General features: G+C 35.9%; 6 protein-coding genes and 1 long non-coding RNA gene across 12 annotated transcripts; 4 read left to right on the top strand and 3 right to left on the bottom strand.

Annotated features, from left to right (window-relative positions):
• The first annotated feature begins 52,106 nt into the window (after positions 1 to 52,106).
• On the top strand, positions 52,107 to 68,936 carry LOC149805645 (TNF receptor-associated factor 3-like). Its single transcript, XM_089936598.1, has 2 exons — positions 52,107 to 52,206; positions 67,629 to 68,936. Exon 2 carries the CDS (start codon positions 67,697 to 67,699, stop codon positions 68,693 to 68,695), a length of 999 nt encoding a protein of 332 aa, XP_089792724.1. The 5' UTR covers positions 52,107 to 52,206; positions 67,629 to 67,696; the 3' UTR covers positions 68,696 to 68,936.
• Positions 68,937 to 94,512: 25,576 nt separating this feature from the next.
• Positions 94,513 to 117,632, top strand: LOC149805644 (uncharacterized). The gene is made up of 2 exons (XR_016419724.1): positions 94,513 to 95,178; positions 115,959 to 117,632. It is a non-coding gene; the product is annotated as an uncharacterized LOC149805644 (long non-coding RNA).
• LOC149805643 (serologically defined colon cancer antigen 8 homolog) lies at positions 101,365 to 175,992 on the bottom strand. Its single transcript, XM_089950293.1, has 16 exons — positions 175,878 to 175,992; positions 167,672 to 167,880; positions 163,831 to 163,974; positions 159,543 to 159,665; positions 151,424 to 151,507; positions 150,747 to 150,811; positions 146,988 to 147,146; positions 140,498 to 140,636; positions 137,510 to 137,662; positions 135,516 to 135,650; positions 129,885 to 130,001; positions 121,504 to 121,632; positions 120,637 to 120,769; positions 119,005 to 119,122; positions 109,110 to 109,284; positions 101,365 to 106,192 (listed from the first exon to the last, which is right to left on the bottom strand). Exons 1-16 carry the CDS (start codon positions 175,933 to 175,935, stop codon positions 105,941 to 105,943), a joined length of 2,193 nt encoding a protein of 730 aa, XP_089806419.1. The 5' UTR covers positions 175,936 to 175,992; the 3' UTR covers positions 101,365 to 105,940.
• A 100-nt stretch (positions 175,993 to 176,092) lies between these two features.
• On the top strand, positions 176,093 to 412,122 carry LOC149805642 (uncharacterized). The gene is made up of 19 exons (XM_089934527.1): positions 176,093 to 176,232; positions 238,350 to 238,469; positions 259,452 to 259,541; positions 262,123 to 262,211; positions 264,796 to 264,924; positions 265,605 to 265,705; positions 266,602 to 266,738; positions 272,673 to 272,726; positions 291,665 to 291,941; positions 330,861 to 330,959; positions 346,473 to 346,864; positions 349,464 to 349,638; positions 350,063 to 350,772; positions 375,162 to 375,297; positions 375,820 to 377,564; positions 383,193 to 383,468; positions 395,013 to 395,098; positions 401,082 to 401,233; positions 404,242 to 412,122. The coding sequence occupies exons 1-19, from the start codon at positions 176,224 to 176,226 to the stop codon at positions 404,454 to 404,456; spliced, it is 4,992 nt and encodes a 1,663-aa protein (XP_089790653.1). The 5' UTR covers positions 176,093 to 176,223; the 3' UTR covers positions 404,457 to 412,122.
• A 5,197-nt stretch (positions 412,123 to 417,319) lies between these two features.
• LOC149805641 (apoptosis regulatory protein Siva-like) lies at positions 417,320 to 442,057 on the bottom strand. Its single transcript, XM_089950292.1, has 4 exons — positions 441,869 to 442,057; positions 435,257 to 435,568; positions 432,985 to 433,135; positions 417,320 to 427,157 (listed from the first exon to the last, which is right to left on the bottom strand). The coding sequence occupies exons 1-4, from the start codon at positions 441,984 to 441,986 to the stop codon at positions 427,109 to 427,111; spliced, it is 630 nt and encodes a 209-aa protein (XP_089806418.1). The 5' UTR covers positions 441,987 to 442,057; the 3' UTR covers positions 417,320 to 427,108.
• Positions 442,058 to 468,171: 26,114 nt separating this feature from the next.
• Positions 468,172 to 514,798, top strand: LOC149805640 (methylated amino-acid transporter SLC25A45-like). 3 transcript variants are annotated; one of them, XM_089950289.1, is made up of 6 exons: positions 468,189 to 468,257; positions 482,918 to 482,988; positions 483,997 to 484,040; positions 484,653 to 484,733; positions 512,869 to 513,109; positions 513,357 to 514,798. In XM_089950289.1, the coding sequence occupies exons 2-6, from the start codon at positions 482,943 to 482,945 to the stop codon at positions 513,890 to 513,892; spliced, it is 948 nt and encodes a 315-aa protein (XP_089806415.1). In that variant the 5' UTR covers positions 468,189 to 468,257; positions 482,918 to 482,942; the 3' UTR covers positions 513,893 to 514,798. The 3 variants fall into 3 exon arrangements, with proteins under 3 accessions (XP_089806417.1, XP_089806415.1, XP_089806416.1); XM_089950290.1 differs by having other exon boundaries at positions 468,191 to 468,257; positions 513,381 to 514,798; XM_089950291.1 differs by lacking the exon at positions 482,918 to 482,988 and having other exon boundaries at positions 468,172 to 468,257.
• Positions 514,799 to 514,942: 144 nt separating this feature from the next.
• On the bottom strand, positions 514,943 to 564,630 carry LOC149805639 (uncharacterized). Of its 4 annotated transcripts, none has more exons than XM_089950288.1 (14): positions 564,461 to 564,630; positions 554,508 to 554,899; positions 545,611 to 545,804; positions 544,724 to 544,831; positions 544,236 to 544,329; positions 543,359 to 543,414; positions 540,569 to 540,647; positions 539,610 to 539,695; positions 537,928 to 538,122; positions 536,795 to 536,890; positions 522,611 to 522,883; positions 521,142 to 521,227; positions 520,473 to 520,622; positions 514,943 to 515,707 (listed from the first exon to the last, which is right to left on the bottom strand). In XM_089950288.1, the coding sequence occupies exons 2-14, from the start codon at positions 554,713 to 554,715 to the stop codon at positions 515,584 to 515,586; spliced, it is 1,749 nt and encodes a 582-aa protein (XP_089806414.1). In that variant the 5' UTR covers positions 554,716 to 554,899; positions 564,461 to 564,630; the 3' UTR covers positions 514,943 to 515,583. The 4 variants fall into 4 exon arrangements, with proteins under 4 accessions (XP_089806414.1, XP_089806410.1, XP_089806411.1 ...); XM_089950284.1 differs by having other exon boundaries at positions 540,569 to 540,656; positions 564,461 to 564,629; XM_089950285.1 differs by lacking the exon at positions 564,461 to 564,630 and adding an exon at positions 559,285 to 559,443 and having other exon boundaries at positions 540,569 to 540,656.
• Between the last annotated feature and the right edge of the window lie 12,086 nt (positions 564,631 to 576,716).

The following is a 576,716-nucleotide window of genomic DNA, read 5'->3' as shown; positions in this document are numbered from 1 at the left end:
GGAAACGATTTGTGTAAAGCTATTAATACATATAGGTATCAACATTTCCATAAGACTTAATGTTTATTTAAACCAGGGGTGTGGTCATTTTGGGGGTCGTTTGTTTTTGTTTGCATAGTAATTTGTTTTTCTAAACGTCTAATTTCGGTGTTTCATAATGTAGTGATAACGCAACAAACAAAAAAACGGTTTAAAAAGTACCAATGTTAGCAGAAAGAATAGATACTAACTCATCATCAAGCTTCTCTCCGGCGTTCAAAATACTCCCTAAAACCCGTCAAAACGGTAGAAAATATGTAAACTCGGCAAACCATGTGTGATCCCCTATGTTCATTATAAAAAGAAAAAAAGATACAAAAATGACTCACTCAACTAACTAGAATTTAGCCTAATAAATATGATGACGTCATCAAGTTGTTGAACATCTGGTTTAAAACTCGGGTCTGGTTTAAAGGTTTACTATTTAGGGACTTCGTACAGGTGATAGAATAACGCATGCGTCCGTCCGTTCTCCGTGCATCCATTATCACAAACTTGGAGTACATCTGCTGTCCAGTAGGCCTATGGCTTCCAGGTTTAATAAGAACGAAATTTGTCCATGTTTACACGGACCATATTTATTTTATTTTATTGTATTATGTATTTATTTTCATTTTTGTGCTCATCTTTATGACCCAAACAAGACTAATAACACAAAATAATGTTTACACCCTGCATACCAAGCGGCGGAGGGTAATTCTACGACAGAGGGAGCCTGCAGTGATGTTTAATGTAAAACTAACAACAACGAGGAGTACAGAATGCAACGTAAGTCAGAGGCTCGAATCCCATGTAATATGTGCCCTTGTTGTCCTCTGTCGGTGCTATTTTAAACTGCATGATACCACGCATTCTCTCTGTCGCTGCTTCAGTCTTGTCGCTGACAATTTAATCTATCTGGTATCAAGTTTGTGAACATTAGTTATATTGTTTGGGCTTTTTCTAAAGTACTTTAGCATATATATATATATATATATATATATATATATATATATATATATATATATATATATATATATATATATATATATATATATATATATATATATATATATATTTGCTTTCTGTTTAAGGGCTTCGTTGATCTTCTGAAGAATTAGAGTTAGAATCACTAGATTTCCCAAAATATTCAGGGATCCCAGCAATACCTTTCTTGTTATAAAAAAAATGGAACGTTACATGTCCGACCTAGCTCATAAAAGGATACCGAGTTAACATACGTAACTATTTGTTAACGGTCAACTACTCCCCAGTGTCCACTGCAAGGGGAACATGTTTGTACAATGATGCTTTCAAGAACACTAATTTGAATTGTTTGCTAATTGGAACATCCACCACCACCATCACCAACGCTGATTTTTTGAAACAAAATAGTACCCACCCACGTTGGCTAAGCCGAGACTCGAACCCACGCGGATAGAGGTGAGATGTCAGTGATCTATAAAGTCGACCGCATTAGACCACTCTGCCACCCGCTGCTAGGCCAAGTAGCTGACAGTCACCTAACAAATAAAATACGAATGTTAATGCAAACACAGGTAAATAATCAAAACATTTAGTTAGTAATGGGTCATTTGCCGACACGTTCTAATATTGTCGCCCGAAAAATCATTGGTGCCATAGTACCTTTCCAAATTATTTTTCGTTTTAACTTGCTGAGGATCTTGTCTAAACACTAAGTTGAACGAGTATACAATTTTATTGTGTGTGTGTGTGTGTGTGTGTGTGTGTGGCTAACTCAATGTATTCAAAGTGATATTTTGGTTAATGGGAAAAAGATTCATAGGGGTACGACTGCGATTGGCATATGTTTTTCCTTTCCGTAATATTCAATAACCTTTCCATTCTGAAACAGTTTAGCGCGTGTGTGTGTGTGTGTGTGTGTGTGTGTGTGAGAGAGAGAGAGAGAGACGCATTCCTCCTGTGTGCTTTCAGGTTTTGCGGATCGTCATGCAGATGAAAAAGATAGATACAGTTTGTAAGATTGTCTAGAAGGGGGCCGCTACTATATTTTGGGTTTTCACACACTGAGTCGAATAGCAAATGGTTGGTAGCTATCACATTTTCAACCGACTACCCGCGATTAATATCGAACATAAGTTATGGGGTTTGCTGATCTGTGAATGTCCAATAAGTATTTTTCAATAATTAATTTTGCTACAGACAATATACATTCGTTTATGAAGCTATAGGTACTGCTTATAAGAACCTGACGAATTTGATCAAGTATATCATATTTGTATAGGCTTTATATCAACAAAGATGACATAGTTGGGCGACATTAATTGTTATTTGGTTAACATAAAACTGATATACGTCAGAGATATAAACTTGTTAAGTATGATTTAATTTCAATAGGCCACTCTAGTTCATCGGACATATGTTACAAAATAGAGGATATTTTTGTCTTTTCCTGCGTTAATACCAGATATAATTCATCGTGTGGTACCAAAAACATGGTATTTTAGCTAGTTATTATATACCTAACTTGCTCCAGTATCGAAGTTTAGAAGATGAAACTCACTTCTCGCCACTACGCGCTCATCCCACCTCCTCTCGTAAATTCACTTCACTTTCATAACCATATCATATAAATATACGTGACTTTTGACCCTGTTTGAAAACAATGGAAGTCCGATGCAGCAATGGATTACCGCGGGTTTGTTGTTGTTGTCATGGAAGTTAGAGGAAATAACTTCAGAGAGACACAAACTGCGTCTGGTCAAATTTCTGTATGAAGGATCAATTTCTATTTCTTAAACGAAAGGCAGTTTTTATTTATTTGTTATAGCTCACAAAGTATTCATTTTTGCTGCCTCATGTACAACGTTTGTGGGAACACACATTACAGCATCGCATGGCATGACTGAATATCTTTTGTGGGCACACACAATACAGCATCGCATGGCATGACTGATTATCTTTTGTGAGCACACACAATACAGCATCGCATGGCATGACTGATTATCTTTTTTGGGCACACACAATACAGCATCGCATGGCATGACTGAATATCTTTTGTGGGAACACACAATACAGCATCGCATGGCATGACTGAATATCTTTTGTGGGAACACACAATACAGCATCGCATGGCATGACTGATTATCTTTTGTGGGCACACACATTCAAGCGTCCAATAACATGATAGGAAATTTATATTTTAACATGTGATAAAAACATTTTTCACATGTGAAAATATAAGGATTTTTTTCACATCTGAAATTATATTGACGTAAAAAAATGAAAATTATTTCGTCAATAAATCTCCATATTTCACTCTTAAGTATATACTAAATCCATTTATATCATGCAATCAATACCATCCATATTGATTTATATCATGCAATCAATACCATCCATATTGATTTATATCATGTAATCAATACCATCTATATTGATTTATATCATGTAATCAATACCATCTATATTGATTTATATCATGCAATCAATACCATCTATATTGATTTATATCATGCAATCAATACCATCTATATTGATTTATATCATGCAAGCAAAAATGCCCTGAAACAGAAAATACAATCAGTTCTGTATAATGCATGTCAGATCTAGCATGGAAATGATAAAACTCTGAGAATGAGTTTTATATTGAGTGTTCAGTCTGTACCAATCAAAATTCATATTATAAAAGTAGCGTCCTTTGTGATTGGCTGGCACAAAATCTCAAACTCAGAGTTCTATCATCTTCAGGGATGCTTTTATGATCTTTGTTCTACTGGCTATGTGTAGTGAATATCAATGACCCATATGTTATGGTACATTATGCAGTGACAGATCTGGGTCAATACTGTTTGTTTATTGTGCAATTGTGACACATGATCAAATACAACATATAATAAAAGAGTTTATATGGCAATCCCTTCCTTTTGTTCAAAAAGTGTAGGATGAATATGACGATATTGTATTAGTGCTTTAGAGTTCAGTCTTACATAAACAATTCTATTATCTTTGCAGTTACTGACAACAACTGAAAATGAAAATCAGTTACAATCAACATAACTGATTTCACTATTAAAATGCAGCAAAAATTTATACCAGAAGCAAAACTACAAATGAGCAGTGACTTTTCACCATTTTAGCCGATTGCCATCGGAAATATTTTATTAAATTTGAGACGGACGATCAATGACACTGAAACAACACAGAGGGCTGGTCATTGTTAGACCACTTTTGCATTGTGCAGTTTTTCAGTCAGATCATCATCAATATAACTGTCTGGTCAAGATCATACTCAATTTCTTCTGAGGCTATCCTTATAAGACATCCTTCATTCATGAAGTCTGGCAACAAAGCTGATGGCTGACCTGAATTTTGTAGATATTTTATATGATATTTCATCAGACATCATAGTTTTGATATGGCGTTTTCTAGTGGCATCCAGCACTGCGGGTATCTTAATTTTGTATTGTCTGTCCTCTTTTTGATTGAATAGTCAGGTGCTGTATCGCCTGAAAACTCATCTTTGCTGTATCACAAACCTTTGTACAGCATAATGTTTTCACGCAATCTATGTAAACGTTATTATCAATCTCCAATTTTCCTGAAAAGTGTATCTTAAAACTTTAAATGCTGCAGAAATAATGTCAATATATTCCAATGCGACAACTCATGCAATTTGGGAAAGTAGTCGTTATCTTTTAAACATAGACCTGAAGCTGTCTTGATGCCAATGTTCTTGTCGCCCGTTTTCTGTTCCAAAAAAATGTCAAAATCTTTGTGATGTTTTAAAAATCTGAAAGCTTCCCACATTTCTGTAGCATCAAAAACATTTGATATTTATATCTTCCATCAGATTTTCTTAGCCAACACTGTGAAACGGGGAAGAAATGGTTGACTAAAGAATCTTTATCTCCTGAGGAGACAATACTTATAAAAGCATCACCATCGTGGAGTTTAGTGACACTATCCTACATCCAGTCAATTTGTGCTAATTCAGCTTCCCCTTTAAGTTGGTGTATGTTTTGGAGGACAGAAAACTTCAGCGGACCCGAGTGGTCGAGTCATGTAATGCGCTCACCGTTACAAATCACTGCTATCTCACTTCTGTCTGCGTGGGTTCTAGTCTCGGGTTCCTCCACTGTGGGTACGTAAGAAAACTTGTCATAAGCTTATCGTGGGTCTCTGGTTCTTCCCGGGATTTTCCCGGTTTCTTCCTCCACTAGTTATATGGACATAGAATACAATTAATTTTACTATATGTTCTCTGCATTTGTTTCTCAGAACTGGCCTTTCCACTGTGTGACCATCAATACAAATCATATGTTAATCTAAAATACCTTCAAAGATGACTTCACAGTGAAGTTCTCCTCAAAGGTTGACCTGCACTTTTTTGAGATGCTGAACTGTCAACATAGCAGCATGTAAACATAACACCGATTTCACTTCCAGATCATCACCAAGGCCTTATTACTCACTGTGCACTGTCGCCGAAATACACACAGATAACAACACCCTGAGATCAAATTATCAAGAATAAACAGTTACCTTTAAATCCCTACTAAAAATGCATAAATAAAATTCTTCTATCACCACCAAAATGTTCTAAAAATAGACTAGACTACATTCGTGGGTACTGAGCTGGAAGTATTAATTGCGACCCAATTCCTGACAGGGTTAGACAGTTTCACCTCCATGGACATAACTTCCATCCGTGATCAAATCAATGTCTCTTAAATACCGCTGCAAAGTTTTAAGGAATTTCATCCATGAATAGGACAGTTACAGGCTTTTAGCTGAAACCAATGTAACACAAGCACAAGCCAATTCCAAATGGCCGAATTTCAAAATTAAACAAAACTTAAAGTTTAATTGTGATTTTGCTAATCAAGATAAACACTTCAAATAAACTGTAATTAGTTTTTAGTTCTAACACCAATTTGGAAATTACTAGAAATTAAACTTGACTGTTTAACGTTCTTAGAAAATTCAATTTAAAAAAATAATGCATATTTTGATATGAAAATTTTAATTTAACTTAAATTTTAATGAAAACCTGAAGTTGACAAAATTTTTTCTATGGCAAAGTCTCTCCATTCCTTTGTCATAAATATCAATGGTTTTCCATATCAGGTGTGAACCAATGAAACCAGAGCTTGTCAATGAAAGGTAAAACCTGAAATCTGGTAGCATCTAAATACGCAAGCTAGGTCTAACCAAGTACATGACATCATTTCCACCCATGAAGGGGAGGAGTCTTCAGATGTTAGGCTTCCAGTAAAATTTAAGAGTTGGGAAAGTTCTCTAAAACCAAGCTAGCATGCCTTCTGCTAGTTATATAAGTGAGAGAGAGAGGATAATTCTTTTATTTTACATGCAGTTATTGTAACTGAAACCATGAAAGGGTACAAGAAGAGGAAGACAACCTTTTTAAACCTGGATATATTCCACATAATAAAGGAGTCACATATCTGACTGATGATACTCTACCAAGTTCCAGTGCTGCATCTGTTCCAGTGACCAGAAGAACTGTTGCAGACAAGTTCCCTCTCATAGCAGTGACAAAGCCGACAAATGGGGGTCTCAAGTCAGTTCAGGCACCAGACTGTAATGGCACACCTGGGTCTGCAAAAATTATACGACCATCATCCAAAGCAAAACTGGACTACAAGATACACCAATGGGCAACACCATGGCTATATATTTACTTGCAGTCACTGACATTCCGCCACCTAGCTTAAATGCTATGCAAAGGGCCTCCAACCTTGTAAGAAAAGCAACTGTGGAGCTCAATGAAATGGACATGACAGACAAGCTGAAACTAGTCAGACAAGTTAATGTTCAGCATCCTGAGCAAATAAATGTTGCGTTTGATGCAAGATACAATGCCATTGGCTTTGGACATGAAAAGAAACCCGGTCAAAGTTCATCACAAGCTGTTGGAATTGCCTGCGAAACTGTTACAGAGAAGCAGTACATTGTGGGGACTACAGTAGAAAACAAGTTGTCTTGGACTGGAACATGGCTGAAGGGGAAATGTTTTGATGTGCAATGTCCAGGAGGCCATGTTGACTGCACAGCAAATCTGTCACCAGTTGCACCACATTCAGAGTATGAAATGACAAGAGAAATGGAAAACAAGTTTGTGCTGCAAGAGGTTCTCATTAGACATGCAACAACAGATGGAGATGCACAGGCTGCTGCTGGCTTTCAAAATGCTTACACCATTCTGCATCCAATGTGGAAAGTAGAAAGACTGTCGGATCCCATCCATTTGGGTCGTTTACAGTTCAAACGTTGTAAATTCTGCAATATTTAGTAAAAACATGTTTCCAGGAATAAGAACAAGAGAAGGAAAAGGGCTCAAACAGAAAATTGTCAGCCATGATAGTAAAGCACGTTGCGGTTTAATCTTCAAGCAAATGATGGAGGACAATAGTGGTGATGTTACAAAAATTAAATGTCAACTTCCCCAAGTACTGGATGCTACTCTGCGCTGTTATTCAGGGGACTGCTCCAAATGCCGGCATTATTCAAAGGTCTGTGGGGGAGGAAGTACTAACAGCTGGTCGATGCGACCAGCATACCTGGGCCCTCATCAAATGACTCATCTCAACATGACAGAAAATGATAAGAATATCCTGCTAGAAGTTCTGAAAATGAAACTCTCCTGTGATGTTGTAGAAAGACTGCGACTGAACACAAACACACAGAAATGTGAGGCGGTGAACAGATCAATCAGTGTTTCATTACCTAAACATCTGAACTATTCCAGAAACTTTGAGGCAAGAGTGCATTCAACAATACACAGACTCAATAACAGCCTGGGATCATCACTGAAAATAAAAGTGACACACTTGGGAGGTAAACATTCAACAAGGGACTCTGAGATCACTGGAGACAATGGATAAAGACCGCTCTTACCATCAGTTGTATCAAAAGCATCTCCAAACCAGGAAACGTATTCTAGCAAGACGAGGAAAAATGATACAGGATCATCTGAGGTACAGGACACAGCAAGAAAATAGGAAGTCTGACTACTGCAAAGGACTGCTAGACACCAAGGACGATCACTCCTATGCAAAGGTTTAGCAGGAGACAATGGACACTGCAGACAGAAAAAGTTATCTTAATTCCATGTGCAAAATGAAAGTGCTCAAAGACACCATGAAGAACACATTGTACAGAAGGGAAAACTGTAGTGGGGAAATCCGTAGGTAACACAACGCATGTTATGTGCAGTTGTGTTACTAACTACCACCTGATGAGACCTATGGAGAAGTCGAAACAGTTTTCTCTGAATATGAAGACACAAATAAAGAAATTAAAAAGCAAAATAAATAAAGATTTAAAAAAATCAAAATTAAAATAACATGACATGACAAGACATGACATACTAGACTAGCTGAATGAATGAATGAATGAATGAATGAATGAATGAATGAATGAATGAATGAAATGAAGGAAGGAAGGAAGGAAAGAAGGGAGGGAGGAATGTATTTAAGAAAGCACTGTCATACCAGAATGGTCTACTAAAATAAAGACCACACTCTTTCCTTTCTCCTTGTTACTCATCACATCCATCCATCCATCCATCCTTCCTTCCATGACAGACATAAATTGATATGGATGTGGGTGGGTGTAAAGGATATATCATGATACCTGAATTTATTCCGTATTACAATTTCAACTTTATCATGCAGTCTGGATAGTCACCATGGCCAATCCAATGACCATAACCTTTGCAATACTGCCTATTATTGTTAACGGAATGACGCTCTAGAATCAGATGATCCACATTCACACACAAACTATTATGGCATAAATGGGATGCATCTAGCTCCTTTGGTATAGTCAGACTTCTCAACTTCACCATCAGTGCTAGTCTGTGAACATGTTTTTTCTTCCATGTGTTTGTCACGGGATCATTATATGACAATAGGCCATATAATCCATTGGCTGTTACATTTCCTGTCCATATTTTACAAACTCTATTATGTACTATTACAGAATTTAATGAGATTTTCGCTGACAGGCTTTGAAAAAATCCTCCATTGCAACTTCTGTATGGTGTAGAAATACATTGCTGTTAATAATAATGAGTGTCATCTCCAACAGATACCATTTCTGTGAATTTAAAGGGAAACATTTATTTTTAAATTTTGAAATTTTTAAAATTAATTTATAAACAAAATTTAATTAAATATTTAAATTTTAATTATATTTTCCGATTGCTACAGTCAATATACACGTGGTGTGAAAATCTCATGTGTCTATCTTTAATAATAAAAAATTTATAGCAATTTAAAGTTGAATCAATGCTGCCCTGACAGGACATAGAACACAATTAATTTTACTATATGTTCTCTACATTTGTTTCTCAGTACTGGCCTTTACACTGTGTGACAATCAATACAAAGCATATGTTAATCTAAAATACTTTCAAAGATGACTTCACGGTGAAGTTCTCGTCAAAGGTTGACCTGCTCTTTTTTGAGATGCTGGACTGTCAACATAGCAGCATGTAAACATGTTTATTTGTTCTTTCGCTGTTCTCTTGTGGCAGCTTAAGAGTCATCATGGGTGAATTGATACTTTTCTTAACATATTACTATTCACTTCAACGCATGAATATGTTTCAATAGATCATTTAATATACTGTTCGGAACAAAGTTTAAATACTGTTTGCAACTCACTAATTTGGCTTTGAACTTTACCCCTGCAAACTCTAGCGTAGCTACTTTAATGTTGTTCAACATGGCAGATGGTATGGCTTTCTCTTTACAAATAAAAACAAGAATAACTTCAGCTAATCATCCTCCCTGACCTGGAGAAGGTCTATGTTTGTGTTATCAATAACACTTTCTGATTCTTTCAAGCGATTAACAAGCAAGATTATAATAGCTCTCTATATTCCAGTTGCTTTCATTACTTTGGGCTTTGAACAATCTGGTTTCAAAATGGCCTGATAAACATTCGTCTCTGAACTAAGGCCGTCTATATGTTTCTCAAAGATGTCACCGTTTTGATACGCTTCTCTTCTTTCTTTTGTCTTTCACTTCTAATAACTATTTTGGCCTTAAAAAGAGTTCGATTAAAGATGTTTGATTTCATGTTTTCATCATTCAACTAACGATTTAGGCCAGTCAACATTTTTTGATGATGCTTTGTCATGTGGTGTATGTCCTATCAGGGACGCTTGGCTGATGAAATTCTCGATCAAATAGATGCCAACATTCTCTGTTGCTTCTTCTGATACCAATGGTGACACCATCAAGCATTTATTAAAGTAACTATTGTATGGTACGATACTAGCTTCCAGTTATAGTCCCTTTCTTTGCAGTATAAGAGACATGGTAGGGAAGATTTGTTTCAGATCTGTTGGTTTCATGGTAAAACCTAGAGAATGTTCATCCCTGTCTTCCGTTGACTCTCGCAACTTTTCATTCTTTGTGATTTAGTGGTGAACATTCTCTAATTCATCGATCAGGGCCATGCTTCGTAAAATAGCATCCATATTTGATCCTGATCTGAAGCTTTTCAGAAAACCTTTATGTTCCATTTCACGTTGTGCTTCCAATGAGAAATTCACAGTGATGTGTCGGTAGAAAGTGGTTACTACTTACTTTTGTCTGCTGTGAAGTCATCTTTGCCAATTGCCTTTCTAAAAAGAACAACTTCAGTTTCACTGTGAAGTTGCTCCATTTAGAAAGACAAATGGCAAAGATGACTTCAAACGGCAGACAAAGTAAATAGTAACCACCAAGAATCCCCATAATTCCAGCCAGAGCAATGTCAATAGCTTCATCACAATGGTTCACCATTTCGACATAGAAAGCAAATGTTGCATTTATTTTATATCCTTTTTGTATTAAACACTGCAGTTTGTATCATCCCAATCTTTCTAAATCTTTCCTAGATTATTTCCAGACGCTCCCATCAAATTCACAATAATTTCAGATTCGTCATAAGGAGTATGCTGCATAAACCTAACAAATAGAGCTAAGTGTATTTACACGCTGTTCCTCCAAACCAGTCTAACTGATGTGTCTCTGCACTCTGCAGACAGTAATTTGGACCATTCCATCTTTTCACTATCGTCTACTGTGATGGTGGTGTGTATTTTTGTAACCTTTAATGGTTGGTTATCGCTGTCTAAAGGATGATGGACCTCGGTGTCGAGCGAATATCAAAAATATGAAATTGATGGATGGAATGAGCAGAGGTATAGAATAGAACAACTCGAGCCCCGTATAGAGATTTAATCAATTAGATAAACAAAATAAAATTGTACAAGACCAATTATATAATACATATCTACTCAATAATAAATCAATTTAAAGTTCTAAAATGCATTTATCAGTTCCGTTTACTTGGATACGGCAAATCTGCATCGTGAACTGATTGGGCATTTAGAACTTATTTTCCAGCATGTCTGCATAACCTGATCGGGTTGCTGGTCACCCTCCAAATTCAAAGTAGCTTGTTGGTTGGAGTTGACATGTACAGCAACACTTTGTTCCCTCTGGTCTTAACTCTTAGTTTAGGCATGAGTTCTTTAATGCGCTAGAGATCCTTACTATTCAATGCGGAATCTTTATATTCGACATTCCGACGTTCTGACATTCTGTCGTGGAAGATATTTTTCTGATATATAAAATAAATGCAGCCTAACATTTGTTCTTCATAACTTCTTGACTAAAGTCGGACACATGTACACACAAGGTTGACAATAAATAACCTTTGGTTAACGTGTCTCTCAAAGACTTGCATCTACACGTATCTTTTTCTATTTGTTTTTACGGGAGAATACTTGCTATTCATTTGAGACTACGCCAATTGCGAAACTGTGATTTTTTTTCCTGGTAAAATGTTTATAAAATATGAAACTTCGCCTGGAAGCACATCCCTCATCGTAACCTATCCATTCTTAATTTAGGTGTATCCAACCGCCATTATAACACACGCACCTCCGCTTCCCTAAATAAATCGATCTCTGCAAAGTTTCAACGTATGACAAATATTTTAATTTGTACCAACGCTGTTTATGCAACAATTCAACTCCTGTACATTTCGATAATTAAATTATAATTCTCCTCCTCTTGGCCAGTTCGCCTAACACATTGTCAACGGAACCTCATTAAGAATCAATTATGCCTGCGCCATACTTATTAAAGTACCGTATCCTTACACATGCAATGGCTTTAATTCCGTGCCAAATCACATACATTAATTTAATATTGCTATGTGTCATAAAGACACCTGCACATTCACAGACAACTGCCAAATTCTAACTGTTCCATCTTCAAGCAGCAGGAGACCTGCTTCTTTCTAGGTAGCAATAGGATGGTATTTTTTGTATTGTCAGAGATGGAGATATGGAAATGCTTTAAGAAAATGTTGATACTTGCAATTTAGTTTCATAAGATCAGTCAGACATTTTCTTATCTTGTTATCTGGACCAAACAATATTCTTATCTCCCCTACTACATGTTTTGGGTTTAGTATTCCACTTTGCAACAGCACATCATCACGTACTTCCTTTCTCTTGTGTATAACATCGTCTCTAATGGTAACTGATTTTCGAAGTCTGCATAAAGTTGACGGAGGCCGAAATCACCTAAATCCAAAATAACCAACAGATGCATCGACTGCATTAATCTCATCATCAGCACCAGCTCCAGCAACATAATTTAAATCGGGCACTTCATGACACATCTGGACATGGTCGCATGTACTTTTCTCAATATGTGGCAGCTTCTCGTCGAAACAGTTTTGTGATTCTAACGATACATCTTCCGATAATTGTTTCAGAACCATTTCTTCCTTATCCACATCATCAACAAAGAATGGGTCATCATGATCATGCGGAATATATGATTTAGTGTCAGCGGCCGTCTCTCCATCCTTAAAAATATTACTAGCATTCAAATGCTAAATTAGATATGTGTTTCACAAAACTGTTTCCTCTTCTACTTGTCGTATTCAGTCCCTAACGTGTAAGTCTAATTATTCATCCATTATAATGACTGTCATAAATGTAGCATAGAAATAAGTGTTTTACGCAAAATCTTTCCTTATTGTCTTGATTAAAAGTCACATTTCTCTTATAGTCTATATTAAAAACATTGTTCTGTGAGTCATCAATGTGATCAAGTAGTATCTATTTTGTCATTCAAATGTATCTTCCCACACATCCACACTACCCTGAAGAAAGGTATCAATGCAAAGAAGCCTCGTGATCGATAAATTATCTTAAAGTTATTTTGGGAGGAATTTGAAATTCCAACTCTGATACAGAAAAGTTGCTGTTTGATTCATCTTCAGACTCTGGTGCAGTTGAAATGTCAACTGTTTCGTCTAGATACATTATCAGGAATTATTATTCCAGCTTCAGAAATGGCATGTTATCATCACTCAGATCTGCTTGATCTGCTTCTAAAGTATCAGCAGGTAATATTTCGGAAGTTATGCCATCCTCCTGGTTTTGATCCCTTGCAGAAAATTGTATTGCACAGTACAGTCAACATACTTCTGGAAGTGTTCAGGGAGAGCAAATAATGCATAATATATCTGGCACTTTCAATAAATGTCTTAAGTAATGATAAATAAATCAACTCATGTTCATTTTCCATTTTCTGACAACTCGGCTAAATTAAATAAGATCGAGTTTTGGCTATTTTTTAATGGAGATCACCTTTCTTCTAGCTTGCAAGTAAACGTATGCATTGTTAGTTTAAATTGTTATGTTCATTTTATAAATTACTTGCCGCTCTTTACAAACTGAATTTAACATGATTAATGCAATAACAATATTATTACAACTTTAACTAATAATTATTTATAGTATTACCTTCTGAAATCAGGGACCACCAAGGTATAAACGTTTATCTTCGCAACCGGTCATACCTCTCTCTAACGCCTGACTCATATGGGAATTCTTCTAGAATGCACATCCGTCCTTCCTCTTTTGTAAGCTCAATTTCTTTCATGCAGCTGAATGCAAAGGCAATTTTGGGTCTGCATTGAGCAGCATGCCAAGTTCTTTTAATGGCAGCTTTATGTGGTAAACCCTATAAGGTGAGTAGTAATGTGCACAACTCAGATAGTGATCCGTTTTCACCAGGATTGAGATAACATTTGTGTTTCAGTCTTACAAGGTTGTTCAACATTGAGTTTACGAAACAATCTCTTATCCCAGTTATCTTCTGGTGCACTCGTTCTTCTCTTTCACATAAAACTGAGTAACGCTTAATATAGGAGTTGTAATAGGACAGACCAAGCAGATTTTGCTTTCAACTCTGACTCTGTTAAGCTTCTTGCTGTTCCTGCTTCAGCTCTTATTTCAAACACGGTGTTTATGCATTGATAGTGCTTGGCAAGTTCCAGTGTATCCCTGTCTTGAATGATTCCTATATGTTTTCTGTTGAAGATATTTAAAAGTCTGTCATACGCTAAGTACAGTTGTAAACCCTTTGTACTTAGTAATTTCACTGGATTCTTTGCCTTTCAGAAGCATTTGTGGTTAATGAAGCCTTCCATAATAATTTGCACTAGCAAAAGTAAATCCAAATGTCACTCTTCTAACAATATATACGCCTTCCAGTGCAGAGGTTTGTTTGAATGCGTGCTTTAAGCGCATACATTTTCTTTATCTGGTACAGTGGAGACATGTCCAGTAATTTCGCTTTCAAAGACGATATATTCTTGAACATGAAATCTTCTGAAACTTGTTCCATGCTAGTATTTATCAAATAAACCAGCACGAAAGAATACAATATTTGGACATAATGTACTATGGTCACTAAACAAAATATGTCTGATTAGATCTGCAATGTCGGTAAAGGAATCAAAATAGCCGCTAAATTCTACAAAGACATCAATACCGGTCTGTTCCGTACAATAAGGGGAACATTCAACACAAGACACCAGTTTATATGGCCAGGGCAGTAGAGATCCGCTTTATCAACACTGCAGCCTCTCTTACCTCTGCATAGGGGTATTGGCCTGTGAAAGTCTGCCCTCCATCCAGTCTTTCTGCAACCGACCTTCTCTGCTTGCATTCGGAAATTACTGTGCTTTATTCAGGCGCAACTGTATTGTTTAACGCATGAGCTAATTTTATTTCATCATAGGACCTCCATTTTCATTTACTTCCCATTCCGTTGTATAAAACTCAGGAGCTCTGTATTCACTATAGAGGGCTGGAGTATCTTCTTCTGACAATCGATGTTCTTCAAGGCGTGTAACTTTCAAATGACCATAATCGACGGTTCTGAATAAATATGTAGAATTGTTTCCATCACATTCTTTAATTCCCGTTTAGTAAAATAAAGTTTTGCACGGTATCTATAACGTTCTTATAAATGACTCTATCGTACTCACGAGCAAAGCAATAATGTAATGTTGCTGATAATATAAACTATGTTTGCCATCTACTAATTTGTTATAATATATGTATTCCTTTATTTCTCTCAGACCATTTGCAACATTCCTTGCTAATGGTCCTAGTATGTGTGTCTCCACGTAGTTTTACTTTCAGACAGAGCGTATCACACACTATTAGGACAGAAAACTGCGGGTCTTTCAACAATGTCTTTTTAACACACATGGTTCAGAAGTAATTTCAAAAAGAATCCAATGATGTAAACAAAAGGAATTCACTGACTTCCAATTAAATACTTCAGAATGCATAATCTCCCTACACTAGGGTACATTTCCTGAAACATGGATTCATTGCGAGCATTTCGATTTTGTTATTAGTAAAATTTTATATGATACTGTCATCCAGTTACAATTTACTTTCACCAGCGGGCTTTATTAATATTAAGAATTCATATGTGAGAAATTTGCAAATATGGTCTTCAATTTTTCAGAGTTAACTACATGCTTGCATCTAAAAATACTATAAAACTTAATCTCTAGTTCAACAAACATGGACATAAGATGTATGATATTTTTTCGGTAAACTGAAAAACCGTTATTGTATTTGCACAACTGAAATGACATATACTACAGAGGTACCATATATCGTTGTCTATATCCTGCAGATGGACCACATAACGATGTCCATATCCTACGGATGGACCAAATAGAGTTGTCATATCCTACGTAGGTACCACAATGCGTTGTCCATATCCTGCGGATGGACCAAATAGAGTTGTCAATATCCTACGGAGGCACAACATTGCGTTGTCCATATCCGTTCGGTGCAACATTAATTTAATATTAGTTCATTTGCAAAGAACCACGTAATAGCAATCAACGACGGTAGATTTTAGCAGCAAGGACGGCTAGATAAAGTTTTATTTTAAGACTGTATGTGAAAATGTAAGACATGGCTTGTTGATTTAGGAGAATATCTTTACATCACAAATTCTGTTTTCACACAAAATTGTATTGTGTTTATAAACTTACAAGATATTCGCCAAGTTAAATGATTACCTTTTCTTTCCTTGAAAATTCAAGATTATGGTCCACAAATGACCTTTGGACTTAACAATGCATCTTTAACTTTTGCTTTCTAAGTTTACCCTATTGGCATCAGCATCTTTGTTCTGTGAACACATTCAAAGTTTATTTTCTTTTACTTTTTTATTTTTTTTTATAATTATAAAAAATCTTCAAAGTGTTATAAATTTCCATGATCTATATTTCATAATGTCAGACCTGCATTTTACGTCATATAGGATGAATTTTAATTCATTTTCTAAGTTGCCAAGATGTGAAGGATATTATGGTTAAGACGATTGTAAGATTCAATTTGATTTTTCTCGAGAGAAATATTTTGACTTCGATAGGAGTGTTAACATTTTGACGGTTAGAGAAAGTTAATCCTGTTTGACTACGCAAACGAGGGGGTGTTTACTAGACGAAGTTCAAGTAATTTCCTTGCGAACGTCGGCAATCCAAATTTTTCTCCAGAAAGGGAATTCTGATGGACTCCGATGAAATTAACAAGAAATTGTTCTCGTTAAACGAATCGTCCATGCGACCGAGGTCTGGAAGAATCTGCGAAATCCATAATCAAAGAGATTCAGCTGTATTGTAAGAGCGAGTCTCAATAAAGCAAAGGGGGAGTCTCAATCACAGACAATATGTTCACTAATGTAAGTTTGTAATTATTTGTTTAAATTCATACTTCAATTTTCCGTGAGTTAAGAAGTTAATCGTGCATTGGTCTTGAATGTTATATGAATTATGTATGGTTAGAATGTCATGCAACATATCACTGATATTGAATGTATTCGGATTAAGTGGTTGTATGTAAAAGAAATCGTGTATTGTAGGGATTTCAGATACTACTCTGATACGAATTGTGAGAATTAGTTTACCTGTCTTAAATAATATGGATCATACATGCTAAGAATTGATTTTCCATGTCTATGTCAATGAATCTAATTAACGAGTAATGTAGTTAAGACAAGACGTAAAGTCCATCAATTAATTTGTGTAGCTGAGTTGTGGATTCTTGTGATCGAGAAATAGGCGTGTGTCAACCGACATCGTTCAGCTAGTACTTTACAACTCACAGCGGAATCTAACAGTTTATCAAAGAGTTCTAGTTATGTCATGGTTCCAGTCAGAAATGCGATTAGATGACAGAAAAGATACTTATCTTAATAGGGTGTCTGTGAATCATATTGCGAACTGACCATATTAGCTTAGTTCTATTGAGTTACGATAAGACGATAGCTGAGTAAAAGAGAGTAGGAATATTGTTCGATCAAAGGTAGAATAAAACCTGACAAAATATTTAAGTTGCGTATTATATTTTATTTGAAGGGAAACAGCTCCATATCTGTACTGCACAATGGAAAAGAGAGCAGTCTACAACTAAGTCAAAGTTGATGACCGGAAGATGCTGGAATGAGAGAGAGAGAGAGAGAGAGAGAGAGAGAGAGAGAGAGAGAGAGAGAGAGAGAAAATAAATACGTCAATGCTGATCTGTCACCAAACAGTGATTTAGAAAGGACCGGAAACAACCTGGTTATGCAGACATGCCGGCAATTTGAGTTCGATCATTCACTCGATTATATAATTAAATTTGTTTTATCGGCAGAACAGAACGACTAATTTTGTAAATATTTCTAAGAGAAAGTGTATCATTCAAATGTCACGTTCAGTTCATTTTGTTTCTGTAATTGATTAAATTTTTTATATATTTCATATGGGGCTCGTGTTGCTCTGTTTTTATATCTCGGCTCAGATCTCTATTATTCCATCCTTTAATTTCATATTTTATTGTATTGTGCACTCGATCTGGGCTAGATAACGATAACCAAAGCATCATAAGGAGTGGGCATCACATCGCATCCCTGACATATGCATATGTTTATATTTCATTACTACAAATACACTTAAATATGAATGACCAAAACAGTCATGGTATAAAATGTATATATCTCCAGTATAAACATTAGACCTGTCTTGCAGATCTGGTGGAGAAAAAAAAATGCTTAGATTAACAGTACTGTGTAGTTTATTCGACAAGATGATGATAACAGAACCTGGATGAGTTTGCTCCGTTTGAGTCGACAAACTACCTTTCTGAATACGATGATATTATATTATATCCGACGGGACGAATGGGTAATATGCTCACACAAAAATTATATCAATATTAGAAGAAGCAAACTGGGTTGGTTTTTGTTTTGATTGGATTAAATTTTTTACCTTAGCAGATGATCAGGGGATTGTCCGGGGTAAATTTGACCCAGTACGTGAGCAACGTCGTCGAGAACAAAATGTTGTTGTGATGTCTACTACAAGAATTTTGAAGTTTCTTATGAAAATGCATATTCCGTCACCGCAGTCGTGTATGGAAAAAATATCATGAACGAACCATATTTGGTAATTTACTACCAATGCGCAATGGTTCCTAATCGAGCTATAGAACATTTTATAGACATGGACTAGCAGAGATACGAAAATATAAAATTGTATAGTGTTAACGCGAAATTTAGCTATAACTTAACCGCTCGACATTCTGCCCGAGAAGAATTCACCGAAGAATGCACTGAACCCTTTGCGCCGTTAATTAAACCCAACAGGTTCATGCAGCTGATCTCTATCGCGTGGAAATCGAAGATGTTCGTTAACTTATTAAAAAGCCTGTCGGTAGAAAGAACATGAAGATTATTAGAGAAAGGAGGCTGGGTTCTGTTACAATATTTCTTCACTGCCGGTACCTGTTGGACATATCATTCGTACACCGTTGACCAATCCCTTCCGCCCTGTGTTCATTTTCATGTGCAGTTAACTGTTATAAATCAATGAGTAACAAGCAATTATTGACCCAGGAGTAGAATAAGCTGATGTTCAGTGAGCCGAAGAAATTACCCATCATCCAAAATTTGTAGGGATTTTTACAGTTTTTAAATAACTTAATAAGTTTGGTTATTTGTTGTGTTACACTACTGTATGTTAAGCACTCGGTTAAATAACAAGCTGATTTCAACTATTCTATTGTGCCTTATAGACTAGCTTGATCTATAAATAGAACACATACGCACGAATAGACACACCACGCAACATACAGAAAAGGATTGAATCGATTGTAATAAGAGATCCACAACAGGAACGAGTTGAGGATACATGTTCCAGAATCTGGCCGCCAATGTCTCTCATAAACTGCATCAACTTGAAAAATCGTTTCCAGCTGATTCTTATACATTTGTCTTTCATTTCCGACGAAATTTCACCTTAGTGTCGACTCCAGTGAGCTTTAAACCGTGCTTAACTGTCAAACTATGAAAAGAAATCTTAAATCTGAACAACGATAGTGTCAGCAAACAAACAACCATGCTAATATCGCGCACCTGAGCCTTAATTTGCAGGACAAATGACGCCTCATGGTTAAAATAATTGGGGTAAAGGTGATGTTGACATCCAACATTTCTCAGTCTGTTATGACTCTCCGAAATGCATAGTGGACCGGAGATTTTTTTAAATTATCAGAAATGAATTTCATTTAGATTTATGATCATTTATGATTATTTAGTAGATAAGACAAAAACAGTGATGAAAGGAACAAATTTTGAAAAAAAGAAATTGCACTTGCATTTTTCGCTTACTGACGTGTCAGATTAATGTTTCAAGGAACAGACCTTATTTATGTACGCAAAACGTTACCACATTCACGAAAAAATATACCAAGGATTTAGACTAATGTTATATTAAATTAAAATATCTAAACTAGAGAATAATATTATTTAAAATAAAATACCCAAACTATAGAATAATGTCATTTTAATAAAATACAAAAGCTATAGAATAATGTTGTGTAAAATTAAAATACCTAATCTATAGACAAATGTTTGGGTTTTATAAAATTAAAATAAGAAAATTATAGAATAATATCATTTTAATTAAAATATCAAAGTATAGAATAATGTTAATTTAATTAAAATACCCAAATTATTGAATATTATTATTTTAATTAAAATATCTAACCACAGAATAATGTTATTTCAATTAAAATATTGATCTATAGAATAAAGTTATTTTACTTAAAGAACCAAAATTAACAAATAATGTTATTTTAAATTAAAATACCAAAACAATAGAATCATGTTATTTTAAATTAAAATTGTTTCGATAATTGTCAGACTTTGATCCAGGATCCTGAAAATGGATTTATGTAGACATTTTCTGGGTTTGAAACTAACAATAGTTCGTTAATTGGAGACTCGTAAATTTGACTACACATTAAAATCTGTACATTGTTATTAGTCTAATGGGACTAAGGAAAATTTTATTTTAAATTAACATTTGACAGAAAGGGTGGGGACGGCTGCTACCTTCTGAATCTGTAAGGATGGTGATTGTTTTCCACTGATTGTAGTTACAGTTTATTTTAACTACATACTTTAAAACATGTGTTGATAGCTAAACTGTATATTCCTCTAAACATCGTCTGCTAAATATAATTAAAGCTGAAAAAGAACTTGATTTAACTGGTTTAGTGCAAAACAAGATGAAATACATTCCAAAACAAATCTTAAGTAGAAATCCAATTTCTAAGAGAAATTTTTTATTTGCTTGGTTGTGTGTGTTATTTATTTATTTTTTAAATTGTGGAATAGGTTGTTTATTATTATTATTATTATTATTATTAGTAGTAGTAGTAGTAGTAGTAGTAGTAGTAGTAGTTGTTGTTGTTGTTGTTGTTGTTGTAGTCTGAATGCTCATATTTGTTTATCATCACTATAAGTACATGAAAATGATGTATTTTCAGACTTTCCAATGCCGATCTCCACTTCCAAATCAACATAAAGAATATTCTCTCGGCACTGAAAGCCTCGGTATGATTTTTAGGGCTGATATCAGGAACTGCAACTCGTCCGAAACACGTATTGCGTAAGGAGTCCATTGCCTTGGCGTAAAAATCAGTATACTGATTTGCAACAGTCAATCATTCACTTCCGAGGAACAGTCCAATGCTAACCACTGTATGCAAATGTGTGCCTTCATCAATAAATGTAGGTCTCAACAGTATACATAAATAAGTCTCCTCGAAATTATCCTTACAAAATAATATGTTTAAGAAATATCATGTATATGTTTATTCTTCTATACCATTTATGGATTAATATTTTAATATCTTCGAAATAATTGTATTCACACATAATTGTCAAACCGTTCTTCACACAAATTTATTATACGTCATGTGTCTTTTCAGGATTGAAATCATAGTTTGTAACGCGAGATGAAATACAATACATTTGGTGTCAACAGGACTGTACAAATCTCACCTTTATTTTAACACATTTCGTAAGAAATTGACAACAGCGTATCATCAGTCAGTCGTTGTGGTATTTCTGTGTGTGACTATTTTATTATGTGGGTGCCGCATTTCGAAAACATATCTTTTTATTGCGATAGGTCAATACAAAAACGAATGCAGGTATCTGTAAGCCAGTAAGAAATGAAATATTGCTCTGCTGAGACTGACTTTTGATGCAACGACCTCTGGTAAACACCGTGCTAAGGCTTTTCTTTTAACGAAAATCATTTCTTAAGTGTCTTAAATATTATTTAATCGATTGGCTAATTAGACGTTGTTGTTGCTACTGTATATTGCGAGACTTCTAAGGTAACACTTTCTCGTGTTGTCTTTGAAAATTTATGTCCATAAAAATAAAGTATTTTCCACCGAACTTTGTCAGGATTTGCTTGTTTTGATCTGTTACCTGTCGTCAGGCAATCAATTACTTCTATATCAAAGCTAGTAGATCGAATCAATTGTGCAAATATTCATGAGTCTATGGTCTATACGTTGTTAAGATTGTCGCCCATGATTTAAATTGTTGTCGTTTGTGTTTACATAATTGGTCTATGATCAAGCCCAGATGCTACATTCCTTCCGAATATTTATTACTTCATACTTCTACGTTGGATTGATTATTATATTAAGTGTCATCTTCCAGAATGATTGGTCAGAGAGAATGAATAATAAATAAATAAATAAGGAAACCGTGGTAGACCCAAATCAATATTTCTTGAAGTACGTTAAATGTCGGAAGATGATGATATAATTACCTTTTCTACTTTCTTCCGCGCATGTCTGGAAATTACTAATGAAATGAAAAACTTTCTCGTGACCTTTCTATCCGGAATATCATAAAATACTATATTCGAACGCATGCATAATGATATTGGCTAAATTTTCACCCGACAATTATGGGGGTATTTTTTTAAATAGGATATAGTACTGATTTTTCTACTAGTTCAAACATGACCAATTTCAGTTTGAATTAGAACAGTTATTACCGAGCGTTTCTTTTTTTTTTTTTTTTTTTGACCGCTCCGGTGGCCTAGTGGTTAGAGCGTCCGCCTCGGATGTGGGAGGTCGCGGGTTCGAACCCTATCCGACTCACACCAATGACTTATGAAAATTGTACAAGCAGCTGCCTCTCTTGGCGTTCAGCATTAAGAGGTTAGTATTAGGACTGGTCGGCCAGGTGTCAGGATAGTGTGACTAGGTTGAACATCATGCTACGTGTCTGCAGCATGATGCCCCAGTGCTTGATATCACTATAAACTGATACACTGCAGACATATGACTGAGTAATTGTTAAAGCTACGTTAAAAATCCAAAACACACAGACACACGCACGCACAATCCAGGTAGTTTTGAAATTAAACACAATCAAACACAATCATTCTTTATCCCGATACATTTTGTCATAACTACAATACCACAAACTATGTTACACCTCTAATTAACAGCTGATAACTAATTCTACCATTATTTACCATATTAACTGAGATCTTCTTTTGTCTTAAATAAGACATCATAAAAATATGATGTCAGCAGTGATTTGTTCATTTATTGAATACTCTATATCTACGTTTAGCGTGCTGCACCCATGAAAGACGCGACAGATATATGATGGTAGTCACGTAGGCAAGACTATCAAGGCCGCTGTTTCGGTATTCAGAATTTGTTTCACCGTGCCACTTTTTCGAATAAAGCTTTTATGACTCATTAGTGTTCAGTTCAGCTAAATTTATATTGTATATGGTGATATCAAAGTTGAAAGTGAAATCTGAGCGTGCAGTTCTTGTTTTACACCGGCATCTTTCTTTTATAATCAAAAGCTGTAAAATAAAAATACCCCCCCCCATAGGTGAGCTCATTTCACCTTCATAGATACTACACATAATCATCCAGTCCTATCGTATAACGGTCTAGAATGAACAATTTAGGCATGTGTTTGATACGTAATTTTACAAGTTACACAAACTTCACATTCTATAATAGCTTTTTAGCAGATACATATTTGGTGTGTGATATCTTTCAAATTTGAAACTATTTGACTCCACTTTTTAATTTATGGATTCTCAAACAAAGACACTGAACTTTAGTCAACGGAGAGAGACAGACAGACAGACAGATAGAGAGGCAGATAGATGTTCATGAACACCTTGAATTTTGATTAATCTACTATACTATTTTGTCCGAAAGGTGTTTTTAAAAATTCAAGCTATATTCTCTTCTTGCGACAAAATACACGCAAACGACTTCAACAAAATTTCAGGTCTAGGTAATGCTTTATATATAAATAAATCTCGGGCTTGTATTAGTATATGTCTGTCTCTGTCTCTGTTGTGTTTGGCCCTGTACCATCATTGTCCCTAGACAGGCCCTATACAATTTCCCCGTTGTCCCTAGACAGGTCCATTCATGTTCAAGGTCCCCATGTCCCTAGATAATCCCATGTTCAATTCCCCTTGTCCCTAGACAGTACCAATCCATTGTGGCTAAACATTCCCTATGTTCGATTCCCTTTGTCCCTGTACAGTCCCAACCTATATTAAACTTTCCCTTGTCCCGCTATAGTCCCACCCATGTTAAATTTCCCCACGTCAAATTCCCCTTGTCCCTATACGTTCCCAATGTGTTTTTCCTTATATGTCCTCATTTACCCAACATTGTTGCCAATGTCGACTACCTTAACGTCAGTTCCTATTGAATCTAAACAGGCCCATGTAAAATTCCAGTTTGAGGCTATAGTGGTGGGACCCTTTTTAACACAGAAGTCTACGTAAGGCTATAGTGCCTGACCCTTTTTAGCACAAAAGTCTACGTGAGGCTAAAGTGCCCCTTATCACTACTTTCAAACAATTCACATGCATACATACGTACGTGCGTGCGTGCGTACGTACGTAGGTAGGTACATGCATGCATACATACATACATACATACATACATACATACATACATACATACATACCGTGCTTCCACAAGAGATTGGGCGAAATCCACTTTTTGTATCCTCTCTTCTCTTTTCTTTTCTACTTTTCATTATGCAATACAGCACCACCTTTACACTTGTTTTTGGGTAGGGTGGGGCGAGGTGGGTTGGGTGGGCGAGTACATAATCTCGTGTCTTTGTTAGATCTGAGTTGTTACTGATATTCTATTCTGTTGCATAATTCAAACAGACCTTCTCAAGCACAAATATGATGAAATACTGTCATATTGAAGTCAACAACAATGCGTACCAGTATTGTTTGATCTTCTTTGGCTGTATTGATTCCCATGCTATATAAATAAGGAAACATTGCAAGATTGTAATATGTGATATGGTCTTGAAATCTCTTAAAACTTTAGATCTAATCTGGTATTTTAATATTAAATACAGATTCAGCAAGATGTGAGTTTTATGTAAATCATGAGGATTGAATAATCCAATTCAGTCACTGAACAGTGGCCTAAATATTTTAGTGGTACCATTTCCTTTGTTTTTCAAATTTTGTCACGGAATGAAAATGGAATGGTATTTTATAAACTTACTGACGTATATTAACACCGAATTTCAAATACTTTATATTAACACTGAATTTCAAATACTTCCCAAACACTGTTGTATATGTTAAAGATACATTGATTAGATTCTGTGTAACTATCTAATATTTAGGAAGAAAAAGTCATGCAAAAAATCCTTACAACTATGATTAAAGATAATTAAATTTACTTCGAAAAAATAATAAAAATCGGGGAGTGCTGTCTCAAGGAGATATTAAGCGATATTTAAGATTTTAAGGTAAAAACGTAATAAGTTAATGTAGTGTGTAAATTGATATGGCCAAGGAGGTATTAAAGTAAATAAATTTACATGCAATTCATTTGTTTATTTTATACCTATAGTCACAAAGACGTACATTGGTCCAGAAAAAACATTCGTATTTGTGTCTTCCCGTAAAATATTCCCGCTAAACGGAAATTGCAAAAGCCTGTCATTTACATGACTTTCTCATTCTAGGATCGTAAATATAATAAACTAAGCACAAGATCTAAAATTAGATTCAGCCCCATGACGAGTATTAAGCAATGATTATGTACACTGACATTTCTTAGTGTTACCTAACTTTACCCTTGTTTCACGAACTGCAAAATGTTGTGCTGTGCCTTTTGTGGCTATTTACAATCACCTTTGCATATTGATAAATTGATTGTTTTCTTTTTTGAGTTTCTATTTTTATTCACATTGATTAAATCAACTTAGAACACACTTATGATTTACACATGAAAGATGGTTTTAATTAATGAAGTAGAGTTCTACAAACACTGAAAGATCAGCCATTGACCTGCGCATGGCGTTCTCTCTCGCTCTTCCTTTGGTCCGTCTGATTTAACTTTTACCATCATTCATAGGTTCAGAGACATCGTCGTATGACACAAGCAAAAATCCAAGTCAAAATCCTCTACGCTCGTCTTTTCATAGATTTTCGATCGTATCTTGCTACGATGGTTCAGAGAAAGAGAGAGAGAGAGAGAGGCTGACCGATCAGAGGCAATGCAGGCAATGCTTTGGTAAAGACCGGAAGCACCAGGTGATGCTGTCATGCCGGCAATCTGAATTCGATCAGTCACTTGATCATTCGATGAAATGTGTTCCATCAGAGCAGCAGAACGGCTAATTGAATTGTGCATAATTTTGTAACTCTATTTCTCCGAGAAAGTGAATCATTCACATGCTATGTTATATTTCATTTTGCTATATTTTACATACGGGGTCGCGTGTTAATCTATTTTATATCCCTGTCCAGATCACTAATTTTCACCACCGCCTGTATGTATGTATGTATGTATGTATGTATGTATGCATGCATGTATGTATGTGTTTGCCTATTCGTATGTATGCGGGAAGTCGGGAAGGTATGTTGTAAAGTAGCTTGGTTGGTAGGTAGAGATACTGCTGGATTTCCTCAGGCGCTGGAAAATAATCATTCTTTATTCCAACCTGTACCATTCTAATCAGTGCACAAAGACTGATGTTTATTAAATCTTTTGATACAGTGATACTATTAGCAAGTGCTTTCGTGGATGTCCTCTACCAAGAACACTGCATCTGTAGGATAATGTTTGTTGTATTTTAATAAATGTGTTACTTCAAGATCTGTTCGCGTGATAGTGCGATTTGTGTGTAACGCCTACTTCCCTGCCTGATACAGATATGCTTTCCTTTTCAAATGACCATGACCTTGCCAATTTACAAGTTGTGTATGCATATGATGTACAGATCTCCTAATTTTACGGAGAGTTTAACAGAGCTTTGCACTCATGACCATACAGAAGAGCTTGAATTGAAACATAACCAATCATTTAGAAAATGACTGATTTTGTGACTTCGTCTATGGTCAGAAGGAAGGTGTGGGGCATGTATATATGAGGGAATTGCTTGGTGATTTTAGAATCAAAATACGACAGTTATCTCTCCATGGGCTTGGAACTTACGACCAGAGAGAAAGCATTTTTTTTTAAAGTGCAAGATCACCAGCTTCCGGTTTCTTGCATGTCCGTCGTTACAGTTTGGTCGGAACAAGGACATTAATGAATGTCGCCATAACAGCCTACTAATGACCACTGTGGTGAAACTGTTCCCGCTTAACTCAGCTCCAAAAGAAGGAAATAGTAATCTTTTCCTAAACAGGCATCAGATAAAGACGAAAACAAATATTTGTCCCTATGACGCATACAACACATCTGTATTTGCGATTTCAAGCCTCCCTTCCGATCGGAAATAATTTCATTATCATGTACTAATCGACGGTTGTATTTGACAACCAGAAATATATATTTGTACATAATTTTCTGTGTATTATACTCTTTTGACTTTGTCTAGATGGGCCCCGAGTGGCCGAGTGGTCTAAAGCGCTCACCGTTACGGATCACTGACATCTCACCTCTGTCTTTCTGGGTTCGAGTCTCTAGTTCGGTCAATGTGGGTATGTGAGAAGGCTTGCCAGTAGCTTTTCGTGGGTCGATGGTTCCTTCTGGGGTTTACCTGGGTATTACTTCCACCAGTTATACAAAATTAAAGTACCTAAAAGTTTTATCTCTCAATTTCCTGGAAATTGTACCAAATGACATTTAGCAATCTATTGACACAATTAGACCATGGATATCTTTAATACCCGCTTTAAAAAATATTATATAATGCAATTTTTTTCCCAATAAATCTACCAGAAATAAAATCTTTTATGGTCTTCGTGAATTAAGTCATGCAAAATAGTTATTATTCTATTTGCAATGAAATCTGAAACAATTTTGTAAATTACATTCAACAATGATATTGGTCGCTCCCCGCAACCTCCCCCCACCCCCATATATATTTTTATTTGGTGTTGGCATGCATTGTATGATACATTATTTTTAAGTAAATAATAATGATACTGGTGTATATCCACATTTTACTGATCTCATAAATAGCCCATCATCTTTGAAATACAATACAAAACAACGGTGAATACATCCCAGCCTGGACGTTTCTCATTACGCATATTTAAACATCCTTCTCATATTCTTGACAAGTAATTTACCTTCTGAACTTTGTGATATATATATATATATATATATATATATATATATATATATATATATATATATATATATATATATATATATATATATATATATAATCTTTCTTTCTTTTCTTCCGGTTAAGTGTAAGGCAGGATGGCAGATAATTTGTGACTCATTACTTCAACATGTGGCCAGACACGTCATTTAAACGGTAATATGTTTATCGGCATTGACCGAGTTTGAGCAGTGTTATTATTTGGCATGGGCCCAGACACGTGGGTTAGGCCGGTGCGTGAAAAGGATACCTTGATCTAATAACATCATGGTCGAGACGAGATATATTAGAAAAAATAGTTTGGGTCATAGCGTCATTAACAAGGACTAGATATGAGAAAGAGCACTTTACGATGTTTATTTATTCTATTTTGATAATGTGAGGATGACATCACTAGAAAAGCCGAATCATGACGAAACTGATTTTCTAATGCCGAAGTAATACTGATTCAGCAAATCAAGATCTAGGCACAGTCTTAATGATGCTTGTCTTATTTCATTATCATTTTTAGATCAATAATAATAAAATCTGTATAGGTAACCGAAAATCAATCTTTTTAATACAAACTTCACATTAAATCACAACCAGAATTACATTTCGATATAATCATGAATATCATAGTTTTATGAATCAAGCGCGTGTTGTTCAAGTCTCTTTTGAGAGTATGGTGAAACAGAATCAGAAATCGTCTGTATTGTTTTCTTTACTTCTATATATGTATAGACAAATAGATAGATAGATAGATAGATAGATAGATAGATAGATAGATAGATAGATAGATAGATAGAGAGAGAGAGAGATAGATAAATAGATAGATAGATAGATAGATAGATAATGAAATGCTTCACAGAATGCGTTTGATTAATCTTTGTACAAGCTAAATTTCACAAAATTTCTTGCTATCTCATAACTAATCTATACATATTTTCTTTAGTTACTCATGCCAAAATATTTAGTATAATCTTAAAAGGATATCATTAATCATTTTGTTTTATGCAGACGCCGATGCAGCATGTGTATTTCAATCGGCCAATTAAAAGTTAGTGAAATTATCATAACAACTAAGTTAAACATCACTTCGTCTCATCGGTCAATCAAATTACACTTTCTGATTTTGCAAGAGTCTCATTCTGGCACAACAAGTACAACTCGGCTTGTTTTCTTCCTTCCTTCGTATCTCATGCAGCCGTATTTTTATACCAAACAATGCAACTGGGGTCTACAAACTAGGTTATAAACAACTTATTACCGTCTTTTCCAAAGAAAAAATACTTCATAATACAAATATCTGAGATGGTTGATATAAGTATAAAATTAACTTCATAAGTATACATTATAATGCCAATAATGAAAGAACGTAAGTAGTGAAGGGGGATATTATAGGGTCTATGGGATTTATCATTAAAAACACCCTTGGGAACATATAGGGTCTATGTAAATTTAACATGGAGAAAAATCGTGGGAACATATAGGGTCTATGGGAATTAACATGGCCAAAAACCCTGGCACAATATAGGGTCTATGGGAATTAACATGGCCAAAAACCCTGGGACAATATAGGGTCTATGTATATTTAACATGGCCAAAAAAAAACCCTTGGGACTGTATAGGGTCTATGTAAAATTGAAACATAAAAAAATAAAAAATAAAATAAAAAAAAGGGGTAGGCAATGGAAAGGCTATCTCTTTTCGAGAAATATGGCTGGCCCTGAAAAGGGCCTTTGGGTTTATGTTAATGTATTCATTAACATAAAGGGCACCGCATTGGTCTTCTTCTTGTCCTTAGGCTGCGTCTTACTGTTGGTCCGTACATCAGCACTCTTTTCAGGCATCCTTGTCTTTCGACGTAGATCCTACGTATCCACAGGCTGGTGTTTGTCCTGTGGACAACGGTCCACTTGGATCGGACATACATGAGCAAGTCTGTCCGAAACATCATGGAAGACACAAGGGTGGATGACTCAACTGTAGTCCACATCTTGAAGCGACGAGAACAGGTGAATCAATGCATTGAACGGCGCTTATTTATAGGTACAGGAAGGATTGAAACGGATTGAGTTCATTCACCAATCCGAACACGCGTTACAGAATTCAGTCAGCCCGCATCCAATCCGATGAGAGCAGTCTGTGACGTCACGTAGTCTATATAGATTCGCTAGCGCTTGTGTGCAGTCAATCTATGCGACAGTGATTCAACATGACGGAAACTCAGAAAACGATCCATTGGGGTGCACCAGCAGGGGAGACTGCCCAAGGGAACCCGGACTTACTTTCAGAAGAGGTGAATTGGGATTTTGTGGATTTTCTCTCCTCGCAAGAATTTGTTCCGGAACCTTCGTTACCTTCTTCATTACCGCAAGTGGAGAATTTTAGACAGAGACAGAAAGAAGAATTGGAGAAATTTATACAACGACAAAAGGAAGCGGAACAGGCTTTTCTCCTACAGCAACAGCAACAAGAAGAAGAGGTAAGAAAAAAACAACAGCAAGAAGAAGTAGCAGCAAAGAAACAAGAGGGTGAAAATCAAACGGTCACGGTACTGTTGGACATTTTAGCGGAGTTAAGAAGTCTGAAACAAATGTATCAGACTTCTTTATCACGACCGAAGAGAATACGACCTTCCCGAGCTAAACACGTCAACCCTGTGACTAAGCCTACCGTACCACCCTTAGTGATTTCAACCCAATCATTATCATCATCATCAACATTACGCAGTCCAGAAGTAGGCCTTGGCCGTGGCAAAGGCTTAAGGCAGTTAAAGTTGATTGCTTAAACTCACCCCTACATCATAAAGAGAAAAAGGCCCTTTTCAGGGCCACCCACATTTCTCGAAAAGAAATACAATTTCAATTTGCCAATAACTCAAAAATAAACCCCACCCATTTTACCCTTATAGTACGTGTCTGTGTATGAGTGCGTGAGTGTACGTTCTTATTTTAAAATCAAAACTCAAAGACACTTACCTTATATCATTCATTTATTCTTTTATCCATTTTTTTACAATCCAATTCACAATTCACAACACAACACTTTAATAAAAAGTTCATTCACTTCTTCTTTCTCCTTGTTTACTCTCTCTGTTTTTTAAATTTCTTCACCGTCTTTTCCTCATTTTCTTCCCTTCTTCTTTTCTTCTTCTCCTGTTTCTTTGCCTCTTGTAAATAGAATTGTCTTCTTTCTTCCTCTTCTTCCTCTGAAGAATCCCTCTCTTCTTCCGAAGAATCCCTCTCTTCTTCTGAAGAATCCTTCTTTTCTTCTGACTCCTCTTGTTTCTTTTTTGGGCAATCTGGAGACCAATGTCCTTTTTCTTTACAATAATAACAGGTATCTTGACTTTTGTCTTTTTTAGTCCCTGTTTTTGTTCTTTTTTGACGGTCTGGACACTCTGAAGACCAATGCCCTTTCTTCTGACAGATATAGCAAGTATCTTGACTTTTATCTCGAAAGGAAGGAGAGTAGTCCGTAGGCTGGTCTGAAGAGAATTTTCTAATGACCCCTCGCAAAGCTCTGACGAAACGTTCCATCTGGTTAGTCTCTTCCATCGTTGTGCTCGGCTTGAGAGTGAAATGAATAGTGAAAAGATAAGACACACACCCTTTTATATACGCTGGTCTGCTATGACTATAAAGTAGCTCATGGTGTTTGAACTTGAGTCATTTGACTTTTTGCTTTCAAGATGAAACGATCCCATTCATTTGAGAAGAAAGAAGAAGAAGAAAGTAAGAGGCAGAAACGTGATCTATCGCCTCGAACCAGGGGTGAAATCTTGGCACAAATTCATGCCAGTGATTTTGAAGAGGACATGAGTGAACCAGAATTTGAAACCTCTAAACCAAGTTCACCACCTTTAGTCAACCCTGAAAAATACTATTCCATTTGAGAGACGGAAAAGCGCTCCTCTAGAAAATTTAGAACCACGGCTTACAAATACACGGTGAAGTTTAAAGATTTCAAGTCTGAAGTACCGTTAGAGAAAGCAGAAGGGTTCATCACCGGAGTGTGGGATTCTCTGCTCACTGCACTCAAGCGACAATGTCAACCCAAAGAAGACGACCGCTTGAGACTTTCCATACAACACGACGGTTTGAAATCCCCTGTTTGGATCGAGTTTAGCACCCCTGCAGAATTGACCTCTTCCAAAGTCATGGACAAGATTCAACACGTGCAACAATCTAATGACCAGTTTGACATCAGCGATGGAAAAGCCACATTGGACATGACCCACGTCTCTCCTCCTCAAGGGACCGGACGCAAAAAGATGTTATTGGTGAACGACCTTCGCAGCATTAAGCGTAGCCTTGTCCAAATTCACAATCCTCATGACCAGATGTGTTTAGCCCGTGCCATCGTGGTGGGACGAACCTATGCCAACAAGAACGACACGGTAGAATGGAAAAGAGACTGGGAGAACAATCGGACCGAGCCAAACAACGAAGTGAAGCAGAACTCCTGTTACGACAAGCTGGCATGTCCAAAGACACACCCTGTGGCATTCCTGAGATGCAAAAATTGCAAGATGCCCTAGCTCCACGATACACCTTGAAAGTGTACCCTCAAGAAGTGCGCGGGTCTCTGTTGTTTCGAGGGCAAGATTTTAAGGACGGAAAATACATTCACGTTTATCATCACGATGACCATTTCGATACCATTACCACTATCACCGGATTCCTGGGATACGGTTATTACTGTGAGAAATGTGACCATGGTTATAATAATCGAGAGCAACACAAGCATTGTGGATCGAAATGTTCAGGATGTTTGGCCTCTTCACCCTGTCTGAGCGAAGAACCAGTGCCTTGTTCCACTTGTCTGCGCACGTTTGTTAGCCCTACCTATTACCAACAACATCTGAAAACGCAAGGTTCACAGAAGAAATGCGCTTGTCAACTCCTGAGATTGTGCCCTACGTGTGAACAAGTCATACGTACCAATAATACCAAGGCACACGTATGTTCAGGAAAGAAAAAATGTCACATTTGTCACCACATCGTGGACTTGGAACACCAATGCTACGTGCAAAAATACCAGCCCCCACCAGAGAAAGAGGATGGTCACAAGAAGAAAGGCAATTTCATCTTTTTCGATTTCGAATGCATGCAAGAGACTGGCATTCACATTCCTAATTTCTGCGTGGCTCATCGAGCGTGCGAGAAGTGCATTCAAGAACCTATCTTCAGTCATTGTCCTCACTGTAGCAAGATTCCTGGAGGGCGTGAAAAAATCTTTCGGGGACCGAACACGTTAGCCGATTTTGCCCAATGGGTCTTAGACCCCATCGACAAGACGTGGAGCCAAGAGGACATCGAACTTTACGGAGATTGTCATCGTCATGCCACGGTGATGGCTCACAATTTCTCCGGATACGATGGACAGTTTCTTTTGAGGTACTATACGGAACAAGGCACCGAACGTCCTAAAGTGACTTTGAACGGAGCCAAAATCATTTTCATGCAAGTGGGACAAGTGCAGTTTAAAGATTCGATGAGCTATTTGGCCATGCCTTTGAGTCGAATGCCTAAAACGTTTGGAATGACAGAAATGGCTAAAGGGTACTTTCCACACTTTTTCAATACGGAAGCCAATCAACACGCCGTTCTACCCCATTTACCTGAGGCTCACTATTACGACCCCGACAACATGCGTACCGAACAACGAGAAGCTTTCTACGCTTGGTACCAGGCTCACGCCTCGGACCCTTTCGACTTTCAGGAAGAAATGCTAAAGTATTGTCGTTCCGACGTGGACATTTTACGGCGTTGCTGTGGAAAATTTCGAGAACTGTTCATGGAACACGGAGGGGTCGATCCTTTGAAAGAAGCTTGCACCATTGCCAAAGCGTGTTCCTTAGTGTATCGCCAACGATTCATGCCTGAAAACACCGTGGCTGTCATCAGTCCTCAAACGACCCACTATGTCAAACGTCAATACTCGGTCAAAGCCCTACGTTGGTTACATTACTTGTGCGACAAGGAAGACAAGTGGATTCAGCATACCCGCAACGGAGGGGGCGAAAAGACCATCGGAACGTATTCGGTCGATGGCTGGGACTTAGAAAACCCCAAGATCGTGTACGAGTTTAACGGTTGCTTATTTCACGGATGTCCTGTTTGTTACCCTGACTGTGGCACTAAAAATCAGTTTTTGCAACGAACCATGGAAGACTTGTACCAGGACACTTGTCAGCGGCGCCTAAAGTTAGAACAGCAAGGATACCAAGTGGTGGAAATGTGGGAACACGAGTACGATCACCGTATGAAAACCGATCCCGAGTTTAAACGCCTCGTGGAAAGTTACCAGTTCATGGACCCGCTGAACCCGAGGGATAGTTTGTACGGAGGAAGGACCAATGCCACCTGTTTGCTGTACCAAGCGGACGAAGAGAAAGGAGAAGAAATCAAATACTTGGACGTGTGTTCGCTGTATCCCTACGTGTGCAAATATTGTCGCTTTCCTGTAGGGCACCCGCAATTGCTGACGGAACACATCGACCTGGTCAACATTCGACAATACGAAGGCTTGATCAAGTGCAAAGTTTTGCCTCCCACGAACCTATACCATCCCGTCTTACCTCACCATTGTCAAGGCAAACTGATGTTTCCCTTGTGCCGTACTTGTGCCGAAACGTGCAACCAAGACCAACCTTGCCATCACAGCCAGGAAGAACGTGCCTTGACGGGAACCTGGGTCAGCGTGGAATTATTCAAAGCTCTGGACATGGGATACCAACTGTTAGAAGTGTACGAAATTTGTCACTTTCCCAAGACACAACAATACCACAAGGGTGACCCCACGCAGAAAGGCATTTTCGCAGACTACGTGGATGCCTTTTTGAAACTGAAGCAAGAAGCCAGCGGCTATCCTTCCTGGTGTCACACTCCCGAAGACCAAATAAAATTCAAAGAGAAATACTACGAACAAGAAGGCATCACTTTAGACCACATCGAGAAAAACGAAGGCAGGCGATCGTTTGCCAAAGTGATGTTAAATTGCTTGTGGGGTAAAAATGGCACAACGACCGTGTTTACCCAAGACGGAATATTTGACAGAACCTTCCCGTTACTTCCAGATGATTCACGACAAAACCAAATACATGAAACACGTGGACGTCGTTCGAGAGAATTTGATCTTGGTCAATTACGAAGAAGATCTGGACTTTGTACAAGACGACCCTTTTGGAAATGTCATCATTGCGGCTTACGTGACAGCCCATGTTCGCTTAAAATTGTACGAAGCTTTAGAACTGTTAGGGGAACGCGTCCTGTACTTTGACACGGACAGTTGCATTTACATCCATCACCCGATTCAACATCACCCTAACATCGAAGGAGACCGTTTAGGAGCCTGGACAGACGAGCATCCCGACGACAAGATTTTAAGTTTCGTCAGTGGCGGTCCCAAAAATTACGGCTACGAATACCGGGACAAACAAGGAGAAGTGCACACGACGTGCAAAGTGAAAGGACTGACTCTGAATTATCGTACCAGTCGAGTGGTCAACTTTGGGGTATTGAAAGAAGCCTTGCAATCGGGAGAGGATGGAAACTTTAAAGTGACCACCTACCAACCGAACAAAATTGTACGTTTACCCACTCACCACATCGTCAGTCGACCCTTGGAAAAAATCTATCAAATTGTATACCAGAAGCGAGTTCGACTTCCCAATCATTTCACCTTACCGTACGGTCACGTCGGTATTGGTCTGTATATAAAAAGGAACCCTAGGCAAGATTGATAGTTCATCGTGACTACCAAGACCGAGCGAACAAGATGAATACTTTGAAAGAGACATCGTTCCAGTTTGGGGATTGTAAAAAAGTTGTATCTTCCTCTAGTGTGACTAATATTGGATGGATAAGACCCAGATATTGCGACGGAAAATGTCCGGAAGGAAACTGCGATTGTCCATGTGGTTACCATTGTAATTGCGTAACGGAGTTTGCAGACGAGTGCGATTGTGAGACTTGCGATGGATACTATGCTGTACCTTGTGACCTGAGCGATGCCGTAAAGCATCATGGGAACTTTAGTGCCCCTACCCCTATCATGGAAAGTGATGCTGTGCGTGTCAAACCTGTGGGATGCGAAAGCGATGCTGCTCGTCCTCTTTGACATTTTACTGGGTTTCGTTTTAAAGGGGAATGTTCACCTTCACGTCTACCCCCCTACGGATGTCATCCAGCCCTGAACAAACTCCTGCCCATGTCACTCAACCCTCATCGAAACGAACCTGTGAAAGACGAATATTCGTTTCCTGTGCGTTTGTCGGAATACTGCGACTTTGAAAATCGTCTTCAATCGTTCAAAGGAAAATGGCCAAAGTATCTGGGAGGACCGACCCCTGAAGAATTAGCCAGAGCCGGATTTTTCTACTTGGGCGAAGGAGATAAAGTCAAGTGCTTCAGTTGCGGTGTGTCACTTCACCACTGGGAACCGCAAGATTCGGCCTACGTAGAACATGCTCGATGGTCACCGAATTGTCATTACTTACCCTTAGTGGGACCGAGACATTGAAGTAACTTACCATAATCTGTTCATGGATACTTTACAAGAGAACATTCGTGCTTTGCCTGTGGAGTTGAGAGAACGCATTTATCGAGAACTGGTCAAAATGCAAGTGAAACGTAAAGAACAATTGCATCCGTTACGTCACCAGTGTTTGAACCACTGGTACCTGAAGGCTATACAAGGATTGATTCAATTGAAAGTGTTCCATCGGACAGACATTGATCAACGATCCTCTAGTTTTAAAAAGGATTGGTTTGGTATGGACGATTGTAGTTACATCATTGTAAACGTACTGCATCGAATTCCAGAGGAAGAGTTAACGAATTGCCAACATCTTGAACACAATGTCAACTTAGTGAAAGAGGAAACTTCTGAACGAATTGTAATGTGTAGATTAGTGACTCAACGATTTAAATTCGACACTGAAGTGAAACCATGTTTGTGCAAAGAGTACATTTCTTGTGTCAGACCAAAGAGGATTTAGTATGACCTATTCATGGATACTTTGCTAGAGAACATTCGTGCTTTGCCTGTGGAGTTGAGAGAACGCATTTACCGAGAGCTGGTGAAAATACAAGTGAAACGTAAAGAACAACTGCATCCGTTACGTCACCAGATCTTTAACCACTGGTACCTGAATGGTATAAGAGAACTGATTCGTCAGAAATTCTTTCAGTGGTCAGACCTTGTTCAATACTTCCAGGCCCCCGATGATTCACGTGTTGATCATTTTGGTTACTTCGAGATTCACCTAGAGCAACCCATTGAGGAAGACGAGGTAAAGGATTACCAACATTTGTTACGTGGAATCTACTTAGCGGAAGAGGAAACTTCTAATCGAACTCTGACGTTTCGGTTACAGTATGCAAGATTTACATTCCCAACTGAAGAACGAAGATCTCTGGCTAGAAAGTACGTGTATTCTTTTCGAAACAAAGAGACTATAAAAACAGGCTGTTATGCCACGACTTATGTCGTATATCATCCAACAGATTCCGTGGAAGGAACTCAATGACCATATTCAAACCGTGGATCATTACCATCAATTATTACAACAACTGTATCCATTCAATTTGGGACGACAAGTGGTGTGTGTCTTAGTGACTTGTTTTCTGGGATTTCGTTTACCAGCCGATTCTTTGTGGACTCTTTACGATCAGTACTTACCACCTCAATGGCCTTAAATGGTCACGAAAAACTCCTTTTGCTCAAAGCCTTGCGTTTTCATCTGGATACTTCTCGACCTCAACAGGAAAAAAAGATTTGTCAACTTTTAGCTACCCAAGACGTGTATGACGATGTGTGTGTAGCTTGTGACTTACATCCCCATTGGACAGATGTCCGTGCCTGGAAAGAATGGGGTTTTGAGGCTTGGACCCAAGAAGTGGTCCAGTATGCACGAGAGTTGTTCAAGGAAAAAAGTTACTTTTCAACCCGTGTTAGTGACGGTGCCAGAAGAACCCGTCACCCAGGACAGGACTGTCGTGGACAGGCCTGAAAGGCCCTTTCGGGAGGACACTTGTGTGACCTTACCCCCTACTATAGAACTGGTTAGAACATTACCCAAAACATGTGATTGTTGTACAGACACTTGTGTTTATTCCACGTTCATCGTTATCATGTGCCTTTTATTGTTGTACTTAAGCCTTTGGCTTTTATGTATTTTTGTCTTTCGTATTCATGTTTGAAAAAAAACATTCAATAAACGTGTTCTGAAAAAGTATATAAACTCTTGTCTTGTTTGTTTTCGTGTCACAAGTGACATTTCTCACACCATGGCTACCTCTACTGTCTCTGCTCCCTCTTCCTCTACTGTCAAAGTCATCGACGAACACTTAGATCGTGCCAGTTGGGAGGCTTTGTATCTTCGCCATCCCTTTAACATGCTCATTGCTGGACCTAGCGGTTCTGGCAAAACCGAATTCGTCAAACGTTTGATCGAACATAAACATCATTTGATCGATCGGCCCCCTCAACGGATCGTGTGATGTTACAAAGAGTGGCAATCGGCGTACAGCCTCTTGCGAGAAAGTCAAGGCGATTCCATCGTGTTTGTGGAAGGCATTCCTAAAGAAGACGACGGCATCGTCTCTGACTCCCATCTAACCCATTTGGTCATTTTCGACGACATGTTAGGAGAAGACGAAGAAGAAATTAAACTGTGGTTCACGCGCAAAGGGCATCACCGTAATGCCAGTGTCGTTTACATCACCCAAAATTTGTTTCAACAAAGTAAAGCCCATCGCACCATCAGTCTCAATGCGCATTACGTGGTCTTGTTTAAAAACCCTCGAGATAAATCGCAAGTGCAAGTCTTAGCCAAACAGTTAGGAACGCCTTGGCTGACTCAGGCGTACGACGATGCCACTCAAACGCCACACGCCTATTTACTCGTCGATTTGAAACCTACGACTCCCGAGGATTTGCGATTTCGTACCCACTTGTTTCACCACTGGTGCCAAGACGGAGGGCCTGTCCTGTACACGTCTCCGTCCTCGACTTCATTTCACTCCCCATCAAAAAATCTATTAAAACCTCAGACCCTTTTTCGTCTGTCTCACACAGTGTGAACATGACGTCCCTTCAGTCGCATCTTCCCGTCAAATTGATTCGTGCCTTGTATGGCATCAGTCGAGAAAAAAATCCACAAACACGAGCCCGTGTCTTAGAAGCTAGTCTCAAAGAAGTCTTACGATGGTTCACGGTGACGGCACGTCAAATACTCCAAGGAATCATTCAGATTCCTCATCAAACCAAACGCTTTTTCGATCGAAACAAAGTCGCTTTGGTCCAACTGGCCGATCCCCGCATCGACACTCAAACCAAAAAACAAATCATTTTGAAACCTGGAGGGAGCGGTACTCTAGGAGGGGTCATCATTCGCTCACCCTTAAGATGGGATCCTAATGCCCCCAAAGTTATCCCCAAGACAAAAGTCCAACGAAGCCCCAAGAAGAAAAAGAAAAAGACCCCAAAGAGAAGAACTTCTCCAGTGGCGGGACCCTCCTCTTACCAGACACCACCCCGGAAAAAGAAAAGAAGCCCCAAGAAAAAGAAAAGTCCACAGAAGAAAACTAGTCGCAAGAGAGGCACTTCGGCCAGGACGCAACCTTACACTCGCAAACCACGACCTGCCACAGCGGTGACTGCGTCTCCGGCAGCCTCACGTTTATCCACTTCTCCGTTGATGTCACCAGGAACTGAAGAGTACTTGGAGACGTTGATCACACCAAGAACTTCTCCGTTGATGACCCCCAAAAGAACTTCCCCAGTGGCAGGACCGTCCAATTTAGTGGCAGTGGCTGCTGCTCACAAAGTACCTTCTCCCAAAATCAAAGTCCATGAAAGATCGGGCATGTTACAAAGTTTACTGGATTTGTCCAAGCAAGAACTGGCTCGATTTAGTCCGTTACGTACCCCTGCACGACGTGTCATGCCTGTCCTCAAACTGATACGCCGTAAAGACAATCAATGGCGACGCGTTCCAGTATAAAAAAGGCCTGTGACCGAGTAGGGTATCAGTGTTTTTTGGTGCTCCTAAAGACTCAAAGATGTCACCCTCCAGAAAACCCCAAGGAAAGAAAAGGAAAGGACTGCCACCACGTTTAGCCAAACATGGGGACCTGTTATCTGTCCTGTCCAAAGCTTCTCCACTCCTACGAAAAAAACTCATTCAAACGGCCTCCAAAGAGGTCATCGATACCGTGTGCGAATGTTGTTTGAACGTTTTGAAAGGCACGATCCCTTTGTCCAAACACCAGAAACAATGCTTAAGCAAACATCGTCACGTTCTTCGCCAAATGGTTCGAAAGAAAATTCCCATTCGTCAAAAAAAGAAGATGTTAGTGCAACATGGAGGCATTTTGCCTCTCTTGTTAGGTCCCATACTGAAAGGAGTCTTGGGAACCATGTTGGGAGGACTGGTGGGAGCAAGATAAAAAGGCCCTCGGAAGTCCCAAGATCTCAGAATTCACCCCTGACAACCCATGGAAGGACGAAAACTAGCTTTAGTGCCTTACAAACGATGGATGGAATACCATCGGTGGCAAGAACAACGCACCCCACATTTACCTCCCAATCCCAATTTGAGCGAGATGTCCCAGTTACAACACGAATTGCAATCCTTGATGGATCGCCAAGATTTGTCCGAAACAGAAAAATCGCAAAAGTACGGTCAACTCTTGCAACGACTGCAACTCTTTCACCAGAAAGCTTTAGACGAAACAGCTCTACCCACTTTGAAAGATTTTAAGACCTTGATGAAAAGTCCAGTACCATCACCAGTACCAGTACCGGTACCAGTGGTCAAGACAGAAAAAGGAAAAGAAGAAGAAGAAGAAGAAGGGTTTCAAACTCCACCAGAAAAAGTACGCAAGTTAACAACACCACCTACCTCCAGAATTGGATGGATTAAAAAGATGATGGCCACCCCTTCTTCCTCACAAGAGAAAAAGAAAGTGAAGACAGAAGTGAAGACAGAAGTGAAACAAGAACCGATATCCCCCGCTCAGACATCCTTCTCCTCTTCGACACCTATTGCTGGCCGCACACGCAAAGCATTGCAATCCAAGAAAGTACCCCAAGAGAAAAAGAGTAGCATCCTCCAAGAGTGGGTGTCTTATTAACACACCAACCAACACAAAAAAAAATGGAAAAAGTCTTAGCCAGCATTTACTACGATCCCTCCCATCCTGCAGGTTACGCAGGAGTTCAAAAATTGTATCGTGCTGCCAAAACGCGACTGAAAAGTCTCCGTTTACCTCAAGTGCAACGATGGTTACAAGAACAAGCTACCTACACTTTACACAAACCCATTCGACGCAAGTTTGCCAGAAGTCGCACCCGAGTGGAAGGCATCGATCATCAATGGCAAGCCGATTTAGCCGATGTCTCTCATTTGGCCAGCTACAATCGTGGCTACAAATATTTGTTTTGTGTCATCGACGTCTTTTCCAAATTTGCCTGGGTCGTGCCCTTGACTTCCAAATCGAGCAGCGAGTTAGTGCGAGCCCTACAACGGGTGTTGAAACAAAGCGGTCGTCACCCTCTTCGATGGCAAACGGACAAAGGCACCGAATTTCTGAACCAAGCTTTCCAAAAAGAATTAAAGAAACGTGACATTCATTTTTTTACCACCGAGAATCCCGAAACCAAAGCCAGCATCGTGGAACGTTTTCAACGCACTTTGAAAGAACGCATGTGGAAATATTTTACGCACCACCACACTCTGAAGTACATCGACATCTTACCGCACCTGGTGCAAGCGTACAACCAATCTTACCATCGAAGCATCGGACGTGCTCCGCAAGACGTGACTCCCGACAACGAAGTGTTGGTGTTCAAGCGCCTGTTTGGTACGTCCCCGACGAGGGCTGTCCCCAAGAAAAGTGGAGAGTTGGCCGTAGGAGATTGGGTGCGCATTGGCAAAACCAAACGCACTTTCGACAAAGGTTACTTACCTAACTGGACGACCGAATTGTTTCGCGTCACTGGACGAGTGCATGGCCGTCATCCTGCCGTCTATAAATTGGAAGACATGAACGGAGAAGTGCTCAAAGGAACGTTTTATTTGCCCGAGTTACAACGTGTCACCAAAAAAGAAGACGACGTGTACGACATCGAAAGCATTCTCGAACGCAGAACCCGTAAAGTGGGCAAACGACGTGTCAAAGAAGTCAAAGTACGTTGGAAAGGATATCCACCCAGTTTTGATTCTTGGATCGACGCTTCGCAAGTCATCGACTATAAAAAGAAGAAGTGACCATCATGCCCTTTCACACAGCAGACGCAGCTACGTCGACCACTCCTTCTTCCCCTAGTTCTTCTGTGCAAGATTTACAAAAACAACCCTTGTGGGTGTGGTGTGGAGAACGTGTGCCTAAAACGCAAATCGTCTTTTTCTGCCAAATCTTCGTGGTGTATTGTGTCATCGGGGCAGCCATTGCCAATTTGAGTTTGCAACAAGGAGACAAACAATTGTGGACCATTTTATTGAGCAGTTGCATCGGTTACCTGCTTCCCAATCCCTCCCTGAAATTCTCCTCGAACGGGAACCTTGTGTCCAGTGCCAGTGTCAGTCACCACCCCAACAACAACCAGAACCCCATTTTGGGCGGAGACACGCCTCTGACGTCCACTAACCCCTCGGACAGCCACAGAACTCTGGAATTATGAGTCACGAAAACCAATTTTACTTAACCTTACCCAGTGACAGTTCCATGGAGGTGTTTCCCAATAACACGTTGTGCTGTTACACGGCTAAATTACCTCAAGCCATCCCCTTAGATCACGAAGCCCATTGGGAAGTGGCTTTAGTAGAAATGATTCACCCGACCCAAGTCCTCAATGTCCTTCCCAATCAAAATTATTTTACGGTGCAAGTTCATGACGAGCAATTGCAACAGTGGATGGATACCCATAGCAAATATGACAAGAAAAACCGTAACAAAGAAAATCCAAACTGGACCGACTATAAGTTGTTCATTCCCTCAGGTTATTATTTTAGTGGTCAACATTTGGTGAGCACCATAGCCACCAAGTTTAATGGCGTGTTTGGGGAAGCTTTTAAGAATGTCAAGAACAAACTGTCACCCTGGAATACCACAAAACAGCTCGTCGCTTCCTGATGAAATTTCCTGAGGGGCCCAAATTCATGTCTTTCTTATTTTGTCCTGAATTGTTTGACATGTTGGGCGGTGACATGGAACTGAGGAAGAAAGTAGAACAACAAAAAGGCGAATCATCAGTCATTTCTGACAACGATACTTTTGCCAAGTATTTTCGTACCCCGGTAGAACTGAACCAAGGACTGAATTTGATGTTTGTGTACTCCGATGTGGTGGAGTACAACGTGGTGGGACACACCTCCGTGCCGTTACTGCGTGTCATTCCTTTCAAAGTGGATTCTGCCGCAAACGCTGACGAGGAAGGTGGAAACACTTACCACGTTCACCGCGAATTTGTCCATCCTCACTATTTACCGGTCAGCAAGTCGTATTTGGACACGGTCAACATTACTATAAAAGGAGATTTGGGACAAAATATTCCATTCACCAAAGGAAAAGTCACGGTGAAACTCCATTTTCGAAAACGGTTTTATCACGACTCGTAAGTAAGTCATGTATCCAGTGTACCGAGGGGTTGCACGACAGCGAGGACACGGCTTAGGAGACATGTTAAAATCGGCCTTTCGTTCGGTGGCCCCAGTCTTGAAACCGATGGTGACACGCGGATTGCACGCCTTGACAGATGCGGCACTGACACAAGGCAAAGAATTTCTCCAAAATGTCATCATCGACAAACAAAACCCTAAAGAAGCCTTCATGAGGGCAGGCAAAAACGTCTTGCTGCAAACGGGCAAAGACCTTTTGGGTCGACGAGACACACCTATAAATGCCCTGCACGCTACCGAATCAGGCATTCAGCAAGGACAAGGCAGAAAGAGACGACGAAGAAAACACCCTTTCACCAGACTTCAAGCGAGAAAGGCTAAGAAAAGAAGAACCGTTCGAGACTTAGACGTTTTCGATTATTGAGACACAGAGAAAAATGATGCACCGAGAGTCTTGCGCTTGTTCCAAGACGGAACTGGATCTGTTTGCCATGCCCCCCACCATGATGACGATGCAAGAATCTCAATGGGTGGAATTTCATCCCGTCTCCTCATTGACAGCCTCAGCTCCCATCGAGTTTGAAATCAAAGGACAGCCCGAAGATTACATCGATCTGAATAGCAGTTACTTGTACTTGAAAGTCAAAGTTCTAGATAAGGATGATGGTGCAGTAGATGACACTGAGAATATAGCTCCCGTCAACAATTTCATGCATTCCTTGTTTAGTGGAGGGACTTGTACTTGAATAACAAACTGGTCAGCAGCAGCATGGATACTTACCCTTACCGTGCCTACCTGGAAAATCTCTTGACGTACGGAATAGATGCCAAGGATACCCATCTCAATGCTTGTGTGCTGTGGGAACCTGACGAAGCGGGCAAGTTCGACCTTGTAGATGGAACCAATAGCGGCTTTGAGCAAAGAGAACTCAAAATCTTAGATAAGAAGAGTTTAGAACTGATGGATCGTTTGCATTTGGACATGTGGTTGCAAGAGAAATATTTGCTGAACGGAGTCAATGTCCGCTTGAGACTGAATCGTAGCAGTACCGCTTTCCATTTGTTGGCTGAGGATGCTAAGGCTCCTAAAAGCAAAATCGAAGAGGCCAAACTCTACGTACGACGCGTGGAAGTGTTACCCAAAGTAGGTAACGACATCAGTCAAACGTTGAGCAGAACGACCGCCAAGTATCCCATACGACGCGTGGAAGTGAAAACGTTCACCATTCCCGTTGGACATCATTCCATGATCGAAGATCATCTGTTCCAAGGACAGTTACCCAAACGTTTGATCCTTGGTATGGTCTTGAATGAAGCCTTCAACGGAGCCTTCGCTCAAAATCCTTTCAACTTTCAACACTTTAACGTGAAGAAAATCGAAGTCAGTCGCGATGGCAAGACCTTGTGTACCCGACCTTTTGAACCTGACTTTGCCAAGAAGAATTACTTGAGATCGTACTTGTCCCTGTACGAAGCCACCGGACAGTTAGGAACCAATACCAGTCACGGCATTACGTACGACGATTACGCAGGAGGCTACGCTTTGTGGGCTTTCGATTTCACTCCAGACCAAGGCAGCGACGAGGGACATTTCCACCCTATAAAATCTGGCCAGATTCGTGTGGAACTTCAGTTTGCAGATAAACTGGACAAGACAGTGAACGTCATCCTGTATGCAGAATTCGATAATACCATAGAAATCAACAGTTTGAGAGAAGTCATTCTAGATTATTAGAAACCATGGAAGACTGTTCTCCCTCTTTACCTAGTGGAGAAACTTTAAAGATGGAATGTGAGGAGACTGTGGAAAAAGAAGAAGTGATCATGATGAAGTCGAGATGGCCAGAACAAGAAGCCCATTTAGTCTCCTGTTTTGCCAAACACTTGGTCGACAAAATGACGGAATTGATCAAGAAAAATTGCTATGGATGTCAAAACGATCATCCCAGTCAAATTCAACACGATAAATGCCTAATGTTAAGTCAAGAAGAAAAATTGGACGAGTATCTGGACGAAGCTTGGAGTCTCATCTCGAACAAAGACGTGTTGCACCAGTGGTATAAAGACTTGCGTGAACATTCTTGTCCACCATTAACCACTCAAGAGATCCATCGTATCGAAGCTCTCCTGAATCAGAGTGAGGAAACAGAACGAATAACCGTTTATTCGTCAGACATTTTCAAGCAAAAAGTCAGGATCGAATTGACGACTTATTATTACCTGTGAAGAAGAAAACAACACAAATGGATACCTGGGAACTTTATTACCTTTTGAACCACTGTTCGTATACGGCTTCTTGGAATCCTGTCGTCTGTGCTAAAGATGAACTCCCTCATCGCAAACCTAAAGACCATCAAGCTTACGTGATCAACACGGACGACAGTCATCTCCCAGGAACCCACTGGGTAGCCGTCTACTTTCCTCAAGAAGGATGTGTGGAATATTTCGATTCGTACGGATTGCCCCCTTTGGAAGACGATATCATCGACTTTATGAGAAGAAATGCTCAAACCACCCGATTCAATAATGTGAAATTACAAGGCACAGATTCCTTGGTGTGTGGACAGTACTGTGTGTATTTTCTGCATCATCGCAGCCTGGGCTATTCCTTAGAACATTTAGTGACTCATTTCGATCCTCGTTCTTCTGCTAGAAACGATGTGAAAGTAGATCGATGGTTTTGTGACCATTATGCTTATCTTTTGTCTCAAGCTAGGAAACGTAGTGTCCATCAATGGCCTAATGATTTCCAACAGTGGAAATCACAATTTCATTCACAACGTTGTCAGCCTTGTTTAAAGTAGATTGTATTTGAAGAAAAATGTTTGTGATTTGAAAAAAAATTGTTTGATGTTATAGTGTTATAGTGTTAGATTATTGTTAAAAAATGTTAGAGTTGTTGTTTAGTGTTAAGTGATTTTTGAATAAAAAATGTTGTGTTTTGAAAAAAAATGCCTTTGTGGTTTGTTTAGCTATAAGAATGTTGGATTGATGCTCTTTGATTTCTTACTATCCCTCTCATGACACTCACTAAACGTTGCGGCTCGAAAACCGTGTGGGGGATGTTTTCCTTCACGTCCGCGCTTTGACTTTAAGAACCGGGGTTGTTTCCAGTCTAACCATCCATTGTTGACTCATCCTCCTACGAAGATGTGCTCCAAACTAGCTAAGCTCAACGAAGCCTACGTGAATTTGCATAGGGTCAGACACAGTCTGATACCGAAGCCAGAAGAAATAGAGAATGTGAGAATGCTAAAAATCACTGAAGACCTGATAGAAGAGCTCTTCAGAGAAGAAATGAACAGGGAGAAAGAAGAATGGACAGAGAAGTACAGACTTCAGAGACAGCAACAACAGCAGCAACAGCAGCAACAACAACAGCAGCAGCAACAACCTGAAGCTGACAGAGGCTTTGTCGATTGTCGTATCGACACCAAAGAGTTCTTCTTCTCTTTCCGAAGAAGCAGACCTATCGCCAGAAAGTCTATCCTCAGAGGACATCGCATTCTTAGAAACTAAAAAAAGAATGCCATAGCAAAACAAAAAAAACAGCCCTTTTCAGGGCTACCCAATACTCTAGAAAAGAAATAACGATTGATTTGCCAATGTGTGTAGGTAGAGTAGTGTGAAAATAAACACTAACTCTTTTTCAAAAAAATGTGAGGGTATGTGTTTGTGTATAGGATTGAGTGTTTGTGTGTTTGTAAGTGATCAAGTACGTTGGTGTGGATAGTAGATTAAAATGATGTTTGGTTTTTTTTGGCTGTTAGAGGTGTATATTTGGAGTTAGATTGGATTGCTTTGCGTATGTGGATAGTCTATTGAAGTGATTTATAAAAAAATTTAAAATAGTGATGGGTAGCATAAAAAAGTGAGTGAGTGTTTCTTTTAGGTCCGCGCGTTGTTGTTTTTTTTTTTTTTTTGGTCATGATCTAGGTAAGATCAATTTTATGTTATTAGGGGGATGTTTTCCATCACGTCCGCGCTTTCACTATAAATTGAAACTCGCTGGGCAGTCTAGCTACCCTTGTTGATTGATCAACACAGCCAGAAGAATGAATAGCAGAATAGTGAAACTGTTAGAACTCCAGATGCACCTGGAATATGCCAGGCGCATAGTAAACGAACTATCAGCGGAGGCTATAGTAGAAGAAGCAAGAGTAAAGAAGGAAGAGGAGGAGAGAAGAGAGAGGGAAGAAGAGGAAAAGAAAAGAGAAGAGAGGATGTCGTTCAATATTCCCGAGACAGAGGATTGGGGTGTTGAAGCGAATCATCCTCCCTCTGCGCTCCCTAGAAGAAAGGTGAAAGAAGACTGGGGAAGAAGATGCGTGTGTGGCGCCAGGCCAGGAAGGTGCAACCATTAGATAGGTGCATCAGGAGTTCAAAAAAAAACAGCCCTTTTCAGGGCTACCCAATACTCTAGAAAAGAAATAACGATCAATTTGCCAATGTGTGTAGGTAGAGTAGTGTGTATATAAACACTAACTCTTTTTTAAGATAGTGTGAGGGTATGCGTTTGTGTGTTTGTGTGTTTGTGTTTGTAAGAGCTCAGGTATGTTTGTGTGAATAGTAGATTATGGGTTTCTTAGCGTATGTGAAGAGTATAGTTAGGGTTTTATTATATGAAATGAGAAAGTAGGGGGATGTTTTCCTTCACGTCCGCGCGTTGTTGGGTCATGATCTAGGTAAGATCAATTTTATGTTTTTAGGGGATGTTTTCCTTCACGTTCGCGCTTTGAGTATAAAACTAACAGTGTTGGCCATTGGAACCCATTCTACGGAATAAGCAAACAAGAAGATGCCAGCAGCTTCAGCTTTATACAACGATCTTATGGGAAGTTGGTATTGGATGGTAGATGGATTGAGTGTAGTAGAAAGGGTTGAACAGGAATGGAGGTATGCAGTGACAAAAGACTTCGTCTCAAGACAAGTAACCAGCCTCCACTTATCCGTAAATATTGTAAAAGAAATGATAGAGGATGAGGAGAAGAGAATCAGAGGTTTAATTAACCCACCGTATGTCAAAGTGGGTAAGTTAAAAGAAGCGATAGATCATGTGACGAGTGCAAGGTGCTTTCTAGAAGACATTGTAGAATGGACAGATTGGTGTTTCGCGAAGTGGGGGTTAGAAAAACTTAAGAAAGCTGAAGAACTAATGAGGAATGTGCTGACCGAAGAGGTCAAGAAGATCAAAGAAAAGTGGTCAAAGGAAAGAAAAGAAGAAGAAAATAGAAAAAAAAGGGATGAATTCGAAAAACTGAACACAAACTGGATGAAAATCCAAGAGAAGTTCCGGGCCATGGGCCACCCGGACTGGTTGCCGGAAACAGAAAAGAAAAAGAAGAAAGGAATGATGGACAAAATAAGAGGATGGTGGAAGAAGTTAAGAAGTTAAAAGAAGAAGAAGAAAAAACCCAAAGTCCGTTTTCAGGGCCCCATATTTCTCGAAAAGAGATAGCCTTTCCATTGCCTACCCCTTTTTTTTATTTTATTTTTTATTTTTTTATGTTTCAATTTTACATAGACCCTATACAGTCCCAAGGGTTTTTTTTTTGGCCATGTTAAATATACATAGACCCTATATTGTCCCAGGGTTTTTGGCCATGTTAATTCCCATAGACCCTATATGTTCCCACGATTTTTCTCCATGTTAAATTTACATAGACCCTATATGTTCCCAAGGGTGTTTTTAATGATAAATCCCATAGACCCTATAATATCCCCCTTCACTACTAACGTAATGGGAAAAAGAAGGTAGTAAAAAGAAGAACCTAGATCCTATGTCAACGATACCGGAAAAGATAAATTAATTGTTAGAATCAAACAATTCTATAATCTTCATATGTTTTGTACTGCCAAATCTCCAATTTGACTTTCGTCTTTGGTTAGTTTGGTGTTTGTTCTCAATAATGGGTGGCCGAGTGGTGTAAGACGCTGTCATCTCACCTCTTTCTATGTGGGTTAGAGTTTCGGCTCTGAGAACGTGGGTATGTGAGAAAGCTTGCCAGTAGCTTTCCGTGGGTCATTGGTTCTGCTCGGGCTTTTCCAGGGTTCTTCCTCCACCAGATATATTGGCTGCCGTGCATAGGCTGTCGTGTGCTAAAACAAATGGCGTTAAAACCAACAAAACGTAAATATACAAATGCATTAGTGGGAAACGGAAGCGAGTTTCTCGAGAAGATCGTTCGAGTAGGAACCACCACGTGCAAACAATTCAGTGGAATGATGTCAAGTTTCTACAAATGACTGAGTATGAGATGGTTATAATGAAATATCCATATGGGTGAAGAGCCATTCGTCGCAGAGAGTGGCTACTATTATTTCCAACCTGCATCCGGTTCACTCTAATCTCTGGAATGTCATCCCTTTTAATTTATTACGTGAAGAAAATCGAACACGGTCGTATACCTGTGTGAGCAGCCTGTCATTTTTATACCACCGGAAGCCTGAAATTAACTTGCTAATTTTAAATGTCATTGCTTTGTTTACCGAGAGACCTAGATAGGTGATATTTTCGGATTATATTAACAACCTCAAATGGGGTCTTTACTGCACAATTTGTTACAAGTTGTTACACCATTAAAGGAAACGCCCATATCTGATTACAATCACATGACAGTGGAGATATGATTTCATCTAGATTACGGAAACATGCATGAAGCTACTACTACCAGTAAGCAACAACACCATAATAACCTATTTAACAACAACCATACACACCGTGTATCTAGAAGTCTGCAAGGCAATCGCTTTTTAAACTCTACACGTGAAACTACACATTGTTCCAAAGTGCTGTTAGTGGTATTGTTTACAATAATTTTTAGAGTTTACGAACCTCATGCTGTCTTTATAGAACTGTATAGTAACTTCGACGAATTGGTGTTGCACATACTCAAGTTTGCCTAAATGAAACAGGTTTGTTATTCCTCCCCCCCCCCCCCGCCTTCTCCTCCCCGATCAGAAGTATAAAGAGTACTCTCGTTAACGGCTGTCAGACCGATAACGTATTAATTGATTTTTATGCTCCATAAAAGCTAGTGGTTCATTATATATATATATATATATATATATATATATATATATATATATATATATATATATATATATATACACACACAAACGAGAGAGAGAGAGAGAGAATTTATATATACACACACAAACGAGAGAGAGAGAGAGAGAATTACATTGTGGGCAAAGCATTTGAATCGTATATACATGCAAAAGACTATACAGTTAAAGCCTGAATTTAACAAACGCATGTGTGGGAAAGAAGTGAAACATTTTGGAGAGAGAGACAGAGAGAGAGAGAGAGAGAGAGCACTTAGTAGGGTCAGTTAGAAGTGAAGGCTTTTATAAATAATCTTACAGTCTAATCTACTATTTCTCTTTTCATCCGAATATGAATTGCGAGTCTATTGCAACAAAGGAGGAAATATGCCAAAAAAGTAAATCTGCAATCTGACATATATATTAAATTATTTAAATTTATATGATATACAGGAGACGTAAATTATATAAATTGTAAGCTTAATTGAATTCAAGTGATAATAAAACGTACTAACAAATATATATGAATAATTAGGAACTTTTTGTGTATTCCTTTTCTGTGAAGTTGATAAAGATATGTGTATCACAAAACACCATACAAGTGTGCCGATGAAGACTTACTTCTCTGTAAAGTCAGGTTTCTCTTCTTACTTACATAATTTTGTAAACACCTGTTATCCTAATTTGGCTATCTATTAATGATCTGTTTTTACAATGACTAGTCTTTTTTTCAATCTGTATATGGTTTTCATATACATTTTAAGTCTTTTTGTTTCATTGTTTAAATTTAAAAAAAAACAAAACACATGGGAGCCTCTTTTCCTTATCGACTATGATACAAGCTTTGATATTCACTGATTCGTATGACCTCACCATTGTTGCACTTATTATATTCACACACAAAGCGCAATGATATAACTCAATGATTTGACTGGTTCGCTTAATCATCAACGTTGGAAACTGTAAGTGCAGTTCACAGGCGTCTCCGCATAATTTGTCTTACCTAACAGTCGAAGTCTTCTGGCACACACATGCAACTAACTTGATAACTATATCGGTAAAAATCATATGAAGGTGCCTATGCTAAAGTTGACTTAATCTAAGTTTGTGTTGGGTCATAGTCATCGTCGATCTGTTACAAAGATTCGCAGAGGAATCTATTCATTCATTTAACAGGTAAATATGCAGTCTTTTTTATTCATAACACATCACTACCCAAGTTAAATTGTATCCTGACATTTTAATTTTTTTGTTTCTTATACGACATCTTGTATTATATGAAGATTTTGAAGACACACTCGACCGTTGTAAGGCCCATCGTCAATATCTTTAATTTGTTGCGAGGGATATATTAGTACTTAGGATGAACTAGTTTATGGTTGAATTAGATTTTAAAATAATTGCAAAACGCTAGTCTTACAATTCTTTCTGAAACTAAAAGTATGTTATATTTAGTTTGTTAGCGTCGTGATCATTCAAGGCTGATTAGATTAATAGTAAATATAATCAAAGAAACATACATGTTCATTGTACTAACACAGACGTAAACAATACATGTGTAGACGTATTTTAATGTGTCGAAAAGTGCCTTTTATCCGCATACTTCTTTGTTACTACATCTAAACCGCTGGTTGGAGATTCACGATGTTTTAAGTTATGTTATCAATGGGGTTAACCTCTTCCATTTTGCGGTTCCAGCATTGGGACGTTTCAGAGGTTAAACGTAAACAAATTGCAATTAAAATGACATTTTAAAATATTTCTGACCAAACTTCATATATATGTAGATATAGCAGGGAAACACATCTTATGTGACGTATTTTGCAGTATAAGTCCTGGTCACTATTTTGGAAAGGTGGGGGGTGGAGGTACTGGGTGGGGGTTCGGGTTTGGAAGTATGCTGTAAAGGGTGTGGGGTATGTCGAATAGACACACCACGCAACATACAGAAAAGGATTGAATCGATTGTAATAAGAGATCCACAACAGGAACGAGTTGGGGATACATGTTCCAGAATCTGGCCGCCAATGTCTCTCATAAACTGCATCAACTTGAAAAATCGTTTCCAGCTGATTCTTATACATTTGTCTTTTCATTTCCGACGAAATTTCACCTTAGTGTCGACTCTAATGAGCGTTAAACCGTGCTTAACTGTCAAACAATGAAAAGAAATCTTAAATCTGAACAACGATAGTGTCAGCAAACAAACAACCATGCTAATATCGCACACCTGCGCCTTAATTTGCAGGACAAATGACGCCTCATGGTTAAAATAATTGGGGTAAAGGTGATGTTGACATCCAACATTTCTCAATCTGTTATGACTCTGCGAAATGCATAGTGGACTGGAGATTTTTTTAAATATCAGAAATGAATTTCATTCAGATTTATGACCATTTATGACTATTTAGTAGATAAGACAAAAACAGTGATGAAAGGAACAAATTTTGAAAAAAGAAATTGCATTTGCATTTTTCGCTTAAAGACGTGTCAGATTAATGTTTCAAGGAGCAGACCTTATTTATGTACGCAAAACGTTACCACATTCATGAAATAAATACCAAGGATTTAGACTAATGTTATATTAAAATAAAATACCCAAACTATAGAATAATGTCATTTTAATAAAATACAAAAGCTATAGAATAATGTCATTTTAATAAAATACAAAAGCTATAGAATAATGTCATTTTAATAAAATACAAAAGCTATAGAATAATGTTGTGCAAAATTAAAATACCTAATCTATAGACAAATGTTTGGGTTTTTATAAAAATTAAAATAAGAAAACTATAGAATAATCACATTTTAATTAAAATACCCAAATTATTGAATATTATTATTTTAATTAAAATATCTAACCACAGAATAATGTTATTTCAATTAAAATACTGATCTATAGAATAATGTTATTTCACTTAAAAACCAAAATTATCGAATAATGTTATTTTAAATTAAAATACCAAAACAATAGAATCATGTTATTTTAAATTACAATTGTTTCGATAATTGTCAGACTTTGATCCAGGATTCTGAAAATGGATTTATGTAGACATTTTCTGGGTTTGAAACTAACAATAGTTCGTTGATTGGAGGCTCGTAAATTTGACTACACACTAAAATCTGCACATTATTATTAGTCTAATGGGACTAAGGAAAATTTTATTTTAAATTAACATTCGACAGAAAGGGTATGGACGGCTGCTACCTTCTTAATTTGCAAGGATGGTGATTTTTTCCACTGACTGTAGTTACAGTTTGTTTTAACTACATACTTTAAAACATGTTTTGATAGCTAAACTGTATATTCCTCTAAACATCATCTGCTAAATATCATTAAAACTGAAAAAGAACTTGATTTAACTGGTTTAGTGCAAAACAATATGAAATACATTCCAAAACAAATCTTTAGTGAAAATCCAATTTCTAAGAGATTTTTTTTATTTGCTTGGTTGTGTGTGTTTTTTATTTATTTTTTAAATTGTGGAATAGGTTGTTTATTGTTATTATTATTATTATCATTATTATTATTATTATTAGTAGTAGTAGTAGTAGTTGTAGTTGTTGTTGTTGTTGTTGTTGTTGCTATTGTTGTTGTAGTCTGAATGCTCATATTTGTTTATCATCACCATAAGTACATGAAAATGATGTATTTTCAGACTTTCCAATGCCGATCTCCACTTACAAATCAACATAAAGAATATCCTCTCAGCAATGAAAGCCTCGTTATGATTTTTAGGGCTGATATCAGAAACGGCAACTCGTCCGAAACACGTATTGCGTAAGGAGTCCATTGCCTTGGCGCTAAAATCAGTATACTGATTTGCACTCAAACACCAATCAGTCAATCATTCACTTCCGAGGAACAGTCCAATGCTATCCACTATACGCAAATGTATGCCTTCATTAATAAACGTACGTATCAACAGTATACATAAATAAGCCTCCTCGAAATTATCCTTACAAAATAATATGTTTAAGAAATATCATGTACCTGTTTCTTCTTCTATAGCATTTATGGATTAATATTTTAATATCTTCGAAATAATTGTCAAACCGTTCTTCACACAAATTTATTATACGTCATGTGTCTTTTCAGGATTGAAATCATAGTTTGTAACGCGAGATGAAATACAATACATTTGGTATCAACAGGACTGTACAGATTAAGAAAATCTAACCTTTATTTTAACACATTTCGTAAGAAATTGACAACAGCGTATCATCAGTCATTCGTTGTGGTATTTCTATGTATGACTATTTTATTATGTGGGTGCCGCATTTCGAAAACATTTCTTCTTATTGCGATAGATCAATACAAAAAAGAATGCAGGTGTTTGTAAGCCAGTAAGAAATGAAATATTGCTCTGCTGAGATTGACTTTTGATGCAAAGACTTCTGGTAAACACCGTGCGAAGACTTTTTTTTAACGAAAACCATTTCTTAAGTGTCTTAAATATTATTTAATCGATTGGCTAATTATACGTTGTTGTTGCAACTGTATATTACGATACTTCTAAGGTAACACTTTCTCGTGTTGTCTTTGAAGATTTATGTCCAAAAAATAAAGCATTTTCCACCGAACTTTGTCAGGGTTTGCTTGTTTTGATCTGTTACCTTTCGTCAGGCAATCAATTACTTCTGTATCAAAGCTAGTAGTTCGACTCAATTGTGCAAATATTCATGAGTCTCTGGTCTCTACGTTGTTACGATTGTCTCCCAAGATTTAAATTGTTGTTGTTTGTGTTTATATAATTGGTCTGTGATTAAGCCCAGATGCTACATTCCTTCCGAATATTTATTACTTCTTACTTCTACGTTGGATTGATTATTATCTTAAGTGTCACCTTCCAGAATATTTGATCAGAGAGAATGAATAATAAATAAATAAGGAAACCGTGGTAAATCCAAATCAATATTTCTTGAAGTACGTTAAATGTCTGATGAAGATGATATAAGTACCTTTTCTACTTTCTTCCGCGCATTTCTTTCTTTCCGAGATCAGATACATATCTGGAAATTACAAATGAAATGAAAAACTTTCTCGTGACCTTTCAATCCGGAATATCTTAAAATACTATATTCGAACGCATGCATAATGATACTGGGGTGAGTGTCGATATTGGCTAAATTTTCACCCGACAATTATGGGGGTACTTTTTGGAAAGGATATAGTACTGATTTTTTTTACCAGATCAAACAGTACCAATTACAGTTGTAATTAGAACAGTTATTACCAAGCTTTTTTTTGGACCGCTCCGGTGACTTAGTGGTTAGAGCGTCCGCCTCGGATGTGGGAGGTCGCGGGTTTGAACCCTGACCGACTCACACCAAGTATTTATAAAAAATTGTACAAGCAGCTGCCTCTCTTGGCGCTTATCATTAAGAGGTTAGTGTTAGGACTGGTCGGCCTGGTGTCAGGAGAATGTGACTGGGTGGAACATCATACTTCGTGTCTGCAGCATGATGCCCCAGTGCTAGACATCACTATAAACTGATACACTGCAGACATCATAGCGATATGACTAAGTGATTGTTAAAGCTACGTTAAAAATCCAAAACACACACACACACACAGACACACAGACACACGCACGCACACCCCAGGTAGTTTTGAAATGAAACACAATCAAGCACAATCATTCTTTATCCCCATAAGTTGTCATAACTACAATACCAAAAACTATGTTACACCTCTAATTAACAGTTGATGTCTAATTCTACCATCCTTTACTGTATTAACTGCAGTCTTCTTTTTGTAGCTTTTGTCTAAAATAAGACATCATAAAAATATGATGTCTGCAGTGATTTGTTCATTTATTGAATATTCTATATCTATATTTAGCGTGTTGCACCCATGAAAGACGCGACCGGTATCTGATTGTAGTCACGTAGGCAAGAATATCGAGGCCGCTGTTTCGGTATTCAGAATTTGTTTCACCGTGCCACTTTTTCAAATAAAGCTTTTATGACTCATTATTGCTCAGTTCAGCTAAATTTATTTTCTATATAGTGATATCAAAGTTGACAGTGAAATCTGAGGTTGCAGTTCTTATTTTATATCGATATCTTTCTTTTATAATCTAAAGCTGTAAAATAAAAATATCCCCCCCCCCATAGGTGAGCTCATTTCACCTTCATAGATACTACACATAATCATCGCAGTCCTATCGTATAACGGTCTAGAATGAACAATTTAGTCATGTGTTTGATACGTAATTTTACAAGTTACACAAACTTCACCTTCTATAATGGCTTTTTAGCAGATACATATTTGGTGTGTGATATCTTTCAAATTTGAAACTATTTGACTCCACTTTTTAATTTATGGAATCTCAAACAAAGACACTGGACTTTAGTCAGCGGAGAGAGAGAGACAGACAGACAGACAGACAGATAGAGAGGCAGATAGATGTTCATGAACACCTTGAATTTTGATTAATCTACTATACTATTTTGTCCGAAAGGTGTTTTTAAAAATTCAAGCTATGTTCTCTTCTTGCGACAAAATACACGCAAACGACTTCAACAAAATTTCAGGTCTAGGTAATGCTTTATATATAAATAAATCTCGGGCTTGTATTAGTATATGTCTGTCTCTGTCTCTTTTGTGTTTGGTCCTGCACCATCCTTGTCCCTAGACTGGCCCTATACAATTTCCCCGTTGTCCCTAGACAGGTCCATTCATGTTCAAGGTCCCCATGTCCCTAGATAGTCCCATGTTCAATTCCCATTGTCCCTAGATAGTCCCATGTTCAATTCCCCTTGTCCCTAGACAGTACCAATCCATTGTCGCTAAACTTTCGCTGTGTTCGATTCCCTTTGTCCCTATACAGTCCCAACCTATATTAAACTTTCCCTTGTCCCGCTATAGTCCCACCCATGTTAAATTTCCCCACGTCAAATTCCCCTTGTCCCTATACGTTCCCAATGTGTTTTTCCTTATATGTCCTCATTTACCCAACATTGTTGCCAATGTCGACTACCTTAACGTCAGTTCCTATTGAGTCTAAACAGGCCCATGTAAAATTCCAGTTTGAGGCTATAGTGGTGGGACCCTTTTTAACACAGAAGTCTACGTAAGGCTATAGTGCCGGACCCTTTTTAGCATAAAAGTCTACGTGAGGCTAAAGTGCCCCTTATCACTACTTTCAAACAATTCACATGCATGCATACATACGTACGTGCGTGCGTGCGTGCGTGCGTACGTACGTAGGTAGGTAGGTACATGCATGCATGCATGCATGCATGCATACATACATACATACATACATACATACATACATACCGTGCTTCCACAAGAGATTGGGCGAAATCCACTATTTGTATCCTCTCTTCTCTTTTCTTTTCTACTTTTCATTATGCAATACAGCACCACCTTTACACTTGTTTTTGGGTAGGGTGGGGCGAGGTGGGTTGGGTGGGCGAGTACATAATCTCGTGTCTTTGTTAGATCTGAGTTGGTACTGATATTCTATTCTGTTGCATAATTCAAACAGACCTTCTCAAGCACAAATATGGTGAAATACTGTCATATGGAAGTCAACAACAATGCGTACCAGTATTGTTTGATCTTCTTTGGCTGTATTGATTCCCATGCTATATAAATAAGGAAACATTGCAAGATTGTAATATGTGATATGGTCTTGAAATCTCTTAAAACTTTAGATCTAATCTGGTATTTTAATATTAAATACAGATTCAGCAAGATGTGAGTTTTATGTAAATCATGAGGGTTGAATAATCCAATTCAGTCACTGAACAGTGGCCTAAATATTTTAGTGGTACCATTTCCTTTGTTTTTCAAATTTTGTCACGGAATGAAAATAGAATGGTATTTTATAAACTTACTGACGTATATTAACACCGAATTTCAAATACTTTATATTAACACTGAATTGCAAATACTTCCCAAACACTGTTGTATATGTTAAAGATACATTGATTAGATTCTGTGTAACTATCTAATATTTAGGAAGAAAAAGTCATGCAAAAAATTCTTACAACTATGATTAAAAATAGTTAAATTTACTTCGAAAAAATAATAAAAATCGGGGAGTTCTGTCTCAAGGAGATATTAAGCGATATTTAAGATTTTCAGGTAAAAACGTAATAAGTTAATGTAGTGTGTAAATTGATATGACCAAGGAGGTATTAAAGTAAATAAATTTACATGCAATTCATTTGTTTATTTTATACCTATAGTCACAAAGACGTACATTGGTCCAGAAAAACATTCGTATTTGTGTCTTCCCGTAAAATATTCCCGCTAAACGGAAATTGCAAAAGCCTGTCATTTACATGACTTCCTCATTCTAGGATCGTAAATATAATAAACTAAGCACAAGATCTAAAATTAGATTCAGCCCCATGACGAGTATTAAGCAATGATTATGTACACTGACATTTCTTAGTGTTACCTAACTTTACCCTTGTTTCACGAACTGCAAAATGTTGTGCTGTGCCTTTTGTGGCTATTTACAATCACCTTTGCATATTGATAAATTGATTGTTTTCTTTTTTGAGTTTCTATTTTTATTCACATTGATTAAATCAACTTAGAACACACTTATGATTTACACATGAAAGATGGTTTTAATTAATGAAGTAGAGCTCTACAAACACTGAACGACCAGCCATTGACCTGCGCATGGAGTTCTCTCTCGCTCTTCCTTTGGTCCGTCTGATTTAACTTTTACCATCATTCATAGGCCATTCATAGGTTCAGAGGCATCGTCGTATGACACAAGCAAAACTCCAAGTCAAAATCCTCTACGCTCGTCTTTTCATAGATCTTCGATCGTATCTTGCTACGATGGTCCAGAGAGAGAGAGAAGGAGAGAGAGAGAGAGAGAGGCTGACCGATCACACGCAATGCTTTGGTAAAGACCGGAAGCACCAGGTGATGCTGTCATGCCGGCAATCTGAATTCGATCAGTCACTTGATCATTCGATGAAATGTGTTCCATCAGAGCAGCAGAACGGCTAATTGAATTGTGCATAATTTTGTAACTCTATTTCTCCGAGAAAGTGAATCATTCACATGCTATGTTATATTTCATTTTGCTATATTTTACATACGGGGTCGCGTGTTAATCTATTTTATATCCCTGTCCAGATCACTAATTTTCACCACCGCCTGTATGTATGTATGTATGTATGTATGTATGTATGTGTTTGCCTATTCTTATGTATGCGGGAAGTCGGGAAGGTATGTTGTAAAGTAGCTTGGTTGGTAGGTAGAGATACTGCTGGATTTCCTCAGGCGCTGGAAAATAATCATTCTTTATTCCAACCTGTACCATTCTGATCAGTGCACAAAGACTGATGTTTAATAAATCTTTTGATACAGTGATACTATTAGCAAGTGCTTTCGTGGATGTCCTCTACCAAGAACACTGCATCTGTAGGATAATGCTTGTTGTATTTTAATAAATGTGTTACGTCAAGATCTGTTCGCGTGATAGTGCGATTTGTGTGTAATAAACAGAGTAAGTGACGTGTAAAAATTGTTGTACATAGAAGATTATCACTTGTGCCTGTGCTTTGACCGAGTATGATCACGTTCTGTATTTTATTTTTAACACAAGAAATTCCAGGAAATTATATGTCTCGCCTACTTCCCTGCCTGATACAGATATGCTTTCCTTTTCAAAAGACCATGACCTTGCCAGTTTACAAGTTGTGTATGCATATGATGTACAGATCTCCTGATTCTTCGGAGAGTTTAACAGCTTTCCTTCCCAGGGCTTTGCACTCATGACCATACAGAAGAGCTTGAACTGAAACATAACCAATCATTTAGAAAATGACTGATTTTGTGACTTCGTCTGTGGTCAGAAGGAAGGTGTGGGGCATGTATATATGAGGGAATTGCTTGGTGATTTTAGAATCAAAATACGACAGTTATCTCTCCATGGGCTTGGAACTTACGACCAGAGAGAAAGCATTTTTTTTTTAAATGCAAGATCACCAGCTTCCTGTTTCTTACATGTCCGTCGTTACAGTTTGGTCGGAACAAGGACATTAATGAATGTCGCCATAACAGCTACTAATGACCACTGTGGTGAAACTGTTCCCGCTTAACTCAGCTCCAAAAGAAGGAAATAGTAATCGTTTCCTAAACAAGCACCAGATAAAGACGAAAACAAATATTTGTCCCTATGACACATACAACACATCTGTATTTGCGATTTCAAGCCTCCCTTCCGATGGGAAATAATTTCATTAGCATGTACTAATCGACGGTTGTATTTGACAACCAGAAATATATATTTGTACATAATTTTCTGTGTATTATACTCTTTTGAATTTATCTAGATGGGCCCCAAGTGGCCGAGTGGTCTAAAGCGCTCACCGTTACGGATCACTGACATCTCACCTCTGTCTTTCTGGGTTTGAGTCTCTAGTTCGGTCAATGTGGGTATGTGAGAAGGCTTGCCAGTAGCTTTTCGTGGGTCGATGGTTCCTTCTGGGGTTTATCTGGGTATTACTTCCACCAGTTATACAAAATTAAAGTACCGAAAAGTTTTATCTCTCAATTTCCTGGAAATTGTACCAAATGACATTTAGCAATCTACTGACACAATTAGACCATGGATATCTTTAATACCCGCTTTAAAAATATTATATAATGCAATTTTTTTTCCCAATAAATCTACCAGAAATAAAATCCTTTATGGTCTTCGTGAACGTAAAATAGTTATTATTCTATTTGCAATGAAATCTGAAACAATTCTGTAAATTACATTCAACAATAATATTGGTCCCTAACCTCCCCCCATCCCCATATATATTTTTATTTGGTGTTGGCATGCATTGTATGATACATTATTTTTAAGTAAATAATAATGATACTGGTGTATATCCACATTTTACTGATCTCATAAATAGCCCATCATCTTTGAAATACAATACAAAACAACGGTGAATACATCCCAGCCTGGACGTTTCTCATTACGCATATTTAAACATCCTTCTCATATTCTTGACAAGTAATTTACCTTCTGAACTTTGTGATATATATATATATATATATATATATATATATATATATATATATATATATATATATATATATATATATATATATATACTGTATATATATTCTTTCTTTCTTTTCTTCCGGTTAAGTGTAAGGCAGGATGGCAGATAATTTGTGACTCATTACTGCAACATGTGGCCAAACACGTCATTTAAACGGTAATATGTTTATCGGCATTGACCGAGTTTGAGCAGCCTTATTATTTGGCATGGGCCCAGACATGTGGGTTAGGCCGGTGCGTGAAAAGTATACCTTGATCTAATATTAACATCATGGTGGAGACGAGATATACTAGAAAAAATAGCTTGGGTCATAGCGTCAATAACAAGGACTAGATATAAGAAAGAGCACTTTACGATGTTTATTTATTCTATTTCGATTTCGATAATGTGGAGATGACATCACTAGAAAAGCCGAATCATGACGAAACTGATTTTCTAATGCCGGAAGTAATACTGATGCAGCAAATTAAGATGTAGGTACAGTCTTAATGATGCTTGTCTTATTTCATTATCATTTTTAGATCAATAATAAATTTTGTATAGGTAATCGAAAATGAATCTTTTTAATACAAACTTCACATTAAATCACAACCAGAATTACTTTTGGATATGATCATGAATATCTTAGTTTTATGAATCAAGCGCGTGTTGTTCAAGTCTCTTTTGAGAGTATGGTGAAACTGAATCAGAAATCGTCTTTATCGTTTTCTTTACTTCTGGAAATTACGCTAAAATTCTGACTCGTTCTGGATATATATATATATATATATATATATATATATATATATATATATATATATATATAATGAAATGCTTCACAGAATGCGTTTAATTAATCTTTGTACAAGCTAAATTTCACAAAATTTCTTGCTATCTCATAACTAATCTATACATATTTTCTTTAGTTACTCATGCCAAAATATTTAGTATACTCTTAAAAGGATATCACTAATCATTTTGTTTTATACAGACGCCGATGCAGCATGTGTATTTCAATCAGCCAATTAAAAGTTAGTGAAATTATCATCACAACTAAGTTAAACATCACTTCGTCTCATCAGTCAATCAAATTACACTTTCTGATTTTGCGAGAGCCTCATTCTGGCACCACAAGTACAACTCGGCTTGTTTTCTTCCTCCCTTCGTATCTCATGCAGCCGTATTTTTATAGAAAACAATGCAACTGGGCTCTACAAACTAGGTTATAAACAACTTATTACCAGCTTTTCCAAAGAAAAAGTACTTCATAATACAAAATGTCTGAGATGGTTGATATAAATATAAAATTAAGTTCATAAGTATACATTATAATGCCAATAATGAAGGAAAGTAATGGGAAAAAGAAGGTAGTAAAAAGAAGAACCTAGATCCTATGTCAACGATACGGGAAAAGATAAATTAATTGTTAGAATCAAACAGTTCTATAATCTTCATATGTTTTGTACTGCCAGATCTCTAATTTGACTTTCGTCTTTGGTTAGTTTGGTGTTTGTTCTCAATAATGGGTGGCCGAGTGGTGTAAGGCGCTGTCATCTCACCTCTTTCTATGTGGCTTCGAGTTTCGGCTCTGAGAACGTGGGTATGTGAGAAAGCTTGCCAGTAGCTTTCCGTGGGTCATTGGTTCTGCTCGGGCTTTTCCAAGGTTCTTCCTCCACCAAATATATTGGCTGCCGTGCATAGGCTGTCGTGTGCTAAAACAAATGGAGTTAAAACCAACAAAACGTAAATACACAAATGTATTAGTGGGAAACGGAAGCGAGTTTCTCGAGAAGATCGTTCGAGTAAGAACCACCACGTGCAAACAATTCAGTGGAATGATGTCAAGTTTCTACAAATGACTGAGTATGCAGACATAAATAGACCTTTAACATCTTCAATAATTTGAAACAGGCATCAAATTCAAAGGCAGTATATATGTTGTTGGCTTATTTCCCCTTTTTAAGAACCTCGCGATTACGATTTGTTTTTTGTTGGGGGGGGGGGTAAATTGAAAAAGCGTCTGTCTTGTTATAATGCATCTTCGCTAGCGAAGGTTTCGATATGATAACCCTATCTACACATTGGCGGATCGAACAGATTTATTGGTGTTTTTTCCTGGCGACATCTATTGGATTTCATGAGATGACTCCCTTAGTATTTAATGTCAACTATCCAATAGCGTGGTGCATTTTACATCGGCCGAAAATGGTGGAGACAATTGACCTAAAAAGGATACTTTGTAAGTTGTATATCGAAAGTATGACTATGTACCAGAAGCCATTACAGGTCTATTTGAGTGAAAGGTATTTGTGCAAACACGGACCAGGAGATAAAAATTGCTTATTTGTCAGTCCATTCAAACTGTGTGCTCTCATTGTCTCGACCATATAGGAATTGTTTTCAAATTTGAACAACTTCATTTTTATTGGATGCGGAGGCTTGCCGCCGCATCCAATGAAATTCACAGACCAGAAGCACAGAACTATCTGCTCGATCCGCGAAGGGGTAGATAGGGTAGGGTTAACACATCGGAACCTTGGCTAGAGAAGATGGTTATAATGAAATATCCATATGGGTGAAGAACCATTCGTCGCAGAGAGTGGCTACTATTATTTCCAACCTGCATCCGGTTCACTCTAATCTCTGGAATGTCATCCCTTTTAACTTAAAAACCGAACACGGTCGTAGTTAGACCTGTGTGAGCAGCCTATCATTTTTATACCACCAGAAGCCTGAAATTAACTTGCTAATTTTAAATTTCATTGTTTTCTTTGCCGAGAGACCTAGATAGGTGATATTTTCGGATTATATTAACAACCTCAAATGGGGTGTGTATTGCACAATTTGTTACACCATTCAAGGAAGCGCCCATATCTGATTACAATCACGTGACAGTGGAGATATGATTTCATCCAGATTACGAAAACATGCTCGAAGCTACTACTACCAGTAACAAACAACACCATAATAACCTATTTAACAACAACCATACACACCGTGTATCTAGAAGTCTGCACGGCAATCGCTTTTTAAACTCTACACGTGAAACTGCGCATTGTTCCAAAGTGCTGTTAGTGGTATTGTTTGCAATAATTTTTAGAGTTTACGAACCCCATGCTGTCTTTATAGAAATGCATAGTAACTTCGATGAACTGGTGTTGCACGTACTCAAGTTTACCTAAATGAAACAGGTTTGTTATTCCTCCCCCACCCCACCCCCCACCCCCGCTCACCTGACTGGAAAATCAAAACTCAGTCAGAAGTATAAAGAGTACTCTCGTTAACGGCTGTCAGACCGATAACGTACTGATTGATTTTATGCTCCGTAAAAGCTCGCATGTACTCCAGTTTGCCTAAATGAAACGAGTTTATTATCACCCCCGACCCCGCTCACCCGAGTGGAAAATCAAAACTCAATCACAAGTTTAAAGAGTACTCTCGTTAACGGCTGTCAGACCGATAACGCATTAATTGATTTTTATGCTCCATTAAAGCTAGTGGTTCATTATGTATGTATGTATGTATGTATATATATATATATATATATATATATATATATATATATATATATATATATATATATATATATATATATATATATATATATATATATACATACATACATACATACATACAAACGAGAGAGAGAGAGAGAGAGAGAGAGAGAGAGAGTGAGAGAGAGAATTACATTGTGGGCAAAGCATTTGAATCGTATATACATGCTAAAGACTATACAGTTAAAGCCTGAATTTAACAAACGCATGTGTGGGAAAGAAGTGAAACATTTTGGAGAGAGAGACAGAGAGAGAGAGAGAGAGAGACAGAGAGAGAGAAAGAGAGAGACAGAGAGAGCACTTAGTAGGGTCAGTTAGAAGTGAAGGCTTTTATAAATAATCTTACAATCTAATCTACTATTTCTCTTTTCATCCGAATATGAATTGCGAGTCTATTGCAACAAAGGAGGAAATATGCCAAAAAAGTAAATCTGCAATCTGACATATATATTAAATTATTTAAATTTATATGATATACAGGAGACGTAAATTATATAAATTGTAAGCTTAATTGAATTCAAGTGATAATAAAACGTACTAACAAATATATATGAATAATTAGGAACTTTTTGTGTATTCCTTTTCTGTGAAGTTGATAAAGATATGTGTATCACAAAACACCAAACAAGTGTGCCGATGAAGACTTACGTCTCTGTAAAGTCAGGTTTCTCTTCTTACTTACATAATTTTGTAAACACCTGTTATCCTAATTTGGCTATCTATTAATGATCTGTTTTTACAATGACTAGTCTTTTTTTCAATCTGTATATGGTTTTCAGATCAGTTTTAAGTCTTTTTGTTTCATTGTTTAAATTATAAAAAAAAAAACACATCGGAGCCTCTTTTCCTTATCGACTATGATACAAGCTTTTATATTCACTGATTCGTATGACCTCACCATTGTTGCACTTATTATATTCACACACAAAGCGCAATGATATAACTCAATGATTTGACTGGTTCGCTTAATCATCAACGTTGGAAACTGTAAGTGCAGTTCACAGGCGTCTCCGCATAATTTGTCTTATCTAACAGTCGAAGTCTTCTGGCACATACATGCAACTAACTAGATAATTATATCGGTAAAAATCATATGAAGGTGCCTACGCTAAAGTTGACTTAATCTAAGTTTGTGTTGGGTCATAGGCATCGTTATCTGTTACAAAGATTCGCAGAGGAATCTATTCATTCGTTTAACAGGTAAATATGCAGTCTTTTTTATTCATAACACATCACTACCCAAGTTAAATTGTATCCTGACATTTTAATTTTTTTGTTTCTTATACGACATCTTGTATTATATGAAGATTTTGAAGACACACTCGACCGTTGTAAGGCCCATCGTCAATATCTTTAATTTGTTGCGAGGGATATATTAGTACTTAGGATGAACTAGTTTATGGTTGAATTAGATTTTAAAATAATTGCAAAACGCTAGTCTTACAATTCTTTCTGAAACTAAAAGTATGTTATATTTAGTTTGTTAGCGTCGTGATCATTCAAGGCTGATTAGATTAATAGTAAATATAATCAAAGAAACATACATGTTCATTGTACTAACACAGACGTAAACAATACATGTGTAGACGTATTTTAATGTGTCGAAAAGTGCCTTTTATCCGCATACTTCTTTGTTACTACATCTAAACAGCTGGTTGGAGATTCACGATGTTTTAAATTATGTTATCAATGGGGTTAACCTCTTCCATTTTGCGGTTCCAGCATTGGGACGTTTCAGAGGTTAAACGTAAACAAATTGCAATTAAAATGACATTTTAAAATATTTCTGACCAAACTTCATATATATGTAGATATAGCAGGGAAACACATCTTATGTGACGTATTTTGCAGTATAAGTCCTGGTCACTATTTTGGAAAGGTGGGGGGTGGAGGTGCTGGGTGGGGGTTCGGGTTTGGAAGTATGCTGTAAAGGGTGTGGGGTATGTCGATGGTGAACAAATGCAGTTCACATATTTATTATTATTATTATCATTATTATTATTAATATTATTATTATAGATACTGACTAGAAGTAAAAACAAACTCGGGACTAAACGTTCCGGAAGCTAAAGAAAACTTGAAGGAAAATGGATTTTCGAACCTCTGGGTTTCGACATTGCAAGTTCCATTCTATAGGCTGCAGTTTCACAGCATTGGATGAAGAAACCACGAGGCACGAAAACAACGACAATAAACATCATTTTGAATTATTTGTGATATTTATGTCCAATTCTAATTTAGAAACATTAAGAACGAGCAATAGATTGCAGGACTTTTCATCGGATTTACGATATCGAATACAACAATTAGAAAACAGAAACAGGTCCATTCACGAAGTTATGGAGATGCTTCAGAATAATATAGATGAACTGAGACGGACAATTCTCAACCAACAAGAACACAACAGGCTTCACACTGAGGAGGTTCAAGTATTTCGACAAGATTTGATAAGAAATGGAAACATTATTCGGCTTTTGTCAAGACAGATGGAACAGGGCCACGAAAGGGAAGCTATTATAATGGCTCACCTGGAAGAGATCGAGGCTGCAATCATAGAGATGAGATTAACAACCACTCAAGCCACCCTTCGGGCCTCTCCTTTGTCACACGACAACCATGGACCTTCATTTACGAGACAGAGTATTGAGGTCAGCATAAATATTATTACCATCCACAGATATGAAGAGGAGAGACAACGGGCTATGGATGATAGTCATTATGTCATTAATAGCAACCCGTTCTTTACTTCCAACGGATACAAAATGTGCTCCAGGATCTACCTGAATGGAGATGGAATAGGCACCGAAAGATGCATGACGGTGTTTTTTGTGATAATGAGAGGAGATGATGATGCTTCCTTGCCCTGGCCATTTGAAGGGATCGTTACGCTTCAGATTTTCAACCAATTAACGCACGACTATTTAATGATAGACAGTTTTAGATCGGATCCAACCAGCCTGTCATTTCAAAAACCAACAACAAAGAAAAACATAGGATATGGCTTTCTAAAGGTTGTTCCTCATAATACACTGGAGCAGATGGTCTGGAATGACACATTAGTTTTAAAACTGTCCGTCATGACATGAACCTCAAATGATATATACAAATAAAACTGCATTTAATTCTTGGTCCGTTTGTTTAGGGCATGGCGATGATTTAACTGAACTTGATTATAATGGATTCATTCAGAAGTATTTAAAGATAAGTGTGTGTGTGTGTGTGTGGAGAGAGAGAGAGAGAGAGAGAGAGAGAGTTGTTCCTCTTGCCATGTGATAGCTTGTATTCATTATATTTCTTGAATGCACCATTCAGATTAAAAGATTAAAATATTTTGCCTAAATGTTGTTGTCTACTGTATATGAGTTACTTTGTGTTTTAACTGTTCTCATAGGTATTTTTTGGTTGAAGCATTCACTTTTATAAGGATCGTATTATGTTATATGTTGGCTGCATCTACAGTTATCAAACTTTGAGGATGGCTTGCACATGGGGTAAGGAAGTACCCTGTTGATTTTGTGGTACAAACGTCAAAGGTCAACGAAACTGAGACTGAATGAAGAATGTGGTTTCTGCATGTAAATTTCATTTGTAAGTACTCTTGTTCATATTAGCTGGCGGTAATTAATAGGATGTATTCTTTTATTTAAATATCTTAAAATCAGTTTATTATGCATGATCTATACAAATTGGCCTGAATTGACCAAGAAAATAATACTTACGTGGTATTGCTTACTTCCACGCAACTCTTTAATTTCAGTTACCCAACCATGCATCTGTTTTATATTCCAACATCTTTGCGCTGGGAATAATGTAATACCCTAAGTCCTTCTGGGTGTCCGTCTTTATTTGACTTACCTTATCACCTCCTTACACTGCCGGGTGGAATTCAGCAGCCTTGTAATTTTACTTGTCCATACTGGAATTATGTGTAGAAGATATAGTATTTATAGCTTCCGTCCAAAGTGTCGCTGAGATGGAGTGGAACTAAACTTAACAGAACTTTCAATTATATCGTCATTTTAATAGTACGACTAAAATATTGTATAAACATAGCACGTATTCGCAAAGTATGTATCGGATTCAACGTCCGACCTTTGGGGTACGGATCCTGAGGGAAGCATGGAAAAATTATGAGAGCGATTAAATGAACTGGAATTGTCATTAGCAGAAAGTGACCATCAATGGTTTGTTAGTTATTTGTAAATATATTGATTATATGTATATGTTACGAGCCTATGCATTTAAAATATGTAACAGAAAAGAGTGAGCAACAACAAGCTTTGTAAAATTCAACAAATAATTTATTTCCCTAGAATACAAAGTGAAAGTGTAAAAACAAAAGAAACTACAGTATTGTAAATTAAATCCCAGATAATCATAGAAATACAGACACAAGTCATAATAATCAGAGTTCTGAATAATCTATTAATTCGATTTTATTTATATCACACCAAAATTCAATACTTGCATTTGCAACGGGTTTAATATTGACAACAAGAAATTATGCATTGACGGAGGGAGTGAACATCCATGCCAGTGTGTCCGCTACAAAATGTAGTTCTGCACGCTCGTTTTTCTTCTTGCGAAGATGAGAGAGAGAGAGAGAGAGGTGGGATGGGACTGGGGGTTTTGGAGACTTACTGTTAGTCACCATAAGATTATTTTTTCACTGTCCATACCTATGTTTATCTGTTGGTTGAATAGTGGGCTGCCAAACCCACCAACACAATCGACAGGAGCTTGCAACTTTGTATCATTGGTATTGTGTATGCTATAGATAAACCCCATGGCAAGAGTACATGAACCATTTCGACGACGCATTTTCATGTCGGTTACTTGGTTAAGTTCAAGTTGAAAGGTTACTTCCGCCTCAGACTCTTTTTTTCTCTCACTTCACATATTTCCACGTATGTGTGCCTATGGCACGCCAAATCGTTCAAAATGGATGAGCTGGAGTAATCGAAGGGTGAAAAGCTTGGAGAGATCGTAGGGTGCGTTCGAGCAGTTTGTAGGATGAGCTGGAGCAATCGTAGGGTGAGCTTGGAGAGATAGTAGGGTGAACTGAAGTAATAGTAGGGTGAGCTTGGAGTGATTGTCAGGTGAGTTGGAGTAATCATTGGGTGAGCTTGAAGAGATCGTAGGGTGAACAGAAGTAATCGTAGGGTTAGCTGGATAAATCGTAGGGTGAGCTTGGAAAGATCGTAGGTTGAGCTGGAGTAATCATAGGGTGAGTTTCGAGAGATCGTAGGGTGAACTGAAGTAATCGTAGCGTGAGCTGGAGCAATCGTAGGGCGAGCTTGGAGAGACCATTGGGTGAACTGGAGCAATACTAGAGTGAGTTTGGAGCAGTCGTAAGGTGATCTAGAGCATTCGTAGGGTGAACTAGAGCGACATGGATGTGCTTGGAGAGATCGTGGGATGAAATGGACCAATTGCAGGGTGAGCATGGATATATAGTAGGGTGAACTTGAGCAATCGTAGGGTGAGCTGGAGCAATCGTAGGGTGAACTGGGGCAATATGGATGAGTTTGGAGAGATCGTAAGGTGAGCTAGAGCAATCGTAGGGTGAACTTGGAGAGATCGTAGGGAGAACTGAAGCAATCGTAGGGTGAGCTTGGAGACATCGTAGGGTAAACTGGAGCAGTTGTATGGTTGGTTTGGAGAGATCGTAGGATGAGCTGAAGCAAGCGTAAGGTGTGCGTGAGCTTGGAGAGATCGTTGGGTAAACTGAATTAATAGTAGGGTGAGCTGGAGCAATCGGAGGGTGAGCTTGGAGAGATCGTAGGGTGAATTGGAGCAATCCTAGGGTGAGATTGAGCAATCATAGGTTGAGCTTGGAGAGATTGAAGGGTGAACTGGAGCAATCGTAGGGTGAGCTTGGAGACGTCGTAGTATGAACTGGCGCAATCGTAGGGTGAGCTGGAGCAATCGTAGGGTGAACTGGAGCAATCGTAGGGCAAGCTTGGAGATATTGTAGGGTGAGTTGAAGTAACTGTAGGGTGAGCTGGAGTAATAGAAGGGTGAACTGGAGCGATCGTATGATGAGCTTGGAGAGATCGTAGGGTGAACTAGGGCAATTGTAGGGTGAGTTTGGAGAGATCGTAGAGTGAGCTGGAGCAGTCGTAGGGTGAGCAGGAGCAGTCGTAAGGTGAGCTTGGAGAGATCGAAGGGTAAACTGAAGTAATCGTAGGGTGAGCTGGAGCAATCGTAGGGTGAGCTTTGAGAGATCAAAGGGTGAACTGGAACAATCGTAGGGTGAGCTGGAGCAATCGTAGGGTGAGCTTGGAGAGATCGTAGGGTGAACTGAAGCACTCGTAGGGTGGGCTTGGATACATCGTAGGGTGAACTGGAGAAATCGTAGTGTGAGTTTGGAGAGATCGTAGGATGAGCTGGAGCAATCGTAAGGTGAGCTTGGAGAGATCGTTGGGTAAACTGAATTAATGGTAGGGTGAGCTGGAGCAGTCGGAGGGTGAGCTTGGAGAGATCATATGGGGAATTGGAGCAATCCTAGGGTGAGATTGAGCAATCATAGGATGAACTGGTGCAATCGTAGGGTGAGCTTGGGGACGTCGTAGGGTAAACTGGAGCAATCGTAGGGTGAGCTTGGAGATATTGTAGGGTTTGTTGAAGTAATTGTATGGTGAGCTGGAGTAATCGGAGGGCGAGCTTGGAGAGATCATAGGTGTGCTGAATTAATTACTTTGAAATGTAAGAAGTTTGCCTAATATGTATTGTTGTTAAACAAATGAAATGGTTGATGCTGCTGTTTATTGTATTGATTTGCTCACCAGGGAGTATTCTTATCGGAGTGGGTGGGTGTTTTTTGTGGGTTTTTTTTAACAATGGCAAAGCTTAATTCTAGACTCGAAAACAACGAAAAATAGTTATAACTAATGTTAAAGTTTGGCAGGCAAGTACTTGATGAAGGAAATGTAACATAGATAACATTAACTTATACAGTGTATACAGCGGTATATTGTTTTGCAAAAATGAAAAAAAAGCTACTTTGATGGCTCCATTGCAAACGCTAATATCATGCATTTTTATTTCCTGCTCTTAATGTTCTGTAGGTAACCAAACATGTACCTTGTACTATGATTTAAGCAGACCAAACGTCGAAGTAAATATCTATAATAGCCTAAGAAAAGTATCGGCTCAATCGATTCGCTTGTTTGAAAGAGAATAACTCTGCCTTCCTCCCAATGACACACACACACACACACACACACACACTTCCTCCCAATGATCAATGACGTACACACATACATGCATGCATACATGCATACATGATGGATGGGGTCAAAGAAAGTAAAGAAAACAGTGTTTTGTTCGTCAATAAGTTAGCTTTTATTCTACAATTGAAGACTTTCACAACATACCGCTTCGGTGGCCTAAGTGGTTAAAGTGTCCGCCTCGGATGCGGGAGGTCGTGGTTTCAAACCCAGGCCGAATCATACCAAAGACATGTTAAAAAATCGTTCAAGCAGCTGCGTCGTTTGGCCCTCAGCATTAAGAGGTTAGTGCTAGAACACTGCGACCAGCAAAAAAAGCTTACACTGTTGCCTTCACGTCTCATTACATAAATCTAGCAATTTCTCTGTTTTCTTCTCACGCAATGCGGTAGACCACACATATTCACTGCCTTCTCAATTTTTTTAATGCAGTTTGTGTCTTGTTATTTATAGCTACACGAATACCTATAATCGGTCGGCTGTAGCCATCTACTATTTCGTGAAAAATGATACGCCATTGTATTAGTTTGTGGTTGGTATCGACGTGACATGGATGATTAAATTATATACTCTCCTTTTTATACAGTTCCTCCTTCTCAGGGCTCTTCCCACTGGATCAGTTCTTTGATCACTTTCTCGCAAACGCCATCTCTGTATATGCATGTCATGCGCCAGAAGGTTCCCTTTGTTGTTATTGTTGTAGGGTTTAACGCCATTTTTCAGTACACGATAGGCTATACATGGCGGCCAATATTAATTGTGGAGGAAGAACCCGGGAAAACCCCGGAAAGAACCACCGACCCACGAGAAGCTACTGGCAAGCTTTCTCACATACTCACATTGGCTCAATCCGAGGCTCGAACCCACGCAGACAGAGGTGAGATGGCAGTAATCCGTAACGGAGAGCGCTTTAGACCAATCGGCCACTCGGGGCCCCATTTCCCTTTGAAACAAGATTCGCCAATCTTGGTTCCCTTTGAAACAAGATTCGCCAACGTTAGGCGTACTATGCAATATATCAAGAACTTGACTGTCAAGGTCACGGTCATTTATGTCCGTAAATGTGTCCGGTAAATTCATTTCTGTCCTTCTTCTATATAAAGTTGAGATACTAATTGCCAGACATGAGCCAATTCTGTCCCATGTGATGCCAGTTTCACCGAATGATTCTATTTGATCGAAGGAAACACTATAACGTGGTCGACCATGTCTAGCAGATTTTACAGACCTGAAAGTATTCCGCGGATAGAATAGTCAAGTCCCTGTAAAATGTTTTTTTGCAACTAGATGACAGCTAATAATAACACGATATAGTCCTCCAGTTTTCTAATCTGGTATTCGATTCCAAACAAATCTTGTGTCAAATAAAATCTATTAATATTTTGCAGACAAGAATTTACGCCTATTAAGAAGTCGTCAGTTTCGTTTCTCTCCATAATTATTCATTGAAGGAAACAGGTTATTTCAACTCAATCACAAAGCACGTTTACTGCAGGACCGAAATACACAAAGGGAGATTATTCTGAAATCCAAACGGAATCGTTTCTATTGTGAACGTTTTCTACCGCTCATCCAAAGATTACTCCAGCTAACGCTACGATTACTTCAGCTCACCCTACGATCTATCCAATCTCACCCTAAGATTGCTCAAGCTCACACTACGATCTCTCCAAGCTCACCCTACGATTGCTCCAGCTCATCCATTTAGAACGATTTGGCGTGCCATGTGTATGCCTTATGCATGAGAGAGAGAGAGAGAGAGAGAGAGAGAGACCGGGGGGGGGGGAATTAAAGGAAAAGCAGAGAGGGTTTTTAATCAAGTTGTGTACTATGTTTAATTCATTTAGAAAACGGAATTATTTATATTTTCTGGTTATTTTCATATTTGAATGATTAATAAGTGTAAATTCAACACTGATCCAGATAGTATAGAAACAATAGCCTAACCGTTGAAACCATATTTATACGCGTATTCATATGCCATTCGCAGATCACAATTTGACATACGAACAATTTTCTGAAGCTGAATCTGCATGTATATAGTACAGGGCCAGTTACGTCATCAAACTGCACCGGAGGAGAGAGCTACTAAAACGTTAGAAGACTTGTTCAACAGTTGTCTTTTAGTTCTCCACTGTTTTCGCGCATGTAACACTGGCACTAAAATGATTCCAGTCCATAATTGTTTTTACGAAGAAAGAATTTCTAAATTGTTCTGTTCTACATTGCTCAACAACGAAAACATCTACTTTTTTGTTTCTTATTTTCTGTAATGTGTAAATTTTTAAAATTAGGAACACATTAGGCTTTAATTTGGCGCTTTTGTCTTAATGGTTTTAAAGATATATTTGTGCAAAAGCCGTCACTATCCTCTCGACTACTTTATTGAGGTATGTAAGACGGATCATATTACTCCGTTCTTGGAGTGTTGGTAGACCAAGGTCAGGAAACATTTGGTGACACATCCTGCTTCACTTGTTTTGTAGTCACCAGATACAAATCTAGCTTCCTGGCGTTGAACTTTCTCGATTATATCAGCATCCAAAGTGTAGTACGGATCTCAGACCACACAAACATACTCTAACACGGATCTGACTAGCGCTAGATAGGCGGTTCGTCTACATGTCTGAGAACAGTGTCTGAGGTTTCTTTTTAGAAATGCCAATATAGTGTTTGCTTTTATGTTGCTTTTTGTAAATCAAATTGATTTATCCCAATACTTCAACACATTAAAAGAGATGTTAATTTAATGCAATATGCATGTGATGAGTGTGTGTGTTTATTTACTGGAACAAAATCAAAGTGTCTGTTCTGCACAGTTTGTGGCGCGAACCAAATTCGGTCATTCGGTCAGTACACCAGAATGCATACTCATGTCGCCATTTTTAAATATGGTTATAATTGCGTTTTTTAATACTAAATAAATGTATACAATGTTTGACCTTACAAGAGTCAATGTTGGACTTAGGACCTTACTAGAACCTTACTAGAGTCAATGTCCTTCCACACTCTCCTTGTAAGAAACTTTACCATGGTCAATAAATCTGAACCCGAGGACTTTGAAAATTATGCACTGTAGTTTGGTATTGTCTGAATTGCTTATAAACTTTACTCAAAGCAACACATAGGCAATAATCCGGTTTATTGCAAAGGCCACTGTTTTTCAGATCGTTCAAAAGTATATCTTGCAATAACTATGCTTCAATGACCTCTCGGTTTGTTTTGGGTTGGTGGTTTACGTCACATAAACACAAGTAGGTCACTTAGTGCCGAGGTAATTGGAGCAAAGTGCCTTGTCCAAGGATCAGCCTTCTTCATTTGCTATGGTGTGTCGAAGAGCATCAAACCAGCCGGGTTTACGTTTACGGTAAATGTGTTGTACGAACGTAGATTGACTGTGATTCGATTGATTCAATAACAAAATGGACCACGTATTCAATATATGCCCAAAATATCAACTCGCTCGGAAAATATTTATCAAAAACCAAAAAGAGATTGGATTACCACACACATACCCAGAGTTACTTATGGACTCTAATAAAAATAAACAATCAGCATATAAAAATATAAATCAATTCATAGACTCAGCAGGACTTAGGAACAAAATATAATTACTATCCCCACAAAACCAAAAGACCCAGTAACTAGATAAATAAATGTAGAAGCCACCACATAAAAAACCATAACATATCATTCAATTTTATAAAAGTATTAAAAAATAATTCACTTACGAAGCACCTATAAAAGACTAAGGAAACCGCAAAATCGGATGCCCTAGATGTCCTTAACGAACCTAGTAATCAGCTAGGATTCCTGTCCTAGATGTCTTTAACGAACCGTGTAATCGGCTAGGACTCCGGTCTCTTGCTAAATAAAGTATAAATAACATTCAGTCTCTAAAAACATCAATTAATAAATAACTTAAAGAGGTAATATCTAAAAACTTACAAATAACATAACGTAGGAAATACACCCTAAACACCTCGACTAGTAATACCATAATAATCTTGAAAATCTCTCTTCATACATGATATCTACTAAGAACCTCTATAAACAGCATAGAACATCCCCCCTCCTTTTAGAACATTTTGAAGAGGAAAAAAAAAAAAAAAAAAAACTCGAAAAAAAAAAAAAAAAATCTCAAAAAAAGAAAAGAAAAAAAAGGCAAATGCAACAAGAAACCAGCGATGTAAAGCAAGCAGGACCGTTCCCGAGCTCTCCTTCCCACTAATGACAGCCAACCATTCAACTGTAGGGACCTTTATGGACCCACAGATTGAGGCCAAACTATCAGGGTTCCTTGAATCCATAAAAGCCTGGGGGAGGTGGCACCATCCCCTTCCCCAGGAACAACTAGCAGGCTGCGGTGCAGTCAGAAAAAAGTGGCACATGCACAATTGTGCGAACGCTACTATAATTAAACTCAACAACAACAACAAAATGGAACGGTAAGCAAAATATACTGACAAAGCACAAAATATTTTTAAACAACAACAGGATCTCCCAAGGCTGGCAATGAAATATAACGTACCGAAATAAAAATGGAATATATGTTCAGTAATACAAGCATCTCTTTTGATAGTGAAATTGTTGAACCTATTATTTTAAAATCCAAAATCCATGATAACATAATAAAAAATAAGGATAAATGTAACAATAATGTTGACAACTATATGTGATATTGTATAATAATATTACAAAAACAATGGCATCTACAACACCATCTTTAGATTCCCAGAATGCAAGTCAGGGTGAAAGTCAAAATTTTATTGTAAACTTTATTTAGTAAACCGATACTGCTTGATATAACCAAAACGTGTAAGATAGTACTGATAAGTTCATAAGTACTATACTGATGGCTTGATGAAACACCGATACTGGCTTGATATTAACAAAACATGTAGGTGTCAAATATCACTAATAAGCTCAGAAGTACGATACTGATGGCTTGATAAAACACCGATACTGCTTGATATTAACAAAACATGTAAAATAACAGTACGGTACTGATAGTTTGATAAAATATCAGTAGTCTGATAAAATGGCTGTTCTGGACCACTTTTCACTACGTGATAAAGAGTGTTCAAGAGAGCCCCCTTGATGGGGGTTCTGGACAACTTATGTCTTGAAATAGCATTGGGTGTTCTGTGTCAACCTTTTTTCTTGAGGGTTCTGGAAGACGTTTACGTCATAAAAGGGGCAGTCCATTTAGTACGTACGCAAATATCTGGCAAGGCATGACCCCTCCCCACTCTGTGTACATATGCGTACATTTTTTACACACCCCACCCTCGTACGTAATGTTGACGCACCCACCCCCCACCAATTCTATAGAACGGCCTATATTTAAACCGTGCAAAAGCCGTAAAGGATTAATAATATTAACGTGTTTAAAAAAAAAAACAGATAGTCCACCGAATGTCTGGCTGCATGAAAGAAATAAGCTGCATAACTTTAAACAGTTTGTCTAGTGTCCGCTAAAATTCAAACGCCGACTGAACCCAGTCGAACAGGTTATGTATTAGACAAATCATGAACGAGGCGCCCCCCCCCCCACTTCAGTTTCCTATGCGTACGTACATTATCAGTAAACCCCCCATACAGAAGCGTATGCATTTGTGTTACACCCCACCCCACCCCCCATGCGTACGTACTAAATGGACGGCCCCTAAAGAGAGAGCCCCATGGACCACCGTTGTGATGGACCACTTTTTTGGGCTGCATTCCTGTTGGATGTGTATTAAAGGTGTTTGTAATATAGCGATGATGTCTCTTCCATGGTATCCATGGAGTGTCGATCGATTGGGGTCGAGTGAGAAGATTGATGGTAAAGTGCTGAAATTAAGCGAGGACGAGTCCTCGGAGTGGTTGAAGCGTGCAAAGGAGCTGATAGGGTACGCAAATAAGGATTTGAGTTATGTGCCTGAGATGATCTATTGTGAGGAGAGCGAAGACGAGAACGATGAGACGTAGCTATAGCCATCAGAATCCGATGAAACGATACAATAGGCAATACTACATACAGATTAAACTGAAGCGTTTTCAGCTCTCATCGTCACAGCGAGATCAGTTTTATTAGTTGCTGAATGAGGTGACTTGAGTCCAGCTGGAAGGCTGTGCGAAATTTATAAAAATTTGAGTATCTGTTTATGCGTCTATTTGAGAGCATGGGTCTGCACGAGCAAGCTGCGAAATGTAAAACGGTAGCTTGAAAGAGAATAGTTGAGGGTTATGATCAGATTATTTCGGAAGTGTTTTTACTGATGAGACAATGATGTCAATGATGCTATTGAAATTCACCAGTTGAATTGTTCAGGATAACCAAACCATTTGATGAGCGATTTTTTACCTTTGGTGGAGATGACTTTTCCGACTCTGAAGAGATTTTGTTTGCTTTTGTAACCCCTGCTCGTAAAAAGAACTTTGGATCCCCCCACCCCCGATGAATCTTTGAGCGTGTATGTGACTGTAATTTTTTTTTTTAATGGTATCGACGACGAATACTTCTTAGGTCCAGTTAGGGTTGTATTCCTTTTCAGAGGTAGTTATTTTTTGTCTGCTGATTCTGACTTGGTCACCTACTTTGAATTTGGATCTTAAACACATAAGGCATGTGCGAGCTGTAGTTTTTGGTTTAACGAGGATGCTTCAGTGGGCGTCATCTTAATGCTGCGGTACCATGCATGATTATATTGATCAACGATGTCTGACAAAAAAATATAAGCATCGGTTGGTGTTATCGCTAGTGGATCTTTTCCACATGCGATTTTTGAGAATTCTGTTAAAACGCTCGACAAAGGCCGTTTTGATGGGATTGTATGTGTTGTACAGGCCAGTATTATTTTTTGAAGACAATCTAAGACGGTTTGGTTACAAAATTCACTATCATGATATGCCCATAATTTATGATGTTTACATGTAATGGTATCCAACGCTTCAACGATGGAATTTCCTACCCAGGCGTATTTGCTGAGCACGTCGATGACCATCATGAGATAGTTGAAATGATCGTTGTACGCGCTGTTATCTCTCATATCGATGAGACCTACCGATCATATATAGTCTGGGGCTACTGCGATGACTGCGTCGTCGAAAATCTTTTCTTACTGGTATATGAAGTCCTCCTGCCAGTGTCGAAAGATCTTCTACCACGGCTGATTTTTTTCATTTTATCTGCATTCCCGATGGCACGCATACCTGTTGTACTGCTTACACCAACGCCGGGAATTACGATTCGAGGCATGCTTATACCCAACATATGTTTAGTGCCAATGATACCCCGCACAAGGACTCAGTCTATCCGTTCTCTGAAAGTTTAGGTCCGAGTTCATTTATGTCCCTCAGCATGACTCGGTCGGACCACGCTTTGTCGTCGGGATGATCTCGGTAACATAGATCGTGTTACATCGCGATGGCATAGACACCGTTGTAGTGCTCCTGACCCAGCAGCGGCTGATCGTGTTCATCCAGTTGTTGTTCTAAGAGATTCCACGGTCCGGTGTATTTATGTCCTGGCTAAGTCGATCCTCCACGAGATCTTTATAAGTTTTCCGATCAGCACCTGGATGTCCACGACTCCACCGAGAACTTGTTTCTCGTCTCAGCATTTACAGTCCCACACTCAAAGATTTCGTCGTTCCACGCGAAGGTCCTCTCAGCTCGTGTCCATGTCACAGTGCCAACAATGGTAAATTATTTATTTATAGCCATGACACTAAGTCGCAGCATAGTCTACAATTTAGTAGTCTCCGCTGTGGTAGGAAACTGTTTTTCCGCGCCTTAGCGGAATTTTAGGAACCACACAAGGCACACTTCTAGTTGAATATGAGGCAATGCCATATGGTGCCTACCTCGACGGGGTCAGTGCTCTCCCTTTTGGTTTTGCACATAAAGCACGAGGAGTTCATTTTGTGATGTTATAGTTGTGATAAAATCACTTAGACGGGAAATTGTCCTTCATACCTGTATTGAATGTAGTCGATGCAGTAACATCAACACGTGCTATCGTTGACGTCTTGAAGCTGTAACGAGTTGTACACAGTTTCTTTGTGTGACTACTGGAGGAACCGCAGATTTCATCGGGTGGAGGTAAATCGAACGAATAGAAATACTCGACATCTCTGTGAGTGCATTGTCCATTGCAATAATTCTGTAGGTTAATCACGCAGCTCTCGTCGGATGAGATATGTTCAGGAAGTTGATCCTAAGAAAAGACTGAAATTTTCAACGCTGATTCCTAAGATGTGATCAATGTCAAAGTTAGACAGGGGTGTTTTATGCATTAAGATATTTTTTCCTCTTCAAGCAAGTCCCTTGCCACGCGTAGTTTCAAGAAGCTGAAGTCCTTTTCCGATACCAAGCAATCCTGGCAATAACATTGCAGCGATTCCTCCTAAAAGAGGTGCGAGAAATCCTCCTTGTTTGAACAGCTGCGACGTCGACAAGTTCAGTACCTGGGACGTCACTTGGAAGGGGCGGGGAGATTTCCCTCCTCTGAATTTGCATGTGCTGTAAAATGTAAATTTGATGTTGCCTATATACGTAAATTAACAAGCCCGGCAAGTCCCCCCCCCCAATCAAGGCTTGCCCCACCCCTTGAAAAAAATTGAAATGACGTCCATGTTCAGAACGATGACTCGTCATGCAGCTTTATGTAAGATCACCTAGGTAGCTTGGCGATGCGTCAACATGAGTTATTTCATCTTGTGAACGCCGACTCCTTAAGCTTGATCGATATAGGTCTTTTATGCGTGGCTGCTATTGTAACAGCATGACATCTTTTTGGAATGTACGACGACATGATGTATGAAATGCTATTATTTTTTTGTTTTTATTCCACCTGGTTTGTAACCCTAACGGTGCAAGAATGGACGTAAACAGTTTTCGCCACATGGTGTTGACAAAGGGAATGATCGCGCTGGCATCCGAGCCTCCATTGTGTTGACAACACCCACTTCTCTTGGGCATGGTTATCTATACAAGGATATTCATTTTTCCAGTGAGTACGTCCAATGTAATGAATCGGTCTGAGGTCACCAGCGCGTAACAGACGTAATCGTTGCCTGGATTTGCAGTCCATCGGATTTCGATGTAGGCAGGAGAATCTTTGAGACGTTTGGAAAGTTTGGAGAATTCAAAGTGGAAGATGGCATACAAGTTAGCGAAATCATCTGGCACGAACTGCGTTCCCGTGTCCACGTCCTGGTACTTGTGCTTGGCTTCAATCAGTATCATGTACGCACGATAATAATTTCGAGTGGAGACATCGAAGTTTCACTCAAATGCTCGCTCTGGATATTATCTAGAATTGTCGCCGACGTGAATGCGAGACAGACTGAAATTTTATAACACGTTCGTTTCGAAGTGGGTTATCTCGTTGCGTTGCCAACAGAAATGCCACGAACACGCCTCTTGGAAGAACTCTACCTGGATTGGTAGCGACTCCACGATACGGTCACTTGAGCAGCAGAAATATGTTGAATGTAAATGTGGTGTTGTTCGACGTATAGCTTTTTGGTGAAGCTATCCAATGTCGATTGCAGCTCGAGCATGTGATCCGTCGATGAGGTGATTTTGGGCATCCACAACAATAACCACGTCACGTTGAATTGTTCGTCCACGGCAACTACTGCTGGTCTGTGGATGTAATGAGCGGATGATTCTCTTTTCAGCACCAGCATATTATCGACTCAGTTGAACACCGTTCGGATATCTCGACACACGCCAAAGATGCTGCTGAGAGGAATCAACATACAGATCTCGAGACCGGCATCGGCGAATCCAACGTTGTAGGTGGCATTACGTGCAAACTTGAAACTGGCTCTGAAATTGGCTGCGTTCAGCACATCCGCATTATCCACAGACGCTACTGTAAGCAGTAAATTCAGAATTCAAAGCATCTGCAGCGGCTGTATATTTGAATCACCATATGTTGGTGGCATACGTTCGCATGTAACATCGCTGAATATGGTCAGATTTTCAGGATCATGCTAGCTTGAGGAAAGTAGCCATTGATTTCTTCCACGGTCTATTGGTCAATTGATATTGCGCCGACTTGAATAACTACCATTCGTTGTTTTAGAGCATGATAAGCGATCCAGCATTGTGAACCAAACCATTATCAACTCGCACTATCTTCCGCGGACTTCCAGAAAGACCTTATGGGGAAGCAGGTACAGATCTCTATCACGCGTATCTATTTTTCGATGCGTGTTCGCCTTGAAGTTGGTGATGTTTGTGTCGCGGTACTCGACATACTCGTATTCGGTGGTGGAATCATACACGGGGGTATCATCGTTCCGATGAATGTAATCGGTGACTAATCCTCGAGTACATGATTGACGTTACATAATAACGTCCCGTCCGTTTATGTTATTAAAAGACATTTTATATTTTTGACCACAATCTTTTTAATCCATAACTGGATATGAAAGTACCAAGAGACAATGTACCTTGTACAGCCTTTGCCAGTGTACTTTGTAAACCGACCTTTCTCTCCAGATCCTGTAAAATTCGTTCGGATTTGTCGCTAAGAACTGCTGACGTTTTCTGAAGAGCCTGTTTTTATCTGTTTGGACAGAGCAGATAACTGTCTTGGGATTTCCTGCGATGGCAACGGAGTTGCTGTGAACTGAGTTGCCACTGGCATGATTTTGTCCCACATCCGTGTCATCAACAGGGCTGCTCAGGTGGATCCCGCTTCTACCGATTTGAGGGCAAACGGAGTTGCTTTGGCGGCAATGCCTGGAATAGATGCTCGCATCGAATATAAGAACGTGGATAAAAATCCAACCAAGATTTTAAGTCTTTTCACGCGTAATCGTGTCATGATTTCTTTTTTTATTATCTGTGAGCAATTTTTGGACTTCGTTATCAGACTTTATGTCATACGACCTTTCGCCGTACATCCAGGTGATAGCTGAATCTTTCATGGTTATTATCGAATGCGTTTTCGGACTGATCGGTGAGTCACATGGTGATTTCACAGATCGCGTACGTGTTTAGGATGGGATAATAAGTGAAGGGATTAGGACGAATCTGTATGAGCGATCCCAGGGGGAAAGGTAATCGACATGGAATAAATCACGTTGGAGGCCGAACTGACCGAGGATAATGATCCCTGAGCGATCGAGCAATTGCTGAGGAGGCTGTTCACGTCGATGATAGTCACGGGAAGATCTCCTTCATACACTCCATTTTGTGATAAAGATGTCCCTACACTAAAACCTAGGAGAGATCTGATCAAGTGGTCGATGTCAAATCGCACGAGGTAATTTCCCGAGAGCGTGGTTCTGGTTCTCATCGTGGAGAAGCTGGGTTCTATTTTAATATTTGCAGAGATGTCTCCGTTAGCCGTGATCAGCCTGGAGATTTCCTTGGCGATGTCTGTGATGTTGTACCCCCTGGAGAATTCGTGATCATTTCTTGATGAATCGATGGAAATGATGTCACATGCTGATTGTTGCTCGTGGTGATGTTAAATAAGCTGTTCCATATTTCTGTGGAGATAACCTTTGTCCGGAAACACGAAAAATGGAAATGGTATGGTCGTCTCGGCGTCATCAGTATACTCTAAGGCACATAAGGCCTACTTTGTCTTTTCCCATCGCGTTGTGTCAAACACTGTTCGACGATACTTACAGACAGAATGCATCGTAAGCTGACAACGACCAGACGAAAACATCAATAGAAACGTGGAGAAAATAGCTAATGCTTTTTATCATCTTTACAGATATGACAGCAGTATTCAGTACACGATAACACATCGTGCTGCAGTGGTGGCCAATTCTTATGAATACTTAGAGCAAATGAACCTGCAAGCGGCTCCTGCATGGTAGCGGATCTTGTGGAATTAAACCAGATGACTGAAATTAAAATAAATCTGTCGTTTAGGATACCCATTAACAGTGGTCTCAGCACGAGTTCGACGACTGAACCATCAAAGTAGATCAAACGCACATCACATTCCTCAAATGTTACTTAACCCAGCTTGAAACGCTCATCAATTGAATACTGAGCTTAACCCTCAGGGGAAAGAGCAGGTCCTTTATTGTAAAGCCACGGTGTGCAATGATATCATCGCCTGGCAAGAGATAATTCAGGAAAGCACTTTTTGAACAATAAATTTGTCACTAACGCGACCACCAAATCCTTTTGATATGAACATTATTTGCCCATGTGGAGAGATTCAAACTAAGTATTTCGCAGTATTATGACATTTATAGTTTCTTTATGTTTCTCCTCTGCTCTTTAGGTTTGCTGGTCTTTGAATGTAAGTTTCTTCACAATCTATTATGCGTGTTGTACGTGGATAGTTTTTACTGAAAAATTTATGAAAACATGCGCGTATTATTTCAGGCAGCAGCGAAACAAACAAACACTTCAATTTATCTGCCATTACTGCAATCCAAGAATTTAAAATTTTAGAAGCAAGACTTATTGAAATTCAAAATCTTCGACTCAGGTCCTTATATATAATGTTCAGTTTAAGCTTTATCAAAACTACATTATTTGATCTACCAATAATAACTGAAAGTTAAAAGTGTTGAACTGAACCATACAGTTCACCAACGTGAAGAACACCTGTTTATTTACATATGTTTACAGCAAGGCATCACAGTCAGTTATTCAAGTTTAAGAAGCTGACAGAGATTTTCCACTTCTTTTTCATTTGTCAAGGTTATATTTGTTTGGGTAAATTGTGTTTGGAAGTCTGTTCACTCCTTCGCATATGAATGTTCACTTCGTCCTTTAAAGTCCGACTGAAGGTACTGAGTACCAATACAGTGTCTAAAATGTTCGTTAACATGAATCCCAGTTGCATGGGAAAGCCCTTTTACTGAATTATCTGAGTGACCTCGTATTCTGTATTCAGGCTCAACATCAGTTTCTATCAATTTTTCGTTTTCTCACTTTCCTATCTTCTTTGAAAATCTTGCGTCTGCCAGGAGTTAGTTTCTTTTTATACCCCAATTTAAGTATTGGAAATGGATTTATTTCGGTCAACCTTCCATATAATAAATGTTCTGAACAAACAAAATCCTTTTTTGGTAGTATTTTTCTGTTTAAGGCTTCTATCCACTCGAGCTTCAGAGGCTCGTCTGACGGCGTAATGTGAAATTTGTATGGAACTAAACTCGCGCGTGTGCTTTACGTACGGATTCTTTCCATATATTTATTTTTCTTGAGTTGTTTGTATTTCCACTGCTGCACAAGAAGTTCCACTACCTGGTTTATACTTTGCTTTTATATCCATAATAAAAACATCTATACATGTACAATCGAGAAACACTAAATATAAACACAAATCAGCTGATACTGCGACAGACGAATTCACAAGAGTATATAGACAAATGTAACACGTGACAGAGAATGGTAGCATCCATGTAAACTGGCTCAGTGCCAGATAAACCTGTCTATACATACATGAGATTAAAATTTGTCAGCCTAAAGAGACAAAAAATAACAAGCGATTGAAGAAACAAATTCTTGTAAACAATTTGATGCTTTCTCGGGAACAACTGTAACAAATGAATTCGAAACCCTACATCGACTTCAACACAACAAAACGAGCCAGCGCCACCACCGAAATAGGAGATGATAATGTGAAAACACTGGTACTCAGTCTCGCCCACAAAACCAAATATAAATTACACCATCGATCGCTCGAATAAGCTCTCCAACATCGTGCGTTTAAATATCATCAGTCACCGTGAATGAAACCCTACATCGACTTCAACACAACAAAACTAGACAGCGCCACCACGGCATTCGACAATGACTTCTTCAAACTCATGAACAACAGCGTGTTCTGAAAAAAATCATGTAAAACATTCGGTAACGCAAGAAAATCGAAATCGTCAATAACCTATGATGACGAGATAAGCTCGTGGCCAACGATGCCCTTCTCCACAAGAAAATCTTTGACAAGGAACTCGTCGCGATCGAATCCAGAAAAACCAATCCAAAACTGGACAAACACGTCGGCGGTGCTGTTCTCAATCTCGCCAAGACGCTTATTCTCGGGTTTTACTACGACTTCATCAAATACAAGTACGGAGACAAGGCCACGCTACTCATGTCCGATACTGACTCTTGTGTACAACATTCACACCGACGATGTCTTCGCGGACATGTATCAACACTGAGAAATGTTATATCTCAGCGAGTATCCACAAGACAGTCCCTTCAACTGCGACGACAATAGAAAAGTGATAGGAAACTTCGAAGATGAAGCTCACGGCGCATCCATCACGGAATTCATCGGACTTCGAGCCTAAATGTACTGCATCACGATCGCAAAAGAACCATGCCCCCTCTGAGGATAAGCGCTACACCGCCGATGGCATTCACACACTCGCATACGGACATAGAAACGCTGTTTCATGAGATCACGATACAGACCAGAAAAAAGTGGCCCAGATCCCCCATTCATCACCACGGTGATCCATGGGGGCCCTCTCTCTTTATCGCGTACAAGTGTTCCAGAACCCTCAAGAAAAACGTTGTACAGAACACCCATAGCTACTTCAAGAATAAACTGGTCCCAAATCCCCAAACACAGCAGTATAGATAAAAGGGTCCCTCTCAAGCACATTTATGACCTAGTAATTAAAATTGTCCAGAAGCCCCTTTTTTATCTATACTACTAATACCAACAAATAAAAATTTTCAGTTCTACGATGGTCGGGTGTGGATTGCATAGTTACATATACGAGCACATATTAATGATATAAATAAGTATATAAAATATGTTGAAAGGTATAAATAGCAAATTTTAATACCCTCAGATCCATAATTATTTTCAAATCCAACTGCAAAACTGGTTTGACAATTAATCACCAAGTACAAACTGGACTCAGATTATACATAATGGATACTTTACGCATTTCATTTTATAACTGTCGTTCATTAACAAGAAATATACAAAATGTAATAACTTTATTGGATAGTTCCGATATTATTTTTTTTTTACAAGAATTGTGGCTTTTCGACAGTGAGTTAGACTGTCTCTCATCCGTACACGACGAGTTATATGGATCAGGGGAATCGCCAATCAAATCTTCTAACGATATTCATACAGGCAGACCTTACGGAGGTGTCGGGGTACTATACCGTAGATCTCTCGCAAGTATTATAGAAGTACAAAACATCGATGATCCCAGAATAATAGATTTTAATATCCATACGGGGGATTCCTCTTTGCTTTTTGTCAATATCTATTTACCTTGTGATCTTGCGGAAAATTTGGGGGAATTTGTAGATTATTTGGGCAAAATTAATTATATTGTAGAAAATGCTAATACTCAAAATGCTTATGTAGTAGGCGATTGGAATGCTAATACGCTCAAATCCACTCCCTTTGGAGATGAACTTCGTCTATTTTGTGACGAATATGGTTATATCATATCGGACTTAAAACTAATCGTAGACCACGCAACAAATTTTACTTACATCAGTGATTCACACAATAGTGTCTTGGTTGGATAATTGTGTCTCTACACAGTCTGCTCATTCCGCTATAAGTGATATGAGAATACTTCACACCCTAGTAGGGTCCGACCATCGTCCAAATTTAATGACTGTTAAGACTGATCTACTTCCCAGATTTGATTCATGCCCCAGTGAACTCTTAAACTTTAAATACAACATCAATTGGTTAGACCTTACTTCTGATGAAAAACTGAATTATGCTCAGACATCTGCATTCTTATTAAGCAAGATTGAGATCCCACATTGTGTTGCGATCTGTAATGACCACGGCTGCACTAACCAGGTGCATACGAAACAGATAAATGGATTATACACTGATACAGTAAAAGCTTTGTCGAGCTCTGGTAATAACTTGACTAGTAAATCCAAACGCGGTCACCGGGTTATACCAGGCTGGAATGACTGTCAAAGAATTACATGAATTTGCACGAAATGCTTACCTTATGTGGCGTGATAACGGTAAACCTCGTCACGGCCATCTCAGTAACCAAATGCGCCAAACAAGAGCACAATTTAAGTATGCTCTTAGATTATGTAAGATGGAGGAAGTATAACATCGAGCAAACTCGTTAGCACAAAAATTTGCAAATGTCGACCAACGTGAATTCTGGAAGCAAGTTAAACAAAATACTACAACTTCCAATAAACTACCAATTTGCATTGACGGGAACCATGGTCAGAATAATATATGCAACATGTGGAAAAATCATTTGGAAGACTTACTCAATAGTGTTAAAAATGAATCGAATAAGAAGCATGTGCTTTCAGCATTGAATACCCCTTCTGCTCCTATTGAGGAAATCACATTATCTGAGATCCAAAATGCAATTACAAGACAAAAAGGCGGTAAATGTCCAGGATCAGATTTTTTATATGTGGAACATTTTAAATTTTCAGATACTAGAATTCATGTGCTTTTGATGATTGTTTGTGCATCACTTTGTACAAGATGATTTCACAAAAGTTACAATTATACCGCTACTAAAAAGCAAAACTGGTAACCTGGCGGACAAAAAAAAAACTACAGACCCATAGCTCTTACGACTATTATTTCAAAAATATTTGAATGCATCATACTGCAAAGATGTTAAGTCACAATCTCTGATAATCAGTTTGGTTTTAAAAAGCAGCATTCAACACTTTTATGCATATATGCCTTTAAGGAAACTGTTAGCTATTATGTGGATCATGGCAGCCCAGTATTTGTATGCTTTTTAGACGCTAGCAACGCATTTGATAGGGTCATTCACTGGAGACTCTTTAAAAAGTTGATTGATATTAAAATACCTGTCTACATAGTTCATATTTTAGTTAACTGGTATGGCAAACAGTTGTATTGTGTACGATGGGGAAGAGTAATATGCAGCGCTTTCCATGTAACCAATGGGGTGAGGATGGGATGGGGTATTCTTTCCCCTTTGTTATTTAATATATATATATATATATATATATATATATATATATATATATATATATATATATATATATATATATATATATATAGATAGACGAGTTCAATCGTAAGTTCAGTCAGTATTGCGTGGGGTGACTTCTGCAACCAAATGCATTGTTTCTTAACAACACGCATTTGAGAATGATATCATCTATAATACAAAAAAATCAGTATGCATGGTCTTTCAGTCAACTTCTTTCAAATCACCATCTCCTCCCCCTGTACATCTTAACGGCAATGCTCTTACGTATGTCAACAGTTATACCTATTTGGGTCATATTTTGAAATCCAATCGGTCTGATAATGAAGATACGATGAGACACTACCGATCTTTGTGTACTCGAACAAACATGCTTCTACGTAAATTTAAGAACTGTTCATTGAATATTAAAATTAGATTATTCAAATCTTATTGCTGCACTATGTATTGTGCTCCTCTGTGGACAAACTTTAGTGAATCTATGAAAAGAAAACTAGTTATGGGTTATAATAATAGTCTTCGATTTCTAATAGGTTTTCCTAGGTGGAACAGTGCCTCCAGCATGTTTGTAAATCATAATGTATTCCGTTTTGATGAAGTAATGAGAAAGTATGTTTTCTTAATGATGACAAGACGATCTAATAGTAAGAACTGTATATTAAATTCTCTTTGGAACCATGACATTCATTTAAATTCTCACATTATTAGTAGATTGAACAAATTACTATTTAAATGTGCCGTTTAATTTCCTTCTTAACACTGCATGGCACAATTATTTGTTTTGAATGTATCTGTATACTTGTATGTATGATATATACGTTCTTTTATGTTTACAATGTTTTTACTTTATAATTATATTTTAATTTAGAGGTATGGACTTTGTAGTCTGAAATAAAGAATTATTATCTTATTTTATCTTATTAGGCGAAGATTCAACAATAACAGAACGGTAAACAGAAATTAATACACTGTTAATAAGATGTAGTTTGATCAAAAATAGTTGAATAAATGGTACAAATACTGATTTTTGTTCGTTTACATAGCATTGACCCCTAGGTAGTTTACAGAATATATATGTGCCAATTGAAAAATGTACCAATTAACAAGTATTTCAATGCGTACAGCAAGCCAGTTTGGCAAAATAGGTTGGTCTAAATGGAGAAAGAGTAACACATCCTATTTTAACAAACGAATATATTTAAAACAAGGATCGGCCAATGTGGGTATTGAGAAAGCTTGCTAGTTGCTCACCATTGGTAGGTGGTCCTTCTTCCCACCCCCACCTCAAAAAACCCCACCTCAAAACGTCAAAGATATAGGGAAAAGAAAATTATTGACGGTAATGTAATAGTAATAGTAATGTGTCAAATGCAATCAAATAAGTTGTATCAGTTGGTAGTAAATGGTATTGAGTAAATTACCCGAAATGAAACCATGAGCATCTAAATTTGCAGCCGAAGCTATCAAAGAAGCAAAAAGTCAAGCTGAATAGCAAGCAAAGCTGTTAATGTCTGATTTTATGGGACAAATTATTACCCCACCCCAACCACCATAAGTTATCCCCCCACCCCCAAAAAACCAACAACAAAATAAGATATCAAAACAGATAAAAGACACCATGAAAAATTTGGCATATATATATATATATATATATATATATATATATATATATATATATATATATATATATATATATATTGTATGTATGTTTATATATGAGACAATTTGCAACTGGTTGCACTGATGGAGTATAGTATGCATATTGTGCAGTATTGAGCGACAGACATATAACACTAAATGGAACTGATAGATTAATATTATTTTATAATGATATAATATAAGACCATTTTTAAAGTATCAGATTAAAGTTTAATACAACATAAAAATGATAATATTATCCGATCTTTTACCAAACGTCGACCAAGCGAGATGATACTAAAACAGATTCATTTTCGCAGCACAGTTTTTCAATAATGAACAACAAGTTCTAATCTTCCTTGTGGCAAAGAAAATGCGGCATATTTTTTGCATACAAGCTAACAGAAGGATCAAGTAGCATAACGTTGTAACATTGAGGCTTTATAAGCATCATTTTGCCATCTATAAAATCCCTTATTCCAACAATTGCCTACACTAGGAAGGGTTCATGCTACATTAGGATTGGTCGCCGCCAGTGGTGCTATCACTGGGGCAATATAAAAAGTCACAGCTGGGTGTGGTATTAGGAACCACACCTTCACACAGGAGGAAACAACTATATTTTATATAAGATAATACAATGCCAGAAACACGGAAGTAACAAACTGAGGCTAACAAAGACACAAATAAAATTTATTCTGAAAGCAAAATATAAGAACCACTATCTTGATTCAAAATTTGTATGTCCACAATCAAGACAGAACGAACAAGGATGATTTGTTGGCCATTACGTGTCGGCATTGCTTGAAGTCTATTGTATGATATTGACCGTATCTTAGCTAGGCACTGATCAAGGATTAACATTAGCAGTGACGTGTGGTAACGAACGTTATTTAACAAAAAGTATTTGCATCTTTATCTTAAATCAGAAACAATACAACATTTACAACAAAGTAAGCCTCTTACAAGTTTACAAACTCGAAGAATTATCATAAAGAAAAATGAATAATTTAGATATTGTTTAATTAAAGAGATGTTGCCAAATATATCAGAACAACAAAGCCTTTCTTGTTAATATTAAAAACTATTTTGAAGGCGATAGTACACGTTGGGTGGCTACTTACAGTGATCCTAAAATAATGAAATTGAATAGTCAGATTCACTCGGTCTTTCTCCCTGTGAGATGATTGAAAGGTGTATGATACAAAGTGAAAAACTATTTACTTATAATAGTACACATATTAAACATATTATTTCGAATACGTGTGGGTTTTATTATGTATATGACGTAATTCACCATTATGAAGGCGAGCAAGCAATTAATTTATTACCAAAGTTTTTGGAAACACTTTTAATAAAAAAAACTTTTAAAACATTATTGTGGACCAGGCAATGAACTTCCCAACCCAGAGAGACCACCTATTTGCAAACTTTATGGCATATGCGTGACCCATGATTGCTGATTGCGAAGATAAATCCTCAAATAAGAAACAAAAACAAAACAGTGTGATGGTCAGAGGATGTCTGAAGTTAATCTGCTTCTTTTTTTTTTAAACTGTCGCTGAGAAACTTGCTGAGACTGTCGTCAAAACAGTAACAAGAACCAATCACAAATAAAGCTAGGATAAAGCAAATAATAAAAACACTGACAAAAAGGGCGCTGAGCGCGCCGAAAATGGACTAAACAATTAGCTGAGGAGTTACAAAAACCAATAATTATAAAGTCTCACAACACCCCATTATAAATGATAAAATAGATTCTATACTTTGGGCTGATCTATGCCATATGAAAACACTTATTAAACGTAATAAAGGATATAAACATATGCTAAATGTTATTGACATACTCAATAAATATGCACGAAGCATACCAATCCACAATAAAACGGGCACTGACTTTATCAGTGCCTTTGAAACAATCGTACATGTGAGGAAACCTCAAAATTTATAGGTTGACCAAGGTTGTTAATTTAAAATAAAACATGTTTAGAAAGAGTACTAACACGATTTGTGGAAATAATTTACGGTAAACGGTAAACTTATCTATAAACAGTTATATGTCTTGCAGAAAATGATAGATAAATATAATGACACCAAGCACAGTAGCATTACAATGATTCGACAAGAGGCTAGTAAAAAAAGTAAATGAATTCTTTTCAAATGAATCTGCATGATAATTCTATTTTGGAAAGAGAAGGGAAAACCAAAAGAATATCGTGTGGTATGAATTTCATACCCAATAACTGGAAGGAACGTTTCATATACATGAATTACAGAAGGCTAAGCAAGAAATATTTAGAACTGAAAATAATATCAAAACGAAATTATAAAAAGAAACAAGCTTGTCAAATGGAAAGATTAAGCGTTGGAATTTAATTCATGAGCACGCTTCAAAATATATTGAAAATATTGTGTTATCTAAATTGATTTGCATTAACTAACACGGAAGTCAAGCAGATTTTCAGTTTTATCTTTAGAACTTTCTTGAAATTACCTCTGGTATAATTATTTTAGAATGTGCGCAGTACTGTAAGTAACTATATCAAAGTATCCTTGGGTACATATCACGTGAAGAATATTCATAAAGAAAGTTTATCGAAAAACGAACAGCCGAATACCACACCCTTGGGCCCAGAAATCACATTTTTTGTCTCTTCAAAAACAGTATTCTTTCATGTAGTACAAATAAAAATCGCTCGTGTGATGGACAATTATTTTACCTGATCAGATTCCCAAACTGATTGCGCAAGTAAAATTGTCATCTCCTCTGCTTTTATAATGTGTGCCTAAACAGTGTGCCTATCAAACACACAAAGCACAAAATTTCCCAAACAAATTCAAAGGACCGCCCCCCCCCCCCCCCCCAATTATAAATGCCATCAGATGCACGTACTAAAGTGTATTCATCCGCGATTTTCTACAACACTTTAAGTATCATCATATACACGTTCGTTAAGGATGCCCATTTTAGGTCAAGAGGACACTATAAATACCAACAAGCGGCATAAAGAGTATTCTGCAGTGACTGACTCAAAAGCACAAATAGTCTGGTTCCCTGCTTAGTATGCTAAGTGCAGTGCAGGGAACAAACAAAGCAGGAACCAGACTAACGCATAAAATCGTTGAAGTTTTTGTGTACTCTATAATGCAGAGGTGAGGGCCGCATCCGGGCCGCGAACGAGTTCTGTCCGGCCCTCATGGCAAATTAAAACAACACAGAAATTTCGCCCGTGAACAGTAATTATGTTAAAGAAATGTGTTTTCGGCCCTCAAGTGATCCAAGAAAATGCAATCTGGCCCTTGGCCGAAAAAGGTTGTGCACCCCTGCTATAAGGTGTGACTGATTATTTGCATTCCAGGCACTCAAAAACACAATACAAATTATATTCTGAGTTGCGTTTGATGTAACTACCGTGTCGTGAACAATGCTCTTTTGAGTTTTTACTATTACAATGCTATTTTTTCTTGCTCAGACTGGAAAAGACGGTCCAATATTACTAGCCTGGCATCCTGGCCTCCTTCGATGCTTCTGACTTAAGGCTATTTCGTTATTATTTACTTCTGTATTACTTCCGCTACTGATATCAGCCGTTCAAAATTTATTGCATGGCCTCGTGTGCGGAGTTTCATGGGAGACCAGGATATTCTATACCTCTTTCTTGCCGGGTACAATATTTCTGATGTAATGATGAACTACCCGACCGAAATTGGCACCGGAACTGTGCAGCAGTTGTCAGCCAAACAAAACGAGGACATAACTCTTCGGTACTTTTAGTAAGTTCAAGGTTACGTCAGTCTTAGCGCATACGCACCGACTAGACAATAAAAGCATGTACTTTAAGCATGGTCTTTACTTATAACACGAACAAATATATATATATATATATATATATATATATATATATATATATATATATATATATATATATATATATATATATATATATATTAAGGACCATTCATATTTGAAAAATGTTATTACCGATACGCTCTGTCACATACAAAGAACCCCAGGGTTATACCAAACCTGGCACGTAGGTAAATGTCGGTCGAATATGTGTGTCAAACCAATGAGTCAGACAGGTGCGTTTTATTCTGACAACGTTAACTTGACCGAATTTTCGATTGTGCTGATAGCTAAGCAAAGCAAGAAAGAATGTGATTACATGTAACATGCCATAATAAATAATACGTCCTTCACCTTCCCTTCCTTTTTCACTACAAAACCTATCACCTACTCACCTACATGCCTATAAATGTTCGACCAACCAAGTTATCCCTCCCCAACCACTGACCTTGTACAAGTTTAAAAGAATTAGTATTTATATTGATATCATCCACGTATGCGAAGTATTTACTATGTTTTCTTCATTATCTGTTTCACCTGTAATGTTCTCTATGACGCATGTTTTAATACATTAAAATTCACTCGGCAGGGTTATCTTGGCCGCATTTAACCAACTGTTTTTAAATAAAGGACGATTATTTCAGTGACGTAGCAACTGACAAAGCAAGCCAAGCAACTGCCTGGGGTGGGGGAAGGGTGGGGTTCGCAAATTGCTCCCATGTACCTTGTATAAATTGGGAGGGGGGCTCCATCACTAAGTTCTGCAGGCTAGGGGCAGAATTTCTTGCTTCGCTACTGGGTTATTTATTTGCCTTTCAGTGACTGTTTACATATTTTTAATAAGACTAATATCTTTAATCCGACTTTATTTAAGACAAATTTGGGGATTGTTGTAACACTGTACAATTATTTATATCAAAATGAATTATTATCTATATGCTACAGTATGAAAACTTATAGTAATCTTGGCATAACAATACTTCTGTATGAACTGTTGGTTTTTTTTCCTGCGATTTGCCGTGAAAATAACTGAAGTCTAGGTTAACAATAAACGCCTTTGTGAATAGTGGGAATCAGCTAAATATGGAACGGAGACGAACTCAGCGTGACTGTCGAATTCAATTAAAAACACGGATTTTTCCGCAATCAGATGAAATATCATTAAGTGTGCAGATTTGCAGTTGAGTAAACGATCTTGCGGATTTTCTAGTCATTTGTACAAATTTCTTTAGATTTGATTGATTTGTTGTTCTCTATGCTTACTGTGTTAGAAAACAAAAATGTAAAATCCTAAAGCAAGCTTCAGTGAATGACCTTCACACTTCTGATAGATTACACGTCGATCATGCAAGGTAGCATATATAGAAAACATGTTCATAGTAGGAAAATACAACAATTTTGAGAACAAAATTACTGTATCTAACTCGAAAGGAATTATAGCGCGGCCATGCCTAAGAATTTACTTAAGTTCAAAATTTATCAAAAATGGATTTTGTAGAAATAATTTTTTTTTGAGTTCTTATTGTCACCATGCCATTTAATTATATAATAGATCATGTTGATTAATTTGTACGTGATAGTCAGGAAACCTCACCATGGGGCGGAAAACTGCAGTTCAAAGAGTAGCGTGTACAGTTCCCTCTGAGAAAATAAAGGAGACTAGCAACAGTTGCGTGAATCATTCAAATCATCTCGGTTATTTCTTTTAGACAAAAATATACTGTAGGATTGACTTCGAAGTTGCAAATGATGTAGGGATGTAAAACTGAATAAGAAACTAATCACAAATATTGAGGAAAAAATACACATGATGCAATAAGCAACAAGAATTACAACACACACACACACACACACACACACACGGTATCGACTTGAAAATTTCCCTTATTTCATTTGCAGTAGAACGTACACCTGGGAGTTGACCAGCTTTTTGTATGACTCATTCATGAATAGAACAACCCTAACCACTTGAACGTGTCATAAAACCGAGAGTGAAATGGTCAGTGAATACAACAAAAGAAGACATTTTGGTGTTTTTTTAACATAATTTTTAGCACAGTATTGACCATGTGTATGCCAAGGGAATGACAGCTAAAAGCCTTACACAAGGATATGAGGCATCCGAGACAGGCTAGTCTTGGTGGGTATCGAACCCGCGAAACCTTGGGTCACAAGTATGGTACTTAACCGAAGACGACAAATTAAGCCTCATTACAGATGTTTAATGTATTTCCAATCATTTGAAAGATGAAGGAAAAGTACATGGTCAAATTGACGGACAGTGAAGTAGGAGGCAACTTTCAGATTATGTCCGTGAATGTTACTAGACACATGTGTACTTTTACACGCCACTGATATTGCTATGAGCGTGCTAAAATTACGGTACGGTTTAAGTTAGCATAATTCTGGCTATACTGTGCCTATACTTTGTATTTAAAAAAAAACATTCAGGAAGCTAGACCCTTACAAGAAAATGTAAACATGCAGTGCAAGAAGATATAAGGTAAAGATATAAGTTTTCAAATGTAAATACAATAAAAGATAAAAGAATAGTTTAAAACATCAGACCATGCATCAGCTCAATACATACTGTTTGCTTTAATGAGGGGGGGGGGGGAAAGAATGGTCTGGAAATGTTAAAACACATGTAAGATGAACTTTATAAATATTTCCATCTCTGCATTATTATTATTATTATTAGTATACATGTGGGGCCAGATACCATTTTGGATGTCATCTGAAAGCAGCTTAAATCAGTAATTAGACTGGTCAAAGGGTACATATAAAATTCATTGCTACAAAGTTTAACACAATAATTATTTAATTTGCATATTTTAATACTTAAATTTTTAAAAATTAAGGATGACTGGAAAGGTAGCAATCTCTTGCTAGACTGAAACACACACACACACACACACACAATCACACATATATACATACACACACACACACACACACACACACACACACACACACATATATATATATATATATATATATATATATATATATATATATATATATATATATATATATATATATTAGCAAAATGTAAAATCTTACTTTAAAATAGGAAAGGAAGAAATTTCAACTGTTGTTTCCCAAATAACAGTGTTACAGATATTCAACCAAAGAACTATTTAATGTTTTCTATTGTTTTTGTGTATTTAATGCCATTTTCAGCACATGGTACCCGCCTGCCTGTTTACCTCAAGAGGAAGCACCGACCCACTGGAAACTAATGGCAGGCTTTCTCACATACCCACGTTGGCTGAGCTGAGACTCGAATCCACGCAGCGGTGATATGTCACCGCTTTGTTGTTGTTGTTGTTGTGGGGTTTTACGCAATTTTTTAGCACACGATAGGCTATGCATGGCAGCCAGTATTAATGGTGGAGGAAGAACCCGGGAAGAACCACCGACCCACGAGAAGCTACAGACAAGCTTTCTCATATACCCACATTAGCCGAATCCTAGACTCGAACCCACGCAGACAGAGGTGAGATGGCAGTGATCCGTAACGGAGACCGTTTTAGACCACTCGGCCACTAGGGGCCCGTCACTGCTTTGTAAAGGCGAGCACCTGAGACAACTTGGCCACCCAGGATCCCAAAGCACATCTAGCCTGACGGGGAATTCACCTCTACCCTGCAATGGCGTAGCAACCGCCCAAGCATCCCCCGTAACTGCCCAAGGGGTGAAGTGAGGTGGTCTCTCACTGAAGGCCCAGAAGTTCCATGAAACAATTTTTCATTGGGATTGGTCCAAAAATTCAAAACTTTGTGGAAAAAGGGCCAGAATTTCTCGTTCGCCACTACTGCCGTGCCTTTGATCTGCAACCCGCATCACGACCAAAAGGGAACTCTTACTGTGCAACATGACCAAAATATAACGGCTGATATTTATGAGCTCTCTGGGGTTTCCAGTTCCGGTGTTATATATTGTCCTCCTTGTTATCAAGTTCATAGGTGTCAGTCTTTAAAGGTCCACTAGTGTGCTCATTCATGTAATGCCACTACAGTAGATAAACATACTTGCAAGTACATCAAAGTAAATATGTTGGGTGACTAGGTTTGTAAATATTGACCCATTACTAATATTTGACTAGCATTTTTTCTGGGACTGAATATATATATATATATATATATATATATATATATATATATATATATATATATATATATATATATATATATATATATATATATATATATATATATATATATATATATATATATATATATATATATATATATATATATATATATATATACCTGTATACTAGTCTCAAGTTATAAATATCCTGGTACACCCACTAAGCTGATAGTATATTTGTGCCAAAAGAATATTTGTGTCAAACAAACGAGTCAGACAGATGTCCTTTTTAGATAAGATTAGTAGGCCTTGACGGATCATCTGTGTTGACTGCTATAGTACAAGTCACATGGGCCATGTATGAACATTTAACAATTTTAAATTAAATATAAATTGTTCTTTTAAAATGTAACACTAATTTTCTTTTGCCAAAGTCTATTAAATCCTGATTATTGAATGTTCGGTACCTTAACTGTCACCAAAAAACTTCCAGACGAAAATTATATATTGCTATGGACTTTTACAATGCTGGCCATGTAATAAACTTTGGTCAAAATAAGAGCGCGTTGAGTGGAATTGTCACAATCGAAGATAGTACAAATTTTTTTATCAATATACGTAGCTTTCATTGTGACATCATAGTGCGACATTCAATCCGGGTTGTAGTGGATCACACCTTTCCAAAAATGTCTACGTACTTTAACATTGAATTTGCCTTATGCACCTATCGGGGCGTCTAAATAATGACCTTCCAAAGGAATATGGATTTAAAAGAATCCAAATGAAGTGAATACTTCTCACTTAAAGGTATGTAGAATCAAATTCTAAGAAATGACACCTTTACTGAAATACTCGGTGTTGAATGCCTACATGACCCGTGTGGCTTGTACTATAAGCAAAATAAGAAGCATTGTCCTTATATACATACATACATACTGTTATGTATATTCAATTTAATTACTTGTCTGTTAGTTTAAATTTAAAATAAATAATGTAACATTATTTACTGGACTTGACCATGTCCAAAATTGAGTTCATTTCAGCTTGACCTGATTGACCTTTTTTCCATTTATGTAAACAACTAATAATAGGTACATTAGATTATATGTGTTTGAGCTGGTTGACCAAATTCTTATTCAAGTACACAACTTTTTTTTTTAATCTGTCTTGGAGTAAGACTCACCAAGTCACAATCATACCTGGACTACGTGATTTTGATCATGTGCCAGTTGATAACAAACTTCTATTTTTTTTAGAAGAATGAACTCTTGACCCCCATCTGGGAATCTGTTTTGCGTCTTAGTTTGTCGTATAACTGATGTTATGATAAATGATTGTCAGTTGGGCTTAAAACACTTGATTTGTCAAGTTGTATTATGGTGTGACCAGTTTGGGCCGAATTTTTATTTCCTTCAAATTACTGAATTCAAGTGATTATTTTCCCTGGGAATACAAAAGTGCTCTGACAACATTCTTGGTTAAAGATATTTACTGGAATTTATACGGAATTCAAAACTGGAATAATATCTTCTGTGATTCAACAAGAAACTGTTGACACATCTGCACTCTGAAGGTTATTACAGACATCATCACTTTCCATCTTTAATTTCATGGGGATCTGAACTGAGGATTCACTTAAAACTTTTCATTGATAGGACTTGTTTTTATAATTCTTGGATTATTTTTGGATTTAATTCGCACTACTGTAAGTTTTTTTCTTCTCATTTTTCACTTTGCATTCTAGGGAAATAAATTATTTGTTAAATTTTATAAAGCTTGTTGTGTTCACTCTTTTCTGTTACTTATTTTTAGAGCACAGACTTGTAAAAATACATACATATGAATATATTGAGCAGACGGACAAAATTTTGTTTTTTCATGAGAAACTGAAATACTTGTTTTATTTAAAAAACTAATTCAGAATTGTTTTTGTTTTTCTACACATATTAGTATACGCAACAGTTATCTTACATTTTAAGGTAAATATGATGTCAATAAAACAAAACAAACAAGAAATATCTACATAACTGTCACTTATTATAAATACTATACACAAATAAAGACAAATATCACAGTTACAACTAGGAGTACGAGGTAAATAAATCTCAAAATACTAATTTCTTAACAGTACAATTTACTCCAATTGTTTAATATTGGAACACGAGTATAGCGTTGTATAGGTGACTGTAAGAATATGAAGGTATTTTTTATATATCAATATCAATTTTGTTTACCTCGACATTTTAACTGACATCTTGCAAAAAATGAAGACTGCCAATCCACTAATACATTTCTTTAAAATCATTCTTTACCTGATTTTAAAAAAATCAATGGAACTGACTGTGTTGAATGTCTCATGTAAAACTAAGAAAAGATGTTGAAGTTTGAGAGATTTGAAACTGTGACGTTTACAGTGCAAGAGGCATAAGACGCAACTGAATTAGAGATCACTAGATTGACAAAGAAATAAAATATCCTAGTTGGTCTCAAATGGCATCATGAATGGTACCTGATGTCAGGGCTGCAGACAGGATTTGTGGGCCCTAGGAAAAATTATACAATAAGCCTCTATGAATTAAAGCTTGTGATGGCGGTGGGACCCCTGGCTATTGTGGGCTCCCAGAAATTTGTTCAAGTCTGCAGCCCTACCTGATGCTGCAGATAGAACTCTATTTATGCAAACACCCTGAAACAATGGAAACAGAAAATTTCTCTTTCGATGGCTTGAATATTTTGATACTATTTTCTGTCTCCAATAATGTAAACACTATATGATTCACCTTTGCTGGTTCAAAGCTCATGTATGGGTAATTTCAACACTTGAAATGAAAGGCTGGTAGCTGACATGAACCTGAATGGGTGGACACCCTTGAACAAACCTATGCTACTGAAGAATGCATCGTAATTAGCTGTCATCATTTTTTCCAGTGAAAGAATTACTATTTCTGGGGGAAAAAACTTTTTATAAAACCCAGTAAAATGTTAAAAAATAAGTTGTTGAAATAGTCAGTAACCAGGAAGAGCTGGAAAATGGAGTCTGTATACCATGCCAGAAGAAATCATGAGACAACACGATGGCTGTTTTCAGATTTAGAGCACCTTGATAATTAGAGGATTTGCTGCATGTATAATGTCTGCATTAACAGAGAAAAGAAGGGTATGGAATTATTAAAGCATGTGTTAGAAGAACTACCATGATCTTTATTTCAAATTGTTTGTATTAATACATGATTGCATACAGCACTGGATGTTTTGTTTGGTATTTTGAGGTTTAATGCTATTTTTCAACACATAAGCTATATACGACAGTCAATATACTTGGGGAGAAAGGGCCAGGAAGAATATATGGGAAGTTATCGGCAAACTTTCTCACATTAGTCAAGCCAAATATCCAACCCATACAATTTGGGATGCGAACTGAAACCAACTTTAGCTGTGTGAATAGACTGGTCAGTGGGCCTTTCTGATATGAGATGAATGATTGATGTGCAAGACTAAGACATCAATTGCACTGTGATGAAGTAAGCCTACTGCTATTAACATGACCACCAAAACTATACATAGAGTTTATTAAGAACCATCTTTCATCCTTTGCTAATAATGATAGGTGGTAATGGCAGGTACAGTCAATAATGTTTAGTTTGCTTAATACACAAACTGCAGGTAATTGAAATGTTTTAAAAACATCATAATAAACTGCAAAATATATCAACACAATGCTGGGCTGCAAATTATTATTCTTTTTGGGAAATTCTGCTTGTGTATTTGTCAACAGAACAGACAAACTTGGGATTTAATCAAGCAAGTCTCATGACAGTCTTGGACCTCATAAAAACCTGCAGCACAGTATATGCAATGACACTAGCCTGCAAATGCAAAAAATCCCTGAAATTAGAATAACTGACACTACTTTAAGAAAGGCCATTTTTCAAACTTAAAGTAAATGAAATTTAAAAAAAATATAAAATGAGAGCTCTCTTCAACACAGCGTAATAGCTATAACCTAGTTCAAAATAGAAACCCATTTTCTGATACGGAAACACTTTCTATGCCACAAAGAATATTTTTGAACTTGGTGCTAATTACAAGAACAGGCTGAGGGCATGAGACTTTGTTCTGTCAATTGATTAGATCTTCAGAAAAGAATCAGAGGAATCTGATTTCCATTCTTGTTTAAGGTACTGGTGCTACCACATTGGAGCAAGAAATCATGCATACAAATGTAAGCCGTTTGAACAAACAATTAAGTTGGACATTATTTTTTTTCTTCTTCCTATGGATTAAAATGCATACATCTCATCAAATCTAGACAAGGCATGCAAATTTTGGGGCAAATGAAAATGTAGGTGGAACAAATAAATTTTCTGAAACCACCTGTCCTGGCCATGTAGTAGAAAATAAAATTAGACGGGCCTTATCTTGGATTAGTGGATTAGCATTTAATTTCAAGCCCTGTTAATGACAAAGAAGACTGTGGTCATAATTTGCTATTTGCCTAAAGCCGCTTTGACTCAAACAAAAAATGCCTTCTGGCAGTGAATCTGTGTTGAAAACTTAATGTGAAAAATGTTGTCTAATTTGTCTTAATTCCCTATAATATTCTATATTAGCTACATTTTTCATCATCTATACACCATGTATTCAAATAGTTTTTTGTTACACACCATTTGCAATCATTAAAATTAATTTCTGACAAATTTTCTTACAAATACTATTTCTGAAACAAATAACATTTTCTACATTCCCCTGAAAGCATACAGTCACATGTCTTGGAAATAATCTTTATTACTGCTTCAAATATTTGGTGTAATTATTATTATGATTATTATTATTATTATTATATTCAAAATCTTGAATTTGCCACTATTAAATATTCCTGTCTTCATTTTTTCTTCTTGTAAAGATCTGACTGATTAATTTATCTAACCAAGGGAACTCTGGAGCAGTGCTCCTTATAACTACTCAGAAAGCTACAAAAATTGGTCAAGTACCCACTGGTGTTGAGGAAAGGACCATAACAAAAAGAAAGATTATGTCTTTCACAACATCTAATAAAAAAACAGTACAGGAGAATGAAGGAAATTGTACTGCATTATAGAAAACATGCTTAGTGATAAGAGGATTTTCCCATGCAGCCTGGGACATAATCTCTGATTAAGTTTTGTGTTTGTGGAAGGATTATCTATTTGTGATAGATGAAATGAATCCTTGCATTTGGGAGATTATCTGCTTGTGATAGTTGAAATGGATTCTTGCATTTAAAGGCAAATTTGAATACCTACAGCAAGTTCTTTAAGTGATTCCCTTTAAGTTTTATGGGTAAAAAATAAAATCAACAGATGCAGAAGATAATGGTTGGACTGAATGTGGAAATCTTTCCCGACATTTAAAGCTATTTTATAAATTTACTTTTACCACTTTCTCGCCTCACAGCTACCAACCTATCAATATTTACTGACATCCAATTGGTTTTAACCATTTCAGTAACTTAAAAAAAGAAAAAAATGTTTCTGTTTCTTGTCAGACCTGGAAAATGAAAAATCTTATCTCATGGTTTTTCAAGAGTTTCCAAAAACTGTCAGTCTGTATTCTATGACTTCCAGAGAGAAAAGAAAATTTGTAGGGAATCAGCACAAGACAACTGTAATGTATATTTAAAGTATGTGTGTTAATTTTCATGATAATAGATTGTAAGGGTCATTTAGTAAGTAACATATTAAATACTAATTTTCATTACAGTTGTGTTTGTACTTTAAGATTAGGTCATTTAGTAAATACATTACATAGTTTCAGGATAGAAGTAAACATGTTGATGAGATTCGAGTTTAGATCATGGATTTTCTTGAAAAACCAGAATAACCTAATTCCTGATTGGCTACCTGATAAAGTACCTGACCTTGCTGATAAAGTTAGACTGGTCTAGATTGCATATTCAGCTCTCATATTTTTCTGTATTACATCTTAGGTTTTTAAATAAGTGATGATTTACAGAAAATTAATTATTCCTAGCATAAACATCAGGCTTGGAGGAGTCATTGTATTTAATTTAGATGAGAGATTTAATTTATTTCAATGATTCAAATGGAATTACAAAGTGCTCAAATGTTTAGGATTTTGTAGTTGCTTTGGAATTATTGTGAACTAATGTAAAGACATTTTGGATTATATAATTGTGATTCATCAAGACTATAGACACATTAAATAGCCTGAACTTAGTTTGGAATACTAATAGATCTCAATGGAATACTTGATACTTTTAGACTTGGGATAGAGTTTTAGCACTATTTAGGATTTTATTCAGCATACTGTAAGTTAGTTTTAAGTTTTCACTTTTGTATTTTAAGGAAATAAAATTATATTTTGAATTTTAAAACAGGTGTTGCTTTTTGCTCTTTCCTGTTACTTAGTTTAAGACCACAGAGTTGTAACACTATCCATTCTGTAACTATTAAGCACTCCTAAATTAGGTTTCAGTTACTTATTGATAACAAAGTAAATCATCTTCACAAATGTTACTGGCCCTGCTACTTTGGGTCAACTTTAAGGAAACCATTAAAAACTTCTTATCAATTTTCTCAGTGAGACGTCCTCATTCTACTGTTCATCTATTAAGTCCTCAATCCTTGCATGTTCCTTCGATTTAGTAATGTAGGATTCTCTAAAGTCTTTTTCTTCTACATTCATGTTTTGTAAGACTTCATTCACAAGATTTTTATTTGATGAGAAATATTTATCCAAATCTTCATCATTGGCTTTGGTGATTTGTCGTCGGAGAAACTCCAACTCTCTGGCAAGTATCTGTCTGTCTCTCATCAGAGATGTTTGTTTAGCAAGTAGCTCCAGAATCTGTTAAAAGATTTTGACCCAATTATGTTTTTAATGCAGAAAATTCAACTTGAAAATTAACTTACATATTATCATATAACACCACAATGACATATGACAACAATGATAAGATGTTCCATGAATATAACTTATATGTTCAATAAAACACGTGTAATATTGAGGCATGTATAACAAAAAATATAAGTACAACAGCCTGAAAATGGGAATGTTACATGGATCATACCACTGACCCTTCATGAAGCACTGTGTCTGTGCTTATTTCACATGAGGTCTTACGGTAATTGTTGAATAAAATCACTCTTTTTCTTGCTATGGCTTGGAAAACACAATTACTCACATTATAAATTTCTGTGAAAATAAGCACTCATGTCTTGGCATCAGTTTGCTGCTTTAATGCAATTATAGTCAAATGGAGGAAAAGGAGAGAGAACATCCCATTCATGGAACAGTGTTAATTTCAACATTATTTTAGACATACAGATGTATCTCACATCACTTTATTGCAGAAAAGTTAGTAAAAGGAGTTTACATTAAAATGGAAGTCATTAATTTTTCCTATGGCAAAAATCTTAACTTAAGAATAGTCTAAAAGGTAATGATGGGAAGCATACAATGTCGTCCTTGGCAATATCCATGCAAATACAACTCTGATCTGAGTCATAGAAAATTAAACAAGATGCAAACTACAAACATGCACACTTCTTTCACTCTGACAACTCTTTTAGTCCCACAAAGCTTTAATATACGGACAGACTAGATTTGTAATTGGGCAGTAATTTTCAAATTCATTGCTACTTTCATATTTATATTAACCTACTTTGTGAATAGCCAACTTCTAAACACAGACAGAGGAGAAATGAAGACAAATTTTATTCCACCTTTTCTCTTTCTGTGAATTAGGTAAATGAGCATTTTACCTCAAGATAAATAAATTCACCTTGAGGCATCTAAATCTAGCACTATTAGTCATGAAGGCATTACAAAGAGCCCTCCTAAAAACAATCTGTTCAGTATGGTCTTAAACTGAGGAATCTGTGTTGGGAAACACAGTTAATGATAGAGGGCATTCAGGTAAAAATAAAGTGGAATGCTGGTAATCTGGCACATTCCAGGTCTCATCAGTCTATAGTTTGGTTGAAATACAACAATCCATGCTAACAAAATGCTGCAGAAACCAAAGCCTGGTGGATTGAAAATCAGGTGTCATAACTGTTCTAAATGATAATGTGGAATGCTGGAAAAAATTCATTATTAGGTTTTAACCATATTTAAAACTACATGTCACACATTGCTAAAATCAAACAATCCCAAAGGATAGTCAATTAGGGGACCATATAACTCCTGTATGTGCAGTGACAGAAATCAAACTAATTCAAAGTTTTATAAACTTAATGGTGCATGCTAAATTTGGTCAAATTAAAAAAAAATGATCAGGGAAAATACTGGGATATAATTCCTCTAAAGAATGCTGTGAAACACTTAAGTCAAATTTATTTTGGCCATATTGGATAACAGAATGTCACCATTTTAAATTTAGAACCAACAAGGCATTATATGAAGTCTACTGGTTAACATCCCATGCTGATATGATTTTCCATTTTGGAGGAGTAACAATAACAAGATTTTAAGAAGGCTGCCATGATAGCCATAGTGCATGATTTCCTTTCAGAACCAACTGGACATCACATGATGTCATCTGGTCAAAGCACAATGTCAATATGACCAGTCATCTAGGAGAAATAATATTTTACGTATGACAATTGTTGCTATATCATTAGTCAGATTAAGACTATTTTGATCAACTAAAGAAGGAGAACCAGTAATTATGATGTGGCTATATTTAATGTCTGAGTGGCACCATTTTCATTTTGAACCAACTAAACATCATAATAAGTCTTATAGTAAATATCCGATGTTGATATGACCAATCATTTAAGAGTAGCAATAACAAGAGTTTCAAGATGGATGCACAGGCAGCCATATTGGATGTACAAGTGGTACCAATTTTATTTAGAATCAATTAGACATCTTCTGGTGAAAATCCCACGGCAATATGTTTTGTTCGTGTGAGTGAAGGAGTAGCAATAACAAGATTTTTAAGACAGTTACTGGGGCAGTCATAACGAACATCAGATCTGCAGCATTTTATTTTATTTATTCATAAGAAGTCTTTCAGTTAATATTTATATTAATGTTAAAATTCTCATCCATTAAAGAAGAGTAGTGAAAACATGATTTTCAAGATGGATACTGTGGCAGCCATATTAGACATAAGATTGTCACCAGTGTCATCTAGGACCAACAATGCATCATAAAAAGTCTTTTGGTGAGAACATCGTGTCAATATGACTTTCTATTCGGGGGAGTAAAGATAAGATTTTCAGGATGGCTGCTATGGTGGCCATACTAGACATCATTTTGGCACCATTATTTATGACAACTAGACATCACAATAAGTCTTTTAGTCAAAATGCTATTTTGATATGACCATCCATTTTAGTAAAGTAGTGATTTGATGATGGCTGCCATGGATACTGTATTGGAAGTCTGAGCAGCACCATTTGCATTTAGGACCAATTAGACCATAAGTCATGTATGTGCATAAAGTTTCATGGCAATACCTCAGGTAGTTTAGTGCAAACAGATGGATGACGAATTAAAAAACTATCCCATAAACTCTTCTGGTATATGACCAGAAAAGCTAAAAACTACTTTTGTCCCAGTTTACGAAACTGCAGAATGAAAAATATGCTTTGCATTGGTGAGAAACATTTTTATATTCTGAATATGAGGACTAGGATTCATGCTAACAATGAGGCAGCAGGTAGTCATCACAAATCTTAACCCATTTTATCATCTTTGGTTTGATTTCACATGTAGTCCATATACTAAGGTATGATTGTACTTATCAATTTACCTGTGTTCCCTGATGCTGGGCATGATCATCCATCATTTTCACCCTCTCCTTCATCTTCTCCTGTAGTCGAGTATGTTGCTCTGTCTGTTCTTCCAGGTCATGTAGTCTAGTCAGTGCCCGCTCCAGTCTCTGGCGGAGTTCCTCGTTTTGATGCTTCAGGTGACCAGTCTCATGCCTATTATTTAAAATATAAATGATCAACAAAAATAAAAAAATTACTTATATGGATATTTTCAAAAAATATTAGTATATTGAACAGCCCTCATCATCAGGTAGTAGTAGGGAATAAACAAGTTTCAGACAATCATGGATTTACATGACATGTGAACTGTGTGAGAAGGCTGAAGTAGAATGGGGACAGGGCACCTGCTTCAATACTGATTATCAAATTGAATCGTGTGTCTAGACAATAAATTATATTCTACTGTAAACTGTATCAAAGGCATCATTAAATCTGGTCACATAATTAGTTTTCAATATGGAAATGTAGTGAATGGCAGGTTGAAATGTTTTCTGTAATCAATATTTTAAAATTTACAATCATATATGTTTAGCAACTGTCTAGGGCCTAATGGACACAAAATGTATTCTTGATAAGGAAACAAAACCTGGTAATATTCAAATAAAACTTGCAATGTTGGGACTTAGTTATGCTGACATACAAAAGCCAAAACTTGTAATTGCACCTTTAGGACATCATAACATGCATAGATGAACTACATACTTATATATTTACTTTAAAGACTGGTACTCCAGCCTTGCAATTTCATTCAAATTCTAGAAGCAAGTAATCATAAATGCAAAGTAAATTAATAAACAATGACATTACTGCAAGTTCCACAGAAATTGAAAGACTGAAAAGATTATGTTTAAACACAGAGTGATGACATTTTCAGCAAAATGAATGACACCTACCGGGTATACTGATATTATATCCAGACAAGTGATGCAAAATGTACCAATCTGAGCAATCTATTCTGCCTACTGCCTGGATAGTTTAAATATAAAGTATTTAAGTAAATTATGAATACTTATCTTATCACATTTGGGAAGAAGCTTTGCCACCTCATGAATAATCAAACAATAATGGAAATACTAAAAAGTTTGTCTTTCCATATAGAAAAAGGGAAGGAACCCTTCCCAACCATTCCTCTTACTTCCCTTTACCACTGCTAGGTACTCCATTTTAGCTCGAGTCCTACCTCTGTGAGGAAGGGTTTCATAGACATGTGATTAGGTAAGTTTTCTTCAAGAAACTTAATTTGCTAACATGTTTTGCTTTCTCCTTTGAATACACTCCCTGATCATGTAAATTTTAGGAGAACAGATGAGATGGCAATGCTGAGTACACCCACCATGGTTACCCTTGAGGAAATAAGGATTCTTCCCTATATGAAAATAAATCACACTCCTAAGAGCAGACCAGCACAACTGACAGCTATGTAAACCAAGATGACAATACCCGGGTAAGAGAAAAGGAAGCAAATGACTTTTTATGACAGAGCAAATCAATGGGTGAATCCAGCAAAAGTGCTCTTTTATGCCCATCGTAAGGATATGCTGACTTCAAACTAGTCAGGGCTGCAAGACATTTTCATCCACCTTACAAAACAGAAGGTTGGTAATAGTGACCATTGCAATGCTTTTGTCGAAGGATAGCAACTCAATGCTGAATGATGGTGAATGTGTGATACTTCCATGGAGAGAACAACCACTCTCTCTGTAACTCGCATCCTGATAATTCGTGAACCCACGTATAACATGGGGTCCGTTGTGGATCCCATTTTTTTCACTAGCAAGTACCAATAATTTGACACCTATTTGTTGAATTTGAAGACAATCGTGATCAAAATTGGTAAAAAAAAACCTTGATATATTTCTTGTTTTATCATCAAAAATGGTTGATACGACCTGGAAACGTGAATTAACATTATTAAATTATCAACTTTTAAAAAGAAGTCATGCATTTCGTTAAAATTTCTTTCCAAACTACATTCTTGATACACCATAAATAACAGTATGCACTAATGCAAACTTAAGGCAGCACTAGAATAAATAAATACCAATTAAATAAGTGTTTTTTTTATCAAGTGAAATGTGTTTTAGTTATATCCTTTAGTTCGGTTTAAGTGTAATGATCATAAATACAATGTGCAATGTTGTATTCAAACGTGAAATATGTCAATCTACCGTAATAGCTATAATTGTGAGTGTTTCTGTGAGGATCTAAGTACCAATGATATTTTGATACTTAATTTGCATAAATATTTGTTGCAATCAGATTGGTATTTGTTGTATTGTTGCACTGAATTAAAACCTTACCCTGTATTACAACATTAGTCTTTTGTACCAAATATAGGGGGTGAAATAAATGAAAGTTAAAAGGCATGCAAATCCAACCTGCGTAAGAGCTAGCAGGCTCGATCGAGTGTGAATGTAATATAGTTAACCTACCTTAAATTAGCATGCTCATTCACAACTGTGATTAAAGCTAGCAAGACAACCAAGCGAAATAAATACTTGATGACATACAATTCTGTTTCACAGATATGTTTTAATAATGGGAAGAAGTTTCATTATTACTTGCAATGAAATCATTGCATCAATATTTTCCTAAAAGAACAACAAAAAAAACTGACTTTTGACAATGACGGCTGTTTATGAACCAAGCATTCCATTTTTGTTTTTTTTTTAAATAAAAGGAACCTTGTTTGGTTGTGAATTTGAATCAATAACTAGTCTGGTTCCCTGATTAGTATGGTCCTTGTGTTGCATTCCATTATAGTAGAGAGCAAAGCAGGAAGTACACATATCAGGGAACCAGACTACTCAACAACAACATAATGCAGTGTCAAAACACATAAACATAACACAATGTTTTCCGTACATGTGACAGTTGTTGAAACCAGTTGGAATAATGTTAACAATCTCTCAGTGGTTGGGCATCTTGAAAATAAATGTAATTTTAAAAAAAAGACAAATAACTTGGTTAGAAAAAGTGCTTTATTGACAATTATTACCACTGTGATTTTAAAACAGCCATTAAATAGACCAGTTCCCCCCCCCCCATTTGCGGTTTTCTCTATGTCCAGCGAGGATAGCATCATTTCATATAGTTATGGAGGTCTCTCGATAACCCGTGCACTCGCTTATAGTGTGTACTATGCTTTTGGAACCCGTTGTACATGAGTTATCGAGGGAAAGGTGTAGATGGTTCTGAAGGTAATGTTAGACACTTAGAGATTTTTTTAAACATTCAATGACTGTGGAAGAGGGAAGGAAGGCAGTTTCTTTTTATGTTCCACATCCACTTAAGTTTTGACCTTATACACCTGGCTTGTGGCTAATGGGGCTGGGCACAAGGAAATCAGCAGAACTATGTAGATTTCCTCAACTGCTGCTTTAAAACTGTATTCCTTATGCTGTACTGTAGGACTGTTCTCCTCACACATGCTGTTGGGATTGTCATCATCTCACATTCTTTCAAAATCAGAGTAAAAGATCCCAGAATGTTGGGATGAGGCAATGCCATTATCCCTGTGTACAGTTTGATATCCCCCCCAAAGGATAAGCTGTAAAAATTTGAACTGGTGGTAACATTAGAGGGTGGGCATGTGCCATAATTTGTCTTGGCACAATAAAGTAATGGATTTTTTTATCACTGATTGTGGAATACAGTTGGCTCGCTGGCCAACAGCTATACTGGCATTTTACAACTTAGACTGATGGCAAAAAGGATCTTCCATGTCCAAAAAATATATGATGTGTCTGGACTTAAAAGGCCCTATGGTCAAGCTAAAAATTGATGGAGGACTTGCACTGACTGGGCAGCCTAAACAATGGAAGACTTTGATGACCTCACCAGATATTTTCAAAGCACTTCATATAGAGTCTCAGTGTGTGGACTAGGTCATGCAGTTTTGCCTCTATCGAGGGACTGACTGTAGAGAGAGAGATAGCATATTTATTTGCTCATTTCCTATTGATGGTAACCTGGCATTATTAATACGGATGAGCCACTGGAGCAGAATTGCATGTAGTTTTGGTCCATAGACAGCTTATTCAATTCACTCACACTTTTAACATCAAACTAGTGCTATCAGGAAGCAAGTGTTTAATAATGACTGCTTCAGTATGGGGGGGGGGGGGGGCAAAGGTCTCAAACTTAGAGGAACTCAGTCATGTCAATATCAAGATAGGCTCAATTTCAGGACAAGGTGAGGGAGCCTGGTTTGGATATGTCAAAACTGTCCTACAATTCAGAAAGGTCAGTCAATATCATCTCTTCCATTACGTCTCAATGTCAGAGATCATGGAAAAGTACCCATTAATTATGACAGGAACCACTCAGTATTAAGCAGTTCACATCTCTTTGAAAATGTTGTTGTTGTTGTTGTTGTTGTTGTTGTAGGGTTTAATGCCATTTTTCAGCACACGATAGGCTATACATGGCGGCCAGTATTAATGGTGGAGGAAGAACCTGGGAAAACCCCGGAAAGAGCCACCGACCCATGAGAAGCTACTGGCAAGCTTTCTCACATACCCACATTAGCCGAATCTGAGACTTGAACCCACACAGACAGAGGTGAGATGGCAGTGATCCATAACGTAGAGCGCTTTAGACCACTCAGCTACTTGGGGCCCCCTCTTTGAAAATGAGTCACCTACATGTTATTATAGTATGTCCAGGTATGCTGTCATTGCTGTGGATGAGTATGTCCTGTAGTGGGAGATGCCGCAGTCCTTTGTTTTGGTTAATGCCAAAGGGCTTAGAATCAGGCCAAATTGAAAATTGAAGGACCTGAAATTGCTAAACTACCCCATGGTATCCAACACGATGCTACCCCATGGTATCCAACATAATGTCTGCATTATGCCATGTGAATAGGAATATGAAAATATGCTTCTGACATGTTAAGAATAATCACATATTCATCATGATGGACAGACAGGTCTTGTCATCTCCATAAATGCAAGTCTGCCAGTAGTATTACCAGAATACAGTTTTCATAGCTGACTGCCACAGCAATGTTTTTTAGTTGAAATCTATTGCTCTGAACATTACAAGATTAAAAAAATTGAAAAAAGAAGTCAATGGATAAGAAGGAAAACATGCATACACAACAAAACTGTCAAGTCAAATGACTATCTTATTGCTGTAATCGGAAGAGTTGATGCATCATGTGTAAGAGGTTTTATGCATTATAAGGATCAACCAATTTTGAATCTTATTAAAAATGGCCGACCTTTGGCACAGAGGTGAGATAAAGAGGAGAGACTTAACAAAAACTAATTCTGGCAGAAACACGCAAGTGTTTAGCTTTTGTCTTGTTTGATTCTTATTGCATTGTTCAAGATGTGTTTCAAGGAGTATTTCATGAGCACTTATATTTTTGTTCAACTGAATTTAAACCAAAGAAACATGCATTTTCTTCTAATGCTAAAAAAAAGAAAAGGCTGAGATTTTGCAAGAAGTTCAACAATACTTGGAAATCTTACGTGAAGTTCAACAATGCTTGGAAATCTTACAAGAAGTTCAACAATGCTTGGAAATCTTACATGAAATTCAACAATGCTTGGAAATCTTACAAGAAGTTCAACAATGCTTGGAAATCTTACATGAAGTTTAACAATGCATGGAAATCATACGAGAAATTCAACAATGCTTGGAAATCTTACATGAAGTTCAACAATGCTTAGAAATCTTGTGTGAAGTTCAACAATGCTAGAAATCTTACATGAAGTTCAACAATGCTTGGAAATCTTACATGAGTTCAACAATGCTTGGAAAACATACATGAAGTTCAACAATGCTTGGAAATCTTACAAGAAGTTCAACAATGCCCGAAAATCTTACAAAAAGTTCAATAGTGCTTGGAAATCTTACAAGAAGTTCAACAATGCTTGGAAATCTTGCATGAAGTTCAACAATGCATGGAAATCTTACATGAAGTTCAACAATGCTTGGAAATCTTACATGAAGTTCAACAATGCTTGGAAATCTTACAAGAAGTTCAACAATGCTTGGAAATCTTACATGAAGTTCAACAATGCTTGGAAATCTTACATGAAGTTCAACAATGCTTGGAAATATTACACAAAGTTCAACAATGCTTGGAAATCTTAGATGAAGTTCAACATTGCTTTGAAATCTTAGATGAAGTTCAACAATGCTTGGAAATCTTACAGGAAGTTCAACAATGCTTGGAAATCTTACAGGAAGTTCAACAATGCTTGGAAATCTTACAGGAAGTTCAACAATGCTTGGAAATCTGAGTTTAAGCATGTACAGGTGAATAGCAAAGGTCCTAAGTTTGCACTGTATTTTTCAAGCCAAGTGGAATTTAAGATAGTATATGGAGGAGGAAATGATACCACCAGCCATATGCAGACACTATCGCACAGAGGCAATTTTTCTTCTCTAACAAATCACTTAATCTGAAGACCTTAATTAAAACAGTTCAAAATGGAATAAAGTCACCGTGGCACTTGCAGAAACTTTGCAGATCAAAATTTACTATTCCTCATGGTTGATCATTTTACTAGACTGGTTAAAATTATGTCAAGATTCAGAGATTGCAAATTCAAACCAGCATTTGTAACACAGTGTGAGTCAGGCTCTAATATGTGGAGGCGTCGGAAGCTCAGTGTCATGAATGATGAACCAAATGATGAAGGGGATGATAAAATGTTCTTGTCCATGTGTATGATGAAACATTTCAGCTTATTTAAACCAGATACCTTCATATTCCAACAAACAACATAGCCACAAGTCAAATGAGCTTCATCATGCATTTCTCACTGTTTATTTCAAGTTTTAATCTCTTTTTAATTTTGTTTTATTTTCAGTGGTGAAACATGCCAACAGCTTTTGGATCTGAGCCAAGATGAGAAAGAATCCCTTGAGGATGACACTCAGGAATAGATATCAAGTTCAAGTCAGGAACTTCCTTCTCAGAATGAATATAACTTGAAGGAGTACTGGAGAGCAGTCAGTAGCCTTAAAAATACAGCCACAGGAAAAGTGAAGTTTAAACTGATTTGCAGGCTGAGCATGGTTATTATTTTTTTTTAACTTCCACATTTTAAAGCCATGGAGCTGTGTACCCCCTTATAATGCTTTTCAGTATTTTCAGGAATGTTTTCAGTATTTCATGATTCTTCACAAGTGCACACCAATAGTAATGCACAACATTACTGGCACATCTTTATTACATCTTGTAACCAAACTGACAATACAAACAATGATCCATACTGCAAAAATGATGCAAAATATTTCATATTTACAATATTTGAAACATGTAACAGTTAAAAATAATTTATTAATGATCATCAGTGTTGAGCTTAGATGATGAACATTACAGCAAAGCAGTGTCAAGTTCAGTGCTACATGTATGCTGGAATGAGGATCATTGACTTGTCTTATTCATTTCATAGTAGGCGCTTATCAACTTCTGTAGTTGTTCAACTGAGTGCTGGCATTGGCATTCAAATGGATGACCAGGTTTTGATTTAATAAGCAACAATGCTTCTAGAGTGTCATCTCCCATTGATGACCTCTGCTCTGTTCTGTTCTTGGGCATTATTGTATGGAATGGTTAATATGAAGTACGACTTGCTGGTTGGTCCAGCTGGCAAAGTCAAATAATCAAACACACCTGACACCAACAATTCTCATTTGGATTTTAAACATAGCAGTGCAGCAGTTTACAGTGATGTCTAGCACTGAGGCTTCATGCTGCAGACATGTAACATCATGTCCCACCCAGTCACATTATCCTGACACCAGGCCAACCAGTCTTAACACTAACCTCATAATCCTGAGCACCAAGCGAGGCAGCTGCAAGTACCATTTCTTATAAGTCATTGGTATGACTTGGCAATGGATCGAACCCACGAAATCCTGCATCCAAGGCAGATGCTCTAACTACTTAGGCCATCAGAGCAGTCTACCAAGTGATAATTTTGAAGGATTGTCTGCTGCCATATACAGTCCAATGAAGAGGGAAAAGAAAATCAAAAAGAACTGTATGAATAGTTGAACTCACATTTACCAAAATGGTGTAAGAAGTGTGCATCCTGAGCTTGAATAAACTAAGCAAATGGTAATGACTGAAAACCAGTGTTTATATTATTGTTTTCTTACATTTAGTATACATATTCGGTACAGAGATGTCCAATGTCCATATACGTGTTGTTTTGTTGTACGTATGGTGAGTGAGTAGTATGTGAGTTGCTTACATTGCACGTGCCTAATATGCACCCGCTGATTTCTACTAATAAGTTCTCTGTTCCACTCACCAGAAGTTAACTTTAACATTTCTGGGTGCAATAAGTTACTCAATATTTTGTAAATGGTATTTAAGAAAATAACTACTGTACATCAGAATACTACATGGTGCTATTATGTTTTTAGAAATTACATTGTGATAGTTTTATAATTATTTTGTGCCTTGTCATTTTGTGAGTTGTCTGAATGTGATAGATTGGTTTACTTTTAATTATTAATATATTTCATATGCACATGTTGTAGGCCTTTTTCTTCATCACCACATCTGATTAAATCTCAAGAACCCATGGAGGTATAACTTGTTACTTCTCTCATATACCTGCCAGAGGCATTACATATCAGTGTTATATCAATATCACATGGATAATAACAATAAATTCACCATGAAACATGGAAATGTGATTATGTCCATTATATCAACATTCTGACTTACAATACCATAAAAGATGATGGTAAAAATTAGAGAAATATTTATGGATTCATTGGAGGCACTGTTAACAGCTGCAAACAGAAGTTTGAAAATGACAGCATACAAAATACAGTGGCCATTGAGCAGGAATCCTGGCAGATAATCTGCAAATGTTATTCCCCTTTCATCCATATCATATACTGATGGAAAGACATTTTTTGTCTTCTAACTAAGGCAGATTTTCTGGAGGTAGCTGAACACAATTCCTAATGGTAAAATGGCTGGGTAATGTATTTGACAGAGAAATTAGCAGAATGCTCAATCAACAACAGGCACTAACTGATACTGAGTTGGAGCAAAAGATGAGAACCAAGTCCACAACTGCATGAAATCAACATAAATATCAACATATTTTCTGAAATAATGATTGCAACATGAAGCAAATACCTTTACAACCAATATTATAGTGACTTAGTTAATAATCCACAAGATTAACTTAGATTCTGTGAGAGGTATGAAATATAATGCATGTTGTACTAAGCCAAAGCTAAATACTGGTAAACAACCATAGCCACCCAAATGTGGTGATAAGTAAAGGGGAAGAGCTGGAAAGAGTTACTTCCCTTCCATTCATCTATATGAAATATGGATGTGAAAGATGAATTTCTTCTATCTGCAATTTCTGGTCTGAGAGGTGGTACAGCATCTTCCCTAAGGTTAATATGATTGGAGAATGTATTTAAAGCAGTAACTCTACTGCTTAACTGTTTAAGGTCCTGAACAAATATTAGGATTAAGTAATTTTAGTCTTTTGATTCTGTGGTACACTACACCTGCAATTAGAAACTTCTATATGAAACAATAAATCAAAAAAGAATACCAGCAATTAGAAATGTCTACATGAAACAACAAATCCAGAGAACACCTGCACGTAGAAACCTATGCCTGAAAAAATAAATCCATATTGATTCATCTGAATATCACATAAGGCTGTAAAGATGGCTATTTCAACTTCGTAAGGTTTACTATTAAAAGTCTGATCCTATGCATCATCTGCTATTGTTACCTTTCGTAGTCCCTAAGAAAATCTTTAATATTTTTCTGATATTTCATGGACATCAGCTGTAAATATGGAAGTAAATGGTAAAATACATGCATAACAGAGAGAAATTTTAATTTCAAAGTACACTGTATACCTGTTCTTCTTTGTAATTTTTTCCAGCAGTACAGCCTGCCGCTTACATTCCTCTTTCAATTTGCTAATGAGCTTATTCTGACGACTTAGCATGGTGTCCATTTCAGTCACTGTCTGAGCTACAATCAGAAAATATGGTCTATATTCATTGAGTAAAACTCTATTTCATGAATATTGTCATTAAGACACCTGTGGACATATGTATATAGTAGCAAGGTTTAATGGCAAGACATCATAATGTTGGTTATAAGGTAAGAATCAAATGTAAAGACCTGAAAAATTAAATATAAAGACTTCCAAAAAAACATAAGCATGATTCATTCAATAAGTACATTTAAAAGGTAAAGATGTTAAAATTGTGTGTGTGTATGTGTGTGTGTTTATATTACAAAGTTTGCTGTATGCAAATGTTTGCAGGGGCTTGAGGAAAAAGTTTGATTTTTTGGTTTAATGCCATTTTCAGGACATGATAGGTCATACAAGGTAGCCAGTATATTTTGTGGGGGTAAAACCCAGGCATAATCCAAGAAGAATCAGCAACCCATGGCAAATTACTGGCAAGGTGTCTCTCATACCCGTGTTGGCCAAACCAAGATTCAGACCCACATGGACAGATTTGAGATCTAAGTGATTTGTAAGGGCAAGTAGCTTAGGCCACTCGGTTACTTGAGGCCTACAGAAGAGTACTCAAGCAGCATATTAAATTCTGATTATGAATGCATAGTGTACAACACAAAACCACATCATACAAGGTGTGTGATTAGGATTTTTAATGTAGCTTTAACAATTTTTCAGTCATTTCGCTATGATGTCTGCAATGTGGCAGTTTATAGTGATGTCTAGCACTGGGACATCATGCCGCAGACATGTAGCATGATGTCCAACCCAGTCACATTATCCTGACACCAGATCAACCAGTCCTAACACTAACCTCTTAATGCTGAGCACCTAGCGAGGGAGCTTTTAGTGCCATTTTTGTAAGACTTTGGTATGACTCAGGTTTCAAACCCACGACCTCCCATTTCCGAGGCGGACGCTCTAACCACACGAGCAGTCCCACACCATACAAGCTGGAATCGGCCTTGTAATTTAAGAATGTGCGTATCTGTCTGTCCATCCACTGATCCACACACTATCCATTTATCTGTCTCATCACATATATCTCTTTCCTCTTCTAGTTAGTTCAGAATGACACATAAAACCCCATCCTAAATCAACTTACAGATGGACAAAAACTAAGGAATGATCTTAATTTGTAGATTCATTTTACATTAAATTGATATTATAACATGGACCATCTTTCATTCAGTGATAATTATAAGAAATATGAAATAAAATCCTTTAGGGCTGTTCTATTTAAACACAAAGTTCCCTGAGAAGGCAGTTTTTAAAAAATAACAAAATATATATGCGAGTATGTACTGATTACTCACAAGTTCATAAAATCATGATTTAAAAAAAAACTAAAAATTTAATCTTTGGTTGATTACTGTATGTCTAGAATGCCTTCCATGGGGCCCAAGTATGCTTTACTGGAATACCCTTATGGCAGATTGGATCTATCTTTGTGAATTACTTAAAACATCACATATCACTCTTCATCTCATACTCTAGATTTATTAGGCTGGCTTACAGTGCCTGTCCTCCATGTCAGTTATAAAGGAGTTCAATTCCTCCTCCCTGTGTTGGGACCTTTGTGTCATGGCTTTGAGATCATCACTTCTACCACGCTCTATACTGTCACGGGCAAGCTTGGCTAGATGAAGCTAGAAAGACATGGATAATGAGATAAAGAGATTCAAAGAAGAGTTAGCACATCTGATATACTTCATATGCTGCTGGTGAGTAGTAATTTTAAATTATCTGAAACTAATTTTAAGTAATTATGCATACAAATATATCTGAAATATAATCATGTTGAGATTTACAGTCAGCAATAATTAAGTTGTAATTGTGGCTGATTACAAACTTTAAATGGTGTTTTTGTAACAAAAAAGTTACTCACCAAAAGTTCTGTTACCAAACATGTTTATCAAAGGTAAATATGTAGCTGAAAGAACTTTTTGTTCATATAATTCATAAACTAATATGAAATGTAATGCATGGTACGACCAATACTCTATTGCTTTTTTCTAGCAATGCCACAACTGATGTGAAAATCATACATACCTTAAGAAAAGAATTAGCAGAAAATCTTAAGCAGAGATGTGAAAATACAGAATTCCCATGCATACTGTATATACTCACTTATAAGACCATGATCTGCCATCACATAAATGTGGCAGATCAGGGTCTGTGCAGTTTGTTAGGAGTAATCAAGATAGACTCTGCTCAGCAGAAACATTATGTTACTGAAGATCAGGATCTTTATTGTTAGCAGTTCCGTTTACATGGATACAGATTTATTAACATTTTCATAGGCAGTAAATGAAACAAAGCACTTCACTTGTAATTATACTGCAACATGATCAATGATCAATGACTTGTCATGCAGACTTACTTCTCTTTCTAATGCTTGAGTGTTGGTTGTAAGGTGTATACATTCTTCTTTACTGTTCATAAGATCTCTTTCTGCCTTGTTAAGTCGCCTTCTGAGATCCTCAATTTCTGTGTTCAGCTTCATTCTGTCCTGTAGTTGTAAACATAAAATAAATGCTGACCTGAAAATAGTCTCAATTTTCTTGGGTAACCAATATCATACATTAAGATAAGTGTAACAGAAAAGATCTATATCCATCTTTCTGTTTACAAGCTCCATACAGTTCAAATTGTTTTTAATTTATTTTTGCTAGAAGTACATTATGACTGCCAGTATACTTCCCAAATTTCTCTATCCTGACTCTGGAATTCTAATAACTCTGCTGTTGGGGGCCAAGAAACCGTCTCATGACTTTTCAAGACCCTAAAACCACATTATTCAACAAGTAAAGCTGACAACTCTATATCTTCCTTTACCGAGATATGTTCATAGATAACCCATAAACCCAGATATGTTCATCGATAACCCATAAATATAACCTAAAGTTTGATTACAATAAATTGGTAACTTTTTAAATCATAAAATGAACAAGATAACTCCACTTCTTATGGTAATGAATACAATTTTTGAGGTGACAATTTTTTAAGTAAAATTCTTTGATAATACTTACATGATCACAAATACCTTAGGAACACAACCACAACTTTATAAGTTCTGCCCTCCCAAGTGGAACTTTTAGCAATAAAATCTAATGGAGTGGAATGCACTCTCACGAGCGGGATGTACCTATGTGAGAAGTTTGGAGAGTGTTTCCATATTACGATTGGGTATGTAATATTGAAGAAACATATTTGACTTCAAAATTTGGTTTCTTCAAATAAATTAGAAATTACCAGATCATAATTCCTTGGGAAAATATATAAAAGGTGGGAGTTACCTATCCTGACCACCAGAGAATGCACATCTCCAGTCCCCTAAGGTATGTGAGGCAACTTCAACTCTTGCGATAGAACCAGGCAGGAGTTATGATTCTATATGCCTTTATGAAGCTGACAAGAATAATTTTTCCCCTGCAATTCCAGTGGAAGTTGTAAAGTTACCTCATTTAAAAGCTGCTGAATGACCTGTGAAGATAGCCTGTTACAATACTGCCATAGATCCTCTTCCTGGTGTTCATCAATGATCTACCTCCGAGAATTAAATCCAACACGAGAATTTTTGCAGATGACTGTATAGTCTACCGGGAACTAAACATCTCCAAAACCTGTGAGATCCTTCAAGAAGACCTGAACCAACTGGCCCTCTGGTAAAAAACTTGGAGTATGTTGTTCGACCCAGAAAAATGCAGCATCCTAAGAGTTTACAGGAAGAAATGACCCATCAGATTCTGTTCAGACGTGAATTGAAATCCCATTAAAACAGGTGAAATGTTCAAATGGAATATCTGACCTGTCCTTGCTGATATGGAATCCAAGTCTGAGTTGGAGTAAAAAAATGAAGGGAATTCATGTCTTGATTTAAAGCATAACTCACCAAGTGTTTTGGAAGCAAGTCATCCTGGTAGTTGGATGTCCTGGAAATAGAGATGGTCCTAAAGTGATACACTAATCTGTTCATAATTCTTGTGAAAAACAAAAGGGATTGCTTTTAAGTGGTATAAATTATCCCTGAAAGTGAACCACAGGAATTTAATGAAGGACTCATGAATTGGAACATCTATAGATCTAAACTGATCCTGAAGTCTCCATCCTGAACAGCATGTAGAACCACTCAATGTTTCCATTCTCAACAATAGTACCTGTATGAAAATGAGACAATTACTTTTGCTGCAGAATGTCTGCTCTGAATGGATCTATTGGGACATCTGTAACTGAAGCCTTGGTCTACTGGGGGGGGGGGGGGCATGAATGTAATATAGTGGCCCTCCAAAATGACTTGCAGGATCAATGGATCATTGGGCAAAGTCTTACCAATTTTATGGTAAAGTGGCTGAGTCTTTCCTACACCAGAATATTTGACAATGGAAGCATCAGAATGTCATTTCTTTCTGTAAGAAGGTTGGCATGGTCAGAAACAGGGGTGGGGTGGGGTTAGAAACAATTCCCCTCTCTGTGCTGTTTGTCCACATTCATTGTTAAAAATAGTGGCTTTGAAAGGTGTATAGGGTTTGCAGGGCCGCTTCCTGACTGGGTATGCCTTAGGGGCTTGACCTTTCTGTTCCTCCAAACACTATTCTGAAAAGATCACTCAGGTCCCTCATGTTTGCATGTTTCCTTCACATGGCCATTAATGAGTGGACTGGAAAAAAATGACTGCAATCTAAGTGGGGCCATGTGATGCTCTTTCAGGAAGGTGGGAGTGCTGTTGTTATGTCATAAGCCAGTTTGTGTTGTGCTGCCCTGTTCAGCACAAGTCCATCCTGACTGAAACAGTAATTTCAGGGTGATCTCTAAGCAGTCATTAATAGTCCTAGCACTGTGTTGGACATTTGGGACTAAAATATCCCTGTAGCCAGAACCATGCATGGCTTGCATTTTGTTCTGCTAATTGTATGGACATGAAGCAAATGGACAGAAATACAACTAAATCCAGTGAAGCATTGCTTTATAAACTAATGAAGTGGATGCAAATGGACTATCACTCTGTCTATAAATTACACCATACCAAGAAAATAACCTGTAAACAAAGAAGCACAAATGTTGGCTTAGACAGATGAAGTCAGTCAAGCGTCACTTTCTAGCTAACAAGCTGGATGCTAATGTTTTTTTTAATTTACACTGACTATGGATTATAATGTATCTAGAAAATAACATGCAAACATATCAAGTGATGGCTTATATTCATGAAGCCTGTAAAGCATCGCTTTCAAGCTAACAAAAGAGATGCTAATGGACTTGTACACTGTCTATGACAATTTACCTGTAAATATAGACTGCACAAGTGAGATCTTCTACAGGTGATAACCATGGAGCATTGCTTATAACTTAATTAACTGGATTCTACTGTACACTTGAAATGTTTTATTTAGACCTGCAATGATCTGTAACACATGTGGCAGGTAACGCAAAAAGGTACCAAGTATAATGTATGACAAAATAATAAAAAAAATATGAAACCTGTAAACTTTGTTTATACAGTAGTCCCCCTCTTATAAGGCCACCCCTAATGCAGCAGGGAAGTGGCCTTATAATGAGGGTGGCCTTTATAGAGGGGGATGACAAATGCAAATAGTAAATACATATGAAGAAAGTCACAAATACATTTAATTCTAAAACATTTAATATTTTCATTAAAAAATTACATGCATGTTGTGAAATAAATGTAAAACAAACTGTGTCATCATTTTCAAAAGAATGCTATGAATAACCATTGATATAGTTTATAATTATGTTACAGATCACATCATCTGTCACTTTGTTGGTAACAGTCTAAAACACAAACCAGTCTCGTCACAATTAAAAATATCCTTGCTGTCATATCCTCTGCATATATCGTTTGGTCTTTTGTTCCAATCTTCGACAACTTAATTATTAACATCAGCTGATTCTCCACTAAGGACAGAACACTTAATATTGTGTCACACTTGAAATCTGTGCAACCATCCGTTACTTGCGGTAGAGTCGTCATATCCCAATTCAACTGACAAAATTATTGCTTTTTCTTGTCATTCAAATCAGGATACAAATGTCTCCTGGCTCAAACAATCTTCCTTTCTCCGTTCATTTCACCTTCCCACTTCTGCAGAATTGTTTCATTATCTTTCACGATATTGTTCATCTGAGTCTTTCCGACATCAGTTTTCTGCAAGGATCCTCGACCCCCCCCCCTTTCAGTCAGGTGAATTAATTTCACTTTCTCTTCTAAACTGAGAATTTTTCTTTTCCTCGATGACAAGTTGATCTTTTTGCAGTAAGTTATTCATACTGCCAACCACAATACTGATAAAACAATTTTGTATTTATCTAAACAAATTGCCGTGTATTTTTAAAGGAAGTGATCTTGTCACATGCTTCGTTAGTCGCAGTCTGGTACCCTATTGTTTTTATACATTTCTTTACACTAAGTGAGAGAAGCCAAAACAGCTTCGATATGTACCATTAACATCATGCAGATCTGACCTCGCGGCAATTAGGATTCGTAATTTTGATAATTATTGTCAGTAGTGATAGCCACTAGTTATCAAAGTGAACAAGCTCAACATCTTACTAAGGGAAGCCATAAAGGCTATCAAACCATTTTCCTGCTGACTTATGTATGTACATCGATACTGCCACTTCTCAGCTGTTACTACTGTTCAATAATTGTAATCTTAACAAGTATCAGTGTGACTAAACCGGACATCTTATGATAACACAGCAGTAAGGCTAATTGGATTACATGTACTTACCCGTTTGTATGGATTAAAATTTGAGTCTTTCTCAGTTTTTATGGAATAAATTTTACTTCTCGTGAGGTGTAAATGATATAATATTAACCTTAGTAGTACATATACTTTACTCAACACTTCGGGAAACAGAAATCGGATTACTTAACACACGTTATGAATAAAATACTGGTTCTGGATATATATTCAAATAAAATGTGGCCACTTGTGAGGGGTAAATTTTATATTTTTGCACTAATATGCTGGCCGCTGGTCAGGTTAGCCAGGTAGCCTTTCATGAGGGGTACTTTTGAACACAAACTCGTCGGTGCCAACGGATTCTGGCCGTAAGGAGCGGGTGGCTGCTGGTCAGGGGGGCCATTCAAGAGGGGGACCACTGTATTAGAAACTCCACCAACTTGTTCTGAAGTGTGTACAATTAATTCTTGATATAGGAATTTTGTGTGTGTATGTGTGTGATTTCGATTTTTAACGTAGCTTTAAAAAAAATTCAGTCATATCACTATGATGTCTGCTTTGTGACAATTTATAGTGATGTCTAGCACTGGGGCGTCATGGTGGGAACACATTCATATTATTCTGATACCAGGCCAACCAGTCCTAACACTAACCTCTTAATGCTGAGCACCAAGCAAGGCAGCTGTTAGTACCATTTCTGTAAGTCTTTGTTATCACTTGGCCGAGATCGAACCCACGACCTCCTTCATACGAGGCGGATGCTCTAACCACTAGGCCACCGGAGCGATCTAGGAATTTTGTGCATGTTACCCAGCATGCAAGGAAGAAATTACTGAAGGATATGTGGGATCTGATGCCAAGTCCTAAATCTAGGGGAGATCACTCTGTCTGACTGACCTACGTAGACAGACAACTTTTTGCTTCATAACTACAATTTTAGTTTGTGAGGGCTGGATGTGGAAGGTAGTGGTTGTACTTCAACGGTATTATGATTGGGTAACATATTTGAAAAATTTATCAAGCAGAACTGTTAAATAACTAACAAAACACAAGCTGAAGCCAGGAATGCCATGTGTCACAGCTCTGATGGACAAGTATGGATCAATCAGTTTAAAAGTTTGAATAGCTGCTCATGTACAGTATACAGGTAGTGTACATTTAAAATGGTCAGAAGTTTATGGATAAAGAAATGTTTTTGCTGAATGGGAAAAACTGAAGCAAGTCACACACACACACACACACATTTCAGACAATCACAAAATATTATTGAGCACAGTGTTAATATTTTATCAAGTAAATCCTTTAATTTTAATGGAAAACTAAAGCACTGGTGATATTATCACCATTCCATCTATTAGCTAATCACACAAAAGTGCACTGTCTTTATAAGCAAAAGACTGCTTTGATTTTTACTCCCTCAGATATACAGGAAAATGAAACCTGATACATTTTCATACTAGGGTATAGACTTATCACACTTTACTGTGTTCTATTGATCTATCAGTGTATTATCCCTTGGGAACTGTTCCCCTGTGGTGTTGTCAGATTTGGCAAGGACAATATACCCCACCAGACAACACTGTACTACAACAATTCTCAGAGAGATGATAATAATTTAATAATACACATGTGGCAAATTGTCCACTGAAAAAGGTGTAATTCCTAAAGCCTGGTATTATATCCTGAAATGATTGGGAAATGCATAATGTGATAAATAAATCCACATAGTTAGCCCAATGGACTTCGAGAATTTATCACATGATATGCCAGTATTGTTATTACCCTCCACAAGGATACTGTTCTATACTGGCCTGATCTGACTCAAGCACTACAGTCCATCAAACAATATTTTTGAACACTTCCCAAATTTAGTATTTTAAATACATTAATGTGATGTCAAAATGATGTTGACATATAGTGGCAATTTCCACCACAGCAAATGCACTGAGTGTTATCAGATATCCAGCAATAAACAGAGTGTGTGTGATTTTGATTTTTTAATGTAGCTTTAACAATTTTTCAGTCATATTCCTACGTTGTCTGCATTGAGGCAGATGCTCTAACCATGAAGCCACCGAAGCGTTCTCTATAAATAGAGAAAACTACGTGAGAACGAATGAGTTTGATACTGTGTAGAAATATGTTATGGCTGTCAAGCCAAGACTTATTTTTCTATGTCGTATCAAACTTATCTATACCTGAACTCAGTACAAATCTTATGCGGCCTTGAATTTATTAGATATCACCTTTTTATTCCAATTCTTTTTAATTTTGTTAATGTAACACTCAGAAATGTCCCCATATGTAACTGGGGCTAAGCCTACATATATACTAAAAATTGATTTTCAAACATTCTGTCCAAAGTGTTGTCAACCTCAACAAACTCTAATTTCTTGGCAGTAGATCGTGTGAAAAGTCCATGAACTGTTCATTGTTACTTATGATACTCCCCCCATTATCCCCAGTGGCAAAAGTACCTTTTTCACCCAATTATGACTGCATTCTTGTAATTACAAATGTGTCTTATGATACTCCCCCCATTATCCCCAGTGGCAAAAGTACTTTTTTTCACCCAATTATGACTGCATTCTTGTAATTACAAATGTGTCTTATGATACTCCCCCCATTATCCCCAGTGGCAAAAGTACTTTTTTTCACCCAATTATGACTGCATTCTTGTAATTACAAATGTGTCTTATGATACTCCCCCCATTATCCCCAGTGGCAAAAGTACTTTTTTTCACCCAATTATGACTGCATTCTTGTAATTACAAATGTGTCTTATGATACTCCCCCCATTATCCCCAGTGGCAAAAGTACTTTTTTTCACCCAATTATGACTGCATTCTTGTAATTACAAATGTGTCTTATGATACTCCCCCCATTATCCCCAGTGGCAAAAGTACTTTTTTCACCCAATTATGACTGCATTCTTGTAATTACAAATGTGTCTTATGATACTCCCCCCATTATCCCCAGTGGCAAAAGTACCTTTTTCACCCAATTATGACTGCATTCTTGTAATTACAAATGTGTCTTATGATACTCCCCCCATTATCCCCAGTGGCAAAAGTACCTTTTTCACCCAATTATGACTGCATTCTTGTAATTACAAATGTGTCTTATGATACTCCCCCCATTATCCCCAGTGGCAAAAGTAATTATGACTGCATTCTTGTAATTACAAATGTGTCTTGCATTACTGAATAGTTTAAAATATATAGCAAGAAATCATGCATGATATTTTATAAGTGGACTATTATTGAATATCTCAAATTGTAAAAGTAGTTTCAGGCTGGGTGTGCAATACACAAATTTAAGGTGTGTAATAAAGAATCAGACTGAACATATGTACCAAATACCATATCAGCAAAGTAGGATAAAATGGAAATGTTGTTGTTGTTGTTGTAGGGTTTAATGCCATTTTTCAGCACACAGCTATACATGGTGGCTAGTATTAATGGTGGAGGAAGAACCCAGGAAAACCCAGGAAAGAACCACTGACCCACGAGAAGCTACTGGCAAGTTTTCTCACATACCCACATTGGCCGATCCGAGACTCGAACCCATGCAGACAGAGGTGAGATGGCAGTGATCTGTAACAGAGAGCGCTTTAGATCACTCGGCCACTCGGGGCCCCAAATGGAAATGTAATAAACCCCTTGATTTAGCCAATCAACATTTGAGAATATATCTGATGTACTAAACTAATGCAGCAATCATTACTCAGCAAAGAAATCCTTTCAAAGGCAGATGATTCTGCTGAGGAACAACAGAGTCATCAACCTGTCAAGCCAAGAAAGCATAACTGATAGACAGACTCGTATTCTACTCAATGAAATTATTTAAATCTTGCACTGGATTTCTATCCTGGTATATTCGAAAAATGCTAAAATAACACTGATTTATGCATATTCAATACTACAGTCATTTCCTTGTTTCACAAAATTAATGGATTTCTCTTCTAGTGATCTGAAAAATGTTGCATAAAGTAGCAAGAATCACAGTTTTATGCTAGACTGATTCTGTGCATATATTAATTTGCCCAATTATAGCTTACTTGGTCTCTTTCCCGTCTAAGAGTGTCAATTTCCTTGCGCAGTCTGCTCATTTCATGTTCAGCATTGCTCTTTTGTATCTTGGCATTTGTGCTTTCAGCATTAAAAGTCTCTGTTACCTGCAAATATATAAACAAAAATTAAAGGTGGTCTGAGCATGCAAATAAATATTAGGTTTAGTTTTTCCTTTCATCATTCCGAACAGCTCTTAATGGTTTATAAGAACTTTTAACACCTTTTGAAAAATAATAGTTTATTGATTGGCAATGTGAAAACTTAGTTTTCTTTTACTGTCTTTATTAAATCTTATTCCTTAAAATTGAATTTTCTGCTTGCAAAATACTTTCATTAGAATTATTCAATAACAGCAGTAGGTTTTCCATTATCTAGAAATGAAAGTAAATATTAATACACAAAATGTAACACTTCAGAAAAAGAATATGAAAACTCTCTCCTCATCACCCAGGTTAATTTAGATACATGCAGTTGATATACATTGTTTCTCTATTGTAAAGGGATAAATATGAATCAAGTCATTTCATTTAACTGTTAAAGATAATGTTCAAGTAACAGCAATAACATGGGATAACCAGAGACCAATATAATCAAATAAAACAGTCAAGTTATCTCCCATGCAGGGATGCTGCCATGATTTCAGGATTTACTCTAAATTTTGTGTGTGTGTGTGATCTCTAATGAGGAAGTGGTGGCGGGAGGAATAGCCATTGTTAAATATCTCTCTAACACTTAAATATCTGTCACTCTTTCTTACTGTTCCAGTCTGTTAAGGCTCTAATGAAATCAAAATACTCAAGGAGATGTCATCTCTAGTAGTATAGCGATTATTACTGTGATGACATTGGGAATTAATTTCATCTCAAACAACTCAATTTGGTGCAGATTACATTGTTTTTTAATGATACTGTGAGAATTCTTGATGTGTAAAAATTGCACAAAAAACAAACAACATCATATCAGAAAATGAATACCACTGGGAAAATAATGATAGGAATGTACATAAATAATGATATTATTATTTAAATGGAATATGTGGTGACAATACAAGTTCCAGCTCTACAATTTTGCAAAATACATCTTGTACAACTATTCTGTTGTTTCTAACAACACTGTAATATGGCAATAATTTCTACACACATGAATACACACATGAAGTTGGCCCACTTTTTACTTTAGTCCCTTGGGGGCCCCGAGTGGCAGAGTGGTCTAAAGCGCTTCTGTTACGGATCATTGCCATCTCACCTCTGTCTGCGTGGGTTCGAGTCCAGGATTCAGCAAATGTGGATATGTGAGAAAGCATGCCAGTAGCTTCTCGTGGGTCGGTGGTTGTTCTCGGGGTTTTCCCTGGCTCTTCCTCCACCATTAATACTGGCCGCCATGTATAGCCTATCGTGTGCTGAAAAATGGCGTTAAACCCCACAACAACAACAACTTTAGTCCCTTGCTAATTAATAGTTTTAGATTTTACAACAAAACTAAGTACATTTTACCTTTTGACAATAATACATGATTACAACTATTTAGATTGCAAGAAATAGAAGTTACAATTTTATTAAAAGTACTGGTACCAGTAAAACTAAAAAAGATGGCAAAAAAGAATCAAGATGAACAGATTAGAAGTGTAGTAAAGAATCCATATATCAGAATGACATCAAGTATTTTTTCATCAATTTCATCATTAGTTAATGACACTGCTTCAAAATGTTGTGTACTAGATAATAGAAATCCAATTTGTAATACAAATACCAAATGATGGCTTGAAACTAAGTGCAGAAAATATCACCATGATCAAAATATACATAGGAAGAACACAAACAGGAAAAAATTGTATCCATCTTGCTTTGAGTTTACACAGTTTTTCTCTTATATTTAATGTCATTTAATTTTTGCACATAGAGAGCATGTACTTCATTTGGTAATACATCTGCATGATATGAAAGTTTGTCTCGTTATTCTTTTGTTGCCATAGTGGTTCTGCCAACTAGAGATCTACAAACACGTAATTATGGTGTATGGGGATTCTCTGATGTTCCCTATGAGCATTAATCTGGTAATTGTTTCTGAATTTAATATGATCCTCCTCCTCTGTGTATGAATATTATTCTGTGCTGAGAACTCCTTTCATTGCCTGCTGTCTGAAACGCATATGCATAACTAGCTTGAACAAGTTACTGTTCTTTTTATGGTTGTGCAATTTTCAACATCTCACAGGTATGGCCCCATTGGTATTCTCTCTTGGATATCTCCGTTCCAAAAAGAAAAGTTTTCCAGAGGTCTCATTAGGATTTTAAACAGGAGTCCATGACTCCCATTTTGGTAAAAATAAGAGTCCCACCAACAAAAGTTGCAGTCCCCTTCCAGAAAACAATGCAAATTATAAGAACTATTGGTTGCCATTGAGTTTAATTTCTACATTCTTTATAAAACTGAAATAACTCTTGTTTGTCCATCAGTCTGAATTTTGTCAGTCCATGGAAGGTCTTATTTAAAACACTAAGCTATGCATCACACACTTTCTTACACTCGGCTACTGTCCCATCAAAACCATCAGTTCTAACAACTTTAGCACTCTCCTGAATCTTGTTACAATTTTCATCAGTTTGCCATTGAACCCCAAAATACTCATTCAAGTCTAAGTCTCAACATGTCATGATTCAGAGGTCATATGCACTGCTTACCTACTACACTCAGAAATGAAAACAGTAATGAAAAAAAGTTGTTTATTTGATGTACTGTTATAAATGACCACATGTACATATCTGGGTCTTTTTGCCTCTAAATTCAGGCACTGTAAATATCAGTAGATTTTCCCACCCAACTGCCAGTCGAAGCCTTTGATCTTGCTACCCAGCTATTGCAGCATGTTCCTTTGATGTACTCTTTGAGTCTTATAATGGTGACATGTACATGGGGGGGGGGGCCTTTCAGAAACTAAATTCTGTCATTGTAAATATTAGCACAGCTAATCGATCAACATATTTTTCCCAATAAGCAGATGGCTAAAGCAGGACTGGCAAGTCACTGAATTTTTTCACCCACCTATTACATGGGTACAGAGGACTCTCATCTAAGTGATTTTCTATGTCCCCAATAAAAAACATGGCATCCAAATACACGTGATTAAGCATTTTTGAGACTTGTGAATTTTCACTAACATGAACTCTACCAAAGATTCACTTCCTTGAATCAGTGCTTTGCTGCCTCTTATGCTAGATTTGTTCTCTTCCATAATGCTGTATTAGGGTTTTAAGTCCAACATTCCCATAGTCTGCTTGTTCAGACATGGGTATCTTGAATAAATGTAACTGGCATATTGTCCATTCAACACATACATCAAACTCGCACTCAACATCAATTTTGGGCTCAAAATCACACATTGGTATTTCCAGTGACATTTTCCCAATATCCAACAGACTGATGTACATGAAATTCATCATCATAGCTATCATCAGCCAGCATTTGCCGACTGAAAATGTCATCTGAAGACAAACCCTGTTGTAATTCAGCCATTCTGGTTTCCTGTGTGGCCCTTATTCGAAACATGCATTTGTAAAACTTCCATGATGAGAATAAGGTTAAAACTACCATAAATGCTTATTCCAGGGCCCAATGAACCAATCAAATTTAATTTAACAGCCATTCATGTCGAACCGAAGTATCCAGCTATTGTGTATTGGCATCATTTTCTGACCCAATGTTTTAGTCACATTAGATCACTAGGAGGGGGTTTGATGCAATTTTAAATATATATTCTTTTTTTCTTTCTGACAACCCCACCAGCAGTTTCTCATTTTGTTAACACAACCCACAACAGAAGTGATTTTCCTAACCAACCTTCCAATGTCAGAATCAAAACTGTTTGAAACATAAGCTCCTAAAGAGGTGTTTTTTAAGTGCTGTCCGGGGGGGGGGCAAATATGTTTTACTGGAACAGCCCTGAATGTTTTTCACGATGATTTTATCAATAACACAATAACATTCATTAATATAATAATGCTAAATGTATAAAATAAACAACTTAGGAAAGCACACATAAAAACAAAATCATGTGACACTGAGGTCTTAGCCAATGACTCAGAAAATACTTGAGGACAAATACGAGGAACATTTCTTGCAAACTTATTTTAAAAAAAATAAAAAATAAAACATGAAGTCAATAGTATGATCACTGATATCTTTCCCATTAATATTAAACATCCTACATCTGGGCATTAGAATAATGTAGTCACTGAACAAAGTTCATATTACTCTGTCTACACTACACTATTTACAAAGTCCAAAATATTTTAGAGTGAAATTTTCAGTTCTAACTTGTAGCTTGTCATCAAGCTGTTTTTCAAGAACTGTGTGTGTGTGATTTAGACTTTTAACGTAGCTTTAACAGTTTTTCAGTCATATCGCTATGATGTCTGCATTGTGGCAGTTTATAGTGATGTCTAGCATTGGGGCATCACGCCGCATACATGTAGCATGAAGTCCCACCCAGTCACATTTTCCTGACACCAGGCTGACCAGTCCTAACACTAACTTCTTAATGCTGAGCGCCTAGCGAGGCAGCTGTTAGTATCATTTTTAGAAGTCTTTGTTATGACTTGGTCAGGGTTTGAATTCATGACCTCCCACATTTTCAAGAGCTCTAAGTTTAGCAACTATGTCCTTTTCACTTTTCCTCAAATTATTTTGATGTCGTGATCAAGGAAATGATCCTATGGCTCTTCACTTTCAATGCATAGTCCTCAGCAGCAGCTGTCATTGTCTCAATGTCTTTTTCAGTACCTTCCTTTCTTTTTCACTCATCCCCATAAACCAAAAAAAGTAAAGATATTTGTTTTTTATATTACTGCTTATTTAAAAACAGTGCATGACTATTTTAAACTAATTCATATTAATATTTCTCTCGGCTGTATTCTATATTTTTAGATTTGTCGTGTTCATTGCAATTATCATCTGTCCTATTTCCATTCAATCCAAAATTATGAATATACAGTTTCTATTTTAAAACTTGAATCTCTGTATTCACAGACATACCTCTTCTGTCAAAGGCTTCTTGTTTTGCCTGTATTAAGCGTCATTAAAAGAGCTTGGTTTTTTCCAGCTGCATGTGACCAAGGAGCACTCTTTCCCATTCTGGCATAATATGCAATTTACAAAGCTCTCTGAGAAAGATCTCATAATCCAAACTTTATATTTTTCTTCATCTATCTACCAAAGTTGGAATCAGCAGCCAGCCATGTTGAAGTGAATGATTCAAATTTAAACCACTGCTACATCCGGGCTTCATGCAATGGGAAGTTCAAAATCTATGATTGCACTGTGGCCAGTTGTGGAAACATTTCCCTTCTGGCACAAAATTAGCAAGAGAGTTTTTTTGTGTTGTTTTTTTCTTCCAAAATTTTCTTTTTATTTAATTCTGTAAAACGAAAACTTTTTATTAATTCCGTCTGGTTTCATGAAAATCGAGGCTTTTCAAGGTACCAAGACAATATTTAGAATTTTCAAGGTGTTTTCAAGGCCTTGAGGGAACAATTCATTTTGCAAGGCTTTTCAAGGTCTCCTACAGACCCTGTTTAATGATAATGTTTAGAATAAAATGTACACTATTAAGAAATTGTTACCATAGAAACTTCCTTATCATATCTTCTGAGCTGAATTTTGACATCCTCTAACTCTGACATCATAGCTACTTTGTCTCGTGTCACTTTCTCCATCTGGTTTTGGGTGGCTGCAAGCTGATCTGTTAACTCTCGGATCTGTAATAAAAGATGCAAAGCATACAGAAACATGAAAGTCATCAAATTTTGCTTTTACTGGAACTTTACTGCAGCTAAATTAAATTCATTCTGTACTAGTTTCTAAGTATTATTTTTTCTTAATTTATATTAGTTTTATGGACAACTATGTCTGAACACCATCACAGCATACATGCCATCCCAGCGAGATGAATAAGCATAAGTTTTGCTAATATAAGTGGCAAAAAAATGTAATCTGAGCATAAAAAAGCATAACAAATAAATTACTAGTACTAGTATTAGTACCCCATCTTTGGTAAGGCTACAACATTGTAGCTAATATATAACATGTCATAATTACAGTACACTGTATGAAAAATATACTTTTTTTTGTTACTACTAACCTGGATCTGCAGGTCAAAATACCTGGCAAAACTGGGCAAAATCTACGTGGATTAGAACCAGAATACAAACACAAAACAAACTGACAAATTATTATTCAGATGCAACGCTCACTTTAATTAGTCTACATGTCTAACTTGAGCTGAATGGTTGTGAAGTCCATAAATTCTGCAATAAGCATGACAAGTGCTGTATTGCAACACTCTCATAATCTACTTTAAAGGGTTGAGTTGTCCTTTCTCGGATTAAACATGTTTTGAAGTTTAAAAAGACACATCTTCTCTAAGAATAAGTAAATCCATAAAACCCCATTTCACTTAATATCTGGCACCATTTTGTACAAAAGTACTAACTGGTCTGTAAAATTGATATCAATATTGACAAATTTTGACAAATATTTTTATTGTGAATTTGTTGCTTTTGTGGAGAAGCGATTTTTGTGGATTTTGTATTTGCTAGTAACCATGAATTTAGATACACAATGAATAATGATTCTTTCATTTAAACCAAGCATTCCTTTTCAGGATATAGTGTGATCATGCCATGGAATCAATCTAAACATTTTGAATCAGCAGATTTTTTTTTTTGCATACTAATTAGCACAAAGTTTTATTAATATATGACATACAAATATGCCACCATTGAAACCTGCTACATCATGCTGCTTCTCTCTAAAATAAGCTACTCTTTTTGCACATCTAGTGTCAGCTTGAAGTCACTCAAAACTGTGGTATGCATATAACAAATATGCCAGGTTGGCTAATAGATTTTTAACACTGATCACATCAATATTTCAGATCATTCCTGAATTAATATTTAATGTGGCAATAAACAATAGCCTATTAGATTAGATTAACATATCAAACATATCTAAAACAAACTCTTTACTCAAGAAAGACTATGTTCTGCCTCTTATCCTTTATGAATCATACCCCAACTTTTGTCTTCAAAAGTATTTACCTTGCTCAGTTACAATCTAGCTAAGGATTATTTAATTGTTCCAAACTTTAAAAATTTCAAAACAAGCCTTGTTCTGTTATTGCAAATGTTTTTAATTTGAAAAAATAGAGTCAACTATGGTGAGTGCGATGTTAAAGACATGCTTATTTTTTATAGATGGTGCAGCCTAATGTACATCGTAACTTGGTTGGGATGTGGATGCTCTCACTAGGAAAAAAAAGGGTCAGGATATCCATCCTTTATACAACATACAAGATAACAATCGTTATAAATGGTGAAATTAAAATAATGGGGATGAAACTAAATTGTAAAAATTCTATGATTCAGAAAAATGTAATGTAAGTAGAATTTGTTTGTTAATTATGCATTGTTAAGAAATTTTGGATCATGTGGACCCTTAGCAATGTAACAATACAAATATTACTAAAAGGTAAATTCTCCAACAATTGACAAGCAATCATCCCCAATCATCTGGCATTCAGATGCATGTACTGTATTTTACTTCCAATGTTGATCACCTTAGTGTTGAGTTCATGTACAATAGCTTTGTTTTCCTTCCGGACAGACTCCCTCTCCTCCTGAATCCGGATCTGGGCTTCATGGACATGAGTGTCGAACCTCTGCTTCATGTTGTTCAGCTCTTCTGCAAGCTGTTCCTTTTGAATCATGGCCTACATATCGAATAAAAAGTGAGATGGCTCTAAAATTCCTCTTACTGTTGGATCTATTAGCAAATTGATCCTAAAGAATTTTTATGTGTAATTCAACCTTACAATTTTTAACGATCAAATAGATGTCTTTTCTTGAATTCTTTCCATTTGAAACAAAACAGTATGTGCACATAAGATTCAATCTGCTGTAAGTCACATACCATTTCAAACTGAAAACATTATTTTATTTTATTTTGGAGAATTTTGTGCTTTTGTTTAAAAGACAAAGGTTACAAAAGTTTTTATTTTTATGGTCATTAGAACTAACTGACAATTGTCTAAAGCACAATGTTTGATTTGGCTGAGTCTGGCCACAAAATTGGCAAACAATCAAAGTGTATGTACAAGTATTTCTTATGGCTGTGCTGTATTTAATATTTGTCTTTTGCAATGCAAGTTGATAAGATATAATGATACAGTGTAAAATAATTAACATTTAATTTAAATCCAAAACAGGCATCTGTTCCATAAAAAGCTCAAATTTTGCTCGATTTCTGCAAAATGAAATCAAGCTGCGTTTTTTTTAGACCTGTTATATGTCTGTCATGTATAGACCTACACCACAGAATCACCAAAATGTTATGTTATTCTTTAAACAAAACTGACATTCAAATGTTGATTGCAATTAGTATGGGCGACTGTATTTTTTCTTCATTTGCCGATTCCATTTTGTGGAATTCTTAATCATAATCAGTTGTAATATTTAGATGAGAATAGCTAAACATAAAAGAAGGAAAGAAAATCCATAAAGTGTGAGCTTCAATACTCTGTGGTAATTAGTATATATGCACAGTGTTCATTATTAATCATGCCTCAAGCAAGTTTTAGTATTTTAAATTTATGAAGTTCATAAAGATTCATAAAATGAGATGTGCTTTCAGGAGGATTTCAACTTTTCAACAATAATGAAGAATCGATTTAAATTAATATTAAATCGTATTTTTATTTAAAGTTACCAAATCTTATTCTCTCTTTCATTTTCAGTAATAACATTATTTTCAATATTTTATGCCTTTTCTTGTTTCTCTCTATCCTTTCTTAACTCACAACATAATGATTTAAGGTAGACAATGGAAATCAGAGCTACTGGATACCATATATATGTGTGTACTGAAACAATATAAAATGCTTTATCATTCTGCTTTGTAAAGAGTTAAAATAAAACAAATATGTATGAAAACTACTGTTTTAAAACAGATTAAAGAAATGAGGTTGATTTATCAACCAGATTTGTTGTTCTTTAGAAAAGAAGCACAAAACAGTAAAAAAATGGGGGAGGGGGCTTCCTTATAATATATGGCTAATTTTTACTTGAGTCTTTAAATTTATGCTTCAGGACAACGATGAAATCCCCAAATATTGGTACCCCATGAAATTTTTTGATACTACTGTAAAATGTACTAAGTTTCACAGAAATCCACTAAAATCTGCAAATGAGACTGAAGTCTGTCATACACTATATCCAGTTGTAAGTCACAATGGGCAATAACTCTAACAATGAGAATACCAATAACAGAACATTATATGCTACTAAATGATTAATAGTTTTCTGTGTAGAAACTAGTTGGGTACGGTTGACTTTGGAGATTACTGACAAATGTGTCTCCATGACCTCTATCCATGACAAGTTGTCTGGTGCAATAATACTGCCAAAGCCAAGGGCAAAGGTGAAGTGTGTGTGTTGTGTGTGTTGTTTTGAATTTTAACATAGCTTTAACAATTTTTCAGCCATATCACTACGATGTCTGCAGTGTGGCAGTTTATAGTGATGTCTAGCACTCGGGTATCATGGCTGCAGACACGTAGCATGATGGCCCACCCAGTCACATTATCCTCAGACCAGGCCAACCAGTCCTAACACTAACCTCCTAATGCTGAGCGCCTTGCGAGGCAGCTGTTAGAAGTCTTTGGTATGACTTAGTTGGGGTCTGAAAAAGCAAACACTCGTATCCAAGGCTCACCATAGAAGAACAGTTCTCAGAGAAGAAGGCAATAACAGATTGGTGCCTCACACATGACCCCACTGGGTGAGGCACAATTCTTCAGTAAATTTTACACTGTTTACCAAATGACAAAAGAAATGATGTAAGGCATGTAAGTGTAAAATGTTGATACATGACAAACAGTACACACTGGAAGAGCTATAATGATTGTTGCCAAAGAATCTATCTCCAAGTCAAGAGGAAATGTGTGGGCCCAAATATAAATCCCTGTGAATAGCCAGTCTGGAATTAAGAACTCATCAAGTAGTGCAAAGAATTAAGAATTTATCATGTAGTATATGGAATTAAGAAGTCATCCTGTAGTTGTGCAAGATTGTCTCTGCAGCATATAATAGCCAAGACAAAAGTTACCTGTGTCTGTTCAAGCTGGGCCTCCTCAACGAGCTCTATCCCTTTCTTCAAGACAAAAGTTACCTGCATCTGTTCAAAGCTGGGCCTCCTCAACGAGCTCTATCCCTTTCTTCAAGACAAAACTTACCTGTGTCTGTTCAAGCTGGGCCTCTTCAATGAGCTCTATCCCTTTCTTCAAGACAAAACTTACCTGTGTCTGTTCAAGCTGGGCCTCCTCAACGAGCTCTATCCCTTTCTTCAAGACAAAAGTTACCTGCATCTGTTCAAGCTGGGCCTCCTCAACGAGCTCTATCCCTTTCTTCAAGACAAAACTTACCTGTGTCTGTTCAAGCTGGGCCTCCTCAACGAGCTCTATCCCTTTCTTCAAGACAAAACTTACCTGTGTCTGTTCAAGCTGGGCCTCCTCAACGAGCTCTATCCCTTTCTTCAAGACAAAACTTACCTGTGTCTGTTCAAGCTGGGCCTCCTCAACAAGCTCTATCCCTTTCTTCATCTGCTCATAAGCTTCCTCTTCTCGAGATGACATTTCCTGGAGCTGAGACTTTAACCTGCCCACCATTTCCATCAGATCATCTCTCTCCCTAGTAAAAAATGTAAATAAAGTGGTTCCATTTTTTCTTCTTATGGGGATATCCAATTTCATGAATGTAATTATTGTTTTCAAAGCACAAAGTTAAAGTCCCAATGAAAAATAAGTCACATGTGATGCAGAAAGCCCCTGTTCTCCCTGTTTTCTTACCGATATATTCCAGCAGTCAATAAGGCTCAGTGATCTGATAATTCAACTTCATTACTGTAATCCAATAAAATGTTTCTAAATGTATTTGTCTTATTTCATATAGCATATAAGTATAAATAAGTTTAATTTGTTCAATACACATGCATCAATGCAGTATCCAGAAGCAGTTGGTTCCATACAAAGCCTTAATTTTATAGGTGAGATCAGTAAGGAGAGAGAGTAAATAAGAAACAGTGCTAAGTATTTAAGAATAAATAATATTGAAATTAAAATAAAGAATAATTTAATAACTTAGAGTAAAAAGATGGATTTTAATACTTACTTTTAATGGTCCTTCCATGAAGGGACAATGCTGTTAAAAGTACTTGCACTTAATTTATTTTAAAATTCTCTGAGATTCAAGTATTACCCATGCTTTTTTACCACCTGAATGAATTATCCACATAATGCATAGATCAATCCAAGCATTTATACCTGAAATTGGGTGAAGGGATATTTCTCATTTAAACTGAAATCCAAATGAAAGCTCATCTCAATTTATCCACACTACCGTCACTACAGTCCAAGATGCCAACCAATCTTATTGGTTCTTCAACTCTTTTATTCAAATTTAGTGAGATAAAAATAAGATCTAACTTCAGGGTAAATTGGACAAATTTTGCTTGACCTGTGTAGAGGTGTTACTAATGATCATTCTTATAAGTCAGTTTTTTTGTCAATTATGTTTCTCCAAGAGTACTTACATTGGGAGAAAAAAGCTCTTCCCTCACTCTTGCCCTCCTTTTCACATCTCTCTCTCTCCCTCTCTATCTATCTATCTATCTATATATATATATATATATATATATATATATATATATATATATATATATATATATATATAAGATAAAGGGAATTAACTCTTACTACCTACCATTAACACCCTAAGCTGAGAAATACATTGATGAGGAAGTTAGCATTTACAAGGTGGTGTGGGAAGTTTTAACAGTAATGTGATCAGGTTGGTAACCTCAGAGAAACATCATTCTTTACTAAACAACTTTCTCTGTTAAATGCATTCTTCATTCACGATAATATTGGGAGAACTGCTAATAAGAGAAACAAATGCATGGACATCCAACCTCTACCACTTCTATCCTTCAAGAAACAAAAAAATGACAAAAATCCCTGTAAGAAGATATAAACTGTTCTACTAACATAAAAGCAACATAACCACTGGTCATATAACATGTGACATAAAAATATGGGCAATATGTTTTCTTACCCAGAAAAAATTCCAGGCAAACCCTGCAAAACTGCTAGGCCAGCACTCACCAAGAGGTTGTGCTGGTGGTCATCTGGGCCAAAGTTAGTGGACCCACAAGATTTAATTCTTGTCTCTTTGATGGTTGATCTCAAAAACAGAAACTCAAGAAGGTTCACAGCGTATGCAAGTGAATGGCAATAATAAAGTCTCAGATCTCCACTCGGGAAACAAGGTTATTAATCTGGGTTATTCATGGAAAAAACTGGCCAAAAAATATGAGAAAACCGTATTATGATATAAAACTCCTCTATCATTATGCCTGAATGTGTTGGAGATCATGAAGCTGTGGCATTTAACAGTAACAAGAGCTAAGCTTTTTACACTACGCAGTTCTTACCCTCGATGAGTATGTGGTATCGTAATTCACATATGGATGTGAGAAAAACAAGACTGACAATAGTAAACAAAAATCCATACCAAGATGGAAGAATATGGGGAGCTGATGAGATCTGACTTTTCAAATTCATATGAAAACCCAGCTGAAAGAGATGGGAGAGGAAACTGTTCCTACCCATCACCAAAGATGACAGTAGCACGAGTGTCAACCATATGCACTGCAGTGACAACTGACAGGTGGACTTGAATAGGGTGATAAATCAGCTAGTCTTGGTATATACCCATGGGCTGATCCTGAGGCTAAATGGGAGGATACATAATTGATATATGGTTTCTTGGAAACCAAATCGAAGGAACTTGCATGAAGTCAAACTGATTGGGACTCAATATGTGTCAGATAGATCTCAAATTGTCCATTTTCACACTGGATTTGGGTACACAAAAAAAGCCTCAAACAGAATGCCTGAAAGTTTGGCTTTTGAACTCTATCACCTGCTTATCAAGTAGAGAGCAGATCTCCTGTCAAATTACTGCCTTCTCTAGATCCATCATGAAATACAAGATGAAACATGATGGGGCTGGATAAATGAAATCTTTAAAAAAATTAAAAATAAAGGAGTCTGGTACCCGTTTTCAGTAGAAAATTGGGATGGCATATCAATGGCCATTGTTGCGAAGCTTGGTGGAAAAAAAACCTTGTTTCATATTCCCTTTATTATACTATCACTAAAACTGCTGGGCTTGCAGCCCTTGGAAATTAAACTGAGGTTGAAACTGATACTGTTGGGTGGGATTTGGCAGCAAATGGAGGCAACTCTTTTGCTGATTTCTTCCACATATCACCAATTCAAGGTAGCTCAGCTGGTCGAGTACCAGACTCATAATCTGAGGGTATGGGGTTTTATATCTGCTCAGACCAACCTGGGTCAACTGCCTTGTGTCCTGTGCAAAGGCACTTACCTCCTACTTCCTGGTATGATATAACAAATGATGTTTACTAGTGTCATCATAACCGACAAAAACAACAGAAGAAGAAAAAATCTTCATATGGGTCACTGAACAGTGACGATTACCAAAGGGAAGTGAGAGCAAACCCAAAGAATGATGTGACTTCAGTGAATATGAGTAGAAAGGCACCTTGTCTCACCAGATCTAACTTGAATGAAGCTGCCAGAGGCATTAACCATGGAATGATGCACAATCCTGTTAATCACCATGGCAATTCATGTGATGGAGCATGCATGATTACAACCTGATATTTTGGCATGGGGATAAATCAAATGTAACACCAGGCCAAAAACTGCTTAAGTGACCACCATATTCCACACTAATTTGCATGTAGCATGACATATATGGCTGCCCACCTTATACAGCAATGAAGTTGACTGTTGCAGTGATTTTTTCCAAGTTTGAAAACTCAGCACTATAAGAGACTGACTGTTGAACCAGTGGGGTGAGGATATGCTGGTAAATGGCTCCCTGAAATAACAGCTTTTGAAGTGCGATGTGATGTGATGTGATTTTGATTTTTTACGTAGCTTTAACAATTTTTCAGTCATATTGCTATGATGTCTGCAATGTGGCAGTTTATAGTGATGTCTAGCACTGGGACATCATGCCGCAGACATGTAGCATTATGTCCCACCCTGTCACATTATCCTGACACCAGGCTGACCAGTCCTAACACTAACCACTTAATGCTGAACGCCAAGTGAGGCAGCTGTTAGTACCATTTTTGTAAGTCTCTGGTATGACTCAGTCTGGGATCGAACCCATGACCTCCCGCATCTGAGGCGGACGCTCTAACCACTAGGCCACTAGGATGCAAAGGTCCTGGATCTTGTGTGAAAAACTTTTGTATATCTCTTAATCTTTACTGACTGCAGTAGAAGATGGTAGGAGGTTTTTTTATTCTCATCTTCAAATTTTCTGATGGCATGAACTTATAGGCCTGGCTCACAGGTGTTGATGTTGGGATCTCTTAGTCTAATAAAATTTCTGCAAATCTTCAAAATAGTTACTCTCAAACAAAATGCAGTACATTCCATAAAGGGAACAGAAGCCAACTGATCAAGGTTCTCCCAACATGTACTGTAAGGACTGTTCTCATTGGTCTAGTACAGTGATTCCCAACATTTTTGGGCTGTGCCCCATAACAATATTTTTCTGAGCCTCATAACCTTGTTTCCACATTTTGACAAGTTCTGCTATACTAAAAATAAAATCCTGGAATCCATTTGCAACCCTCCAGAAGGTTCTTGTGACCCCGATTTGGGTCATGATCCAGGGGTTGGGTCTAGTGGATCAATCTCAGCAGCATGGACGACAAGGACATGTCACTAATCCATGTGCAGCACAGTTAGGTACTGAACATCAGGCCCCACAGATGAACTGGTGGCAAAGTAAGTGACATGGCTTGTTTTGTTGAAAGGATAGCTGGAAGTGTGGACAGAAAGAAAGCTGGAGGATCTGTCCAGTAGCTGGCTGGCTGGAATGCCTCAAAACAGATGGGGGGCCCCGAGTGGCTGAGTGGTCTAAAGCGCTCTCTGTTACGGATCACTGCCATCTCATCTCTGTCTGCGTGGGTTCAAGTCTAGGATTCGACCAATGTGGGTATGTGAGAAAGCTTGCCAGTAGCTTCTCATGGGTCGGTGGTTCTTCCCGGATTCTTCCTCCACCATTAATACTGGCCACCATACATAGCCTATCATGTGCTGAAAAATGGCATTAAACCCAACAATCAACAAACAACAAAACAGATGGATGAATCTGATGATCCCTGTAAGACTTCACATATAACAGTATAGTGGCTGCTATATGGCACTAATAGGCATTGCAACAGACCTTTAACTGCTAGTAGAAAGATAAGAATGGCTAGTACAGTAGTTGTACTGACTGGTCAACAACCACAGTGGTTGCATAGAACATGATTGGATGATAAAATATATCAAGGGGGGGCAGCATTATACCCTATGCACCCAAACTTACAGATCCAGTGGTCAAGCTCTGGCATGAGGAAGGATTTTTTTTGCCTAATGAGCTGTCGATTCTAGCAGTGTCTTAGGTGAGTGCATCATGGCATCTTTCAAGGATACACTGATGCTGCAATTCAAGCTGGCCGTATATAACTGTAGCTGTAGACAGGGCTGTAACATCTTAGATGGGAGGGATCTGGGAGAAGAGACCATTATAACATCCCTGACTGCTCTATAAACTGATGACATTTTAGGATCAGGCTCAAAATGTTGCTTTAACTTTATGTCTTTACTTTTGAAACTCTAAATGCTGAACTGTGGACCTCTGGACACTTAGTGTAGGCACTGGACAGTGAAGCAGATGAGCACAAAATTCTAGCAAGGACTACATCATGTATATCCCTGCTGACCCTAAATCTCTTATACTTCAAGTATTTGGTTGTCACTAACTGAATCGACAAGATTGACAAAAACAGTGGAAAATAACAACCCATAAGTGTTCACTATCTGAATAATGTAAAATAATTAATAGAGTACAAAATAATACAACCAACAACAAGCATCAATAAGACACTACCGGAGTACAAAGTCAGAAATCAAAGTCCACAATCTGACCATTTCATACAATTATTTATCAACATACAACTAAAATGATGCCAACATGTAACAAATACATTAATAATCAATACGATACAGACTTCATATAGATAAAGGAATAAAATTCGAGTTGATTTTCATGTGACATCTAACCACATCAAAATGGTAAACAGTTAAACATCATGTTGATGGTAAAATACGGATGGTAAGGGGAGGTAACCAGTAGGAGTTTGTTTATTTCATGGTATATAGATGGGAGAGAAAAGTTTCATTCTTCTAGGAGAGATAAATTTGTGAGGTAGTGGAATTTATGAGATAAACTGAACCCTTTTAATAATGTACCATTCAGGACTGACAAAATTTATTAAGCGTTCACCCCTCAGAATCCTGCCCTTGCTGCAATTAACAGGTGGGTTGGCCTCTGTTGTCCAATGATAAGGGTTGGTGAATTATTATATCCTGCCTGTGACTGGTGCTATAACACTGACAAATTCTGTTAACATAGACCAGACACTTGATGCAAATTTGAGATATATGGTAACAATTTATTAACAGTTTAGTTGAATAAGAAAACAAATTTGACAAACGACATTACCAGTTTCTCAATTTCTGCTACATACAGGAAAGAGACAAATGAATTAAGTGGATCTAGGATGAGATAGGCACTCAAAATGGAAGATGATATTTAGATTTGAGAACTTCTGTACAGTCAAAGGACTACATTGTAGACCACGTTATTCTGTAAAATTTTATGTATCAAAATTCACTACAGATTTCTTTTTAAACATATTTATTTTGCATACACAAAATTTTTGACAATGCCAAACTGACTGATGATGGCATAATGATGTAGTGGTGAATTAAAGAAAAAGCAAATAGATGAAAGAAAAACATCAAATTAATAATTTTACCTACTAGTAAAAAAAATATATCACATTTCAGACAGTGTAATATGTATGTTACACAAAAGCCTGTTTACTTGGTCAGTCTGTTGACAATCTGATTTTGCAAACTTCTCTGCCCTTCATTTATGTACAGATCAGGCAACAGGCCGTCTTCTCTGGTGGGTATGGCTTCATGCAGTCGAATCTGGTGTCTCATATCTTCCACTAACTGTTCATACTTCTGAATCTCTTCCCTAAAGAAGACAAGAAACAATATATATGCCATTAGTTTATGTAAGTTTTATTTATTTCATCATAATCATACAACATGTTGTAACATTAAATATATAAACAGCTAAGTTTAATTCAAACACTGTAAATCACTCATGCTATCATTACATATGCATCCATTCAGCACTCCATCTGCACTCATGCTATCATTTCATATGCATCCATTCAACACTCCATCTGCACTCATGCTATTATTACATATGTATTCATTGTGCACTCCATCTGCACTCATGCTATCATTACATATGTATTCATTGTGCACTCCATCTGCACTCATGCTATCATTACATATGTATTCATTGTGCACTCCATCTGCATTCATGCTATCATTACATATGTATTCATTGTGCACTCCATCTGCACTCAGGCTATTATTACAAATGTATTCATTGTGCACTCCATCTGCACTCATGCTATCATTACATATGTATTCATTCAACACTCCATCTGCACCCATGCTATCATTACATATGCATCCATTCAGCACTCCATCTGCACTCATCCTTTCATTAGGTATGCATCCATTCAGCACTCCATCTGCACTCATGCTATCATTACACATGCATCCATTCAACACTACATCTGCACTCATGCTATCATTACATATGTATTCAACACTCCATCTGCACTCATCCTTTCATTAGATATGCATCCATTCAACACTCCATCTGCACTCATGCTATCATTACTCATGCATCCATTCAACACTCCATCTGCACTCATCCTTTCATTAGATATGCATCCATTCAGCACTCCATCTACACTCATGCTATCATTACACATGCATCCATTCAGCACTCCATCTGCACTCATGCTATCATTACACATGCATCCATTCAACACTCCATCTGCACTCATGCTATCATTGCATATGCATCCATTTTGCAATATGTTTTCATTTCCCTAGAAAAATTCCCCATTAAAGATCCGTTAAATATTATTTATTCAAGTAACATTACGATCAAAGGCATCCTGGTATGACTTTGTTGAAAAGAATTCAAAATACTTTCTTAACCTGGAGAAGAGGAATTACAGTAACAAACTATTGAAGGAATAAATGTTAGATGATGTGAAAAGATTAAGAGATCAAAATGAAATATTGAATATAAAAAAAATTCTTTGAGAAACTTTATGAAAGCAAAATTAATAGTGATCTACAAATAAACACATAATTTTTTATGTATGATAATAAACATATAACAGCGGAGAAAAACTCACGTGAGGGCAAGCAGACCTTTCATGAATGGTTTAGCATTAAAAAGCATGAAACCAATCCAATTCCGATGAATTTACTGTTTTGGAAAGATGGGGTAGATTTATTATCGATCTCTAAACTTTGGATATAAAAGCAAAACCTTGTATGATTTTCAGACTCAGGGAATAATCACATTTATTCCAAATGAAGATAAAGAAAGAAGGTTTATAAAAAATTGGAGATCTATTTCATTATTAAATGTGCACTGCAATCAGAATATTGACAGCCTAAATAGCAAGAAGGTACTTTCCTCTATAATAAGTGATACTAAGAAAGATTTTTGAAAGGGAGATTTACTGGTGAAAACACTTATTTTATATGATTTTAAGAACTACCTTGATGAAACAAGAGTCTGCCCTCCTGTTATTGACTGATTTTGAAATAGCATTTGACTCTGTCAAATGAGACCTTTTGGAATGTGCTCTGAAATCTTGTAATTTAGGTGAATCTATTTGCCAGTGGTTCAGTGTATTCTGTAACAAGTCCAAAAACGTCATTATCAACAATGGTTACTTGTCTCAGTTATTTCGTCTAAAAAGCATGTGTCAACAAGGAGACCCCCCATTAGCTCTATACTTATTTATCATATGAATATAACTTCACTCCACTGAGCTCAGGAATAAGAGAAATATTACTGGTATTGTGTAAAACAAACAAAGAATTTACACTGGGTTTGTATGCCAACAATGCCATTTAACTGCTAGGTGTCTCTCCACAGTCTTTCAGATCTACCATTAGAACACTCAAAGAAATTTAACAGCAGTTTCTGGTCTACATTGTGATGTAACAAAATCTAAAACTATCTTCATAGGAAGGAACAAATAAAATATGCGCAGACATGCAAATAATTTGGCACATTTCATCCTTTCAACTTTTATGAAAAGAATTTCTCTTTGAACTTACATGATATGTTTGAGTTAAATAGGCAAAGAAGATAGAAGAAGTCAAAACACTTCTAGGTTGTTGGGAGAGGAGAAATCTGTCCCTTACTGAAAAAAGTCACTTTGATCAAGTCACTCACTATTCTCTACCAGTGGATTATGGAATAAATGTAGAAAGAATAATTGTATATATGAAACAACGTATGTACCTAGATTTAAGTAACATTTTTTAATGGTTTTGTAATGTGCATGCCAACAATATCCCACTCGCATTTCACACTTAAGAATAAGAACTATTAATCTATGCTACTTGAAATAACTCCATTTTTAAGACAAGAAGAACATTTTAATAATTAATGCTACTTTTAAATGAAGATATTAACTGCTTTAAGTTATATATGGCTTTCCTACTATGTACACATATACATACACATCTCACAAATATAGTTCCCTCTCTTGAAAGGCCATCCATCTTAAAAGGCCACTTTCCCGGTGCAGATGAGGTGGCCATATAAGAGGGGGACCACTGTATTTATTTTGTCGTCAATAGTTATGTCTTGACGGAAGACGAAGTGTTTCCATGGCAAAACAGAAGCCAATAAAGACCTTCATTGTGGGAACATCTACTGGCATCCAATTTGGTGACTTTGGTTGGGGTGGATATTTTCTATGCTCCTGTTCAGTGTAATGGTTGGTTTCATGTACATATCTTCTCCAAATGGCATCTTCCCAAAGTAACTCAAAGTAATGCTGTACATCAGCTGATGATTGTTGAATCAATCAATTTAAATTGTGGCTGCAGTCATAGTGAAAAATTATCTATGACCCATTCCTCTTAGAAGGCTTCAAAGTCCATTTCAATCTCTGAACAATGTCAAACAGTGCATTAAGTCATGCATCATCTCTTTTGTCAACTTCACGCAATTCTAATCCATTATTTAATTCATCATTATCACGAATCACAAAAATCATCATCCTCATTGTCACTACCCGCACTGTCAGGATCCATGTTTACATCTGAGTTGTCGTCCATTATTTTATTGATCGATTTTCAAGCAGGCAAAAACTATTCTAAATCACATTTTTGTAAAATCTCACTGCATAGGCATGTTTTAACTATTTAATTTTCCGGTGATGAAATTTCACAACTATCAGAAATGTATAACACATATTACTGCCGAGACAAGACACGTGTAGGATAAAATGGGATATTACGAGGCATAGTCAGGATAAAATGGAATACTACGACTGTAGGCATATTCAGGATAAAATCATATTCAGGATAAAATGAGGTATTATTACCGTTGGCATAATCTGGACAGAATGAGGTATTATGACCATAGGTGTATTCAGGATAAACTGGGTTAAAGAAAGATACATATTATTTAAGCAAATTCTACATGGTACACAAATTTAAAACTACCGACCTTTCATGCTTTAATTGCACCTCTAACCTCTCTGTTTTAGCTGCATGCAGTGTGCTTAATTTTTCCTGAAAAATATAATGTTCACAAATTTCTGTCAAAAGGATAACAAATAATAAACGATGTGGTGTTTAACCTGAATTAAAAAACAGATTAAAATGTTACTAGACTTCATGAAAAGTTTCATCACAAACACTTTCTGAAATATTTGCAACACTATGAGGAACTAATAAAAGACAACAAAAACAAGAAGGCCAGAGTCTGTATGTTGAGTTTAAAGCAAAACAACTTTTACTGAAACCTTTACAAACTGCTGACACTGATAATACTGTTGTCTGAAAAGTGACAGCTAAGTCTTACTCAAAATTGCTTCAAATTCTTCCTGTTTTCAATTCCATTTAAAATATTCTCAATTAGTATATGCCAACAGAACTATTAGGTAAGTTATCTGAAACTGCCTACAGATGTAAACATATTTGGACAATGAAAAGATTGACCCGCCCCCATATCTTTCAAATTTTGTCACAGTACAAAAGTATAAAAATTCTACATTTTATTCAAACTTTAAAAGTTATACAAGAAACTGAACAATCAGAGTCTATGTATGTGAACAAAATCCATGAATTAAAGATTTATCTTTTATCCAAGACTTTCAAGAGCATTCAGAAAAGTTCCCTCACTAGTTCTATCTGCCACTGTTTGAGATTTCCTCTTGTCACACTTGTATCCACATCTTCAAAGGACTTGGATAAATCGTCTCCAATCTGAAATAAAAGTGGGATTATTCAGATTTTTTTTATTGCTAAATTAGCTTGAATTACTTTACGGCTTGCAATGGTATTTCCTCTCCTCCCCATTTCAACCCTCTCTTCCTAAACATTATCTGTTATATGTGTCCTTCTGCTATTACCACATGTATTCAATATGCTTAGAAAGAAACTAAATATGTCACTGTAATAGCAATTATCTTTTATTTGAACTCTGCCCCCACCCAAGTTAAAAAATTTCCCTCTGGCAGATGTTGCCACATGGCAATCTGTGAATGAAGTTTGTGAATTCTGACTCACCCATTTAGGAGACAGACCTAAGAACAGAATGATGCTGATATCAGAATTTTTCTTTTTAAAGAGCAGGGATAAAAACAGTTGTGAAATTATTTTTGTGAGAGTGTTCAGGTCTGTACAGTATGTATTTGTCATACAAGGTTACGTCTGGAAAGTTTTGGGGTGCAGTACCTACAATGGTGTTGGAAATCTGACCCCAGGTTCAGAACAACAGGGATGAAAATAATGTGGCCAATCATTGCACAATTATTTCTAAATGAAGAGTGGACCATCCAATAACTGTCTGGTCATAGCTGCTAGAAAAAAAACTGGAAAATTGACAAAAAAAACTGAATCCCCTTATCCTAGTCAGCAATGGACCTCATTATTTTTCAGAGTATAAAAAAGACAATTAAATTATTTTATGCAAACATACAATAAATTAAACCAATGACTGATCTAATTTGTATTGTTCTTGCCATTTGGTTCATGCTAAATTGATGTTGCACCTCGTTCCAGAGCTGTACAGAGGTTGGACTTTTTACTCAGTCTGATCCCTATTTCTGACACAATGAGATTTTTGACTCTCAATCTTACACCCCTACTGGATAAAATGATGTGTATGTATCCTTGCCAGATATTTTTTTCCCTGAAAATTTAACGTGGCAATAAAATTTAATATAGAAACATTCAAAACAGATATAACATGTATAACATGTTGTGGTGGAAAAGAAAACTTTGATGTACCTAATTATTAAGTACACCAGAAAATATGTCATTTTGGTTTTTGTATTTGCTGCTCTATTAGCATCAGAATTATCATTCCCTGGTTAAATGATTTCATTGCAAACTATTTATTGAAATGACAATTATCTAAAACAGCATTTCACTCAATAACAGTAATTGATTCCACTCTCTGCTTTTAAAAATTCATTATAAGCAGAAAATAAGCTGATGTACTGCCTTGAGAATACCTAATTATGCAATTAAAAGGCATTTCTGATGAAGTCCCAAAACAAAATTCTTCCTAGTTGTCTAAGCTTCATATATTTTGTTCTCAAGTAATCATGTGCTGACACTCTGCAACAAAAACCATGAAGTGTGAGGGGCTGATGCAATGTCTGCAGTACAGACCATGGATTTTTCATTCATTTATTTTGCAACTGATAAGTTCAGGAGATAAGCTTTCACATTGCTCGTCTTGTGTTTTGAGGATATTTAGTGTTCCAACTAATGGGAAAACGTGATGACCAAGCATGCTAAGATGGTGACACATCTGCTAATTATACAACAAAGAAACAGTGTAGTAACAATGTAGCAAGCTCTTAACTTAACTCTTTCTTTCTTTCTATCTATGTCTCTCTCTCTCTATATATACACACATCTCCTTGTATAGACAAAGGGAAGCAACTCTTACACATTAGACAAAGGGAAGCAACTCTTACATGTTAACTCCCTTTTCTACCCACTAAGTGGTTGCTATAGTCTGCGAATGTACTAGTTTTCACATAAGTGAAACCTTAAAGGATGCTAACAACATGAAGAGGCATGGGATGGATTTTTCTGGAACTGGTTATGCAAGTATTATCAGAGAAACAATTTGCTAAAAATTTGCTGTCTCCATCGAATATGTTACCTAATCAAATTGAATTAGAAGAGTAGGTACTAGGAAGAAAAAATGCTGAGCATCCTACCTCTGTGTTGCCAAGTAGTTTACTCAGCTGAAATGATGATGTTCTTCCAGTATTAGTTAGCACAATGAGACAAGATTTATTTAAACACATACATGATCCCTGTGGGATTTCATACTTGATTATTCTCACCATCAAAAGTTTCCCAGGCAAATCCAACTAAAGTGGCAGATTCATGTCTTTCTCCAAGGTTGTGCTTTAATGAATAGTGAGTGGTCAATGTCTGTGCAGCTACCACTAACCCAAGGAGATTCAGTTCCCTCCTAGCAAGACAATACCAAAGCTAGAGAAGGAAGTGTGGATGTGCCATTCAACTAGCTTCATTATATCCTTAATTGAGACATTACATCGAAGGCAGAGATCATGAAGGTAGCTCTTCATCATTGTACCTGATCATGTGAGAGTTCAAGTACAGTAACTTAATACCTGCCCTTAGCCAAGTGGCCAACGCTTGATGGATTATGTCTTGCCTTCATGCCTCCAGCTTCAGCAACAATCTGTGTTTCAGGTAACATCTAAGGGTATGCACTGGGTCCTGCAGTTTAACTTCTTTGAACGGATTAATCAAGGAGAGGAAATGAAAAGTTATTGCTGGTTGACTAGTGAAGGCAACCTGTTATTAGAAAGGAAACCAAGTTGTGTCATTATAACAAATGAAATGTCAGAATTGATCTGCATGTAGTTCAGATCTATGGATATCACATGAACAGGGTAAAAAAACAAAACTTTTTTAAAGCTCAAAGGATTATTTTGATTTACACAGCACATCAGGTGTCTGCAGTCCACCTATTTCTATCACTTTAGCCTCAATATCTATTTCAAGCTTTTTAGTTTTTAGTTAAGCCTTTTCATTTCAAACTCCAGGAAATTTTATGACAAAAAGTCATTTTCCAGGAGGTTTCCAGGATATTTTTGTTAAATTCAAATTCCAGGTGGATTCAAGGACCTCCTTAAAAATCAGGAGGGTGCAGGAGCCATTCATGTAGCTCACTCACTCTGCATGTTGATGTTATCATAAATATCAATTCATGTATGATAGCTGCTTCAGTGATGGGAGAATATGGTGGCTCAAACTTAAATGTCTGAATATGTCCAAAATGGACCACAAGTATGAGATTACCTTGCTGAAGCCAAAACTGTCTCTTCCTTGAAGACTAAGCATGTTTGAGATCATGAAATAGTATCCCTTGAGTGTGACAGAGGCAAACCTTTTGTCTTCAAAGAGAAAGAGAGAATAAGTTTACTGTCAAGGAATGGGTGCTGAGAATGGTGTGATATCATGATGTGACGCCAGTCACTGACAGCATATTATTCCCTTTGTATGTCCTCAAAGTCGAAGATCTTCAGCTCCTGTGAGCTTCTCTCCACAACTGAAAATCCAAACTCCTTTTCAATCAGGACATCCCTGAAAGGAACCATGGCTGAAAGAAGAATTTCCTTTGACATGGATTGAATTGAGGCAATCTTGACTGTATTGTGGAGGTCACTATGACTTGTCATTCTACATCTGTTGCAATGTCACAGAATCATATAAATCCTTTTATTTATTAAGTACATGTACTCGGAATTTGTTTTTTGTGTACAACAATACTGAAGGGTGATTTATGTATATTGTACAATATTTTTAAATAGTGAGTTCGGTTCATCCTATGCCGCACGTGCAAAGTGCTTTCAGTGGGAAAAACTGGATGCTTCAAGCGCACAGACAATGTATGATGACTTTGTCTGTATATAAATGCCTCATTGTAAGATTAAATCTTCACATTATGGAACTTCTTTTCAGTGAGCAGTCTACTTTAAGGACTTGCACATCTTCAGCTATTGTACTACCACGTTTATTGTTGTATGTATCCTATGTAGCTTCGGCTTACGTAGTATAATGCAAATATTTTCTATTCTGGTTTGTGACTTAGCAAGGGATTTATATTAGCAATATAAAGCTGCATTTTAAAGAAACATTTAGTACCGTACGATTCTTGTCTGTCATGGTTGGGTATACTTTTGAACCTGTTTGTTGTTTTGTAATTATTGTGCTGATAATGTAATCTGTATATCTTACTGTATATAACGCAATCACGTTTTATCATATATGCCCGTGTCATGCATAGTACACGGTGTTAGATGTATTTTCAGCTGTCCCGAGTGACCAGAGTGATCAGCTGTAGAGCTGACCAGAGTGAGCAGTTATTGGAGTGATCCGAGTTGATCCTTGAAGTCTACCATAGCAGCTGTGAAGCTGAACCATTGCAGCTGTAGAGCTGAATAAACAGTCTTGCAGGTCGAGTAGCAGGTGATCGGGCATTGCTGACTGAGATTGGTGGACACTGACTACTTGATTGACCACCTAGAATACTGATGGCTTGATTGGCCAGTGTGACTGGTAGCTGAGTGTGCTGGTGGCAGAGAGTAACTCCATACATGTAATCTTTTAGCTGTGGCCTAAGTTTGGGGGTTTGCAAAACCCAGTGTGTTTTTGGGACTGTAAAGATATTTTGTACATCTGTCCCTTTGTTTACATAATCTCACTATTTGAGTGAATACATTTTTCTATATGAGTAAAATACTACATTTCTTTACTATCTGAGTAAAACACATCATTCTTTCATTGCGAAATCATTGTGAATTATTCATCCCTTGTGCTTGTACTGTGTAAAGCCATTTATTCACATTTTCATTATTAAGTCCATGCATTTTATGTTAATTGATCCAATATTTGAATCATATACTTGCACATATTAATCATAATTAATTGCTCATTCAAGTCGTTCGTTATTAAACATTGTATTTGTAACACCATCAAAAGTGTTCTGTTGTAAATCCAAAATCCCACCCGGTTATTTTGTTACATGCAAAACTGAGCAGATCGTCAATTCAGGATGTCTCAGTTTTAATACGATCTACACTGCCCTTTGTGTATATATAAAAACATCCATTTTTATTGTATAGCTTGGGAGGTCTATCAAGAAGGTAGGATAAAAAGTTGGGGAGGTTTATATGATGAAAATCTGGAGACCCTCAGACACTGATTTCTGAGAAAGGCTGGTCCAAATCTGACAAATTGGGCGTAGTATGGCACATCAGGTGGGTTGCCAGATGGCATGGGTGATGATGTAACACTGATGATTGACAAAATACCTGAGGAAGAAGAAGCTGTGCTCCTCTTTCCCCTATCTGCCTGCTAGCAAATATAGGGGCATGTGACTGCCATAATTCACTTTATCCAGAGGAAAAAGGAGAAACCTGCCATGGTTGATAAATCACTATTAAAAATTCTCTGGTAACAACCATTCCTTTTCTTGTATGATGCCTAACAGGGTTATGCAGAAAAAGAAGACTGCACTAAAAGTTAAAGGACAAAATGCCTGCATGGCTGGCCTGCCAGTCAGAGATAACAGACTCCAGACCATGATAAACATACAAAGCTCATTTGAACATTTGGTTGGCAGTTGAATGGCATACCTAAGACAGTTTGACTGGCTGGTGTGATATGGTCTGCAAAGCTAGTCAACTGTACAGTACTGGTCAAAAGGCAAACATTCAAGTCAGGCTTCTTTTCTTAATTTGTTCATGCAGAGATGGGGTAAATGGTACATGCTAATGTCTCATGACTGGAGGGCAAGTCTGAATGTAAACCCTCATGCCCAATAGACTGGGTGATATAGCCTTCAAACCCTCATGTTTTATGAGTGTGGTCAAATTTGTGAGCTCTCATGCCTCATTGGCATCATCCTAGGCAGGATTATCATGCCTCATTGGCAGGATCCTAGACAGGATTAACATGCCTCATTGGCAGGATCCTAGGTAGGATTATCATGCTTCAATGGCAGGATCCTAGGCAGGATTATCATGCCTCATTGGCAGGATCCTAGGCAGGATTATCATGCCTCATTGGCAGGATCCTCATGCCTCATTGGCAGGATTCTCATGCCTCATTGGCAGGATCCTAGGCCTATCCCAATTCGGATTTTAAATATATGACATTTCTACTCCTAAAAATCAACAACAAAGCCTTCTGATTCATAATGATTATATGTGATTCCAATGCCTGATTGCAATTGCAAGTGCTTTCTTACGTTTCCACAGATATAGTATATACTGGTGCTGCTTCTGTGTAAACATGAGGAATGTAAGAGCATATCAACATAACCTACGAGATTAATCAATGATTCTACAGTAATTACCAAGACAGTATATTCTGTGCTGTTCTGCATCTTCATGTGGGGTGAGGGGAGTGGACATCACCCCTGAGACTTCTCAATGATTTTACTGTATTCACATTTATAGTATGTTCTGGCAATGTTTCTGTATCTGCATGGATGGGTGGTGGTTGGAGAGGGCACCTCAACATTTCCTGTGAGACTAAACAATGACTCAGACATGAGGTACTTGTTAAAAGTCTTGCTTAGATATACTGGGGCAGGCTCCTTTTTGTAGCCCTTTTGAGCTGTTTTTTTCAAAACATTTGGTCCAAATATTTCCAACTGAAGTGCACACGCAAGTGTCTGCACAGACACGTCTGTCCTCTACAACCTTAAATCATTAACATTTGTTCCACCTGTCTGTCATCTCCATAATAAAAAAGAGGAACAAACAAGAGTGTACAACAAATAAATATATCTTGAATATATACAAAGTGAAATCATAAAACCATGTTACTGAAATGAATTTGAAGTGAAATAGCTGATAGATCACAGCACCAAAAACCTTGCTGGTGAAACTGAATGTTACCAATCAGAATCACATGTGTGACAATAACAAAACAGTATGGTAATTAAAAAAAATGAATAAATTGACTGGAATTTGCAAAAATGTTGTGTAGACCATATAGAACAACATTGTGATTAAATAAACTATGAGAAACACCACAATAAAATAAAAGGTGGATGATGAAATTTAAATATTAAATAGATTCTATGGAGGATATCTTTACAGAATGACAGCAAAAGTGAAAACTGGTCACCTGGGCATAATGGTAACCACCTAGCTAATAAAAAGGGGAGTAAACCTGTAAGAGTTGTATCCCTTTGTCCATAGACAGAAAGACATTTTTTTTAGGAATACAGTATCTAACTTTTCAAGAATACAACAGTGGCTAATTAGAACTAAACCATGACAGTAAAAACACGTTCAGGTAATGTCCAAATCAAGTACGGTGGGTTTTTCTCTCAATCTTAATACTAAATGTAAATTATTTACAGCACTATTAATAGTGCATCTCAATAGCCATTGAAAGAAAAGCCAAGCAACATAGCAACAAAAAATTGATTTCTTTTATCCATTACAATATACTAGGTGAGGTCAGATATTTTTTAATGTTTTTTTTAAAAATTCTGATTCTGTCTCCAGCTGGTAAAATCTGACAACAGCAACACATTACAGTGTGTCAATTTGCATTAAATAATATATGTGGGTAGATTCATGGCAGATGTATGCAAATGTACATTGTACTCACTGTCAGCAAAGACAAGAAAATCCATTTTGTTTACACTGGGGTGGTCAGATTTAGATTATATTTTTGAAAATTATTATCTCTTCAGAAGAGAAGGTTATTTTATTTACTAACATATATTAAAACTAATATGTTCACTGCAAAATTTACATTCACTGCAGATATTTAAAAAAAAATAGAGTACATATTGTGTCTTTATTTCTGAGAGTGCACATACATGTTGACACACATCTCTGAGTGCACGTACATGCAGACACACAATTTATTAACAAAACTTCTATTTGTATTGTCTGCTATACTAAGTAAAACTGATTGCAAATAAAGAAATACTTAATCCTAATACTACGACCTGTTTACTGACAACATTCCAGTAAACCTAAGAGTAAGAGACAGGAATAAAGGTCAAAGGACATCTTTAAAATTACAAAACTGGTTTTTATGAATCGTGATATCTCAGGACCCAGGGACCCAGTTATGTCGAGGATTTCTGGTCACCAGTGATGTAAATGAGATAACTTAGTTTTACTGTGTATGTATGTATGTATATATATATATATATATATATATATATATATATATATATATATATATATATATATATATATATCGTCTTTACCTTCATCATCATAGTTTCTTCTCCAAAGATCTCTTCAAGGATACTTTTCTTTAATTCCTCATGTAGTTTCTGATTCTCCTCCAGTATGTCTTTTATTTTGACTCGTATAGCGGCAAACTCATCCTGCCAATCATCCAAGCAGAATTAAATTAAATTATGAAGCTAATGAATATATGTCTATCTACTTAAGACTGACTTGAATAACATTATGAAGATCACAAACAGTTTGCTAAGCCCAACTTTTTGGAAAGTTCACATTCTTTCTTAGTTGGTACAACGGATCTCTCTACTAAATCATGAGACAAAATGGCATACAGTATTTGCATCTAACACCCATCAACCAGCATGCATTATCACATGACACAGCTTTTAGAAAATTTATCCTCTACATTTGTATTCTCATTTAAATTCTGCATGTTTCAAATCGTTTTGCTGACTGAAGGTTTGATGAACAGTATGAATTATTTAACCCTTATGCTTTTTATAAGCAAGAGTCTAAATCTTTCAACTGTGCTACTTTTAAATGTGGACACTTAGACATCACAGTATTTAATGGTATACCACAGTATTTGTTCCTGTACCATTGTACTTTTTCACTCGAAAAGTACTATGGCAGTTTTCATCACTAATGAATGTATGGAAATTCCTGAGCATTCGTGCTACAAACTTAATGATATTGGCAGCATGTTTTCATTTCTCACAACAAAATAAAGAATAAAAATTATTATTTATTCTTTTTACAAAACAGCTGTATGCCACAAATTAATACTGAATATTCAAAAGTTAATGATATTTATGTTCATTTAGTCATATGTTAAATATGTGTCACAATAAACAAGCATGGTGGCCAAATGTGATGCTGTTTAAGATACTGGGCAAAATCCAACTTATGGTGAAAATTTTGGATTAAAAACAGAAGTCTTCTTTTAGTTCCTTACTAGCATATTTTAATATGTTAAGTATATTTATTCCTTTGTAAGAATTAGAATCAAAATGGCCCTAGTTATGTCAGAAAGCTCTGTTGATGTTTAGGGGAGTAGTTATTTGTGACATGACTTGCCTCTATGTGGTTCAGGTACAGCTTGAGGGCATGAACAGTGTGTTGCATGGCCACTGCTCTCAATGTGTCTATGGAAGAGAGGGAACTTTGAATGCACTCTGGTTGCTGACTGACCATAGCCAAGTTTTGCCCATTGTGCCAACAGGACCAACACACCATATAATCTGAACTGACGGTAGTTCTGGTCAATGGGAGGCTCATGCAGCTAGCTTATCCTGTATGCTGAAGCTAAGACTATCAGGAAGCATGCTTTGTACGATAGTAGCTTCAGTAAAGTGTGGGCTTAAAGGCTAAAATTATTCTGAATTAAGCCACTCTCACTTATAAGCCTTGTGGGTCTTCTTGCTCATGAAATTCTTTTCATAATCAAAGGTTTGTATTCTTTCTGTCACAAGGTTGTCTGGACTAGAATCAAGTGTGAAGACTTTGATCCATATAGGGGTGGAACACTTGTGACCACAGTTGTTTGGACTGGACTCTTCCTGGGCAGATTTATTGTTAGATCTGAGTGGATGAATCTACTATGAGAAGGGCTATCATAATCATCTGAACCTTCAACTGCAAGATTATTTTAGTACCAAGATCATGGGAGGGTAGGCAAGGCCCAAAACCCATCCCAACTGATTGAAAGTGTAACCCACAGGCCATGTATCTGGGTCCACAGCTTCAGATTCTACCACGCCACAAAAAGACTGATCATAAGATGCCCCCCCCCATGAAAGACTGACTGACAGAGACACCATTTCATACGAATGACTTGACCATTTCTGGATGGAGTGTCAGCCATCATATTGAGTCTGCAGAGAATATGCCTGATTCATGCGTCGATATGGAGTTTCTCGCACCAATGTTGAAACTGCCAAATAAGAACACACAGGTTAGATTTGGAGCCTCCTTGTTTGAGAAGGTAAGTCACCACAACAGAGCTTTCCAACACAATTAGGACAATTTTGACTGAAAGTCAATCCTCCAAGAATTGAAAGGCATTGATGACAGACTTCATTTTGAGAAGGTGGATGAGTAGAGGCCAATCCCGTGGCTCCCACATGCCACAGGCAGTAGCAAAGTCCAGCACCCCAACTGTATACAGTAGCATTGGTACATACTATCACTTCTGCTTGAGTCACCCTATCATGAGCCAACCTGGGTTGCACCACTGACACAGGAATGTTCATACCTGACACATATTCATGACTTTTTAATCAAGCTCACCTGGAAGGGGCCCATAAAAAGACAGCTGAAAATGATCAAGTCTGCCATCACAGATGAATAATCCAAGGAGCTGCATGAACTTGCTTGCAGAAATAAACAAAAATCCTGCAGATAACAGACCTAGTGAGTTCAATGGTCCAGAATATACAAATGTGATGAAGCTGTACCAGACTAAGACTGGAGATAAACTCAATAGCCAGATGGACAATGCTGGGATGGATGAAGATTTGACTTTTCCAAGTTCACGAGAACACCTAGATGATCTGATAAGTGATAGAAGACCTTGAGAATAGAAATTACCATTTGTATCCAGAGAATGTCATCCTAGTGCACAGCCATTGCTGTTGATGAAGAGACCAGGATAGGGAGTTCATGCATTTCATGATTCTGGTAAAAACACAAGGGCTGAAGTTTAGAACAAAGGATGGAATCTAAAATTGCCAAACCATGTTGCAATAAGCATAACGGAAAAATATCTGTGATGTTGGATGGGACTGGACATGAAAACAAGTGTTGGTCAGATTAAGACTAATGGGATAGAAATCCCTCCTGAATGAGTGACATATCAATCTCACCATCTCCATCTTGACTACCTGTGCCAGGATGTATAGGTTGGTCCATGATTGGCCTAAACTTGACTTCTGGATAAGACAAAACCCTGAAGATTATGCTTTTTGTATGATCACCAGCTCCCAATTGTCAACCAAATATCCTGTAGTAAAAAATCATCCTTCTCCTGATCTGACAGTATGTCCATGAAAAAAGGGAGAGGTGAAAAGAGGTGGTGGATGTATAAAATCAAAAGATCCACCTAAATGTCCTGGATCACCCATTCACTCGGAGGAAACGTGGTGGTCCAGTGAGACTGGAAATGCAGGAGTCATGTGCACACTGATCGGTTGTCAAAATCAAGAGATAAAAGGCTTGGAGGTGGATAAACTTGGTTTCTTGCCTCCCCTGTATGGTTTCCTTCTGGCATTAGGCTGAGATGTGAACTGAATGTGATGGAAGAGATCCTTGTCCTTGGCTTGCCATTGTCCCTCTGCTACAGTAGAGGCAGATTGGTCCTAAAAGACTTCGTAAGCTGGGCAATAAGTTGGAGGGGCAGTTTCTGAGCATCTTGCCTCCAAATGTCTTCAGTTCTGACAAACTCTCTGGAAAAGGCTAATGATGTAGGTTTTGTAGTTTTGTATTTTGCATTACATGTACTAATAACAATAACTCAATTAAAGGGATATGACTTGGCATCCAGCACTCAACAACTGAGTGAACAGCAGTTCTAAATGGCCATGGATGCCTGATCCAGGTTAAAAGCTGTTTCTATCATTTAAAAAAAAAAAGTTTGATATAAATCAAGCATGAACACTACCAAGATCTGCCTACTGCAAATCTCCAAAGATCTGTGGTTGTTTAAAGTAAGTTGTTGGAAGAGAACATAACACAATATCATATATTTTATTCAGATGTAAATTGTTTCATAAGACACTGTCACAATTTTTAAAAGGTCTGCTGAAAATTTGCAGGCCAAATAGGTCTGCAACACTTGTATTAGAATTGAGAAAGATTGCCCAAATTGTTGAAATTCAAGATACCCACTGAAATGTTCATTCCATGGTTCAATTTCCAACAGGGAACAGAACAGGATTTTATTCCATTTGACCTGTCATTAATTCCTAAACCTTTAAATATAAATAATGCTTCATCATTACATGAAGTCATTGATGTTTCATAAGGTCATTGTATACAGGTAAAGCATATATAAATGTAAACGTAGCACACTATACATATTTGTAATGTTGGCAGTGTCCCAATGCCAACCAAGTTGTAGCATTCAATATTTCTAAGGAACAGCTACATAATTAGTCGTGAGATAAGGAACATATAATGATCATGCTTATTTTCTGTTATATAAAATAATATTGACATGACAGAATCCTAAGATATGATCATCCAAATACTATACCATCTTAAGTTAGTCAGCAGTATTAACTTAGTATCTGAACACTTTAAACTAACCTTCATGAACCTATTCTCTGCCTCCAGCTGTTGCATATATATGGCCTGATTTTGTAGAAGGCTTAACATCTCCTCCACATTTGGCAGGGGACCTTTTGGGGGTGGGGGTGGGACAGACAAAATGGACTGAGTGGTGAAAGGAGTCTGAAAGAGATGAAGCAAAATGTTGGAGCAGATAAGATGAACATCATACTTATGATATTTCTGTGAAAATTATATAAAAGACAATTTTTAGAAGGCTTGATTGTGGTATATTCAGGTCATGGGATAAAGATACATGTTCTTATATTCTATTAGATAATTTGACTTGTGTATTACAAATTTCTTAAGACTTTCTATTATAGCATGCTTATGCAATTACAATCAGTATACATCATTTTTAACATTATGAGGTGCAAAATAAAATATGATAGCCTGCCCCCCAGAGCCCCTCTAATTTTAGATCGGGGCCGTCCTGTATGAGGTAACATTTAACTGAGCTGACGAAATGTGTAAATGTATTTTCAAAATGTTGACATACCTGCCATAAAACAATGCAATCTAGATCAGATCACCACTATTAAAACTAAGATCTGATTTTAATCAAACTGAAGCATGGCATGTCATGCTAAAATTAGGATTTTGTACTCCCAAAAACCATGTTATGGTTGTGTTTAAAAAAAACACAATTTTCTGAGACCTTACAAAACAGGAAAAAATTAACCGTGTTATAGACTGAACCGTGTTATACACAGCCAGGTCAATTAGCTGAAGAAAATGATACATGTACCAAAAAATGTGCATGGGAGGTGGGTAGGTAATAAATGCGGGCAGTAAAATATGTGCTTCTGGATTTCTCCACTCCAAACCAATGATTGTAGAAACAAGTTTAAATAGCCAACAATGCTGCCAATAAAAACAAAATGCCAGATAGTATATTTTGCAATCAGTAAGGAACAAAACATCACAGTTTGCAACATTGGTTAAGCCCTATGTGATCCCAGAATAAAGTTTTTACATGTTATTTTTCGTACTTTTAACCGATTCGGCCCCGATCCCATCTGTAGGCGTGATGAGGCTGTACCCTACTTCAAAGCCCTGCAGCATCAAGGCCATTTAAGATAGACCAACGTGGGTGGTATTAAAAAAAAGCAGACAGATATAGCTCTAAAATGATATCCAAAAATCTGGAAGTTCTAGTTGCACTGCAAAATACAGTTAGAAAAAGCTCATTTTTTGGACCCATTTTTTTTCCACCCAAAATTCGCTCGAGATCGGAATGCGATTTTGTGTCCGGATTTTAGACCTATTGGCCTCAGATCTAAGGCATACCGGTCTCAACTGCACACAGACAGGTGAACCTTTGCAAAAACTAGGATAAGGTGGGCATTTGGAATAAATTGCGGTCTCCATACGAAAATGATGGGTCTATTAAGCAAAAAAAAAAAAAAGAACTCCAACTTTTACCCTTCTGCTCATGCGCAAGCAAAATAACCAATGGAAAGTGATGTTTCTAATACAACTAGGCATTATTCTCATGGATAATCCATTGAAAACCGCTGTATTACGATGTATTCAGAAATAGCCCCCCAAATCTCGTTCCTACGCACATTTCAGGCAAAAACGACAAAAACCTCTGGGGCCGAATGAGTTAAGAAGAAAAACTTTTTTTGTATACAAGAAAAATACATATAAAATTCAGGAGCCACACCATGATTGTCTTGTATTATTCATGCATGATCTCTTGTATACAAAAAAAATATATGTATATAAAATTCTGGAGCCATGCCATGACCATGTTATATCTGAATTCGTGTTATAACGGAGCATGCTATAGTGGGGTCAAACTGTATAAAGAATGCAAAGTATGATCATTTCAGTTGTCGGAATAATGTTTAAGTGTAATTCTGTTTGGGAGTCAATTTAAGAAGCAATTAGCTTTCAGAAAAGCCCCCCCCCCCCCAATCCAGTGTCAATGGTCCATAGAGTTTTACTTTGTGCAGCATGCCAGCAAATATTTTAACAAACTGTTACAAGCATATGCTTTTAAAACAAGAAAAGAGTGAATCCAAGAATTAAAAAACACAAGTCCTATCAATGAAAAGTTCTAAGTGAATCAAAGTTCAAATCGTGAAGAAATTCCAGATGGAATGCAATGAAGTCTGTAATAGTCAGTGTTGTACTAATGTGTCAACAGTCTCTTGTTGAATCACAAAAAATATTATTCCAGTTTTGAATTCTGTATAAATTCCAGTGCCTGTCTTTATCCAAGAATTTTATCAGAGCACTTTTGTATTTCCAGAGAAAATAATCACTTGAATTCAATAATTTGAAGGAGAAAAAAAATTCATCCCAAACTGATCACAACATAATACAACTTAACGTGTCAGATGTTTTAAGCCTGACTGATTAGCTTCTATCAATGCATCTATTATACAACTAACTAAGATGCAAAACAGATTCCTGGATGAGGGACAAAAGTTCATACTTCTGGAAAAAATAGAAGTTTGTTTACCAATTGACATGTGCTTAATGATATGTAGTCCAGGCTTGACTGCAACTCAATGATTCTTACTCTGAGAAAGATAATTTTAAAAAATATAAAAAGTTGTTTACCAAAACTGTCACTGATTTTGGAACAAGGTCAGCAACTAGACACAATGTTTCAATTCTGGACGATGTCAAATCCAGTAAACACTTTTACATTACAATAGCATGTAATGGAATAAAAAAATGTAAATCTAACAAACAAATTAAATTAAATATACATATCATTATATATATATATATATATATATATATATATATATATATATATATATATATATATATATCCATACACACACACACATTCACGCATGAGCTCAAGAGTTGAGGTGTCACTGCATATTCTATGCAAACAAATTGACCAAAAACATATAATTGTAATTTTAATGCATCAAAATTACATGAATCAATTTAATTTTAAGCATTTAATCAAATGTTTCCAGAGCTCTGCTCCTGCTGTAAGAATGGTACATTTTTTATGATGGCATATTTGATCAATAAAAATACTCTCTCAGGATGTTTTACCAAAAATTAATAAAAATGATAGTACTTGATCATTGTGAGAAAACAGTCAAACAGAGCCATATAATCATGCACAACCAAATTTAGTCAGGGTAAAATGCTCTTTGCGATGGATTCTAAAAAGCCTGTTGAAGACTGTTATATATTATAAAATTGTCTCCCCTGTTTTGTTTTGTTCTCAATATACCTCATCAAAAGAAAACAAAAAAATAGTTTCAAAAAGTTGTAAATGTTTTTAATTGTTAAATTCTTATCAAAAGCTTTATTACAGGTATATAAATAAAACTGTACCAATTAAGTATTCCTATGGGTATAAGTATTCAAATACAGAAGATCAATAAAACACAGCAGCAATGCAGGGATACAGTAGGATGGAAACATCAATGCTCACAAACTTTTAAAACTATGTGAATCCTAAATTCAACTAACCATTCCTGACCATATTCTCCATCGTCAGTTAATCACTTTCCATCAGGCATTCTTCATGTGTGCACAAAGGTGTTTTATTACCTACCTTTACCATTCCTAATTAGCTGTTCATATTAAACAATTAAAGATGTAAGTATGGTGCAAGAATATATTTCTTCAGTTGTCATTCATTCATTTTATGTCAGCTGCATTTATCATTTTGTAAATAAGAGCTGTACATGTTAATATGGCATGGTAATTTTTCAACACGCACAATGAAGGTTCCAGGAAAACAAAAATCATACAATATCATACTCTGTGTCTCTCTTTGTTTGAACTTTACCAATTTTTCTATTTATTTTCATTTTACTTGACTATTAAATACCTGCTGGTCATTTTTCAGGAGATTCTGAAGATGAATGGCAGCATCTTTGTATTTCTGAGGACGAGCCTCATCCTCATACCATTTGAGTGTGCGGGGATGTACAGCAGCTGACAGCTGCTCTTTCACCCTTGTACTTGTATTAAAGGTGGCACTCGGGCCGGTAGCACTGAACACATCTTCCAATCCATGTAGGCTTGCATTTGCTCGTTCTGAAAAGTATTATATATACCTCATAAATTAAACCTCCTTCTTTACTTTGTACTCTGACCAGTCCATAAAATATTATACAAAATTGCCCAATCCATTTCTATATAGAAGTTATGTGTGGTGAGTGGGTAGCTATACATTGCTAAATTACCTCCCCTTGCATAAGGGTTGATATTCATGTAATATAACATGGTTTGAAATCAATGGTAATCACCTAAATCAGCTAAGATTTAATTAAAACTACAGAATTCAATAATCCATTGACTCAGTAAAAATTTCTATCAACTGCTATCCTAAGTTAATAACTAGTTTAGTTTCAGATGTACCATATAAAACATAGGATAGAATTTCCATTAATGGGGTAAATTATCTCTCTCTCTCTCTCTCTCTCTCTCTCTATATATATATATATATATATATATACTGAAAATTGTTCCTAGTCTTCTGTCTAGCTGGGGTTTTCCCGGTTCTTCCTTCAGCATTTATAGTGGCCAGCATGCATATTTTCTCATGTGCTGAAAAATCACATCTTTACCCACAAGAAGAACATCTGTGTCATTATCAGGACTTCCAAGACCATCTAACGGTTTGCTGAATGATCAATCTGATGAATGGTAACGTAAAGGTCCAAGATGGCATCAAGTTCTCAATGACTTCTGACGATGCATCTTCATGCAGGGGCTCTGAGTGGCCGAGTGGTCTAAAGCGCTCACCATTACGGATCACTGCCATCTCACCTCTGTCTGCGTTGGTTTGAGTCTCAGATTCGGCTAATGTGGTTATGTGAGAAAGCTTGCCAGTAGCTTCTCGTGGGTCGGTAGTTCTTTCCGGGGGATTTCCGGGTTCTTCCTCCACCATTAACACTGGCTGCCTATCCTGGCTGCCTATCCTGTGCTGAAAAATGGCATTAAGCCCTACAACAACAACAATCTTCATGCATGTGTGTGTGAGCTGCATAATTTCTGAAGGCACTACAGTCAATACTTGTTTTGTTTCAAGACCTTGGTTTAATGATATATATTTAGATCATGAGAAGCCAAAATACAAAATAAAAATGAAAATTATTAAAAAAGTAATTTACAAAAAATACTGACTTTTGTAAACACTGTCAACTGTTTGTCCTTACTGCTACCAATATTTTCAAAGAATCTGAAATGTAATATTCTGACACTAAAATTTGTTTACAAAATTCATAAATTTGTCAGAAATTATATCTTTTTATGATTTGAATCATCGACCTGGTCAATATATGTACTTTCCTTGCAAGGTCAAATCCAGTTAGAAATTTATGAGACTGGCATAAAAATTTATTCAGTTTTGGAACTTAATACATAGGACATGAATGCTGCATTTAAATATTTTGAAGAACAAATTGACAATGTACTGGTACAATTTCATTCTGAGGAATTCTGGTTGATTTCAAATGTATACATGTATTATGGATTTACATATCCACCTGCCTGACTCCTGGGACATGTTCAGATTTGGTTCAAGCAAGCTCAAGTTTCTGCAAGACACTTGTCCATGGGGAAGTCCAAAAAATTAAGGGATACAAATCTAAACAAGAAATTCTATTTAATATTGGTACTGTGGGTATTACTATACATAAAACACTAGCTCTGCGAAAGCTATTTTGCCAAGAAGGAGCCATGTTTTATAGACTTTAATCTTGCCATAGGCATGTGTATCAGCAACTTTATTTAGCATTTATATGTCACACATTCTTCCGCATAACTAGCTGGTCTTTTTCATCTATTGAATGCATCATTTCTATCCTGTAGTCAAAGCCACGATCAGTCTCACCTTTGATAAAAAACAAGTTATAATGTGAATATTTAATTTTCAAAGCATGTTTTAAAATATAAGGAAAAACATAATATTTAATTTAGCAGTTTCATGTACATATCGGGATTCGCCAACTTTGGGTCTTAGTTTAGCCTGAAGCAGTTAGTCAGTTTGTAGACTGTAAGCTATCTGCTTTTCAAAGATTGTTTTGATGCCAATTTTACGGTACTTGTGACATTTCTTTCACAGTGTGTTTGAAGATAGAAAGCACTCATCTCTAATGATTAACCACCAGGAGGTCTTCATTCAAAGCATGATGTCACAAAATTGTAGCACCCACTTGTGGTGCTTATGATCTGTTGTTTACATGATAATTACAGGAGACCGATACATACTTACTGTCTGGCAAACAACTGAATGGACAAAACTAAGTGTTCTCAAATCATTTTCAAAACTAGAATTGTCAAATATTTTGATGCATGTCACCACAGTTGTACGATGACTCAATGATAATTGTTAAATGGATAAAATTAGTGTTCTCAAATCCTTCAGTCATCAGAAGATAACTTAATCTAGACAAGCTTTCATGTTCTCTCTCTCTCTCTCTCTCTCTCTCACACACACTTTCCAAACCTTCTTCTGTTGATATACATGTAAATATCTGTTTTTGCTCTTATATTCACATTCTAGTTTTCATAGATGCCAACATGTATTATTTACATATATATTTTTGATAACTTTAACTATGGGCACTGAATTTTTAGCTGCCAACAAAGATGCAAAGAAAACCAATATTTAAATAAACATAATTCTATTTCATTATAATATTCCTTATTTTATTTTATCTTATTCTTTTACTCATTTTGTTTTTATGTTTGGGGCAAAATCATATTTTCCAACAGCAAATTCAATTTTCCAGTCAGCTTTTTAAGCACTTCTTTTATATCAATTTTTTTTTATTAGCAAAGAAAAAGAGATAGCTATTTCATTCAAAGAACTATGAACAAACAGTAATGGCTAATTAAGTTGAAGAATGTTTCTTTAATGAAATGAAAAAAATTATATTAATTCTGATGAAAGTGTTTAGATAGTTTCATTTTATTCAAGACACTTATCATCTTTTTAACTGATTTCAGCATTCCTGGCTTACATTGAATTCCAATCATCTTAAATGTAGGCTAACGTAACTTGAAAACACACTCATGTGCTTGTGTGAGAATTTGAATTTATTTGAGAAAAGACATCAGAGTAAGTAAAGTTTGACTAAAACATTATCACTTTAATTTATAGAAAATCATCAATATGGCTGCCAAGTGTTGAGATATTCCAGAAAATCTGAATTTGCTTTCTGATGTTAGTCTTCATTGGAACACGCTACACAATGCCATTATTTAGGCAGTAAGACCCTGAATCTCAAAACATCGGGTTCAGTGTGTGTGTGTGTGTGTGTGTATGTGTGTGTGTGTGCGTGCGTGCATGTGCAAAAGTCCAGTAAGCAAAGATGGATACTGTTATCAAAATACCATTTTAGGCTGGAGATCTTCCAACCCCTAGTTCTATAACATAAGATGTATCACATGATATTTTTTATTTTGATGCTACATTTTATTGCCTAAATAACTGCACTGTTTAGCGTGTTCGAATGCTGACTGGCATTGGAAGTAGAGACCAAATTTTCAAGAATAAATCACACACTTGGCAGCATATATCAAAGCTTTTCCATAATTTAAAGTCATGTTAATTTAGGTGGACTTTACTTACTCTGACATCTTATTTTTAATAAATTCAAATTCTCACACAAGCAAATGGATGTATTTTCAAATTCTGCTGACCAAAATTTCGGTTGGAATGCAATGGAAGCTGGTAATGTTGAAACTGGTTAAAAGAATGATAAATATCTTGAATAAAACAAAGCCTTTCAAAGCACTTTCTTCAATATTTATGTATTTGTATTCATTTTGGTTAACATTCGTCAACCTAACCCGATTTCAGCATAACCCCTTGCATCGCTTTCCAACCAGCTCAACAGAACCTGAAAATATGTCAATTTGCTACTGTCAGATTTTGATCCCAGTAGGATAAAGACAACAAAGTACAGTGGAACTCCGCTATAACGCAAGAATGGGGGTCCACAAAATTGGATCGCATTAATAGTGAGGTTTTACAGTATTTTACTTTTTTCAGAGAACAACTCATTGGCACATATACGTGTATTCATGTCTAATCTATATGATGAACAGAGTATCAACACCGTTTACTATCGTGTCATCGTGGCATGCAGTTCATCCATAATGCATGTAATTCCATTGAAAAACTGCACACAGATTTACAATATTCAATAATTTTGTCTCAGATTATTGTGCCTGAATTCAACATCTAATATACAGTATATTATTAAACAGAGTATTAATACCGTTTACTTGCCATATGATATCATACCATCGGGGCTTGCAATTAATCCATAATATATGTAATTCCACCGCATAAATTTTGAACATAATTAAACTATTCAATAATTCTGTCATAGATCATTATGTGTCCGAATTCAATGGGAAAAATCAACAGCAAAATTAGGTTAAGAAAGACGAAGCACGTATATGGTTCATTACGTTCCAGGGTCTATGAACAGTGTCTGTACAAATTTCAAACACGATTTTGGTATTCCACAAAAAAGCTCAAAATTTGAAAGGGGGGTCTGGTGGTTCCCCCCACCACAGGGTCTCGAAGGGAAGGGCCCCAGATATGGGGGGTGAAGGTGGCCAAACACCCCCATCCAAAAATGCATTTTACAATCATAAAAACTGCTCCTGGTGCAACTCTTGATCATAATAGATTAGATAACAAAATAATCATTTGAAAAACTAACAAACTTACCAAAACATTTCAACTTGACTTGAATAATTTCACAATACATGTATTTACTGTCACATGAATTTGTTCTCCAATACTACTGGTGCTTAAGTTATTTCATATACATGTCAGTGTTCACACTGTAATTAAGTCACAAGAATTTCTCAAATTGTGCAGCAAATAAACTATACTTCTCTCTTTTCATAACAAATGTGTAAAATAAACACCCAAGTACATCAACTACATACAAGTAATCCCATACATTCACTTGTCTTTTTCTCCAATGGACACAACCAGTTGATATGCCAGTCGAGATCTTTTTGCGGCTTTGGCAAAGATTTCTTTAACTTTTCGACTGACTTTTTTGGCTCAATGTGCAATTGTTTCTTTTTCTTCTCAATGAGAGCCTTTTTCCTTTCAAGCTGGTGCTTGTATTGGCAACATGCAGTGCGCATATACTGACAGAGAGCTATATCTGTTCTCTCTCATGGAAGAAATCTTTCTTCTTATAGTAATTAAATGAACTTTTTCCAGATGCCTTCTGGGCTTCAAATTTTCCATATGAAGCTTCTTTTGTAGGTGCTGTTCCATATGCTTCCAACTGCGATTACCACAGAGCATAGGTCACAAAGTGTCAGTCCTCTAGCATTCAGTTTTCTTATAAACTAACAATTAAATGTCTGTCGACTTTTTGCTCCAGCCATTTCCAGTTCCATACTTTTTTAAACCTTAATCTAAACTTCTTGTGTCACGGTCTCTCTCAACAACTCGGGACGCCATTTTTGGCAAGCATGCTCTTTCTTTCCATTACCATCAGTTTCCTTTATGCGAAGATTCACTGGATGAATTTAAACTTTTGACCAATCAGAATACTCTTTATGAGAGTCATGGGCTAATATAGGGAACGAAGACATTAAAAGGGTAATTGCGGAATTGGACTCAACAGACCATTTGTAAAAAAACAGGATCAGAGATGATGAAGAAAAAAAATTATCAAGAAAAATCGGATTTAAGTGAAATTTTGCATTAAAATGGAGAAAAATCCTGTTTAAATTTCATACTGCTAAAATTTTCACATATGCTTTCCCGTGTATATTTATCCATTGTAAACTTCCAATAATTAATGCTTGTATGCCTATTCATTTGAATGACTACAGCAAGAATAATCAACAATCAACACATGCTTTCAGTATGCATATAACTTTTACTTCAGATTTTGTGAATATCAAAAGTAAAGTGTGGAAATTACTATACTAATTATTGTGCAAAGTGCACAGAATGACTTGTGTTTGTGAACTTGCTTTTCCATAACGATAAAATATTTTTATAAAAAATAGGAAATAATTAACGAGTTCATAGGCAAACACCATACACATGTAAAACCTGAGAACTAGGAGCAGTAGGCCTGCAATGGTCACGAGTCACTTTTATTGAAAAAAAATTAAGCTGAACACAAGTACAATTTCATACTCTTTCAATTTCAGCTAATAAAGTGGATGTTATTTATTGGTCAACTGATTGCGTCTAATAACAGCAACAAGCCCAGCAAACATGTAGGCGGCTTTCATTTTTTTAATATTTATTAAATTGTGAGAATCTTTTATCAACCATTGCATTGTCTGCTGCTTGGTTGTGTATGCAGTTAAAGAAGAAACACATGTTGGCTATTGTCTGAGCAACGATTTTATACAGAATTAATTGAAGACAGTCACAAAGAAGACTTACTGGCTTTACTCTTGGATCAGTTATAAGTAAGTAACATTTCCGATAATGTTTATTTTGGCATAATAACACTTCAAGAACCTGGTGAAATTATTAAATTTCAGAAGCTACACCATGATCGTATTATATTAAAATTCATATGCAAACTCTTCCCTAAAATGATAATAAACATTTTACACACTATTTCTCGTACTTTAAACAAAAAAATTTTTTTCCCCCAGTACGAGAAAAATACACGAATATGTATTCAAAATGTCAGGAACCATGTCACTATTGTATTATATTTGAATTCATATGTGATCTCTTCGCCAAAATGATAATAAATTTTGTATATACTATTTCATGTATATGTACTTTGAACAAAAAATATATTTTCATGTGCGAATGAATATATGAAATTTTGGGAGCCATGCCATGACCACATTATATCTGAATTCACATTATCGCGAGGCGCGTTATGGTGGGGTCGCACTGTAGTATAATAGATTTAGAGTGATTAATTCCCTACAAGATTCAGTGTTGCTACAAGACCTCAACATGAGTGGTAGAGACTATGGCTAATGAATTTTAACCCATCCATAATTATGCATAAGCAACAAGCAAAAGGTCATTAAACCTCCTATTCTATCCATCAGAAAATCTTGAATGAGACCAAAGGAGCCAAGTACCTTGGTGTCATCTTGGACAGCAAACTATCTTGGAACTCCCACATAAATTCTGTAACCAAACAAGCCAATAAGACGTCATCTTTTCTGCAAAGAAACCTGTCATCCTGCCCAAAACACATCAATGCTTGTTGCTACAAGACACTTGTACAACCACAGCTCGAATACATTTCTCCAGAATGGGACCCACACTCCAAAACCAAAACAGAAAAACTAGAAAGAGTCCAAAAGCAGGTAGCAAGATTTTGTCTCAGTGACTATTGATGAACCTGTACCATCAAAATCATGCTGAAGGAAATTCAGTGGCAAGATTTGAGAAGCCGACATCAACAGAACAAGGTCATCATAATGTACCAGATCATTAACAAACTGGTTGAAAACCCAACAACAGGGTACTTGATTCCCGTAAAAGCATGAACCAGAGACCATGACAACAGACAGATAGATATACTGTTCCATGGACGTATATAAAATCTCCTTCTTCCCCAAGGCATCCGTCTTTGGAACTGCTTGCCAGTGACAGTCATTACAGCGCCTTCCATTTATACCTTTAAGGTCCAGTGCTGCATGTCTCATGTCTTAGCATGTATACTATGTGTTATTTTATAACGTATGTAAATATTTCACCACAGTGCGACTATGTCTGCACACAGACCAAGCATTTATAACTGGAAGATGAAGATTTAAATTTGTGGAAGAGTGTCGACATGGGCTGCCAAGTGTGTAAGATATTCCTGAAAATTTCACCTCTGATTCATCTCTCAGTCGACTCTGGAACACGCTACACAAGGCTGTTATTTAGAAAGCAAGATGTTGCACCAAAATATAAATAACATGTGAAACGTCTTACATTGTTGTAGGACCATCCCCACACCCAACCCGTTTACAGTAAACAAGAATCGGCACGTTGTGAACAAGTGTTTCCTGCAGAATCTGCAAGGTTCTACGAGTACAATTATTTCAAAACAATTATTCACCTCTCACCGAGCGCTGATATTCATCAGCAGTGTCAGCTTCAGACGTATATTTGTACATAACTCATTTACAATATCGAAAATTGCCAGGTAAAAATTCGCCGGAAGTTTACCTTATTGGAACGACCGCGGTATCAAAGTTTCAACCAATCGCTTTACTCGAAAGCAGTCGTGTCCTAAACAATAAAGGGAAATAACTCTTATACCGCCGGCAAGGATGAAGTCATTGATGTATTAGGTTAATTATTAATGTCTTGAAAATCTGATTTTACCCCACAGACAGTCAGACAGATCATTTTATGCATCGGCATTTAATAACTCTGAAGCTGGGCCTTGCTGTTTAGCAACAATGGCACAGGTAAGTAAACAATAACTTTATTTCATGCCTTTGCACGGTTCACTATACAGTACATATATGTTAATGGTATTGAACTTTCGTCGGCTTCTATCTTCTGTAAATTTCAATATGAAACCGAACGCTGTTATCATAATGATGTAATTGATATAACGGGGTCCAATCATTTTCTGCAGCACCAACTGAGAAAGTAGTTGTCTTACTTAATACTGTATTAGACCGGTGAGGAATAATATTGTAAACGTAATTAGGGTAAATTTCCTTATAGCTTATATACAATGCTGTCGGGTATTTCTGCGCACCTAAGGTTTCCGTCTCCAATATTGAAGCAGCACTCTTACTGAATTCAACCGATTGACGAAAATAAACTACTGCAATGATTACCATTTGAAAAGAGGCAATTGTCACAAGAATATTCTGTTCAAAATAATATTAATTTTGGACACACGGTATACCACCCCCGCCTTTTCATGACTCGCGTTATGTCGGCCTATTCTTCGCATAGCTTAGAAAGATGCAACGTCTATCCATCGGGCAAAGAAATTAAATACATTACTTTCGACTGTTTCTGACAGCATTTCAGTCCAGTAATTAGGTCAGGTTTATAGATAGTTTTACAATGTAACAATGCCAATAAATGGCAAGAGATATTAAGCAAACTAAACCGATCTTGTATAAAAATTAGTAAAGTTCAACATTTTATAAAAAATAAGCTATTATGTGGAAGAGAAACAACAATGAATAGGATGTAATGTGTTTACAATGTCTTGTTTATGGGGAAGAATTACTAAAGAATTTAGAAGCAGACTATATGCCAGAGAAAATCGTGAGAATGCCATTCTAGCAGCAAGTTGAAAAGTTGGGTTGTGGACGATATTGTATGTGTGGGACAGCTTCTTGCAAAAATTGGAAACTTGGATTAAAATGCAGAATTTTTTAAGATATGCATTTCCATCTTTTATATAATGTATTTATTTGTATGATTCTAAAAGATACATAGTAAATAGGATTTTCTGGGTTACAGTTTCAAGAAGGTCATGGAGTGGGTCTTCATATTGACATCTAGAAATCACATTTTCATATGCCTTTTGAGTTGATTTGTGGGATATTTTTTTACACTTTATGATTATAACATTTCTTAGTCAAAGTACAATAATTTTTTCTTGATACAGAATGGATTTTTTACCCTAAATAGCATGTGATCCAATGTTTACAGGAATGATGAATAATTGCACAGAATTACCTGGTGTGCAGAATTGGCTGACATGGTGGTATACAATGCTGTTGGGCATTTCTGCTCACTTAATGTTTCCGTCTCCAATATTTAAGCACAACGTATACCGAATTTGACCAATTGATGAAAATAAAATACTGCAATGCTTACCATTTGAAAAGAGACAATTGTCACCAGAATATTCTGTTCAAAAGAATATTAATTTTGGACACACGGGATATCATCCTGTGTTTTCATGACTCGAGATATGTCAGTCTATTCTGTGCACAGCTTTGAAAAGATGTAATGTTTATCTATTGGGCTTTATAAATGAAATATAGTACTTTGGACTGTTTCTGTCAGCAGTTGAGTCAAGTAATTAGGTCAGGTTTATAGCTAATTTTACAAAATTCGGCATAATAATGCCAAATTAATGGCAAGAGATATTAAGCAAGCTAAACCAATCCTGTAAATTTTTTTAGTAATGTTCAACATTTTATAAAAAAAATAAGCTGTTATGTGGAAGAGAAACAACAATGAGAAGGATGTAATGTTTTCATGTCTTGTTTATCGGGAAAAATTACTAAAAAATTTTTTAAATTGGTTACTTGGATTAAGATGCAGAGTTATTTTAAGGTATACATTTCTGTTTGTTATATAATGTATTTATTTGTATGATTCTTAAAAATACATAGTAGATAGGATTTTCTGGGTTGCAAGTTCAAGAAGGTCGTGGAGTGGGTCTTCACGTTGCCATTTAGAAATCACATGTTCGTATGCATTTCGAGCCAAAATTTGGAATATTTTTGTACACATTATGAATATAACCTTTCCTTATTAAAGTATTATCATTCTTTTTTCATTCTTTCTTGATACAAAATGGATTTTTGGCCCAAAATAATGAGTGATCCAATGTGTACAGAAATGAGGTATTGTTGAGCAGAATTACCAGATTTATATATACATATATATATGTATATATATATATATATATATATATATATATATATATATATATATATATATATATGAACAATCTTTGTAAGAAAGAATTCAATTTGTTAAAATTTGCTCAAAATTTTTAAATGAATGGATTGTTTGTATCACTGTATTGTTCTGAGTATTGGAACTTGAGATGTAGGAACGAAGGAGTCTGCTTAAACTTAATACTGGACAGATAGAGAAATCTTTGTGTAATACTTCAACACTTCACATAGCCCATACCACATTTTTGAGAATGTGGATGGCTTGGGTTTTATTTAATTTTATTTTGTTAACAATTTCCAACCCCAAATAGCTTCACAAAAATATTCTTGCTCAGATTTGTAGAAAAAAAATTATGACCCTTATATATGTTGAAAAATAATACCTTATCTTGAGGGACAAGAAAATATTCAGGTTCAGAAGAAAATCTCAGGCTTCCGGATCCACTGAAAATTAAATGGTGTGTCACTTACAGCTCTAACTACAACCTATACAAAGAATTGTTCAGTCTTAACCCATGTAAAAGTGCAGGCCTTAATGATGCCCCAGCAAAGTATGTAAATGATGGTACTAGTGATTTTTTCCATTCCAACAACAACAGCAATAATAATAATAATGACTAATGCACACATGTAATAATAATAATAATAATAATAGTAATAATAATAATAATTATAATAAAGAATTTATTTCATGAGGTTAACTCAATTCATTACAAAACAAAACTAATCTACCTTAATGTATATACTGATATATAAAGTGCCATCAATCACTACCCATCTCACACATACATGTTCACATGTGTATATATAGTAATATATACATGGTCATCTTCTTAGAAATTAAATACCCAGATGACTCGTAGATAAAATAACTTTCAATATTCTGATTAGGGAATGTTAAACACATACCGACATATTTTTAAAGACAAACAAAAGTAGCTGGAAGAGGTGGATAGGTCTTGTGCTATTAATTAAGACTTAGATTTCATCGAATTAACACACCTGTGGTTAAAAAGAGATACGATAACAGATTCTTTTATTTCTTTTGCGATGTTATTCTATATAATGGCCCATGAGTATCATAAACGGTTTTAAAATAATTCTTTCTTTGGTTTTGGAATTAGAAAGATGTTTTGGCTGCTCATTGATATAAGGTTTAGGGTCATGCTGGTTTCTTTGCATTTAAAATTATTTCTCAGGTATACTGGGTTGAACTTAACAGAAGTTTCAGATATTATTTTGGCTTTTCATACGTGAAGTCATTCTTGAAAAGGTAGTATGTTTGAAGTATTGTTATGTATATTTAATTTATGTTTGATTTAATTTAATTATTTGTACATTTTAAAATCTTTTTATTTTGAATTTTATTACATGTCAGAGTAAAGTAATTTTGTTTACTTGTAATTTGATATTTTCCAGAAATTAGTTTGACCTGACTGTTTAATCGTAAACACTAAAACTTTGTATCTTTTGATGACCTAGTTTCTGACCTTGATTGAAATCAAGTAAACAACTTTTCTTTAATCCATTTTTAATGTGTGAATGATAATAGATATATTGAGTCTGACTGGGATGATGTGTCTTTAGACATAAATACTTCTATGCTGTTCTTGAAATTCTGGAAAGTTGACCCTCATCCAGGAATCTGTTTTACTGTATAACCTTTGTCTATAGAGAAGTTAGTGAGATTGGCTTCTAAAAACACTGGGATGTAAAGGTGTTCTTTTTGTTGTGACAGTTTGGAGTTATATTTTTATTTTTTTTTTCAAATTATTTGGATTCTAAAAGATTAATTCCTTTTCCTGGAAATATTTTAGTGCTCATACAGAATTCTTGGACAAAGACTTTTCTTTAAACTTTATTTGGAAATTCAGACACCAGAAAATTGTTTGGGATTCAACAAAGAACTGTAGACACATCTGTAATATAAAGGCTACAGTATACATCATTGCCTTCCATTTTGGATTTTTCATCGGGGCTTGAATTCATTAGAACATTTCATTACTAGGACTTTTAAAATGTAATTCGTGGATTATTCTTGGATTATTTTGGATTTGATTCTTAAAACCGTAAGTTCTTAGTTTTTCAATTTTACAGTGTTTTTCCAGGGAAATACATTATTTGTTTAATTTTTCAAAGCTTGTTTTTTTCACTCTTTCTGTTGTTACTGTTTATTAGAGCCTAAACACGTAATGTAAGAGTATCCATTGGCTCTATAATGTTTCCTGTTTGCCCATCTAGTATTTTTTTACATGCAAATTTTTGGAGTTAGATATTTTGTTATATCAGAAATATTTCCTCATATGATTTTTAAATAATCAAATGAGGTTGAATGTAGCTTTTATAAAAAGTCACACAGATCTATTTTGGAATTAAATACTTGATTTTTTAAAAACCATAAATAGGAATTAGTTTTCTTTGTAATAAAACTTGTGTGAACAGACCAAAGTTAATTATTGTCAAAAAGTATACAAAGAATTTTGTCCATGGAAACCACTTCTGGGTTTTCATTGTTTTAGAAAAGACTCAAACCATCTGCTTTTAATTTGGCTTTTTTCTGCTATATTGTTAGTAATGAAACATTTGTTGTGTTATTAACAATACTCCTAACATGACATTTCTTGATTTGAAGTTTATTTGCAAATCAAGTTTTGCAACTATGTTGATCAGAGAAAGTTATAAAATTATTATCATTATATAGATCAATTGATGATACAGTATTTCCATTCTCTGGGGGTCCAAGATTGTTTATGAAAATAACAAACAAGTGGTCAGAGTATAGATCCTTAATAGCACACCACAGTTTATTCTTTTATTTTCAGGCACATGTCTATATAAAGTTACTTTCAGAAATTTGTTGTTCAGGTGTGAAGCAAATCATTTGTGAGCTGTGTCTCATCATTGGTAGATTTTTATAACTTTTTAGGTGATGTTCATGATAAACAAGGCTATCTGAAAGTCAGTGATAAACTTCCCACTAACTTTCCTTCATCCAAAGCCAGCAGCCATATGACACCTATTGATACTAGTGTCATTTCAAAGGAATAAATTTTCCTCAAAACAGGTTGGTTATCATGGAGAAGTTTAGGATCATTGAGTTAAGTAACTCATGCACATGCTTTTCAATTAATTTTGAAAGAGGTGGAAGGATAGAGATTGGCCAAAAAGTTTTAAGTCATATTTTGTTCCTACTTTGTGGAGTGGAGTTACCATTGCAGTTTTCCATAACTGTGGAAATTTAGCAGTCTTTAGACAATGATTACATCTAAATGCAATTGCCTCTGCAGTATCAGGTGCTAGTGCTTTCAAAAGCATCATAAAGCCTATCATATCAAATCTGTTTCATTTAGTGACAAATGTTTTGCAAATATTTTTTTTTATAAAAAAATAGTTTAACTTATTTCAGAAATTTCAGAGCTATTATCTGATGATAATCTTACGGCAGAAAATCCTTAGAGATGAACGTAATCTGATACAGTGTTTTGATTTCTTTGAGGTTTGAAGCCACATTTATCAAAAAGTCAATAAATATATTTGCAATTTGTAAAGAGTCATTGGTACATACACTGTCTGTGTTCAGAGATGGAATATTGATTGTGTTCTTGGATTTTCCAGCTCCTCATTGATTAAATAGTCTAAAGTTGTTTTAGGTTTGTTCCTGTTTTCATTGTAATTATTAGTTTATATTTCACAGTTTTGATCATTTTTCCTAATTTAATTCTCTTCATTAGTAACTTATATTTCACAGGTCTGATCATTTTTGTTACTTTATTTCTCCAAATGTTATCCTCTTCTCTCAGAAGCTTTCAAGTGGTCTTGTGTTTTAATAGCATCCAATATTTCTGGAATAATCCATCCAGATTAATGATCATGTTTTATTCTATGCATTTTTAATGGTGCATGTTGATTGAATACCTTCAAAAACATGTCTATCCATGTACCTAAGATATCATCTATGTCTTCCAATATTGCCACAGTATCTGATGGAATCTATTCCAAGTTCATCAGAAAGGTGGTGTTGTTAAGATGTTTAAAAGATCTGTAAGAATTCGAATTGTGAACATTGCTTCTCATTACTTTTTTGGCTTGTTTTTAGTGTAAGATAATCTGTCAATATAAAGTGGCCTAATGAATTTATAAATAGTTAGGGTACGAACTCTCTACGATCGTAGAGGTTATGCTGTTATGCCTATTAGAATACTTAGTATCCAAGATTCTAGAAATAGCATTTTGTATTGTACTTGAAATTTTTATTAAATTCTTAATCATTTTGAACTTGTGTCAGGTGTTAGAGAGTTGTACCTCACTGATTTTTTATAAAAAAATTTTTTTTAGCATATTAAAGTTTCTGCTCTCATTGCTCAACTTACACATCTCTTTTGATACAGTGAGTCATGTTATACTGTGTAAAAAAAATTGTTGCAAATGCGAATTGCATTTATTTAATAGTTTGTTTCATAGCTAAGCAATGGGTAATAAATTGTCAGTGTTAACCAAACATAATCCAGACCTTTGACAAGATCACATGTATTTTGGGGTAGTATTTTTGCCCCTTTTCTTCTGCTGCTTTGTAAGGATATGGTACTGCTTATAAACTGATTGTAAACTTTCATTATATGCAGATGATATTTCTATCATGTTCTGACATAAGGATCAAGATTAAGTTTCACAAAGCTTGGGAAGAACTAGAATCCTAACGTTTGCTCACTGACATCCAGTTATCACTTCATTTCGATAGGACAGGTAGCATGCATCTATAACTGGCTCAAAGTGAAAAATAAAAAGATCAGGATTTAAAATAACTTGTAATAATGCCCATAGGGTCTTTCCTTGAAAGTGTGTTGAATATTTAGGTCTCTGTATCAACAGCCTATTTTTATGTGAATATGTAGCTAACAGTATATTAAAAAGGAAATGCCAGGTTGTTTTTTTTTACAGGCAAGGCCAATGTTTATCACTAAAAACTTGAAAATATTTTGTTTTACTTTAATACAATGTCATTTTGATTGTTTGTTTATAAAGCTTGGCCAGAGTTTGTAAAAATCTTTAAAGCCTCAAATGGTACAGACATACAACTGTGGCATTGTTAGGGCAGAAACAATTAACTCATTAACCCCTGGCACCACATTTACATGTCAGAAGGTAGTAGCCTACTGCCGAGCTCTGTAGTGCCAAGGTCATGTATGATACGCTAAAATGGGTGGTGTTATAGAAAGGTAGACAGATGTAGCTCTACAATGATACCAAATAATTCTGATGTTCTTGTTGCACTATAAAATACAGAGGGAAAAACCTAATTTTTTGGACCCAGTTTTTCTCCACCCAAAATTTGCCAGTGGTCAGAACTCGATTTTATATCTGGATTTTAGACCTTTTGGCCTCAGATCTAAGGCAGGCCAGTCTGAACTACACACAGACAGGCAAAGCTTTGCAAAAGGTAGGATAAGATGGGCATTTGGAATAAAAAGTGGTCTTGTAACACCCTTCTGCACCTGCGCGAGTGAAATAGCCAATGAAAAACGATGTTTCTAAAACAACTAATCATTAGGTTAACGGGAAATCTCTTGGAAGTCTGTGTATTAGGATGTATTCAGAAGTAGCCCCAGAATGTATATTCTACTCACATTTCAGGCAAAAACGACAAAATCCTCCAGGGGTTAATGAGTTAAGACTCCATTATGCTCATACAATTCATTTTGAGAACGGTCCAGTTTGCCTGAGCCAAAGATTGTTTAAAATAACTGATCATCACGATTTTGTTAAACAACTGATCACCATTTTGCTACTATCTACATAGGTTTTCACTTATACTGTAAGTTGAGTTAATCTGCAAACAACAAAGATCCAGATCTGCCAAAGCATAATGAGCATGCAGATCAGGGTCTCTTTTGTTTGTTCAACTCACTACTCTCATCGAATTGCAAAGACCCGGATCTGCTGGCACATCATGTGATGGCAGATCTTGGTCTGTGCAGTTTGCAGTAGGACTCAACTTGTAAGCAAGTAAATATGTTATCTATATGACTGTTGACTTTTTTTTTTTTTTACTTCAGAATGTATTGAAAACTGAATCAAAATAATGTTAGCGCAACGTAAATTGGAAATTAGCTTAACACAGTGATATTAAAGACCATCTGGGATAAACTTAAAGTTGTTAGCACTTGCACTAAATAGCAATCGCAAGAGTTGGCACATCATGCATAGGTCTCTGCTCTCCATAGTCTGCAGTCAGAATTAGTAACATTCAATCTTGTATTGGAAAAGCCTGTTTGATGTGACACAACCAGTCAAAAATAATTAAATCATATCCTTCTTCAAGGTTCCTACTGGGATAATCATCTTTTCACAATTGTTAATAATTACATGGTAAAATAGCCTTGCATTGATGATTATTGGTAATGAAAGATAAAAAAAAATCCGTCATATAAATATGCTCTTTATTTGTGAATTGTCAAAAGCAGTTTTTTAGAAAGTAATTCTCTTTTGTGTAGAAAATAGTTTTATAACTGTATACATAATAAACATCAGCTTTAAAAATTAAAAAAAATAAAGAAAAAAACACCAAATAGAGTTTGCCTTGAAGATTTTTCTTTGAAAGATATTGTCTTGTCTGAAATCATTCTTGTACCTAATTTTTATACCACCAAATACACTTTGACCTGAATAATTTACAATTTTGCATGTCACTGATGATAACAGTACCACAATAAAGGATCATGTTCACATAAGTTTGTTTAAAAGTTAAAATGTGTCTCAGTTTAATATATAATATAGGCTGTGCTAGCAACTGCTCCACACTGAATCTCAATTTTATGCGGACAGGTGTCAGTGAAAAAGGCACACCTTGCGAACATTAAAGTTTTCTGCCTGGCAGGTTTTAAAATGATGGAATTAACATGGAATAAGCATAAAATTCATGCATGGAAGTGGAATTTTTTGGAAGGATTTTATATCACTTGTGGAGGGGGATACAAATCACTGTGAAGGAGGTGGAGGCAGATTATGAACAGGAGATTTTATCGACCCAAGTATTCAAAACTGAAATTGAAACAGGTAAACTGTATACAGTATATAAATTACAATAACTATACAGAACTTGCTTCATACGTTTGCCAGACTTTTAAACAATTAGGACTAAACTAAATGGATTATTGTTCACTGCTTGGGGTCACTTCTAACTAAAAGAGGGGTTGTTGGTTTAAATAAAGCCTGTTAATTGTTTATAAGGACTAATCTTGTTCATCAGGTGATATTAAGTACTGTAGAAGACCAATAATATGGTGTGATTGAAGGATGTACTTTAGTTGCTCAGAGGGACCCCTATTTCAGACTGTCAGCTCTGGAGTCGTTTATCATGGTATTGTGTTGTAGCTTTTGTTTTTCCCATATGAACATTATTTAAAGGTTAAAGTGCTGAGAATCATTAGCATGTGGAGTATGGAAAGAATTCAGGTTATATATATATGTTAGAGAACAAAGTATTATGGCACGCCGACTCTACATGTACATCTTAAAACATTGTCGTAGGCATGTAAAATAGGGAATGAAGGATTGCATAGTGCTGTAGTCATGGACAATGAAATACAGGTATGTTAATTCAATGTATATGTATATATGAAATACAGGTATGTTAATTTAATGTATATGTATACTATGTTGTAATGACATTGATCAAAAGGATATCGGTTCACTTTTGCTTGGAAACAGAATGTGGAAAGAATTACGTATTAAACTCAACATTCATGATACATTGCATTGCATTATCTTTTTAATTTATCTTTTTATTTTTTTAAAACTTTTTAACTGGCCAAAAAGCTGAGCTTATGATATGATCCTTTGCCCATCATGTATCCACCATTTATGAACAGTCTCTTGTAAACACACTGAGATGCTTTAACAGATTGTGATCAGACATTGTGCATAAGTGTATATCATTGAGATCTTGGATAAGTAAATTAGTTATGAGCGACAACTGCACATAAGAATGAGACTTCCTTGCATATGATTGGCTTGTCAAAACTCTGGAGACTTACATTTTCAGGGTGGCATTATGGTCACTTTATATTGATGACTTTGAAAACTGGAAATGTTTTCTGGACGGAAGCCCTCGTGATCTAAACTTTGGTGCAGGCACAAATAAGTTGACAGTTCATATACTGTGTGGTCAATATGTTTTGTCATATTCCTCATTATGTCTGAGACTGTCACTTGCTTTCTTTGGATTCTGAAGATGGTTTGTTGGGTTTTAACGGCACTTTCTAAGACACGTTTTGTCATTATAACTTGTTGAGGAATGGAAAGTCAAGAGATTCAATTACAGTAATTTTATGTTAAACCACATAGAGCATGTATAGAATTGGGTACCAAAAAATGTTTTGTACCTCCGTATGACTATGATCAGTACCATTATATATCAGTTTTATTATAGTTGAAGAATTTGTTACAAATGCAACCACAGTTTGTATTTTGTAAAACTTCAGTGATTTTTTGAAGTATTTTTGTCATGAAAACTGAAAAGTTGCTTTTAATATCTCTCATTCATAAACAAGATTACTTGGGGAAATTGGATACGTTTGTTATTGATGGAAAGTAAGTACCAATTTGGTGGAAAAGTACCAAAGTATGTACCACTGTACCAAAGTATGTACCACTGCAACAAAATGCTATCTTAAACCAGCATACTGATAATACAGTGCACCTCTTATACATGCCACCTTCTAGTTGTAATATTTTCACCAAGCGAAAATAAGGCTGTTGTCTGAGTCCACTAGCATATTTTAATTATTTTCACTACAAAATATCACTAGCAAGAAACGTATTGTTCATTTGTTTTTGGCCAGCTATTTACTGGCCTGTCAGAATTGTTGCTAGAAAAATGCTAGTTTGATAGCATAAATTTCATGTTCCCCATATGAGTAAGATACAGCATGGTACATGAAATCATATGACAGTCAGCTAAGTCATAAAAATGAGGACTGACATACACATTAAATTTTCATCATCAAGCCAGAGGGCTTCATGGAGCATATAAGGGCTTCTGCAATGCTTCTCCATCACATTCTACTCTATTTTGAGCCTTTTTCTCCCGAAGTGGTTCCTGCCATCTTTATATCTTCTTCAGTGGAGCCTTTTCAGTTTTCTTCGGCCTGCCCACTCTCCTTTTGAAGGTTCCACTCTATAGTTTGACAGATGATTTCTGCTGACTTCCTCATTGTGTGTCTTATCCACCTCCATATTCTCTTGGTCATTTCAGATTGTTTGTGTTGCTGATTATTTCTGGTCATCTAATTTTGAGTATATACAGTATTAAGGATGGAAATGAATAATTTGTAATTTAAAACTGTAAAAACAAATAAAACAGAACTATAACTACATAGTAACCTATAAGAAGTCAGAAAAGGAAAGTTTATTATGAATATGAAAAGAGTTTATACAGTTCAGGAATTAAGATAATTTTCTGAATAAATGTAGAACTATTACTTTCTTGTGAATGAATTGGTGAGCCTTTTGGGCAAAACACCATAAAGCGGTGTTATGTATATTTGATTTAATTATATCAGATTTAATATATATTTATTTCAATTAAATTTTTTGTTTGTCATTTTTTTTTAAAATTTCATCACATGCTTTTGTAATGTAAATTTATTCACTAGAGATGATAAGTTTTCCAGAAAATAGTTTGACTTGACTGTTCATTTTGTAAACACCAAGTGTTGACCTAGATCCTGACCTTGATTCAAAATTAGTAGCAACCATGTAAATAAGTTCTATTTTTATTTTAAAATGATTGGTTGTTGTCGAGGTTATGATGGGACTACTGATATAAGATGTAAACAATTTTAAAATTTTTATTTCTTTAAGTAAAATGATTGGTTTTTGTTAAGGCCACATTGGGTGTACATGATCTTTAACAAGTAAATAATTTTGACGAGGTTCTGGAACATGATCACATAACCCCCTTTTTGCATTTTAGAATATGATATAACTTTTCTTTTGGAGAGATATTCTCAAAGTTGTATGTTGTGCTGTTTGGAGTTATTTTAAATTACTTAGATTTGAAAGGATTATTTCTTTTTTCCTGGAAAATACATGTGCGCATGTGAAATTGTTGAACAAGGACAGCTTTTATAAAAATTTATTCAGATTTCCAAAACTGGAGTGATAATTCTTGTTTCTACAAAGAACTGTAGACTTCAGTACTACAGATAACAGTGTACGTCATCGTCTTACATCTTGGATTCTTCGTCAGGACTCAAACTTGAAATCATTAGAACATTTTGTTATTAGGACTTCAAAAATTTTATTTGTGGATTATTCTTGGATTATGTTTGGATTTGATTCTTAAAACCTTAAGTTCATATTTTTTCATTTTTAACGAATTTTTCCAGTGAAATAAATTATTATATTTTTTAAAGCTTGTTGTTTTGACTCTTTTTTGTGTTACTGTTTATTCGAGTCTAAACATGTAACATAAGAGGGGGAATAACCCAGTCAAACCAGGATTTGTTGGTGCATCTCTGGTGCATACAAGCAATCCAAGTAGTGCACCAAGTCATTGGGTAGCATATTGGTTTCTAACATAGAAGTTCCAGATCTGAGTCACTCATCAGTGAGTATATGTTGCAGTGTGATATTGTCAGGGCATGCTTTTCTCATTTCCCACGAAACATTCTAAATACAACCATGGTGGCAAAAACCATAAATCTGTCTTAACCCAACCAAGTCAGAAATGTTTTGTATCTTATATGCACACTTGTAATTTCTTTAACGAATGTACAGAATGTAACGCATGTACCATTCAAAGAAGATTTATCCCGACCCAGTGCTAAAAAAATCCAATAGCTCATTGGCAGGAACCCCCAGTCTGATTCCAATTCAGGTCCCAACAGTATTCTAAGTGAAGTGCCCATCTAGCTCATTGAAAGAAAAATCTAATTTGCTTAAATAAAGTTCTATAACACTTACAAAATGCACAGTATTATTTTCAAGTTGTTGAAACACTAGTAAATTTTTTATATTTATTCCCATGTGTTTTGTCTTACCCTTATGAAGATCATCTACATACCATACTTGTATTGAAAGCTGTACACTTTTGTACAAAGCAAAGCATATGAACTGTGAATGGTTAACAGATTGCCTTGTTACCTATTAATAGTGTAAACTTGGCTCTTACATGAGATTCTCTTGGACAAAAGGTTTTGAATGCTGTCTACAGCACATTCTGCTTTATAGTTGAAATCCTCAGCTTTTGAAAATAAACATGTTTTTTTTTAAATTAAGAAAGGAAAGGAAAAATAGAATTTGTATACATTCTGTATGTGCATTACCAGGGCCTTCCATTAGATTACAAGTTGGAGGGTGAGTTGCCAAAGTAGGGAAGGGGGTTGGGGGAAGAAAAAAACCCAACAAGAATTGAGGTTGTTTCTTTTTTGAAAGTAGGAGAGTGTAAAGTAAAAGTAGCCAGGTAAATCAACTGGAACTCCCGGCTGAGAAGGAAAGCCATGCATTTCTGAAACTAGATAGAACCAGTCTACTATGGACCAGAATTTCTCCAGTTGATGCAAGTTGATGCAATGATGTGTGACTGAGTAATGAAATTAAGACTTACATTTGTATAAAACAGGCTGTTAATTGACTACCTTATTGTTGTACTGTTTAAGCCAAATGTGGGATGTTTTGTGAGGTATTACAAGTAATGAAGGGATGAAAGGTGATCCATAATGCATCTGAGTCTCTGAGTCTTTGATTAAAAATCAGCAATCCTTTGGCAGAGGTTTGATTTAAAAAAAGACCTACCTCAAATTGATTTCATGAGAAACTTTAGTTATAATGCTGCACCTGTGAACATCAAATGTGGAATGGGAAACTGTAAAATGTGACACTTCAGATGCTAAGGAACATCAGCACTTTGATCCATTGAGGAAGGAGGACATTGATAGAGCAAGAGGTTGACATCAGGACATGAAGGAAAATATTCCTTACATGAAATTAATAGTTTGAGATCTGAATAAACACACAAAACAGTTTAATATGATTTTGTTTATTTCTTTTCATTTTTAAAGTATAGTAGTGCTGTGTGATAAATGATAGTTTTAAAAATAGGGCCCTTGTGTCACATGAAAGTGGAGTCGAACTTGTGGAATTTGTGACTTGGGGCTGTGCTTGAAAAAATTCTTTCAGCACTGCTGTGCAAAAATATTGTTGTGCATCTCCGATGCAGTTGCCTTAAAGTTGGCTTAACCCATTAAATGAAATCATAAAATATGCATATCTGACACTTTATTAAATGAGGTAACCTTTAAAATATTTAAAGCTAACAAGTTCTTTATATAATTATGGTAATTTGTTTGCAGAAAAATGTGTTTTTTTAATAATTTTGTATAAACCTTGTCAAATTTTGAAGTTTATTTGCCAGAATTAGTGCTATAAATTTGACCACATTTTAAATTTTATAAATATTTTCAAGCATGATTGGTACATTTTGCTAAATGGAGTTTGACAGTTGCTTGTATTTGGCAATTGTCAGAGTGCCAAAATATTTGTCATTTATGGGTTATCACATGTGTTTTGCATTATTTTATGGCATTTCAAATATTCATTGTCAATACCCCCAAAACGTTTTAAAATTTGTACTTGGCTTTTTAACTTGAAATAAGAAAAATAAAAATAAAAATTCTCTTGAAAAAAGCTTCCAGGTTTAATTACAAAAATCAAAGAAACCAGTGACCTTCAAAAATAAAAATTCAGAGAAATTTGGTAACCAATCCAAGCTGATCCCATGGATGGAATTGAACCCATACCTTTCAGGTTATGTGTCCAGTGCCTTGACCTTACAGCTACCATTGCCACCATTTTTGGGTGAATGACTGTTGTTTTAGAATTTCTCTTAGACTTGACTGCAGAGAAGTCTAGCAAACAGACAGCAGATTTAAAATGAACATAATAAAATTTCACATTTATACAAGTTTAACAGCATGCATTATGAGTAAAGAGTTTTGACATGTACATTTGAGTGTGAATCCATATTGTTATGTATATTTGATTTAATTTATATTTGATTTAATTTAATTGTTTGTAAGTTTTAAAATCTTTTTATTTTTAATTTCATTATTTGTCTTCTTGGAACTCAATACTTTTCCAGAAAATAGTTTGACCTTGACTGTTCATTTGTAAACACCTAAAGCTGACCTAGTTCTCAACCTTAATTAAGAAATCAGTGAGAGAAGTACACAACTTTTTATTTTTATCTTATTCTTAGAGTAAAATGATAGGTTCTTGTCAAAGTCATACTGGGACTTATGTGCTTTAAACGTAAAGACTGCTTGAGGGTTCTGGAAAGTTGACCCTCATTCGGGAATTTGTTTTGAGTTTTCAGTTACTGTGTAATCATTGTTTATAGAGATATCTCTCAGTCTGGGCTTTAAACACTTAATGTCAAGGTGTTCATTTGTTTGTGACCAGTTTGGGAAATTACATTTTAATGAGTATTGAAATTATTTAGATTTAAAGAATAATTCTTTTTCCTGGAAAAATTTGAGTGCTCATACAGAATTCTTGGACAAGGACATTTCATTAATTCAGTGACCAGATTATTGTTTGTTAATAACACAGAACTGTAGACATTCCAACACCACAAAGGATACAGTATAAATCATTGCCTTCCATCCTGGATTCTTCATCAGGACTCGGACTTGAATTCATTGGAACATTTCATTACTAGGACTTCTAAAATGTAATTTGTGGATTTTTCTTTAATTATTTTTTGATTTGATTCTAAGTTCTTATTGTTTCATTTTTACAGTAGTTTTTCCAAGGAAATAAATTATGTGTTAAATTTTACAAAGCTTGTTATTTTCACTCTTTTTTGTGTTACTGTTTATTCAAGCCTAAACACGTAACATAAGACTACCTTCAGTAGCATAATGCACATGCAGATTAGGGTCTATGCTGTTCATTCTACTGATTATTCCTAACAAATTGAACAGATCTAAATCTACGATGGCAGATCAGAGTCTGTGCAGTTTGCAGTTGGACTCTACTTATAAGTGAGTATAGATGGTGAGGGCTTAGAGTAGATGTGCTTAAGGGACTATTTTCAGATTGATCTGATTTTTCTTTGACAGGGTGTAAGTTACATTATTGGCAGGGTCATCTGGAATTCAGATGATAATTATGCAAGTATGTGTAAAGTGGGCTGATCTGAATTAAAGACACAAGATTGCTATATTGCAAAGGCAAGATATAATATGGTATATAGTCAGTTAGTCACATATCAGTTACAGCCATTTGCAAACTGCATAGACTAAGGCCTGCCATTGCATAATGCACTGGCAGATCTGGGTCTCTGCAGTGTGTTATGCCTAATTAGTGTAGCAGATAACAAAGATCATGATCTATTTGCGCATTATGCTGTTGTACATTACCTCTTAACAAGCATATACAGTATACACAGTGAAACTGCCTCTGAAAAGCCCCCTATAGTGAGTACACCTGCCATAACCAGCCACTTTAAGTCATTTTATCAAGAATTGTCAAACCAAGTTCCAGAAGAAATGAACCTTGTTGATTAAGCAATCACCTTTCATGGATGATTTAATATCTTCTTACAAGTTTGACAAACAGTGTAGGTATATTTTGCTATTTAATCACAATCAAGCAACTGGTACTTTGATTGGTACAACATATACACATATTGAGTTACTTTTGGACCTACCTTTTATCCAGATGTCAGATATAATTTTCTTAACTTTATTACAACCATAGTTGCAACAACTGAATACATGTATGTTATTTAATGGCTTTTTTTAATAAAAAAATCCAGATGAATAAATTGAATGCAAATTTGTATACACTAATTATAGGGTTACTTAATTTCATTAAGTTTAATTGTAACTATAATTATAGTTGTACATCAGTCATGTTATGCAAGTTGTGACTACTGCATCATGGATTTACCATTATGATGGCTGCCATCCATTCAGGTTTGTGTTCTGGGGAAATAAAATACGTCTTCATCATAATCACTTTTGCATATGAAAGTCTTTAAAATTTCATATTGCAGACAAAAAACACATTTATGCACATATTTTAAGGAATCAAGGTTATTGCAGATATTTTATTTTTAAATAGACTGATAAATATGTGTGGATGACATTTGTGTAATGTATTATATAATCTTGCTACAGGTATATTGTGATCCAGTCTTCACCTTGTGGTGTAGAGCATGGAAAGTGTGTGACTTGCCTAACAATAACAATTATGATTTAAACCTGTTAATTTCTAACAAGGATATTTTATGAGATACTGTGTGTGTGTATGTGATTTGGAATTTTAGAGTAGCTTTAACAATTTTTCTGTCATATTGCTACGATGTCTGCAGTGTGACAATTTATATTGATATCTAGCACTGGTGCATCATGCCGCAGACATGTAGCACGATGTCCCACCCAGTCACATTATCCTGACACCAGGCCAATCTGAGTCCTAACACTAACCTCTTAATGCTGAGTCAGCCAAGCGAGGCAGCTGTTGGTACCATTTTTTAAAGTCTTTGGTATGACTCAGCCAGGGTTCGAACCCACAGCCGAGGCAAATGCTCTAACCACTAGGCCACCAGAGCGATCTTTGTGAGATACTGGTATTTAATTAATATTGCCTTTTGTGAGTTTCTTTTTTAATAAATATAAATTAATACTCATGAAGATCAATATGACTGAAATACTTGTCATGTATCAAAGCAATTATAAAGTATCAGTGATTTTGCAGATTCAAACATGAAAATAAGAGAATATCAAGGGTGATCTAAAAGCTTATTTTAAAAAAATAACAAAAACTTAAACTGACAATTTCTGCAACAAAAATTTCATATTGAGGAGAAAAACTGCCCTACAAATGTCAGTGTTGCTATTTTTAGACAACAAAAAATGACCCTAGACTGACCATCAGTTGGGCAGTGTTATCCTTATGTTTATAGTCTATCTCATATAATGTGGGAGGCATTGCTCTATATACATTACAGTACATGCACATGTATTGACACAACAGTAACAAAAGTGACACAAGATATGCCAGTCTTATAACATTCAATGGTGTCATTAGGTGGTGGGGGTCCAGGGATTTACCCTGGAAGCTTTATGCTAGCACCAGCCTATACTCAATCAATCAATAAACATTTATAAAGTAAAAACAAAATGTATTAAAGAACAATGTCCTATTTTTGTGCAAAACTCTTGTACTTGAAGAATTAATGAACACACTGAACATTGTCTTTGCATTAACTTGACCTTGTAGCTTTGGATTGACATACTGTCTAGTTCAGAGGTGGGCAAACTTTCCAGTGCAAGTGCCGCATATACAAATTTACACCTTGTCGTGGGCCGCATAGTTCATTAAGTAAAATAATTAATATTTGAAATAGCAAAAACAAAAGGTTTTTCTAAATAACATCATAATTAATTTTCAGTTGTTAATATGTTGTTAATATTTGAAAACTTCAACTTAAACTTCAAAAGAAGCACATTTATTTGATAAACAGAGTAACATAAACAGAGTCAGTGCGAATGATAACTTGTTCCTTGGCCGCATGCGACCCGCAGGCCGTAGTTTGCCCACCCCTGGTCTAGTTATAATACATATATGTAGTGTTGTTGTTGTTGTTGTTGTTGTAGGGTTTAACACCATTTTTCAGCACATGATAGGCTATACATGGTGGCCAGTATTGGTGGTGGAGGAAGAACCCGGGAAATCCCCGGAAAGAACCACCGACCCTCGAGAAGCTACTGGCAAGCTTTCTCACTTACCCACATTGGCCAAATCTGAGAATCGAACCTACGCAGACAGAGGTGAGATGGCGGTGATCCGTAATGGAGAGTGCTTTAGATCACTCGGCCACTTGTGGCCCCATATGTGTAGTAAGTTTCATCAGTGTCTCCTTTGCACTTGGATATCATTTATATGACATACTGTCTAGTTATGATACATATCTGTGTTGTGAGTTTCATCAGTTTCTCCTTTTCACTTGGATATCATTATATGACAGTTACTGTCTAGTTAGGATGTATAGCTGTCTGAAGTTACACATATCTTCTCTAGGTGCATATATTTCCCTTGCTGTGAACAGGACGTCTCAGGTAAGGGCATCACAGTGGTACATGACACAGTCAAAACATAATGTGTATCCCAGTGCTGTCCAACCCGCAGGCTGATTTTAAATGGCCCGCCTAAGCTCGAGCAGCTATATAGTTGTTGCTTTTCAGTTTTCTGCTGCAGCACTTGGCTTCAAGAAAAACATTTTTCAGTGGCCCATGGTGTCAAAAAGGTTGGACAGCACTGGTGTATCCCATTGAAATTTAATGAAATGTCTTGCCTCTTGCTTGGTTCAAAGATTACATTCTGGACAAGTGAGCTGGCAGTTAATTTTCCCTTGTCCTCAACTGGTCCTATGACCATACAGTAATCCAGTTTCCTATAAAATGTTTGGAACCCCACAAATTATGTGTTGATTTAAATATTTATGTTGTCAAGGGCACTTTATTTGCAGTTGACAAGTTTCTAAAATAAATATAGTTCAAAACAATTGCACACTTTTCAGAATAAACCTAGAAAATTTGCCATTTTTATAACAGCCCAAATTGAACCCATGACCACAGGATTATTCATCTGGCTCTGTACCAATTGAGATAGCATGGCTTTCTGACCTTGGAAATAAAACCTCCAAATTTGGGATTCAAAATTTATTTCTTACACCAGTATGTCAAGAAAATGAAGCTTATTAATATATTGACAAACATGACAAAAGGGTTGTTGTACACTAAAAAGGTAAAATGGGTTACATTTGAATTAAGCATGTTTTTTCCTTGTTAGTGTTGTACACTACAGGCAGGCAAATCATGTTTCATGTGTAGGGCATTATATAACTGATATTACAGTGAAGGGCGGAAGAAAATGTTAGAAAGTACTTGGCTATATTTTAGGAATAAAAAGCATTATTACTTGTACTGTGTTGTACCTCTGAAGGGGTAAGATGTCATCTAAATTAGTGATGGAGACACGCTTATCTGGTTTTGTATAATAGTATGCATCAGGATATTAAGAAAAGGGTTTGCAAATTCATCAGAAAAAAGTCATGTACAGCCAGACTTGATCTAGTAGTCACCCGAGCAGACTAAGCTAGCTGCCTTATAGAAGCAACCATTTCTCAGTACCCATGAAATTTCTTAATATACACTTTGCATATTATAACCACTATTCATTTTGACCAGCAACTGATATTTTTCAATCCATTGGACCCTGATTATAATACAGCAGATATCAGCCATTAATTATTAAGAGCAAATGTCTGCTTTTTATTTACCCATCATAAGGCAAAATGAATCATGTTGTACATCAGTCTGTCTGGCATAAGGAAGAAGCCCTGTGATTTAGGGGTCACATGGTCAAAGGTCAATATCACTATAGTTTCTTCACAATAACATTAGCTTTGCATCACCAATCTGGATCAAATACTTTGCTGATGGCTTGTTGTTGACCAAAATGTCAAGGATCAGGGTGACAGTGGCTGTAGAAGAAATATGGTTTTCGCATAATAACTTCAAAGGTTTGAAAGATGCTCATTGATTCTGACGTGAAAAGGTGTGGTTAGTGCCTTTTCCCAAAGACACACTGAAGTGACTGACAATGGTTGAGGTGGACAGGTATTGAACCTATGATCCAGATTTACCATTTCACTGCTTTATAAACTGAATGACCACAGCTCACCAGCACTGGAAAAAAATCCTGCATAATTTTGAGGTATTCAGTTTCTTTTCTACACCAACATGTTGCAAAAAGACGTATTCAGTTCATATGGACAACTATCACAAAAGGGTCAGTAAACTCTGCCTAAAGGATCAAATGGGTTACCTTTGAATTAGGAATTTATTATTTTTTATTGTTTTCAGCGATAGCTGATGAATCATGTTTCATGTGTAGATGACCTATGACAATCTAACTTTCATCACATAATGTAACATTTTCTGAATGGAAGGGGGCCATGGGGGTGGGGGCAAGTGTTCTAAAGTGCTTGTCTTTACCAATCAATGTCATCTCATCTTTGTCTGCATGGGTCCTGAATGAATTCCCATAGTCTTGAATGTCCTGATTTACCAAAGTGATCCAATCCAGTATGTCTTTGAATTAGGTTACAAAATGATGTATTAATCCAGAGTAAATGAGCACTTATTAATTCCAGCAAATAATTTAAATAAATAATTCCTCTTAAATTATATCTGAACACAACTGCAAATTCTGATCGAAAAGGATTTCAACAGACTGACCTAAAATAGGAATGAATTATTTGCTCACCTAGTTTCTCTTGACATATAATGTACCAGAATGTGTTTATTTTCTAGTCTAACTGTAAGCAAGACTGACCTTAAACTCTTGCAACATAAACAAGTCAGTTTCTAAAATGTTTTGATCTTCAAAGTTATGTCAGCATATTATTAACAACTTATTATAAGTGGCCTCAAGTAACAGAGTGGTCTAAATTGCTCACCATTACAGATCACTGCCCTGAGTGGCCGAGTGGTCTAAAGCGATTGCTATCTCACCTCTCTCTGCATGGGTTCGAGTCTGGATTCAGCCAATGTGGGTATGTGAGAAAGCTTACCAGTAGCTTATCTTGTGTCGGAGGTTCTTCCTCCACCATTTATACTGGCCTCCATGTATAGCCTATCTTGTGCTGGAAAATGGTGTTAAACACAACAACAAGAACATAAGATCACTGCCATCTCACCTCTGTGACTACATGTACTTGGGTTTGATTCTTTGGCTTGGCCAATGTGGGTGCATAAGAAATTTTGCAAGTAGCTTCTCATTGGTCAGTGTGTTTTGCCCGGATTTTTCTTGGGTTCTTAATTCCTCCACCAGTTATACTATCAACCATGTATAGCCTAACTTGCACTGAAAAAAGGCATTAAACCTCACAACAACAACAATTTACAATGATAGACAAAATTTGCTTATGTAAACATGTTGTTTATAAATGAGCATTATCTTAAAATACTATCTACAATGAAGGAGAAAAGTTAAGCACACAGTATGGATATACATAACAGTACTAGTACATATACATCCATATATAAATAAACAGTTTGCTAATGTATAAAAGGAATGGTTTTGACAGTTCTTTTTACACATTATGATCTACATTTTACCAAGGAAATGGGAGCTAAATGCCTTTAACCATGACACAGGCAGCTGACCTGGGCTGGTATTGAACCCATGGCCCTTGAACTGGGAGTTTAATGCTGTGCCGCCTGAGGTACTGCAGCTCACTCCGAGAATAGAAAAGAAAACATGTACAGTCAGAGGCCACTAGCATCTACTATTTCTCCCCAAGTGGCCGAATTGTTCTAACTGCAGCTCTCCATTACATCCATTACAGATCACTGCCATCTAACCTCTGTCTGCGTGGGTTCAAGTCTCGGATTCAGCTAATGTGGGTATGTGAGAAAGCTTGCCAGTAGCTTCACGTGGGTTGGTGGTTCTTTCTGGGGTTTTCCCAGGTTCTTCCTCCACCACTGATACTGGCCGCCATGTATAACTTGTCATGTGCTGAAAAATGGTGTTAAACCCCACAACAACAAAATCTAACATTTCTGTCCACTAAAAAATTTCTAATATGCAGTTTGCCTGCTTATTATGACCACCTACCCAGTGTGACCACTGAATGCTGTTTTTTAATCCAGTGGATTATGCTATTTGTGTATTATAAGTGACCATAGATTAATAGGAGTCCACTTTCTTTTATATGCCTGACATAAGAGTGGGTATATCAAGATGCGACATTATGGGTTGAAAAATTGCCCTGCAGACCGGCACAGCTTAATTTGACGAAAATTTTATTTTGTATGGGAGATCTGGATGTCTGTTTGTTGTGTTGTGTTGTACTAAAAAATTCAGTGGCAGAGTCAATAATGTTTAATAATTCCATGCCTCTAGATCACTAAGCAGTTTCTGCCAGTATAGGCCTAATGCCAGATGATGGGCTTTCTGTAAGAGAGGTATTTCCTTTCAGAAACTGATTACGGTATTGGAAAACAGCAAGTATCTAAAGTGAAGGCAACAGGAACAAAATACCTGGTTAAGATAATCATGTTTACATGCTGAGATTGTATATGCAGTATTGATAGGTAAAAATCCCAGTGCCATTGGATGTAATAAAGATAATTATCTTATATAAAAACAAAAATATGTTAGTAAATGAAACAACAAAAATATTTGGTGCGGATTAGAAAACATTTAAATTCATTTGACATAAGCTTTACATTCGTATCAGGCAAAACACTAATAGTAATTATGCACTGTATTAAAATACTGATGTTTTATTGAATCATAATTGTTTAGGTGTATTGGTCATAGGCAAGAAGAGTTATGGGATGGAATGTTGGTTGTTCATTGTCTGATGTATGTTCATGAGCACAAGTTTGTTATTGTTACTCCATGGTAACAATGTGGAGGATTGCCATGCAGGTTGGGCCTGATATGGCAAGTGATACTGTTTTATCCGATAATTTGTACAATAGGGTGTGGCTTTAAAAATCACTTATTTGGCTTGCACCCTGTTAGAAGTTCCCTGTGCCTGTTTTACACTCACATTTAAACCAAGGTATACTTCATCTTTGACGGAAATGGTACAGTTCAGACATCTAGCATGGGCACCATTTCAGCCATCTTGAAAATCTTGTTATTGCCTCTCCTCCCAAATATAGGGTCCTATCAACATGGGGCTTTTTGCTAGAAGATTTTTTATGATGTCTGGTTGGTCCTAAATGAAAGTGATGTTTACCTTATGTCCAATAAGGCAGCCATCTTGACAATCTTGTTCCTGCTTTTCTTTCAAAATGGAAAGTCATATTGGTGTTGGTTTTTCATCAATAGACTAATTACCATCTCAACTTGGTCCTGAATTAAACGGTGCTGATCTGACGTCCAGTATGACCACCATGGCTGCCATCTTGAAAATCCTGTTTTTGTTATGCCTTTTAAATGGAAAATCATATTGAAGTGGTGTTTTCACCAAACGTCTAATAATGATATCTAATTGTTTATGAAGGAAAATGGTGCCAATCTGATCTCAAATATGGTCACCAAGGTAGTCATCATGAAAATTGTCTTGTCACTGCTTCTGAATGGAAAGACATTTTTACATGAGGTTTTCACCAGAAGACTTGTTACAGTGTCTATTGTTACTCGTATTACTCGTATTTGTTGACTTTTCTTAATGATTATATATTATATACATCTGTATTCTGCACTTGACCATGTCCAAAATAAAGTTCATGTAAAGTACCTGACCAGTGACATTTATTTTGTAAACAACATAATGCATAACTAATATTTCTGTATGAATGTGGATTAAATATTCAGACAATTATCAATGGAGGCAAGCATGTTTATTTGAATATGAGTCATGGACGTAGTTTTCCACTTGTTAGTTCCTAAATCTGTTGATAACTTTGAATGCTTATAGAGGATACTAAGCCTGCATCCTGGCTGTTATTGTGTATTGATCTTTTATATAATATGTTTACTTCAAAATTACTTATTCTTCCCTTAACTTCAGAAGCAGACTGATTCTTATTGTTGTGTTCAGTTTGGTTTTTTTTGGATGGATTTATTTATTCAAATGTGTTATTCACTGGAATTATAAAGTGTTCAGTATTATTCTTGGACAGGCACATTAATTTGGAATTATAGTGAATTCAGACAAGGACATATTTGGATTATGTTATTGTGATACATAAATAGACTGTCAGCATATCATCACAAACCAGGCCACTGGCACATTAACACAGTCGAGACTACAGGCACTCAAACACATTCAACATCAGAATTTGTGTGGAATACTGCGGGAATTCCATTGGAACTTTTTACGTTTGAACTTGTGATAAAATGTTTAGGAGTATTTGGGATTTAATTCATTTTCAATGTTTACTTATATTCTAGTCAAATAAATTATTTGATGAATTTTACAAAATTTGTTGGTATTTGCTATTTCCTATTACTTTAAGTTTATGACCATCGAGTCTTAATGCTTGTTGGTCCTGAATGAAAATGATGCTGCTCTTTAGCATCTAATATAGCCATTATGGCTGCAATGCTATTGTTATGCCACCTTAGTCAAAAGTCATATTGATGTGGAGCTTTCACCAGAAGTCTATTAATGATATCTTGTTGGCCACAAATGAAAATGATGCCACTCTAGCATCTAATATAGCCATCATGGCTACAGGCTTATTATTGCTATACCACCTTAGTCAAAAGTCATATTGATGTGGAGCTTTCACCAGAAGTCTATTAATGATATCTAGTTGGCCACAAATGAAAATGATGCCACTCTAGCATCTAATACAGCCATCATGGCTGCAGTCTTATTATTGTTATGCCACCTTAGTCAAAAGTCATATTGATGTTGAGCTTTCACCAGAAGTCTATTAATGATATCTAGTTGGCCACAAATGAAAATGATGCCACTCTAGCATCTAATACAGCCATCATGGCTGCATTCTTATTATTGTTATGCCACCTCAGTCAAAAGTCATATTGATGTGGAGCCTTCACCAGAAGTCTATTAATGATATCTAGTTGGCCACAAATGAAAATGATGCCACTCTAGCATCTAATACAGCCATCATGGCTGCAGTCTTATTATTGTTATGCCACCTTAGTCAAAAGTCATATTGATGTTGAGCTTTCACCAGAAGTCTATTAATGATATCTAGTTAGTCACAAATGAAAATGATGCTGCTGGGGCATCTAATATAGCCATCATAGCTGCTGTCTTGTTATTGTTATGCCACCATTACTAAAATTTGTTAAAACAGTAGCTTGTATTTGGGGGCAAGGAAGAAGTATGTCAGTTTTGGGGTTAAAGGTTTGTGGCACCATGACTGAATAAAGAAAAGTGGTTTCCACACAATACTGTTAGTTCTGCATCACACGACTGGACCAAGCATTTGGCTAGCTGACACTGCAGGTAAGGAAGAATCTTATTGTTTTGGGATCAAACAGTCAAGTTTGACTGGAAAATCCTACATAGAGATTTTTCTGATCTTATATCCACCTTAGCAGCCATCTTGAAAGTTCTTATTTTTATTACTTCTTCAAAACTGAAAGTCATAGACTTTTTATGATCTCTTCTTGATCCTAAATGATATTTTGTTGGTCCCAAATGAAAATGGTGCCAATCTGATATTCACAGTTGCAAATACATAAATATGGCCCATTTTGAAGAATATCAGACGGTTTCAACACCAAGCAGTTAAAGTAACAAAATGGTCTTGTATTGAATTCCTGGAAAGTTCAAGTTCATCTAGATCACCATTCCCTTCATTGGACTCTTGTTTCAGCTTTATAACAAGATCTGTATGGATGAATAAGAACAAAGTTTACATCATTACTAAAGCTTGCAAGCTGAGAAATTCATTCTTATGTCAGATGTTGCATTTTAACAAGGGATATAACTCCTGCCTTCATACCTTGTAACCCTCTGTGTAAGGAGCTGTTTATGTTATCCTACAAGGTATACAGTTGTTACCTACAGATGGGGCTGATTTTTTTATATTGGAAAATACAGAATTTTTCCACAATGGCTTGCCATAAATTTTCAGCATTAATATAAATGGAAAGGGTATACATTATTGTGTGCATTGCTATATCAAAACCTGCATATGTACCATATGTACTTGCTTAAGTTGGGTTCAACTGCAGACTGCACAGACAGATCTACTTCACATAATGTGCCAGCAGATATGGAACTGTGCAGATTGATAGGAGTAATGACTAGAACAACATAGACCCTGATCTGCAGGTGCATTATGCTATGGCATATCATGATCCTTGTTGTTTGCATCCTGTCTCAACCTCAGAAATATGTGAGATGTTGTAGTTGATGATTTTTGTTGTTGTTGTTGTAGGGTTTAACACCATTTTTCAGCACACGATAGGCTATACATGGCGGCCAGTATTAGTGGTGGAGGAAGAACCCGGGAAAACCCCGGAAAGAACCACCGACCCACGAGAAGCTACTGGCAAGCTTTCTCACATACCCACATTGGCTGAATCCGAGACTCAAACCCAAACAAACAGAGGTGAGATGGCAGTGATCCGTAATGGAGAGTGCGATAAACCACTCGGCCACTCGGGGCCCCTGTAGTTGATGAAAAGTCCACTGTAGAAGTATATTGGATATAAAAGTTGAAGACAAATCAACCCCAAGACAAGTATTTTTATATGGATTATTACTAATCCAATCTTTATGGAATGTTTTGTATAATGTGGTGTCTTATTGTTAGAAAGAGTTTGAACAACCTCTTGCGGGGGGGGGGTTTAGGAGGAAGGAATTTTACAGAGGAGTGATACAAAAAGTTGGAGTTGTTTTGGATTTACCTTGATTTTGTCTTTCTGAAAGCTGTGACACACCAGTGACAGAAAGATCCAGAGAACAACGTAAAGTTGATTGGTCAATTTCCAATTGTTTTGTGAATCTCTGTTATGCACAGATGTGTTAGAAGACATAAAAGGTCATGCTAACTTCAAGATCGTAACAAATTTTTCTTAGCCCACTTTAGTTGGAAGCAAGGCATGGCAGCTATTCTGATGTCAAGGCATCAGTAGTTTGGCTAAAGTTTTTCATTTGCATACATTACTAAAACCACTTGATATATTCTCATACTTGGCTTAAATCAGTATAAAGCTAAGATAACTTCTGCATGTTCACTTTCCCCTTGTAACTTAGGGTATAAGTCACAGTCAGAGAAAATTTGTATTCATATTTTGGTTTTTATTTGTTTACCTTGTATTTCGTATGTGTGTAAAGAGTTACAATTTTTATGGTGATGACTGAGTGATTTAATTTGTTTACCTTTACAGAGTACTTACAAAAAAAATTCACACCTGTGTCCATGTGGTTTTGAGTTTTGGCTCAGATAGTATGGGTATACTTAGTGTTGTTGTTCCTGAGACAAATCTTGCTGCTCTGATCACCAGTTAAATACTTTCCACCTTTGCCCTGATGCACAACAGAATGCATGCCCCTTGTTGAACAGGGCTACAACCGAGCCGGAATGGGATGGGTAATGGTTGTCATCTTTCGTGTGGTGTGTCTAGGGCAGCTGCCACCTGGCCAACCCTCACCAGGCCTGACCACAGCCAATTTCCTCCAACTTGGTGGCTCGCCTTGGTCATGAACACGTAGCCATTGAGCAGTTTGGCAGCCTTTCCACTTGGACATTGACTTCATCTCGGAAGTTCTTCCGCCCAATGATGCTGTGTTAACATCACACTATTTATCCATAGCTGGAAGACTTGTGGAGGGCAGGAGCGTCTGCCTTTCTGTGCAGATTATATGAATTGTGCTCAGAGCAGCAAGATTTGTGTCAGGAACAACATCACCATTGGTACTTGGAATGTGAGAACACTGAGAACAACAAGAAAGCTTTAGGAGCTTACATATGAAATGAACAGATACTGCTGGAACATCCTAGGACTCTGTGAGAACATTGGAGAAACAATTACTTTGGAAAGCCACAAACAGTACTTCAATGGCAGAGAAGACAAACAGGAGCAAGGCAACTCCATTCAACATAACCATAATACAGTCATATGCCCCAACATTAGACTATGATGACACAGATGTGGAAGATTTATATGACCAGCTACAAGAAGTTGTGGATAAAACACCAAAAAAAGACATTCTGGTTGTGCAAGGCGATTGGAATGCCAAGATAGGGGAGGATGCTTGCATGGACTGGAAAGGAACATGAGGATGCTGCTGCAGTGCACAGACAAATGAGAGAGGACTGAGGCTCCTCTAGGAGTTCACTAGCTACAATGACCTTATGCTGGCAACCACCTTTGGCCTACACAAAGTATCCAGAAGATGGACATGACACAACCCAAGCAGAGACCATCACAGTCAGATGGACTACATCATGGTAAAGAGGTACGTACAGTCAAGTGTAAACATCACCAAGACTAGAAGCTTTCCCAGAATGGACATAGAAAGTGATCATGATTTGGTGCTTCATGCTACATGCAAAGGTCAAGAAAGAGAGCCACACAAGAATACAATTTGATCTCAGGGAATTAAAGGATCTTGAAGAAGCAAAAGCTTTTCGGGCAATGATTGGTGGGAAATTTGCACCTCTCACCATCCTTCATGCTGACAATACCGCAATGACTGAAACAGCCAGCGAGATCCTTGGTAGACATCACCCAGTCAAGAAGCTCTGGGTCACAGCTGAGGTCCTGAATCTGTGTGACAAGAGGAGGAAACTGAAGAAGAAACAATACAGAAGGGGCAGCCCTGAGTACAAGGCATTCAAAAGGGAAGTCAAGAAATGCATGAAAAAAGCAAAAGAGAACTGGATAGAAAAACAATCCAAAGACATTGAGGGAAACTTGAAAAGGAACAACATCAGGAAAGCATACCAACTGGTCCAAGTTCTAACAAGCACAAAATAACAGTGGGTTACCTCTATACAGGACAAAGCCAGAACTGCCTCACAGAAGAAAAATATATTCTGGAAAGATGGACAGAGTACTGCACAGAACTTTTACAACCACTGGGCCACAATAGATCCAGAGGCAGACATGATTTTTTCTCCATTTTAAAGTGGAATTCCGCTTCTCTCCTGAATCCAGTTTTTCTTGATATAGTCAGGATTTTTTATCATCTCTGAGCTGGTTTTTTAAAAACGGTCTGTTCAGTCCCATTCTGCAATGACCCTTATAACGTATTCATTCCATATATTAGTTAGCCCACGACTCTCGTAAAGATTATTCTGATTGCTCAAAAGTTTAAATTCATCCAATGAACTTTCATGTAATGGGAACTGATGGCATTGGAAAGAAGCGTGCTTGGCAAAAATGGCATCCCAAGTTGTTGAGAGAGACCATGACACAAGAAGTTTAGATTACGGTTTAAAAATGTATAGAAATGGGAATGGCAGGAGCGAAAAGCTGATGTAAATTTAGTTGGTCAGTTTATAAGAAAACTGAACACTAGAGAACTGGCATTTTGTGACCTCTGCTTTATGTTAATCGCGGTTGGAAGAGTTTGGAATGGCACCTACAAAAGAAGCTGTATACGGAAAAATTTAAGCTCAAAAGGCATCTGGAAAAAGTTCATTTAATTATTATAAGAAGAAAGATTTCTTGCATGAGAGAACAGATGTAGCTCTCTGTCAGATTATGCGCACTGCATATTGCTAATAGAAGCACCAGCTTGAAAGGAAAAAGGTTCTCATTGAGAAAGAAAAGAAATAATTGCACATTGAACCAAAAAGTCAGCCAGAAAGGAAGGTTAAACAAATCTTTACCAAAGCCACAAAAAGGGCTTGACTGGAATATCAACAGGTTGTGTCCATTGGAGAAAAAGACCAGTGAATGTATGGGATTATTTATACATAGTTGATGTACTTGGGTGTTTATTTTACAGATCTGTTATAAAAAGAGAGAAGTATAGTATATTAGCTGCAAAAATTGAGAAATTAATTGTGACTAAATTACAGTGTGAACACTGACATGCACATGAAATAACTTAAGCACCAATAGTATTGGATAAACATTTATGTGACAATAAATATTGTGAAATTATTCAAGTCAAGTTGAAAACCTTTGGTAAGTTTGTTAGTTTTTTAAATGATTATTTTGTTATATATTATGATCATAAGTTGCACCAGGAGCAGTTTTTTATGGTTGTAAAATGCATTTTTGGCTGGGGTCCTTTGGTCCCCAGGACCTTCGCATCAGGGGCGCTGCCCCTAGAGACCCCATTGGGGTAGGACCCCAAACCCCCCCTTCAGATTTTCTGCTTTTTTGTGGAATACCAAAGTCATGTCTGCAGAGGTACTGAATGTCCCTCCAGCAACTAACAATGACAAGCCTACCCTATGTGAAGAAGTTGAAGCCGCAGTGAGATTTCCAAAAAAGAGGAAGTCAGCAGGAGTGGACAACATCTCAGCAGAACTGATCCAAGGTGGAAGAGAAGCAATGATATTAGCACCTTCACAAAGATCTGGCAAACAGGAGCATGGCCATCACTGTGGACCCAATCACTGATTATCACCCTCCCCAAGAAAGGCAACTTGCAACAGTGTCAAAACCACTGTAAAATCAATCTTATAAATCATCCAAGCAAAGTCATGCTAAGGATACTGCTGAACAGACTAAAGCCACAGGCTGAAAAGATCATTGCCGAGGAGCAGGCAGGGTTCAGAGCAGGGCGCAGCACAAGAGAGCAGATCTTTAACCTCTGGATATTGTGTGAGAAGTACCTCCAACACCAGCACAATCTGTACCACATCTTCGTGGGTTTCAAGAAGGCATTTGACAGGGTAGGGCATGCAGTCTTGTGGGCGACCATGAGATAGTACAATATCAATGCCAACCTCATCACTGTAATGGAGCACCTCTATGACAAGGCCACTAGTGCAGTATACTTTAACGGTAGCATAGGGGACTGGTTCAGAATGACAGTCGGAGTCAGACAAGTCTGTCTGCTCTCTCCCACACAATTCAACATCTTTCTGGAGAGAATCGTGGCAGATGTGTTTGAAAAGCATGAAGGGACAGTCAACATTAGAGGCAAAACAATCAGCAACTTACATTGATGGATTAGCAGGAAATGAGCAAGAATTAGCAAGCTTAGTAGAGAGTCTCAACAAAACCTCTGCAGCCTACGGCATGGAAATTAGTGCAGAGAAGACCAAAATGATGACCAACACCAAAGGCATCAGCACTGACATCAGGGTCCAAGGTGCAAAGCTAGAAACAGTCCACAGCTTCAGTTATTTGGGGGCAGTTGTAACAATGAAGAATCGAAGCCTGAAGTACTCTCCAAGATTGCACAGATAACAGCAGCACTGGCAAAACTGAAGCCCATATGAAATGACAAGAACATTGCACTCAGTTCAAAGGTCAGACTGATGTACTCACTGGTGATTTCCATATTTCTCTACACCTCCAAATCATGGACCATAATATCTGACTTAGAGAAAAGCATACAGGCCACAGATATGAGATGTTTCCAAAAGATCGTCAGTGTCACATACAAAGACCATGTCACCAGTGAAGAAATATGACAAAGGATAAGACAAGTGACTGGGCCTCGTGATCTTAGTGAAAAAATGTAAACTGCAGTGGTATGGGCCTGTCTCACGATCATCAGGACTTGCCAAGACAATCCTGCAAGGCTGCTACAAGGAAGAAGAAAGAGAGGCAGGCAGAGAAAGAGGTGGAAAGATAACATTCGAGAGTGGACAGGCTCGACATTGAGCAACTCACTGAGAAAGACAGAAAATCGAGAGGAATGGATGAAGCTGGTTGTTCAGTCTTGTGCAGACTGCCCCAACAGTCTACTAGACTACAGGACTAATGATGATGAATGTGGGTATGTGATAATACCTGCCAATAGCTTCATATGGAAATGGCCTTTCATTTGTTGTACATCTGTCAACAATTTCTGTTTTCAACTTCATCTTAAAAAAAACTCCTGGACCAATTTTTGAGCAGATTTGGCACAAAGAAGATAGATGTTAAGGGATTTCAAATTCAAATTTATACAAAATGTTGCTCAGGCATCATCAAATATAGCTGCTATTATCAAAAATAGAATAAAAATGGTTTAATAACATCTCAAAAACCACTGAACAGAATATGATCAGATATGAAAATTTTATGGAAGGAAGATCTTTTGAGTTTGTACAAATGATTCTAATCCAACTTCAAATGCCACCACTGCTATAAATAGAACAAAAATTCCCATTATCAATCAACAATAGCATTTTCATCTTCTCAGCAAGACCCACAAGACCAAATTCAGCCAAACTTGCACAGTGCATACTGGCGTGAATGCTTTTCATTTGTCTTCAGATTACATGTGTATAGCTCCATCTCCAAATATGGACACTGTTATTTGAAATGAAAAACCTTTAAATGACTTCTTGTCCAAAACTGCTGAGTAAACTTTTATCAAATGATTGAAGTCATCCAGGCAGTGCCATGAAGACATTTAATTTTTTTTTATACAAATATTGCTGATCTGTGATCTGAAATAATCATTGTTATTAAAAAAATGAAAATCATTAAATAACCATTTTATAAAAAAAAATGGCCAAATGTGACTGAATATATCAAGTGAAAGATACATATACAGTATATTCAAATATGGTACCTATTAACGAACTCTCTGAATGTTCTACAGGGGGAAATTTTATGCACGTGTTTGTTCATTTATAGACAAGGCAACGGTTGCTTTTTTCATTTAATGCATAGATATAAATAGTATGAAATCATTTTGGTTGTGGAAATGTTGACATTTGTTTACAATAGAGTTTTGTATTGATGTTTATCTATTTGTTACCGTAAGCCTCAGATGTAGGTCAGGTCAGCACATTGCATTTGTTTTGACTAAATTAGGACAGTCATAGGCTTTTGTTGACAGGAACTTCAACAAGGAACCAATATTTTAAATAATGATATATGTATTATTGTGTTTGTATCTCCAACATTCCAGCGTATTATGAGATCTCTTTCTGTCTTGACTAAAACATTGTTAAAATATAAAATAAAAATAAAAATAAAAAAATATTAATACACTCTAACATTGACCAGCCTTATATAATATTGTATAAGTGTTCTTTCAAATAAACTTATGAAATGAGTTTTGTAATATTTGTGGTTTGGAATAGCAAGATTCCTAAACTGATTTAAAATCAGCACAAAGGTAAAATGTGATTATCACAGAGCAGCACATAACGATATCATTCAACAAAACCACAGCATAGTGTAATAACATGACAATTAATCGCATTTCATCAGCCTTTATGCTTTTGCTTTCTTATGCATTATCATAACTACGATGGTCAACCAGGAACCATTCTCTTTTCGATAAAACTACTTGAAAAAGTCTTACGAACCATTTAATGATAATTTGATTAGTTTAATTCCAAATGACTGTATGCAACATTACTTTGTTTGCCTGATAGGACAAGACATAAAACCATTTATGTTGTTATGCAACAATGTCATATGATGAAATAATTATGGAGTATGTAACCAAGGTAACAGAATGAAATATTGTTTAATAATGCATGGAACTGTCACTCTTTTTCTGAACAGAGGTCATGCAGTGTAGCCCTCAAACAAGTGGAAAGCGAATGAAACGAGTCGAAATGAGAGGAGTTATAAGTATATTTCTGTACTGGGAAGAGGGGCCTAGAGGGGCCTGAGTGGCCTAAAGTGCTCACCACTACGGATCACTGCCATCTCACCTCTGTCTACATGGGTTCGAGTCTCAGGTTCGGCCAATGTGGGTGTGTGAGAAAACTTGCCAGTAGCTTCTTGATGGTTCTTTCTGGGGTTTTCCTGGGTTCATCCTCCATCATTTGTGCTGGCTGCCATGTATAGCCTATCTTGTGCTGAAAATGGCATTAACCCATACAACAACAACAGCTGAGCAGTTTTTAGAAGTTACTAAAGTAGATTTTGTTTTAAGCAATGGCAGCCATTATATGATGGCAGACTGAGGCATCATTGCTAAAAAGTTGGAAGCCCTTCATGCCAATATGCTTTTTGTCAAATCCAATGAAAGCATTTTTCGAAGTTCCTACTGGAGGCTATATTTAACGATGAATAAGGATCAAGTGTATACATTTAAAACCCTTACTGCCTCATTTAAACTTTTCTGTAAATTTTTTAATTTCTTCTGAGCAGTTTTTGTGAAGAAGTCATCTTAAGTATTTCTTCATAATTTAGAAACAGCAACCAATTTTGATAGAGAAAATAGGCATCATTTGAACTTTAAGCCAAGATGCTTTCTGTAATATTTGGTCAAAGTCTATTGAATAGTTCTTCAAGTCTCTTAAATGTTTTTTTAGTAACAGTGGTCATATTTGATGGCAGCTGAGCACTTAGTTGTAAACCTGAAAGCCCTCAATGTCAGGATGTTTGCTGTCAAGTTTGTTCAAATTCTGAAGTATGTCTTTTTGGAAGCCATTTAAAGCATTTCAACTGTTAGTAATGGTAGCCATATTTGATGATAGATAGGCATTATTTGTAAAAATTTTCAACATTACACTAAACTTCAGCAAATATGGCTCAAGCAGAATCAGTTGTGAAATTATAACATAAATACCAGTACATGAAATATGTCATACCATACATTCCATTATGTCAGGATGGCTTCTGTCAAATTAGCTCAAATTCTTTTCAAGAGTTTTTGGTCAAGTTGTTTAAAGGTTGATTTAGGCAGCAAGAAAATTATTTTCAGAATGATCAGATTAATTACTGCTTCACTGTAATGATTGAAAGTTAATTTGCCTTTTCTGTTTCCTCAAAGGATAGTATTTTGTAAATGAAAAATTATACTGGCCTCCTGTACTATTATCTGTTTGTCCAAAACTGTTCCTGCATTATATTTATAGACATGAGGTAGTGGTTCATGATGTCACATGAGGGACAGTGCTAAACATCCGTATTTGGTGTTTACATTTTTTCTGTGTCAGTTTTAATAATTTGCTTATGTAAATTTATACACTTTCAATCAAAGTTGAATACATTTTGGTAGGAAAGCAGACTCACATATGTTACACATCCTTTTGTACATATTTCATGTACTGGCATTTATGTTATAATTTCACAATTGATTCAGCTTGAGCCATATTTGCTGAAGTTTAGGCAAGGAGTGTAATGTCAGATGTCATAAAGTCAAACTGGTAACAAAGAGATACATTATGCAGTATTACATATATGGATCCAGCTTTATCTAAGTGGTGGCAGACGTGAATGTTGATTAAATTGAAGGCAGTTACAGTGATTAGGATTTTCTACAGAACAGTTGATTATTTGTGCTTCAGACTGGATATATTTTGCAGAATCTAGTTTAAGTTGATAATTTTGGATTTTCTCATGTTATTGTAAGTAAAAACTTGATGTCAGTGGTAGTTAACGGCTTGACTGGCAGGATTATCGTTTCTGTATTATTGTGGTCATCTGTGTGGTTCTGGTCATATACTAACTACATTAGTGTGATTTTGGACCCAGCTAGTTGCAAAACCTTCTGGGCCTGCTGCCTTTCTTGCAGCTGTTACCATAATTAATAAATTGAGTAAATCTGCCATAGGGATATTGAGTGTTTTGAACAATCCATTTTCTATGATTGTGGAGTTTGAATTGTGTCCTCTGTTGTTATCCAGTTGGAATGCAAGTCTGTTTCTCTTGTCTACTAAGTTCCCCGGCAGTCATTCTTCAGTAATCAGCTGTAAGGATTTTTGGTATGTGAATGATAACGTTTGTTTTCATGCATGGTTCATACTGTGATCAGTTTCTATTAAAATTGTAATCTAAGCCAAACAAAAATTACTTATATTGCTTTGCATCAAAATTGACTTCAGTCAATATGAAATATTTCAGTTTAATTGAAATTTCTATATTTTTTCATTATTTTATGTTGAAATCCATTTTTTATTGTCAGTGACATGTGCTTTGAAATGTAATTGTTAGGTAAAATACTGTACATATGGATAATGACATACATGTTTCAATAACTAAGGGTACATCATGCATTGGGGTGTTCATAATTTCTGGAAGTCAGAATTAGGCATTGTTTGCTAATGGACAAATACAAAATCAGTGATAACCATGACCGGAAATTAGCATGGTATTTTCTTTAAAACCGGAGATTTTCTTTTTAAAATTGTATCTCTTTTTGGGGAGTAATTTCAAATTTTACAAAAATTACATGATTTTCTGATAGTAACATAAAAACAGTTTGAATTTTTACACAGACAGACACACACACACACATATATATAAGTCCCCTTCTTAAATGCCCCCCACCCCCTTACCAGCGGCCACCTGCTTCATTCAGCCAGAATCCCTTGGCACCGTCGAGTTTGTATGCAAAAGTACCCCTCAAGAATGGCCACCCCTCTAATATGATCAGTGTTGCCATCATATTAATGCATAACATTTCCCTCCAATTTATTGTATAAATATTGATTATCATTAAGACAGGAGACATGGGTGTATATGGTAGTTTTAGTTTAAAAGATTTTAAGCGGTCAGATATGGTAATGTTAGAAACAAATACTACCTAGTTCACATCTGATACTGATAAAGATTCTGACCCATAGGAGTTGGAGTCTAAGTCTGTATTTTGTCATCACTGTTTTTTATGTGGATAAAATATTGCCCTGGTGTAAAACTACCAGTTTGTTCTCTGTAAAGAGCAGTCTGTCTTGAACCCTAACTTGGGTGAACATTAAAAACTGGCTGGGAATATACTTTGTGTTGGATGTTATTGTTTGCAACTTTTGTACCCCGTAACAGCCAGCAAGCAGCATATTAGTACAAAAATGTAAAATGTTCTCCTAATGAATGGCCACTTTTATTCTTCTCAAATGTATCCTGAACCAACAATTAATTCATATCATGATGTAAGGTAAGTAATCAGATTATCTCTATTGTTGATAAATGTCTCCCAATGTCAAGTTTCTGTTACTGAAAGAAGTGTTGACTAAAGTACATGTAACAGCAATATTAATATTACATCATTGTTTATAAAAGCCTACCTTTACAGGAAATGGGATTAAAAATGTTATGATAGAGTTTTGGGCTTCACACATCTGTTGAGTTTTTCTCTTTGATGATTACAACTAGCAGCAATTGTCAAGATCATAACAGGGTCAGCATAGGCTAAAAATTGATTTGGTTCATTAACACACATACACACACACACACACACACACACACAGAAATTACCCTTGACCTGGAACAAAACAGGGGACCAAAGACCGAAAAATCATGTGACAACACATTATTGCTACCTTTACGAAGAAGGCATTTCATCCACTCAACAAAAGTTTTGTCTGCATAATTAAGCTGCATACAGTTAGCAACATCCAAATAAATCATTTCCAAACATTAACATATGTAAATGGAGACGTAGTATTTTAGTAGAAGATATCGGTTATTCTACTCGACGGCATCGAGTGAGGCGGGGAGTGGGGACTTGCCAAACAATTTTATGCTGGAAAGACTCAAATAAAACAATTTTATGTTAAAAACACTCGAATAAACAACTTACAGCCGATAAGGAGGTTATCAGCAGCATTGGGAAAATGAAGCAAATGGAAAGAGAATTATGTATGTACCAAGATATAAATTATGTGTTTGCAAAGTGCATGACAACAGTACCTGCTTGCATATCACGCTTATGCCAAGAATAAGAACTGTTAATGTATATTCAGTTGAAACAAGTCTATTATTTTAACAAGAAGAACAGTTTAATAATTAATGTTACACTTAAACGAAGATATTAAATGAAGATATTAAGTGCTTTGAAGTATGTAGCTTTCTTACATATAATTCTCACAAGAAATTTAGTCCCCCTCTAGAAAGGCCACCTGTTTTATAAGACCACTTTCCTGGTGTAGAAGGGGTGTCCTTATAAGAGGGGGACTACTATATAAACACAGAGTGACTGGCCATCAGTTGACTAGATCTATTTATAGCCAGACAAGTTAGCATCCCATATGTTTTTTTTAATAAATCAAACAGTCTTTCATAGTATGGGTAGAGGTCTACAGAAATGTTGAATAAGCAATGATTGACAGCTGGTGGTACCATTAGGTTAGGTTGAATTTAGGGGATTCATAAATTCAGTTCTTGATGATTGACTAGTCATTTGTGATTGATGAGGAAATTATGCTGTATTTACATATTAAAAATGCAAGTTTTGAAGAGGTGTTTAGGGAAAATTATAGTTGTTTAATGATTCAGAAAATATAAATGACATTATTCAGTATTACTGTATACAATTATATCTGAAAATGTGCATGTGTGTGCGTGAGATTTGGATTTTTAACATAGCCTTAACAATTTTTAGTCGTATTGCTACAATGTCTGCAGTGTGGCAGTAAGTGATGTGTGGTACTGGGGCATCATGCCACAGACATGTAGTATATGTCCCACCTAGTCACACAATGTCCTGGTGACACCAGGCTGACCAGTCCTAACACTAAACTCCTAATGCTGAGTACCTAGCGAGGCTGCTAAGCTGTTAGTACCATTTCTGTACTCTTTTGTATGACTCAGTCAGGGTTCAAACCCACAACCTCCAACTTCCGAGCGGGCACTCTAACCACTAGGCCACCGGAGTGGTCCATCTGAAAATGATAAAGAGAATTTATTAATACTACCATTTCTTGTTAAAGCTGACAAAACACTGGTAGACTTTTATTCCACATGTGTGCAAGAGTTACAGTATAAAAATACCTGTTATACTGTACAAACTGAGTGAAAACTTTCATGAGCTTTTAGAGCAGTGGTTACTGACTGAAGGGGTCTGTGTTATGCCTGAATTTAAAATGCATCACAGACCTGGACTAAACTTTGTGCGGTCAGTGCACTTGCGGTAAGGAAGAAGCCTGTTAGTATTTAGTCAAAGGTCAAGATCACAATGATTAAAAGAAGAATTTTTTTCTTCTTCACACAATAACATTAGTTTCATATCACAGACATGAACGAAACTTGGGATGGCTTGCACTTGGGGTAAGGAAGAAGCCTAACAGTTTTGGAGTAAAAGCATCAAGATGACTGAAAGAACATTTTTTGAGATATAAACTTATTATTTGAAAATCACAGTCCAAGTCTTCACACATTTTTTATACAAAAGTGAGCTTGCCACTATAGTAAATACAAGCCATTCACAAAGGTTGGTTGAGGACTGTGATTTAAATCTAAACCTTTTGGGGGGTCTATAGATCAGGGAGCAAGGTCTTTGTGACAGAGAGAAGAAATCCGCTCTCTGGACAAAAATGTCAGCTTTCTACATGGAGGATTGTTATATATGGGGCATATTTACATTGCACCATTCAAAGTGTTTTATTCTTTACACGTATTTTGGACTTGCGTTATTTTTTACATCAGCTTTTTTTGACAAAAACATAGTGTGCAGGATTAAGCATGCCACTTTATATATACAAGTAAAATTTGATAAATATACTTTAATTCATATATATAAATTCTGAAGCCTTATAGCATTTTTGCTTGCACCTTTAATTTTAAAATAAATGTTTTAGCACAAAGTAGCAAAACCTCCTTCTGATAAATGTAGAGTAATGAAAAATTTTAAAGACATAAACAGTGCATATGTCACACTTAGATTTTCATGCCATTATAGCAGATCTTTCATCATTTTTGAGGTTTTCGGATTTAGATATTTGTGGTTTCCTGTGTTTTACTAAAATCCATACCAAATTATAAGTGATGTGAACATTATTCAGAAAAATTGATGATTGGCTGGAAAAAGTCTTAATATTTCATTATCAGATGTAAACCATTCAAGTTAACTGTTTGCAGTCTGTTAACAAAATCATCGAGGAAAAATATAATGTGTGCACTAGAGCTTCAGTGCTGCACATTGAGTGTGGGTTATAGGTTTCCTGCATTTTTGTACTGCATACGTTTTCACTCAGTTTACTCACTACAGTATATGCATCTACCATGTGATTGTAATCTCTTTTGGATCAGAACAAATTAAATAAGACCACATGGCAGATGGGTCAGCCATGACCAAATGTGTTATCCTCGTTAAAGATAGTTTATTATTATTATTATTATTATTATTATTATTATTATTATTATTATTATTATTAAGACATTAAAAATCATATTTTTAGAAGGTTTTTGAGACATTTAATGAAACAAGGTGATGATACACTCATCAGATCACCTTCCACAATGCTACATGTACTTGTTAGAGGTCTGCCAAATGATAAATTTTTGTCTAGATAAATGTTTATGATGATTATTTTTACTCTGTCTTGGACTGTGATGTAGCAAATAACTTTGTCTTTACTGACAATGATTTTAACAGTCAGTATGCTTGCTTAATCTCTGTGTACACATTTTGTTTTGAGAAAAGACCTGCCTAATTCATTTAGAATATTAAATGTGTGTATAACGTCATCAGTTTTGCAAAGTAAGGCCCTAATCTTGATCATTGCAAGCAAAATAGAGACTGGGTTGTTTTCTTTGTAACCTCAGCTGGATGGGAGATCTCTTCAGAATACTGAATTGTCCTATCTGGCTTGTTATTGCAAGAAGCAGTGATGAGTACAGGCTGGTCATGGCTTGAATTTGATGTGATGCTAAATTCATCATTCATCCAAAACTCCTTATTCACCAGTCTAAATAAAAATACCTTAGTTTTCAAGGTGAAAGGACAAACCAAGAGTGTAGATTATGGGGGGTGTTCTATTACAGGTCATCTGTTGTATTATTTACGGAGGTGGGGTCTTGTGTTAATGTGTACTAACTGTGAATAGAGAATGTTTTATATGGTTATAATGATGATTAGAAAGATATAGGATAGTTTTGAATGTTGAAGAAGTAGATGTTGAAGGCATTCATGATTTTGTATAGAACAGACTAACACACACGTAGGTGTGTCCTGTGCTTTAGGTTGAAGTGCATTTAATTACAACTGTAGGCTGGAGGCCATCATGGAGTATGTGTACAGTTTTATGCATGTACAGGACTCAGATGTGATCATATGCTGAAAAGGATTTGTACTGGGGACAGTAGTTGGGTCATTTTGCAACTTGTTTGTTCGCTTAGGATGATTTCATTGAGTTATGGATAGAGTCTCAAGCAGAGAAGTTGTTTATTCACAGTGGATGATTTGCTTGTGTTATGAATAGAGAGCAGAGACTGTCATGCAGAAAATAGAAAATAGAGACTGGTTCAAGACAAATACATGAGAACATGGTGAATGGGTCACAAGTGTTGTGGTCTTTTGGGTTTGTCTGTGTCACTATCAAAATTGTTTCTCATTTTATGTACATGTATAATGGGAAGAATTCACGCGAGTCTTTTGGACAGACTGATTTAACCATGCTGTTACAAAAGATTTGTAAATATTTGGCTGTGATTTGATCTAACTGCATATTGCTAATTACATGCATAATTGTTTCATCTGTTTACCAAAAAATACATTGCAACACAATCATACAAATGTAATTAGTGTTTACGTTTCTTAACAAACACAATGTCAATATTTAGATGACAATTACAATCATTATTAAGGACTTATAAACTGAGATCATTACTGGTTTATATTGTCTTCATAGTTAATTTCTTACATAATTTTTAATGATTTAAAATCTGACAATCTTTGAAGTAATGTACATGTACATATTTCAACACATCTCTTTTTTTTGACTGAATATTTTTGATAAACTTTGAATAGCATTTTTGTTGATATCACAATACCAGATTCTCAGAAACTCAGATGGTGACAATTTACCAAATAAAAGAACTGTTATATTCTTCTTGGATGGTGTTGAAACAAGTGGATATATAGGATCTTGTAAATTTTAATATTTATGATGGCAACAGCTTGGGTCTAAATACACATCATCAGTCACTGGCATACATTACATTTTTTCCACTTTGAAATGCTTATTTGAATGTGACATACGGTGAAAATACAAAGTGACACATACTGCAGTGTAAACGGATAATTGAACTTTGGATACATGTTGAACAGGTATGATGTATTTTGGAGGGATAACTACTGAAACCTGTGACTTGATGTTTCACAGGTTTGGTTGTCACAAAGTCCTGGAAGTATTTTTTTTATATACAGTAATGGGTGATAGAATAGAGATGGTTTGTGACAGTGCATTCCAGCTGAGAATTTTAGCATTATGGTGGTTCATTTATATCCTAATACTGGGCTTCTGTTATCACATTTACAGGTTGTCAGTTTCATATTTACAGTTGAAGTCTGTCATGTGAATTAGTTTTTTTAATTCCAGACAAAACTTTGAAACTTTCTTGACATTGTCTGAGTAGGATTCATTCATGGAATACCTTGAAAACATTCCTGGAAATGTGACAGTTGTTGACAATAATAATACATATAATGGCTGGAATGGTTTATAAGGCCATCCGGATTATTCATAAACTTCAAAATAGATATGGATTTAATCCGCAGTTCTACACCACTGTTCCTCAGGATGTGGACAGCAGTGATGAGGAATTACCAGCAAAACAGGTATTGATATAAGTTATATTATTACAATAGCAGTATAATTATTTTCATACCACAAACCATTCACCATTAACAATTAAATAAGAAACTGATTGGTATAATAGTGGCTGTCAGCAGGGGCGGCCTTAGAATAGCTGCCAGCAGCTGATGCCTCAGGAAAACCATGCAGTATGTCCCCTCCACCCCACAAACAATCCCTCTAAGCTGTGTGTGCGTGCGGGGGTGCAGCTGCTAAGACATCCCCATGCATTACAATCAATGAAGATCTAAATAATTTGCTCAAGTCACCGTAATGCTTGCACAATGCAGCGTGCATAGCACGCACATCTACCATTCACTTAGAGGGAACTTAGCACCCCACCCCATTCATTTCTCATCAGATTTGTTGCCCCATTTAACTTGGCACCCTAGGCATCTTCCTAGTTTACCAATATGAACAGGCCATCCCAGGCTACCAGTATCTGTAGAATGAGGGCATTTAACTTTAAATTCAAAGCAAGTGGTTGCACTTCATTTTGCCTGTGAAGTTACAGAGGGAAATTGTTAGTCTTTACCATGCTCATTCAAAATATGTGAAGGGGCCCCCGAGTGGCCGAGTGATCTAAAGCGCTCTCCGTCACGGATCACTGTCATCTCACCTCTGTCTGCGTGGGTTCGAGTCTCGGGCTCGGCCAATGTGGATATGTGAGAAAGCTTGCCGGTAGCTTCTCGTGGGTCGGTGGTTCTTTCTGGGGTTTTCCCGGGTTCTTCCTCCACCATTAATACTGGCCGCCATGTATAGCCTATCTTGTGCTGAAAAATGGCGTTAAACCCTATAACAACAACAACAACAACAAAATATGTGAATTGGATGTTTATTTATCAGGCTTGCAGATTGGTATCACTTGAACATAGTCATGTCAGTCATCTGAATTGGTTTCTTACTCATAAGTTTTCATGTCCTCCAAGAAGATTGATGATGAGATTCTCCTGTAGTCATGAGTCCTAACTAGTGTCGTCTTCCCACTTCTTTTGTACTGTTGACTAATTATGAAAGGTTTGAAGGCAGAGTTATCAGTTGTAATAAACCATATATAAGATTGCACATTTGCATTAAGGCATTAAGCAACCAAAATGAAGAACCAAAACAAAATGGGACAGCAGCTAGTACATGAAAATCTTAAGATTTTGTTTTTGTTTCCCAAGCATCATAATAAAAATTGATGGACAAACTCTTTAAAGTTTGGATTTTTGTACAAAACTGAAAGAATTCTTTGTTTGAGAGATGGAAAATATTTCTGTGCACTGATTTGTGTACATGATTTCCATAAACCACAACAAGGTGGAATTGATCAATGCAGTAATCATAACCTTTATAACAGGGTACATGCAGGAAAGTACCTCAAACATTTAATAATAATAATAATATTATTATTATTATTGTTATTATTATTATTGTTATTATTATTATTATTATTATTATTATTATTAACAATGATGACAATAATTCATCCTATGATAAGATAATGAGACAAGGGGACCAGCCAGATAAATTTGTCAAAAAGTTGAGGACAGGCTTATTATTATTAGAGAAGAATATCTTTAGTGACTATTTGCTTGAATTTGACGAAAGGGTGGTAGTTAGCCTCAACTTTTCTGCCAGTCTGCATGTTAGGCTTACAGTTGACAGCCATCTCTAGGTTAGGATTCAGTTTGTTATGGTTGTTATAGGGTTTAACAACATTTTCAGCACAAGATAGGCCAGACATGGTGGCCAGTATAAATGGTGGAGGAAGAATCTGTGAGAACCACGGAAGAACCACTGACCCTTGAGAAGCTACTGGCAAGCTTTCTCACATACCCACATTGGCCGAGCCCATAGATGATAAAAACTTTTTTTTTGTTTTTTATTTTACCTCAAAAAACGCGGGGTTTTTTACTTTTTTTATTTTTTTGTGTTTTTTATATTTGGTACTTCCATTTTTTTTTATCATCGGCCATACAGGTTATTATATGGAGGAAACCATCGACTGGTCAGATCAGTAAGATGGTGATAACAACATTGAGTGAAAAAAATTTCAATGTTATCTGACATTTTTTCATATTTGTATCACTGCAACTTTAAAACTGGTATGTAGCGTGTAAATAAGTAAAAAATTGATTTTTATGTTGCCTAAAAACTACTGGAATGTTTTTTTTTGTTTTTTATTTATTGAGAAAACAATGCGTTTTTTTACGTTTTTTATTTTAATTTTAACGTTTTTAACATCTATGGTCGAGCCCAAGACTCAAAACCATGCAGACAGAGGTGAGATGGCAGTGATCTATAACGGTGAGCGCTTTATACCACTCAGCCACTTGGCCTGGGGTCCCAATTCAGTTTGTAAGAAATTATATAATTGAAACAAAACACCCTTAGGATCTGTACATGATTAAAAACTTGATAAAGCAACTTGACATAACTGCCTTGACAGGCACGTAGGTTAACACCAGTCTGTCCCACTTGCATTTTCATCTGAATCATTACCTATTATGTCAATGTTTACATGTAGTAGATTAAAGTAATCTGTTTACATTGCTACTTAACTTTATGGTCTTAGCTTAAGTAATAAAAAAGAGTGTAAACCAAGTTTTGTAAAATTGAAAATATAATTTATTTCCCTATAATAGAAAGCAAAAAAGTAAAAATAACATACTGTTTGGTGAATGAAATCCTAAACCATTTTAAATGTTCTATCAAGTCCAAATATATCGAGTAATACAAATATAAGTTCCAGTGGTATTCTGAATGATGTTCATTAATGTACCAAATAGTATTAGTGAAATCACGATGTTTTAGTGAAATCACAGTAATTCCGTGATAGCTATAATTCCAGATAGTCTGAATAGTTCAAGCACTTTGTAAATCCAATGAATTACTGAATTAATTAAATGAATCCCCTCAAGTAAACACAACTAAATATCTTGCAAGACTGAATAATACTAGGAATGTCTAATTCTCTAATAAACATCTCTTACATACATAGCTAATGTATGTGTGTTTCTGGTTGACTGATTCTCATTGCAAACCTTAGCACTTTTTTCCCCATGGTAAAAAACAAAACTGAAAGAAAAAGTTTTAAAAAGTTTGACAACCTTTTTAAAAAATCACATCAGATATAAATAATGTTCAAAAAGTAATTTAAAAAAACCTGACCTGCCTACTCTAATTTTAAAACAAGTGCAATAGGAAACATTTTTTGTGTGGCTTAAATGGAAGATGCATATTCTTTCTGGAATGATTTCATCTCATAAACAAGATCAGTTGCTAACCAATAAAAAAATTAGGCTAGCATGGATTTCAGAAACTAATGTCTTGAAGTCAGAACCATGCATTGGTTACCAGGATTAATAAATAGTGCAACTCAGCCTTGGAACTTTATGAATAAATTTAAACATTTATGATACAGAATGATTCATCTTTACAATGTGAACTTATGATCATATAGAAAATTAGTATTTAAAATATTAACTAAATAACCCTTACAAACTATTATCATAAAAATAATACACAGATATATATATATAACATGTGTAAATATTGTAGCTTTACTAATAAACTTATTTATGTTAAAGCTTTAGCTTATTATCCCAGCATGCCATGTTTATGTGTGAAGGAAAGTATGAGGTAGTTCTTCTGAGCTCTGCAACATCAAGATAACATCAAGATCATTTACAAAACATGAAAGTAAGTGGTATTAGAGAAAAGGAGAAAGGTGTAGTTCTTGTAACAATGATACCAGACAATGTAGACTTTCTACTCGTGTTAAAATTACATAAGAAAGAGCATAATTGTGTAGATCCATCCTTATTTTAGGCTGAAAATTGCTGCTTTTGGAACTGGAGTTTATATTTTACACATTTTGCCCACTGCAGTCTGAACTGCACAGAGATAGAAGAACCTTTGCAAAAAGTAAGATAACTTTGAGGTTTGGAGTAAAATGGGGCCAGGACATGCAAATCATCAGTTTACTGGGTGCAATAGTCCCCTTGGTAACTTTCTTCATGGGTTGGCAAATCTCCAGGAAAAATCAGAATTTTATTTTTCTTTATGGAACCTTGATATGATGCAACAGCAATTAATTGGTTCCATTAGTGTAGTGATACCCAAACTTCATAAGTTCCAAAGTGTTTTTCAGAACTATTCACTCATTAATAGGCATTGTGGACTGTAATATGCAAGAATTTCTTAGCTCTGAGACGGAAAAATCTCAAAATTTGCAAGAGCTATTCACCTCCAGAAGTGAAGGTTTAATGATGGAAGAGCTCTAATCATCCTGGCCAATTCTGCATTTTTCAGAGGGAGCAGCAGTGGCTCAGTAATTAGCATGCTGGACTCACAATGGAAATAGTTGGGATTTGAATCCTACAATCAGACTGAGCCTGGATCGGCTACCATGCATGGTGTGTGCTTGTGCAAGACACTTTATTCCAATTGCTGGCATTAAATAACTTACTTGTGTTGCTGTGCTGTAAAAGTGCCAAATCAACAAAAGAAAAACTTTGCAAAAGAACATGTTGACACATTTTTGCAAAAAAATGTTGCACTAAGTTCACATTACAATCAAGACATATTTAGAGTGACCTTATACAAATTATAATTAATTTCTTATTAGATTGGCATACAAACCACACATACATACTTCCATTCTTTACAGTTGGAGAATTTTTTAAAGCCTTGAAAAATAGGTGTTTTGCAGCATTTTCTACATCGTTCTGCTAAACAAGGGACTTCCTGGTCTGCACCAAAGAACATTAGCCTCACACCGATGGTTCATTTGCTGTTTTATCTGTAGGAAATTAAATACAAAATGTCATACTGAAAGTAAATGTTTTGCTCTAAATTATCGTACATAAATTAATGTTTATTAAATATATAATGGAAGAAAATTCAGTTTATTTACAAACCAATGGGTCCGCCTCAGCATATTTAAAACACATTTTTTTTTAAAGTTCCCACATCAGTAGATTGTTTATCAAGCTGTAAAATAATTAGTGGTTTGATGCCTATATTTTCATTATATTTCTATATTTTTGATGAAATCCAGTGCAGTAGTTGTAAGTTTAAATGCACCAAGAGTTTCTATTCAAGCCTGTAGCAAGTGATTGTATATGAATGCTACCCACAATTCCAGAATTTCCAAAATGTTCATTATAAAAGTAGTATGATTAGTGGCATGGCAAGAAATTCTGCACCATCACCAGTTTAATTTTGGGACCCTTCTCGGTAAAAAAACTGTTGCTGTTGGGAATTTTGCCCCCACACTCCAGTTGTAGACGATGTTTGGGCAGTTGCTCTGCCACTGTACATGTATGTGCATATTTTATCACCTGTTTCCATGAGCAATGATTAATTGAATTCAAATTAACATCTTTATCCATTTTGATACCCATTAGACCATGCCTAGAAGAAACTTACCTGTTGCTTAAGTATGCATTATGAAAGGCATTTCTCTGACATACAATTCAATCTACATCAAAGAGAACCATAAATATTCAATCTCTTTCTTTTCATGCCCAGTTGATTTGTAACAATCAGGAGTGTTGATCAAGTACTAATAAAGATGTGAGAAGGACACTGCTTGTTTTTAGGCTTGCTAAATTATCAAAAAGTGATTTTATTTGGTACCAAATTCTCAGGGAGTTTATTAAATTATGCTGTATAATTAATGGTACAGTATGAAACAGAAATATAAATAAAGGCTATTTAGACAATACTAATATATCATACAAACATACCAGTGAGGATCATAACTTAATCCCTTTGCTTACAGTTTGACCTAATTCCATCAGATAAAAGTACATCATGAATATAAAATTAAACACATGTTGTGACATTAATAAAAATTGATTGAAAGCAATTTAACTTCTTAACATTCTTTTTGTAACTTAAATATAATTTGTAACATTTTCAGTGCATAGTACACGTATTATAAATTAGGTCTACTGTTTATTCTGTCCAGGTCTTTGCCTACACCACAGTAAATCCTCTTAAGTTTTGTTGATGTTTGTGTATTATTATAAAAGCTTGGTTTTTATTATTTTTCCTTATTATTTTTTCAACTGGCAGAAGCATTTTCTTTATTAACACTTTTTTTTATAGTGACATAATGCAGTGGTTTAATATCAATATCAATGAACCTGATGATGCTGAATATTAATTTGTTTTTCCTAATTAATAGAATGGAACCCATAAGAATGAGATCAGGAAAAAGAACCTGAGACAGAAATTATTGGTGGTATGAATTTTGCAAAATATCTCTATTTCAAAGATAAATATTTTCCCAAAAATTCACTTTTGTCCATCAAAGAAAGACATTAAAGTTGATATATCAAAACCATTTCGTCATCAGCTTTGCCCCATGCCTGTAAAGAGTATTGCCCCCTTGACAACCAGAGAGAATTTGTTTGCCCTACACCCCCATCCTGTTACTTTTCTTGCTTTCTCTGCTACTAAGTTATTTCTTATTGAAACCCATGTTAAACATTAATTTGACATCCTATCAAAAACTCAGTTTGGGTTATATTGCATTTTCTGGAGGTAGTTGTTTTTCAACGAAATGAATGCAATCTTTATTGTCAGTGGCTGAAAAGACTGAACTAAAAAAACATGTTATTTTTTTAGACTTTAATGCTGTTTTCTGCTGATTGCCAGCAACAAACTTCCCTGGTCACTAAATCTACTGGATCATTCAGATAAAAAATATGAATGATTTTCTTAGAGACTACAGTTGGATACTGTAACAACCAATAGTCTTGATTTTGTATTTTTATACCTTCATTGAGTGTACTCCTTCCTTTTTATCAAATATATGCAATTTATAGTTTTAATATTTTGAAAACAAATTGAATAAATGAAAAGGAGAAACTCTTGTATAGATTTGTTCAAAGAGTTTTAATTCCAGAGTGCATGGAATTACTAAGGTTTTTAAAGAATAAAAACTACATCACATCTGGTACTTGAAAACATAGTCTAGTCCATGCAGATATGGTGATTGTGTTACTAAAGAAACTCCCATTTGGTTCAAAACGCCAGCATGTTGATGTGTTTGAAACCCCTGGCAGCAGTCAGGTTAGAACTTAAAATCTTTGAATAAAATGACCACCTTTTATGCATTTTATTTATCTCCTTAAAGCCGTTTATTTTTAAAATTGCTGGGGAAGTACAAATAAATATGAGTGTACACAAATACTATACCCAGTCATTATGCCCTCAATATATTAGACTATATTCCAATGAAACACATATTAAAAAAATGGTACTGTATGTGTGTACTGTACTGTATCAGGGAGGGTAACTCAGCCATACTAAAACTAGGTCAATATGAACCACTGTTCATGCTGGATTTATTTTTATAATTTTAGTTCTTTGTTATACCCACAAATTTGGACCCTATTTCACCACAACTTATGAAAATTTATATTCTCATAGATTTCAAAGTGAGCAATTCATCCAAATCAAAGATAAGTCACCATGACCTAATTTTGTTGCTTTAGTTATGTTTGTAGTTAAACTGTTCATTTGTTGCACCTTAAGATCTTGAACATTTGTTCAACAGTATGTGCACTGATGAAAATTGACATTTGATTCATTATAAGAAAGGTAACTCTGCAATTAAATAAGTAGGTCTTGGTGACTTAATATTGATGAATAATTGATGTGTATTTTCAGCTATCTGTTCATTACTTCTTCATTTTATTGGACCCAATTTCACCTGCACTTGAGAAAATATATGTTAGATATGTGGATGCACTTCAAGAGGAGCAAGTCATCCATAATTAAAATATGTTGTTGTTATTATTGTTGTTAGTGTGGGTTTAATGCCATTTTTTAATACATGATGGGGGCTGGTATAACTGATAAAGGGAGAACATGGGAACCACTGACTCATGGGAAACTGCTATCAAGCTTTCTCATATGCCCACACTGGCTGAGACCAAGACTTGAATCCATGTGCTTAAAACTTCTGTTAAACCTGGAACAACGAAGAATTCAGGATGAAACTTGGTATATAGAATTGCCTGCCATATTGGCAATCATATTCTCAAGGTCACAGATGCAACTTGATATTTCAAGTGTTCATCACACTCTCTATTCTGACCGCTCTAGTGGCCTAGTGGTTAGAGTGTCAGCCTCAGATGTGGGAGGTCATGTGTTTGATCCCCAGCCGAGTCATACCAAAGACTTACAAAAATGGTACTAACAGCTGCCTCTCTTGGCGCTCAGCATTTAGAGGTTAGTGTTAGGACTGGTCGGCCTGGTGTCAGGATAATGTGACTGGGTGGGACGTCATGCTACATGTCTGCGGTAATTGATGCCCCAGTGCTAGACATCACTATAAACTGTCACACTGCAGACATTGTAGCGATATGACTGATTCTTTTTTAAAGCTATGTTAAAAATCCAAATCACATATACACACACTCTATTCCAGGCAATAACTGCAAAACTGTTTGAATGAAACTTTGTATATTTATATGGATCATATATAGATGTTATTTATGAAACATGGGGGATCACATCATCAAGGTCAAGGTCACATATCAGGACATGTATTTTGAATTTTACATCATACTTTAAATTAATCTCAGTAACTGTAAAGTCCTTTCACTTTTTCATATGAAAATTGATGAAACTTGATATACCCATGCTTATATAATATCATTTGAATGTGCCTTTTGTATGATCGGGAGTGCCAGACCTATCTCTTAGAGACATGGCTATGGTTCAGTATTTTAAGTGTTTTTGTCACTGTAATGTGAAACCCAATTTTGTTTTATTAAGAGATGAAAGATAGTATTAGTTATACATCATCATTAGTGGATGTGTTGCATACCCCAGTCAGTATCTTCAGGGTCAATGTCATGTTTTATTACTGTAATTTTTTTCTTTCTACTGTTCTTTCCATTCAGTAACATTAAAGCCATTGGAGATTAGGGGATGACATTTGTTATATTCTTCATGTATCACGTTGTGGGACCCATTTTCATTGTCAAGTTCACCAGCCAATATTTTTTTTAATTTCAGTTTAATTTTCCCTTCCACTCTATAAATTGTGAACTTTTTGAGATAAATGAACTTTGATAAACTTGTTTTCATTCAAAGATATTTTGCATTCCGTATTTTGAGGTTCTGTTTTTGAAGTCAAAGTCATAGGTATATATTTCAAAAATCTGGGTCTGTGCAGTTTGTTATGAGTCATCAGTAGAACAAACAGCATAGACCCTGATATGCAGGTGCATTAGGTAATGGCACATCAAGATCTCTGTTGCTTGCAGTTTGTAAACAAGTTTGGACAGTAATTTATCTTGAAAATTGTTTGAGCCTTTAAGAGAACTATGGTACACATGCATTTCTCCGTCTGATGGTATCTCAGATCACAATTAATGGTTGATCTTCAGGATCAGTGGCCCTGATCAATATCTTGCCCTCTTCTGCACATTAACTACAATGCCCTTGGACCAGAGACTTGGTTACAGTCCATGTCTGCCAAAGAACTATACAACTCTGTCACAAGGGTCACAGAGTTCATCATTGTATACTTATGGAGGCCTTCAACTTGTCATTCATCTTAAAAGCTTTAGCTGAGTAAAGTCTCAATCCAGGCTCGTGAAATATAATTTTTGTGCATCTTCAAATGTCTGTCACTTTTCAAAATTTGGAAAAATTGACATCAAATAATTGTTACATTATTAAGGGGTGTATACTGTAGTTGGTAATTGTGTGAAAGATGTTGTAATGATTATGTCCTTGAAGTTTTGCTGGTATTTCGACTTTTAAGAGGGAATATGTGCTTGAAAGAATTTGTAAGAAATTCTGACCAAAAAGAGCCATTTCAAAATATTTCTTTCTGTTAATTATGCTATGGTCATTTTTGAAATTTAACGTGAAAGGTTGATATTCCAATAATTTTATTAAGTATTGATTCATCTTAACCAATTTGATGGTCAGTTTATTGGTCAGTTTAAGTGTAATAATGTACAGAATTCAAGGATCAATTTTAGTCCGAATTCATTCCCATGACAGAATCTTTCTGGCTTTATTGGGTATGTTATTTTTTGTTTTAATGTTTAAAATTTGAATGAAGTACATACTGTATGTGCTCACATATAAGCTGAGTCCAACTGCAAACCACACAGACCCAGATCTGCCATTGCATAATGCACCAGTCGATCTGGGTCTGTACAGTTTGTGAGGAGTAATCAGTACAACAAAAAACACATACACTGATCTGCAGACTCATTATGCTTTAGAAGATCAGGATCTGTATTGATCACAGTTTAACTTGATTTATAAACAAGTACAAATGGTAGTATTAAGAAATCCAGGAAAAAAATTGTTTTTTTTAAAATACAAGTTGTATTATAATTTGTCCTTTAGATAACTTTCGAAATTGGATCCATTATCATTACTTACTGAACCTTAGAAAAATCTAGGCTTTGGCTTAATTGTATGTTGAAAAAAATAACCAGTAATTATCATCTAACCATTAAGCTGAAAAAAGTTTTATTAATTTCTTAACTCCAATTCTCAGGTAGGCACAACAGGGGATTTGTTTAATAGTACTACTGTCTGCTCTTGGTAAACTAGCTCAAGGGTTGAGGAAATTGAAAGGGATGGAGGGAACTTGCTGAAAGCTAATAAATGGGTGCAGACATTAAACTTAAAAAACCTACTTCCCTGCTGCTATATAAAAAGGTGTTGAGCATTCAGGTTAAGGGTAACTGTAACTAAAATCTCCTCCTCTGGTAGTTTATTTTAATACAGATTTAATTAGCACTCCCCAGGTGCTAATTTGGGTGATTCAGATGGCAGTAATTGGCAAATAATTGGATCATCAAAAATTTGAAGAATGAATTATTTATTTCAGCCACTTTACTCAGATATATGTATGTGATGTATTTCTGTCAGATTAGGTTGGTATTAGTTTCAAATTATCTGTCTGTTTATCTCATTGAATGCCAGATTTGCTGCAATTTTCCTTGAACCTCAGTTTAATCATTTATGTTTTCTAGATATTATAATATCAAGTTCTAATCTGCAGCATTATTGTATGCTGTGGAGAGATATGTTCCCATGAAGATTTTTTTTGCAATTACCAGTGAAAGAGAAGGAAATTGCTTTACTGTGTTATGCATATATATATATATATATATATATATATATATATATATATATATATATCTATATATATATATATATACTCTCACACACAGACAATTTATTTAATTTGTTATTTGTTTCATGGTAAAAGTCAGTGGTAAGCAAGTCCAAAAATGTTTTACTCACAGTGTTGTTATGACAACATTTCTTCATCAGGATCAGATAAAAGTAGGAGACCTTTATGTTTATGTTTTCTGTGTTAAATATGAATAATTACATTCACCATTTCATCATATTGTGAAAAACTTTACAGGAATATATTGAAATAAAATTAGGGACTGACCATTTATTTTTGGGTGAGGCCCTGGGATTGTTTGAGAGAAAAGAAACTGGGCTTTAAATAGCTAGAAATAAATATTCTTGCTCCATTTTGTTGGAAACAACATTATATCCTTTGTATTACTTGAAAATGTTGGTATCTTGTGGTAAAAGAAAAAGAAATACTCTGTTTCGAACTGAAGCCCTGCCCTTTCCCGCCAATAAAAATGGTCAGATCCTCCTAGATGTATGTACTTGGTACATGGCCATTCTTTTTGGGGAGTTGATATGTATTAATACAACTAGTGAACTAACTGTCATCAAAGCGTGTAATTGTACTTATCCAGAAGACAAATTATTTTTTAAATTTTTGTTTGTTTGTTATATAACCCACTGACTTTAGCAGTGCTAGGTCTGGGCTATCATATTGAAGTCCAGTAGCCTAGTGGACTACCATAATGCTGGATCAGGGCTACCATGTTTTGAAGTCAGGTAGCCAGTGAGCTACCAGAATGATGGGTATAGACTACCATATAATAAAGTCCAGTAGCCTAGTGGGCTGACCAAATTCTGTGTCTTTGCTACCATATACTGAAATCGTGTAGCCTGGTGGTCTAAATGAATGTTGGATATGTACTTGTAACCATATATTCACACCATTTGGTTAGTGGGCTGCCAGAATTCTGGGTATGGGAAAACATATACTGAAGTCTGGTAGCCTAGTGGGCTATCATATTGCTGGATCAGGGTTACCATATTTTGAAATTAGGTAGCACAACAAGATACCAGAATGATGAGTCTGGATTACTGTATAATGAAGTCAGGTAACCTAGTGGGCCACCATATATTCAAGTCCATTAGGCTAGTGGACTACCATATATTGAAGTCTAGTTGCCTAGTGGGCTTCCAGAATACCAAATCTGGGCTACCATATGTTGAAATTTGGTAGCCAAGTGGGCTACCAGATTGCTGTATCTGGGATAATATATGTATATAAAGTCAGGTAGCCTCATGGGCTGCTATATAATGTCATAAATTGTCTTTATTTTCTCAATTTTTCTACAAGAATACTTTTCAAAGGTTCATAACAATCATCGATAACACATATATAGTTATGAAGCTAACAGCTTAATATTCAGGTGCCTTCTTTTGGGTTGCCACATTTAAGTCGGGTAACCAGGTTCTCCCAGCTTCTGATTTTTAAAATTTGATGGACCCTGTATGGTCATCCACATACACTGTAGATGCATGTATGTATGTAATATTCTTGTCAGCATTTCTTAAGTGGCTATTGTTATGTTGTTCCAGTAATTTGAATTGTACATGTAAGGGTATTACGTGATAAAAAATTTTAAACATTAAAACTTTAATGCATTTTATTCTATTCCCACAGTCATTATTAGCTTAAGTTTGATTAGTGTTGTTGTGGGATGAAGGGAGATAACTCCAACAATCTTGATAGAGAGTTTAGTGTGTAGAAGACTGGAAGGAAATACAAGTTTACATGCAGCATTTTTTATGGGCCAGTCAAAGGAGAGCAAGTCAGAATTTTCTTGGGATGACCACAATGGTAACGGATGTGCAATGCACAGTAATTCATTTGAAGCTGGGTTTTTTTTTGTAAACCTTGCAATGTTAAAATTCAGAGATTACAAAATATGAGAGCTAGCAACATTTTCTGTCTATAGTATATCATTTTCTGATAATGGAACATACATGCAAGAGAAAAATCTAGTTGCAGCAGAGTTGTAAAGATCTTCAGCAAGTGATAAAAAAAGTCCTATGTTTCTCTTCAGTTTATGCTGATATCAAAAGAAGTAATGATAGCCATGATATATGAATTACAATTTAGAAGCAAGTCCTCAGATGAAAGTCTACTGTGATAGATTTGTGAACCAGATAACTGCATATATGGTTAATAACATGTTAATTTATCCACATTTGAATCCAATTCAGGAAAATGATATTGAAGAACATATGAAATGTTTTTGCTGCTTCAATGTGTACATAACAATGTGACAGCTGTTGAAGAAAATTCCTTTCTCATGACATCTGGAATATCAATAATAAGGCTGAATCACTGGTATAGTATTAATACTTAGACAGCATCATTTTATTAGCATATTGTCAAGGAGTGTTTTTAAGAGAGAGGGATCATGGCTTTCCAACTACCAGAGATGATTGTTTTTAAAATCCAGCAGTTTATTCAAACAAAGATAAATACTTGGGTTGAGGTCAAACAAGGAAGAAAATGGAAATACTGGACACATTCTCAGGTTTTTATTCAAATTTGATGTTTTGAATGATACTTTTGTCTCATGGTCTTTTGTCCGAATACTTTGTATCTTGCATTCACTTCAGATTCAGATATGATTTCTTTTTATTTGCTTCATAAACTGAATCCGAAATCATTATACTTTGCTTTTTATTCACAAGCCATAGTAATTAAAACATTTCTATTCCAGATACAGAACCAAACATACACATGATGTCATAATGCAAACTTTTGGATAAATCCAAGTCCATTTATCGTTCCAATCTGAATATATTTTTGTAAATTTTGGTTGCTTTTTGTCTATTGAATTTACAAGATGTTAGTGAACTCATTTTTAAATTGTTAGCAAAGGTTGTCTTTGTGTATGTATTATTTTCAATAGTATGACCTTATTTTTTATGCGCAATAATTTGATATGTTTGTTATTTTGATTATTTAGTATTTGTCTTTAACAATGATCTTGTCCGTGAATTCCTACTCTACCCCAGGGCTTTCATTTGGAATCAACTTTAACTTCAATATTTAAAATAGATTTAGGGGTCTATGGTAGGGTGACAGTTGCCTTAGTGTATCCATGAGAAAGATACTTAGTTCTATTTCCTCAGAATGATATAGTTCATAATCTGTTAAACGTACTGATAAAAACAAACCAAAATCAAAGTCAAGTCGCATTGAATTAGCAATGAGCATATCCAGTAGTTATTTATTTTTCTTCCAATCTTAGTGTTTGTTGTATTTTTTACACTTTCTTCACTGTGTAGCAGAATTATATTTTGGGGTCTGAAAATAATTACATTTATATTGGTGAATATGTTAATTGGTAAGTTACAGATCATTCTAAGTATAAAGTTAGCTAAGTTTTATTGACGAAAGTTTTCAGTGCAAAAATTAGTTTTGGTGTACATTAGAGGGTACCCAAATTTATTTATGTTGAGTATTATTTCTTTTTATTATGACTTGATCAAGTTGTTATGATTTTTATGCCATTTTTCATCCCAATGATAGGCTATACGTAGTGGTCAGTATAGCTTGTAGAGGAAAATCCAGAGAAAACCCACTGACCATTGGGAAGGTGTATCTGGCAAGCTTTCTCACATACCCACATTAGGCAGTCCTAAGACCTGAACCTACACAAACAGAGATGAGATGGCACTGACCAGTAAAGAAAATCGCTTTAGACCACTTGACCACCCAGGGTCCCTGACCTGCTGTAAAATAGTTGCTTTCAGACTAACATTTAGTTTTGATTAAAGCTTTTCTCTACACAAAGATTCCCTTGATGTTGAGACTCTTTAAATTGTACAATTTAGAAAGTAGTGGGTGGTGGGTACTTAAATTCATATTATAAGTTCCAGATTGTGAAGTTAAAGCAAATCTATACACTGTTACCCAATACAGTACAATTGTACTTTCACCTCAGCAAGGTCTACAATACTAAATATAGATGAGAGGGAGACTAAAAATTTTAGGCTAAAGCTAAACCAATTATTCACCCAAAATATAATGCATTTCATTAATAAATAACCCCAATACTGTACTAGTCGTATTTTTAATGATTGATCAGAATGGAAACATTTAGACATTGAGTGTGAGAGCAAGAAGAGGGAGAGAGATGAGTTACTAATAATCAACAAATTTAAGCAAATACAATGTCATTGATATCTTTTCATCCAATAACTTTTTTCTATAAAACATTTTGCTTCTATTTAATAATCCCAATCTGCAAATTCAAAAAATGTTTCAAAAAGAGATCTCTGTGTGTTTGTGTGTGATTAGGATTTTTAACGTAGCTTTGACAGTTTTTCATTCATATCGCTATGATGTCTGCATTGTGGCAGTTTATAGTGATGTCTAGCACTGGGGCATCATGCCACAGACATGTAGCATGATGTCCCACCCAGTCACATTATCCTGACACTAGGCCGACTTGAGTCCTATCATTAATCTTTTAATGCTGAGTGCCTAGCGAGGCAGCTCTTAGTACCATTTTTGTAAGTCTTTCGTATGACTCGGCCAGGTTCGCACAAATGACCTCTCATTTCCGAATCAGACGCTCTAACCACTAGGCCACTGGAGTGGTCAAAAATAGATCTAAATCTAATATACACTCTAGTTGTATAGCATGAATAGACGATACCACATTGTAAGTTTAGTTATCTGCTTATAAAAATGTATATTATGGTCAGCTAATGAAAAGTTGCATTATTAAGAAAGCTTCTGTTCTTGCATGTATGTATGCTATCATGAAGAAAATGTCAAAATCCATGCACAAATAATATCCAACAAAATGTGTTTAATATTATCACCAGCCAAAGTATTTTAAGTTTCATCCAAAATGATAAATTCAAGGCAACATCTGCCAGCATGTTCCCTCATTCTTTGTCATGAGATCATGTTGCACTGTTCTATGCTTTAGTAAGTACTGTATGTACTCATTTCTAAGTCAAGTCAAGCAGCAAAGAAAGATTTTGATCTGCCATAGCATAATGTACCTGCATGTCAGGGTCAGTGTTGTTTGTTGACTGATTACTCTTAACAAACTGCATAGACTCAAATCAGTTTGCACATTATGTGATTGCAGATCTGGGTCTGTGCAGTTTGCATTTGGACTCCACTTATAAGTGTGCGGTGTCATATGGTACCTATATCCATAGTGACCAATATAGAAGGTCCCAAAATTTCCTGGTGAAATAAAGCTGCCAGTTACTTCACTGGAACAAGTCAAGTTTGGACACCTTATGATGAATATATAATGTCAGTGTCATGAATACTCTTCATAGAAACTGGGGCAGTGATAGTGGGTCAGTGTGACAGGACTATTCACCCCATATTTGTGCCAAAAAGTCAGCTGATCAGTAAAGTGGATCACAGTATGACCTTTGTTTATTAAAACTGGAGATGAGTACAGCTTAAGATTTCATCAATCCATGATACAAGCCATTTAGAAAACAGGCACATGCATTGTCCAGTTTAATGCAAGTGTGCTTATGTTGGATAATGCTGGTGCCTTGTTCTTTTCTTGTAAGTTAACCTGTCAAGTTTCAACGTTGTTAAAAAAACTTCTTATTTTCAAAGTAGAATGACTATTTTGGTTACATGTACAGGGCAAAATTAGGAACATTTTTGGACCTGCATATTTTTTTTGCTTTCAGAATACTTCTCTTCACATTCTTCATAATGTATGTATGTATAGAATTTTTCTGGCACATTAGCACAATCCTGGCTATAAAATGTCAAATTTTAGGTATATCATATAAGGTCAATGTCAAAGCCAAACTAGTCATAGAGAGAAGAGCGGGATTGATCTGTTGTGTACTGTCCATCATCCAACCAACCATTAGTACAAGTTTGTTATCACGACTGCTCGTAAACCACCTGCAGGATTGCCATGAAACTTTACACACACACACATTTATCCCATGGTCTAGAGTGTCCATGATGAAAATTGTGCTGCCTCTGCATCAGTTATGGCCACCACAAAGCAGCCATCTTGAAATTCTTGTTATTACTACTATTCCTGAATGGATGGTCATAATGAGCATGGGGTTTGCACTAAAAGACTTCTTATGATGTCTAGATAATCCAAAATGAAAATGGTGTGAATCTGACATCCAATATGGCCACCATGGCAGCCTTCATGAAAATATTTTCACTACTCCTCCTGCAACATGGGGTCGGGTGTTCACTAAAATACTTTTCATTATATCAGATTGGTACTAAATGAAATGGTTTTGACTGGACTTCCAATATGGCAGCCACAGAGCCATTTTGAAATGTTTTTGCTCTTCCACCTGAATGGATGGAAATATCAACATGGAGTTTTCACTAAAAGACATTTTATATCTAGTTAATCCTAAATAAAAATGGTACTCATCTGGGTTCAGTATGGCTGACACAGCAGCCATCTTGAAAATCTTTATATTGTTACTCCACCTGCATAAACAGTCCTATCAACATAGGGTTGTCACTAAAAGGGTTCTTACAATGTTTTGTTGATCTTATGTTAAAATGGTGCTGATCTTACATCCAGTATGTGGTCTTCTTGAAAATGTTTCAGCTACACCTCTGAAAGGGAAAGTCATATGGGCGTTTTCATCAGAAGAGTTCTTATGGTGTCTCCTTTTTCCTCAATGAAAATGATTAACCCTCAATATGGCCACCAATGATGGCAATCTTGAAAATGTTGTTATCTCAGCTCCCAGATTGAAGACTATATCAACATGGGGTTTTCACTAATAGACTTCTTGTGATACCTAGTTGGTTCTAAATGCTAGTCATATATCCAATATGGCTGTCATGACAGATCCTTATGAAAATCTTGTTGTCATTAACCCAGCTGAATGGATGATCATTATGCCATGTGGTTTTGACCAAAAGACTTCTGATGATGTTTACTTTATCCTAAATGAAACTGTTGCCAATCCAACATCCAGCATGTCCACCACAATCGGTGATGTGAAAATATTGTTACTGCTGAAGAAAATCAGAGATGGTTTCATCACCCAGCAGTTAAAAGGAAGAAATGGTCGTATTTTGAATTCCTGTTAATTCTTTTCACCCAGTAGAGCATTAGTCCTGTATAGAAACTCGCTTATTTTAAAAATCCTCATAAACATTGTAGATGTACCTATAGATTTATTCCTTAAGGTGTACAAAATAGATAAGACATTGTAAAAACACTTTGTCCAAGGCAAAATCCCATTGAATCATATGTAACATTCAAAACAGAGTATCATAGTGCAATGTTGACCATAATGTTATTCAATATGTACTTGTAATTGTTAATTATCATTATTATTCAGTATGTACTGGTAATTGTTAGTTATCATTATTATTCAGTATGTACTGGTAATTGTTAATTATCATTATTATTCAGTATGTACTGGTAATTGTTAATTATCATTATGATTAAGTAAATCATGACAAATTGCTTCCAGTACATAAACACCACTTGTGATGAATAGAAAAAATTCATACAGGTGACAATGAAAACTTTTACTGACAGGGTTAGGGAAAGTGATGTATAGCACCTTATATTATTTATTTCCAAGATTTATCCGGATTATAAGTCGAATAAATATGTTCTTTAATTATTTCAGGAGCCCTCCTCTGAGGAGACTGAGGGGGAGTGGTGTCTTGTTGATCATCATGGCTCTCGATATACTCTCCCCAAAACCATGATCTTCCTGGGTCGGGAAGACTGTGACATAGAGGTACAGGTAGGTAGAAAATGAATGCCACTAATATTTGTTTATGTGTAAACTGTATTCCTGGTGAAATGCACTCTTCAGTTGTGATCTTTAACTGTTGGTTCTACTTACATTAACAGTTTTACAGTACATGTATTTTGATATTGTTAATGCAACAGATCCGAAAGGGGTCCATCTGGTTTTTCTGTGAGACAGGATTTCAAAGCTACTAAAATGTTTGTCTAAAACCCCACAGGAGTTTCAAAAACCAATGTCTGTGACTCAAAGTTTGATAATATAAACATTACATTATAAAGCAGAGGAAAGAACCTAAGTAAGACATGTGGGTCTTACCTTCTTTTGTGAATCTCAGTACTTGAATGAAGCATGAATATGGCATTTAGAAAACATCATCATATTGCTGTCAATAGTCCTTTAAGAGTTAGCTAATATGACCTGAGACCAAAACTGATTTATAGTGTATGGATGATATGATGGGTAGTGGAGAATACTCAAAATAATTCAACAACTTCATTTTGTTTCTTACATTTGCTGCATTTATGAGTGATAAATTAGAAAGTTGACATCTTTTGCATGTATAAATAGATAATTGACAGACTTAATTTGTTTTGAAGAAATAAGGAGAGAGTGTGTGTGTGATTTGGATTTTTAATGTAGCTTTAACAATTCTTCAGTCATATCACTACGGTGTCTGCAGTGTGACACTTTATAGTGATGTCTAGCACTGGGGCATCATGCCGCAGACATGTAGCATGATGTCCCACCCAGTCACATCATCTTGACACTAGGCCGACCATTCCTAATGTTAACCTCTTAATGCTGAGTGCCTTACGAGGCAGCTGTTAGTACCATATTTGTAAGTCTTTGATATGACTCAACCGGGGGAGCTAACCCAAGACCTTCCACATCTGAGGTAGACACTCTAACCACAAGGCCAACAGAGCGGTTTAAAAAAAAGAGCAAATATGTCCAAGCTCAGCACTAAGTCAGTGTTACAGTGCCATCCAGACTATGATGTAAATGACCAGTAAGCAGCTTATTGTGCATGAAGGGATAACTGGAGAAAATAACGATATTTGCCTGTCTGCTTATTCTTATAAATTCCTTAAAGCAAAATAGATTTGAAAGATTTTCTATTTTTTTTTTACAGAAAAATAGGAAATATCAGGATGTGAAACTTTGTTGTAATTTTTTTACTGAACAGCTGCTGTTTGGCACAAATGAATTTTGAATATTACAAACATAATTAAATTGATGATCTTTGAATCACATGTTTGGCATGTGTCATGTATGGGAACATTGTGGCCAAATGGGATGTTGTGAAAGATATTCAAACCAAACCCCAATATTTGGAAAAATGTAATTTTCTTTAGTTATTTACTACCATAATTGCTAATATGTTTAAACACAGCTATTCCCTTGTAAGACTGCCAATCATCCTAAGATGGTTATCAGTTTGAATGTTACACTTTTTTTCAAGTGCACTCAATTATTTTCTCATTTGTCAGTATTTGCTGGCCCTCTGTGATAAAGATCTTGCCTGGGCATTGGTATCCCATTCAGTGTTTCCCTGTATATCTTGCATATAAACACCCACATTTGTCTACGTCTTGGCTGCCAAACAAGAGGTTGCAAGTTCAAAACTTAAGCAGCATACCCAATTTTTTAACTTTTTGGTATCTTTATGTCCAGACTTTCTTTGAAACTAGCTCAGCCCAATTTTTTTTATTTTTGTTAGTTTAAACTTTTGTATTTTTATCTTGAAACTTTCATTTATCACTCCCATCCTAGGATGGGTATTAGCTAGTTATATCAATAATTTAGCTGGTAAATTGTAAGCTTTAGTGTTATTACTTCCTGTTTTTATCATCAAACTGTCTATTGTCAGAATAACGTCTTTTGATGGGTGTCAGCTATAGCATAAGTTTAATAATTGCATTTTAATGTTAGTTTTTAGATGGCAACTTGTACAACAAATATCATAGACAGTGCATTTATAGACTCTAAGGTACTATTCATTAATTGGAGGATGGGCCAGAGGCTGCAATTTCTTTCGAGTGGAGATATTTTATTTTCTTTTATCTCAAGATAATAGATTTTATGTCAGATTTTATAATGGATATAATATGGTGTTATTTTGCTACAAGTCAGCACAAGCTATTTTTTCCAGCTATTGACAGACAGATTTCTTTTAAAAAGTGTCAGAGCCCTGCCCCAGAAGATTATATTGCTGGTCCCTAATATAATTGTGATATACCTTTGTCATTATTTTGGTATGTTCAGAAATGCCATGTTGTATGGCTGAACACAAATTTTGTGTGGCTCCCAGCTCTAATAGTGGTTCTCTTGAAAGTTTTGTTACAGCTACTCATGCTGAATGGATGATTGTTTCAACAAGACGGTTTTCATGAAAAGACTTTCATATGATGTTTAGTTGGTCCTAAATTAAAGTCATGCCCTCATACATCCAATATGGCCACCATGGAAGCCATCATGGAAGCCATTTTGCAATCCTTTGTTGCTCATCCTAAATGGATAGTCATATCAACATGGGTTTTCACTGAAAGACTTCATGTGATGTCTAGTTGCTCCTGAATGAAAATAATACCCATCTGACATCGGCCAGTATGGCAGCCAGGGTGGCCATTTTTAAAAAAAAAATCTTCTACACCTTCAGAAGTTCATATTGGCATGGAATTTTCACCAAAAGACCTAACTGAAAATTGTTTCCCTCACACATCCAAAGCATCTGCCACAGTGGGCATCTTGAAAATGATCTTATCTTTAATCCTGCTGAATTTAAGTTTATATCTAAGCGGGGGCACAGGGAGGTCCACAAAAAAATTATGATTTCAGCTTGCTCTGAAATGAAGATGGTACTTGCTTATCAGACATGAACATAACTTTGACTAAATTAGTAATCTGATGTATTTATTTTCTTAAGGTGGGATTATATTATAGCATATTAAAGGAAGATAAAACATCAAGGTCAATCTTCTGTGTTTTAATGCACATAATGTTTAGAATTTTTTCCAATAATTGTAATTGTTTGTGTTCTTTTTTTCTGTCAGTCTATTTATGACCATATCGTTTGGAGATGAAGTTTCTTTTATCTCCACATGATTACCTATCATTTCATAAAACAATGCAAGTTCCGACACTGTAATCGTTGAGATCTTTGTTCCAGTGTTAAGTCATGTCTACAAATCAGCACAGGTAATATCCGTATGGACGTTCGTAAAGCTCATTTAAAAATGTTATTATTTTTAAATAATGTAGTAGAAATTTATTATGACAATTTATCATGACAAATAATATCGGCTTTGAGATATGAAAGTTCAAAACTAAGTTTAGTTTAAATAAAAACCTTCAAATTGACTTTGAATATTACCTGCTGAAAGCAATTAGAATTTATATTTCTATAATCATAGGAGAAGACTGACTGGCAAGTAAAAAAAATTCATTAATTTTTCAGATTTCATTTGTTCCAAGGATTCCAGATATTAGGTGTCATGTTTTTACAAATATGTAGATTTGACATTTTATATAGAATTCAGATATTATCAGTTTTGCACTATTATTTAAATACGCTGTTACATTTAGAAAAAAGATACTTTACATGCACAATGATCAAATGTACCTGATTAAATTTTCTCCTGCTTTTTTTTGTTACATTGGTTAGGGTCCTTTTATTGGCATAGCATTGGCTTGTCAGACATACGATGGTCTTATGATGGTTCATGCAAAAAAAAACTACTGTAGTTCCTTATGATAGAACTGCTCCAGTGGCCTAGTGGTAAGAGCATCCACCTTGGATGCGGGAGGTTGAGGGTTCAAACCCAGGCCCCAGAGACTTTTAAAAATAATGGTACTAACAACTGCCTCACTAGGCACTCAGCATTAAGAGGTTAACATTAGGACTGGTCGGCCTGGTGTCAGGATAATGCAATTGGTTGGGACATGATACTACATGTTTGCGACATGATGCCCCAGTGCTGGACATCACTATAAACTGCCACACTGCAGACATCATAGCGATATGACTGAAAAATTGTTAAAGCAATGTTAAAAATCCAAATCACACACTCATCCTTATGATTGCAATTCATCATACTTAAGCATGAATTAATCTCCATATTTTTAATTTTGTAATATCGTTTATACAATTTAGGAGCTGTGTTTGCAGAATCAGAAATTAGGTACAGATAGGTGACTTGGTGCCTGAGTAAGAAGCATGCTTTGGTAGCAGGAGAATATACACCTTTTCAAATGAAAACTGGAGAATGTAAACTTGGGTCAGGTTTCATTAATTTAACACAAACCATACCCTTGAAAAATGTGGGATAAATGGGACTGACTGATGAAAAATGTCAGACTTTATTTGACCAGTAATGTATATTAGTTTCCTTGATCTCCAGTTCAGGTTGTAGTTGAAAAGTTCCATTCTTGTAACATTTTTTTTACAGCTGTCTGATCACTACTTATACTTTATGGATAAAAATAACAAATCTTTAGCAGAAATTAGAATAAAAAGATAATTATTCAAACAGTTTACTCTTCAAACAGGTTTGTAGTTTGTGGTTTACTCACACACTGGTGGGAAATGAAAGTGAGAGGTCTCAGGTTGCTGATCTCAGCAGTTTGATAAGATAATACCATTCCCCACTGATAGGTGAAATGCAAATTTCATGATACTAGTTTCAACATTATCTTGGGAGCTGTGGTGTTCTGTGGTTTGCTTGCCAGACTCATAATCAAAAGAGAGTGGATTCAATCCTACCACTGAACCAACCAGTGTCAGCTACCATGGTGTGTCCTTGGGCAAGACACTTTACTCCAATTGCCTCAATACTAAATAACCTACTCGTGTTGCTGTCCCGTAAAACACCAGACCAAACCAAATCAACAATAACTGTACATTGAGAGATATGAGACAAACAAAATAGCAAAAGGAAAGACTGATAATAGAAGAAGAGAAAAGAGAACAAATAAAAAAAGGAAAAATGTTACAAGAGAAAATAAAATAAAATAGTACTTGAGATTAAACAAAAGAAAGGAATGGTATAAAATCAAACATTAGTAGAAAAGGTAAAAGGTGTATGTTTATGGTTTTGTGACACAGCTCAATCCTAGCTGTAAAGAGCCAATTCAGAGTTAAGTTTTTAAAATGTCAACATCAATTTAAGGAAGGAAAGAAACATTAAGAAAATAAACCCTTCCAAAGAAACATAAACATGTAGTCCTCAAAGATAAAAAAATAAGGATTTTAAAAAACTTTAAGAGGTATGTAGAACAAAAAGCGTCATTATTATTAGGTTATGACAGCAATCACAAAATTAATGAAGTCAATGCATGGAGATAATTGCTTTTCTGTAAATGATAATAAGAACTGATAATTCAGTCAATGCAAGTTTTGAGCAAGAACCGACATTGAATTTGGTTGGCTGGGGTGGGGTGAAAAAGTGTAAGTACTGTAGGTTACTGTTTTATCATAGAAAATTCTTCCATCCTTTTTGAGTTCTAAGACATTTTTAGCCTGTGTGATTTTTAGAAATAAAAAGTACAAATTGTTATACACGTGAATATTTTAAGTAATATAGAAATGTTGTAAGACTGACATTTTTATAATGGACATATTAAGTTGTACTCTAATCATAAGTTCTATGTGCTATGTGTCTACAATAATACTGGTCAATTTATAATGAATATACAAGGAAAAAGGTCATTTTTTAATATTCTGTGTGATATTTGTTTATATTATAAACAATTTACTTTTATTTGACATAATTTCTGTTGCCCAATAATTAATTCAATCTTGTAAATATGACAGCTAATAATAAGAGTGGGCCTGATTTATTACAAATATGACCATGAGAGTTGTCTCCCATGTGTTTTGTCATGTGACCTAAATATTTATTGGACTGTCAATGAATGTCATCACACTTCATGACTAAACTGTTAGTAGTAGTCATACCGGCTTTCTGTGTGACTTGAGGCCACTACTTATCACTTTACACATTAATTGATCACCAGAGTACTTCTTCTATTTGGATTACACTACTACCAGACACTGAGGTAGGTAAATATTCAAGATCAGTTGTCATGGAAAGTAGATAACATTTTTGAGATCAAATGAAATGTAGTATAAATGTAACGCACCATGCTACTGTATAGGCTGACTCATTGAAATTTTGATCATGTTTAACAGTATTGTATTTTTTTAGAGATCTGTTTTCTTATGAACAGTCACATACATAAATAATCCCCAACAGTATACAGTGGGTGGTGAAAAAAATCATTCTTGGCAGAGCTTATTGATTTTCTTGTAGGTTCTGTGGTTGTGAATGAAATCTGTTTATATAAACAGATGAAGAATGTAAGGCAACCTAATATAAACAAATCTGTTCTTGTTAACTGGAACTGAAACATTTCTAACACTTCATTCATTAAAATTGTTTACTGAAGATAAACCTTTTATTCAGATGGTTTACCTTGTTAATGTGGACTCCATTAATCTAAACAAGTTAATCTTGATGATGATTATAGGGAATATATTTCCTGACATGATTCCAAGAAAGAGTTTGTTGATCTTGCTGGTTTTATTTTGGTATTAATTGGACAGTGTACATACTGTATGTCTTCAGTGATAAGTCCAGATGCGATTTTAGCAACATTTAATATGTTTTTTAATATTTTTATATAAACAGCAATGTCATGATAAGCTCAGTACCTGTTTTTAATTAATTTACCATATATACCTGCATATAGTTTGAGTCCAGCTGCAAACAACATATATCCTGATGTGCCAGCAGTCTGTGTTGTTTGACCTATTGATTACTCCAAACAAACTGCTTAGACCCAGGTTATCTGGTACATGATGCAGTGGCAGAACTTGGCCTGTGGAGTTTGCACTAGGACTCAACTTATAATTGAGTACATACAGTATGCAAATGTCCCCAAATTTTGTATTGTTATGTTGAGAAATACTATATATTCAGTACAATTGTCCTCCTGCTGTGTAACCAACATTATAGGATAAAAATAAAAAATAATCCAGATGATGCTCCTGCATGCCTAACCAACAAATGTTTTTAAAAAAAATGTTTGCTTACTAATATAACATTTGTTCTTCTTGGGTACAATTATTTAGATCATCACAAATATCCTAAGATGCCTGACAGAAAAAAATTGTTGTTCTGTCACTTATAGCCGTCCTATTTTATTTTAAAAATTCTTGTGTAGATCAGCCTCCATATTGTGCTTCATCATGAACTTTCTCATTTTTTGGTAGTATATGTTGTGGCAACATATGTTCATATGTTATTCTGTGATTCTGTCAACAATACGTACCTACCTACTCCTGGCACAAACATGAGAGCTTTTTTATATATATAAAAAATAGGCCTTTGAATATTCATGAATGTACCCTTTATTAATGGTAGTTGGTGAATGAGCAGTTTATCACAAGCTGGTCAGATCTAACAGTGATACAGTTTGCCTTTGGGCATGGTCTGTATTTGATATTGTCGGTTTTAAGATTTTGTTTTGCAATGTAGAGTATGAATAAACTTCAGTGTTCACACATTTCTTTGATTTAAAGTATGCCTATCCCTCTGTTTGCACAAGGTCAGACCCAAGTCTTGATATAACTGGGAGTTGTCCTTTGTAAACAAGTTCGTTGTTCCATTCATCCAAACCTTTTTAGTACACAGATCCAACCATGGACAGTGGATACCAGATTGAATAGCAGTTTTGTATTTGACTTTGATCATGTTTGAAGGTTACTATTAGTAGTCATAGAGACAAATGTCAAACGGAAGGATTCATGGTTGAATAATTATGCCATATTCATGACCAGAAGGATGAGGATCAAAGTCCTGCCCAGACCAAGCCAAGTCAGCCACTGTTGTGTCACTGGACAAGACACTTTCCTCCCATTACCTCTGCACTATATAACCTTACATGTGTTGATATGCCAGTAAATACCAATCATTTAGTCAATCAACAATACAGTGGTAGATCATGTAATTAGAAAATGTTCAACATGGTACTGAGAATGAACAAGTTTATAGACTGGTTGATTAGCTTTAGTTGGTTATGATGTAAAAGTGATAGTTAAGTATCGACACAGACTCATGTGTATTTCTGAAAACCAATAGGAATTTGTTAATAATAATGACCTATGTTCATAATGCATGACAGGTCTTTTTTTTAGGTGGGTAATCAATTTTTCACTTAAATATGCCTTTAAAAGGTTGGTTTGAACTGCACTGTTTAAACATATTAACTTTATTATGCTGTTCTAAATGCTTTTCCAAACAACACATCAAGGCTGTTGATCTGGGCTGGCAAGGATGGGTATTGAACCTGAGATATTTTGATTACAAGTCCAGTGCTCTACTAACTGAGATACCATGCCTATAAAGTATTTTTTTGTCTTTTTTTTCTTATTGATATTTATTGCAAAAATATCTTCCTTACATTGATGAAAGGATTGACTCATTTTTACACTGGAGTTAAAGTTTTGATGTGTCCTAATAAGCAAAATACAAGTTAGTCATGCAGAATTGAAATAATTGGATCAATAATAATTTTATTTATAATAATTTTTCATTATAATTAGTTCTTGATTGTAAACTTCTTACCTTTTGGGGGTTGTTAGGGTGGGCTTTTACCACAAAAAAATTGCAATAACATATATACATGGTTATAAGACAAGTCCAACTGCAAACTGCACAGATCCAATACATAATGCACCAGCAGATCTGGGTCATTGCAAGTAACCAGTCAAACAAACAGCATATACCCAGATCTGCAGGTGCATTATGCTACAGCAGATCAGGATCTTTGTTGTTTGCTGCAGTTTGCCTCGACTTATAAGTGAGTATATGTACAGTAGTAGTTCTTATCACTATCAGTGAACTTTCATTGGTTCAGCATGTTTTATCATGTCTGTTCACTCATATTCACAAAGCAGACTTCAAATGTCACATACATCAAGTTAACAGTTTTACAATATGGGCCAACAGGTAAATGATTATACTTAGGCAGCTGCTTTCTGTTACGGTAAATATATGACACATATGCATGGTGATAGGTAAAACTTCTCTTTGAAGTTTTAGATGGATATTTATCATTCATATGACATATAATGTGTGAACAATTTTGAATTTCCATATGATGTATCACTATGCTGTAAGTAGACTGTCCATGGATGATAAGGCCTATGTATTATTATTCGTGCGAAAGTAATCAGTTAATCACGTGCCCTATAACCTCAAGATGTATATACATTATACAGGTACTTATTGATGCTTTATGAGGTTTATGCCTGCATGAGAAGATTAAAACCCCAATAAGCATAGTGCAAGGTTAATGCAGAACGTGTAAATATGTACCATATATACTCACTTATGAGTCAAGTCAAAGTAAACAGCAATGATGCTGACCTGCCATAGCATAATGTACCTGCCAGTCAGGGTCTGTCTTGTTTGTTCTACTGATTACTCCTAACAAACTGCACAGACACAGATGATGCTGACCTGCCATAGCATAATGTACCTGCCAGTCAGGGTCTGTGTTGTTTGTTCTACTGATTACTCCTAACAAACTGCACAGACCCAGATCTGCTGGCACAATTATGCAACAGCAGATCTCTGGGTCTGTGCAATCTGCAGTTCTCTCTCTCTCTATATCTCTCTCTCTCTCTCTCTGGTGACCTAGTGGTTAGAGCTTCTGCCTCAGGTGCAGGAGGTCATGGGTTCAAACCCCGGCTGAGTCATACCAAAGACTTGTACAACTGGTACTAAAAGTTGCCTCACTACGCGCTCAGCATTAAGAGAGGTTAGTATTAGGATTGGTCAGCCTGGTGTCAGGATTATGTGACTGGAAGAAACATGATGCTACTTGTCTGCAGCATGATGCCCCAGTGCTAGACATCACTGTCAACTGCCACACTGCAGACATCATAGCAATATGACTGAAAAGTTGTTAAAGCTAAAAAATCCAAATAACGCACACTCACTTTCTCTCTTTCTTTCTTTCTCTATCTCTCTCTGTCTCTGTGTGTGTATATATATATATATATATATATATATATATATATATATATATATATGATGTCTGACCTCTGTCCATCTGTTAGCATGAGTTTATTACTGTATCACTACTTCTCTGAAACTACTTATAGAATTGCAATGAAACATCACACTTGGATCTAAGATCTAATTTGTCTTAAATTGAAAATGTTCCTGCTCAGATGTCCAATTTGCCACCACAGCAGCTGTCTTGAAAATCGTGTTATTCCTTTTGAATGGATGGTCATATGAACATGAGATTTTCGCTAAAAGACTTACATTGGTGTCTAGTTGACCCAATATGAAAATGGTGCCATTCTGACTTTTGAAATGGGCACTATGGCATCCATCTAGAAAATCTTATCACTGAATTTGGCAATAAGTGTGTATGTGTGTGTGTGTGATTTGGATTTGGATTTTTAACATAGCTTTTAACAATTTTTCAGTCATATTGCTGTGATGTCTACAGTATGGCAGTTTATAGTGATGTCTAGCACTCAGGGGCATCATGCCGCAGACATGTAGCATGATGTCCCACCCAGTCACATTATCCTGACACCTGGCCGACCAGTCCTAACACTAACCTCTTAATGCTCAGCACATAGTGATGTAACCCCTTGGCCACCAAAGTGTTCAAGCAAAAAGTCATATTGACATCTGGGTTTTAACCAGAATTCTTCTTATGATGTCTGTTTGGTATTAAATGAAAATGGTTCTGTTCAGACATGTCCTATTCAGACATCCAATATGACCATCACTGTAGCCATATTGAAAATTTCATTATTGCTACTCCTTTTGAGTGGATGGTTATTTCAGCATGGGGTTTTCTTATGGTATCTTGCTTGTCCTAAATGAAAATAGATTGGTTTGGATTGATGCTTTACAGCACAGAAACACACTAGATGTTTTTTGTGTACTGAGGCAATGGAAGTTACGTGCCTTGCCCAAGGACACACTATGGTAGCCCAGTCTGGTTCATTGGTGATGAGTCTGGCATGCTAAAAACTGAACCACCATGGTAAAATGAAAATGGCGCTGTTCTGATATCCCGTAACCCTGACCAAATGGCAGCCATCTTGAAAATCTTGTTATTGCAACAACTCCTAAGTAAAAAGTCATATCAGCATGGGATTTTCACCAGACGCCTTCATATGATGTCTAGTTTTGCCTCCTGGACATTCCTGTATGGCAACCACAGCAGCCATCTTGAAATTCTTGTTATTGCTACTGTGTTTAAATGGATGGTCATATCTACTAAGAATTTTACTGTAATAAGACTTCTTATGATATTTAGTTGGTTCTAAAAGAAAATGGTGTTAATTTGACATCCATTATGGTCACCACAGCAACCATTTTGAAAATCTTGTTATAAGCTACTTTTCCTAATTAAAAAGAAAGGGTGACACTTAAAAAGAATTATACACACTTTTGCCATTTTGCACTTTAAGATCAGAGGTTGTTCCAAGTAATTTTTTATGCAGTTTATATTTGAATGTTAATTTGAATTCCGAATTTTGTACAAAACATTCCAAATTGAAAAAAAATACTCAAATTCTGCTCAATTTTAGTTTGTAATAATTTAAACTTCTTCTGATTGATATTGTTGGTCTCACCCATGGTTAGAGAACATGTAGATTTGATGTTGGCAGGTGTCATTTCATGTAATCAAAGGAAATCTGTGCTGAAATCATAACAGTGAGATTCTGATATGCATTCATTACTGCTAATTACTTATGACTTTTTTATTTCGGTTCCTATTTTATATTTTAGAGAAGTTTATCAAGTTTCATTTAGCATGACTAGACACGAGGTTGTATGGGAATTTTTACTCACATGCACTAGGTGATATATTTTGCACGGAATAAGTTTTATTAAACTAAGTCCCAAAAACTATACTGGTGTATTGTTCTGTGCTGACATGATATTGTCTGCATTGTGAAAGATATGATTATGTCATGAACTACTTGATCATAAACTTGGGCATTCTATGTTAGCTGTTGGTATATTGTCTACAATCAATTGTGGAAAGTTACAACTATGTAATCTTCTCATTGTTATACAAGTAGGTAAAGTATGCAGTGAAAACAAAAGGAGGGGGGAGAGGGAAAAACCCAAGTTGATTTCAAGTCTACCTAAGCATGATTTCATTGTTTCTGGATTGTGGCTGTTTTGTTTTATTATTTTTCATTTTGGGAATTATTACAGTGAATTCATAAGGAAGTAGAATTAGGATGTATATGTGAATTTATTGCATGCATCAAGAGTCATTTGCCACACACAAAAGCACAAGTCTAGCTTCTGTGTTTCATCATGTCAGTTACAGTAGTTTGAAAGATGGGGGTCTCATAGTATTAGTTGATTTGCTTTTGACATGTGAAGTTCTCAACAATACATCAAAACATATGTTTTCATTTTGTGTTAACTAATAATTTTTAGATTGGCAAATAAAGAAAGACTGCAATGTTTATAATTCTTTTATAAAGGATTTAGAACGTAATACAAAAGGGCTATCTCACAGCATACCACACATGACCATGCCATTGCAAATAAGTATCACACTGAGTTTTCTGAAGTTGCTCTCCAACTCTCCTAGATAATCAATTGGCTGCCTACATTTCCTTATTATAATCAGCCATATAGGGAAAAAATTCCTTGTTGTTTTTCTTCATATGTTTTTCTTACTACAGTGATAGAATTTCACAGGCCAGTGATTAAGCATGAAAAAATGTTGACTTACTGTGGAATTATAGGGCAAATACCAGTAAGGGACCTGATTCAACTTTAACAAAACTATAACATTGAGTAATTGCATCTCAGATTTTGATGTTGATTATTTGTGCCAGCAGCTTCCGGTGGGTTGGTGGGTCTTTCTGGGGGCTTTTCCTGGTTCTTCCTACACCAGTTATACTGGCTTCCATGTATGGCCTATCTTGGGCTGAAAATGGCATTAAACCCCATAACAACAACAAAAACAACAACTAATTATTTGTAAACTTCTGTTGGATAATTTTGTCAGATGTACATTTCAAAACATATTGGTTATTTTAGATGTAGCACTGTGTTTAAATTTTTGTCTTAAGTTTATAGGAAGAGGTTTAGTGTTTAGTTCATGTACATCCTAAAGTTAAGAAAGTTTTATGACAGCTGCCAGCAGGGCACAGTAGGATAGCTTAGTGATAACAGAGAAGCTTTACACCGTTATTGTCTCTGGTTTAACCCACGTAGAGCCAGTACACATAGCAGTAAAATAATGTTCATTCCGTGGATTGGTGGTTTATGTAGGGTTCGGTTTTGCAGTTTATTTACCCTCTTAAAGCATCTTTGACTTTCACCAGAGAGTGGATATGGTGTTTCTAGAATTTGTTTTCCAAAAACAGACAATAAATGAACAAAGTTTAAATTAAATAAAGTACAGTAGGACTGACTTTACATGGTAGTATTTCAGTCAGTCTGTGTTGACTGATGATTGTTTGGAAGATATTAAAAAGTAATTGTTTGAAATGTGGATTTATAGGCAAATCAATATGCCTTGAATCGCTCAAGTGCATTTTTGACAAGTAAACAGATTTATAATGGAATATAAATATCAAGGGTATACCAGTATTTTATGACACTCTGAATAGTGCTTATTGTTCTGCCACTTTAGATTCCATAACAGACGTTTTGATGTGAATCAATAAAAAGTATTGAAAAATGGTAATGTAGCAATGTTGATTGCATATCTCATACAGCTTTATTGTGATTTTCTTGTGTGTATGTGTGTGTGTGTATGTGTATGCACTTGAATGTGTATGCATGCTTGCTTGTGTGAAAAATTGAAAAGTAAATGCTAGTTTCTGAGGAGGGATATAATATAACTGAGGGATAGACAAGCTGCATTGTCAACATTTAAGTTTTGTATTCAAGTTTTTGCAAGTCATGGGGGTGAGGATACATCAACACACAGAAGCTTATGAGACATCATACAGGGTCTGTGAAACATTTGTTTGTTGAAGATACATTTGATTTTAAAGGGCTTTTAATTTGTTTGCCTGTGTGTGCACAATCACAAATTTAATGTTTATTTGTTGGAGTATGGATCATTTGATTGATGGATAGGTATGTTTGTCAAACAAACACAATCATGCAGTGTTTTTCTTTTAACAGCCACCATATATACCAGTATACCCATGGTAGATATTGTTCTTATTTGCTTACATTGGTCAAGAAAATGTGGTTAGAGTGTCTGCCTTGGATGCAATAGGTCGTGGGTTTGATCCTTGGCTGAGTCATACCAAAGACTTATAAAAATAGTACTAAGAGGTTAGTGTTAGGACTGGTCAGCCTGGTGTCAGGATAATTTGACTAGATGGGTCATCATGCTACATGTCTTCAGAAAGCTGCCCCAGTGCTAGACATCACTATAAATTGCCATAGTGCAGATATCATAGCGATATGACTGATTTAAAAAACAAAAAACTACTTTAAAAATCCAAATCACACACGCTGATCATTAAAATTACAGCCCATTGTCAGATTGTATATTTAATATTCACATTTAGGGCAAGTCATACACCATGTACACAGTTGTTCACAAAATGCTTGTTATCTGAATGAATCATTTGACACCATTGTTGGAGAGAGACTGGCCCATTTTTGTGTGGATCAGATACACCACAATAGATACAGGGCATGCTTAAATGTACAGGCAATTGAATTTCTTGAAGTAGATCATAATCAGTTTTAACCTTCTAGATTTGAAGGTGAGGTTTATACATTGGATGTAGTTGCTGCCAGAGCAATGACACTGTCAGAATGCAACCAGATGGTATCATATCAGGTTTTGGCATGGTGCAGTACATATTGATTTTGTAATTTATTTGAATACAGAAACATATTGACTTCAACTGCAGTCCAAATTTTTTATGATTGTTTTCTACAGTGTGTGTGTGTGTGTGTGTGTGTGTGTGCACGCATGCATGTGTGTGGGTGGGTGGCATGATCCCATCCTTTTATATATCATAGATTTAATTTCCACTCAGTAACTTTTGAAGAACTGCACTGAAATCAAATTTGGTACAAGATATAATACTTAGAATGCCCCCAGTCTGTGAAAGTATTAACATGCCATGATTATGATTAGATATCACAACATTCATGATCAATATGATGTCTGTTATATCAGCAAGACAGATGTGATTTCATTGTGTTCACATGATTGTGTACACATGATGATAAATATGTGGATCAATAACTGACATGTTGCCACAGTATAGCAACCATTAAATATGTCATTATGTTGATTTAATCCTGTCAGCAAGTTGCAGTTGGTAACTCATCTTGGTGAAATAAAAGATGTCTTGATCATGTATGCAGTAGACATATCTTGTGTTAATGATTACTGTTAATGATTTCTATAACAGTAAATTAAAAATATTACTGAGATCTGGCCCATGTTTTAGCATGATTTTTGTCCTTGCATTTTGAGCTTACCTCAGATTCTTGAATTTTATCAGCAACCCTAGTGGTCTATTAAGCACTCATCTTTATAGATGACTGACATCTCAACTACTTCAAGCCTTAGGGCTATGCCAATGTGGGTATGTGAAAAAGCTTGCCAGTAACTTCCTGTGGGTCTGGGGTTTTTCAGAATTTTTACCCCCACCAAAATATAATGGCTACCATATATCCTTTCACATGTTGAAAAATGATGTTAAACCCACATAACCAATTAATTATACCACATTGCTGGATGCATCATTATGTCATATGGACTTATTTCTAGTTTTTAGCGTACCCTGAGTGGCCAAAGGCCAAGTGTGCTTATAGTTTGGCTTTTTATCCATCATGCATCATACATCATTTGTCATCCATTATCATATTTGGTATGCAAGCTTATATTATATCAACAATTTGGTTGAATTCAGCTTTGAGTGATATCTGTGCATATTAATGAGGTAATCTTGCATCCCGGGTTGGCTGAGCTTGTGAACAATGTAGAGCCATATTTTTTGTCAGAGATTTCAATGTGATTTGGAATATTGCCACAATCTCAAATGAGATCAATTGTGAGCAACATTCATGCATATTAATGAGGTGATCTTGTTTCTGATTGGTTGAGTTTGTGAATACTCTAGAGGCCATATTTCTAGTCAGATTTTGGTTAGATTATTTATGTAAACCTGCAAGTGCATGCACATAAACCTGACTGGGAAGGTTTTCCTCCTGAGTTGAGGGGTGTCTGCCATCACTTAACAAAATCTCCCGCATACGCAAAATAATTAATGAAAAAATTATTTATTTCCTTTTTTTCACACCTTGCTTCCAGTGTAGTATTTTTATGGTAATACTGCCTGTGATCACATAACTGTGAACTGCCTTAAGCTGGACAAGACAATTAATTTGCAGATTTCAAGCAGTATAAACAATGAACATGCTTTTGATTGAGTTGGCAGGGTCAGTTATCTTCAACGTTTTGAAGTTTTTCTACATGAATTATTCTATGTATGATCAGAATTAATTCCAAAAGGATTAAAGACATTGATAATGGTTGTTTTTCTTAAGAGCTCAAATCAGCTAAAACAATTAACATTACTTTTGATTCTCTTAGCTGGGTAGGTTCTACTTTGGTGCTCAAAGTTGTCAACATGAATTAGACTCTATACTGTGTTGTGATCAAAAGTAATTTTTTTTGTTTATATAATGAAAGATAATAATTAATTATGGTTGGATTACTAAAGAGCTCAAGTGGCATAGAACAGCATTTGCTTGGCTTCTGTGTTTTAAGTTTGTTGAGATGACTAAGTGTGCATAATAATAATAATAATAATAATAATGACCTTATTTAAAGAGGGTAACACAATTAGCTAAAAACTAATCTACCTTGAGGCCCTCATACAAAGGAATTTATTTATTTAAGCTGCATCTCTGAAGCCACTGAATATATTGGGTTTGGAAGAAGGAAATAGAGTGGGCATTTCTAATCTCAGCTGGAATACTATTCCAGAGCAGAGTTCCAGAGTATTGGAAACTTTTTTTAAATAACTCCTTATTTGGTTTGGGAATTTTATACTGTTTGGTAGACATGGATCGCAGGTGGGGAGTATTACCAGGTAGCCTATACTGGAATAGTGATTGTAAATATTCAGGAGCACTATTCTGAGATATCCTGTACATTAATTTGGCTTTTCTCAAACAGATTCGGTCTTTAATAGGTAATATTTTTAACCTACCAGCTAAACTTTCCTTGCTTTCTTTCTGGATTGATATTAGCCCAAATGCTCTTTTTTGAAGATGTGCCAGCTTTGCTATGTTTTTATCATTTGAATTACCCCATACTGTACTACAGTAGTCCAAATAGGGTTGTATGTAACTGTTATAAAATAGTTTCCTGTGCCTTTCAGGGAGAAAATGTCTTATCCTACTGAGAAGCCATAAACTTGAATTGACTTTTTTACTGGTATGTTTGATATGTTCAGTCCATGATAGGTTATTATCTACCAGAACACCAAGTAGCCTATCATGACAGACTATTTGCAGATTTGTATCCTTCCATGTCAGACATAGTTCATCACTATCAAGATTTGTCCTTCTTTGCCGTGTTGAGATAAGTAATATTTTAGTTTTACCAGTATTTACCACCATGCCATTACATGTGCACCAGTTTTCCAGTTTGTTTAGTGCATTCTGTAAAGAAATTTCGAGCTCATGCTTTGTGTTTTGGATGTCTGACAATGTTGTGTCATCTGCATAGAGATCTGTAGATGATATTGAGTCTCTTAGTAAAAGTGGTAGGTCATTAATAAATAAAATGAATAGTAGTGGACCTAGAATTGAGCCTTGTGGTACTCCATATCTAATTGTTTCAGGTTCAGACGGAACATTATTTATGTAAACATGTTGTGTTCTCTCATTTAAGTATGAAGTAAACCATCTAATTGTTCTTTCATCACACTGGTAGATTTTCAGTTTCTTCAAAAGGATTTCATGATCCACCATGTCAAAAGCTTTCCTGAAATCTACAAATACAGTTCCTATTATTCTACCTTGGTCAAGTGCTTGAAGCCATTTATCAGTTAGGGAGATCAAGGCAGTCTCACAGGATTACCTACCAATTCTAAAAAACCATGAATGTTAGCAGCTGACAAATCACAAGATTCAGTGGGAATATCATTGGCTGGAATCAAGGTCAAATAACATGAAAATGCATTCTGCCTTTCCCATGAAACTGATTTTAAAATCTGCTACTGTGGCAAGAATGACATTATGCATTGTGTGGAAATTCAATTCTCATGAAAGCATATTAAATGCATCAACAAATCTGTCATCGCTGAAAATCTTGTTTGCGGAATCTGCATCAAATGCAGATAGTGATATATGTGCCAAGGCACTGTTTGCCACTTTTATAGCCATATATAATCTTCTGTTTATGGTAGCAGATCACCGCTTTGGTAGCCTAGTGATTAGAGCATCCACCTTGGATGTGGGAGGTTGTGGGTTCGATCCCTGGCCTAGTCATACCAAAGACTTACAAAAATGGTACTAACAGCTGCCTCGGTTGGTGCTCAGCATTAAGAGGTTAGCATTAGGACTGGTCAGCCTCAAGTATCAGGATAATGTGACTGGGTGGGACATCATGCTAAATGTCTACAGCATGATGTCCCAGTGCTAGACATCACTCTAAACTGCCACAATGCAGATATCATAGTGATATGACTGAATTATTTTAAAAGCTACATTAAAAATCCAAATCACACACAACACACACACACACACACATGGTAGCAGATCATTTTTCAGATCTAGTAAAAAAAATAATGTTCCCTGACTCAGAAATTGAACAAAGTTTTTATACACATGAATGAAAATTATTCATGAAGTCGTCCACACTTTGGGATAAGAAAGTCATAGGTATGTGTGCCTTAATGAAAAATGTGCCATTCTCATGGAAAATACTCCCTCTTTTGATGTCACAACTCCCAGCCAAATTATGTAAATCTCCTGATTTGTCCTTAAGCTGACTTCTCAGTTTGGTCACATGCATGCAGTTATTATCTGCACATAATAAAGTGATCTGGCATAATTGGCAGAGTTTGTGAACGCACTAGAGGCCATATTTGTATTGGGTTATGATGAGATTTTTATGTAAATTTTTATCATCTTGATCATGGATGAGTTTAATTACAGGCAACAACCATGCCTATTAATGTTATGATCTTGCATCTGGTTTGCTGATATTGCAAGCATTCTAGAGGCTATAATTCTTTACAGATTTATATGAGATTTGATATGTAGGCTTATTTCATGAAGGCCTCTGATGGTTTTGATCAAGGGTAATATTCATTTATACAAATTAGGTGATTTTGTATCTGATTGACTGAGCTTGGTGTGTTCACTTTTTAACTCAACTCTGGTAATATAACAGAATAACTTACTTGATGACCTTTCATCCATCCATAGTGTGTTACAGTGATTTTCAAACTTTGTGCCGCGGCACACTAGTGTGCCGCGAGAGATTTGCAGGTGTGCCATGGGAGTTTTGAAAAATATTTAAAATTGCTAGCGTTTTGAAACCTTGAACATATTGAAAAATTAATGGTAAATCAATGTCACAAAAGTTAAAAAAGTAACATATGTAAAAACGATAACTCTATCAGTCTGTCTGTCATTCATTGGTTTCTTTTGTAACGCGAGACTTGTGCGAGATCTCGGGAGAACTTGATCGCTCTAATTATAATAATAGTGTAATATTAAATACATGCAGCCCATTATACAGGTGTGCCTTGAAATTTTTTAGATCTTTTTGGTGCGCCGTAAGACAAAAAAGTTTGAGAAACACTGGTTTGTTAGCAGAAATAACTGAGAGGATTTCCAGGAAGCTTTACAAATTGATTTATCCCAAGGACTAGTTGGTCCTAAATTAAAATGGTGACCTAGGAGCATCCATATACCATGGCAGACATCCTTCCTGAATGGTTAGACATATCAGCATGGAGTTTCACTAAAGAAAATTTTTTATGATATACACCGATAGTTAGTCCTAAAATTAAAATGGTGCCGATCTGACATCCAGTATGGCTGCTACAGTGTACATCTTTAAAATCTTGTGATTATATTTCCTCAGATAGTTATGACCTGAAGATTTTACTAAAATACTTCTCATTTTACTAAATTACTTAATAATGATGTCTAGTTTGACAACAGATCTGGACAAAAATGTTGCCAATCTGACATCCAATATGGCCACCACATAGGCCATCTTGAAAGCCTTGCTATCACTTCTTTTGAATGAATGATCATATTAACATAGGGTTTACGTTAAAAGTCTTCTTATTATATCTAGTTGATGCAAAATGAATGTTGTGTCAATATGACATCTAATATGGTAGACGCAATAGCAATCTTGAAATTTATTGCCATTGCTATTCCTACAGAATGAATGATTGTATTGACATGGGGATTGCTCTGAAAGATGTCTTATTTTGTCTTCTGTGTGGTCCTAATTGAAAATGGTGCTGATCTTCCATAGGAGCCATCTTGAAAATCTTGCAACTCCTGACTGGATTGCCATATTCACCAAAAGACTTATTACCATATCTGGTTTGTCCTAAATGAAAATGATGTCAATCTAACTTACGATATAGAAAGATAAGTGGATAAATTTGTAACAAAATTTGGCATGTAGGAATAATCAAGAATGTCAGAGGTGGTGTCTGTACTCAGGAGTTAAAATGAAAACATGAACTTATTAGAAATTCCTGGAAACTGTTTTTGGTCAGTAGGGTAAGTCTTTGTTTCAAATACAGTCAAATTCTTTACATTTTGTGAGCAGATAATGCATGCATCTGCCAGCATTTATATGTCCAACTTATGTCATTACCATTTGCCCACTGCAAAGATAGTCTTTGACTTATTATCACAATTACTTTACTTACAGTCTCACACTGTCGATAAACGCCATGCTGTAGTGACTTTTGACACCTACCTCTCCCGCTTCAAAATCAAGGATCTGAGCACAGTGAATGGGGTAAGACCAGAAAACTTTGATCAGTTATTGATCTTAATCCGGATGCTTCTCATGTAAAGAGTGCAACGTAGCTGTGTTGATCTCAAGCTAATCATTTGCATTATACCCATAATTATCCAGTGATTAGCCCATGACGGATAATAACCCAACCAACATCACCAGTTTTTCCAATTAAAAAAGAAAATGTATTGACATAAGATAGCTGATGTATAAATGTAATACATATTGGTACAGTACAGAGAGTTTACCAACATCAGTTGATGAGGCATGCAGTGACGTTATGTATTACAAAAACAATACAGTATAATATACATCATGCTATAAAATGTCCATTTGAATTATGACAGTTTTTTTCCATCCAAATTTTGGCAAAGATTTGCTACAAAATATATGTGATTATAACTCCACACCCCACTTTCAAATTTATTTTACTACCCTCCCTATATTATTATAGAAGTTGTCTGATGATAATAATAATAATAATAATAATAATAATAATAATAATAATAATGGAATCATTATTTGTAGAATGTAACCCAATTACACCCCATCCCACCCACCTTCCAGTAGTTTAGAAACACTAATTTCGCTTTGTACCTTTCTTATGTACAAGTATTTACAGATAAAATTTTAACAATGCTATGTACATGTATTTACAAATGTTTATGGGTTGTTATTTTTACAGTGCACTTCAATTTCTCTTATACGCCCACCATAAGATGGAGCATGTTTTGTTATGATGTAGTTTCTGCATTTCTCCATCTATCTGTATGCTACAGAACTGTGATTTCCACAGTAACCTGAGTTTTCAAGTATCTGTGGTCACCAAACTTTGTGGATGGCTTGCACAATGGAGTAAAGAAGTAGCCTATAATATTTGGGGCCAAAAGGTCAAATGTCAAGGTCACCATGACTAGAAGAAAACTGGTTTCAACACAATAACTGAAGTTATACACCATTGACAGTTACCAGAATTTGTGGATGAGTTGCACAGGATATAACAAAGAAATCTGTTGATTTTGTTATCATAAGGTCAAATATATAGGTAACTTTCACTGAAATAAGAAAAATGGCTTCTGCACATTAACATTAGTTCTGCATTACAAATCTGAACCAAACTTGGTGGATAGCTTGTACTTCCTGTTAGAAAGAATTCTGTTGAGTCTGGGGTCAAAACATTGAACATCAAGGCCACTGTGGTTGAAAGAAAAAAAAATGGTTTCTCTATATAAGTTTTAGCTATTGACCAAAGTATTTCATACTGGGTAAGAAAGAAACGTTGATTTCAGTTGATTTGGGGGTTAACAGGACAAAAGTCAAGGTCAGTTTGACTTAGAGAAGAAAATTGATTTTCATACTAATGTCTACATAGAGGATTGCTCAACACAGAAGAGTTTGACATGTGAAGTACATGGTAATCTTTTTCATCTCATGAAACTTAATGGTTGCATTCTAGGCTTTTTATCTGACACCATATAGTGTAGGACAAATTCAAATTACGTAAAGTTATATGGAAAATATTGTAATTTTGAAAAGACCATCTGAGGCATGAATTGTTTCAAAGGGAGCTGTGGTTGTTCATTTGATAGAGCCAGACTTGTAATCCAAAAACCATTGGTTTTATACCCACCCAAGCCATCCTGGGTCTGAGCTGCCTCTGTGTGCCCTTGGGAAGACACTGAGCTCCTATTTCCTCAATATGGTATAGCTAGTCATGTGTTAAAAGTATTGATAAACCAACCAACCATCCACAGGTACATATTTTGTTGACACTGGGAAGTTACTGAATGGCGAAGTATAGAAAAATAGTGTTTAAATTAGAATTCGTGAGGGTGTTGATAATCAGTGGCGAGTGCAACAATGTGTATAATCTGTATACATGGAAATCCAATGCAGTCTATTTCTAGACTTAAAAACTTGTAGTATTCACTTAAAATGCACATGGCAGAAAATTTATATATATATATATATATATATATATATATATATATATATATATATATATATATATATATATATATATTTCTACAGTAAAACCTATTGTGGAACTTGGATTTAATTTCTTTGATGCATATGATGTGGTCCTAATAGTGCAGGAAAGAATTCATGGTAGAATATTAAACAGATGGATAAATTCCTTTTGATACTGTATTTATCTAATGATAAACCCATGCTATATGTTAAGGACATCCCACACTTTTACATTCTAGTCTTGAATATTAATTAATAAATAACAATGAAAAACTATTTTTCAGCAGCACAGCTGACATTTTTCAATGCCAGTTCAGTGCCTCTGTAGCTGATTTTATATAAAATCTCTTGGCATTACTTCTTATATAGAGACATTTATAAACAACATTATGAGAACATTATGTAATTTTTAGCTCCACCGATGATAGTCCATGAGACCATATGGGATGGTTGTGTCAGCCATTGTCTGTTCATCATCTGTTATGTTTCTGTCCATTGGCAGAATATATATATATATATATATATATATATATATATATATATATATATATATATATATATATATATATATATATATATATATATATATAATTATAAAATTTCATTTCAGACCTTTGTGAATGATCACCGAATTCCAGAGCAGGAGTATGTAGCCCTTGATGAAAGAGACACTGTTCGGCTTGGTTATGATATCCTTTCGTAGATGGAAACTAAGTTCCAGAGACTTAGATCATGCAGCTTTGGTATTTTTAAAGTTTTCATATGACTCAGATTTGATTTCCTTCATAGCTCTTAAAAGTTGTGTAAACATAGTCCAGATAGTGCTGTAACACTTTGTGAAACTACTGAATGTTAGCCTTAAAATGTTTTGTGATGTCACACTGTGCATTCATATGAAAAGCAAATGCTAACTTTGAAAGTATTAAGGCTGGCTAAACTATTTTTTTTAAATAGTTTTTCGTTGACATTGTTTATCAGACAGATCAGATTTCTCAACGTTATGCTCTGTATATATTATATGCAAAGATATAATGTTGTCTATAACTTTTCCTGCATTTTGATAAAAATATTTGCATATAAGTAATTATAATACAAATATTTATTACAACATTAATCTTCAGCTTGTTCACAAATATTAAAATATTCACTTTGAAGAATAACGGTATGAAAATAATTATTTTATGGATTGTTAGTGTAGCAGATATTACAAGCATATGTAACCATGCCTTGTGTCACAAAGCCTTTCTCAAGATTAGCATGGATTTTCCTATCATCTTAAAAGGATTATTTTCATATTGAATTCATAGAGTCAGTGATTAAATGATGTTAATTCCTATTACAACAGCTGTAGGAATCATCAAAGATTAACTACTTATTCCTTGTCATAAGTGTATCTATTTCCATAATCATACATATATTTTACAATTTTAAGATGGATCTGTAGTTTGAATATTGTTTATCTGAGGATTTAAAATAAACATTTTATTATTAGCTAATCTTGTAGGAAAATTTGATAGTGGATTAAACTTTTCTTTACATTATAAGTCACAACTTTGTCAAGGATTACACAGGAGTATTAGTCTTAAAATAGAAAGCTCAATGACATGTATTACCAATGCCTTATTTTCACATTGCTGGCAAAGTTGGGAGGGATATAGCATTTTAATCATTCATTCATGTTTGTGCTTGTTCATTTATTTGTGTGTTGATTCATTCATTCATTAGTGCTTTTAATATCATGGGCTATTTCACCTACCCTGGTACAAATGGGTATGCAATTGCATTTCAAGGAGGGTAATTTAGCTATACCAAAAGTATGTCTCAGCTCTTCCTTCTTTTTCCATCCAGATTTTTTGGACTGTATTGCACATACAATAATGAAACACAGTATATGGATGCATATAAAGGAGAAAGCCGTTTTAGACCTACTTCATAATGATCTAATTGTCATGCTTGATTGACTTTTTTATTATTTTCAGCTACTCATTTTTTACATGCCAGATATTTTGAACCCTGTTTAACTTAGTTATAAACTTTATATGTGAATGTATCCCAAGGCGTATGACTTAAGCATGCAGATATTGGTCACCATAACCTAAAATTTTCATACGTGAGTGAAATAGTTTCTCGCATCCTCTGTATCTCTGACCTAGTTGTGTTTCCCACCCACACCCACACCCCACCCCACCCCAGTGGGCTCAGGAATGTAGAAGATAGGCTTGATGTGCCATCCAGAATGGAGGCAACTGTTTTTCACTTGGGCATGTCCTGTGATGACTTTCCAGCTAATAAGGTCTTGAACTTGTTTTAAAGATTGCAGTTAATTAAGTCAATTAGACTTTGTATTTTAGGGATTTTTACCTTGTTTGTTTTACATTTGTTTTGAGTGCCATTGTTGGGATACCTAAACTTACACATTACTTTATAGTCCAGATTGTGTGATGACTGCTAAACCCTATTCATGCATTCATACACAAGTGCCTCTCAATTTATGTTTACCTGTAAACACCTTGTCCGAAGATATTATGTTACCATTTTACAGCCTTGTTCAGAATTAACACAGCTATCTCCACTCTAATGAAATTACCACTTGCTTCTCTCTTTCGTGAAATTCTGGATTCCTTAATGTTACCTTAGTTAAGTGTTTGGGTCAAAAACATAGTTTTTTCTGAAACTATTTTGGTACATATTTAAAAGAGGAAAGTGTTGCAACATGGTCAAGTATTGAAACAAAATAATACCCACATCAACTTACATTTGTTTTACTGAGCAAAACACTAAAATTTCAATGAAGATCTATTAGGTTTGTGAATTTCAAATAAAACTTTAACCATCTTTAGCAGGAATCATTGTAATAGAAGGTTGACTCTTATATTATTTGTAATTATGTTCACATAGAATAGCATGATAGTTCATACAATCAGCAGATCAAAACAATTTAAAGTGATGCATATTTTTTAAAATTAGAATAATTACTTTAAATTTTAATTACTCTCTTCTTCAGTGATGTGCCAAAATGTATGCAAAATTTGCCTACATAACAAACATTATGTTTATGCTTATTGTATCTGTAATGTAATAGATGTTGTGTCTGGACAAATTTTAGATATCTTTTTTTGACCAATAAATGTGAGTGGTCTGCTTTTGAATAATCAAAATGTCACATTGAAATAATGAATGGCAGACAACACAGAATGTCAGCTGAACATTGATTGCTGGCTGTAGAATGTTGTTCAAGAAGTGAAAGTCAGAGAAAATCTGCAGAAATATGTTATATTATTAGTCTGCACCTACTGCTCTTGAGTAAATTTGAACAACAAGGAAATGTAGAAAATGGAGGCCACCATGGAGGGATAAAGCTCATTGATTCTAGGGGAGATCATCCACTTCTGAATGTGCTGAAGCAAAACAGGTGAGAGAATTTGGAGAGATTACAGATAATTACAACCAATATGTACATGAAAAGCGTCCATGACGACAGTTAAGCACTAAATACATGATTTGTGGTTGAAAGAAACACCAAGTTTAGAAGACATTGAGGTATCAACCAGTAGAAGAAATCGCACAAAGTAGTGCAAGAAAATATGAAATAAGTTTGAGTAAAGTAATACTTTCTGATGAACCCCAAGTTATCATCACGGGTGAAAACATTGTATGTGTGGAGAAGCAACAAAGAAGCTTACAAACCCGAGTGCCAAGGACTATAATGTTATTTTGTCAGTGTAGATGCCATGTTTTGAGGCCACATCATGCAGACCAGCCATCCTTTTTGATCTGACTATTAGTAGTATTAATGAAATGATTCTCAAATGACAGTCTTACAGAATAATGGCAGAAAATACACAAATACAATCATTGCTTCAAGTCAGGTATTAACTTGTCTGAATTAGGTCCTGATCTGGATTTTGATATTAGATTCAGTTGAGTTGGCCAGGGAGCCAGACTAACATTACAGTCATACTGCAGATGTTTTAATCTGCCCATGTACTTTTATGCAAAATGCCTGCTTGATCAAGTTTTTGCTAATTGCATTATCTAGAAATATTGATTGCAGAAAAACAATAACCCTTGTAAAAATGTTCTGTTAAACAGCAAGAAAGGGAATGTTCAGATTCTGGGGGAAAAAGCAGGAAAAGCAGCAATTATGTGTATTGGACATCATGTTGTGTCCATCTCAGTATTGCTCATGGCAGGTGAGATGTTTTTAAGAAAGCAAAGGTAACATTAAGTTGAGTGATCTGGCAACAAGTCATTGTCCTACTTGGGGTTTGGAACTAAAGTTTTTGAAACTGATCTGGAGGCCATTAATATCAAAGTGTTCATTATAAACTTTGTAGTTGATCATAATCTTGCCTTTTGAACTTTTAAAATGTATGTTTACAGTTGGACAAAAGCAGTAAAGATTTTGTTACACCTTATTGATGATTGGTCTAGGTACCGAAAAATATGTGCTGCCTTACTGAAAAGATCCTTTCTGTGCCAGCAGGTCTGCATATCTTGGAGCAGGTACTTAGGTTGTAATTGGTGGAAATATTAATAGCAAGAAGTACTCTAATACTCTAAACTTTCATTTATGACCAGTCATTGCAAAAGTTTTAGCAGATTTAACATTCCTTTTAAAGCTGCCAATGTACCATGCAAGAATTCTGCACAGTCTCATGATTTGAAACAGGAAATGGCCATCAGGGTCACTTGACACCAACACAACTGAAAATGAATGGCATATTCTCATAATCAAACTCTGAGGATCTCTGCAAACAATTAAATCTCACCAAGATCTGACAAAGGACATGCAGGCTATTTGGACATCGATCACTGTAGACTATTTCAAAGCTTTAAATAGCACCATTCCCAGGAGACAAAGAAGTTATAAAGTCTGGAGATCATGTTATGAAAATAATAAAAACCTAGTTACTCTGTTCTATATTGTAAATTAACATGGTGTCAATGTTGTCATCTGTAAGTTGCATCATTTTGTTGCACATCGCTGTAAGTTGTGTATTAAATTGTCATGAATCAAGTTTAATGTTTTTATGAAATTCTCAATTGTCAATAGCAAATCAAGTTATTTTGCCTTAACCTTTAATAAATACCATGACATTTTACATGGAGAGATTTCATCAGCCTGATGTACATGAGCATCAACAACCTCCTGGAGTTACCTCCCCTTGCAGAGAGACTCCAGCATGGGGAAACAGAGAGAGGTCACCTATGGCAGAGTGTACAGTAAGCTATAAAGAATTGATTTTTGTTTTGTTTCTTTTGGCCAAAATAGATACTATGTGACCATTAAATTCATGTTATACTAAATATATAGATGAATCTAGATTGTTCTTGTTTTGAGTAGTTGCTTTAAAAAAAAAATTGTATCATGTGACTATGAATTTGATCAAGATTCAACCAAGTACATTCATTTTATGTAAACACATTCTGGAACCGAATTTCTTTCTTGGAATCTTGTCACTGTAATGGGAAATTTCCCCCGTTATTGAATTGAGGTTTAATTTTGTTCCTCATTGCCTGTGTCAGTAGTATCTCTGACATCAAACAATTTGAAAAATCCAAAAGACAAATGCTTGTGCTCCTTACACTTTGCAATACTCTTATTATGCATTATGATGACACAGCCTCATTGGAACATATGTGATTTCATATTATTTCTAAATTTTAGTGGATTTTCTGAGAATGATATTTATGGTGATTTTTAAACTCCAATATTGGGGAAGCAGTTCTGTTGCTTCCATTGAAGGATCACTGTTCATAGGGTCTTTATGTTTGTGGTTTGAAAACTGGTACTTCGCCCAAAAAATAGCAAATACACAGTAAAGCACTCCCTTATTATAACACTGTCCATGGGCGCCATGGATTATACTACATTATAGTGAAGTACATTATACATACAATTTCACTAGTACATGATCAAATGAGATGCCCACATTGGAAAGGAACCATTTTATATGTATTGGGTTTTATTGTGAGGGAGTGTTTTACCTCAAGATAAAGTGTTTCATTATGTGGGTTTTTGAGTGTTACAGAGACGAATCTGTTTATAAACATTTCGTGGTCATTTTCATGAGAATAAAAGGAGAAAAATAATCGTGTAGAATATAGGGAATAAACTTAAGAGAGTAACAGACTCAGTGATGTAGCTAAGATATTTGGGTCGCTATGCAGGTCCACATGCAAAGCTTACCAATGGGCCTCTGCCTAATCTAAAGTGTAAATAAATAATTTGTGGACCCCTATGCTTTGCTGTACTCTTGCTATATGGTAGCTGTGCCCTTGAATGGACTGTTAAGTTGTTCCAAATGCTTTAGGGAGTAATGATATCACAGATGGTACAGTGTCTGGCTCATGACCCAATGGTTTGTGGTTCGTTATTTGACCAAGCCAGTCAGAGACAGGTGCCTAGGTATGTCTTTGAGCAATGCACTTAGCTTCTCGGGGTGGGGGTTGATATAGCCCATATCTTAAAGGTGCAGTTAAAACCAACCAACAAACCAAACATTTCTTCTGAGGATACAAGTGTGAAGTTGCATGCCCCTACAATTTTAGATGAGTTGATTTTTACTGGAAGTAATGTGATCACCATGGTTCTATATTGTTAAATATATACATACATGTAATACTACAGTTTAATGTGAGAGAATTGTAGTATAAATAAATTAATAAAGGCCAATGAAGCAGTTATAATATGGTTTCAGGTTTTAATATTTACACTCTTTATAATCAACCAGCCTGTTTGTGAAAATTAGAAGTCAACCTTCTGGGTACCCAGCCATAAAAACTGAAATGGAACTGTTAAATATATAGCACAGTAGAGAAGTTTTACAACAGCAGTATACCGTGGATGTTATCTAGGCTGTAATTTTTTTATCAGCTGGCTTGTTTACTTAGTAGGAAAAATATACTTAGCTTTGTCCTGCTACTCTCGGTGGTCGTTTACAAGTACTTCAGCTTTGTACTTTTATTTGGAGGTATTTCTGGCATCCAGTGATTGGCTCTTAAATATTTTGTATAGTCAGTCTCCAAGGGTCCAAATCAGGTCACTTTCCAATTATAGAGAAGGTCATTTACAACCACATCTTTGGTGCCAGCCTGAAAATGTTGGTTACATTTTAAAAATCATTTCACTCTATTTTTAACAGTTTATAATTGTGTACATATTTATGCAAGATAACTCGGGACAAGCTGTAAATTGTTAGTGCTGCATGTGTGCAGTACAATGTACTCGTTTTATCTGATTTATTTGATCAGACTACTACTGCATATACTTACTGTTAAGATGAGTCCAACTGCATAATGCATGGGTAGATCTAGGTCTGTGCAGTTTGTTAGGAGGAATCACTAAAAGAAACAACATAGACCCTGATCTGGAACTTTTTTTTGCAGTTTGACCCTAGTATATACAGTACATTTAAAGGAAAATGAACTGCTTGCAAAAACAATTGAAGCTTACATTTTTAAAATGTGTGCAAAACTTGGTATTTACCAGAGCTTATCTTTTTGATTTTTTGTTATTGATAATTTCTTGATTTCATTTCAGCAGTCAATAGCTTCTCCAATTCTCAGGATGTTACCATATTTGTAAACTCTTAACCTGTAAAACCAGTATTTGTCCTCACCCAGTGATGTATAAACCAGTTACATGACAAGATGAATCAGTTTAAAGTGACTCAGTGTCATAGAATATGTTAGAAAGTTTGGATTTAATTTAGATAGTTTAATTTGATATGAAAAAGTACATGTCGTAGCATTATCTCAGATTAAAAATTAATAGTTTATGTAACAAATCAGTTATAGGGGTAGTTCTCTTATCGTAACTTCACTGAGTAGATTGCACAAATCTGACAGCTGTTTAAACTGATTCTCATGAACCTCCAAAAATCTGAACTCATATTTTTTTATTGACTTTTTAGTTTAATTTAACATTGTTGTTTGGTGTAAATTTTTTAAAGTTCCTAATACAACAACAAATTGATAGACCATTGTATTGAAAAACAGACAAGACGAGACTCAGCAAAATTGCAAATATATCTATAATAAAAACTTATGTAGCCTAGATGAGTCACATAAATATTTTAAATTAATTGGCCATATCTTTAAGACCATTCAGTGGATATGGCAGAACATTAAAAATATAGTGGTCCCCTGTAATTATGAGACCATTCCATATGCAGTAAAATGATCACCCCATAGGAGAGGTAGCCTTTGGTGAGAGGGATAAAATGGTAAATACACCTCTTTCCAGCAGGATATTGGAGGGCTTTTCTTAGAGAGTGACACCTCTTAAGAGGGTCCTTATAAGAGGAGTATTGGTCTCATTGTTCATTCGCTTGGATCCATGGACATGTTAGTGGGGTGGTGGTGTTTGCATTGGATTTAGCATACTATACTAGTATTGTGTCTTTAATAGTACATGGAGCAGAGTAAGTTTAGTAGGTCACATGGCACTGAGTTTACCAAGTGGAGACAGCTGATAGTATTGCTGGACCTGAACTGATATTTAAAAAGTGCTATCAATATGAATAACATTTTTGTAACAATTTACCAATCTTGTCAAATTTGGTCAACTTTGTATGCTTATAAAAGTTTAAAGATTAACTATTGGGATGTTACACTTTATATTACGTACATCTGTTTGGTTGCATTGGTCATCAATTGTTTCGAAGGAGAGATGTTTTAGCAGGCTAAGTAACAGGTATATTGATCAAATTTCTGTCAATGTGTTGTATGTATGGTCTCTAACTTTTCATAATTGCTCTTTAGCACAGATTGACTTACATTTGGGTATTTAGGGCAAGAAGAGCAATCATTACAACTCATCTTGATGTCAACTTATCTCAGACCTTTTGCCTTTTGAATGGAGTAGAATTTGTCAGTGCCTCACCAGGGGTGAGCTTTAATGGGTATCACTTTAAACCTTATATAAAGATGTCATTCAGCAATTTTTCATCATTAAAAATGAAATCAGTGACCCATTTAGAGTTGACCTTTATGGTGCCAAAGTACCTGATAGCCTAAGATTTCCTTTCAATAGAATATAGAACTCTTATGCTATATATCAGTTCTTAAGCATTGTAGACTTTAATCAACAGCTTTCTTTGTTATTTTGCGTCTCTTGTGAATATGAGTGGTTAGTATTCACTTCATCTTTGATCAGTTTTCATTACTTTTCAACTTTGGGTTTGATCAGAGATCTAAATTGTCCATACTTTCTCATTTGCATGAAGGAGGTTAAGAAAGGATCAGTTTGGTATATTTGCTTGTATTTAGAGAATACAGTAAAACCTATCTTGAAGGATCACTGCCGTGAAATACCACCTGTCTTGAGAGACCATGTCTTTAAAGCACAGATTGATTCAACGCACAGATTCATTGATTATAAAGTATTACCTGTAATGAGAGACCACCTGCCTTGAGTGGCCATAATGTTTTGGCAGAAGGGGTGGTCTTTCATGACAGTTTGTAACGTATATAAATGTCCAAAATGTTATACACTTATTGAATTAGTGATCAACATGTGGTTTTTGCTATTAGAATTCCTCAAGTTTAATTTGTTACAAATGTTTTTGTCCATTCGTCTCTCTATTCATCCTTGTCATTCACATTTTCATTATGTAGCCAAATTTCAAAGCTGTTTAAGATATCCCTATGACATTTGGTATATTTCAGGCTAGTAATCAAGATGTGCATATGGGTATTGAGAAATCACCAGCTTCGATATCTTGAATGGTTTTCTTCACCTGACTATTGTTTGTTCTATCCATCACGAACACTTTTGTTTCTGAAGCAAACATCCAAAAGTGATGAAGAGATATTCCTATGAAATTGCATATTCCCATCAGATTTGTGGCCAATATGTGCATTTTCTTTTTGAAATTCTTCAATTTTAATATCTTTATGTCTCTGCATTTGACATGTATTCTGCTTGACTCATATTTTGATGTTATTCATCCACAGATTACCACAACCATATACATTATTAAAATTAAACAAGTGCACACACATAATGCCTATCACTTTCCTGTATAATCTATAAATACAAACTAAATATGACATATTTAACAAATCTCTGTCACTTAACAGACATTATGGCAGGGCAGGTTATATAGATATCCCCATTTTCTTTTTTAATTGCATTTTGTACTTTAATCATGAAAGCCTGATTATTAATTTTATGTTATGTATTTTACATAAATCATACAAGTTAAAATAAGATTTTTTGCGCACATAATGGCTGATATGGTTTGTTAGTGAGTTGATTTTTGTTGTTTTTAAGTTGGAAAGAACCAGTAATCTTTGATGAGTGACCAATTACTTTGCATTTGGACACTGATCCTAGATGAGTGACTGCTTTCTTTGCATTTCCTGGATCTGGGGATCATTAAAGGCTGTTCTACCATTGTTTTGTTGAATACATTCATGCTAATATTCTATTCAGTGGTAGTTATTATCTCAAGGTTTTTGAATTTCTTTAAAGACACAATTGAATTTAGACTCAAAATTAATCCAGAATTGGAAGAGCTGGGGTCAAGTAAGTTAATGCATGAGAGTGTGGAGATAGATATATTTGTATTTCATTATTCAGGAGTCAGACATATCATAGTCATGACACCATGAACATGAGAATAATTTTAGTCACATTTCCTAATGGAGATCAAGTGCATGATGAAAAGTGCTCCAGCTTCCTGACCAGATTGCTATATCTTCTGACGGATGATTTACACGGAAGAATGCCTATTATGATGCTACTTGGCATGGAGCCAAGTGCTGGTCATTTCCCTCATTACGTAGGACAGTGCTGTTATCAATAATCGAGTTTATCCAGCATTGGTAACTTTCAGTAAGATGACCATTTAATGGATTCAAAAAAAGAGCAAATGCAGACTAGTAAATTTCCAGTTAATATCAGCCCATCAAAGTTCACAAAAGAAGGGCTGCCATTTACAGTGTAATGACTCTAAAAACTAAGATGGCTGATAAACATGTATTAGCACTTAGTTTTCATGGAGTTTGCAGGCACCAGCTTTGGTAGAAATGTGGCGTAAACTGATGAATAAACTTTTTATTAAATCGATGTTTGCTGTACTCACATAATTGTACATTGGATAAAAATGACTGACATATACTGTCATAATTATATTTTCCTTTTGCAAGCGGCCTCCCCCAACTGGCTTCTTTATACCATTCAACACTTCAGCTGATGACTTGGTAGGTATTTTTATTGCATGTCATTCCCTTGAATGGAATTTCTTTGCTCTCCATTTCAAAATGTTACTTATATATCTGCATAAGACCATTACCCTCGCTTTTATATTTGTTCCTCATTCCCGCATGATTTTGAATTTCTGCATCTTTTCATGTGTACCATGCAATCCTTTGCCCAGGAGATCCGACCCATTATCTCTTCTGTCTTCTCTTTGTTGTTTCATGGAATGCAAGACATGCTGTGTTTTTTTTTAAGAGTATATGCAATGGTCTGTCAGCTGACTGCCATCCAACCTGCATCCATCCATCAATACAGGTTTGTTACCACCACACCTCAGCTGCTGAAAGTTTTGTCTTGAATGCTTATAAATGCATTTATCCCACAGACAAGATGGTCCTAAACTAAAATGTTGTCATTGGACAGCTAATATGGTGACATATTGAAAATATTTAACTCGCTGCTCCTGTACAGATTGCTTGGCATAGGGGTTTTTAGTCGAAGGTTCTTACAATACCTAATTGGTCCTAAATGAAAATTGTGCCAATCTGATGTCCAGCAATGCCACCGTGATGACCCATATTGAAAAGCTTGTTATTGTTGCTACTTTTGAAAAGATCATCATGTTGACCTAGGGTTGTCATTAAATATTACTTGTGATATTTAATTGGCCTTAAATGAAACTTACGTTATTCTGACATCCACCATGGCTGCCATGGCAGTCATCTTGAAACTCTTGTTATGGTTATTCCTCCTGAATGGATGACATGGGGTTTTAATTAAAAGACTTCATTGGTCCACATTAAAAAAGTTCTCATCTGACCTCCAACATATTTGAGCATCTTGAAAATCTTGTTTAACTGCTACTCCTTTTAAAGAGGTCATCATAATAACGTGGGGTTTTCATGAAAAGATTTCTTTTTATATCTATTTGGTCTTAAATGTAAACAATGCTCCATAACCAATCAACATGGCTGCCATGTTGGTCAACTTAAAAATCATCAAGCTGCTCCTTCTGAAATGATGGTGATATTGACATGGGTTTCACTAAAAGACTTTTGTATGAAAATCAATTATTGTTACTCCTCTCATCATACTGACATTTTTTTGTTGTTGCTAAAACAACATTTTATGTAGTCGGTCCAGTTTAAAAATGGCATTTTTTTATGTCAAAAATGGCTACTACTAAGTCATCTTGACATGGTGTTTTCACAGTTTTTACTAAGTTATTAAACTAAGTCATGTTGACATTGTGTTTTCATTCTTAAGGCTCTATCATGGCCTTAAAAAAGTCATATTAACATGGTGTTTTCATGAAAGCACGTCTTGCAATGTGTACTGGTAGCAGATCCACTGATATATCCTTATAATAAATAATGAGACAACAATTGCCATCATTTAAATCTTTTCATGGCTACTACCAAAAGCAGATGGTTGTATCAACATATGGTTTCTCAAAAACACTAATTGCATATGCAGCTCTTCCTATATTACATTGAGGCTGATCTAACATCTGAAATGACTGTGTTAACAGCCATCTTGAAAATCATTTCATGGCTACTTCTGATGACTTGGATGTCATTAGCAACATGCAGTTTCAGTAGGATTCTGTAATAATAAGCAGATGGTTTTCAATGAAAATTGTGGTGATCTTATTTCCAAAAAGCTAAATACAGTGTCCATCTTATATTTTTACTGATTACTGGAGGAATTAATTTCAATTGTTGTTTTCACCAGAACACTAAATACAGTGTTAATTGTAGTTGGCTTGTGAAGGGATTTAAAAATATACAAGTTGTCCTTTTAATGGCACTTTTTAGCAGAAGCATATTGTCATCTTATTTTTTAAAGATTGTAGAATGGGTAGATGCCACCTTGGTCTTGTCCCTTGAAGGCTCATAATTAGGTCAGAGAGCAGTCAGGTGCAAATACACAGTAAAATCAGATTCCCGTATAACATTACCATTCAACAAGTAATGAATTGTGAGAAATGAGATATGGAGAGTTAAAATGGTAATGTAAAATCACTTATTTGTCCATCCTATGGTGTTCAGTAAAAAAAATTAATGTCATTTGGTCCACACTGTCCATTTAATAAGATAGTCAAGTTCCTTATGTATGTGTGTGTGTGTGTGTGTGTGTGTGTGTGTATATATATATATATATTCTTAGTGAATTTTTATCCTTGTTCGATTTAATCCTTAAAGGACAACCAGGAAGAACAGGAGTAGATGTGACTCTCAGTCATGAGCAATAAGGGAAAATATATGTAATGGTCTAATGGGTGCAAAGCCCACTATTCAGTTTTTGTTATGATTGCAATTTATATTAGTTACACACTAGTTAAATTTATTATAATCTAATGGGTATAAATATAACAGGATGTGAGCAAAGTTTTACCCAAGATTTTCCAAAAATAGGTTTTAATCATCATATGTGGCTAATTGATAATATAGGGTGATGATACATTAGAAATTTACTAAGTTGAGAATTGTCTTCCTAATAGTTTTCTAGCTTGTAATATTGCCATACAAACCTAATTACCACAAAAATACCCTATTTGCTGTTTTTTTCTGACTTTTATGAATACTTTTTCAAAGAAAACAAGAGATATCAAAGTACTGCAGAGAAATGTTTTTAGTGCCTCAGACATAAATATAAGATAAAGACATTAAGGACTGCATGATCATAAGCATGACAGTAATTATTTTAGAGAATCATTGGGTTGGTATAGATGAATTCTTGAGATGTTGGTATCACCTTTGCTGCTAGATTATAACAAGAGAGACCATACTTTTAGACATATGCAGTAGCTTGCTTAATGAGCTAGTTAATATTTACCCTGTACCAAGTCAGCTTGTCGTTATGTAGGTACATATGTACAATGAGAACATTTCGGCTGCATCATATCCATACCATGAAGTGAGTACATGACAATCTTGACTTAATGCATGTACACTGAGCCGTGTTACATTTAGTATTATTGTATATACATGTACTTGGTTACAAGTCAAGTCAAACTGCAAAATTGCACACACCTATACCTGCCAACAGATAATACACTGGCAGATCTGGGTCCTTGCAGTTTGTAAGGTGTAATCACTAGAGCAAACATGATAAATATTGATCTACCAGAGCATTATGTCAAGGCAGATGAGGGTCAGTGTTGTTTGCAGTTGGACGTGATATGTATGAGTATATACAGTAGATTCTAATGCAATAAATTACATGAATACAGGCAATCAGTACAATTGTATAAGTATTTTAATATATAATGGGGTGTGTATTGAAGAATTCTTTAAGCTTTGGTATCATCTTTCTGTCTAGAATATGATAACCAGGGCTGGGACAATATATGTACAAGGCAATATTATATGTATCATGATACTATGTCATGTATTTAAATCCCACATGTCAAAATTCAAACACTTATACACTACATAGTAATGTTTGTAAATCTGTACCGGTATATTAAAATAGGCTTTTTCTTTAAAAAATATTTAAAAATAAATGAATAAAACAATAAATCCATCAAGTTTTATGTTATATGACTTTTTTTTTAAATATTGAAAAAATAAATGAATAAAGAATAAATATATGAAGTTTTATGTTATACTTTATTATTAGAAAGAAAATAAAGCACTAGAGGTTTACTCATGATTAGAATATGCCAATATCAATGTGAAATATCATGCATGTAAAAATGTATAAAAAATATAATTCATAAATGCTAATGTCAGAATAATTTCAGCAGTAAAATTAGTGGAATTCAGTCGCTGATTACTGACTTGAAAATATCAAACATATAACTGTTAGCTTCAACATATCAAATTTAACTACTTGTTGCAATGAATCAGTGGGAAAAAAGAACTACATGTGTTTAATGCAGAGTAAGGATGTGATTATCAGCTTAATCTTCGACTAGTTCAGACAGACAGACGTAGTGTCTAGAGAAGTGCAAAACAGAACAAAACACAGTGTGATCAACTATTGACAGCAGCCTTATCAGAAGCAATGAAAATTCCTGTCTGGCATTTAATTGGTTGAGCTTATCGGAAGATAGCTGTTTATTTATATACCTTCCAAACATTTCATCAATATTAGGTTGATCTGAGATGCAAAGTTTTCTAAGCTATACAGATTTTTCAGATTTAATTTCACTTCAGGTTTTAGGTTTTAAATCAGAAATAGTTTGATGTTTAATAAGATGGGTTCACATATTTGTTGTGTTCCCAATATGGTTCAGGACTACTCTACAGACTTTGTATATCATGTTCATTTTGACTGTATTTGTACTCCATTCTGCACATATAATCTGTGTCCAAAATATTGATCCTGTCAGACTGAAAATTTGGATGATGTCTCCATGACCCATAGTTACTCATGTGTTTTATTGCTTTTGCAAGCTATTTACTGATTGACCAATATATACCAGTAAGAGATCAATTCTCTAATCAATTTGCATCTTATTGTATGCTGCTGAATACTGTGACTTCACAATGGAGGCTAAGTTTGGGACAAGACTAAACTTCCTACCAAATCTGGGTTTTGACAGAAAAAATTAATTATTCATACTTACTGATATATGAATCAGATTTTAGATCATGATACTACAATGCAGTGATGAATTGTTCCTACACAAATGATAATTTGATGGACACTATTGATAGACACATGCAGAACCTTCATCATACTGCAGTTATATCAGTCAAGTACCAGATTAACTTATCTAAGGAGACATGTGAAGTAAGAAGAACATTTCTCTTGTATCACATGTATAAGATGGTGTGATTGAATGACAATTTCAACTAAAGGCAGTTAGCCTTTCTACATTTTGTGTTACAGTCTAATGCAGTTAGTCAGTCACACACACACACACACACAGATTCAGAATTCAAACAGACGTTTGATCTTTTACCTGGGTGGGGATGTGGAGGGATTGTTTTCATTGTGTAGGATCGCACTTACAAGCAAGTATATAGTGATCATTTCCTATGATTGTATGCGGTATCCATGCCCTAGTAATTGCCTTCTGTCCTTGTGCAGTTATCAGTAAGCTTCATTAACTGGTGATTAAGTCTCTGTCTTTGTCTTGATCATGAGATTGTCAACTACTGTTGCTTTTAGGCTCAAAATACATGTAATGGGCTTTCTCACTCAGTTGACCATTGACATCAGATTTTGCCTTAACAGTCAAGACTGAAAGTAGCCTTCATTCATTACTTGAGTCCCACATCTATTCATTCAAGCATAGAAGCCATCTTCAACTAAAAAATGACATCGAAAGTATTTTTTAGCATGTGATCATATCACTATTGATCTTGTGTGAAAATAGTGCTGATCTGATCACCACCATGTCCACACTATTGTGGAAGAGTTTGAAAAACAGACCTACTAGATATTGGGAGCCATAGCCAAGGTTACTGCTTGGATTTTTGTATTTCACTGAGCTCATGACTTGTATAAATGAAATTTGACCAGACTTTTTTCAAATAAACAGGTTGTTAGTACTCTGACACTAGCTCCAAGGTTGAAGATCTTACCTCGGGTTTTATCTGTAATGACCTGTGAACATAGTAATGCAAAGAAGTATGAATGGATTTTATCAAAGCCATATTGTAGATATATCTGGAGAATACCTTCTTGATGCCTTTTTAATAATTTATTATTCTATACAAAAATTGTCCATCATGGATTTAATCAGATTATTATATGGGTATACTTTGATAGTATCTGAGAAGAGTTCAGTGGTCTTGCAACCAGTATATCAGGATGAAGGTCAGAGTCCAGTACAGAGATTTTTTTATTGCACTGGTGTGGTGAACATGTTAACTCAGAACATATTTGGAAATTTGATATGTTGGAATTGCATAAGAATAATTGAGATGGTTTTGGTATTCAGCAGTTCAGAGACTGCAAGGAGAGACAAAACAAGGAGGAATCCCAGACACTCTTTTCAGCCATTAGAGCAATTTCTTGAAGAACTCATGCTTGTGTCATAAAATATTTGGGAAGCATGTAGAATTGCTTGGGATGCATGTCGAATGTATTAAATGGAAGAGGTGAACATTTGCTTTTCTTTCAGTAGAACATGTTCTCCTATCAGAAATGACCCTTGCTATTTTTCTGGAAAAGGTTTTGCATGTGACATGACTAAAAGAATAAAATATTGCATATTTGGTTTCCTGCTGTGATGATTATTGCCTGCAGTACAGCTTTGTTTCTCCTGCTGTCCTGCAGATAGTATTATTCTTTATAGACCCAATAGTGGCATGTATCTCTTGTCATTAAAGCTAAACAAGGAGACACATTATATAAAGGACATATGAAGTAAAATGGACCCTCTAATCCAAACACTTGCATGTGTTAATCCAAATGCATTCATCACTGCTGTTGCCCTTGTTTAAAGTAACCAAGTACAGCAGATGATGTTACCCAGGCTGCATTAACTCCACACCAGACTGGTCATAAGTTTGATGTGTTTATGTTGCCTCAAAAAACAAGAATAAAAATAACCAGTTAGGTGGGCAGGTGAGTTAATGAACATACTGTTATGTATACTTAATTTGTTTTCCTTGTTGGCTTTTCTTAATGATTATATGTTATGTATATCTGTATTTTGTACCTGAAATTGTCCAAAATCAAGTTAACGGTGTACCTGACCTGTGACATTTATTAAATATCCAAAATCATTATTAATGGTGGTAGATATGTTTATTTTAATTTTATTATAGGACATCTATTTTCACTTGAAAATTGCTAAAATGGTTAACAACTTTGAATGCTTTATAGAAGACACTGACCAACACCATGACTCTGTTATTATATCTTAGCTTTTTTTAATCAATGTTGTTTACTTTAAAAATTACTCATTCTTGCATTCATATTTGAAACAGAATCAGTTTTATTGCTGTGTTAAGTTTTTCTTTTAGACCGCTCTGGTGGCCTGTGGTTAGAGAATCCACCTCAGATGTGGGAGGTTGTGGGTTCGAACCCCAGTAGAGTCATACCAAAGACTTATAAAAATGGTACTAACAGCTGCCTTGCTATGCACTCAACATAAAGAGGTTAGTGTTAGGACTGGTCCGCCTGGTGTCAGGATAATGTGACTGGGTGGGACATGATGTGGCATGATGCCCTAGTGCTACACATCACTATCAACTGCCACACTGCAGACATAATAGAAATTAGACTGAAAAATTGTTAAAGCTATGTTAAAAATCCAAAATACACACAGAGTGTTCAGTTTATATTTTGGATGGATTTATTTATTTATTCAAATTATTATTCACTGGAATTAAAAAGTGCTCTGCAATATTCTTTGACTAAACATTAATTAGGAATCATCATGAATTCACACAGGGACATTTTTGATTATATTATTGTGATACATCAAAAGACTTTGAGCACATTGCCACACTCCAGACCATTTTCATTTTATCATGTTCAAGACGAATCAGGCACAGCAATACATTCAGTATCGGAATTTATTTGGAATACCATTGGAATTTATTTGGAACTTCATATGTTTGGATTTGTGATAGAACTTTTAGGACTGTTGGGATTTAGTTCTCAGTACTGTAAGTTCATTTTAAATTTTTACTTTTATTCTAGGGAAATAAATTATTTGTTGAATTTTACAAAACTTGTTTGATTCCCTCTTTTCTGTTACTTAGTTTAAGACAATAATGTTGTTACAATACTATGGTCCAACGACTGAGTAACATAGGGTGGCTACTTATGCCTGTTTGGCTGCTAACCATTTTCCGGTAATGTCCCTCACCCATCATTGCTTTTGCTTGGATGAGGGAGTCATTAGTTTTATTAGTCCTATAGCCTCCCATGAATTAGTAGCATTTTACAGAAAGACAACTTAATAAGAACCCCACATGAAAACAGTAAATAGTAATGTATTATATACAACCAATAACAAAAACTATTTTTTCAAAAAACTTAAAAGCTTGTAAACAGTATCACAGAAACAAATGTTTCTTTTTTTAATTTTGTTCCAAATCATGATGTAAATATTTGAACTTCTTAGCAAAATTTCAGTCCAACAGTTTTAGAATCTCTGGAACATCCTTTCCCATGAGCACAAATGCTGATATTGAGCATATAAAATGAAGTTTGAATATATCAGTATTTAATGAAGATGAGCACAGCACACCTTTTAACTATCTGATATTAATGCAATCTTGTCTATCTTCTTACTATTCTTAGCAACAAGATAATTTCTCTACTATTTTAATATATCAATGCTGTTCTTAGAAATGCAAATTAATTCTTCTTAACAGTCATACACATGCAAACCCTCCTCTTTATCCCTTTCCAAACCTCTGTAGTTTGATGGAGTTTCCAAAATGGCCATGAAGGCATTAACCAGAAATCCAATGAAATAGGTAAATTCCCTGATTTGAACTTTCTTGTTATGCAAAAGTTTAGAAGGTAAATGCCATATATTTGGCCAGTAGGGATTTCAGTCTCTCCATGTGTTTGGCATAGTAACCATTCTCTTTTACCTAATATAGTTTTTATTTCTATTAATAGTAACAGACTTACGGTGTTACTAAAATTAGTAACAATTATAGCAATACTAATTTTGTTATATTAAGGGAGACAACTTTAATGTAGGTAAATCATTAACTCTTAATAGTAGTTGTCTCACTTAGATATTGTTCCAGTGATTGCAATACTTAAAACACTAGTTGAAAATGCTTTTAAAGGAATTTTACACCTTAATAAAGTAAAATATTTTTCGAAAACATTTTAAAGATCAAATTTAAATTGGTATAACTTCAAAACCACACACACACATGCCATCAATGTTTGCAATCGATTTTTATATTTTCACTAATGATGAAACCTTGTAAAAAAATTGAGTCAATCTGATACCCCAAAAGAGTATCAACTGAGTTGATATCAGAACCAAGTTGCCACAATAAATAGTTAAAGCCATTGACTGCAACATTGTACATTATCAAGCACACTTACCGTATCTATCTAGATTCATGTTCAAAGTGTCATCAAAATATTATCAACATCTGATACCATGTGCTCTGAAAAAGGCAGACAGATTTATTCAATTTACTATTCCAAGCAAACATTAAGTATTTTTTGGCATGTTTCATGAAAGGGAATTCTTTAGAGAAGAAAATCCTTCAAGTGCTCAAAATTAAAGAAATCATCTATTTGAATCAGCTCCAAAAACCAAAAAGTTGATATTAACTTAGTTTAGACTGTAAATGTTTGAATATTTAGTTTTAGGGATGGTCTGAACACATGATGCCATCTCAATAAAATGTTGAGCTAGACTTGCCTCAAACGTATAATTGCATCTGAAGTAACGTCTGTTTGCTTTTCAGGACTTTGAGAGACAAAGGGTTAAAGGATTTTGCAAACTCTGTAATGGGCAAACACAATTAGCTACTGAAGACTGAATATCTCTTAAACTATTGTCCATGGTCTGGACTCTTTTAAATATAACTAATTCACACCAGATTTCCTTATTTACCTGGAGCAGTGGGGAGGGGGGCATATTTTCTCATACTTTCATGACATGTTGTATCTATATTGACTATGTCATTAACCATGACTTATTCAATTCATGTTAATTAGGTTAGCTAGTGATTGGTATACATTATCACTCGTTACAGGTGCTTTAAATTTTGGTTACTCCCACCAAATGTCTGTGTCAATACAGGTAGCCTTGTTTTTGCTGTCACAGCTATGAACTTGTCATCACACTTGAAATAACCTCATCATAGAACAGGTCAGCATCGGACTCAGTATCAATAAAAATTTCAACTAGTATAGATACATATTCAGTCTTTTTAGCCTTATTGTCTACAGCACATTCAATCTCCATAGAAGGAAATAGCAGTGAATTAAAGAAACTCCTAACATTCTCTGGCCTATTTTAGTGTCTGCTAGTGACAGTTTCTAAATATGTAACATTGTTCGGCATTTCCAGTTATATTGGAATGTCTTGGCTATCATTGTTTCTTGCTTTAATTTTTGAAAGCAGTCTTCTTTCACTTGGATTTTTGTTTTGGTGCTTTTCCTGTCAGCAATTTCACTAGGTCCAAATTAAAGAAACTTTCATCAATGGAGTCAAAGTACAAAAAGGACAACATCCTTTTTTGCTGTTCTTAAAGATATACATATTGTTTACAGATATGGATCAGTGCCCAAATGAGAAGTCAGTGAATTTTGTTCACAGCTCAAAACTTTCAGAAATTTTTTTGAAAACATTATATGCTGCATCAGCATTAGAGAAAATACATGGAGTATAATGGATATTTCCAAATATCAAGATTTACTGAATGCCAGCTTTCTTATCTACACTCAGAATGCACACAGGTCCCTAGCATCTGTCAGCTCAGAAATAACTGTGACCCGTTCGGACTTTATGAATTTGTCTGGAATAACATGGTGTTTATACAAGAGTCTGAGGCAATCAGCCTAATGAAATAATGATGTTTTATTGGTCTGCTTTAGTTATCAATGTTATTTGATCATCCAGATTTAGTCATAGAACTGTCTGAGCAAATAGATTGAACTGAGAAAACTTCAGCCCAAAGTGACAAAATCATACTTAGAATTCTTTAATTTTATTAAAATTTAGCATGTAAAGTGTATTTAGAAATGCAAACACAAAGATCATGGGTGATTTTACTGATTTGATTCTTACTTGGAGAGAAGTTATAAGATTTTTTTTAAAAAATTATAAGATTTATAAAATGTGGGCATTAGTTCAGCTTTGTGCTGAAAGTTTGACATGCCTACAGGGTTCTGGGACTAATGAACCATGTATCTCAGATACACATTATATAATGTTCTTTATAAGATTACCAGTGATAATGAGTTAATCTTTGTCACCAGTGGATTTAGACAATTGATGTTTTGCCATGTATTTGATAGTCATAATCTTTCCCCATCTAAGACTCAGACCTCTTGATTTGTTGCAAGAGTCCCTGCTTCAAACTTGCCTAAAATGCATCCATGACAAGGGAAACACTTTTCCATGACAAGGGAGACACATTTCCATGACAAGGGAAACACATTTCCATGACAAGGGAAACACATTTCTACAGTAATATCTTGATTTGGAGTATCTTAAGCTGTTTTACTCAAAATGAATAAGCTTATAGTATGGTATGCATCTGTCATCAGTCATCCATTGTACATCTGTCAATCCCAACTTGTTTACTTGTGTTTTAACAGTCTAGAGGCTTCATTTCTCATAGCTTTCAACAGTTTTGGAACTTAAATTTATTTCATCAAGATCTCTGATGAGTTCAGTTATGTGCAGCATCCATGCATATTAACGAGGGAATATAGCATCTGATTGGTTGAAGTTATGAACAAGGAAGATACCATATTTCTGACCAAATCTTTATCAGACCAGATATGTAAGTTTGTATCATCTCAGATGAGTTCATCATGAGTGACATCCAGACAAGATGATCTTGCTTCTAATTGGTTGAGTGCTTGTGACACTATAGAAGTCATATTACTGAACAGATTCTGGTAGTCTAGCCTTGTAAGCTGTTATCAAGATCTCAGATGAGTTTGATTGTGAGTGCCATCCACACACATTGATGGCTTAACTTGAATCCACTTTAGCTTGTTGCTACTCTAGGGGCAATTTCAGATCAGGCTTTTATTTAAAATCAGAATTGTTATATAGGCTTTTATTATCAAGATCAAGGATAGTTTGAATATTGTTTATAGTACTTTTGGAATGTTAGATTTAATTAATAGAAATTTCATTTAAAACCATACCATTACCTAACAGTTTATGGCAGAATATACTATGCTATGACATTGTCTGTCTTTATGTCCCATTCATTTTTTCCAGTTCCACATGATAACTGAGATCCATAGCAGATACCTCCACCAAACTTTGTGGTAGCTTGCATGGGGTTAAAGAAGATTTTGTTAAATTTCAAAATAAAAGAGTTAGAGATTGAGGTCACTTTGAATGAAAGAAGTAAAATAGTCTGCATACAGTAACATTAGTTCTGCATGAAAGACCTGGTGCAAACTGTGTGGATGGCTTGCATTTGGGGTAAGCAGGAACCCTATTAATTTTGGGGTCAAAAGTTTATGATCACTTTGACTAAAAGAAGAAAATTTGTTTCCACAAAAGAACTTGAGTTCTGCACCATAAAGTTACCAATCTTTGTGGATAGCTTGCACCAGGAGCACAAAAGAACATTATCAATATTGGGTCACAACGTCATGGTAAATGTGACTGAAAGAATAATAATAACTTCCACAAAATCTCTTGGGGGTTTTCCATCTGCTTTGGATACCAAATTTTGTGGCTAGCTTGCACTTCCAGCATGGATGAACCCTATCAGCTTTGGGGTCAAAAGGTCAAAGATCAAGGTCACTGTGACTGAAGAAATAAAAAAAGGTTCCTATACAATAATTAGACATCTACATACATACCTTGACCAAATTTTGTGGATGATGTGCACTTAGTGTAAAGGAGAAACCTATTGGTCTGGTGACCAAAAGATCCAATACTAAGGTTGCTATGACTGAATGTAGATAAATGGTTTCTGCACAATAACATTAGTTCTACATCAAAAGGAGCTGCATTAGCTCAATTTGTTGAGTGCTGGCCTAACAATTAAAGGGTTACAGATTGGATACCCACCCAGGCCGGACCAGGTTGGTTGCCTGAGTGTACCTTGAGAAAGGCACTTAGCTCCCATTTGTTGAACATAATGTATCACCTAATGTGTTAATCAAGGCCAACAAGAAGAAATAAGATCACAGATGTGGAACACACTTTGCAGATTGCTTACATTTGGTAAAAAGAAATCTATTGATTTTGAAGTCAAAAGTCAATGTCATTGTGGCTGAAAGATGAAACACAGTTTCTGCAAACAAATTTCCATTATTTACAGATAGGAATATTAAATACAGGGAGGGGACAGCATATAATGTACTGTTCACAGTCTTGTTAACTTCTACGGACTTTTTCTGACATGACCATATGAAAAGTAAAGGCCACTATTTCTGATACAGATTTATTATGCATTATAATTATATGCAAATTGGGGCACTTTGACCAATATTTCATGGTTGGATGAAATTATAACAGTAAGAAGTGTGGAGGAGTGGGGGGATTCAGCTTTCACAAATGCATTATTAGCTATTCAGCCCCTATCTTCTCATTATTAAAAATACATTTAAATTGGTTAATAAAGTTTTGTAAGGTTTCACATAAGACAGCTGTAAGAAGTTTTTTGACAGACCACAGATGCAGGTTATCAACTTTTCCTTGGAAAGTGTAAACTGATATCAAATACAGTATTTACTCATGTGTGACATACAAACCAAACTTTACAAAAATAGACCCATATCTGCTGCCATGTCATAATGAATTAGCAGATCTGGATGTATACTGTGTGTTTGAAATCATTTGCAAAATAAGTATATTTACATTTGCCATCAAATTATCCAATAGTAGATCTGAGAGAAGGCAGATCACACCTGAGTACACTTTGGCACCAGCAATGATGGTATTCAGCTAGGTTAAAGTGGTATTATAACTTATCTTTCTGTACTGCATGTATCAGCAGCAGCAGGTTTTCTCAGGCTGGTGCTTTGGGAAAGTCAGAGAATTGTTTGAGTACATGGTATTTGTGTATATTCCTGTAGAGTGTTCACTCCCTTCTGTACTTATGGAGAACTCATTCAGAATTAAGCTTCTGCAGGACTTGTTGAATTTTTCATGCTGGAGAGATTGATGAATGGATCATGAAGTCAATACATGTGTTTTGTGGGAATTAAACCGAAATTATTTTAGGATTTACTATTTACACTATGGAAAGTTGATGGAAGATGGAAATATTTAATTCTGTGAATTTAGGTATTTGTATACTGAACTATGCCACCAAAGTTTTGTCTTTAAGTGGTTTATGCTGAGATGTGTGAGTACACTACAGCACAAAGGTGAAATGAGATGAGCATCAATATGCATGGAATTTGTATACATCAGAAACATCTGGAAGCTTTAGGGACAGACCATTTAATTTTCAGACCAATGCTTTGGGTTTTCTTTCAGAAATGATTATTTATTAATTTATTACCAGCAAATATTTTTTTCTTCAGCTAATGTAATGGATATAATTATTTTTTCCGTTACAAAATTAGAGCAGGAATATTTTTTAAACTATCTGGGGAAAGGAAATCATTTTTGTGTGTGTGTCTATATATATATATATATATATATATATATATATATATATATATATATATATATATATATAAAACAAATCCCATGCCCCTCCTTGAAAATGTAATGGTCAGTTTCTTGCTTCAAGCTTATGAGACAGTACAGGTGTTTATTTAAGTCATGTTTGTTTAAAGTCAATAGACCTTTTCATATGAAGGTTTCTGAAACTTGAAAAGTTTCAATTCTCTCATTTAAAGAACTCTCAGGAACTTAGTGGATGATCACAGGTGGTAGCGCTGGAACAGTTCCCTCCCTGGACTTGAGGGGGCAACATCTGCAGCATTGTAGTCAACAATAACATGTTAGCCCAGTTTCATTGGCTGTGGAGTGCCTAAATTTAATGAATGGAGAAGTTTCATAAAACATAAACATTACTTTGTAGCTTTCTGCTTACCTTAATCATATGATAATCCATGAAGCTGATGAATAGGTCTTTTCAGGACTGTATTAAGCATAAGTTTTAATCACACACACACCAGGCCGAACAGTCCTAATGCTAACCTCTTAATGCTGAGCGCCAAGCGAGGAAGCTGTTAGTACCATTTTTAAAACTCTTTGTTATGACTCAAGGCTGGGGTTCGAACCTGTGACCTTCCGCATGCAAGACAGACGCTCTAACCACAAGGCCACCGGGACAGTGAAGATAATGATACAAAACATCCAGCTTAACTGGTAGTGCTTGAAGCAGGTTTAAGATTTAATGCAATGTACATGTGAGACTTTTGGTCCTTAATTTCATATTTTATTGATGTTACAGTTATCATTATTCATTTCATAGATCATTTCTGTAGACCTTTCAATTACTTTTATTATGTTTATTATGTTACTGTTATACTTTACTTTGCATTACTTCAATTATGTTACTGTTATACTGTAATTTCTATAATTTAATTATGTTACTGTCATACTGTACTTTCCATTACTTACGTTATTGTTATATTGTACTTTCCATTGCTTTAATTATGTTAATGTTGTACTGTACCTTCCATTACTTTTAATATAGTATTTTCTCCTTTATTCAGCAAAGTTTTGGTTTCATTTATTTTCATGGGTATTATTTTAATGTTTTTATATTTAAAAAAAAACAAAAAACAACCAACGTATTTAAATTAGTGAATTTGTCTCTCAAAGCTTATATATTTATAGGTACTTTATTTTGTGAATGAACCTTACAAATGCACAACAACTAACAATGCAAAAGAGCAACTTTATGCAGACAACAAATGATGGTGGCTTCCAATGCTTGAAGCAATGCTAAGGGGCCCCGAGTGGCCGAGTGGTCTAAAGCGTTCTCCGTTATGGATCACTGCCATCTCACCTCTGTCTGCGTCAGTTCGAGTCTCGGATTCAGCTAATGTGGGTATGTGAGAAAGCTTGCAAGTAGCTTCTTGTGGGTCGGTGGTTATTTCCAGGGTTTTCCCGGATGCTTCCTCCACCATTAATACTGGCCGCCATGTATAGCCTATCGTGTGCTGAGAAATGGCATTAAACCCTACAACAGCAGCAACAGAAGCAATGCTACCACAAGCCTGAGCACAAATTATACACCTGTAAAGATCGGTCCAAGCACTGCATTTTCATGCAAGTGCACATTATCAAATGTAGCAATCAATGCCATGTCAAGCAGTAATTTAAGCATTTCAGTTTGATCTTTGAATTTGATAACATTGTACCATCGGCATGACCACTATGGTGGCCTAGCATCTGCTTAGGAAGAGGGAAGTTGTGGGGTTCAATCCTTGGCTGAGTCATACCAAAGACTTATAATAATAGTACTAACAGCTGCCTCACTTGGTGCTCAGCATTAAGAGGTTCGTGTTAGGACTGGTCGGGCTGGTGTCATGATAATGTGACTGGGTGGAACATGATGCTACATGTCTGCGCATGATGTCCCAGTGCTAGAAATCACTATAACCTGCCACACTGCAGACATCATAGCGATATGACTGAAAAATCGTTACAGCTATGTTAAAAATCCAAATCTCACACACACACCTTCAGCATGTTTCAGTTGCCATGCTGTGTGGATAATGTCTTCATTCTGTATGTGAACCAAACATGTGACCAACTGCCTCATGTTGAATGTAACAAGTCAGCTGTGACAACCTTTGATGTGTATTGATGAAAAGTAACTCAGGATAAAATATGTGAGAGGTCCTAATTATCTGTGACTTTGAGAAATTTGGACTTGTATGATTTTGCAATTTGGGGTTTATTTATATGACATGTTTATGTGAACCAGAAGACTTAATTGACATGATGTATTTTTAGTAGTTTTGCCCCAAAGTAAGTGAAGTGTAAGCTTTAGTGCTATTCTGTAATTAGCTTAGTACATGTATATACATAGTGTTTAATTACCACTATGTGATTCAAGCAATTGTTTGAGAATTTTACAGTATCATTGTTCCTCTGGACTAAAAATAAATTGATAAAATGAAATGTACTTTCCGGAGGATTTAAATTTTAACATGAAAGTTTGCTATCAGTAATTAGAAGTATATATGTTAGCATTTGTCAATGCTTTATATAGATTTTTTCAGTCATGTGAATCACAACTATGGATAAATCTTAAATAACAGAATTGTAGAGAGTAAGATGCCATTTTGTTGTTACAGTTTTCGCTGTATTTTGGACAGCAGTTTCATTTGAATAAAGAAGGATCAGTGTAAAAAAGACATAAATCCCAATTTTTTCTTACATCATTTTTTTTCTTCATTTTCAATAATAATAGAATTTAATTACTTTATGCTCATTTTATTTTCTATCTATCTATACTGAATCTCATCACATATATCAGTTCCATGTATTGAGTAGAAAAGACAGCTACCAAATACTGTAATCATAAATGTGCACTGAAACAACATAAACTGTTTTATACTTGTTTTTGTCAAAATGGATCATAATAAAACAAATACATGTTAAAAATAATACTTTATTATAGTAATGAGGTTGAATTATAAAATAGCTGAGCTTATTTGATCACTTTGTTAGAACAAAGTATTATTAAATATGATCTAGTTGTCCTGAAGTCTTGGAACATTGCAGGTATAAAATAACGATTGCTCTCTTCCTCCCTCCCTCCCCCTTTCTCTCCCCCCTCCCCTCCCCCCCTCTCTCTCTCTCTCTCGCACACACACACACTGAACACTGAAGAAATCCTGAAAATTCTTGAGAACTCTTTGCATGATGAAAAATTGTAGCAGTAATTTATGTCCAGGAACTCTTAACTTCAAGTTCTGAGTTTCATGTAACAGTAATAACTTGCATTCTGGAACTGTACATTCTGGTTTTGAGTTTCATGTAACAGTTTCATAACCTGCATCCAGGCTCCCTAAATTCTAGTCTTTCATGTCATGTAACAGTTTAATATATGTTATCTTAGGAACTCTAAATTTTAGTACAGAGTTTCATGTAACAGTTTAATAACTTGTATCTAGGAACTCTAAATTCTAGTACAGAGTTTCATGTAACAGTAATAACTTGCATCCTGGAACTGTTCATTCTGGTTTTCAGTTTCATGTAAGTTTCATAACCTGCATCCAGGCTCGCTAAATTCTAGTCTTTCATGTCATGTAACAGTTTAATATATGTTATCTTAGGAACTCTAAATTCTAGTTCAGAGTTTCATGTAACAATGTAATAACTTGTATCTAGGAACTCTAAATTCTAGTCCAGTTTCATGTAACAGTTTAATAACTTGTATCTAGGAACTCTAAATTCTAGTCCAAAGTTTCATGTAACAATGTAATAACCTGTATCCTGGAATTCTCAATTCTAGTACAGAGTTTGATGTAACAGTGTAATAACCTGTATCCTGGAATTCTCAATTCTAGCCCAGAGTTTCATGTAACAATGTAATAACCTGTATCCTGGAATTCTCAATTCTAGTACAGAGTTTCAGCACTGTACTTAAGTGCTTGTCAGTTTTTTAATTATACAGCAGCAAGTAGCAAAATTGCTACATGTTAGATTTAGTTGGTTTGAAATCAAATAGAGCTTTTTGCTGACAAAAATTATGAAAATTACTCTCAATGACACTTTTCCATTTTACTCATCCAAAAGAGGTTTTCCAACACAAATTGTGGGTAATTCCCTGTTACTTTCCAGCAAGCGCTTTCATATTGATGATGATGATGATCAGCAAGTACTGATGGCAGCAGTATTTTCTGACAAGCATCCACAAGATACAGATCAGTGGAAAGCAGGCATATGTGTGATCTCAATCTATTAGTATAATGTGTAATTTCACCCATAGGTAATAGCAGACAACTTTACTTGCTCCACATGAATGAGTGATTACAATGCAAAGAAATCAACTTTTTTGTGTGAAGTAAAAACTGTAGCTACTTGGTAAGCTAATTTGCTACAGCATCAAGAAGTAGGTAGCAGAATTGCGCTACCTATTACATCACATTCAATTCTAACCCTACTTTTATTTTATTTGCTATTTGGTCAAGGAATGGCTAACATATTTAAGGAGGGTTATTGTATATACTCACGAGTCCAATTGCACACTGCATAATGTGCCAGCAGATCTGGGTCTGTGCTGTTTGTTAGGAGTAAACAGTAGAACAAACAACATGGACTCTGATGTGATGGAACATTATGCTGCAGCAGATCAGGATAATTTTTATTTATAGTTTGACTTGACTTATAAGTGAGTATATATGGTAAAGATTTATATTACAGGGCTGCATACAGGAGCAACAGATTCAGCATACATGTAGTCAACAGGACTCAGAATTGACCAGTGCCCAGTTGGACCTGGAACACAGCATCAATCAGGACACCAATGATAACTTCAGTTTTGGATGTAACACGTGGCCAAGGAAACGTAGCAAGGCTCGAACAAAGCAGCATATTACAGCAGTGTTTGAAATGGATGTTGATCAGCTGGACAGTATAACATCCAAAACTACCAGGGTTCTACGTGGAACTGGAGCAGGCATGAACAATTTACCCCCAGGTAATTAAAAAACACCTATGTTAGTTTATAATTCACAGTAGCTTCTGAACTGGTGAGGTCTTTCACCTGTTTACTAGAATCATTAAGTGTTGCCAAGGAGGAGAATCTCTGGTTTCATTTGTCCAGGCAAGACTTCAGCAGGTTGGATAAATAAAACAACTTCATTTAACTTGAGAAAAAAAATTACCAAAAAATACTCTGATGTTATTATGAGAAAATTTACAAAGTATTAAGAGGAATGGTATAGTTGTAGTTATCCGGAAAGTGGAGTTATTTTTTATGCACGTAAAGAAAACCTTCAGAAGAAATACATATTTATGACCATTTATTATGACTGTTCAGTATATAATGTATATGTTTAGTTTAATGTATAAGTCCTTGATTGGAAGCATATGTGATTAACATATCAGCTCTGGACTAATGTTACATAGTTAAAGAGTCATGGTGCTGTACATAACTATTGCAGTACTTTTAGATATGGTAAAAGCAGCCAACTTTTGGTTTGACTTCATGTTATGAATATTTTGTCTCTTCTTTTCTGAAAATATTCACTGCAATTTTGTTGGCCAATACACTGTTGGTATTTGGTGTATATGAATATATTTTATGTGTACGCCTGGCCACCCAGATAGAGAATAATTAAATGAAAATGGATTTCTGAATTACAGAGCAGTATAAAAAAAAACAGATATCATGCATAGTTATCTAGGTCCTGGTGTTTACCAGAAGTAGAAGGAGAATTTTTTTATGTAAGTTTTGAAACATGCAGCTAGTTATTGTAAGATGTAAACACACACACAACATTACAAAATGAAAAAGAATTTGACAAATTATCTAGAAAAAGAACTTTCATACCACCAAACCTGATCATTTAACATGTTAACGTTCCATATTTGAAAGACCGATATTAGTACAAAAAAATTCCTGTGTGATACCAGCTATATCATGTCTGTGTATTGGAATCAGACTAACAGTGTGCCCTTTAGTCATTCATGGGGGAGACAAATACCTTAATTTTTACATACTTCATTTTTCACGTCAAATTTGTTATGGATCATTGGTCTAGCATCCCATCTTCTATACAATAAAAGTTGGAAGATAACTGTCAGTTTTCCTTTCCAAATATCGCATCTCATAGCATTGCTGTCATTAACTTTTTACTCGCGTAAAAGGACAAACAAATTAGATATTTAGCTGATGGTTTCTTTTATTGTCTGGATACTAGTTAACATAAATCTGTTATGACTACGTAATGAATAAAAGCAGCATCAGTGGCAGCATCGGTATGGTTAAAATGTGTCCATTTATAATGTACTTGTAATCCATCAAGTAACAACTTAAAATAGTACATTAGGAATTTATTGATGTTGTCATGTGAAACATTTTCTTAATATTTTTGAAGATGCTAGTGACCATTTGCCATTAGCAGAAAACAACAAAGGATATATCATTACTTTATGTTAAATTTTTCTTAACACTTTACATGTATTAGAGTAGAAAATGTAACTTACATAACAAGGATGGACAAACAAAAAATATTATTTTAAATTCATAAAGTATTTGAGAGCTGTCAGCAGCTACACAACATCTGTTGATAATATTTTATTCATGTATTCAGTTTCTTTATTGCCCATAAATTTGCCAACTTTCTTGAAACATTTTGGTGCCAGTGGTAATTCTGATGTAATATAAAAACAAAATATTTGTATACACTGTACTAATTATTTGATAATAATAATAATGATAATAATAATAATGCTTTATTCATAGAGGACTATTCTCCCTTGAAGCCCTCTTAAGGAGAGTATAACAATGCACATTATAAGAAGATAACAATAATTACTGTTTATTTTAACATATTTAGTATTAAAATACTAAATTCCTTTATGTATTAGAAACACTGTTACATGCTCATGATACCTCTTCTTAAATACTATAATATTTTCAGCAGATTTTACATGTAGTGGAAGCTTGTTCCATAGAACTGTACCATAATATTGGAAGCTCTTTTTAAATTGCTCTGTTCTTGGTTTTGGTATTGAGTTGAAAAAGGCCTGAATAAGTCCTGAAGATACTCTGGTGCAATTCCATATAGACATTTATATGAAAGAACTGCCTTGTGAAAATCTATCCTCTCATAAATTGTGAACCATTTGAGTTATGTAAATAATGCTTTTTAAGGCTGCATTGAATATTGATATCATTTGTCGAAGGCTGCATTGAATATTCGATACCATTTGTCTAAGGCTGCATTGAATATTGATACCATTTGTCTAAGGCTTTATTGAATATTGATACCATTTGTCTAAGGCTGCATTGAATATTGATACCGTTTGTCTAAGGCTGCATTAAATATTGATACCATTTGTGTAAGGCTGCATTGAATATTGATACCATTTGTCTAAGGTTGCATTGAATATTGATATTATTTGTCTAAGGCTGCATTGAATATTCAATACCATTTGTCTAAGGCTGCATTGAATACTGATACCATTTGTCTAAGGCTGCATTGAATATTCGATACTGTTTGTCTAAGGCTGCATTAAATATTGATACCATTTGTCTAAGGCTGCATTGAATATTGATACCATTTGTCTAAGGTTGCATTGAATATTGATATTATTTGTCTAAGGCTGCATTGAATATTCAATACCATTTGTCTAAGGCTGCATTGAATACTGATACCATTTGTCTAAGGCTGCATTGAATATTTGATACTGTTTGTCTAAGACTGCATTGAATATTCGATACCATTTGTCTAAGGCAGTGATGACATCAGCTATATTGCAGACTGATTTGAAAGGTTTGCTAAATTATTTAAGAACATTTTCTCATCAAACTGTTTAAAGTCCCTGTATTGTATTTCAATGTGTTGACCATTTTTGAGGATTTCAGAACATGTCTAGTTATATATAGTATGTTGGGTCTGTAATTTATTACTACATGTATGTACTTTAAAATAATGATATAGTCCTAGATTTATATTTTGCTGCATTATTTTCATTTGCAGTATATAATATTGATTCTGAATGCACCTGTTTGCTTTAATGTATGCTCAGTGGCACGCCAACTTGCTTAGGGTGACTTCTCAACTAAGCACTTGATGTCAGAAGTATCCTTTTGTTCCTTAAGGTTGATGCTGCTGTAGCTATAAAGTCTCATGACAGTACTTAGTCACTGTAAATTGTTTCAAAATCTGATTTTAAGCAAAGCAGTGTTATGCCGTGAAACTTCCCTTGACAAAAGACAAGAATCACATTACTTATGACTGCTACATCTGTTCAGAAATAAAATTTGATTGTACTACAAAAAGACTAAATGTCAACATTAAGGCTACCTCACTGAATTGCTGTAATGTTTTTGGAATTGAGCAGAGGAAATTATTTAACAAACATGCATTTTATGTCAAAACTGTCTTTATAATTACAGTAGCAGATGAAAATATATAATAAGTAACATTTATGAGCAATTAGCATTAGCACAAATTAAAATCCTAAATGCTTTTCACATCCTCTTTTCAACAAACACTAGCATCTGACAGTAGACTGTACTCAGCCATCTGTATTACACTACTGTAACCGATTTTAGCCAATGTTTGGAAGAAGCAGCTAAATATTTGAAATATAAAAAGTTTTCATTCATGGAGTATAGGATTTTTAGAAAATATAGCCAGCAGAAAAATAAACATAAACAACAGATTATGTTGGCATTAGCTCTGAGAAAGAGGACACTGAGCTGTAGATAAACTTGATCAACCATAAGAAAGTAATTCCAGACTTAGATAAGCAAAGTTTGCATATGTTATGAATAGTACAGTCCACTTCTTAATACATGCACAACATTAGTACGCTGGATGGAACTATACAGTTTACAGCAGAGTTGTATTACATACGGCCCACGTAGCTTGCTAAAGGTTTCAATCTAGCCTGCTAGCTTTTCGTAACTTTTGCCTAATCTTGTGCCTTCAAATGCTGCATCTTTCTAAAATTTGCTCACTGGCCCCATGGGTGAGAAAAAATTGCAATGTGGCCCCTCACACAAAAATGTTGTACACTCCCGGTTTATGGTCAACACTCGAAAATCCCACTCGCAAGCTCATAATTTGTGAGTGGAAAAATGTTGTTTTCGAGCTCAGAAAAAAACAAGTAGACTATCATACAGTGATATATTTCACAAAATATCAACATTTTCTATCTACTGTACTTTCTTTTTTTAAATTATTTACTGGCAATCTATTTGACTAGCGTTTTAAGTTTTGACACGAGTCACAATTGCCAAGAACATAGAATAGCAATAATAATGCACTTGTACATCTTGAATGCATGTCATGCGCCGGCGAGAGGCATACATAGAGGCATATTCGGTGCATATATACCCACCCCTTTTGGCATATTGTCAACTGCGCATCTGTACCGAAGTAACTCGGCAAGATTCGGATCAGTTCATTCAGAAGAGTCAATTGCATCAGCAGCAAGCACCCTGTCCCCATCAGTCATCACATGGGTATCATGTGCTGTGTGTTAGTTTCTGCATGCTTTGTTTTAAGTTCGATCTTTTCTATTTTATGTTCACAGTGTCTTTTATTTGTCCCCTGCTTCACTGGGTATCCTGTGTTTGGATTATTAATTATTATTTTCAGTGATATTTAATATAACTATTTTTAAAAAAATCTAAATAATTGGTACTTCATAGCTCCAGGCAAACATCACGTGGGCGGACATTAGCACAAACTCGCAGTGGCTGATTTATAGGTTTTATAATTTTTAAAAATAAAAACTGCAATTATTATGTTAAAAAAGAAGTAGGAAAACCAAAGTATTTATTATTATTAAAACAAAGACAAATATATAATGTCAGGTTTCTTTTTGTTACCTGAACCTATTATATATTTTGATGTTGACAGTTGTCATGGTCCTCCCCTCATCCCCATTCCCCCTCCCGTTGTTGGCATTCTTTGGCTAGCAAGTTGTCAACAAATTGCGAGTTAGCGTGGCTACAATTTTTGAGGGTTGTTTATGGCTATCAATGAATGCATTATTGCTGCTAAGAAGAATTATCACCAAATGAAACCACAAAATCCAGATCTGCCATTTCTTAACGTGCTGGAAGATTAGGGTCAATGCAATTTTCTTAAAATCATGAGTAAACCAAACAGGGTAGACTGATCGCTTGATGCATTACATGACAGCAGAGTCAACACTAGTGTGAGCACACAGCAGTGTAGACTTTGACGTGACCGCAGAGTCAGCCTTTGCTTGAGCAAACAGGGCAGTGCAGACATTGAGTTGTTAATGTATTACATGACATTAGAGTCACATTTGCATGAGCAAACAGGGCAGTGTAGACATTGATTGCCTGATGCATTACATGACATCAGAGTGACATTTGCATGAGCAAACTGAGTAGTGTAAACATTGAGTTGTTGATGCAAGATGGCAGAGTCAACACTAGCATGAGCAAACAGCAGTGTTGTTGTTGTTGTTGTTGTTGTTGTAGGGTTTAACGCCATTTTTCAGCACGCAATAGGCTATACATGGCGGCCAGTATTAATGGTGGAGGAAGAAACCGGGAAATCCCCGGAAAGAACCACCGACCCTCGAGAAGCTACTGGCAAGCTTTCTCACATTTCCACATTGGCCGAATCCGAGACTCGAACCCACGCAGACAGAGGTGAGATGGCAGTGATCCGTAACGGTGAGCGTTTTAGACCACTCGGCCACTCGGGGCCCCCAAACAGCAGTGTAGACTTTGATGAGATGATAGCAGAGTCAATGTTTGCATGAGCAAACAGGGCAGTGTAGACATTGACTTGTTAATGCATTACATGACAGCAGAGTCAACACTAGCATGAGCAAACAGGGCAGTGTAGACATTGAGTTGTTGATGCATTACATGACAACATATCTGAGTCTATGCAGTTTGCAGGTGGGTATTTATTTTATATAAGTTATATGATACCTCCTACTTCCCTTGATGGAATAGCACTGACCAGTACCAGAGAATGATTATATGGTTTAATAATTTGTTCATGGCTTAACTTAGAGAGGATAGCAAATGAAACTTGTATAGTGTAGGTGTGCCTTAGTTGATGTAAATCACAGTGTTGTTAAATATTGTTAGTGAAGATCAAGGTAATAAATGACAAGGTAATAACTAAACTAACTGCTTACCACAAATTGGCACCACAAGAGGAAGGTTAATGTAGCTACTCTACACAAAGCTTTATAAGTTCATATTATTGTGTGTTGATACATTTCTGTGCTATTCGCCATTAATGAACAGCTGAGAATGAGCTTATCATTTTCTTCTCTTACAAAAGATATTTTTACACTGGCAATCTCAGTTCTAAAGACTAAACTTGAAAACATGTACATCTGTTTTAATTTTATGGGTGTTGCAATCGGATAAATTTGACATGTATAATGATGTCCCTGCTTAACCATCATTAACAAAATCATCTAGGAGGCCAGTTATGATCTGCTGCATAATGTATACTGGAATCATCTGCTGTGTAACAAATCGGTCTTCTCTGGCAGAAGAGTATCGCATTTCCTTATTTCTGGTCTAGGTGTCAGCATTAAGTTTCTATACACCTGCCATGAGGCAGAGCATATTATGTTATGATGTTGTCCGTCCATCCATCCATCCATCTGTATGTATGTTACCAATGTTACTTTTGTGCAGTAACTCCTTCCACCATCTTCAGTTACCAAACTTTGTGGAAGGCTTTCATTTGAGGTAATGAAGATTTTAGGGTCATATAATTGACAGGTAAAGGCCACTATGAAAGAAGAAAAATGGTTTCCAACCAATAACATTAGTTCTAGATCAGAGACCTGGACCAAACTTTGTGGACGAATTGCACTTGGGGTAAGGAAAATGCTTATTGATGTTGAGATCAAAAAGTCACAAGTCAAGATCACTTACTCTAAGAAGAAAAATGGTTTCTGCACAATAGCATTATTTCTGCATAACAGATCCATACCAGACTTTATGGATGGCTTACACTTGCAGTAAGGAAGAAGCCTATCTGTTCTGGGATCAAAGTCACTATTTTTTGGTAGAAGAACCATGGTTTTTGCACAGAAATTAAGTTCTTGTCCATATACCTTAACCAAATGTTTGCTGATGACTTGCACATTTGGTAGAAAAATACTCTTGATTTTGAGGTCAGGGTCAATGAGTGAAATAAACGAAATGCCACATACTTTGACCAGTTGGAGAGCCATATTAATTTTGGAGTTAAAAGGTTATGACTCAAAGAAAAATTGGTTTCTGTGGAATAAGTTTTATTTTGGAGCAAGTTGCTTGACCAAACCTGGATGGTGACACTGAAGGTTGCAAAGAAACTTACAAATACTGGGGTCTAATGATCATGGTCATGGTAAATTTCATAAGAACAAAAATTGTGTATGCACAGTAAGTTTAGTTCAAGACCACCTGCCTTGACCAGAGGTTCTAGGCCAATAAGACCCATTGGCATGGTAGATACTAAAAATTAAATTTAAGTGGACTTTTAGAAATGGGACAATTGTGTGTATAGTTAATTGTACTTTTATCTAACTTTATACATTTGGTGAAGAAAAACCTGGCATTTCTTCCCGATTTACCAGCTTTTGTTGAAAAATTTGTGATATCAAGAGAAATACGTGTTTTTTCTTTGAAAATCAAGCTATTTAGAGATAAGCCGTATTTAATGACATAATGGAGATGATGAATCACTGTTCATCATCTTTATAAGGGTACATATTTTTATTATGTAAAAGGTACCTTATACTATTTGTAATCGCTTAGTAAGGCAATTTTTCACATTGTATCCAATGGGTTTTTTATAGTATTTACAGCAAGCATTTCATTCTCATCTGATTAGAAGAGTCATTACATCTTTATATTTTTCTGTCTATGGTACAAGAGCATGCACAGAACCACAGTTGCACTTTGAAATAATACCAGATTGCTTTTATTTTAAGACTAGTACCCAGCTTGTGTGTTTTTTTTTTCTTCTTCCATTTACTTTGTCAGCATGCCAGGGTACAGAGCAAATTCAGCAACCACTTGTTTCAGACTGGTAGTGTAAGTACAGTAGGACATTTGGAGTAGTTTTCCAAGGTGCAGTGTGAAATATCCAGTCAGCATTAAGCAGTTACTGGCTGCTGATGTTATATTTAGCCTGCTGGTGTCCTCTTAATCATTAGTGTGTCATTTAAAGGCAGAATTTGATTCATATTAAGGATGTTACAGGAGTACATTCATTATAACTTGAAACATCAGGTTCACAGTAGAATGGTTGCAAGGATTTATAGATAGTAGAATGGTACTTCAGCATTATTCCATGTCTGAGTAATTTATATAGCTGGATAAGCTACACTTGGCTTTAATATATAAATCATTAGCTAGAATGTGCTTGGTTATTTAATGTACATTGGTAAGTATTTCACACACTTACCTAGTCTACCAGCTCATTATTTGACATTTCTGATGCTATGGACTTAACAGAGCCTATGATAGCAGACAGCCAGTAGTGTAAAGAATCTGTTGTGGAATATGACATATTAAAGGAATCAGTGGACACAGGCAAGATATTCTGGAAAGCTTTGGATTGTATTTTGTTTTAAATAACAGCAATGTCAGTGGACCATCCAGTATCCAAAGGTAACCTGGAATAGCATGTCATAACATATACCATATGTGCTAGCTTATAAAACGAGTCTAACTGCAAACTGCACAGATCAAGGTCTGCCATTGCATAATGTGCCAGCAGATCTGGGTCTGTGCAATTTGCTAGACATGATCAGCAGAACAACATAGACCCTAATCTGCATGCACATTATGCTACAGCAGATCAAAATCTATGTTGTTTGCAGTTGGACTCGACTTATAGGTGAGTATATATGGTAGATCATCAAAATACCAAGTATGACCTGTGGCAAACTGCCAATTCATAAACATGGCTCTGCTATTGTGTGATATGCTGGCAGATCAGGGTCTGTACCATTCATGTGAAAACACGTAGAGCAGATAGTGTACACCCTGCTTAACTGCAGGCATATTATACAATGGCAGACCTGGATCTGTACTGGATGCAGTTAATAAGGTTGTGCATTGAGCATGTATCCATGAGCAAACACTAGCAAAGATATACAGTTTTAGGCCTTCGTTAAGAAAGTGGGTATTCTTTTGTTGATTGATTGATTGATTGTTTTTTTTGGAGTTTGACAATACATAAACATAGGAAAGTTTATATCATGTGGAAGAAATTGGAATAAATTTCCTTGCCAAGGACACACAAAAAAATAGATTACATGACCTGTCTATGCAGGAATTAGAAACTGCATCCTTCTGGTCACAAACCAGGCATCTTAACTATACTAGGTAACTGTAGCAGTCAAGAGAAAGGCAGAATGGTAAATATCTGTATTCATAATGAGCAACAGACATGTCTGCTATTTACAAATGCACTCCAACTATCTGGGTTCAGCAGCTGTAAGAGAAAAATAAAGTTTAATCTTTCCAAAGTATGGTATTCAACCCAGAGGGTCAAGTTTTCCTCAGGTTCAACCTGTATGATCCAACAGTAGGAGGCAGAAAGGAATCCAAGTAGATTCTCACCAATGAAAATACAGTACATGTACATTATAATAAGTAAACAGGGCACAAGGAATGAGTTCCTTGACACAGTCTGATTGGTTGCCTTGATTAGATACTTGTGCAGATCCAGTGTGTAATTTTAGACACTTTCTGTGGAAAATACGTCAGGATTAATCTATTATTTAAATTTTGATTAAGTGAGTCATTTTGAAATAGGAACACAAATGTTCACATATTTATTTAATATGCAGTAAAAGCAAAGCGAAAGGTTTGGTGTATCATTCTTCTCTGTCTTAATCCAAGTGTTTGTTCTAGAAACTGAAATTGTAGTTTCCTATTTGTTCTAGAAACTGAAATTGTAGGTTCCAATTTGTTCTAGAAACTGAAATTGTAGGTTCCTATTTGTTCTAGAAACTGAAATTTTAGGTTCCTATTTGTTCTAGAAACTTAAATTGTAGGTTCCTATTTGTTCTAGAAACTGAAATTTTAGGTTCCTATTTGTTCTAGAAACTTAAATTGTAGGTTCCTATCAAAACAGTAGTATTTCTCTTTGGTCTTAATTAATGTTGTATTTGACCACTCCAGTGGCCTAAGTGGTTAGAGCATCTGCCTCAGATAATTGGGAGGTCGAAGGTTTTGAATCCTAGACAAGTCATACCAAAGACTTATACAAATGGTACTAGCAGCTGCCTTGCTTGGCTCACAACATTAAAAGGTCAGTGTTAGGACTGGTTGACCTGGTGTCAGGTATAATGTGACTGGGTGGGACATGATGCTACATGTCTGTGGCATGATGCCCCAGTGCTAGACATCAATATAAACTGCCACTCTACAGACATCACAGCAATATGACTGGAAAAGTGTTAAAGCTTCATTAAAACTCCAAAACACACACACACAAACACACACATACACACACTTATATTGTATTTGATATAGCAGCTATTTACCCTAAGTAAGTTAAGTAAAAGAACAGTATGTCACCCCAACCCACACACCCCACCCCACCCCATACACATAGAGCTTCTCAACATTTTGAGTTATACAAGCATTTTGCCAGGGGAAGAAACAAACTTATATTCACAAAACAAACAATAAACACAAACACCAAGAGAAATGGGAAATCTATAAACAAGAGATAAAAACAGAAGAAAAGAAGGAAGAAAAAAGAACAAAAACAGTCTTAAAACAGGTAAGCTACACGTCTATTATATGTTGCCATCAGCCCAACAAAGATATGTAGCAAAAATGAAAGAAGGTATGATCATGCCTATTGCACAAAACACCAGAATGTTATGAACAAATTCCAGGATGGGGACCAATGATGGAAACCATATGTGGCAAAAAATTTAAGACCTCTATAAAATTTAGAGTAGAATGTTTATCCTGGTAAAGTTATCATAGAGGTAATAAAGGAAAATATGTCAAGAGAATGGTGTAGTGGGCATAATAAACACAGGTTCTTAATAATAATAATAATAAAAATAATAATAATAATTTTAATGATGATGATGATAAAAATGATGACAATAATAATAATATTAATAATATGTGTGAAGAATTACATAATATTTACTTAGGTAAATATTATTGCAGAACTTGTATACGTCTGATAAACTGATGTAGTTGGTTAAGATTGCATTGGGAAAGTTAGATTTTTTGATTTAGGATTAAATCCAGTATCGTTCCTTGCATTCCTGTATTGGTCCACCCCCTGTCGGATTCAGTCTGTGACATCTCAAGGGACTCCAGTGAATGCCAGTTAAGTTGTTATGGCTGGTGAGTTTTGCATTGATTTTATCACAGATTTGGTTCTTCTGGTTATTAATTCGTTTTCTGAAAGTAATGGTTTCACCAACATTTTGAGCAGCACTGATCCTGCATGTTAGAAAATAGATTACATGTTGAGGAGTCTCTCCAGAGTTGCTGGTCCTGAACTTTCATATTTTTCTTCGGTGCATATTTTCTTGATTTGACTTTTTTTTAAAGGAGACTTTACAAAGCTGTGGCTCCATTTTCATGTCTTGCTTTGAAGTACTTCTTCAGTTCAAATTTAATTTCATCACTATGTTGACAAGAAGACAAAAAATGCTTCTGAAAGAACATTTCATTTTACCATGTACATACCTCAAAACAACTTTAAAATGCTGATCATTCAGTTTGAAAGGAGTGTCAACTTTAACTTAGTAGAAGTTTCATCCAGAATCAAACTTTTGCAGTTAGTGATCCGTAACGGAGAACGCTTTAGACCACTCAGCCACTCTGGGCCCCCAACTTTTGCAGTTTGTGATCCGTAACGGAGAGCGCTTTAGACCACTCGGCCACTCAGGGCCCCCAACTTTTGCAGTCAGTGATCCGTAACAGAGAGCGCTTTAGACCACTTGGCCACTCGGGGCCCCCAACTTTTGCAGTTAGTGATCTGTAACGGAGAGCGCTTTAGACCACTTGGCCACTCGGGGCCCCCAACTTTTGCAGTTAGTATGTACTATAGTTGAGATATTTAATGCAAGTAGAAGACCTTTCCTTTAGTATTTCCAGATTCCTTCAGAAACCTGTACTCCACTGATATCTTATTATTTACATACCTTGATACAGTGGTGGCATTAAAATAGCAGTGTGAGGAACATGTTATCACATGCCCTAGCAACATACAATTCTGAATTCTCATTGCACATAAAATGTGTGCATAGCTATGTCAGAACTAAGTATAAAAAGATGAGTCTGTTTAGGGTCACAATAATATTGCATTCTGCATGAACATAATTATTTTAACTGCCTTAATCTTATGACACCACTGATATAATAATTGGATGCAGAGAATTGCCAGTTTTTAGTGTCTAGATATGAAAAGGTTGAAGGCTGATGTGTAATCGCCACCCATCTTGTTTTTGTACTTAATGAACTTTAGCAGTTTTGATCAGTTTTTGCTTACAATTTCAGTGCAGAATTGTATCACTATTATATTTTAAAATAAAACATTGTACATAAAATTGGAATGTACCTTAGGAATAGTGTCATGTGGTCTTAAGCCACAGTTGAAACATTAGATGCAAGGTAAATATTCTTTTAAGTTTAGACTTCATTGAGTATAATTATGTTGGAAAGTGCATATTGAAAGTAATTATCATGACTTTTGCACTTAAAAGTACAGACGAACAATAAACAAAAAAAGTCATTAATTTTATTTTTAGAATCACAGTACAATTTACTGTTTTCCTGGTTACCAGAAGTCCTGGAGCAAATGTTAAAATGTTGAAACTTATCATGTGTTTTTGAAGAAATTATTGGACATTATGGTACCAGTGCTATATGCAAGTATGTATGTGCAAACTTGTTGGCATTAGTACTGTTCCGTTCATGTATGCAATATATTTTGGAATGCCTTCAAAACAATATTAAATATAGACTTTTAGTTTTGAGAAATGATTTGGGGTGGATCATAGTAGTATAAAGCAGTCATGATCAGTATAAAATAGTGGAGGAAGAACCTGAGACGAGTCATCAACCCACAGAAGCTACTGGCAAGCTTTCTCACACATTGGTCAAGCCAAGACTAGAGTGTGTGTATGTGTGTTTGATTTGGATTTTTAACGTAGCTTTAACAATTTTTCAGTCATATGGCTACAATGTCTGCAGTGTGGCAGTTTATAGTGATATCTGGCACTAGGGCATGATGATGCAGACATGTAGCATATGTCCAACCGAGTCACGTTATCCTGACACCAGGCCGACTAGGCCTAACACCAGCCTCTTAATTCCGAGCACATAGCAAGGAAGCTGTTAGTACCATTTTTATAAGTCTTTGGTATGACTCAGTCAGGGTTCGAACTCACAACCTCCTGCATCTGCGGCAGACATTCTAACCACTAGGCCACACTGGAGCGGTCGCCAAGACTAGAACTCACATGGACAGTGGTGAGATGTGCTAGTGATGAACACTGTGGGCTGAGAAGGGGTTCCTTCTTGTGATTTTAAGACAAAATCATAGACCTTGCTTTGCAAGCACATGATGTGACTGCAGACCTCTGTCTTCATGGTTTGCATTTGGTTGCATATCACACATGAGCCAATTATAAACTGTTTAGTTTACAAGATATTTTTTCCCCTTTTCTTCTCAGTACTGGCATTAAAAACTCATGAATGTGAGCTTATTTCATGGCATGCTTAGACTTATAACAAATTCTTGAGATGCAAGTGTGTTCTGTGATACAGTTATGATGTAATGCATTTTCCAGACACAGAACGCCAGGATGGCATGAGAAGGTGGAAAAACCTGTATGTAATTGACACAGATTAAATGATAGCATTATCTACTAATCCCATAATTCACAGTGATAAATTTGTTAAATGATATCCTGAAGAAAATTTCAGTAAAGATGGCACCAACTAAGGTAGAAGCACCATGTTTTTCTAAAATTAACCAGAAATTCATTGGCTCTAGTGCAGGGGTATCCAACCTTTTTGGGCTGGGGGCCAAAAGAGATAAAATGGTTGCACAAACAGTTCCTTATCACTAATTATGGATATTAATTAAAATGCTTATTTTCTAAAGGACTGCCTATATGGCTGTGGCCGCACAATGTGAAGGACTGGGCCACATGCAGTCTACAGGCCGCAGGTTGAACACACCTTCTCTGGTGTGTACAGTATCCATTTAGATTATGAACTTTTGCTATAATTTCTTCATGAATTTTGCATGCTGGGGGTTGGTTGCTGAATATGATGGCACGTTGGAGTTTGCATAACAAAGTTACTTGGATGGCTGCAGTGGAGACTTGGACAATAAGAGTTAGATAATATGGAGTGCAATAATATACACATAGTACCGTATATACTTACTTATGTGTCCAATTGCAAACTGCACAGACCCAGATCTGCTACTGCATAATGTGCCAGCAGATCTGGGTCTGTACGGTCTGTAAAAAGTGATCAGTAGAACAAGCAACATAGACCTGATCTGGAGGCACATAATGCTGTGTCAGATCAGGATCTGTATTGTTTGCAGTGTGACTCAGTTTACAATTGTGTATATACAGTACATGTCATGTCTTTATAATGCAAAATGAACAATCACTGGCACTTCAATGGCCTACTCGGGGCCCCGAGTGACCGAGTGGTCTAAAGCGCTCTTCGTTACGGATCACTGCCATCTCACCTCTGTCTGCAGCGGTTCGAGTCTAAGATTCAGCCAATGTGGGTATGTGAGAAAGCTTGCCAGTAGCTTCTCGAGGGTCGGTGGTTCTTTCCGGGGTTTTCACGGGTTCTTCCTCCACCATTAATACTGGCCGCCATGTATAGCCTATCGTGTGCTGAAAAATGGCGTTAAACCCCACAACAACAACAACAACATCAATGGCCTACTCACCTTTTGAAGAATTAAAAGTTATTTCCTTCTTTAATGATGTCAGATGGAGGTTGAAGGCTGGAAATTAGAGTGCTGGTAACTAATGTGACTCTTAAAATATTTTAAGTTCTGTGTAAAGTCTCTGAGATTAACTGAATAAAACTTATCACTTGTTCTTAATGTGGAAGTTACTCTGCCTTGTTCTTTTCAGCATTGCAGTTCACATTTCCATTATATATTTAAAAGACAACTGCCAATATTTACCATGAAAATATTGTTTTGGCTACTTATTATTGAAGGATGAATCCATGGGATAGTAAATTGTTTTGGTTCGGGGATTTGTTGCTATTGTTGTTTTAAGGTTTAATGCCAGTTTTCAGCTCAAGATAGGCTATACATTGTGGCCAGTATAAATGGTGGAGGAAGAACACTGGAAATCCCCAGGAAGAACCACTGACCCACGAGAAGCTACTGGCAGGCTTTCTCACGTACCCAATTTAGCTGAAGTTCAAGGATTGCATTGCACTGTATCTGCATAGCTTTACTTCATGGTACAGTCTCAGACCATTGCCAGAACTATGGAATAATTGCTTGTAATTGGTGAACAGACAGTGATGTGTTCAGTAATAGATTGTATGTGTGAGAGAGAGACGGAATAAAGTTTCAAGTCAGAGATTTATATTCAGTGCAGAATTTCTTTCCCCACCTTCTTTCTAATATATCAGTTTACTTTTCTGAAGTTCTGAAAGTTTAAAAAATGGAAAAGATGTGTCTAAAATGGAATGCTGGAAATGTGGAAGTGCAGTCTGCATTCTTTTCAAATTATTTCAATAACAAGAAGAGCATATTGTCGCAGTGGAGTCAGAAATTCAGTGACAACTGTTGAAATTTAGGTGGCAGTGAGTCATAAATGCCACTTTATTTTATGTAGTTCAGCTCATTGTCATACAACATTTCATGTTTATCTGTACTGTTTGTTATGCAATCTAATTTCAGTTTTCTAATGTATTTTAACTTTGCATGTTTGCCTATCAACTTTCAAGCCAGTTGGAGTGCGTTTAAAATTACTCTTAATAACCCTTTTTAGGCACATTAGGTGACATTCATAGAACTTTTTAAATAGATGATATCTGTTAAGGTGGTTGTTATTTTTCTCATTGATTTATCATATATATTATAATGATTTATTATATACAGGTGTAAGGAAAATCTTCTAAATGTTGACATTTGGATGAACGAATACAGTCGATTTTTGATGAATATTTTCAGAGACTACCTGAACATATGTAATCCCTCTTATGACAGTAAATTCATTGCACTGTGAATATTTCATTGCCCTGTGTGCTGCAGATTCACTGAAGCTAAACTAATGGACCTTTCCAAAATGTGCTTTATTATGCTCATTTACATGAAATCATCTTTCCTGCTATATCAAAGTATATGAAATTTTATATACATATTACAGGAGATAAAGAAAGGCAATTAAATCTGAGTAAAATAAACCAGGTTTTTTTTAGATATATGTGCTCAGAGTTACTGTATGTTTCATATAGTTAGTACTGGTAAATAGTAACATATCCAGTTTGATTAATATCAGATCCTTCAAATCAACTCCAGGTTTGTTCATTGTGGCATTGTTGGAAGTTTTGATTTTAATCAGATTGGGTATGTTATATATCCCACATGTTGACCCACACATTGTATCAGCTGCTAACACTAAGACCATACTCCAAGTCCATTCATTAACCATAGACAATTAGATACAGTATATACTCACCTGTAAGTCAGTCCATCTGCAAACAACATAGACCTTGATATGCCATTGTTTAATGCAGCAGCAGATCTGAGTCTCAGTGTCTTTGTTTGTTCTACTGGTAACTCCTAACAGTCTGCATTATGCAGTGACAGCTCTGGTCTGTGCAGTTTGTAGCTGGACTAGAGTTATAAATGAGTATATATGGTAAGTAGGTGCTAAGTAAGATTGATTGACAAGTCTGAAAGTTCCATTAGGCCATAACTAAACCAAAGATTTAGGCTGGACAGGACACTGCACTAAGCTATAACACTGAGACATGGTCACCAGAAGAGAGGTTAAAAAACAGACTGAAATTTGCATCTGCTGTGGAACTGGATCGCAGTACTTGGTAGCAGGAATTAAAGCAGGTTCCAGTCCACAAATAACTCATTCAACTTGAGTGATCAAAAGAACTAAACAGCATAGGTCCAAATAGCCAATGTCAAATTGACAGGTCAGAAATTGATACAATTAGTATAATAGGTTATTCCCATTTATGGGAGCCACCTGTTTTATGAAGTCACTTTCTTATGGTCACACTGACCATAAGATTGATTGACAAGTCTTTTCTTGTTTATTGATTAGTGTAATCAATAAACAAGAAAAGAACCTCTACTCCACAGTTTCTCCACTCCACAGTTTCTGGAGGCTTTACCAGTATATTTCCTTTTGGCTGCTGTTTAGTAAATATTGTTTCCCTCACATCCAATGGGGGCATAATGATCCTTCTTTGGAAAGGAAACTTGAAACATGTATCCCTTAGTAAAGATGGCCCCTTATTTTATAACAATTTCTTTTTCCTTCTTATTACTGTTACAATTAGAGAGCAGTAGAAAAGGTGGCACTCTAGTTTCTGTGTTTCAGCAGCTTGTATCCCCTACAAATTTTAGAAACATAAAGCATAAAAGGATATAAAGAATGCACAAATCCTACTTGTTTCATTCATTGATTTATAATTTCTAACTCCACTGCCACCAAGCAGTCCCAAACATTATCATCTTCACATTGCAAACCTAAAGGAACTTGAACACTATTACAGTATCCATATTTGCATGGGTGAGTATGTGTTATTCACACAAAAGGAGTGATGTAGTTCATGGTATTCCATAAGCGTTGGATAATACATTAATTTCTGTAGCAGTAAGATTTAAGGACATATTTTTTGCCCCGTTTTATCAATTCTTTTGGAAATATTAGAATTAGACATTGCATTGGATACAGATGACGTGTTTACCATCTTTATATGTGTACGACTTGTATCCACTGTGCTTCTCTAAAATTGGACTCCTCCATGGAGCAACTCGAAAATGACAGAGAACTGTTTCCTCATTTTAAAAACGTCATTTAGGCTTGAAACCTGAAGAAGATGACAATGTTAGGGACTACATTGAGTCAGACGAGTTATAAATTATAAATTGATGAATGACATGGTTTTGTACATTTTTTTTACATCCTTTTTATTTTTTATAATTTGGTAGATTATCAAGCTGCCAGGAAGGTATTTAGAAACTAAAAAGTAGGAAAGAGACATAAAGATGTTGGGAGAAGCAACAAAATGGGCAATGTTAAAGAGAAAAAAACCCACAAAAATGGTATGACACTCAAGAAAAAAGGGGATGGTGGCACACAGTAATAAAAGGGACATGGGGAAACATTAGTAAAGTTTGTTATCTTGTTCCGTTAAGTTCTGTTCAGATTTCAGATTTTGTGTAAAATCCTATCAGCAAAATAATCATTTGTAAGTACTGTTTTAGGAAGATTGTAGGGGTAATCTAAGGGGGATTTTAGAGATCAGCTGAGGAGGAATATAGAGGTAAGCTAAGGATTTTAGAGATCAGCTGAGGAACATATGTTTATGAGTGTCAAGGAATTGGTTACATCCATTATATTATATTGTTCTTCCAGTATCTCTGGCAGCTAGCCACAGAGTGTTTGATTTCAACACTGAAGCTCGCTTTACCAGATAACATTATAGACTGCACATCCTAAAAACAGTCTTTATTGTTAAAATGGTCATGATTTAAGTGCTGATAGGAACATCTGATTAAGCCAGTCTGTGTTTTATGATGGATAGAAAAAATGTACACCTATCAGGTTTTGATGACATATACCATATATACTCACTTATAAGTCTAGTCACGCTTTAAACAGCGAAGATCCTGATCTGTCAAACCTTAGTGGTAAGGGTCTATCTTGTTTGTTATGCTGATTACTGCACAGACCCAGCTCTGCTGGCACATTATGCAATGGCAGATCTAGGTCTGTAGTTTGCAGTCAGACTCATCTTATAAGCATGTATAGATAGTACCTGTTATAGCTTGGAACTGTCACAATGGCTTTTAAATCCATCCAAAAATATTACACTTATTAAAAGATTGGACTTGATTTAAATATTATTAAAACAGATTTTGTGATCTGTAATGTGAGTCAAGTGAAATGTCTGAATTTGTATGCAGTATATATCATTTGTTAAAATAATGGGAATACACAATTAGTTTCAATTACAATGCATATTACAGACCTTTCCTTCATGCCAGTCATCCTAACTTGGAATCTTCATATTACCTAACAACTGGTGTGGACTATTAGCTCAGGGGTGTAGTTAAATAATATTGCAAAATATGTGACAATATATAAACAGTCTTCCTACATACAGGACTGGAATATATAGAATATTTAGTGACTTTAAGTTATATTAACTCCAACGGTTTGATTTTAGTTAATTCATACAATTAGTTAATATTTTATGAGTTTGCAGAATTTCATGCCTTTGGATACATTACAAAAGATTTTCTTATATAATTAAGCAAGGGTTAAGTGTAGAGCAAATTTCAAAAGGTTGTTTTTGTGTAGTGTTCTTCAGCATTGGTATTATATTGGGGAACTGCAGCATTTGAGTTGATTGAGTATATGACTTGCAATCCATGGGTCACAGGGTTCATTCTTGCACTGCCCAGCCTGGTTCAGCTGCCTCATTGTTTCTGTAAATCACATAGGTCCCATTTCCTCATCATGATATGGACAGTTATGCTTTGAGTGTGCTTTTATAAACCAACCACCCAATCATGAGCCTGGTATTATTTTTAGCTGGTTAGTTTAATGTGGTAGGCCAAGGTGGTTTTGATGATTGACAGGCCTTTACCAAATGACATTAGATTATAGTCTCCAGTACATTTCAGTAAGATTTCAGTGCAGAACATAAGCCCCAAAATCAATTGTTTGACATGTCAGTAACACATGAAATATGCATTGTTAACAATAGTCCAGTGGCCATGATGTGCAGTTATATGCAAATTACCTTTATATAACATGTAACCAGGTGCAAATTTAATTAAGGAATTGACCCAGATCTACCATTTCATAATTGGGTCTGTGCTGTTTATTGAACATACTTAACAAGGTCAAGTCAACAAAGTAGATGATATACTGGCATATTATGTGTTAGGGCCTGGGTATGTGATGTTTGCATTACATGGTTCAATATTGAAAATTTATTTAACTGTCACCTTGTTCATGTATTAATTGTATATGTATTAATCTTGACAATTTTTAGGGCCTGATGTGGAGATGTGGGAACCTTAGCTATGTCATTCCATTCATCAACACTTCATACTTCATGTGACAAGATTAGCACAGCAAGTCTCTGAAATAATGTATTGCCATCTTGTCAGTAGAATAATTTATACATGAACAGGAGGTTTTTAATGGTTTAATTATTCCAACATAATTGCACTTGCATCAGTTGATAAATGAAGGGAAGATTTCCATTGATCAGAACATAATCATGTGATCAGACCCAATTGCGTTTATTTCTGTATAAACTGTACGGAGAGCTACTTTATACTAACTTATATAAATAGAATCATGTGCAAAGTAACTGATGTAAACACTGAACTGGAAGGCATACATACTGCACGCCTGTACAATTGAAATAAAATGGTGGGTTTATATTGTATTTAGAAAATTGAATAAATTAATTTGATAGGATCAAATAACACATCTTTGGTGTTTTTCTGAATATAAATAATTCTTTATTTCACTAGATTTAAAAAAGAAAAGCTAGAAAATTAAAAATCTGCCAAGAAAATTGGGGGCTACAGCTCTTTCACTGCAGCTTGTTACAAATGAATTTAAAATTATAGATAAATGGATTACGGTTAAGGGGTTGGGAGGAGGGGGGCTTCAAAGACTAACATAACAATTGGATTCACAGTCCTACAATATAAGATGCCGACCTTGATATTTATGATGTGGGGTGGGTGGGAGGTCTGCCCCACCCCCCATTGTAACTGTCAGTGTCAATGTCTTTCACTTTTTGACTATTGGACCCCCATCACTATAACCATTTACCAATAGTCTTAATTTCAGTTGTAAGTAGCCCATGTAAGGTAACCTGTTAATGAACACAAACATAGATTTAAAGATGCGAAAATTGGTTACTCATGTGTCTGTTCAGTAATGATACACATTAATCCCAATAAACTCATGATAGCATCAAATCTAAGAGACATTCATATGTCATATAAAACAACACATCCTTTGCTTTTAATATTGAACTCTACACGGAAAACATATGCCAATTTAGATAAAAGATTAAGACCATGCTGTGGAATGTTCAAAACCTTTGATTGTTTGATATTCACGTAGCTATTACATTGTAGATGGAGAATTCTGTGTTTTATAAATAGCTGCTTAGCCAATGCCTCAACAAGAATTCATATGCTTAAACAGGCTCTGAAACTGATAGGAAATATCTTTTTTAAAACAAAATGACAACAAAAGATAAATAATATTATAAATAATTTAAATTATAAGAGTTTAACCTTGTTTTTTCTAAGTTTATCATGGTATAAACTGTCAGTTTCCGATTCACACAACTTACATAATAATAAGTGTGTGATTGAATAATAAATGTGATTCGGCAACTAAAAAAACAACATTAAACACTTAAATTATTTTTTAACAGAGTTGCAGGCCTTTCATAATGATGTTGTCTGTGTGTTAACAATTTTATTTCCTCACAAACTTCCAGTACCCAATCATCTATACTTAACATACTTTGTGGATGGCTTACACTTGAGGTAAGGAAGAAGCCTGTTGATATTGGGTTCAAAAGGTGAACGGTCTGGGTTAAAATTTGAGACTGAAAGAAGAAAAATGATTTCCACTGAATAACATTAGTTCTGTATCACATATCTGGATCAAACCTTATGAATGACTTATACTTGGGGTGATGAGGATGTTTATTGATTTGGGAGATATAAGTTTAAAGGTCAGGGTCACTGATTAAAAAAAGAAAATGGCTTCTGCTCAATAATATTAAATCTGCATTACAGACCTTCCACTTGGGATGTGGAAGAAGTCTGTTGAGTTGGGGGTCAAAATTTAAAGATAAAAAAATTCAAGGTTACTTGTAAAAGAGATGAACAGTGGTTTCTGCACAAACCTTTCAAATCACAACTTTGTACCTTAACCATAAGCTTGTGGATGACTTAAAAAATGGGGTCATAATGTAGCCTATTGAAGCTGCAGTCAAAGGTCAGAGGTCAAGGTCCACAATAACTGAAAGAAAAAACATAAGTTTTGGAGAACAACTGTTGTTTCAGAAAAAGTTCCTTGATGGAAAGTCATATCAACATTGAGTTTTCACCAGTAGTTTTTCTCAGGTACTAAATGAAAATGGTGCATTTACAGTAATTTACAGTATGGCTACCATGCTAGCCATCTTGAAAATCATGCAATTGCCACTCTAGTTAAATGACAGTAGTATCAACATGGTGTTTTCACAAGAAGTTTAAATATAATAGGTGGGTCCTAAATGAAAATGGTGATGATCTGACCTAAATAATGCCATCATATTTGACAGCTATCTTGAAAAAAATGTTTTGTCAACAATCCTCCAAAATGGAAGGTTATATTGACATGGGTTTTACCAAAAGACATTTTATGATGTCTGGTTCTTGTTCTTTCTATTCCTCTAGAATTGATGGTCATATCAACATGGGGTTTTCACCTAAAGACTTGTTGTGATATCCAATTGGTTCTGAATGATACTGGTACCGATCTGACCTCAGATACAGCTGTCATAATGAACATATTGAAAATCTGTTTCCCACTACCCCATAAGAATTAAAATTCATATTGACATAGGGTTTTTGGTGAGAGTATTTTACTTCCACCATGTTATGACAGAAGTTCAATAATGTGAATTCAGCTGAGAAGCTTTATGGCAGTGTAACACCAGTGGGAAAAAAATTGACATTTTTTAAAGAATTTAGTCTATACAATGAAAATTTTGATGATTTTCTTTTGAAGGTTGTTATGTTTCTTACTTTATTTTTTTATTTTATGTACCTTTTAAAGAAATGTAACATCTTCACCTTTTAATCTTTGTCTTGTTTTTAATAAATGTTTACATTTCTTTGAAAGGATTTCTCTTTTAAAAAATTGTATTTTTTTATTCTTTACCTTTTTAGAACTTAATATTTAATTGGCAGCATATTGCCAGTACTATGCTTGTGTGTCACTTAAGCCATTACACATGTATATTATCCTCTACTTCAGTTTTGACAAGAGTTATTGGACTTATTGACAAGAGTTATTGGGCTTGTTGTCAAATTTCATATCCTGACTAATACTAATAGAAGTTAGTTGTCATCAGCATTTATGAACCAATGAATATATCTGAAGCAGTTTGATGTGATTGCCATCTGTTACTTGTAGCTGTGCCTATCACGGAGTTCATCTCTGTCACTTTAAAATTTAAAGGTATGCCAGAGCCACTTGCCTTCCAATTTCTCACTTTTGTACTGCTGTAATAGAACCTTGGTTGGTGTCACTAGTGATCTCATTAATTGTTGCTCAAAGCTTTACAAGTTTTGATTGACGGTTTTTAGTGTATGATTTACCAATCTGGTGGATCACCTGTCCACTATGCTTGTAACTGTTTCCATGACAGATGGATGGGATTTCAACATATTATTGGCTGTATCATGCTGAGTCTTTCCCAAGGACATTCTAAGGCATCAGACCCAGAATTAGTTGAGTGAGTACTGAATGTGCAACCCTTAATGACACTACTGAGTTATATCAGCTCACTACTCATTACTGTATATACTCACAACTTGAGTCAAACTGCAAACAGAAAAAAAGATCCTGACATGCCTTACCATAATGCAGCTGCAGATCAGGGTCTGTGTTGTTTGTTCTACTGATTACTTCTCTCAAATTGCACAGACCCAGATCTGTCAGCTCAGTATGTACCGGCAGATCTGGGTCTCTACATTTTGAAGTTGGACTCAAGTTATTAGTGAGTATATATGGTAAGTACAGTACTTTGTACATGTATATAGTTTTAGTGGGCTATTCAGCCACATAAGGGTTCCGGTAGTATTTGGGACTTTTTAAATAACATTGACATTGTATCTCTCTCAGGTCAGAAATACTGTCACATTTATTGTGTGTGTGTGTGTGTGTGTGTGTCTGTGTGTGTGTGTGTGTGTGTGTTTTTTTGGGGGGGGGGATTTTTAATGTAGCTTTAACAATTTTCATTCATATCACTATGATGTCTTCAGTGTGGCAGTTTATAGTGATGTCTATCATTGGGGCATCATGCCACAGTAATGTAGCATGATGTCCCACCCAGTCACATTATCCTAACACCAGGCCAACCAGTCCTAACATTAACCTCTTAATGCTGAGCACCAAGCGAGGCAGCTGTGAGTACCATTTTTAGAAGCCTTTTATACGACTCGACCAGGGATCGAACCCATGACCTCCCGCACCCATGGCGGACATTCTAACCACTAGGCCACCAGAGCAGTCAACACATTTATTACTTACTTCATTTTGTCAGTATACTTTTTGAACTGGCTTTAAAGTTCTTGACATGTCTTTAATGTGGTTAAAACTATTTGTTTTCCTAAAATTCAAAATACTTTCCCCACTTCACAGGCCTAAGTTCTGGCATCAAGATTTTTATTTTAAATACAATTTAAACTCGCTTGTAAGTCAGATCTACCTGTAAACTGCAAAGACCCAGATCTAGTAGTGCATAATGCACCAGCAGATCTGAGTCTATACAGATTGTTCAGAGCAATCGGTAGAACAAACAGTATAGACCCTGATCTGTGGGTGCATTATGTGACAACAGTTCAGGGTCTTCATTGTTTGAAGTTGGAGTCGAATTATAAGTATGCATTTTGTTTACACTTTGCAAATACATAGGACTTAATATTGTTTTCGAATTGCCATGATTCATCTTGTAGCCTTAAATCTTCAATAAATATTTGCACATTGTATAAGATCAGGCAAGATTGTAGAAAATGAACAGCATAATGATGAAGCTTAATAACTAATATTTTCAACAGAAGACATTCACACTGTACCAACATTACGAAAAGATAAACCAGCCACAGTCACTTGCCTTTACCAGTCACTGCCATCTCACCTCTGTCCACATTGGTTCAAGTCTTGGGTTTGAACAATGTGTGTATGTGAGAAAGCTTGCCAGTAACTTCCCATGGGTCAGTGGTTCTTACCGTGGTTTTCCCGGGTTCTTCTTCCACCAGTTACACCAGCCACCTCATATAATATATTGCCTGCTACAAATTGGCATTCAACCCACAATGAAAACATATGCCACACACTCATGTATAATTTGCATGCACCTGTGCACATCTTTGATTGGTTTGGGTTGATGTTTTATGACACATCAACACATAGATTATTTAGTGACAACACACTATTGAAGTTAAGTGCCATACCCAAAGACAAACCACGGTAGCCATCGTGGACTGATCTGGCAGTAGAATTCAAACCTGCACCCTTTTGGTCACGAATCTGACACTAAGCACTGTGACCCACTCAAACCCAGCTATGTTGATGTATTGTGTGTTTGCAGACCAGATCTGCACTGTGGTCAAAAAAATTTAAGTAGAACAAACAGAACCTCCAGATTTTCTGGCACATATTTCAGTGCCACATATGTGCCTAGGCTGATTATCTTAGCTCTTTATGCATAGTCTACAATCTAATATGGTACAATATTCTCTCAGACATAACAAAAGCATGCAGTGCATAGCCTACACTTAGGACTTTATGGTAAAATGTGTGAGAAATGGTTAAAGTAAAATCTTCCAGAACTGTGACTTTCTCATATTGTTAACACACTTTTAGAACCAGAACAATGACATAGACAGGATTGGGTAGACCTCTCATACAGAAAAAGTAGATCTGGAACACTGAACTTGAATAAGGTTAGCTTAACAGAATTCATGACTAATCCCCTTTCTTACAGTCTAAAATAGACATTAGAGTTGACATTACTTTGCTTACACTTGTTATTTTTCATAGAGGAAAAGTTTCCTTGGCATTAATTGTGATTCCTTTGGAAAGTGTAGAAAGTTTTAGTTGCATTAGGAACTAATGGTTATAGGGTTGAATGTTGCTCTGAAACATTACGCAACTCAGAAGTATGTACACATTTTTTTATTCTCTAATATATATTTAATGCTTTGTTACTTATAAAATTTGTAGACACTTAGTGGAAAGTTGATTTCACATAATTTACATACTGGGAAAATTTTAAAATACCTTTGGTTTTCATATACATACTCCTTATAATGCCTAAGCCAGCATGATAGAATTATCATGACTCAATCATTCACATCTAGTGTTTTTAGGGCAATATTTTACTTACAGAACTGCCAAAATAAGAGCCAGAAATATACTTGTTGGTTGTGCATGTTGAGATTTACAACATCATGTAGTGCATTATTTGGTATCTACACTTAATATAAATTGGTTGCCCCAGCACCAGCAGGTGCTCCTTTCAGTCAGAGCCAGCAAGTGGCAGGTGTAACCAGGTTGCCAATTAAAGAAAGAAAATCATAAACTCTGCATGCATGTTCTCATTTGTTGCTGATATGTGATAGCTCAGTTGGTAGAGTGTCAGACTTGTAATCCAGGGGTCATGGGCTTGAAACTTCCCAGGCCTGCTTTAGATCAGCTGATTTTGTGTGTGTGTTTTTGGAAATGATTTCCAACTATGTGTTAAAGGTGCCCTTAAAACCAACATAAACAAAAGAGACTCATTGTTTGAACATTCTGACTTGGGCATTCTAAGGATTGTGTAGATTCTGCAGATTCAGACTTAGTTTTCAGATAATAGCTAATTGGTAGGGAGTCATGAAAATCCAGAAAATTTAATCTGAACTACTGAGTCTTATTTTATACTGAATTCTGCAATGATGTTTCTTGGAATCAGAATAGTTTTGTTCTGCCATATCAACTGAATGGGGGCATATGGTGTTGGCAGTGTCCCATCTTATCTGTCTGTCATGTCTGTGACAAATTTCATTTCTGCTCAATAACTCTTTGAAGAATTTCATGGATTGATTCACATTTGCTGTGAAGCTTTAAGTAAAGAAAGCCAAGGTCATCACTGATTTTCACCATTTTCCAGTAGAACTTAGTCATTTACAGCATAATTTGTGAAAAATATAACCCTTTGATAAAATTGTTATGACTTTGGCAGACGTTTATGGTGGCAAAAATATTCCAAAGTAAATGCTTACAGTTAACTGTTCACTTTTCATTCATAGCCATTTTGTCCTTTCCTGAATGAGAACAACAGTTTTAACATTGGTTACAATGACTGACTAAGCTTGTTGCCTAGTGTATGTTGCACATAAAACTAATGACAGTCACAATGGTTCATTCATTTAGCATTCACAACATGTTTACAACATTTTGGATATATGTCCTGAACTAATATTTAGTTTACATCTATCATCTACAGTTTTCTTCAGTAATTCTCAACAACCTCCCATTTTACTTTTTTATATTTTTCCAAACTTTATCATTCACCTGGCCATTAAGGCAAAGTGTGCTTATGGTATGACTCTCTGTCTGGCATTTTTGTCTGTCAACAATTGCTTGTTACAACTCTGGAATCCATATTTCTGATCCAATTTCAATCTGACCTATATTAAGATCTTAGATGAGTTGGATAGTTAGCAAGATTCACTGATACTTGCATCTGATTGGCTTACCTAGTTGCTCTTATTGAAGCCTCATTTTTGATCTGGTTTTGATCAAACTTGAAATGTGAGCTTATTTCATCAAAATCTTGGATGATTTCAGTATTCGTTTGGAACCACACATTAAAATGAGGTAATCATACATCTGATTGGCAATGCTCATTTCCACTCAGGAGGTTATATTTCTGATCTGATTTTTTTTTTAATCAATCTTGCAACATATACATATATCATCAAGATCTTGGATATTTTGATAATGACAAGATCATTGCATATCAGTGAGGTGATCTTGCATTTGTTAAATTGGTTTATATGACATCAAGATTTTGAATGTCATAAGTTAAGAGATTGTGTATATTAATTATGCCACTATCTTTATAACAAATTTCTTTCAGTATGTAATAATAAAGAGGTAAAATTTAACTTTGGGAGATAGTTTACATAGAATGTGTTTTTGCAACATTACATAAGCCAGTTTGGTGAAGTGGTTAACTGTTATGCAAGACCGACATGCAATATCAGGCTCAGTGGTCTCATTTGAGACATTGAATTGTGCATTTATGCTAGTCGCATGTTCTCTTTAAAAATGTAGTCCCTGTTATTATCACTTTCACCATAAAAATATGTTTTACTAGCACTCAGCGGTGACTTTCCTCTATGGAAAATGTAGAATCTGCTTACAAAAGGAGAATAGTTGGAGTTTTCAATCACTAAATTTTTTGATTTTTAATGTTAAATACCATTGACCTTTGTGATTTCAACAATAATTGGTGGCAGCAGGGCGTCAATCTGTTTCTGAAATTACTAAAATTTTCAGTTTTATAATTCAGTAAACAAGTACATTAGTATCTTTCCCTATCATTAAGTAATTATATTTTGAATTAAGTTTTCATTGACATTCATTATAAACCCTCATAACACTTTCTCTAAGAGCTGGTTTTTACATGTAGTTGTTTGTTATCAGGGTACCATCTTATCTCTATTGGAACTGCCGGTTTACTTGTAATTCAGTCATTTAAAATGAGTCTTTCAAACAGAGGTGAGCATTATTAAATCCATACTTGTACTTCAGTCATTTAAAATGAGTCTTTCAAACAGAGGTGAACATTATTAAATCCATACTTGTGGTCTTTATGATAGTGTATGTTTTCTAAATTACAATTCTAAATTTATTATGGTATCCCCACAGCAGTAATGTGGAGTTACATCCCAATGTGCCCTGCTGTATGTGGTACAAGACAACACTGGGGCAACCTTTAAACGATTGAATGCATCCCATGATCCTGTTCCAGTGGAAAAGGTCTTGGACTTTCTGAAAGAAAGCGGTTTTTACCCATTTTTGTTATCTTTTTTTGTATTCCCTTTCTTTATGCTTTAACTTACTCAGTACATTTGCAGACATATTGTTAAAGTTGGTAAATACATCCTAATTAAGACTACATTTCTTGACAGTATGTGTATGTAGTAACATTATCTGACACATCAGCACAATGGAGGTGACTGCTGCAATCTAAAGGTAAGGTTCAAAAAATGTAAAATAAATTGGACTAAAACTTAGAAAGATAAATCTTCCAAATAAATATAAACAAGAAGTACAGCAAGATAAGTGTAACGATCTTAAAATTCTATAAAATATATATATTGACTTGGATCATAAGGGAAGGCACTGCATGGCCTCAGTCAACCTCTCTACACAATTAAATATGCTAATTTCAGTAGCAGAATTGAATATCATTGCATTAGATAGATGCAGTGAGTTTTATTTAGATTGTTAGTCCTGAAAACTGTCATTATAGCATAAACACTGTGTAAATGGAAGTAGTAACAACACACACACTTTTACTTTTACTGTTTGTAAAAGACTTGAAAGAGATCTGATTATATCATATAATCATGCAACTCTGTAAGACTGTGTGATGTTAGAAAGGGTAAATAAAGTATGTAGTTGCTTATGCACTGGCAGATAAGGGTCTGTGTTGATTACTCCTAAGAGATCCAGATTTTCCAGTGCATTATAATATGATGGATTTGGGTCTGTGCAGTTTGCAATTGGATTCAACTTTTAATATGTATGGTTGAAAATGGGAAGAAGATTAAATTACCTGTCTCTCTGATTTGGATTTTTAATGCAGCTTTTAACAATTGTTCAGTCATATCACTACAGTGTCTGCAGTGTGGCAGTTTATTGTGATGTCCAGCATTGGGTATTATGCTGCAGACATGTAGCATCATGTTCCTCCCAGTCACATTATCCAGCCACCAGGCCAACCAGTCATAACACTAACCTTTTAATGATGAGCACCTAGAGAGGCAGCTGCTTGTACCATTTTTATAAGTCTTTGATATTACTCAGCCAAGGTTCAAACCTGTGACCTCCCACATCTGTAGCAGATGCTCTAACCACTTAGGCCAGTGGAGCTGTAATTAACTATCAAAATCCGAGATAGAAAAATGATAGAAATGCAAAACATCATTGATCTTTGGGCTTTGTCCTTCATTTGACAAAATCCCACTAATGGTATTTTGTTTAAAGGAGATGGGTAACTCCTGAAGCAGAGCCCCGAGTGGCCAAGTGGTCTAAAGCGGTTTCCGTTACGGATCACTGCCATATCACCTCTGTCCGCGCTGGTTCGAGTCTTGGATTCAGCCAATGTGGGTATGTGAGAAAGCTTGCCAGTAGCTTCTCGTGGATCGGTGGTTCTTTCCGGGGTTTTCCCGGGTTCTTCCTCCACCATTAATACTGGCCGCCATGCATAGCCTGTCGTGTGCTGAAAAATGGCGTTAAACCCCACAACAACAACAACTCATCAAGCTGTGATGTTATATTGTTTTACTGTACAAGGACAGTTGTGATTTTATTATGCTCTTGAATTATGAGTAGGTGTGGTTTTATGTAACCTAATCATATTGAAATTGTTTCATTATTGCCATTTTTTGTCCAATTTACATGCTAAAAACTGAATCAAAGTAAATCATGTTTTTTGAAGTGAAATGTTCTGATCAGACTTTGTAAATGTCCCAATTTGACCTTTATTGGCTGTTAGACATGCTCGATTTTGTTGTGGTTGTGGGTCTAATGCCATTTCTCAGCACATAATAGGCTATACTAGTCCGAGTTTCCTCTGACCCTTGCCACCCCATTTTTAATATTTGGACATTTATGTTGGGGTGTAGGGTCAGAGTCTGTACCCTGTCTAAAAGTTGGAATTCACCGACACCATTTGGTGTTGGGATAGGGTAGCCGCTTACTGGCCGGTCCAGTAAACTTGAACGACCTTTCATCGAGATATACCTGTATGAAATCGATAGGAATATGATTTAATTTCTCAGAAATTGCTATCATAGTATTCGTTCTGTCTTTAATCTGCTACATCGTTGCTGAAATTTGACCTGGATCTTGCCATTTGCATTCCTAGTCATGTGACTACACAACACTCACAACCTACATGTCAATGAAATCAGAGGTTATACAGTCACGTGATACCAACAGTAAACATTTTCTAGTGTTGCTGTAGGAAAACAAATTGAACATATAAATGGAAGTCATGTAATTTTTATAGAAAATTGAAAAACAAACTTCTTAAAATATTTATTGTGAAAACAACAATCAGAAATCTGTAAATGGTGCAGCAATTTGAAGAAAACCAGATTCACAGCACAGAGAGCATATGTCAATGTGATAGTCATGTGACACCAACAAAAACCTTGATGACACTTGCTCAGTACTTCTTGAAAGTGGTTTTCTCCGCTCTGCTTTGATACCGACAGGTTTCTGGTCATTGTTCTCAGAATAAATATGTTGAGAATTAAGTGCGCATTATATTTATTTACAAACATTAAATGACTTCTATATAATATGTCTAAATTCTATGTACAACAACTTTGGAAATTTGTTTGTCGATATCACGTGACCATTATGACCTCTGATGTCACTTACATGTTGGTTGCGAGATTTGTATAGTCATGTAACTTAGGGATGCAAATGGCCAGATCCGGGTCAAATTTCAGCAATGATATACTTTTCGTCTCGTCTGTCAGACAATTAAAGACATGATGAATGCAATGCTCATGATTTTTGAGAAAATAAATTGTATTCCTGTAGATTTCGTGCAGGTATATCTTAATGAAAGGTCATTCAAGTTTGCTGGGCTGGCTAGCAAGTGGCTACCCCATGCTGACACCAGATGGTGTCGGCAAATTCCAACTTTTTGATAGGGAATGGACTCTGACCCTACACCCCAACATAAATGTCCAAATATTAAAAATGGGGTGGCAAGGGTCAGAGGAAACTCGGGCTAAAGCTATACATGGCAGCCAGTATAACTGGTTGAGGAAGAACCCAGGAAAACCCTGGTAAGAATCACCAACCCACAGGAAGCTGCTAACAACATTTCTCACATACCCACATTGGCTGAGCCTGAGATTCACACCCATGAGGACAGAGGTGGGATGGCACTAATTGGTAAAGGTGGGTGCTCTAGAACGCTTGGCCTCCCAGGGTCCCACTATGTTCATAAGTGCTTATTTGATGGCCTTTTGTCCATTATCTGTTGTCCACGGAAGAAAGAAAGGAAACATTAATTTATTGTTTATGTAGCAAGGCCTCGATCAGCCATTAAATGCATGCTTATTTAAGTAATTTGCTTTCTTTACTAACTGTTGCCACCTCTTTTGATACTGTTTTGCTTTGGTAGGTTGTTGCATTTGTCAATTCAGTTTGATAAGTATTCATTCATACTTGCAGACTTCAAGTTAGAATTGGGAAACACTTTGCAGAATATAGAAACAATAGATATTTGCACACCAATATACATTTCAGACTCAAGTTTGTTTTTATATCACTTTCAGTTTGATTCTTTGTTGGGGGGTAAAAAGATAAAATGATTGGGTTGAAATTTGGCCATTTAGTATTAGTGCTTGACATTTTTACAATAACTTTAGCTAGTTTTCATTGCAACAGTTGCGTATTATTTTTATCTTGTACATGACATCTTTCCTTCCAAAAATAATGTCTTTGTGATATTTTTTTTTCAAGGATTTATCCATTTTTATATTATTGTAACAAACAGTTGTTTCAGTATAGGACAGAAAAATGCACCTGTTGTTGGACCTATTTTAATTTTCCTAAGACAAATGGTGGCTTTGCATATGAACTTAAATATAACAGAACTGATCTGTTTTACAAATATACATCTAGTTAGGTCACTGGGGTAATTGCTGCATTTCTGTTGTAAGCTGGAATTAATGAGCTTGAAATCCATGAGGAAAGTACATGTAGATTGTATGAGTTGAAACCAAAGTGGTAGGAAGCTATTAATTAACATACTGGGCTAGGTTGGCCTTTTAGGGCAGTCGCTTTTTAAGCCTGTGATGGAAAAGACCTTGCTAAAAATTTATACCTTTAGTAAGAGGTAACCACCATTGAAGACATAAACTAGGTGTTTAATAAACTTAGTAGCTATTGGCCTTCTTTTGACAAATAATGGAACCTGATCAGTGATATTAGTGGGTGTAAATATTTATCTGTATCTTGTGTCAACAGTCTTTGTTATGGCCCCACTGTTAGAGTCCCTACATATACGAATGGCAGTTATATGAATGGTAATGGGGATAGAGTTGCCTGTTGGTGACAGGATCCAAACTGAAGGCCAGTGTATTGCTCATACATCAGCCTGTTTATTACATAGTGGAAAACCTATCAATGAACTTGTTTCCTATCAAGTACACCTAGTGCTACTAATATGCATAAAGCCTCTGTGGAACAGTTTTCAAATACATGTACTGCCTGACCATACCAAACCAGATTCAAGCCCCACATGAACACCTTTCACATTTTGTGAAGATGGCAATATAACATCCCATTCAACTGAAGCAGCTCAAGTAGAAAAACAGTGTAACATTTCAGATGCCATCAGTTTCAACCAGTTAACTAGAAATTATCTTGACATGGGTGTTTTCAAGCATAAACTACTTTCTTTGTTAGTAGTACATTGACCTTTTAGACCGACAAATATCAGTTGAACCATGTTCGGCTCTCTTGGGCCTCTTGTTAATAAACTTCACAAAATTATAGTTACAGTAGTGTCTCATGCCTTGCAGACTGAATTAACTGGAAAAATATTTTGAGGCTTTTACATTACAGGCCAGGAGCAGCTTTTCTGGCTTGTGCAGTAAAAGTCGTTAATTTTACAGGAGTCCCTACATTTCACAAGCCAAACAGAAACTTGACCTCTTCAGACCACCAATACAATACTCACTCATTAATAACACAGTCAATGGAAGCCATAGAGTATACTGCCTTATAGTGAGACCACTTTATAATGAAGTACAGTATTCCCTCATTATAATGATGTCTATGGTAGTCAAGGAATATTCCATGTTATAGTGACACCACTTTATAATGAAGTACAGTATTCTCTCATTATAATGATGTCTATATGAGTCAAGGAATATTCCATGTTATAGTGAGACCACTTTATAATGAAGTACAGTATTCTCTCATTATAATGATGTCTATGGGAGTTAAGGAATATTCCATGTTATAGTGAGACCACTTTATAATGAAGTACATTATACTCTCATTATAATGCTGTCTATGGGAGTCAAGGAATATTCCATGTTATAGTGAGACCACTTTATAATGAAGTACAGTATTCCCTCATTATAATGATGTCTATGGTAGTCAAGGAATATTCCATGTTATAGTGACACCACTTTATAATGAAGTACAGTATTCTCTCATTATAATGATGTCTATATGAGTCAAGGAATATTCCATGTTATAGTGAGACCACTTTATAATGAAGTACAGTATTCTCTCTTTATAATGATGTCTATATGAGTCAAGGAATATTCCATGTTATAGTGAGACCACTTTATAATGAAGTACAGTATTCTCTCATTATAATGATGTCTATGGGAGTTAAGGAATATTCCATGTTATAGTGAGACCACTTTATAATGAAGTACATTATACTCTCATTATAATGCTGTCTATGGGAGTCAAGGAATATTCCATGTTATAGTGAGACCACTTTATAATGAAGTACATTATACTCTCATTATAATGCTGTCAACAGGAGGCATAGAATATACTGCCTTATAATGTAGTACATGTTTCATAAGTACTTCCTCATTATAGCGCTCTCCACAGGAGAGAATATACTGTCTTATAGTGAGACTGTCTTCTAATAAAGTACATTATAATTTTTATTGCTGCATGTAGTGGGTGGGGTGGATGATTGAGATAGATCTGAAATCTTCCCCACTCCAAATGGTTTTTGGTTATCATTATCTTGGAGATGATCAACCACAGTGTTATTTCCCGGATCGAGTAATTAATAACATAAAAATGAAATTAAAGGATGGAAGAACAGAGAACTAAGCAGAGATATAGAATAGAATAACACAAGCCCCCATGGGTAAAATACAACAGTTTAATAAATTACATAAAGAAAAATGACATTTGAATGATTAACTTCATTCCAGCAATAGAGTTACAAAATTATGCACATTTTATTTATCCATTCTGTTACTGATTGAACAAATTTTATCATATGATTGAGTGACTGATCGAACTCTGATTGCATGACAGCATCATCTGGTGCTTCTGGTCTTTTCCAAGTCACTGTTGGTGATTGGTGGAAGTTTTCCTATTTTTCCTTCTCTCTTCTATTAGCCTCGCATGTCTTAGTTGCAGACTGCGCTCTCTTTTCCTCAGTGCAGTCAGGTGTGTGGAGAGCTATTTCCTTTAAATATAAATGATAATACACAACCAAAACACATTTTGTTTAATGGGATCAGCAAATATTACCACACTCTCTGTGCATCAGATATAAAAAATCAACAGAACTAGCTAATGTGGTCATTTGCAATCTTATACTGATACACAGTCCTAATGACTTTGTCTTTTCTAGTGCCCTTTTATTCCTGCTTAGGACATGACATAATTAAATCTCTTTCGATAACCATCACACCTCACTGCAGCTATAAATTACAAGTTGAACTAACTAGCTGGCACATTACCTGGGCTCAACCATTGATTCTTCAGTGAAGAGAATTCACAATATAATTACACAAATGAATTAGTGGACTTCACTACTTGCCCTTAATAATTTACTTTGCTGATTATCGATTCATTGACATATGTTTCCGAACATAGAAAAATCAATCAACATAAATGATACAAATCATTTAAGACAGATAATTTACATATTCTTACAAGTTGCACAAGAAGAAAGGCATGTAATCTTGCTACATGATTTCCTTCATATACAAACAACTAAATCTGAACTTATTCATACAAGGAAATATTATTATATGACATTCTTACAGACATGAATCATAAACATGCGCTTATTTCTGAACTCAAGGAAAATTGAAATATGACTTAAAAATGAATAAATTCAACAATAATTTTAAACTTGCATCAATGGATATAGTTTTCAATTGAGACTAAAGCCCTGAATTCCATCTAGGAAGACATGTTTAGCTTTGCCAGTCAAGAATATGACTTTAACCACCAGAATTCTTATCAGTCCCATAGAAGTCTGAAAATTCTTCCTATAGTCTGCCTTTATTAATAACTATTCTGGAAAATGTCATTCTATGACACCATTTTGTTTGGACTACAATTTTCTGTAATATTCTCTGGTTTAAATCGACTCTAGACAGTTTACTGCTATGACCTCGTGTTAACATTGTGCTCTATTATTCAGACTCTAACCATTAGCCAGCAGCCCCTAATTAAAACTCAGTTCATGCTTCAAACAAAACAAATTAAATATTACAACTTGCATAGCTAAAGCTATCCTTACCTATACATCAAACTTTATGTGTGACACTGGCTGTGAAAACAAAATTTTGCACCATTACACTGCGCAATAAAATGGGATTCATAATCATACCTGCCGTATAACAGAAAACATGTTATAATGAAGGGCGTTATAATGAAGGGCACAATAGTGAGGGACTACTGTATGTATCAAAGTCTGCTGATCCCATGTAGATATTCTTTGTATATGGTAGGCAGAACATTGTAATTGACAAATTGCATGAGTATTGATGTTAGGTCTACAATACAATGCCAATGTCATTATGTCAACAAGCATATCATATCAGCAGGGCTAGGAGTTAGCTGTAGCTAATTTATTTAGGCTAAGTTTGTGCATTGTGTTTCAAGATCAGGCAAACATAAAACAGTCATGAAGAGGTCAGTTGTGAGTTAACTTACAAACTGGATATTGTATGGTACAAAATGGTTCTTTTGGGACAGGTAATTTGTGGGATACAAACTTCATTTTTAATTGAGAATCCAGCATGATTTGCTTGAGCGTTTGTAAATTTAATTTTTGATTATTATCAAATAATAAGTTGAATACATTGTCATATGAGTGCTTGCAGCCTGAAGATTGAATTAATTTTAACAGGTTTTATCAACTATAAGGTTTATTTTCACATACATCTACCATTGAGATTTATTCAAGCCATTATTTTTGTAAATGGAGCGGGTATAGCAGTAAATTTACTATCTCAGACATTATTTCCCTATTTGCTAGCCATGTGCTTATTTGATAGCTGCCTCACAGTCTGGAAACCTGCAGTGCTTATTTGATAGCTGCCTCACAGTCTGGAAACCTGCAGTGCTTATTTGATAGCTGCCTCACAGTCTGGAAGCTTGCAGTGCTTATTTGATATCAGCCTCAGTCTGGAAACTCACAGTGCTTATTTGTTAGCTGCCCCATAGTCTGGAAACTTTTAGTGCTTATTTGATAGCTGCCTCACAGTCTGGAAGCTTGCACTGCTTATTTGATAGCTGCCTCACAGTCTGGAAACCTGCAGTGCTTATTTGATAGCTGCCTCATAGTCTAGAAGCTTGCAGTGCTTATTTGATAGCTGCCTCACACTCTGGAAACCTGCAGTGCTTATTTGATAGCTGCTTCACAGTCTGGAAACCTGCAGTGCTTATTTGATAGCTGCCTCATAGTCTAGAAGCTTGCAGTGCTTATTTGATACCAGCCTTAGTCTGGAAACTCACAGTGCTTATTTGATAGCTGCCTCACAGTCTGGAAACTCTAAATTTTTATTTGATATTTGCCCCATTGTCTGGAAACTATTTTATTTTTTATTTGATTGATAGAAATTCTTGGTGCTTATATTATTTCTGCTTCATAGTCTGGAAACTGCTTTTTTCTAGCTGCCTCATGTTTAGGAAACTTCTTTTATGACTGCTTCATGGTCTGGAACTCAAAGGAACATCTTTGTTCCAAAATTGAAATTGTCTGCCCTATGAAAATATCATATGAATGTGAATGTAAGTTTTATTTAAGAGGACATTTATGTTGATCTTTGTTTTTAAGGCCCCTCCTGTGAATATGGCATGGTTATACAGCATTTAGAAATGTCTCTCCATCCAGTACATATGTCTGTCTTACAGTTCTTGCATTTGCAACTAATCCTGCATCTTTCCATGGACTGTCTTGAAATTTTACTTATGACTGACATGAGAACAGAATGAATGTATCATTCTGTCATTTCACTCTGATGCATTTCTCTATAGTTATGCCCCCTTTGTGTTTAAGGTGTATAATGTATATGGTTACAGCCAGCTAATTATTTTATGAGGTATGGAATCAGCCAATGTGTATTGGTAGATTTAAAAAAATGAAGGTTGCTGATTGGCTAAAAATAATTACAGGAAAAATTAGTAAAATAATTGTTCACAGGCCTATTATAAGTAAATGATATGCAGTTGTAGGCTTGAACTTACAACCATTTTAATTTTTCCTGTTGTCACTGCACAGGTACTGTTGGATGTAAATAGGTAGATCTTACCAGGATGTATTTTTATAGTGGGCACCTACAGAGTCAGTTGTGTAAGAGACACACAACATATCATTTTTACAATATAGAAAGATGTGTGATTAGCAGAGTGCAGTCGTTTATAAACTTACCCTTTTATTTGAATTAATGCGAAATAAGTTAATAATTTTTCGCTAATTTGTCCTCCACACTAAGTTTGTTGTAATGTAATCCTATATCCATCAGTTATCATTATTTTGTGTTGTTCATCCATCAAAACTGTAAAGGCTTTATTTCTAAAGAGATTATGATCAAACCAGGTATCTGCACCTTTATTTGTTGTATTTCAGAGTTGGCAACAGTGAAAAAGGGGACACCACTCTATGGGCAGCCCACTTGGTGGGGAGATAATGAGCCCTCTGATCTCAATACTTCTTTGATCTCAAAGGGTAAGTAGTTCAGTATGCCATAGTAATTTATTCATAGATGTAGAAGAGCAGCAAAATATTAGCTAATAATTTCATTAAATATTTAGGACTCGACATTCTATGGCATTTCAAGTCCAGGCCCTGTATTCTCAAATCTTCTTAACAAAAGAACTCTAGCTCAGGCTCAGCATGTGAAATCAGATCTGATACTTGGCATGTGCTTGCATCATCAGAATTCAGTAGTCAAGTAGAGGGAACCTTTTTAGGAAACATCTGGAAGATTTGTGATTTTAAGTTTATTTAAATTAAAGTTATAAATATTTTAAGCTTTTGGACTTTGAGCTTGAGCTTCAGTTTATTTTCTACAAATGTTTTAAGAATACAGGGTCTGGTTTTACTGTTGTTGATCATAAGAAAGTTATTTTTTCAGGGCAAGTTTTCGAGCATTTGTCTTCCATTGGAATTTAATGGGAAGTTGGAAACATATCCTAATGATCATTATCAACAATTCAAAAACCAGTGTTGTCATTTTTTCTCATCAAGGTTAAGGTCACAGATCAAGGTCAAAGATCCAGCTACACTGATACAAATGCACATGAAGATATCTAAAATGGTTTACAAGATATTAACTGTTATGAGTGTAATGGAGAGATGGGAAAATGAGGTTATTAAGTGTAAATACAGCTTTCAGAGATAATTCAAAAAGCACTCATTCATATGGAACAAAGGCTCTAGTTTAGATACAGATGCAAAGCAATTTTCATGAAGATATCTCAGAGAGATCAGGAGATACTAACTACTAGAGAAGAGTGTGACAGATGTACACAGTTTATTTGTTAAAATGGAAATGATTCTTAAAATGCTGATAAGACAGACACAGTGTCTAGTCATGATGGCAAGTTTCATGCAGATATTTACAAATGGTTTAGGAGATACAGTGTACTATGTAAACAGACGTGTGACAGTTGGATGGACAATAAACACCAGTATACACAAAATCCTTCGGCGTTGTTTGCATGTGATACAATAGATTTTCACTATCTCCACATTGAACTTGACATATGGTTTTAAAAGTTACTAGATTTTTTGCATAGTTTGTTATCTGCACTACATTTGCACAGTTTTATGCAGTACAAGCCTGCCAACTTACAGGAGCAGTGTTAATTGCACAAGAACACTTGGAACACACACATTGTAGATCATTGTAAAGGGAAGGATGCCAAGGTATTATTTTGATACTGTTCTTCCTCTTGTAATTGCCACAAACAGTCACAGTTGTATTGAATATTTGGATGGGAAGCATCATATAGTATTCCTGGCAAATACTCGAAGGGGTTAACACAGTCTTTTTTAAAAATTCCTTCCTGTTTAATATTTTGAACAAAAAGCTATTGGAAAAAGGTTTATTCACATAAGATATATTTGAACTTTTTCATTGCTTCATTATATTGTAGCTTTAGAGACCTCAATATGAGGCAAGATTGCAAGATTGGATGTCTTTTTCATTCATTATATTGTAGTTTTAGAGACCTCAATATGAGGCAAGATTGCAAGATTGGATGTCTTTTTCATTCATTATATTGTAGTTTTAGAGACCTCAATATGAGGCAAGATTGCAAGATTGGATGTCTTTTTCATTCATTATATTGTAGCTTTAGAGACTTCAATATGAGGCAGGATTGGATGTCTTTTCATACATTATATTGTAGCTTTAGAGACCTCAGAATGAGGGAAGATTGGATATGTCTTTTCAGCTTGTCATAAAACAACCTCCACAATGTTAATTTCCCTTGTAGTTATTTATAACAAGATGAAGCTGTAAATACTACTTTCTGTCTTGATCCTTATATACAATTAATAATAATAATGATAATAATAATAATAACAACAACAGCAACTTTGTTTAAAGAGGATGACACAGTTGCATAGAACTAATCTTCCTTGTAGCCCTCAGTTATTGCATATTTACATAATACTTTAGTACATAGTTGCACACACACACACATACAGCTGAGTATCTAAACTTGTATATATCAGAGACACTCACTTTGTACACAATAATAATAATAATAAATAAACAATAATAATAGCAATAGCATTAATGTGGACTTAGTACTGCACCTAATCTTCAGAAGCTCCAAGCGCTTTACAGTATTAGGTAACACATATAAACATATACAACGACAAGATTACAAAAACAAACTCCATGAAATTGCCAAACAAAATCCATGCTAACAATAATTAAGGAATTAAATATTACTAAGTCTTTTAAGTATGCTCTTGTAGTCGAAATAGGTGAGTTCTAAGAGCACTCTTATATGAGATCAGTGTCCTTGTCTGTAAGATCAGTGGGCAATTCATTCCATGAAGCTGGGCTTTGGTAAGCAAAAACTAACATTGTCCACATGACTTAAGCAGTGGGGACAATGAGAATTCGAGTGTCGGAAAAGGAGAATAAGTTTCTTGATGGGATGTACACATGAGTGAGGTCAGTTAGATATATTGGACTGAAGCCAGTCAACAAAATGTAGCATAGGGAACAGATTTTGTGTTCGATTCTGGATCATTTGTAATGTCGAAAAGCTCTTTGCAGCTGGAACTTTCAGTGATCTTAGTACTGCAGTCGGCTGATTTTGAACCATGTGACATTCTGCTTAGTAGCTTCATAGATCAGCTTATGAATAGTGAAGCTGGTGGAAAGCCAATTCCTCTCAGCCTTTACTTATTCTCTTTAGCAATGCCAAGCTGGTTCCTAACACTACCGTACCATGGAGTACACTTTTGAATTGATACTCTACACTTTGTTGCTGGGACATATTTGTGAAGCAGTAAATGCAAGCACCTGTCAAGTTGTACTGCTGTAGGAGGTAATAAAATTGTTAGGTTTGCTTGGATGTCATGCATTAGTTGGTTTCTATTTATCTTATGGAGGTTTCTCTTTGGAGCAAAAAGATGGTGGGTTAGGGACTGATATGTTGAGCTTGGATATGATATATAGGTGATCTGATGCAAGTTCATGGGACATCAATGAATACTGTAGAATATTATCATCAGGTCTGTGAAGAATCCAGACTAAAATGTGACCATGTTTATCAGTGGGTTTACTAATTGACCATTTGAGTTTAAAAATGTGACTAGGATCTCTAAGAGTAATTAGGTTACCAATTATTAGATTTCTATTCTCCAGGAGTTTAGGAAACTGCTCCAAAAAGAGACATTTAGTCAGTTTGTTTTCTCAACTAGGAGGAAGGCAGTAGGGAAAGAAACAATGGACTCACCTTTATTCCAATGTGAGTGAGGTTTGGACCAGTTCAAACGATGTTTGTTCGAAATTGAAAGTTGCAGTGTGGTTAAGATGGTGAATTATTGAGTTCTTTGTGATAACAGCTATTCCATCTCAGCGAGAGTGGCACGGGAACAATTTGACGGAGTAACCAGAGACTGTTAGATCCACACATTTTGGCTCATTGCCTGATTTTTTAGCCATGTTTCTATTAGGAAGATGTCAATCTCCGAACCATTGAAAAAAATAATGCAATGTTGAGTGGTGTATAAGGGAAAACAAATGAGGAAGTTAGTATTGGATGTAGAGGATATTAATCTGATGTTTGTTGCTTTGCATGTTCTTTTCCCAGCTATGTTAGTGAAAGGAGGATCAAGCTTTCTATGGAGATCTTCAAACCAGTTTCTTATTGGTATCTCATAGCAACCAGCAACAGTTGGAATAAGCTTGATTCCATTTAGGCATACAACAGGTTTTTTCTCTCACCATTTATTGTTTTTTGTCAGAAACTTACATGAACAATTCATTGTTTCTAGATCATTGTTACCAATCATATCACTTCTGTTACATTTCTCAAATATGTCTCAACCATTAAAAGAATTCCAGCAATATCTCGTATAAGCAATGACACCATTTCTGTTTGTCTACTAATTGTTTCATTGTTGATGTGGGATAATTTTAAAATAATCATGCTTGATCCAGGTATAATCAGACTTTCAGTACTGGTCAATTCAGTTTAATATTAAATAATACATTTTGATATTTTCACGATAACTCTGCAACTTTTCTTTTTGAAGGACTACTTCTCATTAAAATCATCTTTACATATTTTAAGCAGTTTTGCTTTTTCATCAGCATGTATAATTTAATTTTGTGTATATGTATATTGTGTTTAACTTTTGTCCATGATTGTAGATTTAATAATCAGTTTTAAATAACCTATTATATAGCTAATATGTGTCTATGAATCAGGATTGAACTTGAAGGTAATATTTATAAACATGTTTACATGGACTTTTGACCTTGAAGGTTCTATAAAAAGAACTTGTATGCAAATTTAATAAGGAAATTACTCGTATTTTATTGTGTCTTAGGTGTTTATATGCATTTGATGTGAACAAAATAAATTAATTCATACTTTAAGTTCAGCTCTAAAATCATTGTTAGTTTTGTTCAGATATAATTTGAGAGGAATCATTTACTTTAAAATTATTCATTGGTATTACAAAGTGCTCATTAACATTATGGACTTAATATTTTGAGATTATTGTGAATTCATTCAAGGACATTCTAAATTATATCATTATGATACATCAAGACTGTTGGCACATCAGCTTATCCAAGACTTGGCACTTCAGCACATTAAATACTGGAATTCATTCAGAACACACTATACTTTTAAACTAGTAATAGAACCTTTAGGATTTTTTGAGATTTAAAAAAAATCCTTTTGTGTTCTAGGGAAATAAATTAATTTGTTGAATTTTACTAAACTTGTTGGTTTTGCCTTTTTAGTTACTTATTTTAAGACAACAGAGTCATAACAATCCAGATTTCTTGAGAGGTTCCATGAAAACCATATTACTGCCAATATGCTGCTCTTGTTTAAGCAGTACATGTATTTAGATTACCAAAGAGACTGTTATTTACTGGAGCAGTCCTTGAACAGTCATCAAATGATAAGTTCTCCTAATTTCCAATCATATTCATATGTAATCATAAAAATATCAGTGATTAATGAACAATGGCATTGATATGAGCTAATCTGTGTCAGTAACTAACATTTTTGACATTTGTAAATTATTGTACCCTGTCTGTCCAAATATACATAAGTGAAAAGTGTGTGTGTGTGTGTGTGTATATATATATACACACACACACACACATGTACATGTGCTCAAACTGAGGTGATATGAATAATCTTTATCAGGGTCATCTTGTAACAAGGGGAATAATCAATACTTGATTTTAGATGCATTGTATTGCAAGTTAGTTGGAATTATATCCCTTTGCACAATTTTGGCTCACATCAGATAAGCTTGTCAGCTTTAGGCAGTCAAGTAAAGTTGAATAATTGAAAATTAATTAGGAATAAATTAGCCATTCCAAGAATAAAGATTGGTGTTGATGAAAAAATCATCTCCTTTTTTTCTGTTGAATATATTACTTTATAAAGAATATGCACTGTAAATTATTTTTAGTGCCATTCTCCTCTATCCTATTTTTTCTCATTAATTTTCATTTTATACAAATATTTAATTCGAATTAAAGCCATCAAATCATGTTTATATTATCATCTGGTTCATCATTTTATAAGACAAGTGCAGTTGGGTTTATGTAATTTCTTTATATTCAGTAAAGAACAGTTGTGGCAACAGTTTGAAAATTGTCACTGCAGGATTCAAGGAAAACTGTCTACAGAAAAATAATAGATCTTTGTTTAAGAATGAGTGAACAGAGCACATAACATAGAACTTGTTGCAATAGCAGAAACTATGATGGCGTAATTTGAATCAATGAATTCAAACTTGTACAGCAAGAAATTAGACAGAAAGACTCAAATTTAAATATTCTTGGTGCTTCATATGGATTGTTCTTCTCATACATGACCACTGCAGGCTTTGATATGTAGAATAGGTCCAGTACACCTCTTGTATGTTATAAGAGGGGAATAATGGAGGCAGGAGCCATTGTGGCTCAGTGGTTAGCATAGTGAACTTGAATTAGTTAAAATCGTACCCTCATATCTGCCTGGAGTTGACTAATTTGACAGTGTTGCACACAGAGCAGGATTGCAGTTTTCCTGTAATATTTTGTTCTTTGTCCCCCAAATCTTGACTTTGTGATCCCACCTGGGTACACTTATTCATAAAACGAAAAATACACATCCACAAGACTACAGCATTTCTTTAGTGGATGTTTTCCATGTCTATGTTGGTGCTAAAAATATAAGATGGCATTGAATATCCATTTTAAATTAATGTATCTGGCAATGAAGACATTTAGGATTTGTGGTAGTCATTTGAGTTGCAATATAAAGTGTTTGACAGCCCCTAATAGCTGCCTCTCTTGGCACTCAGCATTAAGAGGTTAGCGTTCAGACTGGTCAGACTGGTGTCAGGATAATGTGACTGGGTGGAGGACATCATGCTACATGTCTGTGGCATGATGTCCCAGTGCTAGACATCGCTATAAGCTGTCACACTGCAGACATCATAGCAATGTGAAGAATTGTTAAAGCTACATTAAAATTCCAGATCACACACACACACACACACACAGAGCCCCTAATATAAGACATTTTCAGAGTTAAAGTTCTACTTGTGGCACAGAAGATTTAATTTATTTTGAGGTTGAATTAATAACAGAAGAGACTAAATTGAATCAAATAGACAATTTGTCATTTAATTAATGATTTATTTAGTTGAAATGAAAAGTAATTACAAAGACATGAGTATTTTATTATAATAAATGCTTGTAGATAATGAATGTATACTAAAGTTAAATGAGAGCAAGATTTGGAATGGAAAATTCCATGGTGTAGCTCATTTCAGGTTAGCTAGATATTCATTCATGTTAATGTTTTCATTAATTGCTTGAGTACATGATAAAACATATATGGCAATAATGTAAATGTCTAAGGAAAATACAATAGTACAGAGCAGACCACAAAGTTAGTGTGGCAAAACTGTCAAAGCAAATAATTTTCCTTTGCTGTTTTAAATTGTTGTAACCCACAAATGTTTGAGGGTGGGGGACATAGTGACCACTGCCCTTGGGTTCGTGCAACAATGTGATGGTGCATCCAGTTCCAACAGGATGGAATAATTTACTTGTGTTGCTTTGCTGTAAAACACCAAACCAAATTCTTCTTCACAAGCTGACATTTGGAAAGAAAAATAGGCAAATTTTGCTGCTGGAAAATCAAATTTCACTTCATTTTAAGTAAATTTTTTAAAACTTGCATCCACCCATTTACTAGTTATTTTTTAGTGGCTATAAAAATGGTGAAAACATGTGTTGAAGAAAACTAGCTCTAATTGAAAACTTTCAAAACAGCTCAAATTTTCTTTAAATGAACATGTGGAAGATACCTGATGAATGTTCTATTCAAATGTTGCTATTCTGTCAAATTAAGATATAAATTGAATCCAAACCAGAGGTTTAGTTAAATTTCTGTAAGTTTTTCAGACCTATGGAATATTTTATGGGGTCCATTTATTTGCTGTTAATCCTGTCTGTGTTTGTTTGATGGCATACAAACAGATTTAACAGAGTTAACACTTGCCGAGAGTTTTCATTCCAACAAGCACTTTATTTAAGTATTGTCACATTCTCTGTAGCACATAAATCTTTCTTATCTCACATAATCCAGAGTATTGTTCACCAAAATACTTCATTGTTAACCTTAAGTTTTATCTTGTGATAAGACCGTAGTCAATATTATGTTCTAGTGCAATGAAAATTGTAGTATACCTCCTACTGTCGGTTCAGATAGGGTACAATGCTGTAGGTTCAGATAGGGTACTCCCCCATTGCAATACTGTAGGTTCAGATAAGGTACTCCTCCATTGCAATACTGTAGGTTCAGATAGGGTACTCCCCCGTTTCAATGCTGTAGGTTCAGATTGGTTAATCCCCCATTGCAATGCTGTAGGTTCAGATAGGGTACTCCCCCATTGCAATACTGTAGGTTCAGATAGGGTACTCCCCCATTGCAATGCTGTAGGTTCAGATAGGGTACTCCCCCATTGCAATGCTGTAGGTTCAGATTGGGTACTCCCCAATTGCAATGCAGTCACTGGGAGCCATGGAGTATATTGCCCTATGGTCATTACTGTCTTGTAACAGAAGTTGTTAAAATGTAGAGCCTTACAGTAAGTGTGTACTGTTTTACATTTCAGTAATTGCTGATCCAGTTTTCTACACAAACACACACACACACACACTCACATGTGCACACACATACAAACACACACACACACACACACACACACTCACATGTGCACACACATACAAAAACATACACACACACACACAATGTTTCAAAGTAAATAAAATAACATTAAATATGAAGTTTATATTTTTTATCTTGTTCTTCTCATTTACGTATACGTATTTAGGTTTGACAATGCTAATAAGGATGGGGGGAGACCCTTCTTTTAATTAAGGGCATATTTTCAAAATAACAAAATCATTATAGAGACAATACTGGTTGAAACTTAATTGGATGGTTGTAACAAGAGTTGACTATTAGACTATCCACCTCCTTTGTATATACCCACCACAGGCTGAGTTTATAATGTTCATACATTATTATCCATTGGTTTACAGGTTCACCTTTTATCTTTATCATTTTCTCACAATAATTGTAGTTTTACACATCTATCCTTATCAAATATTGTGGATGGCTTTCACTTGGGGTAAGGAAAAAGCCTTTGGAGTTGAGGTCAAAAGTAAAGGTCACTGAAGAAAGAAAAACAGTTTTGTACACAATAACAGTTAGTTTACATCACAGATCAGGATCAAACTTTATGGATGACTTGCATTTGTGGTATTGAAAAAGCCTGTCCTTGTTGGGGATAAACAAGCAGAGGTCAAGGTTATTTTTGCTGAAGAAAAAAATGGAACTTTAGTTGTACATCATAGACCTGGACTAAACTTTGTAGATGTCTTATACTTGGATTAAGGAACAAGACTATCAGTGGGGTCAATGTTCAAGGTCACTGGTATAAAAAAATGAAAAATGGTAGAGGTCACTGTAACTGGAGGATGAAAATGGTTTCTATGTAATAACATGTATTCTAGACCTGGACCAACCTTTAGGACTCACGGTACTAATTCAACTCCAATAGTAAACATATGGAAATACTATCATATTCTAAGTTCAATAACTTAAAATTTCTGGGTGCTGATGATGAGACCTATAATTCTCCATGCACAACTAACCTTGGTGGAAGCTTATGTGTGAAAAACACCACATGAGCCATGGCATTTTGTTTATCTACATGTGCATGAAACACATGTTATTGATTCTGCACCAAATGAATCAGGTGCTACTTTCATTACTGAGTACTCCTAAGTCAAGCCTGTAAAAATACTAAAATTGCATCAATAGAATTTTGTCTATACTTTTTTAAATTACATAAAGGATAAGCTCTCAAAAGATATTTTTACTAAACTTTTAATTTTCATTATTAACCAATTATGGACCACCAAACCCGTAAATACTCTATTTTTTGTTCATCCATTTCTAGACTGGTTCACAGTTCTTCCATATAATTAGTACAGTGTGTCTTTTATGGATGGTTTGCACCCAGTGAAGGCAAGAAGGCTGGAAGAAAATGATTCATGTATACAATAACTTTAATTCTATATCACAGGGGCCCCGAGTGGTCTAAAGCGCTCTTCGTTACGGATCACTGCCATCTCACCTCTGTCTGCGGTGGTTCGAGTCTAGGATTCAGCCAATGTGGGTATGTGAGAAAGCTTGCCAGTAGCTTATCGTGGGTCGGTGGTTCTTTCCGGCGTTTTCCCGGGTTCTTCCTCCACCATTATTACTGGCCGCCATGTATAGCCTATCGCGTGCTGAAAAATGGCGTTAAACCCCACAACAACAACAACAACAACAACAACAATAATTCTATATCACAAACCTAGACTGAATTTTTTGAATGTTTTGCACTTGGATGAGGTAGAAACCATTTTTATTTGGGGTCAAAAGGTACAGTTCTTTTGGCCACTTAGCAATCTTTCTTTTTTATGAGTTACATATGTAGCTTTATAGAATGGAACTTTGACCAAAATGGATTATTAAATACAAAAGTTTGTGGAAGTTGAGACAGTTGGAATTCTTTTCATAGATGCAAGTTATTAATATCTTTCTTGGGAAAAGTGTAGATATATGTACATGTGTGTGTGAATACAGGTAACATATCAGTGTGGAGTACAAGTCAAGGGAATGGTAGTACTTATACTTTCCTGCACCATAATTTATATACAATTGGGGAGGGTAGTACTTCTCCACTCTTTAATTCATGTGTGTGTGTGTGTGTGTATGTATGTATGTATGTATATATATATATATATATATATATATATATATATATATATATATATATATATATATATATATATATATATATGCTGGCATCTTTACTTTGGTGTGGCAATATATTAAAAAACGCTTCAATGTCATGAAAATATGAGTGATCTTGGGCAAGCATAATATTGTCTGACCAGACTAAAAATAAATGTTGACATTCTTTTTCTCGTAACTTAAAGATGTGTGATAGCTCATTGAAAAGGAAACTTATGACACATAGATTACTTAAACATTTTACTGTAAACATAAATACCACTAATTAATAAAATGATCTGTGTGCAACTGCCTTTTCTCAAGGTTTGACTCATTTATTTTAGTATCAAGCTTACATCAGGTGCCTCTGGTTCTTCAGTAAAATCATAATCAGTTTAGTGGAGAAGTGTACTTGGTTCAGTATAATGAAGACAGTAACTCAAACTTTTCTGAGGTCCAAGTGCCTGGAAAATGTTTCTTTAAGCAATAATACAGTATATCACACATAGAGATCTAAGCCATCTAAGTAAATCACACATAGGGATATAAGCCATCCAAGTATATCACACATAGGGATCTAAGCCATCCAAGCATATCACACATAGGGATCTGAGCCATCCAAGTATATCACACATAAGGATCTAAGCCATCCAAGTATATCACACATGGGGATCTAAGTCATCCAAGTATATCACACATAGGGATTTAAGCCATCCAAGTATATCACACATGGGGATCTAAGTCATCCAAGTATATCACACATAGGGATTTAAGCCATCCAAGTATATCACACATAGGGATCTAAGCCATCCAAGTATAACACACATAGGGATCTAAGTCATCCAAGTATATCACACATAGGGATCTAAGTCATCCAAGTATATCACACATAGGGATTTAAGCCATCCAAGTATATCACACATAGGGATTTAAGCCATCCAAGTATATCACACATAGGGATCTAAGCCATCCAAGTATATCACACATAGAGATCAAAGCCATCCAAGTATATCACACATAGGGTCTAAGCCATCCAAGTATATCACACATAAGGATCTAAGCCATCCAAGTATATCACACATAGGGATCTAAGCCATCCAAGTATATCACACATAGGGATTTAAGCCATCCAAGTATATCACACATAGGGATTTAAGCCATCCAAGTATATCACACATAACGTCTAAGCCATCCAAGTATATCGCACATAGGGATCTAAGCCATCCAAGTATATCACACATAGGGTTTTAAGCCATCCAAGTATATCACACATGGGAACCAGAGATCCTGGAGGAAACCATGAGCCTTAAAGGGGCAGCTACAGTGTATAGATCTGGGGTTTTCCATGCCAATATTTAACGTATGTGCAATCAACGTAGGGCAACTTTTAAGTGATTGTCATGAACATAGTGTATGTTCGGGAAGAAAGTTTCAAACAAATTTTTAAAGGTTTGACATCTGTACACCCTTCACAGAAATAGTGTGTTTAAAAATCATGAGTAAATAGTTCAGTAACCTGCCTAAAACAGAAAAGTAGATATGAGCACAAAAAGCGTCATAGAGGACCAGGGCAGCGGACAGGATTTGTGGGCCCTAGGAAAAATTATCCAATAGGCCCCAAAGAATCACAAATTGAAACAAGTGTGGACCCCCCTGATCACTGTGGTCCCGAGGAATTTGTCCTACTCTGTCCACGGTCCTGGACAGGACTTACAAAGTTGTATGATCCATTTCTGAAAGGAAAGGGGTGAGTGGACGATTTTCGTATGTGACCAGAATTACAATTTGTACAAACCTACATGTATTTAGATGATTCTTCAAGACTATATGCTCTTGAAAACATGAGGACTTACAAATCTCTTTGTTGCATATAATTTCTTAGTGGATGGATGCATACAGGTATACACAGCATCATCAATGCCAGCGTAATCAGATCCCGAGCCCAGTCTGAGAAGCCACACGAATTACACATAGCTAATAGTACTGTTGCAACTGGCCATTGCTAATGTATCGCAGGATGAGTTAACTCATAATTGTTATCCATATTTTTTCATGGAGTTAGCAAACTAAGGAGAGAGAGAGAGAATAAACTTCTTAGCCAATCCAATGTATCATAAGCAGTTATGGGATTCACATTGATTCTCATTTAATATATTAACTAAATGGCAAACTTTTGAGGAATCTGCTTAATATGTGATGTGCCACCTTTGGTGTTCATTGTTTGCTGCTAATTAGACAAGTTAACTTGTTTATTTTCGGATTATTCATTACCATGCAGTCATGGGGGGGGGCAGAGTTTCGATTATAGTCATGATGCAGTAACATAAAGCAATAGATACTCATTTATTGTTAATTTTTTTTAATGAAAGCATACATTTCAACTCTTATACATGTGTGCTGGCATATTATTGTTTACTACTATCTGCGGCGATCTATAATGACAAATGTTCTATTCATGTAAGAAGTGTAGGTCACTCAAGTTGCCCTTCATCAAATGCACATGACCGTACTAGATGCGACTATGGGATAGGTTTGGCCAGTTAACAGTAGTATCTGAAAATGATCTATACTGAGTATAAGACAGATTCAGCTGTAAATGAACATAGATATAGATCTGCCATTGCATAATGCACCATTAAATCTGGGTCTTTGTTGTTTGATTGAACAAATGAGTAGACCAAAGAACATGGACCCCATCCTGCTGGCAAATTATGCAGTGATGGCAGATCAGGGTCTGTGTTGCTTGTGATGGATATGACTTGTACACAGGTATATATGGTTTACAAAAGACACCCTTGGTCAGCTACCATGCTTTGTCCTTGGGCAAGGCAATCGATTTTGCAAAAAAGCCTTCATGTGTTGCTGTGTTGTAAAATACCAGATACCTCTTCTTGCTAAACACTGTTCATGTCAGTTTTGTTGAACCATGAGAAGTACAGCCTGTTTGCAATAAAGACTTGTCTGGTTATTTTCATCTATAAACTTTAAGTTGGTCTACTATACCTGGTAATAAATTGTATTCCTGTTAAACTAGTTTGGGTGTAACCGTGTTATTCTGTCATGTAATTTGTGTGCTTATCATATCTCTAATGCAAAATTGAAGGTAATCAAAAAAGAGCAGAGAGTTTTAGTGACTGGAACATTGAAAAGATATTAAGTGTTCTGGCCAATTTTTGCCTGAAACAAATGCATACAGTTTTAAAATATATACTACAATTTTGGAAAATTTTATACGGGTTTGACCACATTTAATTTGTTTAAAAGTGACTCTTCCAACTTCATAAATTATCCTCTCTGATTACAAAAGTTATTTATGTGTGTCTGTGTTTGAATGTGTTATGTTCGTGTCACATCAACGCAATCCACAGTGCACTATTCAGCAAGTTAGGTATCCAAAAAAGGCATACTAAATAACAAAAACAAAAAACAGGCAAAATTCTTGACATAAATTTGTTGTTGTTGTATACACAGAAATCTTTCATAAAGTTCAGGACCTATTCAGCGGGAATATTATTATCACACACTTTCCAGGGCTAAATAAAATTGCCTCTTACTGCAAGCATGATCTACTTCCCTGGGCCCCCAGTTGGCCTGGTGGTGGGGGGGGATTACCTTCACATCTTCAAAAGAAACAAAACTAATAAATAACCTGACTGTATTTTTTCATATTGTTTTTATCCATGAAGTACAGCATAGATTCGGATCTACCATTTTTAATGTACCAACAGATCTGAATCTACATTCATCACTGTTCAGTTGAGATCATCAGTGAAATAAGCAGTGTTGAGCCTGCTCTGCTGTACACTATATATACCATTATGTTCTCATTTATAAGATGAGTAAAACTGCAAAGAACAAAGATCCTGATCTGCCTTAGCATGATGCACTTGCAGATCAAGGTCTTTATTATTTGTTTTACTGATTATTCCTAACAGACTGCACAGACTCAAATCAGCTGGCACTTTTTGCAATGGCAGATCTGGGTCTGTGCAGTTTGCAGATGCATGTATGTGTGTAAGTATGTATGGATGTATGCATGCATGTATGTATGTTTAATGTCACTTCACCACAATACCAGCTATATAATGCCAATTGCACAATATCAGAGAGATCTAGGTCTACCCATTTGAAGTTGGGTGCCATTTTCACCATACCTTATTTGCTTGCATAACAGATCAATTGTCATGGTAGATTTAGATTTCTAGTTAATTTGTTATCTTCAGGAATCTTTAAAGTCAATAGTAATTTTTAAACGTCTGCCAGAAAAATAAATATTTGCTAAATTGTGATAGGTCTTGCTATCAAAGTGTTTACATCATTTTGACTCTTTGAAAAAATTTCAATCTTTAAGGCTGAAGTGGATTGTGTTATTTGAAACAGGTTTGCAATATATCTGTGACATAAATCAAACATCTGCATTTTAAAGTAATAGACAAGAGTCAGAAGCAAAGATCAACACTCACCTGAATTATTGGTATGGATTTTCTTATTTTGGTGGCTTCCATTTATAACCCATTTTAATTAGATTTCTTTATAGAACAGTCTTTTAGAGTATTCTGCATGTTTCTTGTCTACTGAGGTAAAAAAAAAAAAAAAAAAAAAAAGAGTTCAAAATTGAGTCAAGGACACTGATACTTTTGTGGTGCCATAAATGTATGTCTACAAGAAATGTTGAACACTGTTGCTCAGACAGAAGAAAATACTGTTCAGTATTGAATAAGTAGATTGAAGTTATCAGATAACATCGGTTTTAAAGATGCAAATATTGGTCTTGATACTTTCACTTTTTTCCAGGACTTTGAAGAAAAAAAATGTCAGAAACATTATTTATCATCAATTGACTAGACAATTTTTGTACTGGTTTTCACGTTGACAGTTGTTGAGATTGACAAAGAATCACAAAAGTTAACTTTTGATATAGTTTAAATGGAAATAATTTTTGTTTAAGATATTTATTAAATACACATTGAAACAACATTTTAGAGTTAATAATAATTAATAAATTTAACTACCCTTTAGTTATGTAGTTGTTTTAGTAACAAATAGTTTCACAGAAAATGCAATTTTCTTTTTCTTACCACTGTGCAAGAGTTAATCTACATATGAACATTTCACTCTACATGTATCTTGAGCAGGATTCCATTGGGACTGTACCTGTATGCTTCTTTTGCAGACAAATCCAAGTCCAAAATGCAGGAAATTCCAGACAAGGATTATTCTCCTGAGAAGGACACTACCTCTCATTGTGTCAGCTCTTCAAAATCAGCCTCATCTGTCTCAAATGTAGCTTCACAAAAACCAACCAATCAAAATGGAATAGCTTCAGAAGTCCAAAGTGTGACATTAGGGGAGGCAACTCCATCAAGACAATCTCATACACCTGAGGGCAGTGCCAGTATGGCATTCACAGTGCAGTTTGATGAAACATCTCCAAAAAGTATAGCTGGACCATTAAGTGAATTTTTGCCAGATAAAATGAAACACCACTTTAAAACAAGAACTGAAAAGGTTTCTGAAAAATCTTCAAAAGTCACTTCCAAAGAAAATATCCATAGTACACAACCAGTAAGTAATACTATGATCACAATTGCATTCATACAGATGTTGTTGTTCTTTTTACTGATTCTCTATACTAATTACATGTACAGGTCTTTCTTATTAAAGCATGTTTTTGGGGATACATAATGACATTATGTATTCAACCACAGTAAGATGGTTTCAACACTCCAGTTTAAAGAAAGAAATGGTCTTTAGCTGAATTCCTGCAAATTCTTTTCACTAGTAGAGGAGCATCAGCCCCACTGTGGGACTTCTGCTTGTGATTTTTGTCTCTTTTAGATATCATATTGCCATAGGGTTTCAGTAAGAATAGGCACAAAAAGGCCTTGTGGGATATACACATTTCCCGCCTATCGTGCACCGGTTGTGCACATATGGACTGATGCCCTATATGTTGTCTATGGACAGATCAAGTGTAGGACTTGGGATAAAGTTACCTCCCGTTCTTGGAAGGGGCCTGAATCCTGCCTTGGTTTTGGAAGTCCGTTCCCCCTGCGGGCACTAACAAGTCACAATCTACATGGCTCAGAATCTGAAAGCCAATGATTCCAGAAGCTCAGTTCAATGCTTTACATGCTAGCAAAGGATCGATTCTTGACCCCTCTCAAGGGACAAAAAGTGGATGAGGCTGTGTCACGCCTCTCTGACAGGGGTGAGCAGATTCCTCTTAAGGTTAGCATGGTGACGATGACTGATATTATCGAGTCATACTTTTAAGACAATGGAAGGTTCACATCCCATCAAATAGGACTGCTCATGTTCTGCCCATCGTTGCAGCTCATGTAACCAAGACTTCATTATCAGCTCACCTTTGCCTCTCTTTCTCTCTCTTAGGAACTCTGAATACATCAGCATCATTCTCTAGTTTCCCTAAGGTGATTTTATGTTTGCTCTCTTGAGTTTCTACTTCTAGCAAACTGGAAATGACACAAGTACCCATTGTTGGCTCATATTAATCTGGAATTCTATTTCTTCACCACCTGATTTGGTGGCTGAATCAGGATTGATTCCTGAATGGAATCCTGATTTGCAGCACAAACCCTACTCCTTACTGTGTTCACCTGGAGCCCGACAGTGGTTCTTTTATCTCATGAAAAAGCAAACCTTCATATAAACAGCAAAGAAATTACAGACAATTTTTTACACTACAGGGCTGTGTCAATCTCAGAAGCACCATTTTGTTTCAGTTGCCTTGGATATTGTATCTATAATAGCATACCTTAGGCCTTGTACACACTTCTTTTGCATGGAAGTCTGGAACATCCCCCCTATGGGCAGTCGCTAAAGAGATCACTTTCAGAGTCTGCCATATTCCAGGCAAATTAAATATCCTGTCAAACAGCCTGTCTAGACAAGGCTTTGTGGTTCTAACATAATGGTTTCTGCAATAGTCAGTAGCTGAGGCACATTTTCGACTTCGGGTAAGACTATTATTGGTTTTCTTTGCAACAAGACTTAGAAACAAGCTCCCCTTTTATGTCTTGTCCAGTGCCAGATCAGAGAGCCTGGACATTGTAAGTTTTCAGTCTGAAGTAGGAAGGTTATGAAATCAAATGAATGTAAGCATATGTGACTGAACAGTTGCTAGAAACTTTAATATGGTATGCAAACCCACCTCCACCCATGTGTTCTGCCAGTAGTCTCAACCCCACACCCACTGCTGCTACAAAAAATAAAATACTCTGCTGTATATCAAAACATTTCCTTACCTCTGATTTGTATAATAATTTTTAACATGGTCATTGTGTAATTATTAATTGTAGCAGAAAATAGCAGCAAAATGAAATTTTATATGCAGAATCTGACTTCCATTCAGCTTACTCATTATTATTGTAACTTGTATTTTCTTAATAATTTCTCACTTTTTTAGAATTTTTTTGCAAACTAATGCAGGTTTTATTTCTGGTAAATAATGCATTAATCAGCACATTCCTTTTTAAGAACTTCTGGCAAATAATACTTTATGCAGCTTTAAAAATACATTCAACTCGTGGATGTCATTTACTTCAGGGTGAAATTCATCAGACAGCAGCACATGTCCATGAATGTTAAATTGCAAAACATACTGTTTCTGTTGAAAATAATGACCATATGATCCTTTTGATCACCATTGATCGCTAATGCCAACATCGTTATTCAGTCACTTTCTACAGAATTATTATATAAATAATGATTGAAATGCTCTGACTTGATTTCAAGCAAATGTTAAATAGAATTCCTTATTACCAAGCTGTCTTGGTTTGTGTATTTAGGTAATTGTTCCGAGTTCTCGGTTCATTTGCCCTACGCACTTTGATTTCAGGGCAGTGTTTCAGTATCCTGAAATTAACATTTACAGTTGTCTGTATATCCTGGTAGTAAGGAGATTAAATGCACCATATATACTCACATATAAGTTCAGTTCAACTGCAAAAAAGATAGATACTGATCCGCCACAGCATAATGCACCTACAGATCCAGGTCTGTGCTTGTTCTACTGACTACTCCTTCCAAACTGCAAAGACCCAGATCTGCCAGTACATTTTGTGATGGCAGATCTGGGTCTATGCAGTTTGCAGTTGAACTCATCTTATAAGCAAATACATATGTTACATTGTATTTGCAGTCTGAAGTCAGGTCCCATTCTGAGGGGCGTGATAGTTCCCCAACTCGACAAAAGCAGTTGGATGAGATATGGAGTTCAGTGGAAGGAAATAGGACCAAGCTACAGAGCAAGACTGGTTCAGGGTCTGTATCAAGTGAGCAAACAGAGGATAGATTGGACAAGGTACCAGTCAAAGGCAAGTAAAGACTGTATTTATCAGCAGAGTCCACAGTCATATAATCAGACCAGTCTAACGTTCAGAACAAGTCTGTTAAAAGTAATTGAAAAAGGAGTAAGAAGTATAATGGTTAAAGTATAATTGCACAAGATTCTTCTGTACTCTAATAAATTACTTTTCAGAAATGACCAGGACATAGATATTGTGGAATATAATTAGTTTGCACTGAAATCCTACATTAAGAATATTGGAATCTAGAGGATATTTTTATGGAGAGAACCATCTAAAACATTCAAAAGTTATGCCAGCTGACCAATATCCTTGCCTTATGGTGACATCACTATTTAATCTATAGTGCTTAAGATATCTAAGCTTATGCTTTGCTGTGTACATACAGACATATGAACTTGTGCTTTTTTAAAGGATTTGTATTCATTTCCAGGACCATCAAGTAAATCTGCTGCCATCAAAAGAAGACATGCAGTCTCGGGAACTTCAAGGAAAATGATATATAACAAGCCCAGGAAATCCCAGAGCTTCGATGAGGAATCTACACAAGTTTCTGATAGTGCAACTTATCTTTTTGACAAAATGTTTGATATTTCAGTTTCCCAGAGTATCAAAAGTGCCAAGGAAGAAACTGATCAATCATCAGAATATACTTTGTATAAAGAAGCAAGGCATTATGATGTAAACTCAATCAGTAAAGACAAAGACCGAAAAAGTTTAACAAAACCATCTGAAGTAAATTCATCTGAAACAAAAAGTAAACCTGTCACTGGAAAACCACCAGTGTCAATTTTGAAAAAATCCCCTGAAAATGGTCCAGCCCCAAAAGAAGACAGTGAAGGCAGTGAAGCTGGTACATATACAGTAGAACTGGACAAAGATGGAAAAGAGGAAGAGGAGGCAAGAAGGACCATTGACAGAGTTTTTGGAGTTGGTACAGATATTCCAGATATACAAAAGAGTCGTATTTCTGATCTTCCAAAGGAACAGTTGCTAGAAGATATATCTCTGCAGGATTTGGACACCGAGATAGATGAACTGGAGAAAACACGGGCTTGTGGTGCAGGGAACAGTTTGGCGGTGGAAATAGGAAGTGCAGTTTTGGAGGAGCTCAGAATTGTTGAAAAGGAGGAGGAAGAAGAGGTAAGGATTGTAAACCATTGTGGTGTGATGGGTTGTTAGTCCGTCACTGTGGAAGGTGTGGGTTGGGGTGCTTCCAGTATTTTATCTAAACTGTTATGAAAGTCCCACCCAGGCTCGATTTTGGTTGGAAGTTAAATTAGTGAAAGATAGATGTAAAGCTCCAAGTTCCCAGTCAGCAATGCTGACGGTTATATGATTGAATATACAGAAAGTGAAATTCAACAAATAGCTATTTAATGACAATTCAATAATCAAATGATTAAAATTTCCCAAGTACTCTCCTTCTGCTCGACCATATGATAGCCTAATGCATCATTTGATTAGTAGTTTTAGATAGCTTTCCACCTGTCCTTGTATTCTACTCATATGTGTATTCTTCTCTCCTATTCCTCCTATTCCTTCTCCTCTTCCTCCCGACTTTCTCCAAATTCCTTCTCTCCACCAACTCCTCAGTATTCCCCCTCCTTCTCCACTTTCTCCTCCTTGACTCTTTTCCTCCTCCTCATTGAGTCTCTCCACTGACTAGACTTATCGATCTAACTGATCTGTTAGTCTCACTTCCGTCTCTTCTCTCAGAGACTTGAAACTTAACTGAACCGGATGTTCTGTCTACCAAAAAGCTTTCTGTTAAAACACAAGGACAGTACAATATTTTCTTTAGCCCTCTCATCTCACACTACACCGAGCCTATCATCAGATAACAGCTATTAAATTTATTCGGTCATGCATTCATTCACATTAAAATACTCATACGTTCTTGTATGGTAAAACAATGTCGTAATAAAAGCACGGTATCATATACTTCTCGTACATCAATCAATAAATTGCGTCACATCAGTACATATTCGGAATCCCATTATACTAAAACAATATCACAACAATCAGACATATTTCTTTACATTACAACTTGTACAAAGTACACAAATATTATAATATCCATGCATCCATATTAACTAATCTTACACACTTCAACCATTTTCCAAATTCACAATTGAAGCATGTGTAAATTCTAACATACCACAAGAATAAATGCACTAGTTTACTATGAACTAACCTATTAGCAAATTACAAAATTAATTCTGACCACAAGCTAACAATCTACATAACTCTGTACATAATACTCAAGCACATTTCTCAAAAATGCATGTAAAGTAAACACTACAAAGGTTAGTCTATGTACTACACAATCCTAGTAATTAAGTATACATACTACACATAATTACAATTACAGTGCCATAATATTCAGCAAAATTTGATCAAGTAACTTACTGACCTTTACAAAGCTTTGTCTTTCCTTAGAATCTCCTAAGTTTTACTGCCAAATTATGAGTGGCTCTCTTGGAGTAACCCTATATTGATCAGCAATTTTCCTAGACTAAATATTCGCTTGCTAGTTAGAAGTTATAATCTGGATCAAAATTGTTATCACACCCTCCATCTCAATTCTGATTGGATGTCGCTTTGACCCGATCCAATCAAACATTGTGGACAATGTCCTTCTTGCTGTCTGCCCATGTAGGGACAGATTTAGAACAAGCCCTGTTCCTTGCAGTTCCACTGATCTTTGTAGCATATAGGTGAGAAGTCGCTCGATCTAACGCCTGTGCCCATTCAAGATGATGGGTCGTCTCTCTGGTCACGGTAACCTTGCGTAAGAGATTAACTTTAGCATGCAGCAATGTTTTGACATAAAAACATGGCTTGTAATAATACCTTAGTTTATACATGACTTACGAACTGGGGCTGAGCAAATGTGACAACCAGGTAAAGCATAATACCGTAGTTGTTGCTTCTAGGATTTCCTACAATGAAAAATCTGCATTCCCCATATGATTCAGACTTTCCAACTCTTACAGTTTGACCACAAGTCTTAATGTAATGACTGTTAAATTATGGACTTTTGGAACAACAGCAAAGAATATGAAAATACAGTTATTGCAGTCAAGTGCAGCAGTTAGCTTGTCCAGGCTTGGTCTGGATGCTGGTTTTCATATAAAATCCAGTGAAGTTAGTCAGGGAACCAGACAAACTTTCAGGAGGTTCTTGGATGCTTTAATTTACCCATGCTTTCATGCAAAGCACCTGCATGAGTAAGCTTTTGCTTACTGCATTATGTAGAAAGTAGTCACACAAAGAAAAACATGTTAAATGTGATAGGGACAGTAAACCTCTTAAATATAGAAAAGTGTCAGCACAAGTTTGCTTTTTTTAAATTGAAAGAAAAGCAGGAACAGCAGCAGTTATATCTGTTGCATATCATGCTGTGTCAGTTTGAGTATTACTCACGGTAGAAGAAATTATTGCAATTTAACTTTTTTTTCTGTAGCATGTTCCACATCAACATTAGCTTCAGCTTTATAGCTTGACCACAGGTTGAGGTTATCAAGACCTGTTAGTCAATAATCTCCAGAGTCAACTATATTCATTAGTGTATATAGCCTATACCCCATTAGTGTATATAGACTATACCCCATTAGTGTATATAGCCTATACCCCATTAGTGTATATAGACTATACCCCATTAGTGTATATAGACTATACCCCATTAGTGTATATAGACTATACCCCATTAGTGTATATAGACTATACCCCATTAGTGTATATAGACTATACCCCATTAGTGTATGTAGACTATACCCCATTAGTGTATATAGACTATACCCCATTAGTGTATGTTGACTATACCCCATTAATGTATATAGACTTTACCCCATTAGTGTATGTAGACTATACCCCATTAGTGTATATAGACTATACCCCATTAGTGTATACAGACTATACCCCATTAGTGTATATAGACTATACCCAATTAGTGTATATAGACTATACCCCATTAGTGTATATAGACTATACCCTATTAGTGTATATAGACTATACCCCATTAGTGTATGTAGACTATACCCCATTAATGTATATAGACTTTACCCCCTTAGTGTATGTAGACTATACCCCATTAGTGTATATAGACTATACCCCATTAGTGTATACAGACTATACCCCATTAGTGTATATAGACTATACCCCATTAGTGTATATAGACTATACCCCATTAGTGTATATAGACTTTACCCCATTAGTGTATGTAGACTATACCCCATTAGTGTATATAGACTATACCCCATTAGTGTATGTAGACTATACCCCATTAGTGTATATAGACTATACCCCATTAGTGTATATAGACTATACCCCATTAGTGTATATAGACTATACCCCATTAATGTATATAGACTTTACCCCATTAGTGTATGTAGACTATACCCCATTAGTGTATATAGACTATACCCCATTAGTGTATACAGACTATACCCCATTAGTGTATATAGACTATACCCCATTAGTGTATATAGACTATACCCCATTAGTGTATATAGACTTTACCCCATTAGTGTATATTGACTATACCCCATTAGTGTATATAGACTATACCCCATTAGTGTATATAGACTATATCCCATTAGTGTATATAGACTATACCCCATTAGTTTATATAGACTTACACCCCATTAGTGTATATAGACTATACCCCATTAATGTATATAGACTATACCCCATTAGTGTATATAGACTATACCCCATTAGTGTATATAGGCAATACCACATTAGTGTATACAGACTATACCCCATTAGTATATATAGACTATACCCCATGAGTGTATATAGACTATACCCCACTAGTGTATATAGACTATACCCCACTAGTGTATATAGACTAAACCCCATTAGACTATTAAACACTGTGTTGGTGTATATTGTACTGTTTGTGGTATTCTTGTTTACAAGAAAGATAAGTTTAAGACTGACTCAGAATAAACACAGTTGTAGAGCTCCACATGCTTCGTTTTTATAACTCATATGGATAAATGGCAAATACAGATAAATGAGTACAAATAATAGAGAAAATCTTTTCCCAGAAATTATCATTCGGTGTGTGTTTGTATTTTTGGGATTTTTAACATAGCTTTAGCAGTTTGAGTCATATCAATACAAAAACTGCATTGTAGCAGTTTATTATGTCTAGCACTGGGGCATAATGCCACAGACATATAGCATCATGTTCCACCCAGTCACATTATCCTTAGTCCTAACACTAACCTCATAATGCTAAGCACCAATCAAGGCAGCTGATGTACCATTTTTATAAGGCTTTTTTTATGACTGCCAGGGTTCAAACCTGTGACCTCCCACATACAGGGCAGATGCTTGAACCACTAAGGCCACTGGAGCGGTAATTGTTGTTCGGATTAAAATGGATGTTCCAATCAATAGTCCAGATCAATGATGGCTCTGGATGGGTGGGTGGGTGACCTTAACTACTGGTGGCTGTAACATGAACTAAGTAGGCCACATGAGCGGTAATTGTCATTTGGATTAAGATGGATATTCCAATCAAGAATCAAGATTAATGGTGGCTGTGTGTGGGGCGCTGGGGTGGGTGGCCTTAACTACTGGTAGCTGTAGCATTAACTTACACTATGAGTTCAAGTCCAAAGTGACTTATGTGTACAAAGTTTACTTTGCAAATGGTAAATGTTAGATATTTTTTTCTCGTTGTCGTTCAACCTCCATTAACTACAACAATTAAAGCTGTAAAAAATAAAGCAGTATAAATTGCAATAACAACCTTTTTATGCAGTGGTACATTTTCGCACACTCAAATAATACAAACTAGAGCATGAGGTAGTAATGGAAGGATAATTGAAGCTGGGAACAGCGCAGGTTGGTGAGAGAAAAATAAGATGTAAAAACAATTGATCAAATATTGATAGAATTTCTTTTCAAGATAGTGAGATATTAATCTTGCTTGTGGAATGTGAGCGGTCTGTCACATTTTTTTGATCTACATCTGCCATCTTTATTGATTGAACTATCCGGAAGTGAGTTGAACCGAGACGCCCTCTGGTGTTTTCAAGGGGATATGATAACTGTGAAATGGTCTGTACCTTAGATTATTTATTTCTGCACCAGAATTGCTATTTACTAAGCAGTGGAAATGTGATGGTTTTAATAAAAATGATATGACAATGTAATTTTAACAAATATTTAGTCTGTGTTCAGCAATAAGCAGGCTAGGTGCAATTTAATAAGTCCCTCAGTCAGAACCATTAGACACAAATATCAGATTTATGTTACACATTAATTGCATTAATTGTATCATGTCTCTACCAGTATATTCCATGTGAATTATAAACCAAGCTAATTTTTAATCACTATGTTAATATATTATTGTAAATTATTTACAAAATAGTATTACTAATGTCATGTTATGGCTTTGCTACAGCTACCCCGCTAATTATTTTGAGATCTTTTCACTACCATATCCAGGATAAATTTACGATTTTTACTGCTAATATCTTCAACGATTAGGGTGAAATTTAGACTACATAACTGTTCACTTGTTTTTATGGCACTTTTAACACATTATTGGTTATATCATGGCAAAGAAATGGGAACTCAGTGTTTTTCTTAATGACACACCTAGGCAACCAAACCAGCCAGCACACACTTGCCCGGGCATATATTTAATCCACATCTATTGGATTACGAGTCCAGTGCCCCTTCCAGCTTAGCTACCATGGCTCCCAAAATTTAAAATCGTAATCTCGTGAAGAGATACAGCATAAATACTAAGTATATACATGTATTTCCAAGACATTTTTAGTTTAATTTACCTTCCAGAAAGAATATTAAGTACCAAGGAATGTACAATAGAAGTGAACAAGTTTAATTGTGTGTTGTATAGATGTATCAAAGACATTTAAAATAGCAACAAAAGTATGTTATATTAAAGTTTCTGCTGTTTTTACTGCAGCTTTCCATGTGACATGTGGTGTTTGTTTATTCAACATGTTTTTGTTGTTTTTCATATACCATGTCAGATGCAGATACAAATCAGATAGGGATTCAGGGATGGATTAACTTAAAGACTTCTGATTCAGGAGCGGTAAAGTTTGGAAATCTGGCTTAGCCTGCAATTTGATTAAAATCAGATATCCCCTGTCCTATGTGAAAATCTGACAGTGACTGCTTAGGGTTCATGTACTGGTGACCTATATTATTACCATAATTGCTAATTTGATTAGCCAGTCAGATGAAGTCTTATATCTTTGCATTTGGGAGACTGAGCAGTATAGCTGAAGAGCATCATTGAGTGCCTATTGATTTGATTCACTTTCAAATTTTTGAAAGCTGCATTTCCATTGGCTAACTCAAAAGTCACAAGAACATGACCCCTAAGCTGTCGCTGTCAGATCTTCACCCAGGACAGTAAAGACCTCATTTTAACCAGACCGACTTAGCCTGTTCAGACAGAATAGGGCACTTTTATAGCACATGTAGGTTGATTAATTATATATATGTAAAAAAAATAATGAGAGTGGCAGTAGGAATGATCAGCTTCTCCTCACTGGTCCCAAATTCAGAAAATGTATCAGTCATGCACTGGCACATAGAGACTAACAGTTCCTAAAATGTTTTTCCTTAGTGCCTTATTGAAATCTGATAACTGCCCAAAATAAGATTATTGATGTAATGATTTTAAAAAAAAAAGAAGTTTACCAATAACAGGCATTGAAATATACCTCATGTTTTTGTGTCAATTGGCACATGTACTTCATTGAAAAATGTGACAATTTAACATTTGTCAGGATTACTACCCAAGCCAAGAAATATGATCCTCAGGCATTTTGGCAGTTATGAAAATCATGTAGGCACACATCTTTATACCTGTATTAATGACTGTATTCACACAGTCAGGAATAAACCACACCTACAAAACCTGAGGTAGAAGGGGAATTCATCACTCAGTCAGTCAGGAATGCAATTTAGTGTACTTTATATATATAGTACAAGAATGTACATGTAATAGGTAATGTTGGCACAGTATCCTGGATGATGTTGTTTGCTTGTATTTTTATAGTCATGGCTACAGGCTGTGTTGACAGTGTTATTGATGTTCAGATGTTGAACTGGCATGGATGTTGATTTAGGTATTATTAAATGTAGACCCTTCACAAGTGTTCACATGTTAAGGGAGAAACATATGTCAGTCAGTCAGGAATGCAGTGCTGCTTGGTGTATGGTATATACAGTTCATGAATGTACATGTACTAATATAATGTTGGCATAGTGTCCTGGTTGTTGTTTTGTGTTTGTGTTTTTGATAGTCACAGCTACAGGCAGTGTTGACAGTGTCGTTGATGTTCAAATGTGGGACTGTCATGGATATCAATTAGATGTTATTTAAATGTTGACCGTTCACCTGTTGGCTTGTTTGACACAGTTAATGCCAAACCAAGTTGCCTGTTCATTTCACAAAGGTAGCGTAAATATCAATGAATAGAAAATTTACTGTCACTTGCATAGAGTTCAACATTTTCTCATAAAGGAATACAATAGGAATAAATCCCACCTCCTTGGATACTACGTGACACAGTTGGTAAAAGCATTCATTATGTGGATTTATTGTCTTTACAGTGGCTGCTTGATTAGAAAACATCTTGGACTTTCATTGTCAAAACCTTTGGGTCCTTTTGGGATTAAAGATTCAACTTTGTAGCATCTAGGTGATGTATACATCGCAATGCCTTTAAAATACCATTGACCATGCAACTCTTTAGCATGAGAGAGTTAATTTTATATTAATGAGAGGTGATGGGTTAGCTTTTTCTAAATCTAGGATAATGAAGTACAGAGCTGCATGCAGATTCAGCTGCTGCAATATTTTGGTCATTGTTTATTGTAGTTTTTAAATTTAAAAAAGTCTGACATTCTTCAAGGAAGGATAACATGGTGATCATGTTGTCTGTTGACAACATATTTCTTAAGGTGAGTTTGTAAAACATTTTTTTCATGTATCAAATCTCAAGCATCCATCAGGTACAAAGTTTAGTTATACAGTCAGTGAAGAGAATCTATCAGGTACAAAGTTTTTATACAGCTGTCTTTAGCACTGTTGGGTACAAAGTTTGGTTATACAGTTAATTACAGTGATGAGCATCTATCAAATACAAAGTTCACATATACTGTAGCCAGTCATTTATCAGGTACAAAATTTAGTTATACACAGCATCTGTCTGGTACAAAATTTGGTTATAAAGTCAGTCTTTAGCATTTATCAGGTACAAACTTTAGTTGTTCAATCAATCTTGATCATTTATCAGGCACCAAGTTGTTGTTGTAGGGTTTAACGCCATTTTTCAGCACACAATAGGCTATACATGGCGGCCAGTATTAATGGTGGAGGAAGAACCTGGGAAAACCCCAGAAAGAACCACTGACCCACGAGAAGCTACTGGCAAGCTTTCTCACATATATATACCCACATTAGCTGAATCCGAGACTCAAACCCATGCAAACAGAGGTGAGATGGCAGTGATCCATAACAGAGAGCGCTTTAGACCACTCAGCCACTCGGTGCCCCTGTTGTGTTGTGTAGTCAGTTTTGCGCATCTGTCAAGCATAAAGTTAAGTTGGTTAATCTCTAGCATATATTAGGTACAAAGTTTAATTATAATAGTGAGTCTTTACCATCTGTTTGATACAAGTTTTAGTTATACAACAAGTCTAAATTACCATCTATTTGATACAAAGTTTAGTTATACAGTAAGTCTTTACCATCTATTTGATACAAGGTTTAGTTATACAACAATTCTAAATTACCATCAATTTGATACAAAGTTTAGTTATATAGTAAGTCTTTGCCATCTATTTGATACAAAGGTTAGTTCTACAGTAAGTCTTTACCATCTACGTGATACAAAGTTTAGTTATACAGTCAATGATGAGCACCTATCATTTACAAAGTTTAGTTGTACAATCTTCAGTATCTATCAGGTACAAAGTTTAATTTTATTATATGCTCATATTTGTCTCCATTAACTTTGCATTTTCAGAATCGTTTAATATTTTAAGATATTGCACACCTTTATATTGCACTCACATGCATGACATGTGTGCCCAATGGTGTATAATGTATTAGGAACAACTTTGTAAACAAATCATGTACACTCATGTAGTAGACGCTTTATGTTTTGGTTGACTAAATTTGTTTCTGAATGAAATAAAGTAGCTGTTTCTTGGACTGCCACGTACCAGCTGCTTCGTAACATTCTGCATTAACTTTCTTGATACAGTGTTTCAGATTTATCCTAGCAATAGATGCAGACAGGTAAAAATATTGCTGGAGTCCCTTCAAATAGCATCCAACTGGCAAGGCATAAGCTTGTCTTCTTTAGCTGTTAACCCTTTGCATCATGCAAGCATCTTTGGATGCCTCTACTCCATTCGCATGGAAGCGCCTTTTGACGCCTGCTGTAAACATCAGCCATTTTGAGCTGGTTTTCGTAGCACCACCTTCAGGGAAAACCCCCTATTATATACTACATTCATTTCTGCAAGTGACAATTACATCAGATGACGTGGTCGCTATGTATGCACTGGTCGCTATCTGCTATTTAAAGATTTAAAGTAACTGGGTCGTAATCTCCACTCTCCAAAATGGCGGTCACGGATTTCATTCAGTACATACGAAGTTTTCAAGATTAGAATAACAACTATGAAATGTTCAGTAACTTAGGTAAAGGCTCTGATATTGATGTAGGCAGCAATTAGTTTTTATAAATTATCAAATTCAGATGATTTAGTGATGTTGACGCAGATGAAAACCTTGTAAATTTCGAGTATCGGAAATGGCAACTTCGGTTGGTCACACAGCTTCACTGACATGACGGTGAACGAGTTCTCTCTCGATTTTGAAGCACATAAAAAATTCTTCAGTGAAAAATAATTACACAGCTATAACAATCGGACTTTACTCTTAAATTTTTCCACATGTAATAGATGTGTACCAAAAATGTAAAATGGTTAAAATTGCTGTTAAACATAACATACACTACATTACTTAACAGTTCACAGGCAGGATTTCATTTAATACTTACGAAGTTTTCACAATTACAATCACAACTATGAAAGATTCAATAACTTAGGTAAAGGCTCTGATATTTATGTAGGCAGCAATTAGTTTTTATTGATTATCAAATTCAGATGACTTAGTGATGTAGACGCAGATGAAAAACATGTAAATTTTGAGTATGGGAAATGGCAGCTACGGTTGGTCACGCGGCCTCACTGACATGACGGTGAACAAGTTCTCTCTCGATTTTAAAGCACATAAAAAAAATTCTTCCATGAAAAATAATTACACAGCTATAACAATTGGACTTTACTCTTAAATTTTTCCACATATAATAGATGTGTACCAAAAATGTAAAATGGTTAAAACTGCTGTTAATCGTAACATACACTGCATTGTTTAACAGTTCACAGGCAGGCCTATGCATGTGCTGTCGACTAGGTAACAGGTGTTCTATTTATAGCACGCTGCACTTTGTCACTATGCTGTATGAGGTAAAGGGTTAATAAGAATGGCAAAAAATATACTTACAGTTTTAAATCCAGAGTTTCCTCTAAATGTACTTTCTTAGTTCAGCAAATCCAAATTACATGAACTATGTCATGTATTCTAAAGCTTGATGACACATTTCGAAATTGGACTGTAATTTCGATTGCATTCCAAGTGCAATAACATTCTCCTTCCTGCACTCAAAATGAAATGAACATTATATTCCATAACATCTTTTTGATAATTACAATTGAAAGAGTTCTTGTTTTTCCCACATTATCATTCCAAACATTCATTGATAGAACAAAAACACACATGCAGATGAGTCAAGACGCTGCTTCCTCGCTGCACAATCCAATGTTACTTCATGTAGAATTGACACAGATAAATCCAGTCCATAATCATGAAATTTAGCAGAATCAACAAAAATACCAAAATCTATTCATTCCAGGCCAGATGGAAAAGTTGTGGTAATGCACATTCATTCACAATATGACTCTAAATTTCAGTTTTAAGTAAACAACAGTTTCTTTCAAAAGTAATGTTGAGCATGTGACTAAGTTCAGATTTAGCTGGGCTGCGTTATGTGCTCATTAATATTGTTGGGGTGTTCTGATGAATCTCTGCTTGTGTATTTAGATTGGAATACAGCATAAGTTCAGTTACTTTGATTCTTGTGTATTTTTTTTAAAATATAATACATGTATAATATAAGCCTTAGGTAGAATAAGAAAATGAGCATATAATAAAAAGGTTACTGCATTTATATTGGAAAACATGAACTCATTTTGTCAGATGGATATGCTGCACTCCCATTGCCATGCAGTATATCTATCTGAAAAACTAGTTTATATTTTCCCATATAAATTCAGTAACTTATAAATACAGTCAAACTGTCAGGCACATGGTTTAGTTATACAGTCAGTTTTAATCATCTTGTCTTTAACATATTTCTGGTACAGTGTCCAGTTGCACAGTCATTGTGTTTAGCATTTATCAGGCACACATTTGTAGTCATTTTTGAGCATCTATTAAGTACAAAGTTTAGATATACAGTCATTCTTGAACATCTCAGGTACAGTGTTTAGATATACAGTCATTCTTGAACATCGCATGTGCAGTGTTTAGATATACAGTCATTCTTGAACATCGCATGTGCAGTGATTAGATATACAGTCATTCTTGAACATTTCAGGTACAGTGTTTAGATATACAGTCATTCTTGAACATCTTAGGTGCAGTGTTTAGTTGCACACAGTCATTGTTGAGCATTTATCGGGTACAAACATTTGCTTTAGTAAGTTCTGAGCATTTGTGAAGTACAGTGATGAGTTATATAGTTATTCTTGAGCATGTATGAGGCACAGGTTAGTGGGATGGTCCATTTTGAGCAACTAACTTGTACAGTGTATAGTTACATATTCACTCCTGAGCATCTATATGGCACCAAGTTTAGGTATACAGTATATTTCGAGCATCTGTTAGGTACAGTGTTTAGTTAAACAGACAGTTCTGAGTATCTTAGGCAGTGGCAAAGTTTAGTTGTGTAGTCAGTTTTGAGCATCTTTCAGGCAAAGCACTTTGCTATAGTCATTCCTAAGTGTCTGGTAGGGACACATTTTAGTAACACAGTCAATTTTGAGCATCTTTCAGGTACAATATTTAGTTAAACAGTCATTCCTGAGCATCAGTCAGGCACAGTTACACAATTCTGAGTATCTGTTTGGTACATAGTTATACAGTCAATTTTTAGCATTTCTCAGATACATTGTTTTGTTACATGGTAAATTTTAAGCCTCAGTCAGGTAAAGTGTCATGCAACTTTGAGTATATGTCTGGTACAAAGCTTAGTTGTACAGTAAATCTTGATAACTGGTAACCTTGAAGTTTCCTAATAAATCAGTTTTAGAACTCGGAAGTTCAAATTCCAAGGAAATACATAATTATTAACCCCCCAAAACATCAGTTGGACACATAATATCCCAAATGACCTGAAAATATTTTAATACCCTCAAAGTTCGTATTAGATAAAGATTGTTTTCTTCAGGATCATTGTAAAAGGTGAAATGCATATAATTTCTACTGGCAGTGAATTTTTCACGTATGTTTTTACATAGGTACATTTTTTAAAGATATATTTCAAAGCATAGTATCAGTCACGGTGATTTATAGGTTGACAGATTTCATGCATTGAGAAGAAAGATATTAAACTTGAATTAGACTTTGGTTAAATAATGAACATCCATTGGCTTTTAAGCTACCATTTTGGGATATCCTTGAAAGCCTTTTAACATTTTTTACCCTATGCCTCAGCCTTTTACCAGCTGACTTTTTATCCCTCTTATCTCAGAGATAGACTTTAAAAATAATTTGTCCAGTTTAATTTTTGCTGCAGCTTTAAGAGGATCAAAGACTTGGATCCAAAAGACCACAAACCTAATTTAGGGGTAAGTATGCCCTGGAGAAATGCATCTTATAACAAGGTTATTACAAGGAGGAGCCAGGTTGTAGTTGTAGTTAAAGCTTGATATATGTCACTTGGTATGTATATGTACCAAATGTGTTCCTCTCACTAGAAGTTGATGATTATGTTCTTGGCCAACAGAGATTGGAATTTCTAGCCACCAAACAGAGTTGTTGTCATGAGTTTTACCTTTGGTCTGCATAAATACTGAATCACACACTAAAGTTAATTAAGTCAGTTCATATCTCTGTATTCAGATATAACTGTATGATGCAAATCTTGCACAGACATTTCTCTTTTTGCCAAAAAATTATTTGTGTTGTGGCCAAACAAAGAATCTTCCCATCATATGTTGGAAGGATAGTAAAAATCCATCACGTGGACAGTTAGATTTTGTACTTGGATGACCTCATCCTTGACACAGATATTATCACGTTGATTTAGATTTTGCTCTCAGGAACACATTAATGGGAAGGATACTGTTTATACTTGGTTGGATAGGTACAGCAAAATGCCCGCTTTGTTTCCTGTCGGACTGATAGCGATATTTACCATATATACTTGCATATAAGATGAGTCTTTCATAATGCACCTGCAGATCAGGGTCTTTGTCATTTTTCTATTGATTACTCTTAACACACTAGATAGACCCAGATATACCTTTGCATTATGTAAGTGCAGTTCTGAGGAGGTTCAGTTTGACGTTGTACTTGACTTCTAAGTGAATATAATATGGTACTTAATGGTCAAAATATGTCTGATACCAAATATCCTGGTGTTCTGTAAGCATGTACACCTTTGATGTCCAGAGCAGAAATCAGTTGAGTGGGGATTTAATGGTATAAAATGGTAAAACTTGAAGATTTTAGTCAGGCACATTAAAGAAAATGAAAAAAAGCGTAAGGTTATTATTTAAAGTAGTGTTGGTAGTAGTATATGTATCCAGAGTGGCATAATTACTTAACATTTGTTATATCATGTCCATGCAAGTGTACGTAGTTGATTCTGACCAAATTTTCAACAGTTTTCGTCAGTTTTACCTGAAGCCATTCATTCAAAGTCAATATTTGGAGTTCTCTGGGCATACTGCCTAACCTCAAATTCACTGTTAGGGTCTGAACCCTTGACATTTTTCAGAATACATACCATTAGTTGAGGTTGATTGCACAGGGCATGTTTTAAGATGGTCACTTATGGTCAGCAAACCAGATTAGTCAGATGTCAAGATGGTAACTTAATGTGGGAACTGGACGGGGGGAGGGGGGGAGAGAGAGAATTGGCTGTTTCCACTGGCAGTCTCACATTAAAATAAAAATGGATTGCATCAACTTGGATTACTGTCAGATAGAAATGCTACATCAGTTTCAATCATTAGTAGGATGACTTTGGAGTTTTGAAAGATAAACCTATCATTTTTACTTTCTGATTTCAGTATGAATAGCATTATATACCAAACCAATGGAGATACTACCCCCATGTATCTACTGTATGTACTCTCTTATAAATCAAGTCAAACTGCAAACTGCAAAGATCTGGATCTGCTGTAGCATAAATGCATATACAGATCAGGGTCTATATCATTTGTTCTACTGATTACACCTAACAAACTGCATAGACCCAGATCTGTCGATGCATTATACAATGGCAGATATGGGTCTTTGCAGTTTGCAGTTGAACTCCTCTTATAAGCAAGTATATATGGTATTCTATATGACACTGAATACAACAATTTGTTGCACTTGTCTTTCAGAGTTACATCCATTATTCCAAAAATTAGGCCAGTCCAACATTTTTATTGACAAGGGTTTGCATGTATGGATGTTACTTGGACTACAGAAGTATCTTTTATCATAGAAAGAGTTCAGTTTATTCCGTTATTATTAATTTTTTTTTGCATTCTATATTTTTAAGGGCACCAGTGTAATCATCTTTCATGGATCAGATTGGAAACAACACAAGCATTATCTATCCAAAAAGCTTGAAGTCCTCTCTGTGATAAATTCATTGTTTGGTTAAGAAAGATAAAATATATTGGGTGACAGTAGAGGTAGGTCAGGTAATCTATCTAAGGTAGGAATATTCTTGTAATTGTTGATCTGATGTGGAATTTTGCTTTAGTAAGACTACTTACTGCTGTCAAGAGTAGAATGTGAATACTGATTATGCTCTTGTGACAACGGCTACATTTTTCAGACTTGGTTGCATACTCAGATTAGAGAGGTTGATACAGTGCCAAGTTCTCTCCCTTGTTCATTTATTGCACGTATATGTTGATCTAGTAGGTTTAATCTGACTCTAAAAATCATGGCATATAAGACCTTTTCATATGTCTGAATGCAACCTAGACTGACATCACATGGACTTGTAAATATGCATGCTACACAAAATTTGCATGTAACAATTTAATTCTGCACAAGTCTGATTGACATCTTATTAGCCATTGAAACTGCTGTAACAAAAAGCCTGTTGCCATGCCCACACCAGTATGAACAGTAATTTAATACTGAACAGTGTGTCAGTTTAACACTTGGACTAATCAGGTGTTCTGTTTCAATTAACTTGCAGCAACAATTGCTTTATGCAGAGCAAAATATAAGTTAAACATCTTCTTTTAGACAATAAATTCTGTTGAAAAGAAATGCCAATAGAAAATTAATAAATGCACAACACAGAGGTTCAGGAAAGTATATTTAGTGCCAACTCTGGATTTATTGGCAATTAATATGGAAAATGTGATTGTACTAAACTCCGAATAAATTGACAAATAATGTGGAAAATGTGATTGTACTAAACTCCGAATAAATCCACAAATAATATGGAAAATATGATTGTACTAAACTCCGAATAAATTGACAAATAATGTGGAAAATGTGATTGTACTAAACTCTGAATAAATCCACAAATAATATGGAAAATGTGATTGTACTAAACTCCGAATAAATTTACAATTAATATGGAAAATGTGATTGTACTAAACTCCGAATAAATTGATAATTAATACGGAGAATGTGATTGTACTTAACTCTGAATAAATTGACAAGTTATATGAAAAATGTAATTTATTGACAAATAATATGGAAAATGTGATTGTACTAAACTCCAAATAAATTGACAAGTTATATGAAAAATGTAATTTATTGACAAATAATATGGAAAATGTGATTGTACTAAACTCCTGATTTATTGATAAGTACATGCAATATGGAAAATGTGATTGTACTAAACTCCGAATAAATTGACAAGTTATATGAAAAATATGATTTATTGACAAATAATATGAAAAATTTGATTGTACCAAACTCTGAATAAATTGACAAATAATATGGAGAATGTGATTGTACTAAACTCTAGATAAATTGACAAATACTATGAAAATGGGATTGTACTTAACTAGTATATTGAATGCTGTATCATAATAGATTTTTGGATTGAATTGATATGCGAAAATTATGCATTATAAAATTGTCAGTCTTGGTCTTTGTTTGTCTTACCACTGGCTGCATATAAAGTTTTTGATTATTATCTAGGGTAAATAAACATCGCACCAAAACTTCTCAATATCCCAACATACTGGTAGGTGAATTGACATTTATCCTTGCCTACTGGCAGTCAGTTTGAACTAATTTGTATATAACTACAGCATGATCTTTCTAATTTGCGTAGAGTGAACTTCAGGTAGTGCCATAATTATTACGACCTTCAAAGTATCTCTTCAGTGTCACTGTTTGCCCAGTGGAGACCTCTTCACTAGAATTTCTCTTCGGATGTGATAACACAGTTTGCTATAAAACTGAAGTCATCTGGATTTACTCCATGGATAGATGTGTGGTTGATACTAGTGTAAATATGGAAGCAAGAAGTATGAAGAACTGGTTTTTAAAATTTATGAAGGTTTGTACCTGTGTGTTGATTTGAAATAAGGATGTTACCTGATCTGTTGAAAAAGACTGCCATTGTGTATTATGTACAAATGATAATGAACATACTTTTTCCTGTCTGTAGTGTATAGATAACATGTAATGGGAAGTGTCAATTGTGATTCAAAGCTAAGAATGCAATCCAAAGGACTATTTATCCAGGTTTCATACAAATCCCTAAAAGAAACCACTGTTATACTATTTACTATGACAAGTTTCTTAAGATTAATTTGTAGGATATATTTTTGGTCCATTAAATCTTGAGAATTATGGAATTTATCTGTGTAATTGGTATAGATTTCTAAAGCATATTAAATTCAATGTAAGTGCCTAGACCAGTTCAAAAAACACTACATTCAGATGATTGGAAAATGAATCAAATAAGACATTATGCCTAGAATTTTGGTCTGCTGATTATTCCTAAATAACTGCACAAACCCAGATATGCCGGCATGTTATGCAATGACATCTGGGTCTGTTTAGTTTGCAGTTGTTTAAACAGATCATTTTAAAAAAATTGGGAAAAAAGTGTCTTCCAAGAGTACAGTCAAAATATTCTCCCAGCATTATAGAATAGGTTTTTAAAGATACAAAATCTTTCTCAAAAACACTGATATTGCTGCTGCCCTTAATGAAGAAAAGACACCACAATTTTGCCTTATTTGAGCTTGTGGAAATGTTTTTAACAAACTAGCAATAGAACCTTTCCCAGCTTGTAATTAAATATTCTTAATGAGTCAACAGATAATCTACAGTACTGTCATTGTTCTTTCTAACACTAGCCATATATACTCATTGAGCTGATTTTTTTCTTGGGCTGTTGTTCAAAATATTTGTGAAAACTTTGCAGAGAGTAAATGTTATCCACTTACCGCTGTAGTTATTTTAGTCATCTTTCCCAACTATTTTCTATGTAGGCAATCTTTTGCAAAGGTAAAGGGCATTTAGATATGATAAAATTCCTTTCCTAGACAGCTAATAACAAATAATTGGAAGTCGTTCAGGTTCAAGAGTCTTGTTTTTCAACTACTTTTGACTGTCTATTATCTCATGATTGGTGATGAATAACAGGATGTTGCCAATATCAAAGATGAAATTGCTATACCAGGACTTACAGATAATCACATCAGTGACCACCTGTAACAGTTTTCACATTTTCTTACCAGTCCCTTTTTCTTGTTTATTTCCATTTAGCAACACGTAAAATCAGAATTGGTGATTCACTGTATTGTGTATGGACTATTGACTTAATTTTCATGTCTGGAGTAATTGTCATGTGTAGGTTTCTTGGTAGTACTAGCTGAGGTATACTCTGTCTCTCTCTCTTGATCTCGCTCTCTCTCTCTCTCTCTCTCTCTTGATCTCTCTCTCTCTTGAATTTTCTTGGATATCAGATTGCTTGCAAACAACAAAGATCCAGATCTGCCATAATGCGCTGGCAGATCTGGGTCTGTGCAATTTGCAGTTGGACTTAACCTTATAAGTGTATATAACATTAACCTCATTGAAATTGCTCATCGTGAATAGCAGAGAATTACATCCTTGGCACCCAGTCACATGGCTTTGTATTACTCATAAGTTCACAGTGAATCATACATTTAATTCATTATTTAAATGAATGCATGTACATGTAATGTTTTTAAGTGATAGTGAAATAATTTATATATATATGTTCAGTACATCTCCAACTTTATTTGATAACTCTCATGTAAGCTACCATATATACTTATTTATATATAAGAGGAGTGCAAGTGCAAAGGCACAGACCCAGATCTGCTAGCACATTATGATACAGCAGATAATGATCTTTGTTGTTTGCAGTTTTACTTAACTTATAAGCAGGTATAAATGGTAAGTGTTAATTTTTGCTACCTGTTTTAATACTGGATATTTGGATTAATTTGTATTTGCTCAGTATTGAAAACTTCAACCACTGCAATGTTGCTATGTTGTCCCCACGCTTTTCAATGGAAATGTCCATCTGCATATGGGTGTGCAGACATGATTTTTCTCCATTTTAAAGTGGAATTCCACTTTTCTTCTGACTTGAATCTGATTTTTCTTGATAGTCCATTTTTTTTTAATATCCGATCCAGTTTTTTAAAAACAGACTGTCTGGTCCCATTCCGCAATGACCCTTGTAAATTATTTGTTCCATATATTAATTAGCACATGACATTCATAAAGAGTATTCTGATTGGTCAAAGGTTTAAATTCATTTAGGGGATCGTTGTATGATGGAAACTGATGGCAATGGAAAGAAGAAGCGTGCTTGCAAAACATGGTGTCCCGAGTTGTTGACAGAGACCATGTTTCAAAAAGTTTAGATAAAGGTGCCAAAAGAACATATGGAAATGGGAATGGCTTTAATGGTTGGAGCGAAAAGTTGGTGGAAATTTAGTTGGTCAGTCTATAAGAAAACTGAACGCTAGAGGACTGGCATTTTTTTGTGACCTCAACAAAAAATATGTGAATTACGGTAATTGTGGTTGGAAAAGAGTTTAGAACAGCACCTACAAAAGAAGCTGCATATGGAAAAATTGAAGCTCAGAATGCATCTGGAAAAAGTGAAATTAATTACTAGAAGAAGAAAGATTTCTTGCATGAGAGAACAGATGTAGCCCTGTCAGAATATGTGCACTGCATGTCACCAATACAAGCACCAGCTTGAAAGGAGAAAGGCTGTCATTGAGAAGGAAAAGAAACAATTGCACATTGAGCCAAAAAAGTCAGTGGTGACGAAAAGGAAGGCTAAAGAAATATTTGCCAAAGCCACAAAAAAAGCTCGACTGGCATATCAACAGGTTATGTCCATTGGAGAAAAAGACAAGTGAATGTATGGGATTATTTGTATTTAGTTGATGTACTTGGATGTTTATTTTATAGATTTGTTATAAAAAGAGAGACGCATAATATATTTGCTGCAAAAATTAAGAAATTATTGTGACTTAATTATCATGTGAACACTGACATGCACATGAAATAACTTAAGTATCAATAGTATTGAACAAAAATTCATGTGACAATAAATATTGTAAAATTATTGAAGTCAGGTTGAACATTTTTGGTAAGTTTATTAGTTTTTCAAATGATTATTTTGGTTTATTTTATGATCATAAGTTGCACCAGGAGCAATTTTTTTATGAGTGTAAAGTGTGTTTTTGTACTCCTAATTGAGCACACTGTCCCTCTAGACCCTGTTAATGGGGGAGGACCCCCAACCCCCCTTAAAAAATTTTCAGCTATTTTTATGGAATACCAAAATCATGTCTGATTTATAATGTTGCATAAAATCTTCCTCAACAGTTTAATGCCCCTATGCCACCGCTTATCATAAATTTCAACATTCTTCCATCCTAGCTCAAGTTTGGAAGGAAGGAAATGAGTTGTTAAAAATGCTATCTGACATAAACCATTCATTGAAATAATCAAGACGGTAGGTTTAAACAACATTTAAATCTTCAGTTTAGAATTACAAGGTGCCACCCATTCATTCAGTCAATGAAGTTGTTCATAATTCTGTTCTGTTTCAGGAGTGCACCAAAATTAGTGATATGATACATTTGACAAATTATGTTAATGATTAATCTAATAATAGCAACATTTGCATGTAGCACACAAATTGATTCTAGAGGGAATGAAAAAAGGTAGGTCTGTTTTGTTTATGTAGATCTGAGAAGAAAAAGCATGCATTTGATAAAAGAAAACTCAGGTGAATATTGGTGATCAGCTTTGCCACCAGAATGCATTGAAGGGCGAACTTTGGCTAAGACAGTTCAATATTAACTTATTATGTTTACATCATCAGATCTTCCAGCTTACAACTGAAATCGCTTCACCCACTGATGTCGCTAATCAACATCAAATTCATTCTTACATGTGTGAAAAATTGCCAGTTAATATGATGGGTTCAAGGGAGTAATTACATGGCTCATTATATGGTAAAATATTGATATATCTGGTTTTAACGGAACCTAATAATGTTAGGACCAATATCTTTCAAGATCTGGTTTTATTCAGATAATTTGGCATATGTGACTTTTTGCACATAACTGCGGAATTGAGGCTTTAAAATCAAGACTTTTAGACTATGGGATATGATTCATATATGAGACTAAAATTGGCCCATTGTATCTGTTCTTCACCATGTGTCAAAGATTTTGGAAGTGGGTGGGTGGAATAAAGCATGGGGGTGCTGGGGATATGTATATCTAGTTAAAATTTGCTCTAATTTTTCTGTTTTATATCTCCATTTTAGTCACATAAAGGTTGCCGTTTAATTAAGTTATCACAGCTGCTTTTAATCTTGTCTTTGTTTTGGGGATACAAGAGGAGGCTTTCAGTTACCACTAGAAATTCTATACATGTACTGGCTGCAGCTATCAGAGAAGGAACCATAATGACTGTCAAAACCATGTTTCTATAGGTACTATCTAAAGATAGTAAATGTGTAGTATTATTCATAGCTTTCTGGTTCAAGGAAGACCTTGAGATAAATGTTTCAGGAAGCTAGATAACATGGGGTGTGTTCTTTGTTACAGCATAGGACAATGGAAAGGTGACTTTGTATTTCAAGGATTTTGATGTTATAGATAATAGAGCACCAGATCACAAGTGTCAAAGTTGTTTAAATCCTAAAAATACAGCAAGAGAGAAATGAATGCAAAATAATAATAAAACGTTAAATCTGGTGTTCTGCACATGTGACTCTCTTTAACCACCACCACCACCCCTCCAATAAAATGAAAACACCCACTCCCCAGCCCTAATTGAAAGCTAAAGAGGATATTGTGATTACTAACGTCTATCCATCCATGGACAAGTTTTGTTCTGCCAAATAACTTAAGTTTGCTCTAGGAATGGTGGAGCTAAAGACAGAAGCCATACAGTTTGGGAGATGCTAGATCCATGGTCAAGGTCACTAGAGCTGAAAATGTGATCTTGGTTTCTACATGATAAATCCTTGGCCTGATTTTCTTTAAACTTTGTTGGTAGCTTACACTTGGCAAGGACAGTTCCCTGTTAATTCTGAGACCAAGGGGTAAAAGGTCATGACCATTAGAGCCATCAGTGTAGTTTTATATTGATTTACTCTCAATAAATCAAGTTCCTCAGCTCATTTCTTTTTGCAGACTTCATAAATAGGCTAATATTATGCAAGACACAAACCCATTGATTCTCGAGTGCAGTGGTCAGTTGTCAAATTGAGGTCACAAAATCTAAAATTGTCATTTTGGATTCCACATCATAAATCTACTTTGAGTTCCCACACTCAGTTTCTGTCAACTTCATGGTTGTATTATGTATGAGAAAGGGCAGCTGTAATTGATAGATCAGAAGTCAAGATCACTGGACATGAAATTGCTAAATTATGTTCATTTTACATTTGCATTTAATAGTTATGGTCATTGTGGTGGATCAGTCATTTTTCTTATGGCTATTTCTTTATTATGTTTATTCCACATTTAATTCCTTATTGTCATTCGTCTCTAGTGATGGACTTAAGACAGAATTTTTACTTTGTTGCAACATGCCTCATTGCAGATAGCTACCAGCACTCTTCAGTTCTGAGGAAAAAGAGTTTAGGGTTGCTTCTTACCATTACAATGGGGGACCCTGAGTGGCCGAGTGGTCTAAAGCACTCACTGTTCTAGATCACTGCCGTCTCACCTCATTCTGCATGGGTTCAATTCTCAGGCTTGGCTAGCATGGGCCGTTAGAAAGCTTGCCAGTAACTTCTTGTGGGTCGGTGGTTCTACTTGCGGTTTTCCAGGGTTCTTCCTCCACCAGTTATACTGGCCACCATGTATAGCCTATCCTGTGCTAAAATATGGTGTTAAACCCTACATCAACAACAACAACCATAAGATTGGACTAATGATGTCTTCTCTTATTATATATGAATCCAAGGTTGATATCCACCCTCAATGTAAATAACTGATTTATTAATTCAGGTTGAATAAATTAGTCACTAAGAGTTGGAGAATTTTTTCCAAGCTAAACCTCTTAAATCCCCTCCATTCATCATGAACTCAAACATGATGCAAGGATATATTAGCAAACAAATACTTATATGGGAATAATCTAACTTCATTTTATTCTTTTTTCCTTTTCTTATTATTTTTGCTACATTGCATTTGTGTGACAAATGGGAAAACAATAATCATTCATTAAGAATAGATTATGGATGCAAAATCTCTCTCTCTCTCTCTCTCTCTCTCTCTCTCTCTCTCTTGTGTTGTAAATGTATTTTGGTGGAATATTTATACTCAATACAAGGCCATTTGAAATTATTTATTTAGAAATTTAAATGAAACAATCTGCAATGACACTAGGACAAATGTGTATTTTCCTTTGTAAATTTTTATAATTCTCTAGGGTCTCTTAAATAAAGCTGTCTCTCTGCCGATGGGGGGAGGGGGACACATATGGCCATTGGAAATCATTTGTTAATTGCCTCAGCAAGATTGTTCATAAATGGGGGGGGGGGTTGGCACTTACAGTGTCATATGTCTCTTTCGGCTTTGAGATTTATAAAATTGTACTTTGCTTGGTTTGGGGCCAATCGGTGTATAGTTTTGACCAGTTCACATCTATCTTCATGCTTGTCCAGCTTTCAAAATGACAAGTCCTGTCTAGTGGTCTTCATTAATGTCTTGTAATGTACTACTATATTATTGCATCTATATAAATAAGGTTGACACCAGTTCAGTCTTGGGTCAGTAATATTACCCAGTCACAAAGTGCTAATTGCTTAGCATTTCAGATTCCTGCACCATCTGAACCTAGCAAAGGTAAACATAGTAATGGGGAGGGTAGATATTGATAATTTAGATATATATTCTTTTAATAAATTCATGGAAAATGTGGTTCAGACAAGCTGGCATTTTGAATTCATTGAATAGGTCAAACAAAATTATCAGAGCATCAATGTTGTTTTATAATGGAGTTTGCAATGATAATATATAAAGACAGAGTATATTGTTCTTTCTTATGCAGAATATTTATATATAGATTTGATTTAATCATGCAGGTGTGGACCAGATATTTCCTCAAACTATATTTAATATTGATAATTGATAATAATTTATTAAGTGGTACACTGCATGTAGTAACTTCAGTAGATCTGGTTCATTGATATCAAATAATGACACCCTATCTATCTGACAGACCTGACCTCCTGGCCATTTTGATTGCCAACTGTACACTGTATAATACTCCTATAACTGTGAAATGTGTATCATGCATGACAGTTACACAGTAAATTGACAGGTAGTTTTCTATTTTGCATGTAGCCCAGATAGAATCATAGTCTTGTTGATTTTAAAGTCAAACATTCAGATGGTGTTTGATGTTTCACCATGCTGAGTTCTCAGTAGTGACCAAAATAGCCACTGACTACTAATTTTCCCTGATGGCTTAAGTTACTTTCTTGAAATAATCCATTTTGGATGCTGCTTTTTCCTTTTGTTGAGAGAGACTCACAGAGAGATGTTGTGATCACATGCAGAATTTGGACTGTGATTTTGGCTACTGCAGGAACAAATTTAGTGGGAACCTGACCAAATATGTAACTGAAAGTCAATGTTCCTTCTCTGCCTTTCAGGAGAACCCAGCCTCCTCAGTACGAAGTGATGCTCCAAAATGGGTCAGCCAGTGGGCAGCTTTGACCAATCGAAAATCCTGCGACAAAAGTGGTGACATGGATGAATATAGTCCAGGGTCTTCCTTGTCAGATCAAGGTAAGGTGCTTGTATGTGTCTGGAATCTTAGAACATCGGGTTTGTTTAGTAAGTTTTATCATTAATATAATTTTCAGCACTTCAGTTCAAAAACTTGTTGTGTATCAAGCTGTAGTTTGCATCCATAGTTTAGACTTATTAAATCCTCCTCTTGATTAAGCTTGGTTTCCATGCAGTGACTTCAAGCAAATGATGAGAATGACTGCACCTACATTGGATGCCCATTAATTGATTGATTAATTTTCAACAAATACTGGTAACCAGTTACAGCCAGGCTGAGTGGCATTTGTAAGTACGCAGTGTATACCATTTAAACCAGGCTTCCTACACTCCTGTACGTATATGTATTTTGTTAACAAGATTCCTGTTTTTCATGCAAACCAATTTTAAGTCTCTTTCAGGACCCAGGAGAACAATGTTTGTGTTTGACTATGTTCTTCTTATTGTTAGTAGTAGTAGCAATTGTACCTATAATAGTAGAAGTACAGGCCCACTGAGTCAAGTTTAAGTGTTTAATTTCAGACAAAACAGAGCCAAGGAACAGTACCAATACCAAGCCTCCAAATGGGCTTAGTCGAAAACGTCCTGGAACAGGGCGTAGACTGCCATCCATTCCACCAGAATCAACAAGTCCTGTTAATAGTGAATCCAGTAAGGGGAGTCCGTGCACTCGAACTTCCAGCCATGTCAGTAGCCCAGGGCTAAAATCTGTGAAAATTTCTAGTCATGTTTCATCTCGTTATCAAGACACAGACTCGGAGTCAGTATCTCTTACCAAATATGAAAGTAATTCTATGGGAGGATCTGTTGTATCTAGCAGGGGAGGTCAGCGCAAAAGCAGCGGAAGTGTTGCCAGCCTTGATACAGAAATTCTTCTGAAGGACACTGAAGTTGTCATGACTGCCATAGAGGCTAGAATGGGGTCAAAATCAGACAAAGTGAAGGAAAATGGACACATTAGTGTAAGTTCTATGGAACGACGGGGCAGTGCTGATTCGGATACAGATACATCCAGTATGGTTGCCTTAGTTAATGGTGATGAGGATTATAACAAATTGTACTATGAAAGTCCTAGGATAGCTTTAAGGAAAGGTCAATTGAACGAGACAAAACAGTCCAGTGCTGTCATGGATTCAAAGTCTCAGGTGAAGTCTGCAGGTGAAAGGGTACAAACACATCATGATACTCATTTGTTTACATTCAGAAAGGAATTAGTTGAGTTTGAACCATCAGTCGTATCAGATGTTTTGAGTGGAACAGAAAGGACCACAACTGTTGTATCTGAATCTTTGATGGTCAAAGGGGAAGAACTATTGGTCAAACAAGACTCAAAAGGAAAGGGTACAATTTCAATGACAAAGCCTAATCGAGCATTCCAGCTTCGGAGAGCACATGCAGATAGTGAGGAACCATCTCTCCATTCTCCACGATCCACAGCAAGTGTAGGATCAATTGTATCAAGTAATACTTCAAGTGTCATGCCATCTTCCAGGATGCCGATGAAAGCAAAACGCCCAGGATCAGGTAAATTGGCTGACAAGCTGCAACAACAGCAGCGACAACCACAGCAGCAGGTTTCAGCTAGAAGTGAACAAAGTTTGGGGGCTCAGATAGTTAGGAAGAGTAGAGAAAATGCTAGGTCAATGGACCTCGCTGCTGCACTTGCACGGTCTGACGGTGGTCGACACAGTCTTCGAATGTCAAGGACCCTCTCTGTTCCAGGGTCTACACCAAGCACTCCTAGCACACCTTCAGAAAAAAGCCAGAAACGAAAAAGTGATATACCTGCTTCTTCAAAAACTAGTGGTCTGAGGCATTCTAATAGTTTGAAAGTGAGTGGAGTCAGCGTGACTCCCAAACAGTCCTCCCAGCCTCCTAGTCGATCTAATTCACCTAAATCTGCAGAAAGAACTGCATGGAAACGACGGAAAGACTACGATCCCCGCAAAGCTGTGGCTGAGGCTAAAGGGAAAGTCAGAGATAGTACAAAGCCTAAAATAGAGATGAGTGTAACAGGTAGTCGGCGAGTGACACGGTCAGCCTCCTTTACTAATACTCGGGATTTGGGATTAAAACTTAGTACCTATAAAAGTGACTCTATTTCAAGTACAGATGATATAAGTCACAGAAGCAGCGAGACTAGTGATACCTGTGATAATACTCCCAGGAGAGGATTTGTTCCATACCCTCGTTCTGTGTCGACCAGAATGGTATATGCTTCCAGTACTGAAGAGGACGAACAAGAGAGAGTCATTCGTTCAACACAGGTAAACATTGAATTAATTTGTCTTGAAAAGCTTTTGTTTCATTTGATAGCTTTCTTATAGAAGCAAAAGTTAGTTTGACTTTCTTTTTGTTTTATAGCTTATTTGTATTTTTTTTATTCCAACACTATGACCAGTGGTTGTACATTGTCACCGTCAAAGGGTATGATTGAATAAAATGTAACCATAACATTGTAAGGAAAAAAGCTTTCACATGTGGTTTATATTAAAAGTTAAGCTCATTTTAATAATGAATATTGTATACTGAAATCATTTAAATCAGTAGTGTTAATTTTGAAATATAGTGAGGGTTTAGATTTCCAATAAGTTTTAGCAGCACAGGTTACATGTATCTTGTTGTAAAAGTCTGTCTGGTATTTTACCATCTGGCACACATTAGTGGAATTGCAAGATATAGTGGTCACTTTTCCAACAGCAGAGGATCACCAGAATCAATGATTTGTGAAGGTTTTCATAAATATGTTCCATTTAAGCATGGGCTTGATAAAAAGACCCAGGCCTTTTTGTGTGGTAAACTTCATTTTGTTTGAAATTCAAAGATTACTTTAAATTGCAAAGCACAGTATTGAAATGGAAATGGTTGGGAGTTGAAGAGTCAGCGGGAGAATTACATATAACCTGGCTGTAAGGTCAAGTGAGATTATGGATGGTCCTATGTATGTGTTGCACATTGTGTCAAACAATTATAATTGCTATTGGCAACTTCTTCTCCACAAACCATTTGACCAATTTGGATATGATTTTACAGGGAGCATTCTAGTATCAGTTTCTTTTAAATATGTTTATCAGATGCCAATCTTTCTTCCATTATGGCCACTAGAGCTGGGTACAATGAACAGTTTTGTACAATGGTTTTTCTGAAAGAACCACAGTACGCTATGTGACAGTTATACTAGGTACCAACAGTTTAATGTTCTGAGGCAATTACCTGACCATTTCTTTTTATCTTCTGGCTGTCAGTAGCTGAGAAAAATATCTTGCTATATTTTATAGCAAAAGAATTCATATTATATCCATCATTGTATAAACAATGCTGATCTACCATCAGATATGGCAACCATTACTAAAATTAAAAAAAGGACTTTCAAAGACTTTTTAGTAACTGCTGAGGAGAATTTGACCAGATTTGAAAGTAAACATTCTGGCATTAATGGCTTTGAAATTTGTACATATGCTGATTCACCATCAAAAACGTTACCATTACTAAAAATAAAAAATCCTTTTTAAGAAACTTAATCTCATAATCCATGAACAGAATTTGACCAAATTTTACAGGAAGCATCTTTGATGAAAGGCTTTATGTTTATAGCGATACTCTGCCATCAGATATGGTGGCTGTTACTAACAATGCACAAACTTTTCATATCTTTCTCTAAAGAGCCACATAACAGAAGTTAAAAGAAAAATACTGTTAAAATTTCGCTATCCCATATCCGCCACCAAATATGGGTACTATTACTAAGGACAGAAAAATATTTATACTACTTTATCTAAAAATAAAATGCTGAACGGAATTTATCCAGCTTTGATAGAAATTATCTTGCCATATAGATTCCATTAGTATTTGACAAACGGAATTGATGTGCCATCAGTTTTGGAGATAGATATAAAAACTAGAGAGACCATGAAACAGCTGCTTTCATTAGATACATAGTCATCAGAGTTGAAAAGTATTTCAGCAAATAGGATCATACGTACTAACCCCAACTTCTGTTCTTGCATTAGGCTTTGAGGCCAACATCAACTAGATGAGCAATCTCAGATTTGCTTGAGCCACTCATTTTTTCAACTCTTCATAACAAAACATAAATTACGGATCTGGGTTTGCTACTGCATTAGAACTGATGAACGTACAGTCTAGTTCATGTGGTCAAGTATCACAACTGGTACAATGCATGTTAAAGTATGCATGTATATTTACAGGTATATTACATATGCAGTATGTAACTATATTGTTATCACTAAATCATTTTGCGTGTTGTTGGTTTTTTCCCCAACATGTTGCATGTATGTATTACTGATATTTAAGACCCTATATCAGGAGGAGTGCACAACATGTTCTGTCCAGCCTTCAGGGCAAATTAAAGCAACACTCAAATCTGGCCCGTGAACAGTAATTATGTTAAAGAAATTAGTGTTTGCAGCCCTCGAGTGGTCTTAAAATAGTGCAATCTGGCCCTTGGCCAAAAAAGGTTGTGCACCCCAGTCCTATATGATATAAATAATCCAGATTTTGAGCATGTTTTTATATCACCTGGTCATAAGGCTTTGTGAGCTTATAACATCACCATTTGTCCATCATCCATCATTGATTCGTCATTTGTCCATCATCCATCATTGATTCGTCATTTGTCCATCATCCATCATTGATTCGTCATTTGTCCATCATCCATCATTGATTCGTCATTTGTCCATCATCCATCATTGATTTGTCATTTGTCCATCATCCATCATTGATTCGTCATTTGTCCATCATCCATCATTGATTCGTCATTTGTCCATCATCCATCATTGATTCGTCATTTGTCCATCATCCATCATTGATTCGTCATTTGTCCATCATCCATCATTGATTCGTCATTTGTCCATCATCCATCATTGATTCGTCATTTGTCCATCAACAGTGCTTGTTACCACTATGAAGGCAACACTTTTTTATTCAGTTTTGATCAAATTTTGCACTGTAAGTTTGTATCATCAACATCTCAGAAATTTTTAAATATGAGCAAGACCTTTTCATACTGATTTCAGGTCTGATTTTTTATATTAAACTTAGAATATATGCTTATACAGATAGGTTTGATAATGAGTGAGATTCATGTGTATTGAAACTTGCATCTGTTTGACTGAGTTTGTTACAACTCAGGTAGCCATATTTCTTATCCAGTTTTGATAAACTTTGAATGCAGGCTTATGTCATTGGGCTATTTTGATCAGATCAGTATTGAGCGAGAGCCACTCACATTAATGATGTGATTTTGCATCTGACTGGTTTAGTTTGTAACCATGACTCTGAAGGCCATGCTTCCAATCAGATTTTGAATAAACTTGGAAAATAGGCTTGTATGATCATGATCTCAGATGAGTTAGACAATGATAAAGATCCACACATATGTTAATGAGGTGATCTTGCATCTGATTTTTCAAACTTATTACCACCCTACAGGCTATTTTTTTTAATCGAATTTTGAGCAAGCTTGGTAATTGGACTATAATCATCAAGATGGCCCATGAGTTGTATTATGACAAGGGCTGCACTTATTCATGAAATTCAGTACTGTGATGAATTCTCAGTTCAAATGCAGTTTTTTGTTGAAGAAAAATCCTTTTAAAATACCAGTTATCTCTTTCTAAATTAAACCAGAGCAGTAATAACCAATGATTTTCAGAATCACCATTTTGGGGTTACAGAGATATTCCCTATGCAGAAATTATACAAAACCAGTTTTAAAAAATTAGAATACAAAATGTGTAAATTTTGATAAAACGATTTATTCACGTACAAAGTAGCAAAATAATACACTTTAGGGATTTAAATAAAATTAAATATACAGTTGCAGGCTAGCATGAACTATGTGCAATGTTGTTATTAAGTATCAGAATTTCTTTGTATAATTATATTTGTTTGCAAGTAATTGTGTTTATTTTTTCAATTTGCTTTTCCTCCTTTAAAAACATGTTTCTTTAAAATCCATGTCTGAAGTGTATACATTTATTTGCAAAGAATTGTTTCTAAAAACTTGGCTACATTTAAATTCCTTAATATTTTGAACATGTTTAATATTTGGCAAAACAGAGATTGACAGCTGCTTGTATTGCCATGCTAAAGTGCCAATAAATGTTGTCATTTATATTTTATAACAAGTATTGCACAATATTTATATATTCAGTGCCATTAATCACAAATTATTTGGAATTTACATTTATTTCTAGATTTTAATAAATAAATTACCCCAATATTCTTTTCTGTTAAAAGACTTATTTAATTACCAAGAGTAAAGAAATCTGCGGCTTAGAAAAGGCCTATGAATTTTAATTACAGTTCTCGTGAAAGATTTTTGATTGTGTAGACTGCATAATAAGGCTTCAAACTTAACTTTTAAAGCTCTTGGGTGACTTGGAGTCTTCATTAAAATCATGCCTTTATCATTGGAAAGAACTTTTACCAGGCAGTAGTACATGTATAATGGCTACAGTTGACATGCTATAAAATATGAGGGATAAAGTGCATAGGCTGTGTTCTTAGAGTACTTCATAAGCCTGCTTAATAAAGTGTGTGTGTGTGTGTGTGTCTGTGTGTCTGTGTGTGTTTTCTGTATGAACATCCATCTGTATATCAATCCATCAACAATCCAGATTAACCTGTGTTACAGCTTTCATGAGGTCATTTTCTCAAGTACAGTTCACCGGGTTAGTAGCTTGGGGAAATGCTCAACAAATGTGCCATGGCCAGCTTATTGATTTATGATACTTATCAGAAAGGTGTAATATTTGTCAAAGATGATTTAAAGAAAACTTTACTCCTCTCTGAATTATTTGCTCTCTGAAGAAAGCGTAATTTTCAGTTGGTCATTCATTCCATCATCTTCTTTTTGAAAAAATTTATTTGCTGATCCTTTAAGAAATTTAATCATGCGACCATTTTATTTAAATGACTAGGTTTCTTTGTGCTTTTTTGTGTCAAATATATTTAAAAATTCATTTCATACAGGTAAACGATCACATTTAATCATGTATTATTTTCAGTAGCTACATTTTTTAACTGGAATTTTTTATACAAATTTAAGAAAATTACTTTTAAATAAGTTTTGCTCTCCCAATTTCAAATAATGGAAATCCTGCTTAACATGAGGAAATGTTATGAATGTAATTTCAACAAAATTATTTAAATTTGCACTCTAGATTGATAAAATGTCTGTTGGTGGGGTGGGTAACATGTTTGCATGAATGATGTCTTGCATGATACACAGTAGTAAAGAACATTGATCTAGAATGGCTTGTTATGCATCAGCAATGTGGTATGTCAAAATTAATTGTAAAATAAAGTAGTGTGGAAACAAATCTACTTGTACTTACTTTGTGACATAAGTGCCTTTGTCTTCCCTTATGAATTTTAAAATTTAGCAAATAGTGACATAACTATATGTTATACCATTACTTACTTGGAATCATTTTGGTCTAGTCCAAATAGTTACCTCACTTGGAAATAAAAAGATGTCATGGGGCATGTTGTGTTGATGAAGCAAATTATGGCATTATTTAGAAGCAGCATGGAAGCAAACTATTTTTTGGAGGCTTTTATGGAGAAAAAAACTTTGATTAGCAGAAAATTGTCCAATGTTAATTATCAAAGAAATAAATGGATCTTAACTCATACCATACATCCATTGCTTCAGTACTGCATGACTTCCCAAAAGTTCTCAGTCTGAAAATGCTGGAAGGGAGTGATTTAGCCTTGCCAATGGATGTCAGATTGTATAACCTAGTATAGCTTGTGGACAGCATAGCTAGATCCATGTTCTTTACAATTTAGGTATAACTATTCTTTCCAATCAGTACAAAGAAGTTCATTTCATAACATTACGTACCTTATTTTGCCATTGTCTACAGGACCTCCGCCCTTACAAGGTTGGCAGATCAGCTATCAACCCGCACAAGTCGGCCTTCACACCCCCTCCACCTCGATCAATGGATCTCTCCATCTTCACCCCTCCCCGTAAAGAGCGTTCACAACCATCTACGCCTATGAGTCATAAGAACACTTCCCCAGTGCTTCACTCCCTACCTCTCTATTGCATGCCCTTAGATAGGCAATGCATGGATCTAGGGCATAAAAGGGAAGCCTTTCCTTCTTCTGATTCATCCCTTTTGCAGAAAAACCAACAGGTTTGTCATATCTCTTCAGTTGCAGGTTTTTGTCACTCAGCACTCTTCGTGTATCTTAACTCATTGTTCTGTTGGTGGAAGTTTCAAGATTAAAAAAGGCAGTCTTTTGATGTAAATTCTCTGTAATGGCACAAACTTGTGGCACAGGTTTTTAGCCCACGAGACGGTACTCGATGTGGGCAGTTTCCATCCATGTTACGACCTTTTCAGCACAATGCTTGAGATTTGCTTCTATAATGTTTCGAATTTTTCCTCACATATAATCTTAGCAAATTTTCAGTCTCTAAACTTATTATTGTTTACAAGAGAACTGACAAGGAAAGAAAAGCAATTAGTTGTACGCATAAATAAATATTCATTAGTAAAAACACTTCATTTTTGACATACTTTGCAATTGTCCGCTAATAAATGTCTAATTAAAAAATTCTGACATAAGTATAAAATCTTCCTACAGATATTTTCTACACTAATGTAAGTTCTAAAACTTATTTAATGAGAACTTTTGTTCACAGCAGTGGCATAGCAAAAGATTCTGCTCCTTCCACCGACTTATTTCTGGCACCTCTTTCAATAGCATTTCACATGTTTGATATCAATTTTAGTCCTACGCAGGGCTTGCTACACCGCTGTTCACAAGAGACCAAAATTATTTACCTGTAGAAAATGTCTAGTGATGAGAACAAAGTATTTAGATAATAATACAGTAATATCTTAAATATGTGTGGACTGAATGTGAAAATAATTTGGTATAATCATGGTAAGTTCTCTTACATCACAATCGTTTCTTTTAAAAGTTGGATTTAGATATTTTTCCAGTTTACTTGGACTGTTTTATATAAAATGAAAATGATAAAGTTTTTCAGGTTCAAATAAAATGGCTTCTTATCACTGTGTAATATTCCAGATTTAAAATCATATGCTAAACAAATATTTTAGTTATTCTGTAGTTTTCAGTTGTAGCATTACTATTTTTGGAATCTGCATTATATGTGAATGGTTAAACAAATTCAACTTGTATGATTATTTTCATTTTTATAATTCTATTCATTTGTTTTGTAAGTTAGTGTTATTTTTTTATAATTATTTTTTTATTGTTCAAATGCAGGAGATATTGTCTCCAGCTGGGACAAAATTGCAGAGATATTATGTTTATGAGTTTTTTCTATTCCTTCATTTGGATCTATTTTCTCAAGTCATGTGGATCTCTTTTCTCAAGTCAATTGGATCACTTTTCTCAAGTCATGTGGATCTCTTTTCTCAAGTCATCTGGATCTCTTTTCTCAAGTCATCTGGATCTCTTTTCTCAAGTCATGTGGATCTCTTTTCTCAAGTTATGTGGATCAATTTTCTCAAGTCATGTGGATCTCTTTTATTTCTGTTTTTCTAGTTCATATGATGTTATGTGTCATTGTACATGCATAGTTCACTGCCATCATTTAAACTTAATGAACTAGACTGCAATCTGCTTTTTTATTCAAGAAAGGTAAATTAATTCTAAAACGACTGTCAGTTACGAGCTTATTACATCACCTAATTTGTACTAAATGTATCCACAGATGATCCCTGTCTCAATAACTTGAAACTTCCACCTGTTTCTGCATTGTACTTACACAGAATTATCTAACACCTTGTGTCACCCTCATACTGACCCATCATTTCATTATTTGCTTAATTTAACACAAATGTCAAATCAGAAATAAATGTTGTCCTATTGAATTGTAATACCTTCACATGTATATTTCAGAGTCTTAACATTTTTTAGTGTTGAACTTGGACATGATGGTTTTTTACTTGATCCAAATTGGGGTAGATAACCTTTAGAGTTTTTACAGATCCATTACAGTAAAACCTGTCTTGAGAAGCCACTCTTATGAGACACCACCTGTCCTAAGAGATCATTATTTTTTGACAGAAGAGGTGGTCTTTCAAGACATGTTCTGATGTACTACATATGAAAAGCAAATTCTTTCCTTTGGTAAGACAGGTCACAGTGACCAAGTTAGTATAAATAAGTGGTACATTAGTGCTTTCAGTAGAATAGTAGTTTATAATTACTATGACTAAATATTTTGTACAAAACCATTCATGAAATGTAGTGTCTTTAAAGCAAGAAGATGTACTTTAACAGTCTTGTCAGCCCCAATATTAACAGACATCTTAACTTTTAGGTTATCAACCTTTTCATATGGTTTCCATACACTTGATGTATTTATGTTTCTGGACTTAAAGTTAGTTGTATAATTTCATGTTCAGGAATTAATTTGTGGACAGTTTCTTTTTATATGCACAAAGACAAAAAAATAATTGACTGTCCAGCACTTTTGACTGTTAAAGATTTGCATATCCTTTGGTGCTCATCCAATTTGCGAAGTCCAGTGCATACCACAGTATGAATGTAATGTAAGTACTAATACCTGTTCAGTTACAAGGTCAGTATGTAAAGACTGTTCTAATATAAGGTGAAACTGACATGCCATGATGGTCTGGCTATACAGCAATCATTAGGGTATCTTGTTATCTTAACACATGAACCCCCGTGGTCAGAATCTGATTTTGTGTCCAGATTTTAGACTTTTTGGTCTCAGTTCTTAGGCAAACTGGTATGAACTGCAAACAGACAGATGAACCTTTGCAAAAAGTAGGATAAGATGGGCATTTGGAATAAAGAGTGGTCTCGATACAAAAATAATGGCTTCGTTTAGCAACAAAAAAAAGAAAGAACACCAACTTTTATCCTTTTGCTCATGCGCGAGTCAAATAGCCATTGAAAAATTATGTTTCTAACACAACTAGGCAGTATATTATTGGATGATCACCTGGAAGTTGGTGTTTTCAGATGTATTCAGAAATAGCTATCAAAATGTGTTTCCTACTCGAATTTTAGGCGAAAACAACAAAAACCTCCAGGGGTTCATGTGTTAATCCCATCATCTTTAAGACATATATCCATACATCATCAGGCTGACATCCTACACATTCTACTCATTAATATCACCACCAGCTTTTACATAGAAAAATGTTGTATCCTCTGTATATCACTCTGATGTATGACCACATAAAGCATTCTTACTCTTTGTTCATTCACCTATATAGTGATCAATAGATTCTGTATCAATCAATAATGGCTCATAAGAAGTCATTTATGTACTTTGCCACACTCAGTATATCTGCGTCTGTCATGAACTTAAGTCACAGGTAATTGGTGTTAAAGTCGACACATTTGCACAAGAACGTATTCAGAATAGCAAGAATCACTGCAAGTGTTACCTTTGCATCGTACCTGCACCATTATATTAGATATACATGTATCCACTATTGAATACAACAACTGAACAAAATATAGCTTTATTCATTGAGTATTTCTCAGGCCAATCACAGATGGTCAAAAAGTTGTCTACTAGGAATGATATTAGATATAAAACAATACCTCATTATGTGTGTGTGGGTGTGGGTGTGTGTGGGGGGGGGTGTGGGTGTGTGTGTGTGTGTGGGGGGGGGTTTTTTTTACTTAGATTTTTAACATACCTTTAAAAAAATTATGTCATATTGCTATGATGTCTGCAGTGTGACAGTTTATAGTGATGTCTAGCACTGGGGCATCATGCCACAGATATGTAACATGATGTCCCACCCAGTCACATTATCCTGACACCTGGCCAACCAGTCCTAACACTAACCTCTTAATGCTGAGCACCAAGTGAGACAGTTGTTAGTACCATTTTTGTAAGTCTTTGTTTTGTTTTTAAAGCATTTCTTCCACCTCCACTTTGGCAAAAGTCTGAGTATATTGTTGAAAACTTTTGTAAAGATCAATCAGTAACAAAACTAGTGTCATTTCCAGCAAGTTGGTGGAAGCAAGTGCTCAATTTTACATATTTTATCATGAGTTCCAAAGTGACTGTTACAATCAGGATGCTCTTAGAAGATATTTTGTATTTGCAGAATGTTTATAATGTCCATGGGTTTAACATCTTGTATCCCAATAGTATAATGTCCACGGGTTTAACATCTTGTATTCTAATAGCATAATGTCCATGTGTTTAACATCTTGTATCCCTAAAGAATAATGTCCATGGGTTTAACATCTTGTATCCCTATAGTATAATGTCCTTGGGTTTAACATCTTATATCCCTAAAGAATAATGTCCATGTTTTTAACATCTTGTATCCCTATAGTATAATGTCCTTGGGTTTAACATCTTATATCCCTATAGTATAATGTCCATGGGTTTAACATCTTGTATCCCTAAAGCATAATGTCCATGTTTTTAACATCTTGTATCCCTATAGTATAATGTCCTTGGGTTTAACATCTTGTATCCCTATAGTATAATGTCCATGGGTTTAACATCTTGTATCCTAATATCATAATGTCCATGGCATTAACATTTTGCATCCCTATAGCATAATGCCCATGGGTTTAACATCTTGTATCCATATAGCATAATGTCCATGGGTTTAACATCTTGTATCCCTAAAGTATAATGTCCATGGGTTTAACATCTTGTATCCCTATAGCATAATGTTCATGGGTTTAACATCTTGTATCCCTATAGCATAATGTCCATGGGTTTAACAGCTTGTATCCTAACAGCATAATGTCCATGTTTTTAACCTCTTGTATCCCTGTAGTATAATGTCCATGGGTTTAACATCTTGTATCCCAATATCATAATGTCCATGGGATTAACATTTTGCATCCCTATAGCATAATGCCCATGGGTTTATCATCTTGTATCCCTATAGCATAATGTCCATGTTTTTAACCTCTTGTATCCCCTTAGTATAATATCCATGTTTTTAACATCTTGTATCCCTATAGTATAATGTCCATGGGTTTAACATCTTGTATCCCTATAGCATAATGTCCATGGGTTTAACATCTTGTATCCTAATAGCATAATGTCCATGGGTTTAACATCTTGTATCCCTGTAGCATAATGTCCATGGGTTTAACAGCTTGTATCCTAATAGCATAATGTCCATGGGTTTAACATCTTGTATCCCTAAAGCATAATGTCAGTGTTTTTAACCTCTTGTATCACTATAGTATAATGTCCATGGGTTTAACATCTTGTATCCCTATAGCATGATGTCCATGGGTTTAACATCTTGTATCCCTATAGTATAATGTCCATGGGTTTAACATCTTGTATCCTAATATCATAATGTCCATGGGTTTAACATCTTGTATCCCTAAAGTATAATGTCCATGGGTTTAACATCTTGTATCCCAATATCATAATGCCCATCGGATTAACATTTTGTATCCTAATATCATAATGTCCATGTTTTTAACCTCTTGTATCCCTATAGTATAATGTCCATGGGTTTAACATCTTGTATCCCTATAGTATAATGTCCATGGGTTTAACATCTTGTATCCCTATAGCATAATGTCCATGGGTTTAACAGCTTGTATCCTAATAGCATAATGTCCATGGGTTTGACATCTTGTATCCCAATATCATAATGTCCATGGGATTAATATTTTGCATCCCTATAGCATAATGCCCATGGGTTTAACATCTTGTATCCCTATAGCATAATGTCTGTGGGTTTAATATCTTGTATCCCTATAGCATAATGTCAATGGTGAAATGTTTTATATCCCTAAAGCATATCCTTACGTAACTATTCTGACTTTTTACAAAATGCCATGTGACCAGCAGATTTTGTGTTCAGTTTTTCTTATGCTTTAATAACAAAAGTGATTCTCTGGCTTAACAAACATTCTCAAATGTGTGTGTTGGGAGTGGGGACTGTATGGACTCTGCAAGTGTTTTCTTATTCTTATGTTTGTCTACATGTTATGTAGATATTATTGAATTCATAGACTTTTGTTGAGTAGACTCAAAATTGCTAAGAAAATTGCTGCAGTTGTATTATGTTAATGTAAAGCTCAAAGCATTCTAGTTTTGCTTTAGAGGTAGTGCACCAGTCATGCAGATTGCATAGATAACATGATAAACACCATGTCCTTCTGCAAACTACTTAGTCTTGGTCTGCATTTTGTTAATAATATATCCAAGAATAATGTTGTAGATGCATGCATGTATGCATACATACATAACATACATACATAACATACATACATACATACATACATACATACATACATACATACATACATACATACATACATACATAACAGTATCCAGTGTATGGCAGTGTGTGTGTGATTTGGATTTGTAACATAGCTATTTTTCAGTCATATTGCTACAGTGTGGGTAGTGGGGCAGTTTATAGTAACGTCTAGCACTGGGCATCATGCCATAGACATTTTGCATGATGTCCCACCCAGTCACATTATACTGACACCAGGCATTCATGTATTCATTCAGTGTAACCACACCTCCATTCCTGTATTCACCATGTTTAAGAGACACCTCCATTCCTGTATTCGCTAAGTGTAACCACACCTCTTCCTGTATTCGTTAAGTGTAACCACACCTCCATTCCTGTATTTGCTAAGTTTGACCACACCTCTGTTACTGTATTTGCTAAGTATAAACACACCTCCATTCCTGTATTCGCTAAGCTTAACAAACACCTCCATTCCTGTATTCACTAAGTGTAACCACACCTCCATTCCTTATTCACTAAGTGTAACCACACCTCCATTCCTGTATATGCTGAGCTTAACAGACACCTCCATTCTCGTATTAGCTAAGTGTAACCACACCTCCATTCCTGTATTCGCTAAGCTTAACAAACACCTCCATTCCTGTATTTGCTAAGCTTTACAGACACCTCCATTCCTGTATTCACTAAGTGTAACCACACCTCTATTCCTGTATTCCCTAAGTGTAACCACACCTGTACTCCTGTATCTGCTAAGCTTAACAAACACCTCCATTGTTGTATTCATTAAGCTTAACCATGTCTGCATTCCTCATGTCACTGTCATGAAGCTTAACCAATATATGTCAATTCCTGTAGTCACTTAGCTTAACCACCCCTGCATTCCTCTTGTCAGTGTCACAAAGTTTAACCAGTATATGTCAATTCTTGCTTAACCATCCCTGCATTCTTGTAGAGCTCTGTCAGTATTAACTACTTATCAGATTATTGTAAAAGTATTTGCCATTATAGATGTAGATATAACTATTTGTTTTACATTTTTCAGCCTTTATGAACTTGATATTATTTAGTGACTGCAGTTGTTGTGGACAAAGCCAAGCGAAGCATGGTTCACAACAAAGACAGATTAAAAAACTTGATAAACTACTACTTTGTTTTTCACATTTTGCCTCATAATTATTTCTGAGATGATGAAAGTACATCAGTTAATTTGATGATATTATGTCAGATGTTTAGATTTTAGGCATTAGCATCATGCATCCCCACTTGATCAATTTTCCTTTTACAAGCCAGGAGTGCAGAGAGTTCCAGGCCTCTGAAAAAATTCAGAGGGAGCTTAGCTTTCCTTTGTTCAGTTCTTTTTTGGTGTCCTCAATCTAGGCTCCATTGCTTGGTTCAAATCATGACATAGTTTCTGAATAATTAAGAATCTTTGATTCATATTCTACATCATATGAATGTATTATTCTGTGGCAACTTGCAAAGGCCACTGTATCTTAAGAAAGAATAACCACAATATTGTAAGAATGAACAATATTATTAAAGAGACTTTATTACCAGTAAGACCTGGTTTTAACAAAGGGAGAGTGTGCATGGTAAAAAGAACATAACATTTTTATGCTTAAAGTACATGAATACAGATATCAATTATTTTATATTATTATTATTATTATTATTGTTATTATTATTATTATTATTATTATTAATGATAACAATAATAATAATAATAACTTTATTTAGAGAAGGTAATTCAGTTACAGGAACTAATGTATGTTGAGGCCTTCTGATATATACATCACATACCTTATACAGTATACTACACATTGTGACAATAATAAGGCCTAATACTAAAGAAGTGACTTATTCTGAAAATCAACATAGCTTCAAGCTTGTAATACAATCAGTGAGCACATGTAAAAATTAAAATATCAGGAGGTATTTATATTACATAGACTTTTTCGATTGACTTATGATTTAAATTCACCCATTTAAGATTTTGATTATAAAAAGAAGAAATCACCGATCAGATAGGGTAAAATCAGTTGGACTGTGTGTGGTCAATGATCAGATACAGTAAAATCAGTTAGGCTACTTCTCTGGTCACTGGTCAGATAGGGTAAAATCAGTTGGACTAGATCTGTGGTCACTGGTCAGATAGGGTAAAATCAGTTTTGGACTGTCTCTGTGGTCACTGATCAGATAGGGTAAAATCAGTTGGACTAGATCTGTGGTCACTGGTCAGATAGGGTAAAATCAGTTTTGGACTGTCTCTGTGGTCACTGATCAGATAGGGTAAAATCAGTTGGACTGTCTCTGTGGTCACTGGTCAGATAGGGTAAAATCAGTTGGACTGTCTCTGTGGTCACTGATCAGATAGGGTAAAATCAGTTGGACTAGATCTGTGGTCACTGGTCAGATAGGGTAAAATCAGTTGCAATATGTCAAAAATATAATTTATTGTACAGGTCATCCCAAACCTACTGTTCTCACTGATATCTGTAAGATGAATTTCAAAACATGATTGAAGTTATGAATAGGACAGGTTGGAGGGGCTAAAGTGTGAGTATACTCTGCTAAGCTTCAATTCAGGTGCAGGATTGGTATATAATAAAAAGAATACCAGATATATTCCATCTTTTTGTACAAAAAAAAACACAATATATTTTAACTTGTGGAAACCTTTTCTGCAGTATATATGCAGGAAAAGAAAATTTTCTTTTTATTACACACCAATCTTGCTTATGAACTGAATATGTTAAAGTATAAGAATGAAAGCGAATATGATAACTACTTCACTGATAACTTTTAAAATTTCAAATTTAAGTTTATAATAAACTTGTATGTTATGATTTTATAAAATAGAATGAAAGTTTGTGTCATCAATTACATTCAGTTCTTATTACCAGGATCTGCAATTTTTGGTCATTTTCTTTTCCTGATAAATTTATTAATACTAAAGTTCTGAGATGTTCTGTAGCATGTCATATTTCAACCATATGAACCAGCCCCTTTTAGATTGATCAGGGCCAGTAACTTGTGTCACAAACAGGGTAGTACACACATACATTTTTCCCCACTTAGATACAAGTCTCGATAATTTTTTTGGTATTGTCAAGTTTCAATTAAGACATAGAGTACCATGCATGCAGCAGGAAATCTGTTGGTATTTTAGATGTCATTGTTTTCACAAACATTGGCTGACAGTTTTTAACTGTGACGTCGGTTGCTGGTTCTGTTTGTATAGTCATCATCATATTGATGGATTCGTTTACACTGAGAATATATGTGAAAGACCCTTTACAGCTTTTACATACCATGGTGGTCCACTATTATTAATGGGACCAAGAATCAGAACTAATATATATATATATATATATATATATATATATATATATAATATATATATATATATATATATATATATATATATATATATATATATATATATATATATATATATATATACCTGTCTAGAATACTATTGCAAAGTAATTGTCTATTTATAAGAATAATTATAGTTTTGGTACATAGTCTACATGTGTCTATTTATAAGAGTAATTAGTTTTGGCACATGGGCTACATGCATCTATTTTTAATAGTAATTATGGTTTTGGTACATAGGCTACATGCATCTATTTATAAGAGTAATTATGGTTTTGGTACATAGGCTACATGCATCTATTTATAAGAGTAATTATGGTTTTGGTACATAGGCTACATGCATCTATTTATAAGAGTAATTATGGTTTTGGTACATAGGCTACATGCATCTATTTATAAGAGTAATTATGGTTTTGGTACATAGGCTACATGCATCTATTTATAAGAGTAATTAGTTTTGGCACATGGGCTACATGCATCTATTTTTAAGAGTAATTATGGTTTTGGTACATAGGCTACATGCATCTATTTATAAGAGTAATTATGGTTTTGGTACATAGGCTACATGTGTCTATTTTTAAGAATAATTATTATAGTTTTGGTACATAAGCTACATGTGTCTATTTACAAGAATAATTATAGTTTTGGTACATAGTCTACATGTGTCTATTTATAAGAATAATTAGTTTTGGCACATGGGCTACATGCATCTATTTATAAGAGTAATTATGGTTTTGGTACATAGGCTACATGTGTCTATTTATTAGAATAATTATTATAGTTTTGGTACATAAGCTACATGTGTCTATTTACAAGAATAATTATAGTTTTGGTACATAGGCTACATGCATCTATCTCTAAGAATAATTATGGTTTTGGTACATAGGCTACATGCATCTATCTCTAAGAATAATTATAGTTTTGGTACATAGGCTACATGTGTCTCTTTATAAGAGTAATTATGGTTTTGGTACATAGTCTACATGTGTCTATTTATAAGAGTAATTATAGTTTTGGTACATAGGCTACATGCATCTATCTCTAAGAATAATTATAGTTTTGGTACATAGGCTACATGTGTCTATCTCTAAGAATAATTATAGTTTTGGTACATAGGCTACATGCATCTATCTCTAAGAATAATTATAGTTTTGGTACATAGGCTACATGTGTCTCTTTATAAGAGTAATTATGGTTTTGGTACATAGTCTACATGTGTCTATTTATAAGAGTAATTATAGTTTTGGTACATAGGCTACATGTGTCTATTTATAAGAGTAATTATAGTTTTGGTACATAGGCTACATGTGTCTATTTACAAGAATAATTATAGTTTTGGTACATAGTCTACATGTGTCTATTTACAAGAATAATTAGTTTTGGTACATAATCTACATGTGTCTATTTATAAGAGTAATTATAGTTTTGGTACATAGGCTACATGTGTCTATAAGAGTAATTATAGTTTTGGTACATGAGCTTCATGCATCTATTTATAAGAGTAATTATAGTTTTGGTACATAGGCTACATGTGTCTCTTTATAAGAGTAATTATAGTTTTGGTACATGGGCTACATGCATTGATTTGTAAGAGTAATTATGGTTTTGGTACATAGGCTACATGTGTCTATTTTTAAGAATAATTATTATAGTTTTGGTACATAAGCTACTTAGAATTTAAGGGAACAGGGTTTATTTGAGTGGGCAGTCAAGATAAGGAGTTGACAAATAAGGGACCAGCTTCACAAAACTTCTAAGCTTGGTTTTATGGTAAGAAAATAGTTTTTATTTAATTATGATTGTATATGTAAAATATTTTTGCCAGGAGCCATTCCAATTTCATATCAGTCTTCAAAAATAGAAGTTGCATGCTTTGAACATACCATATTATTAATTAATAATTTTTTTCATTACCAGCCCTGTAAGACATTAGTTTTTATGTGAAGTCTTGATGACAACTCAACATAGGGTTGAACCACATCTTTAAACCTCAAGAAAACAAAACAATAAAATAATGAATTTTTCTTCATATTTTTATGTCAGTTTTATTCACTTGTTATCTGATCTGTCTTTTTGTAGTCCTATGACAACATAATAGTGTCCTCAATCTACCAGTTGTCTCTCAAACTGAAGACCACAATGGACAGGACTCTCCAAAAATTAAGGTATGATGAAATTTAATAAAAACTGTATTAATTGATTATACACAGATGACTGTGTGCTGCATAGACCCAGATGTTCCATCATATAATACATTGACAGATTAGGCAGGCTTGTACAATATATTTTGTCAGTGATTGAATGCAGACAGCATAGCAGTCTCTATCTTCATTTTGATAATGTTTTAACTAATGTAATAGATGGTAATCAATTAATCGACTGGCATTTTTTCAGTATGATCAACAATAGAACATTATTTCACTTTTGAAATCATCATTCAGTATTTTTTCACTTGATAAACATTTTTTTAAAATTATAACAAACTACTGCCTAAATCATTTTATTGAGCACAGACAACTAGTTCATTTTCCATAGACTGTAATGTTAATATTTGGCCATATTTCTATACTTTTGAGGTAAGATCGGCAAATCATGCCTACATCTGCTGCACACCTCAGTTATGACAAATATTCTCCTGTAGGTGCCCAATTTAAAAATCCAGCCTGGTGATATCTCCCCCATTTACATCCAGCAGCACAGTGTGGTGACAGTGATAAATAAAAATGTTTTGGATTCAAGCCAACCAATGCGCACAGTTTATCCAAAAGTAGAATTCTGAAAAAGAATTAATTTTTTAAAAAATCTGGTAATTATTTTCAGCCAATCAGCAACCTTCATTTTTATAAGTATGGCATTTAGTATGGCTCACCAGTTGTTATGTACTTTTGAGAGAGTGATGTATGTAAGGTGAAGTTGTTTGCATTTAAAATATGGACAATGGAGAGAATGTTGGCATACCTCTGTGCTACATTAATGTAATGTGGATGATATTTCTTTGGATATTGTACTTTTGGAAATTGTACATGATCTAAGCACACTGCTAACTAAAATGACTGAATTAGTCTAAAGTACACCATCTATAGCAGCTATTCAAATAGGGAAAATAAATTTTGCCAGACTAGACAATACCAGCTTCTAAAAGTGCAATGAATGAATTACTAAATATGCAAAATGTAAAAAAAGTTATGGGCTCTTGTTTATACAATTTACCTCTGAAGTTCAGGAAGTGAAAATGACCAAGTAGAGCTAGCACTTTTTTGAAAGGTGCACATCTGGAGTAAGACCAAGCTGTATACTCTATAACCCATATTACACCTATCAATCATACACCAAAATAAAGGGAATTAAAGGTTCTTTGAATTATACCTAAGATATACAAGGTCTTTTTTAAATAGATAGTATAACCAGTGAGGAAAGCCGGGGTAATTATTTTTCTTTAAAATTCTAACCCTATGCAAAATATGAAACTGTAGAGCACCACCTTAATATACCACCACACATGGACTGGTTCCATATCTCATAAAATAGTTTCCTGTAACCTAAATATTGTCCTTAGTTGGCTGTTCAGGCCATTTCATTTGGACATCATTACAAGTCTTCTGGTGAAAACTCCATGTCAGTATGACATCAGATATAATTGTGATAAGATTTCTAAGAAGGCTGCCATCATAGCCATATTGGATGTCACATCAGCTCCATTTTGAATATCATAAAACGTGTTTTAGTGAATACCCCATGTTGATATGACCATTCATTCAATAGGAGAAGTAATAACAAGATTTTCACCGCTCCGGTGGCTTAGTGGTTAGAGTGTCCGCCTTGGATGCGGGAGGTCGTGGGTTCGATCCCTGGCCAAGTCATACCCAAAGACTTACAAAAACGGTACTAACAGCTACCTCGCTTGGCGCTCAGCATTAAGAGGTTAGTGTTAGGACTGGTCGGCCCAGTGTCAGGATAATGTGACTGGGTGGGACATCATGCTACATGTCTGCGGCATGATGCCCCAGTGCTAGACATCACTATAAACTGCCACATTGCAGACATCGTAGCGATATGACTGAAAAATTGTTAGAGCTACGTTAAAAATCCAAATCACAAATAACAAGATTTTCAAGATGGTGGCTATATTGGATGTCACATTGGCATTTTTTTCATTTAGGATCAACTAGACATCATATGAAGTTGTTTAGCAAAAATCCTGTGTTGATGTAACTATCCATTCTGGAGGAGTAGCGATAAGATTTTAAAGGTGGTGGCCATATTGGATGTCAGATTGGCACCATTTTCATTTAGGACCAACTGAACATCATTAGAAATCTTTTAGGAAAAAGCCCCATATTGCTGTGACCATCTGTTAGGAGGCCATTGTGATGGCCATATTGGAAGTCTGAGCAGAACCATTCTTGTTTAAGACCAACTTGACCATGGAATTAAGTTTCAAGGCAATCCTCCAAGAAGTTTAGGATGGGAAGTGATAATAAACTTACACTAATGGATGATAGACAACATATGATCTCAAAAACTATTCTTGTTTTTGACCAACAGAGCTAATGATCTGTAATTATTTCCCTTTATTTGTCTCCTATTGTGAATGCACAGGTTCATTGTGTGCTTCCCCATGCAAACCAATGTAAATAAGGAGGATTCATTGCCATTCAGGTTAGCTTTTTGAATAAATGTGTTGACCAGAATAAATGCATTGTCAAGACAGTATTATTTTTATTGCGCACATATAATTCAGAAGAGTCGTAAAATAAAGACTTGCTCTAATATATGTATCACAAAACAGGTGTACATTGTTCGCCAGAACCTCTATTTCTGATTCTATCCTTCAGACTGTCAGGTTTACAAAGAACTAGATAATATTTACTTCTCGTTGTCCTGCCAGTTTTCACCTCTCCATGGCCAGTCGTCAGTCTGATATGATTGTCACTTCAAGTTAACATGTTTGTCTTTCAGGTGAAGGTTTGTAAACATCCAGTTATGATCAAATATGGAATATGTTAACAGCTTTCTAAACTAAGCTATTTTATTTACAGCTTTGTACAAGTATTGTTTACTGTTTTGCCACTTTATGGCTGGTTTGGGGTGCTTTCATTCCTGCTGTGCATGCCCATATTGAAATCATTTTCATATATCTCAATTAAAAGCATAAATAGGACTAGACAAGGCAGATTTTGAGTTATTCCCCTTCTGACTTTGCATATCATGTTGTCTCTGCACACTTATGCAAAAATTAATATATGTTGGAAATATTTGTTTTACATTTGTTTAGCTTTCCTATTGATAATATACTTTTAGATCGTCTGGTCATAGATCAGAAGAGCTTATGGGATGGTCTTTCATTCACCATCTGTTGTCCGATATCTGTGTGATCATTGGAACCATCTTGAAAATCGTGCTACTTCTTCTACATAGATGGTCAATTTTGCTGAATGGCTTCTTATGATTACTAGTTGGCTTTAAGTGAAAATGGTGCCGATCTGACATCGAATGTGCCCAAAAGAGCAGCCATCTTGAAAGTCTTATCACTACTTCTCCAAATGGTCTTTCCAACATGGGATTGTTGTACATGCCAGCCATTTTGCTTTTGGCATAATCATTATGCTTTATTTCACCTAATTATGTCTTATGCTCACCTGTATATGGATTATGCTTTTGGTACATAAAAAAATAAAAATAAAGCAAAAAGAAATTGTGTTTGTCATTTATATTATCATCTATTTAATTCCACTCATAAATTGGAGAATATTCTTATAAATATGACTGCTGCATAAGAATAGCATAATGTACTAGATGTCCATGATATACATGTGCTTTCTATATTTTCTATTTATGGCAACTGTATAGAACACATTCCCAAGAAAATAGATGGGTTTCGTCAATAGTGAACTTTTTCCCACAAATTCATTACATTGATAAGATGGTTAATTAACAAACCAGTCTGTACTCTTAAATAAAATGGTACCAGATATTAAATGAAATGCGACTTCAAGATTTGTCAGATCAAAAAAGGATAAAAGTTGAAATGAGTACTGAATATAAATAATTTGTCAGTATATTTCGTGTTTGTATTCCTGTTCTAACTTAACATGGATTTTCCCCATTTGTGAAAAGAATTTTGACAGCTGCAAACCCAGGTTAGTAGGAAAAGTAAACGTACATTTTTCATACAGTGTACTGTAGTTATGGCATGTAATATATAGATTATACTTTTTGTGCCCACATAAATCTTGGGGATTGGCATTTATGCATTTTCACCAAAAGTATTCCTATCTTGTCTAGTTGGACCTAAATGAAAATGGTACTAAACTGAGGTCCAATATGGCCACTAAAGTGACCATCTTGAAATCTTGTTATCACTACTGCTTCTGAATAGAAAGTCACATTGACATGTGTTTTTTCACCAGAAGATATATGATGTCCAGTTAGTCCTAAATGAAAATAAGTGCCCATGGTGGCTGAGTGTTCTTGCCTTTACATTTCACTCACACATCTCACTTTTGTTGGTGCGAGTTCAAGTCTCAGCACGACTATCTTAGGTATGTGAAAAAGCTAGCCAGTAGCTTACCATGGGTCAGTGGTTCTTCCTGTGTTCTTCATCCACAGTATATTCTGGCCACCATGTATAGTCCATCATGTGATGAAAAATGGCATTAAACCTCACCAAACCTAAATGAAATTGGTGCCAAGCTGATATCTAATTTAGCTGCTACAGTGACCAACTTCAAAATCTTATCACTACCACTTCTGAATGAATATTCATATCAAAACTGGAATGTCACCCATGATTTCTTAAAATGTTTTCTTAATTATAAATTATAATTGTGCTGATCTGACATCCAATACGTATCCATCTTTTGTAAATCTTATTTTCAGTACTCCTTTTAAATGAAAATGACTGAACCTCATTCTGGCCATTATGGTGGCTATGTTGAAGATATTACTATCTCTACTTCTTCCAAATGGCTGATTATATCAGCATGGGGTTTTCACAGAAAGACTTTTTGTGATGCCAGTTGTATATCCAATATGGCTGCCAGAATGTTTGTTGTGAAAATTTTGTTGTCAGTACTCCATCTTAATGGATGATCATTATGTTATGGAGTTTTTATCAAAAGACAATGTGTACTTTGTCCAGAATGAAAATGGTGCCAATCTGATATCAAATAAATGCATCACAGCAGCTAATTTGAAAATCTTGTTATCACTGAAGAAAATCAGAAAAGGTTTCAGCATGCGGCAGGTAAAAGGAAGAATAGGCCTTATCTGCATGGAAATTCTTTTTGCCCAGTATGCATCAGTTCTTTGAAGGGTTTTTTGTTTAAAAGTTGCTTTTTGAGCTACATGTAATTTTTATGGAGTATCAACTCTTTTCCTTGAAGGCAGTAGTGGGGTGGGGGTAGCACAGACCCAGGATTTTCTGACTCTAACAAGCAGTTTAATTTTGAGAGGGAGTGGGTGTACCTGGTAAGCACAAATCTGGTTGGTAAGATACAGTCAGACTCTGTCTTCAGCAGCCACCTCATGAAAGTGAAGATGGATGCCCAGTTGAGGTTTATTTATTTCTACAATAATTTGGTTCAGGTCCATCAAAAGGTGGATGTTTCCAACATGTAACTGCCTAATAGTGACAGCCTTCAAAGCACGTTTGACTGTTAAATATGTCATCTGTGATTCAAGTTTAATTGTATAAATGATCAACCATAATCAAATGGCCAGACTGAAAATGGCAATGTGCCTTAACAAATGGCTTAACTTAAAAGGTCAATGTGCCTTAATCATATAGCCTAACTTAAAATGGCAATGTGCCTTAATCAAATGGCCTAATTCAAAATGGCAATGTGAAGACATAGTCTCTTACAGCTTCTACTAGAAAGTTCATGATTGTACATAACTATAAAAAATTCTGTACTGTTTAAACATCAAGTTTCAAAATATTAACATCTCCATCATAATTTAGAGAATATATTCTTAAATCTGAGTTCATCGTTAGGTTTGATGCCATAAAACATAAATCCACTAGTCTTAATTAGACTTTACATGAAGACCACTCTTTAAAATTTATCTTCTTGTCCAAAGTCCACTTTGCAGTTGATTGTAATAATGCTTGCTTTGAAATTTAATAATGTGATTTACATATTGCAGGGAAAATGAAATGGTCGAGAATGGGATTCAGTCTCCTGTCAGTGACCTTGAAAATGACATTGGCAATGCTGAAATACCTGCATACAAATCAGCCAATCAGGAATTAGCAGGCATTCTCAGGAATTTACGGAAGATAGAACAGCACCTTAAAGGTATAAATTTGGAAGAAAAATGTTTAGAAAAAATGTATTAAATCTTGATTCTAAAATATTTATATAAGGAAAATATATCTGCCTGTTTTTTGTAATGTATTGTCTGTGTTAAAATTTGATGTACCTTAAGTGACCAATATTTAAGAACAAAGAGGAAATTATCAAACTTGAATCTGAGGGATATGAACTATTTACAGACACTCACACAGTAGAGTACTGTATCTAAAATATTGCTATCATGGGGTATTTGTTCAATATATGCCTAGAGGGATATTGTCAATTGATCTAAAGACACGCAGTGGATTAAGGTAGTTAAAACTAACACTAATATTGTTCAAAATGTGCCTAAGAGGGATATCAGCATTTGAATACAGGAAGTAAAGAGACAACCATTTGATGATTTTCAGGCTTGAGAAATTTTTTAAAACATTGTTAATGCCATAGCTACCTTGGTTTGATTTCTGTATCAATAATATACACACTGAGTGCATGACCTGTGTCATCTTTGTCAGATGTGTAATTTACCTATCTGTCACTTATATGGGAAGGCCAGCAAGTGTAATTTACCTGTGTCACTTACATGGGAAGGCCAACAAGTGTTAAATTTACCTATGTGTCACTTACATGGGAAGACCAACAAGTGTAATTTACCTAAGTGTCACTTATATGGGAAGGCCAACAAGTGTAATTTACCTATGTGTCACTTACATGGGAAGGCCAACAAGTGTAATTTACCTAAGTGACACTTACATGGGAAGGCCAACAAGTGTAATTTACCTAAGTGACACTTACATGGGAAGGCCAACAAGTGGTTATTATTTTCAAATCATTAATACATATAGGCATTAAACTGTAAATAAAATGTGGTATATGTCAGTTTTCTTATCATATATTTATTAGCCACAGAATTTTAACATCAAGAACATGGGTTCTAATTACAACTCAGAATGATCAAATCATCTATAGACAGTATGACTTAATGCAATGGGCTCCATGACCCCCTTAAAACAGGATCTGTGTTTTAATGAAGTAGTGAGGGAGTACTGTATGTTAGAAATTTAAATTTGATACTTAAAGTTCTTCAGTTTGCCAAATAAAATGAAAGAACTGAATGGGCAACATTTAAAGTCTAAAACAATGTTTAATTCACCTTATGGACTTTGTATTCTGTGCTTTTTATTTTCTTTCTTTTTCATGCGGTGCCCATTTACAGGGATTTCACAGTTGCAACAGACCACAATTTAAAGACCCAGTGACCAATGAAGAAACAATAGAACCCCTTCCTTACTCAATGAATTTACATACCAACAAGTGTCAGTTTTCAGCAAAACCTTGAAAATTGACACCAAGCTAAAGAAAATTAACAGCAAAAGAAAATTAACTGTTCTGTTTGCTTAAGTTATGCAGTCTTGGGATGGCCATAACATTAAACCTTGTTTTGATGCAGACCTGCCAACTCTTACGATTTTGCCTTAAATCTTATGAAAATCACCCTTAAAATATGGACTTATGGGAAACAAGCAAAAACTACAGAAAAATGATCGTTGCCGACAAATCCGGATAACTGGTTCATCCATGTTTAATTTGGATCTGGGTTTCAAATTAGAATTAGTGAAATTAGAGAACCAGGCTTAGTTTACAGCAGAACCCCAGATACTTTAAACTGCACCTATTTTTCATGCGAAGCACCTGCATGATCAAACTGTTGATTATATAATTTTCTTAAAATATCATCCAGAAAGTGACGGATGTTAAAGACAAAAGGGAAGATAAGCTTCTTAAAAAGTGTTGATAATCAACACAGAAGAATAAAAAGGAATATTCAGATTCTTGTGAGTAAAAGCTGGAAAGGACACAATTATGTTTATTGGAGATTACATGCCAATTTGAGTATGTCACGTGGTGGGAGATATGATTGCCGTCATCATGTGAAATGGAAAAAGAAATTCCAAGAATTACATCAAGCTGAGAGATAGTAACAAGCCATTGAGTTGCATAGGGCTTGGAACTAAAGTTTATGCAACTGTACTAGTGGTAAATAAAGTCTACACGTACTTTGCAACATTTTCAGTTGAACATAATGTTTATCATCGCTGTGTCAAACTTTTAATTACATTTTCCAGCTTTACAGTGGCATTTATTGATATTTTATTACGCCTTACTGAAAACTGGTCAATCTTACGGAAAAAAATCAACTGCCTTACTGAGACTGACTCATCAGGGTTGGCAGGTCTGTTTAAGGGAGATTCTGACTTACAGTGATAAAGTTAACATAATGAAACTGGAACAACATTTTGTAACATTTCCTCTGTATTCAATTTAATATGTTAAATTGCCTGTGATAGCTCACTGATTTCATTTATTTTCATGGACATTCATTTTTGTGATTTCTTGCAAAACATGACACATTGATGAGTATTCGAGGAAAGGGTTCCTATTGTCTTCACAGCTGGATTATTGTTTATTTGGGCTTTAAAGTTGTACAACCACAAAATCCACCAAAAAAGATACCAATTAAAAATGAATTAACAGTATTGAACTTCATAACTGAACGTCTCTTATTGTGTCTATTTTTAAACATTACCATTTGATGATCATATTATACATGTATGTATCATCGTGAATTATTATTTATGCACCTTGTGTTATTCTTGCTTGTTTATTTTTTAGGAGCCATTGTGACTCAATGGTCCGCATGTTGTACTTTGACTGAATATGTCTGGGTTTGAATCCAACCATTGAATCAGACTAGTTTGGCTACTATAGTGTGTCCTTGGGCAAGGGACATTACTCCAGTAGTTTATATAACCTACTTGTGTTGCTGTGCCATAAAAAGGCTAAACCAAACAATATTTCACTCCATTTGGGCTTTGTGTTTAGATCAGTTTTTCCATTATTTTGGAACATTCATGATACATCAACATAATTCTAGTTTTCAATTAATTAATATGTAGGCTTTAAGTTATACTAATAATGGTGCTGTCACATCATATTAATTATTCTTCCAGTTATGAATAGAGTCTTGTTCCCTGATGATGACCCTAGTCCAGAAAGCACAAGGCTGAACAAGGAAAAGAGTCAGTACCTACAGGAGATAGAAAGGATTCGTAGTGAACTGGCAGGATTCCAGCCCATCGATACACCACGTACTGATGGCAGTCAAGATGAGAATGCTTCCATCGAGTCAGACTGTGAGGAACTAACTCAAGCGGAGTATTATTGATGGATTGATTTTACATTTTGTATGGACTGCTGTCAGTAGTTCCTGGTTGCATGAATTAAGATGTCCTAATCCCCTGGACTAATTTGCTGGTTCCATGAAATACTACCATTGTGAATCCTTACTGCTAGGTTTGTCCCTTGGACTGTAATTTACATGGTTGCATGGTTGTACTTGTGAAATCGAGCAAAAAAGATGTGATAGATCCATGGGCTGTGATTCCTTGTGCCCATGGACTCAGCAATGGATTTGTGAAGATATACTAGTCCCTTGAACTGTAACTTGCAGGGTACAATGGATCCATACAGATATGCTTTTAGACTGGACTATAAATAGCTCATCAATTGAATAAATGTAATGAATCCAGTCTGTTGTTCTGTTGGACAACACTTTGGGACCTGTTGACAATACTGATGGATTCAAAGTGCTGACTACTTTATAAGTGTATTGGTGTCATGGATGTCTTAAATCCTTATTAGACACAAGGATTCAACAACTTTCTCATGAGTATAAACCTAAATCTATGCCTACAGATCAGAGTACATGCTCTTTTCTTAATGTCATAATTACAGTAAACAGATCAGAGTAATATATGCTCTTTACTTGAAGTCATGAGTACACTAAAAACTCAGAGTGATACATGCTCTTTACTTGAAGTCATGAGTACACTAAACAGATCAGATTAATATATGCTCTATACTTGAACTCACAAGTACAGTAACAATGTAGTTGATCTGTAGTGCCAGGACTTTACATTACTATACATCCACTAGCCTGAGGCTAGTCATTTTCCTACGAGTGATTTTCATAATTCAATAGCTCAGTGGTTAATAAAGTTTCAGTTGTCTCCCGTCTGTGTTGACAGGAAGGACTAGTGACCATTCAGCTGGACTAGTTAAGTTTTCAATCTAATTGTCATTCTAGCTACAAAGAAATTAATGTTAAATGATAGGCCTTAATGCATTAATGTTAAATGATAAGCCTCAGTGCATTCATGTTAAATGATATGCCTCAGTGCATTAATGTTAAATGATAGGCCTCAGTGCATTAAAGTTAAATGATAGGCCTCATTGCATTAATGTTTTATGATAGGCCTCAGTGCATTCATGTTAAATGATATGCCTCAGTGCATTAATGTTAAATGATAGGCCTCAGTGCATTAAAGTTAAATGATAGGCCTCATTGCATTAATGTTTTATGATAGGCCTCAGTGCATTAATGTTAAATGATAGGCCTCAGTGCATTAATTGACAACAGATCAGAATGTATGGCCATTGCTTAAAGTCAGCAGCATAGTCCCATATCTGCAGCACATTAGTTGACAACAGATCTGTTCACAGCATGCATTATACACGAGTAGATACAAAGATGCTGCCGGTCTGCACTTTATAAACCAATGGGAAATGGATTACACAAATTATCTCTGGTTAACAGTTTGTTGTACTCATTGGGCAAATTTCTTTTGTTTTAATTCAGAATACATTTTTATCAGTTCATTATATTTGTCTTTTTGTCCATGTTATCAATCTCTGTGTAGGTAGATGCAGTGTCTGAATGCAAGCACTTGTATGATCTGTTGTTAGTGTGATTTAAGCAGAAACTAGTGAGGGGTTCCAATTGAATAGTCTCATTCAGGGATGTTGCAAATTTATCCATTTATCATCTGCACAAAATGACATGAGTGAAAAGGATCAGATGGTCTGACACCAATCAAACAAAGGCACAGAAAGCAACAATGCAGAGTTTGGCCAGCACCTCTGCATCTTGGCATGGAAGGAGTAATGGTGGCTGCAGAAAGCACATCCACACACCCAACCTTGGCTACCCATTATCCCCATCCCCTGTTTTTGGAGGAAGATACATTCTCCCCATCACAAGGAAATTTCTTGCAACATCTCTGGAAGATGAGCTATGATTGAAACCAGTCTCAATTTCAACATTATGTTGGAGACCAATATAGTTGTTATGTACTCAACCTCCTGTAAACACAAAGCCTATAATTGTTGAAATATTTAAAAGATTTTGCAAATGTAACTTTGAGAGTATAGATGATGGGTGGAAATATTGGTGCTTGTATTTGCCCCAGAGTTGGTAATTTGTTTGCATAATTTTTACCTTTGTAAACACAAGTAATCCAAACCTCTTTCATGATGATTATTATCTTTTGCATTCTCAGAGGTAGAAAAAAGTGCTGCTAATTTTGAATGGAATGAAGAAAAAATGAGAAACAGTTTATGATTGTTGATGGGAATGCTGTTGATATGTTTGCTTTTGTAATTCCTGATTTGTTATTTAAGAATTGGACAGCGGGTAATATATATATATCATCTGTTGTAACTGTCATTGTGACTGGCACAAAGATTTTTATCCAGAATATTACTACTTTTAGTAAGAATGTAAAAAGGGACTTTTCATTAAGAGAATGAAGTCATAGAGACACCATGGCCATGTATTTTATTATAGATATGTATATGGATAAAGATTTACCCATTTTATTGATGTTATCTTTGTAATGAACATAAGCATAGTTGGTATCTCAAGAACAATTATATGGAACTGTTACATTTGTATCTTTAGCTGGGCATTAAACTTTCTCTGTACTAACTAAATGTTAAGATTGTCCAATTTTTGTCATTGATGAGAGCCTCTTGAACAAATCTCTTGTTTTGACTCAAAACTGTACATTGCTCAGAATAGATACTCTTCTTACATTTTCAGTGCATATGTCATGGTATTGTTTTCAAGATATGTGTATGTGTATATATATATATATATATATATATATATATATATATATATATATATATATATGTGTATGTATGTATATGTATGTATATGCTTATCATTTTTTGGGGGTCACTATAAATCAGAAAAGAACGTATTGATTACATGTGAAGAGTAAATTGCTGTAATGAAGTCAGTAGTTCCTTCACTTCCACTTTGTATTTGTGTGTTTAACTATGTTTCATATATCGTATAACAAGTAATTTTTTTCAGTAATCTAATTTAAGCTTATTTTTTAGCTCTACTGGTCACAGACCAGAAAAGTTTATGGGATGGTCTTTCAAAAGTCATCCATCTGTTAGCACAAGTTTATTATCACTATTCCTCCTAAACTCCTTGGTAGATGGCCATGAGACTTTACACAGGCATTCATCCCATGGTCTAGGCCATTCTAAGTAAAAATGGTCATATCACTAGACTGAGAAGTTAAAAGTAAGAAATGTTCCTAACTTAACTTCCTGCAATTTTTTTCTCACCTAGTCAAACATCAGTCCTTTCAGGGGACTCTAGCTGAAAAGCATTATTTGAGTTTCTGCAAAGTATAAGCCACATTCAGGTATCACAGTTCTTGTGCCAAAGGCTTCACTGTTAAGGTTTTTGGGAAGTGATTTATAATTGGGAAGCATTATAGCATAGCAGGCAAGACACAGCAAAAATCCTTGATACATTTAGTTTCTTATATGTATTATTAGAGCCCCACTTGATGACATCAGAAAAGCCCTATAGTAGCCATGTCCATCAATCTATGTATGAAAAATTTGGTTTCCACATATCTTTAAGGGGATTATTGCCATTTAACTAAATTATGCAGCTTAATGTTCTCACAAACTTGAATAAGTTTGATTTTCTGTCATGGGGGCCCCGAGTGGCCGAGTGGTCTAAAGCGCTCTCCGTTATGGATCACTGCCATCTCACCTCTGTCTGCGGCAGTTCGAGTCTAGGATTCAGCCAATGTGGGTATGTGAGAAAGCTTGCCAGTAGCTTCTCGTGGGTCGGTGGTTCTTTCCGGGGTTTTCCCAGGTTCTTCCTCCACCATTAATACTGGCCGCCATGTATAGCCTATCGTGTGCTGACAAATGGCGTTAAGCCCCAAAACAACAACAACAAAAATTTTCTGTCATCGGTTATGAGAGTTATTGCCCCTGGATGCCCAACCTGCCAACTTTGCATTGCATAACTTTACCTATATGCTCTGGTTTCTGCATTTTAAGTTTGCCAAAGATTTTGGATTTCAACCAAAGTGGCATTAGTTTTATGTTGATAGACCTTGAATGAGTTTAATTTCTAGCGTTTCCTGACAGGAGTTGTGTCCCCAGATTGCCTATCCTCCAGACTTTGTTCCCACATCATTACTTTTCCAGGGTTTTTTGGATTTCAGCAAAATGAGGCATGTAGTTATATATTCATGAGACCTTAAACAAATCCAAGTTGCAGTCTTCCACAGCATCATTTGCAAGAGTTATGGCCCCTAATTTTCCATCCTCCTAACTGTGATTTCTGCAAAATAGCTTTGTTGAGGATTTTTGGATTTCATCCAAATTTAACATGTACCTGTGTACTGATTAGACCTTTATTGTTACATTTCTGTCAATTTCTTGCATCATTTACAAGAGTTGTGGCCCCCTGATTGACCACCTGACTTTGGATTTTTGCAGCATTACTTTACCAAGGTTTGTTGTGATGCTTCTTTTTATTGATGAGACCTTAAATAAGTTCGGCTTCAAGCAGTCCACAGTTAAAAGAGCAATGATCCCTAACTACCTATCCTCCTGACTTCAGTGTTATGCAACATAACTTTGACCAAGACTTTTGGAATTTCAACCAAATTTGGCGTGCTGCTTTATATTAATGAGATTTTGAATTACTTGGATTTCTAGCATTCTGTATCATTATTAAGAAAAGTTTGTGATCCCCAAATTCTCATTATTCTAAATTTGTTTCTAAATACAAGTTCATCTATTTAAATTACTTGGGGTGGGGGGGCCCTCTGATATATTTATTGCAAACAGCTCTGGTTTATGTTAAAGACATCAAGTCTTCTGGGTAGCCTCCAATTAATGTCATGTCATCCATATTTTTCATTCATATTTTAATATATATTGATCCATATACTATTACTGTGAATTTTTGGCAAGAACAATGTGAATGTCAGAGCCAAGTGAGAAAGAAAAAGAACTTAAATGGCAAATTTCTCGAGTCACTTGTAAAGAAATAATTTTTAATTGGTATTTTGAGGAGTTTTATCACATAGACATATCAGTAGGAACTAATATCAATCTGAGCTATCAAAGAAGTATGAAGTTGCAATAACATATGAATTGGAAATGTTACAGTGGTTATTTAATATTTATAGGTTATTAATGTCAGACTTGTATTACTTTTGATACCAGTCTCATATAAGCAAGCGCTTGAGTAAACATTCTGCATTTTCAGCCTTAGTATATGTTTCCAAAAAAATTATAAAAAGATTTTTTTCCAGATTTTCCTTTGTTTGATGCCAGTAAAGATTTTAAAATATACTTTACTTATAGATTGAATTGCGGGGCCACAAGTGGCTGAGTGGTCAAATGCACTCACTGTTCTGGATCACTTTTGTCTCACCTCTATCTGCGTGGGTCTAAGTCTCAGGCTCAGCTAACATGGGTATGTGAGAAAGCTTGCCAGTAGCTTCTCATGGATCGGTGGTTCTTCCCAGGGTTTTCCAGGGTTCTTCCTCCACCAGTTATACTGGCTGCCATGTATAGCCTATCTTGTGCTGAAAAATGGCATTAAACCCTACAACAACAACAACAGCAACAAGAAATTGCAGTGATCTTACTCATTTTTTTTCCAACAGTGAGAATTATCTTCCTCAGAAATTAATTTTTCTTTCATGTGAACAAATTAACATCTTGCCCTTAAAAATGGATAAACTAAGATTTTATCCCAGAGTTTTAATGACAAAAAATTAATATCAAGATATGTAGATATCAGTCATTTGTATTTCATACATTTTTTTTAAATTTGTTGGTCAATCACTTGGGGTATTCATACATCTTTATGAACAACAAAAGTGATCTACAAAACCAGATCAAAGTATATTGCCATTTTCTGTCAAAAATATTTAAAAACTGCAATGTGTTAAATTTTTACCATTTTTGTCAGCGCTTTGCTTGATATACTTTTATAATTGCTTTACCTGTGATATTCCCTTATTTAATGTACTTATCATAACAATATCAGGACATTTTTTAAATGTAAATGAGTTGATGTTTTACCTTTTCAATGTATACAGTGGCATATTCATGGCTTTATCATGAGAGTATATTAGATGTTTGCATATATATGCAAATGTTTCTATAATCTTGTGCACTGGATGCATTGAGCTGTGTATTTTTATGCATTTGGCCCTTTTGCTCTATTCTTGTGTTAGAGTTCTTGTCTGTTTACCTGTTCCATTAGAAAAAATTTGTCCTCTTCCAAGTGTCATATTCAGTGTAATCTCTTTACTGTAAATTTAAAATTTAGTCGGGACAATTTCTTAATGTTAAAATTTATCATCACATCACATGCACACACCAAAGATAGGTTCCCATTAAAGGCCCAGGGATGTAGAATAAACCCAATGCACCCTCTTGTATGTTATAAACAGAGCATAATGGATCACCGCAGTTAAGTTACCATAGTGCAGTGTGGGTATGTGAGAAAGCTTGCCAGTAGCTTCTCATGGGTCGGTGGTTCTTCCCGGGGTTTTCCAGGGTTCTTCCTCCACCAATAATACTGGCTGCCATGTATAGCCTATCGTGTGCTGAAAAATGGCATTAAACCCCACAACAAAAACAACAACTACTATAGTGTGTTCAAGACCTGGTGCTTTACTTGTCTCGGCACTAAATGACCTTCTGTTGTTGTGCCATAAAACACCAGAAACGTTGAAAGCTTCTAAAAGCTCTCTTCAGTTATGTGGAAAGCTTTTCACCTTGAAGGTGCATTCTTTATCCCAACATGGTTGTGTAATAAAAACCATGTGTAAGATCTGTTGATGAGCTTGATGTTACCCTCAAAGTTGAAGTGAAAGGAGCCACCAGGCATACTACATACTATATTCTAGTTTGGCTTTAATATCCAATTCCAGTTTTGACCAAAGATGGGGTGTGTGCTTTTAAAGCATGTACATCATATACAGTTTCATAGGAGGCCCTTTTCAAAGTACCTAATACGCTGCTTTAATGACCGCTTCATCAGCCTCTTTATTTTTTCAGTGTTATATATTTTTACAACTAATTTTAAGAAACTATTCCCATCAAATTCGAATTATCTATTCAGTTTTGTTTTTGTCATATAACAAACACCTTCACAGAAAATTCTGATTATAAAGACTTTTTTCTATTAGTGGCTACCTAACATTTAGGTTATGATTGTCAACATTGTTCTATATTTAATCAAACAGTTTTTCATGAATGTGTTTGTAAATTTGTATGCAGTATTCTTGTGGATGTTGGTGACTAATATGTAAAGAAAAGCTTCAATAAATAGATGTTTATAGATAACAAATAACCTATCAGTGTATAATTGTAGCTTGCCTTTTTTGGTTTTAAAAGTAAGAATTTCCCAATGGTTTCAGAGCTTGATGTTCAAGATGAATATAGTGTTCATGATAAACACAGCCATAGGACCATATTTCTGTGATAAAGATACGTTATTCTGTATATTTTGAATGAAATACAATGGAACAAAAGATCATTTTGCTTTTTATTGTTAAAATTTTAATTTCCATTTTAGTTGTTTCACACTACTCAAGTTTGCTTAAAGCAAAAATAAAATGATGTCAAACTTTTGTGAGGTTTGTTACTTTTATGTTTTTACGTTGGTAAGATGTAGAATAAAGATGGTCATTTTTAATTCATTCATTTTCATGGCTGTTGATTTCATCAGTTCTTGTTTCTACACATTAGTAAAATGAAACTAATGATTCCAATGAATGGACACTATTCCTTGGGCTTTTTATCTTTTGTGGGCTCTTTCAACCACAAAATCCACAGAAAAGTTTACCCATTATTCTGATAAATTAGCCTTCAAGCCTATATTGATACTGACGGACATTTGGGGAGCCTGATGTCACCTGTTCATCTATCCAGGACACATCAGTTTATAGTTTAGACACTTGCCTGTATTTGGTAATAGCGACATGTAGCCACAATAATCAAAATGGCGGCAGGACATAGAGTTGTGTTATTCCACATGGATTTACAAAGTGTAAGACAAAGAATTTGATCTGAAAATATTCTGTACATATTGCAAAAAGAACGTTATAACTGACGGTAGCTTAAGAGAACTGAAAAATACCAGTGTGTAAAATGAACACTCAGTCTGGTGTATTGTGGACAAACTGTCTGCCGATGTTCCTAGATTATACGGATAGGTGACAGCAGACCTTCAAGTGGTCCATAAGTATCAACACAGGATTGGGGAGGGGGGTTTCTTGGACTGGGGGATGGAGAGTGATTTCACAGTAGGTTTTTTTAAAACTTTTTGCATATATATGTATAATATTTAATGAAACTTCAGTAAAATCATGTTACAGTGGGCCAGTTAAACGTAATGTTCCACAAATGTAAAGGTCAAAATTGTGAAATCTTCAGGAAGAAAAGCTCTTACAAATAAATGTAAATAAGGTAGTCCAGCAAGGTAAAAGTAAAAATTGTAATATTCTTTGCAAGATACACAAATAACACCTATGATTAAAAAAAGGAAAATGTACGATCCGTAAAAGTACAGGAACAAACTTTATCACAAAAAACTGCACCCCTCCTGAAATGCCAAGGCCTTCTAAGTTAGTTCAATCAGAATACAATTGTTAAACTGTTACTACACTGGTCACAAACAAAGTACCAAAAAGAAGAAAAACCAACAAGTTTTGTAAAATTTGACAAATAATTTAATTATCAAAGTTATTAATGAAATGTGAAAGGAACTTAACAGTATTATAAAGTGAATTCAAAATAATCCTGATATAGTTTTATAAAAGCCCAGATAAATGAAACATTCTGTACAGAAATCTACTGGTCTGCCAAGAATCATGACCATGCCTAATGACATCACAGTAATAATCGCTATACAACTAGAGATGACATCTCTTCGAGAATTTTTATTTCATTAGAGCTGTAACAGAGTGGAACAGTAAGAAAGAGTGACAGATATTTAAGTGTTGGGGAGATATTTAACAATGGCTATTCCCACCACCACCACTTCCTCATTGGAGATCACACACATACACAAAATCCTGGCAGCATCCCTGCAGAGGAGATGACTTGATTATTCAATTTTATTGGTCTCTGGTTATCCCATGGTATTTCTGTTACTTGAACATTATCTTACAGTGTGTCCATTCAGCATAGTCGAAAAAGGCTTACAACCATTGAGAGTTGTTCAAGGACTCACATTACTACAGATGTGAAAGAACGAGAACCATACTATAAATCAGTGAAGATAAAATAGAGTATATATGTGTTTGACTGTCCCTGATTAGTTGATAATGGAATTAAGATTTTAGTAAAAACAATCTTTTGAGAGCTTGTCCTACTTGTAACAGAAAAAAGTGAGGGACATTGTTTTATTAACATAATTTCCATCCCTTTACAGACCCGAGTTTGGACGACTCATTACTGAAATCAGCAGCTGACTCTTTGGTGCAGTATTGAAAGCACACATTTCAAATTTATATAGATCCAGAAAATGGTGCGGCAGTTGTGGGTTTTTTTCTTCACAAAAGCTGTCATCATAGATGTGTCTATACTGATATAAATTTGATCATGAGCACTCAAAATTTTAAGTTACTGAATTTTAATATCGTGGTGTTTGCACAAATTTACAGTGGGAACTGAATTAGTGCAGAGTCCTGAACTCTTGAGTTTTGTGCAGAAATATGGAATCCAAGCAGAATACATCCAGAAATGTAGAGGTTTTCAATCTTGGATTTAGTCTCCCCATTGTGTTTCACACTGATATGCATATTCACAGAACATTTGTATAGTAGTAGGAAAAGTAAGTGAGAAATTTAGATACATATCATAAGACAAACAGTATGTGGGGGGAGAAGATCATAAGAACAGGCTGGAATGGAGAAGTATAATAAAAACAATAATCAGTTCAAGTGTGCCTCTTTTTTTTATGTGTGCGACATTATTTTCTTAGCTTCAGTAAGAAATTTCATCAAAAGACAATAAAGGGTGCACAGTTAACTAAACCAATATGAATTTAGCTACTTAAAAGCTGAATCAAATTGATTTTCACCTTCTGGTATGTTTCTGTCCATTCTGGTGATATGTCCACTGAATCAGTATGGTTGGAAAAAATATTTGGCAAATTTTTAAAAATTAAAAATCTTTTGGCAGATTATGATTATACTCTACTTCTGCCCGAGAGATGTGAATAATTTTATTTCTTGGTTTGTTGATTGTGGTTGTTGCTCAATTCAAATGCATCATTGAAAAACATTGATGCATTCTCATACTTTGTTACAAATATTTATTACAGATGCATATCATCAGATATTGGGAATATACATGTAGCTTGAATAAGTTTTAACAGTTCTAGTTGGAACAATGAACATTGTTAAGAGAAAATTTAAGTGAGCTAAAATGTAAACTTTTTGGCAGTGTGTGATGCAGGATTGCTCAAGACTTTTCCATCTCATATGCTCACCATGAAAACTCCATTTGCACCAACTGATGATGACTTTTAGGTAACTGTCAGAAATGCATAATTGACGATATTCTAAGGTCTACAAAAATTACTTGAATCAAAAGTTATAAACTCACAGCTGTGGCAAAAATGATTGACTAGTACCTTTGCTGCTGTTGCCACAGTTGATTAGTTGGTTGATTCAGTGTAGTTTGATTTGGGTTTTTTTGGTGATTTTTTTCCAATATATTAGGTGGAGGAAGAACCCCGAAAGACCACCAACCTAAATTGGTTGATGTGTGACACAAACTCACTCTGTGAGATGTTTAAGTGATATAAAAGCAAGCATCTTAGTACATTTGGGCACCTGGAGCCTCTGTTGATCTGACATTTATCTCCAACAGCTTAAGTCATTTAGACATGAGATCTCGAGGTTTCAGTAGATCATTATAGCCTTTACACCATTTTCAGATGAAGAGAATCTTTATATGGCAGCCAGTTTTACTGCTGAAGAAAATCCAAGCCCTTTTGAGACACCAAACACCAATTATGTAGAACCACTGACCTTCCACAAGCAACTGGCAACATTCTCATTTACACATTGGAGGCAAGTAATCACATGACAAGCATCTTGTACCACTGCCATGGAAGCCCCTTAGATCTGTATCACAAGACAAGCATCTTATACCACTCTGCAATGAAAGCCCCTCAGGCCATAGGTATAAGTCTCATATGAAAGACTAGAAGTGGGAGATAGAACCTGTGACAACTGGATTGAAAGTGCAGAATGTTACTGCTATGCCATCAGTGATGATTATGATGCTGTTGACAATACAGTTAACTGCAATGACACTGATTTTATGAGTGCTCTGGGAAAAATGATTCCTTGACTTTCGTCCATATTTTTAAATCTATGATATAAAAATGTTTTACTTGCTATATTTTTTTATAACTTTATATTAGTCTTGCAAAAAGGCGTAAAAATAAGACACTGGTAACTGAAAAAGATGTTCTTACAAGAAATGATATAGTGTAAAAGTAGACAAATGATGCAACATCACTTCCACAGGCATCATTGGTTTTTTTTCTGACAAATCATATAAGTTTACCAAAACATCTATTGGAAAAAATAATAACAATGAATCATAGAATCTGACCACACATTTAAAGCAATACAAGATTTAACTATTATTCTAATCAAAAGCAGCATGCCTGAAAACAAAGAAAAATAGCAAGTCATATTGATCACTTTAGGAAACAAAGAGTTTAGTAAGGATACAAATTCATGATTTCTGTATTAGAATAGAAATATCTATTATAAAATCTGTATTCATGGATGTTAAATTGGTAGGTATTAAGGGGCTGATCAATGACATCTACAAATAATAAGCCACCATGAAAATCTGTGATTTCACAGTATCAGAGACATACTTGGCTGACAGACAAACAAACAAAAGGACAAAAGACTGTTTATAATGAATGAATACAAATAAAAATATGCAGTAGATTATATGATGTATATGAATTCAGTAGATTACCTCCAGCCAGCTGTCATTTAAATCGCTTCTGTCCCCAACCCAATATTAAAATCGCTTCTAGCGCCCACTAACCCATAGCCAGAAATTATGTTAAAAAAATATATTTCTGTAGGGGGCAGTGTTTCTCGATTAAAACACATCTGACGGTAAATCATAATTTTTTTTTAATTGCTTCTGTTGTGGGTTGGTTGAATTTGAAAATGCCTTCCCCCCAGGGGGTATATGTTTTACTGGAACAGCCCTTACATAACTGGTCTAATTAAAATCTGATAAAAAATATAAACTCTAGTGTTCACAAGCTCAGCCAAGATCACCTTATTCACATTCATGGATGTCAATCATAACCCATCTCATCCAAGATATTGATGGTACTATCTTACATATCAAAACTGATCACAAATCAATTCTTTCAAAAGTTTGCAAGCAAATGTTTACAGATGCTGCACATCACATGATGGACACAGGTTTGTACCATAAGCTCATATAGCCTTTGGCCATTTAAGCCAAAAAGCAATGAAGTTACTGCAGTGTAAAGTAGATATAGCCTATTCCAACAGTGAAATCTAAAGATGAAGGGCAGAAAAAAAAAGTTCATTAGCTAAAACAGTTAACAGCGAAGCAAAAAGGCTTATTAACAAAATTTTAGAGGTGTTTTTCCTATCAATTATAAACTTTCAATATACAAACTTGGTAGCAATGCCAGCATCACCCAAGAGCAACATAACTGCATTGCAAACTGTTAGACACTCGAGGACCTTATTTCTCATTCCTAATAGTAACATTCAAGAGATGACACCATTATTTTCAGTGATGAACATTATGCCAAGTTATTTCAATTATTCTTAATTATATGGAGTGATACAACAAATAACAGAAACTATGTTAACAGGCATAATTTAATTTCGACAAAATATAACAAACAATATACATCACATGCAACTATCAAGAGACATTTTATAATGATAGTTTCATCAAAAGCTAATTAAAGTACAAAAATAATAATTAGGACAAAATAATATTGAATACATTAAACCTGCATTATACAAGTAGCTGTACACTATGACCTGATGTTGACATCAATTATCAGTGCAACTTGTTACACTTGTATTATTAATGATATATGTTGTTGTTGTGGGGTTTAACGCCGTTTTTCAGCACACGATAGGCTATGCATGGCGGCCAGTATTAATGGTGGAGGAAGAACCTGGCAAAACCCCGGGAAGAACCACCGACCCACGAGAAGCTACTGGCATGCTTTCTCACAATTAACGATATACAGATTACAGTATTGATAGGAGATCAACATAGGTCTTTCAGAAACAAGCAATTTCTCCATCCAACATCTCTCAACTCCTTATTATGTTTTCATATCATTTTACATTGGATTCTCCCATCTTTATTTTTTTCAATATAATTTAGAAATGACTATCAAGTCAAGACTGCCTCCATCCCCATTTCATATTGACCATGTTTAAATAAAATCCTATAAAAATTATTCAGACCTGCCAACCATGAAACGATCTTTTCGGTAATGCTGTCAATATTTTTTCAGTAAGGTATAAAGATATAATGTATTGTTATTGTTGACTTGGAAAACACATTTGAAAAGTTTACAGGGCTGACATAGTGAAGACAGCATTAAGTTCAAAAGTTCATACACCTTAGTCATAATGATTTCCACTTCAGTTCCAGAAACTGCAATTTCAAACCCAATGGAGGTCAATGAATCCTTGCTTGATCTTTCTTAAAAAAATTCATTCACATCAAAGTAACAATCATCTCCCCTGCCATAAGCAATACTCAGATAGTCATGAAACTATGTCCAAGAAATTTTATTTTCACCTTTCCTGTTGTTTTGTTTCTGACGACGATCAATTGTTTGAATATTGTTTGTTATGCTTCCATGCCAGCTGGACTTTTCAAGAAGCTGACTTGCAATTTATGATATGAAACTTTACATGCACAACTCACTCACACTGTAAAAAGAAAAATTAAATCTGGGCTGGATTAAAAAAATTTAAGTTTTGAAAAGCCCAACTTTAATATAAATCTCCATTTCCAAATATGAAATGGCAATCCAGTGAATAAGTTGTTAAGGCTGAAAAGATAATATTATTTCTGCCCAAGTAAAAGGATTTGGTCTAAAAGAAAAGACAATTACATTATCACAAATTGATTTATTAGATGCTAAGCTTTCATAATATACAAATACATTGTGCGAGATGATATGAAAAATTTTCCACTGATAAGATGTTGTGAAGGACTTGTTGTGCTCTGTTAAAGCACATGATGGACCCAGTAGGTTTGTTACTATGTAAGAAGACATCACATCGTACTATGTGTTTATACACAATTCAGTCATAAAAACAACTAAAACATGATTTTTCTTCAAAAACATGAGTGTATTAACTTTAAATCTGTGACAAGAAATTTATATACAATATTTTATTTAATAAAAGGTGGTGCACAATGTACTGGATATTGTGATCTCCCTCAAAGTACAACAGGAATTGTACACTTACCATGTTGTACTTCAGACTCACCAACAATATCAACAATAATATCTATTAATACATTTTTTTAGCACACTTTTCAAATAAAGAGGAAAAATTACAAATACATGTAGTACAATATTACAATGAAAATAAGATTTAAATCAAGTTTTGGTTGGTTCCTTGGTTTTAAACTGCACTTTTAACTCATTATTAGTTAAATCAGTGGTTCCAAACCTTTCTGAGCATGAGGTCCCCATTCTTAACTTCAAAATAATTCACAGACCACATGTACTAATAACTGAGAAAATATATTTTGGAATAACCTTGCTTGCCCCCCACCCCTTACCCAAGTGTCTCCAGCCAACTGGGAACAACTGCAGACCCGCCAACCCTGACGAGTCCATCTCAATAAGGCAGTTGATTTTTTCCCGTAAGACTGACCAGTTTTCAGTAAGGTGTAACAAAATATCAATAACTGCTATTGTAAAGCTGGAAAGCGTAATCAAAGATTCGAAGCATTAACATTACAACATTATGTTCAACTGAAAAGTGTGTAAAGTACGCGTAGGCCTTATTTACCACTAGTATAGTTGCACGAACTCTAGTTCCAAACCCTATGCAGAACAATGGCTTGTTGCTATCTCTCAAGTTGACATAATTCTTTTCCATTTCACATGACGACAATCATATCTCCAGCCACGAAACATACTCAAATTGACACGTGATGTTAAATAAACGTAATTGTGTCCTTTCCAGCTTTTTATTCACAAGCATCTGAATACTCCTTTTTATTCTTCCATGTTGATTATTAACACTTTTCTAGAAGCTTATTTTCCCTTTTGTCTTAAACATGCATCGCTTTCTGGACACCATTTTCAAAAGTTCTATAATCAACAGTTTGATCATGCTTCAATACAATGTACACTTATTTTAATAATGACTTAAATGAATTTTAAGGGAAAAAAATATACTATTTTATACATAAAAAACTGTAATTGCAAAAATAATATATGCTATAATACAACACTTCACAATGAAACTGATAGGACATTAATATTTCGATATTAAATTCTTTGTTTTATAATTATCATAAAAATGTTACATTATTATAACATAAAAATGGTGTGTTGAAAAAGTATGTTTGTAAATAATCTAAGTATCTTTCCAACAAATGAAAACAAAAGCCATGATTTTCAACCTAATTTCAGAGTAAATTAAATGATATTCTACACATTATTAAATAAATCTCTGTAAAACAAAGTTTTTTGTGCCACAATTGTATTGCACTCTTCACTATTTAAAATACAATTTTTTAAACTTACATGTATACATATTTTCAAAAAGTTATGACAATATTTTTAATCAACTGAGAGTACTTCTAACAATGATGAAAGTGTAACATGTGTATTTAAAAGGTGTTTAAATTATGAAATAAAGCTCTCAAAAATAATGTCCTTAAATGAAGATTTACAAACCATGTCAATTTATAATATACATACAAAAGTGTAAGGGAGATAACTTATAATGCTAATTTGTGAGGTTTGCAGCTTTTTAAATACAAACGGAATGCTAAACTGATGAATTTTTTGTGATGGAGTTGGAGATATAATTAAAAACAATGCCACTATGCCAGATGTAAATTTACTATTAGAAATATAGTTACAAATAATAAAAATCTATGAGAAAACATTTCCAAAAGCAAGAGGCAAAAATTGACCCGAATTTATCCAATACTTAATGGACTTGCAGAACGAAGGGGGGGGGGGGGGGGAAAGCATCTTTCTTCCAGTGTGCAATCCTCCTTGCACCAAGATCACAGTGACTTAACCAATTAAAAGGCAACATTATTTCAGTTTTTAAAAATACATATCCCTCAAATTCCTGTATATCCAGTGGTCTATGTAATCTGGAAATAACCCTTGATTTTGTTTGCAGAGGTATTCGTGTGGAACAGCTATGGTGAACTGTGTTGCCTTGTGCCAAAAATGTTTCAATTGGTGCAAAATATATGTATGTTTTAAGCTTTTTTTAAAAAAAACAAATATGACATTCAAAATCACTGATGCTGAGATTAGGCTCCAAAAGGGTTATGTGCCACCAAATATGTATTGGCATGGTTTCTCTCTCTTACTCTCTCTCTCAAGAAAGGCCACAAGCAAAATAGCTGCATTAATTAATTCCAAGAAATGCCAGAATAACAAATAATAAATATACTGGATAATGAGATAAAAGCAAATTTGTTCCCAAAACTGTACCTTCATCTTTAAAAGAATAATTTTAAAGAAATGGTTGCATTTTATTTATGTTACTGCAAACTAGTAGAGTGAAAGCAACACTAATGTATGTGACTCACCTCCAATTTCATCCACAAGACAAAGCCAATGACATGTTTAAATTGCCATTAAAACCAACAAAAAGACAAAAAACAGAATCACATAAATGGGTCAAATGTACCACAAAAGGTGGCATTTTACACTGAGATTACCCGAGTGAGAATACTTTTTGACTTTAGTTATATAATACTGAAAATGCTGAGTAATAGTTAAAGACACAAGTTGAAAAATACTGCCTGCCCAACCGTAGTCATGACACTTGCGCTGTTGACTATCACTACTGGCTTAATGAAACAAGGGCAAATAAAAAGGATGTGTCTGAAAAAGCAAGTGACGCAATGTCTCTAAAATGATTACTTACCTTAATGTTCAGAAACAATTCACCAATTTATGTTGTTGTATGTACTTAAAACATGAATGAACAGGAAATCTTCATTAAGTACCTCAATAAAGGAACATTTCATAACATTGTTAGAGGAAAATGACTACCAGCAGCGATAATTCTGAACAAGCAGAGGTTCAGAATCAAAGAAGAGAGAGAGAGACTTAAATAATAATTATGGCATGTACAAATTCTATAGAGAAGTCAACCCTTAAACTTTCAACATATTCAAGGGTGTGACGAGTGGAAATGTTTATAAGCAAGTTCGCTTATGAGATTGTATTTGCAATGTCAGATACTAAAAGGACATATAATAATTTAATTTCATACCTTGCCATATTTTTTATAAAAAAACAGCAACATATAAATATTGTTTTGCACTATATTATAGGCCTAAATTGTCAATCACAAGCATTTAGTTACATTTTATGAAAATGTTCTGTACAAAATGTATCCACAAAAAAAAAACAATAACATTTAGAGTAAAGGTTTTTTTTTTACCATTTAAGTACCAGTAATTTTATGTATTTAAGAAACATCTCCTTTAAGTGGCTATTCATACAATTTATGTCCTTAGTAACTATCAGGTAAAAATAACAGTTATATATTTGTTTTTATATTTCAAATATTGTTTAGGAAAGACAATGAACGCTTGGGCAGAAAACGACACTTAACACTCCAGCAAACATTTTCAAGCAGTACATAGTGCATGATCCCTAATTCTGTTCACATGGTAAGAAATTTAAAGTTTTTATAAATATTGAGAATTATGAGAAAGAAGCTGACAATCAATTTTCAACTATTTTATGAAGTAAATAAAAATTTGCATAGAGTCTATAATATTATATGCATGACAGTACAGAAACCTGCAGTATAACAATCATACAATTACATAAATAAAATAACAAGTGATACAAAAGGCACATGATACACCTGTCTTGTGACTTTTTCCCTATTAATGACCTTGACCTTTGTGACAGGGACTGGACTATTGTGTATTATGGTGTTGACCTTGGTTAGCTTTCATCCAATTATATGCAAGGTTTAACAGTGACAGCCTGAATAAGTAATCATGCCATGGATTTGCATTATCCCATACTTTAGCTTTTAAAATAAATCCTCATTTGTACCCAATACCAATTTCAAAAACAAAAATCTTTAATGTAATAAAAAATGCACAAAACTTAGGTCTCTACATTCACTGATTTATAATTTCTAACCTGACTGTGACCAGGGCAGCTCTAACACTCATTGTCTGTGTGTTTCACATTTAACGGACTTTCCATACTAACAAAGCATCATTTTGCATACACTATGGGTGAGTACATTTTCCTCAGACAACAGAGTGACATAGTTCATCCTATTCGTTAACTACCGTAAATTACCATAAGGTTGAGAACTGAGTTATAGCCACCCTTTGCACACATACATAAAAATTACCCCGTTTCTTAAATCCATGTGAAAGGCAGATTTGTAGTTGTAATTCTTTTCCTTTGCTTAATTCAACATTGTAAATATACTAAGCAGACGACTAAATATTTACCTTTTGATACATCAATGTGAAGTTGTGCATCCCCCCCCATTTGCTGAAAATGGACATGTCCAGGAAATGGAAATGACCAGCAGACGAGGTGATCTTTTACTATGAAAACTTCCATTTGGCATGAAACGCACAGATGATGACGGTGGCAGAGCACCCCAGTCAAAATCAGGTTTTAAATTATAAATCAATGAAAGAACTGACAAAGTTCCGTGCATTTTTTTTATCTCATTTATGCATTTTGTTTTTTTTAAATCAGTATGGGGTACAAGCAAAGAGAGAGGTATATTCAAACTATAGGAACTTGACATTGGGGCAAAGGGTATCACCATGCATATGCATGACTATGTCAAATTAAGACATATAACAGGCTACAGTATCAATAAAATATCTGCATTGGTACAAGAGTTTACTTGTACACAGAAAAAGGTAACCGATTCTATTTTCCATTACCTTAGCCTTGAAAGTGATGGACTGTCTAGTCATGATACATGTGTCTAGTCATGATAAATGTAACTGATCAACACTGAATTAAAATATCTTCACAGGTTATATTCTAGACAAGGATACAAGTCAAGAGTTTCATTTTCCTTTGCAGAGACCTACACCTCACGGCAGGGGGGTTGGCTATATCTGACACAACATATATGATATATACTTTGCTAAAATTTAATTTAAATATCTTCAGTTGTTCAAAAGTTATGCTATGGACAAGATGAAAGTCACAGAATATTTTCCCTTAACTTTGACCTTGTACCAGGGTCAAAGCCTTCATACATGACACACCATCAATTTATTTTATATACATTGGAAAAGCTTTATTAAGCTATTATCATTCAAAAGTTATACTGTGTACATGGACATGAGTCACATATTTCCATTCTGCTATGCCATAACATTTAACTTTAGGAAGGAGGCATGGCTACTGAACATGATAGACCATGGAGTCATAATATATTTCATGAAAATATCCTCACTGGTTTAAAAGTAATATAACCGATCTAGTGGCCTAGTGGCTAGAGCGTCTGCCTTGGATGCGGGAGGTTGTGGGATTGATCCTTGGCCGAGTCATACCAAAGACTTGCAAAAATGGTGCTAACAGGTGCCTCACTTGGTGCTCAGCATTAAGAGGTTAGTGTTAGGACTGGTCAGCCTGGTGTCAGAATAATGTGACTGAGTGGGACATCACACTACATGTCTGCAGAATGATGCCCCCAGTGCTAAACATCACTTTAAACTGCCAAGCTGCAGACATCTTAGCCATACGACTGAAAAACTGTTAAAGCTACATTACAAATCTAAATCACACACTCACATTAAAAGTAATACTCCTGTCAAGAAATTACATCAATATTTTCCTTTCCTGTGACCTTGAGCTAGGGACCCTGGCTATGGCATACAACACACCATCTAAAATGATAAATACTCGGGCCAAATTTCCTGAAAATCTCTCCAACCATTACAAAGTTATGAACCAGACAAGCATATGGTGACAGAGTGGACTGATGGACAACATTTTAACATTATATATATATATATATATATATATATATATATATATATATATATATATATATATATATATATATATATATATATACACACATATATATATACATATACATATACAAACACACAACTAAAGTACAAAGAGTAGAGCCTTTTGTAACTTCTATTTCAACATCTGTTATATATAATAATGTGCACCAATGTATTATATCCAGTGAAACTTCACAACACCAATTCCACAATCAAATTTTTTAAAAAGAGATTCTTTGCATATCCCAACAAAAATCCCAGTAAAAACATGATCCTCTAAACTATATTAATCAACATGGTCACTTTATCCAAACAAACACATCTTCCATCCCACTGCAACTCACTCCAAATATTCCAAATTATTTTACATTTAAAACAAATCCAATTAATTTTGCATTTAAATAATTTGTCAAAAATTTTCCATAACTGATATGGCAATATGTAGTCAAACTTTTACATGTGTCACTATAAACCATGAGATGTAGGACTACTTTTGTTAACATAATATATGGCATACTGAGATGCTGATGGCAGGAAAATCAAAATCACAATATTCTATCTTTCAGATGAAATTTTTAATGTGACGTTATGCCAGCTAATCCAGATAATGGTATTTATTGGTCTTATAGCAATTTCTGCCTTAATTTCACTGACAAGAAAATGAAATGTCAAATATCGGTGGAACGGACTGAGACAAAGATTTTGCATAATCTAGACTGAAAGACATTCAGATATCAGTATTATTTCATACAGAAATGCAGATGCTCAAATCAACGAAACAAGAAATAATACTTGTCTTTACACAGTGATTAACATTTTATTTGCATTGCAAAGTAAAACATTCATTTATGTCAAAACTGTTATATGATATTATGAAGGAGTAAGCAATGTTGGTGCATCAAACAAAGACAAAGGCAGAAGGTTTAAGTTTTAACACTGCTTCAGTTTTTATTTCAATGATATTTACATAATGACATCATATCCTTCGGGGCCATCCATTCAGTATGTACGCAAAAATCTGGCAAAGCTTGACCCCTCTCCCTCCCACACATACATACTTTTTTTTTTACAACCCCCACCTGCGTATGTACGTTTGACACACCCCACCCCCAATTCTATTGAAGAGTCAATATTTAATCCACACAGAAACCATAAGGATTAATATTAATGTGTTTAATAAAACAGTCCACCAACGCTGAATGTCTGGCTGCAAAGAAATAAGCTGCATAACTTTAAACAGTTTGTCTCGTGTCCGCTAAAATTCAAATGCCAACTGAACAATCAAACACATTACAAAATAGACAAACTATTATCGAGGTTTCACCCCACCCCCCACGCAAGCATATGCATTTGGGTTACCCCTCTCTCCCTTCCATGACTATTAAATGGATGGCCGCTTATCTGGCTTAAAGTACATACTCGCTTATAAGTCGAGTCCAACTGCAAAATGCAAAGACCAACATCTGCTGTTGAATAATAACTGTTTTGTTACTACACAAATAGGTTATAAATTATGCTATATTCAATGTCAAGATTACAAGTGGATAGACACTAGTTTCTTTCTTTTTTAAATATAAAATGTATCTCCAGGGACATTAAACTAAACAATGGGAGACAGTTTAAGATAAATATATTTTTCCAGTGCACACTCTTCCTCATCCCATCCACCATTTTATTGATGTCATATCTGTGATGCAACCAATACGAAGTCATCATCATATCATTATTAAACCAATACAGGGCATTATCCATAAAGCTCCTCTACATTCAGTGATCAGTACCATCACCTGTGGAGCTAGATTTTTATTTTAAAGATATCTGAGGGTAATACAAAAATATTGTCTTCTGTCAAGATGTCAAATGTTCTTGACTGCAATGGTAGTTTCAAAATTCTCTGAAGATGCAGAAATTTGGCAAAACTTTAGGTTTTAAATCAAGACATGCCTATCAAGGAACAAAATATTATTATATCACATGTACATATGTTGCAGTGGACACAGTGTTTATGGCATACCCATAACTAGTACTCTGTAAAAAAAAATATTTTATGTCATATTTAGGGGCAATTAAAACTCAACTGTTATCAATCACTGTCCTTTCCGAGCATGCTTTGATTTTTTCTAGAACACTTTTACACCATGCAATTGGAGCAGTGAGACTGAACATGTGGTTTTATATTCTAGAGATTTGTATTCTGAGTTCTACAGAAGCAAACAATATTCCATGAAAACCTGTGCATATATTGTCCGAGTCTTTTCAGCAGTCACAACACAGCAGTTCACAAGTCACATAATCTTTGACTATCTACAAGCTGCCAGCACTTGCAGTGGTCAGCTCTTGTTGCATCTGTCACTCCTACCACATTAGGAATTCCCTGCCGAGTCAGGAGGTACAGTTCAAACAAAAGGCTCTCTCTGTTACCTCATCATAGCTGCAACATAAAAAAAGCATGCATGATATAAGTCTATCTTTATCTGACTTTCCTATATACACATATCGATAGAGCAAATGTAGTACGCTGGCTTTCCAAATTTTCTGTCCGAGGTTCTATCCCCATTTTTAGCAAGACTATGGTTATCCATCCAAAGTCTGATACTTTTATTCACATTTTTATTTTTATTCCACCTCAAAGACCATTTAAATCCAACATCAAAGCAATCCAGAGTTGTCAGAACTCATTACATGATCAACCAAACATAAACAGAATTTAAACTTTATTTAGAGACACCATTCTCTCCTCCATTTTTAATGAAAGGATCAAATAACAATGAATTTCAAGATTTTAGATATGAAGCTGTCGACTCAGGCATATCCTTTATTGAAGAAAATCTAGTATCATGTTTAGGATCTTTAGGAAGTAATCAGCTATGGTGAAATTAGTCGACTAGTTCTGCAGTTTTACTAATTTTCATGGATTTCATTCTTGCCCTGGACCATGGATTTAAAGACCCAATGAAAAATTAGTAACATGTGATGAACATGTCACCCACCCTGCCAATTTCTTCCTGAAATTCACTAATGATCAACAAAACTATTTGACAGATCAACCTCACTACTGTAATCTACTAATGAAACAAGTCCTCATGATTTTAACCCTTAAAAAAAAGAGGAAAGAATTTTTAATTTCATTGTTTCAATGGAATCATAAGTATATGGCACCTATGATTTCCACTCAGTGCCTTAAATCAATATATTGTGAGATAAGTTAGAATAGGGAGAAATGAAAAAAAGGAACAAGGTATTCAAACACAGGTATTGCACCTGGTCTCTTGTTCCATACTTTCTCCAACCATTCAATTGTTCCACTTTCGTCCATCCATCCCTTTTGCTGTGCACGAACGATGACACCAGCAGGAAATTTCATGCTTTTTGGCAGTGTCTTCCTTTTAAAAATGATGACAGGAGGCAGCTTTGATCCATCAGCTAAACAGGCCAATACAACCGTGAAATGAGTTTTTTCATGGCCAGTTGTTTTATCAAAATAGTTTTCTCACCAACAGCATCGACTGTTTTATTGCTTGATAAGTCAAAGGTCATAGGCGTCTCAGCCATATTTCCAATTTGTGATAGTTCAAATGAGCACTCCTTTCTGCGTTTAATGATGAACTGCTGAAATGATTAAATTTTTTCTTACAAGTCTTTTGGCAGCTTTTGTGCTATCTTCGTTCGCTGCCTGAGGCAGAAACCATTCTGGTTCATAAAACGAGAACACCAGCCAGCTGATGCAACAAATTTTGAATCTACCAACTTATATTTATCATTTTTCGCCATCTGCATAGCACGTAGATGAATTGCAGTTCATGTGACCATGTATCCATTTTGTCGATGTTCACTTACAAAATCACTGAGTTCTTTCTCCAATTCAGGGAAAGAGGCAATCCCAGTCTTCTTGGATTTTGGCATTTCTTCTAATGCTGCTTTGCTTTTCCGCCATTCTCGTACTTGCTTCTCGTTCACAAAAAATTCACGTGCTGCAGCACAGTTGTTATTTGCTTCTGCATATTCAATAACTTTAAAGGTCACACAATAATAATTTGCTTTAATAATACTTTATCATTTGCACTCACATTGAATGTATTTTAAAATAATGATTCTTTTTTGGTGGTTTGTTTGTGAGATACGGACTTATAGTTAACCTGGATAGAACACAATCTGGGTCAGTTTGCAATAAGTAACTTGTCATGCGTAAATGGCAGGTGCCTTCAAGCAATCGGGTGATACTTTCGTCTCATTTGCGATTTTGTTTTTTGACATAAGCTATACACACTACACTAACTTGACTAAGGATGCATACGCAAGCCGGCACCCGCTACAAATACGGAGTTCGTGGACATATATTTTTAAAAAATAATTTTCGCATAATGAAAACAGAAGGAATATATGATAACAATGCAATATCAATTTCTTTCATTTTATTTTCAAACAAGTCTATGTTTATCAATTTATTTTGTACCGTGAGTGTGTATGTGTGTGTGTGTGGGGGGGCACAAATTAAACACAAAATTGTTTCCTTTCTAATTTGTACAAAATAATGGAGGAAATATGATTGACAATATTGACAAGTAATGACAAGCTTTCAATTTACTCGCGCAAACACTAAGACACCTTGAAAAATAAAAACAATAAAATTAGCTGGTAAGAGCTTCATATTGCAGCAACTAAATACTGACAAAATGCTTAACATTATTCTTCCCCCTTCTCTCTCTCTCTCTCATGTATAATCTTGTGTGTATTGTATGCAGCTGTGTTACAACGTGAAGCCTAAACTTAAGTATATTTGTTATAATATCTCTTGTACAACCCTTTGCAAAATCTGTACGCATTATGTAGAATATTATCTGTTACATATTTTTGTTTTATAAATGATTATTGATAATTTGACAGGAAGACTTAAACTGAGAATGGCGTTGTGCAGATGCATATATTTGTTAGCATAAAAAATGTACATAAATATTTTAATTAGAACAAGCAAGATATGTCAGTTTGTGTTTTCTCTCATAAATATGTACGTTACGAAGTATGATTATTTTCTTTCAAAGCATATCAAAATAGTTTGTTTAAATTTGGTTTTTTCCCCCCTAAAACCTATCTTACAATGAATCCACTCTTTTGTTGAAGAAAATGAAGGTACAAACTATTGTTAAGTTTGGCCAAATTGTATTTCGAGATGGGCCGAATTGTCTTCGGGCCAAATTCACTATAATCCGGCATAAATGATACAACTTTCCCATCCCTCCCCTATTCGATCCCACAGATTAAATACACTTTTTTCTGGTAAACATGGTTTTTCGGAAAAAGAAAGAATGCCTTTTCCCCATCATCACTATTTTGGTTACATCCGTATGCAACACAGTGCACCATATTTGCAGTACAAAAGCACGATCGTACGTTATATCACATAGACATTTACGTGGGGAAATTAAGCACTTGAACGGCTAGGTTGAATAGAAGGGATAAATATATGTTATATCCGGTTTTGGCACGTGGAAACTACAGATTATTTACAGAGACTGCCGAATTATTTATTCATTTTATAAAGCGGAGTTTTAAGTCTAATTAAACATTTTTATGGTGTGCTTACATAACCAATGCGTTTTGTTTATAACTATAATAATATCACACGTTTGTACAATATGGGTGGCAGGTGACCTTTAAATTTGAATGCTGCATCATAAGCAGAACGCTTTCTTTTACTTCCAACACTATTCATTTTATCTGATTTAATTGAATATAAACTTCTAGACAGATTAAACTGAAATAATTTCTTACAGTGGTAGTATACTATTTATATACCTTATTCTGTAATTATTTCCATGTGTGGTTGGTTATCAATTTGTATTTGATAATTATTTATCATTGTTGTTTATTTGTGTTGTTTTTTTAAACTACCGGTTTTGTGATTCAATTGATCAAAATGTGATTGGTTTCAGCGTGGACATTATTCAAGTATTGTGACAGTTTATAACTTTGAGCAGAAACCATGTCCACTACCATATCTCATTAAACAATACATCTGAGAGTTGGCATGTATTAGTAAAGTCATTGGCATTGTGAAACAAAACAAACCTATTATCACCGAGACATTAACCACAGATTAAGCATATGGTAGCTATTGTACACTCTACCACTAACAAACCACTTTGCTTTACAAACAACTAAACAACAGCAGTATATAAACTGTGGCTGCCGATTACTTCTAAAACACCTGTCAAAGAAATCCCACAAATTATATTGTTTTACAATTATTCACGCTGACTTGTATATTGCCCTGTTATTTACCCTTCCTAAGCGTGTGCGCAACAAACCCCTATGGAGCTTCTTGCTATTGTTCCTTTAAGACTATCGTACATGTATTTTTACTCTCGATCAAAATGTTTGTCGTATATACCTTCAGTATCGTAATTCTTTTATTTTTTTACGTAGATTCTTTTCATATTTACACTGAAATAAGCTAGTGTGCATTTGTACGATACCATAGAGTTTAATGATTACTGATTAGCTGAGGGTTAAATACTTGACTGGAGATTACTAATATGGCGGTTCTTTTGGAAAATACACATACCACCGTGGCTCAAATAACACGTATGGCTGCATTTTCTGGTGGATGGACATCTGTCAAATAGACATCAAGTACGTTTAAACATGTTTTTCATTCATTATCCTACCACTTAAGTTAGAAAAAAAATATTTGTTTCACTTCACGACAGCACAAATCTTATGAGCCATGTGGCATCATTAGGCATGTGATCTCATCTTTGGCGATCGACGAAAACAATAAATGCTGGAAATTGAGGGAAAAAAGCGTTAACAATTTCAGACTTGGACTTTGGCCCGCAGATAAGCCGACCCCCCTTCTTCCAGGCCTTTTTTTCTCCTAAATTTTTCGGCTTACACGCGAGTATATACAGTACACTAAATTATTAATGAAACACCAAGTATATACACTAATTATTAATGAAACACTATGTATATACACTAATTACTAATGAAACACCATGTATATACACTAATTACTAACGAAACACCATGTATATACACTAATTACTAATGAAACATCATGCATATACATTAATTACAGCAGAATGCTGAAGCTCACTCTTCAATGAGTTTTGGAAAAAGTCTTGAATCAATATCATGTTGGTACACACAAATGTTTGTCAGGTAAATAATCCTGAAATTGTCAAATTAAGCCAGTCCAACATTCACAAAGCCATGGATAATTAGGCTCAATCTTGCACACATTTTCATGTGAACTTCAATTATCCATTCAGCATTGATTGGCTTTATTGAGGTTTTCTGGTCCATTAATATAGTACACCACTAGAGTTGTACTAGAGTTGTCTCCCTTTTCCTTGATGGTCACCATAGAAGTTGTGGAAGCTTGATTTTAATTCTTCTTTGTACTCTTCTTTTTATTATCAAGTTGAAGTTAGTTCATACTTACATGTAGAAGGCTTAAACAAAATAATGATTGTATTGTATTTCAATTAAGTTGGCATCTTTCCACTTTAATGGGCTCTGAACACATCAAGTATTTACACAACCTGCTAAATGCATTGAGCAAGGGGAAACTGGCCAAAAATTATGCACCATATGTGGCAAAAACTGAAAGGGATCTAAGTTGAATTTTACCACTCTTGAGTCTGAGTATTAATACCATAGTTGTCATAAAGTGGCTCAAAGTTAATAGAAAGCTGCCTCTTCCCAAGTATACACTACCTATACAAGTTTAAAGAAAAATGTATCCTGGAAACCTGGCTTATCAGCGGAAACCAAAAATCTGCATGTCAGCTTAAATGACCTCAACCTCAGAATGAAGTGGGAAATCCCCTTGCTTAAGCTTAGTGAGCCAATGACTAAACTGATCATACAAGAAGGAAAATAACATAGCCCCAAAATACAGAGTTCTGTTTCTACCCATGGGTAAGGCATGTACGGTGGAAAGAAAGGTGATGTTACAGAAACAACCTTGTCAACAGATTGTTGTAGTGAGGAAAGGACAGACACTGACATTCTCATTACCAACACTGCCTCCAAACATGCACAAATCAACTGAATGTTCCAAGTACATTGTAGAAGCTAAGTACAAAAGCAGTAAGAGAATCCAACTTCGCAAACAGCCAATTCAAGAGGAACTTTGACACTAAAAGCTGGTACAAAATGGAAGCACAGCACTACATTACTGTATTATGCATTTTTGCCACGTTTGTTATTACAGCTACAAACGTGATAACAGTAACTTTCTTAGAATCACTTACTTCATGACTGAACAGAACTGACAGAAATTTCCTGAACAGGACTGGCACTGCCTAATACAACCTTGGCACACTGACTTCTCACAGAATCCACATCTGTCTTGTGATGCTGCCTGTCCTTTGCAACATTGACAATTGCTACTGCCAACTGGGCCTGGAATGCAACAACTGCCAATGTTAGATGAAACAAAAAATTGAAGAATTTACACTAAGATGTCACACTAAGATAACTGTATAATACTATAATTCAATAATACTAATACTATAATTACTACTAATAATGATACATGTACTACCGCCAGGTCTAGGGAACACTGTATTATGAGTATTTGGACGCAGAATATCATGTAAGCAGGAGTCCTCCATACGCACGCAAGATCTGGATGGCAAATTCAATGGCTTGCCAGTCCTGCTTCAACCATCTAAGTGGGAAATTATGTTGATCAATTGATAATTTTAGCTGTGCTGGTATTTCCAGTGGGAGAATTCAATGGCTGAAAGACCCCCAGATGTACATGTTGTCACTGTAAGAGTACATTGCAAGAACATGATGCTTATAGCTGGGTGGCAAGTTCAAGGCTTTGACTAGCTGCTGAGTGGTGGGGAAATGTACTGATATTTACAATAACTGAATTCAGAGGCAGAAAGACCCAGTGATGTACTTATGGTTTTTTCCAAGTGTAGCCAATTAAGCAGTGCACATTACCTTAAAATCAAGATACACTGAGACTTTGACAAAACGCCGTTTGCAAATCTGGATAAGTATTTTGGGGTTAAATGGCAACTGGACAAAGATTGTAATGAGATTCAGAAGGGTACTAAAGTTGCTAGAACTGATAGGTTGCATGGAACAGCAGAAATATGTAAGAAGGTGTGATGCCTGGCTTAGTGCTTGGAATAAGACCTTTCATTTGCCTGGTATACAGGTAATTCAGTCTCACTCTAATGGACAAACAAGAGCTATATGTCAGTGATGTAAAGAATTAGAAAATTAGACTCGTTGGCAACCACTGGTTCTCTCATCTGGAAATTTAGCCACTTCAGGTAGGTTTCTGGGAGGGGACTGCAACTGCTAGTCGGATTCCTATTTTTCCCCAAATAGGAGTCATGGGCTCCTAGTTTTAAAATCCTAGCAAGACCTGACCACCACTAATACCACACTGAAATATTTTTCATTTTAATTATTTCATGAAATGAACTGAATCAATCTCATTAAGGAATGTTAAAAGCTGAATAAGCCTCCTTTAAGAATGTTATAAACTGGACATATATAAATTTGCTAACAATTCCTGTCTCATGTTTATACATGTCTTCTGATAGAATTCGTGATTCAAAGTACTTTGGCTAATATGTGTTATATAATATTACGAGTTTAAACCAATTCTGAAACAAAGAAATGACCTGTCCATGCCTTATCTATTGCATGACAGCCAAGTTCACAGTTAATTCAAAGAGAACCTTGCTGCATGGTTAGAACTACTTGTTTTGCAATCAGATTAGGCTTGGAGACCAGAAAACCTGACATTATAACATATCAGTGCTACTACCCCAGACAGTTTTAAAAGAGACCACTAGTATCCAATTAGAATTAAGTCAAATTTTGGGTGGGTTTCTCATGCAGCCAGACATTATTCTGTTACATTCATTTTAGAAGAATCAGTGCATGTTTGGACGTGGCAAGAGTAGGTCATAGAGAAGGTGCGAGACACTAAATTGCATTCCGAGAGCAAATAATGCTCTCATAAAAAAAAGCAAGAAAAGTTCTAGTTAATTCAGACGAGATTTGGAACAAAGGCTTTTGAGGTAAATTATCTTTGCCAGAATCTGTCTCACTTTCCTAACTGGGTGTCGCAAGATTTATACGCTATTATGTGCATTTAATTTAGAATAAATTTAATCTTCTATGCATAGCTGAATAATCAACATGTCATAATGTAGTGTATAGTGAATTATTAACATTCATGATTACTGTATGTACAGTAGTAGTTAGGACAGAATCGAAGTGGATGGTGTAATCTGCTATGATGCTGCATCTTGGTGCATAACTGAATGTAATAGCGAGTTGTGTTAGAACTTGTACTTGTTTGTATTTGAATATATAGTTGTAGATTACGCAGAGTTAGGCATTTTTATATTTGCATGTGTCTTTATAATGTGTAAGGTAGGAATATTGTTGAAGTTTACTATGTCAAGAATACATTATTAATAGTTAGTAATCTGACACTGATGATGGAAAAGCATACCTAAGTCACATGTGAAACAAAAATAATCTTACCTCTTCTGGACCCATGGAACAACTGAGCCCAAGATGACTTTGGAACGCCACCAGAACCTGGTTTGCAGGTGGTTTTGCAAGCAGGAAGAGGTGAGCTACTTAAGGTTCCTGTGGAGGTAATGTGAAGTTGGTTAGAGTTGCTTCCCTCAGGTTCCAACTCCATGGAAAAGTCATCAGGTAACATTCCATTGGCTGGCCAGCTGGTACCATTAGAAACAGAACTAAGCACATGGTTGTCATTGGCATCTGTCATGACTGTACTACTGCTAAAGGTCCTTTTAGAGCCATCATAAAGGAGCTGCTTTGTCTTTGCTGCAATATTCAACAGCAGTTTATGACTTTTTTAGATGCTCCCTCGCTGTAGCCAGAAGTACTGACAATGTAGTATTATAGCGGAAGGTAAAAATATTTTATGATACCAACTGTGCCAATAAACTATTGCATATTTACAGGTGTGTGATTTAATAGCGGACTGACCACAAACCCTTTCAAGATCAAGTTATCACTGCTCAATTTCCGCAACTTAAACCTACTATTTGATAATGAAAACATACCTTCTTGTGTTTTGATACTTAAACATCAATATGCAAATAGTAATTTGTGTTTTAAGAATGTAACCGATGAAAAGCACTTTCTAATTTAACATAAGATTTTAACTGCTGTGTATGCATTCTTTTTTATGTAATATCAGTTTAAAACCTTAAATGTACATATAATGGTGGACATCACTATATCCACAAGGGCTAGTATTACTGCTAGAGATTTCAAAATTTTCAGAAATTTGTACCCGGTATCCGATCAAAAGGGTAATTGTATTAAATGTAAATCTGAACAGTTTTTGTTGTAGGTTCACACATGCTAAAAGCTATGAGAGGTTCAAGTGTTATTAAATTTCATTGTAAAGTTGTCCATTTTGTTCGTTTTTTCCTAACATGGTACATGTAAAAGAAGTGCATGTTACGGTAACACACATTTGTGTTGCCTTTGCCGTTACAAAAATTTCAGGTTTGGTGCTAAATAAAAAAAAAGAAGAGTCCACTAAATAAAAATGTAAACAGCAGCCCTGACTTAAATAGCTAATAGGGCATAACCGATTAGCATTTTTCTACTGATTTCTGATTCCGGATCTTGGGCATGAAATTTTTTCCGATTCCGGATACGATTCAATTAATCGGAAATGCTAAATTAAAAGGTTTTTCAAATCAACTTTTTAAACAGTGTTACACACGTTTTGCATATCACACCGATGTCACAAGGGGAAGGATATGGCAGGACTATAGCAAAATGCAACGAAGTTCAAAGCCACAAAGAATCCATGAAATTTTTTATTTTTTTGCCAGTTCCGACCCATTCTTTGTTCAACAATTAGTTGATCTTGCTGCCAGGCTTTTATTTTCCCGCCTTAATCATTTATGTCGGCAAGCGGCCAGTTCCATCCTGTACTTTATTCAACAATTAGTTGATATTGCCGCCATGCTTTAATGTCACGGTCAAATAAAAATAAAACAGGCTTTTGTTTGGTCCTATAAAGTTGGCCTCTTGCGGAATCATTTTCTTTTAATACCTCATTAGCATATGTCAATGTATTCAATATTATGCCTTCATTATTGAGGATGTTGACATAAACGGGTAGGACTGTATTATATATTTTAATAAATTTAAATCTTTCGGTCTAACTCAAGTATTATCGTTTCACCCCGTTGTGTTGACCATATTGGACTTTTCTGACTTCTTATTTAACTTTATTAACGCACTATCGAATGACACGCAGTGTTAGACACGGTGCTATAGAAATTCAACTTTATTATTTTTATTATCCGAATCGGTCGTTCCTGCCTTGTCCGACTCCGATTAATCGGAAGTTCATACTATCCGGTGGAATCCGATTTCCGGATCAAAAGTCGGTTATGCCCTAATAGCTAATACTCACTCCAGGGCCACAAATGACACTAGTTAAGCCAGTCATTTATACTGTACTTTCTTTTACTTGAATTGTAGTAAATATTTAAATTTTATTTCGCCAAATTTTTGTTAATCAGTACTTACTGTTGCTGTCAACAAAAGGTAATGACCTAGTTAATGTCTTCAGTATCCCAAAACAAATGTGTTTAAGGTGCATGAAAAATGGTACAAGAAACATGGACAGTCTAGCTTTAAATATCAGTATTTTTATATTTTACAGTACATGTATGGCACGTAAATTGTAAGCAGACATACAAGCCACTGTATGATGAATAAATGTACACAGGACACAATCCCTTGAAATGTAATCATTATTCTGTGTCTCAATCTCAACTTAGAATACTTTTTTTTAACGGGTACCTGGTTGTTCATTTTATTACCTGGGTTATTAACTGGCAGATACCAGCATACCCATTGGCATCTTTAATCATTGCTTATAATAATGTACCTGTCATAAATATACTGTATAATAATACAAGAAAGGACTCTTCTCTCCCTTCTCGTGTAACCTATTTAAAAATCTACACAGATGTTTCAAGCTACATTTTGTACGGCATAATAAATTTGGTACCAATGTTAAGCTCTGGCAATAGACTTTTTATCCCTATCAAAATCTGGCTTACTAGCGTATCTTGTATGAATGCAGACCATTTCCCCATGCTACTGCTTGACATGGCAATGATCTCACCTGCTTAAAATGCTAGTGCAATGCACCGAATGGAATACTGCCTTCTCCCTGGCCAGGTGAAAATAAGTTATAAATGGATGCAGTATGTCATTTTCCTTTGGCTAATATGAGGACAGTATATCATTCAGCAACTTGCACTTGCATATTAAGCTGGCCCAATCATTGCCATGTCAATCAATAGCATGCAGAAGTAGACCCAAGTGTGTCGATCAATAGCATGGTAAAATAATCACAGGCCGAAGTAGACCCGAGTGCGTCAAAACAAGCGACATAATACAAGAACATTGAAAGCTAGCTACAATGTTGTAACTTTGATGTTGTTGAGGCTGCAGTGTGCTTCCATATCTTGCAATGCATAAACAAAAAGTTGACTGTTCAAGCAGATTTTTGTTTATCATAAACTTTAGCCAATGTTATATCAGGTATATTGGTATGTTTACGCTAACCATACTTTCTCTGCCATGACAGATAACGCAACATTCTTGCAGTAATTTGTTTTGCAAATACTCTGCAATATGTTATTCAGTGCATGCCATATTTATGATCTGTTTACATTTCCCAATAAGTATGCAATGTCCTTATATGGCACACAAAAAAACATGACTGACAACAGAAGTGTTTATAGCTGAACTAATTTGGCAAACAATCCAAAAGAAAAAAGCACATGAAGGAAAATACTAATTTACATTTACATTGAAATTCATCAATTCTGGTATTAAACAAGAGGACTATTTAATTTATTTCAGTATCTGTATTGAACATCTTCAAACTTTTTGACTGTATGCTGAAAAAGGGTTAGTTGTCAATCACTTGCAGCTACTTAATTTACACATATAGGTCTGTATTATAGTAAATATCATACATGTAACAGTTTGCATTCAATATTATTTCAGTAATGGGTGTCATTTCTTTTAGAATCTGACTATGTACCTTTAAATAGCAACTACCATATTCATGTTATTTTTCATACATGAAAAAATTAATTATCAATTTGAGTATACAAAAAAATTATATATAAAATAAATAATGATCATTTGGTGGTACTGACCATGTATGAAAAAAAGGGATCATATCTGAACAAGTTCTACCGAACACACGCAACTCAACAACCTAACAGTACAAACGTACAAAGTAAATGTATATTTTCTGTCTCATTCTGCTCTAAATCTCAACTTAAGGATCTAATTACAATAAAAATAAAAGTACTCAAAAGATTTTTTTTTTAAATTAGTGAACGAGAGAGAGAGAGAGAGAGAGGTTTATGTCTCTGTGCAAGCTCGTCTGCATTTAGAGCATATGTAGCTGTTATGTTGTGTAATGTTGGCAAAATGATTAAGATGGTTTGAACATGTTTTAGTTATGGGTATTATTTATTGGTAAATTATATGCAATGATATGAGACCACATTGTCAAGAAACTTGTAATTTTACATTAACAATAATCTCATTATCAAATTGCAATAAAAAATAAAGAACTTGAAATCATGTTTTAGTTAATGCACACACGTATATGTGCGTGAGAGAGAGAGACAGATGAAACAAAATTTTGTCAGTGTACAAGACTGTAATTATTCAGGGTGGTTTTTATTTGTAGCATTTGCAAAGAGAAAAAAAAAGGACTCTTACCTGTGATTGTGATAATCCTCATGCATTACAACCCTACTATATTCCATTATCAATAAACACCACTATATCAACAATTCAATCTTGTTTTAATTACGATGTACATTGTCACTGCAACCACATGGCTATGCAATGTTATTTACATGTTAATTAAACATGCTTAGCGCTTTGGGTTATTCCAGTTGAAACCAGACTGAGTGCAAGAATGGACAAAAGAGGTCAAATCAGTGAGGCAACCAGTAGGGAAATGAGGTTCTCTTTAGGGAAATGAAAATCTGTCAATATGCTATTGAAGCTGTTGTCCATACATATGTTGTAAGGACAAGCGATCATACGCATTACCTGTTATTCAAGCTCGCCAATAAAGATAATAGTGGGTGTGTGTGTGCAGTATGATTTGGAGGGGGGGGGGGGGCACATGACCCCCTTGACTTGACTTTTGCATTGTATCTCTTGCCATTTAGTGGTACTGTATTGTTACATTAAATTTTCTATTTGAAAAAAGCAATGCATTCTATTCCCAACGCCAGATTCTTCTCGGGTCTAAAATGTTTAATTGCAATAACGTACAATTTAGAAAGTAAGCAATGACAATTATTGTCAGACATGTCGATAATTTCTTACCATCTTGGACACCACACACATGATTATATCATCATTTTTGGTAACAATCTGACAAACATGTCCGATATAACTTCAAAATAGTGACAGTACTGAACTGCATCAACAACAGAAAAGTGCAATTCAGCAATGACCAGTAATAACATATACAGGGCCTAAGTAAACACTTGCAATAGAAATAGAAGTTGGTGGTATATTCGAATTTTAGCGTCATTGTACATCACCATGAATGATAATCTCAATTAGGTAAAATAATAATTCAATAGGCGATATAATAAAGTGGTAACGACCCTGAGCCGCAATATCCAAATGAGTATAGTATATATGATCTTTGGCGTGACTTCTTCAGACCAAATGGGGCAACTTCTCCAACCACTAATGGGGACATCCACTAATTATGTCAACAATTTTCAGGCAATTTTTTATTCCCCCTCCCCCCTTCTCAACAGCTGTCACACTTTCAGTGACCCCCCCCAATAAAATTTTACCCCCCCCCCACAAACTAACAATATTTTATATGGCTGGCTTTTATGCTAAAAATAGAATTATGGAAATTAAAAGGTCTACAAATAAATTTTAATACATTTTTTTTACTTAACAGATTTCAAATTGACTATAACACTTTGAATTCATGAAAAAATCGAGAGTTTATATTCTAGCTTCTATCATCTTCCCATAGGGAAGCCAAATGTTCCGCAATAGTTATAATGGGCATAGTGGCTGATTCATTAATTTCTTGTGGAACCGATACACCAGACAAGTGAACATCATCTTCATCTAACCATTCTGCGCTTAACATATCTCCATGAGCAATAATTGCCATCAGCTCTCTCTGTCTTTTGGCAGCCACTCGTATTGGCCGAATTCTTTGCGGTTGAGGAGCATGTGGTAATTGCCTAGGCCCAAGATCATGTTGTCGGTGCTGTTGAACATGCTTCTTCAACATGACTTGTGAAGCAACAGAGGTGACAGATTTTGCAGATCCGTTCAAGCAACAACTCAATGGAAGGACAATATAGATTATATGGAAGAATTCTGAATGCCTTTGCCAATCGAGGTAGCATGTTATCAACTTTCAAAGACTGATTGAAGAAAAGAGATGGAAATCTGTGCAAGTTGCTCTCAGATGCATCTGGTGCTTTAAGACCTGTCTACAGTCTACAATCTACATTGAATAAAAACAAAATATGATGATGCAAGACTGTGACTTCCTTAGCAAGAGCTCAACTGGTTTAGGATTAAACTGGTGGGCTGTTGATGGGTTAGCGAGTGTGTGCCATACCAACGCACCGACTAATTTCCTATTTTTTGATTTATTAAATTTATTGTAAAAAATAACATTGTTGACGTCAATTTATCTTGAACTCCCCCCTCCCCCATGTCAACAATTGTCAAACTTCTTCAAACCCCCTCCCCCCTCCATTTTGTTGACATAATTAATGGACGACCCCAATGGGCGACCTTACCTGACACATATTCAAGGGGCGACTTCTCCAACCACTATTCAGACAGACGACCCCAAAAACATGAATATCACGGTCGATGTCTTTTATCACGGAACTATTGTTTCAGACTACATTAGTATGACAGGCAGTCAGGTATCACAGTAGTAAACTGAGTAACTTTTGTAACTCTATAATTTTCAACATTAAGCCTGACACATGTACACGGAAATATAGCTATCGATACCCGTGTTATAAAAATCCTATGTCGACTTACCATAAACAGTTTTCATATTTTGATCCTGACCGATTCCCAAGTCGATTTCTTTCTTCCCCACGTGGACTTTCATCTGCAAAGGCGAATAATCGCCAAATGGATTCGGACGTTTCGGCATATTAATGCAGGAAATGCGGTGGTGTAGACCCACTTAAACAGCAAAACAAAGGGACGGCTGAAGTATACCGCGGGAATAACGTAAACTTCCGTTTATTATCAGTCATGCGCATTGTATCTTGGTACCTTTGCCTGTCATATATTTCGCTTACGATGTGTAAATATAAACTAATTTCAACACACGCACTATGATTAAATGCACCTAAAACCAATGCGAACTTTTATCATGCTTATATGACTTCTGGATATGAAAAGAGTAAAATAACAGCCCCGATCTTCTAATAACTCGTGTTAAGGAAATTACCTCTCTCTCTCTCTCTCTCTCTATATATATATATATTTGGATTGTAGCCAGTTTGACAACTTAGCAGACGAATCTTGGACCGTTCAATTTTTTTATTTCCGCATGACAATATATTATCTTTGATATGTTTGTATATATATATTTTTCTAGAGCATAAGTGGGGCAGTGGGTCAATGAGAACCGGGAGTTTTTTTTGCATATTGCAATAAGAAATATACCACGATGCATTTTTCAGGGGAGCAATTTAAGATGTCAGAAGTAATACAAAAATGCGTTGGTATGGAAGAAAGGGTATTAAATCAGTTATTTCCAGCCATATTCCTTCAGAGATAGAGAGAAGCCTGGACTACTTCGTATGTTCTAATCCCCTTGGCCCTGGTTATATTGAAATTTGGAACGCCAAAATAACCGCATATAATTTACTATAAAACGATTTAAAAGATAACAAAGTACACAATGAAGAATATTTATTATTTTCAGAATTGCTTATTTAAAAAAGTCGCTTCTCGATGCTTTTTAGGGGTTTATGCCCGGGCCAAATCCCCACCCCCACCCCCACCCCACCCCTTGGGTCGGTTTCCAGCTGAGTCGACCAACGGCTTTCTCGTTGTATTCGTCACAACTGTGTAAACAAGTACAGAGTGTTTTGTTACATGTGTCACTTTGCAGTTATGTGGTTTTTAGCCATTATGTTTAGAAGTGGGAGGGATGGGTACGGTGAGATTGCCAAAGCGTGTAGCAGCAGAGAGGGTGAACAGACCACTTAAGGGAGTTGTCACCCTTGTGTTTGGACCAAAAAAAAAAATAGTGACCCTTCATAGAGGTCAATACCACGTCTACGATTATTGTTTGTCCTAAACAGAATTGTAGACACCCCCTCTCTGCTGCTATTCATGTTGTAAAAGAAGTTTTTAAGTTTGATGAATATTTTTCTTTTCATCTGAATCATGGGAATCTTCGGAATCTTCATCTGAATCATGGGAATTTGTTCTATGTTTCAAGTAATATTCACGTTCTGATGGTGGTTTTTCTATTTTTGGATTTATGTTCTTTCTGTGTTTATAATATATCATCAAACTTCTGTATCGATCTCCACCGCAATTTTTGCAAATCTGATATAATCCTCTAACGCCGTTGTTACATCCAACACAACTTCGTGGACCAGCATGAGGATTTTTCTTTATAAGATAATTATGTTTTTTACAATATTCTCCACGGCATTTTTTATCACATTTGTTAGTGGTTCCTTGACGCAACCACGCACAGTTGTTCATTATATGAATGATATCTTATTAATTAAATTTATTAATTTATCCAAATATTTTATCAAGACCCACACGATATCTTGTTCTTGGATCATGCAAATTTATTGTTATAAATCCATGTGGAGTAGCTTGCGCTCGTGAGAAGAAATTTTTGAATTTAATTAAATCCATGTCACCACCACACCAAGTTTGATGAATATTTCTAAGTGTGTGTGTGTCTACGCCATTAAACACAACTAAAATGTTGCAGTTGTCTCTGATCACTTTCGGAATTTGTGTATATCGTTGAGTAACATAGATCACGTCTGTATTTTTATGTCTACCTCGGGAAAATATTCTGGCTGGATTTGATTGTTTATCTAGCATTACATCGTCGTATACAACTAAATTATTAATAAATCCGTCTATGGAATCTACGGATGGTGCTTCATCAATATCGGTTATAAACTCTATAACATCATTACCCTCATCCAGTAATCGCGCGTTTTCATTGAAATCTTTAAGTACATCATAACATCGTTGATCATCAGCGGATGGTGCTACTAAATACAATTTATCCCATTTCAACCATCTCATTATCAGATTAAGTAATAACTGCGTCTTACCCGATCCAGATGGTCCTATGATAATCATTCTGATGGAATTTGGTAACGCAGGGTGGTGTTTAACTGGATCTCGTTTTCTTGTTTCTGAGAAATCAATTATATCCATATATATATTATGTCATGAATTTATATTGCTTACGTTGTAGAGTTAAAACTCCAACTACTAATTTAGCTACGGTTACAACAAAAAATAAAAAAATAGCGTATGGTGGAAAATGTTCTGTGTGCGGTAGAAAGAAATTTTCGTTTTTACCTAATAAGCGCGGTGGTGATATTGCTAATTTGATGTCAAAGTTTCCAGGTGCTCCATGGGCTAAATACAGCGCAGAAAAACATCTACCGGTATATAATTATTGCGGTCCTGGTACCAGACTTGATATCAGGCTCGATAATCAAGATCAACCAAAACCAGGCGAGGAACCAATAAACGCTATTGATCGAGCTTGTCACGCTCATGATGTAGCTTATAAAAGTCAAAATCTACAAGATAGACATATTGCAGATGTGAAATTAATTCATGCATTAAATTCTATAAAAAATAAAAATATTAGAGAATCATTAGCTAATTGGTTAGTAAGATCCGCGATGAAAGGTAAATTAGCGCTTGGGGCTGGTAATTAATAATGGAATCGATTTATTATTCACCAAGAGGATACTGGAGAGGTAAAGCAGCAATTGGTAAACTTGCTGATGCAGCAGCGGTTAAACATTCTACTGCTAAAACGTGGTTATCCAAACAGGCAATATGGCAAATTTATCTACCACCACCGAAACGAATTCAGTACGCGTATTTCGATGTCAGTGTTCCTAATGAAGTTCATCAGGCTGATATTCTGTTTTTACCGCATGATACTGTGCATAGAAAAACGTACAAATACGCGTTAACCGTAGTTGATGTTGCAAGTAGATATAAAGAAGCAGAGCCGCTATCAGCGAAAACATCATCTGAAGTAGCCGATGCGTTTGAACGAATTTATCAACGAGGACTCGGACCACAAGGTGGTCTGCGATGGCCACAGCTACTACAGGTTGATCCTGGTAAGGAATTTCTTGGTCCAGTTTCATCGTTGATGAAACAACATAATACCAAAATACGACGAGGTCATACTGCAATTCACCGTGATCAGGCAATTGTTGAGCGATTTAATCGAACACTCGCTGAGCGGTTATTTGGATATCAATACGCGAGGGAATTTATTCAAGATAAAAGATCTCGCGAGTGGATTGCAAGATTACCAAGCGTGATAGCTGCATTAAATAATGAGATTACACGAACAACCAACATGAAACCCATTAATGCAATTACAAAAAAAAATATACCAACACAACGAAAAGATGTTGAAAAACAAAAAATATTGGGTGATGTTACAGTCAGATATTTATATGAGCCTGGTGAACTTGAAGGTGGTAAAGCGAGAGCGACTGATCCTATTTGGAGTGTTACCACACACAAAATATCCACCGTGACAAGATCCTCAGGTAGACCTGCAATCTACAGATTAGATTCGGCTGCTCCTCAGCGTGGATTTGTACGTGAACAACTACAAATAATTCCCGCGGATACACAACTACCATCGCGATCACTTAACTAGCACCCAAGGCGCTGGCGCCTCTACGTCGATTACACTCAAGACAGGTCAACATGGTATTTTCTCGTGTATGACCGCGACTATTATCTTTTCTATCTACGGTAAATTGTCTTGAATCATTACTCGAATACCTCCACAGCATTATACAATTGCAACTTGTGCAATAATTATTCTGCTGCTGTTTTAACTCAATAATAAATTCAACATCAAGATTAAAGTCACGTTTATTTTTTTTATCAGATTGTTTGTATCCGATTAATTTTTTTCTTATTATATCATCATCGATGATGTTAAATTTATCAACGATTTCAGGAACTATAATTCTACGTAATTGAGATATTTTTCTGACCCTCGATACCGCTAAATAAACTAAATTTGACCACTCGATGCGATCGTCTACAATCCAGACTCGTGTATCAGAAATAGTTAATCCCTGAGACGAGTGGATCGTCATGGCGTATCCCAACACCCATGGAGATTTGTCAGCGCGTAATGCATCTTCGACCACACTGATATCAACGGCAACAATATCATTTAATACGAGATTCTGTTTTTCAGTCTGTCCTTGAATATCAACATTAATATTCTGTTTTCGTGTATCTGATGGTCTATAACACAACGGTACGGGTAATTCTGAGTATTTTTCTTTATGTAGTTGAAATAACTGTTGTTGTAAATCGTTTCTGATTATTTTTCTACTTGCTACGATCAAATCGGTGGGTCTCCATAAATTTAAAAAATCACCCATTGATGTCTCTGAGATCACTCCAAGTATTATTTCACACTGAATTTTGTTTGATTGTAATCTGATTAATTTTTTAAACTCCTTTAAATTTGCATCGAGAGCTCTATGATCATCATCTATTTCTTCATAATAATCAACGAAATTTTTTAACCAATCATGTGGAGATGGTCCAACAAAAGGCGGCGGTTGACCATGATCGCCACACATTATTATAGCGGTATTTTTCGTCAACAACCAATCAAGAAACGTTTTTAATGTATCCAATGACACCGTACATATCTCGTCCCAAATAATTATTTTAGGTATATATTTTTCTCCCATCCGTTCAGGAGTCCATGTATCCCCGCGCCATCGAAAGAAACTATGATACGTACACGATTGTACTTGCCGCTGTTTCATCTCGCGTGCGAGTCTATGTGTGGGTGTCAGCACGATTATATCTGAATTTCTAAAAACATTAATGGCTCGAGTCGTTTTGTCGCATCCACCAGGTCCATTGAGATATATTGTCTTATATCTAGTTATTGGATCACTCAGTGATGGCGTTTTCGACATTTCTGATATTTTATTACCCTTACGATAAAAATCTCTCATTGGAACATCTGCTGATTCTGTATAATTGTGTAATAGTTCCTCTTTTATTCTCCACGAACTCCATCGTTCATCATTACTTGTAAATTTCATAACAGATTCTAAATATTTACTTGAAATATAAAACGAATCTGTTGCGACTCTGACTGCGGTCTCAGGAAATCTATTAATCATCGATAATAAATTTATAGAAACATACGCCAACATGGAAGATCTTAGATGAGTATACTGTGGGGAGACGTCATTTATGTAACTAACGATCGTACCCAATTTTGTTCCGTCGGATAAATAAACACTTTCTCGATTTACAAATATATTTCTCGCTGTTGTATCAGCGATTATAAAATTGTACTCGGCATCATCTAGAATTAATCGTGCGTGATGTCTTTTATAATCATATGCACCACCTTGAGTAAATTTACCTATAATGTTTCTACCGAGATCTTTTGCGGTTTTGAGTTTATTCTCGAGAATTTTAGGAATATCATCTTCGGAAACATCCTTAAATTCGCTAATAACTTCAGAATCTGACATGGGCAACCAAACTTTCGTCTGTGCATGATATGATATAATTGCCTCACTGACCACCAACGATGTCAGTATCGCACAATCTAGCATATATCGTAATAAACCTATAGGTGCCCAACGTTTTTCACAAAAATGTCTACCAAACCAAACATAACAAATCTTGTGAAGATTTTCGTTAAACTCGAATGATTCAATACAGGCGAATCCAGTCAGATCAAAATCAGGTAATGGTCCATTAATTGCCACTCGCGTCATCTCGTTTGTAGGGTGACCAAATCTTTTAAAGTATACAGAACAATCTCCGTATCCTAGAAAACTTCCTGGATAACATGCAACCATATCAACCGAAATAACATCATTGTAATTATATTTGGTATTCCACAATCCACCGTGTCCGTATTCGACGCAACTTGCGCGTACGTCCTCGAGTAAATCAAATCGTGTTGGTTTCCATGAATTTTTTTCTCTCGCGAAATGAGCCGCAACAGATGGAACGGTAAAACAATTAGTTAGTAATTTGTCAGTATTTTCCGCGTGCTTGCATTCTAAAAACTTCTCCGCAAGATTTTTCATCTCGTCATGGAGGGATTCTGTTCAATATATTTCACCATTTGGTCTGACAAACTGATCAAATTCACCTTCCTAATTACTTTTTACTTTTAAATAACCATACCGATACAGGATCGTTTTTACTTATTTCGTTAATAAAATCAAACATACCTCCCCCAGAATTATCGGGGGGGGGGGTGTAAAATCTAACAGTTCGATCACGTGGAAATATTGTTACTGCGCTAGTCCATGCATGCGCGTTATGATCAATAATATTTATTGGAGCTCCTTTCGATTTATATTTCGATTCGTACAGTACCTCTCCCGTAATTGTCGCTACGGTTATTGGAAATTTTAATAGTTTTCCTAGTTCAGCAACATCTTTTATTGTAGCACCGGTATCCTTAACTGAATCAGCCCACGAGTTTATTTTTTCACGCCTTAAATCAGTTAATCCATTTCCACGCATCGCGTTTGTAAAGTGTTCTATTACTCGTTCGGCTACACAATTTAACCTTGAAAATTTCATCGGCGCTAGTTTATCAACGTTGGGTTTTTTATTTATCTCATAGATTCCATAAATAACCGCTGTTACAGGATACGCTCGCTCATAATACGGTTTGTCAATACCCGTCAGTAGACCCGGTCTGGAATTTTTACTTAATATGACAGTTTTATTATTGCCAAGGACAGGATCATATTTGTCACGGATAATCCAACTACCTGTTTCTGTTAATACAATAAATTTTACTCTGAAGAAATATTTTTGATTGCCCTCGTATTCAGCGATATAGTTAATGATAGTTGCCGCTCGCTTGTCATTCATTGTGGCGTCCGTGACAGAGTCGACACTGACTTTGTCAGTGTTGCGTATAATCTTGAACGTTGACCATGTATGAGATGCACCATCCGTGTAAAATTCTTTCTTGGCGTCGTGAATTTTCAAGATCAAACTTTTATTTTTCGGATCAACCAAATCTCGCACTGGCAAGTCTGGAAATAATCTGTCGAGGTTGAATTTATATTTAACAGGCCTAGTTTGGGATAATCTCTCAAACTCGTTCATATAATTAAAACAAATATTTAAAATAAAAAATATTATATATACAATGTCTCAATGCAGATGGTTGATGATCGGCTCAGTAAATCGATGCAACAAATCCTGCAGAAAGGAATTTTGTTGGATGCACTCACAAAACATACGACGAGGATGTCTAGGACCAATACCATGTCTGCGGTGTGGTATTGGAGTGCGAGGAAAAACACGATTATGTGGAAAGTGCGGTGGAAAACGGTTCAGAGAACTTAAAAGATATTATGACAAAAAAAATAATAATGGTGAAAACGCTATAAAATCCGTGGAGGATTATATATCAAGATTTCAGACAAACAATGATTTAAACAAATAATATTATTGTATATATGGAGCAAAATAAATTTGTCCCACATCAAGTCATAACAAACTATGAATCAGATATTAATGGTGTCATCAGACACTGCAGGTTAAAAAAACCAGTTGGTTATATTACTAATGCTGGTTATCTAATGTTCACATACAATGGAGAAAAGAAACATTATCTGTGTGATAGATTCACCTATGAATGTCATAATGGGATGATCAATGACGGTCTTGTTATTGATCATATTGATGGGAATCCTCAAAATAATAGTTTATCCAACCTTCGAGTTGTCACACGAAGCGTGAACTCTGCATGTGGTAATACAGGAAGATGTAAAACAATCGGAAAGAGGGCGGTAAATTCCACAAACACAGAAACTGGCGAAGTAATTATATTTCGTTCGATGCATTCAGCTGCGAAATATTTTGATATTACCCCGCATTCAGTACAAAAAGTAGCAGAAAATATATATAAAACCGCTTTCTCGAAAAAATATAAGCAGAAAATCACCTTTCAATATTGTTAACGAGATAAACTATCAAAACCGTTTATTATTTGATGGGACCCAGTACTGTCTGATCGTATACTACTGAATTTTTGATTATATAAAAGGGAGATTACTTTTTAATATATAGTTTTCTTCGTAGATTTTTGATTTTTTATGATCGTAATTAGTCAGTTTAACTAATTACGTCGTAATTAATTACTCGTAGAAGTATTATTTATGGTTTTCAAATATTTCCCATCATACAACATTACGAGAAATCAGGATAATGTACAACCGTTATTATTGATCCGCAAGGAAGCTGTAATATAGGCATAGAACAGAAACCGTTGTTATGGTATAAATCGATCTGCAGGTGTGCTCATGCCGCTTATTGATTCGCAGGTTGTATTTGCAGTCTGCTTAGGAAAAACGCTGTTTTATATTCAGAAACTGTTGTTATAATACAGAAACCGTTATTTTAATGCAGAAGTTGTTATTATTCAGAAACCGCTGTTTTAGTGTAAATATTGGTTCCTTAGCTATATATTAACTTCCGAAACATATGTTTGTAACAAGGTTCGATAGCTCAATCAGTATGGTATTGGACTGTGACCTCGCGGTCCAGGATCGAATCCCCATGGCTGACAATTTGTCGGTGGTGCGCATAATTGCGATTTTTATAATAATGGGGGAACCGCAAAACCCCCCGCTCAGCAAAATTCAACCATCATATTGACCGGTGGTTGATACATATTTTCGTATCACCCACTGGATTAATTATTGTGGGTGGGATTTTGCTGAGCGTGTATGTTTGTACTGTCCTTAGTTAAGTTATATGTTTGTGCCGTCCAAGCATAATCTGAGCTCGCTAATACACTCGATAGGGGCTCGTCATTCATAATCTGAGCTCGCTAATACACTCGATAGGGGCTATTCATTCATTGTATATGTTGTACTGTCCTTGAAACATCCCGACGAACTCGCTAAAGACTCGATAGGGGTTCTATAGGGATAATTTTTTTTATTTTAAAGATTTATATATTGCATAATGAACCATGAAAATATCAATGATGTAATTGTTGCTATTAAAAAATTGAAAAAAGATGGAATTAATATATCCGATGAACTAAATCCTGAAAAATTAGTTTCTGATTTTGAGATTTTACAAGAACGTAAAAACCAGGGAACACACACACTATCATCTGAATACAAGCTCATGAAACGGATTCAGGCGGCAATGTTTCAGTCGCTAGCTACCGTAGAAGATAATCAGGTGAAGGAATTCGTTCCTCTCTCTGCCGCCGTAGAAAGAATTAAATCGCTGTTATCCCACGAGTACGAGGCAAAGAAAACGATTAGTACTCGTATAAGACAATTAAGAAAAATTATGTCAGATCGTGAAACGATCCAAAGTAATAATGAAAATGAAAGTTTTGGTAACTGGGGTTCCTGTCAACGCTGACCACGTGTAGTGTAAAATGATCAAATTTTCAGAAAAAAAAATGAAAACATATTTCTGAATAATTTTTTTTTTGCAAGGCTGATTAATTTGTACCAAACACACAATCTGATTAATTTGTACCAATCACCATATCAGTAATAAAAAAAATTTTTTTTTTTTTTTAAGTTGATCGAATTTGAGTCTGATTTCTGCTACAAATGTTCTTCTAACTGTTAAGAAATCCTCGTGTTCGTGTTTAGTGTATAAAAACCCTCACGTGTGGTACATTACATAATATTTAAGATTTCACATGCAGATTTATCACAAGTTCTTCTCCACGTATGTCAATTAAGCGATTAAGGTGGTCTGTGAGCTTAAAATTTATTCGTGTTAACATATTATTGTGACACCGTAGATACACAGGATTAGTTGGTTCTTGCACGATTAAACTTCCGGGGGGAACTTGTGGTGTAAATGTGTATAGGATGTATCCTTGTTGAGCCTGATTTGATCTTCCGAGATCTATTTGATAGCTGCCCTCGATTACGTCACAAACTAGATTAACCGCGACCGTCGACGTTATATTAACGATTTCCGGAGATACGTGTTTGCCGCCGCCATGTGGATCATTATCATATCTAAGAACGGTTGGATATGGTGCTAGTTTTTTCCACGCAATGAGTATTTTAGAAAAAAACTCATCAATGACATCATTGACAGATTTTCTTAATTTATCTGGATTATAATCAGGAAATTTAAACGTTACAATGTCAGCTTCGGGTATTTTGTATTTGGCTGCGAAAAATCTTCTTTGATCGCCCGATGATTCAAAAACCAGGTTTATGATTCTATTATGAGAATATTCAATAGTATCAGCTATATTATTTAAAATTTCTACTCGTTTAATAATTTCTTCACGCGTAGATGTCAAATCAGACAAATATTCATGAAAAAGAATACGTAAATTGTCTAGTTGTTCTTCGTGATCTGAATTTATGATACTGATGACATTATTGATATTTATATCGTAAAATGAATTACCACCATCAACGCTGTGTAACAGCCAATAGTACTCACCAATATTATTGACACGAAATTGATCCCGTTTATCCCATACACGTTTTTCTATGTTCCACCAGAAACTTGTATAATTCATTTTAATATTATGATGAAAACTTTTCGATGATGTAAAATCATCCCGAGTTGGTTCTGGTAGTCCTTCATACGCCGGGGGAATTTCAGGCCAGCCTAGTACGGATCTGATTGAAGATTGATAAATATCAACGACGTAATCGGGAGAATGTATTTCAACCGTCGAGGACAGGGTCGGTTCATAAACATTAATTGATATTTTTGCTTCTTTTCCTGTTATTGATTTTATTCTACGCTGAAATTCCTCATTGATTTGTTCGATCTCGTAACTGCCAGTTGGTATTCCAACAACAACCCAGTCAGGTGTTCCATCGGGTTTATTTTTACTAGCAAATACAAGCGAATTATTTGCTGGTGTACCATGAAATGATTTTGATCTGATATTTGGCCAGCTGTAATATACCCGTAATTGCGCTAGTGCTATTTCTTTTACTGGAATTGCAGTAGGAAAATTAACACTAAATTCAGGATTAGACGAACTTACCGAGATCATCGTTATCTTTGGCGGAGTTGTGTTGGTCACGATCTGCTGGAGTAATTCTGTCATTATTAATACTTGTATCTTTAATACCGATACCCTCGTCGTATATTTTAGTCATCATTGAAAACTCGAAATCAGATATAATTCCATCACTGAGACTCGCTGATAACAACGAGGATAATTTCGAGTATGCTACCGTCGCTGTATGTAATTTTATTTTGTAATCGGATAATTTTTCGTTCGTGCAAGTACATATTTTTTTTGCGATGATATTAAGCACACCTGCAATAGTTGTTGCTGCTGAAATACAGATAGTTACAGCTGCTGGTGCCATCATTGTCACCGCTGATAATATGACACCGGTTCCAGCAACAACAGCGGATACTGAATAAACAATTACATCAGCGATAACTAATCGTCGTCGATATTTTTTTACTTTTACTATATATTGATCGACTTGATCTTTTAGCGCCGCCTGCCATTCACGCGCTTGATTGTACCTGTATTGTGCACCGTCCATATATTTTTATGCAGTAAATAATTGAGGTGTTTCAGCTACAAATTCCAAACACCACCAGTAAGATGTTGCGGTTAATTTCTCATCAGCTGCTTCCTGAATAAAAATTTCTTCTGTTCCGCTATTTAATATAACAGATACAACCCCGGAAAACCTGTCGGTGGAATGACGCCATGGAAACGTTGTAAATATTTCAAATTTTGCAGCACTGAACACAGACAGCCTGTACACGCCAGTGGTTGTTGCGGTATATTTGATAGTTTTATTTTGCTGTGACCATGTTGCAGATCCCGATGATACCGTGTATACGATGTTTGTGATATGCCCAGGAGTTATTCCAGCTGCAATTTTAATAAAATTGGTTTTGTTGACGATCTCAGGAATTCCCGCTACGATGTTTTGCTGTGTTTGTTTGATCGTGTCTAGGTTAGTTTTGATATCAACGAGTTTTATATCAATGGCGTGCGGAGTGCCAACGAATTTATCAATGGATTCGTTGGTTTCGAAAATTTCTTCGAAATCTTGCAAAAGCGCCCACGTGAAAATCATACTCGGCCCGCAGCATGGATAGTTTTCCATCCACGGTGTCGACTTATTTTTTTGTTGCTGCGTCTTCGTCAGATGTTGGATCTCTTAAAACTACTATTTTATTTCCGTTCATGCTGAGTTCACCCGTCATTATGTCGCCGGTGTTTTTCATACGATTAGCAACGCTTCTTGCAATTTCATTTCTAATTGTTGCTAATGATACACTTGAATCTCTGATTTTGCCGCTGTCAGTAAACACGGGAATATTATCCGTAACTGCACCGAGTAGTCGTCGAACTATATCATTCCATCTGATATTGCTCGTTTTTAGTTTACCATATCGATCTTGAAAAATAACAACCTCATCTGGGTCAACTCCAGCCAGGTTCATAATATCAGCGAGGTCATCTTTAGTCGCATACTTCGACAGATCAACATCGGATTTTATTTTCTTACTAGTAGAAGATCTTCCGTAAATATCAACCATTATAATAAGACCTGTTGTTTAAAACGCTTTACGCGCAACGAATCGGTTACTTGTATAATCATGCACAACTTTATGCGGTGGTTTGGATGATTTTGATATAGCGTCGAGTACATTAATTACTTCACGGCCACATATTGGCGGATCTGTCATTGTTTGTGTGGGTAGCGTTGAATACCAAACTTTTTTATGAAGTGGTGCAACATACTTGATAAATTCAACGGGTGGAGCTAACCCGTACGAATCAAAATAAACGATTCCACGTGGATCAACTGCGTATGATACCCAATGAGTACCGGCTCCTGAATTCGAGTCTAGATTAATAATACCTGTTTCGAGTTTGTTTGGTTGTTTCGGTAATTGATCTCGCATAAAAACACCTCTAAAGGCTTTTATTTTTAATTTTTTAGCAGCATCAAGTAAATCAAAATTTGATGCTGGAACATCTAACGTGGAAGCCTTTGGCCTCTCCCCCCAACGAGATCCCGGTAATCTTAGACCGCGTCCCTTTTTTTTGTATCCATTTCCTGTTGCTTTCTTTAGAGCCATTCCAGCAGCTGTTCCAACAGCACCTAACGCGGCTGCTTTTGCTACGGCTGGAGCAGCAGCAGCTATTAACGCCGGAATAGCCGCAAAAAGTGGAAATATACCACCTATTTTAACCATGTCTTTGATGGCGCTCGGAGAAAGATGAAATTGAACTCCAGTTTTTGATTCCAGGGCTTTATTGAAATGTTTAATCTGATTATTTGTCAACGATAATTTTTTTGGACCACCACTAATCTGATCTCGTTTTAGTGATATTTTAGTTCCGCATTTGTTGGCGGTTTTTGATTGAAGCTTTTTTACCTGACCAGGAGTCAGAGTAACATTAACATGACTATACGACATTTTATATATAAATAATATTTTTCTGAATAATTAAAGATTTTCCACTGGTGCATCAACGACTCTCATTCGACCACTACCACCTTCAAGTAACATGGCTTTATCGCTAAGTATGACCGCGATTGCTCTGTAGAAGGCACCACCACCTGGCGGGTTAGTAACATGAGCTCGAAAGTGTATATCAACGACCGATTGCTTGGATAAATCAAGATGCTCCAGCGAAAAATAATAAATCGGATATAGACCTGTAAAATCTAGTTGTGATATTTGCAAACCGGTATCTATATTTTGATCACGTCCCATGAATGACATCAAACGATGATATGCACGCGCTACATGATTTTGATTAAAATTTAACAACATATCCTCAGCCGGTTCTTGATGTCCATTTATCCGCAAGGAAACTTCATTAACTCCAAGGTTATCAAATATCATATGTGAACGTTCTTGATTATTTATCCGGTTATTATTTTTCAGCGCAATAAAAATGTGTCGCGGCGCAGAAACACCCTGTTGTGATGCTATATGCCATGTAAATAAACCATTAACATTGCTTTGAGCAGCATCTGTGGTTACTGTTAACCATGATATTAATAATTTACCGCCTTGATCCATAAAAGATAGTAATTTTTGTTCTTCAGTAATTGATGGTGTCATTACTGGCATCCACAATGAAAGTTTTGTTATATTTACTTTACCAGCATCAGCAACACCAGCACCTCGCCAGATTGCATCATTATCATTACCCTTTCTTACGAGTACAGTTGTGTGTTTAGCTCCAAAGATTACCTTTCTAACATTTCTGCAAAATCCAAAGATGTGAGATAATGGAATTGCACACGAAAAATTTCTATTATTTCCCAACAACGCTAATCGGCGTGTTGCAAATCCTAGGTTGAAAGTCGCGCTATCGCCTCGCACAATATCAAAAGCAGCAGCTGGTCTGGCTGCGTATTCAGGACCATCACCAACCGGTTGTGGATCAACTGCAGTACCTTGTGGTGTTCGTATTTTTGCATACCTGATATGATCAGCGCTGTCAGCAATAGCCTTGGCAAACATCATTGTTGGACCGGCTGATCTTGTAAAGTCGTCAGAATATCTCGCTAGACCAATTATTGTTGTAGCAACATCAACATCCTTCTGAATTGATTCAATATTTTTTCCATCAATCATGTATGTGGCGCTATCAAACAGTGCCATAATTCCGTTGTTGACAAAACTAACTCGTGCATTGGCAGCATATGCCGTATTATCCCCCTTTACAAGTTCACCTTCTACTTCAATAAACGCCTCAGCGGGCAAAAAATATCTACTTGTATCATGAACCTGTAATTCGATTCTCACTCGCTGATCTGGTTGTTTTGCGTCATAGGAATAAAATTGATAATCACGTACCGATTCATCTTTGAGGACCGGTGTATCCATGTCAAATGCTGGGTCAGATATGCGTTTAAACATTTTATTGTAATTATCATTTTTCCAAATGATTAATCATCGTCGACGAAGACCGCTTCCTGCCATTAAATTTGCTGTTATATTTTTTCTGCTTCTTCAGATAATTCCGCTAGTTTTTGATTTGCAGCTTGATTTATTATTTTACTGACATCTGCAGGCATCACCTCAGTACTTGGTAATTTTACTGGTGGTTGTCGTTTTCGTCGCAATCGTGCTAGTCTTTCTTTGATCGCCGAGAACGCCTTACCAGCAACATTGATAATTGCACCAGGAGCTTTATCACGAACAATATCAATGGCCTTCATACCTAATTGTTTTGCAATCGGTATTGCTTTTGGAGCCATCCTTCTAAATAGACCCTGAATAACATCACCAAGTCCATCTCCGTAAGTAGCTCTATAGATTGGTAATCGTGAGTTTACCGCTCTGACCTGTACAGATTTGCGACGATTATTATGTATGATCATCTTATTTTTATTCACCATTTATCTAACAACTAGTCATCAACAAGTTCATCGATAAGTTCTCGGTAAACGCCGATATCCATGATGCCGCCGCGAAATAATCGCTGGCAAATATCAGCTGCTTCATTAATTATTTCTGGTGAATTATTTCCGGCACGTTTTACTCCTATGAGAACTTCTAACCGTGACACGTCATTGACGATATTATCAGGACAAACAAAATCATCCCCCAGACCACTTCCCATTGCTCCTTCTTCTTCTGTTGTTTTCTTAAATAGTCTTAAGGGTGATCTTTTTTCTGTTGTTTTCTTAAATAGTCTTGAGGGTGATACTTCTTCTTCCTCACTTATTGTTCTGAGAGATTGTGATACTTTTGGTTCTTTTTGTGCAAGATACATGTCTATTTTTCTGCGATAATCATTATATACCTTAACATTGGAGTAAACTCTATCTTTATCGTAATATATACGATATATCCATTTATACCAGATTTCAGGATTACTAATACGAGCGGGACTATATTCAGGTCTTAAAAGTTTTTCTTTTTTATCCACACTTTCTACTGCAAATTTTGATAACGTATCAATATCCCCTATTTCTTTTATGAATCTGATACCCGCACTAGTAAATTTATTACTCAGCGTAATTATTTTCCTTTCATCATCTTTCTCCTCTTCTGATTTTATTAATTCACGATCTTTCATATCACCTATCTCAGTACGAAGTTTTCCAATTTCTTCAAGTATTTCCTCACCAACAGGTGGAGGCTGAGCCGCAGCTATATTAGTTGGAAGATCTTGTAAAATCTTCTTTGTCTGTTTAGTTCTTCTTGCTATTTTTTTTTTGATACCGGAAGAAGATCCTCTTGTATGACAGTTGTAACTTTCTCAGTAGCTGCAGTGACGGGCTTAAACAGTTTTTTAGTATCTTCTTCGTACTCAACTTGTGCTTCTTGCTGCGCTTGCAGATTTTTTCTGAATGAGTCTCTGACAGGAAGAAATCTTTTAATTGCTTCTAATCGTTCTCGAGCTATTCTTGCAGTATGAGATTCCGAATGTACCATTATTTTTTAATATAACAATCTTTTAATTAATATCAGCAGAAGGGGTGTAAATTTAATTAAAAAGATATCATTCATATAATGAACAACTGTGCGTGGCTGCGTCAAGGAACCACTAACAAATGTGATAAAAAATGCCGTGGAGAATATTGTAAAAAACATAATTATCTTATAAAGAAAAATCCTCATGCTGGTCCACGAAGTTGTGTTGGATGTAACAACGGCTTTAGAGGATTATATCAGATTTGCAAAAATTGCGGTGGAGATCGATACAGAAGTTTGATGATATATTATAAACACAGAAAGAACATAAATCCAAAAATAGAAAAACCACCATCAGAACTTGAATATTACTTGAAACATAGAACAAATTCCCATGATTCAGATGAAGATTCCGAAGATTCCCATGATTCAGATGAAAAGAAAAATATTCATCAAACTTAAAAACTTCTTTTACAACATGAATAGCAGCAGAGAGGGGGCGTCTACAATTCTGTTTAGGACAAACAATAATCGTAGACGTGGTATATGACCTCTATGAAGGGTCACTATTTTTTTTGGGTCCAAACACAAGGGTGACAACTCCCTTAAGTGGTCTGTTCACCCTCTCTGCTGCTCGTGTGGTTGTGCTTTTGCTTGTGTGTGCATCAGAGAAGCTCTGTTTGAAGGAAAGTTTGATCAGTTGTGTTTTTGTCGTTATTTCACATTCTGTTTTCATATTTTATAAAAAAAAACCATTTGCATGTTTTTGAGCATACTTGTATTTTAAATGGACTAATGGAACATATAACAGGGTTGCGTAGGTGGAATATTGGTTGATAATACAACAGATTTTGGAGAAGAATGCTTAGTCAGAATCTTTGATGGCGAGAATCAACAAGTATATATGAAATAATAATGTAATACAATGCTTACTGTAAAATTAACAAAGGAATCGTAATGCTTTAAACATTCAACACCTGTGTAGTTCAAAACGTTTGATTTTCTATACGACGTACCCCGAAGAGAAACAAAAAATCATTCAAAGAATTGGTAATATATGCCTATATGTGTTTATACTTTATATATATATATATATATATATATATATATATATATATATATATATATATATATATATATATATATATATATATATATATATATATAGTAAATTGTCACACCTGCAAAAATGTGCAATTGATGCGTGTAGTTGTGTAGTTTGATTTTGATAACCTTGAACTAGAAAATTTCATATCGCTATGATGATAAAATATTCCATTTGGCATGAATGATGTACTGATAGCCAGCTTTTCCCCTTTTTCGCACGTGTATTTAGCAGTAATTCCATAAAGACAAATGTCACTTTGTGTGAGAAAATTTGTTAACAATTCCTGCTCCTGTTTATGAATGTCTTCAGATAGAATTCCTAATTCAAAGTACTTTGGGTAATGTCAATACATGTTATTTAATATTACAACTTTAGACCTATTCTGAAACAAAGGAAAATCCTTTCCGTGACTTAGCCATTGGGTTAACTAAAATTCGCGGTTACTTCCTTTGAAGATCTTGCCGCGGGGCGAGAGACTCTCTTGTTTGCAATTAGCAGTGATGTCACCGGTCGGCTTCGGCTTGGAGGCCGGAAACCAGACATTGTAACAGATCAGTGATACCACCGCAAACCCTTTTCAAGAGATCACCAGTATCCAATCAGAACAAAGATAATCGAATTTTGGGAGGGTTTCTCACGCAGCCAGACATTATTCTTTTAATCCATTGCGATATTCCATTGTGAAATAATCAGGGCACGTCTGGGCATTGAAGGGAGCAGAACTGGAGAGACTAGACTGCGCTCCGAGTGCCCAAGTTTTGCACTCGTTGAAAAGGGCGAAAGGTTAGTTCTAGGAACTTCAGACAAGATTGGAACAGAGGCTTATGAGGAAGCTTTCCAGGTGGGAATTGATGCCACCCGAAGATTAGAGAGAAGAAGTCGTGGAGATCTCGAGCACATAGAGATAGGCTGTTGTGTGAGGAAGGAGGGCCGAGAGAACGGAAACGAGGGTACCGGAAGTACCGACAAGGAGGCCGAGAGAACGGAGACGAGGGTACCGGAAGTACCAACAAGGACCGCCGGGAAAGGAATTAAAGGCGGAAGTTACAGATTAGTAACATAGAAGGGTCGCGGAAGGAAACCGTCTCACTTTAATTTCGCATTTTGGATAGGTCGTGGATTGATTGGAAGCAATTGCATTGAAAATTGTCATGTAATTGTGAAATACCGTGATATAATTTATGAAATTGTTATACCTTTCATCTGATTAATTTTATATTTTAACACCTAGACAGTCGGCTTTGCTGACTAAGGGCTCTGAGCAATTTAACGTTTAAATTATACGTTGTTGTTGTTGTGTTGAATTATAGTGGTGTGCGCTCGCATTGAGCATGTACCACTGGTTTATGGTGCCACAGGCACCTTTTTGATTACTCCTGAGGGAAGGAATGGTGCCACTTCCTCCAGGCTTTTATGTGTTCACAGAACACTTATTGATTGGGCCGTCAGGTCGAGGTACTATTTGTGTACATATCGATCTGATTGTAAGGCCTATGTTTGAGTGGGATTGGACCCAACACGCACTCAGTCATTCATTTGCATTGATTAGCGACTAGTGGGATTGGACCCGATCTAGTTCGTTTTTAGCTTATGATTCGTGCACTGCACGTATGGGTTTTGGTGTCTGTCCGTGGTAAAGGGTAAAAGTGGTCAGGCTCGGGTTGTGTTGTCTTACCACAGGTCAGTAGTGCTTTTCCGATCCAGGATATTTTGTTCTAAATTTCGTCTTTTTGAATTGATATAATAAAACTCTGTGCTATTTTTAAAAGAGAGATAGAGCCTATTGAGGTCGATGTTAGTTTCTAGGTGACAGCAGTTTAATCAATTGGTTTTGCAGCCTTGTGCTGCTGGCCCTGGATGGAGTTGGTGTTTTTTTCCATCTTAATGAGTAATTTTGGGTCCTATTTTTCTAGTTGTAATTTTCGGTTGCAGCCTTGTGCTGCTGGACCTGATAGTCACTGGGTTTTTTGACTACCTTATACAAGTAATTTTTGGGATATTATTCTATATAGTTGTTATTTTGCAGCATTGTGCCGCCGGGCCTGATAGTCGTTGTTTTTTTTTTTCGACTACCTTATATGTGTAAATTTGGGGTCTTAATGCGGGTGTCCCTGATGGTCTATTCTTGCGACCACCTTATACGTTCTATTTTGGGATTATATGGTTAAATCTAGGTTTGTTTTAGCTGTCACCTATGTATAGAAGATAGAGTTTTTATAGTTGTTAGTTAGGGTGTTAGGAGAGTGGTATGGTATGAGAAGTAGAGAAAGGTTTGTTATTTTCAGCACCTACCCCCCTGTATATTTCTTCCTGGTTTATGGACTAGTTATCTATTTGTAGTTGGTGTTTTTTAATTTACGTTTGTTATTTGGATAGTTTTTTTCAGTCAGTGGGCTTATTTTGATTATAATTGTTTAGATTCATCCTTAGTTTGTTTTTATTATTCAGGGCCATGCACGGCCGTGTTAGTCTGTGAACCCACGAGACCTATCCGGCCGTCCTAGTTCCTAAATATTAGTTCTATAGTTATGCAAATAAAAGTAATCTGAGTTTTTGCTAATGGTCTGAATTTGGTATATATTTCATGAGTGTATTTATTCTTGTAATAATTTTAGCTAGTTTTAGATTAGATTTCCTTGTCGATCACACTCGCATCTCATAGTTGGAGATATCAGGAAAACCGAATCCTTGTCTTCGCTATTGGTCTAAATTTGGTATATATTTTATGAGTGTATTTATTATTGTAATCTAATTAATTTTTTGTATTTTTAGCTAGTTTCACATTAGATTTCCTTGTCGATCACACTCGCATCTCATAGTTGGAGATATCAGGAAAACCGAATCCTAGTCTTCGCTATTGGTCTAAATTTGGTGTATTGTTTAATTATATATTTATGATTGTTATTTAAATTTTTGTATATATTTCAGTTTTTTTAAGGAAAGTTATGATGTTGTTGTATGTGATATTTAGATTGGGGTTAGTGCTATTTAGGAATTCTGGGTATGTATTCGGCGATCCTATTTTGTTTTGTTCGATTTTGAGATGTTTCCTTTCTTTCTTTAATCTGTTGCATGTTTGAAAATGTGGTGCAGATCTTCTGGCACCCTACAATAGTAACAATTTGGGTTATGAGGTTTTGGTCCTATGTGTTTTCCGTAGCTGTTGGCCAACTTGGTTTTTCCTGTGTAAATTCTATTTATTACCTTTTGATCTTTTCCTTTAAGTAAAGGTGGTTTTCTATTTCTAATGGTTTCGTTGAGTGTGTTATATAATTTTCTACCTTTCTTGTTATTGTTCCAATATTCCTGCCATTTTTGGTTTATCATGATTGTTGTTAGACTCTATATTTCACTAACACTGTATGCCAGTGGTACGTGGTTTAGCTCGCTTTGCTTTTGTTTAGCTAATTCGTCTGCTAGATTGTTTCCTAGTATTTTTATGTGGGATGGGACCCATAGGAAATCTATTTGTTGTTTACTGCTTTTCAGTTTTTTTAGTATTAGGTTAATTTGATTTAGGAAGTTTTCTCTATATTTGGTATTGTTATTTAGGATGGTTGTTAGGACGCTTAGCGAGTCGCTTATTATTACTGTTAGGGGTGGGTTGTTTTTTTTCCACCCATTCTAGTGCTTTTAGTATTGCCCAGAATTCTGCTGTGTAAATTATACGTCCTTCTCCGGGGTTAGTTATAATTCTGTAGGGCGCACGTGACAACAAGCTACATACTTTTATAACAAGTAATATTCAAGCCAGTGGCCTAAACGTTAGACACTAGTTGCAGGTCTTTCAACATCATCAGATTTGCTTGATATGATTTTGTATTGTCACACTTGAAGCAGGCGTTCTAATAGGTCCTAACCAATCCTAAGACAGCGACCAGGTAAACCTAGCATCTACCTTATAGCTATGCACATTTTTTTTTCTTCATGTTAACATTACTGAATTAATTGCTAAACAAATCCAAAACTTTCTGTGCCATAACGAATCATTGATTTAAGATATAGATCTAATCTCTATACATGTATTTCATGTAGTACTGACATAAACCATGACCTCTCCAGATATTTAGTCCAGACTATCACATCGTAACTATGACAGTTTTTCTCTTAACAAAGATAAAGAGAAATGACAAAACGTAAAGCTCCAGAAACTGCATTGCATAAATAGGTATCAATTGCATGACCAACCTAACCCCACACACATTGACCCATTGCCAACCCAACCCCACCCACCCCGACCGCATTATCTGTTCCATTCATTCATTATACAAGTATGCTGTATGACAGAAAAGTTGGAATATTCGAATAAAAATTTAATTTAAGCGTATCTGACACAAAGTACATCCGTACAATCGTGCAGTCTCTCGCTGTCTACCCATTCCCCCCCCCCCAGTTCATACAAAGTGGCTGTAAATGACAGTACTACATAGTGACATTTCAAACAAACATTCAGTACCTTATCTTACATAGTTATGAATAATACAACGAAACAGGCAATGGCGACACAGCTGGAAATAACTGGTTTAATGCTATTTCTTTATTGCCAAAACATATTTGTATTCCGCCATCTTGAATTTCTGCACCAGTATCGGTCATTAATCTGCGCGTGACTGTCCTCGTTTGCTGAATCGTGGGAGGCCTGGATACTTTGTATCAGCGTTTTATCCAGTTTTTCGTTGATACTCATCTGAGTATCACGACAGGACAAAGTACTAAGATACTCTTTGTTTTCCGAGTATATTTCTGATATTCGTTTTCACATTGTTGGAGGTGGGGACAAATTATGAAAATAAAGTTTTTCTTTGCATGTGAAACTCGTAAAGCGTTTAAAATAGACAATCTGGCTTCTAAAACAAAAGAAAGATCTATCCGGGTCAGGTCAGAAAGAGTTCTCAGTTTCCCCTTCTGGGGTTTATCTTATTTTGATAGGCACGCCATAAAGATGTTTTATTTGATGTTGTCTATCTATTAATATTTCGTTTCCACACAAGTAACTTGAGCTCTCCATCAGTTCCAGCTACCAAACCTAGCGCGTGGCTTGCACTTGAGGTACGGAATAAGGATTTACATTTCATAGGTAACTTGTAAAAAAGTCAATGTAAAGGTGAGTCGGACACGAAAAATGGTTTCCACACAATAAGAATCTTCGCCTGCCAAGGTTCCGATAACCCTATCCACACCTTGGCGGATCGAACAGCCATATTGGCGCTTTGTCCAAGCGACGTCTATTGGATTTCATGTGTTGCCTCCATTAGTATATAATGCCAACTAACTAATAGCTGTTGCATTGTACATCCGTCGAAAACGGCGCTTGAAGTTGTCCTAGAAAGGACACTTTGTAAGTTTAACATCAAATGTATGACTGTGTAGCAGTGGGAAGTGATTACAGATATGTTTAAGTGACGACACTGGAAAATTACTTATTTATCAGTCCATTCAAATTGTGTGCTCCCCTTGTCTCGATCACGTCAGAACAGTGTTCCAGTCTGAACAACTTAATTTTGATTGGATGCGTCACATAAATATCTGTTCGATATGCCAAGGTGTAGATACGGTTATCGGAACCTTGGCTAGCGAAGATGCACAATAATTACAGGTTACTGCATTTGTATGGGAAAATGTGAACGAGTTTCTCGGATGTAAATACTGCACGACCTTAGGATTATATATTATATGCTCATTTTCTTATTTTACCTAATGCTTAATTATATTACCAAAATACACTACAAGAAACAAAGTAACTGAATGTATGCCGTATTCCAAACTAAATATACAAGCGCAGATTCATCGTTACACAGCCACAACATTATTACAGCGCACATAACTCCTCCAAGATAAATTTGAACTTAGTCGCGCGCTACACATAACTTTCGAAATAAAATGGCTGGTCTAGTTCAAATTGAAATTTGGAGTCATATTGTGAATGAATGCGTATTGCATCAACTTTTCTATTTGATCTGGAATGAATAGATTTTGTTATATTTTGCAATTCTACGAAATTTCATGATTATGGGCTGGATTTATATGTGATAATTCCACATGAAATGCATCGGATTGAAGAAGCGAGGGAGAAGCGTGTTGGCATCTGCAGATGTGTTTCTGTTTCTGTCTTTGAATGTTTGAAATCATAATGTGGGAAAAATATGATGTCTTTCAATTGCAATTATCAAAAAGACGCTATGGAATTTATTGCTTATTTCATTTTGAATGCAGTAAGGTAAGGATGATGTAATTGCACTTATAATCGAAATTACAGTACAATTTCGAAATTTGTAATCAAGATTGAGAACCTATGGCATGGCTCATGTAATTCGGATTTGTAGAACTAAGAAAGTACACTTTGATGAAATTAAGGCTGTAAAACTGTCAGTAAATTTGTTGTTGCCTTTCTTATTACCAACTAAAGAAGACAGTTTATGCCTTGTCACTTTTTTGTCATTTGTAAGGACCCTTTCTTGCGTCTATTGTATAGTTAGCCTAAATCTGAAACATTGTATCAAAAAAGTTAACGCGGATTGTGCCAAAGCAGCTGGTATGTGGCAGTCCACGAAACATCTGCTTTACTTCATTCAGAAACAAATTTAATCAACCAAAACGTAAAGCGCCTACTACGCGAGTGTACATGATTTGTTTACTAATTAAAAGTGCTGGCGTCTGCGTCTGTTTGTTTACAATAGAAAGTAGTTCCTTTATGCACGTGAATGCATAATGAAGGTGTGCAATATCGTAAAATACTGAACGATTCTGACAATGTAAAGTTAACGGAGAAGAAAATGAGCATATAAGAAGATATGTTCCATATCACATACATGGACCAATCTTTTTTGGTTTTTACTTTGAGCTTGGTGTAACGAGTTGGTCAAAGGTCAAGATCATTGTAACTGAAAAAAGAGTGGTTTCTGCATCAAAATTTGCAGTTTTGCACTATGTACCTTCACCACAATATGTGCATGACCTACTCGTCGGGCTAGAAAGAAGCGTATTCATTGTGGTAATGAAAAGGGCAAAGGTCAAGGAATCTGAGTCTGGTGTAAGAAAACATGTATTGCATTATAACCTTAGTTTAAGACCACATAGAGTTAGAAATGGACGGCATGGTGTCAGGATAATATGACTGGGTGGGACATGATGCTACGTGTCTGTGGCAATGAAGCCTCAGGGATAAACATCAATATAAACTATCACACTACAGATATCGTAGGGATATTAATAAAATTTTTAAAACTACGTCAAAAATAAAAACAAATAAAAACAAACACAAACACAAAAGGGCATGATTTCCTATTAGCCACTCCTTATGAGAGAAAGACAGAGGTGGATGGGTTAAGATTAACCATTCAATTCATATGAACAATTAGAGAGTCGTATTACAAACTATTTTTTTAACGGTTCTTATTTAGGATACAAATATTCGGCCAATGATGCTACGATAGTTATAAAGATAGACGCAGCGGATACTGTTATGTCTGCTGTCAATCGGCCGCTCATTGTCGCTATGCCGTTATCTTATGGCTGGATTTCCTAAAAATCGTCTTCAGTCGTGCTTGATTGGTTTTCATATATAGACTGCCTACTGACGTTTTAACGGAAATGCGAAAGATGCCTTTTCCCGTCGCCTGGATGGTTTAGTTTGATGTTGGTTTGATGTTTTACTGCACCGTACCAGTTAGAAGGTATATGATATCGAGGCGAGTCTAGTCCACGAAAAGGTAGGCCCTATAGCTAACAAAACAATAAAAATTCATAACAATAAAAAAACATTGTCATCGATTATGGTACATTAATATAGTCTTGTAGTATGCATGCCTACCTTGATGCGTCTTCCCAGTACCATTCTTTACCTGCTACAGAAAACATCGTCACATATTTTAAAGGAATATGACAAGACGTATTAACTCCCGAATAATCATAGTACAAAATTTAACCATGTTTGTAGTTGTGTCCAAACATAGTTTAACACTCTAATAATTGGAAGTAAATATTTCCGCTTACCATATATATATATATATATATATATATATATATATATATATATATATATATATATATATATATATATATATATATATATCAGAGCAAGCAAGCATGAAAAGAAGCAGCAAAGCAGAAGGAAAAGGATGAAAAAACATATTAAACTATTAAACACATAGACAAATCTAGGATTTTTCCCCCGGATTGTTCCATGTGCAAGATTTTCCTTTTTTAATAGGTCCGCCAAAATGGTTTTTCTTTTCATGTAATTCGTTATGCAATTCACTGCAAGTATATTACTTTAAGTGACGACGTGGAGGTTTTGGTCATAAACAATATTCATTCATTGTTAGTGTACCAGTACTGTCTTTTATTATCTTTATATATTTATGATTTTTTTGTGTCATCTGAACAAGATCAGGTGGAGTTCCAACCTCTCATGATGGTTGAATAATAATATTCCTTAAATTTCAAAAGCGATACATCCTCCTTAAATTAAGATATGGATTCAGTTACTACATGTTTTCATGGGTGAACATATACACGTGTTAGGGACTTTGGATCAGTCTTCGTCTTCTATCTGACAAATGTTTGTCTACATTGCTAATCACACTGATAGGGGCGGAGTCGGCGGTTATGACACATGACCATATAACAAGAGATTCTTAAAAACAGGTAATTGTACTAAATCATATGTTTGTGGCGAGTGTCTGAAAAATTGCCACTATTCATATCTCTCCTGGAAAAAAGGGTGATAAAATACAGCTTCAGGTAAGAAGCATAATCCAATGTTCCAAGTACATATAAATATGTATGTATGTATGTATGTATGTATGTATGTATGTATGTATGTACGTACGTATGCATGTATGTATGTATGTACGTACGTACGTATGTGTGTACGTACGTATGTATGTATGTATAAATATGCTTGTCATTAAGCATGTTTCATACATGATTCATTTAAGAAACAATGGTAAAGATGTGCACGTAAAATTGAAGATCTGCTTGTCCTTTCTTTCACTGCTTTTTTTTGGGGGGGGTGAGTGGTTGGATTACTGTGTGTCAGAAACTTGATGATACTTTCTTCTTCTTTTTGCGGATAAATAACGCGCGCTATTACCAATACCCTATATTTTCCAGTATATCTTTGAGATGTGCATTCACTTTTATTATGCCTAACGATTGATATTTGATGTGCCAATAAGTGACGCTAAATTTCTGGACAAATACGTTGGTTTGCATGTGTTATAGCAGCTACAGCTGTTTGTTTTTGTGATCAGATAGAAAATTTCCAGTGACAAAGCTTGCACTCCCGCGTACTCTTCAAATGGATCCATCGCTTGTAATCATATTGCAGTTTTTTGGCAACGTTTTGTTTTTTTACATTTCGCAGAAAAATTCAGTCTGTAACCACACCAATCACATACGATATCCTGAATAAATCTATGTAAATTACCTATAATTCGCCGTCAGACTAATTCATCTATTGGGACTCTACTGGATATCCGTTTACTTTTTAAAAAATATGTTGGGTTTGTAAAGATTACACATTCATTTTAAACTGACGTATTTAGCGTAGTTTTATTTTCCATGTACAGTTTGTGATGAGAAGTGATGTTGTTTGTACTTTGCACTTATATGGAATAAATACTGATAAAAAGCACGTGGTGTAAATTTGGGTCAACCCTCGCTTCCTGCTTCTTTGCTGTGATAACACGAGCAATCTATAACATTGTGTCAATAAGATGTGCGTATTGCGCGTGGTTTACATGCAGCTTTTTGACAAAAATATCAAAATGTGCAGAATGCTATCTTATGAGAGCGACTTAAGTTCGTGTTCTGTTAAGATGAGACCTTTCTGAGAAGTTGGTGCTGATCATCATGAGCTTATCGCTGGCTTTTTCCTATCATATTACAGATATATAAAGGTTATCGCTGGCTTTTTCCTATCATATTACAGATATATAAAGCTTATCGCTGGCTTTTTCCTATCATATTACAGATATATAAAGGTTATCGCTGAACAATATGTGCAAAACCGAATCTGATTCGAGTTTAATTGAATACCAACTCATTTTCTGTTTACTGAATACATGCATAGTATACACACCTGAATGTAAGAATACGATTGCCTTGACAGACATTCGTAGTCGTGCGCGTTCAACCTTTTTTATTCTGCATGTTTTACTCAGAAAATTAAATCACAAAAAAATAAAGTAATTTTAGTATAAATAATTAGCCGAAGCAAGCGTCCAAGCAGAGATTTTTGAGAAGAAAAAAAATACAAAATCTGTTGCAAATTTGAAAATAAACAATTATAAAAAGTCATTTAAAGTTTAACACTCGTCGTAAAACAATAATAAAAATATCTTAAAGCTTAATACGCATTGTAAAACAAGAGTAAACAATTTTAAAGTATAACACTCATCGAGAAGCAATTGTGAAACGATTGTAAAGCATAACACTTGTCGTAAACCAATGGTAGAAATGAATCGGTTATAAAACACTACACTCATCACGAAACAGTGGTAAGAAGGAAACGATTGTAAAGCATAACACTTGTCGTAAACCAATGGTAGAAATGAACCGGTTATAAAACACTACACTCATCACGAAACAATGGTAAGAAGGAAACGATTGTAAAGCATAAAACTAATCTCATAATGAAATTTACATAGTTTTTAATTTACTTTCCAGCATCTGTCTCTGAGGTAAAAGTCTCTTTTAAACCAAATATTCCTACAGATTCTATTTACCTACTCTTAGCGTTCAGGTTTCCTGGGAGTAGAGGAAGTAATAGTGGTTGTAGGGAGTCAAGCTCTTCACCATGTCCGATTAACTGTTTCCGCTTCTTTATTATGATTTTGACAATAAATACTTTTTAACACTTTTTCTCACTGTTGAGCCAACCATATCATGATTTTTTCCCCTTCTAGTGTATAATCAGCGGAAAGGAGAGACGCGTATTCATGACGATTCCTAAAATGAAATAATGCAAAATCTCATTGAGAAATCATACTTAGATTCTCTCAGTGCCAGTCAAATTTGGCATGTTTCATAAGGTCCAACGTCCACGTCTGGAAATATTTACGATTCCTACTGAAATTCTATATTAAATTACTATCAAAATTAATCTGGAATATATTTTAGCCTGAGTTCAGATTTAAGAAACTTTTCTAATAAGTACTACACAAGCAATTATCTTTATTCATTTTTCTATTTCATTTAATTTAATTATTTTTACCATTCATCAGAATCTTTAGTTGGGACAAGTCTACAAGATAAACAGATCTGGCCCATTATCATTACACCCGTTTGCGTAAGAAACCGAAGTTAATGCTCCAAAGCCACAAACTTTAATTTTAATAGAATGAAGTTAGAATAACAAAACATTCTGTATTGCCCTTACTTTGGTTCTTATGCTAGCTTGTACAACTTCAATTTCGTCGTTAACCTCCAAGAATCACGTCTGATTTTCGAGGATTGAGTCTGAGCTTCAATTTCTCGCTTTAAGAGTTTCGATACAACTGTGAGTGGAGACGTACGTGCATTAGCATTCATGGTGATGACGGAATAACATGTCAGTGCTTCTTATGGCATGCGTGTGGCAAATCGTCACGTTTCTTAACCCATCCTGATGATAGATAGAACCGAGTCGCATACATGTCCACAGCTTGCTCCGATTTTGAATTTCTTATACTTGTTTGTCCAGTCTTTTTCTTTTGTTAAATAATTTTCGTGTACCCATTTCCCACCGATGTTCTACTTATATACTGACCGGAATATAGTTGTAACGTTTTGTCGAGAGGTTTTGGTCTGAAGACATACAATATAAATTCCTATGGCAAATCGTCTCGTCAGTCTAGTCGAGCTGTATATATATAAAACTGCAAACGTGTTTAGCAGGATCAGATATTTTAACATCTATATAATAGTTATGTCTTAATCAGGTAGAATTATATATATTTTTTTAATTTTATAAAATATTCATTTGTAGTTGCAATAAAGTCACTAGTTACATTTATTCTGCTATTCTTTTTATTTTGCAACAATGTAGTCAGTGACGCAACCTTGAGCCTGGATTAACTGTTAGGTTGTTTTGTTCTCCTTTCGGTCAAAAACGCTATCATGATTACTGTGCATGCCTTTTTGTTGCAATTATAGCACAAGCCATAAGCAACTTTCCTATGGGTCAGTTTAAAAATTTTTAGCATATTTTGTCCATGTATTCATCACTTTGTGTGATAAACATCAAAGTCAGTCAAGTAACTTCTTCTCTTAACTGTTGCGTTGTAGGATTTTTTCTTTCATTGGCGGCATGGAGACGAAAGTTAGGTGATTTGTTTGAAGATGCTACGTGAAATGCGACTTTTTGTCCCATTACATTCTGCTCAATCTTTTGCATGATAAACCCATTTTTTAACCAATGGATTGATTTGCCTGTTTCTATGAACCCGTCATTAGTCTTGTGATATTTGGCGCACATCGGTTGACTTTTTGTGCAGAAGACGTGATTGTGTATATGTGCATTCATGCATACATACATACATACATACATACATACATACATACGCATATAATTGAAGTCGAGAGAAATTTTTGTGAATTTATATCTGAAGTGCACATTTGAAGTTCAGAAAGGACTGCTCATACTTCAAAATCAAATTATTCGTTACAAAGTTAACTGGGCATTACGGTTATTATAGTGATTCATTGTATCAGATATTCTTTTCAACTGAATTTTATTCCTAACTTCTTTTCGGACTTGTTCGATTTTGGCGCCATTCGATTGTTTTGTCCTTAGAACATTTCTATGAAACCTTTCCTTTGGAAGTCATTTCTACCTATTAAAAGCTGCATTGTCCAAGAGCAAGTGACATGTATCTCTGGTTCTAAATATTCTACCAGAATTTCTACTCCAATGATTGTAAATTTTATGCTACAGTACAATATTCACTATTGAAAAAAAAAGCATAATTCTTATTTCTCTACTGCTTCTTGAAATCCCGAACCTTGTGGTGTATTTATTCCAGTTACACTTACACAAATTCTTTATACCCAAAAGAATTCTTTTGCAAATACTATATCATGTCGAACAAAACAAAATGTTGGATTAGAGTAAGCGTATTTTGCAGTTAGATCGCGTTGCATGTGTGCACAATTAGTGTTCAAGGATGAAGGTCAAAACCTTCTAGGGGCTTCTAAGGCTGTAAAGTTCAAACCAAATGCTGACACGCTTGAAGACTTCAGAAGGTGGATGACATACTTTGCCGCTTCTTTGGGTGCAAATCCTGTTAAGGAAGAGCCGACTACATCCATATCAACGGTTTCCATGGCCAGCGGTGCTATGCCAAGGTCACACTTGAGGATATCTGTGTTTTCGGAAGACAAAAGAAGTTAAGCATCGAATGGCTTATGGCGATATGAAGTTACATGTTTACAACAAGGCAAGTATCCCCAGAACCAAGTATTTCGTGCCATCCGACATTCATTGAGAGGAGAAGCTGGATGGATTGCTATACGATTCAGTCCAAGAACATCCATGAAAGAATTATTGTCAGTGTTTGGCAACGTTGATTAGAAGGAGACTTTATTAGCCGACTTCTACATTGTGAGCCAAAAAGAGGATGAAGATTGTTAGCATGTGTTTCAGTGTATGTTTAATGTTTGTTTATGATTGCAGATTTTAAGGGTCATTTTCTATCAACAGATAAATTAGCTAACTTATGTCCAAGAGTGTTCGCTAAACAATAAGATGAAACGTGTAAACATGTTTACTTCGATCTGACTTAAGGACATTGGTTTTATGCTTAGGAATTCATGGTCTACATATTGTCTTGTCCTTTGCTAAACTTGAAATAATGACCTGGCTTAGAATGTTCTGGAAAGGATTTTTGACCCTCATCCTCGTCCTCTTAGGTGTTTATGTTCAGGTTGTTTACATCAAAATTATTTATTTCTCTCTTAACATCTGTAGTGGAAACAGTCTTTTAGTTGTGGTCATTTATAATTTGAGAGGATTTATTTGTTAAAATTTCTAACTGGAATTACAAAGTGCTCATTGATACTTTTGGACTAAATCACTATTTCGGGATTATTGTGAATTCATTTAACGACATTCTGTATTATATAACTGTAATACATCAAAACCATCATCACTTCGGTACATTCTAGGCCATTGGTACATCAGCACATTAAAAATTTGAATTCATTCGGAACACTGCTGGAATTCGTTCGAAACACTCTATACTTTTGGACTTGTGATAGAAATTTTTGGATCATTTAGGCTTGATTGATAATACTGTTAGTTCGTTTCAAATTGTTACTTTTGTATTCTAGGGAAATAAAGTTTGTGTTGCATTTTAAGAAACTAATTTTTCACTCTATTCTGGAATTTAGTTTAAGACTATGTAGTCATAACACTATGCTGTTGACAGGACTTACGCAGACACTTAACGATCTGTGGGACTATACGTTTGGCTCGATGAAGACCTTTGATAAATTTAGAGTAGCTCTTCTTCGTATTGAATATGAACACAAGCAACGCAAAGATGACCTGAAACACCAGGAGGACTAAACATTTTCATATGGCATCCACAGAGATACTGCCAATACGCGCGAATGTGGAATCGAGCAAAATGTGTACCTATTCGCGTGGCAATAATGCCTGAGAACTCCAGCAAATTTTAGTTTATAGTCGTGCATATAAAAATGTACTCTGCGCAGTGTAAATTTTTTATATAACTGATAAACTCTTTAAAGTGCCCTCCGCGACCTTACGTTACGCTGTCGATTGAGGTGTCGTAGCGCTTTTCGCGACATCTGTCTCCCTTTAGGCAGGAAACTGTTTACACGTCTTTTTTCTTTTGCTTGACGTGAATGGTTTATATCTGATTAGCACGTTCGACCCTGGAACAAGTATTTTGTCGTAGTTTGAACCTTGCATCAAGGTCGTTTTACAAATGCTTGTTCAAAATACGAGCTACCTAGAACACCGAAATGGCCAATTCTGATCGTGTTTCATCTTTATATGACGATTTCATTCGTCAAAATGATGTCTGATGATAGCGACAATATAATGAATTTTAACGTCATGAACTATATCAGATTACTGGAGCTGGGTAAGTGTTAATCAAAATATCAGTGAGTGATCTTGAACCCTGACATATTGTTGTACATGCTGAACTGAAAAAACCGACGACATGGGGCCAAACCCCGCTTTCATCGGTATTCCGAACTTATATTTAGGAAAAGCAGAATAACAAGCCTAATTAAAATACAGACAATTTAAAAATAGAGTGAAATTAAAAAGTAAAGATATTTATTTGATTTTTTAAAAAAAAATCTCTGTTGTAAAAAGGACACTTTGGTATTGATGGATTTGTGGAGCCGATAAGAAATCTGGCATAATGGTCACCAAATCACTAATTTAATAAAGTGAAAATCTGGCAGCCCAATGTTGGTGAAAAATCTTGTTTTGGAGGAGAAATATCCAAAATACAATATATATATATGTGCTGTGGAACATAAACCCCACAAAGAACAGTTTCCCAACTTGATTCAAGCTGGCTCAGCCATATATATATATATATATATATATATATATATATATATATATATATATATATATATATATATATATATATATATATGCCCCTCCAGATAGTAGATACTGAAAGGGGGATCTTAGCACAGAACAATATTCACACACAGGAAAGGCACAAATTTAGATCAGAAACCATCAACAGACTAATGCTTATACAACTAGAGGCAACATTTCGATTTCAATAGAGATCGAGCAGTCTGGAACAGGTAAAAAGAGGGATACTAAAGTGTGAGGTAGATATTGAAACATGGCTGTTTCTTCCTCCCTCTCGCTTTTTTCCTACTCCCCCCTTCCACAAGGAGGGAGGTCCCCCCTCCCCCCCTTTAGATAAAGTCCAGACAGCATCTCTGCTTCCAATTCGGCCGCATCCCATGTTAAGGAACTAAATGAATTGAGGGATCTTGTCCAGCAGTGTTACGTGAAGTGAAGATACTGTTACAAGCCAGGGGTCTTTACTTGACCGAACGGTTGTCGAACCCTGGCGCGATTCCCGCTAGAAGTCAAAAGCTTACCCCGAATTTCCAAAGACTTCCATACAACTTCAGTTCTAAATTAGAAAGCCCGACGTGTCCATTCTATTCATAAATTTTACTCAAATCAATGATAGACCACACATAAAACAACCTGCCAAATATCTATCAACCGCATGGTTTCTCTTCATCAGGTTTCCGTACCGCCAGCCGTTCACGTCGTAGAAACTATATGCATATCCCCTAACACTGGGAACTATTTTAACTCCGCCACCTTAGGCCAGTCAATGTGTGCTTTCCAGGCACATTTCGCCAATATAACTGAACCGCATTTGCCACCATGGCGACATAAACGGTATCTGCTGAGTCCCTTCTTATTTATTCCTTTGTGTAATTTACCGGTTTCCTACCGTAAAGACTGACACTGCAGTCACATCACCAATGTACACCACTAGATTTTAATATGGACTCCAGGGACATTCATTTGAATTGGGCCTGAATTCACTACTAGTGAACCATGACATCATGAAAACTCATTAACACTTCACTCCGTGACGTTTGCTCCTAGTAATTGGCTAATTATTTCGGGTTAGGGTTATTTCCATTGCGCTTAATTCCAACGATCACACAAGTAATCACACAAATCTAAGAATTCCTTAAAATGCGCACACTCCAACTTTATTACATTACTTAAGCAGCAGGCAGCATCTCACTCATCCAAACAACTAGCTACGATGTCATAGCCTTAACTTGATTTGTTGTGGTTGAGGCTACGAACTGATCCTATATTGTGTAGTGGAGCACAAACCAAAAAAAAAAAAAAAAAATCATCACTAAAGTAAAAAACACACAACAAAAGTGTAGAGATCTACTACATAAGTATAATCATATTGTGAAATAAGTTTGGCTTTTTTTTAATGTATTAAGCCCTAACACGGTAAAATACATTGGCATGGTTATACTAACCTCACCGTGTACGCCATGACAGATAACGCGAGGCTCTCGCCGTGACCCCTTTTCTACGTAAGGCATGCCAGACCATATTTGGATATTCTACGCTATGTTATTATCAATCAAGTGGCGAATAATGGCTGCTTGGTGGAATTTCAAAGTTGCCGATAAACCGTATTTACTTTTAATGCGCAGAATATCTGACTCAAACCGCGCCATATTTTTGCTATGATTTGTTAACGTTTCCAAATAAGGCCTTAATGTCCTTATATGGCACACAAACGAACGAGGCTGAGAACGGAAGTAATCATTATTTGAACTAATATGGCAGACGATCTAAACGAAAATATCGGATAAAAAAGGTAAACGATATTTTACAACTATTTTCTACAATGATTTTCGATACTTCCGGTATTAGATAAGAGGACTACTCAGTTTATTGGATTATATGCAAGGAATATGTTCAAATTGTTGATATTAAGCTAAAAGAGCGCCGGGTGTGATTCACACTCGGCTTGCTCCATTGACACGTATATGCTCATGTTAGTACCCTGTCCACGAGGTAGGAGTAGGGGTACTAATATTAGTACTACCAAACAACCAGCAAAATGATAGGTATCAAAACAGGGCTTCATACACACATGTAGACAACACTAATGAACATAGAGTCCCAGTATGCTTGCGCTGCGGTCAAATCGGACACGTCGTTCCTGGCTGTCGTGTTCGATTAGACTATTCTTAAACTTCGAGAGGCATATGGCTTGGGGCAAGCAGTAGGCTCTCGAAGAGGTTGCCCCAAAAAGCATGAGTGAACTGACACGATAGAGCTGCTAAGATAAGCGAACGAGGTTTATGTTGTCATCAGTGATATTATAGTACATGCTCTGACGGATACTGGATCGATCGTCTGTATCAACAGTCAGGCATTTTACGACAAACATTTGAAGACGATTCCAGTTGACCCCATTACATACCTTTTGAATGTTTACTGTGCGACTGGAAAAAAGTTACCGTACAATGGTTGCATAATAGTTGAGATAGCCAGTAATACTGTGCTAAATATTGACAGACAAAATTGTCTAATGCTAGTCGTGCCAGACAGCAACTACATTAGTCGAGTATTGCGAGAAACAAACACATGATGCGTGCGATGTAGAAATGCAAAGGCGATCAAGTGATAAGATTTAAGCAGACAACTCAACTGCTAGTTATGTGGCATTTGACGTTTAAGTGTTTAACTTTGCAAGAAAGGGTTAAAAAATAAACTTTTGCTTAAATGTTTAGCAGAGTACGGAGTCGCATGATATCGTTGAAAATATCAAGGTGACGTTGCAAACATTGGTTGCTAAGGAGGTACCTTACCAAGCAATGTGTGCTTTGCTTCAGGCTCCAGTGATGTCCACAGTGAATGAAGACTTAGACATTTTCCAGGTCTGGCAAGTTACATCTACAGGAGATATTGTCTGACTAAAGTTCATGTGTCATATGTGATTGTAAGAACAATCGGTATTCCGCCTAGAGCTACTTTGTTTGAGTTGTGGCTGGTATTCCAGTAAAAGATGCGGTTGGAAAGGGAGATGGCATTGTCAGTCATTTGGACACGAGTTCGGATAATATGTCCAGAGATGATCAACACAAGGGAATATATCTAAAAAAATTGGAAGATATCTCTTCAAGACATGAAATAGATCTGGGATTTACTGTACATGTAAAGGGTCACAATAATCTGATTCATGAAACATCGCTTAATCAAAGATACCATCAGATACCACATTCCGTGTACAGCGAGGCAAAAGATCACCTTCATCAGTTACTTTCCAGAGGAGAGATTTGTAAATCACATAGTTCTTGAGCGAACTATGTTGTTTTGGTGAGGAAGGAGGATGGAAAAATTCGCCTGTGTATTGATTGTCTGCAGTTGAATAAAATGACAATCAATGATTCATATGAATTGTCCAGGGTTGAAGATATCCACGATTGTTTGGTTGGATCGAAATATTTTAATACTGGAAATGAAGTCGGGTTGTGATCAAATTGATTCATATGAATCTCATTAAGAGAGGACAGCCTTTGCAGTGGGTCCACTATGACTCGGCATCAAGGATATGACGATAATTGCCAAGGAGAACTTCAAAACTCTCTGCAATTTAGCTATTGCCCAGCCATTTGAGGAGAGCCATTATCTCTCTTCAACTGTTGTTGATAACATTGAATCCAGTTCTGGTGTTGCCCGCTGTATCATACAGAGATTGGAGAGTTGCCCAGCCCAAGGATAATATTATAAGAGAATGTACAATGTATGTAAACGACAAATAGAAACCTTATCGACAATCCTTCCCGACCAGAAGAAATCATTTTGCCTTTTTCAGGACAGTTGACAATGCATGCCCGCGAAAAGGTGTCCTATGCTGGTACTCCCCAAGCCTCGCCGTTAGAAGGCTATGCATGATAACCGAGATCATTCAGGCCGAGACAAAAACTTGCTCTCCTGGAGGACAGATTTTACTAGCCACGCATAGCAAACGATGTGGAAATATGGATCCAGAAATGCCTCCTCTGCATGCTTAGAAAATAGTCATGGAATTTTTTTTTAAGATACAGAGATTTAATTAGACTATTTTATTCTCGTAATCCATGTCGCATTTATTACTAAGTAGCCGACGAACAGCTGAACGGACATCTTAATTTTTTTTGGACATAACATAGATATACACATTGCATATATATATATATATATATATATATATATATATATATATATATATATATATATATATATATATATATATATATATATATATATATATATATATGTATATATATATGTATATATATGTATATGTATATATATATATGTATATATATATGTATATATATATGTATACATATATATATATATATATATATATATATATATATATATATATATATATATATATATATGTATATATGTATATATATATATATATATATATATATATATATATAGAGAGAGAGAGAGAGAGAGAATATATGTCACGAGATGTATACATTTTTTATTAAAAGGAAACGAGGCTTGCCGAGTTTTCATCTTATTAAAAACTTTATACAACGAGTGGTATTTCTTTGATACAGCGTTTATACTATACATTTTATTTTTTATATATATTTTCTTTATATCAGATACAAGTCCATATATTTGCCGTTTGAACGGAGTTCAGATTTACTACAGGCAGCTGTGTGTTGACCGAGTGAATGAAATCCTCACATCGCTGCCGAGTGTGCCCACTACAAAGCGTAGTTTTATTGCCTTTGTGGCTATTCACAATAACTTTTGCAAATTGATTAGTTGATTGTTTTCCTTTTTTAGTTTCCATATTTCAGCGATATAGCGCTATATGTAACACTGCCACCGCATACACTTAACAAATAAAGAAAACATAATCTGACACTTCAGGTTAAGAGGCTGACGTTAAAATGTGCACGCGTACCCTTCCTATAATAACCCAATGAGAAAGCTACGCCATTATGAATTCCTATTTCATGGCTTATTACATACATATCCATACATAGTCCCTTGTAATGGCAAGCGTTAGTAGTCTTGAAATAATGAATTTTAGGTCTTGCAAATATTTGCTAGATTTTTCAACAGGCAGGAATTGTAGTAGCTTTCGCACATATAAGTATCCATTTAAATGGTTCTTTTATATGGACAACAACCGTATACTATTTTTTGGTGATAATACCACGCCATGATAATACATTTCTTGATTAAGTCTAGTTTTCCTTTGAAAATTGAATAGCACTCAAAAGCAGGAATTTAACACATTCTTATACAAGAGCCAGTCCCACAATACCAAGAAATACAGTCTGGAAGCAAATAACTGGTCTGCCAGCAATGCAAATAATGACAGGTCTACCCTAAAAATTACATTCGTGTTCAAAGTTTGTGTCTGTGATACATTTCTATACTCATGTCCATGGATTGTGCCCATGCGAGCATTGATGCAAATCATATATGTACTTGTCGTTGTCGTGAACCTTGGACGTGGACCTTGTGGTCCATGTGCACTGTATACGCAGTAGTATGATAATAGAGGCTGTGTTGGTTACTCATCTAAGTTGAAGTCTTCTACCCACACGACTTTACTCTTGCCATGACAGATGTTGGTAAGTTCACGCGCATGCATGTGCACCTGATATGAGGACAAAGTCATGCGACGGGTAAAAGGCTTTAATCCAGATCAGTAAAAATATACAAACCAACTATTATCATACTACTAGGCTCAAGTATAAGCTGTGACTTACAATGCGAATTATTGTTTGCACCCTTTGTCCTAGGTCTGTTTTAATATATTTACCAAGTTTTTATAATTAATGATTTTACTGGAAATTTTTCAGTCCATGGTGCACTTTGCTCTTCGTTAATGTCAAGTGTGGGAAGCCGTTGTTACCGCCTTACATGTGTGATATCTCAGAAATTGCCGCACATAGTGTTTTTTTGCGGGGTTGAAAATTGCATTTAAGGCATTTTCACACTTGAGGAAATTGTAACTCTAAAACAGGGCTCAGGAAAAATATCCCAAAGGCTAGTTCATTGGACGAGTGAGTTACAAGAGTTACTTGTCACTGTCCTGATTACACGTAACACAATACCCTTCTCCACTACACTTACGCTTTTACTAAAAAATCACATGTTACACTTGCAATAGATCACCACTATTCTCAGAATTTTGTAGCTTTATTGATACATTGTCATGCCAAAGTAAAGATGCCAGCAAATATTTATATACGTATGTAATTATTTTTCACACGAAAAATATAAATATCACTAACTTGCATTTAAAAGAAGAATCCCAACCGTCTCAATTTCCATCAACGTTCATACTAAATTATCAAGTTTGGACAAACCTCTGTTCCAGAGAGTTACAGACGGGCTTTATGAAAATGAAGATTACAGATTGGCTAAAAGAATTGGAATATTTCTATGTCATTTCCCCTAATAACTTTCGACCAATCAGCTGTTGTATCGACATGATCTGTTTTAAAAATAGATTACAGGAGCATGCTTTGTGTGAATATTGGTAGGAATTGGCTGAGCCACTTAAACGTTTCATTTTGAATGTAAGTTGTCAATATTTTTCATGTCGAAGGGGATTGCACACTTCCAAAAATATTTACTGATATCTTCCCTTTGCCATCATAATGTAGTTATCAAGTTTCAGTCTTGAAAATATAAGTTATCTGGGGCAACTGTAACGTTGCCTGACTAGACGAGAAAGCACAAATTCGACATTATCTCTCTCTTAGTTTCTCAGAGATAGGATTCCTAAAGAAGTGTGACAGCTCGTTGAAAGGGAAACTTTCTCTATCAACATGATGCCTAAATTACCGAAAGGTATCACTATAAAATGCGAACACCATCGAGGGCAAAATGTGAAACTGCAACATTATATGTTCATAATATGAATCCATTTTAGTATCAAGCAAACTGTAAAAAAAGGACAAACTGCTTTCCTTTGTGACGTGTTCAAGGCTGAAAACACAGGCAAACGTTGTTTATAATGACACACGCTGAATGTTGAGCAATACTGAAATTCGAGGCTTGATAACGGTAGAAATCATATGTATTCTCAAGCTACGAGTATGCATCTACGCGGCCCAGGGACGAGTACGTAGTTAAGTTTTACTTGACCGAGTCAATTTTAACCCGTTCAGGACAAGCGGACGAGTGGTTTTCCCGAGCTCTGAGAACGCCCATCATTTATTTCGTGCATATCTTTTTAAAAACAATACTGATTCTAATTCTGGATAATCTGACGAGCTTGAAAATGTGTGCAAGCTGATGGTTGTGGAATTTTAATTTCATAGTGAATGACTTCAAGGTTGAGAGGGTGCATCCACGACCACAGCTGTAGGCGAAAACGGTATAGTGTGCGATACAGAACTGAACATCGGTTTCGAAGGACAGATCAACCATGTTATGATTAAATCGACGTACAATAAAGATTCAAGTGGATACAATTGTAGAATATATATACTGTACAATTAAATAGGCATATTTTCTCCCATAATTTTACGATCCAGGCCAACTTTGTTGCAAGTGGCACTGTACTGGGCATTTGTCATTGACTAAAGTTCACACCAGTTGCATGTAGATATGTATCGCAAAAATTGTTTTAAAACAATATTCATGCTCATGCATGGGATTTCTGAGCAAATTATACGTTAGTTAAGCAGCTGAATCAGGTATTTTTTCTGTAATCAGCACATATACTATTCTCTCACAATCAAGATAACCAACACATTTATATGACCTATTACAGCTGGAACGAGCTTAATGTGATCGAAATGACAGAGCACCATCTGAATGACTATATTGCCGGGGCAGTTGGAGGTATTGTATGACATGGCAAAAAGACAAAGCAAGTGCATTCCAAAAATGAGATCTCTGTAATAAGTGTGTGTGTGTGTGTGACTTTTATTGTTTTTAAAATAAATTGTTCCTTGAGTAATTGTTATAATCTCTATAAAAAAAGAGGATCAGCACGCAAGAGTATCGGCAGGCATGGAAGCTGAAGTTTCAGTGGCGCCATAGCTAATAAATTAAATATGTAATTTTTCCGAAGTGATGATATGTAGTCAAACAATAACGGTGTTTATTTACCGTTGTGATACGTATTTACCTTTGTGGTACGTATTTACCGTTGTGGTACGTATTTACCGTTGTGCATGTCACTCGTTGTAAATAATTAAGCATAAAATCTCTTAAGGATAATACAATCTCGAAATTTAAAAAAATGGAACATTTATAGTTATTTCATCAATAAATCATGACACCAGAACGTAAATGCAAATTTGAAGGTCTTACAAATTTATTAGGATATTCAGAAATGACACTTGAATCTTGTCCAAAGGAAGTGTGCACTGTTTTGTTTTGTTACTGTTGTTTTGATTTCAAGCCATTTTTAGCTCACGATAAACTACTTTTACATGGCGGGGAGTATATCTAGTGGTGGAAGAACCTGTAAAAGTGCCGGGAAGCTATTGACAATCTTTCTCAAAGCTATCCGAGCCTTGGACTAGAACCTATACGGACAGAGGTGAGATTTTTGGCGATTTGCATAACCGCATGCATAATAACTGAGATAATCACATAGACGTGCCTTCCAGAAAATGCAACTTCGTTTTGAATTTTTAAATCCAGTTTGTTTCCATGTTGTAGACATCTAGATTTCTCTGTGCTTCATCCCTCTGTCTATCTGCATACAATACCAGGTCACGAGCTTTTGTAAATATATTATATGGTTTGGTCAAAACTTTATTAGAAACATATATTAAAGATATACGTTTCGCATGTAGTTAGTCTTTTTCATGCGTCATGTAATGTTTTTCTAAATTTTAGGAGCAGCAGGTTTGGTTGTTGGACATCCATTTGATACCACTAAGGTATTTTTAATTAGATGAAACATAAGTACACACAAATCAGACATTATCATCAGCTTACATTATATCTATCCATATGAAATAAAAGTTAATGTGAAAACGGTTTATGAAGAAGGCCCCTGTTTCCAATTTTCAGGGCTGCCCCGCCTTAGCTGTTTATTCAGGATATGAAAATTAAATACAACGCTTTAAGCTGTTAGTTTTAGGATGATAACCAGACTATACCAAATTATTTGTAATTTTTATTGTGAAGGTCTCGATTAAATTCGTCCGGATGTTGTATTTGGTTCATAATTATTTTACGTTATTTTATACCTTATTTGGCATCATCCTGCACTGCAAGTTTTATTGAATAGTTAGGACAGGGAAACTACGTTGTAATTCATTTGGATGAAATATGGTTTTAATATCAATACAAACAAGAATACTAATATGGAGATAGAAAGAAACCGCTGTGTATTGTCAAGTTACAGAGACACACTAAAGAAACATAATACATATTCAGTCGCCCCAAAGTGCAGTTTCTGAAAGTTTGTATTTCAAAGTTTCCTAATCGTTTTCATTGGTTATATAGATTATCAGCTTATTGGTATCTTTTAATCGTACATTTTTCAGGTGCAGTTGCAGATACAGCATCATGGTAAACAATACAGTAGTACTATGGACGCTATCAAGCACATTCACAAGTTTGGTTGGGTAAGGCTTTCCCCCAAATACACACATCTCTTCTTACAACGCATTTAAACTGTTTAGCAGTTTACTTAGACCCTCTTGACATCGAAAAATAAACACAACATATTTCAGACCGGAACTGAGGAAATCAGACAGTCTGATTTGGACTAGATGATAAAACATCGCTTTAGGTTCTGCTTCGGATTTGCATTCACCCCTGAAAGTGGAAAATGCAGGTTAAAACTATTAACGCTACAACTGTCACAATGTAGAGAACGTTAGCATACACTTACATATCATTCACCTACTTTTATTTTTTTTATCAATCTTATGAGATACGAACATCAGCGGTAAGTCCCATCTGTGTACTCTAAAACCAAGTTTAACCCCTTGTATTGCAGGTATAAAATAATTGTCGGTTCTTACAACCTTCCATAAGATATTCACATTACTATGTTTATTTAACATAGATCATCAGCGGGGAAAATATGAGTAATATCTATTCTCTAGAATGTTAACCCGATCAGAAGTGGGAAACTCTAGAGCGGGACTTCAACAACTTGCGAGCGATACTTTGGAATACATATTAGTCCATGAACTAGGTAGACCTTCCTTGTATCCCCACTCCAGACTCTGTCTCAGCTGTATCCTTTAATGTTTTAAGATAGGCCAAACCAGAAAAAGATGTTAACATTTTTGAAGTCTCGGAAAACTCTGGCAGCTCTTTATGTTCTCCAACTGCAGAGCACATGCAAATGCGAATGCCATCCCAACTCAGCTTCAGAAATTTATAGACCATTTCATATTTGGTACGTCAAATGGCCACGCAGTAAAGGTAAATAGGCTAGTGCAATTTCTTGGTCAAGATATTTGCAGACCAGCCACAAGTGGAAGCTTGCAAAGGATATACTTATCTGCAAAACCCTTCGACATTTGAGAACATGTCTTCATGTAAACGCCAAAATCAAATGTGGTTAAGATATTCTTGACCAGCTTCTCTGGTATCCTCCTCAGTGCATCACGGTAACTTCTGAACCGTCTTGTAATTTGTAATTCGGTGATAGATCATACGATAATTGTCAATTGTGTCATTCTAGGTAGGTTTCTCACCAGTAACTGAGACAAACCATGTCTTGCTCTGTTATGCTGGTCTTCTTCCATACAATTACACATATCAGATTTTCTTTTTTTGCTGTACTTAGTACCTCTACAACCATATCAGTTGTGGTAAGCCAATACTCAAACTCCACCGCATATTCAGCTCTTGTTTCTGAATTGTACATAAAACAGGCTTGGAACTTGCCTTGGTTGTCAAGCTTACATAATAGCAACTTGAGTCTGTATATGTAAGTTTTCTCCAACTTAGCCTTCAAGTTCTCTCTCCTGCAGTTTGGGTTTTGGTGTTTTATATATTGTTAAGTAGATATGTATTGCGTACATACGTCAGTCACTTTCACGATTTTGTGTGTGTGGCGATTTATGATTTCCCTGTCCATAGCCTGGCAAAACTGGTAAAAGCCTGACTATATTATATACCTCTTCTTGCTCCTTCCGCTTGAACTTTATCATCTCCATTAGACTGGATCTTGAACATATTTCTTATGGTATAGGTTTTGGAACCACGCCTCTCAAGCAAACAAGTCATAACCTCATATTCTAGTGAGACGTTTCTCATCCCATCTTCTCTCTGCTATATCAAGGACCGTTTTCCAACTATCGTACTACAACTTCTCTTGCCCATACTCTCCTCTGTTTCATTTTCTTTCATCCTTTGTATTGCAAAAGATGCAGTCCAGCTTGAAAATAATATCATCTTTTTTCGTCAGAAGATCCCCAAGCAGTTCGAGGTGAACATTTTGCTAGTTCTGACAAGACAGGCGATGCTTTAAATCGGGACTGGTTAATTGTAAATCTGGAAACTGTTACGGTGGTATCCGTGATCCTCTATATATTAGTAGTGAAGTGGGACGGTCTGGGGACTAGGGGACTTCCATGTTAAAAAAGGTATATCCACTCTGGGGACTATGTAAAATTTAACATAGGAGAAAAAAATATCCACTCTGGGGACTATGTAATTTAACATGGGAGAAAAAAATATCCATTCTAGGGACAAGGGGAATTTAACATGGGAGAAAAAAAATATCCATTCTAGGTATAAGGGGAATTGAACATGGGAATAAATCGTGGGACTGTCTAGGGACCAGGGGAAATGGAACAGGGTCGGGATCCTATTTTAATACGGTCCCGACCTGATGGGCCTATGAAAATTGAAACAGGGAGGGGTCTCTATTTTTTATTTTTTAAACAAAAAAATTTTTAAAAAATGGGGCTAGGCAATGAAAGTCAAGATCTTTTCGAGATATAGGAGTGGCCCTGAAAAGGGCCTTGGGTTTTCTTCTTCTTCTTCTAATTTCTTCTATTTCTCCACCAGCGTCTTGTTTTCTGTCCTACACTTTTTCTATTCTTTTCTTTCTTTTCTTCCTCCTTTTTCTTCTTTTTCTCTTCTTTCTGCTTCTCCTCCTCTTCTTTCTTCCTCTTCTCATTTTCTTCTTCCTTTTCAATTTTTTCGTTCCATGCTCTCATCCTTATCCTTTCCTCTTCATCCTCCTTCTCCTCCTTTATTTCTTTCAAAAGATCACTGATGATTTCCTTTAGTTTTCTTAAATTGTTGATCTCCATCTTCACTCGATGGGGACAATAAGAATAGTGATCCTCGTTTAGGTTAACTAACATTTGCTCCATCATGCCCAAATTGTCCAGGACGTCTTGCAATTTTTTCATTTTATCAAGGTGGTTCGAAGCCATCTTCTTTTTTATTCTTTGTAGAATGGTGCGAACGACGAACGTTGTGGGTTCTTATACGAAAAGTGTGGACGTGAAGGAAAACATCCCCTAAGACCCGAATCTTATATTACCTAGATCATCACTTAAAACGCGCGGACGTGAAGGAAAACATCCCCTACTTTTCTCATTTCATATTATCTACTATCCACATACGTGAAGCAGCAATAAACAAACCCAAAATCTACTATCCACACACGCAAAGCATTAAAATCAAATCCCAATAATCTACTATCCACACAAACCAACTTAAGCGCTTACAAAACCCAATAATCTACTATTCACACAAACGTACGTGAGTGCTTACAAACACAAACACATACACTCAGACTAGGAAAAAGAGTCAGTGTTTATATTCACACTATTCTACATACACACATTGGCAAATGGATTACTATTTCTTTTCTAAAGGTTTGGGTAGCCCTGAAAAGGGCTGTTTGTTTTGAACTCCAGGGCACCTGGTTAATGATGGCACCTTCCAGGCCTGGCACCACTCACACATCTTCTACTCCAATCTCCTTTCACTCTTTTTGTTGGGAGTGCAGAGGCTGAATGAGCGGCTTCAGAATCCCAATCTTCTGTCTCTGGGATTCTGAAATTTCCTTGTTGTGTCTGTGGTACAGCCATTCCTCTCTCCTTTTCCTCCTCTTCTTTTTTTTTTCTCTCCTCCTCTTTCATCCTTCCTTCTTCCACTATAGCCTCTGCGGCCAGCTCATTCAGTATGAGCCTGGCATATTCCAGGCGCACAAGAAGTTCTAACAGTTTCGCTAGTGTTAATCAATCAACAAGGGTAGCTAGACTGCCGAGCGATTTTCAACTTGTAGTTAAAGCGCGGAAGTGAAGGAAAACATCCCCCTAAGACCCAAAACTTATATTACCTAGATCATGACCAAACAACGCGCGGAGCTAAAAGAAACACTCACTCACTTTTTTATACTACCCATCACTATTCTAAAAATTTTCATTAAACCAATAATATACTATCCACATACGTAAAGCAGTCAAATCAAACCCAAATCTACTATCCCCACACTTCAAACAACAAAAAAAAATTATCATAATCTACTATCCACACAAACGTACGTGAGCGCTTACAATCACACACATTTTTTAACTAAGAAAAACAATTCATGTGACTATACACGCACTTCTATGTTTTAACTTATTATAGGCAATCGATTGTTATTTCTTTTCTAGAGATTGGGGTAGCCCTGAAAAGGGCTGGTTTTTTTGTGTACGAAGTTGAAGCTAGGGCGATCTTTTATATTCTAAGAATGCGACGTCCTCTGACGATAGGCTTTCTGACGATAGGTCTGCTTCTTCGGAAAGAGAAGAAGAACTCTTTGCTGTCGATACGACAGTCGACAAAGCCTCTTTCAGGTTCAGGTCGCTGCTGCTGCTGTTGCTGCTCTCTCTGCTGTTTCTGAAGTCTGTACTTCTCTGTCCATTCTTCTTTCTCCCTGTTCATTTCTTCTCTGAAGAGCTCTTCTATCAGGTCTTCAGTGACTTTTAACATTCTCATATTCTCTATGTCTTCTGGCTTCGGTATCAGAATGTGTCTGACCCTATGCAAATTCACGTAGGCTTCGTTTAGCTTAGCTAGTCTGGAGCACATCTTCGTAGGAGGATGAGTCGACAATGGATGGTTAGACTGGCGACAACCCCCGGTTTTAAAGTCACAGCGCGGACGTGAAGGAAAACATCCCTACATGGTTTTCGAGCCGGAACGTTCAATGAGTGTCATGAGAGGGATAGTAAGAAGTCAAAGAGCATGAATCAAGATTCCTATAGCAAAACAAACCACAAAGGCATTTTTGTTTTTCAAAACACAACATTTTTTTATTCAAAATCACTTAACACTAACAAACAACTATAACATTTTTAACAATAACCAAACAATATAACATCAAACATTTTTTTCAAATGACAAACATTTTTTTTAACTAACACATTATTTTGGACAGGGCTGACAACGTTGTGAATGAAATTGTGATTTCCACTTTTGGAAGTCATTAGGCCATTGATGGACACTACGTTTCCTAGCTTGAGACAAAATATAAGCATAATGGTCACAAAACCATTTATCTACTTTCACATCGTTTCTAGAAGAAGAACGAGAATCAAAATGAGTCACTAAATGTTCTAAGGAATAGCCCAGGCTCCGATGATGCAGAAAATACACACAATATTGTCCACACACCAAGGAATCTGTGCCTTGTAATTTCACATTATTGAATCGTGTGGTCTGAGCATTTCTTCTCATAAAGTCAATGATATCGTCTTCCAAAGGAGGCAATCCATACGAATCGAAATATTCCACACATCCTTCTTGAGGAAAGTAGACGGCTACCCAGTGGGTTCCTGGGAGATGACTGTCGTCCGTGTTGATCGCATAAGCTTGATGGTCTTGAGGTTTGCGATGAGGGAGTTCATCTTTAGCACAGACGACAGGATTCCAAGAAGCCGTGTACGAGCTGTAGTTCAAAAGGTAATAAAGTTCCCAGGTATCCATTTATTTGTGTGGGGTTTTTCTTCACAGGTAATGATAAGTGATCAATTCGATCCTGATTTTCTCTTGGAAAATGTCTGACAAGTAAAAGACGTTTAGCTCTGATTTCGGACCCTGGTTCACGAGAGTTTCGATGCGACGGATCTCCAGAGGCATTAATGGAGGACAAGAATGTTCACGCAAGCCTTTATACCACTGATGCAACACGACTTCTTTCGAGATGAGACCCCAAGCTTCGTCCAGATACTCATCCAATTTTTCTTCTTGACTCGGCATCAGGCATTTATCGTGTTGAATTTGACTGGGATGATCGTTTTGACATCCATAACACTCTTCCTTGATTAATTCCTTCATTTTTTCTGCCAGGACTGTAGCAAAACAGGAGACTAAATGCGCTTCTTGTTCTGGCCATCTCGACTTCGTCATGATAACTTCTTCGTCTTTGTCTTGGGATTCTTCTTCCACGGTCTCCTCACATTCCATCTCCAAAGTTTCTCCAGTAGGTAAAGAGGGATAACAGTCTTCCATAGCTTCTAATAATCTAGAATGACTTCTCTTAAACTGTTGATTTCTAAGGTATTATCGAATTCTGCATACAGGATGACGTTCACTGTGTTCTCTGTGGGCAGTGCACTCGCAAAACTGAATTTCCACACGAATCTGGCCGGATTTTATAGGGTGGAAATGCCCCTCGTCGCTGCCTTGGTCTGGAGTGAAATCAAAAGCCCACAAAGCGTAGCCTCCTGCATAATCCTCGTACGTAATACCGTAACTGGTGTTGGTTCCTAACTGTCCGGTAGCTTCGTACAGGGACAAGTACGATCTCAAATAATTCTTCGAGGCACCAAAGTTAGGCTCAAAGGGTCGGGTACACAAGGTCTTACCATCGCGACTGACTTCAATCTTGGACACATTGCAATGTTGAAACTCAAAAGGATTTTCATGGTAGGCTCCGTTGAAGGCTGAATTCTTGACGATACCAAGGATTAAACGTTTGGGTAACTGTCCTTGGAACAGATGATCTTCGATCATGGATCGCTGTACAGCAGGAATGGTGAACGTTTTCACTTCCACTCTTCGTATCGGATACTTGGCGGTCGTTCTGCTCAACGTCTGACTGACGTCGTTTCCCACTTTAGGCAACACTTCCACACGTCGCACGTAGAGTCTGGCTTCTTCGATTTTGGTTTTGTAAGTGGCATCAGCAGCAGCCATCAAATGGAAAGCGGCACTGCTACGATTCAGTCCCAGACGGATATCCACATCGTTGAGCAAATACTTTTCTTGTAACCACATGTCTAGATGCAAGCGATCCATCAGTTCTAAACTACGACTTAGATGAATTTTCGTTCGTCGTTCTACAAATCCCGTTGGATTTGAAGCATCCCCAGCAAGTGTAATGCCGTTGAACTTAGCCGCTTTGTCAGGTTTCCATACCACGCAAGCATCCAGATGAGTGTTCTTGGCTTCTTTTCCGTACGTCAAGAGATTTTCCAGGTACGCTCGGTAAGGGTAAGTATCCATGCTGCTGCTGACCAGTTTGTTATGCAAGTACAAGTCCACTTCGCTAAACAAGGAATGCATGAAATTGTTGACGGGAGCTACTACATCATCACTGTCTATGGGACCGTTGTTCGCTTCGGTTACTTTGACTTTCAAGTACAGGTAACTGCTATTCAGATCGATGTAATCTTCGGGTTGTCCTTTGATTTCAAACTCGATGGGAGCGGAATCCGTCAAAGAGGAGACCGGATGAAATTCCACCCACTGCGATTCTTGCATCGTCATCATGGTGGGGGGCATGGCAAACAGATCCAGTTCCGACTTGGAACAAGCGCAAGACTCTCGGTGCATCATTTTTTTCTCTTTCTCAATAATCGAAAACGTCTAAGTCTCGAACGGTTCTTCTTTTCTTGGCCTTTCTAGCTTTAGAAGTGTGAAGTCTGGTGAAAGGGTGTTTTCTTCGTCGTCTCTTTCTGCCTTGTCCTTGCTGTGGCTTTAAGGAAGTAGGAATGCCTGACTCGGTAGCGTGCAGGGCATTTATAGGTGTTTCTCGTCGGCCCAAAATGTCTTTACTCGTTTGCAACAAGACATTTTTGCCTGCCCTCATGAAGGCTTCTTTGGGGTTTTGTTTGTTGATGATGACATTTTGGAGAAATTCTTTGCCTTACGTCAGTGCCGCATCTTTCAAGGCGTGCAATCCGCGTGTCACCATCGGTTTCAACACCGGAGCCACCGAACGAAAGGCCGATTTTAACATATCTCCTAAACCGTGTCCTCGCTGTCGAGCAACCCCTCGGTACACTGGATACATGACTTACAAGTCGTGAGAGAACCGTTTTCGAAAATGGAGTTTCACCATGACTTTTCCTTTGGTGAATGGAATATTTTGTCCCAGATCTCCTTTTATAGCAATGTTGACCGTGTCCAAATACAACTTGCTGACAGGCAAATAATGAGGATGTACAAATTCGCGGTGGACTTGATAAGTGTTTCCACCTTCCTCGTCAGCGGCCGTGGCAGAATCTACTTTGAAAGGAATGACACGCAGTAATGGCACGGAGGTGTGTCCCACCACGTTGTACTCCACCACATCGGAGTACACAAAGATCAAATTCAGTCCTTGGTTCAGTTCTACCCGGGTACGAAAATACTTGGCAAAAGAATCGTTGTCGGAAATGACTGGTAATTCGGATTTTTGTTATACTATCTTTCTCATCTCCATGTCCCCGCGCAACATGGCAAACAATTCAGGACAAAATAAAAAAGACATGATTTTACCCCCCTCAGGAAATTTCATCAGGAAGCGACGAGCTGTTTTGTGGTATTCCAGGGTGACACTTTTTTGACACTCTCCAAAGCTTTCTGAAACACGACATTAAACCTGGAGGCTATGGTGCTCACCAAATGTTGACCACTAAATTAATAGCCTGAGGGAATGGACAAGTGATAGGTGGTCCGCTTTTGATTTTTTGTGCCAGGGGTTTTTATGTTATATTTGCCATAGGTATCCAAGTACTGTTGAAATTGTTCGTCATGAACTTCCACCTCAAATTTGTTTTGATTGGGAAGGACATTGAGGACTTGGGTCGGGTGAATGATTTCCACTAAAGCCACTTCCCAATGGGCTTCGTGATCTAATTGGATGGCCTGAGGTAATTTGGCCGTGTAACAGCACAACGTGTTCTTGGGAAACATCTCCATAGAACTGTCACTGGGTAAGGTTAAGTAAAATTGGTTGTTAGTGTGACTTATAATTCCAGAATTCTTTGGCTGTCCGAGGGGTTACTGGACGTCAGAGACGTGTCTCCGCCCAAAATGGGGTTGTTGTTGTTGTTGTTTGAGCGGTGACTGACACTGGCACTGGACACAAGGTTCCCGTTGTTTCCGTTGGAAGAGAATTTCAGGGAGGGATTGGGAAGCAGGTAACCGATGCAACTGCTTAATAAAATGCTCCACAATTGTTTGTCTCCTTGTTGCAAACTCAAATTGACGATGGCTGCCCCGATGACACAATACACCACAAAGATTTGGCAGAAAAAGACCATTTGTGTTTTAGGCACACGTTCTCCTCACCACACCCACAAGGGTTGTTTTTGTAAATCTTGCAGAGAAGAACTGGATGAAGGAGTGGTAGCAGTAGTAGCTGCGTCTGTGTGAAAGGGCATGATGGTCACTTCTTTTTATAGTCGATGACTTGCGAAGCGTCGATCCAAGAATCAAAACTGGGTGGATATCCTTTCCAACGTACTTTGACTTCTTTGACACGTCGTTTGCCCACTTTACGAGTTCGGCGCTCGAGAATGCTTTCGATGTCGTCTTCTTTTTTGGTGACACGTTGTAACTCGGGCAAATAAAATGTTCCTTTGAGCACTTCTCCGTTCATGTCTTCCAATTTGTGGACAGCAGGATGACGGCCATACACTCGTTCAGTGACACGAAACAATTCGGTCGTCCAGTTAGGTAAGTAACCTTTGTCGAAAGTGCGTTTGGTTTTGCCAATGCGCACCCAATCTCCTACGACCAACACTCCACTTTTCTTGGGGACAGCCCTCGTCGGGGACGTACCAAACAGGCGCTCAAACACCAGCACTGCGTTCTCGGGAGTCACCTCTTGCGGGGCACATCCGATGCTTCGATGGTAAGATTGGTTGTACGCTTGCACCAGGTGTGATAAGATGTCGATGTACTTCAGAGTGTGGTGATGCGTAAAATATTTCCACATGCGTTCTTTCAAAGTGCGTTGGAAACGTTCCACGATGCTGGCTTTATTTTCGGGATTCTCGGTGGTAAAAAAATGAATGTCACGTTTCTTTAATTCTTTTTGGAAAGCTTGGTTCAGAAATTCGGTACCTTTGTCTGTATGCCATCGAAGAGGGTGACGACCGCTTTGTTTCAACACTCGTTGCAGGGCTCGCACTAACTCATTGCTCGATTTGGAAGACAAGGGTACGACCCAGGCAAATTTGGAAAAGACGTCGATGACACAAAACAAATATTTGTAGCCGCGATTGTAGCTGGCCAAATGAGAGACATCGGCTAAATCGGCTTGCCATTGATGATCGATACCTTCCACTCGGGTGCGACTTCTGGAAAACTTGCGTCGAATGGGTTTGTATAAAGTGTAAGTAACTTGTTCTTGTAACCACCGTTGCACTTGAGGTAAACGGAGACTTTTCAGTCGCGTTTTGGCAGCACAATACAATTTTTCAACTCCTGCGTAACCTGCAGGATGGGAGGGATCGTAGTAAATGCTGGCTAACACTTTTTCCATTTTTTGTTTGTTTGTTTGTTAATAAGACACCCACTCTTGGAGGATGCTACTCTTTTTCTCTTGGGGTATTTTCTTGGATTGCAATGCTTTTGCGTGTTCGACCGGCGATAGGTGTCGCAGAGGAGGATGTTTGAACAGGGGATATCTTTTCTTGTTTCACTTCTGTCTTCACCTTCTTTTTCTGTTCTGATGAAGAAGGGGTGCTCATCATCTTTTAAATCCATCCAATTCTGGAGGTAGGTGGTGTTGTTAACTTGCGTACTTTTTCTGGTGGAGTTTGAAACCCTTCTTCTTCTTCACCTTTTTCTGTCTTGGTCACTGGTAGTGGTGGTGGTGGTAGTGATGATGGTGCTGGACTTTTCATCAAGGTCTTAAAATCTTTCAGAGTGGGAAGAGCTGTTTCGTCTGAGGCTTTCTGCTGAAAGAGTTGCAGTCGTTGCAAGAGTTGACCGTACTTTTGCGATTTTTCTGTTTTGGACAAATCTTGGCGATCCATCAAGGTTTGCAATTCGTGTTGTAACTGGGACATCTCGCTCAAATGGGGATTGGGAGGTAAATGCGGGGTGTGTTGTTCTTGCCAACGATGGTATTCCATCCATCGTTTGTAAGGCACTAAAGCTAGTTTTCGTCCTTCCATGGGGTTGTCAAGGGTAAATTCTGAGATCTTGGGACTTCAGAGGGCCTTTTTATCTTGCTCCCACCAGTCCTCCCAACATGGTTCCCAAGACTCCTTTCAGCAATGGGCCTAGCAAGAGGGGTAAAATTCCTCCATGTTGGACCAACATCTTCTTCTTTTGACGAATGGGAATTTTCTTTTGAACCATTTGGCGAAGAACGTGACGATGTTTGCCTAAGCATTGTTTCCGGTGTTTGGACAAAGGGATCGTGCCTTTCAACACGTTCAAACAACATTCGCACACGGTATCGATGACCTGTTTGGAAGCTGATTGGATGAGTTTTTTTCGTAGGGGTGGAGAAGTTTTGGACAGGACAGATAACATGTCCCCATGTTTGACTAAACGAGGAGGCAGTCCTTTCCTTTTCTTTCCTTGGGATTTAGAAGAGGGATGTTTTCTGGAGGGTGACATCTTTGAGTCTTCAGCACCAAAAATACTACTACCCCTACTTAGTCACAGGCCTTTTTTATACTGGAACGCGTCGCCACTGATTGTCTTTACGTCGTATCAACTTGAGGACAGGCACGACACGTCGTGCAGGGGTACGCAACAGACTAAATCGAGCCAGTTCTTGCTTGGACAAATCCAGTAAACTATGTAACATGCCCGATCTCTCTTGGACTTTGATTTTGGGAGAAGGTACTTTGTGAGCAGCGGCCACTGCCGCTAAATTGGAGGGTCCTGCCACTGGGGAAGTTCTTGGGGTCATCAACGGAGAAGTTCTTGGTGTGATCAACGTCTCCAAGTACTCTTCAGTTCTTGGTGTCATCAACGGAGAAGTGAATGAACCTGAGGCTACCGGAGACGCAGTCACCGCTGTTGCAGGTCGTGGTTTGCGAGTGTAAAGTTGCGTCTTGGCCGAAGTGCCTCTCTTGCGACTAGTTTTTTGTGGGCTTTTCTTTTTCTGGAGACTTTTTCTTTGCTTCTTTTTCCGGGGCTTTTCTTTTTCTGGGGTGGTGACTGGTAAGAGGAGGGTCCCGCCACTGGAGAAGTTCTTGGAGACACGGGTCTCCTTGGGGACTTCGTCTTGACACCGTGGCTCTTTTTCTTCTTCTTGGAGCTTCGTTTGGCTTTTTTCTTGGGGAGAAGTTTGGGGGCATTAGGATCCCATCTTAAGAGAGAGCGAATGATGACCCCTCCTAGAGTACCGCTCCCTCCAGGTTTCAAAATAATTTGTTTTTTGGTTTGAGTGTCGATGCGGGGATCGGCCAGTTGGGTCAAAGCGACTTTGTTTCGATCAAAAAAAGCGTTTGGTTTAATGAGGAATCTGAATGATCCCTTGTAGTAATTGACGTGCTGTCACCATGAACCATCGTAAGACTTCTTTGAGACTAGCTTTTAAGACACGAGCCCGTATTTGTGGATTTTTTTCTCGACTGATGCCATACAAGGCACGAATCAATTTGACGGGAAGATGCGACTGAAGGGACGTCATGATAAAACTGTGAGACAGACGAAAATTGTCTGAGGTTTTTATAGATTTTTTTTTGGAGTGAAATTAAGTCGAGGACGGAGACGTGTACAGGACAGGCCCTCCGTCTTGGCACCAGTGGTGAAACACTTGGGTACGAAATCGCAAATCATCGGGGGTCGTAGGTTTCAAATCGACGAGTAAATAAGCATGTGGAGTTTGAGTGGCATCGTCGTACGCCTGAGTCAGCCAAGGCGTTCCTAACTGTTTGGCTAAGACTTGCACTTGTGATTTATCTCGAGGGCTTTTAAACAAGACCATATAATGCGCATTGAGACTGATGGTGCGATGGGCTTTACTTTGTTGAAACAAATTTTGAGTGATGTAAACGACACTGACATTACGGTGATGCCCTTTGCGCGTAAACCACAGTTTAATTTCTTCTTCGTCTTCTCCTAACATGTCGTCGAAAATGACCAAATGGGTTTGACGGGAGTCAGAGACGATCCTGTCATCTTCTTTAGGAATGCCTTCCACAAACACGATGGAATCGCCTTGACTTTCTCGCAAGAGGCTGTACGCCGATTACCACTCTTTGTAACATCACACGATGCGTTGCGGTGGACGATCGATCAAATGATGTTTATGTTCGATCAAACGTTTGACCAATTCGGTTTTGCCTGAACCGCTAGGTCCAGCAATGAGCATGTTAAAGGGATGGCGAAGATACAAAGCCTCCCAACTGGCACGATCTAAGTGTTCGTCGATGACTTTGACAGTGGAGGAAGAGGGAGCAGAGACAGCAGAGGTAGCCATAGTGTTAGGAATGTCACTTGTGACACGAAAACAGACAAGACAAGAGTTTATATACTTTTTCAAGACACGTTTATTGAATGTTTTAAACATGAACACGAAAGACAAAAATACATAAAAGCCAAAGGCTTAAGTACAAGGATAAAAGGCACATGATAACCATCAACGTGGAACAAAAACAAGTGTCTGTACAACATGTTTTGGGTAATGTTCTGACCAGTTCTATAGGGGGTAAGGTCACACAAGTGTCCTCCCGAAAGGGTCTTTCAGGCATGTCCACGATAGTCCTGTCCTGGGTGACGGGTTCTTCTTCTTCTGGTACGGTCACTAACACAGGTTGAAAAGTAACTTTTTTCCTTAAACAACTCTCGTGCATACTGGGCCACTTCTTGGGTACAAGCCTTAAAACCCCCTTTTTTCCAGTCACGGACATCTATCCAGTGGGGGTGTAAGTCACAAGCTACACACACATCGTCATACACGTCTTCGGTAGCTAAAAGTTGACGAATCTTTTTTTCCCGTAGAGGTCGAGAAGTATCCAGATAAAAACGCAAGGCTTTGAGCAAAAGGAGTCTTTCGTGACCATTTAAGACCATTTGGGTGGTAAGTACTGTTCGTAAAGAGTCCACAAGGAATCGGCTGGTAAACGAAATCACAGAAAACAAGTCACTAAGACACACACTATGCGTCGACCCAAATTGAATGGATACAGTTCTTGTAATAATTGATGGTAATGATCCACGGTTTGAATATGGTCATTGAGTTCCTTCCACGGAATCTGTTCAATCACATTTGATAAAAGTCGTGGCATGGATTCCTGTTTTTATAGTCTCTTTGTTTCGGAAGCAATGCACGTATTTTCTACCCAGAGATCTTCGTTCTCCAGTGGGAAATTTAAATGCTCCAAACTGTTACCTAAACTTCAGAGTTCGATTAGAAGTTTCCTCTTCCTCTAAGTAGATTCCACGTAAAATATGTTGGTAATCCTTTAACTTGTCTTCCTCAATGCGTTGCACTAGATGAATCTCGAAGTAACCAAAATGATGAACATTTCGTTCATTCACTAACTCAAAGTGTTGAACATGGTCTGACCACTGAAACAATTTCTGACGAATCAGTTCTCTTATACCATTCAGGTACCAGTGGTTAAACATCTGGTGACGTAACGGATGCAATTGTTCTTTACGTTTGACTTGCATTTTGACCAGTTCTCGGTAAATGCGTTCTCTCAACTCCACAGGCAAACCACGAATGTTCTCTTGTAAAGTATCCATGAATAGGTCATACTAAATCCTCTTTCTGACACAAGAAATGTACCGTTTGCACAGACATGGTTTTACTTCAGTGTCGAATCTAAATCGTTGAATCACTAATTTACACATTACAATTCGTTCAGAAGTTTCCTCTTTCACTAAGTTGACATTGTGTAAAAGATGTTGGTAATTCGTTAACTCTTCCTCTGGAATTCGATGCAGTTAAGTTTACAATGTAGTAGATAGAATCATCAATAGCAAACCAATCCTTTTTAAAACCAGGGGTCGTTGATCAATGTCTGTCCAATGGAACACTTTCAACTGAATCAGTCCTTGTACAGCATTCAGGTACCAGTGGTTCAAACACCGGTAACGTAACGGATGCAACTGTTCTTTACGTTTCACTTGTATTTTGACCAGTTCTCAGTAAATGCGTTCTCTCAACTCCACAGGCAAAGCACGAATGTTCTCTTGTAAAGTATCCATGAATAGGTCAGTCCGTACAATTCACAATCTTCTCCTAGAGCAAAAGTAATCCACATAGTGAGTAATTTCTGACCACTGCCATTCAGGGTAACGTTCAAGATTCTCATTGAACTCTTTTGATGTAAACGGTCTAGAGTAATATAATAGAATGAATGCACCCTTGACCCAGAGAAATCTAACACACTGGTTGACTATTTTCACTTTCCTCTTGTGAATTTCTCGGCACAAAAGTTCTACAGTTACCCATTGAGATTTCACTCTGGCAAGTCCCTGCCAAACTTCCTTGTAAATCTTCTCTTGTAGTTCTTTAGGTAATGATTCAATATCGTTTATGAAATGGAGTTTAAATACTGGTGTCGGTGATGTCCAACATTTGACTCCTAACCAATCTGGTTTCTTCTTCTTCAACGACATGGTAAGTTACTTCAATGTCTCGGTCCCACTAAGGGTAAGTAATGACAATTCGGTGACCAACGAGCATGTTCTAGGTAGGCCGAATCTTGTGGTTCCCAGTGGTGAAGTGACACACCGCAACTGAAACACTTGACTTTATCCCCTTCGCCCAAGTAGAAAAATCAGGCTTTGGCTAATTCTTCGGTGGTCGGTCCTCCCAGATACTTAGGCCATTTTCCTTTGAACGATTGAAGACGATTTTCAAAGTCGCAGTATTCCGACAAACGCACAGGAAACGAATATTCGTCTTTCACAGGTTCGTTTCGATGAGGGTTGCGTGACATGGACAGGAGTTTGCTCAGGGCTGGATGACATCCGTAGGGAGGTAGACGTGAAGGTGGACATCCACATTTAAAACGAAACCCAGTAAAGTGTCCAAGAGGACGAGCGGCATCGCTTTCGCATCCCTCAGGTTTGACACGCACAGCATCACTTTCCATGATAGGGGTAGTGACATTAAAGTTCCCATGATGCTTTACGGCATCGCTAAGGTCACAGCATACAGCATCGTTCCCATCGCAAGGCTCACAATCGCATTCCACTTTAGAGGCCCCAAACTTGAATTGTGCCTGTCTGAACTTGTTTTGTGTTTCTCTGAAAGTATTCATCTTATTCGCTTGGTCTTGGTAGTCACAATGAACTATCGATCTTGACCATAGCCCCTTTTTATACTAGTCGCAATGCAGTCTCAAGCTTGTACATCGTTCCTTTATTATTTCTTGTTTTGGAAGGTACCGTCTCTAAGGTACCGTCATAATTGTACCGTAGTGTAATGGGTGGAAAGGCCATAGAAAGGTAAGGGCAGTGCGGAGACCATCGAGTATGTTCCAGAATAGCTGAGTCTTTATAGATACATAGATCCATTCGTAACTTCAGTCCGCAAGCGAAACACTGTACTTCGTATCCCAATCCAGACTCAGGTCCGAAGTAGACAAATCCTGTTCTAGCTAAAACATGCGAAGTAGGTAATCCTTTCCTATCCGTAGGCCATTTTTGAAACGTGTCCAATCGACGGACACAATCACAATAGTCAGGCAAGAAAACCGGAAAATGGTAGGGTTTGAACTTGGAGTTCTCACTGGATTTCTCACTCGATTCTTGCTGTGGCGAAGTCATACTTCTGGTGGCTATCCTCTTACAGCCAATGTTTTATACCGACATGTCCATACGGCAATGTAAAGTGGTTGGGAAGCCGCACTCGCTTCTGGTACACGGTTTGATAGACTTTTTCCAAGGGTCGACTGACGAGGTGGTGAGTGGGGAAACGTACAATCTTGTTGGGTTGATAGGTGGTCACTTTAAAGTGTTCATCTTCTCTAGACTGCAAGGCTTCTTTCAATACGTCAAAGTTCACCACTCGACTGGTACGATAATTCAGAGTCAATCCTTTCACTTTACACTTCGTGTGCACTTCTCCTTGTTTGTCCCGGTATCCGTAACCGTAATTTTTAGGACCACCACTGGCGAAACTTAGAATCTTGTCGTCGGGGTGCTCGTCTGTCCAGGCTCCTAAACGGTCTCCTTCGATGTCAGGGTGATGTTGACTCGGGTGATCGATGTAACTGCAACTGTCCGTGTCAAAGTACAGGACACGTTCCCTTAACAGTTCTAAAGCTTCGTACAATTTTAAGCGAGCATGAGCTGTCACGTAAGCCGCAATGATGACATTTCCAAAGGGGTCGTCTTGTACAAAGTCCAGATCTTCTTCTTAATTGACCAAGATCAAATTCTCGCGAACGACGTACACGTCTTTCATGAAGTTGGTTTTGTCGTGAATCATCTGGAAATAGCGGGAAGGTTCGGTCAAATATTCCGTCTTGGGTAAACACGGTCGTTGTGCCATTTTACCCCACAAGCAATTTAACATCACTTTGGCAAACGATCGCCTGCCTTCGTTTTTCTCGATGTGATCTATAGTAATGCCTTCTTGTGCCCAGTATTTCTCTTTGAATGTCTTTTGGTCTTCGGGAGTGTGACACCAGGACGGATAGCCACTGGCTTCTTGCTTCAGTTTCAAAAAGGCATCCACGATGTCTGCGAAAATTCCTTTCTGCGTGGGGTCACCCTTGTGGTATTGTTGTGTCTTGGGAAAGTGACAAATTTCGTACACTTCTAACAGTTGGTATCCCATGTCCAGAGCTTTGAACAATTCTACGCTGACCCACGTCCCCGTCAAGCCCGTTCTTCCTGGGTGTTCTGGCAAGGTTGATCTTGGTTGCACGTTTCGGCACAAGTACAGCACAAAGGAAACATCACTTTGCCTTGGCAATGGTGAGGTAACACGGGATGGTACAAGTCCGTGGGAGGCAAAACTTTGCACTTGATCAAGCCTTTGTATTGTCGAATGTTTTTCAGGTCGATGTGTTCCGTTAACAATTGCAGGTGCCCTGCAGGAAAGCGACAATATTTGCACGCGTAGGGATACAGCGAACACACGTCCAAGTATTTCATTTCTTCCCCTTTCTCTTCGTCGGCTTGGTACAGCAAACAGGTGGCATTGGTCCTTCCTCCGTATAAACTATCCCTCGGGTTCAAGGGGTCTATGAACTGGTAACTTTCCACGATGTGTTTAAACTCGGGATCGGTTTTCAAACGGTGATCGTATTCGTGTTCCCACATTTCCACCACTTGGTATCCTTGCTGTTCTAACTTTAGGCGTCGCTGACAAGTGGCCTGGTACAAGTCTTCCATGGTTCGTTGTATAAACTGATTTTTAGTGCTACGATCAGGGTAACAGACGGGACATCCGTGAAATAAGCAACCGTTAAACTCGTACACGATCTTTGCGTTTTCTAAGTCCCAGCCATCGACCGAATGCGTTACGATGGTCTTTTCACCTCCTCCGTTGCGGGCATGCTGAATCCATTTGTCTTCCTTGTCACACAAGTAATGTAACCAACGTAGGGCTTTCACCGAGTATTGACGTTTCACATAGTTGGTCGTTTGAGGACTGATGACAGCCACGGTGTTTTCAGGCATGAATCGTTGCCGGTACACTAAGGAACACGCTTTGGTACTGGTGCAAGCTTCTTTCAATGGATCGACCCCTTCGTGTTCCATGAACAGTTCTCGAAATTTTCCACAGCAACGTCGTAAAATGTCCACGTCGGAACGACAATACTTTAGCATTTCTTCCTGAAAGTCGAAAGGGTCCGAGGCGTGAACCTGGTACCAAGCGTAGAAAGCTTCTCGTTGTTCGGTACGCATGTTGTTAGGGTCGTAATAGTGAGCCTCAGGCAAATGGGGTAGAACGGCGTGTTGATTGGCTTCCGTATTGAAAAAGTGTGGAAAGTACCCTTTAGCCATTTCTGTCATTCCAAACGTTTTAGGCATTCGACTCAAAGGCATGGCTAAGTAGCTCATCGAATCTTTAAATTGCACTTGTCCCACTTGCATGAAAATGATTTTGGCTCCGTTCAAAGTGACTTTAGGACGCTCGGTGCCATGTTCCGTATAGTATCTCAAAAGAAACTGTCCATCGTATCCGGAGAAGTTGTGAGCCATCACCGTGGCATGACGATGACAATCTCCGTAACGTTCGATATCCTCTTGGCTCCATGTCTTGTCGATGGGGTCTAAGACCCATCGGGCGAAATCGGCTAGCGTGTTCGGTTCCCGAAAGATTTTTTCACGTCCTCCAGGAATCTTGCTGCAGTGAGGGCAATAACTCAAGATAGGTTCTTGAATGCACTTCTCGCACGCTCGATGAGCCATGCAGAAATTAGGAATGTGAATACCGGTCTCTTGCATGCATTCGAAATAAAAAAAGATGAAATTGCCTTTCATCTTGTGACCGTCCTCTTTCTCTGGTTGGGGTTGATATTTTTGCACGTAGCATTGGTGTTCCAAGTCCACGATTCGGTGACAAATGTGACATTTTTTCTTTCCTCGACAAACGTGTGCCTTGGTATTATTGGTAAGTATGCCTTGTCCACACGTGGGGCGCAATCTCAGGAGTTGACACGCACATTTCTGCTGTGAACCTTGCGTCTTCAGATGCTGTTGGTAACAGGCAGGACTGACAAACGTGCGCAGACAAGCAGGACAATGCACTGGTTCTTGCCCTTCGCTCAGACAGGGTTGAGAGGCCAAACATCCTGAGCATTTCGATCCACAATGTTTGTGTTGCTCTCGATTATTGTAACCATGGTCACATTTCTCACAGTAATATTTGTATCCCAGGAATTCAGTGATAGTGGTAATGGTATCGAAATGGTCATCGTGATGATAGAGGTGAATGTATTTTCCATCCTAAAAGTCTTTCCCTCGAAACAACAGAGACCCGCGCACTTCTTGAGGATGCACTTTCAAGGTGTAGCGTGGAGCTAGGACATCTTGCAATTTTGGCATTTCAGGAATGCCACAGGGTGTGTCTTTGGGCAGGCCGGCTTGTTGTAACAGGAGTTCTGCTTCACTTCGTTGTTTGGCTCGGTTCGATTTTCGAATGTTCTCCCAGGCTCTTTTCCATTCTACCGTGTCGTTCTTGTCGGCATAGGTTCGTCCCACCACGATGGCTCAGGCTAAACACATCTGATCTTGAAAATTGTTAATTTGGACGAGACTTGTTTTGGTAATGCGAAGGTTGTTGACCAATAAGGTCTTTCTGCGTTGTCCGGTCCCTTGAGGAGGGGAGACGTGGGTCATGTCCAGTGTGGCTTTTCCATCGGTGATGTCAAACTGATCATTAGATTGTTGCACGTGTTGAATCTTGTCCATGACTTTGGAAGCGGTCAATTCTGCAGGGCTGCTAAACTCGATCCAAACAGGAGATTTCAAGCCGTCGTGTTGTATGGAAAGTCTCAAGCGATCGTCTTCTTTGGGTTGACATTGTCGCTTGAGTGTGGTGAGCAAAGAATCCCACATCTCGGTGATGAACCCTTCTGCTTTCTCTAACGGTACTTCGGACTTGAAATCTTTAAACTTCACCGTGTATTTGTAAGCCGTGGTTCTAAATTTTCTAGAGGGACGCTTTTCCGTCTCTCGAATGTCATAGTACTTTTCAGGGTTGACTAAGGGTGGTGAACTTTGTTTAGAGGGTTTGGATTCTGGTTCACTCATGTCTTCTTCAAACTCACTGGCATGAATTTGTGCCAAGACTTCAGCCCTGGTACGAGGCGATAGATCACGTTTCTGCCTCTTACTTTCTTCTTCTTTCTTCTCAAATGAATTGGATCGTTTCATCTTGATAGCAAAATGTCAAATGACTAAAGTTTAAACACCATGGACTAATTTATAGCCATAGCAGACCAGCGTATATAAAAGGGTATGTGTCTTGTCCTTTCACTATTCATTTCACTCTCAAACCGAGCACAACGATGGAAGAGACTACCCAGATCGAACGTTTCATCAGAGCTTTGCGAGGGGTCATTAGAAAATTCTCTTCAGACCAGCCGACGGACTACTCTCCTTCCTTTCGAGATAAAAGTCAAGATACTTGCTATATCTGTCAGAAGAAAGGGCATTGGTCTTCAGAGTGTCCAGACCGTCAAAAAAGAAAAAAAGGGGTTAGAAGAGACAAAAGTCAAGATACCTGTTATTATTGTCAAGAAAAAGGACATTGGTCTACAGATTGCCCAAAAAAGAAACAAGAGGAGTCAGAAGAAGAGAGGAATTCTTTAAAGGAAGAGGAAGAAGAGGAAGAGGAAGAAGAGGAAGAAGAAGAGGAAGAAAGCAGACAGGTGAAGAAAAAGAAACAGGAGAAGAAAAGAAGAAGGGAAGAAAGGAGGAGGAAGAGGAAGAAAAGACTGTGACGGTGAAGAAATTCAAAAAAACATAGAGAGTGAACAATGAGACAGAAGAAGTCTATGAACTTTTTAAAGTGCTCTGTTGTGAATTGTGAATTGGATTGTAAATATTTATAAAAAAATAAATTAGGTATAAAAAGGTAAGTGTCTTTGGGTTTTGATTTTAAAATAAAAACCTACACTCACACACTCATACACACGTACTATAGGGGTAAAATGATTTTTTATAGTTTGAATGGATGTTGGCAATTGAAAGTCCATCTCTTTTCGATAGACGTGGGTGGCCCTGAAAAGGGCCTTTTTTTGGTGTAGTGGTGAGTTTAAGCAATCAACTTTAACTGTCTTAAGCCTTTGCCACGGCCAAGGCCTACTTCTGGACTGCGTACTGTTGATGATGATGATTTGGTTGAAATCACTAAGGGTAGCACGGTAGGCTTAGTCACAGGGTTGGAGTGTTTAGCTCGGGAAGGTCGTATTCTCTTCGGTCGTAATAAAGAAGTCTGATACATTTGTTTCAGACTTCTTAACTCCGCTAAAATGTCTAACAGTACCGTGACCGTTTGATTTTCACACCCTTGTTTCTTTGCTGCTCCTTCTTCTTCTGCTTGCTTTTTTCTTACCTCTACTTCTTGCTGCTGTTGCTGTAGGAGAAAAGCTTGTTCCGCTTCCTTTTGCTGTTGTATAAATTTCTCCAATTCTTCTTTCTGTCTCTGTCTAAAATTCTCCACGTCCGGTAATGAAGGAGAAGGTGACCAAGGTTCCGGAACAAATTCTTGCGAGGTAAGAAAATCCACAAAATCCCAATTCACCTCTTCTGAAAGTAAGTCAGGGTTCCCTTGGGTAGTCTGCACGGCTGATGCACCCCAATTTATCGTTTTCTGAGTTTCCGTCATGTTGAAAAACTGTCGCATGAATTGACTGCGCACAGGCGCTAGCGAATCTATATAGACTACGTGACGTCACAGACTGCTCTCTTCGGATTGGATGTGGGCTGACTGAATTTTGTAACGCGTGTTTGGATTGGTCAACGAACTCAATCCGTTTCAATCCTTCCTCTCCTTATAAATAAGTGCAGTTCACTGCATTCCGTCACCTGTTCTCGGCACCCCCAACATGTGGACCGACGTACAATCTTCCACGCATGTGTCTTCGATGATGTTCCGGACGGACATACCAATGTATGTCCGATCCAACTGGACAGTTGTCCATAGGACAGACACCAGCCTGTGGATACGTAGGATCTATGTGGAGCGTCAAGGATGCCTCAAAAGAGTCTTAATCTATGGTCCTGCAGTTAGGCGCAGCCATAGGACAAGAAAAAGAAGTCACAGATGCCCTTTATGTTAAGGGTATATTAACATGAACCCAAAGGCCCTTTTCAGTGCCACTCCTATATCTCGAAAAGATCTTGACTTTCATTGCCTAGCCCCATTTTTATTATTTTTTTGTTTAAAAAATAAAAAATAGAGACCCCTCCCTGTTTCAATTTTCATAGGCCCATCAGGTCGGGGCCATATTAAAATAGGGTCCCGACCCTGTTCCATTTCCCCTCGTCCCTAGACAGTCCCACGATTTATTCCCATGTTCAATTCCCCTTGTCCCTAGAATGGATATTTTTTTTCTCCCATATTAAATTCTCCTTGTCCCTAGAATGGATATTTTTTTCTTCCATGTTAAATTACATAGTCCCCAGAGTGGATATTTTTTTCTCCTATGTTAAATTTTACATAGTCCCCAGAGTGGATATACCCTTTTTAACATGGAAGTTCCCTAGTCCCCAGACCGTCCCACTTCACTACTTATATTCTTCAGGTGATTGTTCACCGGTATCTTCCATCCTTTACCCAGAACCTATATGTTGAGTCAGCCTTTGTTTGCATAGATCTTTTAACTTTCTCCATCTGTTATTGGTCTCGTTTTTTTTTGTTGAGACTTTAACAAATGTGAGCGATTCAGTTGAATCCTGCAAAGTGAATGACGCACATGTATCTCTTTTTTCTTTGAACTTCAACATCACTGTCCTCTCGTGCTTCTGCTGTTACCCATTTTCATTTTCTATTTCTTCATTCACTGCAATTCACTGTAGGATCAAATAATAATAACAGTTGTACCATCATATGTTGGCAAGTGATTAATTAGTGTATTTACACCGCTAGTCCACAAGCTGTAAAATAGTAGAATATTGAAAACTGAAGTCTACGCAGATATGTCATAAATTGTCATGAATTCTTATAAAATAATATTTTATTTTTCCTTTCGCTTTTTCTTCTTCCTAATATTTCCCAAAAAGAAAAAGGTTTTAAGATGTTAGGAGCAGGGATGATCATTTCAACATCATTATATCAGTAATAGTCCAAGAAACGTGCAAAATGGCTTTCACCAATTCCAAGAGACTTCTCGTTAATGATCTAATCCAAACAAAGCAAACAACACACATAGAAAAATGTACATTTTAAAATAAAATTACTTTGCGTTAGATCATCCAGGCTCCCGTCTTATACAATCTTACATGGTATTTGTAACCTTACTGTGGCCAAATTGATTTTTCTATTTGGATGCTGTTTATTGTTGTGGACAAAGAAAATGTCCAAATTTATTGCCTATGTGTACAAAAGCCACTAGCTTCAACAAGAAGGGATTACAATAGGGGTAATGTCACCACATTCAACAACTGCCTTAATGTGTACGCTAAAAAGTTCCCTTAGATATTAAGCCAGCAGAGCTAATGTTTCGCATGCCCTAAAGGGTATACAAATATCAAAGATATAGAAAAGAAATCACTGTTATATGACTAGATATAGAAAAGAAATCACTGTTATATGACTAGATGCACCTGTCATTTACCGCAATAGTATTAGTCAATATCACACTTCAAGAATAAACACCACACTTAGTCCCAGACCTCAGACCTCAAAAAAGGAGCTATTATGGTCCAACGTGGAAGGGCAAATTCTGTCGCATATTTTTAAATATGTCCTAAGAGTACGTTCCTGTATCATTGTTGTCGGTATCGGGTAGCTTTCAATGGCAGAACCTAGGACTAAAATGGGGTACTGTTTTTATTCTTTATAACAGTTTCCCACTATTATCATATTATTGTATTCTTCGTAGTCTAAATCGGACAGCTCCTCATCAGAAATCTGATGCCTGCATTTTTTAACTCTGCAAAATTTACCATTATCAGATCACGAGCAATTTTATAAGACGGTTCCTTGTCGAGGTGATATAATCAGCATTGCCTACGCTAGATGACTCATAATTTTGTAAAGCGCTTAGAGCGTCTAAAGATTAGGCGCTATACAAAGTCCTTATTATTATTATTATTGTTATTATTAGCATTAGTATTATTATTCGGTGCCTTTTTGTATCAGCTATGAGCAACAAGAACTAAACTTCACTGTAACTATCTAAAGACATTTTCTTGCTACCAAAATGACTCATTTGCTTGCGAATAGTATATATATATATATATATATATATATATATATATATATATATATATATATATATATATATATACAAGGAGACAACATAATGAATTTACTGTCAGATTATTCTCTAACCAACCGCTCAGAGAACAGAGTATATCGAAGACCATTTATATATGCAGTGTCGACTTAGCAGCTGAATTCTTATCGGCATCGCGTTTACTGGAGTCCATTTGCATAAGCAATAGATTGAATGCTCCTAGCCTTTGAAATTGCATTTGACTTCATATAATCCCATTTTCTTTAAAATAAAATTTTTAACAAATACGGAGGGACAGGAATTTCTATCTATTTGTGGCAAATACATCCCGACGCCGAAAATAGACAAGTATGCTTTCAAAACATATGACCATTATCCACTTATGCAGGCTTCATTTAAAAAAAAATACTTACAACGTTTTATCTCTCTCTCTATCTTATATATACGATCCTCCGAGCTGGATTTATCACATATTAAAAAGGTATTCATTCCTTCAGAATTGATTATAGCTGATCCGTATCCAGATAGTGATGCGACAAGCGATATGAGAATTTTTGAGTTATTATCCCATTAGCGTAGTGTCTACTCACTTTTAGCGGCATTTGCTAAAATAAGACCACAATACCGGCGTATAAAAACATATCTATTGAATATAAAATATTATTAATATATTAATTACTGGATTATCTAAACTCATAATCAGTCATTTGACGAGACTTTGCTTGTTACCTAGGCAGAAGAGAAAACTGTTAAAACTGTATATAAAACAAGGTTTTAGATGGGGCTTTCTGTCTAGGATATTATCTTTCTGTTACAGTTCTGCTTACTCTTTTAGCATTTTTTTTTCAGACATAAAATATCATTCGACTTCATCACTAATTGTATGCTAACATGAACACTGACAGCCTAGGGTCTGGAAGCACCTGTGGTTTTCCTTCGAAATGTATATTCAGGAACACGAAAACACATAGTAAAGACGTATCCTTACTTTGGATATTATGGTGAAAGATTTTACTCTAGTTCCATATTACTAATGCTCAATCGGAAAGGTATGGGGATATTTTATTTTACTATATGTTGCTTTGCGGTATGATAACACTCTAACCAAGCAATAACTGGTTGCTTTTCCAAGTGCTGAGGTATGTATGTTGTTTCTTTCTGTTAAGAAAAAATACGCTTAAAGAAACTCTAGTTCATAGGAGGGAGTAAGTTTAAGCTCCGATAGTGGTTGAGGCCATATTATCATCAGGATTTAAAATTCGATTGCTGTTGTCAGAACAGAATGGCTTTCTTTATAAGTCTATGGTCATAAACTTAGTAACAGAAAGAAGCACAACCATCACATTTTGTAAAACTTAACAATAGATTTAATTATCAAAGCTATAAATAAAAATGTTAAAGAAACTTGCAGTATTTATGAAGTGAATCCAAAATAATCCTGATAAAGTTCTATGAATCCTAAGAAAAATACGTTCCGTATAAATTTCTAAACCGTAAATGTACTGGTCAGCAAAAAATCGTGACGTTGTAAAAATGGCCTTGTCCAGAACACTTTTGAACAATTCATTATAGTTTCAGAATAATATTGTAGTCCAAATAATGAACACTTTATATTTCCTATGAACAGTCCTAAAAAAATTTCTCTCTCAAATAATGTCTAAGTACAATAAAAAAGGAGCACAAAAATTGGGATGACTCCAAAATAGGAATGAATCTGATTGCTGATTTCTCAGGTCTCTCCTTCTATAAACCTTCCGTTACGACTATATGTACCCAACAAACCCAACGTGACAGATCACACTGCTGAAAATATTTCGAAAATTGTCTTTTCATGTAACCTAGTCTAGCGAATTAGAAGTTACTGAATTCATCTAGAACCGTTCAAACCAAATCAGCCAATGAGAAATTAACCCAAAGTCGCCATCAAGACTTTTATTAGTAATTGTCAAAAACAAACGGAAACATCTATTTATAGATCCTATGTACATTTACGCTCTTAACATTCCTAAAATAGACCCTAGTCATGTAGGCAAAATCTAACTTAAAACAATCTGTACAACTTGCAACCATGAATAAAAATTAAAAAAATTAGATAAAATCATGTACTAGGAATTACAAAAAATATCGAGAACATAACACTATATCTAGATTGAATCACTGGTTGAGAATCCTCTTCTGAGATTGATTCATTATACATTCTGGGTTGTATTCTCATGATCATGCACGAATGAGTCGTGAGAACGCCAAGTATCTTTAACGCTTAATACTAAATTTTTTTTACAAATTTTAAATAATCGGCATTAAAAATTCTGTGAATATTCTTTTGATCGATTCCTGCACATGAGTGATTCTATCATCGTTTATTAAAGTCAGTAGCTTTCCAAGTAGTTTCTTTAGCTTTTCAAATAATGAGTCTTTAAAAGATAAATTCGCTTCAAATGGTCCTCGCTGATTTTTTTCTTTATTGAATTACTTGGCATCAAGGTAACCGTATTTAACAACCACTTTGATAATTGTGCATATTGTTTATAAGTCTTGTGTATATAATGTTGTTTGCAGGATCAATGACGGCGTTTATATGCTATCGTTACATGACGACATTTTATCTTGGATTATAAACTCTTCATCTATGTTTATAAAGTGAATGCAATCACAATCACATTTCCGTAATTGTTATCTCCCACGCCCCATTTGTCGTCAAGAAACTACAAAATTATACAATTCTAGATGATATCAAGTATGATTCTCGTCTATGGTTGTCTCTTATGCCCTACTCATAGTGAAGAAGCTACAACTTTCTAGATCAGGGGTCTGCAACACGCGGTCCTTGATTGATGCATGACAACCCCTAATTCTGGCATTGTTGTCTTAATTTAATTGGAAGAAAATATAGAAAATACAGACATGCTAGTGGTGAGAAAACAGTACTCATTTGGAAGGGCTATGTTGGATTTTGTGTTCATTTGACAAGGAAAACAAAATAGCAAAGTTGTTTTGCTTCTCTAAGAGCAACTAAGTTACCTCATAGATCTAACTGTTTGAACCAAACACTGACCTTTTTTGGGTCGGTAGCCAGGATATTGAGGATGGAGTAGTATTACAATAAACAATTGGCACATGTGATGTATTTTGATAGGTAAAACTTTGTTTAAATATACTGTACCCTTTCACAAACGTAATCACCATCTCAGTTCAAACATAGTGATTTGATCATTTTACAGAAATATCTTATCGTGTTATATATATATATATATATATATATATATATATATATATATATATATATATATATATATATATATATATATATATATATAAAGCTTTTATTAAGGATAATTTAACTTAATGCCACATCATTAAATGCTTGAATAAATTCACCAATGTGTTATATAGTACTTAGACTTATTTTCTCTGAGTAAAATCATGTCTCCAAACCCTACTTGGTGATCTGATGTACATCAATAATAGGTCATGTTCTTTTGACCTTGTGGTTAACCAGTCAAAACACAGGTTTTAAATTTCTGAAACGACAAACGTTAAGTCGGAATATGTCGCTTCTAACGAAAATTGTATTCAATTCGAATTTGCAACGCTATATATAATAGGCTACTAAAATTAGCGACTGGTAATTTCAAAGGACACCAAATATGAACTTTAATCGGTGTCTCTTAGATCTCCATGTAGGGCTATGGAGATCTGATTTAGATCAGAATGGATTTTTTTCTGGCAGGTGCAAGGATTATTCAGGGGTTTATCTTGGCCTGTGTTATCATATGGTGTACTGAATTCTGTGTTCTTTGGTGTATATGGCAACACACTGAAGTTTCTTGAAAAGGATCGAACCAAACGACGGAGCTCTTACCTGAACCTATATCTAGCAGGGTGCGTAGGTGGCGCCGCTCAAATCGCCTTTGTGATACCGGTCGACTACGTCAAAGTTGTCTTGCAGTCACAAATTCCACACGACATCGGTAGGTAATTTGCCGTAAAGTGATTTTGGATTTTTTGTCGGTACGAATATATTAAAATTTCGTAACCCTTTTCTCGCTTGAGATAAAAATTATACACAAAATAAAGATACCTTTGCCGTGTTTCAATCTTTCTTCGACTCAATACATATAGATTATAACATAAAATTTAGAAAACACCGATTGGATGTCATTTTATATTATGACTACTTTGCCCGTATTACTTGTATCCATTGTTTATTAATTTAAGGCACTATTAACATAATTCGTACAGGAGCCAGTAAGCCAAATTCCATGAAGCTATACAAAGGACCTATTGACTGTGTTGCAGCCATTGTTAAAGAACGAGGGCTGGTTGGAATGTATAAAGGCGGAGTTGCCATGGCGGTTAGAGAGATTCCTACATACGGGATTTATTGTCTGACATATGAAATCCTTAATGCCAAAATGCACGAGAAAAGACTGACTGACTCCAAAGGAATCATTGCAAGTCTTCTCGCGGGAGGTGTGGCTGGATCCGTGACGTGGTTTTCTATACTACCAGTTGACGTAATAAAGAGCCGCTATCAAGCAGACTGCAATGGGGAGTACAAAGGACTTTTGGACTGTGCCTATAAATGCTATCAGGAAGGCGGGATTAGGTTATTCTACCGTGGTTGCCTGGTAACATGTGCACGTGCTTTCCTTGTCAATGCAGTGACCTTTCTTGCGTATTCACAGACACTGAAATATCTAGAGACGAAAAGAGTACTTAAGAATGGTAATCTGCACCCAAATGAAATGTGATCAGTTGTACAGTGTCCCACAAACTGGCCAGTTATTATGTTCCAATCTTTGAGTCCTAGAATTGTTGGATTAGTTTTTCGGCATATATATGTATCCCACTACAATCGTACTAACCAGGCGGCCATATAGTGGACACAGTGTCAATATACTATCCATGATGTATCTGCCTCAAAATTTAAATGATACGCTCTATCATCCGTCTGCACAACTTTGCGTCCAAAAACCACAACGACGTACTAGGAAGAAATATCCATTCGCAACGATTTGAACATAAGCGAAAGGACAAAATCAGTTTGGCTGAGTTCCGTTGTAGGTTTTATTTTAGGTGAATAAAATCCATATATCTCTATACATTGCTTAAGAAAAACAAAATATAGAACTCGAACCTTTAGGGGTCTAGTAAAAACTACTTTTCAGGTTCCTAAAATATTATATATGTGTGCCAATCTGCAACAGTTAGCTCGGTGGTTCCGAGTCTCTTTCTTTTGCCGCGACCCTAAGACTAGTATTTTTTCTGAGCCTCACGAACCTATTTCCACATGTTGATAAGTTTTGCAACTCTAAAAATATAATAATGGCGACACTCCACGACCTTCCAGAAAGTCGACCTGGGGGTTGAGAACCACTGGCTTCGCAGATTCTTTAAGTACATGTACTTAGTTTGGGTATAGTCTGCCAAGGCGGTACTGTACCTTTTTTTACTTTTCATGCACAAATGTGCAAAGAGATACTCGCCCTCAGAGAATAAATTTCAAAGCTAAATACTACGATTTTATTAGTATTCATCATCGTTATCTGCCCTGCAATTTGTGGATTTCTCAATCACACACGTGTATGCATACAAAGTAGAGACACCTTTACATCATATGTCATGTTAAGTTCCTGCACTTAACGAGACATTTGCTATTGTCATAATACGTCGCATTTGTTGCAGTATTGTACTCGCCCACTCCCCACTCCCGCAAAAATGGCTGCGTCAATGCGAAGAGCTATATTAATTTGTATCATGGTACATCTGAGATACAGGAGTAGAAAGACAAGTCTATCCCATCATGGAGAAAAGTTTTATTTGAATGCAATATAGTAGCTATACTTTTAGCTGTTCCGTTTGGTTGATGTCGATCCGGAGGTAAATTTGCAAGGTATGGTTGATTATGGTCGTCTAGGTGTGATCCAGCAAAATTCATCAACGTATATTTTTTTCTAACCCATCCTAAGGACATTTTTAAAGATTTCACGCCAGGCGTGCGGCATCTAATTTTTTCTTACTGATGTAGGTACTTCTTCTACAAAATCTGGATGATAGAATACTATTTCGTATAGAAGAGTTTTGTGGTTGATTAATCCAGCCAATTGGCAATTAATGGTACTTGTCAACTGATCTTAAATTCTAGATCAGTCCTATATTCCAGAAGCAATAACAAGACTACGTTCATAATACAAAACGAGATATGATTTAAATATCGCCTGCTAGCTGAAAAGCGACATTGAATAAATTAAGCGGTAGCCAGTTACATAAAATGTCTTTGGCACTTATGACACTGATTGTAATTGGCTAATTTTGTAACCCATGACGGAACCACTGATTGTAATTGGCTGATTTTGTATCTCACGATAGAACCACTGATTGTAATTGGCTGATTTTGTAACTCATGACGGAACCACTGATTGTAATTGGCTGATTTTGTAGCTCATGATGGAACAAGAATGGTAAGATCTGATGGCTCTTCTTGAACAGATGGCTGGGAAGCTGGTCGATTTGATGTCCCTGGGGGCACAGGCACTTGTAACAGATTTCCCGAATTTTCTTCAGACCTAAAATAGTAAATAAATCCTCAGAAATATTAAATACGAGTTTCGAATTTTTCAATAAGATCTGTAACCAACAGACCGACGACGATAATATAGATCTACCTCTGTGATATAGTTCTAAAGTAAAACATTATAAATGTAAAATTTGCAGAGAACATTTGTATAGACTGAAATATGTTCAAGTACAGGGTTGGTTTAGCTTGAATATCAAATCAAATATTGTTACTAAAATATCCTGTGGAATCAAATACAGTATAATGGACGATTTTTATTAACCCACTTGTTCTTTAATAGCCGCAAATTTCCTGCTGTAAGTATTTATAAACACTTATAAATAGGGTTTTAAATGATAATGTAGAGCTCCGTTATGGGTACAGAAATAATGTGTAATGATTCATTTGAAAGTTTACGTGTTTATTTATTAACTGTATTCCCTCATAAAAAATGTAAATAAAAGCTTAATCTCACAACGCAACTTTTAAACATGGTGCCTGGAATGAATCCGAGCCATGAAAACTTCCAGGAGGTTTTATGACTCTAGATATATTTTAATTAAAGTTCGAGAACGTCAGACTTGTCTAAATTTTAACCTGAGCTTTCTTACTCACAAGGCTTCGAACACACAGAACCAAGTGTTGCTATGAGACGCTTTTTACCCAACCAAAAGCCTGGTATACCTATTGAAGGGTAGCCGACCCAAACTAAAAGCTTGGTATACCTATTGAAGGGTAGCCTACCCAAACCAAAAGCCTTGCATATTTATTGAAGGGTATTCAACCCAAACCAAAAGCCTGGCATACCTATTGAAGGGTAGCAGACCCAAACCAAAAGCCTGGCATTCCTATTAAAGGGTATCATACCCCCTCCAAAAAAACCAAAGGTACACCTATTAAAGGGTAGCAGACTCAAACCAAAAAGTTAGGTATGCCTCTTAAAGGTTAACAGATCCAAGCAAAATTCCAAACAATAATGATTACAACTGAGAAAAATCTAGTCTCGTCATCAGAACCCGTATACATTAATAGCTAGTCAGATGTAACAACGTAGATCTGAAAACCTGATAAATTTGTGATGATAATTTATTTACTATATGTTTAATTCATACCAGCTGTGAAAATATTAAACTGTCTGTTCTGATATCCGGAAACAAATTTATATAAACAATATACAAGTACAATTCTCTGTTGCGAATAAAATGATTCAGATTTTTTGTGTTGGAGGCTGTGTACATATTCTTATAAACTCAGTCATATAGTGATTCGTTGTATTCATTTATTAGATGTTAAAATTGAAATTTTTCAGTTAATCAAGGTTGGTTTATGTATTTCTGATAATCTTTCATTCTAATAATTTATTTTATTTACATGTAATTTTTATGACCATATACATTCTTCGCAGCTTAATATTGCATTCTTAAATGCTTTGCTTGCACATCCATTAGTTTATATAACTTCTTATGACAGTTTTTGTTTGTTCAGACCTGAAAAGATTGTTAGATATTATTTGTTATTTATTTATATTATTTATTCGCTGTATATCCAAATGCACTACCTGTATTTTTTACTATTTATCCATGTTGGTAATTATGCCATTCCAACACCACCTGCGACTGTCGAAGATCCACATTTGTTTATTTCATTTCCAAATCGTCATTTATCTTTTATATTTCATACATTCTTAAGATATTGCTAAGACTTTGTGGTGATTTTACTCCATGATCAACATTTTAAAATCTGACTGTCGATTTTCTTGTTGCAAATCAAGATCTACTGGGATTATGTTTGTCGATATCAAGTAATGTTTTTTGTAATTTCACTTACAAATATTGTGAATTCAGTGTCAATTGTTAGCGTAACGCCAATTTTCAATGCAAAGTTCCTATCAAATATGTATGTTGCGAACATGGTACAAATAAAAATGTGATTAAAGGTTTAACAAATATTTGTTATCTGTGCTGGTTTACTGAATTCGTTTATGTTGATTGCAATAAAAAATATTGTGAAAACAAATGTTTGCATGGTTAACTAGTGTTTCTCATGTAGTAATTACACCATTCTTTTAAATATCCTTTCTTTTCATGTTGCAGTTATCTTTGAATAAAACATTTATTAGATACGTTACTGTAGATATTGCATCTTCCAATGTAAAATGAGTTATCAAAATCAGCAAATATATAGTTTACCTGAGTTGGTGTTAATGCATAATTGGTGTGCTTCACATTTGTTTTTTGTTTTCTTCTGTCAATACTTTCTTAATCAACCACCTTTGAATTTCCGTATTCGGCACTGTTGCCCGAACGTTATAAACAAATCACCTTAACCTACAGCAATCTGATGCCGATATCTAATTCTAAATAAAGTTTGATCTATCTTTGCTACTGGAAATGCCAACTATGTGAGCAATACTGATGAATTTTCACAAGGAAATGTTTAAATACTGGCAAGGTTACAATTCTAATAATGAACTTTGTTCAATGTACTAAATATAGTTGAATTAATCAACAAACAATATATTTTAGTTAGACTAATACTCCACACCTAGGTGTTGATGATAATATTAATAATGTTCACAATGATAATAGTTTTAAATATTAAATTCATTCAAAATGATTACTCAGTTGCTTATTTAAAATCTTGATCATCAGGGTTATTATCTTTGGTAACATCATTGTGTATTGATTGCCTACAAAATTTAGAACATAGATATTGGCAGCCATAATAACTCATTGCAAACTCAATTCTTATTTATAAGAAGATGAAGGCCGATAAATCAGCAGCACAGCTGTAATGATATTGACTGGGGTTTAGGGGATGAGATCGCCTATTCATTAAAACCTGCTAAAATATGCAGACAATCTTGTCTGCACACATACGTGTGCATTTTAAACATCTTCCGGAATTTATCGCGGCTGTTGAGCTACCGTCGACTGAAGGGCTCTTTTGGCGATATGTGCATAATGTCTCCGGAACAAATTGTCTGTTTGACGACTTGTAAATCCACATGGAAGACTACAATCGTCTGTCCTGTGGTCATTTTGAATTTAGGGCTACATATGGTTATTAACAAATACCGGTAAGTGTCTAAATGTATACAGGTGTGTTCCGAAAAGATTTGCATGCAGCAAAATTGCACATTTTTAATAAACAGGTGATATTAAACCAACATATCGTCCATTAGTATCAACACATGCTTGTAGGTCGATTCATCGGAATATAATTGATACACTGTTTATTTATTAGTAATTATTTCTACTTAAATTTGATTTTTATGTGTTGTTTACTTTGACTATCCTGTTCTTTTATGTCCTGATTACTTTTTTAAAGTCTTATTTGTTTAATTTTAAATGGTCGTCAGATACAATACTAATAGACAATGCAGACACATGTATACGTAATTAGACAGATAAATGTCATCTGGACTATCTGAACCATTGGCTAACCATATAATCATATATACAAACCTATCTGCAATCTATTTAAATCTATTATGTTGGAAGTAGTTTGCTTATGATCGACGCTATTGCACAAATTATAATATCTGATATTAATTTGGTTATATTTGCTGTTTTGGCAGTGAAATATATTTCATAATTTTTCTTTACCTTTTTAATCCACCATTTCAAGTTCTTATTCTGCCAAAAAGTTTCCATCAAATCTTTTACAAGTTCCAATAGCTATATCATATATTGACTGCCGTTTGTTTTCTTTCAGTTGTTTATCAAATTGTTTAGTATCTTCTTGAATAAATTCGTCTTCTTTTTCAAATTGATTTTGTTCCATATAAATTATAAAATGTATATCGGACTTGAATATTTGAAACGCATGATATGTATGATGTTGGTACAAGAACTGATCCGTTCATATTATGAGGATATGCATATAATTCAGACAGAACAAAGATTTGGCTGATGGATTTTCAAGGATTGCAATCTAATTACATCAAATGACACAATTTATAACTAAATGATCCGCCTTTTAGATGGTTCAAGGATTACAACTAAGAGGAATACTTTGTAAAGAAATGACACTCTAAAATGTAGAAAAACTCTAATAACAAGATTATTATGATAATAGTGCAAATACAGTTAAGATTGCAAATCGGGAAGAGAATGCTATGAAAAGTTTTTCATGAACAATAAAAAAAATCTCGAAAAGCTTGCATTTGGCGCACAGGTATTGGAAATTTCCGATGCAGCTTTATGAAAGTTTGATAGAAGAGCAGGATCGTTCAAGCACTATCATACGCTGCAACATCTCTAATTGTTATGGCTTCAACTGATTCTGCTGAATGTCAAGAAATACAGCAGATACAACTGTACTAATTAATAGTCAGTTATAATAAACACATAAATTTCATAAACGAATTCGTTTTTTGTTATGATTCAGGATAGAATGGAAATGGAAGGGTACATTGAAGCACCTGGTGTTGTTATATTAAAATACCAATATGCAGATGGTTGATATCAGAAAATGAGGCAAATGTATGCGATTTAAAGGAAATAAGTGCACAGTTAGATAATAATGTTGCTACTGATAACATTAAAGATATGCAAGAGGAAATACAAATTACAGAAATACAAAAACAGGAAGCAACATTTGCTAAAATTGAAATCTGAAATCCATAAAAGGTACAGATAAAGAAAATACTAGTTTTAAGGTAATATTGGAACCTCTGACGTTGTGAAAATGGTGATTGGTTTGATTAGGCAATATTGACTCTATTTTATTGCAAAACTGACTGTCTCGTACAAATATCGACAGCACATCACCTTTTGTAGCTTTCTTTATTGCTATCTGAGTTAATGGAAGACGCTGGTCTGGAATATGCAGAGGACAGCGTTGATTCAGGTCGAGAAGAATCTCCGGTCAGATACTTTCTTAACCTCTTCATGTGTTTGTTGTACCCTTCCATAAATTCACTGTGAAAAAAGAAAGAACGAAACTGTCGACCTTTCGATTTCTGATTTAATATGAATTGTATATGAAACATTTGATTTTGTACGTATTATTAACGACAGTTCATTACAGATTACGTCAATGCTATTTTTTTCTTCAGATTACACGGGAAAGTTCATCACTTGGAGATAGGTGGAAACTTATGGAAAAGTTACTGCATACATGTTTTTTTATTATTATTTATTTTGTGTTAGGTAATGCACACGAGGTTTCTAAGAACATATGATCCGGATGAATAAGAACAATAGCATTAAAGTCACATAATATTGTTATATCATTCAAAATTGTCAAAATTGCGTTACATTTAATATTTTGATGAATGATTACTTTCCAGAACTTCTGGATTGTTTCCATTTTTATATAATATATACGCACTAACTGGGAAGTGACAAAAAAAAATAATAAAAGAAAAAAAAAAGAAGAAATAATAAATAAAATTAATTAATGAAGAAAACGTATATACTATATTGACAAAATCTTACTCAGGGTCAATTTCCCCATTTTTGTCAACGTCAAGCACAATAATCATTTCATCCAACTGCTGGTCTGTCATTGGGATCCCTAATTTCTATAAAACAAAGAAATAAAGAAGCAAAATGGAACAGTCAAAATACATTAAAAGGTTGGGGTGTGGTTGGGTTAACGATAAACCTAGCCTGGGTCGCCCGGACCACTTCGATTTTCAACGCTATGCAATATAAATCAAAACCATTGCGTGAGAACATTAAAAAACTTGTACAAAAATGAGATGTCTCAGATATGTGGGCTCTATATGGAGCTGTGATCATTCGCAAAGGTGGATTGAATGGTAGGTGTTAATGATCTTTGAGAGACAAAAAATTTCAATAGTTTTATATCATTAAATTTTATTTAAAATTTCTTCTGAAAAAAGTAAATGTCAGTATATTCATGTGGGCTCCATTAAATAAAATATTTATTGCTGTTCCAAGCTCTAATTCTAAGTTAATTTTGCCAAAGTCTGTTCATTCCTATTTGTTGAGCTATCTACACCTTAAAAATCATCACTCACTGTAGACTTTTTCAATGGCTAACTGGCGAAACACTAGGTCAAGACAAGGGGACGTCGACTCTAATCATTACCAGTGCAATGTATAGTTCATCCCCCCCCCATAAGCGGCCCTTCCATTGTCACGCCTCTTTGTTGGCCTGACATTATGGTATGTATTTCTTTTGGGTTTTGTGGAATATTAAGCGAAATAAAGTAAAGAACTGACATTGAAAAGTGTGTATCCAATTCTCCACAATGACACATATAGCTGAAATAGTCGGTACAGAACGCCTACCTGACCTGAATGACTTGTACTTTCAACTTGTTATGTGGAAGGATGTCTTTAAATTTAAATAATGTGCCTAAATTAATTAGTTACGCTGTCGTAGCTTCGATATAGTTGAGGCTACCAAGTGATCCTATACCTTGCAATGGAGTAATTAAAACTATAATCAAAGACAAAAATATGACAATAGTAAAAATCTACTACCCAAGCAGAGATATGTTTTTCATAAAGTTTTGATAATGATAAAGTTATTAGGCATACGAAATGTGTGTAAAGACTCGAGGACTAGATTTTACAGAAATTATTCATAGATGAGTCTTTTTCAGGCCCATGAACCTTTGACATACATACTGATTTAAAATTAAAACATATCCAGTCTACTTTATTTTCTGAGATTAAAAGGCAGCAACCGCCAACATGATTTTAAACTAAAACACACTGAAATGTTTGTTTTTTAAAATAAAAAAAGTTGACTTATTTAAGTACTTTTCATTTTCTTCGCACACATTCAACCTCCTTAATTGTTTTTTTAAATATCAATTTAAAATTCACTTTTTCATCAGAAAGTGTTACGTGATACTAAAAGTGTCAACTATTTCTTTGGAAGATATTTGACTGCAAGACGGACAAGAAAAGTGTTAACATTGCAAAAGTACCTGCAGTCCGTGAACAAATTCCGTTTTAGTCACTGTGCAGCTTTTGTCAGTATCGAATGACGTGAATATTTTCATAAGGTTCAGTTGGTTTTCCTCCACAAAATGCAAGAATAGAAGTACCGGATCCTTCATCCAAGCATCCTGGCTGTTCTTGATACTAACTTTGAGAAGGTCCCTAAAGTCCATAAATCCGCCATAATGGACTTTAAAATGAGGTTTTGTCACTAGTATTTCCTCCAAGTACTCGAAAAATTTCTTGGGCACGCTTAGATCCTGTAAATAAACATTTTCCGGCTGAATATTCAACTTGTATAAAGCTATAGACTTCTTTTTTGGATGCTGTGATCCTCTTAAAACGCAGTAATGTTTATTCATCCTATTAAGCTGGTGAATTGTTAAACAAGTTATAGCTACTTAATTGACCTCACTAAAATGTATTATTCACTTCTCTATTTAATGTGATTTTGCAAGCAACATTTAGTACTCCATTTAATGTGACAACATTATTTAGTGCTCTGTGTAAAGTGACTTAACATCATTTGGAACTCTGTTTAATGTGACTTAACATTATTTAGTGTCAATGTAATGTGACTTGACATCATCTAGTATTCTATTCACTGTGATTTGGCATGTAGTACTCTATTTATTGTGATTTATCATCATATACTACTCTATTTATTGTGATTTATCATCATATAGTTCTCTATTTAATGTGATTTAATATAATTTAGTACTCTATTTATTGTGATTTATCATCGATTTATCATCATTTAGTACTCTATTTATTGTGATTTATCATCATATAGTTCTCTATTTAATGTGATTTAATATCATTCCGTACTGTAAGTTTGAGGTAGAATATACTCTTTACATAAAAGAGTGTCGATATAAAGTGACCTCACTTACAAGGTGGGTCATTTTTATGGCTGCGATAAACATTGTCATAAAGAAGAGCACCATACTCGTTTTATGTTAGGGAGTTGCCGGAGATCGTCAGATGAACCGCTGTAATACGTATGAACTATTCTGTTTCAAGACGGAGAGTCGTAGACATAAATCATGTCTTAGAAAAACAAAACTAGCCATGGTTCTTTGATGGCAAGTAGTAATATAACTGGGCGACATACGGGAATTTAACATTACGCCGTAGGTTAAAATGCTATAGCCGGTATAAGGACAGGGGAAAATGCTATGTTAAATTGGTCCATAGGTTAACGTGCGGGAGACGGTATGGGGTCAAGGGTAAATTCTATGTTAAATTTGTTTAACATTAGAATGATATTATATAGATAACGTATTGATAGGGACAAGGACAAATATCATGTTAAAATGGTGAAAGGGGAAAAGGGTTGATAGTTTATACGGCCAAGGGGAAATGTAATATTAAAATGGTGAAGGAGAAAGGGTGGACAGTTTATAGGGACAAAGCAAAATGTAATGTTAACATTTTGATCTACTATCCAAACGCATACCTTTACAAACAAAAACATTATATATACTATCCAAACACACCCCTGCAATCCAGCACCCACTATTTTATTACTATACAAACACACACCATACAATGCAGTACCCGCCTTCTGAGTACTATCCAAGCACACACCCATACGATTGAACCAAACGAATATGTACTATTGATACACACACACAATTTCACACACAAACACACAAACGTACAAACATATTATCACACAAGATCAGAAGTAGAATGTAAACGAAGAGGGATGTAGTATTGATACATACAAACAATTTCACACACAAACACACAAACATTCAAACATATTATCACACAAGATCGGAGGTAGAATGTAAACGAAGAGGGATGAAATAGACAAACATTTTCACGAAAATATACTATCACAGATAAGGAAAGTTAGGAAGTGTTATAGACTCTACTATACCATTACATATATACAAAAGCACAAGAAAAGGGGTAAAATGACTTTTTAAGTTTTAGTGATCAACAACAAACATACATGAACACATACATAAACAAAGTATAACCCACAAAAGTTTGGCAAATAAGAATTAGTATATTTCGTTTCTAGAGATGTGGGTTGCCCAGAAAAGAGCGGTTCGTTTTCTGATACTCATCTTCCTTAGCGATTACACCTCCCTGGTTTAGAACCGAAGGCCCCAAATCCCTACCCACAGTTGTTTCTTCCACTTTTCTTCAACTATGTATTGGTTCAGACCACCAGATTAATAGTAAACCCTTTCGTCTCCTTCTTCACCTCATCCGGCATATAATCCAAAATAACTCAATCGTCTGAATGGCATGACTGATAAACGCGCCGCTTTTATGTGGTCTAAGCACTGACGTGAAGAAAAACATCCCTCACAACAACACTTCACTTCAGACACACACTTTAACAGGAAATGAGCATTACGATGACTTACAGAAACTACTCTTTCTTTCGAACACGAATCCATGTTATCATTGAGAATGAGAAGCTTGTAGCACAAGAGTAGAAAGTGTCTATACATGCACTTTGTACTCACATATCCACACTATTCGACGGGGTATGATGTTTAAGGTTTAATTATGAACATAGATATACATAAAACATTGATCTAGCTCTGCAGGAAGCACATTTTCGACTCCATTTCACACCAACGATTGATGGAGACATGTAGCAATGGTGAGATGATTAGCCTCACTTTTCCAATCCTCCGCTTAAGGGTATAAGAATGTCTGCCTCTGTTGTTGTAGTGGTGGTGATGATGATGCCTTTTTAGTACAGGGGCTCCTACTTCTTCACCGCTGTTAGGACCGGTGTTTGCGTCCTCAATCATGGGTTTGACAGGAGAGCAGGACGCGTCTGTGGCACCATTCTTTCTTCCATTTCTTTTCTTCAATCACGTCTAACTCCATTGACTAGATGACATGTTGACTAAATATTTTTAAATGTATTACGGTGTTCTGGAGCCGTAATCTGTCTTTATCGAGCTAGTTGAATTGATATAGGAGGCGAAGAACATAATCCAGGTGTACTAAGATCTTGCTTTAGGGCAAACATTCACTCGGCACAAGTAATGTCTGTCTTCTTTGATGATGGTTATGTATTTTTTAGCATTAGCCATCCAATAAAACACAGTATTTCTTCGATCGAGTCCCAGGCGCACATCCACTCCATTCAACCACAAGCCAAATGCAAACCATTCAGCAGTTATAAACTGCATTTTGTTTGAGTTTCTTACAATCGTCGTTAAACGCATATTTTAAAGCATACAAACACCGAGTCACCATCGGTATTAAGATGGGTTACCGTACGAAAGCTGATTTTCATATATCTCCTGAACCATGTCCTCGTTGTCGAGACCTCCTTGTCCTTGGTACAAATAATAAATATGTTACATTTCATTGGAGAGCCGTGCTCTAAAAGCAATTTCATGATGAAATTTCCTTTTGAGAATATAATATTTTATATTCCCATTGCGGATCCTCATACTACAACTGAAGCACTCTACTTGGCATACTCATCCCGACTGATCTGGGTGCTCGTCCCGAATACAGATTTCCGGCTCTGGCTAACACTTTGATGATGGATATTCCATCTAAATATTTTTGCCATTGTATTAACGACCTGGAGTCGACCTTCAAGGTCACAATATCCAAGCTAAATCACAGGAAACGTGTATTAGTCTTTCATTTGAACATTTCGATGTGCTAGCGGTATCTTAATTAGTTTGCAAATGCATGGATGAGATCCGTGAATAGGTACACGCACAACATAGTAAAGCTGAAAGGCCGTGTTGCATATCTTTCGATATTTGTATAGTAAGGCACACGAACGTTGTGCAAGTGTGGAAGAACAAGGTGCTGATTCGTTTTTGCAGTTTTGAAAAAGTGAGGAAATAACCTTTTTCCATTTTTCTCATTGCAAACTTTTTAATCTTTCTATTCAAAAACATGACTAAATAATTCTGTAAACTTTACTTGGCCCATTTTCGTGTAGATGACTTTGGTTTCGTTCATGTTGACTGCGAGATAATCGGTGCATTGTTCTGAATAACACTTCAAATAGTCCGTCGTATCCTTTGGATGTGTGAGCAATCAATGTATCACATCGATGGCAATGCTGAATGTCCTCTTCACTCCAAGTGTAGTCGGTAGGGTCTAGGATCCATATGGCATAATCTGCAAGAGAGCTATAGCCCCCAACGATTGTTTACGTCCTTCTGGAATCCTACTAAAGTAGGTAAAGTGAAAAATATATTTTCTTGTATATACTTCTGGCAAGCACGAAGAGCTAGACAGAAATTAACTATATGAATACCAGTCTCGTGTACATGCAAAGTTGAAAAGATATAAAACCCACTGGTTTCTTTTTCTTCTTGTACTGGTCTTCTTTGAAGTCATCCTCCAGTTTATTCTCATATTTTCTTATCTAACAATGACGCTCGACATCCATCATTTCATTCCCAAACAAACGTGTGCCTTTGAGTTATTAGTTCGAATAAGATACCCGCAAATAAGGCACAGTTTTATTGATTCGCACGCACTTTCCTGGTGTTGAACTTGATTCATGTGATGTTGTTCGTAACTAGTGAGACTGACAACTGTTAGCTCGCAAACTGAGCGATTCTTTCTTTTTTGTCCTCAGTGATGCATGTTTTGGACACAAAACGACCCAAATATCTCTCTTTGCAATAAATGTGTTGGTCCCAACTGAACATCCTTTGTTTCATTTCTCACAATGGTAAGTGTATCCAACAAATCTAGTGATGGTAATAATGGTATCAACATGCTCTTGATAATAAATGCATGAAATCGGCTTGTCTTGAAACACGAAAGCTCTGCGAACGATTTGAGGGTATAATTTGAAAGTATAGAGAGGTGCTAAGACGTCGTGAAATTTTGTATTCCAAGAATGTCATACACGGTATCTTTGGAAAAGTCTGCTTGCTGTAAAAGGAGTTTTGCTTCTTTTCGTTGTTTGACTTTTGCTCTTGTGTCAGAAGTTGAGGGTGTTGCTTCATGCTCATTCGTGTCATCTTCAAAATCGTTGGCATGTACTTGAGCCAACACTTCAGTTATCATCTGGGGTGAAACCAAAATATGTCGTTTGGTTTCAGACTGTGAAGACGATAGAAAACAAATCGTCTTTCTCGTCAGAGATTTAAAGAGAGTCGCTCTAAAGTGTACTTTAGACAAGACTATTGACTACTCCTCTCGAGAAGAAAAGTCAGATTCAATATCTGTCAAGAGAAAGATTATTGGGCTCCAGAATGTCGACAACGTCAAATCAAAGGACAAAAAGGATGAAAGAAAGACAAACGTAAAGATGCCTCTTATCATTGTCAGAAAAACAGAATTGGTCTCATCAGTGTCCAAAGAAAAACAAAAAACAAAAACAAAAGCAGGAAACGTGGAAGGAGGAGATTTCTTCAGAAACAGAAGAAGAAACCATACTCGTCAAGAAATGCAAGAAGGCAAAACAACTAGAAGACAGCGAAGAAGAAGAGCCAATACAAGTATAGAAATCAAGAACTAAAGAGACAGACAGTGACAGAATGAAGAAATGAACTTTAATGATGAGGTGTGAAATTTTAATTTTGATTCTGATTCAAAAGAGAATATATCCATGGAAGTGTTAAGTGTCTCCTTGTCTTTTATAATATGGATACTACACTCCATCACGCACACGTTCACCATCTAATCATGGAGAAACGGATTTAAGGTTTACTTCTTCTGGTAATCACAGAGTAGTATCGCTTTTCAAAGAGATACAAGCAGCCCTGAAAAGGACTGTTGGTGCTTGTTTCGGAAAAAAAGTACGGACTTAACGTTATCAGATTTAACCGTCTCAGTCACTTTCCACGACCGAGTTTTACTCCTGTGAAAAACAAGTCAGATACATTTACCACACATACGTTAACTCCGCCCATATGTCTTGAAGCACACACAGAGTTTTCCTTTCACTCTCTGGCATTGTTTCCCTTGCAGTTAAAAGTTCTCTTCTTTTCTTCCTGTTCTCAATTTATTTTATCCCCTTCTTGCTGGTTTTGAATAAATTATACTTCTGCTTCTTTCTGATGTTGCAAGAAAATATCAAACTTCTAATCTCTGTCTCTTTCTGAAATAATCCACTAATGGTAATGATGGAGAAGGAGGTGAAGGTAGCACTACCGTCGCAAGCAAACATTCTTGTGGACGCGAGAGAAAATCATCCTAAGATAAATTCAAGTCATCTGCGTACGGGAGGATACTGGTCATATCTGCATAAGATGCTTTTTTATGTTTTCAAGCCATTAGAGCTATGGAGGCCAGTATAACTGGTGGAGGAAGAACCCGGGTAACCCCGGTAAGAACCACTGACCCACGGGAGGTATCTGGCAAACCTTCTCATATATCCACTTTAGCCAAGCCCAAGATTCGACCCCACGCAGAGAGGTGTGGGATGGCAGTGATCGGTAAAGACGAACGCATTGACCACTCGGCCACCGTGCAGTTGCATTAGTAATAATTGTACTGTCACTCTGATTATTCCATGTATCACTAGCAGCCTCTCCCCGATACATTGACTTTATTGTTTCACCCATAGGTATGGTACTCAAACTGTGCATTGTCCTTTTGTGTGACCTATTCACAAGGCTACGTCAATATGTATACCATGTTTACCACTGTCGAATATTCTACAATTGTTTCGAACATGTTGTTTAAACAAAACGACCTAGTCTATGAAAAGGCAACATGGACCATCACCAAGATTACGAATACGGCTATCTAGAAGAGAAAGGTGTATGTGGAAAGGCATGAGTTTCTGAACAGAGTATTGGCGTATGGCGTATGGCGTATGGCAGAGCCAAGAAGTTTGAGGAGATGAACAATAAAGCGGTGTGGTATCTGTTAACTAACTTTGGTTAGCAACTTCAGCGGCATATTTCAGGGCAACCTGCATCTCTATAAAGAGATATTATTCTTATTTGCCAAAACTATGTGTTTTACGTTTTGTGTGTGCATGTTTTTGTGTATGCTGTTGAGAACCAAAACGAAAAAGTTCCTTTTACCCTTCTCTTATGTTTGGATACATGTACGGGTTTATAATAGTGTGTTTATAAACACTTCCTACTCTTTCTTGTGTGTGTCTATATACACGTCCTAATCTTTCTTGTGTGTGTCTTTAAACACTTCCTACTCTTTGTCGGAAAGTGTGCATCTATTTTTTTCCGCTTCTTTAACATCATACCACTTATTTTGTGATAGTTGTGATAGTGTGTGTGTTTGTGTGTGAAAAGGTGTGTATCTTTGTATCAATACTTTCCACCTATTTCGTTTGAGTGTATGTGTGTGTATTTGAATGGTAATCAAAACGCGGGTGCTGGATTGCAGGGATGGATGTGTGAATGGTATACGTGACATGTTGATTGCAAATGTGTGTGTGTGTTTGGATATTAGATTAAATATAGTAACATTATATTTTCCATCGTCCCTATAAACTGTTGACTCTTTTTCCCTACACTATTTTAACATTACATTCTCCCGTATCCCTGTAAACGCTTTTGTCCGTATCAAACGATTCCCATGTTATACAAATTTATTATAGGATTTCCCCTTGTCGCTAGACCATCGCCTGCATGTTAACTTACGGCAGGTAGTTTCATGGCCTTGCCTCCATTTAGAAAGTAATAAATTAAATCATATCGCCCAATCCAGATATGGTACTTCTACAAACGTTTGTTTACAATGACCTGATTTTCAGATTATGCTGCGTGGATACACCTGTGATCATAAACCCGGGTAAATTTAATTTTTCTCCGTATACAATTTATGGCTATCAAGTTCTGTCTTTGAAGCACACAGTAAGAGCCAAATAAGCAAACGATTTCAGAGCATAGGAAATTCTATCTAATTTTGCGCAAATTTTGCGCTGAGAATAAAATGTCTGTTTTGGATGAATTGTAGCAATCATCAATGCCTTCTGAATCTTCAGTATAAATGAACTATTGCTAAGTAAATACTCAAAAAGATCCAGTCTATTAAAAATCTCTGTTTGAAGAAGTAAATTAAATAATTATAGTACGCAGTGGGGCCCGAACCCTACAGTCATCAATTATATCCATTGGACATACTTATCAGAGCATTCATTTGAGACTGATGAGAGCAAACACCACAAAAAATACGGTGTATAATACGTCTGAGATAGCGCGACAATAACTAGTAGGTCAAGTGGTTTCGTTCCAGTCAAGTGAATTTTGAAGAGTATTCAGAAGTCAAAGCAACACACTTTCTTTCGGAGGCTTGTAAAACATGTGCAGAGGATGGTGGTGGAAATAGTACCCGTCATAAATATAAAGACACGAGCACCACCTCTGACCATTCAGTCTAAATATACTAAAGACACCAGTACCTCAGACCTAGCCTGGTTCCGAACAAGTGAGAAGTTTTGTGTCAAAGAGTTTCAGTATATTGCCCATATTAGAACGTGGTCGTGTTGGCAGAAGACTCTGAATTTTGCGCTGGTAGAATTAGACTTAAAGAGAAGTGTAATGATCCGGCTGGTGAAACGTGCATTGAACATGTTGAACTTTAAAACGTTTGCCGTAAAGGCCAATATATTCCGCGGCCTTTATGGACTTGGTAAAATTCTTAGATACGCAGATAGAGCCACATTAATAAAGACAATTGCTGAATAAATTGCTAGAAAGGAAGGATATTGTCATAAAATCAACCACAAGAGATTCTGTGCTGTGGTTATTGGACGGAAGATTTTGCAAGAACCTCGATAACGACATGAATTCAGAACACGTAAGTATTGTAAGTTAGTCACTCAAAGACATTCTCAGTTCAGGACATATCGATTATAACACATTGGCCTACCTTCTTATAGTTGAAGCCAGCGAAATTTTATCTGCTTCCTAAAGTTCTCAAAAGTGGAAAAGCCTGGCAATAATCATATGATGGATAATATTTCCGAACTTACTGACTTTCACTTCCGCTCTGTCTTTGAAAAGCTATCTTTCTACATCGGGGACACTACTGACTACTAGAATAAAAAACATCCAAAAGGAATCTTTCTGAAAACACTGACTTCATTGCCATGAATATCTGCTGTTTTTACACCAAAATGTGCACTCGAGGAGGGTATTCAATCTTGCTGGGAAGTATTGAATTTTCATTTGAACCCTTCCTTTAAACCGGTCTATCTTGCTGAGCGTTTAAGATATGTCTTGAAATTAAACAACTTTGTGTTCAACACTCAACATTGCCTTCAGAAAATAGGACAGCTATCTACACTGAAATGACATAGTCACATGCCGATATTTCTGTGAGGAAGTTAGAGAAAAAGCAATTAACCAGACACCGGATAGACACCTCAACTTGTGCAGGTGCACTGAAAAACGGGAATTCGCAAATAACTCACAACTACAACAAAAGTTGCACAAAGTTATCAAGAAGTTGAAATTTCTGGTCCTCATCCACACTTCTTGTCGGGAAAAGAAATGAAAAACGGACCTATACTCTCGTCAGTATCTTCTACGAACTGGAAGCCACCGCCAGCACAATTTCAGAAAGCTTTCATGTGATGTCTGCGTTCGTTCCAACCAAAGGAAGACAGACTAGGTGAACGCATTAGTAACCTCAAGATAAAAGGACTACAAGAAGAGAAACGTCAGCAGAGCTGTCGATAAACCAGAACCCGATAATCAATCATTTGAGGTACAAACAGAAAACCACAAAAAGACATTACCCCTTCGTGGTCACCAACTTTTGATGTACCCAATTTAACATATAATTCGGACACACTGCAACCACGTCGAATCTTCTGAAAACAAAGCGTGAAGGATATCTGGATAAACCCCTTTGTTGTGTACAGTAGACCGAAGAATGACGCGGACTAAGATTTCAAATCGATCGACGGAGTGATGGCACATGTAAATGCAGAACCATAGGATGCCTGTCCGTGTCAAAGATGTTTCGGAGCTCAACCACATGAGCTGCGTTTCTCATTAAGAAATGGAGTGTTCCAACACAAATATCAATTAATTCATGACTAGCAAAAAATGTGTTATCCAATATATTGGAGAAACTGTAAGAATGTGAATGAATAAGGACAAGAACCACATTCGCAATAAACTAGACGATAAACACTCCAACCATTACTATTTAGCTCGACATTATGTTGAGTCATTTGGGAGTCGAACCCGAGAAGGATCAATTCATATTGCATTCTAATGGACAATGCTGGATGCTGCAGTTGTAAGCATTAGGGAAATTAGGTCTTAACGACACAACCCTGCGCATCAATCCTTTTGTTTTAAGTGCAAACTACATTAAAACGCTGTCTCTTTCTTTTAAATTGGAAATTGCATCGACCTAATAGTGTTAGTGCTATTAATATGCGTTATTGAACCCACACGATCATTTTATCTTAAAATTTCTGTTGTCAAAGATAAATGTTAGTGCTCATTTATTTTTATTCAAGATAGATTGCCCAGCATGTAATTTTTGGTACTCAGAAATCATCAATGATATCATTGTGACCAACAGGGCACTACCTTTGTTCTAGCGTATCAATCCTTTGTTTAAAGTGTAACTGTGACCAACAGGGCACTTCGTTTGGTCTAGCGCATCAATCCTTGTTTTAAGTGTAAATGTGACCAGCAAGGCACAACCTCTGATCTAACGCATTAATCCTTGTTTTAAGTGTAACGGTGACAAACAGGGCACTACCTTTGGTCTAGCGCATCAATCCTTGTTTTAAGTATAACTGTGAAAAACAGGGCACTACCTTTGGTCTGGCGCATCAATCATTTGTTTTAAGTATAACTGTGACCAACAGGGCACTGCCTTTGGTCTAGCGCATCGATCCTTTGTTTAAGGTGTAACTGTGACCAACAGGGCACTACCTTTGGTCTAGCGCATCAATCCTTTGTTTTCAGTGTAAAATACATTAAAACGCTGTCTCTTTCGTTTAAATTGGGAATTGCATATACCTAGTAGTGTTAGTGCTATTAGTATGCGTTATTGAACCCACGCGATCATTTTATCTTAAAATTTCTTTTGTGAGAGATAAATGTTAGTGTTCCTTTATTTTTATTCAAGATAGATTGCCCAGCATGTAATTTTTGGTACTCAGAAATCATCAATGATATGAATGTGACCAACAGGGCACTACCTTTGTTCTAGCGCATCAATCCTTTGTTTTAAGGTAACTGTGACCAAAGGGCACTACCTTTGGTCTAGCGCATCAATCCTTTGTTTTAGGTGTAACAGTCTTGAAAGTACTAATGAACACACAAGTGTTTTAGTGGCTTCAACTGAAAGATATTTGCGAATGGAGCTGATGCGTCTCAGCTCAAGATATACAGTCTTGCATATGTTCATGACATGTTGGTGCAACGTGAGAGCATTGCACAGAGTGACACATAGGTTTCGTACTGATTGTGTGAATTTAATGTTGGTGTTACTGATATTTATTGTTTCAGGTAAACGATGTGACTGAGAAAGTCTTTGTGTTGTGATCAGAATGACCTCAGTTTTATCATCATTCATCTGTAGCTTGTTACATGTCATCCATGATTTCACATCAGAAATGCAACTCCCTACACTTTGGATGGCAACATCAGCTTCAGTTGGGTGGCTAGATTTGCATATTTGGGTGTCGTCAGCGTACAATTGGTGAGACACTGGATGATGATCTATGACACCTGAGAGCGGTTTGAATGTATAGAATGAAGAGAACAGGTTCAAGAAACGACCCCAGTGGAACACCACAACATAGATCAACTGGGCTAGAGTGTATCCCATTTGCGGACAGAATCTGTGTCCTGTTGACCAAGTAGCACTTGAAGCACAGTAAGGCTGTATCATGAATGCCAAATACATGCTGGAGACGGTGAAGTAATATATCATGGTCTATTGTGTCAAATGCTGCGAACAAATCCAGGAGGGTGAGGACTGTAATCTTTCCGCTATCCAACGCAAAGAGAATGTCATTAACTACTATTAGAAGAGCAGTTTCAGTACTGTGGCAAGGGCGATATGCAGACTGTACATTGCTAAAAAGACTGTTTGAATTCAGATGAGATACAGGTTGGGATAGAACAACTTTTTTCTAAGATTTTTGTAATATGAATGGGAGATTAGAAACTGGGCGGTAGTTCTTTAAATCGTCATAGTCGAGTGTTGGTTTCTTCAACAGAGAAGACAGAAGAAGAGAGAGAGGTATGAATAACATCAGTTAGTGAAAGCAATACTGGATCTAAGCACTCAAGCAGCAGTGATGTTGGAATCGGATCAAGTTCACGTGACTTTGGTTCATTTTTCATCACGATTGTACGCACTAAATCCATAGAGATAGGTTCAAATGCTGCTAACGGTTGCCGCTAAAATTATGTATCGCAACTTTATGGTGAAGACGAGGCAGTTGAAATTGTGTTGTCAAGCTTATCTCTGATGGTTTGTACTTTGTCACGAAAGAAATTTGCAAAGGTGCAGAAGGTCGACTTGAGAGAAGGTAGTTGGAAGTGGTGTACATTTGTTCCTTGACATTAGCTTATTAGTAATCTCGATGAGCTCTTTGCAGCTGCAACTTTCCATGATCTTAGTAGTGTAGTGGGCTGATTTTGCTGCATGGACTATGTGACTTTCTTCTTCTTAGCGGCTTCATAGATTTGCTTATGAATAGTTAGTCTGGTGGAAAGCCATAGCCTCTCAGCTTTACGGTGGTCTCTTTTAGCAGCGCTAAGCTGGTCCCTAACACTGCTATACCACGGATGACACTTTTGAATTGATACTCTGCGCTTGGTGGCTGGGGCATGTTTGTCGAGCAATGAACGTAGGCAGTTATCGATTTGTTCTGATGTAGGAGGTAAACAAGTTGTTAGGTTTGCTTGGATGTCATGCATTAGCTTGGTTCTATTTATCAGTCGGAGGTTTCTCATCGTACATTATAATGGTGGAGGGTTAGGGACTGTTAAATCAAGATGGCATTAATGCAGAGGTGATCTGATGCAAGTTCGTGGGATACCAGGGAGAACCGTAGAATATTATCAGGTCTATAAAGAATCCAGTCTAAAATGTGACCATGTTTATGGGTGGGTTGGTTGATTGACTCTTTGAGGTTGAAAACATTAATGGAATCTATGAGTTTTGATGTGTACGGGTTTCCAGGATTGTCAATCGAATTTCTATACTCCAGGAGATTCGGAAACTGCTCCAAAAAGAGAGATTCAGTCAGCTTGTTTTACTGCTAGGAGGATGGCGGCAGAGGCAGACAAAATAGACTGGCCTTTGTTCCAGTGTGAGTGTGGTTTGGACAAGTTCAAACGATGTGTGGTAGAAATTGAAGGTTGTGGTGTGGTTAAGACGTTTGATCATAAAGTTCTTTGTGATGACAGCAATTCCACCTCCGCGAGAGTGGCGGTGAAACGACTTGATGGAGTAACCGGTGGGCATTAGATCCGCACACTTGGGCTCATCGCCTGATATTTTTTGCCATGTTTCAGTCAGCAAAAAGACGTCGATATTCTGCTCGTTGATACAATTAGCTATTTCTGTGCGCTTAGCGGTGGCCCTACTGATTTGGACATTGAATAATGCAATACACAGTGGTATCTCTTGGACAGTTGACACAAAGGCTGACGATTTAATAGGGATTTGAATTAGGTTATCTAAATTAACGGCCGAATTTTTAAATTGTTGTCTAGAGCACAATGCAGTGTGGAGAGCCAAGGAGTGGTCATTTAAAGCAATTAATGAGGGTCCATCATATCATAAACGGGTTGACTGGCGAGTATCATGTGATGGCGATTTGTTCAACAACAAAGTTTGTTGTAGCAGTGGAGCAAGACAGCTGAGAAAAAGTCTAATTGTTCTCGTTTCCAAAACAAGGAGATGAAGAACCATATACGAACTGAACAGCTACTGCATGATGAACGTAAAAACGTAGACGTAGACAGACAACATATACATATATCATGAAAAACGGCACAAAAATAACGGAACAGCTGCTTCAAGCCGGTTAAGCGATATTTCTTAACATATCTGGCGAAAAGGTGTAGCTGTATTTTTCGTAATTTTTTTGTCTTTATCTTTTTGCTGTTTTCTCATTAATTCTTTGTGTAGTTTTCTTCGTACCGTAATGTAAATACCGCATCCCTCCCATAGCTTTTGTGTGAAATGCTTATTTTGACCTTGCCATGTACAGTCGATGAAATGACATAAATGTAGATTACCTGAATCTCCAATTCTTTCAAGCCACAATTCTCACTTGTTTTCAAGATTTCCAGTGCCACGACGGGCCCTTCTAATGGTATGGGATTGTTGCTCATCTACAAAAGACTCATTTGGAGTTATTTTCTTTAACAAAATTACATTTGCATAAATTAAAAAAGTTATTTCTATATTAAAAGTACATTGGCATCTGTGTAGGGAGAAATAGTATATAGCCTACATTTATTAAAATCCGTTGTTAGAAAGCCAGTTTTCGTGTCTGGTCAGAAAAATTTATCCTAGAGCAACATTTCCTCCTTTCCAAAGCAATTTTCCGAGCTGATTTTTTTTTCTAGGCAAAAGATGTGGTAAAAAGCAGTTTTCCTTTATATTTTAAAATAAAGATAGATTTTCTCTGCGTCAAAAAGACTTTCTCACAGGAAATTCTAAGTCGCTTTTCCCGGGGAAACGACTACTTTAAAGGACGTTTTTAAAGTAAACATTTGGGTAGTGGGGATTTAACGATTGATACAACGTAGAATTTTTACGGGGGAGAAATTCTACTCCTGGAGAAAACTAATCTTGTAGCGACTTTTCTCCGAGGGTGGGGAAAGAACTATTGGACCATTTTCCGGGTGGAGGGTGTGGGAATCCGCTGGGGGATTAAATCTTGTTGCGGGAAAGAAGGAATAACGCTCGAAACAAAGAGATGTATTCATGCTTTGTAAATTCAAGTATTGTTCAACAGACAAGCATAATTTCCTCTATGTATACATATACATGTATACAGATTACAATCGTTTTTACACCTATCAAACTGATCCACTTTCAAACATAAATTAATTGACAAACTTCAGTTTCCATAAGAAAAAATGCATGTTACCTTATTTAATTCACTCCAACGAAGAATAATACGTCATTTCATATGAAAATCTGCTAAGTTGGAAGGGCAATTATATATCTATTTTCATTTTATTAGGTAACAAAATGACATCTGAGTTGTTTTGTTTTTCAAGTGGTACAGTCAAATTGACCGAGCTATTTTATGAATTCACACAGGTATTCCATCCTACGTCAACCAGAACTATTCATGAGGACAAAGTTTGCTTTCATATTAAAAATTAAAGAAAATTTATTGTAAATAAACTTAATTTACCCTCAAAATTTTCAATGCCTCATTGTTGGATATGGCTTTGAATATAGCGGCTACACCCTCCGTCCCTATCCTGTTGCTATTCAGATTCAGTTCTTCCAGAGTCCTGTTGACTTCCAGAGCTTTGGATATCACTTTTGCCCCTGAATTTCCCATGCCGTTCCAGGACAGGTCTAAATGTCGCAGAAAGGCGTTCATCTGTGAGCAAATAAAGAAATATCTCTAAATGACGGTAAATATATGTCGGTCTAGATAACTCAATGAACTGAGCAAGTCATTGGAGCAAAGTGGAGGATTCGAGTGTTTGCTCGCATTTGACAAAAGGATTAATTCGAATAAACGCGGTTTTATATGGTGAAACTCAAGGGTTTCGTTTTGGTGTTTAACGGCACAGCAATACAAGTAGGTTATTCATTGCGGAGGTAATTGGAGTGTCAAGCACCTTGTCCAAGTACACGTCACTGTAACCGATCCGGCTGTTCCATTGGTAGGATTCAAACCCGCACCATATAACTCGTTAGTCCAGCACTCTAACTACTGGGCCACCGAAATTTAATGAATGTGCTTTCTGGCGTGAGACATTAACGGACAGGTCAGATTGTACATTTATACATCATAGCCTGATAGATGCCAAACTCTGAAAATTGTCTTTTCTTGAACGATTTCTTGAAATTTTAAGACTGCTTCTATTCACCTTCTAGACGTTCTTTGATATTTTATATCACGGAATAGGTTCATGATAGGATGCTTTTCTGCTGAGGTTATAATATATTTCAATGATTTGTTGAGATGAAACTATTGGATTTCTCTGCTTGTACATTTGGATACTTGCATGATCTCTTTATGAAAGGACAGGTCCAAAGATCAAATCATATTGTCCCTGTCCTACGTATCTCTTGAACATATTGTATATTTTTACTCTGAATGTCTTATTTTGTGTCTTCCTACTTGGTCAGATGCGTATCGCAAAATCTTTATCTGAACTGCCTTATTTTGTGGCTTTCTGTGGGCTCAGATGCGCCCTCCTGTATGTTACAAGAGACAACTAAAGGGAGACTACCTTTTTGCCCTAGGGTGCATCCAGTGTTGTTTACCTTTTGTAAAAATAGACCGTGTATCTTAAATGTTGACCCTTTTATCGCTTTATCTTTGAATTATGTGCGTTTTTTGGGATCCCTAACTACCTCGGCAATATAACAAGAACTGCACTGATATGCGATAGGTGCCGTTAAACGCTATGCATACATACATACACACACACACACACACACACACACACACACATATACATACATACACACACACACACACACACACAGACACATACATACATACATACATACATACTCATTATCGAATTTAAAACCGAATCGAGGTTGAAGGATAGGGATAGATCTTCACGTATTCTTTGTCTCACAACAGTATGCATGTTTCTGTCTTTTTGTTTAGTTGTCTGTAAGTCACACGAAAAATATCTCACTGACAGTAGCGAAGATGATGATCTGGAGTTTTCGCTAGCAATGGCAGTAGGAGACCAAGATTTGGCATCCTCCCATAGTCAATTAAATTTGGGGATGACCTAGATAGCCTACAAATATTGGCGGAAATATTTTTGATAAAACAAGCAATGGGAATATGATTTTGGAAGCCGAGAAAGACGGAGTGGGGGGGGGGAGACTGATTACCATGAGACCATCAGCAATACACGTGAACCCTTCAGATCTGATATGGTTCCATTTCAGACTTAATTTGGTGAGGCAGTCGTTCTTACCTGTTAAATAAGAACAACATTATCCAAAGATAGGTGTTAAATCTCACATAAATTGAGTAGTAGAAATATCGGCATGATAATCGAAAATAATTAAATTTCCTTGCATAAAACTGTAACGTTTTACAATTTATATTTTGAATTGCTATCCTATGTAAGTCATGTTATAGATTAGATAATGAATGCCGCAATAAAATTAAAATGGAAAAGTTTTGTTTTAAATGCTGAGTTTTGTTCTTTCTTTAGTACGCACCTAAAAACTGAGTGACCTATACATAGCAATATAATGTCCGATACGCGAAAAAAGAATGACCCATACATACCAAGAGCATGTCCGATAATTTAAAAAAGATCATTTGAGCCAAACATATCGATATCATATCCGATATTTTAAAAAATCGATTGACCTATACATGCCAAAAGCATGTCCGATAATTTTACAAATCGATTGACCTAACATACCAAGAGCATGTCCGATAACTTCACAAATCGATTGACCTATACATACCAAAAGCATGTCTGATAACTTTACAAATCGATTGACTTATACATACCAAAAGCATGTCCGATAACTTCACAAATCGATTGACCTATACATACCAAAATCATGTCCGATAACTTTACAAATCGATTGACCTATACATACCAAAAGCATGTCTGATAACTTTACAAATCAACTGACCTATACATACCAATAGCCTGTCTGATAACTTTACAAATCGATTGACTTATACATACCAAGAGCATATCAGATAACTTTACAAATCGATTGACCTATACATACCAAAAACATGTCTGATAACTTTACAAATCGATTGACCTATAGATACCAAAAGCCTCTCTGATAACTTTACAAATCGATTGACCTATACATACCAAGAGCATGTCCGATAATTTTTGCGCCTTCATCTGCAAATTCATTGTGACTTAAGTCCAGTTCCCGTAGTGAAATAAACTGTTCATGCTGCAAATAGTCAGATACTTCCTGTTAAAGTATGTATGTTGTACAGTTAAAGTATGTATGTTGTACAGTTAAAGTATGTATGATATACAGACTAAAAACACAATATTTTTTCTTAAATATTTGGGCAAACAGGTAACAGCGAGCACTTGAAAAACGTAATATGATCTCTATTGTTGTACATTTTGTATTTCAGTGGATGATATTTGTAATGTTTTAAACTTAGTAATAATTTACTTAAATGTGAAATTTTGCCTGAAAAAAAATCACGCTGTCAAGCATGTTTAGATACCAGTATTTACTTTCGCTAAATCTTAAGAAAAATTTATCTGAGCAAGTGGAGTACACGATTAAACTTCTTACCTTTAATTTGTTAAACGAAGCAAATTTAAACCGAAAAGATCTTTCCGTTTTGGAGTGAATGCGATAGAACTAAGGTGTTGCTTTAAGCAACTCACATAATATATTTTCGTCATGTTAAGATAAAGACTATTTCACATAAACCAAAACCAGAACAAATTTTAAAGAGACAGAGTTTGACGTAATATTACGACTGTCATTATGTTGTCCTTATCGACAAACTTTTGAGTTTTATGAGTGGCGTATGTATGTATGTATGTATGTATGTATGTATGTATGTATGTATGTATGTATGTATGTATGTATGTATGTATGTATGCATACGTATATATATGCATGCATGCATGCATGTATGTATGTATGTATGTATGTATGTATGTATGTATGTATGTATGTGTGGGTGTGTATGTATGGGTGTGTGTATGTATGTATGTATGTATGTATGCATGTACGTACTTACGTACGTACGCACGCACACACGCATGTACGTACGCACGCACGCACTCACGTACGTACGTATGTGTGTATGTACGTATGTAGGTATACGGATTAACGGCACGTCACTATAGTATTGGCTGCATAGTACCGCGTAAGGTTAGATATCCCCAAAAAAGCATACAAAACAAGCTAAAGGCAAAAAAGCAAATTCGTTATAAACCGTTCTTTTTAAAAAGTCCGAGACCATCTCAACTGGAACCTCCTCACGGGGCGCATCTCAAGGCCAACATGCTACCTGTATCAATCACCTCACGATGGCGCGTAAAGCATTTGATCATTATAATTATGTTATCACCAATTTGCTATGAAAAGACCACACTTAATGAATATTCCATCCCCTTCTCAAACAACATTTAATGATATTTTTAAAAATCTAAGAAATCTTCATCCAGTTATTAGTCTAATCCCATATTTCTTCACATCTTCAAAGCTTCCCACTCTACAACCCCCATCGGCTTCTCATACGAGCTATACCTTTAAGAAATTTCTTGAATAGTTTGTCTTTTTGGATGATACCATTCAACTCATTGCATGTAATTGCACGTAAGAGACCCCGAAAATCCATATCAAAGATAGAGGAAGAGTAAGGATGGTGAAAACTCTAAGAGACACACTACTTGAAATACTAGCCATGCCAGAAGAAGCAAGAAGCATTGTTAAATATTAGCTAAACAAGCATGTTCATAAGTGGAACATAGCTTGATTAAATCTTTCAAGCTTATTAGTATGTTTGAACTCTTTATATCTTATCGTAGGAAATGTTTGGAAGTCCTCGAAGCTCTTTGTAGGTACAGTTTGGATGCTCTCACAACTTTTCGTAGGTAGTTAAAAATAAGCACGCGGATAGTACTTGTTTCTGTGCAAAGATAATTATATTTCCGAATTGTCTTGGCAACCGGTCACACTTTTACAGACTTGAAGCTATTTTATAAAAACTATCCAGGATCGAATAAGGTTGGAAAGAGAAGAAAAAAAAATGAATCGATCATGCTCTTTGGGTATTTATTGCAGTAGTCTTGCTTCAAAAACGTCCCCCACCTCCCACTTTTCAAATTTACAAAGTTTAATTTTCGATATTGCAGACGTTTGTTTGCATCAGGCAAACAAGGCCTATGGGTATAAAGGGCTGTGTTTGTTATTATTGCTGTGGAACTTGAGACTCGGTGTTATAATCAGATATAGGAACGATGCACTTGTTTACCATCTGGCTCGACAACACACCCTCTCGACTTTAGATATATTATTTTTCGACCAGCGGTTTCACTAATTTGACCGATGTGTTTGCATTACTCCAGGTGAACATTTCACCGTTGCTGCACATGGTCTCTGCATTCTATACATTTTTTATTATTTAATTTTGTTTGTTCTTGTTGTAAAGCAATCGTATGTCTTTAGAGGTGAAAAATAAGAAATTAAGATCCAAGCCAAGTAATTTCAACAAGAAATATCGTGGTGCAATCCTCCGAGTCTAAACTAGCCTTTATAAGGTCACACACTTGAAAAACCCAACCCATCAATTCAAGTAGCGTCTCTAGAAAATTTCGAAGATCAAGTTGCCTACTTCAACCCTTTCTACTTACCAAAATAATAATGAAACCTCGTTTCGAATTCGCACATGAAAATAAATGAATAGTTAAATATTAACAGTGTTACTTTGCATATTTGTAATATTGAGCAAACCATATAAAATTTAAAAGGATAGAAAAATATAAATTATTACTCGTGAAGAACTTGCTATTGTCCAGTAACTCAAATTATATATCGTTTTGATATTAAATGATATAAGATATGATTCGTATTGTTGAACAGCGAGCAAAAGAAGAAGAGTACATCAAATTTTGAAATACCGGATTTTGTAGAATTTCGGCGAATCGTTCAGCATCCTTCTCCTTGAAATGATTTCCTGAAAAATGTATATGTTGAATACGAACCTTAATCGTACTCCGCAATATATCACAAACAGGAATTATGAAATTTTTATTTATTGATTCTATTATATTACAGCTGAAATGGGAAATTTGAATTTCATCTATTACCTCCCCTTCTACCCTTGAATTTTACCTTTGATATCAAGCTGTATACATGTACATGCAGCTGTATAACACACACACACATACACACACACACAAATACATACATACATACATCTCTCTCTCTCTCTCTCTCTCTCTCTCTCTCTCTCTCTCTATATATATATATATATATATATATATATATATATATCTCTCTCTCTCTCTCTCTCTATATATATATATATATATATATATATATATATATATATATATATATATATATATCTCTCTCTCTCTCTCTCTCTCTCTCTCTATATATATATATATATATATATATATATATATATATATATATATATATATATATATATATATATATATATATATATATATATATATATATATTGCGTCAGTGTGATCTGTCTTCGAAGGTTGAATTCTTGCTTCTTGCTTTGTCGCTGTATCAAAGAATGTCCATGTACCTATTACCCTAAATTATACAAGAATGCAAGTTTTTTCCACCATACTCTAAGTATAGTTATATGATATTTTCTTTCCTATTCCATCTTATAAAGGACATTCACGTAATCCACATGAAAAGTGTCAGATACATCACAGGTGTAAAAACAAAGTTTAAAAGGTTTAGAAGTGAACTGCTTTCAGCTGCAAAACGTAATCAACTTGCGGACCTAATTGTATGAATCGTACCTACCTGATAAGGTCAAGAGTGATAATGTATCATTTTCATTGAACATATCCATGATCATTTCAGCTCCGAAGGAACCTAGGTCATTTTCCGACAAATCCTGGAACATTACGTTGACATAAATACATTTTAAAATAATTATTATTCATGAACATAATATCAGAATGGAATGTGGTATTTTCGCTCTCGTAAAGTTAACAGCAAGTTCTCGCAAAACATTCACTTATATAGGATCTTGCCAAGACGATATATAGAAATACAAGAAACTGTATGTTGATAAATGGAATAATAGATACAAAAGTCTGGCTTTTTTTATAAGTAAGGAGTGGTAAGGGAATAAAAGCTGGAAATGTGGGAATTCTTTCAAATATCTATTCCATTTGTGCTCGTTAAACATGAAATTATCGTTGATCTTAGATTCGTAAAATATTAAACACAATTTTTGACTGAATTTCATCAGAGAAATTTTAAAAAGATTTTCATTAAGTCCTCACCAATAATTTTATGAACTCATTTTCTGCCATCATCGCCGTGATATAACGGATGCCTTCCTCACCAATCATATTTCCCGCCAGGTGTAACTCGGTCACATTTCTGTTCACCTGTAACGATAAAATTGTAGTAGAAATAAAAAAAAAATGTATCTGAAAGACACGGATGCCCCTGCCAAAATTGTGCAATTGAAAAAATACTGGTTTACAATGAAAGGGTAGGGTTCAGAGTAAAATAGAAGTGTAAGTCAGTTACAGAAAAAAGGCGAAGATTGGAACTTATTTGGTTTACTTAATAGAAATCATCGGGTCAATGTTGGATTCAGAAGGCAACAATAACTTAGTAGATGGAAATACATACTTGGACGCTAGGAAGGACGGAACCCACGGACTTGCGTCACGCGATGGACATGATTATGGGGGAGGGGCATCAAATTATGTGCCGTTAAAAAAGAGCCATATTATTACATATAGAAATTAAAGCTTTGTAAATTCCTCCAAAACGGGGACATGCATAAAGTCACCTTAACATTCTAGGTCAATAATGGCATGACAATTAAGACTGATATCACACCTGCATAATGTGTAGAATTATTATGGCTGCCAAGCCATATTCATTATATTAAATACATACATACATACATACATACATACATACATACATACATACATACGTACGTACGCGCGCGCACGCACACGCACGCACGCACGCACGCACACACACACATACATACATACATGCATACATACATACATACATACATACATACATACAACATACATACATACATACATACATACATGCATCCATACACATACATACATACATACATACATACATACATACATACATACATACATACATACATACATACAATAAAAGAGCTCACAACGAGTCCCAGTGCAAGAGCTTTGGTTCCTATGGGGCCAAGACCCTGGTAGTTGACCTGGATGATCCCTTTTGGAAGCCCTTTCAAGAAGGAGTTTGACGGGACAACCTTGAACTTGGAGCATGCAGCCATATATACTATTCTGGTTTTCTCCTCTTCAGGAATATACCGTACGTTCCGAATGTAGGGGTATTCTGCAGAAATACCAATGTTATTCATTATAAGTTGTTTTTTTTACAAATGGATTTATCTTAGTGGAATAAAAACGTATGTATGCTGGTCCGCAAGTGTAAGTCCCAGCTGAAGACGCTACTCGTCAATGGGCTATGGCACTCGTTTGTTTTTAAACTTAACTCCCTTTTCTGATTTTTTTTTAAAATTATTTATTTTTTTTATTAAAAGAAGCAACTAAATCATCATTTCGGAACAATTTTCATTCTTGCATTTCTACATTTGTTAGGTTTATTTTATTGTACCTTTTTATATAATATTTCCATGATGTTTTTCGTTTTTCATTATATTGTAAGTTAATCTTTGCACCACGCATTGTTCATTATTCGAAAAGAAACACTGTTTTCTTGGGGAAAAAACATGAAAATTTCATTCTCTCTCCACGTACGCCATGCTTTGCATACGTTCTCCGTTCAGTAAAAGAGAAATTCGAAATGACACCCAGTTTCTCGCAGACGTTAAATTGAGCGATTTTATTCAAAATGAGCGGATTTAATTTAGGTTGGCTATATATTAGTGATTGCAGATGTAGATTTTATGATATTTAAGGTGTATTTCAGGAGATTTATTTTCGCGATATCACTCTAAGACCGCTGAATCGCTAAAAAGACTCTATGGTCTTAAATTAAGTAACAGGAAAGAGCGAAAACCTAAAAGTTATATCACAAGTACACAATTTTAGAATATTCCAAATGAATTCCTGTAGTGCTATAAATGAATTCCAATACTGAACGTGCTGATGTACCAATAGCCTTGAATTGTGTTTATGTACTAAGAGCCTTAATATATTATAATGATATAATCCAGAAATGTCCTTGAAAAGTATTAACTAGCACTTTGTAATTCCAGTGAATAAGTTAACTACATAAATAAATCCTCTAAAAAATTAAAACAATAATAATTCTCCTTCAGATGATAAGGTAAGAATTTGTAATTTTGAAGTTAACAACATTTGGATAAAAAAAGCTTTAGACACAATAACAGAATCAGGATGAGTGTCATTTTTCCACAAAATTCGTAAGCAACATGCTTCTAGAACATTCGTAATTTCTGAATAAAGTTAGCGATTAAACTCAACATCAGTAAAACTGTTTGCCCTCATTTAATAATGAACACAGAATATAACCTAAAATCGTAGACTAGACGTGAGTATAGTCAGGTAGACCCTAAATTCAATTAATGACCACGGTGAATCACACACACACACACACACACAATATATATATATATATATATATATATATATATATATATATATATATATATATATATATATATATATATATATATATATATATATATATATATATATATATATATACACACACACACACATCGCGTTTTTGACATTTATTCAATGCTTGTTCTGGAATTTATTTAGTATCATTGGCGAAGTCAATATAGAAACAATGAATATGAAAGATATGCATGGTTACAAAGTTAAGGCAAGTACAGTGAAATGGAGTAATAACAAAATTAAATGGGCAGAAAAAACAAACAGGAAAAAGGGACAAAATAGAAGTAACATCTTATATCTGTGCTATATCATTTGCTGTGGCCTAATTTGAAGTAAACTTAGTATTCGTTCATACATTAAATAAAACTGAAAAATATAACCTTCAGCTGAAGATGAAACGTCATTTATTGTTTACATTGTAAACTCAATCTTTCGGTTCTTTCTTAACCATCTTTAGAACACACTTTGTATGTATGTATTTGATATGTACGTATTTGATCTCTTTAGAAGGTAGAGTAAATAACTCTTGAAGTATTTCTTATTAAGCCACAATTCTATATACTGAATTAAACTTTAAAGAATCTCTTGCAAAGTATAATTCAAACCAGCATAATGCCATACTAAAAATCCTAGTTCTTGATTTCAGTTCGTGTTTCGTTTGGAACATGGACCATAATATTTCAGCAAGGCATTGAAATACAAAATGTTTAATAATATTTTTTTTTAATGTAAACAGTTTTATAATTAAAATTAAAAAATGTTAACTTGTTTATTTAACATGGTAAGTTGTCTTGTCTTTTATCGTGATCATATGTTATGTATATCTATATTGTGTGATTGACATTTCTCTTAGTGACCGTTCCAGTGGCCTAAGTGGTAAGAGTGTCTGCATCGGATGCTGGAGGTCGCGGGTTCGAGGCATACAAAAGTACTTTTGTAAAAAAAATATACTAACTGTTGCCTCACTAAGCAGTGCTAGACATCGCTGTAAATTGCACCACTGCAGACATCATAGCAATATGACTGAAAATTTGTTAAAGCTACGTTAAAAATCCAAGCCGCACACACGTGCACACACATCAGTCTTATTATAATCAACTGATGTTCAGAAAAGAGGCTTTATTTATGAATTTCATTTATTCATTGGAATTACAAAACGCTCGTTGATTCTGGGACTAAATTACTATTTTGGATTAATGTGCATTCATTCAAGAACATTTTGGATTACATCATTGTGAAGCATCAAGACTTAACGCATCGTCACGTCCAGGCTACTGGTACATCAGTACATTTAATATCGGAATTCATTCAGAACACAACTCGAATTCATTCGGAATACTATATACTTTAGGACTCGTGATATAATCGTATGTCTCTTTGGTTTTTAACTCAAAATACTGAATGATCTTTTTAATTTTTCACTTTGTAATGTAGGGAAAGAGATTATTGGATGAATTTTACAAATGTTGTTGGTTTTCGATCTTTTCTGTTACTTAGTTCAAGACTTAAAGGTATTTGTAAATCTTGCCGTAACCAGTACGTAAATATACATCGTTTATCAATGGATAACCGTTACAACGAAAACGTCAGTACCGCCACCAATACAAGAGTAAATGTATTTCTCAAAATCAGTTTGTCATAAGAAAAGATAGCAGATAATTCGAAACTTAAAAAAAAAGAGAATATACTTCGTTATTTGTAGATTAATAGTAACAATCTTACCCAAAACTTTAAAATAAACAGAGTTCTTGTTACACAGAATACTTAATTGCTCGTATGAGACGGAAGAAAACAAGACTTAGAATGCCATAACTGCTCGTTGTCATTAAACTATTTCCTAAATGCAATCTCTTTCATCCTACAATTAGTAAGTGTTTGTATCGAAATCCAACGTAAATGAGGACTTCAACGATCTTAAAACATCGGCAATAAAATGTCTTGGATAACGTGTAGAACTGTATATGGTACATATGGTGTAAGTTGATTCCATTCCATACAGATATTGTGCATCAGTCTATTTCAATTACTCGTTTGCCATAACTTTTTATGTTTTAAATGTCTCTTTCCATGAAGTATTATTTATTCCTGAGCTGGTGATGATATTAGCAGATATTTGATTCATCGAGAACATGTTAGTCTGTTTTCAAAAACAGGTAACCAAATTATGTTGTTGCAACATCAATCAGGAACCTGTCCGAAGATCACTTAAAAGTATATTACAAAAAAAAGACAGTTCTGTTCATATTCCTTTTAAGATTTCCAGCAAATTCCTCCACTCTTTGTTTTAGCAACCCGAGGAAAACGTACATTTATTTTCTTGTTAGAAAAATACCTTGTTTAATTGCTTTGCATTAGTTATAATTATTGAATATCAAACATTACAGAAATAAATAATAGCAATAGCTCAATAGCTACCATATTTTAGACGCAGTACCTAAATTTAGAAAATGTAGCAAAAAGTTTAAAACATTAACGAAATTGAACAAGAATAAAAAGGAACAAAGAAGCTATAAAAGTTGTAAAAAGAGAATGAAATAAATCTGTATTTCCACTAATTAGATGAACTTTTCAATAGTTGTAAGATACTAGGGTTAATTGCTAATTCTAATTAAAGTTAAGAAATTGAAAAATTTACTATACCTCCTCTCACAACTGTTTTTGTTTTCTTCAGTTAACCCTCAACAATCATGAAATTATGTTTCAAGCAATTAGGCAATCTATTTATACCCTTTACTTTGTTAGACACGTTGGTGCATGCAACTGTGAATTGATAGACCAGAGTCGGTCGGTTTTATACGTACACGATAATCAACATTAAGAGATAATTTATCAACCATCACCCTCTCCATCACCACAATCAATCCAGTTCATAAGCTCATACAGCTTAGGAATGGCTCAATTTAGTAAACATTATGCAGTTAGCCAATCTAGGAAGCTATACCTATTACGGTTTTCAAATATCAATTGAGCATGACTATCCCATCCATAAACTCAAATTTTTGCTTTCTTGGTGCATATACCTATATCTACACAATTACTTTCCTAATATGAACATTTCCTAAGGTACAAATTAAAATTCGTTTTTCTTATTTCATATGTAGCATTGATCCATACGTTGCAGACTCACGTAACGGACGGCAAGATGGTTATATTCATGCCATGTATTTTATTGTCTTTTTGCTATCTATTTGTAACACTTCAACATAAATAGGAGTGAGGTAAATCTCCGAGGAAACGTACTTGTTTTAGGGCCATAAATATTAGTCCAGCTGTTTCGTGGAAATTTTCCAATGCCATACGAAGATATAAAAAATAGTTCACGGGAGATAAAATATGCCCAAATAAAAGCAACACAAGAAACATGAGGATTACAAGCAAACGAATCTAATGATTCCAATTATTATCGAGAACTTTATCCTTGCTGTTGAATAGTGATATAAGGGGCTAGGCAAGATGTCTGGAATGTTATGCCAAAAGTAATTAATATTTTCTGATATTTGTTACTTAAAATACTAGTACTAAAATCTGCTCTCCCTAAATTTCAGTCATACCATGTACAGTATGCAACAACATTTACCTAGGGTTACCATTTTTGAATGTTCAAAAAAGAGAACACTCTGGAGACCGGGTGTATCTGTATCAAGCAACTTACGCTGTATTAATACCGCATCTAAATGTGTCTGATCAAGAACGAACCGTGCAAAATCCCAGACATTTTTAGATATAAAAAAAAAGAAAACGGCCGACGGAGATTTAATGACGGTAAAGGAAGACATGTCTTGGACTAAGAGGATGTGTGACAAACCTAATTTACCATCGGATCCCGCTTATAGCTCTCCTCCAAATGAAAACTGAGCACTCAGATGCGTGGACTGATCTGGACTGGTGCAATTTGCTAGGAGTAATCACTAGAACAAACAAAATAGACCCTGATCTGCCTGCACATTATGCTATGGCAGATCAGGACCTATGCTGTTTTCAGTGTGACTCTGCTTTTAAGCGAAGGAAAAGAAAAATATACTTGAACTGCAAATTTATTCCGTCTTTCTATATTCGACTGCACAGCTACTGAGCAACAAATACATGTGTCATACTATACATTAAGTTGGTGGGACAGTTCGTATCCTTTTATAATTTTTATTTCTCAAAGTTTGAAACACGAAGCCATCTAGATGTGCTGAGGATAATTAATGTGTATATATTACATATCGCATCTGCATTATTTGGCACTTTATGATTTACACTGTACCATGATCAAAATTTTATAAATGTATAAAAATTATAATCAGGTTATTTAGGCGAAATAGGCGTTAGCCTAGTACCCCACCTAGGCGTTAGCGTAGTACCCCACCTAGGCGGTAGCCTAGTACGCCACGCTTTAAGTGGCGCCAAAATTTGAAGGATCCGATTTTTTTTCCAGGTGTGGAGGTGGGGAAGACCAAAGTCATAGTTCTCCAATGGCGCCAAAAATCCTTGGATCGGCCTTGACTATAAGGAGCTGTACGTGAATAAACGGTTCTAATTTCTGCAGTTTTGGGATTATGTAAATAAAATGTTTATGTTCACTTGAAGTCAAGGTACTAGAGCATAATGCAGTGCAAAGACTAAAGAATGCAATCAGATGTAAGAAGTCATATTAGCAGTATGCAATAATCCCCTCGACCAAGAACTATGTATGTAATTTAAACGCTCAATAAGAAAATATTATATTAAAAATAGAATCTTGTCATCAATCGTAACTCACTAGATTCGTTTCATTCATATTTGCCCTTGATGCATTTTGAGACAACCGTCACTCTACGCTAAATGTTCAAGGTTATGGGGTGCAAACACCTTCAATGACTACAATGCAAAGTCAATTTACTACCTAATAAACTCTAGGTGACGTTCGTTTTGCCCATTTATTACCTTTCTCTCGCTTGGGTGTTGACGCCACGATAATCCCGTATAAGATAGCACATGTTTACTTTAGGAATCTTATCTTTATCTTTGAAGGAAGGTAGAATGTTGGGTCAAAGAAGGCATACAATATTGTATGCAATTGCATACGCTTGCTTTCAAGTATTATACAGCATTCTGTTTGCAGCAACTTTGGAGTACAGTCGTTATGAACATTCGTCTACATCGTTTTTGACGTCCCTGGATCGATCTTAGGATTGTTTACAGAATAATAAATCGTTTTCAGAGGTCCGTGTCAGTTCAAGATTTCGTTTATATTTCTTGATGAAAGATATTAATTAATCACGACCTTATGTAGCTGATAAAGGCGTTGAAAGTTTAAAGGCCCCGTGAGATTCCCCGCCAATATATATTAGGCTGGATGAAATGTCTCAAATACGCCTTTGGAAAATATAATGCTTAACGTCACCAATGTATTTCTGCAAACTTTCCTTCTGGTACACCAGATTAAATCCCTAATTTAGTTCCATATATAATTTGAAGGGTTTTCCATTCTATACCCACCACTGTCTTAACGAATAATAATTGTTATATTTTAAAATGTTCAGGTGATCATAAATATGCTCAGCTTCATACATAAAAGCTGCAGATGAATACACGTTGGATGTATTTTAATAGTTCTGATTCAAGACATTTTTGTTTGCTTCAACCTGTCTATAAATTTAATGTCAATCGATAAACAAAATAACGTTCTTCACAAAGATCTGCAGATGCACGTGGGGCCCCGAGTGGCCGAGTGGTCTAAAGCGTTCTCCGTTCCGGATCACTGCCATCTCACCTCTGTCTGCGTGGGTTCGAGTCTCGGTATGTGAGAAAGCTCGCCAGTAGCTTATCGAGGGTCGGTGGTTCTTTCCGGTTTTTTCCCGGTTTCTTCCTCCACCATTAATACTGGCCGCCATGTATAGCCTATCGTGTGCTGAAAAATGGCGTTAAACCCTACAACAACAACAACAACAGCAGATGCACGTCCATCCCGATGGACACCTGCATATACCGTGTGACGTTACATAGGTAAATGATAGTGACTTAATAACAGCGGAGGAGTACAGTTCTGCTTCCGAGCAAAGAGCATAATTACAAATCCGAGCACTCTTAGGGTACTCTCCCACTGATATGCATCTGTAATATTCTACGGTTTTAAGGTGGTTTCATCCTTTTAAAAATGGTCGCGAATTCACAGAAGATAACCCAAGTTCTTGAAGCCTGTTGTCCGCGTTTGGTGAGTGGTCAGTGGCTAATGTGAAAACAGTAATTGAAGAAGTTGCTCGATACAGAGTGGAATACATTTTTCTATTATTACGGACATTAATTCTTCAGCTGTTTTAAATATATTGAAAGTCATTTGGAACTCAGAAACGTTTGTGCAAGATACTTTGACGTCTGATAAACTAGACTCTGGTTGAAATCACCAAACAGCTCCTCGCCAAATATGTCAAGGGTGACCAGAAACGTTTGAATGATATTGTCACATGTTATAAAATATAAATCTATTTTTTCACACGACTCAAACAAAAAATAATAAAGTTTGGATCAAAGAAAATTAGTCAAGACCAAAATTCACTTGACGTAGTATAACTCTTAAGAGTGTTTGTACGCATTCTTTTTTGAATCAAAAGACAGGGTCGTCCAGGCACCTTTGCCTGAATATACGAGTGACATTGGACATTTTTTATCCCTACATTGTGTTGCCAAAAGTAGCAGGCCACTACCACAAGACCCATCCGCACACGGTTACTCGAGGTATCCATCAGCTTTATAAAAACATACCGATGCAAAAATCTATCGTCGTGCGCACGACATCCAATTTGTACCACATCTTTAAGTTTTCCACTGCACGAATAACATACCAAAAACTGATTATAAACAGTCATTAAATACTTTTATAATCAGATTCAGACATATTGTAAAGGTGCAAGGGGGATTTTGTGGAATCCACTGACGTTCTATTCTGTTCACTTATAAAGGACTTTGTGGTACAGCGCAAGAATATTCAGAACTTTGTTGTACAGCGCACGAATATTCAGAACTTTGTTGTACAGCGCACGAATATTCAGAACTTGTAATACCCATATTCCTTTTTTATGCACTGTCTTTTGAATTCAAACCCATCTGCACAAATACTCATACTAGTTTTGAGTTCGAAGGCAGCATTTCAGCTACTATTGCATTCAAAAAATATCTTTGCCTTAGCTTTAATATCTTGTGTGCTAAGTTGTAAGAAAGGTTGGTTGACGTAATAAACCCTTTCAATAAATTTCATATCTAATTAACAATATTAGTACAGAAGGATTGCTACACAAATTAATAGATAATAATACAGAGCTTTCAGCATCAAGTGTACCTGCTTCCAGGACCTTGAATATTTCCAATGAGCCTGTCAGTGGTATTTGTCTTCCTGACAATGTTCGAAACATGTGGCACATGACAATCAGTTTTGAATTGCATACGAAACAAAATTTATATTACTTACTTTCGTCTTCGAGGTCCGTGTCCCACTCCTGATCACTGTCTACATCAGATGATGTACCAAAGCCCTTCTTCTGCGCACTTCGTACCACTCTTTGAAGTATTTCATCATCTTTCTCATCACCCAGGATTGACTCTTGATCTTTTTCCAGCTTCTTTGTACTCGATCTAGATGATGGACGACTATGAACGGGACTTTTTGAAAAGTTCATTTTCTTAGTGACGAAGACAACTTTTTAATCGCTGAATTTACATTATTCACAAATAATTGGTGTTTTGCTTAATGTGGTACGCCTTCTTAAAACGTACTTAAAATTTCTCACAGTTCCACATTACCGTCTTCCAAAGTTATTTGCTTTGTTCAATCTTCATGGCTTTAAATCAACTGTCGTATCTCTGAAAGTATCAGAAACATATTGAGAGAGAGAGAGAGAGAGAGAGAGAGAGAGAGAGAGAGAGAGAGAGAGAGAGATGTATTCCTTGTGGTTACATCTTTAGAAAGTATTGATGATATGGGCGTTTTTCATAGATGATCAAAATATAGATGTTCGGTGCTATGCCCTATTATGTGCAACATAAATTTTTGTATACTTAGTAAATGAAACAGACAAAAGATACTAAACGAAGTTGGAAAGTCCGTTTGAGAAACGACATCATTGCAAATAGTCGTTAGAGTCTTAAAAGTGCAAACTGTTAAAGGAAATACAGTCTAGATTAAAATAGGTTAGCTATAATAACTGACCTTCTTCACCCCACCCCCGCACACACACACACACACACACACACACACACACACACACACACTTATTCTAGATTCCTATGCCTACAAAGTTTTAAATACTAGAAATTGGATTCTACTCTCTAGAAGTGGAGATAAATAATGCACATGATGTTAAATACGTCTTATTATGCAAGTATTAAGATCATAACTTCACAATTATTTAAATAATAATAACATTATTTGACAAGTTGAAATGAACGCTTTCTATCAATAAGCAAATTTAGTATTATTATGATTGCTAGTCTTGAAATAGATATTTGAAAATCTATTTATCCATCAATGTGAATATTCGCCCATTGTTAACCATTGCTATGAATATTCGCTATTGTTACCCATTAATGTGAATATTCTGTTGTTGCACATTACTATGAATATTCGCCCATTGTTACCCAATACTATGAAAATTCGCATATTGTTACCCATTACTACGAATATTCGCCCATTCAGTAACCCTTTACTAGGAATATTCGCCTATTCAGTTACCCATTGTTATGAATATTCGCCCATTCAGTTACCCATTACTATACAAATTCGCCGATTCAGTTACCATTACTATGAATAGCCCCTTTCAGTTACTTTTACTATGAATATTCGCCCATTCAGTTACCCATTACTATGAATATCTGCCCAATGAATTACATATTCTTATGTCACGTGTTTAGGCTCGAATAAACAGTAACACAAGAAAGAGTGAAAACAACAAGCTTTTAAAAATACAATAATTTATTTTCCTGGAAAAATTCTGTAAAATAACAAACTATGAACTTACCGTTTTATAGAATCAAATCCAAAATAATCCAAGAATAATCCAAGAATAAATTTTTGGGAGTCCTAATAACAAAATATTCTACTGATTTCAAGCTTGAATCCTGACGAAGAATCCAAGATGGAAGACGATGACGTATGTTGCAATCTGTAGAGTTAAAGTCTACAGTTTCTTGTAGAAGCTAGAATTATCACTCCGGTTTCTGATAGCTGAATAAATGTTTATAAAAACAAAACTGCCCTTGTTGAACAATTTTACATGAGCACGCTTATTTTCCAGAAAAATAACAGAATTAATCCTTTTGAATCCAAGTAATTTGAAATAACTCCAAACAGCACAACAAACAACTTCCAATTTAACAGTCCAGCTTCTACTGAGACTAATTTTCCAAAATAGAGGCTATATGGTCTTCAAAAACGTAAACAAGGGGTCACGTGATCATCTTCTCGAAGGTTATAGAAACTACCTACTTGTGACAGGTCACGTACACCCAATGTGACCCTGCCGAAAACCAATCATTTTACTCTAGGAAATAAAAAATAAAACAATTATTTACATCTTAACTACGAAGTCCCATCATGACCTCGACAACAACCAATCATTTTTAAAAAAAGACAGAACTTGTTTACGATGGTTGCTACAAATTTTGAAACAAGGTCAGGATTTAGATCAACACCTGGTGTTTATAAACTAACAGTCAAGGTCAAATTATTTTCTGAAAAAAAGTATCATCTCTAGTGAATAAATTTACATTACAATATTATCTAATGAAAAATATTATTTTTATAAAAAAAAATGACAAACAATTAAATTGAAATAATATATATTAAATAAGATATAATTAAATCAGATATACATAACACTATTCGTGCAAATATTCGCCCATTCAGTTACCCAGTACTATGAATATTTTCCCATTCAGTTACCCATTACTATGAATATTCGCTCCTTCAGTTATCCATTACTATGAATATTCGCCCATTCATTTACGCATTAAGAGAATTAGGTCTCCAGTAGCGAATTCCATATTGATAATCAATACACTGCACCAGCAACAGTGTTATTTCGAACATTTGAAGTGTCAGTGCATGGAATATTTATGGTATGTAATGAAATCTTCATTTTACGGAAACAAATTGGTCTTTTACCTGTGAATTATCCATCACACAGGTAATCTAACAGAGCCCAAAAGCCGTAAAGTATTCGATATAAAATTTACTAATTTGTATTATTTTCTATAGTCCGGTAAAGGAGACACAAAAATTATAATACAATAGATCTGTATCGTGCCCTCGCTGTATATGATGCCTGTTCATGCATAAAAATATTAAATGTAACTTATTAATCTCTCTCTCTCCACTATTCGGTTGGTCTCCTGTATTTAGTATACTTCCCTGGCAAATCAACACTACTGTTTAGCAAACTTCCCTGGCAAGTAAAGTGTCCTATTTGTGTACTTATCTGGTAAGTGAAGTCTCCTGTTTAGTATACTACCCTGGCAAGTACAGTCTCCTGTTTAGTATACTTCACTGGCAAGTACAGTCTCCATTTTAGTATACTTCCCTAGCAAAAAAGTAAAGTGTCATATTTGTATACTTCCCTGGCAAGTGAAGTCTCCTGTTTAATATACTTCCCTGGCAAGTACAGTCTCCTGTTTAGTATACTTCCATGGCAAGTAAAGTGTCCTATTTGTATACTTCCCTGGCAAGTGAAGTCTCCTGTTTAGTATACTTCCCTGGCAAATCAACACTCCTGTTTAGCAAACTTCCCTGGCAAGTAAAGTGCCCTATTTGTATACTTCCCTGGCAAGTACAGTCTCCATTTTAGTATACTTCCCTAGCAAGTAAAGTGTCCTATTTGTATATTACCCTGGCAAGTACAGTCTCCTGTTTAGTATACTTCCCTGGCAAGTACAGTCTCCATTTTAGTATACTTCCCTAGCAAGTAAAGTGTCCTATTTGTATACTTCCCTGGCAAGTACAGTCTCCTGTTTAGTATACTTCCATGGCAAGTAAAGTGTCCTATTTGTATAATTCCCTGCCAAGTAAACTCTCCTGTTTGGTATACTTCACTGGCAAGTAAAGTCTCCTGTTTAGTATACTTCCCTAGCAATTAAAGTCCCCTGTTTAGCATACTTTCCTGGCAAGTAAACTCTTACGTTTCGCATACTTCCCTGGCAAGTAAATCTCCTTATTAGTATACTTCCCTAGCAAGTAAACACTCCTGTTTAGTATACTTACCTGGCAAGTAAAGTCTCCTGTTTAGTATACTTCCCTAGCAAGTAAACACTCCTGTTTAGTATACTGCCCTAGCAAGGAAAGTGTCATATTTCTATACTTTCCTGGCAATTAAACTCATGTTTATTATACTTCCCTAGCAAGTAAAGTGTCACATTTGAATACTTCCCATGCAGGTAAACTCTCCCGTTTAGTATATTGTCCTAGCAAGTAAAGTGTCATATTTGTATACTTCATTGGCAAGTAAAATATCCTGTTTAGTATACTTCCGTGGCAAGCAACACTCATGTTTAGTATACTTCCCTAACATGTAAACGCCCCTGTTTAGTATACTTCCCTGGCAAGTAAAGTCTCCTGTTTAGTATACTTCCCTGGCAAGTGAAGTCTCCTGTTTAGTATACTTCCATGGCAAATCAACACTCCTGTTTAGTATACTTCCCTGGCAAGTAAAGTCTCCTGTTTGTTATATTTCCCTGGTAATTAAAGTATACTGTTTAGTATGTCCTCTCCCTGGCAAGTAAACTGCCCTGTTTAGTATACTTCCTTGGCAAGTACACTCTCCTGTTTTGAATACTTAGGAACATATTTGCAAAGGAAGTAGGACAAATCATTCCAACGTAAAAGTTTTAAAACAAACTGCAAATAATTAGCAACTACCAAGAGCAAGGAAAACAAGGTGAAAATACAGCGGCAGTGGTAATAGTTGATACTTCGTCTGACTTACATCATCCCTGGTACCGGTGTACAGCAAGAAATATCCAATTTAAAACAGGGTCGCTTGTATGTATGTATGTGTGTGTGTGTGTGTGTGTGTGTGTGTGTGTGCGTGTGTGTGAGAGAGAGAGAGAGAGAGAGCAAATATATTAAACATTACATAATGCACGCAGTTGTTTACTAAAATTATGAATTGCTCTTTTGTTCAAGCATGCAGTTGCTTCACTTCGTATATGCACTTTCTTTCTCCAGAAAAAATTAAACACTAATGATATATACATACCTGCGAATCGTGGCACATCTTTAGACTCGTCATAGGTTTTGTATGAGACAGACTTCCGAGTAACAGTTATTGTCTTTGGTCACGTTTGAAATGAAAACGGCTTTGACAAGATATATTCATTTGTAGTTTGCCCCGTTCGCGGATGAATCATCCAAACATTAATCATCCAAACATGTCATCGAGTACATTCCATATCAAACTCGAACTGTGTAGATACTATTATACAATGAGATAGTAATTTCTCTTTACAAATTTTAATACATGGTCAAATTGTGATCTTTACTCCTTTCTACCTCTGCTGAATAGAGGCTAATTATTCAGTAAAATAGTAATGCCATTAATGGCTGTGTATCGAAATTACTTGTCTGGCAAATACATTATTTACCCTAGGTGGCAACATATATTAACAACAAACAAATGAGAATAGACTGTAGAAGTACTGCTGATAGTTTTAATACCTAGCTTTACGAATTGAATTTTTCAGAAAAAAGCCTGCCTTATCGATCATATAATTCAATTGAATGCAAGACGCATGACACTGCTTTTACCTGCGGAGACCATGAGATAGGAAGAGATCGAAGGCATTCGGTTATCTTCCGTATCTGTCGTGCCTTAAACATTTACCCTCCAACTATCTTAAAATTGGAGGTTAGAAAAGGGAAGTTGGTTCGTTGGGGGATTTGAAGAATGATTATTGTGAAATATATGGGCCTGTATGTATCAATGGTGACTGCGTCTGAGGTTTGATCCACTGTCTTGACACATGCAAGTGGTAAGTGGTCACCTAACTCAGGTTGGTGGTTTCATTGCATGTCTGTTTCTTTCGCCCTAGAGGTATCTTACGCTATTATCTGCGTTGTCGAAAATACTGTTACAAAACATAAATTGTTGCACAATCAGCGTTAATAAACCCAAATGATTTGGATAAAATACTCGCTGGTAACCAGTCTGGCACCGCTTCTTAGAAAGTCTAAACTCAAAGCTAAGGCAAGTTTACATTTTAAAAACGGCATTAAACTAACGTGTCAAATGATCACGAATATACTGCAAGACACTAACATGTCAAAAAATTGGGTACATATGTTGAGCTCAAAGAAAGGAATTGTTTATATCCTAAGACAAATCCAACTAAATATAGCAAAATCTCGCTCTATAAAGTTTGTTAGTAGTAACGAGTAGAACTAACATCATTAACCTAGATCTGAAGGCGCATTATGCAATGGCATATCAGGGTCTACATTGCTGGCAGTGGGATCCGATTTATAAGTGAGAACAACTGAATATGAAAGTGCTTACATCCTTTACAAATCTAACATCGTAGTTCAGTTTCAGTACTTATAATGAAATGCCAACGAAAGCGGGACTGCCTTCATATAAAAAGAAATCTTTAAAAAGAAAGAAATATTCGAATTACAATTAACTATTGTTAACTCCTGGAAGAGAAAAACCGCGTGCATATTGTTTGTCCGTTGTCTGATACTCTTGAATGAATATCTTGTGACAAGATTGAACAATAAAAGTAGGAGAGATTAGTTTTATTTATGCCACTCTGTCTGTGTGTGTGTGTGTGTGTGTATGTCTACTAGAAAACTGCCTACCTACCTACCTCCATCCGCCCACAATCCATGTATGTATATATGTCTGTATGCAAGCATGTATGTATGTATGTGTGTATGCATGTGTGTATGCATGAGTGTATGTATGTATGTATGTATGTATGTATGTATGTATGTATGAGATTTTTTTAATTGCATATAGATTTCTTTTTTTCGTTTGATTTGGTTTAGTTGTTTCTTTCTCTTTTTGTTTTGTGTCAACGTAGGGAATTAACTAAGAATTTAGATTTACATGTATATGAATAATGTTTTGCCTATAGCAATTTGTTGTTGTTGCTTGTTTGTTTGTTTTAAAAGAAATGTATACTTTTATCACACATCCTAAGACTTGGTAGTTGGCACATTCTAGGTAGATTTGATTTCATATTCAGATTAATAATTCGGAAATTTTGCTCGTGTTACTTCTTGGCCTGGAATTCGTAAAGCTTTTCGGATAAAAGACCTTCTATTACTGAAGACGCTGTCGGTGAAAAATCATGCTTCCTCTGTAGAGAACACTTGCATTTGAAAATAATTCTACCTCTGTAGAGAAGTCTCGTCTATGGCAGAAGACCTGTCAGTGGAAAATTATGCGTTTTCTATAGAGACCTCTTGCAGAATTTTTGATGGAATACTTAATGGGAGCTGAGCAGCATGAGTCATAAGGTTTATATAACTATCATCCATAGCCTCGTCTTGAAGATTCGAGTAAAATGTCAATTTTACATATCATCCATAGCCTCGTCTTGAAGATTCGAGTAAAATGTCAATTTTATATAACTATCATCCATAGCCTCGTCTTGAAGATTTGAGTAAAATGTCAATTTTACATATCATCCATAGCCTCGTCTTGAAGATTTGAGTAAAATGTCAATTTTACATATCATCCATAGCCTCGTCTTGAAGATTTGAGTAAAATGTCAATTTTATATATCATCCATAGCCTCGTCTTGAAGATTTGAGTAAAATGTCAATTTTATATAACTATCATCCATAGCCTCGTCTTGAAGATTTGAGTAAAATGTCAATTTTACATATCATCCATAGCCTCGTCTTGAAGATTTGAGTAAAATGTCAATTTTATATATCATCCATAGCCTCGTCTTGAAGATTCGAGTAAAATGTCAATTTTACATATCATCCATAGCCTCGTCTTGAAGATTTGAGTAAAATGTCAATTTTATATAACTATCATCCATAGCCTCGTCTTGAAGATTTGAGTAAAATGTCAATTTTACATATCATCCATAGCCTCGTCTTGAAGATTCGAGTAAAATGTCAATTTTATATATCATCCATAGCCTCGTCTTGAAGATTCGAGTAAAATGTCAATTTTACATATCATCCATAGCCTCGTCTTCAAGATTCGAGTAAAATGTCAATTTTACATATCATCCATAGCCTCGTCTTCAAGATTCGAGTAAAATGTCAATAACACGTTCTTTATCGACATAACATGATACAGATGCACATATAACGACACCAAGTTTCACGAATACAGTTTATGTTTACACTATGTTCCCTGCAAACTGTTAACCTATAAGCTTTCTTTAAAACGAAATTCCAAGGTTTGATGGCAGTCAGTGTGATTAAGAAGTTGTGTTAAAACGGTTTAAGTTGATTTGAAAAAATTACACTATCCAGTGTAATAGTTGTTTCAATTCATGAATTAATACAAGGCAGTAACATCTCTCATTTCCATTCATTTGTTATAAATATGTAATATAATAGCATTAGGTTCTCAAAGATATAAAATGGAGAACGCTTAACGATTATGTATAATAGATTCAGAACGTATTCAAATGCAGTTTTATTTCAATCGGTAACTTCAAGGTTTGTCATAATAGAAGGAAATATAAAAAATTCGATATGTCATTATCAAGAATCATTGTCCAAACAAGAAAATGGAGGACCTGTTATTGTATGGGTCTGGCACAAATTCTGAGCATGGATTTTGTATATAAGTGTGTGTGTGTGTGTGTGTGTGTTTTAGACCAAACAGTAATTTAATAACAGTGATCAGTCATATCATATTGATATCATAGAGACTTGAAGTCGTGGTGTAGGTAAAATGGAATAATCTTGTAAACTCCCTAAAACTTAAAAATTAAATAGAAGGGATAGTCAATGTGTGGTGCCATGTGATTTATATTTACGTTTGTCATCCATTAAGGGCCACCATAAAAGAAAGTAAAGTATATAGTCAGTAATCACTCTAATTTTCTTTCAGATATAGTAACTATGGCATATTTTGTTCAGCGTAACAAAGGCATTGTCTTCGGAAATTTTAGAAGATCAATAATGGTAGTTTACTCGAAACGTTAAGACGAAGCTATTGATGATGTTATTTAAAACTGACATTTTACTCGAATGTTCAAGAAAAGGCTATCAGTGATGTTATTGAATACTAACATTCTAGTAGATTATTCAAGACAATGCTATATATGATATATAAAATTGACATTTTACTCGAATCTTCAAGACGAGGCTATGGATGATAGTTATATAAACCTTATGACTCTTGCTGCTCAGCTCCCATTAAGTATTCCATCAAAAATTCTGCAAGAGGTCTCAATAGAAAACGCATAATTTTCCGCTGACAACGTCTTCAGCCATATACGAGAGTTCTCTACAGAGGTAGAATGATTATCAAATGCAAGTGTTCTCTATAGAGGAAGCATGATTTTTCAGCGTCTTTAGTAATAGAAGGTCTTTGATCCGAAAAGCTTTACGAATTCTAGGCCAAGAAGTAACACGAGCAAAATTTCCGAATTTCCGAAAAAAGTCACATGCTGCCTCGCTTGACTCTCAGCATTAAGAGGTTGTTGTTTGGACTGGTCAGCCTGGTGTCAGGATAATGGGACTGGGTGTGACATAATGCCACATGTCTGCGGCATGATGCCCCTGTGCTAGACATCACTATAAACTGCCACACTGCAGACATCGTAGCGATATGACTGAAAAGTTGTTAAAACTATGTTACAAATCCAAATCACACACACACACACACACACCATTATAGCAGACCCTGATAAATTTTCAATTATAACTAAATATATATCTTTTTTCATGCAATTTATTCCAGTTTTCGACGTTACTGTTATTGCATGTATATTATTATTATTATTATTATTATTATTGCAAATGGTATCAACACACCCATTTAACTGAGAACATATCTTTTTAGATAGGCATAATTTTGATAAGTTAATTAAATGGATGGTGAACATCATGTTTAACCAGCAAACGTACGTGAACTATCAAGACGATGGAAAATACACATGAACATGTCAAACACATTCGGTATATTTATTTAGCGAAGTGTATTTAAAACTCAAATACAATATCATTATGTACTTAAAATTGAGAAGTTCGTGGAGATAAAAATGCATTCAAATCTGTACCACATAATACTGACGAGTTGAACATTGATAATTAGGAATGATTATTCTCCTATATACATGTCATAGAAACTGACAAAATACAAATGAAATGTACATATGTAAAACAAATTAGGTATCATTTGCTCAACCTGTGACTGCAATGCTTACATAATTATAAAATACACAAGATTTACTTACCGAAACAAATCGAATTTAAGTTTTCACTACAATCCGACACATTGAATGTGTTACAACCCCTGTAGTTCACAAGATCTTAAAATGAAATGCGTTTTCTTTCAGTCAAAGCCGGGCAAAGCTAACGATAAGCGTCAACAGTGGACTACCTGTTAAAATTGACTACCGCTCATACCTGTTGTAAGCTCCAATGTAATAACCTAAAAAGTGAATTTATTGCTGTAGAAATCACTCTTCAACTTCTCTTGTTCACTCTCGGGTCAGGTAATTAACCAAAACGTCGATAACTTTTCAAAACCTAGCGTAGGTACCCATGTAGTTGCTAACCTAGTTACAACATCTGTCAGTGTTGATCGATATTAACTATAGACAATTGAACATATATATATATATATATATATATATATATATATATATATATATATATATATATATATATATATATATATATATATATATATATAACTTTACATTGTCAGAATCGTTCATTATTCTACGTTACTGAACACTGTACACGCACGTGAACGACACGTTTGAGTAAAAATAGTTTATTGTATTAGGAACTACTTTATAAACAAACCATGTACACTCATATAGCAGACTTTAGGTTTTAGTTTATTACATTTGTGGATGAAGTAAAACAGCTGTTTCGTGTATTTAAAAGTAGAGGTGATAAAGCGAACAATGTGGACGAATTTACTGAGTAACAAAGGAAACTTTCAAAGAAGCAAATGAATAAACGTGATATTCGCAATGTCCACAACAAATGTGAGACACGCATAATTGAAAATATCATTCTGATCATTTAAACAGTTATTAAGGTGAAATGTTCGTAGCATCGTGTTAATGGAATGGTTCAGACTGTGACCAATGCTCTCTTGGGTACATAAAAATAGCATCGAAAATTAATCTGAGGGCAAGGGCCATCTCATATCTATCAGATACATACCATTTTATAAGTGAAAGTACTAAATTCGTGGGGGGAAAATGTAACTGGAGGTTTTCAAAGGAAATGAAGGGCCTCAGAGACAATAAGCGAAGACGACGAAGAATTTGTATTTCCACCTGCTAAATGAATTTCCACATACCAGCTACTTTACAATTTTGCGCGTTGACTTTGTAGATACAATGTTTCGGATTTAGGCTAGCGATAGATGCCATACATTATACAGGTCATAACATAGATAGGGGAGCATGCAAGTGACCAGGCATAAACATGTTTTCTTTAGCTCTTAATAAGAATGGCAAAAAGTATACTTATATTATTACAGCTTGAATTTCCTCAAAACGTACTTTCTTAGTTCTGCAAATCGAGTTATGTCATGGGTTCTAAAGCTTGATTACACATTTCGAAACTGCACTGTAATTTCCACCACATTCCAAGTGCAATAATATCCTAATTACTAACTCAAATGAAATAAACATTATATTACATATCATCTTTTTGATACTTACAATTGAAAGAGTTCATAATTTTCCCATTCCAAACATTCAATGACAGAACAGAAACACATTTGCAGATGAGTCAAGACGCCTCCCTCGCTGCTCAAATCAGATGTGCTTCATGTGGAATTGACATAGACGAATCCAGTCCATAATCACGAAATTTAGTAGAATCGACAAAAATGAAAAAATTAATTCATTCCACACAAAATGGAAAAGTTGTTGCAATGCGCATTTATTCACAATATGACTCTAATTTTCAATTTTAAGTAGACCAAAACGACAATTCCTTTAGAAAGCGATGTAGAGCGCGCGTTCATATTTCTCTGGACGGAGTTGTGTGTGCATTAATATTGTTGATGTGTATCAATGAATCTGCGGTTGTGTATTTATTTAGGAATTCAGCATAAATTCAATTACTTTGTCCCTTGTAGTGTATTTTTTTTATATAATCAAGCCTTAGGTAGAATAAGAAAATGAGTATATAATAAACGGGTTACTGCATTTGTTTTGGAAAATATGAACTCGTTTTGTCGCATGGATACTGCACTCCACAAGGTCGTGCAGTATTCATCCGAGAAAAAAAAAACGAATTCATATTGTCCCATACAACTGCAGTAACATATAACTATATAACACGAACTAAGTCAATAATATAACAATAACAATCGACGCAATTACAAAACAAGTTTGTTTACATCGCATCATTCACGTGAAGATTTTGTTTTGAAAAGCTATTTAAATTTCTCGGTGTGTTGAAGATGCCTGTAGGGGTAGGCTGATAAATCAGTCACGCACCAGTAATGATATTGACTAAAATCGTCAAACAAACAAAAAAAACCCCACAGATTTATGGGATTGATTAGTCGGACTAATGTACGAGAAGAAAAAAATAAATTGTAGGAAGTACTGAAGCACTCAGGTAATGGCATTAGATTTATAATCCCTAATCAGCAACAAAGATTGTTTTGATTGTATCATATGTAATACTAGCTTTCTCTGTTTGACGTATTATATACGCATCTACAATGAAGGCCATTTTTGCCAGTAGTCTTGATTTGCAAAGAATTAACTGCCTTTTAACATCATATATTTTCATTACTATGCAAGGAAGCGGTTGGTCTCAATTTCATCATGATTGCTTTGTCTAAAACGCTCGTATTACCTATCACTACCATCTCACCACTGTTCGCGTGGGTTCCATTCTCCGGCTCTGCCTATATGTGGGAGCTTGCCAGTAGCTTCCCATGGGTTGGTGGTTGTTCACGGGGTTTCACCGAGTTCTACATCGACCAGCTACACTGGCTGTCATGTATGGCATGTCATATGCTGAAAAATGGTGTTAAGCCAACAACAACAACCGAACATGAGCGCAGTTGCTGACTATGATGAAAGGCATACAGTAAATAGTATACGTATGTATGTACATACATACACGTGTGTGATAATTACAGTGGTCTTTTTATTTAGATACGAAATTGTTATTGATAGACAAGTATATAACTTTATTCTGAGATAAGAAAAAGGTAAAACAAATGGACTGTATTGAATAATTGAATCCTGAGAAGGTCAGGGGATTCAGCTGCCAAGATAGATTTACTTTTCAGACAGTGGAATGCTGATCTTATAAATTCGCTATTAACATCGTCATAAAATCTCTCACGTTTGAACTCACATACAAAGAGAAAACAAATCCACAAGAGAAAAAAAATAAAACAATAAAGAATCAAATAATTAATATTCAAAGAAAGAAACAAAACAATACTTGAATTCATAGTAAACAGTTATGCAACAGTTAACATGTTAATACTAGTCGCGAACGCCCTGCAATTTTCGTGATTTTCACACCTATGTGGTAGCTAAGAAAACAATAAGAAGAAAAGCAGCATAAGGCCATCGTCAGTCTTTTGTAGCGACAAAAATAGTTGTTCTATACGTATACTGACGTTGCTGACGTTGGTATCTTGGTGATTGATTAGTTGGGTGATTAATCTACATATTTCCTTTACTTAATTACGTACAAGCCAAGCAGAGAGAGAGAGAGAGAGAGAGAGAGAATCTCATATTTAAATCTTTCTTGCCTTTACATTTGAACCCGACAGTCGTGTACTGCTGAGTATTCCCATTGCTTAAAGAAAATAAATTATATCAGGTAACCACTTTCACTTGGAATGAAATTAGTTTATTCAAGCCAAAATCGGCAGAATTACGAGGCAATTATGTAATTGCTGCCCACTGACAAAGGTTTCAGCACACAAAAGCTGTGAAAATGTTCACAGGAATAATAAAAAAATTGGGTTTTCTTCACCTGCCAAGGCGTGTTACTAGCCAAAGATAATTACTTTTGTGTTTACAAAAGTAATTAAACTTAAACTTCAAAGCACTTAAACTTCAAAGACGAGACAAAAAACCATTAAGTCTAGAGAAGGAAAAGAGACAATGGCTTGTATTTACTACCGTATTTCTTGTTATGATGTATTTCAGAAAGTTAAACAAAAGTTGGGGAAAATCATGGCCAGTATTTATTTTTGTACTGGAACTAATGGATTCAGTCCACTGTTATGTACGAAAGAATGGAAATCTAGAATGTATATGCCGCATATTCCCGGTATAAAAATGTCAACACATTCCTGGCTTACCTACATTTATCTCTAACGCATGTCCTTGTTTTAAGCAATGGAATATGTTACGTTAAAGTAATTTTTTGAAAAATGGGATATATAGATAGATAGATAGATACTAATTCGAATATCTCATTGCGGTGGGAGATGCAAGATGGGCAAATTCAACAGCAATATATTGATTATTGATCTACTTCTGGAACTCATGTACAGGAGGTGGCTTCTGTTAATAGCACGATGACACAATACTAAGGTTGAAAACTTATTTCTGTATAGACTGGCCACCATGTATAACCCATCTTGCAACGAGAAATAGCTTGAAGCCCCAAAAGAACGAAAACAACACTATCAGTTTGCATCATTTAAAGCAGTATCGTAATATCGTAGCTATTGAAAATCGTATCACTACGATAAACGAAGATGTCGTCTGCTAGGATTTTACAGATAAATATATTTACATAACATACACGTGTTAGCACAAAATACAGATAAAAAGGTGTGTAGTTCAAAATTCGGCTACGGCGAAAAATATTTGTGAAAAACAGTGGCGCATTCCTGGATTTGCTGTTCAGATGATACACGTTAATGATATCTGGTGTATGCTTGATGGGCGTACTATGGGTTATAGAATATACAGGTTGGCCTTACTCCAGATGTGCACCTTTCAAAAAAAAAACTTCTACCTCCACTTGCTTATTTTCACTTCCCGGACTTCAGAGGTAAATTGTTTAAAATAGTTCCGATAACGTTTTGTTTAAAATGCATTTTATATATATGGTAATTCATCGATTGTACTCTTAGAAGTTGGTATTGTCTAGTTGGGCAAAACTCATTTTCTCTATTTTAATGGGTAATAAAGATAGCGTGCTTTAGACTAATTCAAGCTGATTTTTTAGCACAAGGGAGCAGACATTTTAGTTAGCAGTGAGCTTAGATCATGTACAATTTCCATAAGTACAATATCCAAAGAAATGTTAGCCACATCACATCAGAGTAGCATAAGGGTATGCCAACATTCTCCCCGCTGTACATGTTACAAATATAAACAACTTCACCTTACATTCGTCACACTCTCAAAAGTATATAATAACTAGTGAGTGACTCCTTATAGCAGAAGTCATGCTAATCATCCTAAGTAACTTCAATGCTAGAGTCAGCACAGATCATCAGATATCTCTACGTGCCATTGGTAAGAATGGCTTTGGCAAATGCAGCAACAAAAGACTCCTTTTGCTCAGGAAATTCACTGAACACGACCTTCTAATTACCAACACAGTCTTTCGGCTTCCAAACTCCAACAAGACGTCATGGATAAACCGACGCTCCAGGTACTGGCATCTTAATGAATACGTCATCATCAGGAGAAGAGTCAGGAGGGATATCCGAGAAACGAATGCCATGAGGAGTGCAGAATGCTGAACGAACTGGCCACAGACCCATAGTCTCGAAGCTCATTGTCCAGCTGCAGCCGTAAGGGAGAAAGGTGTGCATGACATTTAATGCATACATATTGAAATAAGAGAATGTGAAGTAGATATGTGTGGAAGAACCGTGTAGCCAACAAAATACAATTGATATAAACTGTGAGGATTTTGAGGAAAACATGGCATCCTTCAGAGACTCTATGCACTTAAATGCTTCAAAATTTCTTGGTCACATCACACGCAAAATATAAACATAACGATTGGTGTGACGACAACGACTCTGCCACATAGATTACTTTAGGCGTGTTCTGAAGACAGCACTTCAGCATCTATGAATTCAGCCTCCAACAACATCAATAAAACTGTCCAATGCAAACTCAGAGTTGCAAGACTCATGGCTGAGCAATAAACTGACGAGATTAAGTCCAACGCAGAAATGACATGAAGAACCTCTGTGAAGCGTTGAATACAATCTGCGGTCCAAAGTAATCAGGAATATCCCCAGTACTGAGTCTGGACTGCGTCACACTGCTCACTAACAAAAAGACTCTTCACAAATGGGCAGAATACGTTCAGTAACATCCTCAATCAACAGTCATCTATCACGGAAGAGGCAATTTATAGACTGCCCCAACAGGAAATCAACATATCGCTTGCCGATACCCCATGGGTCACTGAAACTGAGAAAGCAATGTACCAGTTGATAAATAGCACAGCACTTAGAGCAGAACCAATGACAACAGAAGTCTACAAGTCGGAGGCTTGCACTAAGCACTGAATCTGCCTGAACGTTTCAAGTGAATGTGGCTTCAATGAACTATACCCCAGGAGAACCAGAATGCATTCATTGTCCACTTGTACAAACTGAAAAGCAACAGAAAATATGTGACAGCCACCAGGGCATCTACTTGCTCTGACACAATACAAGTTTGAGTTCTTCTGAATCGCGTTGAGCAGCACATATACAAATTGATCCTACTTGCTAGTTAGCGTGGATTCAGGAAAGAACTATACTCTACATAAATGGTGTTATCTGCTCATCAGTTGCAAGAGAAATGTTACGAACAGAAGAACTACAATCGTTGCACTACATTCATAGACCTGATAAGAGCCTTTGATACAGTCAGTAGTGGGGGCCTTGGGAAGATCGTGGCAAAGTTTGGTTACCCAGAGAAAGCCATCGTGATCATTTGGCAATTCCGTGATGGCATGCTCATTCGTGTCTTGGGCGACGTAACTATTGCAATGGGATCGATATCAGATACCACACTAACGGCAGCCCCTTCAATATGAGGGGACTACATGCAAATACGAAGTTACGGGAAGTGCTTGATCGTGACCTATTAACTGACGACATTTTCTGGATCCCAAATCTGAGTCTGACATGCAGCATAACATGGACCATTTCTCTTCAGCTCGTGACAATTTCTGTATCAAAATCAATATCAATACGATGCACCAACCTGCACCAGGAAAACCTTATGGAATTATGTATCATCTTTTGAATATATAATATAGTTCTTATTTAAATTGTTTGAGACTATGAAGTTATATTTTAAATCCTCTAATTAAATGGCTAGTATTATAGTAAAAGTACATGTATGTTTCCTCGTAAGGGTTATGTTCATAACAATGACAATGCCGATCCCTAAGGTGATAAGGTGAAATCAGCAACTAAACAAGTCAAGAATGACACGCGAGTATGAATGTGGGTTACGTAAACAATGCGTGTGATTCAAAGTGCAATTGCCCTATTGAGAACCAACAAGCACACTCTAGCATTTGATTGGTTCAATGAGATTTGAAGGTAACAATTGGCCTATTTTATGTATGTTGACGACCAAGTTATTGTGAAAGAAGATAATACGATTCAAATTAATCTAGAAATTAATGTGAATCAGAGATGGATTATTTGAAACTCAAATGGACATTATATTACGACCATACGCACCATTGATTTCAATCTGCAGTTATGCTGGTTTTCGTAAGAGCGATTGAGAGGAAAATAGTAATTTATAGTTACATGTTCATTTGAAATCATTGATTTAAACAGTTGTGTTAATTTCAATGGTGTTATCATGGTGATACATAAGCACTTAGGAAGCTTCGTTCGGAATACCTTCGAATAGTTTCCGGATTAATGAGAAATTGATATTACAATTCGGATTATTTAGAATACATTCTAGGAAATCATACACTGTTGGTTATTTTTAATTGTATCACTTTGATGTTATATTTTATTTAAATAAATTTATATTTTGGAAAACTTGAATGCTTGTTTGGGTTTTATCTAATCTTGTTAAGTTTAAGCCCCTAGACGTAACAACAGAGTAACCCTTTAGGTGGTGGACAGGTTTATTTATCTCGGCAGCATACTGTCATAATGAAACCAACGTCACAATTGCTAAAGCAAGCGTGTCTTTCGGCAGACTATGTTAAACTGTGTGAGAGCGCAGAGGCATCAGTATACAGACAAAACTGAAAGTCTGCAAAGACATCATAATGACAACACTGCTGTACTCATGAGAAACCTGGACGGTGTATAGACGCCTTGTCAAGAAGCTGAACCATTTTCACACGAGGTATGAGGACACTGATGAGGGGAAGATGGCAGGACAGGGTCCAAGACATTGAGGTTCTCAAATTGGCAGGTAGGTAAAAATACAACCCTCTGCTAAGGAAATCACAGATGAGATGTGCAGGACACGTCACAATGACCTCAGAAGATCGACTACCATAGAATATCCGAGCTGAAGAATGGAAAGGGATGTCAGGATGAAGAAACGCTTCAAATGATCTGTCAAATCATCCTTGAAACGCTTCAACATTGACCCTGAGTCTTAAACACTCTTGCAAAGGATCTTGCACAGTCTTACCCATACTGTAGCTACAGGCTTCAGGTATTGAACGGAAGAGAACTGCAGAGCAGTGCAGAAGTGCGACCAGCGTGTATATCTCGGATGCAGTATGTCCTATTTTGATCAAGCAAACCCAAGTGGCATGTTGTGCTACAGACAGTTCAAATCGCAAATTGGCCTGATCAGCTACTCACGTACTCGCATTTAGTGATGTCAATGATGTCTTTGAACTCGAAGGCCAAACGACAACTGGGCATTTGAGTTCAGTCAATACAATATGCATCAACACCTTGTGCATCAACACCTTGGTTTATTTCATCATGCCATTGCAACCAACATCTCCGTTTCAATTTTGCTGCAGTAGTGCTGGTGTAATTATTTTATGTCGCCCTTGAGATATGAACTGTTTAACCATCCGGTTTTTCATAAGAGTGTGTTTTAGTTTCGATGCAGATTAGTTTTCCATATAATTGCACACCCATTCATGCGTACTTCAAGGTTTATATTTAGTCCTTCTTATACCATTCAATACCTTGAATCTACAATTGGGTAAAATCTTCGAAAGCCGCAAAACACATCTCCACGTCCATCCTTCCATTGTTCAGATATTAAAGATTGTGCATTACAGACACCGTAAATCTGGCTGAAGCCAATATACACCGAAAGTGTATGCAAAAATTAGATGCCGCAATAAAGGACGCAATGTATGTTTTAATCATTGATAGCGGGAAAATGTGAACTAAAAATTAATAAGTTTAAAATAATAAGGATTTATTTATATTTCGAAGAACCTCTACAGAGAGTACTATGCAGAAACTGAAGAGCGAAAGCCGGAATTGAACGCAACTTGCAAATGGAACATACAAAGAGAAAACGGAGAGAAACTTAACTGAAACAGACTTGCAAAATTTGATTGGAAACGAATCAAGAAGACATCAATAAAAAATAAAAATTATATTGCTGCTAACGTTTCCATATCACAATCAGATGTTATAATTTACTCTGTGAAGTGCATGCTTAGTGAATTTATTCCGATCGACAGTTCCTTTAGCATGAACAGAAGAATGATCACTCGACTTGCAACGGATTTAGATACATTACTGGATATTTTTTATTCATGCTGGGATTACCTCTATCTGCATTGGGTGTACTTTTGATAACATTCAAACATTAATGAGCCTCTACAAAATATAATAGAAAATGACAAGGATATAAAAGTAATGACTAAATAAAACTCGGAAAAGAAATCATAATATTTATTTTATTGCTGGTGCATTTATATCTCTAACCGTAAATATTGAAGCCCTAATTTGAATTGTTTGTCTATCTTGCAATAAATATTTTCATGGATGATAGGCTAGACAATACTGTTGAAGATTTATGAATAATGAATATTTCCAGTCTGATCGCTTTTAATATTTTTCTTTTATTTCATCTTCAGAAGGATTTTTATTATTGCTGGACGTGTTTTCGCTGGCTAAAATATAATCTGTACTTGACAAATAAATGTCTAAATCATCTTGACTCTCAAGTAAGGCTTAGTGAGGTTTAACCACATTCGGTAGAAGTAATTTATTGAATCACCTACTTTTAAAGGAGTTTCTGATTACGTTCTTTTTCGAAATATAATTCTTTTTCTGTTATTTAATCTGAAGTTTTAATCAGTTTGGTATCTTTCTGTATAGTATTCATATACATGTTCTCTGCTTCAAGTTTTCATTGTTATTCATATTAAATTCTACGGTGATTATATTTATCTAGCTTGTTTCGTTTCGAAACTCAGTTACATATCTAATATCTGACACATAGAACATTTATTGACCCAATTAAATCTCAAAAATTAATTTGCAATGCATGGAAAGAGTATTCTTTGCACTCATGCATTCTGCTTGATGATTTGCTGCTAACCATTATATCACAACAAAATCGTCCATATTTGACCTTTAAGATTTCCTTGTAAAATAAACGGACGGTAACACGTCAAAACTGAAAGTGAAAACACGATTGACAAATCATGTAGAAGGCATTACATACCAGAAAAAAGGGTTAACTGTAAAGATTACTTCACAAAAGCCAAATAATCCACGTAGAGCCGAACTTGTGAAACATTCACACGATTTCAAATACAAAAATGTAGGAAATTTAAATAAGAAAATAAATTAAACGTACCGGGATGAGAAGAATGTTACACATTCACTTAGTCCAACCTTTCGTTAAATAAAATAGAGTAATGACTGCAGCAAATTCAAAATTGGCGGAGCAATAGCTTATTTTGTAACAGTGCTGTATATAAAGAATTATGCACGATACATCCATGAAACAATTGAGAAAAATATCGTTGTATTAAATGAAAACAGAGCCACGACACTAGACTATTTCAGCGGAAGATTGACAGAACAACAGTTGATGGCTCAATACTATCGCTACCCGAGTTATGCACTTGTAATGGGTGTTAGTGTGTATTTTGCTAAATGTTTGTGCTGGTAATAAATAGTTAAGATAAAAATAAGGTAAATACAGTAAATTTATAACGTATCACAAGATACTGGAAGGAGTTAAATGTCTCAAGCAGCATAGTATTGCATATATCCCAAGCATGTTAAACTCGTGAAAACTTAGCAATTAATCGTTCCGAAGCTACGTGTAAATTTTTTAATTGTACATTGAAACGTATTTGTGTTGCTTGATACAAAGGTAAAAGAAGGTGTTAAATTGCAGTTCGAATCAATTTAGATAGGTTTGTGAAATACATTACATCGAAAGCAATGATCGTTATCTCCTTTCACAATAACTTGGTCACCAACATACATAATTGGAACACTACACCATTTTTATGACATACATGAAATGGTCATATTCGTGATTATCTTACTGAGTTAGTACAAAAAGGATTGAACAAGGTATTATAAGTGAATCACTTAGGAAACTAATGACCAGGGGCAATGGATGCAATGAACGACAATAAGGGACAATCTGTAGATAAGATAAAGCAGAGGAAAAGAAACAAAATGTATTTTGTATGTGAAATCGAAAACAATTGAAAATTGAAAATGCAATGATTTTTTTAGATTTATATCCAGTTGAAATTACCTGGAAAGGACGATCATAAAATTAACAGCACCAAGTTGAATCATTTATAACAACAGAACACGTGTAGTCGTAAACATAAATACATTATGTTAGCAGACTGTCATATAATTTGGCCGTGCTCCTCAGTTATGATACGTATTGTTGATAACTCGTCTCTGTGGTCAAAGAGATATTTTAATTCGACGTGGCATTATTTAAAAGTTGATTTTGAAAAAGCTCCTGACTCTGTATCGTGGAGATTCATACAGTAAGTGACTTGTTTTTATTATGAATAAGAGAAATATATATATATATATATATATATATATATATATATATATATATATATATATATATATATATATATATATATATATATTGCATATACATATATATATATTGCATATACATATATATGCATAGATACACACACACACACACACACACACATATATATATATATATATATATATATATATATATATATATATATATATATATATATATATATATATATATATGTGTGTGTGTGTATATATATACATACATACATATATATATACATACATACATATATATTACATATACATATATATACATAGATATACACATATATACATATAGATATATATTTATACATATACATAGATATACACACACACACACACACACATATATATATATATATATATATATATATATATATATATATATATATATATATATATATATATATATATATATATATATACATACATACATATACATACATATATATACATATATATATATACATACATATATATACATACATATATATATATATATATATATATATATATAT

Source organism: Sinohyriopsis cumingii, chromosome 2, assembly GCF_028554795.1.
Source record: "Sinohyriopsis cumingii isolate HCF-2022 chromosome 2, ASM2855479v2, whole genome shotgun sequence".
NCBI lineage: Eukaryota > Metazoa > Mollusca > Bivalvia > Unionida > Unionidae > Sinohyriopsis > Sinohyriopsis cumingii.
This window is presented reverse-complemented; position numbering and strand designations above follow the sequence as displayed.

Coding starts and splice junctions, on each gene's coding strand:
- LOC149805642 (XM_089934527.1), top strand. Junction 272,727..291,664: donor ACACTTCAGCTGATGACTTG/GTAGGTATTTTT, acceptor TTTATATTACAG/GGCTGCATACAGGAGCAACA. Junction 383,469..395,012: donor TTTTGCAGAAAAACCAACAG/GTTTGTCATATC, acceptor GTCTTTTTGTAG/TCCTATGACAACATAATAGT.
- LOC149805641 (XM_089950292.1), bottom strand. CDS start 441,986: ATGCCGAAACGTCCGAATCCATTTGGCGATTATTCGCCTTTGCAGATG. Junction 435,569..441,868: donor AAATATGAAAACTGTTTATG/GTAAGTCGACAT, acceptor TGAATATTGCAG/CAAAGACAAAGCAGCTCCTT. Junction 427,158..432,984: donor CAGTTCTGTTCAGTCATGAA/GTAAGTGATTCT, acceptor TTTATGTTGCAG/CTATGATGAGGTAACAGAGA.
- LOC149805643 (XM_089950293.1), bottom strand. CDS start 175,935: ATGTACAAATATACGTCTGAAGCTGACACTGCTGATGAATATCAGCGC. Junction 150,812..151,423: donor AACAGTGGCAGATAGAACTA/GTGAGGGAACTT, acceptor TATATTTTTCAG/GAAAAATTAAGCACACTGCA. Junction 109,285..119,004: donor AAAATTACAAAGAAGAACAG/GTATACAGTGTA, acceptor TTTAAATAATAG/GCATGAGACTGGTCACCTGA.
- LOC149805639 (XM_089950284.1), bottom strand. CDS start 554,715: ATGAACTTTTCAAAAAGTCCCGTTCATAGTCGTCCATCATCTAGATCG. Junction 540,657..543,358: donor CCGAAATTCTACAAAATCCG/GTATTTCAAAAT, acceptor GACTATTTGCAG/CATGAACAGTTTATTTCACT. Junction 515,708..520,472: donor AATAAAGAAAGCTACAAAAG/GTGATGTGCTGT, acceptor TTACTATTTTAG/GTCTGAAGAAAATTCGGGAA.
- LOC149805640 (XM_089950289.1), top strand. CDS start 482,943: ATGACAGAGCACCATCTGAATGACTATATTGCCGGGGCAGTTGGAG. Junction 482,989..483,996: donor TATTGCCGGGGCAGTTGGAG/GTATTGTATGAC, acceptor TCTAAATTTTAG/GAGCAGCAGGTTTGGTTGTT. Junction 484,734..512,868: donor ACATTCACAAGTTTGGTTGG/GTAAGGCTTTCC, acceptor TTTTTCTGGCAG/GTGCAAGGATTATTCAGGGG.
- LOC149805645 (XM_089936598.1), top strand. CDS start 67,697: ATGGATTTTCGAACCTCTGGGTTTCGACATTGCAAGTTCCATTCTATA.